The 576,716-nt window shown below is 39.4% G+C and overlaps 7 protein-coding genes across 8 annotated transcripts; 5 read left to right on the top strand and 2 right to left on the bottom strand.

Moving 5' to 3' along the window:
• The first annotated feature begins 5,576 nt into the window (after positions 1-5,576).
• p4ha2 (procollagen-proline, 2-oxoglutarate 4-dioxygenase (proline 4-hydroxylase), alpha polypeptide 2) lies at positions 5,577-38,021 on the top strand. Its single transcript, XM_063012263.1, has 15 exons — positions 5,577-5,632; positions 12,111-12,204; positions 17,348-17,444; positions 17,578-17,729; positions 22,524-22,661; positions 23,794-24,033; positions 26,246-26,445; positions 28,737-28,913; positions 29,899-29,969; positions 30,522-30,621; positions 31,702-31,755; positions 33,578-33,643; positions 34,448-34,516; positions 34,804-34,900; positions 37,513-38,021. Exons 2-15 carry the CDS (start codon positions 12,126-12,128, stop codon positions 37,581-37,583), a joined length of 1,611 nt encoding a protein of 536 aa, XP_062868333.1. The 5' UTR covers positions 5,577-5,632; positions 12,111-12,125; the 3' UTR covers positions 37,584-38,021.
• A 6,645-nt stretch (positions 38,022-44,666) lies between these two features.
• Positions 44,667-53,839, top strand: LOC134330852 (prolyl 4-hydroxylase subunit alpha-1). The gene is made up of 12 exons (XM_063012123.1): positions 44,667-44,697; positions 45,406-45,525; positions 45,625-45,864; positions 47,174-47,334; positions 47,612-47,788; positions 51,653-51,723; positions 52,236-52,335; positions 52,938-52,988; positions 53,097-53,156; positions 53,264-53,332; positions 53,425-53,521; positions 53,769-53,839. The coding sequence occupies exons 1-12, from the start codon at positions 44,667-44,669 to the stop codon at positions 53,837-53,839; spliced, it is 1,248 nt and encodes a 415-aa protein (XP_062868193.1).
• A 5,757-nt stretch (positions 53,840-59,596) lies between these two features.
• jakmip2 (janus kinase and microtubule interacting protein 2) lies at positions 59,597-98,857 on the top strand. Of its 2 annotated transcripts, XM_063011207.1 has the most exons (22): positions 59,597-59,652; positions 75,681-75,922; positions 77,487-77,984; positions 78,799-79,008; positions 79,991-80,089; positions 81,222-81,368; positions 82,246-82,386; positions 83,227-83,280; positions 84,611-84,733; positions 85,088-85,216; positions 86,533-86,616; positions 87,352-87,414; positions 87,576-87,674; positions 88,922-89,020; positions 89,107-89,160; positions 89,274-89,339; positions 89,995-90,063; positions 90,671-90,748; positions 91,447-91,650; positions 92,232-92,297; positions 95,195-95,271; positions 97,014-97,092. In XM_063011207.1, the coding sequence occupies exons 2-21, from the start codon at positions 75,794-75,796 to the stop codon at positions 95,243-95,245; spliced, it is 2,463 nt and encodes an 820-aa protein (XP_062867277.1). In that variant the 5' UTR covers positions 59,597-59,652; positions 75,681-75,793; the 3' UTR covers positions 95,246-95,271; positions 97,014-97,092. The 2 variants fall into 2 exon arrangements, with proteins under 2 accessions (XP_062867277.1, XP_062867276.1); XM_063011206.1 differs by lacking the exon at positions 95,195-95,271 and having other exon boundaries at positions 97,014-98,857.
• A 6,679-nt stretch (positions 98,858-105,536) lies between these two features.
• dpysl3 (dihydropyrimidinase like 3) lies at positions 105,537-149,911 on the top strand. Its single transcript, XM_063012284.1, has 14 exons — positions 105,537-105,691; positions 117,771-117,859; positions 118,720-118,904; positions 120,364-120,528; positions 121,887-121,948; positions 122,969-123,049; positions 124,757-124,825; positions 127,057-127,177; positions 128,083-128,239; positions 131,018-131,159; positions 131,953-132,123; positions 143,339-143,518; positions 145,864-146,020; positions 148,560-149,911. The coding sequence occupies exons 1-14, from the start codon at positions 105,653-105,655 to the stop codon at positions 148,643-148,645; spliced, it is 1,704 nt and encodes a 567-aa protein (XP_062868354.1). The 5' UTR covers positions 105,537-105,652; the 3' UTR covers positions 148,646-149,911.
• Positions 149,912-150,446: 535 nt separating this feature from the next.
• On the bottom strand, positions 150,447-163,676 carry wdr55 (WD repeat domain 55). Its single transcript, XM_063012286.1, has 8 exons — positions 163,608-163,676; positions 161,555-161,697; positions 161,132-161,232; positions 160,068-160,155; positions 159,211-159,390; positions 156,227-156,326; positions 153,878-154,047; positions 150,447-151,855 (listed from the first exon to the last, which is right to left on the bottom strand). Exons 1-8 carry the CDS (start codon positions 163,674-163,676, stop codon positions 151,510-151,512), a joined length of 1,197 nt encoding a protein of 398 aa, XP_062868356.1. The 3' UTR covers positions 150,447-151,509.
• A 9,320-nt stretch (positions 163,677-172,996) lies between these two features.
• On the bottom strand, positions 172,997-271,108 carry chm (CHM Rab escort protein). Its single transcript, XM_063012122.1, has 18 exons — positions 271,072-271,108; positions 270,773-270,875; positions 268,276-268,448; positions 266,714-266,818; positions 241,926-241,992; positions 237,488-237,560; positions 237,250-237,380; positions 235,568-235,871; positions 229,456-229,572; positions 228,061-228,181; positions 226,129-226,351; positions 214,054-214,131; positions 197,181-197,285; positions 193,832-193,895; positions 188,464-188,560; positions 186,792-186,902; positions 179,396-179,553; positions 172,997-175,557 (listed from the first exon to the last, which is right to left on the bottom strand). The coding sequence occupies exons 1-18, from the start codon at positions 271,106-271,108 to the stop codon at positions 175,288-175,290; spliced, it is 2,337 nt and encodes a 778-aa protein (XP_062868192.1). The 3' UTR covers positions 172,997-175,287.
• A 23,138-nt stretch (positions 271,109-294,246) lies between these two features.
• dacha (dachshund a) lies at positions 294,247-549,642 on the top strand. Its single transcript, XM_063011819.1, has 13 exons — positions 294,247-294,752; positions 412,629-412,744; positions 438,688-438,717; positions 456,671-456,802; positions 493,655-493,789; positions 495,559-495,731; positions 499,283-499,418; positions 501,330-501,404; positions 522,930-523,075; positions 525,828-525,975; positions 531,449-531,595; positions 537,356-537,421; positions 548,322-549,642. Exons 1-13 carry the CDS (start codon positions 294,247-294,249, stop codon positions 548,357-548,359), a joined length of 1,848 nt encoding a protein of 615 aa, XP_062867889.1. The 3' UTR covers positions 548,360-549,642.
• Positions 549,643-576,716: the final 27,074 nt, after the last annotated feature.

Raw genomic sequence — 576,716 nt, 5'->3', positions numbered from 1 at the left:
CTTTGGTGGTCCTGTGGAGGTCCTGACCATTGAAGAGCAGCATGAAAGGGGGCTAACAAAGCATGCAGAGAAACAGATGGACTACAGTCAGTAATTGTAGAACTACAAAGTGCTTCTATATGTTAAGTGGAGCTGATAAAATGGACAGTGAGTGTAGAAACAAGTATCGGTCCGATACATGTAATCCGATCCGATACTGTTGATTAATGTAAATAACACTTAATGTAAATTGCCACTCACGCTTGATGACATTATTAACATGTGCCACTGATCTACAACTCATCTGCAACAGCCATTCAGAAATTAAAACACACTGATCTACTTAAACATTTAGCATTTTAAAAAATCATCTACTACTGCCACATCTAAAAACACTGTTTAAACACAATAAAAATCCCTTTATAAATGATAAATCGCTCACCTGAGATAAAGAAAACTTGTCCTGACTTGGAGACAACGATTAATCCATTAGTGTTATGAACTACACAGTTTCCCGTTTTCCTCTTCAAAATCCAGCAGGGTTTTTTAATAAGCGTGCTATGGTTTTTAATCATCTAAAAATGTGACAGAACTTTAACGGAAAATCTCAACTCAATTCTAACTGGTCCATCGCGTTTGATTGACATCCACATCTTCCAACTGTAGACACTTTTGTTAAACAAGACAAAAATGCTGCTAAATGTTCTGTGTTAAAGTTAAAATAAAAGCAGCAGAAGTGTGATGTTGTAGGTTCTGTATTTATTCCTTTAGTATATTTGTTTCACACTCTGAGCATTGTTATTTAAATAGCTAGTTTAACCATGGTGCATTGAGACATGTATTATTACTGCTTAGTTGTTTGAGAGGAGAAATGACGGTATCGGATTGGTATCAGTATCGGCAGATACTCAATTTGCAGTATCTGTATCGGACATAAAAAAGTGGTATCGAGCCAGCCCTGGTGTCTGAAAAACCTGAGCTGAAACACATACTCTATATATGTTTATATATGTACAGAGAAAGGACCAGGACTGCTCTACCTGGGAACTGAACCCAGGACCTTCTTGCTGTGAGGAACAGTGCTACCCACCGAGCCACCCAAACTAGCAGTAGAAGTATCACAATGTCTGGTTTGCACCACTTCAGTCCTTGTGGTCTGTAATTTTTGTGTAACTCTGGTAAAGTTTGTAATTTTTATGACAATGCTTTGCTGACCTCTGGTGCAGAAGGTGTGTTGTTTTGAATGCAAGACTGTTTTTATTATTAAGATCTTATTGCACTGAATTTCTAGAGAGCTGTAGCCTGTGCAAACCCTCTGGCGTCATCTGGTATAAAACAAAGAAAAAAGCTTACATATTCAAATTTTTCAAGCTATGATTTTACTTCTATTACCACTTATTAATGAAATATATTTTATCTGTTTATGTAGATAAATGTACAGTTTTATTCGTATTTATAGTTCTTATTCAAAGTCACCTTCTACTGCCATGTAGAAAGTATGCAATAGATTTTTTTAAATACGCATCTGCTAAAAGCTCAACATCTGTATTTGAATTAGTTCTAACCAGCGTCCCAGCTGTTAGAGCCTAAAAATACGACACACAGCCTATTCTCCGGGTTGCCATTTTTGCTTAATAATTCTCTAAACTCCTACACGCCCGCGACAGCACAGTTAACGTGTCACCGTAGAGTTGATAAAGAGAGGATCTGGTAACACAGCATAGCTTTAGGTTTTGCGTGCCTTTATCTACTGTACGTATATGTACTTGCGAACGTGCAGACAGTCATGGCGTGATTTACCGTAAATACACAAATAAAGTCGCACTACGCCACACGCAGCAAAAATCTCACATGAGCTAAAGCTGCCCTACAACAGCTGCCCTAACATTTTAATCCTCTGTAAGCAGTTAAGGACAATGCTTTCACCATTACTTAAACACAGTAGTCCAAGTAATACATCAATTCATGTACAATGTAATTAAGAAGCATAAACTGTCCTTTATATTTCACAATAGATGTTATTTTCAGCTGTCTGTGGCTCCTGTAAAAATCAATAATTCATTAAAACTATTACTATTTAATGGGGACCGTCAATAACAGAGTAGCAAAAAACTAAACCAATGTGCCCCTGTATCGCTATATACCAGAAGACAGACCCATATACACTGATCAGCCATAACATTAAAACCACCTCCTTGTCTCTTTACTCACTGTCCATTTTATCCGCTCCACTTACCAAATAGAAGCACTTTGTAGTTCCACAAATACTGACTGTAGTCCATCTATTTGTCTACATACTTTTTAACCTGATTTTACTCTGTTCTTCAATAGTCAGGACCCCCACATGACCACCACAGAGCAGGTATTATTTAGGTGGTGGATCATTCTCAGCACTGCAGTGACACTGACATGGTGGTGTGTTAGTGTGTGTTGTGCTGGTATCAGACACAGCACTATTAGACACTCCTACCTAGTTGGTCCACCTTGTAGATGTAAAGTCAGAGACGATCTCTCATCTAATGCTGCTGTTTGAGTTGGTCATCTTCGAGACCTTCATCAGTGGTCACAGAACGTCAATAAGAGAGTAGCAAAAAACTAAACCAGTGAGCCCCTGTGTCACTATATACCAGAAGACAGACCCATATACACTGATCAGCCATAAATTTAAATCACCTCCTTGTTTGTACACTCACTGTCCGTTTTATCAGCTCCACTTACCATAAAGAAGCACTTTGTAGTTCTACAATTACTGACTGTAGTCCATCTGTTTCTCTGCATGCATTGTTAGCCCCCTTTCATGCTGTTATTCAATGGTCAGGACCCCCACAGGACCACCACAGAGTAGGTATTATTTAGGTGGTGGATCATTCTCAGCACTGCAGTGACAATGACATGGTGGTGGTGTGTTAGTGTCTGTTGTGCTGGTATGAGTGGATCAGACACAGCACTATTAGACGCTCCTACCTAGTTGGTCCACCTTGTAGATGTAAAGTCAGAGACGATCTCTCATCTATTGCTGCTGTTTGAGTTGGTCATCTTCGAGATCTTCATCAGTGGTCACAGGACGCTGCCCATGCTGCATATTTACACAATACCTTTATTACTGTAAATACTATAGCATTGACAATAGTTAAGTCAATATAAAAAAATCACTTTTGGCTTATAGATGCAGACAAGCTAACCCTATTTAAATGGGCTGACAAAAAGTCAGCAACATTTACCATTGTTGCTGTATGTTTATTTTTCTATGTGTTCCTGTGCTTGGCTGGCACAGTGGTAATTTATGCTAGCCCATTTCCACTAGGATCCACAGTTTAAGATAAGATAAGATTCCTTTATTGATCCCCATGGGGGAAATTTGAGTGTTACAGCAGCTCCGGTACAGTGTAAATAGAGTAAATAAAATAAAATAAATAAAATAAAAATTATTAAAAAAATATTAACAATAAAATGCAATTACTATTATACAACAGTATGACAATTACAACTATATAATAAAACACTATATATTCTATATGTAAATATATACATATGTGTGAAGAATGAAATGTATTAAATGAGTCCAGTGCTGGGGAAAAAAAGGGGGGGGATTGAGTTATTGTATGGGGGGTGGGCTGTTTCGCCAGTGTGAGGACAGCCTGTGTATTCTGCTATTGTTATGCAGTCTGATGGCAGTTGGCACAAAAGAACGTCTGAAGCGCTCCGTCTTGCTCTTTGGTGGAATGAGTCTGTGACTAAATGAACTGCCCATAGTTCCATAGTTCCTCACTGAGAGGGTGAGAGGGTTTATCCAGGATGGCCCTAATTTTGTCCTTTGTTCTCCTCCTCTCACATACTACCTCCTGACTGCCCATCTGTAGACCCACAACAGAACTGGCTCTCCTCACCAGCTTATTTACTTTATTGGCATCTCCAGCCTTGATGCCACCTCCCCAGCACACCACAGCAAAAAAGAGGGCACTGGCCACCACAGACTGATAATAAGCTTTCAGCAGTCTGTTACACACATTAAAAGACCTCAGCCTTTTCAGAAAAAAAGGCTGAGTCCTTTTCTATAGATAGCATCAGTGTTATGTGTCCAGTCCAGCTTGTTGTTTATATGTACCCAGCCCCGGTTCTGGACTGCTTTGCTTGGGGGGGCAGTAAAACCTAATGAGGGGGCATGTTGATAGTCATGTTTTTGAAGCCAGAAATATATTCAAGGCTTGATTTGTGCATGAATGATGACAGCCAAGCTATTGATACTGGCTTAAAGTGATGTATGAGGTAAAGAAATAAAAATGCATGTTTTCGAACTTAAACTTAAAACCCAATGATTAAAAAATACATGTTGATTATGTAAATGGAGAAAAAAGATTATCTAATTGTATTTCATTTTAATACGCCCCCTTAATTAAATTGCCATTACTAATAGAACAACTCTATTTCTTGAAAGGCTTTAATACAAATTTAAGTCAAAGCTGACAAATGTACCTACACACAGACTGAGAATATTCAAACGTGGAAATAGGAATGAGTGAGAATATTTATATTATTGGGAAATTAAAATATAAAGAAAACAAAAGAATACTAATTCTGTAAAAAAAAAGTGTTTACCAGTATACCTGCCTCTCGCTCACACTAACAGAACATATACTGCCGAACTGAACTGTTTGGGGCAGTCTGCCGATTTTTATATGACTCAAAGAGCCAATCAGGAATAAGCAAGGAAATATCTTCACACTGTAAAACAAAATGCATTTTTGTGATTGGTTCAGAGATAATTTTAAAAATAGCCGTTGCTTGCATTGTGCTTGGGGGGGCAAAGACACAATTTGGGGGGCAATGCCCCCCTCAGCCCCCCCCTAGCGCCGGCCCTGTATGTACCCCAAGGTACTTGTACTTGTAGGAGTCCACCCTCTCCACCTCCTTTCCCTGTATGAAAACCGGAAAGGGGGGCTTCTGTTCCTCTGGTAATCTACCAGTTTGAATCCCCAGTGGCCGGTGGGTCATCTACAAACATTAATGGCTATGGCAGTGGTTGCTTAGTGGTTACGGTATTCAGCTAGTAATCAGAAAGTCACTGGTTCAAGCCCCACCACTGCCAGGTTGTTACAGTTGAGCCCTTTAGCAAGGCCCTTTACCCTCAATTGCTTTTACCGTATACGGTCACAATTGGATAAAAGTGCTAAATGCTAAGCAAGGTGGCTCAGGCCCTGCGATGGATTGGCATCCTGTCTGGGGTATATTACCGCTTACGTTACTGTCCAGTGATACTGGTGACACTGGACCTACCCTGACCAGTCAGGGTAAAATAGTGGTACAAAATGAAATGCTGAAAAGTGTGTTCACAGTATTAGTCACGGAAAAATACACTTAATTAAATCTATTTTGAGTTTTTGTATATATTAAACTAAACGAATTAACAACAGTTTGACTTTAGCTGAAGTTAAACATATTAATAATACAGGTTAAAAAAAAAAAAAAAAAACCGCTCCGTTTTTCCAGCTTGCAGGAATGTGCTTGCGCGTTTTATAGGGACTGACGGCATTCCATCAGCGTGTTAAAAGAGGGGGTACCGGTACGTGGCAACCAAACATTCTGGGTACAATTCCGAACTGTAGCAGTAGTTGTGAGATTAACATTTGAAGACATTTTCGCATCCTTGACTAAGGTAATTATTACTTTTTACATTCTGAGTTCTGAGTTATTTTGAACGCGACCGAGAAGTATTTCTTGTACCTTGTAAGTATCCCACAAAATGTAAACAAATTACTTCATTATTTGGGAGTATCTTGTAAACTGTTTAACGATAACGGAAAAGTTTGTTTTACACCGCCGTCCATAAACTTTTGAAGTGAAATAATCTATGTTTCGGTATTGTAAGTGTTACGGACATGTTCTTTTGTATACATTTTAAATATATATCTTGTAAATCTCGCTGTTATTCCTTAGTTTTAAACACATATTCTTCTTTAAACACATTAAACTTGTTTTGCGTTTAATGGGTAAAACCATAACAGTGAAGACTGCTGCTACTGTGATTTGAAAGTTCTAGAAACGTCTGCATCCAGCTGACGTCACCGAGTGAGTCTCCACAATGCAGACCGTTCCATATGAATCATGTAGTGATTCCATTCGATTCCTCTGATAGCGAACACTAAACGATTCGTTTTTATGACTCATTTTTTAAAACCTAGTTTAAGGTGAGCTTTCAGCATTTTATTCATCTTTATATCACAAATAAGATTAAATGTAGTATAAGATAATATAAACAGGATGAAGCAGAAGATTTGAAGCAGTAAGCAAGTGTACTGTAACCTTAAGATTAGTTTGTTTGTTTTATTAGGATTTTAAACTACATGTTTTACACTCTTTGGTTACAATCATGGCAGAAACGGTAGTTACTCATTACGCAAGATTCATCAGTTCACACAAGGTTATATCGAACACAGTCCTGGGCAATTTAGTATCTCCAATTCACCTCACTTGCATGTCTTTGGACTGTGGGAGGAAACCGGAGGAAACCCACGCAGACACGGGGAGAACATGCAAACTCCACACAGAAAGGACCGACCCACCTGGGGATCGAACCCAGGACCTTCTTGCTGTGAGGCCACAGTGCTACCCACTTAAATCCCGAACTGTATCGTTACAGCAGCAGTGACATAGAACTCTACACATCACGAACATATATTAATATGTTTATTTTTATTAGGATTTTAACCTAATGCTTTTTTACACACTTTGGTTACATTCATGACAGGACAGATAATTACTGGTTACACAAGATTCATCAGTTGTAGTCTTTAATGTCAGACACAGTCATGGACAATTTAGTATCTCCAGTTCACCTCACTTGCATGTCTTTGAACTGTGGGAGGAAACCGGAGCTCCCAGAGGAAACGGGAAGAACATGCAAACTCCATACAGAAAGGACCCAGACTGCTCCACCTGGGAATTGAACCCAGGAGCTTCTTGCTGTGAGGTGACAGTGCTACCCACTGAGCCACTGCATATATATATATATATATATATATATATATATATACAGTATATATATATATATATATATATATATATATATATATATATATATATATATATATATATATACATTATATATACAGTGTATCACAAAAGTGAGTACACCCCTCACATTTCTGCAAATATTTCATTATATCTTTTCATGGGACAACACTATAGACATGAAACTTGGATATAACTTAGAGTAGTCAGTGTACAGCTTGTATAGCAGTGTAGATTTACTGTCTTCTGAAAATAACTCCACACACAGCCATTAATGTCTAAATAGCTGGCAACATAAGTGAGTACACCCCACAGTGAACATGTCCAAATTGTGCCCAAATGTGTCGTTGTCCCTCCCTGGTGTCATGTGTCAAGGTCCCAGGTGTAAATGGGGAGCAGGGCTGTTAAATTTGGTGTTTTGGGTACAATTCTCTCATACTGGCCACTGGATATTCAACATGGCACCTCATGGCAAAGAACTCTCTGAGGATGTGAGAAATAGAATTGTTGCTCTCCACAAAGATGGCCTGGGCTATAAGAAGATTGCTAACACCCTGAAACTGAGCTACAGCATGGTGGCCAAGGTCATACAGCGGTTTTCCAGGACAGGTTCCACTCGGAACAGGCTTCGCCAGGGTCGACCAAAGAAGTTGAGTCCACGTGTTCGGCGTCATATCCAGAGGTTGGCTTTAAAAAATAGACACATGAGTGCTGCCAGCATTGCTGCAGAGGTTGAAGACGTGGGAGGTCAGCCTGTCAGTGCTCAGACCATACGCCGCACACTGCATCAACTCGGTCTGCATGGTCGTCATCCCAGAAGGAAGCTGACGCACAAGAAAGCCCGCAAACAGTTTGCTGAAGACAAGCAGTCCAAGAACATGGATTACTGGAATGCCCTGTGGTCTGACGAGACCAAGATAAACTTGTTTGGCTCAGATGGTGTCCAGCATGTGTGGCGGCGCCCTGGTGAGAAGTACCAAGACAACTGTATCTTGCCTACAGTCAAGCATGGTGGTGGTAGCATCATGGTCTTGGGCTGCATGAGTGTTGCTGGCACTGGGGAGCTGCAGTTCATTGAGGGAAACATGAATTCCAACATGTACTGTGACATTCTGAAACAGAGCATGATCCCCTCCCTTCGATCCCCTCCCTTCATGGCAGTTTTCCAACAGGATAACGACCCCAAACACAACCTCCAAGATGACAACTGCCTTGCTGAGGAAGCTGAAGGTAAAGGTGATGGACTAAACCCAATTGAGCACCTGTGGCGCATCCTCAAGTGGAAGGTGGAGGAGCTCAAGGTGTCTAACTTCCACCAGCTCCGTGATGTCATCATGGAGGAGTGGAAGAGGATTCCAGTAGCAACCTGTGCAGCTCTGGTGAATTCCATGCCCAGGAGGGTTAAGGCAGTGCTGGATAATAATGGTGGTCACACAAAATATTGACACTTTGGGCACAATTTGGACATGTTCACTGTGGGGTGTACTCACTTATGTTGCCAGCCATTTAGACATTAATGGCTGTGTGTTAAGTTATTTTCAGAAGACAGTAAATCTACACTGCTATACAAGTTGTACACTGACTACTTTAAGATATATCCAAGTTTCATGTCTATAGTGTTGTCCCATGAAAAGATATAATAAAATATTTGCAGAAATGTGAGGGGTGTACTCACTTTTGTGATACACTGTATATATATATTAGAGATGGGACGATCGATCGGCTATGAATCGGTATCGGCCGATTTGTAATCAAAATATGCTATCGGCGATCGGCGATCGGCGATATTTCCTAAAAGTAGCCGATCCGATCGTGTGATATATAAAGACCACGTTAAGTTAACAGCTCAGTGGATTGATACAGACTTTGAGCTACGACGCGCCAACCATCACATCACCATTCATCAACAATCGTACAGAAACCACAGTGAAACCTCTTCATGACCTAAAATAACATCATTAACGTTGTGCATCATACATACGATGTAATTTTGCTGATTGTAATATTTACTTTAAAAAGATAATTCAACCCGGTCACATCTGAGTCGATTCTATCAGCACATTATATAAACTCCTGGTTCACTTTGGTAAATCGTAAGCGGTTCTTACTTGTGATGTAGATGAGAACAGAAAACGTTACAGAGCCAATCAGAGGCAAAAGTTTATTCATTACCAAATTCGTTAGTTCAGGATCATCTGCTGAACTTTTAGCTCCTTAGACGGAACGAGTCTGACGGTCGGTTACAGATCTGTGGTAATAGCAGTTTAATTAAGCTTTTTAATGAAGCTTTTTAATGTAAGAGAGTCACACAAAATGTTCTGTAGTAGCTGGTGTTTATTTAAAACCACGACATTTAATTAATAACAGTAAACACGGAGAGATAACTGAGAAGAGAAACTTACGCTTCGTGAAAAATGACTCGTGAATCAATGAATCACTTATAGCGATACTGTGAACAAAGCGTCTCTTCTAAAGGCACAAACACACACACACACGCGTGCGCTGCTCCGGTTTATCTTCACTGTGAGGCTCTTTTTAAGTTTATTTATTTTATTTATAAATACAAGCCTTCTTGAGGGCAGCACGGTGCCTAAGTGGGTAGCACTGTTGCCTCACAGCAAGAAGGTCCTGGGTTCGATCCCGAGGTGGGGTGGTCCGGATCCTTTCTGTGTGGAGTTTGCATGTTCTCCCCGTGTCTGCGTGGGTTTACTCCGGGTGCTCCAGTTTCCTCCCACAGTCCAAAGACATGCAAGTGAGGTAAATTGGAGATACAAAATTGTCCATGACTGTGTTCGATATAACCTTGTGTGAACTGATGAACCTTGTGTAATGAGTAACTACCGTTCCTGTCCGTAAAACATGATGTTAAAATCCTAATAAACAAACAAACCTTCTTGATTATTTTGTTGAGTGTCTTTGAAGCACTAGTTGTGATGCCACTGCCCTAACACACAATTGTGTAAAAAAAGCACTGGCAACAACAAACTGGTAGAAAACCCACATCAGGGATGTGCACACACCATATGACTGACGTTTCTTCAGAAAATAGTCGACTCTGGCTCTTCTTGTACAGACCATCTGTTATATTAAACCACTCTCAAGTCTGTTATTCAAGCGCACTTTAGGGTACTTGTAGGGAATATCACTTTGACATCCACACCATTAATGGTAACTGGTAGCAGAGGAGCTAGGCCATAAGTATATACACCTACTGAGAACTTTGTTAGGTACATCTATCTTGGTATAAAATTACTGACTGTAGTCTACCACCACTTGTACATCAATTATCAATCGAAAGTGACCCCCACTTGCCAGATGACGTTGGGGTGGTGGACCACTCTCAGCACGGCAAAAAGTATTAACAAAGTTCATCTGTTTGGAATAAAAGATATACATCTGTAGCTTATAAAATAAGTATTGAATGTTCTTCACTGATATGTGTAACTAATACTCAACTAGTTCTCAGTGAGTGTATACAGTCCATGCATTGTACATTTAACCAAATTGTTCATTGATGTAAAGGAAATACTGCATAATCTTATTTTAAAATGTTTTTTTTTGTCTGTTGACAGTGTAAGCTTACAAATGCAGACATGCTAAATGGTTTGTAACTGATGATACTTTGGCTTCAGGGTCACTGAAATCTGCTGCTAAAATAGAATAATGTTCCATTCATGGCTTCTTTTTAGCTTGACTGCTTTTTTAGTATATAAATAACCATGTTGGGGAAACTGGGTGTCTGGATTGTGGTGTATTTAGGTACCGTACTATAGGTGGGGTTGCTGACTACAGCCCATTGGTTGTGGTGTGCAATTTATCAACCATTAAAGGAGTATATCTGACCAATAATTACATGGGTTGTGGATCATTTCCAGCACAGCTTTGACAGTGATGTGATAATGACATGTTGTGTGTGTTATGCTGGTCCTAAATTAGGTCTATAATTTAATGATGTAATGTTAAAAGATTAAATACAGTAAATGTAAAGTGTTAGTAGAAGAAATAAATTTACAGTATATTCCCCATCTTTAGAAGTCCTTGTTGCTTACATTATACACCGATCAGCCATAACATTAAAACCACCTCCTTGTTTTTACATATACTGTTTATTTTATCAGCTCCACTTACCATATAGAAGCACTTTGTAGTTCTACAATTACTGACTGTAGTCCATCTGTTTCTCTGCATACCTTTTTAACCTGCTTTCACCCTGTTCTTAAATGGTCAGGACCTCTACAGGATCACCACAGAGCAGGTATTATTTAGGTGGTGGATCAGACACAGCAGCGCTGCTGGAGTTTTTAAATACCGTGTCAATTTACTGTCCACTCTATTAGACACTCCTACCTAGTTGGTTCACCTTCTAGATGTAAAGTCAGAGACGATCGCTCATCTATTGCTTCTGTTTGAGTTGGTCATCTTTGAGATCTTCATAAGTGGTCACAGGACACTGCCCACGGGGTGCTGTTGGCTGGATATTTTTGGTTGGTGGACTATTCTTGGTCCAGCAGTGACAGTGAGGTGTTTAAAAACTCCATCAGCGCTGCTGTGTCTTATCCACTCATACCAGCACAACACACACTAACACACCACCACCATGTCAGTGTCACTGCAGTGCTGAGAATGATCCAACACCAAAATAATACCTGCTCTGTGGGGGTCCTGACTATTGAGGAACAGGATGAAAGTAGGCTAAAATAGTATGTAGAGAAACAAATGGACTACAGTCAGTAATTGTAGAACTACAAAGTGCTTTTATATGGTAAGTGAAGCTGATAATTTGGACAGTGAGTGAAGAAACAAGGAGGTGGTTTTAATGTTATGGTTGATCGGTGTATATTGATGTGAAACTTTTCAGACCAGAAGCATGTGCCAGTTACAAAACGTTTGCCCTTGTCATGTACCTCAAACACTGCTATTGTCCCTCCACATGTGTCAAAGATTCTTTTAAGCAGTCTTTTAAAATGATCATGGATGTATCTCTGTTACTTGACATGAGCAGAGGTTGCCAATGTAGTGCTTGAATACCCAGTGGTGTGTTTTATCACTACTGGAATGCCTACATTTCTATAAATAAGATTTCTATAAGTATACTAATTTATAATATTTTTCTTGTTTTGCAGAATTGTGCATCAGAGATGCAGCTTTTGACTGTGACAGTTTTGGCCATATGTTGCCTCTGCTGCAACATACAGGCAGAAGTGTTTACATCAATCAGTACGTTCTCATGTTTTTATTGTGTTATGTAGTGTTGGGTTATATTTCATTATAGTCTAAGCTTTAAAAATCAGTACCTAACACTTTCATGAATTGACTTGCTGCTAAATCTTTTAACATTCAGTCCAACTTTACAGAGTTCAAATTTGTGTAACTCACATCATTGACCAATATTAGAATGTCTTTGCTGAGTTGACCTCTAAATGGGCTGTCCTTCATATTGCAACAGAGCAGATTCAAAATAGACAAGTCTTGTAGTCAGGAGGCTGAAATATATGGCATAAATATAAACTCTATGGACAAAAGTATTGGGAAACCTCTTCTAATAATTGAATTAATATGTTTCAGCCACAACAGTTGCTAACCTGTGTAAGAAATCAATTACATAAAGGATATTATATAGAGATGGACCGATCGGGGTTTTTGGCACCGATTCCGATCTCCGATCTCCTTTCAGGGACATCGGCCGATAGCCTATTCCGCTCGGGGGGGGATTAGCAGTAAATAAACTTAAAAAGAGCCTCACAGTAAAGATAAACCGGAGCAGCGCGCGCGTGTGTGTGTGTGTTTGTGCCTTTAGAAGATACGCTTTGTTCACAGTATCGCTATAAGTGATTCATTGATTCATGAGTTGATTAGTTTTTATGTGAAGAGTAAGTTTCTCTTCTCAGTTATCTCTCCGTGTTTACTGTTATTAATTAAATGTCATGGTTTTAAATAAACACCAGCTATTACAGAACATTTTGTGTGACTCTCTTACATTAAAAAGCTTCATTAAAAAGCTTAATTAAACTGCTATTACCACAGATCTATAACCGAGTCAGACTCGTTCCGTCTAAGGAGCTAAAAGTTTTCTAAAAGTTCAGCAGATGATCCTGAACTAACGAATTTGGTAATGAATAAACTTTTGCCTCGGATTGGCTCTGTAACGTCTTCTGTTCTCATCTACATCACAAGTAAGAACCGCTTACGATTTACCAAAGTGAACCAGGAGTTTATATAACGTGCTGATAGAATCGACTCAGATGTGACCGGGTTGAATGATCTTTTTAAAGTAAATATTACAATCAGCAAAATTACATCGTAACAGCTTTCACTGTGGTTTCTGTACGATTGTTGATGAATGGTGATGTGATGGTTGGTGCTTCGTAGCTCAAAGTCTGGATCCATCCACTGAGCTGTTAACTTAACGTGGTCTTTATATATCACACGATCGGATCGGCTACTTTTAGGAAATATCGCCGATCGCCGATAGCATATTTTGATTAAAAATCGGCCGATACCGATTCGTAGCCGATCGATCGTCCCATCTCACGAGAATACAGGCTGATGGTTTGCCTGCTGGGCATTTCTGCCTGACGCACCTCCACCGGTGCCTTTAGTGCAGGTGCCTCTGGACACCTCTCTGGGCATGACCGGGTCATCAGCTGGGGACCACCAGTCATGGATGTTTCGCTCCTTTAACCCCAGTACATCTCCTGGTGGCGGAGCGATGACAGTGATCTCTCACTGCCACCCCCTGCTGATGCCCTAGATGCTGTTTGGCCCCCAACTTATCTGCCTCCTCCTTAGCCACAGCCAAAAGCTGCCCTTCTCTGCCTCCTCAGCCAATTCTTTAACTGCTTTTCGACCCTCTGCTCCCGTGCATCCCATGTCGCGGAGCAGGCGAACAGTCGAAGACCCGACAAAGCCCCTACATCCCACCTCGACAGGGCACGTAATGGCCTTCCAGCCAGCCTCCCTGCATTCTTCAGCAAGGTCTGCATACTTGGAACGCTTCCGCTCGTTGGCAGCCTCCATACCCTCCTCCCACGGAACTGTGAGCTCTGCCAACAGGATGGTCTTTTGTGGCTCAGACCACATAATCAGGTCTGGCCGGAGTGATGTTTCTACAATCTCCCTGGGGAACTGGAGCTGCCTCCCCAGGTCGACCCTCATAGTCCACTCACCACCAGCTGTGAGGATTCTAGATGTTACCCGCTGGCGAGAGGGGTTGACGTTCTCTCCAGCCCTTGCAAACAGAATTGGATGTTTTCCTGGAGCAGAAGATCTGCTATTAGTCTTCTGTCTGCATGATTCTGCCACCTCTGCCAGCTTCCTCAACACCAGGTCATGTCGCCACCTGTAGCGGCCTTGGGACAATGCAGTCTTGCAGCCTGACAGGATATGCTGGAGGGATGCGTTGCTGGTACTGCAGAGGGGACAGGCCTCTTCTGTGCCGAACCACTGATGGAGGTTTCTGGGACAAGGAAGGGTGTCGTAGGTGGCCCTAATCAGGAAGCTGAGCCTGGCTTGGGGGATCTTCCACAGATCCGACCATGACAGAGACCTGTCTGTTATGCCTTCCCATGACAACCATTCCCCCTGCCGGCTCTGAGACACCGCTTTGATTTTAAGGCGCTCCTGCTCTGTTCTTGTCACTTCTGCCACCACCATAGCTCTCTGTTCTTCCCTGGATGCCTTTGACCAGAAGAGAGGGGTCTCGCTCCTTCCAAGTCCCGCTCGACCCTCCTGGACTCGGCCGACTATCTCGCGGTGTTTTAGCCTGCTGATAGCCTTATCAACCTCTTCCTGGGCTTTCCATTTCCTCCCTGTTCGTACCTGGGATCCAGCTGCTCTCACCAGTTGGTCCGTGGATTCCCTCAGCTCCAGCACCATCCGCGCCTCTAATATTACATGCTTTCAACTTTGCTGCAACAGATTATGGAGGGCACTTTCCTGTTCCAGCATGACTGTGCCCCTTTGCACAAAGCAAGGTCTATACAGACATGAAGAAATGCTCAGTTTAAAGAAACTCCAGCAGCCTGCACAGAGCTCTTACTTCAGCCTCACTGAACGGCTTTGGAATGAACTGAAACATAAATTGCGGCTTTCTTGACCAACACCAGTGCCCAGCCATACAAATGCTATTTTTATGAAAGGGCAGAAATTCTCACAAAAATACTTCTTGTCTTGTGAGAAGCCTTCTCAAAAGAGTGGCTGTTGTTATAGCTAAAAGATCACATATAGGTCACTTTATTTTAAGACCATTTGTTTTTTAATTCTCTCAAAAACTAAGCCTTTGATGAATCCTCTTTTTATATCCAATCATGATGCCTTCACCTGTTATTATTTAATCTGCTGAAATGCTTTAAACCTGTGTAATTTATATATTCTATCATCAGAATCAGCTTTATTCGCCAAGTATGTTTACACACACAAGGAATTTGTTTTCGGCTGTTGTTAGCTCACTACAATATACTAACAATACAATATACAGACAAAACTATATGTAGACAGTGTACAAATTTAACACGCTAGGCAGAATTTACGTAAACATGAAGCTAGGTTAACATGTTACCCTTATTTTGACCCACTTTCTTTGAGTGTGTTGCAGGCATCAGTGCAAAATGTGCTTATATTTGCAAAATGAATTTAATTTGGTCAGTGAAAACATTGTAATTCGATGTATTTTTGTCAATTAAATAAAGGTTCAAGAGAATTAACAAATCACAGATTCTTGTTTTTATTGCATTTTACAAAACTTGGTTGTGTAGATCTTAGCTCTTCGTCTAAAAAAAGCCTGAGCACCTGGATACAAAGCTTGTCTCTACAGTCACTGTTTGTGAGGTATTTGGTATGTTCTCCTCATATTTGCATGAGGTCTTATTTTTCCCAACTACTGTATATTTTTCCTGTAAGGGCATTCAATACTCCAAATTGCTTTTAGGTGTGACTGGACATGTAAATGGGCAAGTGTGTAATGTTCTGCAATATGCCTGGAGCTCTGTCCAGTTTCCATCCTGCACCTTGATCAGGACGAAGCAGTTCAAGTGGAATATTAATGAATAAGCGAATGAATGATTTATTCACTGGCCCACAGAAACACTCAGTGGTAAAAATTTAAACTTGAACAAACCATCCACTCATTCGCTGACTGATTAAATATGAATAAACTGCAGTAATGGCAATAGCCAATGTTGTATTAATGTTTGAGAACTTATGTATTGAATGGTTCAGCAACAGGGTGTTACTATAAGCTAGGGCTGAAACGATTCCTCGAGTAACTCGAGTAAATCGATTACTAAAAATCATCGATTCAAATATTTTGCATCGAGGAATCGTTTAATCCGCACAACCATATACAGCTCACGGTGTTTTACACGGACGACTTTCACTTTTGCGCAGCGTGTTTAACACTGTGTGCAGGTGACGTGAAGAATCTGAGGGCTGCGTCCCAAATATCTTAAACATAAACAGAATTTAACAGGACTCAATCCGGGTTCTTTTTGCGGACAGTTTAATGAACACTACGTATTTGGACACGTTCGCCGCTCCTGCGAACTGAACGTATCAGTTTAGGACGCAGCCGAGATTTGATAGCGCGGACTGCAAAATATAGAGAGAAAATAGCGAACAGGAGGAGACTGGACAGAGAAAACCACAGAAAGTTTGAGATCATTTTAAACTGATAAAACTAAAACTCAGTATAACATCCACACCATCAGAGCGTCGTGTTTACTTTACTCATGTTTACTGACTTTACTTCGTTTCAACCACCACAGGCTTTTATGAAGATTTAGGCAAACACACACATACATACACACACACACACCAGATCTACCTCATCTAGAGACACAATCCTGACAGATTTTTATCCCCCTACAAACACCACAAAACCTCCCAACAAAATATTAAAGCTTTATGTTCTGCGTGAGCTGTAGCTGAAACTTTGAGTTTTGAAAGTTGCACAAATTACAGGCTTATGTTCATGTATTTTTGTTTATTATTATTTATGACTTATTATTTATGACTTGATGACCTGATGTTTCAGGTTGCCTGTTTACATTTTAAAAGTAAATTGATTTATTTTTGATTTATTTATTTTTGCATTTAAAAAATGTTAAACTGTCCTGTATGCAAGGAATACAAATGTACAGTTTGGTTTAAGAAACATGTCTTATTTAATCTAATATGTATTTGTTTTTGCTCTTTGTTAAAGCAAAAGTATTTCTTATCCGATTACTCGATTAATCGCTGGAATAATCGATAGAATACTCGATTACAAAAATAATCGATAGTTGCAGCCCTACTATAAGCTGTACATTAATAAAGTTTTGACTTATGGCACAAATATTTCTTTTTTTCCTCATTCTTCCCTCAGGCCAGATGACAGATTTGATATTTACAGAGAGGGAATTAGTTCACTCTCTAAAGGAATACATCCAAGCCGAAGAGTCCAAACTTGCTGCTGTAAAAAGGTACAGCCTTCTCCATACCAAACCTTTGAAACTAATTTTTTTCGAATTTGTTAAGCCACAGTAATTACCAACCAGAATATACTTACTACTTATACACTGATATTTTCTTATGACATTTCTTGGACTCTTGTAGTTGGGCTAATAGACTGGACGTCTTAACGCGTGCATCTACCTCAGATCCAGAGGGTTTTTTGGGTCATCCGGTGAATGCTTACAAGTTGATGAAGAGGCTTAACACGGAATGGGCTGAGCTGGAAAGCCTGGTGCTACAGGACCCTTCAGATGGTAAACAAGTGCTTTTTAAACATTAGCCTGCTTTAAAGTAAATATTGATTATACTATTTAGTTTACATGTGAAGCTTTTTTCTGCTAGCTATAATGATTTAAAAAAAGGTTTTTATTTTTTTAAAGTTTTTATTTGACTAATTTGAGGTGTAAATACACTGATCAGCCATAACATTAAAACCACCTCCTTGTTTCTACGCTCACTATCCATTTTATCAGCTCCACTTACCATATAGAAGCACTTTGTAGTTCTACAATTACTGACTGTAGTCCATCTGTTACTGTGCATACCTTTAGTGCATAACTTTATCCTGCTTTCACCCTGTTCTTCAATGGTCAGGACCACCACAGAGCAGGTATTATTTAGGTGGTGGATGATTCTCAGCACTGCAGTGACACTGACATGGTGGTGGTGTGTTAGTGTGTGTTGTGCTATTATGAGTGGATCAGACACAACAGTGCTGCTGAAGTTTTTAAATGCCATGTTCACTTACTGTCCACTCTATTAGACACTCCTACCTAGTTGGTCCACCTTGTAGATGTAAAGTCAGAGACGATCGCTAATCTAATGCTGCTGTTTAAGTTGGTCATCTTCTAGACCTTCATCAGTGGTCACAGGACACTGCCTACGGGGCGCTGTTGGCTGGATATTTTTTGTTGGTGGACTATTCTCAGTCCAGCAGTGACAGTGAGGTGTTTTAAAACTCCGTTAGCGCTGCTGTGTCTTATCAGTGTCACTGCAGTGCTGAGAATGATCCACCACCCAAATAATACCTACTCTGTAGTGGTCCTTTGGTGGTTCTGACCATTGAAGAACAGGGTGAAAGGGGGCTAACAAAGCATGCAGAGAAACAGATGGACTACAGTCAGTAATTGTAGAACTACAAAGTGCTTCTATATGGTAAGTTGTGCTGATAAAATGGACAGTGAGTGTAGAAACAAGGAGGTTTCAATTTTGTGGCTGATCAGTGTATATTTTATTACAATGTATTTTTTATCTACAGTTCTCTGTAGTGGTATATAAAGTGCAGTTGTGCAGACATAACAAAAAAAATTTCCAAACAAATCTAAATCTAATCTTTAGTTCTGCTCTGGCAGCTACACACATAATCATGCACGTCATTTCCATTCACTTTAGCATGATTAGCTAATGTCAGACAGTTTTTGACACTCATGACCTCTTGCCATAAAAGTCAGAATTTATGCAATATAGAATAAACAAGGAAGGCTTTGTTCCATAACACAACATTTTCATTTAGAGGTAATTTAACACCATGTACATGTTACAGAGCTGAGATTAGCAGTCTCAGCAGTGATGGGCTAGAGTGTTTCACCCGAGCATGCCATATTTTTGGAGTATACTTAAAATAAGCTTTAAAATTAAATCTGAAACTGCTCTACAACTTGATTGCAATGCCATTGCATCTCTTTCACATGGAACTTTAAATCTGCCACATTATAAATCTTTTTACAGAGCTACGAAGCCACAACAAGCAATTCCATGATAAGTAAATGTGTGATTGCTATCTATATTGTAAACGCCATCTCCCTGTTTCACAGCTCACTAGTCGCCATGACGTATTCACATGTACTCACAATGCCATAGTTCTGAAGTGGAACACAATAGTACAGAATAGGAACCAGTATTTCCCCTCCCATGTCTGCACTTTGCTTCTGCTTGGTCATATAAACAATTTGTAACAATGGCAACACTTTGAAAAGGTCAGTGGCTAACTGAGTCGAAGTAAGATCACTTTCAATTAAAGCAAATTAGAGATAAAACAGAATACAAGCCAAGCAACTCTTAAGGCCTTGCTCAGGCAGCTTAGTGGTGGTGGGAATCGACTTTGCAATTAATAGTCTAGTATCTTAACCTCTAAGCCACCTGCTGTCCCACCCAATCATTATTTAGCGTGAGATAATAACCTCAAACTGATATTATACAATAAAAAAACAGTGTTACCTCGAAACTCAACGTTAATTGGTTCTGGGAGTGGCGTTAGGTTTAAAAGGCGTTGAGTTTTAAGGTATTTTTTCCCATAAGGATGTACGGGAAACCTGTTTGCATTCCGTGGCCCTGTGGAACTGCATATATTTTAGGCTACTGTAAAATAATGGGGTTGTTTTTGACACTTATACACTGAAAATAACACAAATATAATATAAAAACACTGAATTACAGTTGAAAACAGATAAAAATCAATAAAAAATACATTAATTACTTCTTTATTGTTTCCTTACGATTCTTAATCTTCCTATAATCTTAATCTGCCAATTTCAAGATCAAGATGCTTGATATTGGCATACCGTATTCCATTCAGTAAAGGCGCATTTGCATGAGAAGCGGCACATTAGCTTTTGTGTTGCTTTTTAACGCTAAGCGTTTTAGACTCTCTCGAAAAAAAGCTGATTCTTACAATTTCTCAGAACCCCAACCTTTAACACAAGTTTAAAAGTGAAACAGGTGGATAATTCAGCTAAACACAGATACATGTGGACACTGGATTTGACAGTTATTCCACATAAATGCAGATTCGTCTCATATTCACACTTTGATGACATCCTACTGCACCGCTCAAGCCAAGTGCTAAACAAAGCGGCTGGATATTGTTAATTGAACATGAAATTAATGAATTTTGAGTTTAGAGGACGTTGAGTTACAAGGTACCACTGTATGTCAAACTTCACTAGGTGTAAAGTGTGTGTCTGTTGACAGGAATTATCAATTTACAGCTGTTCTCAAAGAATGAACGTATAGTATATTGAACGGCTTGAGTAGCAGAAGCTTTCCCGTAAAGCTGACGCCGATCTAACATTTTGATTAAAAAAAAAAACTTCACTGAAAAATGAAAGAAAAAAGCTGCTGCTTAGCTGAGGCATCTGCACTCAGTTATGGAAATCAAACAACCCCCTTGCTCAACTTGGCTTGCCTTGTGCAGTGTGCTGGCCCCGACTTGAATTCCCCCGAGCATGTGTTTACATGCTGCAATATGGAGTGTTAGCAGAAGCTTTTAGTTGGGTTTATTCAGAGGTGAAAAAATCTGATTATCTGATTTAAAGACGATGTGATAGCAGTTGTCCATTTTAGAAGAATAAAACGATGAAAACACTGACCTAACCATGACGAAAACAGCTCTGAATGAGAATATGGATGACTCAGAAGCGTGAAGTGTGTCAGCAGCGAACTGTGACCGTTAAATCTCAGTCCTCTAACTCCCCCCTTCTCTCGTCTGAAAAAAGTCTAGTTTACTGCGTCCTCTTTTAAAGTACTGCAAAAGTTAAGAAATGAAAATGAAATGCAATCAGCACAAAGAGAGTTATTATATAAACAAAATAGCTTATTCTTAAAAAAATGGTATTGATGCATCCCTAATTTGTAACATTTAAAATGTATTTTTTTTTCAATAGTAAAGGATCCCTATTATTAAATTGCATGTAGGGGTTGAGAAACTGTTAAATACAAGCAATTGGATTGGATGACATATAGTTTACAACTTGGAGCGATAATAACTTGGTGGCTCGGTGGGTAGCACTGTCGCCTCACAGCAAGAAGGTCCTGGGTTCAATCCCCAGGTGGGGCGGTCCAGGTCCTTTCTGTGTCCTTTGCATGTTCTCCTCGTGTCTGCGTGGGTTTTCTTCTGGAGCTCCGGTTTCCTCCCACAAGTCCAAAAACATACGAGGTGAACTGGAGATACAAAATTGTCCATGACTGTGTTTGACATTAAAACTTGTGAAGTGATGAATCGTGTGTAACGAATAACTACCGTGTCTGTCATGAATGTAACCAGTGTGTGTAAAACATGATGTTAAAATCCTAATAAATAAATAAATGGAGCGATAACAAATGTAAGCCAATTTTTGCAGTTATTTTGCAGTATAGTCATTTGCAGCATTTTCTTTAAACAATATAAAAACATGCATGAGCTGCACAGTGACACATCTGATAGTGAGTGCTGCACAGCTCCAGCTTTCTTTGAACCTGGGTTTAAACCTTGCCCCAGTCACTGTTTACATGTCAGAATCAGAAGCACTTTATTTCTTCAGGTTTGTTACACATACAAATAATTTGTTTTGGTGATACACATAATAATACACATAATAGTACACAAAATACACATGTATGACATGTACCATATTAAACAGACCAGACAGCACATGGACTGATAACAAGTATTTAACTACGTGAACAAGTGTGGTTAAGAAGTGTTACTGCTCTTGGCAAAAAGCTGTTAGTGTGTCTGTTTGTGTTCGTTTTGCTTGCCCTGATTTTCCTGCCAGACGGAAGTGTTTTAAAAAGGGTATGTCCAGGATGAGCCATTTCTCAATGCGTCATCCTGACTTTCCTCTAAGTACTCTGGTTTTCTCCAACCTGCCTAAAACAGTAGTGGACTTCCTGACCTAAATTGTCCTTATGTGTAATAGATTAAATAAGTAAGTAAATAGTTTTATTTTGGTGACCTGCGATGGATTAGAATCCTCTTCAGAATGTATTGTCCTGCTCGCTCTATGCCCATTGTTTTCAGGTGACCTTGGACAGGACGACATTATGTCGTGGGGCCTCTCCCACGACATCTCTCTATCTTTATCTATTCATCTTATAAAACTGGGTCAGTGGTGCAGCCATCTGTTACACTAGGGCATCTACACAGACATCCTGCAATGGAATGGGTATTTCTGCCTTCTGTCTAGTGTTTCTCGGTGGAACCAGATTCTGCTGCGACCTCAAATAGGATGAAGCAGTTACTCATTTTGGTGTCTTCGCTTCTTCTAAATCTACCTCTTCTTGTTCCTCAGGTTTTATCTCAAACATCTCTGTGCATAGACAGTTCTTCCCTGACGAGGAGGATGAGAAGGGTGCAGCAAAAGCATTAATGCGACTGCAGGATACATACCACCTGGACTCAGAGAGCTTTTCCAAAGGGAAACTGCCAGGTCAGAGGCACTTTACATACGTACATATATAATCCACACTATATGGACAAAAGTATTGGAACACCATTGTCACTATTGATGACAGTATTGTTTCAGCCACAACTGCTAACAGGTGTAATAAATCAATCAAATAAAGGAAATTTATATGCTTCCAACTTTAGGGATAGCCCTTTCCTGTTCCAGCATGACTGTGCTCTTGTGCACATAGCAATGTTTATAAAGACTTGAAGAAAAGCTTGTTTAAAGAAACTCCTATGGCTGGAACAGACAGGGGCTTAAAACAGACTATCCACTGTTGTCCAGCCAATAATTCCACCCCTAATTCCATCTACAACTAATCAAGGCAATCAGAATCAGGCTTTATTGGCCAAGTATGCTCACACATACAAGGAATTTGTTTTTGGTTACACAGATGCTTGCAGTGCACAAAAAATACAATAAAGACAATCTTATTTACACAGCTCACCCTCTCCTTAACACACACATTCATACCTGTAAACGTAGAAAACATTGTAAACATCGGCATGTGCAATTCACAAAAGGTGCAGTGTTTTGTGCAATATAAAAACTATAGAAAAATATATAAATAAGAAATGGAAGTGAATGTGAAAATGCATGTGTATGCAATTATATAAATTAAATAGGTAGTTTTAGATGCGCAAGTGTCCCGAGCATTTACTCACCTGCTCGGAAGCATTTACTCCCGAGCAATACTCACCTGCATAATAATTGTAACCCTAATGGGAGAATTAAGCACTCAGGAGTGTACTGGTGAATATAGCAGGTGTATTACAAGACAGAAACAGCATCTGAAATGCATAGAGCCTTGTGGACTTGTTTGCATTCTGGCAGCTAGTAAAGTTAGAGACACTTCCCCCCAAAACCCACTCCTCTACAAAGGAAAACATATTTCTTTGCTAAATGGCTAGCATCTTTTGTTATTACGGTTATGGGATGTGTAAACACTAGAGACCAAATTCTACAGAAAATCACTGTCCTTAATTAAATTAAATGCCATGGACAAAAAACAGCAGTACAGAAACATTACAACAATTTGAATGAATGAAGCGTGGAAACAAAATAATACAACCACAGTAAAAACACTTTTGTAAAGACTAACTTTTGTCCACAGGGGTGCGTTTCAATGCTTTTCTGACGGTAGACGACTGCTTTGATATGGGGAGGACGGCATACAACGAGAACGATTACTACCACGCAGTGCTGTGGATGCAACAGGCCCTCAGACAGATGGATGCAGGCGAGGAAGCCAAAGCATCGAAGTCAGACATCTTGGACTACCTGAGTTACTCCGTCTATCAGATGGGAGACTTGCCTCGAGCTATCGAGCTGACCCGACGCCTTGTCTCCATTGGTAATCTTCCTTACTTTAAAACTTTATTCAAATGATTTATATTTTAAAGATTAATGCATGTTTAGTAACACAATTTTTAAGTGCTGTGTATTTCCAGTCTGGGCAACGGTAGTGATTCAGGTACTGGCCTAGTAATCTGAAGGTTGATGGTCCAAGCCTCACCACCACCAAACTGCTAATGTTGGACCTCTGAGCAAGGCTGTTAACACTCAATGGCTTGCATTGTAATTGTATTACAACTGTGAGTCACTTTGAAAAAGCATCTTCTGCATGCCAGAAATATAAAATGTGACTGTTTTAAGTGTTTAGTAAGTTTCAACTTTACTTAAAAGTACTGAAATTTACTACAAACATGATTGGCTATGTCTGAGAGGGGGATGGCTGAGGTGCGATGGATTAGCACCCTGTCCAGGATGTTCCTGCTTTGCGCCATTGTTTAGTGGTGAATCTATTATGGTCTATTGTGCGAGCCCACCACCACTTACCCTGCATTCACACCAGCAACGAGTTGTCACCTCTTGTTGCACAAATTGCTCATTGCCCTGCGTCCACACTGGCAGCGTCATTATGAACTGTGAATGTTTGGTTGCCATGGTTTAACTGAAACCAAGCAAAGAAAAAGCTAAGGCCATGGCAGGACAGCATACTTTACTTGCTAGTATCTACAGAGTGTATAGAAAAAACAATTTTACCACAAATCAGATACCCGCCCACCCAGTTTTTTTTTAACCAGAAATCAGATGTTTTCTTGCTAAAAATAAAAAGCCTGAAGGGAAATTGTTTATAAATTTTTTATAAATTTCATCACTGTCTGCACAGTCAATATGTAACGCTTTGTGGGCTAGACGGACAGGAGGGGCGGACACAAACGCAGAGATGTGTAAACAACAGATTTAATATAACAAAAGACAGGACATACCACGCTAAGAGGACTAACAAAGCTAACAAGGCTAAACAAAGACTAAACAGACTAACAGGACTAAACAGATTAACAGGACTAAACAGACTAACAGGCTAAACAGACCAACAGGATTAAACAGACTAACAGGACTAAACAGACTGGACAGGACTAAACAGACTAACAGGCTAAACAGACTAACAGGATTAAACAGACTAACAGGACTAAACAGATTAACAGGACTAAACAGACTAACAGGCTAAACAGACTAACAGGATTAAGGACTAAACAGACTAAACAGAACTAAACAGACTAAACAGGCTAACGGACAGGCTAATACACACAGGCTAACAAACAAGGACTAAGCTAACAGACAGGGGCTGAACAGTGACTAAACTAAACAGGCTAACAAAGCTACACAGGCTAAACAGACTAAACAGGTTAAACAGACTAAACAGACAGGACAGGACAAAACAGACAGAACAGGACTAAACAGACTAACTGGCTAAACAGACTAAACAGGTTAACGGACAGGCTAAACAAAGACTAAACAGGACTAAACAGACTAAACAGACCAAACAGACTAAACAGGCTAACGGACAGGCTAAACAGACCGGATGAAACGGCAAGGAGCAAGGAGCAAGGAGCAAGGAGCAAGGAGCAAGGAGCAAGGAGCAAGGAGCAAGGAGCAAGGAGCAAGGAGCAAACAGTCACCAGAGCAAACAGACAGAGTTACCCTCAATAATCTCCAACCAGCCTTTCCCTGAGCCTCTCCTAAATAGTAGCAGCTGGGGCTAATTAGCCCCAGCTAACCAATCAGGAGAGGGAGGCTGGCTGGAGACTGGGGAGAGAAGGGCGTGGCACACTGGAGCACAGGATCACCCTGAGGCTCCAAGCGTGACACAATATGACAAGAAACGTACACTTGTTCTGTGTGAAGTTTTCCATCTCTGATAAAAGCAATTACCTGAAAACAAAAATTGAGCATATTATTTCATGGTGATGGAGATAGAGCGCATGCGGCTCAGTGTTCAATTTCTATTGGTAATTGCCACATCGGTTTGCCCCCCCTTTACCCTGATTTTTAGCTGTGAGTCAAAAAAGAGACCTCTGTACCTTTGTCCATAACGTTGTTGATCAACTTTTTAAATTCACTATAGCAGCGTCACATCACAATGAACAATTCAGACTGATGGTTGTCCAGTTTCTTTAGAAATTGAAAGTATTGAGTGGTGATTCCTCCATCCAAAGCCTAGCCTATAGGGTTATAGACACCTCACTATCACTAATTCATTTTCTCTATTTTTGCAACAGATCCCAGTCACCACAGAGCAAGAGGAAATTTGCGCTACTTCGAACAAGTGTTCAGCCAACAGTTGAGCAACACAGATCAAACCAAACAAGATTCCTCTGAGGAGAAGCCTATTGAGCTGGGAACCTATAATCGCCCGAAAGATTATCTGCCAGAAAGAGAGGTTTATGAGGCCCTGTGTAGAGGAGAGGGTGTCAAAATGGTAAGCCAACTGCAGAAGACAGAATTTAATGAAGACAAAATGCAACAGAACCAGTTTGCAATATAAACTCAGTGTGGTTCTAGTTGCAGTAAAGCCGTGAATGACTAACTATGAGACAGACAGATAGATAGATAGATAGATAGATAGATAGATAGATAGATAGATAGATAGATAGATAGATAGATAGATAGATAGATAGATAGATAGATAGATAGGAGGCAACAAAATACAAAAAAAGAACATCAGTAAACTTACATATACAGTGTATCACAAAAGTGAGTACACCCCTCACATTTCTGCAAATATTTTTCATGGGACAACACTATAGAAATAAAACTTGGATATAACTTAGAGTAGTCAGTGTACAACTTGTATAGCAGTGTAGATTTACTGTCTTCTGAAAATAACTCAACACACAGCCATTAATGTCTAAATGGCTGGCAACATAAGTAAGTACACCCCACAGTGAACATGTCCAAATTGTGCCCAAAGTGTCAATATTTTGTGTGACCACCATTATTATCCAGCACTGCCTTAACCCTCCTGGGCATGGAATTCACCAGAGCTGCACAGGTTGCTACTGGAATCCTCTTCCACTCCTCCATGATGACATCACGGAGCTGGTGGATGTTAGACACCTTGAACTCCTCCACCTTCCACTTGAGGATGTGCCACAGGTGCTCAATTGGGTTTAGTCCATCACCTTTACCTTCAGCTTCCTCAGCAAGGCAGTTGTCATCTTGGAGGTTCTGTTTTCGAAGGGAGGGGATCATGCTCTGTTTCAGAATGTCACAGTACATGTTGGAATTCATGTTTCCCTCAATGAACTGCAGCTCCCCAGTGCCAGCAACACTCATGCAGCCCAAGACCATGATGCTACCACCACCATGCTTGACTGGAGTCAAGATACAGTTGTCTTGGTACTTCTCACCAGGGCGCCGCCACACATGCTGGACATAATCTGAGCCAAACAAGTTTATCTTGGTCTCGTCAGACCACAGGGCATTCCAGTAATCCATGTTCTTGGACTGCCTGTCTTCAGCAAACTGTTTGCGGGCTTTCTTGTGCGTCAGCTTCCTTCTGGGATGACGACCATGAAGACCGAGTTGATGCAGTGTGCGGCGTATGGTCTGAGCACTGACAGGCTGACCTCCCACGTCTTCAACCTCTGCAACAATGCTGGCAGCACTCATGTGTCTATTTTTTAAAGCCAACCTCTGGATATGACGCCGAACACGTGGACTCAACTTCTTTGGTCGACCCTGGCGAAGCCTGTTCCGAGTGGAACCTGTCCTGGAAAACCGCTGTATGACCTTGGCCACCATGCTGTAGCTCAGTTTCAGGGTGTTAGCAATCTTCTTATAGCCCAGGCCATCTTTGTGGAGAGCAACAATTCTATTTCTCACATCCTCAGAGAGTTCTTTGCCATGAGGTGCCATGTTGAATATCCAGTGGCCAGTATGAGAGAATTGTACCCAAAACACCAAATTTAACAGCCCTGCTCCCCATTTACACCTGGGACCTTGACACATGACACCAGGGAGGGACAACGACACATTTGGGCACAATTTGGACATGTTCACTGTGGGGTGTACTCACTTATGTTGCCAGCTATTTAGACATTAATGGCTGTGTGTTGAGTTATTTTCAGAAGACAGTAAATCTACACTGCTATACAAGCTGTACACTGACTACTCTTAGTTATATCCAAGTTTCATGTCTATAGTGTTGTCCCATGAAAAGATATAATGAAATATGAAATAATTATAAATGTGAGGGGTGTACTCACTTTTGTGATACACTGTATATGGTTAGTATAAAAATTATAATTATAGCTATTTACATATATGGTATAAGGTCTACATTCATAGTAATATAGACATAAAGACAGTATTAATAATTGCAATAAGCATAAGCACAGGAGTGGGAAAACAAGGCATGTATAATAATAATAATAATAATAGAAATAGTGATATTAATAATAATATGTAAAATCAGTAACTATATGTACATAGGTATTTATGGGTATATAATTATGCAGATATGTATGCGGTAGAACGTTTTATGTAAAGTGCAGGTGCAAATGATGATAAATGATAATAAATAATAGGTTCGGTGAGTAGTCCAGGGTGTTAGTGGTGTTAACGGTGTCAGGACGATGCTTACGTGTGTATATTGATGTTTTCCTGTTTTCCACATCTGAACATTTAAGGACATTGGTGTTATCCAATAGAAACTTTAAGGCTCTGTAAAAGATCTGATTGCAAGTAACTTTTCTTTTCCTGTCACAGACTCCAGAAAGACGCAGCAAGCTTTTCTGCCGCTATCGGGATGATAACAGGAACCCGCGCCTCCTGCTTAAACCCGTAAAGGAAGAGGACGAGTGGGACAGTCCGCTCATCGTTCGCTATTTAAACATGCTCTCTGATGAAGAGATTGAGAAGATCAAAGAGCTAGCCAAACCCAAAGTGAGTAATGTAACCATGTTTGTATAGAGGAAATAGAAATAGTAATTAAAGATTTATTAACCAGATAAGCTTAATATTTAAGAATACAAAATCCCATGTCTTCATTTTTTCATTACTTTTATCAGGCACTCAAATAAGGTCACCTAAATTATGCCAAGATTAGACTTTTAGAATGTTTTCTACATTTTTGATTGGCTTTCCGTGTTTAAGTGTCACAGTGGTATATTATGCTTGCCCACCTCCACTAAGATCCGGGTTTAAATAACAGGGCTGCTAATGGCTGGCCAGCTTGGCATCTACACAGACATGATTGGGTGGCCCTGCAATGGATTGGTGCCTGGACCAGGGTATTCCTGCCCTGCACCCAGTGGTTTAAAGTGGAACTTGACCAGTTTCATTGTTTACAGTGTAGTCTGAAGCAAAAAAATTGATTCTCACTGTTTTACAAAACCCTGAACTGTTGTATTTAGCATGAATATGGCATGGCATTGAGTGTAGACCAGGTTTGCATTTTAGATAGCAATCCAATGGTATTGCTCGTTTTGGCGTCATAGCTTTTTTAATGCTCTCTTTAATTGCATAAATTAATTAACCCACTTTTTAAATTTTCTTATTCAATTGACAATGTTGCTGAGCTTTCTTGTTTTAAACTTAAATACAATTCATACAAAACTGCATGTAAATAAACTGCTACTATCAGTGAATATTGTGTTGTTAAGCTGGCCACTCAGTGGTACCGCCATCAGAAAGTGGTTTTGTGAAAGAATTAAATGCTCCCATCAGGGGCCATATGTGCCCAGCCTTGCAGTGAACTAAGCACAAAACTCTTATCATGTAAATGTAATCTTAGACTGCATATGAGCGTTTTTGGGTTTCCTTTAATGCAGAATCCTGTGCATGGAGCACAAGAACCTAGTGAATCTAGTGTAAAGCTGTGTAAAGTGTAAATGTCCAACGTTTCAGTATGATGTTTTTTTCTATACAGCTTGCGAGGGCGACAGTGCGAGATCCAAAAACTGGCATACTTACGACGGCAAATTACAGAGTGTCAAAGAGGTGAGTGAAGAACAGCACGTTTTTTTTGAAAAGCAGCCTGCAAAATAAAGCTTCTAAAGCAGTCTGTACACCCAAACATCACACCAGGGAAGACTCATAGACCCAGTCATATAAACAAGGTGCAGAATCAGCCACATCAGAATAACCCACCAACACCTGATAAAAGGAGAAACCCCCCCTTTACACACACACACACACACATTTGAACTCTGCCAAACATCTGTTACATTAAAACACATCCTAAAAGAATGCCCCAAACACACCAAGGAAAGACAACAAGTACACATGCCTGAAAGAAAGAAAGAAAGAAACTCTTACACAAGACAACACAATTTCTAACCTACTTTGCAGCCATAAAAATGAAAATATAAAATGGACCAAAATATAAAGACGAGATAAAATAAACAGACAGAAACATAATACCTATTTTTATGGCATTAAAACCTAAATAAATAAAAAAAGACCAGCAGGCTGCGATTCAGTTATGTTTTCTGAACACAAACTAAGTATTTTTGCTAACTGTTGTGCCTCTGCCTATCTGTTGACCTTCAGTGCATGGTTGGAAGAGGATGATGAACCAGTCATTGCACGTGTCAATCAGAGAATAGAAGACATTACTGGCCTAACAGTGGAAACCGCCGAACTACTCCAGGTAGACAAAAGCTTTTAACACTATTTCTTTTATAATTTAAAACATGTTTTTCATCTCTTTGTTTGACCAAAGAAAGTGACATTTATGGGTTTTTAAACTTTAAACTTAAGTGATTTATTTGTTGGTGGAAACTTCTATAACTAGGTCGCGCCTCAGCATTGAAGTGCCAGGTGTAGTGCCGCAACAATTAAAATGAGCACCCAGGTGGCATAGCAGGATAATCCGCTAGCACACCAGTGCCGGGATTCTAAACTCCCCGGGGCGGCACGGTGGCTAAGTGTGTAGCACTGTCGCCTCACAGCAAGAAGGTCCTGGGTTCGATCCCCAGGTGGGGCGGTCCGGGTCCGTTCTGTGTGGAGTTTGCATGTTCTCCCCGTGTCTGCATGGGTTTCCTCCGGGTGCTCCGGTTTCCTCCCACACTAAATTGTCCTAGTCTGTGTTCGATATAACCTTGTGTAATGAGTAACTACCGTTCCTGTCATGAATGTAACCAAAGTGTAAAACATGTAGTTTAAAATCCTAATAAAACAAACAAACAAACTAAACTCCCCGAGCACTGCTACCAGTCTGCTGGGCGCCCCCTAACAGGCATAATTGGCAATGCCTGCAGCAGGCAAGATTGGCCATTAAGTCTGCCAGGTAGGAAAAGACCAGACCGAAAAGTGGGTGGGGTCTCATGCGCAAATTCACCAAGGGTATGGGCAAATAAGAAGGGTTGTGGACTGTTTAGGAATCTGGGAGGCACAGTGGCGCAGTGGGAAGTGCTGTCACCTTACACAAAGATTGGCCTGAATTGATTCCCTGACCAGAAAGCCAGTGTCCTTTCTGAGTGGAGTTTGCATGTTCTCCCTGTGTCTGTGTTGGTTTATTTGAAGTGCTACGGTTTTCTCCCACAAGTCCAAAGACATGTAGTCAGGCCAGATGGAGCTACTAGAAATTGCCCCAAGTGTGAGATTGTGTTCGTTCAGCTTTTTGCCCATTAAATCTGTCCAGGATCAGTTGGTGATAAAACATGAAAATGAAATGTAAACATTTTATATCTTCTGTTTATTTATATATATTTTACTTCTGTGTTGATAGGTTGCTAACTATGGTGTTGGAGGTCAATATGAGCCACATTACGATTTTTCAAGGGTAAGCACAATGTGCATTAATAATATATACCTTTTTTTAATACAAATGTTGGGGATTGATATTATAACAATACCTACTAATAATACCATAATTCCATAATATGCTTGTACACAGATGACTGTGAGGCTTTGTTTCTCTTATATTACTAGCAAACTTTCCAATTCTCCAGGCAGCAAATGATCCAAATAAGAAATTAGGTGTTAAACAAAACAACCAAATGAATAAAATAATATCTTGAAAGTAAATAAAAAAATTCAGTTGAACACAAATGAATCAGCTAAAACATAAAAAGACAGTAACAACGTAACAAATAAAAGACACAAAAACTTCCGCAACCCACAACAGACAAAGAGGATAGAGTAGAAATAAAAATGAAAAGAAACTGGTTGTCACAATATGATAAGCTGCTTCAGCTACTTGCAACAACCAAGTTCTCGGAAAAGAGTAACAAGACGATATCCAGAGCCAGCCGGGACATGGGGCTGTTTATGTGTCAGTACCCCACCCCATCAATTGGTACAGCCTGCGCCCAGCTTGGGTCCATACTTTGGGTCTGCTGTTGAAATGGGACGTCACGCCACCTCTGGCAATTCGCTTTCCCAGGGTGGTTCTCTTGTGAGATCTGAAAGCTCTGTGACCTCAGCAAGGTTCCCATAAAATGATAGAGGCAAACTGGAGCAAACCTGAGTATTACATTAACAGAAAACAGGTTTGCCTAAAGAGGAGCTTGCAAACACTGGGAAGAAAACCATGACTAAATAAGAAGCCTCCCATCTGGAGCGACTTAATGCTTAATGAGTAAGGCCTTACTTAAATTACAGCTGTGAAAGTCGCATCATGAACCGTGAAATAAGCCGTTTCCCGTGTAATACAGAATTTGCTGAGGAATTCAAGATTTAAGGTTTGTGTTTAGCGATTTAACATTTTTCATACACGTGTCTCACGTTCACTGGTTAATTTGCACTATGAACAATCCTACAGCAATTCAGTTAGCAATTGGTTAGTCAGAATGTCCAAGATATCTAAAGCAGCTAAAAACACTACAACACTACTTAGGTAACTGAGATTGGAAAATTCCCAACCAATTCTGTGGATGCAGAAATGTGGTGAAATGTGCCCCTTTTCTTGAAAAATCTGTGAAATCTTTTATTTGGGTCCTATTAATGAGAAATAGTAGTTGTCAGTTTGAGAAAGGGTAGTTATCAGTTTGGGAGAAGGCAACAATCATCTTTGCCTCCTTGCCCCTTCTGCTGGCCATAACTGGGATGGCAGATGAAGCAAGATTATGCAGCTGGGCCCAGTATGACCCTTTACACATAGATGAATGTACCACTCATTTAATGCACAGTAAATGAATTGTATCAATTACAGTGAAGGCCTTTTTCAGTTTTTATTTCAGTCATATTGTCACAGTGATTTTGCTATGGATATATAGTAAATGTACAAGCAAAATCTAGGTCCTAAGCTCTGTAAACAATCCACCTCATTTAACAGATGAATTTTAGAATTAGATGCTATGTGGCCATGTGGACTTTAGTTTTTGAGTCTGCTAGTCCAGGGAAAGCAGGGGATTTGGTTTGGGCATTTTGTGTCTTTGTTTGTTTGTGTTTTGTTAAGTCCCCCATGTTGCATGGTGAGAACATCTATTGGGGAAGCTTTCCAGCTGTTCAAAGTAAAAAACTTGAAATTATAAACATCTGTTGCAGCGCCCTTTTGACAGCAACCTCAAGGTTGATGGAAATAGACTTGCCACCTTTATGAACTATGTAAGTATGTGATGAAGCTCTGCTCTGTCTTTATTCTGGAAATTCTATCTTCATAGAAACATGAGACCGAGGCTTTCAAATCATTAGGCACAGGAAATCGTGTGGCTACTTTTTTAAATTATGTAAGTATATGTTCCTCTTGTGTATCCTGGTGTGTATGACACTTTACAATATTATTATCACTAAGCAATAGAACATGAGAGGGAGTTTGTTATTGCTTATAACATTACGGCTGTGATTTGGATGCAGGCATGAACCAAAGGCGTGATGGTTATTTGCGATAACATACAACCTTGAGTTTTCTACTGTGTTTATACAACTGTTATAAACCAAGGAAGCCCACAGTTTCATACTGGATATGCTTTAATGTTATCAGTACCTTCTGCCAAATGCTATGCCATCAAAACCTTCTGCCAAATGCTATGCAGCTGTAATAAATCCCTAATCTGCTTTAACACAGTAGGATACAAAAGGCATCTGGCTGTATGCAGGCATAAACACCAGGAACAACTAACTGAAAGTTCATTAAAGTACTTGCTGAGTCAGATGCACCGTTCAAAATAACTGCTGGTACAATAAGGCTCATCTTTTATGGTTCGGATATAGCTGAAGTGTTGCCAAATTAACCAGAACGCCAGTCTGTAAATCACTTACTGCTGTGCAAAAAACTGTTAGGTCGACTGCAGTGACGGTAGAACAACTAAACACACTGGAATAGACTAGAAACTATTTGGTAAAACTATGGGCTACAGTCATGCAGAAACAGGAGGGGCCTTTTTAAACTGTGTAGACACAGTGTTACTTATAACATTCTAGAACTGTATACACATGTATGAAGTGTGTTTCCATCATTTTGACTATGCAGTGTACATTTGTTCTTGTACAAAGTACAAAGTGTTTTAACATGTTTTGTTCTTTTATGCTAGATGAGTGATGTGGAGGCTGGCGGTGCCACTGTGTTTCCAGATTTCGGTGCTGCTATCTGGCCAAGAAAGGTATTCCTCCTCTCAGCTCCACTATTATAAACTCTCTCACATAACAGTCAAAAACTGCACAGATCCTGGACCCAGATTCCGTCCAAGCGTTAAATAGATTTTTTTTTTCATTTGTGTTTGTTTATAAAACAAACTCATCTTCAGTTTCACCCTGCTCAAGGGCGTCAGTCCCTGGTATCCTATCTGTGAGAATGTTACAATTGTCTGAATGCGTTGTTTAATCTCCGTTTTATTACATTCATATTAGCTTTGTGGATTAAGAATGATTTTCATCTCTGTTTTGTTAGGGCACTGCAGTATTCTGGTACAACCTCTTTAAAAGTGGAGAAGGAGATTACAGAACAAGACACGCAGCCTGTCCAGTTTTAGTCGGCAGTAAATGGGGTAAGTAGTGGATGCACATTAGTAACAGCAATTTATTTCATTTTCATAAAATAGTATCTTGGTGAGGGACACAGTGGGTCCAGTTTTCCCAGAATCATTGAATGCAATGCTAAAACGCACCCAGAACAGGTCACCAATACATAGCTGGGCTTTGGACATCCCCCTCAGATAAAGCCAATCTTGTCATCTAAGCGGAGATGGGCTAATGTAATAGGCCATTGTGCCACCTGAATGCCCAGAAATTCATGAATTATTAAAAAAACATGACTTTAAGATCACTCAGCATGTAAACAGAATCAGTGTTTACTCATTAGTCTTTAATATTAATTCGACTATTGTGAAAAATATTTGGTGTGGTTTGAGGTCCAACACCCTCATTAGATTTGCACATCTGCTTATGCTGTTATAAAAAAGCAATTTTACTTGGGACAGAATATTGCCCAGCAAAATAGGTGAGCTTCACTGAATGAGTCAAAAATATTTTACTCTTATTAAAAAATATTCAAAATGGCCAGCAAGTTTAAGCCACAGCATTTTATTTAATAAAACATAATGTGCACAATTATGGCTTAAACACAGAAAATGTGTGCTATCCTGATTATTATTTTTGGAATTATGCTGGATTTCTACACCGATCCTTTAAAAACGATAGGAAAGCAAGTATCGCATTTAATTATAATTATAATAATAAAGTAATTATAATGATATTCCTAATGCTATTTAAAGTACTTAAGGATCCTTACCACTAACATTTTATCACTTACATATATTTTTATAAACATTGTACTGGGTAAGTCAAAATTATGTTAACACTAATGGATCTATTCCGCGCGACATGTGTGTCTGGGCTTTAAATGGTACTGTTGCTCAGTGGTTTTTGTGTGTTGAACATGATGACGAACAGGTTGAGACTGTCCTGTAAATCATCTTACACATATGAAGTATGTTTTGTGAATATATGGTTTCCACCGCTCAAGTGTTAACATAATTTTGACTCACTCGGTATTACTATTCTGTAAACTATTCATATTGTAGTCAAACATGTATAAGTATTTGGTCCTAACAAAGGTCCTACTTCATTATAGCCATTTTATGTCTACTCCACTGTGACTTTTTCACATGGGTGATATAGATTTTTAATAAATCTTATATTTGCTTTTAAATAATTGTCATTTATTATATAAATCTATAATAAAGCTGCATTTTGTGTTTTTTTTGTTGTCTTTATCCTATAAAATTAAATGAAAGTTCTAAAGATTAAATGTGACAAATGAACAAACATAGAAAAAATCTGGGCAAGTGTACAGCACTGTACATTCTGCTGGTTTTTGAACCACAATAGATGGAATGCAGATCTCACTTTGATCAGTTTTCCAATTGAACTTCTGGCCACCATCCATGCTCCAATAAGAAACCCCTCCTCTGAATATTGTATACATTCCACAGAGGTGGATGGTAATTGTTTAATATTATGCAACAGTTAGTTCCGACCGTACAATCTGATTGGTTGAGAAGCCTTCTAACCGTGCTGTTATTCGTGACAACAGCACGGGCTTTTCACACCACAACGGTATTACTCCGCTGACGCGTTGCCAGTAACGACAAGCTGCATGCACACTGTTGTGCCTTTAAGACGTTAAAGGGTTAACACAGAATACGGAGTTATGCTTGATGCCGTATACGCATGCGTGGGTTCAGTTTAAGGATGCAATAAAACAAAGCTCTACGGAACAGTTTATCTCCTGTATTTCTTTTTAATAATACTTCACACACAAACGTGCATGCAGGCGACACAGCTCCCGATCACGTTTTAAATCCGTGATCTGATATACAATCTATCGCACTGTATAGGGAACATAACCAATTGTCTAATTCACTATCTAGTGCACTGTGTAGCGAACATAAATCCGTGATTTGATACACATTCTAGTGCACTATGTAGGGAACTTTAATGTGTTTGTACCGCGAACAGTTAGCATAATAGCCCAGTTAGCAGCTTCTAAGAATTCTGTTATCACCCGTATATCCTCTGGTGTGTGCAAGAGGTTTTTTTATTTCTTTTTTTCCCTTCGGAGGTTGTTACCTTTTTCTTCTTGTTGTTCTTACCTCCCTGAAATGAGTTTTTGCAACTTGGAATGTCTGCTTTGTAGTGTTAAACTTTATATTTGTTGTGGAACTACTTTTTGGCGGAAGGTATTGTCAATATTAAAGCATATTTAATATGAAATTCAGGGCTTCTTTGATTTATTTTATTTCTATATTTTGTAAAAACTGTTGTATAAAAGCGAGAGGTCGTGTTGTATAAAAGCGAGAGGTCGTGTGTTATCGCGAATTACATCACGGCTGTGATGGTCTTCGGCTCGTGCCTGCGACCGAATCACAGCCGTGATGTTATTCGCGATAACACACTCCCTCTCGTGTTCTATTGCTTAAGTATAGCACAGTAGACCTGTCTGCAAGAAAGTGCCATTATTATGGTTCTTTTAAGTTATTGTTTTTTTTTTCCAATAATGTGTCACCTATATATAATGTACATGCCAATATGTGTCTTATTTTGTTATTATTTTGAAAGATTTTCATATTTTAACACATTCTTCTGTTTTGGTCAACAGTGTCAAACAAGTGGCTCCATGAGAGAGGTCAGGAGTTCAGAAGACCGTGTGGCCTCACAGAAGTGGACTAAGACATCCGGGGTTTAATCACAAACCATCTCAGTGCCTAGACTGTGTCAGATCATCACCCTCACATCACTCCAGTCTCTTTTACCATGATCCTAAATCCACTTTGTCAGGATTGGGTGCCATGGTGAACATTCAAGTATTTAAAAACAGTGACCAATGCAAAGTTGAATACTCCATATGTATTGACTTTTATGGTCTTGTCTGCCTCTCAGCATTTATTTTTTATTTTTGTGCTTTTACAATTCATGTTATTTAGTTTTATAAGAAAAGAGTACCATAGCTTTGGATTTTTTTGACTGTTCGATGTTTAAAAATGTAAATGCGTCCTCAGGTTCTACATCATGATTGGATCACTTCTTCTGAGATAAAGATTTTATTTTAACATACATAAATTATACTGTTTATGGCATTGCTTGTTTACCTACACAAAAATATACTATGGTGCACAATAAACAGTTTTCCATGAAATCATATCTGTGTTTGTTTTTTAAGTTTGTAATTTTGATTAGTTAAAGCCCTAGGATGGATGTGTTTTACATAAAAATGTAAAAATAATTGAAATAAAATAGTTGATTATGTACAATTAGCAAATAGTCTGGCTGAAACACCTTACCACCGTATTCACCACGGCTGCTGGGAAGCAGAGATACCTTAATCCAGTTGCCTGGCCAGAACGATTTGGCCCTTATTAATGTCACTCAAGTTTTTATGCTGATTATCTCTTCTGTATTTAAACATGAACTACCATTGGCTCAACATTTAATACATCCCTGACCATTACATGTACAATTGTTGCACACTAGGCATTGCTATGTACATCTTTGGGGCGGCCCTAACGACTTTGCTTACTATATAGCGTATATGCTTTGATGTCTAGAGCAACAGTTTGGAAAAGGCTTTACCCTGTCGATCATGACTGAGCCCCTGTATACAAAGAGGTCTGTAAAGACAATGTTTAACAAGGTTGGTGTGGAGGAATTTCAGTGGACTGCACTGAGCACTGAATGTACTGAGCACCTTTAAGATAACATTGAGTGTGAGCCAGCACCATCAGTTCCTGGCCTCACAAATATTTGTTTAGTTGAATGGGCACAAATTCATGCAGACATGCATCATTTTCAAAAGCCTTTATTAGAGTCAATGTTGTCATACCAATAAGGGGAGGACTCCTTATAAATGCCCATAGTTATGAAAGTCAGGTGTCCACATACTTTTGGCCATATAATGTATCTTTGTAAGTTTGTCTTTAGCCCACATAGTGCTTAGTATTAAAATTTAATAGACATACAACCCCAAATAAAAAAACGTCTTACATTGACTTTTGTTTTATTGCAGATAGTATTAAGGACTGGAAGGTATTTGCATATTTCTCCTTCTACAGTGCATGATATCATGAAACAATTCAAGAAATCTGGAGGAATTTAAGTGCATAAAGGCAGCTTAGGGTACAAGCCTAAGCTGAACACCTGTGATCTGCAATCCTTCAGACGGCACTGCATCAAGAACCGCCACTCAACAATAGCTGATATAACCACATGGGCAAAGGATTACTCTGTCAAACACTACAATACAGAGTTACATGCACAAATGCCACTTAAAACCTTACTGTGCAAAAAGAAGCCTTATGTTAACCATGTTCAGAAGCGGCGTCGACTTCTCTGGGCTCGGAGGCATCTAGGATGGAACATCACACAGTGGAAATGTATTTTAGATATTTTTGAAAGAAATAGATGCTGTGTGCTTTAGACCAAAGATGAAAATAACCATCCAGACTGTTATCAGCAATTATTACAAAAGCCAGGGTCTGTCATGGTATGGGGCTGTGTCAGTGCCCTTGGCAAAGGTCATTTAAACTTCTGTGATGGCAGCATTAATGCAGAAAAGTACATTGAGATCTTAGAGCAACATATGCTGCCTTCAAGACCATTATCTTTTCCAGGGACGTCCATGCATTTTTTAACGAGAAAACGCAAAACCACATGCTGCACACATTACAGAGGCATGGCTGAGGAAGAAGAGGGTACGGGTACCGGACTGGCCTGCCTGCAGTCCTGACCTGTCCCCAATAGAGAATGTGTGGAGAATTTTGATATGAAAAATGGAACAATGACAACCCCATACTGTTGCACATCTTAAGACGTATTTACAGGAAGAATGAGACAAAATAAAAGCTGAAACACTAAATCACTTGGTATCCTCGGTGCCAAAACGTCTTTTAAGGAATGGCAACATTACAAAATAAATGAAATAAAGTTGAGCAGACAAAACATGACATATCTCAGTTTCCAACTGTCTGCAATGACAAAAGTCAAAGTAAATGTAATTTGCATTTTCCATACTGTCCCAACTTTTTTTGATTTAGGATTGTAGAATGCACTGTATGAAATTTCAAACTAATAAGAGGTTTTCTGTTCACTATTATGAAGCAAATTTACTGTTCATCAGGACTGTAGGTATAATACTGTTACACTCTTTATAAGTAACTTATAATGTAAATGAATGTAAAGCAGACACAGGCACTGATGATGCAAGCTACATAAAACAAGTTCTACTGTTAAGCAAGTCCAGAGTAATAAATAGGTGTTGGCTAAGAAAAGGCTCAGTCAGTAAATCCCTCACAAGCTAAACATGTTGTGAAACGACGTGACTACACAGACTGTTAGCTAACTGCATACAATTAATGTCAGAATCATAGCTTTACATTTAAAACCTAAGTTGTTTTGCAGCAGAACTTACCTTGTGTCTTAATTTGGGTTTGTTCTCTATTGTCTTGCATAGAGCAAAACTGTTTAAACTTTTTTGGCAGCACCTTCATACATCTGATACATTTCCAACCACTCTCGAACAAATACATTATCTAAAAATAACATGAACCCAACATTTGTATTTAATACTTACATTTGATTGCAGACAGTTTAAACCCAAGATGTTTCATGTTTTATCTGCTCAACTTTATTTCATTTGTTAATATACCTCCATTCCTGCATTTCAGGCCTGCAACACATTCCAAAAAAAGTTGGGATGGGAGAAATTTAGGGCTAGTAATGAGGTGAAAAAACTAAATAATTATGTGATTCCAAACAGGTGATATGAACAGGTGATTGTAATCATGGTTTGGTTCAAAAGCAGCATCCAGGAAAGGCTGAGTCTTTGATGAGCAAAGATGATCAGAGGATCTCCAGTTTGTCAACAAATGCGTGAAAACATTATTGAAAAGTTTAAAAACAATGTACCTCAAAGAAAGATTGGAAGGGATTTGCATATTTCTCCCTCTACAGTGCATAATAACATTAAACCATTCAAGGAATCTGGAGGAATTACAGTACGTAAAGCTCAAGGGCACAAGCTTAAGCTGAACGCCCGTGATCTTCGATCCCTCAGACGGCACTGCATCAAGAACCACCACTCAACAATAGCTGATATAACCACATGGGTGAGGGATTACTTTGGCAAACCTTTGTCAAGCACTACAATACATGTTACATGCACAAATGCCACTTAAAACTTTACTGTGCAAAAAAGAAGCCTTATGTTAACCATGTCTAGTAGTGGCATTGACTTCTCTGGACTCAGAGGCGTCTAGGATGGACCATCACACAGTGGAAACGTGTATTGTGGTCAGATGAATCAGCATTCCAGGTCAGCATCCAGGTCAACAAGTCCAAAAGCCAGGGTCTGTCATGGTATGGGGCTGTGTCAGTGCCCTTGGCAAAGGTCATTTACACTTCTGTGATGGCAGCATTAATGCAGAAAAGTACTCTGAGATCTTAGAGCAACATATACTGCCTTCAAGACGTTATCTTTTCCAGGGACGTTCATGCATTTTTCAGCAAGACAATGCAAAACCACATGCTGCACACATTACAAAGACATGGCTGTGGAATAAAAGGGTACGGGCACTGGACTGTTTTTTAAAACAAAAAATGTGACAATGACGACCCCGTACTGTTGCACATCTTAAGACGTATTTACAGGAAGAATGGGACAAAATAAAAGCTGAAACACTAAATTGCTTGGTATCCTCGGTGCCAAAACGTCTTTTAAGTGTGGTGAAAAGGAATGGCAACTTTCCAAAAAAAGTTGGGACAGTAAAGCATTTACCACTTTGTAATGTGTTGCAGGACTAATATGCAAGAAATGGATGTTTATTAATAAATGAAATGAAGTTGAGCAGACAAAACAAGAAATATCTCAGGTTCATCGAGTCTGCAATCAAATAAAAGTCAAAGTAAATGTAAGAAACTTGTTAGATGTTAGTTACACTTATGTCCATATACTTATGGTATTAGGCCTAGTATTTTTCCACCTTGACCAGCTTAAGAGCTGAGCATGCAGTTCTGCACGTAAACATCCTTGTTTTTCTGATTCAAGGCTAAACGTAGAACTGCTTTGACTACTTTTAGTTCTTGTTTATCAAAACTCTTCTTCTCTCTGAGACTGTCACACTTAGTTTAGCCATTTTTCTCTCTCTCACACACACAGACACACACACACACACACACACACACAGACACACACACACACACACACACTGCACACATGCAGACTCGACAAATGATGCTTCTCCTGGTTAAGTTTTTTACATGAGCTCAAGAGACAGAAACACATTGTGACTTCTGACAAAACCTAACAGTAATTAATGCCCATTATAGTGTTTTATTACTTATTTAACCAGCTGTATTGTTATGGCTGGGTTTTCCTTGTTTCTATCACTCTTGAGGGATTACTGAGTCAATCCTGTGCTCAGTAAACACCTATAATTACTCAGTTTTACCTAAAAGTATAACTCACCTGGAGGAGCTTCCACCATCACAGTTTCTCTGTGTGCTGTAGTGCAGCCACTGTATCTGTACTCCACTGAAAATGGACATAACGTGGGTTATTATACTGATATCAAATATTTGGACTTTGTGTGCTGGAACGAGTGAGTTCTACTCTTCCACAGGTATAGTATACAATTTTTATATATTTGTTTAAACGTGTGCTTTTTTACCAAGAACCTAATACATCCTAATACTAATACTGTAAATCTAATTAATACCTGAATGAAAGAAAAAAGTAAAGTATATTAGTAATCAGATACCTATTTAACTGCTATAAACAATTTGTTTAATACTTTGCAGTAGTTATTAGTGTAATATTAGTGTCATTTAACACGAAGATCTTAATGTGGTGGATTTATACATTTATTTATTTATTAGGATTTTAACGTCATGTTTAACACATTTTGGTTACATTAATGACAGAAATGGTAGTTACTCATTACACAAGATTCATCAGTTCACACATTTTAATGTCAAACACAGTCATGGACAATTTAGTATCTCCAATTCACCTCACTTGCATGTCTTTGGACTTTGGGAGGAAACCGGAGCTCCCGGAGGAAACCCACACAGACACAGGGAGAACATGCAAACTCCACACAGAAAGGACCCAGGACCTTCTTGCTACCCACTAAGCCACCGTGCCGCTTCCAGATTTATATAAAGATAACACAACCCAAACACACACAATCCTTCAATTATCAACATTTTATTAATTATTAAATACAGGCCAGTTTACAGGACAAATATTACTACATATAATACCTTACAGATCACATGACCCAGCTCATTGACCTAAAGAAATGTCTTTCTCAGTCTCTCGGATTCTACATTTCAGTGCTGGAAAATCAGACATACCTACTAAAAAGGTAACTTTCTTCTTATGTAGTAGCAAATAGTGCATCCTTACAGTCTTGTAATACACTATATGGACAAAAGTGCAATGTGCTTGTGGACATCCCATTTGAAAAACAGTTGGTAAATAGAGTGACCTCTATATGATCTTTTCAGCTATAATAACAGCCTCTATACTGAGAAGGCTTCTCACATTATAAGACTTCGAAGTACAGTATGTCTGTGGAAAAAAACATTTGTATGGCTGGGCACTGTTGAAGTTCCAGTTCATTCCGAAGCTGTTCAGTGGGAATAAGGTCTGGGCTTTGTGCAGAACACTGGTGTTTCAGTTAAGGGTGTGCTGTAACAGGAAAGGGGGCTTCCCCTTTCCTTTACGTAAATAATCTATTACACCTGATAGCAATTGTTGTGGCAGAAACACATAAATTCAGTAATTAGAAGGGGTGTCTTAACACTTTTGTTCAATAGTGCATGTCTAAAATGTGTGACTTTCTCTACATACAGCGGTACCTTAAAACTCAACGACAGTTGGTTCTGGGACTGGTGTTGAGTTTAAAAGGCGCTGAGTTTTAAGGTATTTTCCCAATAACTATGTATGGAAACCTGTTAATGCGTTCCATGGTCTTGTGGACTTGCATATATTTTAGGCTTAAGTAAAATAATGGGGTTGTTTTTGACACTTATACAGAAATAACACAAATCTAATATAAAAACACTAAAATAAAAAGCTGATTCTTACAATTTCTCAGCACCCAGAGCTATAACACAAGTTTAAAAGTGAAACTGAGGAAAATCCAGCTAAACACAGATACATGTAGATGCTTTCAGAATGAACCTTAATGGTTATTACACACAAATGCAGTTTCGTCTCATATGCACACTTTGATGACGTTTTACTGCACCGGTCAAGCTGAGCGCTGAAAAAAGTGACTGTTTATTGTTAATTTGAAAATAAATAAATAATAAAAATAAAAAAAACTGAACACGTTGAGCTTAAGGGAAGCGTTGAGTTTAAGGGTACACATTTCTCGACAATGGGCATTAAGTTTCAAAGATTTTGAGTTTAGGGGACGTTGAGTTACAAGATATCACTGTATTATGTGTTATGATTTATTGTGTATTATTGTGTTTTAGGGCACCTTAAAATAATTTACACTAAAATGTTTGCAGTTTAGTTTTTCTTTTTGTGGTGGTTTGTAACTAAGGACCCATTCCAATTTGTCTTCTAGGAATAATCTGTAGTGTTTATGGGTAAAACAAAACACTTTACATTTTATATCTAACAGGGCGCTTCAAGATCTTGATTTAATATCAGAAGTTTCATATAAAGACCCTGAAAAGTTCATCAGCAACCCTCTTAATGCATACAAACTCGTGAGACAACTGAAAAATGCAGGAACAGCTATCATGGAAGTTGCCATGTCTACAACCTCAAACGGTCAGATCTACGCATATTTATTATCATTTAAATATAACCTTGCTAGGTCCTACATGTTTGTTGCAGTTGTTAACATGTCTGAGCCTTGCAAGGATTGATGTCATGGTTCAGGTGTGTTGGTAGCAGGATTATGAGCTGATGTTTGAGGATTTAAGATGACAAGGATGAAAAACTAGGTCTAGACAGTACCTTTCATAATTAAAATGTAGTTTAAGACAGGAAGTAGGAAAAATAAAAAATAAAAAAATATTAGGAAATTATAAAAATAATACAACCCCAAATCAGAAAAGTTGGGACAGCATGTAAAATGCAAATAATAAAAAATAAATAGAGTTATTTACATTTACTTTGACTTTTATTTGATTGCAGACAGGATGAACCTGAGATATTTCATGTTTTATCTGCTCAACTTCATTTAATTTATTAATAAACATTCCAATCCTGCATTTCAGGCCTGCAACACATTTTCGAAAAAGTTGGGACAGTAAAGCATTTACCACTTTGTAATGTTGCTATTCTTTTTTTACCACACTTAAAAGACGTTTTGGCACTGAGGATACCAAGTGATTTAGTGTTTCAGCTTTTATCTTGGCCCATTCTTCCTGAAAACACGTCTTAAGATGTGCAACAGTACAAGGTTTTGCATTGTCTTGTAGAAAAACTTGGTAATACTTATTATGACTTTATTTTTATTTATTATTAAAACAGATTTGGAAAATCTGATGTCAAAAGCTCAGCTACTCCCTAATGGCAGTGAATTGGATGGCATTGCAATGGCCATTGTTAGATTACAGGGACTCTACAGACTAGAGCCAAAGGGCATGATTGGTGAGTTTCAACTTGACCTGTGACTTAACCCACAACAATCACTTTGATTAAATTCTTGGTATACATTCTTAATAAAAAGTATTTTTCTGTGATTTTAAGGATTTAACAGTCAGTTGACTCTGGATGCAGATGAGTGTTTTCATATCGCAGCCATCGCTCAACAGAATCGTCAATTCCACTGTGCCATTTTTTGGATTCAAGAGACAATAAGGATGCTTGATGAGGGAACAAATGCGGTTGTAACCAAACCTCAAGTTATGGCTCTTGCAAACTCTGTTTTACTCCAAGACATAAACTTGCTCCTTAGTCTTGATGTAATGCAGCAGGCACAACAGCATGGTAACTTCTTTTACAAATTATTTTGTTCATGTTTCTTTAATAATAAAGGTTTACTTTTAGTTTAAAGTTGTGATAAATGCTGTACTGTAAGAGTGTTGTATTAAATATACAGCTATCACTCTAAAAAGATTGGGACTGCAGTAAACTACTTGAAGAAGTGGAACTTTCCTGATTCTTGCTTGATAAATCACCTTAGCTTTATTACATTTGTGTGATGGGATGGCTGTTACAATCATGATGTTATTGTGATAATTTTACACCAAAGAGTGTAAAACATGACATTAAAATCCAAATAAAACAAAACAAACTACAGTACATGATTAAACCATTGGGAACTCAACCAACCACTACCCCCTAAGATGAAGCTTGGAGGTGGATCAGTGATGATATGGGGATGATTTTCTGCTGCAAGAACTGGCAGTCTTGATGGTGTGATTGGTATCATGGATTTACAGAAATCCCAAGGCATTTTGTGGGGGAATGTTATACCTTCTGTGGTGGTTGAACCCTGGTGATGATTATACATTCCAGCAAGACAATAATCCCAAGCTCACTACGAAGTCAAGCAATGCTTGGTTAAAGAATCAGTCCTGAAAATCCTAGAAAGATTCTGAAAATCCTGGATATTTAAATCCAATATAAATTCTTTGGTGGGATTTGAAGAAAGCAGATGCAGCACAAAGGTCATCAAACACAAGAAGAATGACCAACGATTCCACAAGTAGTCGTTTTATTAATGTTAAACTTGTGGATGTTACACTTTTGATGGGGATAGTTTGTACAATCATAATACGTATGGTTGTTACAATCATGATGGGGATAGATATGATTATTATTACAACATGGGTGGTTGTTATATTAATGATAGAAATGATTGATACTCCATGATAGGGTATGTTTTTGCATCTTTTCCCATCTTTTTTGACCTCCATTGCTTAGACACTATCAACTAGGTTAAGTTGAGAGCACCGCCTGGAATTCAAGATATCTCAAGAGAAATAACTTAATATAAGGACATAGTTATTACTCCAAGTATGAGAATATCTCACAGTCTTAATGAGAATGGTTGTAACATTTGTGATTAGGATGATTATTACACTCATGATAAGGGTGGTTGCTACACTCCTATCAGTAAAAGACTAGTCTTGATTTTACTTTTAAATAAATACCTTCTTCAGAATATCTGTACGTTATCTAACTACATTGTCAGTGGTTGCTTTTTTTGCTCATTTTATGTCTAATATAAGATGTTTGTCTGTCACATATTATGTTTAGAAATAAAATGTCATATTTGACTTACTCTCTACAGGTGACTTGAAGACTGTACCCCAGCTTGCAGATTCCTACAACCTGCTACAGAGTATAAAAGGCTGGGACGGATTGGAACAATCTTTTAATCCATTTAATTTTCCAGATTTTCCATGGAGAGGGCAATATGAGGCCCTGTGCAGAGGGGAGGGCATCAAAATGGTAAAGAGGTTAATCCAGATACATTATGTTCAAGTTTACACCATTTACATCATGTTTGAAGTTAATTTGACTTGAAGTGCTTAGTGGTGCCATAGGATTTTTAAGTTTTAAAGTTGTTATTCTTATCTTTTTCTTTAAAAAAAAAGTTCATGTGTTAATATATATTACAGAAGCACAGTGTTTTTTTAATTCAAAGCTTTCTAAAGAATTGAAGGTCACAGGCATTTGGTATTATTTTTTTGGCCTTGATGTTTGATGTATACATTTTGTTTTGCAGGACCCTCAGATACAAAGGAAACTGGTTTGTAGGTACACAACTGTTGGAGGGAACCCTCATATGATGTATGCTCCTGCTAAAGAAGAGGAGGAATGGGATCAGCCCCTAATTCTCAGATACCATGATCTCATGTCCGTAAGTGAGACAGAAATCATCAAAAGACTTGCAAGACCAAAGGTGAGTATAAAGTAATAACTTTGTAAATATATTTTAAAGTGCTTAGTGGTATCATTACTAGTTACATTATACAATAGCATGCTAACAATTGACACTAAGAGTAAAAATATAAGAAATCCAGATAAAAAGTTGTTTTTCTTATCCTCAGCAACCACTGATGTTTATTTTTAAGTTGCAAGAACATATATTAAGATATAATCTTACAATGTCAGTGGTTGTTGAGGACACTTTCTATATAAATATTAGAACAACAGCTATGAAACAAATAAAGTCCCTCACTTCTGAAAGTACTGTGCATCTGTGTTTCCTTCTAAATCCAAAACCCACTAAAATATGACTGAAAGGCATTACGCAGTTTCACAATTTTAGGAATTAAAGGTTTAACCCGAGTTCCTAAACGTATATAGCTGGTAAATACCTTGCAATTTACTGTAGCTTAAAGCTTCTAAAATCGTGAAACTGCAAACGTTGTGTTATTTTTTCGCATTGTGGAACATGATTATTATATTGTCTTTATAAGTTGTGTTAGTTATTATTAAAGTGTATTCCAGTTGTTTTCCTGTTGATCTATAACACAACTGGTATTATTTTTAATAATGTTTAATTATAACAAACAAAAAAAACAAGGCTTTTAAACAGTTTATTATAATTTTAAAAAGAAACTATTGAGAAATTAAAATCAATACATTACTCGGACAATTTGTTAATAGTCAACATCTATGAATCAAATTTCTTTATCAGCTGCTTTTTGTTTGGTCAGTACAGAGGAGACGTTCCACAAAGTAAAATAAATTTTAGAAAGCATTCAAAACAATTCAGAGAATTAACTGTAATACATTACAGACTTTGACGTATTTTGGATCCTTTATACAAAAGTAAATATACAGTGTATCACAAAAGTGAGTACACCCCTCACATTTCTGCAGATATTTAAGTATATCTTTTCATGGGACAACACTGACAAAATGACACTTTGACACAATGAAAAGTAGTCTGTGTGCAGCTTATATAAAAGTGTAAATTTATTCTTCCCTCAAAATAACTCAATATACAGCCATTAATGTCTAAACCACCGGCAACAAAAGTGAGTACACCCCTAAGAGACTACACCCCTCAATGTCCAAATTGAGCACTGCTTGTCATTTTCCCTCCAAAATGTCATGTGATTTGTTAGTTTTACTAGGTCTCAGGTGTGCATAGGGAGCAGGTGTGTAGTACAGCTCTCACACTCTCTCATACTGGTCACTGAAAGTTCCAACATGACACCTCATGGCAAAGAACTCTCTGAGGATCTTAAAAGACGAATTGTTGCGCTACATGAAGATGGCCAAGGCTACAAGAAGATTGCCAACACCCTGAAACTGAGCTGCAGCACAGTGGCCAAGATCATCCAGCGTTTTAAAAGAGCAGGGTCCACTCAGAACAGACCTCGCGTTGGTCGTCCAAAGAAGCTGAGTGCACGTGCTCAGCGTCACATCCAACTGGTGTCTCTGAAAGATAGGCGCAGGAGTGCTGTCAGCATTGCTGCAGAGATTGAAAAGGTGGGGGGTCAGCCTGTCAGTGCTCAGACCATACGCCGCACACTACATCAAATTGGTCTGCATGGCTGACACCCCAGAAGGAAGCCTCTTCTGAAGTCTCTACACAAGAAAGCCCGCAAACAGTTTGCTGAAGACATGTCAACAAAGGACATGGATTACTGGAACCATGTCCTATGGTCTGATGAGACCAAGATTAATTTGTTTGGTTCAGATGGTCTCAAGCATGTGTGGCGGCAATCAGGTGAGGAGTACAAAGATAAGTGTGTCATGCCTACAGTCAAGCATGGAGGTGGGAATGCCATGGTCTGGGGCTGCATGAGTGCAGCAGGTGTTGGGGAGTTACATTTCATTGAGGGACACATGAACTCCAATATGTACTGTGAAATACTGAAGCAGAGCATGATCCCCTCCCTCCGGAAACTAGGTCGCAGGGCAGTGTTCCAGCATGATAATGACCCCAAACACACCTCTAAGACGACCACTGCTTTATTGAAGAGGCTGAGGGTAAAGGTGATGGACTGGCCAAGCATGTCTCCAGACCTAAACCCAATAGAACATCTTTGGGGCATCCTCAAGCGGAAGGTGGAGGAGCACAAAGTCTCGAATATCCGCCAGCTCCGTGATGTCGTCATGGAGGAGTGGAAAAGCATTCCAGTGGCAACCTGTGAAGCTCTGGTAAACTCCATGCCCAGGAGAGTTAAGGCAGTTCTGGGAAATAATGGTGGCCACACAAAATATTGACACTTTAGGAACTTTCACTAAGGGGTGTACTCACTTTTGTTGCCGGTGGTTTAGACATTAATGGCTGTATATTGAGTTATTTTGAGGGAAGAATAAATTTACACTGTTATATAAGGTGCACACAGACTACTTTTCATTGTGTCAAAGTGTCATTTTGTCAGTGTTGTCCCATGAAAAGATATACTTAAATATCTGCAGAAATTTGAGGGGTGTACTCACTTTTGTGATACACTGTATACACCGATCAGCCATAACATTAGGTAGTCCATCTGTTTCTCTGCATGCTTTGTTAGCCCCCTTTCATGCTGCGCTTCAATGGTTAGGACTCTCAGTGTGTGTTGTGCTGGTATGAGTGGATAAGACACAGCAGCGCTGATGGAGTTTTTAAACACCTCACTGTCACTGCCGGACTGAGAATAGTCCACCAACAAAAAATATATCCAGCGCCCCGTGGGCAGCATCCTGTGACCACTGATGAAGGTCTAGATGAGGACCAACTCAAATAGCAGCAATAGATGAGCGATCATCTCTGACTTTACATCTACAAGGTGGACCAAACAAGTAGGAGTGTCTAATAGAGTGGACAGTGAGTGGACATGGTATTTAAAAACTCCAGCAGCGCTGTTGTGTCTGATCCACTCATACCAGCACAACACACACTAACACACCACCACCATGTCAGTGTCACTGCAGTGCTGAGAATGAGCCACCACCTAAATAATACCTGCTTTGTGGTGGTCCTGTGGGGGTCCTGACCATTGAAGAACAAGGTGAAAGTAGGCTAAAAAAAAGTACGTGAAGAAATAGATGGACTACAGTTAGTAATTGTAGAACTACAAAGTGCTTCTATATGGTAAGTGGAGCTGATAAAATGGACAGTGAGTGTAGAAACAAGGAGGTGATTTTAATGTTATGGCTGATCAGTATATATATAAGCTGTGCTAATGGCCCGTCAGGCATCTACACAGACATGATTGGCTATGTCTGAAGGGGGAGATGGCTGAACAGCCTAGCCATTAGAGCACTTTTCAGTGCCAGTCCCAAGCCCAGCTTAAATAAGGAGAATTGCATCAGGAAGGGCATCAGTAATAAAACTGTGCTAAATCAGAATCTCTCTATAGTTTGTGGATCTTTGGCCTTGGTTATAAGCAGCATGTTTGATGTAAAGCTGCAGATGCACATTATTCATGTAACAACATTTCCACTTTAAAATATGGTGATGGTAGCATCATGATATGTGGCTGCTGTTCAATAATAATGGGGGGACAATAATGCAAAGCTCAGACCATTCTTTCTTCCAGTAAACCTTACCAGAAATGACTCAGAGTCTTGAACTTGTTTGTTAAACATGTGTAAAAAAAAAAAAAAACTACAACTAAAACAACTAACTTGATACTCTGAACATGGCAGTACCTGAACAGGGGGCTTTTCCATTAAAATACTTTTCTTTTGTGTGTCTGCTATAAAATTTAAATTTCAACTGATATGACAACAATTTATATAAAATTGTACTCATTATGCAACAGTAAAGTGTCTTAACAAAACATGCAACATTACCCTATTTTGTGTTTTTTGTCCACAGCTTTCCAGAGCCAAAGTTAGTGACCCACTGACCGGTGAACAAATTCATACTAAAGTCAGAATATCAAAAAGGTATGGAGGGTGAAGTGTAAAACACACACAAGTTATGCTCATATATGCTTAGATATGCTTGCATATAAGGGACACTGTTTCACCCTCTGTACATAGACCTGTGTCATGTACTTTTATTTACAATTTAGGATAAATCTGTGAGCATTACTCACACAACACATTCCATAAGAAATATTCTACTGCTGCAGGCCCCAACAGGGTTGGGCAGAATACATTTAAAAATACAGTTCTGGGGGTGTAAGACGGGGAAACTTAAAGCCCCTGTTGGCCCTAAATATGAAGTATTACAGTATTACTAAATGTACTTATTATATAATGTAATTAATGTGGTTTAGATTTATGTGAATGGATTTAAAAAAATAAGGCTGTTCTTTAGGTAGACAATTCTAAGAAATGACATGTTAAAATTGAACTCTATTGGTTGCCGTTTTTAGTTAAGTCAGCAAAGTTACTCTGAATTATTTTACCGTCCATAAGATCTATTAGGTAAGAGAGTCTTTGTCTCTCCTCAGTACATGGTTTACTGATGATGAAAGTCATGTGGTTGCACGCGTTAATAAGAGAATTGCAGAAATTTCTGGTCTCAACATGGAAACTGCTGAAAAACTTCAGGTAATTAAAATTCATATACTTTACCCTCTGCTACCAGCCTTGAGTACTTTTTCTTATTATTTAGCATTGTGTGTTGAGCTTTTGGTGTGATATTTGTGGATGTTTACTGTTTAGGATAGTATTAACTATAATGAATTCCCTTCATTTGTATTGTGGATCAGTGAAAATCCAGATCTCTATAAAGCTTCTGTAGCCTTTGTATGATTCATACATCTATACCATTCTTCTAATATTCTCTAAAAATTAGTTTTGATCAGAGCATGGTTTCCCTCAACAGATATGTTGATATTTAAACACACACACATTTTTTTTTGTTTTTCATTGTATTTTGTTATAATTGTACAAATATGCTTTATAAAACAACTATTCCAAATCTCGATTTGGGTGAGCTTGTAAACCGTCACAACCGATTCATTAAAAAGAATCGTGTCAAGCGAACAATTCGTTTTTGAATCGTACTCACTGCTGAAATGTGATAGTGTTGTATAAGATCCGATGTAGTCTACAATTTAAAAAAGTTGTAATGCTTTTTTTAAATGAGAGTTTTAAGTAATTTAAATATGCTTTTTACACTAAATTAAATGCATCTTTCATTTTTTCAGATTGCTAATTACGGAATTGGAGGACAATATGAACCTCACTATGATGCAGCGGTGGGTCATTTTTATTGTTTGTATTAACAACACAATGTACAATGATTGTATAATTTGATAGCCTGAAGCCCACTTGTATTCCAACCTGCATGACATTTCTTTTTACAGCTGATAAATGACTCTTACTTTGAACGTAGCGGGAAAAGGATTGCAACAGTCTTGATCTATGTAAGGCCTTTTATCTGGATTCTCATTAAGCACACATTTAATTTATTATACATTTTTTTTCACACACTCTTGATATTAATATCAGCAGCCTGTCTGCTTTGTTTTAGATGAGTGATGTTGAAGTTGGTGGGTCTACTGTGTTTCCATATATTGGAGCTGCACTTCGACCTAAACTAGTAAACTTATTAGACATTTCTACATTTAAAGAAGATAACTAATAAAACATATTTTTTAAATCAAGATGTCATTAATTCATTTGCTTATACAGGGTTCAGCAGTGATTTGGTTCAATCTACTAAAGAATGGAGAGGAGGACACAAAAACCCTGCATGCTTCTTGCCCAGTGTTTGTGGGCAGTAAGTGGGGTAAGGTTCAATTTAGCAAAAGTTTTTCATGAAAAATATGGCCGGTTAATGAAAAGAAATGTATGCTATAACAGTCAGTACAATTACTACAAAACCAAATGTAATAAGAAACATGTAAATCAATTGCAATTAAATTTAACTAATGAAATGAGATTTCCATAATTGCTGAATATATGTTATATCTGTATAAAGCCACAAAATGCAAATGTATATAATTCATCAAAAATATTTTAAATCTTTAATCTAGTTGCCAATAAGTGGATCCGCATCCGAGGCCAGGAATTCAGGAGAAGGTGCTCTCTATCTGAATTTGAGTAAGAGTAATCTGAAGAAAGTCAACTGGTCTGAAACTTCCAAATTACTTCTGCCACATTGCATTCCATTGTTATGCAATGGGCAGTGATCAGTCGTTATGCAAATCAACTGCATATAAGGTTGGGGTATTCAACACCAGCTCAGACTGAAGAAGTCATTCGTATTGAGTGACGAAACGTATCTCTACAACAAACTTGTGTCCAGATGAACTGATTCAACTTTGTGGATTTGTGTACCTGGATTATTGAGCATGCATCAACAGATTCTGCCACACTGGTGTCTCAGTGGACTTGGACTCATCTCAAGACACCTAAAAGCAATATCTACCTACCTATTTGTCTATCTGTCTGTCTACTATACCAAATCAATCTACTATACCACTGATTTCTCTGATGACCCCGTCTTGAGTCTGCGTCGTGATGTGTATATATACTGTATATGTGTGTGTGTCTATCTATCTATCTATCTATCTATCTATCTATCTATCTATCTATCTATCTATCTATCTATCTATCTATCTATCTATCTATCTATCTATCTATCTAATCTATATACACTGATCAGTCATAATATTAAAACATTAAAACCACCTCCTTGTTTCTACACTCAGTGTCCATTTTATCAGCTCCACTTACCATATAGAAGCACTTTGTAGTTCTACAATCCACTACAGAGCAGGTATTATTTAGGTGGTGGATCATTCTCAGCACTGCAGTGACACTGACATGGTGGTGGTGTGTTAGTGTGTGTTGTGCTGGTATGAGTGGATAAAACACAGCAGCACTGCTGGCGTTTTTAAACACCTCACTGTCACTGCTGGACTGAGAATAGTCCACCAACCAAAAATATATCAATAATAATAATACCTGCTTTGTGGTCAGGGCCGGCGCTAGGGGGGGGCTGAGGGGGGCATTGCCCCCCAAATTGTGTCTTTGCCCCCCCAAGCACAATGCAAGCAACGGCTATTTTTAAAATTATCTCTGAACCAATCACAAAAATGCATTTTGTTTTACAGTGTGAAGATATTTCCTTGCTTATTCCTGATTGGCTCTTTGAGTCATATAAAAATCGGCAGACTGCCCCAAACAGTTCAGTTCGGCAGTATATGTTCTGTTAGTGTGAGCGAGAGGCAGGTATACTGGTAAACACTTTTTTTTTACAGAATTAGTATTCTTTTGTTTTCTTTATATTTTAATTTCCCAATAATATAAATATTCTCACTCATTCCTATTTCCACGTTTGAATATTCTCAGTCTGTGTGTAGGAACATTTGTCAGCTTTGACTTAAATTTGTATTAAAGCCTTTCAAGAAATAGAGTTGTTCTATTAGTAATGGCAATTTAATTAAGGGGGTGTATTAAAATGAAATACAATTAGATAATCTTTTTTCTCCATTTACATAATCAACATGTATTTTTTAATCATTGGGTTTTAAGTTTAAGTTCGAAAACATGCATTTTTATTTCTTTACCTCATACATCACTTTAAGCCAGTATCAATAGCTTGGCTGTCATCATTCATGCACAAATCAAGCCTTGAATATATTTCTGGATTCAAAAACATGACTATCAACATGCCCCCTCATTAGGTTTTACTGCCCCCCCAAGCAAAGCAGTCCAGAACCGGGGCTGTTTGTGGTGGTCCTGAAAATTGAAGAACAGGGTGAAAGCAGGTTAAAAAAGCATGCAGAGAAACAGATGGACTACATTCAGTAATTGTAGAACTACAAAGTGCTTCTATATAGTAAGTGGAGATGATAAAATGGACATTATAAAACGGATAGTTCCGGTCCTAAAATCTGATTGGCTGAGCCGCGTTCGAAGCCGTTGTAAAATCCCCGATAAACTCACACCTAGGACCACCTCACATCATTCCATATTAATACGCCACTGAATAGAAAAGTTAATGTTATTTTCGCCCTCATGTTGCCTAGCAACACTGTTAATCGAACTATTTTGCGTCGCGGAAGAACGCTTTATTGTAAGTTTATACACAATAAATACATTTATGAATTAAACATTGTTGTATTTATTATATTTTATGTTGACCGCCGTTTTATAAAAGCAATAAGCCACTCGAGACCGTACGTTACTGTTACGATTTTAGCACGGGGAAAGAAGTTTTAGGCACTCTGCTTCGCGTCGTGCCAAAAACGTCATCCCCGTGCTAAAATCACAGTAACGTACGGCCTCTCGTGGCTTATTGCTTTAGTGAGTGTAGAAACAAGGAGGTTTTAATATATATATATATATATATATATACACACACACTATATACAGTATATATACATATACAGTGTATCACAAAAGTGAGTACACCCCTCACATTTCTGCAAATATTTCATTATATCTTTTCATGGGACAACACTATAGACATGAAACTTGGATATAACTTAGAGTAGTCAGTGTACAGCTTGTATAGCAGTGTAGATTTACTGTCTTCTGAAAATAACTCAACACACAGCCATTAATGTCTAAATGGCTGGCAACATAAGTGAGTACACCCCACAGTGAACATGTCCAAATTGTGCCCAAATGTGTCGTTGTCCCTCCCTGGTGTCATGTGTCAAGGTCCCAGGTGTAAATGGGGAGCAGGGCTGTTAAATTTGGTGTTTTGGGTACAATTCTCTCATATTGGCCACTGGATATTCAACATGGCACCTCATGGCAAAGAACTCTCTGAGGATGTGAGAAATAGAATTGTTGCTCTCCACAAAGATGGCCTGGGCTATAAGAAGATTGCTAACACCCTGAAACTGAGCTACAGCATGGTGGCCAAGGTCATACAGCAGTTTTCCAGGACAGGTTCCACTCGGAACAGGCTTCGCCAGGGTCGACCAAAGAAGTCGAGTCCACGTGTTCGGCGTCATATCCAGAGGTTGGCTTTAAAAAATAGACACATGAGTGCTGCCAGCATTGCTGCAGAGGTTGAAGACGTGGGAGGTCAGCCTGTCAGTGCTCAGACCATACGCCGCACACTGCATCAACTCGGTCTGCATGGTCGTCATCCCAGAAGGAAGCTGACGCACAAGAAAGCCCGCAAACAGTTTGCTGAAGACAAGCAGTCCAAGAACATGGATTACTGGAATGCCCTGTGGTCTGACGAGACCAAGATAAACTTGTTTGGCTCAGATGGTGTCCAGCATGTGTGGCGGCGCCCTGGTGAGAAGTACCAAGACAACTGTATCTTGCCTACAGTCAAGCATGGTGGTGGTAGCATCATGGTCTTGGGCTGCATGAGTGTTGCTGGCACTGGGGAGCTGCAGTTCATTGAGGGAAACATGAATTCCAACATGTACTGTGACATTCTGAAACAGAGCATGATCCCCTCCCTTCGAAAACTGGGCCTCATGGCAGTTTTCCAACAGGATAACGACCCCAAACACAACCTCCAAGATGACAACTGCCTTGCTGAGGAAGCTGAAGGTAAAGGTGATGGACTAAACCCAATTGAGCACCTGTGGCGCATCCTCAAGTGGAAGGTGGAGGAGTTCAAGGTGTCTAACATCCACCAGCTCCGTGATGTCATCATGGAGGAGTGGAAGAGGATTCCAGTAGCAACCTGTGCAGCTCTGGTGAATTCCATGCCCAGGAGGGTTAAGGCAGTGCTGGATAATAATGGTGGTCACACAAAATATTGACACTTTGGGCACAATTTGGACATGTTCACTGTGGGGTGTACTCACTTATGTTGCCAGCCATTTAGACATTAATGGCTGTGTGTTGAGTTATTTTCAGAAGACAGTAAATCTACACTGCTATACAAGTTGTACACTGACTACTCTAAGTTATATCCAAGTTTTATTTCTATAGTGTTGTCCCATGAAAAGATATAATAAAATATTTGCAGAAATGTGAGGGGTGTACTCACTTCTGTGATACACTGTATATACACACACTATATATATATACAGTGTATCACAAAAGTGAGTACCCCCCTCACATTTCTGCAAATATTTTATTATATCTTTTCATGGGACAACACTATAGAAATAAAACTTGGAGGGAGGGGATCATGCTCTGTTTCAGAATGTCACAGTACATGTTGGAATTCATGTTTCCCTCAATGAACTGCAGCTCCCCAGTGCCAGCAACACTCATGCAGCCCAAGACCATGATGCTACCACCACCATGCTTGACTGTAGGCAAGATACAGTTGTCTTGGTACTTCTCACCAGGGCGCCGCCACACATGCTGGACATAATCTGAGCCAAACAAGTTTATCTTGGTCTCGTCAGACCAAGGCATTCCAGTAATCCATGTTCTTGGACTGCTTGTCTTCAGCAAACTGTTTGCGGGCTTTCTTGTGCGTCAGCTTCCTTCTGGGATGACGACCATGCAGACCGAGTTGATGCAGTGTGCGGCGTATGGTCTGAGCACTGACAGGCTGACCTCCCACGTCTTCAACCTCTGCAGCAATGCTGGCAGCACTCATGTGTCTATTTTTTAAAGCCAACCTCTGGATATGACGCCGAACACGTGGACTCAACTTCTTTGGTCGACCCTGGCGAAGCCTGTTCCGAGTGGAACCTGTCCTGGAAAACTGCTGTATGACCTTGGCCACCATGCTGTAGCTCAGTTTCAGGGTGTTAGCAATCTTCTTATAGCCCAGGCCATCTTTGTGGAGAGCAACAATTCTATTTCTCACATCCTCAGAGAGTTCTTTGCCATGAGGTGCCATGTTGAATATCCAGTGGCCAATATGAGAGAATTGTACCCAAAACACCAAATTTAACAGCCCTGCTCCCCATTTACACCTGGGACCTTGACACATGACACCAGGGAGGGACAACGACACATTTGGGCACAATTTGGACATGTTCACTGTGGGGTGTACTCACTTATGTTGCCAGCTATTTAGACATTAATGGCTGTGTGTTGAGTTATTTTCAGAAGACAGTAAATCTACACTGCTATACAAGCTGTACACTGACTACTCTAAGTTATATCCAAGTTTCATGTCTATAGTGTTGTCCCATGAAAAGATATAATGAAATATTTGCAGAAATGTGAGGGGTGTACTCACTTTTGTGATACACTGTATATACTTATATCTATATAGTTCTAGTTATATTTAAACTACTAGATGATGTTTGCATTTATCAATATGCAGTTGATCCAATGTAATTCAGAACATCAGAAAGAAATAAAGTGTTTTAAAGCTACTTATATTAACTTACATTAACCTTAAAAAAGATGCAGCCGGTAATAGTAGTAAAGGCAGGCAGACAAGATGAAAAATGTTACGGTCCACTTTAGGGGTGTCTAAAATTGTATTCTTCCAGGCATTAATATGGTAAAAATATTGTTGACCCCCTCCAAATATCACTGTATAATTTGCACTTTGTAAATGACTATAGATATATCTCGAGTTTGCCAGTGATGTGGGAAAATAAACTCACACTAACCCACTAGCCACGTACATTAATGTGTTTTCTGACAGATGCTAAAACCGTCCATATAAGAGGCGAGGATCTCCACGCGTTAAGATCCCAATGGCTTTCCATAACCACAAGAAGGGCTAGTACAGCCCAGTCACTAAGCGAATACGCTACGCTCACTCTAGTAGGCTGTGTCTCAAATTGCTTGATACTCACTATATATGTGCACTGTACAATTACTCCTAAGAAGCGAATGACCTGGGAAGCATAGTGCACTACATGTTCTGTATTTGGGATCAAGCCTCAGTGCTGTCATTCTCGCGCAGCGTCGTACGGCTGCTGATGCTGAACGCTAGCGCAGGGATAAAAAAATGTAAGACTACGGATACAGATATGAGGTTTGTGGGCCTGGGTTAATTGACGAGAACTGTTTTCGGTAAGTGTATATGGACGTTTGTAAGCCAGATTTTACAGAATTTCGTTGTTGTTGGAATTCATTGCATTTGGATGGTTTTGTCCTTAGTGAATGAGTAGAAAGAGGTAGGCGGTGCACTGAGGACGCTCAGCATCCGAGAGTGTAGCACTGATGGCCGCTAATCCGTTCTCACAAGGCCACATTACAGATTAAATGATAGAAACTCGTTTATTATCAGACTAAACGTACAAATTATACCGAGTTGTGCTTAAATATTATGCATTTATAGTCATAACGTGGTGCTACATTGTTTTAACATGCTTTAATGTGCAGCATTGTATGTTAGTGGGCCTATGCGGTTCCACATAGCCATTAATTCTGCGTCTTGATCGACGAAGCAAATACACTCACCCACAGAAAGCTGTTTTATTTAAAATATTGTATACACACAAATACATTTTAGTGTAATTCTGTCCTTAGTTTAAGTTTAGCAAAGTAGTCTTCAATATCGACGAATTTCCATTGCTATTTACTTGCAGTCTCATATTTATCATCAGCATAACAGTCAGTTATTTATCTATCAATAAGTAAATAAACAAATAATCAATAAAAGTGATATAAAACACAAACATAACCTAAATAACAATAAATGCAAAGGGTGAATGTTGAAAGTTGGACACTTTTTGAAATTATTTATCTTTCGATACTTTTTCTTATCATTCCATGTCATTAACTTTATTATTATATATTTATTGAAAGCTTATCATTATTGAAAGTACTTACAGTCAAGCCGGAAAGTCTGCACACCCCTTTTACCTTCTCCATGATTTATTACATTACAGACTCTAATTCTATAATAGACTTCATAATAGAGTTCATTTTATGTCACAAAATTCCACACAAAATAGTCCACAATGACAAAGTAAAAGCAGGTTTGTAGATATTTGTACTAATTTATTAAAAATCAAAATGTAAAATATCATATGTACACAAACTGAGGTCCCCTCTTCATATGACAGCCAAAAGTGAGCTAAGGTGCATTTTGTTTTCACTGATACTGCTTGAGATGTTTCTACAATTTAATTGACGTGCACCTGTGGTAAATTCAATTGATTGGACATGATTGACATAACGTGCCTATTAGGGGTGTAACGATACACTCTGCTCACGATTCGATTCACGATACTGAGCTCACGATTCGATTTTCTCACGATTTTTTTTTTTTTGAAGTGCAAAACAATGCACATTTTCTTGTACATTTTTTAAACAAAAAAAAAAACTTCAGTCCCTTGCAATTAAAGGTAATTACCAAGAACAGAGTACTTTACTGTAACCTAACAGGTTTACCAAATTTAAGTTACTTATTGCCATCTTAAATTCAAAATCAAAGTAATCAAACAAGCTCATTGAGCTGAGCTGAGTCTTTAAACAAATTTTCTTTGTTGCTTGAACTAATGTATTAACAAATTACATGTAAAATGAATTACTAATGTAAAAAAACATTGTATTAAATGTTTATTATTTAAATGGCTTTATTTATATACTCAACATGAAACAGAGTGCTACAACAATAAATTATAAAATACAAAAACAAAGACCCATCTTAATTAGACCAATAGGTCTGATTGTGTATATTACTTGTAAATTTGCATCTAGAGTGAAAGAACACATCAACAAAGCATCACTCAACAAAATATAAATGAAAATGTGCAAAAGAAAAAGAAGCATCCAGGTGACAGTATTTGTAAGTATTTAGTGAAGATTGGCATTCAGAAAAACCAAGGAGCTCATCTTTGATGGGTTGATCCTGTTTCCCCTTTCTGTTATGATCTGCCCTGTTTTGGAAAAGATTCTCTCTGAGGGGACAGATGTTGCTACAATACACAGTGACATGTATAAGATGTGGGTCTCAGTGGGTCTGAACTTCTCTGTTAAAGTGGTTCCTCGTGTCCTCGTGAAACTTTACTGTTTCCTGTCACTCATTTTCCTCACCTTTCCAGCGTGTAATGTCTGGCTACGTAAAGCGCAATGTAAAACTTCACCAAGTGCTCTCTCTCTTTCTCTCTCTCTCACTCCCTGCTGTTCATGTGCACGCTGTCCGTGTATGTAACCCCGCCCCTCCTGCTCAGTGTAAACACACAAACGTCACCACGCATCTTGACCAATCACGTGCGGCTTTAACGAAAAAAAAAAAACCCGGAAAAAAAAACGAATCGGCTCCGGATCCTGCCGTTCATTTTAAAGAGCCGACTCTTACAACCGGATTGTTCGCGACCGACCCATCACTAATAAATTACAGAACGCACGTGCACACGTACAATCGCGCAGATGTCCACGATGCACATCGCTACATTTTTGCATCGCGACGCATCGTGAAACGATGTATCGTTACACGCCTAGTGCCTATATAAGGTCCCACATTGCATATCAGAGCAAACTCCAAGCCATGGGGTCAAAGGAATTATCTGCAGACCTCAGAAACAGGATTGTGTCAAGGCACAGATCTGGAGAAGGGTACAGAAAATTTGTTGCAGCTTTACACGTCCCAAAGAGCACAGTGACCACCATCATTTGAAATTGAAAGAAGTTTGGAACCACCAAAAATCTTCCTAGACCTGGCCGCCCAGCCAAACTGAGCGATCGGGGAAGACGGGCCTTAGCCAGGGAGGTGAGGAGGAACCTGAGAGTCACTCTGACAGAGCTCCAGTGTATCCTTGTGGAGATGGGAGAACCTATCAGAGGATTAACACTCCAGGCAGCACTCCACAAATCCCACCTATATGGTAGAGTAGCCAGACAGAAGCCACTCCTTAGTAAAAGGCACATGACATCTTGCTTGGAGTCTGGAGGAAACCAGGCACCGCTTATCACCTGGCTAATGCCATCTCTATAGTGAAGCATGGTGGTGGCAGCATCATGATGTGGGGATGTTTTTCAGCAGCAGGACCGGTGCGACTAGTCCTGATAGAGGAAAAGATGAATGCAGCTAGGTATACTTGAAGAAAACCTGCTCCAGAGCGCTCTGGACCTCAGACTGGGGTGAAGGTTTACCTTCCAACATGACGACCTGAAGCACAGACAAGAGAACAAAGGAGTGGCTTCAGAGAAAGTCTGTGAATGTCCTTGAGTGGAGCAGCCAGAGCCCAGACCTGAATCCAATTGAACATCTGTGGAAGGAGCTGAAGATGGCTGTGTACCGACGCTCCCCATCCAACCTGACGGAGCTTGCAAGGATATGCCAAGAGGAATGGGCAAAAATGTCCAGAAACAAGTGTGCCAAGCTCGTAGCTTCTTTCCCAAGATGCCTTGAAGCTGTAATTGCTGCCGAAGGTGCATCAACCGAGTATTAGGCTAAGGGTGTGTACAGACATGTAACCCCTAAACAAACGATTTAGTCAGTAAAATGAAATTGCATATTTTCTAAACCCTGTTTTCACTTTGTAATTATTGGTGATTGTGTGTAGATGTTTCAGGCAAAAAAATAACTCTTATTATATTATAGAATAGAATAATAGAATATTATAATAGAATCTATTATAGAATGAGTCTGTCATAATGAAACGTGGAGAAGGTGAAAGGGGTGTGCAGACTTTCCGGCTTGACTATATACCCAAGACAAACATAAAAAGGATAATTCTTTGAACTTTTACATACAGAACCATTTATTCCATGGAAAACTGCAAGTAATGCACGTTCTTTATTCAGAAATAAAAAAGCTGAGCACTATAATGACAGGTAATTTGTTTACTTAAATGTTTTTTAATAAATATTTATTAACTATTTTTAAAATACACGTGTTGTATCAATTTATTTTTGTTGTTGTTGTAAACACATCAGACTTGCTTATATTAACTGAGGAGCTTCCATGTGTATGCAGTCCCCAGTATTTGTAAAACACCAATATTTTGAATATTACCTTTACAATCACTCAATCAAACTTTAAATAAAAGGAACCAAAATTTGCAGCCAAAGAAAGATATGTGCTTTTTTTTTCAACTAGGGGAAACATCTGGCTTGTTAAAACAACAGTGGCAAACCTGCATGGTAAATAATTGTTACACGTAAATACACATAAATTTAGCTGTCATGTGGCACAACGGTCTATTACAGTTAGAATCTCAGCAGTGTTATCGGCCAGCCGGGCATCTACACGTATATGATTGGCTATGTCTTGTGGTGGAGGGATGGCAGGGATGAGGGTTGTTGGGTGTGTGTGGCTGAAACCCTGCGATGGATTGGTACCCTGTCCAGTGTACTCTTGGCTTGCAGCCCATGTTTCCTAGTGAAACAAGAATCGCCACGACCCTGAACAGGAGAAAATCATGAAAAGAAATATAATATAAAATTATTATTCGAAAAATACATGATGTTTGGAATAAATTATATCGAATCTCAGCTCTGGACCAGGGTTCCTCTTAACTGGTGCAATTACGACCTCTGCTGGCTGATTGATGGTGCCTGTGCAGAGTTGGGGAATAATGCCGATCAGGGTGTGGCTCTCCGTGCGCAAGGCTGATCCGCATATAAACTCACCTTGTGTAGGTGAAAAGAGGCAGTCGGTACTGCTCACGTGTCGAAGGGGGCGTGTGTCAATTGTGAAGCTCCTCAGTCAGCAGTGGAGGGTTGTATCGGTGGAGGTGAAGTGTAACGCAACCAGGGTAATTTGATACCACTAGATTAGGGGAGAAAATTGGAGGGAAAAAAGAGGAAAAAAAATACATGATGTGGGCTGGATGATTGCACTGCTGGTGCTCAGTTTGATGCACTGTCAGTAAGAAGTTTTGCATGTTCTCTTTATGGTTTTCTATGTTTTCCTTTAACCTCCCAGCAAATTACATTAATAAAGGTCACCTGACTGCTCTATATTGCCCCAAGGATTGAGTGAGTGAGTGACTGGGCGACAGGGTTTATGTTGCCCTGTAATAAAAGGACATGCTTTCCAAGGTGGATTCCTGCCTAGCTCTGTGTTTCCACATGGCGTAAGCCCCAAGTGGATCCTGACCACTATCGAAACTAGCGAAAATGAATGAACAAATGCATCATGCTTCATTGGAGAGTCGGATCATTGAGGAAAAATCAATAGCGCACAACTTAGAGTGCAGCAGAGCTGAAGTGATTGTAGTAGGGTTGGGCGATATTGCCGATTTTCATACCGTCATACCGTCTTCAGGAAATACCGCGGTATACGGTATTACCGCGGGGGGGGTTGTGTCGCGGACAAACTGTACAGTGTACACACTTGAGTGTAATTACAATATTTCAATGTTTTATTATAAAAAGATTTAACAATCTGAACGTCAAACATTGCTTATCTTGTCTGATCTATAATAAATACGCATAAGTATAAATGCATGTGTATCAATTACACTTTAACACAAACATTAACACATAACATTTTGGCATTGTAATCTCTCTCTGCCCACACAAAACAGAATAATAGCAGCTACACACTTCAATATATTTCAAAAGTTAACTGCTTAGTTTATAGTTACAGATATTTCTTAAAAGTGTATGAACGTGTACGATTAGTTATGCCTGTAATCCAGAATTAAGTTCTATACCGTAACAAAAAATATGAATGTAAATGTTCATGTTGCGATGACGGTGATGTAAAGTAATGTTAAAATAATTCAAAGTCCAAACATTTGAGTGGTTAACGAGAACGCTACTTTACATGTCACACAAGCTCAGTGCAAAACTCGAGCACAGAAACGGTACAAATCCGATCTATTCCCTACACACTCGCTCCCTACGCCCTATAGTGCGCTTCACTTTCTTAAAGGGCCAGACAATATATTTTATAATTCACATTACACGACAGGTGAGACGTTCTTTTTTCTTAATATAGCGCTTTTATTTAGGAAAAAATAGTTCTTACATAGGCAGTAAAATCGATGGCAGACAAGAGTCAGAACAGCGGATTGGGCGTAACGTTATTATTACTGTTTGCTCCTTTTTCTCAACACTTGTGCTCGATTTACACTGAAGATATATTTAGTAAATAAGTACATGTCCGCGCATGCACGCGCTTGTGTTCATTTCCGGTTGAACTGATAAAAAATGTTGATTTTGAAAAATTAAAAGACGAGCCGTTTTTCAGTTTCTGCTTGTTAGCTCACAGCTAACGCTAGCCAGTGTGGCTCTTCACTCGTCTCTCTGTGTTATCACCCCACAGCCAATCAGCGAGCTCCAACCGCCTACCCCTCCCACCCCTCCCTTACTGTGGATGCGCGCATGTCCTAAAGTCTCCGTTTTCAAGGTAAACCTGAAGCAGAAATTCGGCGCTTCACATTTAAAAAATACTGTCACCAATTTTGAATACCGTCACCATTTTTGAATACCGCGGTATACGGTAATATCGTCATACCGCCCAACCCTAGATTGTAGTCTATGAAACATGCAATTGCACAGCTGTAAAGGCCTGGAGATACAGAATCTGTATGATGCCTGTTAATTTACTCATTTTAATTGTATTTAAATGTACTAATGTTGGTATGATAGTAACAAAAAGCCTCACTGATGTTGGAGTATGGTCCTATGGCTTTATCACTGTGCTCATATTTCAACCGCTATTAAGAGCTGTGCACTTGTGTACATGTTAGTGTAAAAAATGCTAAACAAATGCTAGCGTAATGCATTGGATTTTTTTGTTTGTTTCAATCAGGCTTAAATACAGTTCTACATATCATTTTCTTGCTGACATTCAGCATATAAAAATCTATGTTGTTATAAGCCCACCTTGCATCGAGATTGGTCCCATGGCTTGGTTTCAGAACAATGTCCTTCTGCCTTGCCAATTATGTCCTGGAGAGGGGGCATGGAGGCACAGATGACTGGTGTGTCAGTTACCTGCACCTTGTTGAGCATTAATTTGCTCCAGGTGGAAGTGTTTCTATTCATCATTGTTTCATCCTCACAGATTTGTCAGCTCCTCTGTTGGTAACCAGCCTTCTTTTAAAGCCATGTTTTTTGCTGGTGCATGATGCAGCATACTGGCACTTTCTGGCCAATAGTAAATGTCAAAAATGTATGGCATCAGCAGAGAGGAACAGTGGTTGCAAGGTGAATTCAACTGGCAAGAATAGACTCTTTAAAGTCTGTTTAATTAAATGTATAGCTATACACACAAACAAAATTAAATCAGCACTTCTTTATGTACTATCAATTAAACTTTATGCTGAGCTTCACAAATCTAAAATTTATTGCAGGGCCACTTTAAAAACCCTGTCACAAGTCACATAACTTGTGTAGATAAAAAAACCATTTAATATAGTGATATGTCCCCATATTTTAGGATGTTAATGTTACTATTTAACCATTTAGCTGATAACTGACAAAAAGTAAATGTTTGCTTATTGTTGTCAATTAAAAAAAAAGGTTAATTTTGTTTTTAACAGCAGACACTTGACTTGAACTGAAAGTGAAGATACAGATCTGTACACGAGTCTAATAGGCCAAGCAATTTCTTTTATCTTTGCATGTCACACTTTTAATATTGTACAAAGATAACCCAAGTAAACACAAAATGCTTTTTGTAAATACATTAGACCCTTGACCTACGAACCGTTTACCATACGAACATTTTGGGTTACGAACTATCTTCTTCAACTTAACGTACGAAAAATTTCGGATTATGAACCGAAATTCGCGAAACACGTGACGTCACGAACAAGTTGACTCCGACCGTCTCTCTCTCTCTCTCTCTCTCTCTCTCTCTCTCTCTCTCTCTCTCTCTCTCTCTCTCTCTCTCTCTCTCTCTCTCTCTCTCTCTCTCTCTCTCTCTCTCTCTCTCTCTATATATATATATATATATATATATATATATATACAGGGGTTGGACAAAATAACTGAAACACCTGTCATTTTAGTGTGGGAGGTTTCATGGCTAAATTGGACCAGTCTGGTGGCCAATCTTCATTAATTGCACATTGCACCAGTAAGAGCAGAGTGTGAAGGTTCAATTAGCAGGGTAAGAGCACAGTTTTGCTCAAAATATTGCAATGCACACAACATTATGGGTGACATACCAGAGTTCAAAAGAGGACAAATTGTTGGTGCACGTCTTGCTGGCGCATCTGTGACCAAGACAGCAAGTCTTTGTGATGTATCAAGAGCCACGGTATCCAGGGTAATGTCAGCATACCACCAAGAAGGACAAACCACATCCAACAGGATTAACTGTGGACGCAAGAGGAAGCTGTCTGAAAGGGATGTTCGGGTGCTAACCCGGATTGTATCCAAAAAACATAAAACCACGGCTGCCCAAATCACGGCAGAATTAAATGTGCACCTCAACTCTCCTGTTTCCACCAGAACTGTCCGTCGGGAGCTCCACAGGGTCAATATACACGGCCGGGCTGCTATAGCCAAACCTTTGGTCACTCGTGCCAATGCCAAACGTCGGTTTCAATGGTGCAAGGAGCGCAAATCTTGGGCTGTGGACAATGTGAAACATGTATTGTTCTCTGATGAGTCCACCTTTACTGTTTTCCCCACATCCGGGAGAGTTACGGTGTGGAGAAGCCCCAAAGAAGCGTACCACTCAGACTGTTGCATGCCCAGAGTGAAGCATGGGGGTGGATCAGTGATGGTTTGGGCTGCCATATCATGGCATTCCCTTGGCCCAATACTTGTGCTAGATGGGCGCATCACTGCCAAGGACTACCGAACCATTCTGGAGGACCATGTGCATCCAATGGCGGTGCCGTGTATCAGGATGACAATGCACCAATACACACAGCAAGACTGGTGAAAGATTGGTTTGATGAACATGAAAGTGAAGTTGAACATCTCCCATGGCCTGCACAGTCACCAGATCTAAATATTATTGAGCCACTTTGGGGTGTTTTGGAGAAGCGAGTCAGGAAACGTTTTCCTCCACCAGCATCACGTAGTGACCTGGCCACTATCCTGCAAGAAGAATGGCTTAAAATCCCTCTGACCACTGTGCAGGACTTGTATATGTCATTTCCAAGACGAATTGACGCTGTATTGGCCGCAAAAGGAGGCCCTACACCATACTAATAAATTATTGTGGTCTAAAACCAGGTGTTTCAGTTATTTTGTCCAACCCCTGTATATATACTGTATATATATACAGTGAGTGAACATTCGGACAGTGGACGGTGTTTTCTTTTTTTTTGTAAAATTCTATATTAAAATGGCCCCAAAGAATGTGCAGAAAAAGTCACTGTGTATCAGACAGAGGGGACAGTGAGTGAGAGAGAAAATGGAACTCGGCTGAGTGAAGTATTCTTTCTTTTGTTCAATTACACCTACAAAATACAACACTACTGAAATAAAGAAAGAATAATAGAGAAATATGAGAGTTATTGTTGTTTGTGGTAGATACATTTTATAAAAAAGAAGGAAATGTATTATGGTGTATGATAAAGCACACGTACTGTACTGAAATGTGATGTGTGTTTTTTATGTACAGTACTTCTGTGTATTGTTTATTATTGTTTATTACAGTAATGTCTATTCTATAATTTAAGATTTAAGGAAAAATATACTTGTATTTATAACAAAAAAGACCATTTAAGACATTAGAAAGGTTAGGTAATGGGTGGTTTGGGAGGTCTGGCAAGGATTAATTCTGTTTACATTATTTCTTATGGGAAACTAACGATAGTTAGTTATTTCTCACTAACGAACATTTTGACTTAAGAACAGCCCTTCAGAACCAGTTAAATTCAAGGGTCCACTATAACTATCATTTATTTAAAAAAATGCTGTTCAGCCCTACCTGGCCCTATGTGAAAATGTAATTGTGTTTAATTCATAAGCCACACCCATGATGGCATGATTAAGGCTGCTTTGCTTCTGCAGGACCCGGACGATTTGTCAAAATTGATGAAACCATAAATCCTGCTCTCCATCAAAAAATTCTGTAAGAGAAGGTCTTTATCTTTTATTAGGTGGAAGATCTGGATCATTTAAATGTGATCGGTTTGCAAAAATATAAGTAATCAGATCAGGACAAATGCTTTTCACAGCACTGTACCTAATGCCAGGTTCACACTACACGACTTTCCCAGTTGTCGGGTCGCTGTGGCTCGGTGTGGCTTTCACACTACACGACTGATCGGCGATAGGGGGTTTCACACTACACCATCTATCACCAACTGGAATCGCAGACGAGCTTCTCTGGTCTCCCAAACTACGTTTTGTCACAAAAACACACGTGAAATGTGACGAGGGGTTTAATGATACCACGTCCAAAAATGCACGTCAACAAGTAGCGGGCGATCAAAGTTTATGCGCTGATGTGTGGCGTAGGAAAGTAGGAAAAATAAATGTATCTGAGTGGATTGGGCTATGTGGCCAGCAGGGATTGTTTGTTCTATAGTGAGTTGGAGGTTAATAAATATTTTTTGCAATGCAACGTTGGTGTTATGTTTTGTAGAGAACGATCTTAAATCATGAACGACTGAACTGTTAAGCAGTAAAATCATAATCAGACATTGTGTAATGTCAGTATGGAGTCTGAGCTTGGAAACTGCAAACAGGGATCTGTGTGGGAAGTTATATATTTAGAGTGTCACAGTGTCTTGGTGGGTAGCACTGGCGCCTCACGGCAAGAAGATCCTGGGTTTGATTCCCAGGTGGAGTAGTTGGGTCCTTTTTGTGTGGAGTTTGCTTGTTCTCCCCGTGTCCACATGGGCCCTTAGATGTGTATGTGTGTGCAATGAGCTTAGTGAGTGAGTGAGTTATTTATTAAATTTTTCTGCAAAAACTATGTGGATCATTTACGTCTTGTTCAAGGTAAAGGTAAAACATGATGATGTCAGGAAGAGCTTTAAGGTAGCGCCTGTGTCTCAATCTTTTTGAGTTATTTTGTTTATTCATTTTCTACACAATTTTTCTTCCACTTCTGGAGATCCCGATTGCATCCCAGGGGGGTATATTTGCCTGATACACGCTCCACCGACCCCTTCTTATTCGCCCACACTTCAGTGGATTCCCACATGAGGTTAGTTTCGCGCATGGAGAGTCACGCACCGACCCCCGCATTCCTCTACCTCCGCACAGGCACCTTGAGCCACTAACCAAGCTCCTTACACAGCGTCGAAGACCCCGCCCCCCTTTTTAGTCCTGTCTTTTCCCACACAGCAGACTAGTGGCCAGTTTTGTCAGCTGCAGGCACTGCCAATTGTGTCTGCTAGGGGGCATCCAGTCGATCTGTAGCAGAGCTGAGATTCGAACTTGGGGAGTTTAGAATCCCAGTGCTGGTGTGTTAGCTGAATATTCTCAATTTTTTGATTGCTTTGCTCACTGGGTGACCTGAAGAAAAGCTTGGTTTAAAGAAACTCCGGTGTCCTGCACAGAGCTCTGACCTCAGCCCCACTGAACAGCTTTGGAATTAACTGGAACATCAGTTGAGCTTTCTTGACCAACATCAGTGCCCAGCCACACAAATGCTCTTTTCACTGAATGGGCACATATTCTCACAGATATATTTCAAAGTCTTATGAGAAGCCTTCTTAAAAGTTTAAATGGAATGTCCAACATGCTCATATGGTCAGGTGTAGGTGTGAGAGGCTACATTTACAAAACGTATGTGGATGTTTTGCATTATGCCCCAGTATAGAGGTAAAACCTTACTTATTATCCTATAATGGAGACACTAATGTTGTCAGGAAAAGCTTTAATACATCGACTGCACGTCTATTAGTTATGATTAGCATGTTTAGTGCTCAGGTGGCACAGTGATAAATTACTCTAGCTCACTACTGCTGGGATCCAGGATTCGAATCCCCAGCAGTGCTATTAGCCTGTCGGATGTCTACATATAGACATGAATGCCCATGTCTGAAAGTGGGTGGCCGAGGCCTTGCGACAAATTGGGGTTGTGTCTGGGGTGTGTTCCTGCATCATGTTCAGTGATTACGGGAAAGGACCCACTGTGACCCTGATTAGGATACAGTTGTGGTAAAACATGAAAATGAATTAATGTTTAGCGCTTGTAATAAAATGTTGTCTACCAATACTTTTTAAATCTACAACTGGTTCTGCTCAGTGTTTATACACTGATCAGCCATAACATTAAAAACACCTCCTTGTTTCTACACTCTCTGTTCATGTTAACAGCTTCATTTACCATATAGAAGCTCTTTGTAGCTCTACAATTACTGACTGTAGTCCATCTATTTCTCTACATATTTTTTTTTAGCCTGCTTTAACAATGTTTGTCAATGGTCAGGACCACCACAGAGCAGGTGTTATTTGGGTGGTGGATGATCTCAGCACTGCAGTGAAACTGACATGGTGGTGGTGTGTTAGTGTGTGTTGTGCTGGTATGAGTGGATCAGACACAGCAGCGCTGCTGGAGTTTTTAAATACCATGTCCACTCACTGTCCACTCTATTAGACACTCCTACTTGTTTGGTCCACCTTGTAGATGTAAAGTCAGAGACGATCACTCATCTATTGCTGCTGTTTGAGTTGGTCATCTTCTAGACCAGTCCAGCAGTGACAGTGAGGTGTTTGAAAATTCCATCAGCGCTGCTGTGTCTTATCCACTCATACCAGCACAACACACACTAACACACCACCACCATGTCAGTGTTACTGAAGTGCTGAGAATGATCCAACACCCTAATAATACCTGCTCTGTGGTGGAACAGAATGACGGTTGGCTAACAAAGCATGCAGAGAAACAGATGGACTGCAGTCAGTAATTGTAGAACTACAAAGTGCTTCTATATGGTAAGTAAAGCTGATCAAATTGACAGTGAGTGTAGAAACAAGGAGGTGGTTTTAATGTTATGGCTGATCGGTGTATGTTCACATTACTGTTCTACATACTGCCACGTTTACTATGTTTTATTGTTCTAATAAAACATGTGACTTGTTGATATAAAACTTAGTGCTGTGTTTAATATTTTGAATTAGGAAAATATGCGCCTCTAGTTTTCAGCATGTACAAAAGGAGCTGCTTATTGCAACCATGTGTTTCCAAGGCAACATGAAGACCTTCTGTTTACTGCTCCAGGCAATCCTGTCATACACACTGAATGGGCGTCATGTGTTCACACTAGAATAGTTGGTAATCTGGCATTTTCAGATCATAATTTTTTTCTAGTGTTTGTGTGACCTACATTCGCCCGTTTCATGTGTGACTCACTGTCATCAGAAACAGCATGGGTGGTTTAGTGTTAGAATTCACGCCTGCGATGCTGTAGGCCTGGGTTTGATTTTTGGCCAAAGCAGTTCATCGGTTAATTTTAGGGACAGTGGTAGCCTAGTGGGTAGAGCTTTGGGCTATCAATCAGATTATTGTGGGTTTGAATCCAGGGTCTGCCATGCAGCCACTGTTACCCCTTTTCCACTGACGCGGAATGGTTCCGGTTCGCGAACTTGATTTTGAACCGGTTCCGTGTGTTTCCACCGAAAAAGGAGGTTCCAGACAGGGAACTTGCATTCTAATCTGGCACCAAAGAATACTTGGTTTTTCAGAGTGAACCGTGATGTCATCTGTGGGCGTGTAGCGGTCTTTCACATGAGAAGCTGTAAAACCGTTGTGCTGTTATCTTGTATGGAGCTGGGCGCTGCACTTACATCTTTTAAAGTTCACCTGATAGAATTTTGATCCAGTTTGCCGCTGATGTTTTTAAAGCGCCTTAAAAGAGATGAACTGTGTGATATGACGCGGTAAAAGTGACCCAGAAAATATGAAAAACGCTTAACGTGAAAAATAAAGCGTAACGTGGCTTGTTGTACTAAAACAACGAGCAATGAATTTGGGCAGTACAGAGCACTTATAACCAGTAATAATAGAGAGAGGTTTAGTGTTCCTATGTTGTACTTTTAGTACATTCAACCATATTACGCTTTTTTAATGTTAAGTTTCTTAGAACCCCGAGCTGCATAACAACCACAGTAAATACAAACAATGCAAAAACAATTGAAGTAAATACAACTAAACACAGATACATGTGGAGCTTTTAGAGTGGGTTTGATGGTTATTTCACACAAATGGATGTTCTTAACGTGGAACTTTAGTGATGTTTCACTGCACCGCTCAAGCTGAGCGCTGAGCATAGCGGCTATTTGTGCTGAGGGTCTGGTGACAGCGAACAGGTACATATCCGGTTCAAGAACCAGAGTTTTTTGGATGAAAAAGCTCTACGTTGGGCCCTTGAGCAAGGCCCTTAACCCTGTCTGCTCCAGGGGTGCCATGCAATTATGTTGACAAATATAGGCATTCTAAATTTTAAATATTGACTCAAAAAATGATAGGCTTCTCTAGTAAAGATTAGTAAAAAAAAAAAAAAAAAAAAAAAACTGTTTATGGTTAGTAATGTCAAACCTATTCTTATAATATGTTAGCTTTAGAGATGCTTAGGAATTAGCCAATTTGCAAGTAACCAATAACGGTTAATGTTGTGGATTGTAAAGATTTCCAGCAGCTGTAAATTGAGAGCGGAGATTAATGATTTCTTTCAGCTGCCCCCATTAGGGGTCACTACAGTTGCTCATTTGTCTGCATTGATTTGCCACAGTTTTGACACCGCTTGCCCTTCCTGACACAACCTTCCAGTTCATCCAGGCCTGGGACCAACAAAATCGGTGCACTAATGTATGCCCCTTCCCATCAACTGACCAGGCTGACTTAACACAGTTTGCCTTATGTATTTGTAAGCCCAGTCCAGAATTTGAACCCCTGGAACTGTTATCAGCAGCGTGGCTCTTACTATTGCAGCACATGAAGAAAGCTGGATACTCTGTTTATTGTGGATTTGCGCGTATGTTTTGAATTATCCTGCTAACAGATTAAATCATGACCTAGTTTTGGCTTCCTGCATGGAGTCACTCATACCGTGTATTCTAAAAAGAAAACATCCTCCCCACTGTACATGAGGCAAAATTCACTCACATTTTCTTTTAGGCAGCATCATTATACCTCTGGTTGTTTTGAACTAATGAATTATTGCTGTGTGTGGATCAGTGAATCTGGGAATGTTTAGACATTCTGATGTTTCATATTAGTTGCCTGATTCATAAAAGTTAACACTTTTGTCTATTTTATGTCTATACTTTCTATGAACACACATACAAATGTACAGTATGAATGACTATTTAACAGCACTTAGCATGGTAGTCCAGCATTGTACCCAGTGTTTGTAGGTAGACTCTGTACTAGCCACAACCCTGATCAAATGAAACAAAGTATTTATAATCAAAGGCACCAGGGTAATGTAAATTATACTAGCCCATTACTGCTGGGATCTGGGAAGTCTACCTACAGGCATGATTGACTATGTCAGAGGGGTGATGGTTAAGGCTCTATGACGGATTGTCATCCAGTCCTGGGTGTGTAACTACATTGTGCCCAGTGATTCCCACCATCTTCCTGACCAGGATAAAGCTGTGGTAAAACATGAAAATGAAATAAACAATTAATAATCAATGGAGCGCTTGAGTGGTGCAATGGTCTATTAAGCTAGAGATCCAGGTTCGTATGGCTGAAGCCCTGCAATGGATTGGCGCCCTGTCTGCGTTGTTCGTGCCTTGTGTCCAGTGTTTTTCGAAGGAAGCAGATGTGCCTCTACCCAGACCAGGATGAAACGGTTGATGTAAAGTAATTGAAAGCATTATTTATCTAATTATGAATGATTACTGGAGAGTTGGGCTTCTAATAACACAGTGTAAATGAAAGCTTTTTGTCATCTGATATAAAGCGATTAACCACATTTTAATTATTGTTTAATTATAATTGAACTATGTTTAACCTATTTTTGTAAAGCTGGTTGTAGCAAAAAACGTATTCTCACAGTAAGCAGCATATGAAAACTTTAAATCTTTATTTCTCTGCTTACAAGCGTGTTTTGGAAATTATTAAAATGACACATTTGGAATAATGCTAAATATTAAATAATAATTTTACTACCATGTGTGACTTTTTATTATCATGAAGCATTTTTTATTCCTAAATGATATGTGAAGTAGCTACAACGGTGCTAGGAGAGCAAGATCATTTGTTTGGCTTCGTTTTTATGCCTGACTTTTAAATGATTATTTCTCTTCTTGTTTCTCTTTTACAGGTATCCTGTCTGCCAGAATAATGAGGAAGAGACGGCATTGGAAAGCTCAGTACAGTGTTTTGAAGCAATGGAGAATTGAAAGCGTTTGAGGACTTGTTGTAGCATTTGATCCAATGGCGAAAAAAAGCCGTCCCAAGGGTGAAAAGCCTGAAGCCCTTATCTCTGCCCTACAGGCTGCTAATGAAGATCTCAGGTCTAAACTTACTGACATTCAAATAGAATTGCACCAAGAAAAATGTAAGGTGGGTCTTTTTTATCTTCTGTTTATTCATTTTTTCCCTTTTTCATCCAAATCCAACTGTGTCAAATTGGAGCCTATGGGTGTGTTCGAAAACCTAGTGAGCTGCCTTGCTTTCTTACTGCCTACATAGGCAGCTGCATAAGTAGAGAGGAGTCTAATAAGTCATTAACTTATAAGGCAGGTTATTAGAACGTGCTACTTAGACAGCGATTCCATCAGTTAGCCTCATGCCATTCAAACCAATGGGATGAGGTGGCACAACACGCCAGCATGTCAACTAACATCTCCCTCTGTGTACAAAAAACGGTTAAATTTGCGGACAAACCCGAATTTGCAAATAAATGACACTTGTGCAAGTTTATACAAATAAAAAATCAATAATAATTTATTTACGTTTGAAAATAACTCGTTCGTTTCTCCGCACCGTCTGCCATGTTTTTTATTTTTCTGTGAGAAAATTTGTCCCGCACTAAATGCTGGGATTGCCTTCACCGCTAGGGCAGCATCGGATGCTCACTTGTTCTTGCGTCAAATTACCGTTCAAATTTTAAGATGGCTTACTAGTGAGCATATTAAGGCATCTAGGATTTCAAACAGCCTCCTTCTCGGGAGCTCGCGTAGGATGACGTAAAATGCTGTCTATGTAGAGAGCTCCCTAGGGTTTCGAACACACCCCATGTCTGTCCTGTCACTGTGGCTCGATCAGGGATGGCCGTGGTTGTCACGGAGAGTGCTGCCAATTGCTTCTTTTTATCTGCTGGGGGCAGGGTCTTACAGAGGGCAGTGTCTCATGCGATCTGGCCTGCAGATGTGGTAATGCAGCACCGATGAGGAACCTTGCTTCCACCATTAACCCTCCCCCCGCAGACACACAGCCAACTGTGTAGGTGCTCAGCTGGCTGATTACACAGCTGGGATTTGAACTTAAGAGCTTGGGATCCCAGCGATGGTGGGATAGCATGTTAGACCATGGCTCACACAACAATTCAAAAGGAATTGAATAGAAGAATTGAATAGAGATAGTAGGATGCAACGTAAGAGAACTATTGGGGTGCAGAATATGCTATTAGTTAATTTTTTACTCTAAAATAATTTTGAGGTATGTATACACAATCTGAATTACTCACCAACACCTTGATATCTATAAAATAGGCTTATGGTTGATTGAATTCCCTTATTGCTAACTAGTATGATACACCTCATTGGTTGTTTGATGCCAAATATATGTTGCAGGTTTTATGTGCTTATTTTTTATATTGGACTGGATCTGTTTTTGCTCCTGCTGTATGTGAGCTCTGGGCTTGTTACAATATTTCTAAGCACTTGCACGCGAGTGAGCACGTGGTGATCCAACTAGTGGCAGCGGATTTATAATCTATAATTAGAAATGACTACATTGGGAGATAAAAACCTGTCTAATTTTTTGTAATGCTGGATTATGTTTAACCCTTTTAAAACCAAAACGTAGCAAATGGAAAATAATTAGAATTTGGTTAATTCGACAGACCTGGTATAAACGCCCCAAAACAGCAAACAAACATGATCCTAACCCCTCTCTCCTACAGGTGAACAAGCTAGAGCGCGACAAGACGCAAGAAGCCAAGCGCATCCGTGAGCAGGAGCAGCACCGACATACGGCAGCGCTTACCGAGCAGCGGGCTCGCTGGCATGAGGAGAAGCTGAAGGAATTGGCGGCGCTGCGTGAGTCTCTGACACGGCAGCATGAACAGGAGCTGGCGCGCACAGCCAAGATTAAGGATGGAGAAATCCAACGGCTGCGGACGGCAATGGCCGCACTGCGCGATGGCACTGGTGAGAAGGTGCGCACCACACTGGCGCTTGAAGCACGCGAGGAGGCGCGGCGCTTCTTTGAACAGGAGCGTGCCAAGTTGCTAAGCGAGATTGCTGAGCTAAAGACAGTCAAGCGAAACACAGATGAGGCACTTAATGCTGCTATACAGGCCGATAAGACCAAGGCGGTCGACCTGCGCTCAGAGCACCATGCGCACCAGGAGCAGATCTCCAAGATCAAGTGGGACTGTGAGCGGGATATTCGGCGACTGGTAAGTAACTTTTCATTTGATAAATAGCAACAGTTATTAAGGTGGCTCAGTGGGTAGTCCTTTCTGTGTAGAGTTTGCATGTTCTCCGTGTATGTGTGGGTTTCCTCCGGGTGTTCTGGTTTCCTCCCACATTCAAACACATGCAAGTGAAGTGAATTGGAGATACAAAATTGTCCATGTTTGACATTAAAGACTTGAATTGATGTATCTTGTGTAATGAGTAATTACCTGTCCTGTCATGAATGTAACCAAAGTGTTTAAAACATGACGTTAACAATGCTAATAAAATAATTAAATATCAGTTATTAACAGTTTCAGACCAGGTGTAAAACATTACCAGTTTCAGAGTGTAAGGGTAAACTTTGACATTTCTGGTAAATTTAGAAGATTTCTACAAGTTTTGCACACCTGGATGTGGGCAGTTTATCCCATTCTTCATGTAGATCATATCAGTTTCTATCTGTCTTTCCACCGATCAGGGATGGGTTTTAAGTCTGGGCTCTTCTGGGGCTGCTCAAGGACCGAGACCTGCACTAAAGCCAATCTGGTGTTGTTTTGGCTCTATGATTTGGGTCAGCAAGTTGTTGACAAGAGAGCTATTTCCCCAGTTTAAGTTAGCTCAGTGCCTATTAGTTTTTTAGGATGTTTCTGTATTTGACTTATCATCATATCAGACTGAAGAATCGTTTTCATTGTAGCTTACACTAAAATACACAGAACTTTATTCTCAGTACATCACAGCATGGCAGCAGTAGGCTCTTTTAGCACTGAAACACTTACTTCAGTTACACATGTACTGTGTTTAACTTTCCAGGTGGATGAAATCAAAGCAAAAGATAGGACTGTTTTCTCACTGGAGAAAGAGCTGGAGACCGCGACAGGGTTCCTGCAGAAGTTGCAGCTTCAGAAGGATGCACTGGATGAGCAGATTTTTCTTGTTAAGGAGGCCGAATGTAACCTTGGCAGCCCGAAAAGAGAGATTCCTGGGCGGGCTGGTGACGGAGCAGAAAACTGTGGGAGCCCGGTAAGGAACTAACATCTGGAAACTCCTTATAAATATATATGAATTGTAAAAGCTGTTTGTGATACTATACCATGCTGGGAAAAAGTATTTACCCCCTTCCTAATGTCTTTCTATTTTTACATATTTTTCACTTATATCTTTTAGATTATCAGACTATTTTGTCTAATATTATAAAAGATCACCCAAGTAAACATAAAATGCTTTTTATGAGATTTTATTTATTTAAAAATACTGTTTAGCCCTACTTGGCTCTGTGTAACAAAGTAATTGCCCTTGATTATAATGGTAGACAGTGATATTCTAGTGGGTAGAGCTGTGGGTTAGGTTGTGGATTTGAATCCCAAAACTGCTCTGCAGCCGTTCTATGGCTGACCCTGTGCTCTGAGTCCAGTTCCAAGTAATCCGGGATCTGAGGAAAAAAACCTCATTGTACTGTACACATGTATATGTATATATGACAAATAAAGGCATTCCATCTGCCCTATATAATTTTCCATCTGCCATCTAAATAAACCAGTTAATCAAATACAGTTGACAATTATATCTCTTTATATGCTACTGCACATTCATTAAACTGTTAGTTGATGTTTTGATGTCAAGGTAACATAATTGCTGAATCAAATCATTGATGTTTGTTCACCTGGGGATCTGTAGTGACTCTCTTGAAAATGTGAGCCCAAAAAAGTGTGACAACCCTGTCGACAAAAATCTTTCACTTGAATCAGTTTCTTATGTCAATTCAACATATTAAAAATTTGATTGGCTTTGTAATTTTTTTTATCAACGAAGGTTTATGTCAGTTGACCTAAAGGGCTTCTGTAAATCTATATACATTACTTGTAAGTGCTGTATAGTGTTATGAATTTTATGTAAATGGTTAAGAAGAAAGTACAGATTTTAAATTATAATTACAATAATCATCATAAATCTAAAGTTTTACCTTTAACAGACTGAATAAATTAATGGTTTTGTGTTTCTATAGGATATGAGGAGGAACCAGAGACGCGTTGCTGAATTAAATTCCACTATCCGTAAACTAGAGGACCGGAACACACTGCTGGTGGATGAAAGAAATGAGCTGGTATGTGTGTGAAAATCTTTAATCTTTAATCTGTATTTCTGTCATATTTGTTGTTGGAGGTAGCAATGTAGCATGGAAAGGTTCTGGTCCACACCACACCCTCGCTACATATGTTCCTCAGGGATAAAATTTAACCTACTTCTGTTCTTGTACATTGAGTGATTTGGACATGGTGACCAGACCTCACTGCTTTTCTTGCCTCTGCTGTGCAGTTAACACGCAACTTCTTTATTTTCTTATTGTGCACTAAATTGCACCCAATGGTAAATTTAGCTAGGCCACTACCACTGGGATCTACATTTTGACTTTTATTTGCACTGTGGGTGATGCCCTGTGATGGATTAGCATCCCTTCCAGGGTGTGTTACTGTGTTGTGCACAGTGATTCCGGGGGAAGACAGACCAAATGCGACCCTGATACAGGATAAACCTGGAAAAAAAGTAATTGGGGTGGGTACAAAAATATATTAGATTTTTTCCAGCATCAAATGTGCATGCACAGGAATTTTTTTAATAACATTTTTTTAGTAATGACTAAATCCTATTGCAATTCCTCCAACCCATGCACCACATTCACGCTAGCCAGGGAAGGCTTCTGGCAGACTATTGTTCACATCTTTCCACCAATCTGTTATACTGTAGATTTCTGCAGAGAGCTATATTGCATCACATTAGGAGTGGATCAAAATCTTGAAAATAGTAACTTACGTATTTATTTATCAGTGCACTACTACATCAGCACCATATAGCAAGTACATTTTTTTGTTATTGTCATACCATTTATTTTACCAAAACAATAAATGACTGAACAGCAATTGCACTGTATTTGTTATTAGTAATGTAGTGTAGATTTATTCAAATAACTTAAAACTACCCAAAAGGAAAACAAATGTGCTTTAATCTATATTTTGGAAGTATTCAATTTTTTTTTTTTTTTAAACAAAGAGGGAATTACAGGAAAGAATACATCAGTTCTTCGTACCACTGTCTGTCTGATTCTGGCTTGTCAGTATTTTTCGCAGCATTGTAGCCTCAGATGTTTTGCATCTTACCCTGCATAAAAGCATCTGCTGAGTGACTTAATGTGCATGTTTTTAATATAAAAACTTAGTTCTTTTTTACTTTTTTCTCAGCTAAAGCGAGTGCGGGAGTCAGAGAAACAGTGTAAGCCGCTGCTGGAAAAGAACAGGTTGCTGAATAAAAAGAATGATGAGCTGACTCAGTCTCTCCAGCGTATGGAGGAGAAGCTGAAGAGCTTAAACAAGGAAAACTCGGAGATGGTGGGTTTTTATTTCCACGTAAAGCTAACTTCATACTGGGAGAGAAACTAAACCCTGGGGGAGTAAAAGTACAAAGAAATGACAATGTTTTGGCTGATAAACTTGATTGCATTTTGTAAATCTAAAGTTTATGAATTTGATGTCTGCTACACACTCCAAAAAGTTGGAGGAGGCAACATAGGAGTGAAAGTTTTATTGAATATTTACATGTATAGTTATATCGTTTTAAAACACTACACAATAAGCAGGTGAATTGCTTTCAGGTTTGATAATTATGAATGAGTTTAAAATGAGGTCTCAAAGTGAAAGTCTCAATTTTGCAAGCAAATTTGGGTTGTGGCTCAAGACTTTGTGCATTGTCATTCATTTCGAACAGAAATTTTATAATGCAAGATTTCAAATAATTCACCATCTTCACCATCTACTGTCCATACTATTGTGAAAAGATGTATGAGGATCCTAACAAATCTTAAGTCTGTGTAAGGCATCAAAAAACCACTGTTGAATATATGTGACCTTGTAAACTCTTAGACAGCATTGCATTAGGAGACATCATGCTGCTATAAGTATAGTCACTTGGCAATACTTCATCAAACCATTGTCATTTAACACAGTTCGTTGCTGCTTAAAAGAAATGCAACCTGAAACTCTGTTAAACAAAGACAAAGCCACCCATTACTTCTATGTACTGTAGAAATGCTGCTACGTTCTCTGACCTCAGGCTTATCTCAGATGGACCAAAAGACATTGGAATCAGGTGCTTTGAAGCTACACTGTTGTAACACATGCAGAATGTGGTTTGGCATGGTCTTCTTAAAATGAGCAGGAACAAGTGGCAATTAGGTCTGATGTTCTTTTATATATATTTTTTGTTTAGAAAGACAAAATATCATCCCATCCACCACTAAAGAAACTGAAGTCTTTGAATGACCTGGACCAGGCTCAGGATGACCAGGAAGTTGAGTTCCTCAAGCTGCAGGTTTTGGAGCAGCAGACTATGATTGATGATTTGACTAGGGTAAGTGAAATTATTTTTTATTTATTTATTAATTATTATTATTATTTCTAAAATGATTTATTGCTTAAGACAGGACTCTCAAACTCTTTTTAAAGGCTCTCTTGTAGGTTTGTGGTTAGCTGAGCCTGTCTGTTAACATGAAATGCTACAGTTGGACTAAAACTTCAAATTTATGGGCCTAAAACCCACCAAAAGTATACATCTGGGCATACATCAGTATTAAGTCTTTAATATACTATTTAAAAAAAAAAAAACCCATTGCTGCATTGTGATTAAAAATAAGGCTTAGTGTGCTCAGGTAGTGCATTGATCTAACACGCAAGCACCAGTGCGAAGTGGCTGGGTATCCACAGTTGTATGAGTTTGAGGGAGGAAAGGTTAGATAGGGAACTTGGCTGGGTGCCTGCACGAGTGCAAGGGGTCACAAAGAGTCTAGCATGGCTGTCTGTATGCGATACGGCTCCGTGTGGAAAACCAACACTGGCAGGTGATAAGAAGAGGCAGCAGATTGAATACATGTTAGATGGGTTGTATGGTGATCAGACTGGGGGTGAACAGATTGGGGGTTGGGCAAACCGCAACGGATTCACAGCTGAAATTGGAAAGAACTAGATTGGGAAATAAAGGGGGAAAATCCAGAAAAAAACAGGACGTCTAATGAAGTTTATCCAATTGTTTTCTAGAATGTTTGTTGTATTCTTATAAGATTTATCTTTATGGTGTTCCTAAGTTCTCAAGTTCATTCTTATTCATGTTTATTTTTCAGGATCTTTATGGTGTTATACTGCTTAATGCCTTGTTAGGTGTAACTTTAATGTCCACTACATTTTATTATTTCAGGATAGAGAAAAACTTCTTAGAAAGAAGCGGCATAAACGAAGCAGACCTATTAAGGTAGGAGGACATCATGTTCTTTTTGTTAATAACATATCTAAAAAAAGTCATCTTCGGCTAAAAGGAAAATGCCACATCTAGGCTGTTTAATGCTGTGAAAGTGCTTGGTAATGCCTGAATAATACTTTAATTATTTTGGAGAAAACTGTGGTAAAAAGTTGGTTGTGCATGAACTAATACACTGCAGACTTTATAAAATCTTCTAGTATCCCTGAAATCGCAACAAAATGTCATATTTTTTTTCTTTGAACATACACTATATTGCCAAAAGTATTCGTTCGACTACCTTCACATGCATATGAACTTGAGTGACATCCCATTTTGCCTTGACAGTTGACTGTGGAATATTTAGTAGCGAGGAAATTTCACGACTGGACTTGTTGCACAGGTGGCATCCTATCACGGTACTACGCTGGAATTCACTGAGCTCCTGAGAGCGACCCATTCTTTCACAAATGTTTGTAGAAGCAGTCTGCATGCCTAGGTGCTTGGGTTTATACACCTGTGGCCATGAAAGTGATTGGAACACCTGAATTTAATGATTTAGATGGGTGAGTGAATACGTTTGGCAATATAGTGTATGTAAGGTGGACAACAAAAGACTAAACTTCTTCAGTTTCTCTAACAAACATAATTTGTATGTGATATAAACAAATTCGTATTAGTGATTACAAATTACAATCATGTTCATCCGCCCTGTCACTATTGGCCGGGAGGGGGCATGGATACGCAGACTGTCTGTAGTACTGCACCTGGGAGAGCCCTTTAAATACCGTTCTTGTCAGGCTTTTGCTTGCTGGCTCATTGGTTGTGCATGTATGGTGTCACTGCTGCAGAATGACGACAGTATGCCTGGCTCATATACCGGCATATTTTAATATTTTCCAAGAATCTCGGCTGGTGTTGCGGTGCCTTTTGGCCGTCATGAGCAAGCTGCCTCCAGAGACGATGCTTGTCACTTTGTCATTGACGTAAAGCCAATTAAATGCTGAACTGAGTCTTAGAGATAGGCACAAGTATACAAGTACACGTAAATGTCATCAGTGATTGTTCATGAGCTTTATCATATACATTCTACACAATGTAGAAGTTTATGATATACAGAAAACTGGTAGAGGTGAAAAAAAAAGCTTCATTCACCTGGATTTTATTTCCTGTGCAATTGTTGCTCTTGATTAAAACTAGTATATAACATTTCTCAAACATAAAAATGTGTTTTTTATGACCTATTTCAAATATAAATGTTTTATTGTTATGTTGATGATAATAATATAGATGATTTTAATTAAGGTGCAGAAAATGTTTACTAAAGTTTGTGACTCCTATTCAGAGGCATGTTGTTGTGGACACTTTCTTTGGGTACGATGAGGAGTCGATGGACTCTGAGACATCCTCTGTAGCCTCTTTACGCATGGACAGAACTCCAGCAACACCAGATGAAGAAGTGGCTGAGGTGAGACTTTACACAGTGTGTAGGTTAGGATTCTTCCTTAGTGTATCTCAAAGAGAAAACAGAATGTAGATGTTTAAAGTTTCAGGTCATTTTAAAACTTCTAGTAGTAGTTAATTCAGATGAAGATGTTATTCCCATTATTTTATTTTATTTTAATATTTTACCACTACCTTATCCTGGTCAGAGTATGGGTGGGTCTGGTTTTCTTTGGGATCACTGGACCCAATGCAGTTACACACCCTGTATTATTTGATTATTATTTGGAAACGTTATTATTTTATTCATATTTTACATCTTTACTTCTCATCCAAATTTCCTTCCTCCATAAGTAAATAATTTGTTGTATTTTGGCAGGGTCTGGCTGCAGAGGAGTCGGAGTTGCGCTTTAGGCAACTGACACGTGAATACCAGGCCCTTCAAAGAGCATATGCTCTTTTGCAGGAGCAGAAAGGTGGAGTACTTGATGCAGAAATGGAGGCCAAGGTAGGCTCAATCATATCATCTTTATACGTGTTATTATGTCTGGCCAAATGGAGTATTGTTCAAAATATGCCCGCCTGAATAACTTAAAAAAAAAAAAACTGCTGATGTATTTAGTCCTTACATGCACATTACATGGAGGATAAATATGGAAGATCATACACTCTAGGTCTAATGGGACCAGCAGTGAACCGTTTCATGATGCCAACATGAAACCCACTCTCATAGCTGAAGCTCCTAGTGCCCCGTATGGGTCCTAATGGCTGGCAGGTTAACATGATATTGCCAGCAGGAGAACTCCTTTCACTAGGTACAATTGATATAGAAATTAGTCTGGACATCCAGTTAAGGTCAAATCTGTACATATACTTGTTAGGGACATGTATGTCTTTTTTTAAATATACAGTTACTTTGATTCATTTGGAGCTGTAGAAAGTTCTGTAATATAATTTTATGAATGCAGCCCACACCTTTAACTTAAGTGAATGAAAAGTCAAAGATCTTTACAAGATTTTCATAGATTCTGCAGTCACTGGAAGCCAAAGCAACTTTTAAGATCATCTGCACAGACAAGCTATAAAGTACTTCTGAACATACTTCTGAACAGATTGGTGTCTTCACCACGGTTGGCAAAACTTAGGAAACTGTTACTAAGAAGAAATGTGGCCAGATGGTTAGATGTAAACCTAACCACCATTTAAATACAGGTCTGTCATGAATTAGAAGCTGCTGGAACAGGTATCACTGTCAACAACGAAGCTTTAATCTGCCATTGGCTTAGTGGCTGTTTTGGAAGAAAGAAGCCCCTGCTTGGCACATTTGCAAAATGTTGTCATGCTTATATAACTGATTTATTTCACCTGTTAGCAATTATTGTGGCTGACAATACTTGTCCATATAGTATATCTAATCTGAGATTAAAGCATAGAGCTGAACTATAACTATAACGGGCAGTTGTAGCATAGTGGTTAAGCTACTGGACTAGTAATCGAAAGGTTGCTGGTTCAAGCCCCATCACTGCCAGGTTGCCACTGTTGGGCCTTTGAGCAAGGCCTTTAACCCTCAGTTGCTTAGACAATATACTGTCACAGTACTGTAAGTCGCTTTGGATAAAAGCGTCTGTTAAATGCAGAAAATGTAAATAACATAGCTAAAGCTGCGTGCATTTTAGCAACACATTCCCTAAGCGACCTTTCCCTGCATGAGTTTTACTGTACAGTAGGGTTGAATGGTTCAGCTGTCAGGTTTACAACTAAAAACAACCACTATTCAGTGATGTAACCCTAACATATTTACACATACAGGGTTGTTTGTTACAGGCTCAGGAGCAGCTCCATGCTGATGTACAGTGCTATAAGGCCAAAATTGAAGACCTAGAGAAAGAGCTCACATTGAAAGGACAAGTAAGTCATTTTTCACAGCTTACATTGTGGTAGAGGGATTTTATGGTGTGAAATGTTATCTGGATAAAGATTCATTCTTTTTATCCTACTTATCCTAATACAACTACTGTTTTATGACTGTTTTATGACATAACTTATCAGTTAAAAATCTTCAAACCATGAACAGAGTAACCATTCAAATTATGAACAACATGAGAGCAAAGATCTCTCCTGAATAATCCACAGCACCTTCCTTAAATGCTTTAAGCACTTACCCTGTAATGAGGTTCAGCTGTGTATCATCAGCTAATTGTCCAATAATCATAAGGGGTGTCGGCTTAACACTATAAACAAAACCACCTCAAACATGTGCTCCCAGAGACGGGCGTGGCACATACACATGAGCTCAGAGAGCACAAAGATGCTGGATTTGTGACAGTTGAGTTATTTAGATGATACGATTTATTAAGATAAAATTATTGACCCTGGTTCTGAGTATGTTTCACACCCAAGAATAGAATGAAAATAATAATTAAAATATGAGACTATGCTGTGTATTCTTGTACTGTCTTTTGAATATTAATATTGTTAATTATTGTTTATACAAATATACATGCTGTTTGTTTGGTAACAGTTCTTATCCAAATGCATTTTCCTTTTCATATGGTTTACATTGTACAGATTCATTCATCCAACTGTTTTTTCCCAGAATGCTTAATTTTTGGCTGTAATATGATAAGTTTTTATATATTGCAGGACTCCAAATGGGTTGAGGAGAAGCAGTTGTTCCTTAGGCGCAATCAGGAACTCTTGGAAAAGGTTTGTGCTTGTGCATGCTTTACCCACCACTCCCTAAATCCAAGCTACTATAGGGTTGGTTATGTTCTCTGATTAAAATACCAGTAAATGGTCTTTTGACCTGACCTCAAGTCTGAATGAAGCTTTAATGATTTCTACCATCTGATGTTGCACTTTTGCAGGTAGTAAAGACGGAAGGTGAGAATTCACGACTTCAGCAAGAACTCCAAGACTCTAAAGACCAGAATGAACTGCTTGAGTTTCGCATACTTGAACTTGAGGTACGTCTACTTCTACCTCATTTACAGTTATTCTGCATGTAATGCTTTCTAATTGTTGATGGTTACAGCATCTTCTGGTTTAGAGTTGTAGCAATCTTGTTTTTACAGGATACCATGAAATTTTCTATATCGAAAATTTAAGTGGCTTAGTGTTAGTAATGTGGGGCTGGACAATCATGTCTGTATGTAGACTTCCAATCGGTCGTTAGCCCCACCTGGTACTCAAATCCTGGGTCCCAGCAGTAAGGAGCTAGCATTATTCACGTTTGTGCCACCAGAGTGCATAATAATAATCATATTTTTAATAATTCAAAATAACAATATAAAGTCAAACAATATAAAATTACTAAATGTAATGTGGGCGGCACGGTGGCACAGTGGGTAGCAGGTTTGAAGGGCCTTGGTTTGATTTCCCGGTCAGGTGGCCAGGGTCCTTTCATTGTCGAGTTTGCATGTTCTTCCTGTGTCCATCTGAGTTTCCTTCGAGTGCTTCAGTTTCCTCCCACAAGTCCAAAGACATGAAGTCAGGCCAACTGGAGCTACTATAAATTGCCCTAAATGCAAGTGTGTGTGTTTCCTGCCTTTTGCCCAATAAATTAGACCCACCGCAACCCTGACCAGGATAAAGCATTGGTAAAACAGTCAATGAATGTAATGCAAAATGTACACAATATTAAACCATACATCTAGGGCATTATTTGTCATGCACAGAAAGTACATCAAACCAATTTAAAAAATGGCTTTTGTGTCTCACCTCTTATCTCCCAATCTAGTCATTTCCAATTGCTAATAGTGAATCTGCTTCCACTACCACAACCCAGAGTTTGAACAAATAGAGCTGGATCACCACATTCCCATCTGACACGTGTCCACTTCTGCAGCCCCTTCCTATCACCTGCCAGTGTTGGGTTCCCATACATAGCAGTATTGCATATAAAGAGCCACACTAAGCTCCATATGACCTTCCCTCCATCAAAATTGGCCAGGTTGTTGACTCTGCTGAGATTCAGACTTGCAAGTTCGAACCCTGTCTGTGAGGAGTTGCATATATTGTTTCTATGTTTGGAAAGTTGGAAGAAACTGGGGTACATTAAAAGAGTCCCTGCAAACATGCAAAGGTAGACTGGTTGCACTAAATCACCCTTAAATGTGGTTGAGCAAATGAATGTGTTGAGTATGTGTTGCTCTGCAATAAACTAGAGCCTTGTCCAGGATGTAATCCAGGGTATCTTATTTGTTATTTCCAGGAGCGAGAGAGGAGATCTCCACCCTATACTCTTTCCATTCACCCTTTTTCGGAGGGAGTCAGTGCCCTCCAAATCTACTGTATAAAGGAAGGAGTGAAGGTAAACACAAATATGGTGCCATAATACAAGTGATAAAGATTGCTGTTGGCATGGTGTATAATCTTATGTACTTTTTTTCTCCACAGGACGTGTGTATACCTGATCTCATCAAATTGTTAGATATTCTAGGAGATAATGGGGTGAATCAAATGTTATTTTATATTTACTTGCATTTATGTCTTTATGCTTATTCCATTAATGTAGTGTCTGTACATGACATGTCTAATACATTTTCTTTTGATTGTCAATACAGAATCTAAGGAATGAAGAACAAGTGGCCATTATTCAAGCGAGCACTGTCCTGTCTTTAGCTGAGAAGGTAAAGATTCAACCACAGTGCTAGTCTTTCTTTATTTTGTGTCAATTAAATATTCAAGGATGATTCCACAATTAAACTTTTTTTTGTTTAAAACATGACTGACAGTGGTTTTAAGTACTAGACTAAAAGTTTGCCATCATGTCAAAGCAGCAGCTCATAATGTGGAAGTTATCATAATAACTGGTTACCACATTAAAGCTGGAACGTTTTTACAGTAATAAGCACATGAAAATTAAGGCATTGATGAGGATGGTGGATCTAAAAAGAAGTTTAATTTTTCTTTGGTCTCTGATAAAAAGACTGGTCTTTTTATTAAACATTAGTTGTTATCTAGACAAAGTCTTGAAGTTCTGGCACAATTATCAGACTATTTGTTTGCAAACACACACTTGAATGTTTGGAATGTGAAACTCTAGAAAAAGGTCTAGAAAAGTTGGGGCATTTTGTAAAATCCATCTGAAAAAATGTGATTTAGTAATTCTCTTAAATCTTGAATCCATACTTCATACATGGTTGACATGACAATAAAGCCTACTTTACTTTTTACTTTGGACAACATATTTAATTTCTTAATTGTAAGATTTGTATAACATTGAGCTAGTTCACAAAGTAAGTGAGCGTGTGTGTGTTTCTCCTTATTTTTGTCACTCCCTAGTGGATTCAGCAGATTGAGGGCACAGAAGCAGCACTCCATCAGAAGATGATAGATTTGGAACTGGAAATGGTATTTATTAAATTTTATTTATTTGAGTTTTTTAATGAAAGTATGATTTAATTTGAACACACACCCAGGCATTCACTCAAACACAATTGGCTGGGTTTGAGTGAGAGAAAAACATGGTCTCTAGGGTAGTTGTAGCCTAGCGGATAAGGTACTGGACTGGTGATCGAAAGGTTGCTGGTTCAAGCCAGGTCACCACTGTTGGGCCCTTGAGCAAGGCCCTTAACCCTCGATTGCTTAGACAATAATACAGTCATACTACTGTAAGTCGCTTTGGATAAAAGCGTCTGCTAAATGCTGAAAATGTAAATCTAAATGTCTCTTCCCGCTGCCGCCACAATATGCCATCTCCAGAATTGGTCCTAGCACCTGTGCAAGAGTGGGGGATTTGAAAAAGATTAATAAAGATTTGAAATTGTGATGTTACAGAAATCCACTGAATATATGTATACACTATATGGGACAATCAGGTGTAATAAATCAATTATATAAAATAAATTATGACCTCAGCCTTACTAAACTATTTTGGAATAAACTGAAACAGCAATTGAGGCATTCAATACTTTTGGCCATATAGTGTATCTTATACTTATAACACTGTAATCTATAGGAAATGTTCTGCAAGCAAAAAGGCTATCTAGAGGAGGAACTCGACTACAGGAAGCAGGCCCTTGATCAAGCTTATATGGTAAGTTGTGGTATATGGTAATATTGCTGACATTTTAAACTCTCATTTCTTAACTGCTTCATCCTGGTAACAACTGCATTGGTTCCAGTGCCACTTAGAAACACATCCAGGATAGGGCACCTATCCATTTAGGGCAGCTTGCAGTACACACTACCTCAAACCTAAGGGAAATTTAGATAAGTCAGTCCTTTTTCTGCATTTTTAAGGCAGTAAGAGGAAACTGGAGTACCCGGAGAAAGCTCATAAAGAAAATGCAATACTTTACACAAGACAGTGACCCAAGTGCTTCATGATAAGGATAGTGGTAAAGCTTCAGCATATCATACTTGTTCATTTTCCTCCTCAACATGTGATTAGATGCATTTTGTGCTATGTACACAAATTAAAAAGTTATGTCAAGATAATTCTTAACCTAATTTACACATTTTACATGAAGGACTAGTTGCACACAATGCGGCTGCATCATTTATCATTTCTAATGATTTTTTTTTCTTACCTAGTTTGTTTTGGGTTAACAGAATAATAAAATACATTATTAAAGTAAAAAGGGGATTTAAATATTTGTATGTTAATATGTTTTTCCCCACCTATACATCAATACAACACAATACAAACAACTCAAGCCTGGATTTGAGATTTGATCTGGACTGACAGGCAGATAGTTAATGGCATTTACATTTGTGAATGTTTCCATACAGCAAATCCAGGAGCTGGAGGCGACCCTGTACAATGCACTACAGCAAGGTAAGGTGATCAATTACGGTGAGTCACTGGATGAGCTACAGAGGGATCAGCTGCGCACAGCTGTAGAGAAACTGAGGCGCCAGATGCTGAGGAAGAGCCGGGAGTACGACTGCCAGGTGCTGCAGGAGAGGATGGAGCTTTTGCATCAGGCCCACCAGGTAACCTGCACTCTTGCCACAGAACAAATGTATTATTCTATTTTACTATAATTGGGCAATGTTACCTACGTTTAATTTCCATCAATTCCACCCTCTAAGACATAGCCAATCATGTCTGTGTTGATGCCTGGCTGGCTGATAGCAACTCAGCTGGCTGATTTGAACCTGAAACTCAAGAGTGGTAAACTAGCTTAGAACACTTTTACACCCAGGCTATGTTACCTTAATACACTATTTTGCTGCTATGTTTAAACATACTGTACATAGAACACACAGTTGCTTCTACACCCTAGGAGGTGCACGTTGTAGTCATCAAGTTATTTGGCTGAGCTAGGTTTCAAAATCAGAATCACCTTATTTGTGAGTACTAATCACTTACAGGGTTTTTTTGGTAAATTGGAAGCTGGAAAATAAAAACATGGTATTGGACATATCATTGCTTAAAATTCCAGGTTTTACATTGTATTTCCACTACAGCTCATTACTGTTTGTCCATGAGGATTTGCACAATGTATTTACAAAGTGTGTGTAAAAATGACACAGTTATTGGTAAACAGTTCATTGTTTTTCTGTTATCACAGAGAATAAGAGACTTGGAGGTTAAGACCGATATTCAGAGGAGGCAGATTAAGGATCTGGAGGAGAAGGTGAGATGATTAATATGTTTGTAAATGCATTTCCAACAGTTCATATTTTTCCTAGCAATAGGAATATTAATAGTAAAAACTAAAAAACTAAAATGCCATCTGGTCCCTGTACACTATATGTCGAAAGATGTGGACACTTAACTATGAGCTTGTTGGACATTCAAGCCCCAATTCTGGAAATGTTGGGACATGTCGTAAAATGCAATTAAAGCAAAAGTAATTGTCATTTGTTAATTCTCTCGAACCTTTATTTAACTGACAGAAGTACAAAGAAAAGATTTCCAATGTTTTAACTCATCAACTTTATTGTATTTTGTAAATATAAACACATTTAAAATTTTAATTCTGCAACACATTTAAAAATAAGGCCTCCTGGCCGCTCAGGTGGCGCAGCGGCCACTAGAACAACGATTGGCCTGTTGTTCATATAGGGGTGGGATAGTAGTAAACCGGATAGGGTCTCCTCGTTACTTATGCAACTACGACCTCTGCTGGCTGATTGATGGCGCCTGCACTGGGGCGGGGAGGGAATTTGTTGATCAGGGTGTGCCTCTCCGTACACAGGGCTGATCCACATTAGCACTCTGCTAGTGCAGGTGAAAAAATGCATACGGCTGCTGCCCACATGTCGGAGGGGGCGTGGGTTAGCTTTGTTCTCCTCAATCAGAGTGGCGGTGGGAGGGGAAGCATGATGCAACTGGACGCACTAAAAGGTGGGAGAAAAGGGGAGAAAATGCATATACAAAATACAAACAAAAAGAGGCCTGTTTACCACTGTGGTACTTCAGAATTCCTATAAATGACACTAAATATTTTGGAACTGCTACAGTTTTGAAAGTGGATTGTTTGCTGTTTTTTGCTTGATATAAGATTTAAGTTGCTTAATTCATGTTCGCCGTTGTTAGAAACAATCCACAATAGGCATGTGACCATAATATAAATGGGTAAAAAAGAAGGATCCACTAAAGGCTTGCAAGCGTCTTTAGTAAAGTCAGTCATTGTTCATTGTATTGTACTAAACTTTTTTTTAAAGATTACAAACAACTTTCACAAACAGTCTTTCACCATCTACAATACATAATATTGTGAACAGATAGAGAAGAATCCATAATACTGTTCCCATATTTGCCGTTGTATGATTCTCCTCTTCATGATGTGATATACATTTTTAATAGCAGACAGATTTGCACTGCAGGCACACCAGTCAAGCACAGGCACTCTGTGTCTATAAAGCCAATCTTTTATATCATGTGCAGAATAAGGCCTGACATGGTCTTACTAAAATAATCATAAATTCCCCATATTTATGAACATATGTAGTTTTGGTGGCCTTTAAATCAATGATATCTTCACACATATGCAAGTCACCCATGTTGAGGGCTCTGACGCACCCGCATGTCAGATGTAGGCTTTTGCACATTTCACTCATAATAGTCTTGGTGGTCCTTTTCCTTTTTGGCAGAAAGGACTTAGCATCTGTTTTTTGATGAAAACAAACAGAAACTTGGACTCATCTGACCCCAGCTCACATTTCCAAGTTCCTTCAGTCCGTCTGAGATAAACTCAGGCCCAGAGGACTCTGCAGTGCTTTTGCATAGAACAGATGTCTGGCTTGACAGTGACAGTGATTTTTCAACTCACCCCTGAGCCCATGTGCTATATTTATTACAGCATCATGATGATATCATTCAAACAAAGTTGAATTTTCAAATTAACTCTGTAATTTGCCTGAACAGACCAAAAAGCAAAGTGTACAGAGCATCAAATTTACCTAAACACATGTTGAGGAAGGTAAATAAACAGCATTACCTCATCATGTAGTACCATCTGAGGTCTCAAAGACCTCAGATAACCCTACACAGAAGGAGATTTCCTGAACCCGTACACAATATTGTGTACGGTAGATAGTCACATACCCATATATTAGTACTCTTGCAGTACAGCCTATCTGGTTCCTGGAACCACAGCAACCACATCAGTGATGTATGATCAGCTCAACCTGTAAAAGGCACCCCATAGATGTAGGTTTTGAATTGTTCTATTGTCTTTCATCTAAGACAAAACAGCAGCAATGTCCCGGTTGCCAAACCTCTACACTCACCACGTACTCCAAGAATCAAACCATTCATCACATCAAGTTATATTTGTTGGGATGAAGCCTGAGGCAAGCAGAGCTGATGACAGCTAATACTTGTTGTAAAGTGCTCAAGGCATTGTTGCCCATGCACCAACAGATCATTCCAAGGAAAACCCATAAGTACTTGCTTCATCAGCCGCATACAGTTGCGTTACAAAGTCCAAAGTGCATCACTTTACACTACCGCAAACCCTCGCCAATGATGAACATTGTTTTCTCCCTGACTTCGGGAGTTAATGCTACTTGGCAATACCCACTGTGCAGGTCCAGCTAAACCAATTCTGCCAACACGTCATCGATCTGGGGCAGCGGGTAGGAAGCTGCTGTGTCTCCTGTGGAAGTTTTATCCCCCAAGTCTGGCACTTCTTCAGACCCAGAGTATCCCTCTCAGCAAGTCAGTTTACTGCATTCAAGCTGCCATCGCACTCCGCCACTGTCATGGTCATGGCAAAGTTCAGCTCCAGAATACAATCATGTCCTGCTGCACTTCAGACGCTGGCTCTGTCAGACAGGGTTGGGCAGGTGGGAAAATGCAGAATAGAATTAAAAGTGCAGTAATAGAATTAAAAATAAATAAAGATTCAGGAGAATTAACAATTCATAGATTCTTAATTTTATTGTGTTTTACTTTTTTTTAATAAATAGGGTTTGTATTTCTGTGCATTTCTGTTTATGAACCTGCTTTGTCTGGTCTGCTAATCTTGACTAACACTTGTTTCTCTCTCCTGTCTTTCTGTCTTTTGCTTTTGGTTCTTTGCAGTTTTTATTTCTGTTTCTATTTTTCTCTCTTGCCTTTATTCTTTGGCCATGATGTTAATTACATCACCTGCTGCACAGGTGAGTGTGAAATAAACAGCTTTACTACTGTGTTAGATCACTTCATGTTAGATCCAGTTTAGCATCAGCACACTCACATGACAAAGCCACATTGTTGTAGTGTGCAGAACGTGGCTTGACATTGTCTTAATAAAAAACTAAGAGGCGTCTGTTGTTCCAAAATGCATACATAGGCATTCACACACCCCATACCATGACAGATAAAATGATGAAAATTAGGATTTACAATTAAGAAATTCTTAATTTTACTGCACATCACGATGTCCATTATTTCCAAAAACAATGTTATATGACCGCATTTTTCCAATTTGTGTTTGTCCATGCCAAGCTTTTATTATACTTATTAAGCTTATATTATACAATTAGCATATTATACAATTAGCATATTTAATAAGGTAAAACAAATGAATATCTTCACTTTTTGTTTTTAATTGGATACCTGTACAATACAAATTACTGCATTCTGTTTTTACACACTCTGGAGTAACCGACTTTTTGTTCTGTGGAAAGTCAAATATGTCAGAGATGTACAAGTCAAATAAAGTACAACCCCAAATCAGAAAAAGTTGGGACAGTATGGAAAATGCAAATAAAATAAAAATGCAGTGTTACTTACATTTACTTTGACTTTTATTTGATTGCAGACAGTTTGAACTCAAGATATTTTATGTTTTGTCTGCTCAACTTCATTTCATTTGTTAATATACCTCCATTCCTGCATTTCAGACCTGCAACACATTCCAAAAAAAGTTGGGACGGGGGCAATTTAGGTGAAATGAGGTGAAAACTAAATAATGATGTGATTTCAAACAGGTGATGTCAACAGGTGATTGTAATCATGGTTTGGTACAAAAGCATCATTCAGGAAAGGCTGAGTCTTTGATATGCTGCCTTCAAGACGTCATCTTTTCCAGGGACGTCCATGCATTTTTTAACAAGACAATGCAAAACCACATGCTGCACACATTACAAAGGCATGGCTGCGGATGAAGAGGGTACGGGTACTGGACTCGAACGGAAAATGCGACAACGATGACCCCGTACTGTTGCACACAAAGGGACAAAATAAAACCTGAAACACTAAATTGCTTGGTATCCTTGGTGCCAAAACGTCTTTTAAGTGTGGTGAAAAAGAATGATAACATTACAAAGTTATGTGGAATGTGTTGCCTGAAATGCAGGAATGGAATGTTTATTAATAAATGAAATGAAGTTGAGCAGATAAAACATGAAATATCTCAGGTTCATCCTGTCTGCAATCAAATAAAAGTCAAAGTAAATGTAAAAAACTGTGTTTTTATTATTATTTTCATTTTCCATCCTGTCCCAACTTTTTCTGATTCGGGGTTGTAAAAAAAATAGAGATCATATACATACAATATTAATTTTATTCATCTCTTGATTGCCACTTTACATTTTAAGCATTTAGCAGACGCTTTTATCCAAAGCGACTTACAGTATACAGTCTAAGCAATTGAGGGTTAAGGGCCTTGCTCAAGGGCCCAACAGGGCAACCTGGCAGTGGTGAGGTTTGAACCAGCGATTTTCTGCTTACTAGTCCAGTACCCTAACCACTAGGCTACAACTGCCATAAAACTACTCTAAAACATTACTCATTTTTTAATGACTACAGTTTCATAGCTTTCAAATATTTAGAACATTTTTAGAACACAAACAAAATGGACATACATACTTTTAATTTACATATAATATCTGGATTGTCTTTTATTTGTCCTTTACAGGTACTGCAGCATCCTAGAAGTCCTGCAAGCAACTGCAGTTTTCTATTTGTGAAGACTAGAACTATACTAGTGGCATTTTTTGCGTGTATGTGGTGGCGTGAGTGAGCGTCGGAACTTTCACTACCAGATTTCTCTGTAAAAGGCTCGTCAGAAAAACTGCACTGAACTTATCCTCAGAATCAAGGAGGCTCTGAACTTACCTGTGGGTTACCTGTCAAAATCACAAGAGTTGGAAGAGTACACACACATTGTCAATAAATCACAGGTAAAGCGAACCAAAGTCTGGAGGATGATACTGTTTATCTCTGCCATGCAGGGGATTCGCCATGCCACCTGCCTATAGCATCTATCACAGTAGAAACTCCATCCTTCTTCAGACTGTCAGTCAGAACCTGTCAAAGATCACTCTGGCTTGTTCCTTCTTCCTTCTGACATGCAGAAAACATACTCAAATTTAAAAAAGGTTAAAATGATTGAAGGGGAATGGACACTCCCACTCTCCCACTCACATGAATGAAGTCAGAAAGCAGTCATGTGGCCAAGATTACTGCTTTGTCTTGAGCTCTAAAGCTTAGTGCACACTATACAACTTAAAAAAAAAAACTCAGAATAAAGACGTCAACAAATTAAAAAAAGAAAATTCCAGAAGTGAAGTACCAGGGTGTTTTGTAATAGTTTTGTGGACTACATAACTAATTTATTACATTTCTGGCCCAGCCCCCACCCCCCTTATAGCTTTAATGCATAACATTTCTATATTCAAACATTTTTATATACCATAGACAATTATGTAATCTTTAGCATTGGCTGATGCACTGGTTTTAATGATTGACCCAATATGCAGGATGCTTTTACAGCATTTAGCAGACGCTTAACCAAGGGATGCTTAACCAAGGGAACAATACTATGGCTAAAGAATTAAAAACTAAAAGGAAAAAAAAAAGATCAAAATGCAAGAAGCCATTCAGGTGGCGCAGCGGTAAAACACGCTAGCACACCAGAGCTGCGATTTCAATACATCGTATCGAATTTCAGCTCTGCCATCCGGCTGGGCTGGGCGGCTACATAAACAATGATTGGCTGTTCTTCAGAGGGTGGGACAAACCGGACCAGGGTTCCTCATAACTGGTGCAATTACGACATCTGCTGGCTGATTGATGGCGTCTACACAGAGTTGGGGAATAATTGTGATCAGTGTGTGGCTCTCCATGCACAAGGCTGATCCCCATATGAACTTGCATTGTGCAGGTGAAAAGAGGCAGTCGGTACTGCACGTGTCAGTTGCAAAGCTTCTCATTCAGCAGTGGAGGGTTGTATCGATAGAGGTGAAGCGTAACGCAATCAGGGTAATTGGATACGACTAGATTAGGGGAAAAAATTGGAGAAAAAGAAAAAAAAAAAGCACGGCCAAAGTAATAAAATTATCTAAATAAATACAAATGAAACATTGCAGCCCAAAGGAGAAAGAGAGTACAGGAAAGGGGTAGTGACAGAATGAGTGTCTGTGACAGCTGCTCAGTCCACCAGTGTGCGATGACCGCTGAGTTCTTAAATAAAAAGAGAGGATAAAGAGAGGGAAGTCAGTAAAAATTGAAAGGGGCTGGTTTCAGGCCGTCTCTGGAGTCGGCTCACCCATCCAGGGCTGTTTTACTGGGACGGTCGTGACACTGGCAGAGTTCTTTTAAAAGAAGATAAAGAATTTCCACATATGCGCCGGCAGAATGAAAAGTCTCATGGAAAGTGTAGAATAGTCAAACATGTTGCAACAGGGAAGCTAGCAACTGTCTGGCACAGAGGTGTGATTATAAAGACACTCCTTCCTCCTGAAGATAAGGTACGCTTGATGAGGTGCAGAGACTGTCAGTTAAAGAAACTGGCACTGTGAGTCATCTGCACCTCTATGTTCCCCTTTGGTCATCAGTGGCATGACACTGGGTGTGTTCGAAAACCTAGTGAGCTGCCTTGCTGTCTTACTGTCTACATAGGCAGCTGCCTCAGTAGAGAGGATTCTAATAAGTCAATGACTTATAAGTCAGGTTATTCGAACGCGCTACTTAGACAGCGATTCCATCGGGTTTTGCTTACTAAGCTAACACAGTTAACATCTTGTTAATGTTGCACCATGGGTCAGAGAGTAACGCAATTTCAATTCTCTGTATGTCCTGCACATATTGCAGTTTTGACAATAAAGCGACTTTGACTTTGATCTTGCCATTCAAACCAATGGGATGGGGTGGCACAGCGCGCTAGCATGTCAACTAACATCTCCCTTCGTGTTCTGAAAATGGTTAAATTCGCTGACAAGCCCGAATTTGCAAATAAAAACACTTGTGCAAGTTTATACAAGTTAAAAATCAATTATAATTTATTTACGTTTGGAAATTACTCCGTTCGTTTCTCCACACCGTTTTTTTAATTTTTCTGTGAGAGAAAAGCTGCCGCACTGAATGCTGGGATTGCCTTGATCGCTAAGGACGCTTCCGATGCTCACTCGTTTTTGAGTCAAAATAACATTGAAATTTTAAGATGTCTTACTAGTGAGCATATTAAGGCATCTAGGATTTCGAACAGCCTCCTTCTCGGGAGCGCGTGTAGGATGACGTAAAATGCTGTCTATGTAGAGAGTGCCCTAGCTTTTCGAACACACCCAGTGTGTCAGTGTAATCGGTGAAACTTTAACCACAAAGCTGCAAAAAGTCAGTCATTTTTTAAACAATGACACATTACAGCTATGTTAATGTCACGTACAATACATTTAAATAGAATTCGCAAGCCTCACTAATGTAGTGATGAGACACTGCTATATCCCAAATGTTATGCCTACAAATGATTTGGTACTAATCAATCAGGTGTTTTGCATATTACCAGATTTTTAGCTACTATGTTTCTTTATTCACCTCTTATTAGCTGTTAATCATTGCTTGGCTTGTGCCTAGTCATCACATCACAACTGATCAATAATTCTTACATGGTGGAATAATATACAGGGTGGGCCATTTATATGGATACACCTAAATAAAATGGGAATGGTTGGTGATATTAACTTCCTGTTTGTGGCACATTAGTATATGGGAGGGGGAAAACTTTTCAAGATGGGTGGTGACCATGGCGGCCATTTTGAAGTCGGCCATTTTGGATCCAACTTTAGTTTTTTCAATGTGAAGAGGGTCATGTGACATCAAACTTATTGAGAATTTCACAAGAAAAACAATGGTGTGCTTGGTTTTAACGTAACTTTATTCTTTCATGAGTTATTTACAAGTTTCTGACCACTTATAAAATGTGTTCAAAGTGCTGCCCATTGTGTTGGATTGTCAATGCAACCCTCTTCTCCCACTCTTCACACACTGATAGCAACACCGCAGAAGAAATGCTAGCACAGGCTTCCAGTATCCGTAGTTTCAGGTGCTGCACATCTCATATCTTCACAGCATAGACAATTGCCTTCAGATGACCCCAAAGATAAAAGTCTAAGGGGGTCAGATCGGGAGACCTTGAGGGCCATTCAACTGGCCCCCGACGACCAATCCACTTTCCAGGAAACTGTTCATCTAGGAATGCTCGGACCTGACACCCATAATGTGGTGGTGCACCATCTTGCTGGAAAAACTCAGGGAACGTGCCAGCTTCAGTGCATAAAGAGGGAAACACATCATCATGTAGCAATTTCAAATATCCAGTGGCCTTGAGGTTTCCATTGATGAAGAATGGCCCCACTATCTTTGTACCCCATATACCACACCATACCATCAATTTTTGTGTTCCAACAGTCTTGGAGGGATCTATCCAATGTGCGTTAGTGTCAGACCAATAGCAGTGTTTTTTTTTGTTAACTTCACCATTCACATAAAAGTTTGCCTCATCACTGAACAAAATGTTCTGTGTAAACTGAGGGTCCTGTTCCAATTTTTGTTTTGCCCATTCTGCAAATTCAGTGCGCCGATCTGGGTCATCCTCGTTGAGATGCTGCAGCAGCTGGAGTTTGTAAGGGTGCCATTTGTGAGTAGCTAATATTCGCCGAAGGGATGTTCGACTGATGCCACTCTCCAGTGACATGCGTTGTGGGCTCTTGCTGAATGAAGCTAGGACAGCCACTGATGTTCCTTCATTAGTGACAGTTTTCATGCGTCCACATTTTGGCAAATCCAACACTGAACCAGTTTCACGAAACTTGGCAAGCAGTTTGCTAACTGTAGCATGGGAGATGGGTGGTCTCGTAGGGTGTCCTGCATTGAAATCTGCTGCAATGTTCACCAGACATCAACACAATTTCTATCCGCTCCTCACTTGTTAACCTCTGCGGCATGTCAATGGCTGTAACAAAGAGAAGCTTGTAAATAACTCATGAAAGAATAAAGTTACGTTAAAACCAAGCACACCATTGTTTTTCTTGTGAAATTCTCAATAAGTTTGATGTGTCACATGACCCTCTTCCCATTGAAAAAACTAAAGTTGGATCCAAAATGGCCGACTTCAAAATGGCCGCCATGGTCACCACCCATCTTGAAAAGTTTTCCCCCTCCCATATACTAATGTGCCACAAACAGGAAGTTAATATCACCAACCATTCCCATTTTATTTAGGTGTATCCATATAAATGGCCCACCCTGTAGAAACCTCCTCAACTGCTTGGTGAGATCGAGCCACTGAACTGCTTTCACTACTTGAGCGGTCATGAAGGGCATGCACCAAGTTTAGTTGACAATCTAAAGGCTACCCAGATACCTTCCAAAAATTGCATAGTGTGCACTTGGCATTAGGACAAACGTCTAACGCTGCACTCTGTACAAAGAGATTAGCTGTAAATGTATTACTCCCTCCAGTTCTTCCATTTAAGACCTCCGTTCTTTTAATTGTCCATAAAACCTGTTACAGTATATACACCACTTTTCCTTATCGAAAATAAAAAATACCCCTCAGTTATTGCTATGTAAAATGTTTGTTGATATGTACATGTATAAAATTTCTTCTACCTATCGCCCCCCTCACTGTAAATTTTCCTTCTGTCATAGCTTGAGCAGTAGCATCTTTTAGCAGTTTTAATTTATATGCAATTCTAAATTTTACCATTTATTGTGGCCATATTTAAATACAAAAATGTACCACTTTTCCTAATTCGTTTTAGATCTGCAGATGTGGCAGATGTTTTCCTTCTGGAAAACCAGTGTAGTTTGGGGTAACAGTAATGGCAGGGGTTTCTTCTTTGTATGGAATGCATTTTTAGCCTTTTAACCCTTCATGTTAGCTGCAAACTGCTTGTAAATACATCTATGATTGTCAGACACTTACATGGGTTTCAATAAAACATAAATACCTCAGCACTGATGCTGCACTTCTCATTCTTTTTTTCTTTTTTTATGAATTTTCTCCCCTTTTCTCCTGCTTTTCAGCGTGTCCAATTTTTACCCAATTGCGTTATGCTTCCTCTCTACTGGTGCTGACCCCCGCCCCAATTGAGGAGAGCGAACTGACACACCAATTACTGACACGTGTGCAGTAGCTGACTGCATCTTTCCACCTGCACGAGGCGAGTTCATATGCGGATCAGCTTTGTGTATGGAGAGCCACACCCTGATCGCATTATCCCTGAACTCTGCACAGGCGCCATCAAGACCAGCAGAGGTCATTATTGCATCAGTTATGAGGTCCCTATCTGGCATTTCCCTCCCTGTATGAACAACGAGCCAATCGTTGTTCATATAGCCGCCCAGCCCAGCCAGATGGCAGAGCTGAGTTTCAAACTGACGTGTTCGAAATGTCAGCTCTGGTGTGCTAGCGTGAAAAATAAAATTTGACTTAAATTATTACAAAAGAAAAACGCAATTTGAGCCAACTTTTGTAAATGTAATGCACATGCATATACTGTAAAAAAGTTAAATATGATAATGGCTAAAAAGTATTTTCAGCCACTTTAGTGCAACACAATTTGTTGCCATTGTAGGCGTAGAGATTGCTCAGCTAAAGATTTCTGTAGGAGTAGAATGCACTCGTTACAAAGGCTTGAATATTTCCAGGGATTGAATATTTTCAAGAGCAGCTATAGCCCCATGAGCTTAAATATACTTTGGTAAACCCTTATTAGTAAACACAGTGCATCACTGCACCTATAAACACCATCTGCCTATTTGGCACAAGGTCATCTGAGATGGATCAACGCAAAGTGTAAACATGTGCTGTGGTCTGACAAGTTAATCTTTAAATTGGGTTTTAAAACTAATGAACATTGTGGTCTTTGGGCCAAAGAGGAAGAGGACCTGGTTGTTACCGACGCTTTAAACCGAAGTTACCAAAGTCAGCATCTGTAATGGTACAGTATGAGGGTGTTAGTGCCATCAGCAATGGTAATGTGCAACATTTATGTTAAAGGGTATATACATTTTGGAACAGCATACTGTATGCTGCCATCTACACAGGCACACCCCTGCTAGTTTCAGTAAGATGGTGTCAAGCCACATTTAACAAAACAATATAACAAAACAACGTAGTTGGGTTTGCTGTGTCGTCCGTTATATGGAATATTTTTATTACATTATTATTCATGATATGTCCAAAGTATGTGAACACCTGACAATAAGGTTGCTGGACATCCCATTCCAAAACAATGGGTGTTTACATTCAATTGTCTAGAACAAAAGATTTTTAACCAGTGGGACCTCGGTGAGCCATGGGGGGTCCATTGCGTTTGATTAAGTACAGTAAAAAATAATCACTCGTAAATGATAGAAAAATCGATAGGTTATGAGCAAACAGCAGATCTCTTGAGATGTCATAAATTAATTTTAACTATCAATATCCTACAGTGGCTATTGGACAAATTTGATTTGCCACCATAAAAAATGCAAAGGTCAAGACACGGGCACTATGATTGGTTCTGATTTAGTTGTTGATGCAGATCCCACAGAAGCAGACCCAGGTGAGGAAGCTCTTACCACCGGTTCACCAGAAGTAAACCCACTACATCAACCAAAATCAGAAAATAACAAGATTTATACCTTCATTGTGGATTCGACATTTCCATGAGCAAGAACACAATACCTTTTGTCATCCTCACTAGTAAACATTAGGTTAATCTAGTTTAAGTAGACAGTCTAAGAATATAAATCTGCTGAAACCCTGTTAGAACCAAAGTTTTTTTTTGCAAGAAATAAACAAGAGCGTTAGTAGGTAAGTACATGCCAGCTTAGTGTTTAGTAAAGAGGTGTTTTATATATATATACAATTTATACCCAATTGCATTATGCTTCCTCTTTACTGGTGCTAACCCACCCACGGATGGCCAAGCTGAGATTCGATACGATGTATTCGAAATCCCAGCTCTGGTGTGTTAGCGTCTTTTACTGCTGCGCCACCTGAGTGGCTTTTAAGAGGTGAGCTTTAATCGTACAAGGGAAGCTTGTTCCTCCACTTACAGAGTACTTACAAGTACAGAGAAGAACCTTCATGCTTGTCTTCCTCGAGTTCTGAGTGGAGGATCAAGTCGAGCGAGGTTGCGTGGTACAGAGCATCAATGTTTGTTTTTTTTATATTTTATTTATGCATTTTCTCCCCTTTTTCTCCTTTAGCGCATCCAATTGCCCAATTGTGTCATGCTGCTCAGCACTGTGTACGGTGAGACACACCCTGAGAGCACTCTTTTCTCATCTCTGTGCAGGCGCCATCAATCAGCCAGCAGTGGTCGTAATTGCATTACTTATGAGAGAGAGACCCCAACCAGCTTAATCCTGCCCATATCTGAACAACAGGCCAATCGTTGTTCATGTGGCTGCTCAGCCTAGCCGGCAGGCAGAGCTGAAATTCGATACAATGTATTCGAGATCCCAGCTCTGGTTCCAGCGTGTGTTTTTACCGCTGCGCCACCTGAACGGCCTAAGCATCAATGTTTTAAACTGAATGCGTGCAGCTACAGGGAGCCAGTGAAGAGAGCGCAGCAGTGGGGTGATGTGGCAGTGTTCAGGTTGGTTAAAAAACAGACGGGCAGCTGTATTTTGAATGAGTTGCAAGGGTTTAATAGTGAACATGGGAGCACCTGCCAGGAGGGAGTTGCAGTAGTCCAACCATGAGATTACAAGTGACTGGATAAGAATCTGAGTGGCTTCCATGGAGAGAAATGGGCACGATCTTGTCAGGTTGGCTACATGAGAAGAGAAGGTCAGCTGGTTATCCAGGACAACACCAAGGTTTCTAACATTATTAGATGGTCTGATCTGGGAGTCAACGAGAGAGATGACTAGGTCTTGGGTTGGAGATTGATCTCCAGGAATAAGTAAAAGCTCTGTCTTATTGTAACCCGGGTCAAAAGGGGTCCTAGAATGTTTTTTTTTTTAACACGGGGGGTCTAAGATTAAAATGGTTGAGACCCGCTGGTGTACAACCTCAACCACCCTTCACTGTTTCCCGTTGATGGTATAAATCGAAGAGGGTATTTTGCGGGACAGCGCGCCCTCTACTGGCGGTAGGCGCACATTGTATAGAGGGAGGAGTCCCGCAGTATTGCGCTCTCGCTTCTCAGCCTCTTCTATAGCATACACACGCTCCAGTGTACCGTTCCGTTCTGTCAACCAATATTCTCTCTATCATCACTAGCGACATTTCATAATCTTCAACATCCTCTGCTTGAGCATCCACACCGGCCTGGAATAATGTCTTATCAAGGCAAAAAAAATATTCCAAAGATCACAGTAAGTGAAGCCTTATTTATTGTCTGATAAAATTGATGTAGCTGATGTCCTTTTGTTCTATTGTGGTTTAGTGAGATCATTTAGAGACACGTATAGATGTGTTTACATGCATAAATAAAACAACAGTGATCTTTTTGTTGGAAAATGTGCTATTTTAGTCAGGTGGAAGATGGTTTGCATGCAGTGTAAATTAAACGCCCTGCTTGATGCTCTTAGGATCATCTTGTTTTAAGGACGTTTTAATAGCTACCAACATCATCCTTTATTTCATTTACAACAATGACAAACAAATATCCCACAGAGGATTATAAATGCATTTAAAATACTCAAAACTGACGTGTTTTGTTGGCTGGATGTAATTAGGGTTGTCTCTATTGTCTTATCTAGTGGAGCGTTAGTGTGGATGTGGGTTTCTGGACTGCAGCAAGACAGCAAACACGCCCATATACACCCATTATTACAATAGATGCATTTCTATATAACACTGCTGTGTGCATAACACATACAACACAAGTCAAAGCATCTACAGTTTTATAAGGACAATTGCTGTCTAATTGTCTAGGCACTGTTTGGCTTGTATATGCTTGCTGCAAACATCAGAGTTTACCATCAATAACAATAATGGTACCTAGTAAATATCTGCATATTAAAAATGCAAATTGGCTTTGTGTATTAAGCTGCTGCATGATTTCAGTCACTGTCACAGCAGTTTGATTTGTGCGTCTGTTGTAAGACTGAATTGGGTGTGGTCACATTTTCTCATCCCCCCTGGCCATCTGGCAAAAGGGCACCACTACTATCATCATTAATGCAATTTCAAGACCGTCTACCCAGGGCTGAACAATTTATATGCTGGTGATTTTGTCCAGAGGTTGCATAAATGTGTATTCATTATAAGTCGACTCACAGCATCAGTATATGAACAAGACATCCCAGCAAACCCATTACAGTCCTCTCCACAGTTATTGGGGAAAAAACGGGTTATCAGAAATTGACATTTGGCAAATTAGCCTAATCTCACACTCGGTGAGTAGCACTGTCGCCTCACAGCAAGAAGGTCCTAGGTGGGGCTGTTCGGGTCCTTTGTGTGTGGAGTTTGCATGTTCTCCCTGTGTCTGAGTGGGTTTTCTCCAGGAGCTCCCACAGTCCAAAGACATGCAAGTGAGGTGAATTGTCCATGACTGTGTTTGACATTAAACTTGTGAACTGATTAATCTTATGTAATGAGTAACTACTGTTTCTGTTATGAATGTAACCACAGTGTGTAAAACATGACGTTAAAATACTAATAAATAATGAATTAATTAATTTAGAGAAAAACAAATCACTGGGAAAAATATTTAACAAAAGCCACATATGCCACACTTATTGGCAGCCCTGCATTTAATACTTTGTACCCCCTTATCCAATAACACAAGGTTGGAGAGATTAGAACAAAGAATTCTATTTCTCTTCACAGAATCTCTCCAGACAATTCAGGGTCCTCTCTTGTGCACTCTCCTCTTTAGCTCACCCCACAGGGTTTAGATCCGAGGACTAAAATACCCACTTTTTTGTTCAGTAAACCATTTCTGTGTCGATCTGAACATATGTTTTGGATCACCGTCCTGTTGAAAGATCCAATGACCACCCATTTTAGTTTCTTAGCAGAGAAAAACAGATTCAGATTTTTTTAATGTCATCTTTGCCTTATGATGTTCCCAGGGTGATGTTTGAGTGTAGTCATTCCTTTTTATGCCTAATCTGCCCATTTGTTTGTCGCCAAAATGCTCAATTTTTATTTCATCTGACTGTAAAACATGGTTCCAGTCAAAGTCACAGTAGCGTTAAACAAACTCTAGGCGTTTATGTTTGTGGTTAGATGACTATAAAGGCTTTTTCCAGGCAAGTCTCCCGAATAATCTGTTGCCATATAAGTTTCATCTGATGGTAATTCTAGACTTGGGGACTTGCGTGCTATTTGTTCTGTAACTCTATAAGAGTGTTTTTTTTTACCATCTCTGCACTGTGCGTGGAAGCAAAACAAATTTGAGTTTTTCATCCAGACAAGTTCGTCACAGATCCAGTTGACTGAATGTTTTCAATTATTGCCCTATCTGCAGATATGAACATTCTCAGGCAAGTAACTATTTTTGGAGCCCTTTCCTGACTTATGAAGGTCAACAGATTTTCCCTTATTTGAACTGTGTGTTTTTCTTGTTTTTTCTATGCTGAATATGTATAAGAGAATTTGACCTCTCTGTTACCTCATATATAAACCCAGGTGAAACAATTGTGGATTACTCCTTGAACATTCCTAGATACTCTAACTGTATAATGTAAAATAGAAATGAAAACATTTACACTGTGTCTAATCATTTAGGGGTGCCAATAATTGTGGTACTTGTGGTTTTGTTAAAAATAATGATTTCATGATGAAGGCTTTTTCCTCAAAATAAATTTACTTCAAATAAAGGAAGGTCATTTGTTCAGTGTGAAATTATACTAATTTACCCAATGTGATTATCATTTAACTCTTTTTACTAATCTAATCTTTACTAATCTTGTGGAGGAAACTGTATGTGGTCATGACCATTTTTGTATTTAATAAGTGTAATTCACATTCAATTTAATAAGTGTTATTCAACAGATGTTGCAACTGCCCACTTACTTAGATGTCACCATCTCTAGTAATCTATAATGTACACAAAAGAGCCAAAACATTAGAACTACCTGTCCAATATGCTGTCAAAACAGCTGTGACCCACCAAGACTCCCCAATATAAAATCTAAACGCGTCTAGTACCAGGGCGTTACCAGGAGGTCTTTTAACTACATTGTAAGGTGAATACCACAGTTCATCCTGGTGCATCTCTTCTGCATGTAAGAGATGCACACATGCCCAGCTTTCCTCATGATCTTGGAGATAACAGGATTAATCTGACCAGGCATCCTTTCATTGAACCATGTCCTGTTCCAATGGCAAACAACAGTTAGCATGAGAACTTTGTGTGGCCTGACTATGCAGCCCCACACACATATGGGTTTGATTCACTGTGTGTTGTGACACATTAACCTCATCCCCATATTAAAATAATCTGCAATTTGAGCCACAGTAATTTTTCTGTTGGACAATACCAGACACCATAGCCTTGATGTCCTCTGGCATCAGCGAGTCTTATGCTGCTGACCAACCTGTCAGTACAACAGGCAGTTGTAGCCTAGTGGTTAAAGCACTGGACTAGTAAGCAAAAGGTTGATAGTTCAAGCCCCACGACTGCCAGGTTGCTGCTGTTGAGCCCTTGAACAAGGTCCTTAACCCTCAATTGTTTAGATAATATACTGTCATGAATGTAAGTCGCTTTGGATAAAGGCATCTGAACATGTAATGTACCTTGTCCATCCTCCTGTTGGTGGGTAATTACCACAGCTGCCTATGGGCACCCGAGATAGGTCATTCCAGTAATCTGGTCAAAACGATTAGACTCTTATCAAAGTCACTCAGGTTTTCATGCTGCACATATCTGCTGCATTCACAGAGTACATGGACTCAGAGTAACTACCATCAACCAAACATTTTATAAATCCCTGATCCCTTGTTATGGAATAGACACATGAGGTTATCATGATTGGGCATTTCCTGGGTGTTTAAAGGTTTTGTACTGCATTTAATGCACCAATCAAGACATTACTATCAGACTTGGGATGCATTTTCTGGGTTATACTGTTAGACTATACTGTATAGGCAAAAGTAAGTAGTGTTTGACTATTACCTTGTTGGAAATTCCATTCCAAGAGCATCAGTGTGAAGTCTGTAGGAGCCTCTGTTATCCTAGCAAGGCTTTTCACAAGATTTGAGAGTGTCTGTGGGAATTTGTGAATTACACAACCTGTTTGACCATGCCAAAATATCAATAGCACAGTATAATTTTGAATTCCTATTTATTTCTAATTTCACAGCCTTAATAGTTCCAGATGCATTGTAATCATTAATTTAAATTGATTAGTTACACTGTTTGACTGTTCATCCAGTAAGAATGGCAAATAGTGTATGTGAGTATGGTAAATATTTGGGTCACTAAGCAACAGTGGTTGCAGTTCTGGACTTCATGTAATGTTGGTTTTCCCCTTTTACACAGCACCTCCCCAAACAAGACTTATACAGTTACTAAAAGACATACATAATGTAATGCTTATGATTAGCATTCTTCTACATTTTTTCCAGTGTTCTTTATAGAATCTTTACATTTTTGCATCCGGGAACCAGACTTATCTGCACAGACTGTGTGTATTTTTTATCCTGGACATTTACATTTTGTCCTAATTTACACATTACAGCCAGATCTAAATCAGGGGCCAGAGAATCGTTTTTATATTTTTGTAGTTCTCGGAATATATGTTCAGAAAAAGAATGCTCTAGAATGCTGTAGAATTGTCTCCCAGGCTCTGTAAAAAGGAGGACAAAAACAGAGGTGGCAGGCAATACTTACACAGTCAGTACACTGAGATGTTCTGATTGCTTTCAACCTTATTTAAAGTTAAATTTGACCCTGCCTCAATACTCTTATTTATGGCCCTGCACCCATTGGTGGTGCATGTCTGTTTAGGCCTTTAAGTCTGGTCAGTGTTGCTACTCTTGGAATTTGGGGGATCGACTTGGGATTTGGGGATTTTTTTATTTGCACTTAAGCAATAAAAATCGACATTTTATTTTATGTTCTACAGTCATAAATAAGGAATGACAAAGCATACTACTACTACTAAATAATAACCTTTGGTTGTTGCTGGCCATTTCTACGGCTACTGTACATTTATTCTATACCTACTTCCATTTTCTTAGACGCGAGAACATGACAACACGTCTGTTGTCATCCGTGCAGGAATAAATCTGTGTCAATTGCCAGAAACAATTGATATTTTTACCAGACTTTCGGAAACTCTCTAAAACTGCAGCTCTTGTGGGGTGTTCCCGGTCTGCAGTGGTCAGTATCTATCAAAAGTGGTCCAAGGAAGGAACAGTGGTAAACCGGCGACAGGGTCATGGGCGGCCAAGGCTCATTGATGCACGTGGGAAAAGAAGGTTGGCCCGCCTGTAGCTCAAATTGCTGAAGAAGTTGGTTCAGGAATGGTTTGAGGAGCACAACGAGTTTGAGGTGTTGTCTAGACCTCTAAATTCCCCAGATCTCAATCCAATCGAGCATCTGTGGGATGTGCTGGACAAACAAGTCCGATCCATGGAGGCCCCACCTCACAACTTACAGGAGTTAAAGGATCTGCTGCTAACATCTTGGTGCCAGATACCACAGCACACCTTCAGGGGTCTAGTGGAGTCCATGCCTCGACGGGTCAGGGCTGTTTTGGCAGCAAAAGGGGGACCAACACAATATTAGGAAGTGGTCATAATGTTATGCCCAATTGGTGTATAAATCTAAACAATTTTGTCGTTTTTAGTTAGTCTGGTACTTTTAATTTACCTCACCTCCCAGAAGCATGTATAAGGTGGATTGGCTAAATGAAATTGAGTGAGTGAGTAAAAGGTGAGTGTGTGTTGCTCAGCATCAGACTGGTGTCTTATCCATGGTGTATTTCTATAAAGAAAAGGCTGATTTTGTTGGTTGTTTTTACTCTGTACTGACTAATTGCAAGCAATGTATGCAAATTGCATGGTGCAATTTAAGCTTTCTTTGTAATGGGTCCCCCTGCCGTGGCGATTGGCGACTGGGCACGATTACAGAATCATGTGCTCAGCTCTTGTTGGGGCATTTTTGCTTCATTGCTCACCTTGGCTTGTTCTTGGTTTCCTTTTGTTACTTTTTTTCTGAGAACTTGTTTGTCGCAGGCACTCTGAGCAGCATATCCTATTGTGACAACCAGTTTTATTTCAGCTCTGTCCCTTTTCTATCCAGTTTTCCTGCTGCGGGCTGCAGATGTATTTGTGTCTTTCTTTGTTACTTTGTTTTATGTTATTTTGGCCACTTCCTAATTTTCCATTACCACTTCTGTTTGTGGCTTATTAGCAACAGTTAAGCATCCTCCAAATTAGGGTTGCTTTTAATTCTTGCAGGTGCGGGGCTACACTTGGCTCAGGTGGTGAGGTGTGACCCACCCCGTTAACATTCTTTAAGACACTGTGTTTACATGGATGACCTGTGACAAATTACACACTTTAACAACCTTAAACTAACATTAACAACTTCTTTTTAATAATATCCTATAAAAAATGCACAGTACTTTAACAAAAGCTCATATTCAGTACATTTGAAATACATTGTCTTTTCTCAAGCATCGTTCTTGGCTTGTGGGAGAATTAGCTATTTTCAACCAGTGTGGTGATGGTATTTATTACATCATACATTGATTATATTAAGCAATTTTCATGCTAAAATGTTTTTCAGCATTTAAATGTCCAACAGTCAGATATAAAAAGAGACAATGAAAGAAATCTTTGTGGCTGATCTTTCCCTCCTGTGGCTTTCCTGTTTATCTGTAGTTCATCAATGTGGAAAACAGACCCTTTGCTCAGTGTCAGAACCAATGAGCTCATGATCCTTACAGTCTCTTGTGAAACAGTTGATTCCATTTTGAATAAACTGGAAAATTGTGGCACCAAAGTCAGGCAAGACATAATACAAGCCAAACTGTCGCATACATTTTCTTGATTTTATCAACCAACAGTCCTGCAGGGTCACATGTGATCTTGAAATGAGACTACACGTCAGGGAAAAACCTTTGGCAACTTTTGTTTTGAACCACATTAAAAAATGAAATCCCCAACTCTGTTTAACACAGGAGGGGTTTAACCCAGACTAAGCTAAACCACTGCTTAAACTTGAGCGACCAAATAATAAATCTATAAAATGAGCTTTAGGGATGATCATAGCACTTACAGTGGTACTTTAAAAACTCGGCATCAATTGGTTCTGGGAGTGGCATTGAGTTTAAAAGGCGTTGAGTTTTAAGGTATTTTTTCCTATAAGGATGTATGGGAAACCTGTTAATGCGTTCCGTGGTCCTGTGGAACTGCATATATTTTAGGCTAATGTAAAATAATAGCTTTGTTTTTGACACTTATACACTTAAAATAACACAAATATAATATAAAAACACTGAAATCCAATTGAAAAACACTTATCAATAATCAAAATCAATAAAAAAAGACAGTAAAACCTGCACTTTACCTTTTACTTCTTTATTGTTTTTCTTATGCTTTTTAATCATGGAGATGCTTGATCTTGGAATACCGTATTCCATTCAGTAAAGATGCATTCACATGAGAAATGGCACATCAGCTTTTGTGCTGCTTTTTAACGCTAAGTGTTTTAGACTCTTTCAAAAAAAGCTGATTCTCACAATTTCTCAGCACCCCGAGCTATAACACAAGTTTAAAAGTGAAACAGGAGGAAAATCCAGATAAACACAGATACATGTGGAGCTTTCATAGTGAATTTGACCGTTATTCCACACAAATGCAGATTCGTCTCACATGCACACTTTGATGACGTTTACTGCACCACTCAAGCCGAGCGCTGAACAAAGCGACTGGTTATTGTTAGTTTGAAATTAAATAAATAATTAATTTTTTTTAAAGAAACTGAACACGTTTAAGGGTACAAATTTCTCGACAAAGGGCGTTGAGTTTCAAAGATTTTGAATTTAGTTACAAGGTACCACTGTAATTCCATTTGTAATACACTGATCTTTTTAATCTATTTTAGGTGTAATACACAGAATTTAAATATTCAAACAAATCATCTTGTAAGTGAGAGTGGCACGATGGCTTGGTGGGTAGCACTGTCATCTCACAGCAAGAAGGTCCTGAGTTCGATTTCCAGGTGGAGCAGTCTGGGTCCTTTGTGTGTGGAGTTGCATGTTCTCCCCGTGTCTGCGTGGGTTTCCTACGGGAGCTCTGGATAGGGCAGTAGTAGCCTGTCGGTTAAGGTACTGGCTTGCTGGTTCAAGCCACACCACCGCCAGGTTGTCACTGTTGGGGCCTTGAGCATGGCCCTTAAACTCAATTGCTTAGACAGAACACTATCACAGTACTGTAAGTCGCAAGGTGATTTGAAGATACAAGATTGTCCATGACTGTGTTTGACATTAAACTTGAACTAATGAATCTTATGTAACCAGTAACCACCTGTCCTGTTATGAATGTAACCAAAGTGTGTAAAACATGATGGTAAAATCCTAATAAATAATTAATATAAAGCTATATCATAAGCATTTAACTGCCCTAATTTTCTGAACTATGAAATTAAGTCTTAAGTCCTAATTAAAGTATCTTAATGTATAGTTTGAATTAATTCCTAACAGATTGATTTCAGTTTAACCTCAATCTAAACAGGTCAGAGTTTATACATTCATTTAATGTCTGTTTTACCACTGCTTTATCTGTTAGGGACTGGATTTCAATAACACAGGAGCTAAAATGTGTCATATATGAGGAAAAAAGATTCCACCTTTACCTGTAGTATAAACCTACTTTTAGATGAAGAGATCAGATATAGCATCAGCCAGTTCTTCAGCTGTCCTGCTAGCACACAGTTAAACACATGCAGCCGAATCAGGCACCAAGGTTAAATACAAGCCATTAGCACAAAACGAGAAAAGTGCAAAGCCAAGCAATTCTGACTGTAGCACACCCAAGATCAATAAACCGATTAGCTAGAAACGCAGAATGTTGTGATGCAGAACAGACTGCAGTATGATAATGTTTTAAATAATTACATTTGATGACTCCTCTTATTATTAACTAGGTGAGATAATAGCTCGAGAGTTTTCAAGTGTTCACATTGCAGGCAGTGGTGGCCCAAATCCAATCTCTCGCCTCATATGTGACCCAGATTTGTCCTGCACATTAGAGAGAACAGAGAGAAAGAAGACTGAAGAGGCAGATTGGAATTCATGCAGACATTTGTCATAGTAGAATGGTCCTATTCTAATAGAAATAGCACTTAGGCTGTAAGTACTTAAATATACTGTAGTTTGTATCTAAATGCATCTGACTATTAAATAATTCTATCATTTTATTAAACTACGGAACGAATGAGCTTCAGCTGGACTGCTCTCTGCTTGCAAACCATTAAAGTAAAATCACTTAGTATAAAATCATTGTATAATTAAATTAAATGTTTTACATTTCTTTTAGGTTTTACTTACAGTAAGGTCTTCTTGTTGTTGATATTTAGTGAATATAAAAAATGTGAAAATACCAGTTTTTGTGACCTTTTTGTGAAAAGCAGACCAAGATTAATAATTTCAGATTTATTTGATCTTAAATATGATCTATTTTTTATTTATTTATATATTTTCTTTATGCATTTTCTCCCCTTTTCTCCCCTTTTTAGCACGTCCAATTGCCCGATTGCATGCTTCCTCTCCACCAATGCCAATCCCTGTTTTAATTGAGGAGAATGAAGCCAACCCACGCCCCCTCCGATGCCGTATGCATTTTATCACCTGTATTATCTCTGTGCAGGCACCATCAATCAGCCAGCAGAGGTCGTAATTGCACCAGTCATGGGAGAGAGACCCCATCTGGCTTCGTCCCGCCCATATCTGAACAACAGGCCAATTGTTGTTCATGTGGCTGATCAGCCTTAGCCGGTAGGCAGAGCTGAGATTCGATACGATGTATTCGAGATCCCAGCTCTGGTTCCAGCGTGTGTTTTTAACGCTACGCCACCTGAGCGGCCCTAAATGTGATCTATAATCTATGCAGTTCAGTTATAAAACAAAATGAAATCGTTTAGAGGGCAAAATAATAATAAAATGATGTAGTTGCATAAGTGTGCACACCCTCTTATATCTGGGGATGTATCTGTGTTTATCAGGTGTATACAACTGCCATCAATTAAAGACACGCTGATTTACTTACAACAAAGAGCTTACAGAGCATCAAAGGGATCTCATTGTTGAAAAATATCAGTCAGGAGAAGGTACAAAATATTTCAAGGCATTAATTACATATACCATGGAACACAGTAAAGATATCAACAAGTGAATAAAAAAAATGGCACAAAGTGACATTACTAAGAACTGGATGTCCATCCAAATTTGGTGATGAGTCAGGAAGAAAACCAGTAGGCTGCCAAGAGGCCTACAGCAACATTAAAGTAGCTGCAGGAATGGTGGAAACCTTTTCTTAACATCTGGCTACATTTCGCTGAAACGTACATCAGGACCGCCAAAAGCACATGGGTTATGGTCTGATGAGACAGTGGTTGAACTTGTTGTTTGTTTGTTTGTTTATTGGAATTTTAATGTCATGTTCTACACTTTGGTTACAATCATGATAGGAACGGTAGTTACTCATTACACAAGATTCTTCTGTTCACAAGGTTATATCAAACACAGTCCTGGACAATTTTGTATTTCCAAGTCACTTCACTTGCATGTCTTTGGACTGTGGGAGGAAACCATAATTAATAAAGGTATGTTTGGTGCAAAAACAACACAGCTAATCACCAAGAGAACACCATACCCACAGTGAAGCATGGTGGTGACAGCATTAGGGTTTGGGGCTGTTTTTCCTCTGTTGGAATTGGGGCTTTAGTCAAGGTGGAAGAAAATTATGAACAGTTCCAAATATCAGTCAACGTTGGTGCAAATCTTCAAACCACTGCTAAAAATGTAAGATGTAGAAGAAATTAATGACAAAATAATGGCTTCATCAAAAAAGATCATAATTTTGGAATGGCCCAGATTTGAATCCAATGGAAAATCTGTAGGGTGATCTGAAGAGGACTGTGCACAGGACATTCCTACACAATCTGACAGATTTAGAGCGATTTTGCAAGGAAGAATGTGTCATGTTGATAGACCCCTACCCCCAAAGGACTGAGTGCTGTCATAAAATCTAAACGTGCTTTTGAGATATTTAATATTTTACTTTACCTTTATGAAAAAAAAGTCTAAGAAGACTGGAAATTTGTGGAATAAACAAAATAACCTCTCTGTGTAAATAGGTAACAGGTAATGCTGTCATGGGTATAGAAAGCATTAACAATATGCTCACTTGTTTGGTCAAAAGATGGGACTACTTCTGACTTTTGTCCATTTTTTTCTACTGTCAAACCTTTTTTTGGAATTGGAATTTTTTTGGATATCCAACTCACCAAAAGTTGCTTTAACTAATGTTTTAATGTTAGAAAAATTAAGATACATTAGTGTTTGCAGAGACCCATATAACCAGATCAAGCTACACATCACAGTTACTGTCAACCCAATTTGGATGAGTGGATAAGACACAGCAGCGCTGATGGAGTTTTTAAACACCTCACTGTCACTGCTGGACTGAGAGTAGTCCACCAACCAAAAATAACCAGCCAACAGCACCCCATGGGCAGCGTCCTGTGACCACTGATGAAGATCCAGAACATGACCAACTCAAACAGCAGCAATATATGAGCGATCGTCTCTGACTTTAGATCTACAAGGTGGACCAACTAGTTAGGAGTGTCTAATAGATTGGACAGTGAGTGGACACGATATTAAAAAACTCCAGCAGCGCTGCTGTGTCTGATCCACTCATACCAGCACAACACACACTAACACACCACCACCATGTCAGTGTCACTGCAGTGCTGAGAATGATCCACCAACCCAAATAATACCTGCTCTGTGGTGGTCCTGTGGGGGTCCTGACCATTGAAGAACAGGGTAAAAGCAGGCTAAAAAAGTATGTAGAGAAACAGATGGTCTACAGTCAGTAATTGTAGAACTACAAAGTGCTTCTATATGGTATGTGGAGCTGATAAAATGGACAGTGAGTGTAGAAACAAGAAGGTGGTTTTAATGTTATGGTTGATCAGTATATATACCATGCATATTATTTGACTGAATGAACATATAATCAGAATCAAAGATACCAGAGAAGTAAAAAATGGTTTTAAGTTTACTGGTACTGGTTTCTTTTTAGTCAAAGAAAATATGTTTTTTTTCCTTTCTTCATCTGTTGACTGTAACATTTCAGGAAACACTATGGGAATGTTCCCAAATACTTGTCCAATAACAAACATGTGATAGCTTAACTCATCTTTTACTCTCTCTCTCTCTCTTTCTCTCTTTTTGTCTTCTTCTGTTTTTCTGTGTATTTCAGAGTGAAAGGCTTCTAATTAAAGGAGGCAGGATTGTGAATGATGACCACTCATTCTATGGCGATATCTACATGGAAGATGGTCTTATTAAGTAAGTTGGATTTCAGAAAGCAAATCACACCTACACCCAAACTTCGGCTTCTTGCTACAGCTCAGCAGTTTTTCCATTGTCTGTTGTTGTCCAAGAACAATCATTATAGTTGCTTTATTGTAATTGGAATGACATTCTGTTGGCCGTTGCTTCTTTTCTCTACTGAACTGGCCACAAAAATTGGAAGGTAATCAAAGCTTAGCAATTGTATATGACAAACAATGGTATAAATCTGTGGTTTTCAATATGTGGCCAGCAAAGCAGATAAAACAGTATTTGGATATTCTGGTTTTCTTTGCTCGCTGATATAATTCCAGTGTTGATTTACACTTACTATTTTCATCTGGTCCACATACTCTTAACAATAACCCTACTGTGGACCTCAGAAGACAACCATAGTTTGGAATTGATGAAACCATATCTTAGACATGATATAGACCAAAAGTTCTTTTTTCTATTTGGCCTAGATTTAAAATGACACACATAATGTGGCTGGTGTGCCATTTGGCAATTCACAGATTACATTCTGTGCAAATATGATTTGGTGTGTTTTTTATACAATGCATTGGCTATAATTTTGTACATTTCATTCAAATAACAAACCCAGATTGTCTTTGTGTATTGTTTCCACTCATTCTTCCAACCTAGTTGCATTTACTTTACACTTTGTATCTTTTCTCTGCTGCTGCAGCCCCCCACACTGACTGAGGAGAGCCATATACTTTTGTAATACTTATGTCAGATATTACTCATGCTGTTTATAACCTGAATATATTCACTTTAATCTGTTAATTGATTGTAATAGATTTGTAACAGTATTTGAAATGAAAACCTTTTAAAATAAAATTATCTCTGTGTAGGCAAATTGGAGACAACCTGATAGTTCCAGGAGGGGTGAAGACAGTTGAGGCGAATGGGAAGATGGTGATTCCTGGAGGCATTGACATTCACACCCACTTCCAGATGCCTTATCATGGCACCACCACTGTGGATGACTTTTCTCAGGGCACTCAGGCTGCTCTTGCCGGAGGAACCACCATGATTGGTAAGAATACTTTTTTTCTTTTATTTTTGCATATTTGTTACAAAATAGTAATCTTATATACTGGTAGGCAAAAGTCTCCAAGCATAGAACTGGCTCTTTGATACTTTGCCTTAATAGTAATTAATTTATAATTGTGTTTCATTGGAATTATTGGTGGCTGGCCAACCAAAGTCTCTCTAGGACAACTCGTACAGAAAAGCACAAACAAAGGAGACAGATAAACATCTGAGAAAGTGCAGGCCTCCTTTGCTTTAAATAAGACATGTTCATGATTTCACCATTAGAAAAAGACTGGGTAAGTATAATATCCATAGATTTGCAAGGAAAAACATAGCTACAACAGACTTTTTGCTTAAGTAAGTGTGGGTATGCTTTGCTGCTTCCATAATTTCTACCATAATTTCTGAAAAGCATGAAGTTTTTGTGAGGCTGGAGACTTAAATCCTACTTTCATGGAAGCCAGTTGTATTGTGAGAGTCATATAACCTGGAAACAAATATAATACCAAAAAGACTTAATATATCTTCATGGTACAAGAAAAGGGTTAGTCATTACACTACAAGATGTGTTATGTACATAACAGAATAGCAAACTACCCATATTTGCTGGACGTTTTTAAGGAACTTAATATAAAGTTTAGTAATTAAAGTGAACGAAACATTAGACGTCAAATTTTAAAGTCTAGTAGGCAGAGCGCAAAGGCATTTGCAAATAATTAGCTGTAGTTGTCACGTCTCGGGGTGGCACCGTGGCTCGATGGTTAGCACAGCAAGTGGGCCCTAAATTGGATACGCAGGTGGGGTAATTTGGGTCCTTTCGGTGTACAGTTTGCATATTCTCCCCATGTCTGTGTGGGTTTCCTCCTAAAGCTCCAGTTTCCTCCCACAATCCAAAGACATGCAGTCAGGTTAATTGGCAATACTAAAATGCCCTTGGTGTTTGTGTGTCCTGTGATGGACTGGCAACTTGCCCTGGAAATTGCACCCTCCATGACCCTGACCACGAAGCAGTGGTAAAACAGACAGCGAATGGGCTTGTTAGCAGTTCTCTCAAAGTCAATTCACAAAAAAGCCCAAAGATAAATATATATACCACTGAATAATTTGGGTGACCTTTCTTAAAAATAAATAAATACTTTAAGCATCTAATAATTTAGGAATTACATCATAAGCCCAGATTTTATACCTAAATTGTCTATAAAAATAAGTAGATGAGTGTGTAATGCTCAACGATGGTTTTGGCTCTGTCTGATGTGTGTTCATGTCTTGCACCTGGTGTTTCTGACCAGCAATTATTGAAGATATATTATTAAGCACCAGCAATGAATTTAAATTGTGGAGCCACAAACAAAATGTAATGTAAATTAATTACTGACTTTTGTCATTTTATGCAACATTACCATGTTGGGTCAATTCCTAATGTCTTATTTACTCTGAGTCTTTATTTTTGTCTTCTGCAGTGGACCACGTGATCTCAGATCCTGGCAGCAGTCTGCTGGAGGCCTACAAGAACTGGAGAGAGTGGGCAGATGAGAAAGCCTGCTGTGACTATTCACTTCATGTGGACATCAGTCACTGGAATGACACCGTGAAGCTGGAGGTGGAGACACTGGTAAAGGAGAAAGGTGAGAGATGGATTTTGGGACTATTGTGTCACTGGATTGCATGAAAACAAATAGTACAGCATTTTTACTTTTAACCACTTAGATGTAGATTTTTAAGGTTGCGACCACATATTAGATAAACATTGTTGTTTTACATAATTGGGAAACTGAACGTCCTCATAATACACATATTACATCTACATATTTTCTAGAAACAATGTATACTATGTATAAATACAACCAGAAATCAGAAAATAGGACAGTATGGAAAATGCAGGTAAATACATTTGATGTAATTGCAGACAATATGAACCCAAGACATTTAAAAAAATTGGGGTGGTAAAGCATTTACCAAATTGTAATGCTGCATTCTTTTTTAGAATACTTAAGACATTTTTGTACCGAGGATACCTAGTGATTAAGTGTTTCAGGTTTTATTTTGTCCCATTCTTCCTTTAAACATGTCTTAAGGTGTATAAGGTTGTCATCGCATTTAACCTCTCAAATTCTCCACACTTTCTCTATTGGTGACAAGTCAGGACTGCAGACAGGCCAATCCAGTACCCGTACCCTCTTCTTCTGTAGCCATGCCTTTGTAATGTGGTTTTGCATTGTCTTGTCAAAAAAAGCATGGACGTCGCCGGAAAAGATCTTAAAGGCAGCATATGTTGATCTCAATGTACTTTTCTGCATTAATGCGTCATTACAGAAGTGTAAATTACCTTTGCCATGGGCACTGTCACAACCCCATACCATGACACACCCTGGCTTTTGGACACAGTGTCCATTTCTTCCAAAAAAATATCTGAAATACTGTTTTCTTAACCTGATTACTAACCCTGAATTGCCACCACCCCCAACTTAGCATTAAGGCGTAAATGCATTAATGGATGTATATTAACAAATTAAATAAAGTTGACCAGACAAATGAAATATATTGAGTTCATACTGACTGCAATGCAATAAAAGTCAAAATAAATGTAAGAAACTTTGTGTTTTTTTGTACTGTCCCACTTTTTCTGATTTAAGGTTGTTTTTACAGCCTATTTATTATAGTTATGTGCAATTTGGAGGAGCAAGGGATGCTTGTTAGCTGCTGGTTTACAATATGTTTAGTATAAATACATGATGTTTAAGTTGGTAAAACATGAACAAATTAATGTAGAAAAATGCTGGTTAGAAGCTTATAGCTATAATTTGCCTACAAATGTGGGTGACTGCAGCTCTGAAACATATGGGTATTTAGGGTATGTTTTATCAAAAGTCCTTTATTTTCTTTAACTAAATATCTATGCATTGGTGCAGATATTTGTTTGTTTTTGACTCATGGCTTTGTGAATGCAGCCGTAATGTGTACTTAAAACTCTGTCCTCATGCAGGAGTGAACTCCTTCCAAGTTTATATGGCTTACAAAGATTTTTATCAGATGAGTAACAGTGAGGTGAGTCATCATAAATCCATTTATGAACAAAAACAATGTACTAAAAATAACGTGCACTAAATCTGATGTAAAATGTCTAGACGTCATTGGAAAATGCTTTAAGCCAGTATGGTGTGTATTGGCCTAAACTGTTTTAGCAGTTTAGGTTGTTAATAATGTGATGGCAGAAGTGCAAGATAGGTGCAGAATGGACAGTCACAACTACACACAAATATTCATGTGCAACAGAAGTGTTAATTAGGGGTGCTAATATTTGATAATCAGAATGCAGGTCACTGTATGATCAAAATTGTATAACCGACAATCCTAATCTTTTTGCTCAGATCCTTATTAAACACTTTTGGGATAAACTAGAATGTCAGTTGTGAGCCAGGTCTTCTCATCCAACATCAGATAGTTCCCCGTGTTCATTTAATTATACTTTTTAAGAAGAAGAAGTAGGCCACATATACTCGTGTACATTCGTGTACAAGGAAATTATTTTTCCGCATATCCCAGTTTGTTTGGAAGCTGGGGTCAGAGCGCAGGGTCAGCTATTGTATGGCACCTATGAAGCAGAAAGGACCTTGCTCAAGAGCCCAGCAGTGGCTGCATAGTAGAGCCTGGATTTGAACAGACAATATTCTGATTGATAGCCCAAAGCTCTACCTACTAGTCTACCGCTTTTGCAAACTATCAATGAAAAGATATTGGTTTCTGGCTTTATTTGATCTTTATAACATTTACTTTTTACATTTACATTTTCTGCATTTAGCAGACACCTTTATCCAAAGCGACTTACATTACAGTTACAGTGTAATGTCTGAGCAATTGAGGGTTGTGGTGGGGCTTGAACGAGCAACCTTCTGATTACTAGTCCTGTACCTTAACCACTAGGCTACCACTTTTGTTTGTTTTGTAAATTAGTATATATAAGTGTTTGGATCACCATTTTGAAACGTGTGTTTGTGTGTGGCCAGTAGGGTGTGGGTAAAAGAGTATCATTTCAAAAATGCTGAAGTTTCTTTCATTATTTTACAGCTTTATGAGATCTTTATCTTCATTGGTGAACTGGGAGGAATTGTGCAGGTCCATGCAGAAAATGGAGAAATTATTGCTAAGGTATGGGTAGACACATGCATATCCAGAATCACTAGCCTGCTCACAGTTGTGACACAAGGTTATACTCAACTGACCTTTATAGATCATACATAGATTTGAAACAGGTTCTGAAAATCCACTATCTGTATGGTAGGTGTAGCTTATAAATAAGGCCCTACTAATTTCATGGACCTGGTTTTTAAAAATCACAGATTTCACAGATTTTTGAAGAAAAGTGCCACATTTCTCAACAGTAAATAAATTACACTCATAAACTAAATGATAGAAGAAATGGACGCTACAATACACAGCACAGCCTACCTTAATAGTTGAATTTAAACCTAGAACATCCAGCGATGGTTCGAGGCCTCATGTTGTCTCAAAGACCAAAATTCTGGTCTGTGTTTTGTTGTCCACAGAATTGGTTGGGAGTTTTTCAAACTCAGTTACCCAAGTCGTGTATTTAGCTGCTTTAGACTTTGACATATTGGACATTTTGACTAACCGATTGCCGTACTACATTGCCGTAGGATTGCTATGACTGCCTCATAGTGCAAATTAACCAGTAAATGTGCACATGCGAATGAAAAACGAATGCCTAAAACAAATCTTCAATTTTGAATTGTAAAGCAAACTGCATATTACACGGGAAACGGCTCATTTCACGGTCCGTGACGTGATTTTTACGGCCATGAATTAGGTAGTGCCTTAATTATAAAATAATAAATAAATGTACATATGAGATCAGTGTACCTAATAAAGGGCTTGAGTGAACATCATGGCAGTCTAGCCCTATTAACCTTCAAAGCGTCTTTATCAGACATACAATATTCTTAGCCTCTTTTAATCAGCTTGACACCTCAAGACTTTTCTTAATTTGATGAAAACTGCATAAATATTTTTATATTCATATTGTTTTCCCACCTGTCTCTCTCTCCAGTTAATTTGGTTAATTAACTTGTTTACCCACACAACAGTGTGCCTATCATGTCTGTATGTAGACGCATGACCGCCCGACAACACCGCTGGGGATTCAAACTCTGGATTCAAGCACTAGTGGGTTAGCTTAGTCTCTGCACTACCCAACCGCCAAACCAAAACATATAATCCTAAAATAAAGATTCAACAACCCACCACAAAATATTCAGTGCAGCTTAATATGCTGTTAATACATTGTTACAAGCATTTATTAGTTTGTAAAATCCCTATTTAAATTAAATTAGGGCAGCTTTTTGAATGAGGGTTAAGAAGAATCAGTCTTTCCTGTGCAGTTGTCAGTGCCTATAAACATCCTACAGAGGATGACAGTTAAGTGCACGTAATCTCAAATCTAATTGTGTTTATACTGTTGCAATCCACAGACATCATCTGGCACTGGTTATCTTCACATGTAATGATCTATCCTTCCAAGAATGCAGACATTTTTAGTTCTGCTAGTTTCAGGGGTTTTTGCCTCAGTATTCTCCTCAGTCTGATGGTTGATTGACCAGACAGTTAAATTCATTGACTATATTTGTTATAGTTCATCGAGTTTGGTTTATTTGGTTGGATCTGACAACATGAAATATATGATAGTCAAACTTTCCCCATTACACAGTGTAGATCTCATTTTTCCACTCCATTAAAAGACAATAACAAAACAGAAAAGACATTCTGACTTATGTTATCTGCAAGCAGATCAGCACCGAGTCATACTATAAATATGTACTATTTATTTGGTGTCCACAGGAGCAGGCACGCATGTTGGGGATGGGTATTACAGGACCAGAGGGACATGTTCTCAGCCGTCCAGAGGAGGTGAGGTGTCATAGTACACGTCAATCGATAAATTATTTTGCATTTTATGTAAAGCTTTCTATCTATCTATCTATCTATCTATCTATCTATCTATCTATCTATCTATCTATCTATCTATCTATCTATCTATCTATCTATCTATCTATATCTGTCTATATCTGTCTATATCTGTCTATCTATCTATCTATCTATCTATCTATCTATCTATCTATCTATCTATATCTGTCTATATCTGTCTATCTATCTATCTATCTATCTATCTATCTATCTATCTATCTATCTATCTATCTATCTATCTATCTATATCTGTCTATATCTGTCTATATCTGTCTATCTATCTATATGTCTATATATATATACAGGGTGGGCCATTTATATGGATACACCTAAAAAAAATGGGAATGGTTGGTGATATTAACTTCCTGTTTGTGGCACATTAGTATATTGGAGGGGGGAAACTTTTCAAGATGGGTGGTGACCATGGCGGCCATTTTGAAGTCGGCCATTTTGGATCCAACTTTAGTTTTTTCAATGAGAAGAGGGTCATGTGACACATCAAACTTATTGAGAATTTCACAAGAAAAACAATGGTGTGCTTGGTTTTAACGTAACTTTATTCTTTCATGAGTTATTTACAAGTTTCTGACCACTTATAAAATGTGTTCAAAGTGCTGCCCATTGTGTTGGATTGTCAATGCAACCCTCTTCTCCCACTCTTCACACACTGATAGCAACACCGCAGAAGAAATGCTAGCACAGGCTTCCAGTATCCGTAGTTTCAGGTGCTGCACATCTCGTATCTTCACAGCATAGACAATTGCCTTCAGATGACCCCAAAGATAAAAGTCTAAGGGGGTCAGATCGGGAGACCTTGGGGGCCATTCAACTGGCCCACGACGACCAATCCACTTTCCAGGAAACTGTTCATCTAGGAATGCTCGGACCTGACACCCATAATGTGGTGGTGCACCATCTTGCTGGAAAAACTCAGGGAACGTGCCAGCTTCAGTGCATAAAGAGGGAAACACATCATCATGTAGCAATTTCAAATATACAGTGGCCTTGAGGTTTCCATTGATGAAGAATGGCCCCACTATCTTTGTACCCCATATACCACACCATACCATAAATTTTTGTGTTCCAACAGTCTTGGAGGGCTCTATCCAATGTGCATTAGTGTCAGACCAATAGCAGTGGTTTTGTTTGTTAACTTCACCATTCACATAAAAGTTTGCCTCATCACTGAACAAAATGTTCTGTGTAAACTGAGGGTCCTGTTCCAATTTTTGTTTTGCTCATTCTGCAAATTCAGTGCGCCGATCTGGGTCATCCTCGTTGAGATGCTGCAGCAGCTGGAGTTTGTAAGGGTGCCATTTGTGAGTAGCTAATATCCGCCGAAGGGATGTTCGACTGATGCCACTCTCCAGTGACATGCGTTGTGGGCTCTTGCTGAATGAAGCTAGGACAGCCACTGATGTTTCTTCATTAGTTACAGTTTTCATGCGTCCACATTTTGGCAAATCCAACACTGAACCAGTTTCACGAAACTTGGCAAGCAGTTTGCTAACTGTAGCATGGGAGATGGGTAGTCTCGTAGGGTGTCTTGCATTGAAATCTGCTGCAATGACCCGGGTACTGCGTTCACCAGACATCAACACAATTTCTATCCGCTCCTCACGTGTTAACCTCTGCGACATGTCAATGGCTGTAAACAAAGAGAAGCTTGTAAATAACTCATGAAAGAATAAAGTTACGTTAAAACCAAGCACACCATTGTTTTTCTTGTGAAATTCTCAATAAGTTTGATGTGTCACATGACCCTCTTCCCATTGAAAAAACTAAAGTTGGATCCAAAATGGCCGACTTCAAAATGGCCGCCATGGTCATCACCCATCTTGAAAAGTTTCCCCCCTCCCATATACTAATGTGCCACAAACAGGAAGTTAATATCACCAACCATTCCCATTTTATTTAGGTGTATCCATATAAATGGCCCACCCTGTATATATATATGTATATATATGTCTATATCTATGTCTATATCTATCTATATCTGTCTATCTATGTCTCTGTCTATCTCTCTCTAAACACACACATATACACACATACATATACAGTATTTATCCATATAAAATCCTTTAAATAGTACTTAAATAGTAATTAAATAGTACCAGGTTAAGGCCAATACTTTTTGTAATCTGCCTAATTAAAAAAACAATGTGTGTGTGTAGCTGGAAGCAGAGGCAGTGTTCCGAGCCATCACCATTGCCAGCCAGACCAACTGTCCTCTCTATGTGACCCGTGTCATGAGCAAAAGCGCAGCTGACATCATATCACAGGCCAGGAAAAAAGGTATAAAGATCATCCTTCATTCTTTCCCTCACAATCTAATAGTTTATAGTATTATCTTTTTTTAAAGACGGTTCATGTACGGAACCAGTGGAATCATTTACACCGCAAGGTTGCAAGTTTGTGCCCCGATTATGTCACAAGCAATAATTTGTGGCCAGGAGCCGAGAGCTAAAACAAACAGTGGACCAGTGGACAGATTAAAAAAAAAACAGAGGACTAGTGGTTTCTAGTAATCAGAAAGTTAGCCTGACCACCACCAAGCATGGCCCTTAACCCTTTTACTGTAATTAGCTACAATTGTAAGTCAGTTTGCATAAAAGTGTCTAAATGCTGTAAATGTCTTGTTTGTACAGTCACGTGTATGGATAAGGGTGTTAACACTTATTTTGGCTTGTTGACTTGCAGCATGTAAAAAGGTGATGGCTGACTTTACATGTTTTGGAAGAGGTGCAAACTAGCTCAATCCTTCTGGTGGTTAACGTTTGATAGTGGAAACTCAGTTAGTGGCTGGGAATTGGCAAATTCAAAACTGAAGTAAAAAATGTGTGGGGGAAAAAAAACCTCAGCTTGGTGGCTGAGGCTCTACAATGGATTGGCATCCTGTCCGGTGTGTGTTACTGCATTGCGCCCAGTGATTCTGGGGATGCCAGACCGAGTAAAATCCTGACAAGGATAAAGAGATGATAAAACATGAAAATAAAATGAAATAAAACCCCAACAGCAGTTGTTTTCTCCTGATTAAATTATTTACTCCTGCTTAGGGTGGTCAATGACTGCAAGTTAATTAAGGTCTAAAACATTTTGGCTAGTGTGCAGTTGAATAACGTTTTAACAGTATTAACTCTTCTCAAATGGGCTTCACTATGAGCTGAAAATGCTTCTGTACATTTATACTCCTTTCACAGGCAATGTGGTATTTGGTGAGCCAATCACAGCCAGCCTGGGTACAGATGGAACTCACTATTGGAGCAAAAACTGGGCCAAGGCCGCCTCTTACGTGACCTCTCCACCCCTCAGCCCAGACCCCACTACCCCAGACTATCTGAACACACTGTTAGCCAGGTAAGCAGACATACATTGTACAATACGTTCCATCTAATCTACTGTCTGATTGTTGAAAATGGACTTGGGAATACAATATTGTTATTGTTCCTTTACTTAATGAGCCGAAAAGCTCCAAAGTCTCCAAAAACGTCCCCACTGGAGCAAAGCTATGGAAGAAACTACCACTGCTGTGTTCTGTGCCAGTGCAGAAGTGCTTACACTGCCTGTTGTGGGTATTACAATAATCACTTATGTACTTGGAAAGCCCCTGTGTGTATGCCAGAGTTTTAAAAAAAAACTGCAAGCAATGGCTTTTAACATGCTTTCCTGTGTTTCAGGAAGGCCACTGTCATAGAAGTTAAACAGTGGCTAATTATAACTAATTCTTAACTTGAATTCTCGAGAACAGTTTTTGTTGTAAATCATGTTCACCAGACCTTTAATGACAGACTGTTTAAACAATGATCAGGCTGTAGTGTGGCCTGAATACAGGACTCATTTATCCACATAACATAAAAGGAAGGAAATCTATTCCTTAGTTTTCTCACCCCTGATTTAGCACTTGGATGAACTGTTGGCAGCTGTTAATGCCAGTAGTTTTCTGTAATGCTATTCCAGGTCAAAAAAGGTTCCCTTAAGCAGAATAGTGGTGAACAGCAAATTAGAATTATTGATTAGTTAATCTATTAACATTACACACAGGCAGTTGGGGTCACAGTAGCTGTTCTAATCAAATCCTCTCTCTAGTTCAATGTATAGGTTTAGGAATGATGGTTTGTCCACATATTTAATTCTTTATGATGGAATGACCTAAGCTCATGCCCTTAAGACGGTCTCGTATCATTTTTTTTTCCAGAATTGTAATTCTCTATATATTTAAATGCCTGACTTGCTGTTAGTACTTTAAATTTTGATTTATTACTATTTTAATAGTACTTGCAAGGACAAGGATTATTCATCTTTGTGAATTCATTCAAATCATTTCATCTCTAAACTTCATACATAGTAATTCAGTATATACAAAGTGAGTTTTTTTTACCAATAGATTATTTTACATAAAATAAAGTTTGGCCCAACTGTGCAATTTCAGTGCTTTTATTAGACTGTTTGTCACATTACATAAATGTGTTTAGAAATATCTTGTCCAGTTTGTTCACACACCGTTCAATATCACATGTACTAATGTGTCAGATTATGGGATAAGACTTATTATTTACAGAGCTATGAATACAACGTCATGGCCGCTCAGATGGCGCAGCGGTAAAAACACACGCTGAAACCAGAGCTGGGATCTCGAATACTGCACAGAGATGAGAAAAGAGTGCTCTCAGGGTGTGTCTCTCTGTACACAATGCTGAGCTGCACTGCACTCATCAAAGTGTAGGTGATAAGATGCATACGGCATGCTTCCCATGTGTCGGAGGGGGCGTGGGTTAGCTTAGTTCTCCTCAATCAGAGCAGGGATCGGCATTGGTGGAGAGGAAGCATGGTGCAATCGGGCAATTGGACGCGCTAAAAAGGGAGAAAAGGGGAGAAAATGCATAAAGAAAATATTTTAAAAAATAAATAAATGAATTCAACGTCATATTATATAATCAATCAGAAAAACCCACTGGCACAATGGAGTATGTTAGGCCTAAATAAAACACGATTTAAAAGGAGAAGAAAGGAAGTTTAAAGCTGGTTGCAGCTGAGTAAAAGAGAACAACATGAAATACCCAATTTAAAAAGAGAGCATAAGTTAAAAGGATTTTTCCCCACTATTATTGTATGTGGTAGTTAGTAGAGTAACGTGGCTCATCAGCTAAATGAATTCCTGATTCATGTTCCTCTGCTTTGCCATTTTGGCCGGCAAAGGGGGCACAGATGAGCTTCGTAAGCCTTGATTTGCTTCAGGTGGAAATTTTTCTATATATCACTGTTTCTTGCCTTTACATCTGCCATCTCTTATGTTTGCACACTTGCTTTTATCTGAAGCCGTGACACTGGGATGCTCGGTCTGGTCTGGTCTTTGAATGGTGTGCATTGCCAGCATTATTTAGCTTTCTGGGAACTCATCCCCAGTGTTGCTTTGTTTGGGGCCTCACAATGGCCAGAGATGCTGTGATGTCTCTTTTCTGAAGCGAACCCCACCCATGAATCCATGTTATGCGTGAGTGAGCCAGAGCAGCCTGTCATATTGTGACATCCAGTTCTCAGTTCTGCACTATCCTTGTTCTGTTCACTTTTCCATTGTGGGCTGCAGATGTATCTTTTTGTGTCTTTCATTTGTTACTTTGTTTCGATTAATCTGGCCACCCTTTTTATTTGTAATGTCCCCTTTTTTTGATAGCTTTTGTTCTAGCCACAGTATTGTACCTGGATTAAACATTTGCTGTTGGGTTCTGTTTCCTTCTTGCGAGTGTGTAGGCCCGCCGTACATTTCAGGAGCAAAGCATGTCCAGCCCCACTACAGCTGTAGCACTTTAGGAAGAGTCAGTCAAATTTATTTGTGTGTTCCATACATTAGTTGTGTGTCATCCTCTGCCATCCTTTGTTTGGTGGACTGTACATGAACTTCATAGCAAAGTGTATACTGTAAGATTTCGATCCAGTTGCCAGAACGTATTGTTTGATGCCTGTTTTGTTTGCCGTAGCACTAAATTCAAGACCACCTATGCTTACTTATGACCATTAACCATCATTTATACAGAGCGATCTGTCTGCGATTATCAAACAGTGTAATGTCTTTGTTTTTGTATGGTATGTACAGCATGTGTGCTAATACAGATTCTTTACTCTGTTGTATTGTACCAGTGGTGATCTGAATGTAACAGGCAGCGCACACTGTACATTCAGCGTGGCCCAGAAAGCTATTGGGAAAGATGACTTCACTCAGATCCCTGAAGGAGTAAATGGAGTGGAAGAGAGAATGTCACTTATTTGGGACAAAGCTGTGGTGAGGACACTTGCTTCCTAAGTGCTTTATATCAGTTTTACTACAGGATATCAGTGTTACTACTATAGATGAATGTAAACATTTTGTATTAACAATGCATTAAAACGTGAACTGATCACAAGAACTAATATGTTCTAATTTCCTTTTTTAATGCTATTTTTGTATTTATTACATCTTTACATTTTTTTTGTATGTTAAACACTATTAATACTTTAATTAAACAGTGATTCTCAACCCCGGGACCTCAGTGAGCCTAGAGGGGGAAAATCAGTAGGCTGTTGGCATATGGAAGATTTCTTGTGATGTCATATAGGTCTGTTTTAAACTGCCTGTAATCTACATTGGGTCTTTGAGAATGGACACATATTTGATTTGCCCACCACAAAAATGCAAAGGTCAGTTGTTGATTCAGGTCCAGCTGAAGACAACCCAGGTGAGGAAGCTCCTACCACCAGTTCAGCAGAAGTAAACCCAGTACAATTAACCAAAATAGCAAAATCAAATCAGAAAATACCTAAATTTTTACCTTCATCATGGGTTCATCAAATTTCCAATGAGCAGGAACACAATACCTTTTTATCATCCTCTCTGAAAGCATAAGAAAAATATCATAACCCGTGTCAAGGGCGTCCCAGAATTTTTTTTAACACAGGAGGGGTCTAAGAGAAAAAAGGTTAAGAGCCGCTGCTTTAAAATACATCTAATATACTGTTATTACAGTTTAATGTGTGGTTGTGTCAGTTATGTATACTGCAATTTTAAATATAATAATGTAAAACCTGTTTTTGCTTAGGTTACTGGCAAGATGGACGAGAACACATTTGTGGCCGTGACCAGCACCAATGCAGCCAAACTCCTGAATCTGTATCCACGCAAGGGTAGAATAGCTGTTGGTTCTGACAGCGACTTGGTCATCTGGGATCCAGATGTAGTCAGAACCATTACAGCAAAGGCCCACCACTCGGTAAGATTTCAGGATTAAAAAGGAAAACATTTTTTATTTCTTTTTAGAATATGTTTAGTACGTTATAAAACACATTAAGTTCATGTACACTATAATTACTTTTTAAATAGTTAGCATTAATAGGGACAAATACAGTATAGACATGCACTTTGAAAACAAATGGTTTAAATCGCTCCACCAAATTACATATTGAATTTTTCCATCCTCAACTATAGCTACCACTGAGCAATGCACCAGCCATCCACTTAGGCACTTCCAGATGGCCAGTTAACCATATAGTGTACTTTAGTGCAGCACTTCCCAACCTTTTTTGCACCACGGACCGGTTTCATATTAATTATAATTCCACGGACCGACAAGAGCGGAGGGACTTAAAATAGAATACAGTGGGGTCAAAAAGTATTTAGTCAGCCACTGATTGTGCAGGTTCTCCAACTTAGAAAGATGAGAGAGGTCTGTAATTTTCATCATAGGTACACTTCAACTATGAGAGACAAAATGAGAAAAAAAAATCCAGGAAATCACATTGTAGGATTTTTAAAGAATTTATTTGTAAATGATGGTGGAAAATAAGTATTTGGTCAATAACAAAAGTTCAACTCAATACTTTGTAACATAACTTTTGGCAATGACAGAGGTCAAACGTTTCCTGTAAGTCTTCACCAGGTTTGCACACACTGTAGCTGGTATTTTGGCCCATTCCTCCATGCAGATCTCCTCTAGAGCAGTGATGTTTTGGGGCTGTCGCTGGGCAACACGGACTCCACAAATTTTCTATGGGGTTGAGGTCTGGAGACTGGTTAGGCCACTCCAGGACCTTGAAATGCTTTTTACGGAGCCACTCCTTCGTTGCCCGAGCGGTGTGTTTGGGATCCTGGGATCCTGGATCCTGTCATGCTGGAAGACCCAGCCACGTTCCATCTTCAATGCTCTCACTGATGGAAGGAGGTTTTGGCTTAAAATCTCACGATACATGGCCCCGTTCATTCTTCCCTTAACACGGATCAGTCGTCCTGTCCCCTTTGCAGAAAAACAGCCCCAAAGCATGATGTTTCCACCCCCATGCTTGACAGTAAGTATGGTGTTCTTGGGTTCTTCTTCTTCCTCCAAACACGACGAGTTGAGTTTTTACCAAAAAGTTCCATTTTGGTTTCATCTGACCACATGATATTCTCCCAATCCTCTTCTGGATCATCCATATGCTCTCTGGCAAACTTCAGACGGGCCTGGACATGTACTGGCTTAAGCAGGGGGACACGCCTGGCACTGCAGGATTTGAGTCCCTCTCGGCGTAGTGTGTTACTGATGGTAGCCTTTGTTACTTTGGTCCCAGCTCTCTGCAGGTCATTCATCAGGTCCCTCCGTGTAGTTCTGGGATTTTTGCTCACCGTTCTCATGATCATTTTGACCTCACGGGATGAGATCTTGACCCCAAGGGAGATTATCAATGGTCTTCCATTGTCTTACAATTGCTCCCACAGTTGATTTATTCACACCAACCTGCTTGCCTATTGTAGATTCACTCTTCCCAGCCTGGTGCAGGTCTACAATTTTCTTCCTGGTGTCCTTCGACAGCTCTTTGGTCTTGGCCATGGTTGAGTTTGGAGTCTGACTGTTTGAGGCTGTGGACAGGTGTCTTTTATACAGATAACGAGGTCAAACAGGTGCCATTAATACAGGTAACGAGTGGAGGACAGAAGAGCTTCTTAAAGAAGTTACAGGTCTGTGAGAGCCAGAAATCTTGCTTGTATGTTATTGACCAAATACTTATTTTCCACCATAATTTACAAATAAACTCTTTAAAAATCCTACAATGTGATTTCCTGGATTTTTTTTTCTCATTTTGTCTCTCATAGTTGAAGTGTACCTATGATGAAAATTACAGACCTCTCTCATCTTTCTAAGTAGGAGAACCTGCACAATCAGTGGCTGACTAAATACTTTTTGACCCCACTGTAACTATACTACTCACAAATGAGCTTTTTTTGCTGCAACGAGAAGCTGCTTCCACCTGGGGGTGAAATGAGATAATAAACACCCGTGTGTTGGAAATAAAAGCAGTGTTTTCATGGCAATCTCTAATTATTAATTCTTTCAGTGCGGCCCGGTGGTTGGGGACCTCTGCTTTAGTGTATTAAACGGATATGTAAACAAGGTAGTAAATACAGTTTCATTAACCAGGTAATTTTTGTTAACATACAAACGCATGTCCAGGATAATTTGACATTTTATAAAATGCAAAAACACTTTTTACCAATAAAAGTACAGATACATTTTAATTAACTTTTGGCTGACCAACTTATATTTTGTAAACATCCACAAATTTAGAATTTGATGCCTGCAACACTCAAAAAGTTAGGATAGTGGCAAAATAAGAGTGTCAAGCATTCTTAAACATTCAAGACCTTTGAGTCCTCACCTGGCAGTGCTTAAAAAGGCATCATACTATTGTGAGAAAGATAGCAACAAGAGTTCAGAAGAACTTTGGAAAACCATTGTTAGTTGACACAGTCTACCTCTACATAAAGAAATGCAGCCTGAAACTGTTACAAAAACAAAAAGCCAGACATCAGTTGCTGTGCTGCCAAAGATGTTTGGGCCCAAGCTCATCTCAGATGGAAAAAAAACAGTGATAATGTGTGCTTTGGTTAGTTCAGTCCATGTTTTAGCTTGTTTTTTAGGAAAAACAGACAGCTTACGCTTAGTGTCTTCAAACAAAAGGACCATCCACATTTATCAGTGAAAGATGCAAAACTCAACAGGTGTAAGGGTACTATTGATTACGTCTTTTTTCGGAAAAGTGCATGGGTAGTTCAGCAGTACAAGACCAGGCCTTATTCTAAATGTCTAAAGCATATCATTTAAACATGGTGGTCCCTTTAGAGGTTTGTGATTAACTGAGCTAAGAAAGACACAGGATGTTTTGAGAGGTCTCATAAAAATGCTTGTAGCTGCAAGAGAACCGGAAATGTCCATATAATGATTTTTTGTTTCATCATTTTTTCCAATTCTTTCTCTGTGTCTTTGTCTGCATGTTTGACCCATTTTATTCTTTGAGTCTACTCTATCGTGACAGCTACCAATCCCGGTTAGTGGGGGCAAGCACATGCTTCTTTTGATGTGTGTAATGCCTCTAATTTATGCAAATCTGCATGCTTGCCGGAGAGAACCTCGTTCCACATTGTCTGTAGTTGATAAATAATACATGAATTGCACTCCTACAACTCAGAAAGCAGGGCAGTTACTGCATTTTCATTTGTAGCATTCAGCAGTTAAGAGTTAAGGGCCTTGCTCAGGGGCCCAAAAGTGGCAACTACCACTGCCCCTTTTCTGTTAAATTCCCAGTCATTCATGTCTATTACATTAACAGGTCCCAAACTTATGATCTTTAAATTGGTGTACTGTACTACTGGAAGGAAATTTCATTTACCTTGTGTGTTGGTGGAGATTTTTTTTTTGCTGTGGGGACTGCAGGTGGCTGCTGAAACACTGAGAAAAAAGCAAGAACAAAGCAAGCCTACCGACTAAATAAAGCCTATCACTGTGCGCCGGCTACTGGTCTTGGTACACTTCTCATGGGAAGTTTAAACAATCGGACCGGACATTTCGTTTTTCAGATTTTGTCAGTTTAATCCGAAATCTGTTAAACGGAGGTCCGTTAAATCAAGGTTCCACTGTATTTAAAATTTGACATCATGAGTATGTAGTGAAGTGTATATTATACTGATCCTAACCAGTCTGACTTATAAGTGGCCACTCCACTGATACTGCCTCATTAACACCTTTCTATAAGAGCTGTCTGCATGTCCTTTGTTTTTTGTCTTTTTGTTTTTTTACCCTCAAAACCCCCCATCATGGTTTACTTTACTAATCTGACATTTGAGGCCTACCTTTCAAAAGATCCTACTGAGTCTTCTTAATGGGCAATTAGAAGAGATTGCTGAGGTACTAGTGTACCTCAAGAAACGGTAGATTGTCCACGGTTTTTGAGATATGTATCAGAGCCTGGGCTTCATTCCAGAAACCCAACAGTGTTTCCACATGCACTTCAACTTATTTATTTACTCATTTTCATGTAATTTTCCATCAGCTTCTCTATCCTGGTCAAGGTCACAGGCAGGTTTAGTTCCACCATGGACTGGGTGTCAGTACATTGCAGGGCTTAGTATACCCTCTCAGATATAGCCAATCATGTTTGTGTAGATGCCCAGACAGCCAGTGGCTCCACTGGGATTGGAACCCTGCTTTTTATTGTACTTAAGTGATATTTTAGCCCAAATAAAGGATCACAGCATCCAGCGTAAACTTTTCTTAAATTCTTTCTATGACGTATCAATCAGGCTTGTTAATAACACACTGTGTATTTTCTCCATGACTAGTTGTTATATAACAGTTGCACTGAAATGGTACTTTGTGTCGTGTTTGTGTAGTTACACAGGAAGGCTTGGCTATGACATCTTTCTTGGCAAGGATATATTTATTTTGTCATACCCTGGTGTTCCAGACTGCAGAATTCAGTGTCGTGTGCAAAGAGTATCATGTGGCTGCATTCAAATTAGCATGCTCTGCAATGTCAAGAAGAGGAATTGGAAAAGGAAATTCAAAAGACATCAGAAATAATGAGGAAAAACACAGGAATGTGCAATTTGTCTGCTGTGGGGAGAATTAAAACTTAGGGAGTCTAAAATTTGTGATATTATAAGACAAAAAAGAAAAGAGTGAGGGAGGGAGAAAGAAATGAAGTAATGTTTGTCATTCCTAACTGTGTCATGTCAGCTGCTGGTACTTTCCTATCTAGACGACAATTATAAGATCCAGACAGCATAGTTTAAAGATATGGAAGGAAGGATAAGGAAGGAAGCTGGAAGGAGGTTTACACTTTATTGCTCTTTATTTCTCATTTAATGCTCCATTTTCTGAGCTGCTTAATTTTACAGGTTACCCCCTTTTTCTTTATGTAAGCAATATTCTAAAAGACCTGATTAAGACCTGCTGAGCAAAGCGCACACTCACATCAGTCACTGTCTAAATACGTTAGTTAGAAGAATCCTTTCTGAAAGCCGCATCCATTTAATTTGGAATGCTGCATTAAGTAATTCAGCTTGTTTTCAAGAAGAGCTCATTTGCATTATGTAGGAACAATCTATACAATGAAGAGGAACCTGGTCATCAGACATCTCATTTGATTCCAGGAGGTCTACATGTGCTTATTATATATTTCACATTTCTGTTTTCCACTGTCATCAGCTTCTCCTCTTATAGTTGAGACATCATAACATTGACATAGCAATATAAATGTATTGTTCTAAATGTGGAATATTAATTATTAGAACCAATACGTTAAATTGCTTTTAAATTAAGATTAAGATTAAGATTAAAATTAAGATTATCATTCAGTGGGGGAAAAGTACACATTCATTTAGGCATTTTACAAACCCTATTTTTAAAAAATTAGGACATTTGTAAAATGCAATGAAGACAAGTAGCGTGATTTGTGATTTGCTGATTCTCTTGAATATTTAACTGACAAAAGTAAAGATCTACAATGTTTTAACTGATTAACTTCAATGTATTCTGCAAAATGTCTCTTTTTGAATTTGATTCCTGCAGCACAATTAATAAATAAATAAAAAAAAATGTATTGAAACACAATATAAGCTGGCAAATTGGTAAAAAGTGAGGAATTCATGATTGGGTATAAAAGGAGCTGGGGCTCAACACTTTGTGCCAAACTTCATAAGAGAATTGTCAGTATGTTAAAAAAAAAGATTTCTTAAAGCAACATCACAAATCATGTAGAACCTTTTAAAACCCTGTACATTTTTCCATTCCATAAATGCTCTTTTGGTGTAACACCATAAATATGACCGATTACTGATGAAAATGAGGATTACTGAGTCACTGTAATCCTCCCCCTGTAATCCCCCCCCTTCCCAATCACCCCTTACCTGGGCAATGTGACTGTAGTTTTAGGTTTTCTTTATTTAGGATGAACTGAACGGAGACTCTTACATTTTTGCAGATCAGTGCTTCTCTATGATTAAACCTTGGACTAGTTTAAATGCATTTGACTTCATTTCAGTTTGTTTAGAGCAGGGGTGTCAAACTCGAGGCCCGCGGGCCAAAACCTGCCCGCCACGTCATGTGTGGACTGCCAGAGCTTAAAAGACGTTTGATTGTCGTGATGGTTCGAGTAGTTAAAGAGACGCTCTTTAAGGGGACACCTGTGCAACTAACTTTGACCCTCGCTAAGAAGCCATGTCACTTTTACGTTTTAGCAGCAAAATAACACAGGGTAACGCCAGTAGCGGAAAAAATAATAAATAGAAGTTAAGTCTCTTGCAATCCAATACATAAGCATCACCTGTAAGTAGACATTTATATTCTCAGTTGTTTGTAAATGTTTAGTGAGTATGTTACAGCGTTTCAGTTACGAATTTACCGTAATCCCGCCACTAGATGTTGAGAAACATTTACAAATAATCCCAAAGTGTACAAGAAGAGAAAATTGGCACAGAAGGAAGGTAATTTAATGAAAGATGGGAAAGTGAATACAAGTATGTGCTTCAAGAAGAAAAACCGGTACGTCTCTTGTGTTTTGAGGCCGTGTCTGTGATAAAGGAGTACAATATAAATGTAGATATACTTTATAAATATGAATTTGACATTTTGACACCAAACACAGAATGTAGCCTTCAAGAAAAACAACAAATTGTCCTAGACTTAAAAGGCAGACTGCAATATATGTTACAATCGGCCCTTTGAGAGTCACCATAATGCAGATGTGGCCCTCGGTGAAAAGGAGTTCGACACCCCTGGTTTAGAGGATAGTCTGGTGGACCATTAAACATTATGGCGTATTTATCTTTGTGAAGTGATTGAAAACAGCTTATTAACAAATTAAAAGAGTTAGCATTGTAATGCAGTGCACAAGATTGAATTACAGTTACAACAGGCTTTTAAATCCTACGTGAGGGAGTGTGGTTGGACCCAAACGCATGGACCGAGCTGACAGGTTCAGTTCTTATAACCCTAGCAGTAACTAAAACTGAGACTAGGGGAGATAAACACAGGCAGAGAATGAGAGGGTGTGAAAAGGTGCTCCGAAATTAAATTAGGTGGTAAGAGAGGGCGAGGAAGGTCAAACTAAAGAGTCGTCTAAGGCGACAAACTCAAACACCGCTTTACATTAAATTTAATAAAGAAAACAAAACCTAGGAAGGGATGGAAATCTTTTCTACTCTGTGTTTTAGCATTTATTTTTATTTTCTATTATTTAATTTAGTCCTTCTTTATTATTTACACTTTCCCTAATAATGAAATTACCTCGGGCAATGCCCTACCGTCGCCCCGCTATGCGGCTTGACGTTACCGGCTTTCCCTAGCGAGTCGGATTGGAACACCGCCGAGCTGAACGTCACAGCAAGCAGAGATCAGACCCTGACCGGATCGCTCTTTTACTACCTTTCTCTCTCTCGGATAGCGCTCTGCCGAGGAGAGAACGTCGCCCCCAAATAATAAAGCTTTCTTTTCCTGACAGTGGAAATTACCTCGGGCAATGCCCTACTGTCGCCCCGCTATGCGGCTTGACGTTACCGGCTTTCCCTAGCAAAATAAACACGCGCGATATAGCGCGAAAACAAGCTGAAGGTGAGACGGTGAACCTCACTCGTGTGCTTATTAAGTGCAGGCGGGGGGCGGGGTTCTCTGTTATCGATAATGATCCTCAGCTGTTCCCTATTGCGTCTGATTCGCGCTAGGCTGACTGGGATTTGGAGTTCCCACACCCGCAGTCAGCGCACGCCTGCCACACACAGTAGTGGTGTGCGATACTGCAAAATTTGGTATCGATCCGATACCAAGTAAATACAGGGCCAGTATCGCCAATACTGATACCGATACCGGTACTTTTGACTTATAAAGCAGCTTGTTTACTTTGATGTAGGAAAGAGCAGTGTGTTTGTTTGTTTATTAGGATTTTAACGTCATGTTTTACACTTTGGTTACATTCATGACAGGAACGGTAGTTACTCATTACACAAGGTTCATCAGTTCACACAAGGTTATATCGAACACAGTCATGGACAATTTAGCAGCTCCAATTCACCTCACCTGTATGTCTTTGGACTGTGGGAGGAAACCGGAGCACCCGGAGTAAACCCACGCAGACACGGGGAGAACATGCAAACTCCACACAGAAGGGACCCGGGCCACCCCACATGCTGATCGAACCCAGGACCTTCTTGCTGTGAGGCGACAGTGCTACCCACTTAGCCACCGTGCCGCTTGAAGAGCAGCGTGTCATGATGTACGAGGTGAATGTATCATCAGTATGCTTTGAGGACTAAAAGATTTTGTGTTAATTAGTTAATCATGTGCATGTGAAAACCCACTACAGTTTTTAGGAGAATAAAAAGTAATTTTATTAATGTAATAAACTTTAATGAAGTCTGGGGTTTTTGTTCAGAAACAATTATATAATAAGAAAACATAATTCCCCCTTTCATTGCACTCTCTGGCTTTTTGCAAAATAAAGTACACAAAAATATTAAATAATGTCAATTCTTTTTTTAGTGAAAGGTTTTTGTTCATTAACAATAATATAATAAAACTAAATTTATTCCTTTCACTGCACTTCTCTGGCTTAAAACAAAGTACAGTACAACATTATAACTGAAGAACAAATGTTTTTAATTCACTGACGAAAAATATCCACTTTTTCTCTCTGCCTTTCGCTTAATGCTGTATGTATTTTCTCTCAGAGTCGCTTATGCCAAGTTCACACTACACGACTTTCCAAGTCGTCGGGTCGCTGTACAGTTCACACTACACGACTGGATCTCTTGTAATCAGGAGTCTTTCAAGTCGGTGTGGCTTTCACACTACACAACTGATCGGCGATAGGGGGTTTCATACTACACCATCTATCACCAACTGGAATCTCAGGCGAGCTTCTCTGGTCTCCTAAACTACGTTTTGTCACGAAAACACACGCAAGAAGTGAAGAGGAGTTTAGTGATACCACGGCCAAAAAAGCGGGATAAAACGGGAGGAACGTACTTAATGTAAACTGAACTACTTAAACTGAAACTAAAGTATCGATACCATCATGCTAGTATCAATCCGATTCCGTTGGTATTGATACTATCGATATTTGGATCGATCCGCCCACCTCTATCAGTCACTTACTCACCTCGTCCACTGTGTGTGTGCCTTTCTGTTAGATAAGCTAAACATCTAGCTAGCTAGCTCATCATGTCTCAGTCTAAACTGTACGCCCAAAACTACAGAAAGGAGTAGGAATCCAAGCCTGAATTCAAAGGCTGGTTGAAGCCATTTATTGGATGATACACGGGCATACTGCCTGTATTGTAAGGCTGATTTCTACGCCAAACTTTGTGATAGAAACAGTTCCATCTATATAACAGTTCCATCCAAAGCAAGCTGCCATTGATAAGTAAAAAAAATTACTCTGCAAAAAAGGCTGAAGCCACCATGGCATTAGCTATTGCTGAACACTGTTCCATGCTGGCATCTGATCACATTGGGGAAGCATGTAAAGCTGCTTTCTCAGACTCCAGTGCTGCTACTCACTTCAAAATGCACAGGACAAAGTGCACAGAAATGATTAATGGTGTTCTAGCACCATACTTTCTAAAAAAAGTTGGTCGCAGATGTGGGTGACCAGAGTTACGAAGTTATTTTGAGAAGTGATTGACTATTTCAATGACAAAAATAAAAAACAAACCAAGAATAAAATAGAAGAAAGTTAATTTGTAGTTTTAAACATATTTAGGGTGTTTTTACTCACTTTTTGTCTCTCACATGACTTCATTTCTCTCTTCTACAGCACAATTGACTCATATGCAAATTAGGTGATGACATCATTTAATGAGTTTTAGGACAGCCAATAGCTACTTTCCTTACTGAGGAGTTGGCAACACTGGCCACGACGGCGCCTTCTGTCCACCGTTGGGCGTACAGCTGGGACCCTTAAAATTTTACTTTTTAAAATTGTAGTGATTATGTATTTTATAGCATTTGTTATGTGCAGTCTGAGACACTGAAATCTAAAGTAGTTTAGACAAATAATAGTTTATTCAAATAATAGGTTAGAGCTTGTGCAGGTTTTTTGGCATCTGTTTATCATTTAGGTCAGGTGTGAATTCCATAGATGAGATTACTGGAAAAAACAGCTATTCTGACCTGAAGGCCAAGTGTGTTGTTATGGTCATCACACATTGGCTGTTTGCTGGGATATTTGCTTCGTCTTTTATTAGATAATCGAGAAAACCGCAGCTGAATGCTAAAAAAGATTTCATGCTTGTTTAAATTACACAACATGATGTAGCCCAGGTACTAATATGCTTTTGCATTACTGCATTATGTACTGCCACAAGTGGGTTGATTATACTGGTGCACATAAGTAAAGAGGACAATATATAGTTTAGGATTGAGTGAAACAGTGGATTGACTATACCTCTGTCAATCACTTACACTGATCAGCCATAACATTAATACCACCTTCTTGTTGCTACACCCACTCTACATACCTTTTTTGGCCTGCTTTCACCCTGTTCTTCAATGGTCAGGACCACCACAAAGTAGGTATTATTTACGTAGGTGGTGGATCATTCTCAGTACTGCAGTGACACTGACATGGTGGTGTGTTAGTATGTGTTGTGCTGGTATGGTATGTTGTCCTGACCATTGAAGAACAGCATGAAAGGGGGCTAACAAAGCATGCAGAGAAACAGATAGACTACAGTCAGTAATTGTAGAACTACAAAGTGCTTTTATATGGTAAGTGAAGCCAATAAAATGAACAATGTGTGACTGTGATAAAATGCGGAGAATCTAAGACGTTAAACCAACGGGTAAATACTGACATTTTAGGTTTTTTTTACCTGACAAAGCTAAGCTAACATATTAGCTAGTAGAGCAGTTAGTATGTGTATTAAGAGAATATCTGTACTTGCATCTTATAATAATTCAAAATTAAATGTTAAATGGTATCATTTTTGTCTAATATTGGGGTCAGATTAGATAAAGTCAGACTATACTGTATATATTCATAATATTTCTAAAAGTATTTGTATGTAACCTTAATGTCTTATTAGCATTATCACTAGTGAGTCTGCTGCTGCTGGAACAGCGTATATACACTTACTATTTCTTGTAGTGGACTCTTACATGATGGTCTTTTTTCTTACAGGCTGCTGAGTATAATGTGTTTGAAGGCATGGATTTGCATGGTGCCCCCATGTTGGTGGTCTGCCAGGGCAAAATTGTTTTCGAGGATGGGAAGCTGCAGACCACTTCTGGCTCAGGCCGCTTCATCCCCTGCTCACCTTTCCCTGATTTTGCCTACAAGCGCATTAAAGCCAGGAAACAGGTATGATTGATGTTTTAATATCAGTGTATAAGTAATCATTAGTACATTTGAATTCCCTTCCATTTGTCTGGAAACAGCATATTCAGCAGCTTTTTCAGCAGAAGTTGGAAGTGGAAAAAATACACTTATGATCAAAGGTGCACTATACAGGCAAAAGTATTTGGACACCTGACAATGAGCTTGTTGGACGTCACATCTCAAAAACAAATGGTTTTAAACTAGAGTGACCTCTATGTGATCTTTTTAGCTATAACAACAGCCACTCTTCTGAGAAGGGTTCTCACAAGACTTTGAAGAATGTCTGTGAGTATTTGTGCCCATTCAGTAAAAAGAGCATTTGTGTGACTGGGCACCGATGTTAGCCAGGAAAGCCTGAATTTATGGTCCAGAGGTCAGGGCTTTGTGCAGACAAATAGAGTTTTTTAAAATGTTTTTATAGACCTTCTTTGTGCACAGGGGCACAAATGCTTAAACAGAAAAGGGCCTGCCGCTCAGGTGGCGCAGCGGTAAAAACACACGCTGGAACCAGAGCTACATCGTATCAAATCTCAGCTCTGCCTACCGGCTAAGGCTGAGCGGCCACATGAACAACGATTGGCCTGTTGTTCAGATTTGGGCAGGACTAAGCCGGATGGGGTCTCTCTCCCATGACCGGTGCAATTACGACCTCTGCTGGCTGATTGATGGCGCCTGCACAGAGATGAGAAGAGTGCTCTCAGGGTGTGTCCTGTCCGTACACAACACTGAGCTGCACTGCACTCATCAAAGTGTAGGTGATAAAATGCATACGGCATGCTGCCCACGTGTCGGAGGGGGCGTGGGTTAGCTTCGTTCTCCTCAATCAGAGCATGGATCGGCATTGGTGGAGAGGAAGCATGACGCAATCGGGCAATTGGACACGCTAAAAGGGAGAAAAAGGGGAGAAAATGCATAAACAAAAAAAACCCATATTTATTTTTCCAGAGACCTTAGCAATATCAGGACAATGTAGAACTGAAAAACACTTACAGGAGGACCCTGAAAAAAGCTAGGACAGAGGTGTCAGAGCCAACCATAAGATAGATGATCACTTAACAACCAAGGACCTCATGGCCAAACTTCACAATGCACGCCAAGAGGCGTCGAATAGAACACACAGAATGGAATTTTGATAGACCTGCAGAGTTCTGGGATAGTTCTATAGAGTGATGATTTGGTTTGTTTGGTGCAAGAAAGGCAAGGCTTATGACCAGAAGAATACTTTCCACACGGTTAAGCATGGAGGCGGAGAGTGATGATGTGGGGATGTTTTTCTGGCAATATTGATATTGGGGATGGAACTGGCCATATTGACAATAAGACATAGATTGACAGAAATACTGAGGCATTTTAAGGAGGAATGTTTTGCCTTCATGGTGAAACTAAATCTTGTTGATAACTTCCAGCATGACAATCCAAAGCACACTTCCAAATCAAGCAAAGCTCGGATAAGGAATATCCTGGTGGCCTTCTCAGTCTTAATACTCAAATTCCAGATAAATATTTTGGTGGGTTTTAAGAAAGCAGTTGCAGCCCAAAAGCCTCCAAACCTCAATGAGTTGGAAGTTTTTGGACAAGGTAATGGGACATGATTCCACAAGAGAGGTTTCAGGAGCTTGTGAGCACCTAACAAAATCAGGGCAAATAGATTTTCCATCAAATACTGAGGCTGGGAGTTGAATTGCATAGAATACAGTATACTGGATTTCTGATTTTCGTGAGCTTTAAGCCATACCGATCAACAATAAACCAAAAAAAGGATTGAAATATATCATGTTATATGTAATGAATATAAAATACGTATATGACAGTTTAACCATTTAAATTTAATTATGAACAAAAATGAACTTTTTCACGATATTCTAATTTTTAAGATGCACCTGCATGTGTGTGACACAAGCAGAGAGCAAATTTATGTCATGGAAACAATATCAAATATTATAAAATTTTTATATATGTATTAACACCTGTCTGCCTGGACTACCTGTCATAAAATCCTAAGGACCTGGCATAATCTCACAGTGTGGCATAATTGTTTAATATTGCAAAACTTATACATTCTTATTCCAGTGTACTACACAGTTGAAAACATCTACATTAGTGACAGTTGTAAATGTTCTAACATCTTAAATGTTCTAATATTCTAATGCTTTCAGGCAAATATCTAATGCTTAAGGCTTTATTGGCTTCTCAGCTCTTTTCTATTTGCCCAGCTTGTTAAATCAATTTCCCCTGCAAAATATTGAACAGGTTTTCACAAAATACGGTTCTTGGTGAACATAACATCAACAATCTATAATGCAGCAAATGCTTGTTCTCTGTTGCAGATGGCGGTGTTGAGGGCTGTGCCCCGGGGAATGTATGATGGACCCGTTTCTGATTTTAACCCCATGTCCAGGGGAGGCACTCCCTCAGCCTCAAACCGAAACTCTCCCACCAAGGCCCCCATCAGGAACCTCCACCAGTCTGGATTCACCCTATCAGGTCTTTCAATTTAATTCAGTTCAATTCAATTCATTTCAAAGGTAGCTTTATAAGCATGGCAAATATGAATATTCGTATTGCCAAAGCTTATTTTACTTTGCCTGCAGCTGTGTGATTCTGTGCCTTCTTTAATGTGGTTTGGTGCAGTTGTCTTTATGATATAGAAAGTGGTCTCTCAAAAAAGTATAGAACCAAGTTTGGCACTGCTTGTTACTTTTTTTGTATCAGGGATAAATAATAAAACTTATTTTATGGACAAATGGACAGATTGTCAGTTCTTTTGTTCTGGTATTATATGAGAATGTATTTGACTTGCAAAGCTTCTGGAGCCTTACTGAGCTAATCATGGGAACCAAGACTTTAATCCCCAACATCTGCAGTATGTTAATACCTAATGTGACCTGTCATCATGCACCGATATAAACTGTGTTTTATGGGAAAAGTTTATGTTAGTGCACTTATCGTGTGTAGTGATCTACACTGGAAAGTATTCCCCTCATCTTTTTGGTGAGGAGATTAGAGAGCTCACTTGCCTTTTCCAATCAGCAGTGGTTCATGCTTTCGCTATATTACATCACATTTCCACCACTGCAATCACAAGCTCAAGAAAGAATGTGTCAGCAGATTGACCTAATATATACATCCAAAAATTTGGTCTGTTTCCACAATAATATTTAAAAGTAGCTTAAACGTTTTCTCATACTTTTCCCCCCATTTTTTTACCCAATCCAGCTGTAGCAAATTGGAGTTTGTCTCTCTCGTTGCTGCTGCTTCCAATCAAGCAGAGCCAAGGCTGTCGTGTGACCCCATAGACATGAGCCTATGATCGCTTTCTTTTCACCTGCTAGGGAAGGGGTTTTACAGAGTGCAGTATCACATGCAGAGAGCCACGCACTGCCATCCATGATTATCTGCCCCCGGTGCAGGTGCCTTAACCAGTGTTCAGCCTCTGCTCCACCCCTACAGACCAGCCCCTGCACAGCCACTTGTGTGTATGTGTAGATCCCCGGCCAACTAATAGCAGACCTGAGATACAAACTCAAGAGATCGAGATTTCAGCACTGGTGCACCACCCGAGCACCCGCACTAAACGTTGTAAAGTCATTATAAAACACTAAAACTAGTTTATATAGAGTAATCAGTTTATTGTAATTTATTATATTGTTAAATACATATTTATTTATAATACAAGAATCTAAAAATACACAAACTATGTAATTAGAAATGTCATAAAGTAAAAAGGGGGGCAATTTCTCTTGTTACATGGAAAACATGTCTAAAGAATAATATTTTGCAGTACGATGGTTTAAGTAACCTAGGGCTTGCACAGCTAAATGGTCATAGATCTTAAATCTACACAAAAACATTTATGCTATATACTTACCTACCTAATCTATGCTATATATACCTACCTAATCTGTCAACTTCTCAAAAGAATGTATTTTCAGTGTCTTTTTTTTTTCTTACTCACAAGAGAAGAAGGTTTTTTATGAACCGCAGAAATCAGGGAGTATTGAGCATACTTTTAATATTTGAGTAAAAATAGGAGATTTATAACCTGGATTTGGGTAACTCTTGTGGATAACCTCAACTATTATGAGAAAAGTATTTTTACTTTTATTCAAGAATGAGCACCGAGTACTTGAAACAACATCGATTTATAGTCCCAAGTACCCAAGTGCTCTCCAAACAGATTACAATCAGCGTAATTTGATGTAGATAAACAAAACTTTTGTTTTGTTAAAGGACATTGTCATCTAATAATTAAATATTACATGTGATATCAAATTGGCACAAAGTTGTGGATCTCATTTTTTCTACTTAAATTGCTATTAAGTGATTTATTTATTTATTAGGATTTTAACGTTATGTTTTACAAACCTTGGTTACGACAGAAACAGTAGTTACTCATTACACAAGATTCATCAGTTTAAGTTTAATGTCAAACACAGTCATGGACAATTTTGTATCTCCAATTCACCTCACTTGCATGGGAGGAAACCGGAGCTCCCGGAGGAAACCCACACAGACATGGGGAGAACATGCAAACTCCACACTGAAAGAACCGAAACCGTCCCACCTGGGGATCGAAGCCAGGACCTTCTTGCTGTGAGGGGACAGTGCTACCCACCGAGCCACTGTGCCACCTGCCACAGTGATCCAAATCCACACACATGACAAATATGCAGATTGGAAATTAATTTAGTATTTTTCTTAAAAAATACAATGTTTTTCCATCATGTGCTTGTTGATTATTTTACTACTTTGCAGTTGTAGCCTAGCAGTTAAGGTACTGGGCTAGTAAGCAGAAGGTCACTGGTTCAAACCCCACCACTGCCAGGTGGCCACTGTTGGGCCGTTGAGCAAGGCCCTTAACCCTAAGTTGCTCAGACTGTATACTATAAGTCGCTTTGGATAAAAGCATCTGCTAAATGCCGAAAATGTAAATGTAATACTTAATAGATCACATGACAGACATGCTAATTGAAATGATATGCTATACAGCATATTAAAGAACTCACTCTTCTCTCCTATGCAGGTCCTGAAGAAGCCCCCATAAGGCCAGCTGGAAGGCGTGTGATGGTGCCTCCTGGTGGACGTTCCAACATCACGTCCCTCAGTTAAACGAGAGTTGGGAATCAAGGCAGAACTAATAATATTAACTACGAACCAGAATTGGGGGAGATTATTAGTTAAGATTAAAAATAGAAGATAAGCAAAACACTGAATCCTCATGCCTTACCTTTCAAAATAAACCTTATTCCAGCAGAGTGGTCCTTCTTCTGAGAAAAGTCTGAGCAGATATGCTAATTAGCTACATAGAAGAGGATATTTGTAGATTATGTTGTACTGCTAAAACAATTTCTAGGAGAAGAACTATTCTGTTAATTAAAACAATGAGGCATTTGTAGTATTCCCCCTCCATCATTTTAGACTTTAAGTGGTTTTCGACATTCAGTGGCTAGTCGGCAGTTTATTTATGTAATGTCATCAACTGGTGATGAACATGTTGTGATCATGGTAGTAAACGTAGCTTTGTGAAAGGTTGGTGTTTGTTATAAGTCAAAAAAGCAAGATGAAATAGTGGGTAAACAGCCTTAAAGCACTGCTTTTTAAATCACACAGAATAAAAACACATTCTAGCAGCTGCATAAACCTGGCCAAATATAAATAGACATCACCTTCCTGTGTGCCTATTTCAACTTGTACTTTTTTGCTTGTTTTTTTATTGAAATAAGAAAATATTAAAATTACAAATGCACGTCAACAACTGTATTTTTTTTTTTTTTTTTTTAGTAAATCCAGCAACAACAAAATAAACAGCAGTTTATTTTTGCCTATTGCTTTTTCGACAACCTAGTCAGGACAGCACAAATGTCGCTACAAGCTGGTAGCTAACTGTATGGTGGTACATTAAGACGACAGCTAACTTTGCTTGCTCTACATAACCAAATGATAACTCTTATCATCAAGTGAAGTGAAGTTTGGTCAGTCCAGAGAACAGATTTAGGGATCTGGACAGTGTGCAGCCTATATTGATAGTGCTTGAAAGACTGAACATTAAGGACAAAAACAGAAAAAGCCTTTTAGGTCAAGATAACACACACATTTAGTTAAAAAGAAATAAAAACCAGTCAGTTATCCACTTTTAACAGACAGGGCAAATAAATAAATGACTCATTTTGTACAACATACGTTTACGTTTTTGTGTGTATGAGTTTTTCAGAATAAAATAATAGTACAATGCATATGCTATTCTATATGTTAGCTCGTCTTTATTTTAAAATGCTGTTTATTTTTTACGGTTGAATCCAAAAAATGCAAAAAGAGGAAGGTAAAGACCAGTGATGTGCAAAATTTGTTCCTAAATAAACACGTGTTGAAACAGAATTTGTATGTGTGTATGTATTCTATTATTAATTCATTCATCCTCAGTAACAGCTGTATACTGATCAGGATTTCAGTAGGCCCAGACCCTAAGGACTCATTTATAAACTCCACACAGAGAGTAATTCAAAATGAGACCAGTTAGACAGTTAAAGAAAAAAAAATATATAATCTAGCTTACACCAGATTGATACATCAGAATGTGGCAGTTGTAGCTTAGTGATTAAGGAATTGGACTAGTAATCAGAAGGTTGCCAGTTCAAGGCCAGGTTGCCACTGTTGTGCAAGACCCTTGACCCCTTAATTCAATTGCTTAGATTGTATTCTGTCACAACTGTAAGTTGCTTTGAATAAAAGCATCTGCTAAATGCTGAAAAATAAAATGAACACTGTAAAACACTTCTTAATATTTTTCTTTGTACATTTCTTTGTAACTGCATTATAGCCAAGAGACCATTTATTGAACTATTATACAAAGTTGGATTAATATTCAAATAATCACACAACAAAAAAAATCTACACATTAAATGGTCAGAAGTATGAGAACTACATTTATAACATTTAGCAGGAACCTTTTATCCAAAGTGTATTTATTTATGGTCACTTACAGTTGTACTTAATACAATACAAGCAATTAAGGGTAGAGCCGTGTTTGGTGGCCTAACAGTGGCAAATTGACAGTGGTGTGGTTTGAACATCAGCAATATTTTGATCACCAGTGCAGTACTTTAAACACCAAGCTGACACTCCAAAACCACTGGCATGGGCATTATTACTCTGAAGTGTGTAAAAATCTGCGGCAACTGAGGTCAGGTACTGATGTTTGATGAATGCCTGGCTCAAATTCATCACAAAGGTGTTCAACTGGACTAATGTTAGGACAATGTTTGGTCCTCACAGTTCAGAAAGTCTATCTTTCCTTTAATAATAACTGGCTCTGTGCAGTTTAAAGCATACACCTGAACTTAATAATTATGAGGGGTGTCAACAAATTTTTGGGCCCTAAATTGTGATTTAATTTTATACCTCAACAAATGGTACAAGATCAGAATCAGCCAATCATGTTTTTTTATTTCAAAGCCAAGGCTTGCTATATATACACAGTTCAAGTTCAAATTCAAGATGCACAATTACGAAAAAATGACTGACTCTTCCAATTAACTAACGGCCTCATACTTTAGCACTTATTTTATGATATTTAGTAATAAACCAGCTAATCTGTCTTTTAAGAATTTGTTGAATTTGTCTGTTTGGCAAAAACATAATAAAAACCTCTGGGAACAGTGAGTAAATGCATTAACTGAATGGGCACTCAGGGTGTACAGCAGTAAATCACGCTAGCTCACACAGCTGCTAAGATTTAGAGTTTAAATCCCCAGCAGTGCTTCCTGTCTGACCAGGATAAAGCAGTGGTAAAACATCTGAACAGATGAAATGAATGATTAAATAATTTTCTTTCAGTAAATCAGTAATAGCTATAAAAATATCGATCAGTGCACCTCCTAACCTGATGCAGCAAACCAAAACTAATGCCAGCTTGTAAACTCAAACTGTAGAACTAAATCCAAGAGCCATTTGATTACAACAAATCTCACAGCAATTCAGTCACTTTCACTGTCACTGTCATCCTCATTTTCGTCACTGTCCTCATCCTCTTCAACTTTACTGTTCGCTCCGTCTGGATCAAGCAGTCCAGAGAAAAAGTCCCCTCCCCCGCCAAACGCTTTATTGCTAAGCGCCTTAAGGCGTCCATCTTTCTTCTTCCGTCTTCTGTAATCCTTCACCCTCATAGATGAAAGGTTGGAAATGTCCCAAAATTTGATCAGCTGATCGTGAGCACAGCTGGCGAGAAAGCGCTTGTCCCGTGAGCAAGAAATTTCCTCTATGGGTTCCCCGATGTGCTGACCTACACTGCCCACTACGCGATTGGGCAAGAGGCTGACAGCTCTGCAGAAAAGGTGAGAGAAATGAACTTTAATTAAAAATTAACTTTTAATAAAAAAGATGAAAGTATAAAGTGTATTTACTTTAACTTAGTACTTGAAATAGTAGCATATTACCTGATCAACAGGCTTTATTGGGTAAAACTGCAACGCAATGTAGTAATGTAGAAAAGTAAGATGAGCATAAACATGCTAAGCAAAACTAATTCAGCATCTCTCTCTAGGTATATGTAAGCTCGAAGTTCTTACTGACTACATAAGCGTAGTTTAACTGTATTATTAGAGGACAGTGGTAGTCTAGTGCAGGTTTTTTCAAAAAAAAATTTCAAGCGACCCACATTTTGTACAGGATTTCTACCGTGACCCAGGCAACACGTCAAATTTATCAAAACACAAAACGAAATATACTTAATCAGTGAAAATGGTGGCATGGTGATTTTGTTGGGCCCTCTTGGCTCCAAAGGTGCCATACAGTGACCCTGCACTCCAAACAAGCGGAGATATGCAGCTTGTATGCAGATACGCTATTCTTTAATGCCAAGTTCACACTACACGACTTTTCAAGTTGTCGGGTCGCTGTACAGTTCACACTACACAACTGGATCTCTTGTAATCGGGAGTCTTTCAAGTCAGTGTAGCTTTCACACTAAACGACTGATCGGCGATAGGGGGTTTCACACTACATTATCTATCACCAACTGGAATCGCAGGTGAGCTTCTCTGGTCTCCCAAACTACATTTTGTCTTGAAAACACACGCGAGAAGTGACAAGGGGTTTAGTGATACCTTTCCAAAATGCGCGTCAACAAGTAGCGAGCGATCAAAGTTTGTGCGCTGATGTGCAGCGTAAAATCAAGGAGAAAATATAAATGAATCTGAGTGGATTTGGCTACATGAACAGCAGGGATTGTTCTGTAGTGAGTTGGAGGTTAATAAATATTTTTGCAATGCAATGTTGGTGTTATGTTTTGTAGAGAATGAGAAGATCAGAAATACTGTAAAACTTGTGCGTGTGCTGATGTATTCTGATATAAACTATATTATGCCCGTCCCATCTTTTTACACTCCTACCCCGAGTTTCCCCTTACCCCGTATCTTGCGAACGCCGAGTTGCTTCCGAGCCGGCAAATCTAGTGCCGACCAGACGGCGAGCGAAAATCAGGGCAAAAATCATGTAGTGTGAACTAGGCATAAGCAGTGGGGCCTTCTTTGGCCTTCACCCATAAATCCCTGTTTTGTTAAGTGTGTGGCATATGGTACGGGTTAAAACCATCACTCCATATGTCTCCAACTCAGCCTGAAGTTCTTTGGTTGTTGGATGTGGTTTCTTTGCTACATTTCTTTTCTTTTTCCCTTCACAATAATGTAGGCCACAAACGTGTGTTAACCAGAATATACAGTATAAGCTGCCACACATCCTACAACCTTTCTCGTGATGACAGCCCAACTTTTTGTGCAATCCTTTCTCTTTTGCGTATGTATTAAGACAAGAGGCCCAATATATCCGAGGGATCTTCAAAAAGTTTCCGCACTTTTAAATAATTGGTCGTGCCTGAGAGAGAGAGAGTTTATAGTCCGGATTTAGCACCATCTAATTTCCACCTTTTTGGATGCTCAAAGAAGCTTAAAGGTAAATCAGTGGCTACATGCTCAACCAAAAAATTTTTTTGCTGATGGCATTAAAATGTTGGTACGACGCTGGGAAAAATGAATTGAAAGGTGACTGGGTAGAAAAGTGATGTCACATGATGCACCATAAGTGCTTCCATACAAACATATTATTTTAGTGCAGACTATGACTGCATGTGCCTGAAAACAGCTGTTTGCCTTTTTCTAGAGCAGTGCACCTCCAAACGGCATACCTTACTATATCTTAATTCATTATCTAGTACCCCATAAATCCACATGCACTTTTAGCCTGTCTTATAAAGGAATAATAAACAATGTGTAAAGAAATAAAAAATAAAATGGTCTGTGATGTGTGCACTTAAACAGACAGTTTCTATGATTATGCATGCCTTCTCACCTAATAACTCCATCTGTAGCGGCGGTACACAGTATGCTGTCTGTAACTGGTACAATGCAGTCCACAGACTCTGCCTGGAGGGCGAATCGGTCACTAGTTGCTCCAAATCCATTCCAATTAAAAATATAGATCGTCCCTTCACTGGAGCCACACACCACCTTTCTGCCTCTCTGAAATGTGTATTAATAAAAAGAAACATATAGATAAAGTTTTTAAAGGTCATTTTAATAAACTTTTAAATATTGCTTGGCTGATTCTGAGAGACTGTACGAGTACTTAAGAAAAATTAGATAATGACATTTTAGCTTAACAATGTTATTTTTTATTGTTAGTTTTTGTAACGCCATGTTTTCACATGTGTGATATTCACGACCGGAACTGGTATTTTAAGCTTGATGTTATTTTAAGCTCCACAAATTTGAGTTAATAACATTTGATATTTATAGAACTAGGAGATAATAATGATGTTCCTCCAGCTTAGCAGAAATGAGTTCAGCAGCATACTAGCTACCAGTCAGTCTGTTAGCCATATGCTAATGTTACTTAATCATACAGTACAGGTATATTACTGGTTATTATGGTATATTTGATATGTTTAAATATCTGCTGCAGTAAAAGACCAGATGGTCATACGCTTGCCTTAAAGTGAGCACTCTTGAAGGAAAAAAAATTCAGAAATCCTCCCCCAGTATTAGGAAACCTTCTAGTGTTAGGTCCTTACTGAGTACTAAACTTCTTTTAAATAGAGAAATTGTGCCAAGTCCCATAGCCAGTGATAATATAATGGTGGAAAGGCATGACTTACTAAAAGTTTACAAGAGTATAATGCTGCACTTAAAGGCAGAAAGTAAAACACCCCTTGGGGAGGCACAGTGGCTAAGAGGGTAGCACTGTCGCCTCACAGCAAGAAGGTCCTGGGTTCGATCCCCAGGTGGGGCGGTTCAGGCTCTTTCTGTGTGGAGTTTGCATGTTCTCCCCGTGTCTGTTTGGGTTTCCTCCGGGAGCTCCGCTTTCCTCACATAGTCCAAAAACATGCAAGTGAGGTGAATTGGAGATACAAAATTGCCCATGACTGTGTTCGATATAACCTTGTGAACTGATGAATCTTGTGTAATGAGTAACTACCGTTCCAAAGGGTGTAAAACATGACATTAAAATCCAAATAAACAAACGAACAAAACACCCCTTGAGGGTGACCCAAAAACATGACAGAAACACAAGGGCAGGGCTTGAGAGGCTTAAAAAATACATAATTGTCATTCAATGTGCAAAGCCGAAAGACATAATGAGTATAAACTAAAACATATATAGCTATATGCAAAGGAGGTAGATAACGGAACAAAAACAAAAGTGGTTGAATAAACGTTTTCCAATAATAATGGACCATGTGGAGGCCAATCGACACATTAAATACAATAGTATGTAGTACGGAACACACTTAATATTGCAGATATTTTCAAATCCTACAATTAAAAGTCTGAGTCAGGTATTGAAACTTCTTTCTTGTCTACCTCTGACAACTGCGAGCTAATGTAGTTTATTAGCGGTTAGCTGGCTAGCTAGTGATCCTGACTGATCCTGATTTTTATAATCAAAATAAGATACAGAAATCTGTCAAGAACTATTACTATTATATACTATTACTATATATAGTTATAACAGTTGTCCTCCCAATCTAGTTGTATCCAATTAGCTAGGGAGTTCATGATGTCAGCTCTGGTGTAAGCGTGTTTTAACCGCAGCACTACCTGAGTGCCCATATTATCATTGTTGGTATAAAATCACACTTAACCCTTAGGTTGTTTGGCATTCAATTCCAAAACTAGGGCCATTCATTTGGAACTAACCCCCTTTTGCAGCAATAATAGCCTTCATTCTTCTAGGAAGGTTTTTAAATACATTTTAGGAGTGTGCATGTGACAATGTGTGCCAGTCAAAACAGCATTTGTAAAGTCAGGCACTGATGTTGGACAAAAAGGCCTGGCTCACAACTGACATTCCAATTCATTCCACAGGTGCTCGATAGCACGGAGGCCAGGGCTTTTACATCCTATACATCTTATATAAATCCAAGCAGTTTTATTAAACACTTTATTTCAGGAGATATTCTACATGAGGTTGAGGCCAGGGCTTTTACATACATGTTAAAACAGGCAAGGGCCCTCCTGAAAGTTTTTCCACAAGGATAAAGCGTAACATTTATTTTGCAGAACTGTTTTTATAAAGCAGTTAGCAATAAGTCAGCAGAACAAATTTTTTTAACAAACATCAATTTAATACACATTGGAACATAATGCGAAAATAAAATAAAATCTGAACTGAAATATCGTTATTGTTGCATTATCTTACCTTCATAATAGACACAGAAGTAAGATCTCCATCCTGAAACTCGGAGAGCAGTTCAAATCTTCTTCTCTTTATGTTGAACACACCCATAGTTCCATCACCACTAAAAAAATCATTACACAAATTAGTCAACTCAAGTCAACTTTATTTATATAGCGCTTTTTACAATATACATTGTCTCTAAGCAACTTTACAAAATCCAGGACCAACAGATACAAAAAAACCCTATTTCAAATTAGCATGAAATACCTGGCAAAGTGAATATTTTGTATTTTTCATAGCATACAAACATGCAATTAATATTATGTATGTCATAAAAATACTGGAGATCAATAACAAGCATACATATCTCCCTGCAAAAATACAGTGTATCACAAAAGTGAGTACACCCCTCACATTTCTGCAAATATTTCATTATATCTTTTCATGGGACAACATTATAGACATGAAACTTGGATATAACTTAGAGTAGTCAGTGTACAGCTTGTATAGCAGTGTAGATTTACTGTCTTCTGAAAATAACTTAACACACAGCCATTAATGTCTAAATAGCTGGCAACATAAGTGAGTACACCCCACAGTGAACATGTCCAAATTGTGCCCAAATGTGTCGTTGTCCCTCCCTGGTGTCATGTGTCAAGGTCCCAGGTGTAAATGGGGAGCAGGGCTGTTAAATTTGGTGTTTTGGGTACAATTCTCTCATACTGGCCACTGGATATTCAACATGGCACCTCATGGCAAAGAACTCTCTGAGGATGTGAGAAATAGAATTGTTGCTCTCCACAAAGATGGCCTGGGCTATAAGAAGATTGCTAACACCCTGAAACTGAGCTACAGCATGGTGGCCAAGGTCATACAGCGGTTCTCCAGGACAGGTTCCACTCGGAACAGGCTTCGCTAGGGTCGACCAAAGAAGTTGAGTCCATGTGTTCGGCGTCATATCCAGAGGTTGGCTTTAAAAAATAGACACATGAGTGCTGCCAGCATTGCTGCAGAGGTTGAAGACGTGGGAGGTCAGCCTGTCAGTGCTCAGACCATACGCCGCACACTGCATCAACTCGGTCTGCATGGTCGTCATCCCAGAAGGAACCTGACGCACAAGAAAGCCAGCAAACAGTTTGCTGAAGACAAGCAGTCCAAGAACATGGATTACTGGAATGCCCTGTGGTCTGACGAGACCAAGATAAACTTGTTTGGCTCAGATGGTGTCCAGCATGTGTGGCGGCGCCCTGGTGAGAAGTACCAAGACAACTGTATCTTGCCTACAGTCAAGCATGGTGGTGGTAGCATCATGGTCTTGGGCTGCATGAGTGTTGCTGGCACTGGGGAGCTGCAGTTCATTGAGGGAAACATGAATTCCAACATGTACTGTGACATTCTGAAACAGAGCATGATCCCCTCCCTTCGAAAACATGGCAGTTTTCCAACAGGATAACGACCCCAAACACAACCTCCAAGATGACAACTGCCTTGCTGAGGAAGCTGAAGGTAAAGGTGATGGACTAAACTTAATTGAGCACCTGTGGCGCATCCTCAAGTGGAAGGTGGAGGAGTTCAAGGTGTCTAACATCCACCAGCTCCGTGATGTCATCATAGAGGAGTGGAAGAGGATTCCAGTAGCAACCTGTGCAGCTCTGGTGAATTCCATGCCCAGGAGGGTTAAGGCAGTGCTGGATAATAATGGTGGTCACACAAAATATTGACACTTTGGGCACAATTTGGACATGTTCACTGTGGGGTGTACTCACTTATGTTGCCAGCCATTTAGACATTAATGGCTGTGTGTTGAGTTATTTTCAGAAGACAGTAAATCTACACTGCTATACAAGTTGTACACTGACTACTCTAAGTTATAAGTTTTATTTCTATAGTGTTGTCCCATGAAAAGATATAATGAAATATTTGCAGAAATGTGAGGGGTGTACTCACTTTTGTGATACACTGTACGATTATAAGTAATAAGATTTTGGATGTGCAGTTTTTGTGGGCTTGTAGTTTTCTTTTCAATGCCGATTAGACAGAGGGTCAAAGCAACAGTCTGCATTAAATATGTGTGATGTGTCTATCAAACTATCATAGGCATGTGAAACTATCAGAGGTGGAAAGTAACAAATTATATTTACTCGCATTACTGTAATTGAGTAGTGTTTTTGTGGACTTGTACTTTTTAAAGTAGATTGTACAACCTGTAATTTTACTTTTACTTAAGTATGTTTTGAATTAAGAATTGTAATTCGCTACATTTTAAATAACATCCGCTACTGAGTAAAAAAAAAAAAACGCAAAAAAAAATCACGTCTGGGATGGTAATAAACTGGTGCTAAAATAAAGGAGCTGAAATCTAGGTACAGAGTAGGGCAGGGCGATTTTTAAAGTTTTACATGTTTTGAGTTTGATGTTTCGTTATTTGATTACATAGTCTAATGTCAAAGAATAGCAAAGTTTTGTCTCACACCTTGAAGGTTTTCTTTGGGTCATTTACACCTGTAACCTTGACTTGGCTAGTCTACAGAATCCACAATTAATGCCAACTTCAGTGGTTATACAGTTTGAAAAAGTTTTATGGAATGGTCTGTACTAAAATGACACATTACACATCCCTAAATGTTTTAAATGTTGTATCAACATGTTTTTTTTCTATTATATTTTAATTAAAAACAACTATTGTGAGATTTATATCAGATTTATATATACGTATTTGTATAGTGCTTTTTACAGTAGACATTCTCTTAAAGCAACTTTACAGCATCCAGGACTGACAGACCAAAAACCCTTGTTGAGCAAGGGTGACAGTAGCAAGAAAAAAAAACTTCCCTAAATTGACAGGAGGAAACCTTGAGAGGAACCAGATTCAGCTGCTGGTGGGTGCATAAACCTTACATCCAAAACATAAGACATGTTCTTTGCCACCACCCTGCAGTAGATCATTTTAGCCTTGAAACTGAATTTCATGGGTGTATACTGTATGTACTTAATCAGCTCAGTACCTTGATGTAAGTAAAATCCTCTTTGCCTGATCTATCACGATGTCACTGATGTAGTCCTCATGGTGTTTCAGAGACATGAATGAAGTTCCTTTCCTCATGTCCCACACTTTCAGCATGCCATCATCGTCACCAGTGGCAAGCAAATTCTCATCAATGACCAGCAATGAATTGATAGAAGTGCTAAAGAGAAGAATATAAATAGTTTATAAATTAAAAGGTCAAATTATCAAACAAAGTGCAAGCACAGGTGAATAATATTTATTTATTTATTAGGATTTTAACGTCATGTTTTACACACTTCTTTAATTCTTTACAGTCTTTAATGTCAAACACAGTGATGGACAATTTTGTATTTCCAATCCACCTCACTTGATGGTAATATCCACTTTTACCATAAAGGCCTATTTTTTAGGCAGATTAGCATTTTTAAAGTCAAGAACTTATGTTGGACAAGAAAATCTGTCTCACAATTGACATTCCAATTTCAAGGTGTTTAATCAGGGTAAGAACAGGGCTCAGCGCAGGCCTTGTGAAACCATGTCTTAAGGGGCTTTGCTGTTTTTGTTTGTTTTATGGAGTGCTGCAGAAATGGCTGTCCATCCAACAGGTGCATCCTACTTTTAGAGTGACTGCTGGGTTTTTTCTTAGCTCCCTGACCAAGGGATGTTATAAATGCAAAGTAGAGGGGGCAGCTCCATATCAATGCCCATGGTTTTGAAATTAAATGTTTAACAAGCTCCTGATGAGATGTCCATATAATTTTGACCATATGGTGCACGCTTTAATCACAAATCATGGTTCATTGTTTTAGGTGAGGAGGTCACATTTTACGACACAACATTAAAAATTAGTAATACCTGTGAGCTTTAGGAATGCGTGTAACAAGTTTCCCAGCCTCCACGTCCATGATGTGCACAGCCTTGTCTTTGGACACGCTGAATAATTCTGGAATAAAAACATAATTATGAATATATAATTTATAATCGTATAAACAATTATTATTTTGTAGTTTCTTCTAACAAAGTAGTAATTCGCACCTCATAAATAAACAATTTTCACCTACACGGCTGACCCAAAACTTTAGAAGCACCCATCTGATATGCTATCAAAACAGCTATGAACTGCTGAGACATGCCCCTTTTCCAATGCCTGTCACTCTTTGGTACAATATGTTTTTAAATCATGATTTCACATTTAGTGGTTGTTTTCATTGCAAAGTCACCCACTCTGTACCTAAATTCCTGTACTAAATTTGTTTACCCTTCTTGAGTAGTGACCAAACGTACCAAAGCTGGCTGGGTACAGCAAGAAACAGTGCAGTCCATTAATTGGTCAAACAGAATCGCCAGTGCAATGACACAATATAAGCAACATTTAAAGAAGTCCTTTAGTATCAGAAACCAGGACTTAGGTCCTTACAGGGCATCCTGATGCCATCTCTTCCACAGATAAACGATGCACACGTGCTCAGACGTCCACATGATCTTGAAAAAACAGGATTCGTCAGACCAATCTTCCATTGCTCTGATGTCCAGTTCCAGTCCCTGTGTGTGCATTATAGATGCTTTAGACTGTGAATAGGAGTTACTATGGAAAATTTCACTGGCTTGCAAACACGCAGCCCTGTACACAAAATAGTACGATGAACTCATCTGCAGTAGCCCTTCTGTTGTTCTGTACAAAATGCAATGAGTCTTGGCCACCCAACCTCCTGTGGTGGTTTGTGGCTTGTCTTTTCTCAAACCAATGTCAGTGGGTACTACCATGGCTGCCTGAGATGTTTTGGAGATGCCGTAAGGAGACAGTGCTATCCACCAAGCTGCCCGAGTCCACATAGTAAGATTGTATTTAACATATAATAAAATACTCTGTAAGCCTGGAAAACTAAACATGCAATAATTTAAGAATTAAAAATACTGACTATTTCCATCATGTGAGAAGGCCACCTTCCTGCAGGACTTTAGGTGATGTCCAGACGACCACAGTTCTTTGTTCTGCCCCTCAGTGCAGGAGTAGCTGTACCTGCAATGTAAAAACAAGCATTCAGGTACCAGTTAAGCAGCACAATGATTTGTGTCAGTTTTCCATAAGGAATTGGAAAACCTTGCTCAGGTGGTGTAGCGCTCTAACATGCTAACTTACCCAAACAAACAGCTTGTGCTCTTTAGTTTGAATCTTAGCTGTGCTACCAGCCTTGCCAGGCAAGCAAATAGCACAACTGACGGCTAGAAGGGATTTCTCATACATGGTAGGGCTCTCGGAACAGTACTTAATTAAAAATAAAGGAAAATACTTGTTTACTAATTAAAATCTTTATTTTATCTTTCCTATTTTGCATACGTACAAATATATGTCTCCATCCACATCACCAGCAGCAATAATGTCCTCTTTTGGATGAAAGGCCAGAGTATTAACAATGGCCTCTTGTTTGATGTCCTCTGGAGTCTCTCGGAGCTTTGGCGGCTGAGGTTCATCCTGTGTCTCCTCCTGAGGTGACACAGAAGACTGGTGAGCAATAATGCATGAACATGTTTCCTGTACTACCTAGCCAGTCACTCGCCACCGGTACTGCTGTATTAACTCTTATTTAAAGATTTATGGGTTTGGAATCCCGCAATCCCGATCAAAAGAAAAAAATGACATATGTGCCTTTCAAGACTGGCAAGCCCTCGGCAGTACATCCACTACGCAGGTTAGCTTCGGTCAGAGTGGAAAAGTTCTCTCTCCTTTACAGTTACCAAGAGGTGTGTATTCTAAAGGCAGCCCTTCCTTCCTATGAGCCTACTTTGATGTTGGAAAACAAAACACACAAACATTCTAGTTTCTTGTCCTCAGTCAATCCTTACATACTCACATTTTTTAGGGAGAGGCTGATCATTAGACAAACAGTACAAAATATTCTTTCCATACACCACCTTGTAGTGTGTAATAGTGTATTGCTGTTAAATGTGGTTTTCATTATTGTAACATAGCATCTCTGGCAGCATGGTGGCACAGCAGGTAGTGTGTATGTCCACCTCCAGTTACTGTCTGTCAGGGCTTGGAATGTTTGCCCCATAATAACATAAGTTTCCTCGGGGTTCTCTAGTTTTCATTCATATATCAAATGAAAGAACACTAGTGGGTGGATTGGCAACTCTAAGTCGCCTTTAGTTGTAAGTGGGCTGGTACCCTGCTAACTTGATTCCAGTGCTTCCAGGTACAGTGGCTGGGTGGGTAGCACTGACGCCTCAAAGCAAGAAGGTCCTGGGTTAGATTCCCAGATGGAGTGGTCAGATTTCTTTCTTTTGGAGTTTGTATGTTCTCCCCGTGTCTGCGTGGTTTTCCTTTACAGTCCAAAGACATGGTCAGGTTAAGTAAAGATACTAAATTCCCCGTGTGTGCATGTGTGGGGGAATCATTTTTGATAAGACCTTTGACTATATGGTAATTAATGGACTCAAGTCTCACCCCGGCCACCATCTGTTTGAGTTATTACCGTCAGGCAGACGGTATAGGGCTATCAGGACAAGGACAAACCAGCTCAGAAATAGATTTTATCCCACCACAGTACGAACCTTGAATGCCTCTATTTAAGGTGTTTTCATACACATGGGACTGTGCAATTTCAGGTTATATCGTTTTACAAATAGGACAATGTGCAATTTCCACCAACTGACAGAAGTGCTATTTGTGTGTTATTGTTATTGTTGTTATTATAAATGACAACAGGTTTGTGTTCTATTGTATTGCTGTCTTTGTAAATTCTGTACATTTTGGTAATTTTTGTAAATTCTAGTTCTGTAAATTTTAGTAATTTTTGTAAATTTTAGGTTTTTTTTAATTGATTGTTTATTGTTCATAACACTAGAGAGTATTGCACCTTAATTTCGTTATACCTGGTATAATGACAATAAAGATTTTCTGATTCTGAAAAATAAACCTGGCGCTCTTCGGTTACTTTGTGTGACTTGTTTGGTATGTTCTCCACATTTCTCTAAGTGACACTTCACACCAACCTTAACTTTCTAAACCAGTGGTTCTCGCCTAAAGTATTGTGTTGTTGCCCATGGGAAATTTGATGAATCCACAATGAAGGTCTATTATCTTGGTATGTTCTGATTTTTATTGATGTAGTGCATCAAGCAGAATCTAACACAATGCTAAACTCAAAAGCGAAACCATTGTAAAATTATACAGAAGCCACATTCGCACATATAAAGCACTGTATAGTGTGTATGCGCCATACTGGATGTAACACACACTGATAAACAGCAGCAGCATGGAACATGGGACCACATATTCAAGTCGTGAGTTTAATAACCGTTTACAAACAATTTAAAGTTAAGATTCAACTTCAGTGCTCTTACACACATATTACAACACTGCAAAACAATTTTTATAAATTAAAAACTTACATTCTCTTCTAAATCACCTAATGATTCATCATCAGGAGGAGTTTCATGTGGCTGCTCGGGCGTCGCCATCTTGTTTGTAGGCTTAAAAGTTTAACTTCCGGCATCAATCTACGGTGGCCTGGTGGACTAAACATTAACGTACTTTCGCTGTAAATAATAAAACTCGCTGGTCTCGTTATAGATGTGATATTAAAGTGTTCATGTGTATCAGTCTCGGTACCAGACTGCTTTACCAAATATACAAAATATTCAGCTAAAGTATTTTGTTATATATGTATTATTTTTATTTATATTTTATTTATTTGCATTTTCACTGTGTATTTGTATTTATTGGCTGTTTACATGTTTAGTGACATAAAAAGTGACAAGCCCATTTTCTAAACAATGTTTCTTGTATGTTTCTTAAAAAAAAATGTATACTGATTTGTCTGACAGCAGTACACATTTCTATTGGGTGATGGTCCCCAGGTGTTTTTGAGCCTAGAGAACTCGATACTGCTTCTGGACATGGTTAACATAAGGCTTCTTTTTTGCACAGTAGATTGTAAACAATGTTTTTTGTATGTTTTTAATGTCATACATTTTAATTAAAGTATTTGTAATTACAATAAAAGTAAAATTGCACTGTAGAATTCATCAGTGATTACTGAAATCCTACAAGAGGTTCAGTTGGAGATTGATCAGCAGTAGAAAGATCACAGTCAGAATACTGAGACACTCTGCGGCTGAAGTACTGCAGGTCTATTACACTTTCATCTAACCAAGGCCGTAATCACAATACATTTTTGTTTTCCCAATATACTAATTTAAAACATGTTTCACTTACTAGCTTTGTGTAGAGTTTGGACCTGTCAGTGTTCTCATCAGTTAATAATAAGAATAGCAGGAACCCCACCACCACCAACCCTTGTAGATTTGGTCCTACCAAGATTCAATTCATGGCTACATTCTTGCATCTAACAGTAAGAGCATGTGATTTCATTAATGTTCTTTCATTATGTGAAATATAAAGAAAAACTCATTTTGTACATTACACTTTTTTGTAACAATTCATTTTTGTCACTAGTATTAATATTAGTAATGAAAAACAAAAGCACTTAAATAGGGCCAAATCTTCTGGGCAGTGGTAGCTTAGTGGATTATATACTGGACTAGTGACCAACTGCCACTATTAGACCCTGAGCAAAGCCCTGACCCAAAATTGCTTACAATTGTAAGTCGCCTTTGACAAAAGAACCTGCTAAATACTGTAAATGACCTGGAAATGTTAACATTCCAGTAGAATGTACGTAGAGAAAAGAGTAGAGACAGTTTCTATTTAAACATTATACAAAATTTAATGTAATATTTTGTTAGAAGCATTGATTTTAAATCAAATATATAGTATATATAGGTTCCTGATAAGTCAGACTTTATTTATACAACCCTAAATCAGAGAAAGTTGGGACAGTATGGAAAATGCAAATTAAATAAAAATGCAGTGTTGGCCTACAACACATTCCAAAAAAAGTTGGGACAGGGGCAATTTAAGGCTAGTAATGAGGTGAAAAAACTAAATAATGATGTGATTCCAAACAGGTGATTGTAATCATGGTTTGGTACAAAAGCAGCAACCAGGAAAGGATGAATCTTTGATGAGCAAAGATGGTCAGAGGATCTCCAGTTTGTCAACAAATGCATGAGAAAATTATTGAAATGTTTAAAATAATGTACCTTGAAAAAATTTGGAAAGGACCATCCAGACTGTTATCAGCAACAAGTCCAAAAGCCAGGGTCTGTCATGGTATGGGGCTGTGTCAGTGCCCTTGGCAAAGGTCATTTACATTTCTGTGATGACAGCATTAATGCAGAAAAGCACACAGATCTTAGAGCAACATATGCTGCCTTCAAGACGTCGTCTTTTCCAGGGACGTTCATGCATTTTTCAACAAGACGATGCAAAACCACATGCTGCACACATTACAAAGGCATGGCTGTGGAAGAAGAGGGTACGGCTACTGGACTGGCCTGTCTGCAGTCATGACCTGTCCCCAATAGAGAATTTTGAAACGAAAAATGCAACAACGACGACCCCGTACTGTTGCACATCTTAAGATGTGTTTGCAGGAAGAATGGGACAAAATAAAAGCTGAAACACTAAATCACTTGGTCTCCTCGGTGCCAAAACGTCTTTTAAGTGTGGTGAAAAGGAATGGCAACATTACAAATTGGTAAATGCTTTACTGTCCCAACTTTTTTTTTGGAATGTGTTGCAGGCCTGAAATGCAGGAATGGATTTTTATTAATGAATGAAATGAAGTTGAGCAGATAAAACATGAAATATCTCAGGTTCATCCTGTCTGCAATCAAATAAAAGTCAAAGTAAATGTAGAGATCGAAGTAATATAAATATGAAACGTATGTTATATCTCATTCCTTATGAAAACATACTGAAACTTGTGTGTGTCAATTCACAGTTCGGACACTAGATGTCAGTAAATACCCAGACATGGTGAGACACGGTATAAACAGGTACAGTACGAGTACAGCTTCCTCTCACCGCCAAAACATGGAGAAGGTGGCTTGACTGTACAGCACTTCAGAGGTGTGGATTTGAACTTCAGTGGTGCTATCAGCTGGTCGGGCATCTATACAGACATGATTGTTTTTTTTTTAATTAGCTGTGAAGGACTCCGCTGTCATGAGCTTTTATCAGACAATACAAAACAGTCTTGTGATTAAATGTAAATTTATGTTATAGAATTTATTCATGAATTGTTGCTTTTCTCTTTTTTAATCCCTATTTGGTTGCCCCAAGTATTGAACAGGCCTAGTAACTTTTTAGCCTAAATGTTTTAGTAATATTTTACTGTGCTATTCTAAAGAAATAACCTATACACAAGAACATATCTGACCTCAAGTTCCAACTCCCAAACTTCAGCATAAAATAAAAAAATGGCAAGACGTTTCCCCATTTGTTTCCCTAAAGGCTTTTTATGCTGATTGCGCCCCACAGCGAGAGGAAGTGTGGCCCCCGCTAGGTGTCTTGCCTCTGGCACATTTTACCCTTTTACATCTGAATGTCAAGACTCTCCATGCATAAAATCGATTCCCAGTGATAGTACCGAGTGCTTGGGTCACCACAGAGAAGAAATCTACTCATACAAACAGTGAAATGAAACTGAAATGCTGGAAAAAAAGGATTTTGGACTGAATTATGCACCATATAAAGATTAAACCTGAAGAACTTCGTTGTGAAAATTACCAGACAACTTTCCCTACATTCCTTCTTTGCACAAGATTAGCCAGTTGGGTACGAGGGGCTGCATGGTGGCAGAGCTGGTAGAGTAACTGTGTAGCATCAGGGATCCTGGATATCTGGGTCTGATCTTCACCAAGGGTCAGCGTCATTGTCTGTATGGGTTTCCTATACCTCCCCAAAATGCACAAGGTGGACTGGCTGCTCCTTATTCCACTAGGTGAGAGTGTCTGATGCTCTTTAATAAACTGATTAGCCAGTTGGGTACGAGGGGCTGCATGGTGGCAGAGCTGGTAGAGTAACTGTGTAGCATCAGGGATCCTGCATATCTGGGTCTGATCTTCACCAAGGGTCAGTGTCATTGTCTGCATGGATTACCTCCTATACCTCCACAAAATGCACAAGGTGGATTGGCTGCTCCTTATTCCCCTAGGTGGAAGTGTCTGATGCTCTTTAATGAACTGGTATTTCTACCTTTGTGCCCAGCATTCTTAGATTGTGCCAGACCCACCATGACCCTGACCAGTAAAAAAATGATTATGAAACTGTGTGAATAAATGAATAAATAATAAATACAGTTATATGGCATTATTTAATCATATTTTCAACCATTCAGACAACAAGAAGTGCTGTAAAATACACTTAATAGCTCCTCCGCACAGCAATAAGGACTTGGGTTTGATTCCCAGGTGGAGCGGTCTGGGTCCTTTCTGTGTGGAGTTTGCATGTTCTCCCCGTGTCTATATGGGGTTTCCATGACTGTGTTTGACATTAAAGACTTGAACTGATGAATCTTGTATAACCAGTAACTACTTGTCCTGTCATGAATGTAACCAAAGTGTGTAAAACATGACGTTAAAATCCTAATAAATGAATAAATAAAATAGCCAAAAGTATATGGACGCCTGTTTATAAGCTTGTTGGATTTCAAAACAATCAGTTTCAAAACAATGAGCATTAATATATTGTCGTCCAATCTATGTGGCTATATTTCCTCCTCTACAGTGCATAATATCATCAAACGATTCAAGGAATCGGGAGGAATTTCAGTGCGTAAAGGTCAAGGGCGCAAGCTTAAGCTGAACACCTATGATCTTTGATCCTCAGACGGCACTGCATCAAGTACCGCCACTCAACAATAGCTGATATAACCACATGGGTAGGGGATTACTTTGGCAAACCTTTGTCAAGCTCTACAATACAGAGTTACATGCACAAATGCCACTTAAAACTTTACTGTGCAAAAAAAGAAACCGTATGCTAACCATGTCTAGAAGCGGCATCAACTTCTCTGGGTTCAGAGGCATCTATGATGGATCATCACACAGTGGAAACGTGTACTGTGGTCAGATGAATCAGCGTTCCAGGTCTTTTTTGGAAAAAATGGGCGCCGTGTGCTTCGGACCAAAGACAAAAAGCAAGTTGTTATCAGCAACAAGTCCAAAAGCCAGGGTCTGTCATGGTATGGGGTGGTGTCAGTGCCCTTGGCAAAGGTAATTTACACTTCTGTGATGGCAGCATTAATGCAGAAAAGTACAGTGAGATCTTAGAGCAACATATGCTGCCTTCAAGACGTCATCTTTTTCAGGGACGTTCAGGGATGCATTTTTTAACAACACAATGCAAAACCACATGCTGCACACATTACAAAGGCATGGCTGCGGAAGAAGGAAATATGTGTACTGGACTGGCCTGCCTGCGGTCCTGACCTGTCCCCAATAGAGAATGTGTGGAGAAAATGCAACAATGACGACCCCGTACTGTTGCACATCTTAAGACGTGTTTGCAGGAAGAATGGGACAAAATAAAAGCTGAAACACTAAATCACTTGGTATCCTCGGTGCCAAAATGTCTTTTAAGTGTGGTGAAAAGGAATGGCAACATTTCAAAGTGTTAAATGCTTTACCGTCCCAACTTATTTTGGAATGTGTTGCAGGTCTGAAATGGAGGAATGGATGTTCATTAATAAATGAAATGAAGTTGAGCAGATAAAACTTGAAATATCTCAGCTTCATCCTGTCTGCAATCAAATAAAAGTCAAAGTAAATGTAAGAAAATCTGTGTTTTTTTATTATTTGTATTTCCCATACTGTCCCAACTTTTTCTGATTTGGGGTTGTAATTATGAGAGGTGTTCCCATCTACTGTACCAGTTGTTAAGGATACTGGTATACTTGTGTAGCTTGTAATCCAGTGATGGATTCTGTATATGGAAAACCACACTCTTGCTGCTTATGCCAGCATCTTTACAAGATAGGAGTTGCTGTTGCATTAACAAGGCTACACTTCATCCAGCCCACCCTGCCACAGACACAGTTAATTGTAATTGTGCCTGTTGAGCCAACTGGACTAGTGTGACTGCTGCACCATCGGAGTGCCATTTTTTTGTATTACTGGTATGGGAATTATTTTGGCTTCAGAATATACAGTATATACTAAATAAATGTCAAACCACCATGGTGCAATTCACAAAAAAAGGAAAATATCCTACAATATAATTGAGACGTAAACCCACAAGTGAGTGAAAAACCCTGAAAGCAGTACCATACTAAATATCCTCTAACTGCTGATAACCCATCCTGAATTCAGAGGTGTGTTGTTTGCGACTTTTTTTTAAAGAGTACTGCGTGCATCTCAGTTTAGCCATTTTAAAGCACCCAGCACACATTCTCCAGGCTGAAATTAAACCTGGGCCATGTGTCGAGCAGTAATTCATTCCCCCCCAGTCGAACGTCTAAATACCCTCGGCAGAGCCATTATCAGATTCCCACGAAACAAAGATGCAGAGCGAGGGACGAGTGCATACTCACAGCTATAATGAGCCATCTGTTCAGCCGTGGCAGTGCAAACCAAATGTCATCAAACTGTGCTTCTCTCCCTTCTCTCTTCACCCCATGATCAGCGGTCAAGTAAACAGCTCATCTTCAAATCCTGAAATAGATCCGCTGTATCTTTGTTCATTTAGCCAATAAAAACATGTTATCACCTGATAAACACTCTGCAGGGAATGCTTTTCTTTTGATATTTATACAGTATGTGAACTGTAGTATTCACTTAGATCAGTTATACACTGTATGGCCAAAAGTATGTAGACACCCCTTCTAATTAATTACTTCGGGTGTCAGCCTCACCCATTGCTTACAGGTTTGTTTGCTTGTTTGATTCTTAATGCCATTATTATTTTTATTTTATTAATTAGGACTTTATCATCATGTTTTACACACTTTGGTTACATTCATGACAGGACAGGTAGTTATTGGTTACACAAGATTCATCAGTTCAGGTCTTGATGTCAAACACAGTCACAGTCAATTTTGTATCTCCAATTCATCTTACTTGCATGGCTTTGGACTGTGGGAGGAAACCGGAGCTCCCGGAGTAAACCCACACATACACGGGAAGAACATGCAAACTCCACACACCGGACCCGGACCGCTTCACCTGGGAATCAAACCCAGGACTATGGCTATTAATATGGCTAAATAATAGGTTTAGTGGGGGTTGATTTGTTTCTTTACTCGTGTAGCAGTGGGTTTTTTTTTTTGGCGGGGTCGGGGCGGCTAAGGTAAAAAATTGTATGTAGTGGTTTGTACTGTAGAATTTTGTTTTGGTGGTGTTCATCTTTTGGCACACATAGAGGATGTGTATGATCACAGAGTAGGCAAGTGGAGGTCTGGTCTCCCTTTAGCAGGTAGGTATGAGTGAGTTTGGTGTGCCCAATTTGCATCTTGTGTAAACAATGAGTGTTGAGTTCTATCTGTCTTTATGATAAGGTGGATCTTAAAGTTTATGGTAGTATAAGGTTCCCACTGGCGGCACGGTGGCTAAGTGGGTAGCACTGTCGCCTCACAGCAAAAAGGTCCTGGGTTCGATCCCCAGGCGGGGCGGTCCGGGTCCTTTCTGTGCGGAGTTTGCATGTTCTCCCCGTGTCTGCGTGGGTTTCCTCCCACAGTCCAAAAACATGCAGCCAGGCTAATTGGAGACACTGAATTGTCCTATAGGTACCTAGCCGCTAGAATGCATAAACCAGTGCATTGTAGTGCCAGTCCCAAGCCCGGATAAATAGGGAGGGATGTGTCAGTAAGGGCATCCGGCATAAAAACTGTGCCAAATCAATAATGCGGATCACGATCCGCCGGCGACCCCTAACGGGAGCAGCCGAAGAAATAGAGAAAGTTCTCATTCTTTTTGCCAAGCTTTTGTGGTGTATGCTTTTATGGCTGGTCTGAGATTGGATGGTGGGCAAGGATGGGCAAGTGTTGGATCGGGATGTTACTGCTTGCTTTGCTGCCAAGTCTGCAAGCTCGTTTCATTTAAGGCTGCAGTGTACTGGGTTGCTAACAGGTGCTTCAAATTAAAGGTGAAAATTAACAGATTCATGAATCCCTTGAATACATTTTGGATGAACTGGAATGTCAACTGTAAGCCAAGCCTTGTAACTTAATGTCAGTTTCTGACCACTAAATATGCTCAAATTCCCAAAGACACATTCCAAAATCAAGTACATCATGGAGGCACATCAGGTCTTGTAGGTGCCACACAGTTTAAGGATCTGGGCTTGGGGTGGTGTAATAGTAGTAGGTGGACTAGCTACTTAAAATTGCTCCTAGGTGTGTGTATGTACACCAATCAGCCATAACATTAAAACCACCTCCTTGTTTCTACACACACTGTCTATTTTATCAGCTCCACTTACCATATAGAAGCACTTTGTAGTTCTACAATTACTGACTGTAGTCCATCTGTTTCTCTGCATGCTTTGTTAGCCCCCTTTCATGCTGTTCTTCAATGGTCAGGACTCTCCCAGGACCAACACAGAGTTGATATTATTTGGGTGGTGGGTCATTCTCAGCACTGCAGTGACACTGACATGGTGGTGGTGTGTTAGTGTGTGTTGTGCTGGTATAAGTGGTTAAGACACAGCAATGCTGATGGAGTATTTAAACACCTCACTGTCACTGCTGGACTGCCAACAGCGCCCCGTGGGCAGCGTCCTGTGACCACTGATGAAGGTCTAGAAGATGACCAACTCAAACAGCAGCAATAGATGAGCAATCGTCTCCGACTTTACATCTACAAGGTGGACCAACTAGGTAGGAGTGTCTAATAGAGTGGACAGTGAGTGGACACGGTATTTAAAAACTCCAGCAGCACTGCAGTGTCTGATCCACTCATACCAGCACAACACACACTAACACACCACCACCATGTCAGTGTCACTGCAGTGCTGAGAATGATCCACCACCTAAATAATACCTGCTCTGTGGTGGTCCTAACCATTGAAGAACTGGGTGAAAGGGAGCTAACAAAGCATGCAGAGAAACAGATGGACTACAGTCAGTAATTGTAGAACTACGAAGTGCTTTTATATGGTAGGTGGAGATGATAAAATGGACAGTGAGTGTAGAGTGAGTGACAGTCAATGCTTTTCCAATCTCCAACCTACAAGCTTTGGTCTGAGTCCACTGTAGCATCATATTTCTGTTCTGACAGGAGTGGAACTGGATGTGAAAACCCATTGTTGGAGTGATAATTAAACTCAAAACAGTGTGAAGTTATTACCAACCACCGGTTACTACAGAACATTTAATACTGTTAACCATATCATAAAAACATGGATCTCCAACCTTCAATCCATTCTTTACAATATTAAAGGATAGACTAGTATAGAAAGAACACATCTGGAATCAGTAACAAAATCTTCTGTATTTGAGGACATCTTGGCTGTTTGTATTAGCAAAAATGAGAGCAAGAAACACCATATTAATAGTAATATCTATGCTAAAAGAAAAAAGGGAGAGGCAGAGCAAATCATAAGACAATACACAATGTCAATTTAGTAGAGTGGTACCTTGTAGCTCAACGTCCCCTAAACTCGAAATCTTTGAAACTGGACGCAGTTTGTGGAGAAATTTGTACCCTTAAACTTGACGTTTCCCTTAAATTCACTGTGTTTAGCCTTTAAAAAAAAAAAAGTATTTATTTAATTTCAAATTAACAATGAACAGCCGTTTTGTGGAAAAGCTGAAATGTGCAAACGCTATTTTGTCACTTCTCATGTAAATGTGTCTTTACTGAGCTCGCTAAGGAATACGGTATTCCAAGATCAAGCATCTTCAATATTAAGAAGCATAAGGAAACAATAAAGAAGTAAAGGTAAAATGCAGGTTTTATTGGATTTTTTAATTGTATTGCAGTGTTTTTATATTATATTTGTGTTATTTTCAGTGTTTAAGTGTCAAAAACAAACCCATTATTTTATACAAGCCTTAAATATATGGAGTTTCACAGGTCCATGGAACGCATTAACAGGTTTCCCATACATCCTTATGGGGAAAAAATACCATGAAACTCAACACCTTTAAAACTCTACGCCAGTCCCAGAACGAATTGACGTCGAATTTTAAGGTACCACCATATAAGGTTTTATAAATAAAAGCTATTTGGCCAAATAGACAAAATGCTTAGTAAGTGAGATCTAAATAAACATGACTATCCAGCATTAGCACATTCAATAAGTGATACGTGTCTTCCACTTAAGGCAAGTACATAACAGAAGACTGCTGTGCCAACAATGCTGCTCCTGCTAGATGTGACCGGTCCTGTCGTGTCTGAACTGAAAATACCCCAGACTTGAATGAATAATAATAATAACTTAACAAATGGACAATTTTGTATTTCTTGTTCACCTCACCTGCATGACGCAGGGAGAACATGCAAACTCCACACAGAAAGGACCCAGACTATTCTACCTGGGAATCGAACCCAGAACCTTTTTGCTGTGAGTCGACAGTGCTACCCACCGAACCGCCCGCATGTATATATAGTTTGTGAAATCCAATTCATTCAAATTATTCTCCAGGCCACCCAAGGAGGTTAGCGTCCTTGCTACTGTCACCCTCGGCTTGTTCAATGGGGGTTTTGGGTCTGTCAGTCCTGGATGCTGTAAAGTTGCTTTGAGACAATATCTATTGTAAAAAGAGCTATACAAAGAAATGTGACTTGACCTAACAAAGTTGTCCAGTGTGCAAACGATTCTGTTCTTTTTTTGGTCATTCACTTGTCATTTATTTTTTCATACGACACTTCAAATGACTACATTAAAAATACAGAACAATCTTATGTAATCCTGCATTCAAACCAGTAAACAAAAAAAAGTGACAGGTGACCATACAAAAGTGTGACACATAGGCAAGACGTCAGAGTATCAAGCGTCCTTCTGATTTTTCCGTGATGTGATTTTTCCACATGATTGTGCCTGACACATTTCTGACAAATTCTGTGCCACATTGTCCACTCTTCCCCCATATGATCTATATCAAAACATTGTGATTCTATTTGCCAGTGTCTGCTGTGCATAAATGACAAGAAGAGGGCTGTCTGGAAACTTCAGGAGTTAATTTTAAGCTGAAGTTCACACTGGAGAGCCACTGAGGGGTGCTTATTAATGCTATAACAGCAGCCCTAGTGTTAAAACTCGAATTACATCAGTGTTTGATTGCACTGTAATTGCCAAACAAACCTAGTGAATATCTGTGTGTTTACTAGCCAAGAAAAGTAAGGAATGACAGAAGGCTAGCTCCAGTGTGGACAAGCATTGGAACAGCTGAAGAACCGAATGCTAAGCGCTGACCGAACACAGTTTGAGACAAATTTCACTGAAACTGGGCTGCTGTGTGGAGCCAGCGTTTCTTTCATTTTTTCCCCTTTTTTCCGATTTTTGTCCCCCAATTTTCTAATCTAGTCGTATCCAATTACCCTGATTGCATTACGCTTCACCTCTACCGATACCACTGCTGACTGAGGAGCTTCGCAACTGACACACGCCCCCTCCGACACGTGTGCAGTACCGACTGCCTCTTTTCACCTGCACATCATATGCGGATCAGCCTTGTGCACAGAGAGCCACACCCTGATCAGCATTATTCCCCAACTCTGCAAAGACACCATCAATCAGTGGTCGTTATTGCACCAGTTATGAGGAACCCTGGTCCGGCTCATCCCACCCTGAACAACAGCCAATCGTTGTTCATGTGGCCCAGCCGGATGGCAGAGCTGAGATTGGATATGATGTATTCGAAATCCCAGCTCTGGTGTGCTAGTGTTTTACCGCTGTACCACCTGAGCGGCCAGCCACTGTTTCTTTTTGAGGTGAAATCCGGACTAGACTTCAGATATACAGATCTAAAAAGTTAAACATGCATACAAGTCACAACACTGGCTTGATAGATGCCACATCGTTGACTTATAACCCAGTAGTACGAAACGTCTCTCTTTTTTTGTGTTTTTTTAATACAGTGAATGATTGTATTTTTACATAATGAAAAGCAGAATCAGCTTTTTTTTTCTTACAACCACAGCCACACTGCAGGAATGTGGCTCTAGAAAGAAGGCTGTGTTCTGGTAGAAGAACAATTAAAGATGAACTATTAATTTAGTCCTGCTATTCCTCAGTGGACGGGCTCTGAGAATCAGATTTAGTATCAGTTTCCTGACTAACACTCTCTGTACTCTCTGCGTGCTCTGAGTCGGCTGTTGGTTGGTCCTTCTCCTGAGAATCACATTGCTCTGTGGTTGCCACCACATCTTCCTGACTGGTGCCATCAAAAGCAGCTCCTTCTCCCTGGTCACCGTCATATATGATGTCCTCAGGGTTTGGAGCAGGTGGACAGAACTCCTCGTCTGGCAGAAGCTGATTAAACACGGACTTGGCCTATAAAGAACATAAAAAAAATATTACACAACAATTACACAAGTCATTATTCACTAAAATCACACAATAAACATCTTTATGAAGTACTTTTAAGAATTATAATTATGTGACAGGTTGGTGTACCAACATTTATAAACACTAATCTTCCAGTTTACACTCTATAAGATGATTAACTAATACACCGATCAGCCATAACATTAAAACCACCTCCTTGTTTCTACACACACTGTCCATTTTATCAGCTCCACCATATAGAAGCACTAATTGTAGTTCTACAATTACTGACTGTAGTCCATCTGTTTCGCTACATACTTTTTAACCCTCTTTTTACTCTGTTCTTTAATGGTCAGGACCCCCACAGGACCACCACAAAGCAGGTATTATTTAGGCGGTGGATCATTGTCAGCACTACAGTGACACTGACATGGTGGTGGTGTGTTAGTGTGTGTTGTGCTGGTATGAGTGGATCAGACACATCAGCGCTGCTGGAGGTTTTAAATACCTCACTGTCACTGCTGGACTGAGAATAGTCCACCAACCAAAAATATCCAGCCAATAGCGCCCCATGGGCAGCGTCCTGTGACCACTGATAAAGGTCTAGAAGATGACCAACTCAAACAGCAGCAATAGATGAGCGATCTGACTTTATGTCTACAAGGTGTACCAACTAGGTGGGAGTGTCTAACAGAGTGGGCAGTAAGTGGACATGGCATTTTAAAACTCCAGTAGCGCTGCTGTGTCTGATCCACTCATACCAGCACAACACACACTAACACACCACCACCATGTCAGTGTCACTGCAGTGCTGAGAATTATCCACCACCCAAATAATACCTGCTCTGTGGTGGTCCTGTGGGGGTTCTTACCATTGAAGAACAGCATGAAAGGGGGCTAACTAAGCATGCAGAAAAATAGATGGACTACAGTCAGTAATTGTAGAACTACAAAGTGCTTTTATATGGTAAGTGGAGCTGATAAAATGGACAGTGAGTGTAAAAACAAGGAGGTGGTTTTAATGTTATGGCTGATCAGTGTATACACTAATATAAAATGACTACATCATAATTATATAATATATAACTAATACTTGATACTAGACATGAATCATGAATTTAGAGCTGTTTGTAAAATAATCATAATTTTAAATTTAGTTGTCTCTTTTTTCTTCGACAGTATCCAATGCACAAAAACATGCCCAATGCCCATTTCACAATAATTGCAAATACCATGAAATAAAAATAAAAATACAACACTTACAATACTAATATATAATACTTTCTTGAAGCACCTTTTGATTTTAAGTGCAGGGGTAGCTCGGCGGTTAAGCTACAGGACTAGTAATTGAAAGGTTGCTGGTTCAAGCCACACATCTGCCAGCTTGCCACTGTTGGGCCCCTAAACAAGGCCCTTAACCCTTTATCTTTTACAGTGTATACAATCTCAGTCATAAGTCGCTTTGGACAAAGGTGTCCGCTAAATGCTGAGAATGTAATTGACAATATTAAGTCATTTTGTGTAGGTGTCTATTAACATGGAACATTTTGACCTGCCAATCTTTGCCCACTCCTTTTTGCAAAAGTGCTCCAATTCTGTCAGATGGTGAGGGCATCTCCAGTGCACAGCACCCTTCAGATCACCCCACACATTTTTTATTAGATTCAGGTCTGGGCTCTGGCTGGGTCATTCCAAAACTTTGATCTTCTTTTGGTGAAGCCATTCTTTTGTTGATGTGGAGGTATGCTTTGGGTCATTGTCGTGCTAAAAGGTGAAATTCCTCTTCATCTTTATTTTTTAGTAGGGGCCTGAAGCTTTTTAATATAATTCCTCCCGTTCTGACTAAAGCCCCAGTTTTAGCTGAGGAAAAAAAGTCAGAAGTATAATGCTGCCACCACCATGCTTCATTGTGGGTATTTTTAGTGATGTGTTGTTTTTGTTGTTTTGTTCCATGGTAAATGTAATGCCTTGAATTTTTTGTACCCCTTTCCAGACTGATACATTTTAACAATGAGATCCTTTTGATGCTTTGTAAGCTCTTTGCAGCCAATGGCTTTTGCTGTAGCAACTTTATATGTGGTCACTTTAATTATTATCAGGTGTTAATTAATACTGTTTAACATAAATTTAAATGTATGTACAGTGTATCACAAAAGTGAGTACACCCCTCACATTTCTGCAAATATTTTATTATATCTTTTCATGGGACAACACTATAGAAATAAAACTTGGATATAAGTTAGAGTAGTCAGTGTACAACTTGTATAGCAATGTAGATTTACTGTCTTCTGAAAATAACTCAACACACAGCCATTAATGTCTAAATGGCTGGCAACATAAGTGAGTACACCCCACAGTGAACATGTCCAAATTGTGCCCAAAGTGTCAATATTTTGTGTGACCACCATTATTATCCAGCACTGCCTTAACCCTCTTGGGCATAGAATTCACCAGAGCTGCACAGGTTGCTACTGGAATCCTCTTCCACTCCTCCGTGATGACATCACGGAGCTGGTGGATGTTAGACACCTTGAACTCCTCCACCTTCCACTTGAGGATGCGCCACAGGTGCTCAATTGGGTTTAGTCCATCACCTTTACCTTCAGCTTCCTCAGCAAGGCAGTTGTCATCTTGGAGGTTGTGTTTGGGGTCGTTATCCTGTTGGAAAACTGCCATGAGGCCCAGTTTTCGAAGGGAGGAGATCATGCTCTGTTTCAGAATGTCACAGTACATGTTGGAATTCATGTTTCCCTCAATGAACTGCAGCTCCCCAGTGCCAGCAACACTCATGCAGCCCAAGACCATGATGCTACCACCACCATGCTTGACTGTAGGCAAGATACAGTTGTCTTGGTACTTCTCACCAGGGCGCCGCCACACATGCTGGACACCATCTGAGCCAAACAAGTTTATCTTGGTCTCGTCAGACCACAGGGCATTCCAGTAATCCATGTTCTTGGACTGCTTGTCTTCAGCAAACTGTTTGCCCAAAACACCAAATTTAACAGCCCTGCTCCCCATTTACACCTGGGACCTTGACACATGACACCAGGGAGGGACAACGACACATTTGGGCACAATTTGGACATGTTCACTGTGGGGTGTACTCACTTATGTTGCCAGCTATTTAGACATTAATGGCTGTGTGTTGAGTTATTTTCAGAAGACAGTAAATCTACACTGCTATACAAGTTGTACACTGACTACTCTAAGTTATATCCAAGTTTTATTTCTATAGTGTTGTCCCATGAAAAGATATAATTAAATATTTGCAGAAATGTGAGGGGTGTACTCACTTTTGTGATACACTGTATATACAAATGTAATACATTTTTATCTTCATATTTAATAAACCCAAAGTCATGTTTTCTTCCAAACGATTGAATCTAGATTAAAATGATGAATGTAACTAACAGAACCTGATCCAAGTCCACAAATATTACATAAATAATTATTGTTTTTGATCGGTAGTTGCACAGGACTGTGTCCTCACTCAGTCATGTTACAATCATGATAGGGTAACCCTTAAATAAGCCTAAAAATGACAGAAGATTCCGGAAAAATGTTAATACAACAAATAATTTATATTAAAATCTAGCTATAAATCGGATTCAACCAGTATTGAAACAGTTTTTGTGTAAATTGTATAATATCTAGCTGGACAAACTAAACACACAGATTACCTGAGAAAAAAAAACCAATGTAACAACTCATGATACTGATGATATTATTACAATATTATCAGTAAAATCAATAAAAAAAAAGCACTGAACTGTACAGATCAAGTAGCGTTTGGGGGCATATTATATAGCATGTCCTCTATAACACCCCCTTGTGGACCTACCAGGTTAATGGAGTAATCATTGCCCAGGCTGGCATCAGGGCCTGTACACACATGGACATTGCTGGGCAGACTGTAGCAGTTGCTGTCCAGGCCAGATGTGTCCCGCATGTTGAAGTACATCACCCACAATACCTCAGGTTTGTCTCTCTCCTCAGCTCCTGCACACAGCACCCACAAGCATTATTAGTATTGTTTTAAGAAATCATAAGACAAGGTGCCAGTTTCTAAAACAACAGTAACCACTAACCAATCATATCATAACCTCTTTAAATTACTGAGTTCAAGTGTTTTAGCCATACCTATTGCTAACAGGTGTGTAAAATCAATGGCATAAAATAGACTAATGAACTGCAACACAACTGGAGATGTTCAGAATCTGACTGGAAGACAAAATTCAATATTGACAGCATGCATAGTGAGAAGGATGGTTCAAGTGGCCAAATAATCTTTATAATCACGGCTGAAAAATCGCAGATATTATTTAAGTCTTGGGTTATAATGTCTCTCCAACTGCAACATTAAACCAGAAGTTGCTTGGAAGGATGCCACAAGGAAGCAGCCCTCAAACCCAGGGACCTTTAGTGGTACTGTGTTCTGTCTGTCTTATGGTGCCCATGATACCATGTACCCTTATGAGGTTCCCAGGGTCTTTGGGAGAAAAGCAGCCCCACAACATGATAGACCCTTTTTTATACATAACAAAGGGTATCAGGCTCTTTACAGTGTAGTCATTTTTGCTTTAGTGTCTGTTGCAAAAAAGCTAATTTTTTGTTTCACCTGACTGTAGAAAATTATTCCAGTCAAAGTCCCAGTAGCGTTAAACAAACTCCAGGTGCTTATGTCTGTGGTTAGATTATAGGAAAGGTTTTTTCCTGATCAGTCTTCCAAATAATCTGTTGCGTTAGGCAAGCCTTCCAATAATCTATTGGCACTGAGGTGGCACCTGATGATAGTTTTGGATACTATGTTTTTTTCTGTAACTCTCAAACACTTTTTTTGCCTCTCTTACCATCCTCTGCGCTGTGTGTGGGGGTGAGTCCTTGGCCAGAAAAGTTTGCAACATTTCCAGTGGATTGGAAAATTCAGCTTAAACTCAATTCTCAGTTCAAAGCTTCTCCAAATCTAAATACTATGGTATGGTCAAAAGTATGTGGACATCATTTATAATAAGCAAGTTCAGGTCAAGATTTGACAAGATTCCAATGACCCGCACATCTAGATTGGTAGCCAGGCTTTTCTGTACAATATAGGGTCTGTCCAAAAACCTAGGGTGCTCTCTACATAGACAGCATTTTACATCATCCTATGCACACTCCCAAAAAGTAGCCTGTCCGAATTCCTAGATGCCCTAAAATGCTGCCTACTAAGGTGCCTTATTTTGAAGCTATAAACTGACTGAGTAACGAGGGAGCATCCGACGCTTCCTTAGTGGTGAAGGGAATCCCAGCATTCAGTGTGGTACATCTTTTCTCACAAAAAATTACAAATATGGTGGACAAATGCGAAGAATGCAAAGTTGTTTTCAAATGTAAATACATTCTTATTGATTTTTAATTTGTATAAAAGTGTATGAATAATTTATTTGCAAACTTAGGCTTGTCAGTGACAGTTTAACCGTATTATTTAGGCGGTGGATCATTCTCAGCACTGCAGTGTTACTGACATGGTGGTGGTGTGTTAGTGTGTGTTGTGCTGGTATGAGTGGATCAGACACAGCAGTGCCGCTGGAGTTTTTAAATACCGTGTCCACTCACTGTCCACTCTATTAGACACTCCTACGTAGTTGGTCCACCTTGTAGATGTAAAGTCAGAGACGATCGATCATCTATTGCTGCTGTTTCAGTTGGTCACCATCTAGACCTTCATCAGTGGTCACAGGACGCTGCCTATGGGGCGCTGTTGGCTGGATATTTTTGGTTAGTGGACTATTCTCAGTCCAGCAGTGACAGTGAGGTGTTTAAAAACTCCAGCAGCGCTGCTGTGTCTTATCCAATTTAGTGTCTTATCCAATTTTAGGCCATTTAGTGTATGTTATAACTATCCAGCCTGCATCAACATGACTTTACTTTAAATGCACTGTAATGATGATAGGACAGGGTGGCTATTTAGTCAAACACAAGAGAACTGTGTGTGGGTAAGTGTGTGTGTCCTGTTTAAAGTGTAAAGCTGTCAGTCTGTATCGTTAGCCTTTAAGTACACGAGCGCCTTCCCCTAACCAAAGAAAAAAAAGCTAGAAAAAGTGCAGAGAGAAAAGGTGTCAGTCTGAAATGTCAGTTTGGTCATTACCCAAATGTCACACGGTTATGATGCGTGTTTCTTTTCCTGCCCAGAGTGGCCCGGTGATTTGCTTAATTTGGTAAAGGTGACGGGAAAGACGCGCGGCAGCATCAATGTTTAACACCACTTCAGAAAGATCAGCTGCCTCTCAAAAACGCTGCCCGCTCAAAACAATAACATCCAACAGAGCTCATGACTGGATAGGACAAAACTACTCTTCTGTAACCTTTTACTAAATGCGCCGCATCTACAAACACTTTCCCTCTGAAACACTTCCGAGTCCGAAGAATAAGCTGCTCAACTTCATGGGAAAATATTTATGACTGTGAAGTAGCAAAGCAAACACACTGTGTAAGGGTTATTATACACACACACACACACACACACACACACACACACACACACACACACTGATGTGAGAAATGTCAGATTAGCATACATCACAGTTTTTGATAGGCCAAACACATGCCCTTAGTTTCACTTCCCAAACAAGTCAGACTGGCACTGTAAACTGAAACAAGCAGACAAAATGAGTTCAAAGGTGAAGGGGTATCAAATGAAGATAGACACAGCATTTGAGGACCCCACCCACTTACTCTATCTTTTCCCACCCAGCAGACTCGGTAGCCTATTTTTGTCTGTTGCAGGCACTGCCAATCGTGCCTGCTAGATGGCGCCCAACCGACCGGTTGCAGAGCCGAGATTCAAACCGGGCTGTTCAGAATCTCAGTGCTGGTGCGCTGGTGTGCCAGTTCCTTAATTCTTGCCAGTTTGTGTTGTTAATTCCCGACTGCTGGATCTTTTGTTGTAAATAACTGATCCAAGTAGGAAAAAGCTGTCCAGCACTTCAACAAGACACCCATCAATGGTAACGTTAGTGTTTTTCCTGTCATCATGACTTGTCTTCATTGAAGCTTATAAACTATACACCGATCAGCCGTAACATTAAAACCACCTCCTTGTTTCTACACTCACTGTCCATTTTATCAGCTCCACTTACCAAATAGAAGCACTTTGTAGTTCTACAATTACTGACTGTAGTCCATCTGTTTCTCTACATACTTTTTTTTAACCTGCTACTCTGTTCTTCAATGGTCAGGACCACCACAGAGCAGGTATTATTTAGATGGTGGATCATTCTCAGTACTGCAGTGACACTGACATGGTGGTGGTGTGTTAGTGTGTGTTGTGCTAGTATGAGTGGATCAGACACAGCAGCACTGCTGGAGTTTTTAAATACCGTGTCCACTCACTGTTCATTCTATTAGACACTCCTACCTAGTTGGTCCACCTTGTAGATGTAAAGTCAGAGACGATCGCTCATCTATTGCTGCTGTTTGAGTTGCTCATCTTCTAGACCTTCATCAGGGGTCACAGGCCGATGCCCACAGGGCACTGTTGGATGGATATTTTTGGTTGGTGGACTATTCTCAGTCCAGCAGGGACAGTGAGGTGTTTAAAAACTCCATCAGCACTGCTGTGTCTTATCCACTCATACCAGCACAACACACACTAACACACCACCACCATGTCAGTGTCACTACAGTGCTAAGAATGACCCACCACCCAAATAATACCTGCTCTGTAGTGGTCCTGGGAGAGTCCTGAGCATTGAAGAACAGCATGAAAGGGGGATAACAAAGCATGTAGAGAAGCAGATGGACTACAGTCAGTAATTGTAGAACTACAAAGTGCTTCTGATTGGTAAGTGGAGCTGATAAAATGGACAGCGAGTACAGAAACAAGGAGGTGGTTTTAATGTTATGGTTGATCGGTGTATGTTCAGCGTACAGGTTGAACCATAATGGTGTGAAACTGTGATATATAGGAGGATAAAGAAGGTATTACTAAAGTACTGACATACACTATGTGGCCAAAAGTATTTGCACACCTTACCATGAGCTTGTTGGACATCCCATTTAAAAAACAAATCGTTTTAAAATAAAGTGACCTGTATTTGATCTTTTTTCACTGCAACAAGGTGCGAGATGGGGACCTTACATGGGGTGCGGGAGAGCCGCAAGGAAAATAAAGCCAGTGTAATGTGGGTGCAAGTATGAAAATGTTGTAAATCATACTGTATGTTAAGGCCTTTGCAGTCAACAGATCACACACGTACACACACAATGAATGAGGGTCTGTCGCTTCGGTGACTTTGTCTTTCTGACCTGTTCTGGCCCACTGCTTCTCTTATATAGTGATTCATCCTGAGGACCTCTGCCAGTATTTGTTCTGACAAGTAATTAAAATACTACCAGCTCACTCCTGTGATAAAAAATGTGTTGAAAGATGCACCCTACGATGCAATAGCCATTCACTGAGGCACATCATAACACAATTTTCAGACACTTTTAAGTCGCTTGAAGGGCAAATGCAAAGTAACAAAAAAAATTAACATGACACTAAGAGAGAAAAATAGATCTGTGTATCTGAAAAGGATACTATTTAATGTGTCTATATTTCTCTGTTTCTATTGGGTTGTTTAGTACGACCAAATCACAAAGGTTTAATAATACTATCAAATACCCTAACCTGCCTTAACACAGCTATAAAGGTGTATTGTTTATGTATAACACTATATAACACTAGTTTGAAATACAAAGTGCAAATAAGCACTAAAAATAAAATTACTTAAGAATTAAAAGACAGATGGGTAAAACACACGCTGAACACCAGAGCTGAGATCTCGAATACATCGTATCGAGTCTCAGCTCTGCCTGCCGGCTGGGCTGAGCAGCCACATGAACAATGATTGGCCTGTTGTTCTGATAGGAGTGAGACATTAAAAAGCCGGATAGGGACTCTCTCATAACTAATGCAATTACGACCTCTGCTGGCTGATTGATGATGCCTGCACAGAGAGGGGAAAAGAATGCTGTCAGGGTGTGTCTCTCCGTACACAGTGCTGATCCGCCTTGCACTCGTCAAAAGTGTAGGTGACAAGATGCATACGGCTGCTGCCTACGTGTTGGAGGGGGCGTGGGTTAGCTTCGTTCTCCTCAATCAGAGCATTGGTGGAGAGGAAGCATGACACAATCAGGCAATAGGATGTGCTAAAAGAGAGAAAAAGGGGAGAAAATGCATAAAAAAAGATTTAAAAGATAGAATTGTATTATTTATTATGGTATTGCGTCATTTGTAAATGGTAACCTGTACAGTGTCTGCAATCACACTCTTCTTTAGAATCTGATAAAACAGGCTGCAAGTCAGAGGTTTTCACCAAGTCACCAATTTCATCAATTTCTCAGCACAAGAAAGGTTTGTGAGTGTAGAGCCTTTGTAAAGGTCACTCGTTACTTGTCAGGATCGGTGCAGTTTTGGCGTGAACAAGACAAAAATCAGCATAGATAAAACTCCAACCAATCAAATTGTAAGATTGGAACTAATTGTGTAAAAAAAAAACAATACAATTGTTTGGTTTAAAAATATCTCATCTGTGTGCTCTTTTCAATGTAATGCTTGTCAAAATGATTCACAAATCATTGCTGTTATTTACATTTTTGCTGTCTCAGCTTTTTTAAAAATTGGGGTTATACAATACACTACGACTAAGATGCTACCTAATTCATGGCCATGAAAATCATGCAGTGAACCGTGAAACAAGCCTTTTCCTGTGTAATATGCAATTTGCTGTGAAATTCAAAATTTAAAGTTTGTGTTTAGCGATTTAGCGTTTTTCCTTCACGTAGCGTTCAAGTTCCTTACGTTTACTGATTAATTTGCACATATGAGGTGGTCCTAGCAATCCTACGGCAATTCAGTCAGCAATCGGTTAGTCAAAATGTCCAAGATGTCGAAATCTAAAGCAGCTAAAAACTTGGGTAACTGAGTTTGGAAAACTCTGAATAAATTCTGTGGACACAACACGGATGAGAATTTTTATTTTTGAGACCGTTGCTGGATGTTCTAGGTTTACATTCAACTATTACGGTTGGACATGCTGTGTATTGTAGCTTCTACTTATTCTATTATTTAATTTGTGTGTGTTATTTAATGTGGCACTTTTCTGTAAAAATCTGTGAGTTTTGAAAAATGGTCCTTGAAATTAAGCACATTTTCCAGTGAATTTAGTAAGACCCTAACTACGACTAGTGGTTCTTAATCACAAGTGGGTGTTGTTCTTTAATACAGGTGATACAGTTATTTAATTCAAGTGGAATTATAGAGTTTAATTTGGATATTAATACTAGGCATTTCAAATTAATGAAAGGGTAAACAAACTTACAATCAAATGATTATTAGTACTGGGGCTAAAAATAAATGTAAATTATTGAGGATATATTGGTATTATTTGTTGTTAAATATTTTGTAAAATGAAAGTCATGGAAAGGGAAAAATTATTTTTAAAAAGGCTAAAAAAGCAAAAGCATAATATCTACAAATACATTGTATAATGTAAAAATGATATCTCGTCCATATTTTTAATTCTTATTGATCCTTTCTTTACATGATATTAGTTTGTAATCTTAATCTACAGTAAAGGAGTGCAGGAGTTCACCTGCTGGGGGGAGTAGGATTATGATAAAGGACAGATCAGCTCAGATCAGCTCCTCTGATGACCTTGTCATTCTGCTGAGGAGAAGCAGCCATAAAAAACCAATGACCATTACCATCACCATCATTCAGAGACCTCTGTGGTCAGTCGGGATTTAGTGATCTCCACTCTGACCATCCACAGCATGTCTGAGAACTAAGCTAGTAAGTAAAATGTTTAAAACACCTGTGAACTTTAAACTAAGCTTTTTAAACAGGTAATTGTATTAAGGTGACTGATTGTGATCATACAGAATGTTTTGAGAGACTATGGATTGTCAGTTAAAGGTTTTAATATATTTATTTCATTTGGAAAATGACAATTCTGAGTGGTAAAGGAGGTTGGATGATTGTGAAGAGAGGAAGAATTATATTTCTGTACTAATTAAAGTAACTTTAATTTTCACTTTTTTGAGTTAATGACACTTAACAACAGAACAACAGAACTTGACTTGTTCTTCCCTTTCATACCCAATTTAGGGCTAAAACAAGAACCATAAATAACCAGATGTGCTAATAAAATACATAAAACAAACCAACACATTGCTCAGCTTCATCTTTAATAAATATAATGAAAATGCCAGACCTTGTACCAATTCTTCGCCAGGACTGCTGGGAATATGGAAGAGCCTGGAAACAACTGGTGCCAAGTCTTCATAGGCCGATCCTGATGAAGAGCAGGTCAAGTGGACCAAATCTGTTAAAACAAATGACAATAAAGCTGAATAGCATAGACAAATTAATGGCCTTTAGTTTTATTATAATAATAATAATAATAACAATAGAAAAAATAATACAATTAACAATAATAATAACAATAATACTACTACTAATAATAACAACAATAGAATAAATAATAATAGTAATAATAATACTAATAATAACAATAACAACAACAATAGAAGAAATAATAAAAATAACAATGGAAAAAAAGTAACAATAATAATAACAATGATAAAAAAATAATAATAATAACAATAGAAGAAATAATAACAATAACAATAGAAAAAAATAAAATTAACAATAATAATAGCAATAATAATAATACTAACAATCATAATGACAGCAAACAAATGACAATAAAGCTGAATAGCATAAACAAATGAATGGCCTTTACTTTTATAATAATAATAATAATAATAATAATAATAACAATAGAAGAAATAATAATAATAAAATTAACAATAATAATAATCATGATAATAATAAAAAATTGTATTATTAATAATAGCAAAAACAATCAGAACAATAAAACTAATAAAAATAACAACCACAACAAAACAACAACAGAAATAATAATAAATTACATTTGGTTTAAAACACTTAAAAAATTAAATTTTAATACAAATAAAAATCTGAATTATTTCCCAAATTTACGAACAACAGGAACAATTTGAATAGCATATTTGAGAATGTACACTGATATACTATAATACACAAAGAAAAATTATTGTCAAGAAAAATATGAATACTAATGTCATCTTCTAAAGAAAGCTGGTCTGTCCTGGTCATCATCCCAGTGATTGTAAGTGATGTGCAGAGACAGAACTGACTGCTATTGGTATCTCTTAGAACTCGTGAAATTGCTAGTGAACGCTGATTGCAATTCCTCATTTTCTCATAAAGACAAAGTTAGCCACTGGGCTTCAGTACCAAGACTAGCAATCCATTTCCACCCATTTCTGCTCTTCTCCACCACAGGAATTCATAGCAAAATAATATTAGTGTGACAAAAGGAATAACTTCCATCAATAACAATAGAGTTAATGACAGAGTCATTCAGAGGGTGAGCAAAGATGGACAGAGCAGGAGTTCATTGGAAGTAATATAGATCCAACTGGACATTACAGATGGTTGATAAAGCGTTAATACAAGTGGGGAAACAATTGAGGTGCAGGTGAAGGAGATGGGTGCACTGGATGGTTTGGGTTAAATTTGAGAGAACAGTCACTGCCAAATGAAACGACATTTTTCTGAATGACAATTTATTTCATATTGCACATGTCTACCCTGTGATCCCTACGGCAGATTTTGGACAGTAGTGTTTGACACAGCTCCCTATACCATGGATAAAACACCAAGTGTGCAAATTTATTTCTCTAGTATAATTCTATTTAGAGCAATGTAGGGCGACCTATCACTTGACTGAACGTGACTGAAATCCTTTTCAGTACCCAAAATTTTTGAAGCGAGTGTTAGCGAGACCCTTATTCTAACTGCTTTTTTTAAAACATGTTTATGAATAATGTGTGACTTACAGGTTCCAGGCATGCAGGTCATGGTCGATGAACTGAGCTCCACCATTCTGACTGCTGGTGAAGAAGGGTCAGCAGGAGGCACAGTCACCAATGAGATCTGCAGAAAAAGGGATAAGGATAGTAAACATGGAAATACAGTGGACCCTTGAGTTATGAACGGTTTACCATACGAACATTTCAGGTTACAAACGATCTTTTTCAACTTAACGTACGAACAAATTTCGGATTACAAAAAGAAATTCGCGAAACACGTGACGTCACGAAGAAGTTCACTCCAACCGTCTCTCTCTCTCTCTCTATATATATATAGTATATATATATATATATATATATATATATATATATATATATATATATATATATATATATATATACAGTGAGCAAACAATCGGACAGCGGACGGTGTTTTTCCAGTGTTTTCTTTATATTTTGTAAAATTGAATTAAAATGTCCACAAAGAATGTGCAGAGGATGTCCAGTGGTGAGAAAATGAACAAATCTATTACATTTGTTGTGTTGTATAATTACTTTTGCCAGTAGCTGTCACTGTGTATCAGACAGAGGGGACAGTGAGTGAGAGAGAGAAGAAGGAAATCGCTGAGTAAAGTATTCTTTAGAGAAATGTGAGTTATTGTTGTTTCTGGTAGATAAATTTTATATAAAAAGAAGGAAATGTATTATGGTGTATAGTAAAGCACACAAACTGTACTGAAATGTGTGTTTTTTATGTTCAGTACTACTGTGTATTGTTGTTTATTATTGTTTATTACAGGAATGTCTATTCTATAATTTAAGATTTAAGGGAAAATATACTTGTATTTATAACAAAAAACACCATTTAAGACATTAGAAAGGTTAGGTAAGGGGGGGATTGGGAGGTCTGGCAAGGATTAATTCTGTTTACATTATTTCTTATGGGAAAAATACAGTAGGTTTAACTAACGAACATTTTGACTTAAGAACAGCCGTTCGGAACCAATTTAATTCGTAAGTCAAGGGTCCACTGTATGTACAAACCCGCATTACATTCCAAACATGTGCACTGGAAATATGGTTTTGGAATAGGATATAAATTGTCCAGATATAGTGAGGAAACTAAATTTATTGCAATACTTTTATATGAAATAAAGCCAGAATGACAATTTAGTAAAAAGTAGAAAAATCTTTTAACAATTTCTATAAATATTAATTTTTTTTGGTATGTTGGGAGCTTTTGCTGTCCAGTGACATGAACTCCACAAATTTGTACAAAATCTGATGAACAACGTTAGCCTAGCATGATTTTCAAAGTGATTCCAAATTTTGTGATGTTACTGAATGCTTGGCTTTCTTCAAACGGTTGATTAGACTTGTTTATATGTTTATAGGTTATATGAGAAATGTTTATGTCTTTACTTCATGAGAAGTGGTTTAGAGACTACTACTTCTTTTAAAAGCAGCTTTGTTAATTGGAGTCGCTGACACTTCGTTAAGAACGTTCTTTACCTGAGAACTAGTTGATGTTCTGTTTCAGCTAACACAGCTGTATGACTTCTAATTGTGTGGTCACTATTGGACTTCCTGATCAGTTTGGACACAAATGATCCAGTTTTGGTCAAACATTTTAGGCTGTGTTTATACTTGTAGTTTGGTTCCCTTGGTCTGGACCAACCAAGAAAATGATCCAGTGTTAAATAAGTCCTGGTTTGCTTAGCATTCACACTTCCAAATTTACAATCAAACTAAAACCAAAATGTAAAGTATGACGCCTGTATGACATATTTTGCAAGTCAGTCGTGATGCAACACTGAAATCGTTTACTGTAGTACTTGCATAATGAATGCATTTTGTCCCTTCAAGGTTTCCACAATCGATGGAAAAGTGTGCTTTGCGGCACAGGATCACCTCTCTCTGTACACTCTGCACCTAAAAACAGTTAGTAAAGTACTGTACTGTGTTTGGTTCATTCATATGCCTTTGATTCATATTGTGTTCATACCTGAAATGAATTGCACCAGAATTTGTTTAGAAATGGACTGAGACCCCCTGCTCAGGCAGTCTCAGTCTGCTTACTTGGCGTACAGTAAGCGTTTACACTTACTGTAACAAACTGCACTAACAAAGCAATTGCATCAAGGTTTATGGCCACTTAGGATCCTTCAGTTTAGCCAAGATTTGATGTTTGTCTTAGCAAAACTACTTGACTTCTAACACATAGAAATTAATTCTAATCCCACATTTCCCACAATGCTTTTAAGTATAAAACTTTTGCTGAAAACCTGAAGTGATGACATTTCTAACAGGTGAACAATGGCTGAAATTTTATTAGCTTAAATAAGCTTTTTCAAAGTTTGTTTGTTTATTAGGATTTTAACATCATGTTTTACACTCTGGTTACATTCATGACAGGAACGGTAGTCACTCATTACACAAGGTTCATCAGTTCACTAGGTTATATCGAACGCAGTCTTGGACAATTTAGTGTCTCCAATTCACCTCACTTGCATGTCTTTGGACTGTGGCAGGAAACCGGAGCACCTGGAGGAAACCCACACAGACACCGGAAGAACATACAAATTCTGCACAGAAAGGACCCGGACCGCCCCACCTGGGGATCAAACCAAGGACCTTCTTGCTGTGAGGCGACAGTGCTACCCACTTAGCCACCGTGCCGCCCCAATTGTTATACTGAAAAAATAGCAAATTATAGTATTTTCTCTGGGTGGCACGGTGGCTAAGTGGGTAGCACTGTCGCCTCAGCAAGAAGGTGTGGCGGTCCGGGTCCTTTCTGTGCAGAGTTTGCACGTTCTCCCCGTGTCTCTGTGGGTTTTCTCCGAGAGCTCCGGTTTCCTCTCACAGTCCAAAAACATGCAGTCAGGTTAATTGGAGACACTGAACTGCCCTACAGGTAAATGGGTGTGTGTATGAGTGTGTATGTATGAGTGTGCCCTGCGATGGACTGGCGCCCTGTCCAGGGTGTTACTGTGTGCTGTGCGCCCACTGAAAAGCTGGGATAAGCTCCAGCACCAACGACCCTGATTGGATAAGCGGTTAAGAAAGTGAGTGAGTATTTTCACTGGTGGTCTCAGATTTTTGGCCTGCCCTACTGTACTTCGGACCATACAATGCATGTCATGGCAATTTTGGGTCTTCACCAATTTCAGCAGCTGATTAAAAAATGGAACACATTTCTTCTAGTTCAAAACACGGACAAATTAAGGTTTTTTTTTTATTTTCAAGCTCTGCTGGTTTAGAAATATACAGTCCACAACTTAGTGGACTCCTATAGTAGGTGTATACTGACCTATAATGTTATTTTAACTTTGTGCCGTAGCCTCTTAATTTATCTGTAGTGATTATGACTGACTATCATAAAAATATGTATGTAAACCCTTGCCCTTTATCGTGGATGTACAGGGGTTGGACAATGAAACTGAAACACCTGTCATTTTAGTGTGGGAAGTTTCATGGCTAAATTGGACCAGTCTGGTGGCCAATCTTCATTAATTGCACATTGCACCAGTAAGAGCAGAGTGTGAAGGTTCAATTAGCAAGGTAAGAGCACAGTTTTGCTCAAAATATTGCAATGCACACAACAGTATGGGTGACATACCAGAGTTCAAAAGAGGACAAATTGTTGGTGCACGTCTTGCTGGCGCATCTGTGACCAAGACAGCAAGTCTTTGTGATGTATCAAGAGCCACGGTATCCAGGGTAATGTCAGCATACCACCAAGAAGGACAAACCACATCCAACAGGATTAACTGTGGACGCAAGAGGAAGCTGTCTGAAAGGGATGTTCGGGTGCTAACCCGGATTGTATCCAAAAAACATCAAACCACGGCTGCCCAAATCACGGCAGAATTAAATGTGCACCTCAACTCTCCTGTTTCCACCAGAACTGTCCGTCGGGAGCTCCACAGGGTCAATATACACGGCCGGGCTGCTATAGCCAAACCTTTGGTCACTCGTGCCAATGCCAAACGTCGGTTTCAATGGTGCAAGGAGCGCAAATCTTGGGCTGTGGACAATGTGAAACATGTATTGTTCTCTGATGAGTCCACCTTTACTGTTTTCCCCACATCCGGGAGAGTTACGGTGTGGAGAAGCCCCAAAGAAGCGTACCACCCAGACTGTTGCATGCCCAGAGTGAAGCATGGGGGTGGATCAGTGATGGTTTGGGCTGCCATATCATGGCATTCCCTTGGCCCAATACTTGTGCTAGATGGGCGCGTCACTGCCAAGGACTACCGAACCATTCTGGAGGACCATGTGCATCCAATGGCGGTGCCGTGTATCAGGATGACAATGCACCAATACACACAGCAAGACTGGTGAAAGATTGGTTTGATGAACATGAAAGTGAAGTTGAACATCTCCCATGGCCTGCACAGTCACCAGATCTAAATATTATTGAGCCACTTTGGGGTGTTTTGGAGAAGCGAGTCAGGAAACGTTTTCCTCCACCAGCATCACGTAGTGACCTGGCCACTATCCTGCAAGAAGAATGGCTTAAAATCCCTCTGACCACTGTGCAGGACTTGTATATGTCATTTCCAAGACGAATTGACGCTGTATTGGCCGCAAAAGGAGGCCCTACACCATACTAATAAATTATTGTGGTCTAAAACCAGGTGTTTCAGTTATTTTGTCCAACCCCTGTAAGTGTGTAAGTGAAAGTGAATAGTTAGCAGGGAAATCAGACTGGCTCAAACTTTAATTTAAACTCATATTAAACATTGATTCTGGTGTGGACCTCATCTACATTAAGCAGCCATAGAAGTAGTACTCAGATTAGTCTAAACACACGCTGACATGTCACCTCTTATTTAGCCAGTGATTTACTGAATTAATTACACTTGAAAGGGCTACAGTGAGCCGAATTGTGTCTTTGGCTGAACATGTTTTCTTTACGTTCATAATTCACTTTGGAATGTAATGTACGGGAGCTGCATGACAAGGCCACACTAACGATCTCACAAATCGCCTCTGATCTTTTGTTGTTTCTTTGCCTGATGCCTCTTGGACGCATCCCAAGAATCAAGACAAATGTGATAGGTGGCATAAATACGATGTAATGCAAAACAAGCTGTGTGGAAAAATTGCAGGGTCTGCAAAAAATGCACGGCGCGAGGAAAAAAAAGTCAGAGGAGGCGAAAGGGGTCTGAATTTAAAAGTGCATTTGGATATGCATGCAGGGGCCTTTATTTCTGATGGGATTGCTTTTGTTTGTGATTAAGAATGGGGTGAGGCTGAGGGGCAGGGGAGACAAAGAGAAAGCCAGGAAGAAAAGACGGCCGGTTAGATAGATAAACAGACCGAGACAGGGCTATACACACACACACACACACACACACACACACACACACACACATATTTAAATAAGTACCTGCTGATCCGATTCAGAGGGTGAAATCGATCGATCTGTGATGAGCACCGCTCTGGATATCTGCCTATGAGATTATAAAGATAGAAATTGGGGGAGTAATGTCATTATGGATGAATGGACACACACACACACACACACACACACACACACTTCTACAATAATAAATGGTAAATAATGTCACTTTAACTGCAAAAAAGAAAAAAAATAGAATATATGTATATATATATATATACACACACACTGATCAGCCATAACATTAAAACCACCTCCTGGTTTCTACACTCACTGTCCATTTTATCAGCTCCACTTACCATATAGAAGCACTTTGTAGTTCTACAATTACAATCTGTACTACAACAATCTGTTTCTCTATATACTTTTTTAGACTGCTTTGACTCTTCAATGCTTTGCTTTTTTCTTCAATTGTCAGGACCCCCACAGGACCACCACAGAGCAGGTATTATTTAGGTGGTGGATGATTCTCAGCACTGCAGTGACAATGACATGGTGGTGGTGTGTTAGTGTGTGTTGTGCTGGTATTAGTGGATCAGACACAGCAGCGCTGCTGGAGTTTTTAAATACTGTGTCCACTTACCATCCACTCTATGTGTCTGATCCACTCATACCAGCACAACACACACTAACACACCACCACCATGTCAGTGTCACTGCAGCGCTGAGAATGATCCACCACCCAAATAATACCTGCTCTGTAGTGGTCCTGTGGGGGTCCTGACCATTGAAGAACAGCATGAAAGGGGGCTAACAAAGCATGCAGAGAAACAGATGGACTACCGTCAGTAATTGTAGAACTCCTATATAGTAAGTGGAGCTGATAAAATAAACAGTGAGGGTAGAAACAAGGAGGTGGTTTTAATGTTATGGCTGTTATGATGTTTGTTATTGCACTTTGTGATTAGTATTTTTATTTAAATCAGTTTAGCAACCAGTGCAGTTAAGTGCAGGTAAGATTGTATATAAAAACCATGCTGTATAATAATTGCCAAAAAGTGAATTTAGAACATAAAAACAGAGCTCACATTTGGCTAAATGTGTTTTATGCCCCTGTTCACACAAGTATTTTTTATTTTTTTTCCTTTTCATTTATTTTGGCCCAACAGTGGCTACATGCCAGAGCTAGAGTTACACCCTCAACCATTCAATTAATATGTTTTATTTAACACATCACAGCTAAAAAGTGGTGGAATGAACTTCCTGTCTGTCCGAACATCTCCGAACATCTGAGTCTCTTGCTGTCTTTAAAAAACGATTAAAAACCCACCCTTTTACTAAGCACTTAAGCTGATGAACTTATTTAGTAAAATATTTTTTCCATTTCCAAAAAAAAAAAAAAAAAAAAAAAAAAAAAAAAAAAAAAAAAAAAATCTAACTTTGGATTTAACAGGGTTTCATCAGATTTGTGTTCTTCGACTGTTGTTTACTTAAACTAGAAAAATGAAATGTTTACTATGGAAGCACTTCTGTAAGTCGCTCTCGATAAGAGCGTCTGCTAAATGCAGAAAATGTAAATGTAAATGTAAAAACGAATTAAAGTCGTCGTTATTTACTTTCAATGGTGTAATCATGTTGTAACACAACTTTAGGTCATCAGCAATCAGCAATATTAGGTAGGAGTTGAATAATTGTGACATGACGGTAATTACAAACTATCCTGCTAAAATAATACTACATTATTCAATTCCTTCTTTTTTTGCTGTACCATTCAACCGACAATAGTTTTTTTATGCATTTTGTCTTTTTTCTTCTGATTTTAGTGCGTCCAATTTTTACCCAATTGCGTTATGCTTCCTCTCTACTGGAACTGACCCCTGAACCGATTGAGTAGTGAGACTGTCACACGCCCCCTACGACAAGTGTGCAGTAGCCGACTGCTTCTTTTCACCCTCATGAGGCGAGTTCATATGCTTATCAGCTTTGTGCACGGAGAGCCACACCCTGATCAGCATTTTTCCCTGACAACCAGCCAGCAGAGGTTGTAATTCGCTCAGGTATGTGTCCCTATCCGGCTTTATCCTAGCCTATAAACAACAGCCAGTTGTTGTTCATATAGCTGCTCAGCCGGGTGGCAGAGCTGAGATTCGATACGATGCATTTGAAATCCCAGCTCTGGTGTGCTAGTGTGTTTTTACCGCTGCGCCACCTGAGCGGCTATAAAGGTTTTTTTAAGGCTAAATCTAGCAATGCATTAAATTTTAGATTTAATAAATAAATTCAGATTTTCTTTTAGGCATTTAAAAGTTTAACATCATCATGAACCAAAAAACCATCATTACACACCATCAAATTAATAATCTACGTTGCTGTGGAAATAGATTACATTCAGCAGATTTTATATGATATTCTATATTTGTATATAAGGGCTTTCAAAAGTTTCCGCACACTATTTATAAAAAAAATAATTTAAAAAATTACATCTATACATTGTATCTACCAGAAACAAAAACTCTCATATTTCTCTATTATTTCCTTCTTTATTTCAATAGCGTTGTATTTTATAGGTGTAACTATACGAAAGAATAACTTCCTTCTTCTCTCTTACTCAATGTTCCCTCTGTCTGATACACAGTGACAGCTACTGGCAGGAGTAATTATACAACAACAAAAACCTGCGCTTTCTCTGCACCTTCTCTGGGGACATTTTAATATTGAATTTTACAAAATATAAAGAAAACACCGGAAAAACACTGTACGTATATACAGGTATATATATATATATATATATATATACTGTATATATATGTGTATATATATATAGAGAGAGAGAGACGGTCGGAGTCAACTTGTTCATGACGTCGCGAATTTCGGTTAAGTGGAAAAAGATCGTTCGTAACCCAAAATGTTCAGATGGTAAACCATTCGTAACTCAAGAGTTCACTGTATACAAGTGTGGAAAGATCCCTTGTGTATATACATATTGTGTATATATACAGTATATATTACAAAAAAACAACACATCAATCAGACCCCTCACAGAAAATATTTACAGAAATCACTAAACTTCTTAAAATTTTACAACATACATGCCCCTTATAACTGCATGTAGCCTTTATAAGCATGCTATCCCACAATTACAATAAAACACTGTTTATCGTCTCTATAGCTCAATAAAACACAGTTGAGATTGGAGACCAGTCAGCATGAGAGCATTACATAAAATCTCCAGCACCACGCTTCCTCCTCCATAACTGACAGGTGGTGTCACACACTGAGGAACCTTTGATTTCATTTAGATTCATCTGACTCATCAGTGTACATGGAAACATTGATGCTTGGAAATACTTTGACCTTTTTCATTACTTTTGGGGATTTTTTTTCCTTCTCAACGTACCTGTATTCTTTTTGCGTTCTCTGCTCATCTCGGATGTAGCCGTCTTCCACCACAAAATGGTTGCAACTCATTCGCTGGCCATGTGTGTCAATCACAGCTTTACACCTAAAAAAAGCAAAAGGACACAACTAGTAACTAGTACAACAGTACACTTGTGAAGGACTCACAATTGTAATAGGAAATATTAAACCCCCCTTACTTTAAAAGGTATTATGGTGATGTGTATAAAATTGAATACAAATATACACTATAAACGGATCAGCCATAACATTAAAACCACCTCCTTGTTTCTACACTCACTGTCCATTTTATCAGCTCCACTTACCATATAGAAGCACTTTGTAGTTCTACAATTACTGATTGTAGTCCATCTGTTTCTCTGCATGCTTTTTTAGCCCCCTTGCATGCTGTTCTTCAATGGTCAGGACCCCCACAGGTCCACTACAGAGCAGGTATTATTTAAGTGGTGGATCATTTTCAGCACTGCAGTGACACTGACATGGTGGTGGTGTGTTAGTGTGTGTTGTGCTGGAATGAGTGGATAAGACACAGCAGTGCTCACCTCACTGTCACTACTGGACTGAGAATATTCCACCAAACAAAAATATCCAGCCAACAGCGCCCCATGGGCAGCGTCCTGTAACCACTGATAAAGGTCTAGAAGATGACCAACTCAAACAGCAGCAATAGATGAGCGATCGTCTCTGACTTTACATCTATGAGGTGAACCAACTAGGTAGGAGTGTCTAACAGAGTGGACAGTGAATGGACACTGTATTTTAAAACTCCAGCAGCGCTGCTATGTCTGATCCACACATACCAGCACAACACACACTAACACACCACCACCATGACCGTGTCACTGCAGTGCTGAGAATGATCCACCACCCAAATAATACCTACTCTGTGGGAACAGGCTAAAGGTATGCAGAGAAACAAATAACTTACAGTCAGTAATTGTAGAACTACAAAGTGCTTCTATATGGTAAGTGGAGCTGATAAATTGGACAGTGAGTGTAGAAACAAGGAGGTGGTTTTAATGTTATGGCTGATCAGTGTACATGGCCCTTACAAGTGCATGTCAACTTTTGACCAGGATGGTAGCCTTTATTAGAATGCTATTCTCTGAGTAAAAGAAGGGTCACCATGCAGCAGTGGTTTTAATGAAAATCTGTGATCTGAAATTTGCTAATTTAAGCGTGTTAGCACAGATCCAGGGTGAGAGTATGACCTTCCCGCTCTTCAGACAGAGAGAAAGAGGCGAAGAACGGTGAACGGCGGGGAATCTGCCGGCTTGTTATGTCAAGAGTTATAAATGTGCTTTATAGGGCTCATTATCCAAACTAATGGGCTAGGGGTGACATCCTTGAAATGGACTTTCACAAAACAATAAAGGGCTAGGTGAGCCACTCGCTTCCTGACAAAAAGTGAGCGCGGCCGTCATAACAATTCTCACTTCACACTGCCCTGAATGCAGCGGACCTGTTTATGTAAATGAAGATTTATTTATAGAGGTAAACTGAAAACAGAAGCTGAAGGCGTCCTATCAATTCTCAAGTGATCTGAGTCACAGTCAGCAACCCCGGCTTACATAAATGTGAGCCTTCCCCCAGCAGGACGTATACACAAACACATACACACAAACCCACCTACTGGGAATCAAAACAAAGAAACAGACTGGTTACCATAACCAAACCATGCGGCTGAGCACCTGTGCAGACTCATATTAAAGGTTACAGTTTCTATTCCCACCTGTTGTGCTGCTAAATCAGAAGCTGTAGTACCACGGTTATTCCATGGACAGTGTTGTCTTATGTACCTAATAATAATGTAACATCAATCCCTGATCTGTTTTTAACCCAAACCCCTAGCCACATACACCGATCAGCCATAACATTAAAACCACCTCCTTGTTTGTACACTCTGTCCATTTTATTAGCTTCACTTACCATATAGAAGCACTTTGTAGTTCTACAATTACTGACTGTAGTCCATCTGTTTCTCTGCATGCTTTTTTAGCCCCCTTTCATGCTGTTCTTCAATAGTCAGGACTCTCCCAGGACCACAACAGAGCAGGTATTATTTGGGTGGTAGGTCATTCTCAGTACTGCAGTGACACTGACATGGTGGTGGTGTGTTAGTGTGTGTTGTGCTGGTATGAGTGGATAAGACACAGCAGCACTGATGGAGTTTTTGAACACCTCACTGTCACTGCTGGACTGAGAATAGTCCACAAAGGACAGGTAGTTACTGGTTCATCAGTTCAAGACAATTTTGTATCTCCAATTTACCTCACTTGCATGTCTTTGGACTGTGGGAGGAAACCGGAGCTCCCGGAGGAATCCCACACAGACACGGTGAGAACATGTAAACTCCACACAAATTGGACCAGGACCGCTCCACTTGGGAATCAAACCCAGGACCTTCTTGCTATGAGGCGACATCAAATTAAATAAATGATTTTAATTAGTAATTAATAGTGTAGCTCAATTAGAATAAATGTTCACAGTTTGGAATGAAAAGTGGATGAAAAAGAGCTGTGTGTGAGATGCACTGGTAATCTGTAGCAAAGCTTAACTATATTCTTCAGTACGGTGTTGGTTGTGTTTTTTAACATTAATAAAATCATTTATGGACAAAGGCACATTTCCCATAACCTTAGTGCAGACTAAGGGGAAAAAGTGGCAATCATGTGACCCAAAACACAATATTTCTTTAGCACACTGTTGAATATCACTTAGGTTTACTGTCTCAGAATTACAACAACTCAAATGTAAATGAGGGCGGCACGGTGGCCAAGTGTGTAGCACTGTCGCCTCACAGCAAGAAGGTCCTGGGTTCGATCCCCAGGTGGGGCGGTCCGGGTCCTTTCTGTGTGGAGTTTGAATGTTCTCCCCGTGTCTGCGTGGGTTTACTCCGGGTGCTCCGGTTTCCTCCCACAGTCCAAAGACATGCAAGTGAGGTGAATTGAAGATGCTAAATTGTCCATGACTGTGTTCGATATAACCTTGTGAACTGATTAACCTTGTGTGAAGATAAACTACCGGTTCCTGTCATGAATGTAACCAAAGTGTAAAACATGACGTTAAAATCCTAATAAACAAACAAATGTAAATGACATTTTAATAGGGATGTAACAATGCACCACAAGACAGTTAAAATTGATTCACGTGTGTAACGATTCAAATCAGTTTACATGTATAATGAATCGATATTCACTTTAAACAGCAGAGGGCACTAGCGCTATTCACCTCGCCTAGTTGACGTCACTACAGGGTTGCCAGGTTCTGAATTTTCCAGCCAAATTTATTTATGTGAGGATACTTTCTTTATTTGTATTATTCATTTATTTATTTAATGTTGGATTTGTTTTAAAATTTCAATTCAGTTTTTTTTTTTTTTACACAAAATGGGAAATGTGCAGCATTGTTCTGCATAGTTTGTACCGACCTCAGAAATAAAAGGACAATCATTATTTAGATAAATAAAAGATAAGCACAAATACAGTATTTTATAATTTTTTATAAAATAAAAGGAAACTTTGTCATAATTTGTCTTCAATTTCATTTTGTTTAAAATTGGGAAAAATCACATTGTGAACCCAGTATCGTGAATTACATCGCATCGTGGGTAGAGTGTATCGTTACATCCCTACATTTTAATTCCCGTTGAGCTTTCTCTCTCTTTAAACGTGTTATAAAGGACGCAGCTTAGTGCGGGTTTAGGCACAAAAGCAGTACTCTTGCACAGTGGTTATGGTAATCAATCAAATTAAAAGAAATTAGGCTAGGTAGGCTATTCATAGCTGATGGCTTTGCTGCATTGATTTTGTTTGGCTTTTATCATTATTAAGTGTTTCCAATGTGTCACCAAATGATTGATGATTAAATCTGCCTTCTTGTTTGATGAACAATTACAAATCTCCTACTGTTCTGATAAAGAAAAGAAACCTCGGGCTTTTTAAACAGTTCTCAGACGCAGATCTGAGGAGGCATTTCACAGCTTTAAATATTGAGAGTACATTTTGTCCATAAATTTTTACACAACCCACATTTTGTCCATGTTCCCCCCCCCCCCCCCACACGCCCCCTCCGACACATGTGCAGTACCCGACTGCATCTTTTCACCTGCACGAGGCGAGTTCATATCAGTGTTAATTTCGTTGACGAATGATTTTCGTCATAGTTTTCATCAACGAACCTTTTTTTCATGACGAAAACGAGACGATGACTAAATAAAAACTACAAAAAAAGATAAAAACTATGACGAAATGAATCGACACTTTCGTCAACGAATAAAAACGAGACGAAAATGTTTGGCAGGGACGACATCCAATCAGAACTGATTTAGTTTTGTGGAAGGTAGGGACAAGTTAGAAAGAGATCCAATCAGAACTACTTTAGCGTATGTGGAGGGGCGGGACAAGACGATTAGCCATCCAATCAGTACTAATCTTTTGCAGTACCGCGTTAAGCGCACACTCGCACAAGTTTGATCTAAACCCGGGAAGAACAGACTAGCCTGTGAACTGTCTTTACTCATGGAACTAGGTTAACTCCACAATGTCAACAGGGAGAAAGAGGAGAGCCGATATATGGACAAATTTCTCATTTGACGTCGTGAAAAACAAGACGATGTGTAAACCATGTGGGGCGATCTCGGGTAAAAACACAACAAATTTGAAACATCTGGCACTGCTGGCAGTATAATGGCAACATAATGGCACTGCTGCTTTTACGGTACCCAGTTTTATAAAGAATGTAATATGCAATTTGTTATGAACAATGCATATATTTTTCAGGCAGAGCAGGCCTACTGGTCATTAATCTTTTGTTATTGTTATGCTCAATAAACAAGCTCAGGTAAATAAAGGTGTTTGAAATAAGTTAAATCTGGTTTTGTGTGTATTGCACATTCAAACATTAATAATATTCCATAACTGGTTAAAATTGTTTCATTTTGTGTAAGTGTATATAATGACTTAAATAATTTAAGGGAAGTGATAAAAAAGCATTTACATTTTACACCCTTTATATTTATTTTAGGGCGGCACTGTGGCTAAGTGGGTTGCGCTGTCGCCTCACAGCAAGAAGGTCCTGGGTTCGAACCCCAGGTGGGGCGGTCTGGGTCCTTTCTGTGTGGAGTTTGCATGTTCTCCCCGTGTCTGCATGAGTTTCCTCCGGGTGCTCCGGTTTCCTCCCACAGTCCAAAGACGTGCAAGTGAGGTGAATTGAAGATACTAAATTTGTCCATTACTGTGTTCGATATAAACTTGTGTAATGAATAACTATCGTTCCTGTCATGAATGTAACCAATGTAGTAGTAGTAGTCATGGTGATGGTGAACGCTGGCGCATTTGGCTGCCGCTGCCGTTGCTGTATTTTTGTCATGTTTTGCTGTGTTTTGTTGTATTTTTGTCATATTTTGCTGTGTTTTGTTGTATTTTTGTCATATTTTGCTGTGTTTTGTTGTATTTTTGTCATATTTTGCTGTGTTTTGTTGTATTTTTGTCATATTTTGCTGTGTTTTGTTGTATTTTTGTCATGTTTTTCTTTTGCTTTCGTCTTTTTGTGGTCGTCGCCGCTCCTGTTGCTCTGTTTCTTTTTTGTCGGATGGTCTCAGCGTCTGTTGGGTACTGGATGGCTGGCGTGTGCTGGATAATTTTGAAAGATGCGGACGCCGATTGCTGTGTGCAGCAATGGAATTGCTTGGACTCCGATTCCGGCTTCCCTCCCCCGGGCCACCTTCGGCTTTGTGCTTGCATCGGGATGTCGCGTTCCTCCCTCGTGGGATCTCGTGGGAGTTTCGGGTTTGATGGCACTGGTGATGTGCTGGCTGGCCTGGCTGGGTTGGCTATCATGAAACTCCGCTTTGGATTACTTAACATCCGTTTGCTATTCGGCAAGGGACCTCTGGTTTATGATATCCTGAAAGATCATGGATATGACTTCCTTTGCCTGACTGAGACGTCGCAACAACCTGCTGATTTCTCCCAGCTGAATCAGTGCACTTCACCTGAGATTGTTTACATCTGCGAAGCTCGTGTCACAGGATGAGGAGGCGGTACCGCGATTCTCTTTAGAGAGAAATGTAGGATTCCACAGCATCTGTTCCTGCTTACTCTTCGTTTAAATCAACTATTGATTTCCTCTCCACCTTCAAATCACAGCTAAAGACTTATCTTTTCAAGCAGGCATTTGTATAATGTTGAACGAATTATTTATTTATTTATTTATTTATTTATTTATTAATTTATCTATTTTATTTATTTATTATTTATTTATAATTATTATTGTAAAATTTATTTATCTTGTGTTTTATTATGTAGATGTGTGTGTATATTTTGTCATGCAATGTTTTTGTAAAGCACTTTGTGATTCTTATCTGTGAAAAGTGCTATATAAATAAATTTTACTTACTTACAATGTGTAAAAACATGACGTTAAAATCCTAATAAACAAACAAATATGTATTTTAGTCGACTGAATCGACTGCAGATTTAGTCGACTATATTCTTATGATAATTAGTCGACTAAAACTAGACTAAAACTAAAACAATTCAGATGACTAAATTATGACTAAAACTAAATTACATTTTAGTCAAAAGACTATGACTAAAACTAAATCAAAATTTGCTGTCAAAATTAACACTGGTTCATATGTGGATCAGATTTGTGTATGGAGAGCCACACCCTGTCCACATTATTCCTCGACTCTGTGCAGGCGCCATTAACCAGCCAGCAGAGGTCGTAATTACATCAGTTATGAGATCCCTATCCAGCTTCATTTTCATTTACATTTTTGGCATTTAGCAGACACTCTTATCCAGAGCGACTTACAGAAGAGCTTCCATAGTGAACATTACCTTACTCTAGTTTAAGTAGACAAAAGTCCAAGAATATAAATCTGCTGAAACTCTGTTAGAACCAAAGTTAGTGTTTTTTTTTTATTTTTTTGCAAGAAATGAATAACAGCTTAAGTGCTTAGTAAAGAGGTAGGTTTTTAATCGTTTTTTAAAGACAGTGAGCGACTCAATGTTCAGACAAACAAGGGAAGTTCGTTCCACCACTTGGGTGCAAGTACAGAGAAGAGCCTTGATGCTCGTCTTCCTCGAATTCTGTGTGGAGGATCAAGTCGAGCGAGACTGGTGACTTGGAGGTTGTGTGGTACAGAGCGGGGTTTGATTAAACCTCGAAGGTAGCTTTGGGCTGGTCCATTTTTGGCTTTGTAGGTGAGCATCAGTGTTTTAAACTAAATGTGTGCAGCTACAGGAAGCCACTGAAGAACGCAGCAGTGGGGTGATGTGGCAGTGTTTAGGGCTTCCCATCCCTGTGTGAACAACAAGCCAATCGTTGTTCATATAGCCGCCCAGCCCAGCCGGATGGCAGAACTGAGTTTCAAACCAAATGTCAGCTCTGGTGTGCCAGCTGAGCAGCCCCTTTGTGTGTGTGTATATACAGGGGTTGGACAATGAAACTGAAACACCTGGTTTTAGACCACAATAATTTATTAGTATGGTGTAGGGCCTCCTTTTGCGGCCAATACAGCGTCAATTCGTCTTGGAAATGACATATACAAGTCCTGCACAGTGGTCAGAGGGATTTTAAGCCATTCTTCTTGCAGGATAGTGGCCAGGTCACTACGTGATGCTGGTGGAGGAAAACGTTTCCTGACTCGCTTCTCCAAAACACCCCAAAGTGGCTCAATAATATTTAGATCTGGTGACTGTGCAGGCCATGGGAGATGTTCAACTTCACTTTCATGTTCATCAAACCAATCTTTCACCAGTCTTGCTGTGTGTATTGGTGCATTGTCATCCTGATACACGGCACCGCCTTCAGGATACAATGTTTGAACCATTGGATGCACATGGTCCTCCAGAATGGTTCGGTAGTCCTTGGCAGTGACGCGCCCATCTAGCACAAGTATTGGGCCAAGGGAATGCCATGATATGGCAGCCCAAACCATCACTGATCCACCCCCATGCTTTACTCTGGGCATGCAACAGTCTGGGTGGTACGCTTCTTTGGGGCTTCTCCACACCGTAACTCTCCCGGATGTGGGGAAAACAGTAAAGGTGGACTCATCAGAGAACAATACATGTTTCACATTGTCCACAGCCCAAGATTTGCGCTCCTTGCACCATTGAAACCGACGTTTGGCATTGGCACGAGTGACCAAAGGTTTGGCTATAGCAGCCCGGCCGTGTATATTGACCCTGTGGAGCTCCCGACGGACAGTTCTGGTGGAAACAGGAGAGTTGAGGTGCACATTTAATTCTGCCGTGATTTGGGCAGCCGTGGTTTGATGTTTTTTGGATACAATCCGGGTTAGCACCCGAACATCCCTTTCAGACAGCTTCCTCTTGCGTCCACAGTTAATCCTGTTGGATGTGGTTTGTCCTTCTTGGTGGTATGCTGACATTACCCTGGATACCGTGGCTCTTGATACATCACAAAGACTTGCTGTCTTGGTCACAGATGCGCCAGCAAGACGTGCACCAACAATTTGTCCTCTTTTGAACTCTGGTATGTCACCCATAATGTTGTGTGCATTGCAATAAATGACAGGTGTTTCAGTTTCATTGTCCAACGTATATATATACAGTGTATCACAAAAGTGAGTACACCCCTCACATTTCTGCAAATATTTCATTATATCTTTTCATGGGACAACACTATAGACATGAAACTTGGATATAATTTAGAGTAGTCAGTGTACAACTTGTATAGCAGTGTAGATTTACTGTCTTCTGAAAATAACTCAACACACAGCCATTAATGTCTAAATAGCTGGCAACATAAGTGAGTACACCCCACAGTGAACATGTCCAAATTGTGCCCAAATGTGTCGTTGTCCCTCCCTAGTGTCATGTGTCAAGGTCCCAGGTGTAAATGGGGAGCAGGGCTGTTAAATTTGGTGTTTTGGGTACAATTCTCTCATACTGGCCACTGGATATTCAACATGGCACCTCATGGCAAAGAACTCTCTGAGGATGTGAGAAATAGAATTGTTGCTCTCCACAAAGATGGCCTGGGCTATAAGAAGATTGCTAACACCCTGAAACTGAGCTACAGCATGGTGGCCAAGGTCATACAGCGGTTTTCCAGGACAGGTTCCACTCGGAACAGCCTTCGCCAGGGTCGACCAAAGAAGTTGAGTCCACGTGTTCGGCGTCTTATCCAGAGGTTGGCTTTAAAAAATAGACACATGAGTGCTGCCAGCATTGCTGCAGAGGTTGAAGACGTGGGAGGTCAGCCTGTCAGTGCTCAGACCATACGCCACACACTGCATCAACTCGGTCTGCATGGTCGTCATCCCAGAAGGAAGCTGACGCACAAGAAAGCCCGCAAACAGTTTGCTGAAGACAAGCAGTCCAAGAACATGGATTACTGGAATGCCCTGTGGTCTGACGAGACCAAGATAAACTTGTTTGGCTCAGATGGTGTCCAGCATGTGTGGCGGCGCCCTGGTGAGAAGTACCAAGACAACTGTATCTTGCCTACAGTCAAGCATGGTGGTGGTAGCATCATGGTCTTGGGCTGCATGAGTGTTGCTGGCACTGGGGAGCTGCAGTTCATTGAGGGAAACATGAATTCCAACATGTACTGTGACATTCTGAAACAGAGCATGATCCCCTCCCTTCGAAAACTGGGCCTCATGGCAGTTTTCCAACAGGATAACGACCCCAAACACAACCTACAAGATGACAACTGCCTTGCTGAGGAAGCTGAAGGTAAAGGTGATGGACTAAACCCAATTGAGCACCTGTGGCGCATCCTCAAGTGGAAGGTGGAGGAGTTCAAGGTGTCTAACATCCACCAGCTCCGTGATGTCATCATGGAGGAGTGGAAGAGGATTCCAGTAGCAACCTGTGCAGCTCTGGTGAATTCCATGCCCAGGAGGGTTAAGGCAGTGCTGGATAATAATGGTGGTCACACAAAATATTGACACTTTGGGCACAATTTGGACATGTTCACTGTGGGGTGTACTCACTTATGTTGCCAGCCATTTAGACATTAATGGCTGTGTGTTGAGTTATTTTCAGAAGACAGTAAATCTACACTGCTATACAAGTTGTACACTGACTACTCTAAGTTATATCCAAGTTTTATTTCTATAGTGTTGTCCCATGAAAAGATATAATGAAATATTTGCAGAAATGTGAGGGGTGTACTCACTTTTGTGATACACTGTATATATACTGTACAGTGTATCACAAAAGTGAGTACACCCCTCACATTTCTGCAAATATTTCATTATATCTTTTCATGGGACAACACTATAGACATGAAATTTGGATATAACTTAGAGTAGTCAGTGTACAGCTTGTATAGCAGTGTAGATTTACTGTCTTCTGAAAATAACTCAACACACAGCCATTAATGTCTAAATGGCTGGCAACATAAGTGAGTACACCCCACAGTGAACATGTCCAAATTGTGCCCAAATGTGTCGTTGTCCCTCCCTGGTGTCGAGTGTCAAGGTCCCAGGTGTAAATGGGGAGCAGGGCTGTTAAATTTGGTGTTTTGGGTACAATTCTCTCATACTGGCCACTGGATATTCAACATGGCACCTCATGGCAAAGAACTCTCTGAGGATGTGAGAAATAGAATTGTTGCTCTCCACAAAGATGGCCTGGGCTATAAGAAGATTGCTAACACCCTGAAACTGAGCTACAGCATGGTGGCCAAGGTCATGCAGCGGTTTTCCAGGACAGGTTCCACTTGGAACAGGCTTCGCCAGGGTCGACCAAAGAAGTTGAGTCCACGTGTTTGGCGTCATATCCAGAGGTTGGCTTTAAAAAATAGACACGAGTGCTGCCAGCATTGCTGCAGAGGTTGAAGACGTGGGAGGTCAGCCTGTCAGTGCTCAGACCATACGCCGCACACTGCATCAACTCGGTCTGCATGGTCGTCATCCCAGAAGGAAGCTGACGCACAAGAAAGCCCGCAAACAGTTTGCTGAAGACAAGCAGTCCAAGAACATGGATTACTGGAATGCCCTGTGGTCTGACGAGACCAAGATAAACTTGTTTGGCTCAGATGGTGTCCAGCATGTGTGGCGGCGCCCTGGTGAGAAGTACCAAGACAACTGTATCTTGCCTACAGTCAAGCATGGTGGTGGTAGCATCATGGTCTTGGGCTGCATGAGTGTTGCTGGCACTGGGGAGCTGCAGTTCATTGAGGGAAACATGAATTCCAACATGTACTGTGACATTCTGAAACAGAGCATGATCCCCTCCCTTCGAAAACTGGGCCTCATGGCAGTTTTCCAACAGGATAACGACCCCAAACACAACCTCCAAGATGACAACTGCCTTGCTGAGGAAGCTGAAGGTAAAGGTGATGGACTAAACCCAATTGAGCACCTGTGGCGCATCCTCAAGTGGAAGGTGGAGGAGTTCAAGGTGTCTAACATCCACCAGCTCCGTGATGTCATCATGGAGGAGTGGAAGAGGATTCCAGTAGCAACCTGTGCAGCTCTGGTGAATTCCATGCCCAGGAGGGTTGGATAATAATGGTGGTCACACAAAATATTGACACTTTGGGCACAATTTGGACATGTTCACTGTGGGGTGTACTCACTTATGTTGCCAGCCATTTAGACATTAATGGCTGTGTGTTGAGTTATTTTCAGAAGACAGTAAATCTACACTGCTATACAAGTTGTACACTGACTACTCTAAGTTATATCCATGTTTTATTTCTATAGTGTTGTCCCATGAAAAGATATAATAAAATATTTGCATAAATGTGAGGGGTGTACTCACTTTTGTGATACACTGTATATATACTGTATATATATATATATATATATATATATATATATATATGTATATATATAGATCCCTGATTGCAGTCGAGGCGGGTATATCTCACCTCCTTCAACCCACACGCAGCCCTTAGTGGAACCCTTTTTTATCTATGCACTCTGCACAGGTGCCTCGCTCTTACACAGTGTTTGAAGACCCCACCCACATAGTTCGGTCATTCCGCCCTAGCAGAACCATGTCTGCTGCAGGCACTGCCAATTATGTCTGCTAGATGGCGCCCAGTCAACCGGTGGTAACATCGAGTTTTGAACCGAGGAGTTCAGAATCTCGGAGCTGGTGTTGTAGCGGAATATCCCCTTGTGCCACCTGGGCGCGGTAATTATTTATATTAAACAATATACAGTGTATCACAAAAGTGAGTACACCCCTCACATTTCTGCAAATATTTCATTATATCTTTTCATGGGACAACACTATAGAAATAAAACTTGGATATAACTTAGAGTAGTCAGTGTACAACTTGTATAGCAGTGTAGATTTACTGTCTTCTGAAAATAACTCAACACACAGCCATTAATGTCTAAATGGCTGGCAACATAAGTGAGTACACCCCACAGTGAACATGTCCAAATTGTGCCCAAAGTGTCAATATTTTGTGTTACCACCATTATTATCCAGCACTGCCTTAACCCTCCTGGGCATGGAATTCACCAGAGCTGCACAGGTTGCTACTGGAATCCTCTTCCACTCCTCCATGATGACATCACGGAGCTGGTGGATGTTAGACACCTTGAACTCCTCCACCTTTCACTTGAGGATGCGCCACAGGGGCTCAATTGGGTTTAGTCCATCACCTTTACCTTCAGCTTCCTCAGCAAGGCAGTTGTCATCTTAGAGGTTGTGTTTGGGGTCGTTATCCTGTTGGAAAACTGCCATGAGGCCCAGTTTTCGAAGGGAGGGGATCATGCTCTGTTTCAGAATGTCACAGTACATGTTGGAATTCATGTTTCCCTCAATGAACTGCAGCTCCCCAGTGCCAGCAACACTCATGCAGCCCAAGACCATGATGCTACCACCACCATGTTTGACTGTAGGCAAGATACAGTTGTCTTGGTACTTCTCACCAGGGCGCCGCCACACATGCTGGACACCATCTGAGCCAAACGAGTTTATCTTGGTCTCGTCAGACCACAGGGCATTCCAGTAATCCATGTTCTTGGACTGCTTGTCTTCAGCAAACTGTTTGCTGGCTTTCTTGTGCGTCAGCTTCCTTCTGGGATGACGACCATGCAGACCGAGTTGATGCAGTGTGCGGCGTATGGTCTGAGCACTGACAGGCTGACCTCCCACGTCTTCAACCTCTGCAGCAATGCTGGCAGCACTCATGTGTCTATTTTTTAAAGCCAACCTCTGGATACGACGCCGAACACGTGGACTCAACTTCTTTGGTCGACCCTGGCGAAGCCTGTTCCGAGTGGAACCTGTCCTGGAAAACCACTGTATGACCTTGGCCACCATGCTGTAGCTCAGTTTCAGGGTGTTAGCAATCTTCTTATAGCCCAGGCCATCTTTGTGGAGAGCAACAATTCTATTTCTCACATCCTCAGAGAGTTCTTTGCCATGAGGTGCCATGTTGAATATCCAGTGGCCAGTATGAGAGAATTGTACCCAAAACACCAAATTTAAAAGCCCTGCTCCCCATTTACACCTGGGACCTTGACACATGACACCAGGGAGGGACAACGACACATTTGGGCACAATTTGGACATGTTCACTGTGGGGTGTACTCACTTATGTTGCCAGCTATTTAGACATTAATGGCTGTGTGTTGAGTTATTTTCAGAAGACAGTAAATCTACACTGCTATACAAGTTGTACACTGACTACTCTAAGTTATATCCAAGTTTCATGTCTATAGTGTTGTCCCATGAAAAGATATAATGAAATATTTGCAGAAATGTGAGGGGTGTACTCACTTTTGTGATACACTGTATGACTGCAGAATCTTAATAAAGCAGCGCAGACTAACATTACAATAACTACATAACTACAGGATGGACAGGTGCTGTGAGCAGGCCACCTAATTAACACCATCAGCATGACTGAACCACGGTGGTCGGATACATGATTGAGAAAAATGTCGACCACATTAACAAGCCGGGTTGTCGTCGGACCTGCCTCCGCACCAACACGACAGTTGGGATCCGAGGCCATAATCCTCTGCATTATTAATCTAGGTCTACCCTTTTCAGCTTTATGCCTGTAATAAGAGAAGACACGGGGCAGTAATTTATGATGCCGGGGAAATTAAAATCATTGTTCAGCCTGCCAGACACCTTGCCAACTCTTTTTTTCCTTTTTTTTTTTTTTTTTTACCTCTACCTCTTCACCTTCATGGAACTTATTTCCTGCCCATGATGTATGGCACAAGTTGGGTTAAGTTGACACTCAGACGCCTCTGGCGGAGGGCAGTGATTCTCCACACCGTGCCCTCTGAAAGTGCTTTATAGACATGATGACAAAATCTGATTGACGCTCTGGCTTGGACAGTGCTCAGCATAAACCCTCATAACACATATGGATGGTACAACATCCATAACTTTGGACTAAATTTTAGGAAAGCCAGAATTATTCTATGCCTCTTTTTTGTGCAATTAATAATAGGCATAGGGCGGAGACAGAGAGAGATTTGCCTGCGCCTTTCTAGATAATTAATCAAATTTTTTAGCAAGGAAATGAATCAAATAAAAGTGAAGCAAGAAAAGTTACAAGATCTTTCAGCTTTCTCATGAAGTGTAAAAAGTAACTAGACAGTTTTAAAGTTGGGGTTCTCAAACCCTTCACAAATGTGCTATTACATGGGAATGGTGCAGTTGTAGCCTAGTGGTTAAGGTACTGGATTAGAATTAGGTTGCCACTGTTTGGCCCTTGAGCAAGGCCCTTAACCCTCATTTGCTTAGACAATATACTGTCATAGTACTGTAAGTCGCTTCGGATGAAAGCGTCTGTTAAATGCAGAAAATGTAAATGTACAAGCAATTTACTTTACCAGCTTCATGCACCTTAGCATAAGCCACAGTTCCATTGCTTGAAACCCTACAGTGCAATTTGGTACGCACCCAAACCCAGAGTTATCCGTACTGCACCTGTGCTATTGGAAGGAGATACAGGGGCATATGTGCCAGGACCAGTCGGCTCAAGAACAGCTTCTTCCCCACCTCAATGCCCTTGCTGAACACAACACTATGCCGTTAACACCACAAAAACCCTGGAATACTCACTGGACCTATTATTTATTATTTATTACCATTTATTATAATAATAATAATTTACACAAAAACTTTCTACCTTTCTAAAACTATAGCTCTATGGGAATTTTTGACCATTCTTCCAGGAGCGCATTTGTGAGGTCCGACACTGATGTTGGACGAGAAGGACTGGCTCGCAGTCTCTGCTCTCATTCATCCCAAAGGTGTTCTATCGGGTTGAGGTCAGGACTCTGTGCAGGCCAGTCAAGTTCTTCCACATCAAACTGGCTCATCCATGTCTTTATGGACCTTGCTTTGTGCACTGGTGCGCAGTCATGTTGGAACAGGAAGGGGCCATCCCCAAACTGTTCCCACTAAGTTGGGATCATAAAATTGTCCAAAATCTCTTGGTATGCTGAAGCATTAAGAGTTTCATTCACTGGAACTAAGGGGCCGAGCCCAACTCCTGAAAAACAGCCCCACACAATAATCCCCCCTCCACCAAACTTTACACTTGGCACAATGCAGTCAGACAAGTACCGTTCTCCTGGCAACTGCCAAACCCAGACTCGTCCATCGGATTGCCAGACGGAGAAGCGTGACTCGTCACTCCAGAGAACACGTCTCCACTGCTCTAGAGTCCAGTGGCGGCGTGCTTTACACCACTGCATCCTGCACTTTGCATTGCGCTTGGTGATGTAAGGTTTGGATGCAGCTGCTCGGCCATGGAAACCCATTCCATGAAGCTCTCTATGCACTGTTCTTAAGCTAATCTGAAGGCCACATGAAGTTTGGAGGTCTGTAGTGAGAAAGTTGGCGACCTCTGCACACTACGCGCCTCAGCATCCGCTGACCCCACTCTGTCATTTTACGTGGCTACCACTAAGTTGCTGTCGTTCCCAATCGCTTCCACTTTCACGACTGGACTTGTTGCACAGGTGGCATCCTATCACGGTACCACGCTGCAATTCACTGAGCTCCTGAGAGTTTGTAGAAGTCGTCTGCATGCCTAGAACACCTGAATTCAATTATTTGGGTGGGTGAGTGAATACTTTTGGCAATATACTGTATGTGTACATATATTTATTTATGAGTACAAAGTATTTATTTATATAAATTAATTTTTTTGATTATTTATTTTATTTAGGTTGCTAATGCTACCACTTGCATCAAGCCCTCGCTAAACCGAATCCACAGAATTCCAGCTGCTCAGGGTTACCCAGAACCAAGATGAAAGACACTCTGAATATCAGAAATATGAATCAAAAAAGGAAAGAGCAAGAGCTCAGGGAGCAAGAACGGAATCCGCCTTTAAAACTCATTAAAGGCCTTTCTGGTGAGGTCTGACGCACATTATCAGCACAGATTAATCAATGGAGACTGGATATGAACTCTCATTTTTTAAGAAGCAGCGGAGGGCTTTTTTGTCTTCAGCTGAAAATCAATTAGTGAAGGTAAGGCCACGAGGAAAAAGCTGCATCACTCATTGGCGGCCCAAGTGGCAGGACCCGTGATTTGTCTTCTGAGCTCAGCTGCTTCAGGGGGCCTGTGCACTGCTGTCTACCAGAAAATGAATTCCATATCTATAATCCACCATTCCTCCCTGTTCTTCCTCTGCACCAGCATGAACTTTATCTGTGCTTTCTTTTTTTTTTTTTTTTAGGGAAGGATCTGTTTACACGAGTGGTGGTCAAAGACCGATCCATACAGGCAAAGCTAGGACACCAAACAAATCTGTCCCTTTTTTCCCTCTAACATTTTTTGCTTCCTGTTTTCTTGTTCTTTTATTATGGAGTTCTTGTCAGAGCACAGTCAGCGTAGGCAGGGGATCGATGGTGAAGTACTTACTTGCCTGACTCCTTGTCCACCACCAGGCACCGAACAGAATGGCGCAGGCAATAAATCCCTCCGAAGACGGCACACATCCTGGCAGAAAAGACACACACGCACATTTATTTGGATACAGACAACCTGAAATCAGCGTGCATGTATCAGGCAGACACCTATAATTACGACAGACAGCATGGCATTAAATTCTTTGTTACTTTAATCACACCTTGTCTACAGTCAAAGACGACAATCTAATTCATCTGACAGGGCAAAAATGTCACACAAGAACGCGATCAGCAGCTTTCAAATTTCATAGTAAAGGAGTTTAATAGTTTAATATAGAGAAGAATAAAAATCTCAGCACAAATCAAAGAGCAATATTACATAGGTCAAGCACTAAATTCAGCTTTCTAGTGTTACCAGTTGAGAACATTTAAAAAGAACTTTATGCAAACTGCTTCATTCTCACTAATAGGCTGTGCACAGGACACATTGGCTTACACAGTCCCTCACATTTAGGGGTCATTTCCAGTAGCCAGTCCACCTTTTACATAAGGGTAGCGGGCGGCACGATGGCTAAGTGGGTAGCACTGTCGCCTCATAGCAAGAAGGTCCTGGGTTCGATCCCCAGGTGGGCCGGTCCCAGTCCTTCCTGTGTGGAGTTTGCATGTTCTCCCCGTGTCTGCGTGGGTTTACTCCGGGAGCTCCGGTTTCCTCCCACAGTCGAAAGACATGCAAGTGAGGTATATTGGAGATACTAAATTGTCCATGACTGTGTTCGATATAACCTTGTGTGAACTGATAATGCTTGTCCAATGAGTGACTGCATGAATGTCATGAATGTAACCAAAGTGTAAAACATGACGTTAAAAATCCTAATAAACAAATAAACAAACCTAAGGGTAGCAACAGGCTGGCAGAGACAAGATCCACCCCAGGCCCCTAGAACCCGTGTTTTATTGATTGACAAATACATTTTCAAGTGTACCTGGGAGAGGAGGCTAGCATGTTTTACAGCTGCATGCTGAAAAAGAATAGCTGTAAAGCTGCCTTTTCTTTTATTTATAATGTGGTACCTTGTAACTTGACCTCCCCTAAACTCAAAATCTTTGAAACTCAACACTCTTTGTCTGGAAATTTCTACTCCTAAACTCGACATTTTCTTTAAACTAGACGTGTGTGCGACTGTCGCTTCGTTCAGCGCTTGGCTTGAGCAACACGGTAAAGCGTCAGCAAAGTGCGAATATGAGACGAATCTGCATTTGTGTGAAATAACCATCAAATCCACTCTGAAAGCTCCACATGTATCTGTGTTTAGCTGGATTTACCTCACTTGTGTTATAGCTCAGGGTTCTATGTATAATAGTTTAAAATGCTTATCGTTAAAAAATGTATTAACATAACATCATAGGAACACTAAACCTCTCTTAATTATTACTGCTCATAAGTTCTTTCTACTAATTAAATTCCTCACTCGTTGTTTTAGTACAATAAGTCACGTTAAGCTTTGTGTGCCACCACACTCAATAAGAAATGATGGCACAGCCAGCGCAAAAACATTTTGTCACCTCTCATGTAAATGCGCCTTTACTGAACTAGTTAAGGAATACAGTATTCCAAGATCAAGCATCTCCACAATTAAAATGCATAGGAAACAATAAAAAATAAAGCTTTTACTGACACCAACCTTAGCTAATCAAAGAACAAGCAACCTTACTGTTATAAAGACAAACATGGATTGAAATTAGAACCAAATACCTACAACACATGGCAGAATTATGTGGACACCCCTTTTAATTATTATTATTATTATTATTTTCGTTTAGCTTTTTGTCACACCCATTGCTAAAAGAAGTATAAAAGCGATCAATTCCTTATCAAATAAATTATATGCTTTAAATTTTCGTGAAGGCCCTTTCACATTCCAGTACAACTGTGCCCATATGTACAGTAGTAAAGTTTATTAAGGCGGTGTTCAAGTCCTGATTTGGACCTATTAGGGGTGCTTAGGCAGGACTTTAAATTAGTAGTTCATGCTTGAAAAATACTTCGATGCAGTTAAATAAAAATAAGGAACATGTTCCACAGCAACATGAAAGATTCATCTCCAGTTAATCTCCAGAAAGTGTTTGGCTGCAGTTGTTGCAATTCAGGCAATTACTTTTTTTTTTCCTCCCAATCTAGTCATATCCAATTACCCTATTGTATTACGATTCCTCTCTACTGATGCTGACCTCCACTCTGACTGAGGAGAGCCATGACTAACACACGGCCCCTCCAACACATGCAGTAGCCGACTGCATCTTTTCACCCGCACGAGGCGAGTTCATATGTGGATCAGCTTTGTGTACAGAGAGAGAAACCCTGTCCTCATTATCCCTCGTCTCTGTGCAGGTGCCATCAATCAGCCAGCAGAGGTCGTAATTGCATCAGTTATGAGGTCTCCTCCGGCACCCCATCTTGAACAACAAGTCAAAAGCTTGGTAGCAGCGTGTTAGCTAGTGTGTTTTACTGCTGCGCCACCTGAGCGTCGGCAATTACTTTTTTATAAAGAGCCGGTTAGTGTTGACAAACTTTTTTTTCTGTAGTACATGATCATTAAAACCATATTTTAAGTGAGCTCAGGTGGTGCAGTAGTAAAACACGCTAGCACACCAGAGCCGACTTCTTAAACTTGTGATTTAGAAATTTTAGCTCTTCTACTGGCAGGCTGGGCGCCTACACGGACAGTGATTGGCTTGTCCGTCAAGGTTGGGTGCTGTAGGGTTGGAACTGATGCAATTACGACCTCTACTGGCTGATCAATGGCACCCGTATCAGAGATGAGGGATAACAGAGATCAGTGCATGACTCTACATGCATGAGACTGATCCACATATAGACTCATCACATGCATGTGAAAAGATGCAGTCGGCTACTGCACGTGTCGGAGGGGGTGTGTGTTAGTCACGGCTCTCCTCAGTCAGGAGTGCAACATCAGTAGCAAGGAAGCGTAATGCAATCAAGTAATTGGACATGACTAAATTGGGAGGACAATTGGGAAACATGCCAAAAAACATATTTTGTATTTATTTAAGTTGTCTTTGTCTTATATTAGATTTGGTTTTAAGATCTGAAACCATTAAGTGTGATGGGGGCAGTAGATCAGGAAGGGGGCAAATGCTTTTCCACAGAACTGTACAAAGGTTGCACAGCACTGGCCCTGAAGAGAGATAAAACAGCAGCCAGTGCTTTCTATGCCATTTCCCTACTATAATGTCCACGTCCTCCACAATTTCTCCAAAAATGAAAAGGGGAACGCTACACCTGCCAGCAATTATCTGAACCCATCTCATGTTCTACACTGAAACCCATAGAAACAGAGGGTGGCGAGCTCTTTGATGTCATTAAACCTAAGTGACAGACGTTTAAGCTGATATTACTCTAATTAACTGCCCGCTGTCAGCCAGGATAACGCTGCCAGGACTGACTGCATGGAAGCTACCGGGTATTTTTTTTTTTTTAGCCCCTCCTAATGTCCGGCCGGCACTCGGCCCGCAACATCATTCGCTGTCACGAGGCTAAATTAACAGTTGTGAAAATCCAGCACCCTCGGACGAGCCGCTGTTCTTTATAGCCTCTAAATGGCATTTCAGTTTCTATCAAGGTGGGAATCGAGGGATGTAATTTTTTAATACGCTTGCAAAACAATGGGGGCCATTAATAGCTAGACGCGCTGACAGCGCACTCGCAGATGATTTATGAGTTTGTGTATAATTTGATTATGCTATTAATTCCACTGATTACAGCTGCAGCAAGTGTGGAGAAGGTCACATCCAAAATAAATCTGCGACAACTCCCCCTTCTCTTCGTCGTACCCCCGCCTTTGCAAAAAAAAAAAAAACCCTCACTAAACAACTGCCTCCAACTAGTTATTTCTGTAATTAAATGGTAATGTAACAAGCATAAATAACCTGCAGGCTCTTCAGCAACATCACACTCAAGCCCAAAATAAATTGAACAGTGCTCTGGAAGGATTGAGGATGCTTGTTTTTTATAATCCTCGGGAATGTGTTGGGAAGGAATTAAAAACAGATAATAGCATAGTATACCCATGGGGTACATGCCAGTACAAGTATTAATCATAAAACAGCTCCAGCTAAACCGAGATTAACAAAAGTTAAGCAATAATTATGGACCTTCACTTTGTGCCCAAAGGGAATCCATGCTTACACAGGAAAGCTTTACCAAAACCCCTCCCACAATTATGGAATTCTCTAGAACAGTGGTACTTAAACTTTTTAATACCACCTATGATCAAAACAAAACCTTCAGGTGCCACCAGTTCTCAGGAACTTACACCCACCAAGCATGTGAGTACATTTACACTGGACCCTCGATTTAACAGACCTCAATTTAACGGACAAAATCTGGAAAACCGAATGTCCAAACGTCCGGTACGATTCTTTAAAATTCCCACAAGAAGCATACCAAGATCAGTGGTTCAGTAATTGTCCACTAGCCAGCGCACGTCCCTCTGTTTACATTAGGGATAGGCTTTATTTTGTCAGGAGGCTCGCTTTGTTCTCACCTTTTTTGTTGTGTTTTGTGCTTACTTATGCACCAACACTGCTCCAGTGGCCACCAGCAGTACTTCAGACTCAGAATAATATGACATGATGGTGGTGTGTTAGTGTGTGTTGTGCTGGTATGAGTGGATAAGACACAGCAATGCTGATGGAGTTTTTAAACACCTCACTGTCCCTGCTGAACAGAGAATAGTCCACCAAACAAAAATATCCAGCCAACAGAGCCCCATGGGCAGCGTCCTGTGACCACTGATGAAGGTCTAGAAGATGACCAACTCAAACAGCAGCAATAGATGAGAGATCGCCTCTGACTTTACATCTACAAGGTGGACCAACTAGGTAGGAGTGTCTAATAGAGTGGACTGTGAGTGGACACAGTATTTAAAAACTCCAGCAGCGCTGCTGTGTCTGATCCACTCATACCAGCACAACACACACTAACGGTGTGTACCACCATGTCAGTACAAAGTGCTTCTATATGGTAAGTGAAGCTGATAAAATGAACAGTGAGTGTAGACACAAGGAGGTGGTTTTAATGTTAAGGCTGATCGGTGTATACATATCTATTTACGTTGTTCATTTTACTGTTAATCATATGCGCATGTTTAACACTTTTGTGTGTTTCAGACAATCGCATTTTACAGACCAGTGCCCCTTCCTTTTCAGTCAGTACAATCAAGGTTCCTCTGTATTTATTTATTAGGATTTGAACGTCATGTTTTACACACTTCAGTTACATTCATGACAGAACAGATAATTACTGATTCAGAACAGATAATTACCGCGTTTAAGTTTAATGTCAATCAGTCATAGACAATTTTGTGTGGGAGGAAACCAGAGCTACCACAGGAAACCCACACAGACACTGGGAGAACATGCAAACTTCGCATAAAAAGGACCTGGACCGCTTCACCTGGGATTCTTGCTGTGAGGCGACAGTGCTACCCACCGAGCCACTGTGCAGCCCTATATAAGTACAGTAAGCCATTTAGTGAAATGAAAGACCCTGTCTAAGATTGCACAACTTGTAGAACCTAAACTCCAGGACAGTTTAGGTCATCCTGAAACCTTGGGCTGCACCGTCCTGTAGTCATTTTTGACACTTGCCAGCACTAACAGTGCTGTCTGCGCTACAATTAATTACCAGATGTTGCATCGCCAGCTGCCCTCCTCATTCTCAAAAGGTGCATGCAATCCATCAGAGCTGGCAAAAGTCTTCATGGCAGCCTTTTGCTTTAGTCATGACATAATGTTAGGTTTTTGGGGAAAGGCCACTTAAAAAATCATGTAAACTGACCTGAACTGAAGCCAGTGAGACTTTTTTTTAGATGTATGTCAGGGTTCTTTTGTGATCTGAATAAGTCGTCTATGCATTATTGGTACTATATTGGTAGGGTGGCCACTTCTGAAAAGGTTTCAAGTTTTCTCTATTTGTGTATAACGGCTCTCACTATGGTTCTCTGGAGTCCCAGGGCCTTAGCGGTGGCTTTGTAACTCTTTCCAGACTTTTTGATTTTAATGACTTGGTTTTGTATCTGTATTTGAATCTCTTTAGAACAGTGGTCCCCAACCTTTTTTGTTTCATATAAGATATAATTTTATGGACCGGTTTCATGTAAGATATAATTTCACGGACCAGTTTCATGTAACATATCATTTCACAAACCAGTTTCATGTAAGATATCATTTCACAAACCAGTTTCATATAAGATATAATTTCATGGCTTGGCGAGAGGATTTAAAATAGAATAACTATAGAATAGCAAATCAGTGTAAATCCTTAGCTTTTTCACTGCAGCAAGACACTGCTCCCGCCTAGTGGTGGTAAGACAATAACACCTAAAGACTTTTGAAAATGTAATTGCTTTCTGTAGCAATCTCTAATTATTTATTCTTTCTGTGAGGTCCGGTAATTAATGACCCACTGACCAGTACCGGTCCGTGGCCCGGTGGTTGGGGACCAGACCAGACCTTTGAGTCTGCTTCACATTGTCAGACAGGTTCTATTTCATGTACAAGACTAAGCCCCATATGAAGTGAAAAAATACAGTCGGCTACTGCACATGTGTCGGAGGGGGCGTGTGTTAGTCACGGCTCTCCTCTGTCAGAAGTGGAGGTCAGCAGCAGTAGAGAGAAAGCAAAATGCAATCGGGTAATTGGGCATGACTAGATTGGGGGGAAATATGAGAAAAATACCAAAAAACATACTAAGTTGTCTTTGTCTTCTATTATATATACACAGATCAGCCATAACATTAAAACCACCTCCCTGTTTCTACACTCACCGTCCATTTTATCAGCTCCACTTACCAAATAGGAGCACTTTGTAGTTCTACAATTACTGACTGTAGTCCATCTATTTCTCTACATACTTTTTTAACCTGCTTTCACCCTGTTCTTCAATGTTCAGGACCCCCACAGGACCACTACGGACCAGGTATTATTTAGGTGACGTTGTGGTGGTGGAGTGTAGCAGACACAGCAGCGCTGCTGGAGTTTTAAAATACCATGTCCACTCACTGTCCACTCTTAGACCTACCACCTTGTAGATGTAAAGTCAGAGACGATCGCTCATCTATTGCTGCTGTTTGAGTTGGTCATCTTCTAGACCGTCATTTGTGGTCACAGGACGCTGCCCACGGGCCGCTGTTGGCTGGATATATTTTTGGTTGGTGGACTATTCTCAGTCCAGGAGTGACAGTGAGGTGTTTAAAAACTTCATCATCGCTGCTGTGTCTGATCCACTCATACCAGCACAACACACACTAACACACCACCACCATGTCAGTGTCACTGCAGTGCTGAGAATGACCCAACACCCAAATAATACCTGCTCTGTGGTGGTTCTGGGAGAGTCCTGACTATTGAAGAACAGCATGAAAGGGGGCTAACAAAGCATGCAGAGAAACAGATGGACTACAGTCAGTAAAAAGTGCTCCTATATGGTAAGTGGAGCTGATAAAATGGACAGTGAGTGTAGAAACAAGGCTGATCGGTATATATGTATATGTAGTACATTAGGTGGGGGGGCAAATACTTTTTCACCAAATACTTTTTGAAACCCATGGAAACAGAGGGTGGCCCTAAACCCAATTGTCAATTAAATTGGTATAACTGGATGATTTAGTAGCTAAAGGGGCATTTGCTGTCACATATGGCCAAGTAGGACTAAACAGCATATTTCCGTTCAATACATGAAATCATCATTTAAAAAAAGCATTTTGTGTTTACTTGTAGTATATTTGGCCAAAATTAAAATAGTTTAATGATCTGAAAAACATGTAAAACATGCAAAAATAAAAGAAGCACTGTAATTACACTATAAGAATTCAGTCAGTCAGGTAGCTCAGTGATCCAGCAATAACTAATGCAGAGGAGAAACAGCCAAGCTGTTACAAGCGCTTATTTTCACTGCGTCTCAACAATAAATTCTCTTGCCATCCAGAAGACACTAAACAAACAGAATTACCACTCAGCTGTCAGGTCTACTGCCTGCAAAACACTCATATAACAAGGCTGCTGTGCCCCACTGTGGGGGGGTTAATAGCTGGCCAATAATTAAAACTAAAAAAAAAATACACTGGACTACCTACAAAAATTAAACCCATTTTTCATTGGAAAAAATGGATGTTTATTAAAAAAAATAGATGTTTAATAAATCAAAATAAACAAGCGGCAAGCTGAGTAAATTTAAAAAAGACGATTATTACATTTAATTATCGCTTATCACTGTCTGTCATTTTGGAAAGAAGGAGGGCCAGAGGTTATTTAAAAATAAGAAAAAATGGTTGCTGCTGTCAAAGCTTGAAAGATAATGCACACAAGGACGGCAAAGCATTTCATCACTTTATTAGCGGTGGCTGCTCACTGATCTGCGAATAACCCAAGAGAGAGGGAGCATTATTGAGTTCATGCCGCCGTCCGTCTATCCATCACACGCTAGCAGGTATCAGCGTGATGGATGACCCCGCCCTTCTCTTGTGTGCCCTGCCAGTATAGTCAGACTGGACTGTTTCCTACCAAATCGGAGCTTCTTTTGATTGAATAAATAAATACATAAATATTATTTGGATATACCTGTTATTAAATACTATTTGGCTATACCTGTTATTATTGTGCAATAAATGAATAAAAGTAAATAAATAAGTTAACTGTCTTTAAGCCGACACCGTCTCTCATTTGTTGGTATTATATTACATTATTACATATTAATTTTTATTAATATTAGTAACTTAATTAATAAACCTAGCTTGTCAATGCATGACAATAAAGGCTTTTAAAACCAAAAGGTTCATTGTGGTACTCTTAAATATTGACAATAATCCTAAATTCCAGGTAAAAGCCAAATGTTTTTTCCACACTAAATAAAACATTTGTCTAAAAAGAGTGAATAAAATTGTGTTCTTTTATAAGTTCATTAAAAATATGATAATCTGCTCGGGAAAAACTATACAAACACTAATTTATTAATGTGTACTATGGAATGTACTATAGCTTATGTGCTTCTGTACACATATAAACAGGAATAATATGACTGCACCCTTGGATTGAGTCCCTGTATTACTGTACAAATCTCAGCAAGCAGATCGTAGATTTTCATGTAAGAAATGTCATTTGTGGGGCGCACAGGGGGCTCAGCGGGATAATCCACTAGCACACCCCAGAGTCCGAGTTCAAACCTTAACTCTACTACCGGTCGGCTGGACACCCTCTAGCGGGCATAATTGTCAATGTCTGCAGCAGAAAAAATTGGCCATTAAAAGTCTGCCGGGTGGGTTAAAGACCGGACTGAAAAGTGGGTGGGGTCTTCGACGTTGTGTAAGGAAGTGGAGGAGCACGGAGATCAGTGCGCGTGAAAACTGGCCTCATGCACAAATTCACCAAACGTGTGGGCAGATAAGAAGGGGTCGGTAGCAGGCAAAAATACCCTCCTCGGACATGACCGGAGTCTCCAGCAGCGGAAGACGAACTGACTACGCTAAATTGGGAGAAAATGGGAAAAATGAGTAAACAAAATAGAAAAAAAATAAAATGTCACTTGCAGCCAATTGTAAGCAACTTCAGGATATGTTTAAACAACTGTCAATCAATATGAATCCAATTCCAATAAAATTGGGACTGTAGGTGAAATGTAATAAACAAAAACATAAAACAGTAATAGGTAAAATACCTGGTTTAGGTATTTAATTAAAACAGCACAACAAGAGATTTCAATGTTTTACCTTATCAATCTTATTAGCAAGACATACCAAAAAAGTTATTTAATTAAAACAGAACAACTCATAGATGACCAACTCAAACAGCAGCAATAGATGAGCAATCGTCTCCGACTTTACATCTACAAGGTGGACCAACTAGATAGGAGTGGACAGTGAGTGGACACGGTATTTAAAAACTCCAGCAGCACTGCTGTGTCTGATCCACTCACACCAGCACAACACACACTAACACACCACCACCATGGCAGTGTCACTGCAGTGTTGAGAATGATCCACCACCTAAATAATACCTGCTCTGTGATGGGTCTGTGGGGGTCCTGACCATTGAAGAACAGGGTAAAAGGAGGTTTAAAAAGTATGTAGAGAAATAATATATGGACTACATATGGACTCCATCAGTAATTGTAGAACTACAAAGTGCTTCTACACTGCCTGGCCAAAAAAAAGGTCACACACTAATATTTGGTTGGACCGCCTTTAGCTTTGATTACGGCACACATTCGCTGTGGCATCGTTTCCACAAGCTTCTGCAATGTCACAACATTTATTTCTGTCCAGAGTTGCATTAATTTTTCCCCAAGGTCTTGTACTGATGATGGGAGATTTGGACCACTGCGCAAAAGTCAGCTCCAGCAGAGCCCGATGAATCCTGGCATTGTCATCTTGGAATATACTCGTGCCATCAGGGAAGAAAAAATCCATTGATGGAATAACCTGGTGGTTCAGTATATTCAGGTAGTCAGCTGACCTCATTCTTTGGGCACATAACGTTGCTGAACCTAGACCTGACCAACTGCAGCAACCCCAGATCATAGCACTGCCCCCACAGGCTTGTACGGTAGGCACTAGGCATGATGGGTGCATCACTTCAGCCGCCTCTCTTCTTACCCTGATGCGCCCATCATTCTGGAACAGGGTAAATCTGGACTCATCAGACCACATGACCTTCTTTCATTGCTCCAGAGTCCAATCTTTATGCTCCCTAGCAAATTAAAGCCGTTTTTGCCGGTTAACCTCACTGACAAGTGGTTTTCTTAAGGCTACACAGCTGTTTAGTCCCAATCCCTTGAGTTCCCTTCACATTGTGTGTGTGGAAATGCTCTTACTTTCACTATTAAACATATCCCTGAGTTCTACTGTAGTTTTTCTACCATTTGATTTCACCAAACGTTTAAGTGATCGCCGATCACGATCATTCAAGACTTTTTTCTGACCACATTCCTTCCTCGAAGATGATGTTTCCCCACTGTCCTTCCACTTTTTAATAATGCGTTGGACAGTTCTTAACCCGATTTTGATAATTTCAGCAATCTCCTTAGATGTTTTCTCTGCTTGATGCATGCCAATAATTTGACCCTTCTGAAACAGATTAACATCTTTTCCACGACCACAGGATGTGTCTTTCGACATGGGACAATAAGAAGCTACTCACTGCATCAGTTAGGGTTAAATAACTTGTTGCCAGCTGAAACAATCACCCATGCAGTAATTATCCAATGGGAGGCTCTTACCTATTTGCTTAGTTAAATCCAGGTGGTGACCTTTTTTTTGGCCAGGCAGTGTATATGGTAAGTGGAGCTGATAAAATGGACAGTGAGTGTAGAAACAAGGAGGTGGTTTTAATGTTATGGCTGATCAGTGTAAATCCAAGCAGTTTCACTAAACACTTTTTCAAGGGAAAATTATTACATGGATTCTTAACATTCCGGGGCCAATAAGGTTGACCATAAATGTATGATCGCTAACGTTGCACTGGCAAGGAAATTGCTGGATAAATATTGCACAAGTCTGTCAGTCTTTAGGGAGGTGTCTTCTAACAGTTGGTCCTCTGGAAAAGTTTGCATCACTGTTAGAGATGGATCGTCTCCGCTGCAACATCCTGAATCCCCGTTTGCAACTCAACTACCACAGCTTTACAACTGCACTCCCCACGGACCCAGAGTGCTAAAAGCAACCACTTACTGTACTGCAAACCACTGGCTTCACACTTCCCAACACTCTCTGTGGTGTGTGTGTATGTGCGCTATGTTTTATTGTTTTATTTATGAATATGACTTAACCGCTTTCTGCAGTGAATATTATTTGGCCAAAAGTATGTAGACTTTTTGACATTAGTTGTTTCGACCACATCCATTGCTAACAGATGTATAAATAAATGACATGCCTCAAACATAGTGGTAACAGTTTGGTTTAGGCATATTAATGCCCGTGGCTTTGGAATAGAACATCCAACAAGTTCATGGTCAGATGTCCATGTACTTTTGCCATACAGTAAACAAACAACCAAACCTCAATTTCTCTCTTACCTGCAAAAGCACTGTGGAATTTCCCCCAGACCGTAAAGTGGGAAGAGAAAGGGTGTGTTGCCGTAACGACCCAGGCAGCGCAGGAAGTGCTGCGTGGCCTTCAGTCCCTCCTCGGTTTGAGCATCCGGACTCACCATGGCAATGGAGTGCAAAATGAAATGGCACAGGTTTTCCGTCAGCTTCTTATTCTTTAGAAACTCTGAGAATGACTTTTGTAAGAAATCTGGAATCACACACATCATAATCAATTACAATTAACTTTTATAATAGCTTAGAATTAAATCTTATAAATAAAACCTTTATGTTCAGGTTTAGACAAGGTTGCCAAACGCACTGTTTATAATAAAACTGGGATATTATTGAACTGCTATTGGTTGAAAATCAGATGTTCAATGAACATTAAAAATGCATTTTAAAATGAACATATCTACTCAATACTCCTCAGTTGCTTGGATTGTATTTGGTCATGACTGTAAACATTTAAACTGATGCTTTTAAACATGTAAACAGAAGCTTGTTAAACACTGTATCCCAAATTCATGGTCATTAATAAGATTAGGTTTGTTGTTTTATTTTTTGGGTTGCCAGAAGCACTGTTTATTATGATACTGGGCTATTACTGAAGTGATATTGGTTGAAATTGAAAATCAGATTTTTTTTGCACATTTATACAGACAACCGGTAATTTTCCGATGATACTGAGGAAAACATGTGACTTTTCATATTTGTCCTTTGAATTGCATTTTAAAATGAACATATCTACTCAAACTGATGCTTTTAAACATGTAAACAGAAGCTTGTTAAACACTTTATCTCAAATTCATGGTCATTAATAAAAAGTAGGTTTGTTGTTTTAAGAGCTTTTACTTTTGGGGTTGCCAGATGTACTGTTTATAATGTAACTGGGATACTACTGAACTTGGTATAAAATGTACAAAAACATCTGATTTCCAACCGACAACCAAAATTCCCTTTTTCAGTAATAGTATTTTATATTTTAAATATTATTATTAATTATTATGTTTTTTATTGTATCTCAAAATGTATTTTAAAATGAACATAAAAATTACACATCTACTCAATATCCCATAGTTACTTGGACTGTATTTGGTCATGACTGTAAACATTTAAACTGATACTTGTTAAACATTTTATCTCAAATTCATGGTCATTAATAAGAAGTAGGTTTGTTGTTTTACTTTTTAGGTTGCCAGATGCACTGTTTATTATGATACTGGGATATTACTGAACTGCTACTGGTTGGAAATCAGATGTTCTTGTACATTTTATACAGACAACAGACAACCAAAAATACTAAGGAAAAGTGTGATTTTTCCATATGTGCATATTCAAAATGCATTATAAAATGAACATATCTACTCAATACCCCTCAGTTGCTTGGATTGTATTTGGCTGTAAACATTTAAACTGATGCTTTTAAATATATAAATAGAAGCTTGTTAAACACTTCATCTCAAATGATCATTAATATGAAGTAGGTTTGTTATTCTAACAGTTTTTACTTTTTTGGTTGCCAGATGCACTGTTTATACTGAAACTGGGATATTACAGAACTGCTATTGGTTTGAATTCAGATGTTTTTGTACATTTTATTCAGACAACCAAAAATGCCCTTTTAAATATTAATAAGTCAAAGTGTGACACGTCATATGTGCTGTGTATTTTAAAAATATTCTGAATATAACGTTTGTATGTATTGGAATGCAATGTGTTATTGAAGACAGTACAGTACAGTGTATTTAGCCATTTCATCCACCCCTGATTTTAAAACATTGCAACAAGGTTTTAGGATTATAAAAGACTTCAGAAATCTTTACTTATTTCAAACTCATTTTGGAAATACTGATCTACTGTATACAAGAACTAAAATGGTAAATTCTAAGAATTCTAAAAGTAAGAGAGAGGTCATACCAGTAAATTCCTCTGGGTGCTGCTCAAAGTCCAGGCAGAAGGTAAGAAACTTCATCAGCATACGTTTCTCCACCACAGTCAGCTGCTTACTGCCAAACACATCTGCACGTGAACATGGTACCTGAAGAGCAGACAAACTGGTGACACAGAGCAAAGTGGACAAGAAAAGTGCAAAACAGAGGGTGTGTAACACAGAGCTGTCTAAAAAAATGAAAACAAAATGAGTATTTAATACAGATGAAAAACTCGAGTCCAAGATAAAAAGAGAGGTGAGAACTTTAGCAAGGGTCACTCCACTAAATTGACATTGTTTCAATTTGATAAAAAAACTAAAATTACATTCACCAGTCAAGTTAGTAAGTAGAAAAATCGACAAGATCAACAAGAAATTAACCTACAATCATATTTGATCATATTAAGCTAAAGAAAAAACCTGAATACATGAAACTGAATACGTGAGGGTCAGAAACACTGGAACCCTGGACATTATCAACTAAAACTATGACTTTAATTCCACTAGTTAACTTATATAACAATTTAATAGCATTAAAATCTGAACAATTTAATGACAAAATGTCCATCAAAGCATTTTATATGGAGACTAAAGGTAGTTAATAAATAATAATAATAATAATAAAAGTGCTAATAATAATGTTCTGTGATAATAACAATGTGATAATAATCATCATCATAATCATAATAGAAAATAACAATAATGATAATAATTATTATAATAATAATAATTGTTATGAAATTAAAATAATGCTAATAATCATGTTCTGTGGTAATAATAATAATAATAATAATAATAATAATATAATAATAGTTATTATAATAAAATAAAATAATGCTAATAATGTGATAATAATAATAATTATTATTATTATTATTATCATAACAATAAAATGAAATAATGCTAATGTTATGTGATAATGATAATAATAATAATAATATAATAATAAGTTATTATAATAAAATAAAATAATACTAATGTTGTGATAATAATAATAATTATTATTATCATTATAACAATAAAATAAAGTAATGCTAGTAATGTTATGTGATAATAATAATAATAATAATTATTATTATTATTATTATTATAACAATCAAATTAAACTATGCCAAACTAATGTTATGGGATAATAATAACAATAATAAAGATTTGAGCACTACTGTAAGCAGTTTAGAGATTTTTAAATGTTAGCAATTTGTTTTACTTTGGATTGCTACTCTAAGTTGCTTTGAGGTGCTGGTATAGGTTTAGTGGTGTGTGTTGCTGTGGTAGCTGCTTTATGAGCCTCTGTATGCTTTCTAATTGCAAATGCATCTACAATCTAAGCCCCACCAATACAAGGCATATAGAGAATGCTCGTGTATAAATATGAAACATACCTGCTCCACTTTGCCATTCCGACAGGTAAGAATGCAACCGATGTTCTTAAACTCAGCATAGCGGCTGACATTGGATTGGATGAGCAGATCCACCAATAAGCCACGGGAATACAGCAGCTGTAAGGTGAGAGTTGTAACATTAAAAATCTTTAAGTATTTTACTTTACATTTAATTAGTTTGTATAAATGATCAGCCCTCAGGTTAAAACTTTCTAAACTTGTAGTGGTTTTGATTCTTCAAAATAAAACTGGCTGTTCCTTTTGGATACCACTACTAGTTGTGCATGGTAACTCATGGTTAACATTTCATTTCAGAAGTGCTGAAACATTAGGTTGTGAAAAAAAGTGTTTAACTTTCCATGTGAGTACCATTCAGAACATTATTAAAAGCAGAATTAGTACCAAGACCACCAACATTTAAATCAAACCATCTCTGTAAACTGGATGACCATGCCACAAAGTCAAGGAAACGACCAAGTGGGCAGTGGCAACTTTGGCAGCTTTTTTAGCTAGGCTGGTCTGTATGGCAGGGTGGCAAAAAACAAGCCTCTTAAGTCATTTGCACAATGTTAAAAAATTCTGATTCTGATGCCATGTGGCAAAAGGTTTTATAGCGGGGGTGCTACGGGGTTTGACTCCACAGTAAAGCCCATGATCAGACTTCCACATACTGTACTTATGGCATGTATAAAAAATTCACTGCACTGTATCCACAGGCGCTGGTGCAATGGCGTCTAAAAAGTCATCAGTAATATACTGTAGCACTTGTAATAAAAAGGTTTTTAATGTTTTTAATTAAACAATTATTTTATTTTGTAATTGTGCATTTTTAAGCCCTTCCCAGTAACGTACAGGCGAATATAGGCAATTCACACCAGTCAAATTCAGATTTGTAGTATGAAAGGAACAACCCCAAATCAGAAAAAGTTGGGACAGTGTGAAAAATAAAAATAAAATAAAAATGCAGTGTTCCTTACATTTACTTTGACTTTTATCTGATTGCAGACAGTTTGAACCCAAGACACGTCATATTTTGTCTGCTCAACTTCATTTCATTCAAGTCATCTTTTCCAGGGACGTCCATGCATTTTTCAACAAGACAATGCAAAACCACACGCTGCACACATTACAAAGGCATGGCTGTGGAAGAAAAGGGTACGGGTACTGGACTGGCCTGCCTGCAGTCATGACCTGTCCCCAATAGAGAATGTGTGGAGAATTTTGAAAGGAAAAACTTGACAACAACAATACCGTACTGTTGCACATCTTAAGACGTGCATGCAGGAAGAATGGATGCCTTGGTGCCGAAACATCTTTTAAGTGTGGTGAAAAGGAATGGTAACATTACAAAGTGGTAAATGCTTTACTGTCCCAACTTTTTTTGGAATGTGTTGCAGGTCTGAAATGCAGGAATGGATGTTTATTAATAAATTAAATGAAATTAAGGAGATAAAACATGAAATATCTCAGGTTCATCCTGTCTGCAATCAAATAAAAGTCAAAGTAAATGTAAGAAATAGGGATGTCTCGATCACGTTTTTTTGTTCCCAATCCCGATCTTTAATTTTGATCCCGATCCGATACCGATTCTCAAACCGATACTTGTATTTTCTAGATATTGTCTAGATAAGAACTAGCTAACACTGTTTACACAGTGCACACTTCAAGTAGGGCTGGGCGATATGGATCAAAAATTATATCTCGATATTTTTTAGCTGAATGGCGATATACGATATATATCTCGATATTTTTTCATCCCATAAGGTAATAACAAAAAGACACTTCTGAGACAAAGCTACATGTTCCAAATTTTTTACAGGCACTTTTATTAATATTCATGCTGGGAAGCTTCACACAAGAACTATTTTTCCTTAAGAAAAAAAATAACTATTGTAAGAAAAAGTTTGTTTTCTAACGTCTCACCTGTCGTGTAATGTGAATTACAAATATATTGTCTGGCCCTTTAAGAATGTTAAGTGTACTATAGGGCGCAGGGAGCGAGTGTGTAGGGAAGATAACAGAAATTGACCGTTTTCGGCTGTGCTTGTGTGAGCTTGCGTGTTTTGCACTGAGCTTGTGTGACATTAAATATAGCGTTCTCGTTAAACCCCCCCTCACATGTTTGGACTTTATACATTATTTTTACATCAGTCACCACAACATTAACATTTACATTAATATATTTTTTTACCATATAGAACTCAGTTCTGTAATACAGGCAGAACTAATCGTACATGTTACTGTGTAAATATTACAATATACAGTATAATGCATTTTAATCAGCGTTCTGCTTCATGCACTTTATCATTATTTAACAGCTTTATTTGTTGTTTAATTGCTGTTTGCTCCTTGTTTACTGCAGAGTTAGTTCATGCAATTTTATTAATTTTTGGATGTTTATTGGCCGAGAACAAGAAATACTATAATAGAAGATAAGTAAATAAATGAGTCTCGGACGTCGGGATATCATCCAGTATAAAATAACGTTCATGTCAGCCCGTGCATGCGCTTGTATGTTTATAGTGGTTTTTGAAACGAATAACGACTCGTTTTCTTGTTTTTCAACTTTGGGATTTGAAGAATACATTATTCTGTAGGGGTGTAACCATGGCTGGATTACTGACCGGGCCAGTGGGGCAGGCGCCCAGGGGCCCTTGAGGTCAGGGGGCCCCGGGGGGGCCCTGGCCCAAAACATTTTGCGATGCCTATCAACATTTATGATACAATATATTTTTATTTCCGAGGGCCCTCCATTTTAAGGATCCTCTGACTATTAGGGACTTTGACCCCAGGGCCACTTGGGGGCCCTAGGAATGCTTTTGGGGCCCCTAGCCATGCTTTTGGGGCCCGTAGCCATGCTTTTGGGCCCTAGCCATGCTTTTGGGCCCCTTATGAAAATGGATGAGGCGTTGTGGCACTGCTCTGACTTTGACTTCTGGCTATTAGGGGTCCTAGGAAAGAGGGGGGCATATTTTTAGAGGGCCCTGGTTATGAGAGCCCCTACCAGGGGGCCCTAGAGAAGAGCAGGGCATACCATTAGAGGGCCCTTGATCACGAGAACCACCTGAACTCACTGTCACTTCTGGCCATTGAATCAGATTTAGTCAGACAGCTTAATTTTGATGAATTAGTGGATGACTTTGCAAGAAAGAAGAGTAGAAAGAAACTTATATAAAATAGATTCTTGTGTTAGGGTTAGTTATTGACAGGTTGTTTAATGTATTAATTTATTTATGTTTTTGGAGGGGGGGGGGGGGGGGGGGGGCCCAGGGGCCCAGACTATCGTTAATCCGTCCTTGGGTGTAACGATACATCGTTTCACGATGCATCGCGATGCAAAAATCTAGCGATGTGCATCGTGGACATCTGCGCGATTGCACGTGCATTCTGTAATTTATTAGTGATGGGTCGGTCGCGAAATGAATGACAGGATCCGGAGCCGATTCGTGTTTTTTCCGGGTTTTTTTCCGTTAAAGCGTTTCCGTGTTTACACTGAGCAGGAGGGGCGGGGTTACACACACACACACACACACACACACACACACACACACACGGACAGCGTGCACACGAACAGGAGGGAGAGAGAGAGAGAGAGAACTCAGCGCTTTACAAGCAGACATTACACGCTGGAAAGATCATAACAGAAAGGAGAAACAGGATCAACCCATCAAAGATGAGCTCCTTGGTTTTTCTGCATGCCAATCTTCACTAAATACTTACAAATACTGTCACCTGGATGCTGCTTTTTGTTTTGCACATTTTCATTATTATTTTGTTGAGTGATGCTTTGTTGATGTTGTGTTGTTCCACTGTAGATGCAAATTTACAAGTAATATACACAATCAGACCTTTTGGTCTAATTAGATGGGTCTTTGTTTTTGTATTTTATAATTTATTGTTGTAGCACTCTGTTCCACGTTGAGTATATAAATAAAGCCATTTAAATAATAAACATTTAATACAATGGTTTTTTTTACATTAGTAATTTATTTTACATGTAATTTGTTAATACATTAGTTAAAGCTACAAAAAAATATATGTTTAAAGGCTCAGCTCAATGAGCTTGTTTGATTACTTTGATTTTCAATTTAAGATGGCGATAAGTAACTTAAATTTGGTAAACCTCTTAGGTTACAGTAAAGTACTCTGTTCTTGGTAATTACCTTTAATTGCAGGGGACTGAAGGTTTTTTTTGTTTAAAAAATGAACAAGAAAATGTGCATTGTTTTGCACTTTTTACACTTCAAAAAAAATCGTGAGAAAATCGAATCGTGAGCTCAGTATCGTGAATCGAATCGAATCGTGAGCAGAGTGTATCGTTACACCCCTATTGTTCTGCTGCTCATCTGACACTTTGAATCCGAACCATCTCCAAATAATTGAGCCATTATTTTTCTTTTTACTAACCAGCTCCTCCTCGATAGCTTCCGTCATGTCTTTATCCGTCTCCATGCTATCGCTGCCTGCAGGAATTACTGAAGCGGTGGGGAGGGGTGAGTTGTGTTCAGTGAGGGAGAGAGGCGGGGCAGGTGAACATGTGCAGAGACAAACTGGGAGAAGAGAAAGTCGAACTGTCGGATCTAACTGGAACGCAACATCTATATCGATATACGCGATATTGTCTTATCTTATATCGCGTATGAAAATATATCAGGGCAGGTGTAGCCTAGTGGTTAAGGTACTAGACTAGTAACCAAAAGGTTGCCGGTTCAAGCCCCACCACTGCCAGGTTGCCACTGTTGGGCCCTTGAGCAAGACCCTTAACCCTCAATTGCTCAGACTGTACACTGTCACAATAATGTAAGTCGCTTTGGATAAAAGCGTCCGCTAAATGCCGAAAATGTAAATGTAAATGTAATGTATATCGATATATTATAAAATCTCGATATATCGCCCAGCCCTAACTTCAAGTACATTACAGTTATTCAAATTAATCCAATGTATATGTTTAACAACTGAATAGCTCTGCAGTGCTGTAGGAAAAAAATTGCCTGCATCCAAGCTATTGCTTAATGTTCTTTTACAAAATAAAAGTAAACAAACCTAGTGCAGCATTGTAGTAAAAATGAAGTGAGATAATTACAGTTTCACTTTGAACTTTATATTCAAAGAACATAATTCTGTTTAATGCAGTGATACACTAAAAATGAACAAAAATCTCCACCCACAAGTGGTGTAGCAGCTTAACTTGAATATAAAAAAACAAATAAGTTACTTAACAGCATTACAGTAAAACCTGAATACCAAAATAAAATGGAAAGTCACTCTTTTGTTATGAAGGAAAGCCAGTTCTTAAAGTGCTTGTATTGTGACAATGGTTTGATGGACGGGTCTACGCAAAGTGAGTGTGTTTTGACCCTTTGGGGCTTCCATAGTGCATGGGATAGCGTGCTCGGCTCTAGTTGTCCGCTATTCGGAACAGAATAAGTTAATAAAGTGTTTTGCTCCCGACAATTTGTGAATATAGCGTGTATTTTATTTCTTTATTAAGCGAGTGCATCACTACGACGCTCGGTTACATAACTAAGCCAATCAGAGAGCTTGATACTGAGATGTCGTTCAGTCTTGTAACACGTAAACTGGTAAAAGCTGTATGTTATGGTCCTGAAGTTTTCATACTGGGATTAAAAGTTATTGTTTTGTAAACCGGAGTGATCCTCGACTCACACACCATATAAATAGTAAAATTCTACAGTAATGAACGCAGCTCTGCTCCCACCGCCTCGTGAAACGCTCACATTACAGACATTACACCGCTGTTGGAATTGTTTCTCTTTCCAATTTAAAGTATTTCCACACAGCGGACATGCTGACTTAAAACAAAAGATCGGGTTATGATCGGCATTAGTAAAGCCGATTTCCGATCAGTTAAAAATGCCTTGATCGGCCCCGATCCCGATCTGTGAGATCGGATCGGGACATCCCTAGTAAGAAACTCTTAATTATTATTATTTGCACTTTTCATTCTGTTCAGACTTTTTCTGATTTGGGGCTGTATTTTGCATTGATTTACATACCTCAAAATTTAAATACACAAAATAAAAATAGCTTAGCACTAACCGGACAAACTAAACTGAAACATGGACATTAAATTTAATAGACAGACACTCACCTTAGAAATGAGATCAATATTAAATCTGCGACCTTCTTTAACCAGCTTTGAATAGGTCATCTTCTTTCTCACTGGTGGGCTGCTAACTGTAGTCTCTTTTATTTCAGTTTCTTCAGACTGGCCAGGTTCTTTCTCTGATGTTTGCTCGTTCTCTACGTGCTGCGCCCCTGCATCACCTTCTGAGCCAGTATCAGGAGAAACCGACTCCTGGGCTTCAATATGGCTGCCATTTATCTCCTCGTCTGTTTTGGGCAAGGTGTTTATCGCAGGTGTCTTTGGTTCTTCTTCCTCCTCTGGCTCTTCACTGCAGGGGGACAGATCATTTAGTCTCACCAGTAAACTACAATGAGAGCAAGTTCTAAACTTTTTAGAAGTTTAATTATTATTTTTTATTAGTCATGCTTCGGATTCGAACAAATAATGTTTTCATATGTTTTCACATTTGTTTTAAATGTGATATAAAGTGCTCATTGTTCTGAATTAACAACTCATCCACATTTGTTGGCAAATTCAAAGTATATATACCAACCATATATCAACCATAACATTAAAACCACCTCCTTGTTTCTACACTCACTGTCCATTTTATCAGCTCCACTGAAGCACTTTGTATTTCTACAGTTACTGACTGTAGTCCATCTGTTTCTCTGCATGCTTTGTCAGCTTTCTTTCATGCTGTTCTTCAATGGTCAAGGAACAAATTGTGATGGCTAGACGACTGGGTCAGAGCATCTCCAAAACTGCAGCTCTTGTGGGGTGTTCCCAGTCTGCAGTGGTCAGTATTTATCAAAAGTGGTCCAAGAAAGGAACAGTGGTAAACCGGCGACCCGTGTGGTCAGATCCAACAGACGAGCTACTGTAGCTCAAATTGCTGAAGAAGTTAATGCTGGTTCTGATAGAAAGATGTCAGAATACACAGTGCATCACAGTTTTTTGCGTATGGGGCTGCATAGTCGCAGACCAGTCAGGGTACCCATGCTGACCCCTGTCCACTACTGAAAGTGCCAACAGTGGGCACATGAGCATCAGAACTGGACCACGGAGCAATGGAAGAAGGTGGCCTGGTCTGATTAATCACGTTTTCTTTTACATGATGTGGATGGCCGGGTACGTGTGCGTCGCTTACCTGGGGAACACATGGCACCAGGATGCACTATGGGAAGAAGGCAAGCCGGCAGAGGCAGTGTGGTGCTTTGGGCAATGTTCTGCTGGGAAACCTTGGGTCCTGCCATCCATGTGGATGTTACTTTGACATGTACCACCTACCTAAGCATTGTTGCAGATCATGTACACCCTTTCATGGAAACGGTATTCCCTGATGGCTGTGGCCTCTTTCAGCAGGATAATGCGCCCTGCCACAAAGTAAAAATGCTTCAGGAATGGTTTGAGCATCTGTGGGATGTGCTGTACAAACAAGACCGATCCATGGAGGCCCCACCTCACAACTTACAGGAGTTAAAGGGTCTGCTGCTAACATCTTGGTGCCAGATACCACAGCACACCTTCAGAGGTCTAGTGGAGTCCATGCCTCGAGGGGTCAGGGCTGTTTTGGCAGCAAAAGTATTTGGAACAATGCGTATAAACACTCCCCATAATCATCAAATTCTACACTTATTTACATACATAAATAAACTCCTGATGTCCTAACAGTAACAAAAAACAAACACAAGTTACAATATTACCTGGCGTAAGAGAACACCTCCAGGTTAGATATCGAGGAGTCAACAGAGCTGAGAAGCATCACTTCCTCTCCCTCCTTGATGTGATCACCCCAGTCCTGCCCTGACTCTGTGTCAGACACTTCCTGTTGAGTCTGGAATCAACAAAGCAAAAACAACTTTAGCAGTTTCATAAATCATACAACAGACGTAAATTATAAACTAGCAGTACATCATGTGTACAGAAGCATGATTCTAAAACCTTGTACTCCTCAATCCATGACAGCAGGCCGTTGAATGTGAAGCTGGCCCAGTTTCCAGCATAGTAGTTTCTCCTGTGATGTAAAAAAAACCTCTTAGAGTTCACAAGGAGTGTAGAAAAGCTGCTTAATGCTATACCAATAATGTTCAATAATGCTATGACTACTGCAACTCTGCTAACACAATTGTACCAGTGTCCCCCTACATGTCTCAAAAAGTCTAATCATTTAAAGCACAAAAATAATAAAGACCGTTACTACTTTCCACTAAACAGTTTGCTATTCTGTCAGTGGTTGGTCTTAACTTAGTCTCACACTACAACATAAGCTGTTAACTTTTCTGCTATCTTTCTAAAGGTAGCCTAGTAGGTAGAGCTTTGGGCTGCCAATTGATCAATTGAGAGTTTGAAACACAGCTCTGCCATGCAGCCACTGTTGGGTCCTTGAGCAAGGCCCTTAACCCTCTCGGGTCAGGCCACCCAGGTGGTGCAGAGGTAAACACACACGCTGGAACCAGAGCTGGGATCTCGAATACATCGTATCGAATCTCAGCTCTGCCTGCCGGCTAAGGCTGAGCGGCCACATGAACAACGATTGGCCTGTTCAGATATGGGCGGGACTAAGTCGGATGGGGGTCTCTCTCCCATGACTGGCGCAATTACGACCTCTGCTGGCTGACTGATGGCACCTGCACAGAGATGAGAAAAGAGTGCTCTCAGGGTGTGTCTCTCCGTACATAGTGCTGAGCTGCACTGCACTCGTCAAAGTGCAGGTGACAAGATGCATACAGCGTGCTGCCCACGTGTCGGAGGGGGCGTGGGTTAGCTTCGTTCTCCTCAATCAGAGCAGGGATCGGCATTGGTGGAGAAGAAAGCATGATGCAATCAGGCTATTGGACGTGCTAAAAGGGAGAAAAAGGGGAGAAAATGCAAAAACAACAACAACAAAAAAAAAAACCTGCGCTCTGACACCAGCTTCCAAACACACTGGGATATGCAGAAAAAGAATTTAATTGTACTGTACACCTGTAGGTGTGTATGTGGCAAATCATGGCATTCTATTCATTCTATTCTATCGATGATTTGATTTTTAATGGATATAATTGCCATTTTACTCATCAATCTACACCTAATTACCCAAAATAACAAGGTGAAAAAAGTATTCAGACCATGTTTTAAAAACTTTGCAAAAGCTTAGATATACAGTGGGGCCAAAAAGTATTTAGTCAGCCACTGATTGTGCAGGTTCTCCTACTTAGAAAGATGAGAGAGGTCTGTAATTTTCATCATAGGTACACTTCAACTATGAGAGACAAAATGAGAAAAAAAAAATCCAGAAAATCACATTGTAGGATTTTTAAAGAATTTATTTGTCAATTATGGTGGAAAATAAGTATTTGGTCACCCACAAACAAGCATAATTTCTGGCTCTCACAGACCTGTAACAACTTCAGTCCTCCACTCGTTACCTGTATTAATGGCACCTGTTTGACCTTGTTATCTGTATAAAAAGCATTTCAAGGTCCTGGAGTGGCCTAGCCAGTCTCCAGACCTCAACCCCATAGAAAATTTGTGGAGGGAGTTGAAAGTCCGTGTTGCCCAGCGACAGCCCCAAAACATCACTGCTCTAGAGGGGATCTGAATGGAGGAATGGGCCAAAATACCAGCTACAGTGTGTGCAAACCTGGTGAAGACTTACAGGAAACGTTACATAGCCAACAAAGGTTATGTTACAAAGTATTGAGTTGAACTTTTGTTATTGACCAAATACTTATTTTCCACCATAATTTACAAATAAATTCTTTAAAAATCCTACAATGTGATTTCCTGGATTATTTTTTCTCATTTTGTCTCTCATAGTTGAAGTGTACCTATGATGAAAATTACAGACCTCTCTCATCTTTCTAAGTAGGAGAACTTGCACAATCAGTAGCTGACTAAATACTTTTTGGCCCCACTGTATCTCTTTAATCTTTCAATCTTTGCACAGCTGGATTTGAGCAGTTTATCCCATTCGTCATAGCAGATTTTCCTAAGCTCTGTCAAATTGGATAGTAAACATAAAATGTGAACTTTTATCCTCAGGAATCTTCTGGGCTTTGGTTTGATCAATCAAGGACTTCCAGAGACTTGCCTCAAAAGCCCTGCAGTGTTGTTTTGCCATCACTTTATAGCAGATCGGAGATGGTCAGCTCTTATAGAGTGACAGTTGGGTTCATTCTTACCTTCCTGAACAAGAACATTCCTGCCAGGATGCCTAATGGAGTTCAAGACACATCTCAAGAATGATTCAAGCAAACAGGATGCACCTGACCACAATCTGGAGTGCCACAGCAAAGGGTTTAAATACGAGTTTCATTTTTTTTTATTTTTAATGAATTTCTGAAAAACTGATTAATCTGGATACTTCTAAATGAACTGTATGTGAACACTTAACGCCTGACTGGTTAAGAATCCCATTCTAAAACCATGGGCATTTATATGTAGTTGCCCCAACACAGCATGGCAGAAATGGGTTCAAATTTTAGCAGGTGCTATTGGCCAACTGGATGCCTACACAGACATGATTAAATAGGTCTGAGGAAGTTAGGGTGGATTTCTATGCAAAGATTCAAAGACTGTAGCAGTGTATCTTCATTTTAAAAACATGGTGCGAAGGCACTCAGGTGGCACAGCGGTAAAAAAACACGCTAGCACACTAGAGCTGACATTTCGAACATGTCAGTTTGAAACTCAGCTCTGCCATCCAGCAGGCTGGGCGCCTACATGAACAACGATTGGCTGTTCAAGGGCAGGATGCCGGAGTTACAACCTCTACTGGTTGATTGATGGCGCCTGCATAGAGATGAGGGATAATGAGTTGATCAGGGTGTGTTTCTCCATACACAGAAGCTGATCCGCATATGGACTCGTCACGTGCATGTGAAAAGATGCAGGAGGCTACTGCACACGTGTTGGAGGGGACGTGTGTCAGTCTCGGCTCTCCTCAATCAGGGTGGAAATCAACATCATTAGAGAAGAAGCTTAATGCAATATGGTGATTGGATATGACTAGATTGGAAGAAAAATTGGGGAGGAAATGCAAAAGAAGAAAAGAAAAAAACATGGTCCGAATACTTTTTGAATAAAAAAAACCTTGTTATTATGGGTAATAAGATGTAGATTGTTGGATAGAAATTACAATTAGGTATATCCATTAAAAACAGAAAGTCAAGGGTTTAAATCCTTTCTGAATCCATACTAGTCCAAGTGCTGGATTAAGTTTGACCTTTTTAAGATGTTTTTATTATATAGTATTGTTTACTGTATGATTTTGTTTAAAATAGCTACCCAGCTAATGTAAGTATAAGAGTTAAAACTAATTTCTCTAAACATGGAAATTTCAAAATTGTTTTTTTCTGATTAAGCTGATTTTATTCATACAGTGGTACCTTGAAACTCGAGGTCAATTGATTCTGGGAGTAGCGTTAAGTTTAAAAGTAGTTGAGTTTTAAGGTATTTTTTCCCATAAGGATGTATGGAAAACATGTTAATGCGTTCCATGGTCCCGTGGAACGGCATATATTTTAGGCTGTAAAGTACTGGGGTTGTTTTTGACACTTATAGACTGAAAATAACACAACTATAATATAAAAACACTGAAATACCATTAAAAAACAGTTCTTTATTGTACTTCTTGATTGTTTCCTTATGCTTCTTAATCGTGGAGATGCTTGATCTTGGAATACTGTATTCCATTCAGTAAAGGAGCATTCACATGAGAAGTGACATAATAGCTTTTGCACGGCTGTGCAATTCCCTATGGAGTGTGGCGGTGCACAAAGCTTAACGTGACTTATTGTACTAAAACAACGAGTGAGGAATTTCAATAGTGGAGAAAACTTATCAGCAGTAATAATTAAGAGAGGTTTAGTGTTTCTGTGTTGTTCTTTTAACACATTAAGTCACGTTAAGCTTTTTTTATGATAAGTGTCTTAGAAAAGCTGATTCTCACAATTTTTCAGAACCCCGAGCTAGAACACAAGTTTAAAAGTGAAACAGGAGGAAAATCCAGCTGAACTCAGATACGTGTGGAGCTTTCAGAGTGAATTTGACAGTTATTCAACTCATATTCGCACTTTGAGGACGTTTTACCGCACCGCTCAAGCCAAGTGCTGAACAAAGTGACAGTCGCACACATGTTGAGTTTAAGGGAAACGTCAAGTTTAAGGGTACAAATTACTCGATGAAGGGTGTCGAGTTTCAAAGATTTTGAGTTTAGGGGACATCAAGTTACAAGGTACCACTGTATTTGCCAGGGGTGCCAATAATTATTTAACTTTAACTTTAACTTCACTCTTAATACAGACATATACTGGTAAAACTCTAATAAAAAAATTATTTAAAATGACCTGAACTAATTATGAATAACTGATACTGTTACTGTAAAGTGTTTTCATACCTGTCCAAGTGCAGTACCTTCTGTCCCACTCGCGAACAGGCAGCGGCAATGACCGACTCAGTAAGGCCTGGAAACGAACAAAGACAGCATGTATTGTCACTGAGCATCATTAAATCCTCCAGCACACTCTCCTCGCTGACCTCTCTCTCTGAATGAAATGCTTCATTCAATTTGAGAATCACCTCGCCTTTTGCCCTCACGCTGACAGCAAGCCAATGCTTTTACAATTACACTTCCACAATCGTAAAAAGTATTACTGCACACTTGAGCTCTATTCGACATGACCGTAGGAGAAAATAGCCAGAGGACAAGGCTAGGGCAAAATATCGGAAGCCAGTGGTATTACGATGAAGTGAATAATATAAAAATGAATGATCGCATATATCTATTCAACAACTTAGAACTGAACTGGCAGCTTTCAATACCGGTCCTGTTTAAGCACAGATGGCTCAACTCACAAAGAATAGTAACTGAAGGTTACTACTGAATAGTAGTGCTGCTGTGTCTGATCCGGTGTGTCTGATCCACTCATACCAGCACAACACACACTAACACACCACCACCATGCCATTGTCACTGCAGTGACGAGAATGATCCACCACCCAAATAATACCTGCTCTGTAGTGGTCCTGTGGAGGTCCTGACCATTAAAGAACAGGGTGAAAGCAGGCTAAAAAAGTATGCAGATGGACTACAGTCAGTAATTGTAGAACTACAAAGTGCTTCTACATGGTAAGTGGAGCTGGTAAATTGGACAGTGAGAGTAGAAACAAGGTGGTTTTAATGTTATGGCTGATCAGTATATACTGTAACATTTTCCAATCCTAATCACCACAGTAAGCACAACAGTAGACGACGAATTGCCATGAATAACTTTTTCCAGCCGCAAACACAACAGATGCCCTGCAATAAGCCTCCAAATGACATTGGCGAGGAGATCTACGGTGTGCAGTCCTTTAGTGCCCACTATGACAAAGTTATTGTACCTTGGTACAATTCCAGTACTCACTCATTTTTACTGTCAATGCACAAAGAAATATAATTAACACCTGGTGTGTATTTACTTTAAAATCCTGATATTGCCCCAGTAGGGAGTTTTCTCTGGTTGATTTATGGGTTACTCCATCGTGAAAAGAGAAAACAGGGGGTATGCAGCTTGCTTACTCACATTTACCCAAAGCAAGTAAGAATGAAAATATGTATAGCCCAGACACAAAATTAGTTCATGGCACCCGAGCTACTGATTTTTCCAACACAAACAACACTAAACTACAGCTTTATCATTTAAAAAAGGATAACTTTTTTCTGAAGACAGTGGTACCTTGCAACTCGACGTCCCCTAAACTTAAAATCTTTGAAACACGACGCCATTCGTGGAGAAATTTGTACCCCTAAACTCATTTCCCTTACATTTGACACATTTAATTTTTAAATTAACAAGGAACAGCCACTTTGTTCAGCGCTCTGCTTGAGCGGTGCGGTGAAACGTCATCAAAGTGCACGTATGAGACTAATCTGCATTATCGCTGGGGTTCTGAGAAACTGTGAGAATCACGTTTTCTGAGTTTAAAGCTCGTAGCGTAAACAAAATAAAGCTTAACGTAGATTCATGTACTAAAAGAACAACATAGAAACACTAAACTTCTTTTAATTATTACTGATCATAAGTTCTCTCCACTAATAAAATTACTTGCTCGTTGTTTTAGTACAATAAGTCTATATAAAAATACTGAAATACAATTGAAAAACTGTTAAAAATCAATATAAATATACAATAAAACCTGCTTGATCTTGGAATACCGTATTCCTTAGCTATTTCAGTAAAGGTGCATTTACTGAACAGAATACGATATTCTAAGATCAAGCATCTCCACGATTAAGAAGCATAAGAAAACAATAAAGAAGTAAAGGTAAAGTGCAGGTTTTATTGTACTTTTTTTATTGATTTTTAACTGTTTTCAATTGTATTGTGTTTATATATTATATTTGTGTTATTTTCAGTGTATAAGTAAATGAAACTCAACGTCTTTCAAACTCGACGCCACTCCCAGAACCAACTGACGTCGAGTTTCAAGATACCACTGTATTAATATTATTTCTTGAGCTAGTTACCAAGATAAAAGCATTAAATGCAATGAATTGGTTAGGTCAGCGTTACAGTTATTTATTACAATTTACAATTGTACTATAATATTACAATAAAGTATTAGTGTTAAATACTGTCATCCAATATCAGCATATGCTTATGATGGAATTATTCTGAATAAAGAAAAGTTATAATTGTATTAAATCTATATCTAAAATTATAAAATAAAACAATTATATTGAACACCTGGAAAAAAATCTTGAAAAAGTCATAAAATGCTAATTATTTGTGTATGCAAACATTTTCTTTGTAAATTCTAAGAATTACATTTTTTTTTCATTATCATGGGACCTGTCATGACAATCCTGGCCTATTACAAATTAGAATAGAGATTCCATTATATATTTATTTATTAGGATAAACATCATGTTTTACACACTCTGATTACATTCATGACAGGACAGGTAGTTACAGGTAGAACATGCAAACTCCACACAGAAAGGCCCCAGACCGCTCCTGGGAATCAAACCCAGGACCTTCTTGCTGTGCTGTATATAGGTCATGTAGTTTAAAATTATGTATTATTTTTAGTTACTGGTTACATAAGATTCATTAGTTCAAGCAGAGTTATGGACAATTTAGTATCTTCAGCATCTTTAGACTGTGGGATGAAAACTGGAGCTCCCAGAGGAAACCCACACAGACACGGGAAGAACATGCAAACTCCACACAAAAAGGACCCGGACCGCTCCAGCTGGGAACTGAACCCAGGACCTTCTTGTCTACCCACCGAGCCACTGTGCCACCCGAGATGCCATTTAGATCAAATCTAGGATACAACATAGTAAACCACACAACACCTAGAACTATCAGCCATGTTTAGACAAACTTGTTTGTCGAGAACGCAACAGATGTAAGCTTCATTCTGCCCCCACTGTATTGTATCTGTAAGTGATGTATGATGTCATCAATTCACGACTTCAACAGCTGCTTCTATAGCAATAGAGAACATCAGTATTCCACTCTAACTTGCAAAATTACTAGGCTTTAAACTACTAAGTCAAACAAACTAAGAAAACATTTTGTGACAGTTTGGATTGTTAACTTTTAACTAGAGATGGACCGATCAAGCCGGGGTTTTTGGCACCGATTCCGATCTCCTTTCAGGGACATAGGCCGATAGCCGATTCCGATCGGGGGGGTGGGGGGGTTGGGTTAGCAGTAAATAAACTTAAAAAGAGCCTCACAGTAAAGATAAACTGGAGCAGCGCGCGTGTGTGTGTGTGTGTGTGTGTGTGTGTGTGTGTGTGTGTGTGCCTTTAGAAGAGACGCAGTTACAGAGTTACAGAGACGCAGAGTTCACAGTATCGCTATAAGTGATTCATTGATTCATGAGTTGATTCGTTTTTATGTGAAGCGTAAGTTTCTCTTCTCAGTTATCTCTCCGTGTTTACTGTTATTAATTAAATGTCGTGGTTTTAAATAAACACCAGCTACTACAGAACATTTTGTGTGACTCTCTTACATTAAAAAGCTTCATTAAAAAGCTTAATTAAACTGCTATTACCACAGATCTATAACCGAGTCAGACTCGTTCCGTCTAAGGAGCTAAAAGTTTTCTAAAAGTTCAGCAGATGATCCTGAACTAACGAATTTGCTAATGAATAAACTTTTGCCTCGGATTGGCTCTGTAACGTTTTCTGTTCTCATCTACATCACAAGTAAGAACCGCTTACGATTTACCAAAGTGAACCAGGAGTTTATATAACGTGCTGATAGAATCGACTCAGATGTGACCGGGTTGAATTATCTTTTTAAAGTAAATATTACAATCAGCAAAATTACATCGTAAGAGCTTTCACCATGGTTTCTGTACGATTGTTGATGAATGGTGATGTGATGGTTGGTGCTTCGTAGCTCAAAGTCTGGATCAATCCACTGAGCTGTTAACTTAACGTGGTCTTTATATATCACACGATCGGATCGGCTACTTTTAGGAAATATCGCCGATAGCATATTTTTATAAAAAATCGTCCGATACCGATTCGTAGCCGATCGATCGTCCCATCTCTACTTTTAACCTACTTTTGAGAAATAATGAGAAATAAGATATAAATAAGCATATTATATAAATGGATTTAATTCTGTAGCTATAATAATGTTTAATAATGTATTTAATGTATGTACATAGGACAAAAGTGGTCCAAGGAAGGAACAGTGGTAAACCGGAGACAGGGTCATGGGCGGCCAAGGCTCATGATGCACGTGGGGAGCGAAGGCTGGTCCGTGTGGTCTGATCCAACAGACGAGCTACTGTAGCTCAAATTGCTGAAGAAGTTAATGCTGGTTCTGATAGAAAGGTGTCAGAATACACAGTGCATCACAGTTTGTTGCGTATGGGGCTGCATAGCTGCAGACCAGTCAGGGTGCCCAATAGGCCCTTTCTGCAGGATAATGCGCCCTGCCACAAAGCAAAAATGGTTCAGGAATGGTTTGAGGTGTTGACTTGGCCTCCAAGCATCTGTGGGATGAGCTGGACAAACAAGACCGATCCATGGAGGCCCCACCTCACAACTTACAGCAGTTAAAGGATCTGCTGCTAACATCTTGGTGTCAGATACCACAGCACACCTTCAGGGGTCTAGTGGAGTCCATGCCTCGATGGGTCAGGGCTGTTTTGGCAGCAAAAGGGGGACCAACACAATATTAGGAAGGTGGTCAGGATGTTATGCCTGATCGGTGTATACTGTATCACGCAATTATTCATTGTTTTATAGACACCCATACAAAACTTCATGTTTAAACCTACTTTTCTAAGACTGTACTTAAGACCAATTCTTTTTTCTCAGAATAAACAAGCACTATACAAACAACTTCATAGTTTTTAATGACCCCAAATTACATTAGTCAAACCGTAATGTGTGAAATGGCTTTTGATCCTGTCAATGTCACTTGGGATCTTATTTAAAATGTAAATCTCCAAAATCTTGTAAAAAAAATCCTATTAATGCCAATGGTGTGTGAATTAGATGTCTAACAAGCTCAAGGTCAGGTGTCCACATCATTTTAGCTATATAATGTATAGGTCATGTTTTACCACCGCTTTATCCTATTCAGGGTCGTAGTGGGTTCTACTTACTGGACCGAAAGGTAGGAAACACCTCAGACAGGTCGCTAGTCCATCACAGTACGTACGTACGCACGCACGCACGCACGCACACACACACGCCTAGGGCAATCTTTTATTATCTCCTATTAACTGCATGTCTTTGGACTGTGGGAGGAAAACAGAGCTTTTAAAGGAGACCCATTCAGTTAAGAGAAGAACAGAAAGGCCTCAGACCGTACCTGGAAATCGAACCCAGGACCTTCTTGCTGTGCCGTATAGGTCATGTATTTTTAAATGATATATTATTTTAATGTATATAAAGATTGCTGTGCTTCTTTTGCTACACAAAACTTACTCTACTGGATTTTACATTCAGAGGTCTGTTATAAGCCCACGTTCCAATTTCACACTGTCGTTGTAAAAAGTTGTCGTAAAATGTACATAAGGTGCAGAACGGTGAGCAAGACAGAGCAGTCCTAAACTTAAAAACAACTCCATTAAACCGGTGGAGCATCCCCCTTCTCTTCCATCTTTCTTTTACCTCATCTGGGCTTGTGCTGCCCCGTCTCACGCGCACAATGGAAAAGTGATTTATTCTGACCAGGACTAGTGGCCTGCCGCATCTTCCTCAGCTTTGGCCATTTAACTGATGGATCCTCCACCAGCAGGTTATAGCCTGCCAGCCACCTACCATTTCACACAGGAGATGGGAAGAAAAACTGTGTTTCAGCTTGGTGGATTGTTTCTGACTCGTCCGCCCACTTTTAACATTGTGAAAATCACAGACGAGTCATTCGGGTGAACTTTTACTTCAGATTAAACTCTCACAGCTAAATTAAAACAAAACCGCTATAGATATCAACTGATATTTCATACAGTGCATCAGTATCTGGGTTGATACTGGCCTAAAGGTATAGATAGGTGTTGGATCGAACTTTTTAGCTAATTAATTTACATCCACATAAACACAGGACACAAATTAAAGTTACTACCAATTAAGGCGGTACGGAGGCTCCTCTATGTGTGGAGTTTGCATGTTCTCCCCATGTCTGTGTGGGTTTCCTCCGGGTGTTCCGGTTTCCTCCCACAGTCCAAAGACATGCAAGTGAGGTGTTTAACATTAAACTTGTAAACTGATGAATCTTGTGTATTGAGTAACTACCGTTTCTGTTATCAATGTACTTAGTATCAATAACTTAGTCAAGAAATGACATTATTATTAATATTTAAGTAAAATAAGTAAAATATTAATTAATTAATTTATTTTATTATATTATATTAAATTTTATTTAATGTAGACATACACTCAGGCAGGCAAATATTTGGACACCCATTCTCAAGTTTAAGGTTTTGATTATTTTTTTAGAAAAAAATAAATAATTAATTGAAATTTTTCAGGACATTTTAGCTTGCAAATTATATTTATTCAGTGAATTTAAGATATATATATTTTAAATTTAACATAACACTTGTCCATCTGCCTCGTGATTTATTTTACCCAATATGGCAACAGTCCTTCTGAGGAGTACTAGATCATGTAGATCAGCTGGAATGCTGGTGAGAAAGTGTTGGTTCAAGCTTTACCACTGACAAATTGGCAAGTGCCATTGTTGGAGCAAAGAGGTAAAGCCTCAGCTGCTTGCACGGTAATCACTTACAATTCGGGATGTCAAAGATTAACTGGTTAACCAATAGCTGACAAAGAAGTCATTGTTTTATGAATGCTGTCAATCAAAATGTCATGTTAGGGTACTGGATTAGTAATCAGAAGGTTGTAGGTTTAGAGCACACCCCTGCCAAGCTGCACTGCGTTTTGTTGCACTGCACACTGTATTTGGTCACAGTTATATATGGCAGTGCTAGCTAAGTGATTAAGGTACTGGACTAGTAACCAGAAGGTTGTTAGTTAAATCCCCAATACTGCCAAGTTGGCCCCCTGAGCAAAGCCCTTAACCCTTAACTGCTTAAATGGTATTTAGTCATAACTTTAAATCACTTTGGATAAAAGCTAAATGAGCTGATGCTTATTTCCAATTATTATTTCCAATTGAGTGCAAAGCTCTAGGCTGCACAGAGTAAGAACACCAATCTGTATCAGTCTTAGTCTCCTCCTGAGCTTATGCACCATTTAAATGCTGCATTCAGACATTCTGACCCAAACACAAAATTTCAAGCATTTAGAATATTTAAGTAATGATTGAAGGAACTATTACAGTGAAGCTGCTTTGCCTCACTTTGGAGTTACTTTGAAGTCTGACGGCAAGTGTTGCTCTTTTTCTTTTTCACTCTAAACAAAAACTTGATTTTTTTTTTTTTTTTTGCATCATGCTTGAGTATAAAGTAGGGATGCACCGATCCGATATTAAGATCGGATATCAGTGCCGATATTACCAAAATGAGATAGATCGGGTATCGGATAATTAGGCCGATCCATGGGGCCGATACGCTGCCTCAGTAGAGAGGATTCTAATAAGTCAATATTATTCGAACGCGCTACTTAGACAGTGCTTCCATCGGGTTTCGCGTTTAGCATCTTGCCATTAAAACCAATGGATTGAGGTAGCACAGCACGCTAACGTCAATATAACACCTCCCTTCAGGTACCGATAACGGTTACATTTCCTGACAAGACCGAACTTGCAAATAAAAACACTCGGTACAAGTTTATACAGGTTAAAAATCAGTAATATTTTATTTACGTTTGATAATAACTCCATTCGTTTGTCCGCACCGTCAGCCATGTTTATTTTTCTGTGAGAGAAAGAGAGAAGATTCCGAACAGCCTCCTTCTTGGGAGCGCGCACAGGATGACGTAAAATGTGTCTATGTAGAGAGAGAGCTAGCTTTTCGAACAGTGTTTGATTACTGATTGTATTGTACCAAGGTATTCGTTTATTCTCAGGTTCTTCTTCCGCTGCTAGATTTTGAATTACTGTTTACACTACATATTTAAAAAATAAGATTGATTACTGTTTGTGTAACTACTTCAGTTTCAGCTGATACATTTAATTTATTTTAAAATATTTTAAGAAGTTTGCCTTTTTTATTTTGAATTTGAATGCTGTGCCAAGGTCCTGCACAATTGTTTATTATTTTATTGACAAATAGCAGTTCAGTACATTTATATCTGTGTTAATTATATTTTGTTTTGCAAACTTAGTAATGTTTAAGTCAATCCTGATGCCTTAAGTCTTTCCCACATGATAAAGTATACGGTTTATTAATTCAACAATGGTATCGGATCGGTATCGGGTATCGACCGATGTGCAAAGTATATGTATCGGATCGGTATCGGAACTGAAAAAGTTGGATCGGTGCATCCCTAGTATAAAGGTAAAAATGTAAAATTCTGCTAATCATCAATACAGAATGTTTCCAGAAGGAGCTTTAATACACTGACTGCATCTTTATTAATCATGATTTGCATGTTTATTTAGCGCTTGTAATTAACTGTTGGCAAATGACTCAATTAGAATTTACCTGTTGCAATTAGAATTGATCAGGTTTTATAATTAAAAACACACACACATTGGTCTATAAGAGCCCACTGATTACACTGCATTTTCAGGACAAAAACTAAACCCTGAAGTCCAAGAAACTGTCTGTGGATCTTGGGAGATCAAACTGTAGCAAGACATTGATCAGGTGAAGGATATAAAACAATATCTACAGACTTTTCACTGGACCACAGTGGCCTAAATTAATTTGAAATAGAATAAACCCAGACTTTAAATTATTGAACGTCTGTAAAAAAAAACTGAAGATGGCAGTTGACAGATGTCTGCCATCTAATCTGACAAGGCTTGAGAGGACCTGCCATGAAGAATAGGATAAACTGCCCAAATTCAGGCGTGCAAAACTTCAAGAGACGTCCAAGCTCCAAGATTCATCAAAGATTCACAGCTGTAACTGCTTATTTAATAAAGAAAACTTTAATTTTTCAATTACAATACAGGATGTCAAAGATTAACTGGTTAACCAATAGCTGACAAAGAAGTCATTGTTTAATGAATGTTGTCTATCAAAATGTCATGTTAGGGTACTGGATTAGTAATCAAAAGGTTGTAGGTTCAGCCCCTGCCAAGATGCACTACACTTTGTTGCACACACTTTTTGCTCGATTTGTATTTGGCCACAGTTGTATATGGCAGTGCTGGCTAAGTGGTTAAGGTACTGGACAAATAATCAGAAGGACCACAGTGGCCTTAATTATTTTGCAATGGAATAAGCCCTGAATTAAACCCTTTAAACATCTATGGACCTGAAGATGGCAGTTGACGGATGTTTGCCATCCAATCTGACAGGGCTTGAGAGGACCTGCCATGAAGAATGGGTTAAACTTCCCAAATCCAGATGTGCAAAACTTGAAGAGATGTCCAAGCTCCAAGATTCGTCCAAGACTTATAGATTTAACTACTTATTTAATAAGGACTCTGAATATTTTGTAAATATAAGACTTCAGTTTTTGATTTAAGTAATTTTTAATTAAAGCAAATTCCAAAATACCAAAAAACACCAATTAATTTAAAAACAAACGGCAGTTATATCTATTTGTAAATACAATTTACAACAGAACGAGCACAAAAAGTCATGGGGCCTGATTTCGTTCTGAATCCTCTGTAAATGCAAATCAACTGTTAACGTCATACAATCCTAACACATATCAGCCGATTTTAGAAGTAAATATTAAAGTCAATTCATTTCTCTGATCATTAATTGATACTTTACTTTTAAACTGCTGCTTTACGTTAGCTTAGCTTAAGCCAGTAAAAAAAGAACATAAAATTATTGATATCCTTAGCTGTAAAGCCATAGCCATAGCCTAGTGGTTAGGGTACTGGACTAGTCATCAAAAGGTTGCTGGTTTAAGCCTCACCACTGCCAGGTTGCAGCTGTTGGGCCCTTGAGCAAGGCCCTTAACCCTCAATTGCTCAGATTGTATACTGTAACTGTACTGTAAGTCGCTTTGGATAAAGGCGTCTGCTAAATGCTGAAAATGTAAATGTAAATGTAAAGACAAGGGTAGCCTAGTGAGTAGAGCTTTGGGTATCAATCGGAAGACCGTCGGTTCAAATCCAGGCTCTGCTATGCAGCCAGTGTTGGGTCCTGAAGCAAGACCTTTAACCCTGTCTGCTCCAGGGGTGCCGTACAATGGCTGACCCTGCATTCTTACCCCAGCTTCCAAACAACCTGGGAAAAATGTTATTGTAGTGTACACCTGTATATATGACAAATAAAGGTGTTCTTCTTCATATTTTTAATTCTAAAAAGACCTTTTCTTTCTGTAGTTAAAAAGATTTTATTAATGCAATTTTAGGAAATTGTTAAAATCATGTGTGTATTTTTAACTACGTAACTGTTGCGTGCAACTGCTGCAAGGAAGTCTGCTTGGTTACATCTTGATTCTCTTGCTCGTCTTCTTGAATACATTATTCTAATCAATGGAAGGAAAATATTTGCTCTTTTCCATTTCTCAGCCCTTCCGAACAGAAAGCATCTTAATAATCTCCTCAGAGGAAAAGTAGCCTAATAGGATGGGCTGCTTCCGCCTGTCGAGCCAATAGTAAAGATGTTCTTAAAAATTGCAAATAACCTCCTGCCGCCCACCTTTTAATGACATTCTTCTGCTATTGATTTTTCCCCATCATGTTTGCTAAAGACAAACATTACCTGCCATAAAGCACTGGTGCCACACAGACATGCTCGCCGATAAATAATAGATCACGGCCGGCAAGACTTTGATGACCGAGCAAAGCTCCGAAATGCTTTCAGCGGGAATTGTATGAAATCATAAATCATTCTTCATTTTCAGACAAAAATCCGAAATGGATTCTATCTCTGCACCTTGAAAGTCATTTCGGGTGTTATTTATGGTCCGGACTAACAGACGGACAGGGATAAAGGGACAGAGGAGTGAGGAAAGCCAGTTCCTATACTCCTCCTCCTCGTCACCCGTTCCTTATATCCATCTCCCTCTTGCACACAGTCAGCACTTTTCCTCTCTTCTTTTTACTCAGATTTGTGGGTGGCCGAGCTGAGCTGCACAGCACAGCATCCATGACTGAAAATCATTGTTTCATTGTTCAGAGTTGGGGTTTAACAATACAAAAATATTACAATACAATAGTCAATGCTGTCTTTGCATCGTGACTTGACGCATGACTTGAGCCACAATATCAATTGATTCTCTGGACAGACATAAAAAATGAAAGCCGAGGGCACTCGACTGGTGGAACGGTCTAACAAGCTAGCACACCACTGTGGAGTGTTGAAACCTGCGAGTGCAAATCTCAGCACACTTCACACAAACGCCCACGTATGAGGGAGGTAAAGTCGGTCGAAGTCTCCTCCCTCTGTTGCTGTGATATGCAATCTAAAGGACTGGTCTGCACCTTCACAAGCTTGGGGACACATGAAGGGGATGCAGACTTGACACGTGTCAGGGGCGTCTGGTGATCTGGCTCCCCTTATGCCTAGTTCACACTACACGATTTTTGCCCTGAAACTTTGATCGCCCGCTACTTGTTGACGTGCATTTTTGGACGTGGTATCATTAAACCCCTCGTCACTTCTCGCATGTGTTTTCGTGACAAAACGTAGTTTGGGAGACCAGAGAAGCTCGTCTGCGACTCCAGTTGGTGATTGATCGTGTAGTGTGAAACCCTCTATCGCAGATCAGCCGTGTAGTGTGAACACCACACCCATCATGCCTAGTGCCTACCGTACAACCCTGTGGGGGCAGTGCTATGATCTGGGGTTGCTGCAGTTGGTCAGGTCTAGGTTCAGCAACGTTATGTGCCCAAAGAATGAGGTCAGCTGACTACCTGAATATACTGAACGACCAGGTTATTACATCAATGGATTTTTTCTTCCCTGATGGCACGGGTATATTCCAAGATGACAGTGCCAGGATTCATCGGGCGAATGCGTGCCGTTATCAAAGCTAAAGGCGGTCCAACGAAATATTAGTGTGTGAACTTTTTTTTGGTCAGGCAGTGTATATAAATCCCAAATTCACATAATTATTCAGACTCTTTAGTCAATACTTGGTAGAAGCCCCTTTGGCAGCAATTTTTCTTCTAACATCTTATGTTTCTACAAGCTTTGCACACCTGGATTTTGGCGGTTTATCCCATTTTTAATAGCAGATCTTCCCAAGCTCTGTCACACAGGACTCACCACTTCAGAACTGCAGTCTGGGCCTTGGCTGGGCCACTATAGGACATGTTTTGGCTATATGCTTCAAATCAGTGTTGTTTTAAAAACTTTCACCCAGATATGAGTTTGTGTGTGCTCCGGAGGAGGGTTTCTTCAAGGATGTCCTTGTATTTGGCTGCAATAATCCATCTCTTAATCCTTACCAGTCTCCCTTTCACCTTATGGATGGTATTAGCCAGATGATGTGCAATCATATTCCTCATGCTGTTTGGCAAACTCCAAGCAAGCTGTCATATGCCTTTTAATCAACAGAGGCTTCTGTCCTGCCACTCTGCTATAAAGACCTGATTGATGGAGGCGGTTCATCGTCCAACATGTTTTCCTATCTCTGCACATGACATTTAGATCTCTTTTAGAGTGACCGTTGGGTTCCTTCATGCCTCAATGACCAAGACCCTCGTTGCCAGGATGCACAATTTGCTTGGACAGTCAACTCTAGGAAGGTAAGCTTCTTCCACTTTAAAATTATTTAAAGCAACTGTGGTCCCGGAAATACTCAAAGATATTGTTTTACACCCTTTTCCCTCATTTAGGCTTTGCCACAGCATATCAGGAAGCTTGTTTGGTGTTTGTCCTGACAATGTAGTATAAATTGGGGGCCATTCAATCATTAAAGATTGCACCAGGGGGATCCCAATTCAGATCTAGACACATTTTAAAAACATTCAAGGCAAAAAAGCAAGCATCTGACTACACTTTGTAGGGCTACAGCAAGATTAAGTGAAGATTGATGGATAAAAATGGCAATCATATAAATTTAAAATCAAATCCACAACACAAAGAGTGTAACATGTCAAGGGATCTAAATAAACTTTACAGAGCAGAGGTTACATTCAGTAATTTTCTAATAACAGAAAGAGTTGGTCCCCCTTTTGCTGCCAAAACAGCCCTGACCCATCGAGGCATGGACTCAACTAGACCCCCGAAGGTGTGCTGTGGTATCTGGCACCAAGATGTTAGCAGCAGATCCTTTTAACTCCTCTAAGTTGTGAGGTGGGGCCTCCATGGATCGGACTTGTTTATCCATCCATTTAGCACATCCCTCAGATGCTCGATTGGATTGAGATCTGGGGAATCTGGAGGCCAAGTCAACACCTCAAACTCATTGTTGTGCTCCTCAAACCATTCCTGAACCATTTTTGCTCTGTGGCAGCTCTATCCTGCTGAAAGAGGCCACAGCCATCAGGGAATACCGTTTCCATGAAAGGGTGTACATGATCTGCAACAATGCTTAGGTAGGTGGTACGTGTCAAAGTAACATCCACATGGATGGCAGGACCCAAGGTTTTCCAGCAGAACATTGCCCAAAGCACCACACTGCCTCCGCCGACTTGCCTTCTTCCCATAGTGCACCTGGTGCCATGTGTTCCCCAGGTAAGCAGCACACACGCACCCGGCCATCCACTTTTGGCGGTGGACAGAGGTCAGCATGGACACCCTGACTGGTCTGCGACTATGCATCCCCATATGCAACAAACTGTGATGCACTGTGTATTCTGACACTTTTCTATCAGAACCAGCATTAACTTCTTCAGCAATTTGAGCTACAGTAGCTCGTCTGTTGGATTCCAGGTCAGAGGCTTCGCTCCCCACGTGCATCAATGAGCCTTGGCCGCCCATGACCCTGTCGCCGGTTTACCACGGTTCCTTCCTTGGACCACTTTTGATAGATACTGACCATTGCAGTACGGGAACACCCCACAAGAGCTGCAGTTCTGGAGATGCTCTGACCCAGTCACCTAGTCATCACAATTTGGCCCTTTACTACTTCTGTATATCTCTTCAGATTGACTTATCTGGTCGCTCCTGTACTTTAACTGTAATACACAGTCGACACACTTCCTTCAACAGCAGCAGCACGTAGCTCATGAAGGAAGTGACGTTCGTGAGCTGACTTGGTGGTTATATAAGGTGTGTGATAGGCTGTCTGTACACATATCCCTCGTTGCTGTCATGGGTAAAAGTCCGACATTGGTTGAAAGAGCATAACCAAGACTTCCAAGTACTACCCTGGCCCCCTAATTCCCCAGACTTGAACCAAATCGAGCATTTGTTGGACCACCTCTTTCGTCGTGTTCGCTCTATGGATCCTCCTCCACGCAGCCTCAAGTAGCTGTGGGATGCACTGCAGTCAGCATGGCTCCAGATACCTGCGACAACCTACCAGGACCTTACTGAGTCACTCCCAGCCCGTCTAGCTGCTGTCTGTGCTGCACATGGTGGTTACTCTGGTGGTCATAATAATGTGACTCGACAGGGTATATGTAAATATCCTGCACTTCTTGTTAGATGCTACTGCATTTCCCTGGCTCTGTACTTGTACTCTGCACAATGACAATATAGTTAAATCTAACGTAATGTAATCTAACGTAATCTAGTACTCATTTTTCTCTTAGTGCTTTGTCTTAAATTGTAAAGTATCAAGTGCAAAAAAGGCACAACATTTTTACTTTTCTCATTATTATACCATGCAGGGCCGTAAAGAATCAGTCACCTGAAAAAGAGCGGAGCAATCATCACCCTATGTATGCCTGCACTCCATAATCATATGATCATATGTCTAATAGAGGCTATTTAAGCTACCGGCACTAGAGGCGCATCCATGATGAATAGTTAGATTAAACTAAGCGCTGAGCACGGCCCAGAGAAATGCCCGGCTTGTTTTCACAGTTGTGGCTCCATTAGCAGTTTGTAAGAGTGCAGTTCTGTTACGAGAAACTATAATTATGCCTCTCAGTCACCGTCATGTCAGGCAAATGAAGTCCCAGCCTGCGAAAGCAGTCCACTTTAACACGGCTCAACTGGATAAAAGTTTCCATTACCATGTGCTGCATTATCGGAGAGTGAATAACTGGTTTAATGTATGGACACAGGACAGGACTGTACACAAGACAAAGGCGCAGAGCTTGAGGGGGTTCTTGGTCATAGAAACTTGTGGTGATCAGGGATGTTGGGTTGCTGTCGTTCTGCCTCTCTCGTCCGATCACTCAGGTTTGATGACGGTGGGGAGATGGGCGTTGATGTCCTGTGAAAACCTTCATGACCTCGTTACCTGCTCGCTCTCCCTTTTAGTTATGCTGTAATAATTAGGGCTGCCGGAGTCTAAAACTCTCTGTAAAAGCATTGTACACTTTTACCCCGAGGTGGTTCTGATGGAAACCTATCTAACCGCCCGAGGTTAAGGATTGAAGTCAAGCCGACCGTGCAAACGATGCTGCTCCTGCCGGATGTGACGAGCCTTGAGTATTTGCACCAAGAATGACAAGAACTCACTACAGACTTCATTACATTCTGAACTGAATAATAACTCTATTATTATTAATAACTATTATTATTTATATAACTTTTAGTTCATTTAATTCTGAGTTTGTATGATTTGTGTAATTCCTATTTATTTAAAGTATTCTCCAGGCCACCCAAGAAGGATGGGCCCTGCTGAGTCTGGTTCCTCTCAAGGTTTCTTCCTGTAATTTTCAGGGAGTTTTTCCTTGCCACTGTTGCCCTCGGCTTGCTCATCAGGGTTTTTTGTATCTGTTGGTGCTGGATTTTGTAAAGTTGCTTTGAGACAATGTCTATTGTAAAAAGCGCTATATAAATAAAGTTGACTTGACTTGACAAGCAGGTCAACCAGGGAGAAGCCTAAATCTGAAGCAGTGTCTAGTCCTGGTAAGTCTTTAGATTATAAGATGTCCAGTTGTATGTCTAGAGATGACAAGGGGTTCAATGATGCCATGTGTGCCGTGACTAGTGCCTATATACAGCTATCAGCCATAGCATTAAAACCACCTCCTTGTTTCTACACTCACTGTTCATTTTATCAGCTCCACTTACCATATAGAAGCACTTTGTAGTTCTACAATTACTGACTGTAGTCCATTGGTTTCTCTGCATGCTTTGTTAGCCCCCTTTCATGCTGTTCTTCAGTGGTCAGGACTCTCCCAGGACCACAACAGAGCAGGTATTATTTGGGTGGTGGGTCGTTCTCAGTACTGCAGTGACACTGACATGGTGGTGGTGTGTTAGTGTGTGTTGTGCTGGTATGACTGGATACGACACAGCAGCGCTGATGGAGTTTTTAAACACCTCACCGTCACTGCTGGACTGAGAATAGTCCAGCATCCAAAAATATCCAGCCAACAGCGCCCCGTGGGCAGCGTCCTGTGACCACTGATGAAAGGCTAGAAGATGACCAACTCAAACAGCAGCAATAGATGAGTGATCGTCTCTGATTTTACATCTACAAGGTAGGAGTGTCTAATAGAGTGGACAGTGAGTGGACACGGTATTTAAAAACTCCAGCAGCGCTGCTGTGTCTGATCCACTCATACCAGCACAACACACACTAACACACCACCACCATGTCAGTGTCACTGCGGTGCTGAGAATGATCCACCACCCAAATAATACCTACTCTGTGGTGGTCCTGACCATTGAAGAACAGGGTGAAAGCAGGCTAAAAAAGTATGTAGAGAAACAGATGGACTACAGTCAGTAATTGTAGAACTACAAAGTGCTTCTATATGGTAAGTGGAGCTGATAAAATGGACAGTGAGTGTAGAAACAAGGAGGTGGTTTTAATGTTATGGCTGATCAGTGTATATTAATATAAACTCTTTTATGCCCCTGCCCTACACATTTACAGCTCCTCTGCCGGGTTTCCCCTCACTCCGTATCTTGTGTTCTTATTGGCTGTAGCTCGACACCGCACTCACTGCCAGTCACAACCTGATCGAAACACCTTTCACACTACATGGTCCAGATATTTAGCATGCTAGATTTTTTTCTTGAGTCTAAGAGTGATCAGCGAGATGCTCAAATCAAGTCATTGAACAGTTCACACATAGCGACAGAGAGACGATTTTTAAGCCATGAGCGATTTGTCTCAGAGTTGGTGCATCTGTTGCCGATCTGTCGGCCAGCAAAGACCAAGGCAAAAATCTTAAGACACCACTTTAGAGACTCCTAGTAAAGTTAAGATTAGTTTTGGTCGTGTCTAGTGACACTGTACCTCAGCATTGTATTATTTCCTTAGCTAAAGTCTTTGTTACAGTAGTTATTCAAATGGTTGAAACTAGGGATGTAACGATGCACCAGAAGACAGTTAAAAATCAGTGCACATGTGCCACAATTCGAATCGGTGAATCGATATTCACTTTAAACAGGGCACTGGCACTATTTACCTCGTCTGGTTGATGGCACTTCACAAAGTTGCCAGGTAGGGGATTTTCCAGCCAAAATTTATTCATGTAAGGATACTTTCTTTATTTGTATTATTCATTTATTTATATAATGTGGGATTTGTTTTAAGATTTAATTTAAGTTTTTTTACACAATAAGCATTATTTGGCATAGTTTGTACCCACCTCAGAAATAGAAGGGCATTCATTATTTAGATAACTAAAAGATAAGCACAAATACAGTATTTAATTTTTATAAGAGAAATAATAAAAGGAAACTTTGTCATAATTTGTCTTTAATTTCATTTTGTTTAAAAAAAAAAAATCGGGAAAAAATCATTGTTATCGTTATATTACATCCCTAGTTGAAACCATAGGTAAAATACAAATAACAGATATTGAATGTTTACCTTATCAACTTTTTTAGTAAATATATAATAATTCCTAATACGACACCTGCAAGACATTCTCAGAAAAGTAAAGACAAGCCAAAGCAAGCCAGTGAGATTTGAGGAATAATCAAAAACACATGTTTCCAAGCTGTCCACATGTAAAAACATGAAGAGGTAACAGGTGATTCTGTCATGATTGGCTATAAAAGAAGCATTACCAAAAGCTTTGACACTTTGTGGAATAACTGCATAAGCAAACAGCCCAACAGTTAATGTTCAATTGCAAGAAAACAAAAAATTTCACCATCTACAGTGCATAGCATTATTAAACAATTCAGGAAAAAAGCCAAAAGCCAATGCTAAATGCTTGAGACCTCTGATTGCTCAGATGGCACAGCATTAAAAACCAAAATTCCAAGGTCACATGGGCTCAGAAATGCCGGCTATGAAAAAAAAAAACAGTATTTGTCAAACCAGACAACCTTCATCCATCGTGGCAGTTGTGTCTTGTCCCTTCTCGGACCACTGCTGGTGGGCCTGTGATCACCCCTTGCTGTTTTTAAGAGATACTGCAACCTGGTCATCTGGCCATAACAATTTGACCCTTATCAAAGTCACTTAGGTTTTTCTGCTGGTCATATCTGTTGCATTCAACACGTGTACTATGAGTAACTACTGTCTGAAAACCTAGTGAGCTGCCTTGCTTTCTACTGCCTACCTAGGCAGCTGTCTAAGTAGAGAGGATTCCAATAACTCATAAGGCAGATTATTTGGACTCACTATGTAGATAATGATTATGGTGATTGTCACCGCAGTTTTCGCTTACTAAGATAACACAGTTAGCCTCAGGCCATTCAAACCAATGGGCTGAGGCGGCACAACCCGCTAGCATACCAGCTACCATCTCCATTAGACAAGCCCTGAACACGTGTCCCTCCCAAGTATATGTATAAGTAACATTTTAACTTCAACTGTATCTACTGGCCAGTGTTTATAAACATTCTGATTAGGTCTGTAGCAAGCAAAATGTAATCCTTTATCTTCTATGGTCAGTGACTTATTTATTTCACAAACTACAAACAGCACACAGTTTTTTACCCTATCCCCTAAAAAAGACGCTTAGAACCTCTACAGCAGTGGTCCCCAACAACCGGGCCGTGGACCAGTACTGGTCCGTGGGTCATTAAAAAGACGCTTAGAACCTCTACAGCAGTGGTCCCCAACAACCGGGCCGTGGACCAGTACTGGTCCGTGGGTCATTAATTACCGGGCCGCACAGAAAGAATAAATAATTAGAGATCGCTACAAAAAGCAATTAAATTCAATTAAACTCTTCGGGTGTTATTGTCTTATCAACACTAGGTGGGATCAGCATCTCGTTGCAGCGAAAAAAGCTAAGGATTGCCACCGATTTGCCATTCTATAGTTATTCTGTATTAAATCCTCCCGCCCCCGCCGGTCCGTGAAATTATATCTTATATGAAACTGGTTTAGTTTAGTGTTTAGTTTTTAACGCCATGTCTGCCCTTTGGGCCATGTTCATGGCAGGAAAGGTTGTGATCTGTCTTTTATTTACTTATTTCATTTGACTTAGAGAAGTTATGTCTGTTGTCTATGTATGTTCATTGATATGAGTTGTTTCAGTTTTGTTAATGACAGGAATTTTAGGAGTGTTGTTGCTTTTGTCTTGGTAAAGAGTTCCTTTATGGTTTTTGCTGATAAGATCTGTTGTCTTTCATGGTTATAGATGACACATTCCAGCATTAAATGTTTTATTGTAATCTGTGTTTGGCATGTTGTGCAATATGGGATAGCTTCGCCTTTTATCAGGTACATGTGTGTTAATCTTGTGTGTCCAATACGGCATCTTGTGTACACTGTCTGGTCCCAACGGTTTTCGAGGTAGGTCTTCATTTTTTCCCCAATAGTGGGATTAGCTTCGTGCAATTTATTATTCTGGTGTGTGTTCCAGTCATTTTGCCATTTGTCCTTGATATATGAGTTTATTGTAGGTTTGAGGTCCACTGGTGGGATCTGGTACATTGGATCCGGTATGCATGTGGCCTTTTTTGCTGCTTGATCTGCTCTCTCGTTGCCCAGGAGCCCACAGTATATGAAACTGGTCCGTAGTGCAAAAAAGGTTGGGGACCGCTGCTCTACAGCACGTGTCAACTTTAAGCGAGAGCTTAAAAGACGTATGATTGTCTTAAAATACACTGTAAAATCGTACATAAACTGCATCTCCCACAATGCATGCCGATTTTGTGACCCGCAAAGTGACCGCATCCCACAACTAGATGGAAGTGTTTCCACATCAGCGTTTAACTGAGGCGGTGTTGAGAAATATTTAGAGAAAATTGAAGCAGAAGGAAGAGAATTTAATGAAAGATGGGAAAGTGAATACAAGTTTGTGCTTTAAGAAGAAAACCCGGTACGTCTCTTGTGTTATGAGGCCGTGTCTGTGGTAAAGGAGTACAATATGAATGTAGATATACGTTATAAATATATAGTATAAATTTGTCATTTTGACACCAAACACAGAATTTATCCTCCAAGAAAAACAACAAATCGTCCAAGACTTAAAAGGCAGACTGCAATCACAGCAGGATACATTACATGGCCCTCGGTGAAAATGAGTTTGACACCCCTGCTCTACAGCAACTCAAGAATGAGGGTTATGCACACACAGTTAAAACATGAGCTTGTAATTCTTTGTCTGGTCACTAGCATTCATATCTGTGAACGTTCTGTACCTGTATGTTGCTGTGAAACAAACTTGAGGGAAAACATTTTTCTGAGCAACCTTGACACAGAACTTTGAACAGAAATAATCTAGGGTGCGTGTATGCCCATGTCTAACCAGCGGCCTAGAGACCAGCTGGCTCTGGTGGCTTTGCATGAATGCAACCAAAAGTGGGCCAGATATGCTTCTTGGTGCACCATCAATCATGATGCAAGGGCGTCGCTTTAAGCAATAGAGGTAGGTCTCTTTTTCTCCATTTCCTCTCTTTCTACAGTAAAGAACAATGCGCCCTCGCACCAGGGAGCAGATTCGGCAGTCCTGATATTTCAGCCTGTGTTTAACTGCACTGCAAATCAGGACACTACAGAGATCGAGGACAGAAATGTCTGTGTGTTCTGTAGTGGACGCAACTGTAGTGGGATGATAACCACCTATATTGGCCTACAGTCTAAGGTAAGAAGCAGGGAAACGTTAACACAGTTTAAAATGAATTTAGTGGGTCTTTTAAGAGTAAAGCTTTTATAATTAGGTAGCATGTAGCAACAGGTGCATTAATATTCCTTTACATGTAATGAGATTTGTGCTGTAAATCTAATTTAACTAGTAAGACCCTGTAATTTGTTAAATGTCTCTCTAAACTTTTTAACAATATTTATACATTGATGTTACACTGTTAGACCCCTTACCGAAGTGTGCTAGTCTAGTAAGGATGTGTTGAACTAAAACCCAGCTTTATCTTGTTTACATGATTTCATGCCTGCAACACTTGGAATTGTAGGCCTAAGTTGCCAATGTTGAATCACTAGCTGAACAGAACTACTGGAATTGTCGCTGTTCAAAATGTAGATAAAATATGTAATAAATAATGTAATAAATTTTTTTCATCATGGGCAGTTAGGTACTGCACTAGTAATCAGAAGGTTGCCGGTTCAAGCCCCACCATCGCCAAGTTGCCACTGTTGGGCCCCAAGCAAGACCCAAGACTTTCTAATCCTCAATTTCTTGAATTGTATTCAGTAATAATTGTAAGTCACTTTGGATAAAAGCATCTGCTAAATGTCACAAATGTAAATGATTATGGTATATACTAACATATGGCTGAAGGGGAACCACCAGAGCTTTCTATGCACTCAGAGAGGGCCTAAATAAAAATTATAAAATATATGCAGCAATAATGAAATATACACCGATTAGCCATAACATTAAAACCACCTCCTTGTTTCTACACTCACTGTCCATTTTATCAGCTCCACTTACCATATAGAAGCACTTTGTAGTTCTACAATTACTGACTGCAGTCCATCTGTTTCTCTGCATGCTTTGTTAGCCCGCTTTCATGCTGTTCTTCAATTGTCAGGACTCTCCCAGGACCACTACAGAGCAGGTATTATTTGGGTGGTGGATGATTCTCAGCACTGCAGTGACACTGACATGGTGGTGGTGTGTTAATGTGTGTTGTGCTGGTATGAGTGGATCAGACACAGCAGCGCTGCTAAAGTTTGACCATTGAAGAACAGCATGAAAGGGGGCTAACAAAGCATGCAGAGAAACAGATGGACTACAGTCAGTAATTGTAGAACTACAAAGTGCTTCTATATGGTAAGTGGAGCTGATCAAATGGACGGTGAGTGTAGAAACAAGGAGGTGGTTTTAATGTTATGGTTGATCAGTGTATGTGATCACTTCTAAATTTATTTTGTCTACACTTATCTTACACAAATGTAAGCAAAAAAGTCTTCTTACGTGCCTATTACATTTGTGTTGGAATGTGAAGGGTTAGAATTAAGAAGCCCCATTTGTCATCTTTGCTGTCAATAGAAAGAACAGTGGGTCAGCTATAAATTCTACAAGTTTGTCAAATTACAAATAGTAATTTAATAAAAAAACAATTTCAAATGACAGAAAAACATCTTCCCACAAGATATAATATAGGTTACAATGCTGTTTTAGGGGCACTGCTAACATTTTTTTATATTTGACTTCAAGAATTAAGTCGTCATATTTCAGAAATAAAATACTTTAAGAATTAAGTCAGACAATATGGCCAAAGTGTGTGCAACATGAAGAGAGAAATTAACCTCCTTAAATTAAAGGACACTGAGGATAAAGTTATGCTTTCATTTTGGTCTCACAAATTAAAGAAGTACTCAATCTACTGGCACATCAGCATTAGTTTGTTTGTATAAAAACACTGAACCTGCTTTGCAAGAAACTGCATTTATGAAGTATTCCAACTTTTTTCTCAAAGTATTTTGACTATTGTTAAAATCATAATATAACCAGGCTGTTATTTTTTTCCAAACAGGGTTTGGGAGGGAGTCAGAGGGCCAAGGTTTAAGAGCCACAGTTTGCTTCTGACATATGCTATTTTTTTAAGTGGTTGAAAATGTTAAAATGAGTATCTGTGAACTTAAAATCTGTATTGTGTTGTGCCTTTTAATTACAAAGATCTGATCATCTAGCTGTTCCATGGTATAAACAATATAACAGAATCTGTAATGGTGGATTTTTTTCACCTCTAAACAATTTAAGCTTGTTATCAATTTCACTGCACATATTATATGTCCCACTAAAGATGGAAAAAGTCCTGAAAATACTCATCTTGGGTTTTTTACATCACAAAAACCTGACATTGTAACAGGGGTGAGTAGACCTTTTTACATCCACTGTATTTATACCCAAAAATTTCAAGGTTCAAATAAATAATAGTATTCAGCCTTATATCAAAATATATGTGTAAATTATTTAAAAACGCTGTGTAAAAAAAGCTGCAGCAAACACCTTACAGTGGAAAGTTTATGAAACAAATGGTCCCCCGAAATGCGTGTCACACAAATGTGTTCCGAATCTTCACAATGTGCTCTTAAACTAAAGATTAGGAAGGCCAAAGAAAAGGGCAGTGATGGCTCAGTGGTTAAAGTACTGGACTAGTAATCAAAAGGTTGCCGGTTCAAACCCCACCACCGCCAAGTTGCCACTGTTGGGTCCCTGAGCAAGGCCCTTAACCCTCTGCTAAAATGCCGAAAATGTACTGGACTAGTAATTAGTAGGTTGCCGGTTCAACCCTCACCTCCATGAAGTTGCCACTGTTGGGCCCCTGGGTAAAGCCCTCAAGCCTCAAATGCTTGATGCTTGTCATAACTGTAAGTCGCTTTGGATACAAGCGTCTGCTAAATGTAAAAGCCAGTGGTCACTTGGAAAGTGTTGCAGGATGACCAGATAGCAGCAGGAACAACAGTGACACAGAGAACAATAAGCAATTAATAGGGCAGTGATAACTCAGTGATTAAAGTACTGGACTAGTAATTAGTAGGTTGCCGGTTCAACCCTCACCAACATGAAGTTGCCACTGTTGGGCCCCTGGGTAAAATGCTTGACCTCTGTCATAACTGTAAGTCGCTTTGGATAAAAGTGTCTGATAAATGTCGCACTTAACTTGCCTGAACGTTAAAATGGGCATGGATGTTCACAGACACACTCCAAAATGACACACTCCAAAATCTTGTAAGGAGCATTCCCATAGTAGTGGAGTCTATACTGGCCACAAAAGATGGGCAAGGGAGGTCTCACACTCTTGCTTATAATGGGATGCTTAACAAGCTCATGGTCAAGTGTCCAGGTATTTTTTACCATATAGTGTAGCTAATATAATACAGAGTGACCATACACCAGGATGCCCAACCAGCCCAGTTCTCCCCTATTGGTGTGTCCAGTAAAGAAATGAGATTCAGCCTATAAAAGCTAGTATAGCACCGAAGTGAAGTCAGCATTTGAAGCTAGACAATGATAGAATATCAAACTGTGATGACACTCATCAGTCTGCCATGTTGGTGTCGTGATGTAAGAGAATAAAAACACTCATAATGATGCGTGGATCTCAGCTTCCATTTGCGTCCAGTCATTTAGCTTTATCTGTTAGCATTGGCATCAGCTAACCACCCAGTCGCCTCCAGACCTGCTGGCATTCTATGATTTCAGTCTGTGACTACAGATCAACTCTGGTTCTGTTATTTAATACAAATACAGAACCAGGCATGTTCATAAAACCCTAACAGCGTCCTACCTGTTCCGAGTATGATCACGTCAAATTCTGATGGGAGGTTGTCCGCAGCCATGTTGAAACTACAAATGTCACGTGACACAACAAATAGTGACGTAAAATCGCACCCTTAAAGCAAAATACTATTTACACTTTTCTCAGATATTCTTTAATTATATAAATAAATCGTAACATTTGCACGGAAAAAATTAAGTGTGACTTATAAAAAAAGTGTAATGAAAATTTAATTACCTAAAAAGTAATATTAATTAATAGTGGTTAGAATTTACAGTGATTATAAAATCACTGTATGTATATACACCGATCAGCCATAACATTAAAACCACCTCCTTGTTTCTACACACATTGTCCATTTTATCAGCTCCACTTACCATATAGAAGCACTTTGTAGTTCTACAATTACTGACTGTAGTCCATTGGTTTCTCTGCATGCTTTGTTCACCCCCTTTCATGCTGTTCTTCAATGCTCAGGACTCTCCCAGGACCACCACAGAGTAGGTATTATTTGGGTGGTGGGTCGTTCTCAGTACTGCAGTGACACTGACATGGTGGTGGTGTGTTAGTGTGTGTTGTGCTGGTATGAGTGGATCAGACACAGCAGCGCTGATGGAGTTTTTAAACACCTCACTGTCACTGCTGGACTGAGAATAGTCCCCCAACCAAAACTATCCAGCCAACAGCGCCCTGTGGGCAGCGTCCTGTGACCACTGATGAAGGTCAAGAAGATGACCAACTCAAACAGCAGCAATAGATGAGCGATCGTCTCTGACTTTACATCTACAAGGTGGACCAACTAGGTAGGAGTGTCTAATAGAGTGGACAGTGAGTGGACACTGTATTTAAAAACTCCATCAGCACTGCTGTGTCTGATCCACTCATACCAGCACAACACACACTAACACACCACCACCATGTCAGTGTCACTGCAGTGCTGAGAATGATCCACCGCCTAAATAATACCTACTCTGTGGTGGTCCCGTGGGGGTCCTGACCATCAAAGAACAGGGTGAAAGCAGGCTAAAAAAGTATGTAAACTAACAGATGGACTACAGTCAGTAATTGTAAAACTACAAAGTGCTTCTATATGGTAGGTGGAGCTGATAAAAAAAAGTAATATAGTGATATAATTTGATATAAATAATTATGTTTGAATTCAAAAAATATTAACGAGAATATACAATTAGGTGTGATAAAAATAATATAACATGAATTCATACTGATATAAATTCAAAAATACAGAAATTTAGAGTGATATATATTAAAAGAATAATTTGAGATAGGCATTAAGTGATAGATGTTCAGAGTAAAAACATTTAGATATAATTTATAAGTAAATAATAAAAAAGTTATTTATATTTATACATTATATTTATATATGTATCCAGTTATAACAATTCAAGTTTGTTACTATTTTAAGGTTATGTTGGTTATGGATTAAGAGCCCCCTATAGCCAGTGACTTCCTTACTTCTCGAGGGCTAACTTGATGGCAAGTATTTCCAGATTACCAGCATTATATTTTACTTTCTGAAGAGGAAACCTTAAAGAATAACTTCTCAAGGTTACCTTGTCTTTGGGCGAGTATGGCCTCTACTCCGGCCTCTGTTGAAGTGTCCACCTCAACTAGTGCGATGTTGTAGCTTGAGATAGGTGGAATCTTGATCAGAAGCAGACTAAAGACTAGACTAGAGAAGTCAGTGCAGAGCACCCTTGAGGAAGGAGGTAAGACAGCTACAGTGCTGAAGTTAAAAAAAACTCCAGTTTAAATGTGCAAATTCTGAGGGCTGAGACCAGTCTTTTACTGTCTGCACAACTATTTGTTTTCAAACCTAGTACACTTCCAAGAGGTAGATAAGTGGAAGACAGCTTTATCCATAACTGCTGGCCAATACTAGTACCGGGTCATGCCCTATAGTCTTGCCAGTGTGTGAGGGGTGAATGTGTTTTATGTTCATTTTATGTATTCACCTTACAACTTACAAAAAATAATAGTAATAAAAGTTTATATTAGTACAGATACACACAAACCTGTAATTATATCTTTACAGATATGTCACATTTTTACTTGCTGGTAAATGTTAACAATTTTAGTCAAAGAAAAAAAAATTGATAATTGATAAAACAGTTGATAAACCAGTTTGCAATAATAGAATTTAAATAAAAAGGCAATAATAATCTGCTTGTAGAAAAATGAATATAAAAGATTAACTGTGATTTTCCGAGTTTCTGAACTCCCGGGTTCGAGGCTCGGTGTTGCCACCGGTCGGCTGGGCGCCATCTGGCGGGCATAATTGGCAGTGCCTGCAGCAGATACTAATTGGCCACCGTATCTGCAGGGTGGGGACCGGACTATATGTGGGTGGGTGGGTCTGCATACGCTGTTTAAGGACCCTGATTAACAGAAGAGACGCTTGTGCAGGAAGCACAGACGAGAAGAGGAGGGCTGTACACGTGTAAAGAAGGTGTGGGCAGAGGCGTGCTCTCCTTGGATGCAAAATCTGGTGTCTGTCAGCAGCGGAAGACAAATTGGATGCGCTAAATCGGGAGGAACAATGGGGAGCAAAATGCATAAAAAAAGGATTAACTGTGATTTTAAAATAAATAAACTTAATACATACATATATAACACTTAAAAAAATAAATGTAACATTTTTGTTTTAATGTTAAAAGAGAGTCATTTATGTCCATTTTAGAGGTACACAATAATGTGTAATGTAATGTAGGGCAGTGGTAGCTCAGCAGTTAAAGTATATTAATTAATATAATCAGAAGATCACAATTATAAGTCGCTTGGATAAATGCCATCAACTATGAATATCTAACTGATTATCTCCCTCCACACTTAGCTGTTTTAGGGAAAATGTATCCAACTCATGCATACACCGATCAGCCATAACATTAAAACCACCTCCTTGATTCTACACACATTGTCCATTTTATCAGCTCCACTTACCATATAGAAGCACTTTGTAGTTCTACAATTACTGACTGTAGTCCATCTGTTTCTCTGCATACTTTTTTTAGCCTGCTTTCACCCTGTTCTTCAATGGTCAGGACCACCACAGGACCACCACAGGACCACCACAGAGCAGGTATTATTTGGGTGGTGGATCATTCTCAGCACTGCAGTGACAATGACATGGTGGTGGTGTGTTAGTGTGTGTTGTGCTGGTATGAGTGGATCAGACACAGAAACGCTGATGGAGTTTTTAAATACTGCGTCCACTCACTGTCCACTCTATTAGACACTCCTACCTAGTTGGTCCACTATGTAGATGTAAAGTCAGAGACAATCGCTCATCTATTACTGCTGTTTGAGTTGGTCATCTTCTAGACTTTCACCAGTGGTCACAGGACGCTGCCCACAGGGCGCTGTTGGCTGGATATATTTTTGATGGTGGAATATTCTCAGTCCAGCAGTGACAGTGAGGTGTTTAAAAACTCATACCAGCACAACACACACTAACACACCACCACCATGTCAGTGTCACTGCAGTGCTGAGAATGATCCACCACCCAAATAATACCTGCTCTGTAGTGGTCCTGGGAGAGTCCTGACCATTGAAGAACAGCATGAAAGGGGGCAAACAAAGCTTGCAGAGAAACAAAGTGCTTCTATATGGTAAGTGGAGCTAATAAAATGGACAGTGAGTGTAGAATCAAGGAGGTGGTTTTAATGTTATGGCTGATCAGTGTATGTAAAACGATACAGACAATTACAGATACTGTACCAGAAGACTTAAAATGTGTAACTAAAACAATTCATACACTACTCAAATGTGTTTTATCTTGTGAAACAGTCCAGATGCAGTGAAAAAAGTCCTTCAATTTAGAATATCTTTTAATTCTCGTGAGATCACTATCAGTGTCTTCCATATGGTTCTGCTACTTGCTTCACAGCTTCATCCAAATTTTTTTTAAACTGTCTCGCTTACATGAACATTATGAAGATTATTCTTTTTTATCTTTTCTGAACATTGTGGAGATTTGTTTGGTTTAGTTTCCTGCCAAACATGAAGGAAGCCTGAAAAGAAAAAGGCAGGAGAGTAACCTGTGGCCTTACATTGCAGTCTTTTTCATCAGTGCTTCTTTCTTGAGCTGAAATGCTGACGGTCGACATTTGATCTCTTTTCGTCTGCCTTTGTTAAAACCCGTGTCATCCAGTGCTTAAAACAACACAGACAAACAAGACAGATGGCTCGCAATGAGAGCATCCCTCTTGTTTCTTGCTCACCGTCTAATTCTCTCATATCTAACACACCAGGGATGATTTTAACAAGAGAGTCTGTCTTAGGGTTTGTGACGGAGGGGTGTTTTTATGTCACTGGCTCGTTCTCTGAGGAACGGGGCTTCTGTGCATACTGAAATGGTTTTGAAAGAAGTCTTCATCTTTCGCCATCGCTGTGTGTGTTCGGAAGCAGTTCTCTCTGGCTGGATTTAAAAGCAGCTTCAAGGCATCAAGCACTGAAATGTGTTGTGCTGGAATGAAGGTGGCTTGATTTTCATCTCTGCTTCTAAGAATGAACAGAGGTAGCACTCATTGATGGTTTCTGTTTGGAAAATATTTACATAATGCGCAAAAACCTTAATTTAATTTTAAAGTTTTGCGTAAGATAGTTTTCCGCTGGCACAGATGCTGGCATACTTTTTTTCTAGCTAGAAACTCAGCTGGTCCATCACTATAGATTCATACTGTAACGTAGCTCACCTGCTGAATTAATTTGGCAGTGAGTCTCTTCTATGTTGCATATTTAGCCGGCAGAGGGGGCACGGAGGCACAGAAGATAGATGTATCAGTTTCACCTGGGCCTCGCAAACAATAATTTGCTCCTGGTGGATATATTTTCCTTTATTTATCACAGTTTGTCCTTCTCAGTTTTGTCAGCTCCACTGTCTGACAAACCTGGTTTTCTGCTGGTGTCCGATGCCAGCATGCATTTTACATTTTTAGCATTTAGCAGACGCCTTTATCCGGGTGCTCCGGTTTCCTCCCACAGTCCAAAGACATGCAAGTGAGGTGAATTGGAGACACTAAATTGTCCATGACTGTGTTCGATATACCCTTGTGAATGGATGAACCTTGTATATAGACATGTACAATGCAATAAAATGCTTTTTTCCAGCTTGTTGGGAAGCTGGGGTCAGAGTGCAGGGTCAGCCATTGTACTACTTGCTCAAGGGCCCAACAGTGCATGCATAGCAGAGCCTGGATTTGAACCGACCATCTTCCAATCAATAGCCCAAATCACTGTGCCTTACCACTTCCACTACCACTGTCCCACTGTATAGTTCTACCTTGATTCATACTGTAACGTAGCTCACCTGCTGAATGAATCTGGCAGTGAGTCTCTTCTATATTGCTATTTTAGCCGGCAGAGGGGGCACGGAGGCGCAGATGATTGATGTGTCAGTTTCACCTGGGCCTCATGAACAATAATTTGCTCCAGGTGGATGTTCCTCTACTTATCACAGTGTCTCCCTCTCAGTTTTGTCAGCTCCACTGTCTGACAAACCTGCTTTTCTCTGAAACTGTGGTGCAGGGCTGCTTGGTCGAGTCCGGTTTTCTGCTGGTGTCCGATGCCAGGATGCATTTTACATTTTTAACATTTAGCAGACGCCTTTATCCAAAAAGGTTTACAGTACTGTGACAGTATACAGTCTGAGCAATTGAGGGATAAGGGCCTTGCTCAAGGGCCCAACAGCAACAACCTGGCAGTGGTGGGGCTTCAACCAGCAACCATCTGATTACTAGTCCAGTACCCTAACCCAGCAGTCCCCAACCTTTTTATGCACCACGGACCGGCTTCATATAAGATATAATTTCACGGACCGGAAGGTGGGGGGATTTAAAATAGAATAACTATAGAATGGAAAATCAGTGTGAATCCTGAGCTTTTTTTGCTGCAATGTGATGCTGATCCCACCTAATGGTGATTGGAGACAATAACACCCGAAGAGTATTGGACAAATAAAAGCGGTAAAACACGCTAGCACACCAAAGCTGGGTTTTCGAATACATCATATCGAAACTCAGCTCTGCCACCCTGTTGGCTGTTGTTCATAGGGTTAAGGGCAAGCCAGATCATGGGTCCTCATAACTGGTTCAATTCCGACACCTGCTGGCTGATTGATGGCACCTGCACAGGGCTGAGGAATAATGCTGATCAGGGTGTGGCTCTCCGTGCACAGTGCTGATCGGTATATATGAACTCGACTCGTGCAGGTGAAAAATGCAGTCTGTCCTGAGCATGTGTCGGAGGGGGCGTGTGTCAGTTGAAAAAATAAATAAATAAATGAATAAATGACCCACGGACCAGTACCGGCCCGCGGCCCAGTGGTTGGGGACCACTGCCCTAACCGCTAGGCTACAACTGCCTACTGTATGCATGCTGTATCTTTCTGGGAACTCAGAACCGCCCTAGGAGAGGGGATTGCCCTAGAGGTGTGACATCTGTTTTCTGGAGCAGATTTCACATGTAAATACAGTTGGTGGGGTCGAGGTGCCATTCATGCATTGCCAGAACTAGCAGGTTTGTTGTCTTTCCTTTTCTTGTCACAGACAGCTGGAGCAGCCTGTCATATTATGACAACCGGTTCTCAGTTCTGTGCTTTCCCTTTTTGACCCACTTTCTCCTTTGTGGGCTCCAGATGTTTTTGTGTCTTTGTTGTTTTAATTAATTTGTCCACCTCATTTACTTGTTATTGTTCCCCTTTATGTTAGTAGCTTTCTAGCGAAAGTATTGTTGTACCTTATATATATATCTTTTTTTCTCCAATTTTCCTCCCAATCTAGTTCTTTCCAATTACTCTGACACGTGTGCAGTAACTGACCACTTCTTTTCACCTGCACAGGACAGGTTCATATGAAGACTCACATGGTGCACAAAGAGTCACTCATAGATCTTCATTACCCCCATCTCATTGTCCAGGCACCATCAACCAGACAGCAGACATCATAGTTGCAGCAGCTGAGGAATCCCTACGGCCCTCCCTCCCTCAGACAAGCCAGTCATTGCCTGTGTAGGCACCCGGCTGGCTGTTAGCAGAGCTGAGATTCAAACACGCAAGCTCAAAATTACAGCACTGGAGGGCTAGCATGTTTTACCGTGTTTTACCGCTGCACCACCTGTATATGCCTGTACAGTTTTAGCCTTTATTTGTCATATATACATATACAGTATACATGTACACTGATCAGCCATAACATTAAAACCACCTCCTTGTTTCTACACTCACTGTCCATTTTATCAGCTCCACTTACCATATAGAAGCACTTTGTAGTTCTACAATTACTGACTGTAGTCCATCTGTTTCTCTGCATGCTTTGTTAGCCCGCTTTCATGCTGTTCTTCAATAGTCAGGACCCCCACAGGACCACCACAGAGCAGGTATTATTTAGGTGGTGGATGATTCTCAGTACTGCAGTGACACTGACATGGTGGTGGTGTGTTAGTGTGTGTTGTGCTGGTATGAGTGGATCAGACACAGTGGCGCTGCTGGAGTTTTTAAATACCAAGTCCACTCACTGTCCACACTTTTAGACAATCCTACCTAGTTGGTCCACCTTGTAGATGTAAAGTCAGAGACGATCACTCATCTATTGCTGCTGTTTGAGTTGGTCATCTTCTAGACCTTCATCAGTGGTCACAGGACGCTGCCCACAGGGCGCTGTTGGCTGGATATTTTTGGTTGGTGGACTATTTTCAGTCCAGCAGTGACAGTGAGCAAGGACGGATTAAGGATAGTCTGGGCCCCTGGGCAATTGTATTGTATCAATTCATCTGCCAGGCTCATGTTCAGATCTGAAGGATATGCTGCAGCGAGTGAGTTAGCCTTTAAAGTGAGCTCACTGTTGGACATATTGTCAGGCATGAAAAGAACATCAAATAGCTCAGTTAAGTGTGTGTATGCATTCAAACTGCTTGAAATTGCTTGTCTTAAATTTAAATAATTGCTAAATTGCTAAATTAATTTGTGTCTCTGCGCTTAAGAGAAATTGAACATAATCATTTTGAAACAATACAAATTCAGAAACATTAAGTAAGGGCCTGAATCGCATATTTGCAACAAAACGTCTGTTATGAAATATGGTAGCTTGCCTGGCAATTTGTAGGTCCCTAGAAAGTCAAGGAGCCATGGTAAACGACTTCTTTGGAAGTCAAGGGCCCCATAGCAGGGGCCCTCGTGATCAAGGGCCCTCTAATGGTATGCCCTGCTCTTCTCTAGGGCCCCCTGGTAGGGGCTCTCATAACCAGGGCCCTCTAAAAATATGCCCCCCTCTTTCCTAGGACCCCTAATAGCCAGAAGTCGAAGTCAGAGCAGTGCCACAACGCCTCATCCATTTTCATAAGGGGCCCAAAAGCATGGCTAGGGCCCCCAAAAGCATGGCTAGGGCCCAAAAGCATGGCTAGGGCCCCCAAGAGGCCCTGGGGTCAAAGTCCCTAATAGTCAGAGGATCCTTAAAATGGAGGGCCCTCGGAAATAAAAATATATTGTATCATAAATGTTGATAGGCATCGCAAAATGTTTTGGGCCAGGGCCCCCCCGGGGCCCCCTGACCTCAAGGGCCCCTGGGCGCTGGCCCCACTGGCCCGGTCAGTAATCCAGCCATGACAGTGAGGTGTTCAAAAACTCCATCAGCGCTGCTGTGTCTTATCCACTCATACCAGCACAACACACACTAACACACCACCACCATGTCAGTGTCACTGCAGTACTGAGAATGACCCACCACCCAAATAATACCTGCTCTGTAGTGGTCCTGTGGGGATCCTGACCAATTGAAGAACAGCATGAGAGGGGGCTAACAAAGCATGCAGAGAAACAGATGACTACAGATGACTACAGTCAGTAATTGTAGAACTACAAAGTGCTTCTATATGGTAAGTGGAGCTGATAAAATGGACAGTGTGTGTAGAAACAAGGAGGTGGTTTTAATGTTATGGCTGATCGGTGTACATGTGTATAGTACAATGAAATTCTTTCTCCCAGCTTGTTTGGAATCTGGGGTCAGAGTTCAGGGTCAGCCATTGTTCTACTTGCTCAAGGGCCAAACAGTGGATGCATAGCAGAGCCTGGATTTAAACTGACAATCTTCTAATCATTAGCCTAAAGCACTATGCTTTACCACTTCCACTACCACTGCCCCACTGTATAGTTCTACCTTGATTAAACATTTGCCCTTGGAATCTATTTCATGCTTGCAGTTTTCATTTCTGCTCTGTCCCTTTTCTGGCCACTTTCTCCATTGCAGGATGCAGATATTTAGTGTTTTTATTTATTACTTTCTTTGTTTCTGTTATTTTGGACACCACTTTTGTTTTCCTTTATGCCACAGTTTTGTTCTACCTTGGTTAATCAACCTGCAAATTGGGTTTATTTTCAATTCTTGCAAGTGCCGGGCTTCTATCTGGCACCTCAGCTGCAAGGCGTGACCCGCCCCGTTACGTGAACAAATGATTTATGATGAATTTAAAAATATTGCTTGCACTTAACTGAAACTTTAAGGTGGAATTCAAGGAGACTCCACAGCTCATTTCATTTCTCAATCAAGTCTCGATTCTGAAGATGACCATCTTTGGCAAAGAGGGGTGAGCGGCGACAGAGCAATGCAGAATGACACCATCTGTCAGGGGCCTCATAAACACTCCAAATGAAACATCCATGAGGACATTACAGTGTTATAAATCTCCCCATAAACGTAAATTAAATCTGAGATTAGTTATCAAAGCGTAACTGTGCTTAAACATGCCGACCACTCACAGAGCCAGGGTCAGTAAATTTATATCAACAGTCATAAACACATTTACTGAGCCCTCAGTCAACCCAGGTTGCACAGAATTGCTTGCATGGCTTGATGTTATTATCAATAACAGATGACGTTTTATTTCATAGACTTGTATGATTAGGACGTATTCAGACGAGTCAGGTCACCTTGAGAGACGGCTAGGCTGTTTGTAAAAGTGAAGCATAAAATACAGCCATCTTCCATGTAACACTAACCATTATCATAAGACTCTATTTTTATTAGACACTTAATATCAGGAATATGTGATAATCCTTAATAATCTTAAATTCTAAATATCTGGAATAAAAAAAAAACTGCTAAGAATTTATAGACTCTGAAATCTTACATTTATTTATGGTCTTTGAACATCTGATTTCGAACCCATGTGCATTCATATGGATTTGGTCCTTCTCTTTTTCACTGTAGCAGTCACCACTCATTCCAAAAGGCTTTTTTTCTATTTTTAATGCATTTTCTTCCTTTTTCTCCTGGTTTAGCGTAGTCAATTTGTCTTCCACATCACACACCCTGACTAACACACACCCCCTCTGACACGTGTGCAGTAGTTGACTGCATCTTTTCACCTGCTTGATGCGAGTTCATATGAGGCTCAGTTTCACACGTGGAGAGTCGCATTTGATGCAGGTGCCATTGATCAGCCAGCAGATCTCATAATTGTATCGGTTATGAGAAATCCCCTCCAGCACTGACCCTACGAACGAGACAGCCGGTGGCAAAGGCATGTAGGCATAGGCATGTAGGCACCCAGCCTGCCGGTAGCAGAGCTGAGATTTGAACTCATGAGTTCGAGATGTCAGCTCTAGTGTGCGAGCGTGTTTTGGTGTGCAAGCGTGTTTCCAGAACCATTCTTTTTAAACACAGAAATGGCTTTCAGTTTAAAACCTATGTACTTTATTTTATAACAGGAAATGTGTTATTAGTTACAAAGCACAATAAATTGCAGAAACATAACAGGGACATTTATAAGCACAACATTATGTTATTCTGTGGCTTTAAGATTTTACTAGCTCAAATGACTAAAAATAACTATTATTACCCTTCCAACAAATTTTACAATTTAAACTTTGGAAGCCAAGTATAGCATACTACTGCAATTCATCTGTCAGAAAGCCAGATAGTCCATTAGCAGTGCACTATACACATCTGCAATCAAGTTATACAGCTATGGACCATATCTAGGAAAAATTGACTGAGGCTACTTAAACAGGACAGAAATGTGATCAACTGACTGGTCGGAAATTCAATGACTGTCATTAAAAAGTCACTGAAGTTTGATGTATGACACATTCTGCTGTATGTGTATAGATTGCTTGGCTCGATGTATAGCACACAGCAAGACGGTCCTGGGTTCGATTCCCAGATGTAGCGGTCCAGGTCCTTTCTGTGTGGGGTTTGCAAGTTCTCCTCGTGTCTGTGTGGGTTTTCTCTGGGAGCTATGGTTTCCTTCCACAGTCCAAAGACATGCAGTCATGAAGATTGTCTGTGACTGTGTTTGACATTAAACTTGTGAACTGATGAATCTTGTGTAACCAGTAACTTGGAATATAACCAAAGTGTGTGAAACATGACGTTAAAATAAAATCCTAATAAAAATAATTAAATAAATAAATAAAATAACCTAACCTACAAAGTATGAGAAGTGTCCACATTCATTGACTTTGATTTCATTGCAGTCAACTTCCTTTTAATTTGTTAATATATCTCCATTCCTGCATTTCAGGCCTGCAACACATTCCAAAAAAAGTTGGGACGGGGGCAATTTAGGGCTAGTAATGCGGAAAACAATTAATAATTATATGATTTCAAAGAGATAATATCAACAGGTGATTGTATGGTTTGGTACAAAAACAGCATCAATGAAGTGTCTTTAAGGAGCAAAAATTGGCAGATAATCTCCATTTTGTCAAAATATGCATGAGAAAAATATAACAATGTTAAAACTTTGGTGGGATTTGCATATTTCTCCATCTAATGTGCATGTAATATTATAAAACGATTACAGGAATGTGGGGGAATTTTAAAGAGTAAAGGGCAGGAGCGCAAGCCTAAGCTAAACACTTGTCATCTCCAAAAACCGTCAATCATCAATAGCTGATATAACCACATGGGTGAGGGATTACATTGGCAAACCTTTGTCAAGCACTACAATACAGAGTTGGGCGGCACGGTGGCTCAGTGGATAGCACTGTCACCTCACAGCAAGAAGGTCCTGGGTGGTCTGAGTTCTTTCTGTCTGGAATTTGCATGTTCTCCCCATGTCTGCATGGTTTTCCCCCGGGAGCTCCAGTTTCTTCCCACAATCCAAAGACATGATGTCAGGTTAACTGGAGATACAAAATTGTCCATGACTGTGTTTGACATTAAAACTGATGAACCTTGTGTAATGAAGAACTACCGTTCCTGTCATGCATGTAACCACAGTGTGTAAAACATGATGTTAAAATCCTAATAAATAAATAAACAAAAGCCAGGGTCTGTCATGGTATGGGGCTGTGTCAGTGCCCTTGGCAAAGGTAATTTACACTTCTGTGATAGCATTAATGCAGAAAAGTACATTGAGATCTTATGCTGCCTTCAAGACGTCATCTTTTCCAGGAACGTGTATGAAGTTTTCAACACGACACTGCTGCACACATTACAAGTGTCTGTGGAGGAAGAGGAGGCAGGTACTGGATTGACCTGCCTGCAATTCTGACCTGTCCCTAATAGAGAATGTGTGGAGAATTTTAAAATGAAAAAAGGAACAACAACAATTGTGTGTGAAATTAATGTTATAAAAAATTAAAGTAAATGTAAGAAACTGCATTTTTTTTAAATGTACATTTTTCATATAGGGTTGAATTAGATGAAACTATTTTTATTTAGCATGTTCTTAGAATTGTAAATTTTTTGCATCCTTATTTGTATAATAATCTGTTAAAATAATTATTTGAAATAAAAAATTTTATAAATGTCTTATAATAATGGGTTAGTTTTTTAAGCTGATTCTGACTGATGAAAAGTGCTGCACCAACAGTCTCTGTCACTCTCTTTCAAGTCACCTCTGATTTGGCAGCCGTTGCAATAAGACAGTTATTAAATCATCTTCAGCAGCATTCTCAGAGAAATTAAATACACAGAACAACAAGCTTGTCCATTTCTTAAGTAGCATTAAAGGTTAAAATATTATTATTAATTAAAAGTCCAGCAGTATTTTTGGCATGTCTTACAGCTCAAATAAAATGCTTGACCGTCGATGCTTGGATCTTGTATTCAGAGTGTAAATTTGCAAGGAAAACATTGTCATAAATGTTATAACCGTCATAAATATTTATCAAGAGTGGCAGCATAATTAGAAAAAAATCAATGACAATCAGCAGCAATTTATTATTTGTATTGATCTGTGTACATATTAACACACATTAATGAAGAAACATTTCATTACATCATGGTGAGATGGTGACCCTTGCTTGGCCCCACTGTAATATTTTACAGTTCAATAACATCAAGCATTAGTTCAGCAGTAAGTTTTCCAAATTACCTTGTCAAAAAAGTAAAAAAATTCTATGTTTAAAAAAAAAGTTAACACATCATCTAGGGAACACAATTCAAATTCAAAAGTTTTTTTTCTACAGTAAATGTGGCTACTTTTATTGAATATTATTTATTTACTGAATTTAACATCAGCACGGTAGCGCAGTGTTTAGCGTTGTTGTCTCACAGCATCCTTTTTGTGTGGAATTTGCATGTTCTCCCTGTGTCCTCCAGAAGCTCAAGTCTGAAGACATGCAATCAGGCCAAATGGAGCTACTAAAAATTGCCCAAAGTGTAAGTGTATGTGTGAATGTGTCTGTGTGTGTCTGTCCTGTGATGGACTAGTGGCCTCTCTGGGGTGTTTCCTACCTTTCACCCAATGAATCAGACCCACCGTGACCCTGACCAGGATAAAGCAGTGATAAAATGAATGAATGAATGAATTTAACATACTAGGAAAAATTAAGCAAATATTAAACGGTCTGTAACTTTTTCATATACAGTGTATCACAAAAGTGAGTACACCCCTCACATTTCTGCAAATATTTTATTATATCTTTTCATGGGACAACACTATAGACATGAAACTTGGATATAACTTAGAGTAGTCAGTGTACAACTTGTATAGCAGTGTAGATTTACTGTCTTCTGAAAATAACTCAACACACAGCCATTAATGTCTAAATAGCTGGCAACATAAGTGAGTACACCCCACAGTGAACATGTCCAAATTGTGCCCAAAGTGTCAATATTTTGTGTGACCACCATTATTATCCAGCACTGCCTTAACCCTCCTGGGCATGGAATTCACCAGAGCTGCACAGGTTGCTACTGGAATCCTCTTCCACTCCTCCATGATGACATCACGGAGCTGGTGGATGTTAGACACCTTGAACTCCTCCACCTTCCACTTGAGGATGCGCCACAGGTGCTCAATTGGGTTTAGTCCATCACCTTTACCTTCAGCTTCCTCAGCAAGGCAGTTGTCATCTTGGAGGTTGTGTTTGGGGTCGTTATCCTGTTGGAAAACTGCCATGAGGCCCAGTTTTCGAAGGGAGGGGATCATGCTCTGTTTCAGAATGTCACAGTACATGTTGGAATTCATGTTTCCCTCAATGAACTGCAGCTCCCCAGTGCCAGCAACACTCATGCAGCCCAAGACCATGATGCTACCACCACCATGCTTGACTGTAGGCAAGATACAGTTGTCTTGGTACTTCTCACCAGGGTGCCGCCACACATGCTGGACACCATCTGAGCCAAACAAGTTTATCTTGGTCTCGTCAGACCACAGGGCATTCCAGTAATCCATGTTCTTGGACTGCTTGTCTTCAGCAAACTGTTTGCGGGCTTTCTTGTGCGTCAGCTTCCTTCTGGGATGACGACCATGCAGACTGAGTTGATGCAGTGTGCGGCGTATGGTCTGAGCACTGACAGGCTGACCTCCCACGTCTTCAACCTCTGCAGCAATGCTGGCAGCACTCATGTGTCTATTTTTTAAAGCCAACCTCTGGATATGACGCCGAACACGTGGACTCAACTTCTTTGGTCGACCCTGGCGAAGCCTGTTCCGAGTGGAACCTGTCCTGGAAAACCGCTGTATGACCTTGGCCACCATGCTGTAGCTCAGTTTCAGGGTGTTAGCAATCTTCTTATAGCCCAGGCCATCTTTGTGGAGAGCAACAATTCTATTTCTTACATCCTCAGAGAGTTCTTTGCCATGAGGTGCCATGTTGAATATCCAGTGGCCAGTATGAGAGAATTGTACCCAAAACACCAAATTTAACAGCCCTGCTCCCCATTTACACCTGGGACCTTGACACATGACACCAGGGAGGGACAACGACACATTTGGGCACAATTTGGACATGTTCACTGTGGGGTGTACTCACTTATGTTGCCAGCTATTTAGACATTAATGGCTGTGTGTTGAGTTATTTTCAGAAGACAGTAAATCTACGCTGCTATACAAGCTGTACACTGACTACTCTAAGTTATATCCAAGTTTCATGTCTATAGTGTTGTCCCATGAAAAGATATAATGAAATATTTGCAGAAATGTGAGGGGTGTACTCACTTTTGTGATACACTGTATGTTGCTAATGAACAGTAATTGAGTAATAATTACTGTGATATGATTTGTTATCTTGTTTTTACTTGTTTTTACTTTTCAAATCAACAAAACATGGAATCTGTCTATTTTACTGCATTAAACTGTATATATTTTATATTTTATATACTCAAGTTGGCGGAGAAAAAAAAAAAAGAAAAAAAATCTTTAATTTAAATGAACTAAAACACAGTTATAAAACAATTCTGTACAGGAAAGAGAGTTTATTTTAATGGACAGCATTTATCAAATTAATATGAGGTCAAAGGTTTACATACACCTGGACTTTGTGCCATATGTAACATTTGGGAATCCCTGGCCAAATTACATATTTTGAATGTGACTCTACACGTACAAAAGTGCACCACCACTTTTATGATAGCCTGTATATGTATATTTGTATACACCAATGAGGCATAACATTATGACCACCTTCCTAATATGCTTCCAACGCATAAACTTTGAGAATAAAATGTTCACTTGCTGCCTAATACTGTATATCCCACCCACTAACAGGTGCCGTGATGAAGAGATGATCAGTGTTCTTCACTTCACCTGTAAGTAGTCATAATGTTATGCCTGGTTGGTGTAGTTAGTTATAGTTAGTCTTATTTCCTATGTGTTGAGACTTTAGGGACACCCTGTATGTATACATGTATATATGTATATATAGTCTTCCCTGCTTTGTAGGCATCAATTACTTTCATTTTCAGATCATTATTCAGCTGCTTAGAAGAGCCCATGGTTGTTAGTTAAGTCAAGTCAAATTTACTTGTATAGCACTTTTTACAAAGGACATTGTCTCAAAGCAACTTTACAGCATCCGGGACAGGCAAACCAAAAACTCCTGTTAAGCAAGCCGAGGGCGACAGTGGCAAGGAAAAACTCCCTTAAAATTACAGGAAGAAACCTTGAGAGGAACCAGACTCAACAGGGACTCATCTTCCTTTGGTGGCCTGGAGAATAATTTGAATGAATTGGGATTACACAGATCATACATGCACAAAAATAATCTAAACTAAAAGTTTAAACTAGTGAAAAGAATAAACAGGCAATTAGAGTTCTTCATTATTCAGTCTAGTCTGTGATAACGTCAGTAGTGAGTTCTGGTCATTTATGAGGTTCGATGAATTTGTTAATAGACTTTGGTGAGTTAGGATTGTTACTTTAAGACTTTTAGCAAATATAGATCCCAGTATCCGCTATACAAATACATATGTGAAAATAAAACAAGTCTTCTGAGAATGTACTTTCAGCACCAGTAACTAGAAGGTTCTCATTCACTTACTTTCTTAACTGCTTATCCAATTAGGAGGAAACCCACACAGACACGGGGAAAACATGCAAACTCTGCACAGAAAGGACCCGGACCACCCCGCCTGGAGACAGCCACCGTGCCGCCCACTAGAAGGTCCTGAGTTTAAATTAATTAATGATATAAATATATAAATATATAGAAAGCTAGTGTATGCCCCTGGACAAAACCTTTAACCCCTACCTGCTCCTGGGATCCCTGAGGCCAAGTACCTAAGAAAGTCAGAATATGCACACAATCATTTAGTTGTTCTGTACAGCGTGCATCATATGAATAATGAGAATAATATTAAATTAAAATTTATTTATGCACACTCAATTGACACAACACACAGGACACGTTCTGCATGATGAGAAATGATGATGTATAACAAATACATGCATCAAAGACCCTGCATATTCATGAAGTAAGAGTGTAAATGCATAGGGTGGTGCTAGAGGGATGGGTGGAGAAGTCAGTGCATATGTTTTCCATGGTAATGCTAATCAAATAGAAGACGACCATCGGACCAGGTGCAATTGAAAACTCAGGTAAAAAATGTGTTTAATTTTCCAAATTGCCAACTAGCTTTTTTAATTTCAGCAGATCCTCAGCAGAAATTTGCATGACATTTAGGCACTCATTACAATATTAATCTTCCCTGAGAAGTTGCTGTAGCTCAAAGGTTAAGCGTGAATCTTGTATTAATTTAATGGCAACTTTTCTGACCCCGTGTAGAGATTCTCATTTGGGAGGTGCTCATTTGCTTGACTAAGTGCTCTACACATTTGCACTAGAGACGTAGCACCTTAGAATTATGTATGAACACCTAAGAAAGAAAGTACTGGTTAATAAGATATTATTAATACTTTAATATTTTATGTTAATCGTAATCAGAAACTATTTACCAAATGTGCTGACACATTCAACATACATTACAAAAAGTATGTGAACACCCCTTTTTTAAGCATACAAGCATTTAATCTACACAGACACTGAGAATAGGTTGTAGTGACCTTACTGACCTTTAACGTATTGCTTTACTTAAGTGCTTCTTCCCAAAAAAGTCGATTTATAAACGTTCTGTCCAGCTAGAGCTTCTATGGTCAGCTTTTAGAGCTGATAGCCTATGGTTGTGATGGTATTTAAATCAAGCTTACACAAATCTTGTCAATTGCATCAAAATCTGGTCAACTGCATCAAGTACTACTAAGTTACAAACTATCTCTGAAAATAAAGTCCGAAAAGGAACTGTTTATTTAAAGATTTATGATAGGGTTTATTTTCTAAGCAATCACACAACAGTGTAATATTATTAGTATTAAAGTAGGAATAGCTGTTTATAAACATTATGCATTTTTTTTAGCTGGGTTTTATTTAAAGACCACTGATATTAAAATTTGCAATTGTATTTTTGGTGCAGCAGGTGACACTGACCAAAATAAAGTGGTATGTTGGAGATGCAAGATAGAAATCAGGACATAATGAATTTTTTTTTTTCAATCACCATATTTTTCACTTCTTTTGTATTTAAAGAGATTTTGGTATTATTATTAATATTTTATAACAGTAATTATAATGATTTTTATTATACTAATATAATAACACAATAATACATATAACAATAATATATACTAATGTGTTACTATATTAGTATTATAATAATAAATTAAACATGTAGAATTTAAATCATTTTATTATTATAATTGATGTTGTTATACTAATATAATAACACATTAATAAATATAACAATAATATATACAATACATATAATAAGTGCCATGATAATAATAATAAATTAAACATGTAGATTTTAAATCATTTTATTATTAGTATTGATGTTGTTATTATACTAATATAATAACACATTAATAAATATAACAATAATATATACAATACATATAATAAATGTGATGATAATAATAATAATATATTAAAAATGTAGATTTTAAATCATTTTATTATTATTATTATTATAATTATTATAATTATTATTATTGCTGTTTTTGTTATACTAATATAATAACACAATATTAAATATAGCAATAATACATATATTAAATGTGATGATAATGATAGAGGTGTCTGAGGCCATACGATAGATTTCAGCCCGGGGTGAGTTACTGCGTCACCGGACCCACTACAACCCTGACCAGGATAAAAGAGTGTTAAAAATCAGTTAGGTTAATGCAGTTTTGAACTCCATGTGTTGTATTAGGTTTGTGATGCTACCATGCCTAATATTTTTTATCACCTACAATTATGGTACTCAGTGTTAGTCAGTATGTTACTCAGTATTTTAGTTAGTAAAGACATATAAATATATATGTAAATGTCATATAATAAAGTATTTATTTATTTATTTTAAGGAAACAATTAGTAATCAATTAATTAATTTGTACAGAAATAAAAAAAATTTATTAACTGTTAATTTCCACCTTAAACAATACAGATATTAATATAACGTATTCATAATCAGTGGAAAGATTTTTAATAATGAAAAGATTGCATTTAAAACTGAGATTTTATGAACTTTATAATGATGAATGAGCAGTTATTCATGTCCATGAGTTAAACAGGCAAATGTTTGCTTAGCCTTCTACAATTAATAATTTAGTTTGTAAAATGTCAATGTAACAAGTAGGTAAATATCATCTGTTAAAAGCTTGCATCTCCCTTTGTTTGAATCTCCCCTTCTAAATATAGACATCACATTGTTTTCTGGCATATTTGTTCTGAATTCGACAGATTAGTTATTTTTTTTAGTCTATAACTATGGGTATATTAAAATGGTTTTTAGTAATAATCCTAGTAGACCTGTGCAGAAGGTCTTAATAAACCTGACACCTAGTGCTACTAGGTGGAGGGAATATTAAAGGACCTGGCTTTAAACAGCTTTTAAATCATGATAAGGGAGCCCACAGAGACTGCAACTACACAGGAAGATGACAAACATTTGCTTGCAATGACTGAGCATTTGGTGGATTCACCTTTTATAAAATCATGGTTCCTTCACGTGCTTATTCTAAAGGTTTCAAAATAGTGTTAACATTGGCTAAGTAACTTGATTCCATTTTGTAAAGCTTGTGTTTGATGCCTATAATAAAAATGAGAAAAAAGGACCATCCACACAAGGAGCAAAAGCCAATGTTTGGGGTGCATCAGTGCCCACAGCATGTGACTTGCATTTATATAAAGGCTCTACTAATGCAGAGGAATTTATTGGGATTTTACAAATGTTTAACAAATGAGATAAATCTTGGCCATGTCTTTTCTCAGAAAGTCAATTGTTATTTTAGCTAGACAATACCTGGCCTTATTCTGCACTGCTTCCTAGACTTCCTGTGTGTGCTAGACTGACCTGAAATGTGTGACCCATCATAAAGAGAAGAAGCAGACAACTGAGACCATAAACTATAAAGCAGCTCTAAGTCTTGTATCAAGCAATTTGATTTTCATTATTGCTTTATTGTGTTCAAGGTTGCAGCAGGTCTGGTTCCACTGGGAAACACTGGGAACAAGGCATGATGACTACTCTGGACATGGTGCTAATCAATCTCAGGGCTTTGACCATCTCCCTCCTCAGACATAGCCAATCATATCTGTGTAGACGCCTGGCACAGCTGAGATTTGAACATGAATGGCTGCACTACTCAAGTACCTGAGCAAAAATTCCACTTAATAAACTGCAAACACAAACGATTAAAAAGTGTAATTAATAGGAAAGATGATGTAACACAGTGAAAAACATTCCAGTGTGTTGCAGGCATTGAATTCTACATTTGCTTACATAAGGCCAGTGATAGCTCAGTGGTTAAGGTACTGGACTAGTAAACAGAAGGTTGCCGGTTCAAGACCTGCCACCACCAAGTTGTCACTGTTGGGTCCCTGAGCAAGGCCCTTAACCCTCAGTTGCTCATTGCGTGTAAGTCGCTTTGGATAAAAGCGTCTGCTAAATGCTGTAAATGTAAATAAACAAAATACAATGAAGTTGGTCAGTAAAAATCTTTGTTTTTTTAACTTGTAACAGAATTAACCATTTTTATTATTAAATTGTTATTATTATTTATGCATTTTACTTCATGTCCCAGCCTTTTAAAGCACTTTTGTACATTTAACATAATTCCACAGTAAGATCACAATTTTACCAATGTGGTGGTGGTGGTGGTGGTGGTGGTGGTTGTAGTGTATTTGTGTGGGGATATGTCGTTGCCTCTGGGCCTGGATGACCGTGAATTTTGCTCTTTACCAGAAATTTCTAAAGGATAATGTTCAATCATCTGTCTGGGAGCTCAAGTACAATTTGATCTTGCAACAGGACAACAGTTCAAAGCACAAGACCAAGTCCATCTCTGTATGTCTTAAATGAAAGAAATCTAAGTCCAGGAAAAAGACTTAAACTTGATTGAGATACTGTGGCAGGATCTTAAACAGGCACTTCATACTTAAAATCCATAATGGTGGCTGAATTAAAGCAAATCTTTATGGATGAAGTAAATGTGTATCTGAAACCACATGGTGTGACACACACACATAAACACACACAAACATAAAATTTTATATTACATACATTTTTTAAACAAAGAATTATTTCACATGACCAGTATCACATAAATAATTGTGTTAATTGTGTTGGGTTAGCATATTTTATGAAATGATCATCATAAACTCTTTAAGTAATGTCTAAAAATCACATAGATTCTAACAAAAAACATTTGTATCACATTTGTGTACGTAGTTAAAGACAACACCTCTCATCTAACTTAACACAACCACTTAAACGGTTATAAAAACAAAAGTTAAACAAGTTTTTATCTAGGATGCACATTTTGATAAAACAGATATAGCAGAATGTAGTATGTAGTAATAAGAATAATAGGAATAATAATAATAAGAAAAATTAGTCAGTTAGCTGAATAAATACAAAACGGTGTTGTTTGTTAAACAGCCTTTATTTCATCCCTAGCTTATCAAGATATAAGTGGAACAGATAACCACAGTATGCGGCCAGTGATAGCTCAGTGGTTAAGGTCCTGGACTAGTAAACAGAAGGTTGCCGGTTCAAGCCCCGCCACCACCAAGTTGCCACTGTTGGGTCCCTGAGCAAGGCCCTTAACCCTCAATTGCTCATTGTGTAAGTCGCTTTGGATAAAAGCGTCTGCCAAATGCTGAAAATGTGAATGTATGCTGCAATATGATAAGCCAATAATTTAACACAAGTGAATTGGTATTTATTTAAAGATGAATGGTCCCTAATTTTGTTCAAAGTTCCAACACTGTATACGTTTCATTTCCTTTTCATCAACCGCTTCATCCTAGTCAGGGTCGTTTCACCTGATAACATTTGGCGCAAGGCAGGTAGACCCTAGACGGGGCATCAATCCACCTCATGGCATCACCCACCCTCACACACATAGCCAATCATGTCTGTATAGATGATAGCACTGCTGAGATTTAAACCTGGCTCTTAGCAGTGGTGGGCTAGCATAATAGACCCTTGTGTCATGATAGGACCCCTGTGTGTAATGTTGGCACCAATAACCTATTGTTACACAACATTTACCTTTTTACAATGTCACAAATGTAATAAATCCATGTTAGTGGCAACATAATAAGTATGATATGTAATACATGTAACAGCATAGTTACAAATCATATTCTGAATTGGCTTATAACTACAGGGGTTGGACAAAATAACTGAAACACCTGTCATTTTAGTGTGGTAGGATTCATGGCTAAATTGGACCAGTCTGGTGGCCAATCTTCATTAATTGCACATTGCACCAGTAAGAGCAGAGTGTGAAGGTTCAATTAGGAACCTAGGTTTGTTAAGAAGGACAAACCACATCCAACAGGATTAACTGTGGACGCAAGAGGAAGCTGTCTGAAAGGGATGTTCGGGTGCTAACCCGGATTGTATCCAAAAAACATAAAACCACGGCTGCCCAAATCACGGCAGAATTAAATGTGCACCTCAACTCTCCTGTTTCCACCAGAACTGTCCGTCGGGAGCTCCACAGGGTCAATATACACGGCCGGGCTGCTATAGCCAAACCTGTGGTCACTCGTGCCAATGCCAAACGTCGGTTTCAATGGTGCAAGGAGCGCAAATCTTGGGCTGTGGACAATGTGAAACATGTATTGTTCTCTGATGAGTCCACCTTTACTGTTTTCCCCACATCCGGGAGAGTTACGGTGTGGAGAAGCCCCAAAGAAGCGTACCACCCAGACTGTTGCATGCCCAGAGTGAAGCATGGGGGTGGATCAGTGATGGTTTGGGCTGCCATATCATGGCATTCCCTTGGCCCAATACTTGTGCTAGATGGGCGCGTCACTGCCAAGGACTACCGAACCATTCTGGAGGACCATGTGCATCCAATGGCGGTGCCGTGTATCAGGATGACAATGCACCAATACACACAGCAAGACTGGTGAAAGATTGGTTTGATGAACATGAAAGTGAAGTTGAACATCTCCCATGGCCTGCACAGTCACCAGATCTAAATATTATTGAGCCACTTTGGGGTGTTTTGGAGAAGCGAGTCAGGAAACATTTTCCTCCACCAGCATCACGTAGTGACCTGGCCACTATCCTGCAAGAAAAATGGCTTAAAATCCCTCTGACCACTGTGCAGGACTTGTATATGTCATTTCCAAGACGAACTGACGCTGTATTGGCCGCAAAAGGAGGCCCTACACCATACTAATAAATTATTGTGGTCTAAAATCAGGTGTTTCAGTTATTTTGTCCAACCCCTGTACATAATAATTATATTTTTGTACTTTTGTCAGTTATATTAAGATAATAAAAAATCAACAAATTATCCAAATTTTCTGGAAATGACATTTCTTTGGTCGTACAGTACAGTAGCTGGGTGTACTCTATAGCAGGTAGTATTTGGTTTGAGTTGTATAGTACAGTAGCTGAGTGTACTCTATAGCAGGTCGTATTTGGTTTGAGTTGTATAGTACAGAAGCTGTTAGTACTCTATAGCAGGTCGTATTTGGTTTGGGTTGTAAAGTACAGAAGCTGTTAGTACTCTATAGCAGGTTGTATTTGGTTTGAGTTGTATAGTACAGAAGCTGTTAGTACTCTATAGCAGGTCGTATTTGGTTTGGGTTGTAAAGTACAGAAGCTGTTAGTACTCTATAGCAGGTAGTATTTGGTTTGGGTTGTATAGTACAGAAGCTGTTAGTACTCTATAGCAGGTTGTATTTGGTTTGAGTTGTATAGTACAGCAGCTGTTAGTACTCTATAGCAGGTAGTATTTGGTTTGGATTGTATAGCACAGAAGCTGTTAGTACTCTATAGCAGGTCGTATTTGGTTTGGGTTGTATAGTACAGAAGCTGTTAGTACTCTATAGCAGGTAGTATTTGGTTTGAGTTGTATAGTACAGAAGCTGTTAGTACTCTATAGCAGGTTGTATTTGGTTTGAGTTGTATAGTACAGACGCTTTTAGTATTCAATAGCAGGTAGTAATTGGTTTGGGTTGTATAGTAGAGACGCTGTTAGTACTCAATAGCAGGTAGTATTTGGTTTGGGTTGTAAAGTACAGAAGCTGTTAGTACTCTGTAGCAGGTAGTAATTGGTTTGGGTTGTAAAGTACAGAAGCTGTTAGTACTCAATAGCAGGTAGTATTTGGTTTGGGTTGTAAAGTACAGAAGCTGTTAGTACTCTATAGCAGGTAGTATTTGGTTTGGGTTGTATAGTACAGACGCTGTTAGTACTTGATTGCAGGTAGTATTTGGTTTGGGTTGTATAGTACAGACGCTGTTAGTATTCAATAGCAGGTAGTATTTGGTTTGAGTTGTATAGTACAGAAGCTGTTAGTACTCTATAGCAGGTTGTATTTGGTTTGAGTTGTATAGTACAGACGCTTTTAGTATTCAATAGCAGGTAGTAATTGGTTTGGGTTGTATAGTAGAGACGCTGTTAGTACTCAATAGCAGGTAGTATTTGGTTTGGGTTGTAAAGTACAGAAGCTGTTAGTACTCTGTAGCAGGTAGTAATTGGTTTGGGTTGTAAAGTACAGAAGCTGTTAGTACTCAATAGCAGGTAGTATTTGGTTTGGGTTGTAAAGTACAGAAGCTGTTAGTACTCTGTAGCAGGTAGTATTTGGTTTGGGTTGTATAGTACAGACGCTGTTAGTACTTGATTGCAGGTAGTATTTGGTTTGGGTTGTATAGTACAGACACTGTTAGTATTTAATAGCAGGTAGTATTTGGTTTGGGTTGTAAAGTACAGAAGCTGTTAGTACTCTGTAGCAGGTAGTATTTGGTTTGGGTTGTATAGTACAGAAGCTGTTAGTACTTTATTGCAGGTAGTATTTGGTTTGGGTTGTATAGTACAGACGCTGTTAGTACTCAATAGCAGGTAGTATTTGGTTTGGGTTGTATAGTACAGAAGCTGTTAGTACTCTGTAGCAGGTAGTATTTGGTTTGGGTTGTATAGTACAGAAGCTGTTAGTACTTTATTGCAGGTAGTATTTGGTTTGGGTTGTATAGTACAGAAGCTGGTAGTACTTTATTGCAGGTAGTATTTGGTTTGGGTTGTATAGTACAGACGCTGTTAGTACTCAATAGCAGGTAGTATTTGGTTTGGGTTGTAAAGTACAGAAGCTGTTAGTACTCTATAGCAGGTAGTATTTGGTTTGGGTTGTATAGTACAGAAGCTGTTAGTACTTTATAGCAGGTAGTATTTGGTTTGGGTTGTATAGTACAGAAGCTGTTAGTACTTTATAGCAGGTAGTATTTGGTTTGGGTTGTATAGTACAGAAGCTGTTAGTACTCAATAGCAGGTAGTATTTGGTTTGAGTTGTATAGTACAGTAGCTGAGTGTACTCTATAGCAGGTAGTATTTGGTTTGGGTTGTATAGTACAGAAGCTGTTAGTACTTTATAGCAGGTAATATTTGGTTTGGGTTGTATAGTACAGAAGCTGTTAGTACTCTGTTGCAGGTAGTATTTGGTTTCGGTTGTAAAGTACAGAAGCTGTTAGTACTCTATAGCAGGTAATATTTGGTTTGGGTTGTATAGTACAGAAGCTGTTAGTACTTTATTGCAGGTAGTATTTGGTTTGGGTTGTATAGTACAGAAGCTGTTAGTACTCTGTTGCAGGTAGTATTTGGTTTGTATAGTACAGAAGTTGTTAGTACTCTATTGCAGGTAGTATTTAGTACTATTTTGCACTCTAGTAGTTAAGTTGGGTTGTACAGTACATTCGTTTTTGGTACTCCAGTATTCAAAATTGGGTTGTACAGTACATTAGCTGTTGGTACTCTAGTATTTGAGATGGGTTGTACAGTACATTAGCTGTCAGTACTATAGTATTTGAGTTGGGTTGTACAGTACATTAGCTGTTGGTACTTTAGTGTTTGAGTTGGATTGTACAGTACATTAGCTGTCAGTACTATAGTATTTGAGTTGGGTTGTACAGTACATTAGCTGTCGGTATTTTAGTATTTGAATTGGGTTGTACAGTACTTTAGCTGTCGGTATTTTAGTATTTGAATTGGGTTGTACAGTACTTTAGCTGTCTGTATTTTAGTATTTGAATTGGGTTGTACAGTACTTTAGCTGTCTGTATTTTAGTATTTGAATTGGGTTGTACAGTACTTTAGCTGTCGATATTTTAGTATTTGAATTGGGTTGTACAGTAATTTAGCTGTCTGTATTTTAGTATTTGAATTGGGTTGTACAGTACTTTAGCTGTCGACATTTTAGTATTTGAATTGGGTTGTACAATAAATTAGCTGTCAGTACTCCAGTATTTGAATTGGGTTGTACAATAAATTAGCTGTCAGTACTCCAGTATTTGAATTGGGTTGTACAATAAATTAGCTGTCAGTACTCCAGTATTTGAATTGGGTTGTACAGTACTTTAGCTGTCGATATTTTAGTATTTGAATTGGGTTGTACAATAAATTAGCCGTCAGTACTCCAGTATTTGAATTGGGTTGTACAATAAATTAGCTGTCAGTACTCCAGTATTTGAATTGGGTTGTACAGTACTTTAGCTGTCGATATTTTAGTATTTGAATTGGGTTATACAATAAATTAGCTGTCAGTACTCCAGTATTTGAATTGGGTTGTACAATAAATTAGCTGTCAGTACTTCAGTATTTGAATTGGGTTGTACAATAAATTAGCTGTCAGTACTCCAGTATTTAAATTGGGTTGTACAGTGCATTAGCAAGCTGTCTGTACTCTTGTATTTGAATTGGGTTTTACAGTGCATTAGCTGTTAGTACTCTGTTGCAGGTAGTATTTGGTTTGGGTTGCTGTTAGTACTCTATTGCAGGTAGTACAGTATTTGGTTTGGGTTGTAAAGTACAGAAGCTGTTAATACTCTATCACAGGTAGTAGCCTATTTGGTATTGGTTGTACAGTACATTAGCTGTCTGTACTCTACAGTATTTGAGTTGGATTGTACAGTACATTAGCTGTCGGTACTCTGTATTTTAGTTGGGTTATTTGTCAGTACTTTAGTATTTGGGATGGTATTTGTACAGTAAAGTAACTTGTCTCTTGTGAAACTTGCATTCTAACAACGAAAACGTGGTGAATTGAAAAGGTGGGGCGAAGTCGTGCGCTGCGAGGACACTGATTGGCTGACAGAGCTGTCACTCATTTGGTAGTGGGCTGGGCTTAACGCATCCGCTCAGTGTGTGCGCGCTTCATAGTAAAGCGTCCCGTTGGAGAGAAGCGTGCTAGTTGTGCACCAGTCGCATGAAAAGCACCGCGTGAGAACAGCGCTGAGAACTACTGCCAGAACAAGTAGCTGAAAGAGGAGAAAACTTCACAGCGACAACTATGGCCGTGTCGGCAACTCCGCCGGTGCTTTCTCCGAGCTCCACTCCGGGTATGGGATCTTTATTCCGACCCGACCCGCTTTACTCCAGTCCGGCTGAATCTCCGCGTCTCACCGGGAGCGTGATCAATGCTTTCCTGAGCGGCGGAGCAGGAGGAGGAGCGACCGGGACCAGCAACGGCTCCATCGGACCCACCAGCAGCAACAGCAGCAATAACGAGTGCAAGATGGTCGATGTGCTCGGGGTCAAAGTGGCCTCGTTTACCGTGGACGGTCAGGAGCTGATCTGTCTGCCACAGGTGTTCGACCTGTTTCTGAAGCACCTGGTGGGTGGCCTGCACACGGTCTACACTAAGCTTAAGCGCCTGGACATTTCGCCCGTGGTGTGCACCGTGGAGCAGGTGCGCGTGTTGCGCGGTCTCGGTGCCATCCAGCCCGGCGTCAACCGCTGCAAGCTCATCAGCCGCAAGGACTTCGAGGCGCTCTACAACGACTGCACAAACGCCAGGCGAGTACCACATCCGACACGAGAAAACTTCATCCAGCATCCAGTCATTCGGTGTAGACGCGCAAACCATTCACACAGTTCAGCATCACATGGCGCACAGTTCAGGCAGTTAGTGTCCAGTTTGTTGGTTTTTTTGTGAATTTTATTTATTGCATGCAGAAATACAGCACAAATCGCAACAAAACGTAAGTTTTGTTTACTTTTAAGAAACTTACAAATGTGTCCTCAAATGTTCAAGTTTGGCCAAGTCAAGAATTAATAAGACCAGACTGGCTTTGCATAATTATTTTCTGCCTTTTATTTTCTACAATTTTAGCAGCACAACAATACTAAGTTTTAAAGTATTTTTCTTTTTATTTACTGCATTTATTCTACTTTTTTTTTTTACATACAGCTTTAAGTCTCAGAGAACTGAAGTCTAGCAGATTGATGCGCAACTTCAACTTTGCGCTTCAGTTCTGTGATTATAACAGCAACACCTTAAAAAAAAAAGTTTAATCTATTAAAACAATTAAAAGCTTATCATCTTGCATTGTGGTTATGATATAAATACATTTCTAAGTAACAACAATCTTGTTTTAGAATTTGAAGCTTAAAGGTTCAGTACTTTTAACAATTAAAAACCACTGATTGTGTTTAGAGAACTTAACCAGTTGCTGACAGTTATTCAAGAAAGCCCGAACTCCAATTTGGCGCAAAATGTCTCGGATAAAAAGGCAATAGTGCTTGGGCAGATTATTTATTTTGGAGCACGCTTCCAAATACAATGATCCAAAAGGTTCCTCGGAGTGATTGTACAGAACTATTTTGTTTGTACGCAAAAAACAATTTACATAATGACTAAAGTTGGTAAATCATTCCTCAGTCCATTGTGGAACTCGGGACGTTTAAACACCCATTAAAGGGCTCTTGAACCAGGAATGTTTTTAAAGCATCTTAACTTTTTAGACAACACAGCTGATTTTTACAAATCTCTGTGGGTACTGTTTCATACCTGATAACCTACTATAGCATTTATGGAAGAAGTCAGGGTGCATTTAACAGGTGTATTGAACACCCGGTGCATAAACACCCGAAAGACACCAACAGTTGTAGATTGGGGTATTCCCTGATGTGCGAAAATCATTCATGAATAAATGAGCTAAAACTCCAAAGTCAGAAGTAGCGCTCTTGCAGTGATGTATTTACCTGACATTATTGGCAAAGTTAAGGCGTCAAAAGCGCACCTCAGTACCGACGCAAAAAGTGGAGATGCGCACACCTGACGCACCAACTGTGGATTTATATAGGATGCTTCTGATCAAATTGAATTTTAGATGTTGGTGCTTTGAACCAATGTAGCTCTGATTTGTAAAGTATGTTAGTAAGTAAGATAATCATTGTGCAATACACATGCGCACACTGCAGGTCTGTGATGCTGTACTGTTCTTAACGAAACTTTAACCTCGTTTGTTCGTGTTCATAAGTGAAATGCAAGTGACAGGTCGGAATGTCTCTCTCTCTCTCTCTCTCTCTCTCTCTCTCTCTCTCTCTCTCTCTCTCTCTCTCTCTCACACACACACACACACACACACACACACGCACTGATCTGGATCGGTGTCGGGATGTTTATTCTCAGCTTGTTATCGTGATCGTGACAGATGCATTAGTGTTCTAATGGTTCTCCAGAGTAAGACAGAGTATTTTACAATTCCCTTTTTCCTCTCACTTTCCCAACGTCTGAAACATGATCATTCTCAATAATACGTGTCCTATTATTTTTGAACTATATTGTGTATCTGAATTAATTTAATATACTTAAATTCCTCATGAACTGTCTTTGAAACTATATAATAAGTCTATAAGGTAAATTATAGGAGACCAAAATTTAGGAACAGACTCCCAGGTTTCAGCTTCAAATGTTTGTCTTCTAATTACCTCTTAAATGATCAATGAAATTATGCCTTGTGCATCCACATAGTTTCTTAATTTGTCAATAAAAATAGAAATATGTGAAGTATATGTGTAAAACTAAAATGATCCAGTTTCTTTGTGGTCTTATTTGTCTTATTTTGCCTTCAACTAAAACTAAAAATAGAATTTTATATATGTATTATTTAAATGTGTTAAAATTACATACACAGTAATATTATTTTGGTTGCATGCTTTTGGTAAAGGTTTGTTGCTGTGATGTATTTTATTTACATGGAATTAAATTTTACATAAATAAATTACATTGAATTCAACCCTTTGGTAGTGTACAATCTAAGGCACTGAAGCAGAGTGTTACAGGAGGTGTTTTTAATGGTCACCTTGTCTTATAGGCTAATATATAAATTAATGCCCTCAATCACAAATAGCAAAGACATTACAACATAATTATTATAACAGTATAATTACAATTATAAAAACAACAATAACATAAAAAATATTAATAATAATAGTAGTTATTATTATTATTATTTTATAGCTTACCTATTTTATTATTACATTTTATCTAGAAAACAAGGTTTTATTTGAGCATGCACACATTACATGTACAAATATGTTATAGCCACCCAAATCTGGTTTAAGATTTACACTTCTGCAGACAAATTTAAAAAATCTTCCCTTTCTTCCCAGACCCCAGCATAAATTCTGTATTCATATCATATCTTATCATATTTTATTCACTTACAAGTAAAAAAAAAAATCACAATTAACAAATGAAAAGTACATAGTAGAAAAATATTTAAAAAACAAAAAGCAATATCAATGTGTCTCACACAATTCATCTTTCTAAAGGCTAACAGACATTTAGTCCTTTAAACAGATTATAAGGTGCAGTTTTTGTTCATCTCTGCAACACATTCTTAAGAAATAAAACTCACACTTGTGCCACCTTTATTCTAATGTACGTCCATAAAACTGGAGCAGAAAATTAAATACAAGGCTTGAAGGTTATTGCGGTATTTGTACAGTAATGCCCGGATTTATCTTTTTTAAGATTTATTTTCCTAATTAATTAAATATTTTTGAAATGAGGATAAAACAAATGCCAATGTTTTGCATGATGGAATAGAAAATGCCAATTCTTTGCACTATTTTCTGGCCAATTGTAACATTGTGTAATAATATTTTATTTTTTATTGTTATTGGATTATTGACTTTTGCATTAAATGATCAAACATTGTAGATAGATAGATAGATAGATAGATAGATAGATAGATAGATAGATAGATAGATAGATAGATAGATAGATAGATAGATAGATAGATAGATAGATAGATAGATAGATAGACCACTTTATAGATGTATTTCATTTTTTTAGAGAGCTGTTATTTTATAATAAGTTTTGGCTGCTCTTAGGCTCTTCGATTACTGGATCTTAGAAGAATGTTGCTGTAATTGAGTCACCAACCGTTTTATTTGATATATTGCAATGTTTAGGTATTAATGTGATCACAGTCACATTTTAACCATCAAATTGCCACACTACACCACACACACACACACACACACACACACACACTGAGAGAGAAAGAGAGAGAGAGAGAGAGACAGAGAGAGAGAGAGAGAGAGAGAGAGAATCCAGATGGCCTGTTTTTGCTAGGCTTTGGTAATTAACCTTTTAAGCATCTCCCCCTCCTCTCTTTTCCTACCACAACCTTCACTATCTAGCCGTTTACTTTATTGCCCTGCGCTCAATCGATTTGTCCTGCACATCTAATATGCACGCAGGGGCATCAGACACCCATTTTAAGGGGACAGGTTTGGAAATGATTATATCCACAGCCAACAATATTGCCAAGTACAAAATAAGACATGAATAAATTGTGTTGTTAGTTGCTGCTTTTGAAAATGATTGTATTAATATAGGCAGATATAATGTATTTTTGTAGAACCAAATCAGTAGGCTATTTTTTCAGTTTAGGTGGCATGATCATTTGATAATTTTATAACATGGGCTAAACCTGTTAGTGAAAATATCAATATGTTTTAGTACAGTAGGCTTCTATTATTGTAAACTGTTTTTAAAATATTTATTTTGATTGTATGTTTAGATATAATATATGTTATATATAATTATATATAACATAAATAATAATTATATATAATATATATTATATGTTTTTCTTTGAACCATATCAATTTTCATGTGCGAGGTCGACACCCGAGTCTAGTGGTCGACTCTTAATTCCGAAATCAATGAATCGACTCTTTTGTGGACTCTATTATAGCACTCGGTACGTGCGACCGAACCGACCTTGGCAACCTAAACACTTTAGTTTTGGGACAACTCCTTCCATATAAATGATCTAAAAATAATTTATCTAAAATAATTTATTATGAGTATCAATTTATTTATCTTTATTCTGATCAGGGTAGCGGTGGGCTCTGGACAAAACGCACATAACCTGCATTATTTACTTACGTGCACATAAAAACAGTTTTAGCCATCTAGTTTTGGATGCTTTGGAAGATGAGAGAAAATTCGGAGTACTCAGAAAAACAAACCCACGGGGTGAACATGCAAAACTCTTTATAGACAGTGAAAAGACGAGGATTAAACCCAGGACCTCCGGAACCGTGCGGCTGTGTGGCACTATTATAGATCAATAAAGTTAAATTATATATGCCACCGAACCGTTCTAGGCAAACCGATTAGTTCAGATTTGGAACCCGTTCCTTGCCCAAAATCTGAGAAAAATGAGAAGACACACACGTGTTCTGTCAGTATAAAAGGGATAGATAGTTTTGGGACAACTCTTTCCATATAAATGATATAAAAATAATTTATCTAAAATAATTTATTATGAGTATCAATTTATTTATCTTTATCCTGATCAGGGTAGCGGTGGGCTCTGGACAAAACGCACATAAAATGCATTATTTACTTTACGTGCACATGAGAACAGTTGTCTTCCATCTAGTTTTGCATGCTAAGGAAGATGAAAGAAAACATGGTAAAGTTTTCAGTATAAAGTTTTAAGCATAAAACGGTTTCAAGTATACATTTGAAATAAGATGTTATAAATTGATGGTATATATTAGATAATAATAATAAAGTGACAAGTATTGCATCTTGAGATGGACCAGTATATGTATATATGATGTCCACGCACACCTCGTTTTTATAAGTTTTTTTTTACATTTAATTTATTGATTTATTTAAGCCATATCGTGCAATTATAAATATTTTTATTGAATTGCAGTGCACTTATCATACATGCCACATGTGCCGGGATGACAGATAGAAACGGGCAAACGTGCGCAGGCGCTCTCTCTCTCTCTCTCTCTCTCTCTCTCTCTCTATTTCCACGCATCGCCAGAAGATATCAAGATCGTAATCAAAAACATTTCGACGGCGTCTTTAAAACCCGCCACGGACAATTTAAACACGATTTAAAAAAGCGTCCAATTCAGCAGAGACAGACTGCGCTCGTAACGACCCGCTTTTACGAGTCCGCAGCTCTCAATTGATCTCCGGCGTTTTATTTATTTATTTTTTAAATTACATTCATTATTTATTTAAAATATTTTGCAAGCTAAACATACGGCGCATCTAGCTTACACTTGGGGAAGTGCGCTTAGAAGAGGGAATCGTATTATAGACGAACATCTGCGCTTTTTATTGCCTCTGCAGCCCAAGTTAGAGATGTTCAACTTAAATCCCCTAACACACTGACTTGTTCGAAAGTCTGAATTTTAATCTCGGGTCTCATTTTTTGTTCTTTAAACAACGTTGACTAATTTAGCAGTCCTTAAAATATATCTAATAGGGCTGTCGGTGTCGTCCCCGGGGTGCGATCTGGTCTTACACGTTTTGACATATTTAGTCTAGTAAAAAAGATTAAAATCCTGATAAGCGCGCATCAAAAAAGAAGTGACTACTTTAAATCACTGTTTACATTCGAGTTTTTAATAACTGTATTGGATCCAATAAAGTGGGTAGCCTGTAATAAAATATTGCTTTAATTATAGGCTATGCGAGCTAATGAATCGCCACGGCTTCACTCTGAGGACAGTAAATGCTAGTCATTCAGGCCATGGTAAAGTCGGTGTGTGTATAATAAACAAACTCATTATTCGTATTTTAATTTGCTCACTACTTTATTAACAGAGCCCTTGATTTCTGTGCAGCGCGGGCGCGTGTGGTAATTATTTTTATTTATACGGGATGTCACCAGCGGGGCTCCGTAGTTAATCGATCGGTGACCCGTGCATTTTTGCCACCATGCAGCGTGTGGTCGCGACACGCATGCGCTTTAGCCGCCTGTAGCATCGTTCTTATTTATTAATTAGAATTTTTAACGTCATGTTTTACCAGACATCCCAAGTTGCAAAAACTCATTTCAGGGAGGTACCCCCGGACCCGGAACTCGACCCTGACCCCCCCAAGCCCAGAACAAAACAAAAAAAAGCTAAAAACCCTCTCGCACACACCAAAGGATATTGGTGATAACAGAACTTTTAGGAGCTGCTAACTGAGCTACTAAGCTAACTGTTCGCATCACAAACAGATTAATGTTCCCTACATAGTGCACTAGATAGTGTGAAAGATAATAGATTTATGTTCCCTACATAGTGCACTAGATAGTGTGAAAGATAATAGATTTATGTTCCCTACATAGTGCACTAGATTGTATATTAGACAAGAATTTATGTTCCTTACTTAGTGCACTAGATAGTGTACTAGATAATAGACTTATGTTTCTTACATAATGCTTTAGGTAGCGTATTAGTTTACGGATTTAGGTTCCCTACGTAGTGCACTAAATTGTATATCGGATAACGGATTTATGTTCCCTACATAGTGCACTAGATAGTATTTTAGATATGAATTTATGTTCCCTACGTAGTGCACTAGATAGTGAATTAGACAATTGGTTTATGTTCCCTACACAGTGCACTAGATTGTATATCAGATCATGGATTTATGTTCCCTACATAGTGCACTAGATAGTATTTTAGATATAAATTTATGTTCCCTACGTAGTGCACTAGATAGTGAATTAGACAATTGGTTTATGTTCCCTACACAGTGCATTAGATTGTATGTGAAATCACGGATTTATGTTCCCTACATAGTGCACTAGATAGTGTATTAGATAACGCATTCATGTTCCTTACATAGTGCACTAGATAGTGTATTACATAATTAATTATGTTCCCTACATAGTGCACTAAATTGTATATCAGATAACGGATTTATTTTTCCTACATAGTGCACTAGACAGTATATTAGACAATTGATTTATGTTCCCTACACAGTGTGCTAGATTGTATATCAGATAACGGATTTAATACGCGATCTGGGAAAAAAGTCTGTGTCGCCTGCGTGCGCGTTTGTGTGCGTTCTTGGCCGCTCATTCTAGATCCCGGGAGATTTTATCTGACTTGCGGGCATCAGGGAGCCGTTATGTATATGCGGTAGACTCCCGGAACTTCCGGGAGACTTGGGATGGCTGATTTACACACCTTGGTTACATTCATGACAGAAACGGTAGTTACTCGTTCACAAGTTTAATGTCAAACACAGTCATCTCCAATTCACCTCACTTGCATGTCTTTGGACTGTGGGAGGAAACTGGAGCTCCCAGAGGAAACCCAGGCAGACATGGAGAGAACATGCAAACTCCACACAGAAAGGACCCGGACCGCCCCACCCGGGGATCGAACCAGGGACCTTCTTGCTGTGAGGCGACAGCGCTACTCATTGAGCCACCGTGCCGCTGTAGCACTGTCAGTAGCCAGTCCAGAGGTTTAAAAACGGTGTCCGGTTTTAGGGTGGACAGACGTTTTTCATCTGTGCGCAGTCTGCCTCAACATGTCACGGGCCATGGAAATTTTATTGTGGAACGTCCAGCCCTGAAATGCTAGTTAATTACTAAGATTTAATAATTGTTTAATAACACACTGACAACATGCCAAAAACGATAAACAGCGTTTGAGTAGTCGGCTCACCACCCTTTCAATTTAAAGAGTCTGAGATATGAACTTAATGTACTTTTTGTACCTAAGTATTACAAGTAGACTCTCAATATAGTGAGTAGAACAATCATTAATATGGCAATTTCTAGTTTGTTTGGTTGCCACACAATTACATCAATTTAAATCACTAATTCCTCCTTTTTGGGGTTATGGAAGCCACCACCCTATTTATGAGTGGGAATTTTGCTCAGCATCCAAAACACCCAGATGTCTTTCCTGATCTCTTCAGTCATTTACTGTCGACCTGCGCGCACTGAATGTCAGATATCAATTATACATCCACACTCTTTCTGGTTTGATCTGATCACATATTTCGGCCACCTGCCAGTTTTATGCAGTAAATTATTCAAGAAGTGACCCTGCTCAAACTGAAAGTGGCCAATAAAGTGAACTTAGGGTTCCAGTTGAGGGAATAGCAATGAAGTGTGTTTTTTTCTGCAAACGAGAGATGTTGCGGAACTTCTGCACGACTGTGTGTGTGTGAAAGAGAGAGAGAGAGAGAGAGAGAGAAAGAAAGAGAAGAGAGAGAAAGTGTGTTGGGGTGAATTAAGGGGCATTACCACCACCACCAACAACAATAATAAGAATAATAACATCTGTTGGTGCATCTCGTAGACCCATTGGACTTGGGTCCAAATGATGTGGGTTGGTTCCTTACCTGTGGCTTCTGTCTACGATGAATTTAGCATGATGGGCCGGACTATGTCTGTCTATACATGGGCAGAACTATACAAGCCACCCCCTATTAAAGTACAAATTGAAGAACACTGTATTTCACCGACTTTTCCACCCTTTATAACACCAGCATTATATTAAGCTCAAGCCTATGCTGCAGATAATGTCACCAATTAAATAATCATAAAGTAAATAAACCAGATATATAATAATAATAACAAAAACTGCTGAACACATTTAGCAGATGCTTTTATCCAAAACAACTTACACCTTTTACCGAATACAATTCAAGCAATTGAGGGTTAAGGGCCTTTACCACTACCGCTACCACTGCCCTCCATTACATTAGCCAGGTTTGAATCCCCAGTGGTTCTATTGGCTAGTCAGGTGTCTACATACAGACATGATTGGCTGTGTCTGAGGATGGGGATGGCAGAGGCCCTGTGATGGATTGGTGTCATGTCTGGAGTGTGTTGCTGCATTTTATCCAGTAATTACAAGGAAACTGGACCCACTGCAACCTTACCAAGGATAACTCAGTGGTAAAACATGAGAATGCAGTAATAATAACAGTAATAATAATAATAATAATAATAATAGCATTATTTAGTTAAAATAGTATAATACACTGTAAGTGGGAGCCCACAGAGATAGCACTACAGGTCACTGCAAGTCTTTGAAGTATGAGCATGTGTGACTCTGTTGTTAGAGATGGAACGAGATGAGTAGAGATTTTTCCATGCAAAGTAGCGTTAACAGCATCAACAGTTCCGGCGATGCCTTTAACGTCCGCTTTATTTATGATTGTAGTATATTATTTATAATGTTCCAGTATTATTTAATAGCCAAGGCAGCACTAACATATCCTTTATGCAAGTATCGGGATTGTAAGTAACATGCAGCACTCATCTTGCTTTTAGAAGCTTTCAGTCAAACAGTTGACCATCAAACGGATTTGTATTATAATAAGCCTAAAATCTCCCTTCTCTGCCCTCTTTCTGAAGTTAACATTCCAATATCAACGACCTTTCTCCGCCTGAGATTTATGGTGCTCCACTGTAAAAGCAAAGGTTGAAACACTTTGATATTTTTATGGCTGGCGGATACTCTCTCCTTCATTCTCACTCACTCATTAATGTTGGGGGGTGGGGTCGAGGTGCTTTAATCAACTGGTCCTGTGTTTAACTGGTCAATTACAGGTAGAGCAAAGCAAATGTGCATCTGATTAGGGACAAACATGAGCAAATCCCTTTTTGCATTCACATGTTTTGTGTATAACCTTGTTCTTTGAAAATCGACTCCAAATTTTCAGAAAACAGCATGGATGATAAATTCACAATGATCTCCTTACCAGCAGTAATGTTACTCTTGGCTTTTATTATGCACCAACAAACTCCCTACCTTTCTTTACTAGCTTTGTGTCCCCACAGCGGACAGAACAGAGGGACAGTTGGTCAATTCTACTGTCATTTGAAATAGATCTTTCATTGAATTACTATTGCTCTGGCCCTCCGAATATCTATAGCTGGCATAACATTCTTTCTAGCTACAATACTGTAGAGGGTGACAAAGGGGCTGCTTTAATTTAACCCTTGACAATCCAACACAAATTAAATAGGCAGGTATAAAGGATTTATTTGCTTAGATTTGTAGACGTTTAAATGTTGATTGCCAAACTCAATGTTGATCCAGTTGATAAAATAAATTATTATTTTTAGAATATTTTAGGCACTTCCTGAGGGCGTAGAGGGTCCTGATGGTAAAAACGTGTTCTCTGCTCAGATGAGTCCATGTTTCAGCTTGTTTTTTGGAAAAAGGACATTGCGTTCTGGGGTGGCACAGTGGCTAAGTGGGTAGCACTCAGAGCCGTAGATAGAGAGAGTTGCGACACTCCTTGATCTCGCTGCTACGCGGTCACGTGGTTCATGTATCCCTCAATAGTTCCAAACAAACCCGGCGCTGTCATGTTCTCATATGGGACAGGCAGCAGTAAATGAAATATTAAACGGCAAATAATAATAATTTTCTCTTTTTTTTTGTGTGAATAATTGTCTAATTACATAATGAATATTTTATTACCATTTTTTTTCTATGTATATACTTGTTCTTTTTTTCAAATATTTATATATACTAATGTAAGCTTTGACAATACAAATATGTAAATTTGTCATGTCAATAAAGCAAATTGAATTGAATTGAATTGAATTAATAAACATTTGTACAATTTCTGGGTATTTTCAACTGCGTTTACATTTACTGCATCTGCTTTAATGTCAATTTGGTATATAAAGTGGAAGATTGATGTTTATAATGACTTGGTAATAGGTCGTTCTTGTTAACACACAGGACATTATATTAGCATACATTACATAATGCCATATCATTAAGTAGTAGAGACAATATACAGTACAGAGATTAAAGTTTTTTTATGTTTTGTTTTTTACATAAACTAATCTCCCTTCACTTTCCTGAGGATTCATAATAATAATAATTTTGGTTAAACACTAAGCCATGTGGCTGGATTCATAAGGTTTGCCTGCACTGAATGAACAGATTGATAAACACACTACCGTACCTTTAACATTATAGTGCAGGTACATGAAAAAGCATTCATTCATGTCTTATTTCATGAGTGATTAATAATTGATTCCTACATGTAATACATTAATGAATTCATTATGAATATGCGCTAGTTCATTTCGTCTAATGTAAGTGGTGGACAAGGTACACAAACCATGTAGTTGAGTTAAAGTAGAGATATCCAAGGTAACATATTACTCCAGTAAAAGTAGTAGTAAAAGTAAAAATACTCTTTACCTCCACTAAAGTACTAAACTAAATTTACCTTCAAATGTACTTAAGTATGAAAGTAAAAGTATAATGATTTATTGTGGTTCTAATGTTTTATGATCATTTCTGTAACAAGACTCTTGATTAATCAGCTCATTTTAGGTAAAAAGACTCGTGTCATTAATTAAGCTTAACTGACTAAGCTAAATTCAGTTATACGTATTAATTAAAATAAACATGTAACATTTAGTGCTGAGCAAATGCTAAACAATAACAGTATTAAGTATATTAATGACATTAAATTCATTATTTTTTTAAAACAAAGCAACATACAGCTAAAAATGCTTGATAAGTAGTGGAAATGAATGGGGCTCTATGGGTTGTTTGGAACTATACAGAGCTCCACAACCCGGAAGCTGCGCAGAAAAAATGTCCCGCCCCCTTTCCAACGGTCGCCACTCTGTTCTCTGTACCGCTCTGGCAGCACTGTCGCCTCACAAAAGATCCTGGGTGGGACGGTCCGGGTCCTTTCTGTGTGGAGTTTGCATGTTCTCCCTGTGTCTGCGTGGGTTTCTTCCGGGAGCTCCAGTTTCCTCCCACAATCCAAAGACATGCAAGTGAGGTGAATTGGAGATACTAAATTGTCCATAACTGTGTTTGATATAACCTTGTGATTTGATGAATCTTGTGTAATGAGTGACTACCATTCCTGTCATGAATGTAACCAAAGAGTGTCAAAACATGATGTCAAAATCCTAATAAACAAACAAACATTGCGTTAGGTAACAATGTTATCAGCAAAAGCTTCAGAAGTCAGCAACTGTGGTGTTATGCATACATGTGAAGGTACCACTGGTGCGAAGGTAAAAATGTTAATATCTGTCTTTCTGTCTGTCTGTCTGTCTGTCTGTCTGTCTGTCTGTCTGTCTGTCTGTCTGTCTGTCCATCCATCCATCCATCTATCCATCTAGCAAATTCCTCCAATGTGACACAGCAAACCACCAAACCTTTTTATTGGCTGGCTGTGATCAGCAGAAAACAGAGGAATGCCATATCTTTCAACAAGTGCTGGGCTGTGGTTATTGTAGAGCTCAAATTTCCTATTCATGATGTCTCAACAACTGCCCTTAAACTTCAATTGTTAGTAGATTTGAAGTAAACGAGTTGCTTATAATTTTTCTTAGTGCAGGTATTTATTCATTTATTTGAAGTGATTTAGCCTTTGTGACTGTGTTGCTTTCTGTGCCACACTTGAGCGCTAAGCACTGCAGGATGACACCTTGGGGCACATATTCTGGAACTTCTCCTACAGAGTATGATGAAAAGTGAGGATGGAATCATGTAGCTCAGGTACGTGGCATCCATGCCACAAGCTTCTGCCTCTTAGTGCGGACAAACAGTTTCTCTTAATGGTGATGGTACTTTTTCTGTAGGCAAATGAGGTGCCTGTGTATTTCCATAAAGCACAATGAATTAATCAAATAATATAATAAGGAAATCAAGTAAAAATAGTTTTTGATTTGATTGAAGATGCAGTAATTGACAAAAGTTCTAGGAGGATCAGTCCATCATAACTACCCAGTTTTGCTCTTTGTTAAGGTGTAAATTTTTTGAAATGAGTTCTAATAATATTGCCATATAATGTAAATAAAAGTGCTAAATTGTTTGGCTGTTGCATATCTTGCTGATCTCCTAAAGCACTATAGCCCACCCAGTACAGGTGGTGAAAGATGGTTTTAGTATATAAATTACACTATAAGAGTTTATTTTAACGTGAACTATTTGTTAATATGGTTAAAATATAGTTCATAAAAGGAAATTGTTTTATTGAAAGTTAATCTTATCACAAACACTGCAGATAGGCCATACATTTTAGTTTAATGTTTTCAGAAAATAAAGCTTTATTTTATGTTGTTATTTCTAAAATATATGGCAGGTACGGGTCCATCAAGTCAAGACAGACAAGTAAAAGAGGTTAAATATGACAGATGGAGAAAACTCATCAAACAAAATGGAAATGACACCTCTTCCTCTCACTGCAGGAATGGAATTGGAGGGCTGCTGGAGTCACTGGTGTCATTTTGACTTTGGGCAAAATAAAGCTCAGCTTCCTGAGCTTAATGACACATCTGCACCCGGCCTGTATTTATTATAGTCGTGTGGAATAAAATTGATTGTCTCCTAAAATTAATTTTTGCTTTGCCTCTAGCAGTGCTTTAATGGAGGACACTGGGCTCCATGCAGGAGTGTACTGTTTAATCACATTAATATCACAGCCCCCAGGACAGTGAAGATAATTGTACAAACGAACACAGAAATATGCATCTCCAACTTTTATGATTGAATTATGCAAATGACTTATCTCAGGCTCTTCTGAGCACTAATCATCTAATTAGGGCTGATGTTTTAAATGGTTGTTTTTTTGTACGGGGATTCGGGGGAGAAGCAGGGAGCAGAAAATTGAAGATGACATTAAAATCAGTGTCATGTTCAAGCAGGCGGTGGAGAAGATGATTAGAAGAAGTTTAAGCGACTTGAGATATAAGCTCCCTTTAATCCACAATTGCTGTTTTTTTTTCCTTCTGAGAATGTAATTTCATTCGTTACGTTAATCGCTAAGTTTTGACGCTAAGCTTTCACAGACGTGAAGGGTGGAAATGTTTAGGAGGAAGACCTCGATCCAGTTAAGGAAAATATAGGGAAATGGATATATAAAGTTTTACTTTTACATGTACAGCACAGTGGCGTAACTAGGAGCTCATGGGCCCCAGTGCAAAAAAAAAATTTGGGCCCCCTCAACAAATCTCATTTACGTATATATATATTTACCTAGCCGCTGCGAGTGCTGCTCATCTGGCGGGGATGCTACGGGTCTTTTGCTGCGTGCGGTGGTGGAGGTGTGGGAATAAAGGCACACGACAAGGTAGAGTTCACTTTAACTGTTTAGTCAGGACTTTAATGAGTGTTACAACACTTTACACTGCCTCGCTCCAGCACCTATTGGGTTCAATGCTGGGGCCATATGGCGAGTCTCATATACAAAACTAACTAACTGCAGAACGTCCAAACACACATGTATAAACCGGGTGCTGCATTCTGATTGGCTGAGCTTAATGTCACTCACATATCGCCGCTACAATATTGTAATATAATAATAACGACCTGGCGAGTGCAACCAATGGGGGGACCAGTGCGGTGGGGGGTTGAGTTCATGTCGTGGAGGGCCCCCCCTGCCATGGGCCCCAGTGCACCTGCCCCCCCTGCCCCTGGCACAGCAGTGTTATGGGTTATTTTGGAGTGTAGCTTTACTGTTATCAGGGTCCGGTACAGAAGAATACCTACACTACTGACAGGGTGTCATGATTTGATATTTCCATTACCTTTAATCTGTGTCATGCATGTATTCAGTAAAGATCACATAAAAATTAAACCATTTTATTATTATGAAATAATTACAAAACATTTGCTGATTGACTTTTTAATCACCGTATACGTCTAAAAGCCACGACTATGTTGATCATATCTGGCTCTAGTATGATGCGTACTAGCAATGTAACAAACCTTTTTGGCATAAAATTACCTGTGATAAACTGTGATAAGCATCAGATCCATTACTGTGACTGTTCAGCTGAAACAAGCCTGTTATAAAAGGCGACAGTAAAAAGTAAGATACATACCAAACAAAAAATGAACCACTAAGAAACAGCAATTGCCAATCCATCTCAGGGCTTCAGCCATCTCGCTTTTAGACATAGCCAATCATGTCTTCATATAAACATCTCTAACACTGCTGGGGATTCAAACCCTGTATATTAGTGGTAGTGCCTGAGTGCCAACAACCTTAGTCTTTCAAAATGATAATAGCTCCTTCACCAACTTTAAAACAACAACTGCTACTAAACTATCTACTTCTAACTACTTTTATCTACTTTTAATTCTCCATGCCACCCAAAGAGAAAGGGCACCTGCTGAGTCTGGTTCCTCTTAAGATTCTTCCTGTAATTTTAGGGGATTTTTTCCTTGCCACTCTTGCCCTCGGCTTGCTTTACATGGGTTTTTGGTTTGTCGGTCCTGGATTCTGTAAAGTTGCTTTGAGACAGTGTCCATTGTAAAAAGCGCTATACAAATAAATTTGACTTGACTTGATTGATATATTTTTTACTTCATAAAAATCTATATTATAAATTTTATACAATTGATTTTGTACACCTGTTTGCAACATGCATGGTTAAAACACCTAAAGTCAATCATTAGAAGGTTGTCCACATAATTTTGGACATGCAGTGTAAGTCTGCGACTTTTACAGCTGCATTGTTTCAGACTGCAAGCATGTAAAGATCGCGGATATGGCAACAGGGTTTTATATGAGATATGAGCTCAGGATCACAACTGCATAGATGAATTTTTTATGACAGCCTCCTCTCCATAACTACCTGTGCGCTTTGCAGCTGTCGGATGTTTTTGGCAGCCTGTTTTAAAGCTATAAACCAACAAGTAAAGGCTACAGTAATAACACAAATGCTTTAACAAGCACCTTACTCAGCAATAGAGTGGATAGAGGACGAGCAACCTTAAAGATATGAGAAAATAACATACTGGAGTTACAGAGAGATCAAACTTTCCTCTGTCACCATCAAGTCCAGGCGTGAATGTTTATCAAAAGCTGCAGATGTACGTCGGATAACACTAATAATCACACATTTCGTGGTCATTTAATAAACCTGAACATTGACCCTCATCTTTTCAGATTAATCTTCATAACAAAACAAGGCTTCCCATGGATTAACTTTATATACATTTTAGAAAATACCTCAACAAAGAGCATTAAATTAAAGTAAAAAGCAAGGCTGCAATACTATACTTATTGTCTTTGAAGTATAAGGACATCCAAAGGAATTCTATGGTATCTGGTACATTACCAGCATCTTCTGTATGTTGTGATGCGAATCATCCTCTGATACACTGTCTGGCCTTCCACATAATCTTGGACAAACACTGGATTCGTCCAGACCAGACGACCTTCTTTCATTGCTTCGGTGCCTTCTTCCATCCACCCACATACTCAAAAGGGTTTGATGCACTGTGTTTTTGAGCCACAGTGATACTTTTGTAACAGTGGTAGCCTAGTGGTGAGAGCTTTGGCTAATCAATCTGGTTGTTGGTTTGAATTCTGGCTCTGCCTGCAGCCTCTAAAGCAAGGCCCTGAGCAAGGCCCTTAATCCTCTCAGCTCCAGGGGTGCCATACAATGGCTGACCCTGTGCTCTGCCCCAGCTTCTAAACAAGCTGAGATATGTGGAATAATAATTTCATTCTACTGTATACGTCTATATGTATATATGACAATGAAAGGCATTCTAATTAACTTTATTCTATTCTGTTGGTCCGTATCAGCTGCCATAGCCTTCATGTCTTCTGGTGTCAAGTCTTGGCTGCCCAACAACGTGTTGCCAGTTTGTGGCTTGCCTCTACTCGACCACTGCCTTGAGCACCCTTTGCTGTTTAGGAGGTACTTCACACCAGTTGTCTGGCCATGATGATTTGGCCCTTATTAAAATTATTTAGATCTTTATGCTGATCATATCTGCTCTTATTCAACTCTAATCAAAGTATACTCTGGCTAACTAGCATCAGCCCAACATTTAATATGACCCTGAGCATAACATTTACAGTTGTTATGAAATAGGCATTGCCCAACATATTTTTCTGAAGGTGGTCCTAATGTTTTGGTTCATTAGTGCATTATTGTACTTATTAATTAATTGCTCCTTGTGTCCAGTGTTGTTCAAGCAGAAGTTATGTATTGCCCTTAACATCATCATAACATCTGAAGCCTTTTAGAATAAGCTTATATACTGTATGTTTACATGGGTTTATGTAATGTACAAGGGAGAGAGCGTATAGTCTGGATTTAGTGCCATCTGATTCCCACCTTTCAGGACCGCTCAAAGAAGCTTTAAGGGGCCGCTCAGGTGGCGCAGCGGTAAAAACACACGCTAGCACACCAGAGTTGGTATGTCAGATACATCGTATCCAGTCTCAGCTCTGCCGGCTGGGCTAAGCAGCCACATGAACAACGATTGGCCTGTTGTTCATATAGGGGTGGGATATTGAGCAGGATAGAGACTCTCTCATGACTGATGCTACGACCTCTGCTGGTTGATTGACGGCGCCTGCACAGACGCGGTGAGAGGGTGCGGATCAGGGTGTGTCTCTCTGTACAGAGGGCTGGTCCGCAGCTGATCTGGTCTGGTGTAGATGACAAAATGCATACGGCTGCTGCCCACGTGTCGGAGGGTGTGTGGGTTAGCTTCGTTTTACTCAATCAGAGCCGGGGCCGGCATTAGTGGAGAGGAAGCATTATAGGTCAGGCAATTGGATGCGCTAAAAGTCAGGAGACAAAGGGGAGAAATTGCATAAAGAAAACATAAAAAAAAGAAGCTTTAAGGGGAATAAGATTTTCATGTAATGATGTGAAAGCAGCGAGCATCAGTGGCTATGCTCCTAACCAAAAACAGTTTTTGCTGATGGCATTAAAAAGTTGGTATGACAAATTGGGAAAAATGCATCGGAAGGTGACTATGTAGAAAAATGATAGAATTTGTTTTTGAAATTCTTAATAAAAAGAGTTTAAAAAAGTGCGGAGACTTTTAAAAAAACACTTGTATAATAAAGAAGGCTTATGAAGATGTCATGTAGTCCTACATATATTACCCTCCAATTAAGTGTTTCCAGAAAAATGGGCTTAGGCTTTTTAACAGTAAATGTATGTGTGTAGGTAATGAGGAACATATTTGTTTCTGAAATAGAAGCTAATACTAAGCCGGATTAGGTTCATTCGGAGAGCACTGGGATCAAAGGTTAATATAATTATTGTTTATTGCTATATTAGAAGTCACACACGAGCTGTGTGATTCTGTGAGCCGGTACTATTAATAACCATGTCAAATGTCAAAAGTGCTGGTGCAGACTTTCACACAGAGCGGTCAGAATGGATAAGAGGTGTAAAAAGGAAAGGATACAAGTGTAAAGCAATGAGTGAAATGAATCTCGACCCTGATCGTGTGTGTGTTTGTTTGTGTGTGTGTGTGTACACGCACCACAGCATGTCTGGCTTAAATCAAGTGAATCCCTGGGTATGTGATGACATCATGGTCAGTCCTGGTGTTCTTGCTGGATCTGTGAAGAATTCATCCTCTCTGTGCTTGCCCTGGGCAACCTGGGTCCAATTACACACACACACACACACACACACACACACACACACACACACACACACACACACACAGAGAGAGAGGATATGACAAATGACAACAGTTTCACTATTCATAGGCTTTTCTGTAAAACAAATCGGCAATTAATAGATCAACATGTTTACTAAATGCACTGCAGTAATTAGCTAATTAAATCATGTTCTTTTTCGCAGCTTTTTGTACGCTAGCACACCAGAGTTGGGGTTTCGAATACATCGTATCGAATCTCAGCTCTGCCTTTCCGACTGGGCTGGGCAGCTGCATGAACATCTGTTGTTCACAGGGGTAAAAAGTCGGACCATAGGTCCTCATAACTGGTGCAACTGTGGCCCCTGCTGGCTGACTGATGGTGCCTGCACAGGGCTGAGGAATAATGCTGATGGGGGTGTGGCCCTCCGTACACAGTGCCCGTCAATGTATGAACTCGACTCGTGCAGGTGAAAAATGCAGTCTGTACTGACTGTACCTGCCGGAGGGGGTGTATGTCAGTTGAGAGGCGTCCTCAGTCAGCGGTGAAGGGTCGAATCAGTATAGAGGACATAATCAGGGTAATTGGACACAGTAGTAAGGCCGCATCACAAATCACAAACTATGCATTTAATATTAACATAGTGATGACACTATTGCTAATGTAATTATTTAATATGTGTAACTTACAACTAACTACACTAGGACAGTGGTAGTCTAGTGGGTAGATCTTTGGACTATCAATTGAAAGGTTAAAAGTTCGAATCTCAGTGCTGCCATGCTGCCAGTGTTGGGTCCTTGACCAAGGCCCTCAACCCTCTTGGCTCCAGGGGTGCCGTACAATGGCTGACCCTGTGCTCTGACTTCAGCTTCCAAACAAGCTGGGATATGTGTAAAAAGCTATTTATTGTACTGTACACTAGTATATGTATATATGACAAATAAAGGCATTCTACAATTAAATGAAATTACAATACAATAACTCTCTTTTCTCCCCAATGATTACATCATTCAGCTGTAGAAACAGACTTATACCCCCTGTTTGGCAGGTATGTGGGTGCAGACTGACAAAGTGTCGTTCTCTTTAAACCACACCTCAAAACATTCCCTGAGTCTTAATAAACGGTACTTGCTACATTTAGAAAAACACTGTCTTAAGAAAACACTGTCTCTTATGACACTGTCTCTCTCTGCTAGCTCCCTTGTTAGTGTTCATTACTTCAGGTTTTCAGAAACTTAGATGGTAAATCCCGGGTGAGTCAAAATTATGTTTAACACTTGAATGGCGGAAACCATTTATTTACAAATCATACTTCATATGTGTAAGATGATTTACAGGACACTCTCAACCTGTTCGTCATCATGTTCAACACACAGAAACCAGCGAGCAACAGTACCATTTAAAGCCCGAACACACATTTCACAGGGAATAGATCCATTAGTGTTAACATAATTTTGACTCACTTGGTAGTAGTAGCATTTTGTTTTTTTAGAGAGTTTTTTACCCACTGCAGTACCTTTGTCTTGTTTCCCTGGTTGACAGTTAAGTTGTTACTTGCTGGTGGACTGTGTAGCTGGCGGAGATGCACCCAAGCACTATTTTAATTTTTCCTCTTTTGTGCCTCTTTCTGATTACATTGCACTAATCCAGTTACCTATTTTTTCCAGTATTCCCCCACCATCTTGCACTTTGCAGTGTATATATATATATATATATATATATACACTGCAATATATATATATATATACACTGCAATATATATATATAATTACATGAGTGGGGCACAGTGGGTAGCACTGCAGTAGCCTCACAGCAGGAAGGTCCTGTGTTCGATTTCCAGGTGGAGCAGTCTGGGTCCTTTCTGTGTGGAGTTTGCATGTTCTCCCCATGTCTGGAGATCCTCTGGCCATCATGATTACAATCACCTGTTTGGAATCACTTCATTACTTAGTTTTTTCACCTCATTACTAGCCCTAAATTGCCCCTGTCTTAACTTTTTTTGGAATGTGTTGCAGGCCTGAAATGCAGGAATGGAGATATAATAACAAATCAAATGAAGTTGAGCAGACAAAACATGAAATATTTTGGGTTCAACTGTCTGCAATCAAATAAAAGTCAAAGTAAACGTAAGGAACACTGTGTTTTTATTTTATTTGCATTTTTCATACTGTCCCAACTTTTTCTGATTTGGGGTTGTTTAACGGTTGGGTGCAGGGTTACACTGGTGCAATCTTGTCTCACCTCCCTTAAGTGATCAGATGATGGCCATTTTTGTACAGTCGTCACCATACGGAAAGCATAAACTAGCCACTATGCTGAATATGCTGTATGCTGTATACACGATCACCTCTAAAATAATAACAGTTCAAATTTAATAATGACCATATTATTATTATAGTAAAATAAAGTGTGTGTATGTGTAAGAGAAATGGACCCTCCTATCAGCTTTTATATTGTTAAATCTTAGACTGCCCTTTAAAATCTGAAATTTTTTCCCCTTACACACCCTCTTTCTCACCTCTCACACACCCAAAGCTCAGTCGGTCTATTCGTTTTTTATTCGTAGACATTTTATTTAAAATCTTGTTTAGGGGAGGATCTGGTCAGCTTAAAGGGGAGGGCAGCCTTGCTAACCTTTTTACCAGGACCATTAATCATCCGAGATTTTACCTACTACTATCTCTCGCTCTCTCTCTCTCTCTCTCTCTCTCTCTCTCTCTCTCTTGCTTTCTCATCTTCACTCTCTTTGAGTCCATTACAAGGAAGTGCATGAGCTTCCATTTGCCTACATTAAATAGACTGTCAGCAGACGTCGGTGGGAAATAAATTTGTCGGACAGCATTTTCCCCCCTAAAAGCCGAGACTTTAAAGCTTCAAACTGAGGTGGATTAATTCATCCCCGGTGACATAGCGGCTGCAGATGTGCCTGTGTTATTCTTCATGAATGGCGAGGGTGATGAGTTGATAAGGTTGACCTGCTTGCTGCCTGTTTTTAATTACTCCGCAGGAATGCATGTGTGTCTGGTCGTTGATTTGTGCCCGGCCTTGTGTGAGTGGAATCGTGCTCCCTGTCTAGTGTCAGTGGTTTTCATCTTTTTCTCTTTGAAAAATAGAACCAAACTGTTCAGCCGATCACGACAGAAGCTGTTAAATTAATAATTATTTTAGCTTTTAAATTTCAGGTTTAAATAGGTTTTTATGGAGCAACTCTTTTTTATATTACTATTTTTATTATATGCAATAACATTTAAGTTTATTATACTGTATTTTTATTTCTTTCCTTATATTTTCATTTCTACTTAAATTTTTTTATAAATTTTTTTATTTTTACTGTGTTCATTACGTTTTTCTTTTGTGCTTTAGTGACCGGTCAGTTATAAAAAGCATTTTACTGCTAGTTACACCAGACCACCCCCCACCCCCTCCCCCAAAATTTAGCATAGCCAATTAGTCTTCTGCTGCTGGGGATCCCGATCGGATCCGAGGAGGATGTATTCACCTGACACACGCTCCCTCTGACCTGTGCATAGTCCACGACCCCTTCTTATTCACCCATACTATAGTGAATTTACATGTGAGGCCACTCTGCGCACAAAGAGTAATGTGCTGATCTCCGTGTTTCTCTACTTCTGTACAGCCGCCTCAGGTTGCTAACCACAGTCCTTAGCAGAGCCGAGATTAAAGCCTGTGGAGAATCTCAGTACTGGTGTACTAGAAGAATAGACCTGACAGTTTCCATCAGATTCAGCTCTTAGCATTAGGGATTTCCACTCTTTGTTTGGCTTATTTTAATCATAAACTCATCCAGATGTAGATCACATGGTGCAAATTGACTCATCAGACCACAAGACTTTTTAATTGCTCAGGGGTCCATGTTTTTTTTCTGCTGGGGAATCCCTGATCGCTTTCGAGGTATGTTGCTGCTCATACCTCCTCCGACACACGCTTCCTCTGACGTGTGCGCAGACCATCGACCCCTTCTTATTTGTCCATACTTCAGTGAATTCAGTCTTGTGCATGAAGAGTCACACACGTGATTAATTTTCTATTCTAAGCTATATTTTTAAGTCAGTCATAATTTAACTATTTAAAAAAATCAAATGTGAAGTGCTGTCTAGTGCTGTCTCCTGTTCCTTTAGGATAATGCAGTCTGACCGTGTTTGACATATGCTGACATGACTTTTGAGGCCTTTTTTCCTTAAAATATTAATTTTGCAGCTTTTCTGACTGGTATTTCTGCAGTTTGGCCTTATTAAGACTGTTAGTTGCTTTTATCACATCAGACCAGGTCACCTTCTTCCATTGCTTCGTGGTCCAGTTTCAATTCTCACGTGCCCATTGTTGGCGCTTTCGGTGGTGGACAGGGGTCAGCATAGGCTCCCTGACTGGTCTGTGGCTATGCAGCGCCATATGCAACAAACTTCGATGCACTGTGTATTCTGACACCTTTCTATCAGAACCAGCATTAACTTCTTCAGCAGTTTGAGCTACAGCAGCTCGTCTGTTGGATCGGACCACGCGGGCCAGCCTTCACTCCCCACATGCATCAATGAGCCTTGGCCGCCCATGACCCTGTCGCCGGTTTACCACTGTTCCTTCCTTGGACCACTTTTGATAGTTACTGATTACAGCAGACTCTCTCAAATCCTTACACTTGCCCATTTTTCCTGCTTCTAACACATCAACTTTGAGGATAAAATGTTCACTTGCTGCCTAATATATCCCACCCACTAACAGGTGCCGTGATGAAGAGAGAATCAGTGTTATTCACTTCACCTGTCAGTGGTCATAATGTTATGTCTGATCGATGTATATAGTATATAGAGTATAGATGTATACTCCATAGATGTTTATAGTGTTGCACAGAAACAATTTGGTGTGATTTATATACAATAACAATAGGCATTAATTAATTAATTCATTCATTATTTAATTACTATTTTCAAGCATTTCTATGGCTACTAATAATAATGCATGTTTGTAATAATGGCTTAGCCACTTCAAAGTTTTCATTTCCAGTATTTTATTCAGCACCTTTAATTACGTGAACCTCTGTAATAGCATCTCCAAATAACAGCACAGAAGAAAGTGAGAAACCAGCATTGCTGTGAGAATCAATAACATGATGCAGTTTCTCTCTCTCTCTCTGTCTCTCTGTCATGGTATAACTCTCCTCCTGTAGTATGTCTGCTTTCCCAAGGTGCCTCACTGGAAGATTGGAGCGTGAGGGATGGCGGGCTCACTCGACCTCGCGGTTCCACCGAGGCTTGTGGGTAATGGATTGGTCAGAGGCCTTTTTTGATGTTTTATTGAAAGATCACCGCGGCCGTCCGGCTTTCGCCTGCCTGTAAATCAGGATCCTCTGTGGCGGAGCGGAGCATGGTTTATGTCAGGTAGCAGCAGGAGGGGTCGGCCATCTATCTATCTCGTTCTTTCTTTTTCGCACACACACACACACACACACACACACAAATAGTCCATACACATCCAAAAGCGACTGCCACTGGTCGTAATAGCCACTGGTCATAATAATTCATTTAATTTCCTGGACTTTTAGGTCTTTTGTGAAAGTGTGTCAGTTCTGTTGTGTGTGTGTGTGTGTGTGTGTGTGTATGTGTGTATGTGTGTGTGTGTGTGTGTGTTTGTGTAAAAGCCACCAATTCCTACATCAGCTGTATAAAGTCCTTTCAGGGCACATTAACATAAGAAGCAGCAAAACTGCTTTTGCGCCGGCTGTTCCATTGTTTCCTACGGAGTGTGGCGGTGCCATTTAGCTTGCCACTGTGCTTCCCTACTCATGGCGCATTGCGCTATTTAGCCACATTATGCTTGTGATTTTCACCTGATCCACCTGATTGAACTTTGACCCAGTTTGCCGCTGACCTTTTCAGGTGCCTTTAGCATTTAGCAAACGCTTTTATCCAACGCTTTTATCCAATCCCTATGTCATTCTGTTAGCACATTAAGCTTGTTTAATGATAAGCGTTTTAGACTCTCTCTGAAAATCTAATTTCAATTACATGTATTTCTCAGCACCCAGAGCTATAACACAAGTTTCAAAGTGAAACAGGAGGAAAATCCAGCTAAACACAGCTACATGTGGACGCTTACAGAGTGGATTTGAGAGTTATTCAACACAAATGCAGATTCGTCTCATATGCTCACTTTGATGATGTCTACTTAGCACCGTGCAAAGCAGCGTTTTGTGCAGAGCTTCGTGGTTTAACCGCTTTTCATGTGAATGCGCCCTTAGTCTGTTGCTGCCGAACTGCCAAAGCAGCACAAACCGTTTCCCTCCACCTCCCGCGCTCAGCGCAGCCGTTAATGAGTGAGTCGATGTAGTTGAACATTTAGTTAATAAATATGTCAGACTTTTACCGCTCTTTTCCCTCTCATCCTCCCTCCCTCCAGTACTTGTCTCCGTCTTGCATGTTTCCTCGGGCTCGCTGAGAAATTGCAATTAGTTTTAGATTTACGCTACAATGACAGACACTGGTATATAAATAGAGGTTAAACACACAATTTACATATTAATTTCATGATTCATTTAATCAATGATTTATGTGGATATAGATTGCTTTTAATCTGCCTGTGCGAGGCACAGTTCTTTCTCACGTACTTTCTCTCTTCTGCTGTTCACCAAGCATGACAGAACAGAGTGCCGTATAGAAGCTCTTGCTTTCTCTTTCCCTCTCTCTCTCTCCCTTCTCAGCTGTTCAGTGGTTTGAAGAGGAATGCGAGCCAAACGGCACTCCTAATTGGTTTAATTTTTCAGTGCGTGCGCCGATCCTGACACTCGTTTACCGTACGCCGCCGTATCTCCTCTCGCTCAGCGATCGCTCTCTCTTCCCTTCAGGTTCCTCTCCCGCTCTCGCGCACTCGCGCTCCCACCATTAATAATGGGGTAATAATCAGGCTGGTTAAAGGCATGGTAATGAGAGCAGTGGTAATGGTGATTGGTGGCGCTGGTCGGGTATTCATAACAGATTGCTCGTACAGAGGCGAGCACGGGTGTAATTGAACCATGATTGAGACGCATTTGCTTCTCTTCCAGTTCATTGCTGGAGGCTGCGATGGGACGAGTCTCAGGGGAAACACTGAGGTGTGAGTGGCAACAATTGAATAAAAGACAATTATTTATGACTATATCATTTATTTGATTTCTGAATTATGTGTAATATGATTGTCAGTAGAGTGGCAGGTAGCTTGGTGGGTAGCACTGTCGTCTCACAGCAAGAAGGTCCTTGGTACATTTCACAGGTGGAGTAATCTAGGACCTTTCTGTTTGAAGTTTGCATGTTCTCCCCTTGTCTGCGTGGGTTTCTGTGGGCCCCAGTTTTCTCCCACAGCCCAAAGACATGCAGTCAGGTTAATTGGACATACTAAAAAATTGCCCTTAGGTGTGTGAATGTGTGTGTGTGAATGTATGCCCTGCGATGGTCTGGTGCCCTGCCCAGGGTATTTCTATGTGCATTGTGCCCATTGAGAGCTGGGATATGCTTATCCTGATTAGGATAAACAGCTTAGAAAGTGAGTGAGTGATGATTGTCAGTATAAAAAAAAAGTTGTAAAAAAGTGTAGTGGATGTTTAAACAGACATAATGTTCCAGATAGTCCAAGAGCAATTAGCTATAAAAATAGTAAAGCAAATATTTATTATTTATCTAATTTAGGTAATATTTAAGTAATGGTGTACATCACATCAATATCATCAATAAGCTGAACTGTACCTGCCTGATGTGTGATCTTTGGTCCTGGTATTCATGTGGATGCTACATTGAAATGCAACCTAACCTACCTAACTTATCTACCTAACCACTCTTCCAGACCAAGTACACACAAGTGTCAAGTAATTACATGTACGTGCTGAAAAATGGCCGCTCAGGTGGCACAGCGGTGAAGTACTCTTGCCCACTACAGACAGTGGTAGCCTAGTGGGTAGTCTATCAATCGAAAGATTGTCGGTTTGAATCCAGGCTCTGCTATGCAGCCACTGTTGGGCCCTCGAGCAAGGCCTTTAAACCTGTCTGCTCCAGGGGCATCGTACAATGGCTGACCCTGTGCTCTGACCCCAGCTTCCAGACAAGCTGGAATATGTGAAAAAAGAATTTTGTTGTACTGTACAACTGTATATGTATATATGACAAAGTCATTCTTCTTCACTAAGCTTGCTAAGATCCTGGGATCTGGGGTTCAAATCTCAGCAGTGCTATCGGCTGGATGGGCGTCTGAACAGATGTCTGTATGATTGGTTACTGTCTGAAACAGCCTAGCCATTAAGAGGTATGCTCTCAGTGCTGGTCCCAAGCCTGGATAAAAATGAGGATTGCATCAAGAAGGGCATCCACCATCTGCTTTACTGACCAGATTTACTGCGGCGACCCCTAATGAAAAGAACTTTAACACCAATGTTAAATCTGGCAACTTTTTCTTATCCAAAAGCTGCCAATTGAAAAAGAGTTACAGATGCAGAGAACAGGTGTACAATTTACATTCATTAATTTATTCTGTGGTATTTTATCACTGCTTTATCCCATTTAGGGTTGCAATGGTTACATTTCACTGGGCAAATGTTGCCACTCCATCACAGTGCAAACACAAATACACACACTTATACCCAGGCCAATTTACTATCTCCAGTTAACCTGACTGCATGTTTTTGGACTGTGGGAGGAAACTGAAGCTCCCAAATGAAAGGAGGCACGGCAGGCACGGGGAGAACATACAAACTCCACACAGACAGGACCTGGGCCGCTCCACCTGGGAATCAAACCCAGGACCTTTTTGCTGTACATGTTACAGAATATATTAAATAATATCTATATCAACAAGGAATACACAACCTTTAATCTAGTAGCATTGTTCTGTTTTTCACTAATACTACTAGTAATAATATGTATGAATGAATACATTATCCACGGTGTCTTTGGTTGGTCTTAAATATATAGAAAGGACATCAACGGAGATAGGTAAAAATGGTAATTGAGTATTTTATCAGAGCTTTTTGTAAGACTCATAAAATGAAGATTAAAGCTTATGTTGGCACAGAAGGAACAAACTGGAATGATTTATTAGTGCTGACATCAATATGTCACCGCAGGGTCAGACTGGAATAAGAGGAGAGAGAAGAGACAGAGAGAAATAAAGAGAGAGAAATAGGGAGAGAGAGATAAATGGAAAGAGAGAGTGAGAAAGAGAGAGGTGAGGTGCAGAAAGGTGCAAGATAGCTGCTCATCCTGCGGAAGGTAAATAATGGGCTTTAATTATTTGCTGGCGGAGCTGTTGAAAGCCCGGACCGATATTGTCACCGGGACGCCACAGCTGCTATGACGTGTGGCTGTGAATGTTAAAGGTGATAATGGAAGGGTGTGTGTGTGTGTGTTTGTGTTATCAGCCCCTGATAAAGACACAGTAGAGAGACAGGAGGCAGGTAATTGGGCCGTGTTAACCTTACCACTCTGCCATCCATTTCAAAGTGCTTCTCAGGTCTGGACTTCCATCATCAATACACCCATCCATCAACCAATCGTAATCAATAAATTGATCAGTGATTGAAGGGCTAATGCTGTGTATTATCGTTTAAGTGTCTAAATTGACATTATTCTCTATCATCTTGTGAATATTAAGGACACACCCTTAACAACTACGTCCTATAAATCAGAAGCTTTTAAAACATGGGAAACACTGTCCACATTTAAGCAAGCTTAATATTGCCAGGAGCTGTTGTGCATGACAGGAAGTGAGGTGCCAATTTTGGAGCAGTGGTACCTTTTTTGCTTGTTCGGCAGCCTCTAAGCCTCTAAGCTCATATCTTGCATGACTGAGGGATGTGCATCTTGCATGACTACGTTCAGACAGGCAGCAATTTTTCACCTCTTGATGCCTGAATTGCTGATCGCTTGGCCCTGTGTTAACACCAGAAGCATCATCAGCTCTGGGCATTTGGTTGCCATGGTTTAACTGACATGCCACCAAAACAAAACTGATATAAATCAGATACTTACAATCAATATTGATACAATACAATATGACAGCCTTATACAATACAATACGACATGACAGTCTGATACGATACAATCTGATACGATACGATGCAATACTACACAATACAATACAATATAAATTTTTGATACCCAGCTGTGCCCCATGAATTAATTAAGAGGGCCCTCGTAGGAACGCCACTGATCAGATGTTGTTTTTCTTAGCACTGCAAGGAAATGGTGTAATAACAAGGTAGTGTGTGTTCTGATGTGAGCGTAGCCAGTGCAGCAGTGTTATTTGATTTTTTTGTTCTCTTCCCCCCCCCCCCCCCCCCTGATAAGGGAGCTTCACAAATGACACACTCTGACAACTGCAATCTTTTCACCTACACGAGGCGAGTTCATATGTGGATCAGCTTTGTGCACGGAGAGCCACACCCTGATCAGCATTATTCCCCAGCTCTGTGCAGGCGCCATCGATCAGCCAGCAGAGGTCCTAATTGCATCAGTTATGATGAACCCTGGTTCAGCTTGTCCCACCCTGTGAACAACAGCCAATCGTTGTTCATGTAGCTGCCCAACCCAGCTGGATGGCAGAGCTGAGATTCGATACAATGTATTCAAAATAACAGCTCTGGTGCAGTAGTGTATTTTACCTGCGCCACCTGAGCGACCGTTATTGGGATTTTTAATTTTTAATTTAATTTTTTTTTATTGGGAACACATACACTGTTAACACTGGTTGTAGGTTGTACAGTTAGAGACTAGAGCTCTTTTATTTTGAATAAATAATGTAGGTTAGTGTTCCTCTAGTCTTTCATCACTTTCTGATCACAAGACACTGTTGGCTTTATTTTTTTTATTGACATTGTGTTTAAAAATCTCAATAACACTGCTGCATCTAATATAACATAGCTGGTATTACCATGTCTGTCATTGCATACCCATAAAGTTCATGTGTATGGTAGGTATACACCGATCAGCCATAACATTAAAACCACCTCCTTGTTTCTACACTCAAGGTCTATTTTATCAGCTCCACTTACCATGTAGAATCACTTTATAGTTCTACAATTACTGACTGTAGTCCATCTGTTTCTGTACATAACTTTTTCGCCTGCTTTCACCATGTTTTTCAATGGTCAGGACCCCACAGGACCAGCACAGAGCAGGTATTATTTAGGTGGTGGATTATTCTCAGCACTGCAGTAACAATGACATGGTGGTGGTGTGTTAGTGTGTGTTGTGCTGATATGAGTGGATCAGACACAGCAGTGCTGCTGGAGTTTTTAAATACCACTCCTACCTAGTTGGTCCAACTTGTAGATGTAAAGTCAGAGTCGATCGCTCATCTATTGCTGCTGTTTGAGTTGGTCATCTTGTACACCTTCATCGGTTGTCACAGGACGCTGCCCACGGGGAGCTGTTGACTGGATATTTTTGGTTGGTGGACTATTCTCAGTCAAGCAGTGACGGTGAGGTGTTTAAAGACTCCATCATACCAACACAACACACACTAACACACCACCACCGTGTCAGTGTCACTGCAGTGCTGAGAATGATCCACCACCTAAATAATACCTGGTCTGTGGTGGTCCTAGGAGAGTCCTGTCCATCGAAGAACAGCAAGCAAGGGGGCTAACAAAGCATGCAGAGAAACAGATGGACTACAGTCAGTAATTGTAGAAATACAAAGTGCTTCTTTATGGTAAGTGGAGCTGATAAAATGGACAATGTGTGTAGAAACAAGGAGGTGGTTTTATAGTTATGGCTGATCATCGTTGTGGAATCGTTTGCCAGGGCCTTTTAAAATATGCGACAGTTTGCAAGGGTTTAGACAGGCTGTTAAGGAATGGTTGTATGAAAAGGGAACGTTTGCTAATTAAAAGTTTTAATAATGTTTATGAATTAAATTGAATATATTGTGTTATGTTATAATGATTATATTACGATGGCATGCTTGCTATGCTGCTGATTGTTGGACCTGATTATGTATAGGGACCACAATGGAAATAAGTCTATGGACTTTTTGTGTTATCCCTGACTGTTTCAGTTTTTTATAGGAGGTATTGTATCTATTTATAAAATATGAAATGGTTCAATAAAATCAAATCAAATCAAATCAAATCAGTGTATATTCAAAAGAATCAGTAAATGGACCAGCTAGGTGTACCTAATACAGTGGTCAGTGAGTGCATGTGACCTGAGTGCAAGTCTTTTACAAATCCTGCATTTGTTTTTATTCAAGCTTACTGCAAGGCTGGCACACGCTCATGCTGGCACAGGCACAGGACGGGTCTGAGGAGAGTCATTCATGCGCCTCTCACCTGCCATAAAGCTCATCTCTGGAACTGTAGCCACTGTCAGTCTTTTACAAGCCCTCTGCTGCCCATAACACACATGTAGCTCTATTCATAGGAGAACGTGTGAACGCTTTTTACAAAGCTTGCTGACGGACGCGTGTGTTGTGCGACAATAACGTATTCCGCAAACATTCTGGCTCTTTTATTTTTCCCCTCATAGTTTCCTGCAGCTGTGTACTCTGTGCAAGTGTGTGTGTGTGTAGCATCTAGTTAATATGCTGGACCTGTCCTGGGCATTCAGATGGGAAAAAAGAGCTGAGGTTTCAGAGTTCAGAGTTTAAAGGAATACTAATCTGTCTACTAAATCTGTAACATATACTCATATTAACACAGGAATATATATATAGAGTTGTTATATACAGTATAGTTATATACACCGTCAGGCATAACATTATGACCACCTCCTGGTTCTACACTCACCGTCCATTTTATCATCTTCACTTACCATATAGAAGCACATTGTAGTTCTACAACATCTGTTTCTCTGCATGCTTTGTTACCCCCTTTCATGCTGGTCTTCAGTGTTCAGGACCCCCACAGGACCACCACAGAGCAGGTATTATTTGGGTGGTGGATTATTCTAAGCACTGCAGTGACACGGACATGGTGGTGGTGTGTTAGTGTGTGTTGTGCTGGTATGAGTGGATAAGACACAGCAGCTCTGCTGGAGTTTTTATACAACTCACTGTCACTGCTGGACTGAGAATAGTCCACAAACCAAAAATATATCCAGCCAACAGTGCCCTGTGGGCAGCATCCTGTGACCACTGATGATGGTCTAGAAGATGACCAACTCAAACAGCAGCAATAGATGAGAGATCGTCTCTGACTTTACATCTACAAGATGAACCAACTAGGTAGGAGTGTCTAATAGAGTGGACAGTGAGTGGACACGGTACATATGCTTCAAATGCTATTTAAATAATTCTCAAACATGCAATTAACATAAATACAATTCTACACAGATGTACCAGCATTGATCAGGTCACAGCACACACAGCCCACATTGTTTTCTGATCATTACTTCTCACTCTAATAAAAAAGACTCGGTTTAAAACACACTTAAAATGGGTAGTTTCTCCACACGACCCGCAGACGTGTTCCCCTCACACACATTTGCCCTACTCTCAGTTCTGTGAAGGGTATCAGCACCATAAACGTGCGCGCACAGTCACAGCGATAGATCTCAGACTAAAAATTGTGCTGAATTAAACAGCATCTGCCGTTTAAATGGAAGCGAGTGGCGGAACAGACCCGGCAAGAAAGCGGGTCAGGGTTAGAATGTGCACAAGGTCACGTTTAAAACACACAAGGGTTCGGAAGGGCCCATAAATCAGGTGGCGCATACGGCTGCCCTCCGCGCTGCCTGATTTAACACCTGCACCCAGACCTTCCTTGTCAGGCCTGCCGTTCTTTATTACAGGAGCTCGGCTCGCTACGCCGCTCCGTCCCTCCCCCTCCTCACCGCCACAGATAGAGTTCACCTTTAAAAAAGGCAGCCGTAACTCTCTCCTTATATCCGATCTTATTCTCGGGCTGGCACGCTCTCTCACTTGCTCTCTCTATCTCTTTTTTCTTTTTTTTCTCTCTGTCATCTTCCTCAATTCGACCAGAGTTCAGGGAGTGGTCAGATTTTTTTTGGAAGGCAAGTGGCAAATTGTTTAAAGTAAGGAAACGTAGGGGGTTGTGATTGAGTAACGTCTTTGCTATGTGTGGAAGAGGAAATAGGATGTGGGTGCGTGGCGTGTGGATGTGTGTGTTGCACTTTGAGGCCTGCAGAAACGCTTTATGCTATTCCAAATGTGTTGCTATTGTTTAATAATGACATGTCAAGGGTCTTTATTTGCTTTTTTATTTTAAAGAGTAGTCAGTGATTTGCAGGCAGTTTTTTTTTGTTCAGTAAAGCAAAAAACTTACAAACAAACAAAAACCCAATCAGCACAATTTCAAATAGATTGGGGGACAGTGTGTGCCTTTCAGGTGTGGCATTGGAAACAAGGCAAGAAACAAGAGGATGATGAACAAGAGGACATAGCTGTATGCCAGATTTGTTTCTTACATTCTATAGTTAAGTATATAGTACTGTATAGTGAAATTCAAAATGAAAGGTTTGTGTTTAACAATTCAACGTTTTGCATTCGCGTAGCATTCAAGTGTCTCATGTCCACTGGTTAATTTGCACTATTAGGCGGTCCTAGTGTAATCGAGCGTCTTTAGAGTTTGCCAAGTTTATAAAGAAAGAAATAAACTGTTCATAGGCTAACTATCAGGAGCAGAATACTTTATTGACTTGTTCTTTTGGGGCGCAGCACACTACAGAGAGATGATCATGTGTGTAGAGAAGCACACTTTTGCTTTGATTATGGAATCCACAAATGGACAAAATGCACCCAAACGTGAACACATAGATCAAACATTGTCAGCACACTACAACACAGAAAAGTCTGTTACACTAGCAATCCTACGGCAATTCTGTTAGCAATCGGTTAGCCAAAATGTCCAAGATGTTGAAGTCTAAAACAGATAAAAACACTTCTTGGGTTAGTTTGGAAAGCTCCCAACCGCTTCTGTGGATGCTGAGGATGGTATGTCAAAACACAGGTCATTGCTAATTGTTCTAGGTTTATTAAGGTAGGCTGTGCTGTGTATTGTAGCTTCCATTAATTCTATCATTCAGTTTATGAGTGTAATTTAATGATTGTCGGGAAATGTGGCACTTTCCTTGAATTTAGTAGGGCCCTAGTTACACTGATCAGCCATAACATTAAAACCACCTCCTTGTTTCTACACTCTATTTTATCAGCTCCACTTACCACATAGAAGCACTTTGTAGTTCTACAATTACTGACTGTAGTCCATCTGTTTCTCTACATACTATTTTGGCCTGCTTTCACCCTGTTCTTCAATGGTCAGGAATGGTCGCCCACAGGACCTCCACAGGACCACTACAGAGCAGGTATAATTTAGGTGGTGGATCATTCTCAGCACTGCAGTGACACTGACATGGTGGTGGTGTGTTAGTGTGTGTTGTGCTGGTATGAGTATATCAGACACAGCAGCGCTGCTGGAGTTTTTAAATACGTGTCCACTCACTGTCCACTCTATTAGACACTCCTACCTAGTTGGTCCACCTTGTAGATGTGATGTCAAAAACGATCGCTCATCTATTGCTGCTGTTTAAGATGGTCATCTACTAGACCTTCATCAGTGGTCACAGGACGCTGCCCATGGGGCGCTGTCGGCTGGATATTTTTGGTTGGTGGACAATTTTCAGTCCAGCAGTGACAGTGAGGTGTTTAAAAACTGCATCAGTGCTGCTGTGTCTTATCCACTCATACCAGCACAACACACACTAACACACCACCACCATGTCAGTGTCACTGCAGCACTGAGAATGACCCACTACCCAAATAATACCTGCTCTGTGGTGGTCCTGACCATTGAAGAACAGGGTGAAAACAGGCTAACAAAGCATGCAGAGAAACAGATGGACTACAGCCAGTAATTGTAGAACTACAAAGTGCTGCTATATGGTAAGTGGAGCTGATAAAATGGACAGTGAGTGTAGAAACAAGGAGGTGGTTTTAATGTTATGGCTGATCAGTGTATATTCTATAGTAAATGTACATGCATGTATTCTGTAAGTAAACACCTTATAGTCCTGACTAATGGAGCGATTCTGACAAAGCTGCAGTATGTAACTTTGGTTTAAAAGCCCTGGAAGGCCTAAGTCATTAATTTATTGTCAGAACTCCTGGGTTGAATCGGGCACACTTTTTGGGACTTAACATCAGAAGTCATTATGGACTGTTGCTCCAGCCTTAGGCACTACTTGGCTGTAACATGAATGTGTATTGACCTCGGATAAATCGGCAACGCACAACTGACTTTGAGAATTATTTTCCTAGCAACTGGGAAGTCTCTATAGTCCATACTTAAATAAAAAAAATGAACCATTATTTAGTTTTTACTTAAAAAGAGTTTTGACTGCTCTGGGCAGGTTCAGTCTCTTCTATTCTAAGTGACAAATCAGGACGGGACTGATTAGGCGATGTATGTTAAATAATGAAGCTCACCGGAGGTCGAGCGGCCGCTCTTTAGTCATCCGTAATAGAATCTTTCCTCTCAATTCTCCAGGGCGGAGGGGCCTCAGGGGCCCTCCCGGGGACAGTGCTGTATATCAGAGCCTAAATTACAAAAATAGTCATTAATGATGGGAAATGGATGATGTGTAAGATTAAGTGTAGTCTCAGTGATGGAGCATTCCTCCTCAGGTTCATTTAGACTTTTAAACAGACTGAGTGTGGGTGTGAGTGCGCTTTATTCACAAGTCCGTATTCAAGGTATTAGTGCATTTGCCTTTTGTCCCTGCTCGCTGATTCATTTGCGTATCAAACTTTTGTGTCCGCTTCCTGACAAGATATTTACTCTCCGAGTTTGGCAGCTCCTCAGAAAACCCTAAAGCTAAACCCTTTAGCGCAGCTCGCAAACACGCTCATCACCATCCCAAACAAAAGCGCTTGTCAAATCGCGCCGGCATCTCGCACAAAGTGCTTTTTGTGTGCGTGTGTTCCTCATGCTCTGCCTTAATAGCAGCCTTCGGCAATAAATCGCAAACAATTTGGCCACCTTGTCATAATGCGAAGGCGCTTGTCAGCAGGTCCTCGAGCGCCGAGCAGGAGAGTTTAATTATAACGTGAGGCGCGCAGCCTGCGCCTCCCACTGATTGGCAGGTAGCCCGCTCGCTCCGCCCACTCGCCAGAGGAAAAGAATGCGGAAGTGTGTTGACGGCTAGCACCTCGACGGCCCGTGCATTGTTCTGGCGAGCTTGAAAAGAGCCACGCAAATATTCCTGTCAGACTTTTACCGCCTCTTCTGTCAAGCTACGCACATTTTTTTATTTTAAAAATGCACTTCATAGCATTGTTAGACTTCTTCCATCCAGAACTATTTCCACAATAGTTCTCAAAGTGATGAGTAGCTATTATTTGCCTACTAATACTGACACATAATTGGACAGTGTCCGCCATAATCCAGGCTGTTAGGCAACAGTTTTGTCAGCGTGAAGTACGTACTGCAAGATTTATTTCCTACAGGATATTGTGAGGTTGTCAAGTGATTTTTTTACTTTTTGTGTGTGTCACACAAAAACAGTTTGAATTGATTTAGCTTTCAAGTAAAGTGACTGTGTAAGGGCAAGGTTCACATTTTTACAGTTTACAGTTACAATAGTTTATTGATTGAATATTTTACCCCTCTAAAAGCTGCATTTAACAAATGATATGTTCAAAATTCAGTGGAATACCAAGAAGCACTCAAAAGAAGTCAGGTTTAAATTAAGTCAGGTTTAAATGTTAAAATAGATAGCATTTACTGTAGTACATGTGTTGAATGCAGCAGGTTTAATCAGCATAAAGACCTGAGTGACTTTAATAGGGGCCAAATCATTATGACCAGATGACTGTCTTCAAGTATGGTTTAAGAAGGGACAAGCTACAAACCGGTGACAGGTTGTTGGCTGGCCAGGGCGCCAGAGGATGGATGGATGGATGGATGGATGGATAAATAATCTGTAATAATACTTTATTAATCCCGAAAGAAATTAAGGCCATAAAGGACATGAAGGCTTTGGCATATTTTATGGACCAACAGACCAAAAGGGCTCCTGTGGCTCAAATGCAGATCATTTTAATGCTGGTGATGTGGTGAATCTGTCACAAACCCTTCTGTGTATGGAGCTTTGTAGATGTCAGCAAAGTAGTAGATACGGCCCGAATGGGATTATTTAAATACAGCTTATTTTTAACCAGGTACTTACTATCAAAATAAACTCAAAGAAATGGTTGAGCAGACCATTATAGGGTTTATTACTTTTAAATAATGTGAAATCTTGATGCTGTTGATATAGTGTCCCATAAAAAAAACAACTGATTTTAGTATAACCTAATACATGTCCTGAATTTATTAAGTTCTTTTGGAGGTAAACGTGTACATTGGGTCTGTCTGAAAACCTAGTAAGTTGCCTTGCTGCCTACTGCCTAAGTAGAGAGGATTCTATTAAGACAGATCATTCAGACGTGCTACTTAAACAGCGATTATGGCGATTACGTCACCACAGTTTTCATTTACTAAGCTAACACATTTAGCCTCAGGCCATTCAAACCACTGGGTTGAGACGGCACAACCCTCTAGCATGCCAGCTAACATTTTCCTCTGTGTATTAAAAACAGTTAAACTGTCACTGACAAGCCCGAGTCTGCAAATAAATGACACTTGTACACGTTTATACAAATTAAAAATCATTGACAATTAATTTTCATTTGAAAACAACTCCGCATTCATCCTCCAGATTTGTCACTTTTTGTGAGAAAAGTTGTGCCGCACTGAATGCTGGGATTGCCTTCACTGCTTAGGAAGCATTGGATGCTCCTTCGTTATTCAGTCAGATTATTGCTTAGAATTAAGGCATCTCAGTAGGCAGCATTTTGAGGTATCCAAGAATTTAGACAGCCTTCTTTTTGGGAGCATGTATGATGACGTAATCACGTCTGTGTAGAGAGCTCACTAGGTTTTCAGACAGACTCATTGTGTCTCTTATAAAAAGTTAAGAATAGCATTTTACAGAGGTGTAGTCAGAATGGTGGCTGATCAGGAAGCTTCAGTTAAAGTCTTGTCCAGCATTGTATTCAAACTTCTGAAAATGTAATCACAGACAGGTCACTGATAAGGAAACACATGCACACACACAAACACACACACACACACACACACACACACACACATGAACATAACACCCACTCTCCCGTTTTCTGTGTAACGCTTTCTTTAATTTCCTTTTTTTAGAAGACGAAGAACACCTTTATTTGTCATATATACATATACATGTGTTCAGTATAATGAATTCTTTTTCCGCATGTCACAGCTTGTTTGGAAGTTGGGGTCAGAGTGCAGGGTCAGCCTTGCTCAATGGCCCAACAGTGGCTGCATAGCAAAGCAGCCCATAACCCAAAGCTCCAGCCACTAGGCTACCCCTGTCACTAATCCTTAACACACTCTTTACTCCTCCATCTCCAACAGGTTCCTCTCCTCTCTATCCAGTCTTTCTCTCTGGCCAAAGACATTTCTGATCCCATCATATCTCATTTAGGCTTTTGTCCACAAGTCCTTAGTATTTTACATGTGAACCAACCTTGGCTGTCTACTTTACTGAGACCCCCAGCCAAAAAACAGATACCGTTAATGTAATTTCTTAAATTAAACCCTGATTTAGCTGCTATTTGACAGACTTGTCACACCGTTATCAGCGCACCTGCAGCAGAGAAATGACTTTCTTCTGACGTGGCACAGCATGTTATTAAATTGATTACACACATGATCGAACCGATTTGATGCTCAATCGTGTATGCTCTCTCTCTTCTCTTTTCACTTCTAGCTGTGCAGACACACACACACACACACACACACACACACAATCATTAGCCCTCTTGATACGAATGTAATGAAGTGGACCAAATAAACTCTGTCCTACCTGTAACTAAAACTTTGGTTTACAACAACACGTTCTCGGTTAAACTATGTCAAAAGCACCAGCGTTGTGCGGCAAGTATAGCTATGTATGGCAATAGGGTCCTGGAGACCTGGGTTTAATCATCAGCTCCAGTCACTGTCCCTGACAGTAGGTTGGTCAGCTACTTTGAAGTGTCTCTTAGGAGTAATCAGTGAATTTTGGTCCAGGGTGTTTTTCTTCCTCCAGTGTTTCCAGATAGGGTTTGGACCCACCACAATCCTGAATAGAATCAAGCAGTTATGGATATTTACATTTTCATGCCATGTTTTGTCTTTGTTGCTTGTTTGTGTTTATTGATGCACTACCACAGAACACAAGAATATTATGAGGAATCTTCAAAAAGTTTCAGCACTTTTATATTTCCATTGGAAATGGTAAGGGCGGGAGGAGTAGTAATTGGTGGTGTCTGAGAGACTGGGAGAGAGCTTATAGTCCAGATTTAGCACCATCTGATTTCCACCTGTTTGGACCTCTCAAAGAAGCTTTAAAGGGAAGAAGATTTACTATATAGAAAAATGCTGTTATTTGTTTTTGAAGTAAAAAAAAGTGCAGAAACTCTTTGGAGAACCCGTGTATCATGGGAAAATGAGCAATAATAAAGTACTGTATATTACTGGGTATTTTAAATACTACTTTGTTTTTATTTTACAAATAAAAGTCTCTTCAACTCTCAACTCCTTCTCACTGCAACCAGCTGTGTCATTTTGTATCTGAAGTAGCTGTTCTGTCATGCACCAAGATCATACAAATGTAAATCCTGATCAGTGTATAATCAAGTCAAAAATGATATTAATATTTTATATAAATACAGCTTGGTAACAAATAAAAAAATATAGAGAATAATACATGTATATACAGGGGGAGTCAAAATTATGTTTAACACTTGAATGACGGAAACCATTTATTTACAAATCATACTTCATATGTGTAAGATGATTTACAGGACAGCCAACACACATAAACCAACAAGCAAGCAACAGTACCATTTAAAGCCCGAACACACATTTGGCAGGGAATAGATCCATTAGTGTTAACATATTTTTGACTCACCCTGTAATAAGTGCAGTTATTTCTAGACAGATGTAATGCAGGATACAATTAACAATCATCATCCCACCATGATCTTGGTCATATATAAATTCATAAGCAATGCTAAGTCTGACAGAGCTTTGTTTCTAATATGGCAAAAGAAAATAACTCAAAGTGTTCATAATTAGAGTGTGTATGGTCGGAGCTTCGGTCTCAAAACCTGCTCAAATGGCTCAAATGTTTCACTTCATGTATTGCATACTAATATCAGTATTAGAGTTGTGTGTTCCTAGAATTTTTTTCTCTTCAGATTAATGTAAAATTTGTAATCATGGATTGGAAATTGAATAGGTTAGTTGAACGTAAATGTAAAAGTTTAAGAACTCATTTTATAACAGAACCTAGATAAAATCATTAAATCATCATCATTATTTTTAACTAATTATTTTTTTGAATTAGTATTTGTGTTTTTCAGGAGTTTTCAGGGTTAAAAGACGTTTAGGTAAAGCTAAAATCTATTGTGAAGTAACAGAGACCCAAAGTCCTTCTATTACATGTTGATTGGCATGTTGCTATTGTTAAATGTGATTGTTAACCTACAGAAAGAACACTAACCAGGACTATATGAATAACACATTTTATTACATTTTAAACTGGAATAAGGTATAACGACTTTAAATAAATGTGTTTACAGCTTATAAAACCTGATGTGTTTCTGTACTTCTGTATACTATATGCCATTAACTTATTTATATTTTTATTTTTGCTTTTTTCATGTGATGATCTTCACCCTGGTGTTTTCTTCACTTGATGTTACAGGTAAGTGAAAATACTTTTCCTAAACTCCTGCTCTGGGGGCCAAATGGTATAAATCATTTAAATTATTTAGCTATGTAATTAAACATTAACGTTTCTACATTATACAACATCTGCTTTTAGCTTTACATTTTCACAATGGATCAGACTTTATGAAATAAAAATGCAGTGTAGAAACTTGATGAAATACTTTCATGTGCTTTTTAAAAGTAGAATACTGTATTATTTTGCAAGATTATCATCTAAAATAATAACCATTATCTTGTATCTTTTACACATTATTAGTTGTGTGTACACAGATCAGTCATAACATTAAAACCACCTTCTTGTTTCTACACTCACTGTCCATTTTATCAGCTCCACTTACCATGTACAGCTTACCATGTATTAAAAAACTTCAGCAGCGCTGCTGTGTCTGATCCACTCATACCAGCACAACACACACTAACACACCACCATCATGTCAGTGTCACTGCAGTTCTGAGATTCATCCATCACCTATATAATACCTTTTCGGTGGTGGTCCTGACCATTGAAGAACAGGGTGAAAGCAGGCTAAAAGTATGTAGTGAAATAAATGGACTACAGTCAGTAATTGTAGAACTACAAAGAGCTTCTATATGGTGAGTGGAGCTGATTAAATGGACAGTGAGTGTAGAAACAAGAAGGTGGTTTTAATGTTATGGCTGATCAGTGTATGTTGTTTGGCTTCATCAAGAAGCGATTAGAACAGGTCATAATGACATATGCAGCTAAACGTCATTGAAACTTTGGGTTTAATAGAACTTTCTAATGGTAAAAGTCATTTATTAAACACTTACACACACACACACACACACACACACACACACACACACACACACAGCTTTACCCCCACAGTGTTCATTTTGTGTACTAAAAATGCTGCATTGCATTCAGGGCTGCAGGCTCTTTCCTCCCGATAAGGCACACCATGACATTTGGTCCTCCTTAATACACCTCTTTGTCACAATCGCCGCTGTAATTGTCTTCTGCAGAGTGCCGTGCTTTTAATTAAAGTGAGTGGTAGGCTATGACAGAAATGATTTATTTCACGCACTCCGCCATCGGGTCACACTCACACGTACACACACATACACAGACGCACAAGCACACACCTCAGACTGTGAGTCTACACACACAGGGCAAATTAATTACACCAAATCAAATTACACAGTAGCGCCAAATCACGCTGTCTGTCTGCGTGTGCCGTGGCAGCACCAACAAGAAGTTTATTACGAATAAAAAGGGGGAAAAGACTAGGATGAGACCAGGATAATGCAGACAAATGCAAAGAATAATAGTTTAATTATAATACAAATTATTAAAAAAATTTTAAATACTTTATATGATATTTAAAAATCCACTAAAATCCACTGTGAAGTAATAGAGACCCAAAATCTCTCTTTAACATAAATAATATTTATAAATAATGACAAGGAATAACATTATGACCACCTTCCTAATATTGTGTTGGTCCTCCTTTTGCTGCCAAAACAGCTTTGCTCACGTGCCCATTGTTGGTGCTTTCGGTGGTGGACAGGGGTCAGCATAGGCAACCTTGACTTGTCTGTGGCAGTGCAGCCCCATACGCACTGTGTATTCTGACACCTTTCTATCAGAACCAGCATTTACTTCTTCAGCAATTTGAGCTACAGTAGTTCGTCTGTTGGATCTGACCACACGGGCCAGCCTTCACTCCCCACGTGCATCACTGAGCCTTGGCCGCCCATGACCCTGTCGCCGGGTTACCACTGTTACTTCCTTGGACCACTTTTGATAGATACTGGCCACTGCAGACCGGGAACACCCCACAAGAGCTGCAGTTTTAGAGATGCTCTGACCCAGTCGTCTAGCCATCACAATTTGGCCCTTGTCAAACTCGCTCAAATCCTTACGCTTGTCCATTTTTCCTGCTTCTAACACATCAACTTTGAGGATAAAATGTTCACTTGCTGCCTAATATATCCCACCCACTAACAGGTGCCGTAATTAAGATATAATCAGTGTTATTTACTTCACCTGTCAGTGGTCATAATGTTATGCCTAGTCGGTGTATATATATATAACTTGTACAGATTTAATACATATGTGAATTACAAACACAACATATTTAAAAAGATGCAAGGGAAACTGATAACTGATATTTTGTAATGCATTTTGGGATCTGATCTGGGGCAGTGTTAGCTTAGCAGTTAAGGTCTAGAAATCAGAAGGTTGTTAGTTCTAGCTTTACCTCTGCTAGGTTGCCACTATCAGGCCCTTGAGCAAGGTCTGTAACTGTCAGTTGTTCTCTATATGGACAAAAGTATTGGGACACCCCTTCTAACTATTACATTTATGTGTTTCAGCCACAACAATTGCTAACAGGTGTAATAAAGTAATTATTTAAGGAAACTCTATGCTTCCAACAGTTTAGGGAAGGGGCTTCCCTGTGTCAGCATGACTGTGCCCCTGTGCTCAAAGCAAGCTCTATAAAGACATGAAGAAAAGCTTTGGGATGAACAGGAACATCAATTATGGCTTTTTAGCCATCATAAGAGCTCGTTCATACAAATGCTTATTTGACTGAATGTGCACAAATTCCCTCAGACATACTTCAAAGTCTTGTGAGAAGCTTTCTTAGAACACTGGCTGTTGTTATAGCTGATAAAATCACATAGATGGGACGTCCAACAAGCTCATGGTCAGGTGCCCAAATACATTTGGCTGCATAAAGTAGTGCACCTACACAATGCCTTCTTCCCCTTCATTAATAAAATATATTCCACATGTCAGGAATAAGCAACACCCACACAACATAGTTTTATTGTTTTTAAGTGACCTGAACTAACCTGGTTTCTTTCCTTTGGCCCATTTTGGATCCAATACAGGAAAAAAAAAAGAAAATAAAGGAGAGGAACCAGCATGTTGCATCGAGAACTGCGTGTTGCATATACACCTAGTTTTTGTCATCTCAGTTTTAGAAGAGAACAATTGCCTCTTAAATAGCCTCCCCCTTATTATCCTCTCCAACAATACAGTGAAAACATCCTGTTTTTCCATCCCAATGTTATAAAAGTTAATTAATTGTCCCATCCTGTCTGCTCGGGAGGGAAGGACCTGGAAAAAGCAATTAAAGCAGTAAGGGAAAAACAAACAAAACTCACTCGTTTCACATTCCAATGATTTACACAGAAAAGAAAATAATCTAACTGCAGTGATTCTACAGTATACGGGCTTTTATAGTGGAGTAAAACGTTGAATAAATTAATTCTTGATATTAAATATTATATCGTTTTAAGTTTCATTTGGTAACACTAAAAAAAGAACATTAACAATGATTTTAATGAACGATATATTCTTAGTTATTTTAGATAAAATACAAAAACACAAATAATAAAAATGTGGACAGTAGGCAGTCTGAAAAAATAAGAAACTATAATAAATATGAATAATTATTACAGATTAAATTCACATGAATGTGAATTAATATTAAACACCATTAACCATTTAAAGCATTACTTTGGTTCCGATTCATTGAACTGATTCATTGAATCAGGAATCGGTTCCCATACAAAATAATGCACATTAACACAAAGTGTTTCACTAACACAGTAACTAAAGTTTATGGGACAAAAATGTCTTCATATTAATGTAATATTTTACAATATGCATGTTATAATTGTAATGTTATAAAAATACACCTGTTCCAACAAACTACATTTTACATTAATTTACTTTGCTTGCGGGGCAACATACACCGATTAGGCATAACATTATGACCTTCCTAATATTGTGTTGGTCCCCCTTTTGCTGCCCCATACAAAACAAACCGTGATGCACTGTGTATTCTGACACCTTTCTATCAGAACCAGCATTAACTTCTTCAGCAATTTGAGCTACAGCAGCTCGTCTGTTGGATCGGACCACACAAGCCAGCCTTCGCTCCCCACGTGCATCAATGAGCCTTGGCCGCCCATGACCCTGTCGCCGGTTTACCATGCACTGTTCCTTCCTTGGACCACTTTTGATAGATATTGACCACTGCAGACTGGAAACACCCAACAAGAGCTGCAGTTTTGGAGATGCTCTGACCCAGTCGTCTAGCCATCACAATTTGGCCCTTGTCAAACTCGCTCAAATCCTTACACTTGACCATTTTTCCTGCTTCTAACACATCAACTTTGAGGATAAAATGTTCACTTGCTGCCTAATATATCCCACCCACTAACAGGTGCCGTGATGAAGAGATAATCAGTGTTCTTCACTTCACCTGTCAGTGGTCATAATGTTATGCCTAGTTGATGTATTTACACTACAATTACTATTTATATAAAAAGTGCCTTTAGATAATTTGTAGCACATGAAAGTCGTCATTACTGACGTCTCATACTGCCGAAAAATGAAAATCTAAACAGAGTGGCGTGTATTGTGAACCCAGCAGAGTAGGAGTTATTTTTTTATAAACTCCCTCCTCACTCATACCGAGTCTCTTTTGTTTCTTGATGCTGTGCACAAAATGAAAGATACACTCTTTTGGCCCACTCCTGTGATTTTAATTAAATAGGGGTCATGTGTACAGTCCACCTCCCACGTTTAGAGGAATTTAATCTGAAGTCTCACACATACTGACACACTGGCACTGGTGTGTATGTGTGAGTGTGAGTCCCTTGGTCTCAGGCATGTCACTCATGACTGTGACCCATCGTGGCCCAGGGCGGTGCCAGAGCCAAAATGAGCAGCCGAAGTGTGTGTGTGTGTGTGTGTGTGTGTTTGAAAGAGTGGAAGAGAGAGAAAGTGTGAGCGAGAGTGGAAGTGAGGCGGCTTGCACCTGTACTCCTTAATAAACGTAGTCAAGCAGACGGGACATCTTCCTTATTCCCCCTGTGTCAAGCATTCTTTCTTTTTTTACACACACACGCACACACACACACAAGCCATGTGTGTATGCTTCTATGCATTGTGTTTCAACCACTTGTCTGAGGGATTAAATTTACATTTGTGGCATTTTATCCAAAGCGACTTACACTTATGACTGAATACAATTCAAGCAATTGAGAATTAAGGGCCCAGCAATGGCAACTTGGTGATGGTGGGGCTTGAACTTGCAACCTTATGATTACCAACCATATGATTACCTTACCCACTAAGTCCGGGACCCTAAACACTAAGTTTGGTAATTTACCTCTAAGTCTGGTACCTTAATCACTAAGTCTGATACCTTAATCACGAAGTGTGGTACCCTAACCAATAAGTGCGGTATCTTTACCACTAAGTCTGGTACCCTAGCCAATAAGTCCAGTATATTAAGCTCTTAGTCTGGTACTTTAATCACTAAGTCTGATACCTTAACTACTATGTCTGGTACCTTGATCACTAAGTCCGGTATCTTAACCAATAAGTTCAGTACCTTAACCACTAAGTCCAGTTACTTAACCACTAAGTTTGGGACCTTAACCACTAAGTCTGGTACCTTAACCACTAAGTCCGGTACCTTAAGCACGAAGTCTGGTACCCTAACCACTAAGTCCGGTACCTTAACTACTAAGTTTAGTACCTTAACGATTAAGTCCAGTACATTAACCACTAAGTCCAGTACCTTAACCACTAAGTTTGCTACCCTAACCAGTAAGTCCGGTATCTTAATCACTAAGTCCAATACCTTAATCACTAAATCTGATACCTTAATCTGTAAATCACTAAAACGTCCAGTAAGTGGCAGTTCTGCTGAAATAAAGGCCTTGTTGATGAGCGAGAATGGTGAAGAATGGTCAGATTACTTCGAGCTGACAGGAAGGCTACAGTTTCTGAAATAAACACTCTATACAACAGTGATGACATTTACACTTTCTGCATTTATCAGATGCTTTAATCCAAAGTGATCTACAGTACTGTGACAGTATATTGTCTAAGCAATTAAGGGATAAGAGCCTTGCTCAAGGGCCCAACAGTGGCAACCTGACCAACCAGCGATCCTTTGATTAATAGTTCAGTACCTTAAACGCTAGGCTACAATTGTTGATAAGCAGAAAACCAGCTTAGAATGCACAACGTCAAATATTTAGGTAGATGGGCTACAACAGTGAGAACCCACATCAAGAATCACTTAGCTGGTACAGTAGGCACAGGTTTACTCGAACTGGACACTTGATAACATCAAAAACATTGCCTGATACAATGTTTTTATTCATGCATTGGCTGTTTTACCACTGGTTTATCCTATTTAGGGTCACAGTGGGTCCCAGTTCACTGGGCAAAAGCTAGGGAACACCACAGACAGGTCACAGGGCAAACACACACAAACCTAGTAGGTCCAGTTAACCTGACTGTATGTCTTTGGACTGTGGGAGGAAACCAGAGTACTCATATGAAACCCACATAGACATGGAAGGAACATGCAAACTGCACACAGAAAGACTGCTCCATCCAGGAATCAAACCCAGGACACCGAGCCACTGCTTTATGAGCATACACTATATGGCCAAACAAATATGTAAGCATCTATAAGGCATCATAAGATCATAAGCATCTATATGGCATTGACACTTCAGCTCAATGTTGTTAATCAGAATTGAATTTAACTTTTACTTTTCAGTTTGTTTTTGTTGGGTTACTCCCTTTATACACGTACTTGATTTTGAAACGCATGTACTGACCAATAAACACAGCAGGTCATAACGGATTTTTCCTGCTCGCGTTGTTAGACGTGCAGGATTAATTAAAACCAAAGAGTGCGAGATGAACACTACTTTGGAGGTAATTATTTCAGCTTTGTGCTGACTCCATCACCACCGAGACTTAAGTCATGTTGAAACGCTCGCTACCTCAAATATCCTTCATTTACGCTTTAGTTTATGTTGATCAATGCTTAGCGGTAACTGCTGAGGCTAACAGCGAAGCAGCCGTTTGAGGAGAGAGGGAGAGGGAGTATTATTGAAAACTCCTAAACAAATACAGCGTAATTGTCTTGGGCCAGCAGGGTAATTGGCTTGTTCAAAGTCAGGCGATAAAGGGAGAGGGGGGTAAAAAACAAAACACAGCGAAGGAGCCAAAGACAGAGAAGTCAGGGGAAAATGTTAATATTGCACTATTGGTTAAAAATTATGATGAGATCAGCAGGTGCGGAGCAGAGGCATGCACAGAGTGGACAGCAGAAGGTAAATAAGCATATCATTAATGGAGGGTTGTTAGCACAAATTCTTTCACTGGCTAATATATAAAGGGACTGAATAACAAGGGCGGGGAAGGAAAAGGGCGTTTTTGAGCCGAAGTGTCACTATTGAAGCGGAGGAGAGGGATAAAGCGCTAAATAATTTCCAGCTGAATAAGGACTTCTTCTCGCCTTGGAGGTCAGCGGCTCCCCGGTGGCAGGAGGAAAAGCGTAGGAGCCGCGCCATGAAATAATTACTTAACACCGAGTAAACAAAGCGAGATGTGAGACCTCACACACATAGGATAAAGCCAGCGCAGACGTTTAGACAAGCGTTCCTGAGCGTCTGCTTATGCTCTCGCTTTCTCGGATACGCGCCGCTCAGTCGCTCACGCGGCTCGCTCGGTCCCCTACACAGCCAAGATAATTCAAGTAGAAACAGAGGGAATCCGGAGAAGGAGGCTGTATTAGGTTTGACCTCCTCTGGGTAAGCTGAGAAAAAAAGGGAGATTTGATTAAATGGATGCCCAGGGTCACGACCTATCCAAACACACCCCAGCTCTCAGCATTAATCAAATAACGCCTCAAAAAATGTTGACCTGGCTGCCACTCCCGGCCTCGCCAAAACACATTCACACACAACCCGTTGGGACTGTAAGATGTGAGAGTGAGGGATTAGTCCTTACTGCTGATAGTCAAGTCATTTTTAAGTCATTTTCAGTTTTTTGATGATGATAAATATTAATATTATTATATTATTATCTTATCTAATATATCACTTTATACCTACATTAAAAAGGTCTCCCTTATTTTTCAAGTGTTGCGTGTTTTAACAAGCACTGAATAATCTAATAACATCAAAAAATCTAATTTTTGACATTTTGATTTAATTTTTTTTTATGGTAATATAGGAAACTTGAGAAGCTAGGGCTGTAGATAACATATTCAGTAAGACTGAAGTCATATCAGTACATTTTAATTAACTTTTTTTTTGTTTTTTTTGTTTATTTATATATACAGTGTATCACAAAAGTGAGTACACCCCTCACATTTCTGCAGATATTTAAGTATATCTTTTCATGGGACAACACTGACAAAATGACACTTTGACACAATGAAAAGTAGTCTGTGTGCAGCTTATATAACAGTGTAAATTTATTCTTCCCTCAAAATAACTCAATATACAGCCATTAATGTCTAAACCACCGGCAACAAAAGTGAGTACACCCCTAAGAGACTACACCCCTAAATGTCCAAATTGAGCACTGCTTGTCATTTTCCCTCCAAAATGTCATGTGACTCGTTAGTGTTACTAGGTCTCAGGTGTGCATAGGGAGCAGGTGTGTTCAATTTAGTAGTACAGCTCTCACACTCTCTCATACTGGTCACTGAAAGTTCCAACATGGCACCTCATGGCAAAGAACTCTCTGAGGATCTTAAAAGACGAATTGTTGCGCTACATGAAGATGGCCAAGGCTACAAGAAGATTGCCAACACCCTGAAACTGAGCTGCAGCACAGTGGCCAAGATCATCCAGCGTTTTAAAAGAGCAGGGTCCACTCAGAACAGACCTCGCGTTGGTCGTCCAAAGAAGCTGAGTGCACGTGCTCAGCGTCACATCCAACTGCTGTCTTTGAAAGATAGGCGCAGGAGTGCTGTCAGCATTGCTGCAGAGATTGAAAAGGTGGGGGGTCAGCCTGTCAGTGCTCAGACCATACGCCGCACACTACATCAAATTGGTCTGCATGGCTGTCACCCCAGAAGGAAGCCTCTTCTGAAGTCTCTACACAAGAAAGCCCGCAAACAGTTTGCTGAAGACATGTCAACAAAGGACATGGATTACTGGAACCATGTCCTATGGTCTGATGAGACCAAGATTAATTTGTTTGGTTCAGATGGTCTCAAGCATGTGTGGCGGCAATCAGGTGAGGAGTACAAAGATAAGTGTGTCATGCCTACAGTCAAGCATGGTGGTGGGAATGCCATGGTCTGGGGCTGCATGAGTGCAGCAGGTGTTGGGGAGTTACATTTCATTGAGGGACACATGAACTCCAATATGTACTGTGAAATACTGAAGCAGAGCATGATCCCCTCCCTCCGGAAACTGGGTCGCAGGGCAGTGTTCCAGCATGATAATGACCCCAAACACACCTCTAAGACGACCACTGCTTTATTGAAGAGGCTGAGGGTAAAGGTGATGGACTGGCCAAGCATGTCTCCAGACCTAAACCCAATAGAACATCTTTGGGGCATCCTCAAGCGGAAGGTGGAGGAGCGCAAAGTCTCGAATATCCGCCAGCTCCGGGATGTCGTCATGGAGGAGTGGAAAAGCATTCCAGTGGCAACCTGTGAAGCTCTGGTAAACTCCATGCCCAGGAGAGTTAAGGCAGTTCTGGGAAATAATGGTGGCCACACAAAATATTGACACTTCAGGAACTTTCACTAAGGGGTGTACTCACTTTTGTTGCCGGTGGTTTAGACAATAATGGCTGTATATTGAGTTATTTTGAGGGAAGAATAAATTTACACTGTTATATAAGCTGCACACAGACTACTTTTCATTGTGTCAAAGTGTCATTTTGTCAGTGTCGTCCCATGAAAAGATATACTTAAATATCTGCAGAAATGTGAGGGGTGTACTCACTTTTGTGATACACTGTATATCAACTTGGTGGCAGCAGTTTGGGAAATGCCCCGAATCTATTTATAAAATGAGTTATGGTTTGGCAAGATTGGTATGAAAGAAATCCAGAGGCCTGCACAAAGTCCTGATATCAACTCAGCAGAGCTACTCCTTCATGTCTGACATGACTTCACAGATGCCCTTTTGACTGGGCACAGACAGGTCAGCCGTAGTGAAAATGTCTGTTTTAGCCACAAATGGGGGGACCAGCTTCATACTATTGCCCATAATGCTAAAATGAGGTGTACAGCAGGCATCACATTTCTTTTGCCCATAGTGTAATTTTGTTGAATGATTTATATGACTTACATAAATGCTAATAAAAGCATTTTATCTGACAGGGCATCCGACAGGTTAATGCATGGTTAGAAATGAAATCTGATGCTGGATGTAGTAATTATTAAAAAATAAGATGAGCAGACAGTGGACAAAAGGTCTGAGTGAAGCAGATCACAAATGCAATCCTTTTTTTTAAACACTGCCGGGTAGCTTTTAACAAAGGCGGCCCCCTGGGTCAAAGCAGAAATTAGAGCAACCCTAGAGCAGAAAAGTGTCAGAGCCTGAGAGCTTCATCGTCTGATGTTTCCAGTTAAGTGTACATGTGCTGAGAACTTGGATTCATCTGTAATTTTTACAAACCTAAACATTTTGAGGGTTGAAGTAAAGGTGAAGGAGCATATAAATATTATTATACTCTACAATAACAGCTGTCAGAAAAACCTGCCCTTAGTGTCTTACACATGGTGTTAATAAGCTAAATCCTAAATATCCCTCGACCCCCTTATATATTGTACACTACGTAGGCTAAATCCTAAATATCCCTCTATCTCTTATATATTGTACACTACGTAGGCTAAATCCTAAATATCCCTCTACCTCTTATATAATGTACACTACGTAGGCTAAATCCTAAATATCCCTCTATCTCTTATATATTGTACACTATGTAGGCTAAATCCTAAATATCCCTCTATCTCTTATATATTGTACACTACGTAGGCTAAATTCTAAATATCCCTCTACCTCCTATATATTGTACACTACGTAGGCTAAATCCTAAATATCCCTCTACCTCTTATATATTGTACACTACGTAGGCTAAATCCTAAATATCCCTCTACCTCCTATATATTGTACACTACGTAGGCTAAATTCTAAATATCCCTCTTCCTCCTATATATTGTACACTACGTAGGCTAAATTCTAAATATCCCTCTACCTCCTATATATTGTACACTACGTAGGCTAAATCCTAAATATCCCTCTACCCTCTTATATATTGTACACTATGTAGGCTAAATCCTAAATATCCCTCTACCTCCTATATATTGTACACTACGTAGGCTAAATCCTAAATATCCCTCTACCCTCTTATATATTGTACACTACGTAGGCTAAATCCTAAATATCCCTCTACCTCTTATATATTGTACACTACGTAGGCTAAATTCTAAATATCCCTCTTCCTCCTATATATTGTACACTACGTAGGCTAAATTCTAAATATCCCTCTACCTCCTATATATTGTACACTACGTAGGCTAAATCCTAAATATCCCTCTACCCTCTTATATATTGTACACTATGTAGGCTAAATCCTAAATATCCCTCTACCTCCTATATATTGTACACTACGTAGGCTAAATCCTAAATATCCCTCTACCCTCTTATATATTGTACACTACATAGGGTAAATCCTAAATATCCCTCTACCTTCTATATATTGTACACTACGTAGGCTAAATCCTAAATATCCCTCTACCCTCTTATATATTGTACACTACATAGGGTAAATCCTAAATATCCCTCTACCTCCTATATATTGTACACTACGTAGGCTGAATCCTAAATATCCCTCTACCTCCTATATATTGTACACTACGTAGGCAAAATTCTAAATATTCCTCTACCTCCTATATATTGTACACTACGTAGGCTGAATCCTAAATATCCCTCTACCTCCTATATATTGTACACTACGTAGGCTAAATCATAAATATCCCTCTACCTCCTATATATTGTACACTACGTAGGCTAAATCTTAAATATCCCTCTACCTCCTATATATTGTACACTACGTAGGCTAAATCCTAAATATCCCTCTACCTCTTATATATTGTACACTACGTAGGCTAAATTCTAAATATCCCTCTTCCTCCTATATATTGTACACTACGTAGGCTAAATTCTAAATATCCCTCTACCTCCTATATATTGTACACTACGTAGGCTAAATCCTAAATATCCCTCTACCCTCTTATATATTGTACACTATGTAGGCTAAATCCTAAATATCCCTCTACCTCCTATATATTGTACACTACGTAGGCTAAATCCTAAATATCCCTCTACCCTCTTATATATTGTACACTACGTAGGCTAAATCCTAAATATCCCTCTACCTCTTATATATTGTACACTACGTAGGCTAAATTCTAAATATCCCTCTTCCTCCTATATATTGTACACTACGTAGGCTAAATTCTAAATATCCCTCTACCTCCTATATATTGTACACTACGTAGGCTAAATCCTAAATATCCCTCTACCCTCTTATATATTGTACACTATGTAGGCTAAATCCTAAATATCCCTCTACCTCCTATATATTGTACACTACGTAGGCTAAATCCTAAATATCCCTCTACCCTCTTATATATTGTACACTACATAGGGTAAATCCTAAATATCCCTCTACCTTCTATATATTGTACACTACGTAGGCTAAATCCTAAATATCCCTCTACCCTCTTATATATTGTACACTACATAGGGTAAATCCTAAATATCCCTCTACCTCCTATATATTGTACACTACGTAGGCTGAATCCTAGATATCCCTCTACCTCCTATATATTGTACACTACGTAGGCAAAATTCTAAATATTCCTCTACCTCCTATATATTGTACACTACGTAGGCTGAATCCTAAATATCCCTCTACCTCCTATATATTGTACACTACGTAGGCTAAATCATAAATATCCCTCTACCTCCTATATATTGTACACTACGTAGGCTAAATCTTAAATATCCCTCTACCTCCTATATATTGTACACTACGTAGGCTAAATTCTAAATATCCCTCTACCTCCTATATATTGTACACTACGTAGGCTAAATTCTAAATATCCCTCTACCTCCTATATATTGTACACTACGTAGGCTAAATCCTAAATATCCCTCTACCTCCTATATATTGTACACTACGTAGGCTAAATCCTAAATATCCCTCTACCTCCTATATATTGTACACTACGTAGGCTAAATTCTAAATATCCCTCTACCTCCAATATATTGTACACTACGTAGGCTAAATCATAAATATCCCTCTACCTCCTATATATTGTACACTACGTAGGCTAAATCCTAAATATCCCTCGGCCCCCTTATATATTGTACACTACGTAGGCTAAATCCTAAATATCCCTCTACCCTCTTATATATTGTACACTATGTAGGCTAAATCCTAAATATCCCTCTACCTCCTATATATTGTACACTACGTAGGCTAAATCCTAAATATCCCTCTACCCTCTTATATATTGTACACTACATAGGGTAAATCCTAAATATCCCTCTACCTTCTATATATTGTACACTACGTAGGCTAAATCCTAAATATCCCTCTACCCTCTTATATATTGTACACTACATAGGGTAAATCCTAAATATCCCTCTTCCCCCTTATATATCATACACTACGTAGGGTAAATCCTAAATATCACTCTACCTCCTATATATTGTACACTACGTAGGCTAAATCCTAAATATCCCTCTTCCCCCTTATATATCATACACTACGTAGGCTAAATCCTAAATATCCCTCTACCTCCTATATATCATACACTACGTAGGCTAAATCCTCAATATCACTCTACCTCCTATATATCATACACTACGTAGGCTAAATCCTAAATATCCCTCTACCTCCTATATATTGTACACTACGTAGGCTAAATCCTAAATATCCCTCTACCTCCTATATATTGTACACTATGTAGGCTGAATCCTAAATATCCCTCTACCTCCTATATATTGTACACTACGTAGGCTAAATTCTAAATATCCCTCTACCTCCAATATATTGTACACTACGTAGGCTAAATCATAAATATCCCTCTACCTCCTATATATTGTACACTACGTAGGCTAAATCCTAAATATCCCTCTACCTCCTATATATAGTACACTACGTAGGCTAAATCCTAAATATCCCTCGGCCCCCTTATATATTGTACACTACGTAGGCTAAATCATAAATATCCCTCTACCTCCTATATATTGTACACTACGTAGGCTAAATCCTAAATATCCCTCTACCCTCTTATATATTGTACACTATGTAGGCTAAATCCTAAATATCCCTCTACCTCCTATATAATGTACACTACGTAGGCTAAATCCTAAATATCCCTCTACACTACGTAGGCTATATCATAAATACCACTTTACCTCCTATATATTGTACACTACGTAGGCTAAATCCTAAATATCCCTCTACCCTCTTATATATTGTACACTACATAGGGTAAATCCTAAATATCCCTCTTCCGCCTTATATATCATACACTACGTAGGCTAAATCCTAAATATCACTCTACCTCCTATATATTGTACACTACGTAGGCTAATTCCTAAATATCCCTCTTCCCCCTTATATATCATACACTACGTAGGCTAAATCCTAAATATCCCTCTACCTCCTATATATCATACACTACGTAGGCTAAATCCTAAATATCCCTCTACCTCCTAGTATATATCGTACACTACGAAGGCTATATCCTAAATATCACTCTACCTCCTATATATCGTACACTATGTAGGCTAAATCCTAAATATCCCTCTACCTCCTATATATCATACACTACGTAGGCTAAATCCTAAATATCCTTCTACCTCCTATATATTGTACACTACGTAGGCTAAATCCTAAATTTCCCTCTACCTCCTATATATTGTACACTACGTAGGCTAAATCCTAAATATCCCTCTACCTCCTATATATTGTACACTATGTAGGCTGAATCCTAAATATCCCTCTACCTCCTATGTATCGTACACTACGTAGGCTAAATCCTAAATATCCCTCTACCTCCCATATATCGTACACTACGTAGGCTATATCATAAATATCACTGTACCTCCTATATATCGTACACTACGTAGGCTAAATCCTAAATATCCCTCTACCTCCTATATATCGTACACTACGTAGGCTAAATCCTAAATATCCCTCTACCTCCTATATATCGTACACTACGTAGACTAAATCCTAAATATCCCTCTACCCTCTTATATATTGTACACTACATAGGGTAAATCCTAAATACCCCTACTCCCCCTTATATTTCATACACTATGTAGGCTAAATCCTAAATATCCCTCTACCTCCTATATATTGTACTGTACACTACGTAGGCTACATCCTAAATATCCCTCTACCTCCTATATATCATACACTACGTAGGCTAAATCCTAAATATCCCTCTACCTCCTATGTATTGTGCACTACGTAGGCTAAATCTTAAATATCCCTCTACGTCCTATATATTGTACACTACGTAGGGTAAATCCTAAATATCCCTCTACCTCCTATATATCATACACTACGTAGGCTAAATCCTAAATATCCTACTACCTCCTATATATCATACACTACATAGGCTAAATCTTAAATATCCCTCTACCCTCTTATATATTGTACACTACGTAGGCTAAATTCTAAATATCCCTCTTCCTCCTATATATTGTACACTACGTAGGCTAAATCATAAATATCCCTCTTCCTCCTATATATTGTACACTACGTAGGCTAAATCATAAATATCCCTCTACCTCCTACATATTGTACACTACGTAGGCTAAATTCTAAATATCCCTCTACCTCCTATATATTGTACACTACGTAGGCTAAATCCTAAATATCCCTTTACCTCCTATATATTGTACACTACGTAGGCTAAATCCTAAATATCCCTCTACCCTCTTATATATTGTACACTATGTAGGCTCAATCCTAAATATCCCTCTACCTCCTATATATTGTACACTACGTAGGCTAAATCCTAAATATCCCTCTACCTCCTATATATCGTACACTACGTAGGCTATATCATAAATATCACTGTACTTCCTATATATTGTACACTACGTAGGCTAAATCCTAAATATTCCTCTACCCTCTTATATATTGTACACTACATAGGGTAAATCCTAAATATCCCTCTACCTTCTATATATTGTACACTACGTAGGCTAAATCATAAATATCCCTCTACCCTCTTATATATTGTACACTACATAGGGTAAATCCTAAATATCCCTCTTCCCCCCTATATATCATACACTACGTAGGCTAAATCCTAAATATCACTCTACCTCCTATATATCATACACTACGTAGGCTAAATCCTAAATATCCCTCTACCTCCTATATATCGTACACTACGAAGGCTATATCCTAAATATCACTCTACCTCCTATATATCGTACACTATGTAGGCTATATCCTAAATATCAGTCTACCTCCTATATATCGTACACTAAATCCTAAATATCCCTCTACCTCCTATATATCATACACTACGTAGGCTAAATCCTAAATATCCCTCTACCTCCTATATATTGTACACTACGTAGGCTAAATCCTAAATATCCCTCTACCTCCTATATATTGTACACTACGTAGGCTAAATCCTAAATATCCCTCTACCCTCTTATATATTGTACACTACATAGGGTAAATCCTACATATCCTTCTACCTTCTATATATTGTATACTACGTAGGCTAAATCCTAAATATCCCTCTACCCTCTTATATATTGTACACTACATAGGGTAAATCCTAAATACCCCTTCTCCCCCTTATATATCATACACTACGTAGGCTAAATCCTAAATATCCCTCTACCTCCTATATATTGTACTGTACACTACGTAGGCTACATCCTAAATATCTCTCTACCTCCTATATATCATACACTACGTAGGCTAAATCCTAAATATCCCTCTACCTCCTATGTATTGTACACTACGTAGGCTAAATCTTAAATATCCCTCTATGTCCTATATATTGTACACTACGTAGGCTAAATCCTAAATATCCTACTACCTCCTATATATCGTACACTATGTAGGCTAAATCCTAAATATCCCTCTACCCTCTTATATATTGTACACTACATAGGGTAAATCCCAAATATCCCTCTTCCCCCTTATATATCATACACTACGTAGGCTAAATCCTAAATATCCCTCTACCTCCTATATATCGTACACTACGTAGGCTAAATCCTAAATATCCCTTTACCTTTTATATATTGTACACTACGTAGGCTAAATCCTAAATATCCCTCTACCTCCTATATATTGTACACTACGTAGGCTAAATCCTAAATATCCCTCTTCCTCCTATACATTGTACACTACGTAGGCTAAATCATAAATGTCCCTCGGCCCCCTTATATATTGTACACTACGTAGGCTAAATCCTAAATTTCCCTCGGCCCCCTTATATATTGTACACTACGTAGGCTAAATCATAAATATCCCTCTACCTCCTATATATTGTACACTACGTAGGCTAAATTCTAAATATCCCTCTACCTCCTATATATTAGACACTACGTAGGCTAAATCATAAATATCCCTCTACCTCCTATATATTGTACACTACGTAGGCTAAATTCTAAATATCCCTCTACCTCCTATATATTGTACACTACGTAGGCTAAATTCTAAATATCCCTCTACCTCCTATATATTGTACACTACGTAGGCTAAATTCTAAATATCCCTCTACCTCCTATATATTAGACACTACGTAGGCTAAATCATAAATATCCCTCTACCTCCTATATATTGTACACTACGTAGGCTAAATTCTAAATATCCCTCTACCCTCTTATATATTGTACACTATGTAGGCTCAATCCTAAATATCCCTCTACCTCCTATATATTGTACACTACGTAGGCTAAATCCTAAATATCCCTCTACCTCCTATATATCGTACACTACGTAGGCTATATCATAAATATCACTGTACTTCCTATATATTTTACACTACGTAGGCTAAATCCTAAATATCCCTCTACCCTCTTATATATTGTACACTACATAGGGTAAATCCTAAATATCCCTCTACCTTCTATATATTGTACACTACGTAGGCTAAATCATAAATATCCCTCTACCCTCTTATATATTGTACACTACATAGGGTAAATCCTAAATATCCCTCTTCCCCCTTATATATCATACACTACGTAGGCTAAATCCTAAATATCACTCTACCTCCTATATATTGTACACTACGTAGGCTAAATCCTAAATATCACTCTACCTCCTATATATTGTACACTACGTAGGCTAAATCCTAAATATCCCTCTTCCCCCTTATATATCATACACTACGTAGGCTAAATCCCAAATATCCTTCTACCTCCTATATATCATACACTACGTAGGCTAAATCCTAAATATCCCTCTACCTCCTATATATCGTACACTACGAAGGCTATATCCTAAATATCACTCTACCTCCTATATATCGTACACTACGTAGGCTATATCCTAAATATCAGTCTACCTCCTATATATCGTACACTACGTAGGCTAAATCCTAAATATCCCTCTACCTCCTATATATCGTACACTACGTAGGCTAAATCCTAAATATCCCTCTACCTCCTATATATTGTACACTACGTAGGCCAAATCCTAAATATCCCTCTACCTCCTATATATCGTACATTACATAGGCTAAATCCTAAATATCCCTCTACCTCCTATATATTGTACACTATGTAGGCTAAATCCGAAATATCCCTCTACCTTCTATATATTGTACATTACGTAGGCTAAATCCTAAATATCCCTCTACCTCCTATATATTGTACACTATGTAGGCTAAATCCTAAATATCCCTCTACCTCCTATATATCGTACACTACGTAGGCTAAATCGTAAATATCCCTGTACCTCTTATATATTGTACACTACGTAGGCTATATCATAAATATCACTGTACCTCCTATATATCGTACACTACGTAGGCTAAATCCTAAATATCCCTCTACCTTCTATATATTGTATACTACGTAGGGTATTGATGTGTACTGATGTCCAGTAGGGATTGATTCGAAATTCAGCCCTGCTTGTTGTGTTTGTTCTGTTTTTATTTAGGCATTAAAGAAGGGGGTGCTGATTGGAGCAGCTAATGTGAATTACGATAGAAAAAAAAAACCTTTCAGAATTGAAGGCCTGAGAGAGAATAGGAGTCAACCGGAAGAATAATGGCTGGCATGACAGTCACGCCTGGGGAAATTTGTCTTTCTGTGGTCGGCACTCACTAAACGGTTAAAGATTCACGAGTTGTGTGGGGGGTGAAGAAAAAAGCTCCCTGGGCAATAGGAGCGCAAAAGCAATGGCTGGAACAACAAGGTTATTCTTCAGGACGTTATTATGACATCTGTGTGCTAGTTAAACAGCTTGCGAATATGCTGATAAAAAACTGGCAGCTAATTTACGGCAGTCATAAAGCCAACTTCACCTTCAGTTATTATCTGAAAATATTTATTACAGACAGTTAAAAAGAGTCTGAAATTAAATGCTTTATGGCCGTTTATTTGCATTTGTAAAAGTAAGGCTGAGGCCCTGACGCTTATTACGAGTCTGCTGTTTGTTAAAACCAAACTGAAATAATAGAGATAAGGACATGGTGCGGGAGGAGGGAAATTTCTGCGCTCTTATGTAAACATGACTGCTGCTGAATCAATTCCCTAATCTGTCCCTTCACTCAGATCGGGGCCCCATACAGGAAACTCAATGCATTTACCTATCGTTTTTCTCCACTTGCTCTTCGTCTTTCTTTAAAGGAAAAAGATATATAGCCTTAATGCAGCTTTAAAAGCATTAGCTAAGGTCAGCTGTGTTTTTCTCCACCCTTTACACCATGTTATGACATTCTAGTACAACATGTTGCACTGTAGATACACCAAAAAAAAAGCGTGTTTGAGGTGTCTGATTTGGTGACGTTTCTTTACAGTAACTGTTGGTGCAGCTTTGGCAAAAAAATCTAAATCATGCCAAAAGTGTAAGTGGTGGATAAATTTATATTATTTCAAATGGAATGTAGTAAAGCAGGTAGTGTGGATACTGCACAGCTCCAGTTATCTAGGATTTTCATGATGTATCTACATGGCTGATGAAATATTTAATGCAAATAAATGGAATTTTTGTAAATTTTATGTTCACCCAACCTTTGCCAAATTACCCTCATGTAGCGATCTCATTGCTGGCTTCCTGTAGCTGCCCACATTCTATATAAAACAATAATGCATGTCTACAAAGCAAAAAATTAACCAGCCCCAGACTACCTGAAAACTCTTATAATCAAACCCAAACCTATATTAAAACTATTATCCTTAAACCCCAACCCCAAACCTCAACCTACCCTAAAACTCTTATGGACAATTTAGTATCTCCAGTTCACCTCACTTGCATGTCTTTGGACTGTGGGAGGAAACCGGAGCACCTGGAGGAAACCCACACAGACACAGGGAGAACATGCAAACACCACACAGTAAGGACCCAGATTGTGGGAGGAAACCGGAGCTCCCGGAGGAAACCCACACAGATACAGGGAGAACATGCAACATGCAAACTCCACACAGAAAAGACCCAGACCGCCCTACCTGGGGATTAAACCCAGGACCTTCTTGCTGTGAGGTGACAGTGAACCCAGGATTTTAACGTCATGTTTTATAACCTTTGGTTACATTCATGACAGGACAGGTAGTTACTCATTACACAAGGTTCTTCAGTTCACAAGTTTTTAATGTCAAACACATTTATGGACAATTTTGCATCTTCAGTTAACCTTATTGCATGTCTTAGGACTGCAACCAGAAACCAGGAAACCAGAGCTCCCGGAGGAAACCCACCCCCAACGTACCTTAAAAGTCTTATCCTCAAACCCCATCCTGTACCTCATATGTACTCTTTAAGCCACAAGTATGGCTCATCTGGATCTATTCCTCAGCGCTTAAGAAATACACACATTAAGTCTCTTCACTAGCAACCAGGTGGAGGAATAAAGTTCGAACTAAAGAGCCTCTAAGCATCACAACTAATGACCCACCTACTCACTATTTAAATAGAAAAAAAACTTTTAAAAACTTGGTCTACTAACTATATTTTGTTCTCAGAGCTTTTTTATTGGTTGTCTATTGTACTACGTAGAAGAAACTTTACTTGAGAAAACACAAAGTACTTCTATAAATCGCTTTTTAAATTTAATTTATTTCATTCAAAAGCAGCAGATGTTTCTGAAAAGATTCCAGCTTCTTGCATATATAAAAATAAGCTGACATGAGAATCAGTGATCATATATTTAAATGATAAAAAGAGAATGTTTTAAGAAATGATTTGCACAAATATTACACACAGCACAGACCGGCTGTAAATTAGTATTGTGGGTGTGGTGGGATGAGGATATGCTAATCAGAGCTCTATTTTTTTATTCCTCAGGGGTTATTCCAGTGCTGCTTGTTTGCTTATCGCCCCATCAGATAACTGGGCGAGATAATGGCCCTCACTATATATCACTGGCTTCATTTCACCAGTAATCCTCTTTCCCACTAGAGTTGATTCCTCTTTTGTCCAAGTAATGAGCTGTAAATTTTAATTATTCACTTTATTCCTCCCCTTATGTGGGAAATGTAGCTCTGAAATGTAGCGTTCAGATACAGAAGTTTGAATATTGTTAGTCATTGTTAGTCACTGTCACCAATGATCACTCAGTTAAAATAATGGTTTAAAGTTCAGTCATTGTCTAGGAATGTATTGGATGGGAATCAAAGCACAGAAGCATGTACTGAAGTAAAAAAAGGACCAGTGCTTGATGTGTCAGTTCATAAACAATGTTTCTGTTTGTGTGGGCCTTGTTTAGTTGACTGTAGGTAGGCTTGTACCTCAGCTGTACATTCAACTCTTTAAAGTCTAGGGTTGCTGTATGCTACATATCGTTTTACATTTAAATTATTGGTCAATTATTGTCTGGGCTGGGCTAGATGTCATCTATAATAATAGATGTGAGGGAACATTTTGTGATGTATGCTGCTGAAAATGAGGCTTTGCAGGGTCAGACTTTCTAAATGCTGTCCCTGATAAATGCTGAAGGATTTTAATCAAGTTTAATTAAACAAAATGATTCAAACGAATGTTTTAAAATGAAAAGTCATTAAAATGAAAAATGACTCTTCTAATATGAACAAAAATATTATCCAAAATATTCCTACATTTTCTTTCACGGGTGATATTACATTATAAATTTTAACCTAAACCATAACGTTTATTTCCACCCAAATGAGTCCTTTGTCTCCAATTTTGAAGGCAATTATAGGTCAGGTTTTTCCAGAAGAGTATTCTCTGTTGGAGATTATGTCCAACCCAGTTTGAAGACTCCCTCAGTTATATATGCTGTCCAAAGTCCAACAAGTGTTGTATTATCACTGGCTTCCTAACAGAGATGGGGATTCGAGTCTGTGACTCGAGTCCGAGTCGCACGTAAGTCACACAAACAGCGACTTCATACTCGACTCGGACTAATTTTAAATGACTCGGACTTGACTCATGACTTGCAAAAAAATGACTTGCAAAGTCCCTAGCGTCAGCACGTGTTAACATTAGTTATGTGTGACAATTACAGTGTATCACAAAAGTGAGTACACCCCTCACATTTCTGCAGATATTTAAGTATATCTTTTCATGGGACAACATTGACAAAATGACACTTTGACACAATGAAAAGTAGTCTGTGTGCAGCTTATATAACAGTGTAAATTTATTCTTCCCTCAAAATAACTCAATATACAGCCATTAATGTCTAAACCACCGGCAACAAAAGTGAGTACACCCCTAAGAGACTACACCCCTAAATGTCCAAATTGAGCACTGCTTGTCATTTTCCCTCCAAAATGTCATGTGATTTGTTAGTGTTACTAGGTCTCAGGTGTGCATAGGGAGCAGGTGTGTTCAAATTAGTAGTACAGCTCTCACACTCTCTCATACTGGTCACTGAAAGTTCCAACATGGCACCTCATGGCAAAGAACTCTCTGAGGATCTTAAAAGACGAATTGTTGCGCTACATGAAGATGGCCAAGGCTACAAGAAGATTGCCAACACCCTGAAACTGAGCTGCAGCACAGTGGCCAAGATCATCCAGCGTTTTAAAAGAGCAGGGTCCACTCAGAACAGACCTCGCGTTGGTCGTCCAAAGAAGCTGAGTGCACGTGCTCAGCGTCACAGCCAACTGCTGTCTTTGAAAGATAGGCGCAGGAGTGCTGTCAGCATTGCTGCAGAGATTGAAAAGGTGGGGGGTCAGCCTGTCAGTGCTCAGACCATACGCCGCACACTACATCAAATTGGTCTGCATGGCTGTCACCCCAGAAGGAAGCCTCTTCTGAAGTCTCTACACAAGAAAGCCCGCAAACAGTTTGCTGAAGACATGTCAACAAAGGACATGGATTACTGGAACCATGTCCTATGGTCTGATGAGACCAAGATTAATTTGTTTGGTTCAGATGGTCTCAAGCATGTGTGGCAGCAATCAGGTGAGGAGTACAAAGATAAGTGTGTCATGCCTACAGTCAAGCATGGTGGTGGGAATGCCATGGTCTGGGGCTGCATGAGTGCAGCAGGTGTTGGGGAGTTACATTTCATTGAGGGACACATGAACTCCAATATGTACTGTGAAATACTGAAGCAGAGCATGATCCCCTCCCTCCAGAAACTGGGTCGCAGGGCAGTGTTCCAGCATGATAATGACCCCAAACACACCTCTAAGACGACCACTGCTTTATTGAAGAGGCTGAGGGTAAAGGTGATGGACTGGCCAAGCATGTCTCCAGACCTAAACCCAATAGAACATCTTTGGGCCATCCTCAAGCGGAAGGTGGAGGAGCGCAAAGTCTCGAATATCCGCCAGCTCCGTGATGTCGTCATGGAGGAGTGGAAAAGCATTCCAGTGGCAACCTGTGAAGCTCTGGTACACTCCATGCCCAGGAGAGTTAAGGCAGTTCTGGGAAATAATGGTGGCCACACAAAATATTGACACTTCAGGAACTTTCACTAAGGGGTGTACTCACTTTTGTTGCCGGTGGTTTAGACATTAATGGCTGTATATTGAGTTATTTTGAGGGAGGAATAAATTTACACTGTTATATAAGCTGCACACAGACTACTTTTCATTGTGTCAAAGTGTCATTTTGTCAGTGTTGTCCCATGAAAAGATATACTTAAATATCTGCAGAAATGTGAGGGGTGTACTCACTTTTGTGATACACTGTATATGCACACAATGGGTAAATGTTACAGCCATTAGTGATGAAGCGTCACTCCCTACTCCCTACACAGTTTGAAGTTCACTTCATTTAAACATTTTCATTACCTTTGGATTGGAATCTCACTTGAAATGGTGGAGTACCCTATGTAGTGCACTTCACAGGAACAACTGGGGTGAATGGAATGGAATTGGTGTTAATGGTTGAAAGACCGCTTTCTGAATCAATCAGACCTTCTGATTTAAATTTTTAGTAAGAAATGCGGTTATTTGCATGTATTTAGTTTGCAGCATCACACAGATGATGTGTCAAGGAAACGCTTGATTGGCTTTATTTACTTTACAACAGAGAAAAGTTTGGAGGTTTTTAATTATTAGCACATTTACAAAATAATTGTATTGGATTATATTCCTAATGGGACAACACACGGTTATAAATTTAATAGCATCTGGAAGAACACAAGCTAAGATAAGCAGTGGTTATGATTTTCTTTGCTGTGTTTTGGATTTTGGCTGCTGTGCCATGATTTATTTTGTCTTGCAATAAAAACAAAACGTATCAGTCTAAGCTTTTAACTGGTACCTTCTTGTTATGGAAACTACATTCATTTGCACAATGACTAGGAAAGTCAAGGCACTAAGTAAAACGGCAGATAAGGTTGCCAGTTGGTCAGGAGTCCATCCTGAACACATTGTATGCAAGGCAGGAATACACCTTGGACATTCACTTAAATCTAGGGGGTATTCCAAGTTTCCAATCCACAAAGAAGCAAGTTTCATGTTGTCAGAGAGTAAAATTAAATGTATTAATCAGACTTCATAAGTTCATGTAAATGCAGGTGTATTAAAGCCCTACCTGGGTGGCAGGGTGGCAAGGTGGCTCGGTGGGTAGCACTGTCGCCTCACAGAAAGAAGTTCTTGGGTTTAAGTCCCAGTTGGAGTAATGTTGGTCCTTTCGAGCGTGATGTTTGAATGTTCTCCCTGTGTCTGTGTGGGTTTCCTTATGGAGCTTTGGTTTTCTCCCACAGTCCAAAGATATGCAAGTAAGGTGAATTGGAGATATTAAATTTAAACGTATTAATCATGTGTAACAAGTACCTGTCCTGTCATGAATGTAACCAAAGTGTGTAAAACATGATGTTAAAATCCTACTAAAATGAAATAAAAATATTAAAGCCTTACACATGATATTAAGTCCACTGTAGAGACTAAATTCATTCATAAATTTTTATAAATTCATGTTCTGTAACAGTACTGTCATGATCATTTGTGTGGTCAGTCTGGGTCCATCTGGAAACACTGTCTACAATGTGGAACTACATCCTGGATGAAGCACAAATACACACATACACTTACTTGCTTACATTTAGGGGTAATTAAGAACAGCCAGTCCAATTTCTGTAAGAGTTCTGACAAGATTCAAACCCTTGTCCAGAGACTTTGGTGCTGGCAGCACTCACACTACCTGTTGTGCATCTGTTTTGTCCGACTGATTTTATACTTACTTTATAATATGCAGTCGTCTGCTTATCTCTATTTCTTACCTTGACTGTGTGTGTGTGCGTATGTGTGAGTGTGTGTGTGTGTGTGTGCACGTGTTTATATGTTTGTCTATTTGCCATTGTGACTCAGATCCTGTTCCCAGGCCTATAAAGTGATCTAGCAGAGAAGTGATGCAGGCAGGAATCACAGGGATGTGCAGTTTGCACGGTGGCCTATGGTCAAAGGACTCTCTCTTTCCCCCCCTTCTGTTCCTTTTTTTTGTTTTTTAGTCCGCACCTCCTCCCCAGCTGTGGGGGCTAAATGGATACCTGTTATTCATTCTCAGTTGTTGCACGTCACCAGAGTTTGACTCGATGCGGAGAGCTTCTCCCCTTTCACGACACTCCCTACCCTTCTTTCTGTCCCGCTCTCAGTCTCACTCTTTCTCTCTCATGCACATTTCCATTCCACAGTTACACGGGATCTGAAGCCAGACAATGAAAACAATGGGACGAGAATCTCACTCTCGGTCTCTGTGTCTTTGGCTTCTTTTTTTCCCATCACAACCCCCCATTCTGATTTCATGCTCTGGCTGTTGGAACCCCTTTCAGTGGAACTCATTCATCCCGGCCTGGCTGGCTGGAGTTTCAGCAAAACACACACAAAAAAATGCACAATAGTTTCTTGTGTTTGTTTGTTTACTCAAATAGCTCTTTGACCGTTTGCTAAACAGCATAACGCACACTGATTTGAGGGTGGCATGATGCTTCAAGGACTTGGGTTCAATTCTTACCTTTAGTTACAGAGTCAGTCGGTGGTTAAACGCTCCTTCGTTAATGTTTTCGTTTTTGTGTTCATGTTGCTTTTGCTTTCTGTTCGTTTCTTTTATCCCAGATGGAATCTAGAGATTAATCTCTGAAATAGCTCTCAGATGGTTCTGGTTCTATCTAGAAGAAAGAAAATACTTTGTCATAAACAGAACAAACCATTTTTGTTTCACTCTTGTTTAACTGTTACATGCTCCTATTAGGCTGAATTCTAAACAAAAATTATGTCAACCATGTTACCATATACACTGATCAGCCATAACATTAAAACCACCTCCTTGTTTCTACACTCACTGTCCATTTTATCAGCTCCACTTACCATATAGAAGCACTTTGTAGTTCTACAATTACTGACTGTAGTCCATCTGTTTCTCTGCATGCTTTGTTCGCCCCCTTTCATGCTGCTACTCAATTGTCAGGACTCTCCCAGGACCACCACCAGACCAGGTATTATTTAGGTGGTGGATCATTCTCAGCACTGCAGTGACACTGACATGGTGGTGGTGTGTTAGTGTGTGTTGGGCTGGTATGAGTGGATAAGACACAGCAATGCTGATGCAGTTTTTAAATACTGTGTCCACTCACTGTCCACTCACCTAGTTGATCCACCTTGTAGATGTATAGTCAGTACGATCGCTCATCTAGTGCTGCTGTTTGAGTTGGCCATCTTTTAGACCTTCATCAGTGGTCACAGGACGCTGCCCACGGGGTGCTGTTGGCTGGATATTTTTCCACTCATACCAGCACAACACACACTAGCACACCACCACCATGTCAGTGTCACTGCAGTGCTGAGAATGATCCACCACCCAAATAATACCTGCTCTGTAGTGGTCCTGTGTGTGACCATTGAAGAACAGGGTGAAAGCAGGCTAAAAAAGTATGTAGAGAAACAGATGGACTACAGTCAGTAATTGTAGAGCTACAAAGTACTTCTATATGGTAAGTGGAGCTGATAAAATGGACAGTGAGTGTAGAAACAAGGAGGTGGTTTTAATGTTATGGCTGATCTGTGTATATTAAGACACCTGACATCCCATTACAAAACCATGTGCATTAATATGGAGTTGGCCCTATTTTACACTGATACCAGCCTAAATACAGGGGTACCTTAAAACTCAACATCAGTTATGTCTGGGAGTCTCGCTGAGTTTAAAAGCCGTTGAGTTTCAAGGTATTTTTTAAGGATGTATGGGAAACCCGTTAATGTGTTCCATGGTCCTGTGGAACTGCATATATTTTAGGCTAATGTAAAATAACGGGGTTGTTTTTGACACTTATACACTGACAATAACAAAAAAAATAAAAATAATAAAATAAAATATAAAATAATAATTTTTATATTATAAAAATAAAAAAACGCCGAAATGCAATTGAACACAGTTAGAAATTAATAGAAATACAATAAAACCTGCACTAAATGCAGATTCATCTCGTGTTTTCACTTTGGTGACGTTTTACCGCACCGCTCAAGCCAAGCGCTGAATAAAGTGGCAGTCGCACACACATCGAGTTTAAGGGTACAAACTTCTCGACAAAAGCAACAATTTTTATTGTGTGTTCATTGTTTATTCCATACTAACTGCTAATGAATTGTATTTATCACTCTAGCATAAACCGAATCCCAAATTTATTTCTAATATGTACTAATGTGCACTACATAGGGCACAACAGTTATTCCTTCTCCACACTGTAGTATACTATCTGTCTAAGTCCTTTAGAATTTGTCTTGGAAGCTGTTAGCAATAGCACTAACAAGTTTCACAACACTCATTTATGCAGGAAACCTGAAGAGAAAGAAGTAATTAAATAAGTAAAACAAAGTTTTAATATGTAATACATTTAGGTGAATAAGAACATACAAATTGTACCGATAATTGTATGAATTGTAATTAATAATTGTATGTCTTGTATATACACTACTCAAAAAATGAAGGGAACAATTAATCATCACAGTATAACATCAAGTCCATTAAACTTCAGGGATATCAATCTGTCAGTTAGCATAAGTGATTGCGAATCAGTTTCACCAGCTGTGGTGCAAATTGAAGTGACAACAGGCAACAGCAAGGCAACCCCCCAAAAAGGGAATGGTTGTGCTTTTGTCATCATTCTGATCGTGTCATTTTCTGCTCTCTAATAATGCTCCACAACACACGCAATGGGTTAATGTTACAGCCAGCTTCCGGCGTAGTGATGAAGCGTCGCTCCTTACTTAAAATGGTGGAATACCCTACATAGTGCACCTCACAGTAACAGATAATGTAAATGTAATTGGCGCTAATAATTGTAAGAACCGCTTTCTGAACCAATTAGACCTTCTGATTTAAATTTTTAGTAAGAAATGCTGTTATTTGCATGTATTTAGTTTGTAGCGTCACACAGATGATTGTCAATGAAACGCTTGATTGGCTTTCTAACGAGTTTGTGTTTTACTTCACAACCAGGAAAAGTTTGGAGATTTTTGTGTAAAGCACATTTACACAATAACGGATTCTATTCCTAATGGGACACACGGTTCTAAATTTAATAGTATCTGGAACAACATGAGCTAAGGTAAGCAGTATTATGGATTTTTGCTGCGTTTGGGATTTTGGCCGCTGTGCTGTAATTTGCAATGAAAACAAAACGTCAGTTTAAGCTTTTAACTGGTACCTAGGAAAGTAAAGGCACTAAGTAAAACGGCTAAATACAGTCGCTAATCTGTTGTTGTTGTTTTTCTGAACTTACATATTATTTGTTTATTTTTATGCTACATTTCCAATATATGTTTTGTGTATATTATATTGACTCGTGACTTGACTCGGACTCTAGCCTAAAGACTCGTGACTCGACTCGTATTTTGTGACTTGTGAACATATCTGCTTTAAACCGACCAATTATTCTCTGTGCTCTGTTCTTCTTTACCAAAGTAGTCAAACCACAGCACATTCTTGTTGGAAAACTGTTGCTTGTTGCATGTTATTAATTCCCCTACCCATGTTAGCAACACCTGAACTAAATAATTCTATGTGTCCACATACTTCTAGCTATATATTGTACATGTATTATACTGTATATTATTTTAACCATAATAAATATGCACAATGCATTGTGCTTAATGATTAGTAATTGTTTATCTCTCAAGAGAGATAATAGTTAATGCTTACATGAAATCTAACACTCTACACAAACACTAATACAAGCTTCCCAAAAAGCCCATCAGACAACTACAGTTCATTCAAAACAGAATTAAAAATTAAATACCTTAAAGAGACGTGACCACTTAGAGGCTTATACTGGCTACAAGATACAACTCAAAATAAAAGAGTGTTTTTACATTACTAGAGTCTGTTAAATTAATAAATGCTTTAGAGGAGTAAACACGGTGTATGCATGACATGCTGGTATTGTAACATTTGTCTTAAATCATAGGTCATTAGGATCTTGTCATCTAGTTGTGCCAAGAATGGAAACAAAGCATGGGTGATGCAGCATTAAGCTACTATGCTGCCCTCAGATGGAACCAACTCCTAAATGAAATTTGATCTGGCCATCTTCAAATGCAGGGTGAAACATTTCTGTTTCTCTGTATGTTTTAAATTCCACAGACTTTACTCTTTTATGACTTGCTGTTTTTCTTTTACCTTAGTATATAAAAAATAATTTTAATTCTAAAGAAATATTTTTACATTTCTAATTGGAAAGCACTAGTTTAGTCAATTTGTCTTCCACTACTGGGGATCCCCGACTATTTGCAGTTGAGGAGGGTATAATGCTGCTCACGCCTCCTACGACCCACGCGCAGCCCTTAACGGAACCCTTTTCCACCCATGCACTCTGCACAGGCGCCTCTTCCCACCAATAAGGGTCCTTACACAGTGTTTGAAGACCCCGCCCACATATTCCGGTCATCCCTCCCTGCAGGCACTGCCAATAGACCACTGAAGTCGTGTCGTCATTTTGTAGTCTACGACATGTTGTTATGCCCATATTTGGTAACCCGGGTCTAATAGAAATTTTGAATGGGAAAAATGAATGGAGATTTCGAAAATTGCCTCTCTCACATCCTGTAGTCATAAAAATTTTTCCAAAGCTGTTACGTTTTGTTTTATGAAGATTCTTCTGTCAATTATCACTGGATCCTCTGAATTACAGTGTAACAGTGCAGTGATATTCACAAGTTTTAGTTTATATTTTTAGTAGCTAGCTACATTAAAGTAGAAAGCAAGGATGGTTGGGTGTTACGCCTTTGGTTGCAGCCACCAAACTGGAGGTATTGCGGGCTGCTCATTGTAGTTCAGTGACGTCTAATTAATGCGCAGTATCATTAGCTTTCGTGTAGCATTATTGGTATTATGACCCTTTAACAACCTCGTAATTCAGAGGATCCAGTGATGTACAGGAGAAAAATATACATAGGACAAAACGTATAGGGTTCTGAACATGTTTATTTTGCACAGCATGCGTTAGAGCCGATTTTTTGAAAACCCCATTCATTTTTGCCATAGGAAATCGGGCTTAGACCCGGGTCTCCAAATATGGGATAACGAGGACTACAGAATGACGCACGACTTCAGTGGTAGATGGCACCCAGCCGACCGGTGGCAATGCCGAGTTTCGAACCGAGGAGTTCAGAATCTCAGCGCTGGTGTGCTAGCGGAATATCCCGCTGCGCCACCTGGGCTCCCGGAAAGCACTTTTAATTACTTTGTTTATGCCTTAAAACATGTGTAGTTAGTTTATCATTTAAACTACCACTTGGTTTAACTGAGTGAGTTATTTTACACATTGTGCCCCACATCTCTACTATTCTTTATCAGAATTGAGTGTTTTTTGAAAATTAATAAATAATAGTAATTTTTCTTTCTGCTTTACTTGAACCAATCTGGCTTTTTATTGCAGTACAGTTGGTGATACCAGTTAGTACCAGTTTTATTAGTGGAAGCTCAGGGCCATAAATTAGACTAGAAGCTCTTCCACTAACCAGTGATGAGAAGGATTGGGAAAAATGTTATGCCTGTTATAAAAACAGTGGCAGTGTTGATATAAAGCCTGTTTGTGTAAGATTCAAATAAAGGAATTTGCCTTTCCCATGAAGTCTAGATATGGAACGAGCAGAGAAAATAGCTACAGGTTTAATTACTTAACATTGTTTTTATTGAAAAGACTTGATGCTATGACAATATATACAGACATTACGTTATACTGACATTTATAACCCTTAATAAGAATTCATAATTACTTTGTGCAGCTGTAAACTGTTTTACTGTATAGAAACAAATAATAATTACTGCATTCGCAAATGTCTGTCCAGTTTTTAATGACAGAAACTAAACAAGCATTCCATTGTTTCCACAGTTAAAACTCACACTCGATTGGAAGTGCATTTGAGCATTTTTACAACGTACGTCTGAGTGTTTACAGATCTCTGGGCAACGTGAATGTGATTGCTTGCTTCCACAAAACGTAGTGCTGATGGCCACTTCAATAATTCACTAAGCCTCTCTGTGTTTGGTCATCGTTTTTATGGCGGCCTGTCTGCTGCCCTGTTTTCCACCACTCTATGATGTTAGCATGAATAATGTATGCCATATTATTTTACACAAGCCTCGGGTTACGAAAGGGGGCCTAAATGGGGGTGGGACACAAAAGCAGACCCAGGAGTACACAACATGCTGGGTGTATGTCATCAGTATGAGATGGACAGGTGAATGTGTTTTGAAAGTAAATAAAAAGCTCTCTGAATGATCGACCACTTCTTGTTTCTAGCTGTGATGATTAAATTATTATGTTCTGGATTTACCTTTTATTTGATGTGACACTGTAGATTATCTAACCAGACATGGTCACCTTAACCTAAACAAACCTGAAGCTTTAGGGTTTGTTTAACGATTTATTAAAATCTTCAATTTATTATTTAATGAAATGTGTCAAAACAGCTTTTGTGCTGACTGTACCATTGTTCACTACGGGGTAAAGCGGTGCTGCTTACCTGGACGCTGCGCTATGTCATGTCAGGGGCATAACTACCGGGGGGCAGGTGCACTGGGGCCCATGGCTGGGGGGGGGGGCCTCCACGACATGAACTCAACCCCCCACCACACTGCCCCCCATTGGCTGCATTCGCCAGGTTGTTATTATTATATTACAATATTGTAGCGGCGATATGTGAGTGACATTTAGCTCAGCCAATCAGAATGCAGCACCCAGTTTAAACATGTGCGTTTGGACATTCTTCAGTTAGTTAGTTTTGTATATGAGACTCGCCGTATGGCCCCAGCATTGAAATGGCCCCAAATTTTTTTTGGCACTGGGGCCCATGAGCTCCTAGTTACGCCACTGGGTCATATGTTACACAACAGACATTGTTGCATCTTGGTTTTTCACAGTTTGCCGCAGTGCTTAAGGTTCAAGCTTAATCTTACTCTTGGATCTTTTAAGCGCCACCAATTAAACACATTGTTTATATGATGTAGTCTGAAGCAAAGCACAGATATCGTGGAGAAAAACTCCAAACTGTTGTCTTCTACTCAAAGTTAGAACCATGACATTGTGAGAAGAAAACAGCATGGCGACTAGTGAGCTGTGAAATAGGGAGACGGGGTTTTTAATATAGATAGCAATCTTACGTTTAATAATCGTGGAATCGTTTGTTGTGTCTTCGTAGCCCTTTAATACGATTAAATACGCCCTTTAATTAAAGCAATAAAGTTTTGTTAACCCATATTCAGTTTTTATCTTCTCACATCTCAAAATGACAATCACTGCTAGAGCTTTCTTGTTTTAAACTAAAATAAATTTTTTATCAGCTCCACTTACCATATAGAGGCACTGTGTAGTTCTACATTTACTGACTGTAGTCCATCTGTTTTTCTACATACCATTTTAGCCTGCTTTCACCCTGTTTTTCTTATTCTTCTTCAGGACCACCACAGAGTAGGTATTTTTTGGGTGGTGGATCATTCTCAGCACTGCAGTGACACTGACATGGTGGTGGTGTGTTAGTGTGTGTTGTGCTGGTATGAGTGGATCAGACACAGCAGCGCTAATGAAGTTTTTAAACACCTCACTGTCACTGCTGGACTGAAAATAGTCCACCAACCAAAAATAGATCGTCAGGAGGTGGTTTTAATGTTATGGCTGATCAATATTTACACACACACACACACACACACACACACACACACACACACACACACACACACACACACACACACACACACACATATATATATATATATATATATATATATATATATATATATATATATATATATATATACTGGTGCTGGTCATAAAATTAGAATATCATGAAAAAGTTGATTTATTTCAGTAATTCCATTCAAAAAGTGAAACTTGTATATTATATTCATTCATTACACACAGACTGATATATTTCAAATGTTTATTTCTTTTAATGTTGATAATTAAACCAGGTACTGGTAGCTTTGGCACTGTGTGCAGGTGCCAAGTCCTGTTGGAAAATGAAATCTGCATCTCCATAAAGTTGGTCAGCAGCAGGAAGCATGAAGTGCTCTAAAACTTCCTGGTAGACGGCTGCGTTGACCTTGGACCTCAGAAAACACAGTGGACCAACACCAGCAGATGACATGGCACTCCAAACCATCACTGACTGTGGAAACTTTACACTGGACCTCAAGCAACGTGGATTCTGTGCCTCTCCTCTCTTCCTCCAGACTCTGGGACCTTGATTTCCAAATTTACTTTCATCAGAGAACATAACTTTGGACCACTCAGCAGCCTTTTTGTCTTTAGCCCAGGCGAGACGCTTCTGACGCTGTCTCTTGTTCAAGAGTGGCTTGACACAAGAAATGCGACAGCTGGAACCCATGTCTTGCATACGTCTGTGCGTGGTGGTTCTTGAAGCACTGAAGCAATGGTCGTCTTTTGGACAACTGTCAAGTCAGCAGTCTTCCCCATGATTGTGTAGCCTACAGAACTAGACTGAGAGACCATTTAAATGCCTTTACAGGTGTTTTGAGTTAATTAACTGAATAGAGTGTGGCACCAGGTGTCTTCAATATTATACCTTGTCACAATATTCAAATTTTCTGAGATACTGAATTTGGGGTTTTCATTAGTTGTCAGTTATAATCATCAACATTAAAAGAAATAAACATTTGAAATATATCAGTCTGTGTGTAATGAATGAATATAATATACCAGTTTCACTTTTTGAATGGAATTACTGAAATAAATCAACTTTTTCATGATATTCAAATTGTATTACCAGCACCAGTATATACAGGGGTTGGACAATGAAATTGAAACACCTGTCATTTTAGTGTGGGAGGTTTCATGGCTAAATTGGACCAGTCTGGTGGCCAATCTTCATTAATTGCACATTGCACCAGTAAGAGCAGAGTGTGAAGGTTCAATTAGCAGGGTAAGAGCACAGTTTTGCTCAAAATATTGCAATGCACACAACATTATGGGTGACATACCAGAGATCAAAAGAGGACAAATTGTTGGTGCATGTCTTGCTGTCGCATCTGTGACCAAGACAGCAAGTCTTTGTGATGTATCAAGAGCCACGGTATCCAGGGTAATGTCAGCATACCACCAAGAAGGACAAACCACATCCAACAGGATTAACTGTGGACGCAAGAGGAAGCTGTCTGAAAGGGATGTTCGGGTGCTAACCCGGATTGTATCCAAAAAACATAAAACCACGGCTGCCCAAATCACGGCAGAATTAAATGTGCACCTCAACTCTCCTGTTTCCACCAGAACTGTCCGTCGGAAGCTCCACAGGGTCAATATACACGGCCGGGCTGCTATAGCCAAACCTTTGGTCACTCGTGCCAATGCCAAACGTCGGTTTCAATGGTGCAAGGAGCGCAAATCTTGGGCTGTGGACAATGTGAAACATGTATTGTTCTCTGATGAGTCCACCTTTACTGTTTTCCCCACATCCGGGAGAGTTACGGTGTGGAGAAGCCCCAAAGAAGCGTACCACCCAGACTGTTGCATGCCCAGAGTGAAGCATGGGGGTGGATCAGTGATGGTTTGGGCTGCCATATCATGGCATTCCCTTGGCCCAATACTTGTGCTAGATGGGCGCGTCACTGCCAAGGACTACCGAACCATTCTGGAGGACCATGTGCATCCAATGGTTCAAACATTGTATCCTGAAGGCGGTGCCGTGTATCAGGATGACAATGCACCAATACACACAGCAAGACTGGTGAAAGATTGGTTTGATGAACATGAAAGTGAAGTTGAACATCTCCCATGGCCTGCACAGTCACCAGATCTAAATATTATTGAGCCACTTTGGGGTGTTTTGGAGAAGCGAGTCAGGAAACGTTTTCCTCCACCAGCATCACGTAGTGACCTGGCCACTATCCTGCAAGAAGATTGGCTTAAAATCCCTCTGACCACTGTGCAGGACTTGTATATGTCATTTCCAAGACGAATTGACGCTGTATTGGCCGCAAAAGGAGGCCCTACACCATACTAATAAATTATTGTGGTCTAAAACCAGGTGTTTCAGTTTAGGGCTGTCAAACGATTAAAATTTTTAATCGCGATTAATCTCAGAATTTCATATAGTTCATCGCGATTAATCGAATTTTTTTTAAAAAGAAGAAAACAAGGATTTTTAAGTGAAATGTTACAATTAAAATGGTGAACACATTTTATGCTAAATGTACTTATGTTAAAAACTGCTGGGACAAGAAAAACTGTAAGGGAATTTTATTCACTCACATACTAGGCAGTAATACTATCCAGCAGAGACCCTTGACTTCGTATATATGTCAGATTGTAGGTTAAAATTTCTCCATCAGCAAACATTGTAGATCAGCGGTGCTTTAGGTGGGATAAGGCATAGTTATTGTAACAGACTTTTCTGTGGTTGTATCGTGACAATGGTTTGATGGACGTTTCTACACGAAGTGAGTGTGTTTTGACCCTTTGGGGCTTCCATAGTTCATGGAATAGCATGCTTGGCTAACGACTCTAGCTGTCCGCTATTCGGTACCATAACAAAAAAAGTAATAAAAGTGTTTTGCTCCCGACAATTTGTGAATATAGCGTGTATTTATTTCTTTATTAAGCGAGTGCATCACTACGACGCTTGGTTACATTATGATAACAAACCGCAAATGAAAAACGGTGGCAAGCCTCAACATGAACTACCGATGACTCGCAGGGCCGAATAGAATTTGCGTTAACGGCACTATTTTTTTTTTTCGCGTTAAATTGAGATCGCGTTAATGCGTTATTATCGCGTTAACTTCGACAGCCCTAATATATATATATATAACTGCATGTTTATAAACTGTCAATCAAACTGTCAGTCAATATTATGTGTCAAGCTTGGTGTTGGGACACTGCTTTGGTAAATTGTGATATGCACCCAGTCTTGCGGTGAACGAAGCACATAACGCTTATCATGTGAAAGCAGCTTGATTTTTTCTTCCACTCCTCCATTTCTTAATCTGAAAAACTAATATTCGTGAACCTTACTGGATACAGGTACAGCAATGCTAGCCCACTCTAACCTACTTTTAACTGCCATTTAGCTCAAGCTTAGGTGATATTAGAAGGAATAGGCAGCCAGTAGGGTCTCCAAACAGTGATAGACCTACTACCCTTGCAAGAGAGTTCAAAAGTTTAAGAGAGGCTTTATTGTCATTTCAGCTATATACAAGTACATACTGAAACAAAACAACGTTCCTTCAGGACCAGGGTGCAACACAGAACAAAAGTTCAAGGCAATACAATATACACAGTGCAAATAACAAACAGTGCAATAAATATAAAATAAATTTTTAATCTAAAAGTAATTGAGGGAAACAAGACTAGAAACAAGTGTAGTGTTGGCCATTACATGGTACTGAGTAAATGGATGCAATGGACATAAAATTGTAGTTTATGCAGAAGTGTATGGATCCTTGGTCACCTTGGGAACTTACCTGAGGGGTTACGCATCTTACACTGTAGTTCCATTTGATCATGTTAGCACAGAGGTACACTGCTTTCCTATTATCTTGCTCGACAAAGGCTATTCTAGTCTGCATTTTCCGATTACACTGGTCTCAGACTGGCCCCCTGCCAGGCATTGAGAAAATATGTGAAACCTTTCACCAAATTATCAAAGACAAGTCAGAGGTAATCCTAAGAATCATTTAAATGCCACAAATAAAATTCCCAGATTTGGTCAGCAGGGGTTAATATTTAGCTCTGCAGTTCTGATGTTTGTGAACTTGATGATTCTGGATCAGTCCATGGTGCAATAATGGTCTCAATAACAATTCAGTTTGTGCAGGAGCTTTAACACATGGAGATATTTTGGCATCTTACAGCGAAGTCAATAAATCATGACACTTCTTACTTTTCCTAACGCCATTTCCAGGACTGCTTTAAAAACAACATTGAGTTGCACCATCAAAGTGACATCAAATGAACCAGGTTTAAACCTTAAATTAGTAGACATAGAAGTTATTTGTAACAGTAGCTACAAAACTAGTGAATCCTAAATGAGTTCACATTGACTAAACTGTATGTAGTGTAGAGATGTTGAGAATATAAAGATATTTGCTTCACCATTGGAATTACTATTGTATAAACAATATAAAAATACATGCACTGTTTCCAAAGCATAACATTATGACTACCTTCCTATGCAGCCCCATACGCAACAAACTGTGATGCACTGTGTATTCTGACATCTTTCTTTCAGAACCAGCATTAACTTCTTCAGCAATTTGAGCTACAGTAGCTTGTTTGTTGGACTGGACCACACGGGCCAGCCTTCACTCCCCACATGCATCAGTGAGACTTGGCCGCCCATGACCCTGTTGCCGGTTTACCACTGTTACTTCCTTGGACCACTTTTGATAGATACTGACCACTGCAGACCCCACAAGAGCTGCAGTTTTGAACATGCTCTGACCCAGTCGTCTAGCCATCACAATTTGGCCCTTGTCAAACTGGCTCAAATTCTTACTCTTGCCCATTTTTCCTGCTTCTAACACATCAACTTTGAGGATAAAATGTTCACTTGCTGCCTAATATATCCCACCCACTAACAGGTGCCGTGATGAAGAGATAATCAGTGTTATTCACTTCACCTGTCAGTGGTCATAATGTTATGTCTGGTCGGTGTATATTTGGACTATTAGGTTTGGCAATATTGTCCTCTCCCTATGTTTATAAATTATTTCTAATATATAGATACTATATAAGCAAAAGTACACCTGACCATGATGTTGTTGAAGATCCCATTCCAAAACTGTGGTATTAATATGGAATATGTGGTTCAGGTCAGGGGCCTGTGCAAGCCAGAGGCGCAAACATTGCAGAATGAGAAACAGTTTTTTTCTTTTTCAATTTTGCTTTTACAAAGTTGAATGCGTATTTAAATTAATTAATTAATTAATTGAATTAATAAATTAAATTAACAAATTATATTATAAATTATAATTAAAAATTAATTAATGTTTGAAAACCCGATCTCTTAGAAACATTAGGAAGGTTGTCCACATACTTTTGGACATTTTTACTTTTTTTCCTGCCAGTGTTGTCCTGACCCCTCCACGACCCCTTTCATTACTGACATTCCATCAAAGTATTTGTTTAAAAAGGAATCAATTACATTCAAATCTCTTCAAAAGCCGTCTCTGCAAAAAAAACACAGGCTGTCCAGTGTTTACATTGTGCACTCCCCGCTTCCCAATCCTCGTCTTTAAAGTCTTAATTTCATTTTCTTTGTCACTTTTACTGTAGTTTCCTTCTGTCTCTTTTGTTAATGTGACAGAAAAACACACGTAAGTTACGTACATTCCCAGTTTAATTACTTTGTTTGAAAGGACAGTGGTGGTGGAGTTGAAGCCAGTCTGTATTTTCTTTTCATAGCGCTGGTGTTTTTCCTTCTTCACAGTGGGAATGACCTCTCGCTCACACCCGCTATGTAATCCTCAGCGACTTCACAGACAAAAATCATTCTGTAATAAGAAAAGAATCCTGACGTACAAAGATGTAAATGCTTTGACCCTCTGCTCAAACAGCAGTAAAATGTAAAACTGCCTTGTTGAAGCTTTCTCACTGGGGATAATGGAGGATACAAGAAGATCTGGTCTTGTTTTTCTCTTCCACTTGTCCCACTTCTCTTGCTGTGTTTTCTCCACACTGATGAACTTGTCTGGGGATTCTGGGAGTCGAGCCCCTGGTGTATACTTTACTACAGGTCGGCAGCAGTTCACAAAGCCTGGTCCACAACAAGAAGGAAAAGAACCCAAACTGTTAACCTTTGGGCCTCCTGAGTTACACATCCTGTATGTACAAACAATACTTCTAATGGGAATCCAGTGTGTCAGGTCACCGGGTTAGGATCATCCAAACCCAGCAGAACCGGTCCGATACTCGGTCACGGTCAAGTAATGACACCTCGGAATAATGTTCCTACCTTCATACTCATACACACTGCTGTGGCTGTCACAGCAATTTAGAACACAAGTGTGTATGTTAATTGATTTTCTAGTTATGGAAGCTGTGAAACACTATTTATAATGACATTTTCTCAGTTCAAAAATATAAAGGACATGATGAGACTTGAAAGGCAGGATAAATTAAAAGCTTTTTCCTGCTGCTTTATAGTAATGTCAAAAGTATCAGGACTCACTTCTTTTTCTGTTTTTTCTTTTTTCTTCCCGCTGTTTCTAAAATTTCCTAATTAATCACTTTAATTCTTATAGCTACTAAACAGGAAGTTACCTTATGTAAGGTCTGTACTGATGTTCTGAAACTTAACATTAGTTTATCTGTGGGATAATAGCATCTAAAAGATTTTACCAAAGATTTTAAACTGACATCAATTGAGTAAAAAAAAAATTCCAAAAAAGACCTGTTGGAATGCTGATTCATCTGACCACAATACACGTTTCCACTGTGTGATGGTCCAGAGAAGTCCAGAGAAGTCAACGCCGCTTCTGGACATGGTTAACATGAGGCTTCTTTTTTGCACAGTAAAGTTTTAAGTATCATTTGTGCATGTAACTCTGTATTGTAGTGCTTGACAAAGGTTTGCCAAAGTAATCCCTCACCCATGTGGTTATATCAGCTATTGGTGAGTGACGGTTCTTGATGTAGTGCTGTCTGAGGGATCGAGGATCATGAGTGTTCAGTTTAAACTTGCACCCTTGGCCTTTACACACTGAAATTCCTCTTGATTCCTTGAATGGTTTATGGATATTATGCACTGTAGAGGGAGAAATATGCAAATCCCTTCCAATCTTTCTTTGAGGTACATTGTTTTAAAACATTTCAATAATTTTCTCACACATTTGTTGACAAACTCATCTTTGCTCATCAAAGACTCAGCCTTTCCTGGATGCTGCTTTTGTACCAAACCATGATTACAGTCACCTGTTAACATCCCCTTTTTGAAATCACATCATTATTTAGTTTTTTCACCTCATTACTAACCCCAAATTGCCCCTGTCCCAACTTTTTTTGGAATGTGTTGCAGACCTGAAATGCTGGAATGGAGGTATATTAATGAATACATTGAAGTTGAGCAGACAAAACATTAAATATCTTAGGTTCAAACTATCTGCAATTAAAACAAGTCAAAGTAAATGTAAGGAACACTGCATTTTTATTTTATTTGCATTTTCCATACTGTCCCAACTTTTTCTGACTTGGGGTTGTAATTCTAGACGTAAAAGTGGGTGCATCAAAGATGAAAATTTCTAGATTATGAAATGTGCAAAACTGGAAACTAGTGTATAGAATTGCTCTAATTAGTGTAGACCTAAAAAATATTGCATGTATTTAGGTTCTAAACCTGGTTATGAATGTAGCAAAGTTTTGGAAATGAGTAGCAATTTTCTTTTTCTGCTTTTTTTAATTCCTAATTTTAATGTTTAACATAATTTGAACTATCACTATTCTTATTGTTACTAAACAAGAAGTTACTGTATTTAAGTTATAGAACTGGAAATTACTGTACTGATGTTCTGAAATTTAACATTAGTTTATGGACAATTTGGAATAAGGGCATCCAGGCTGATTGATGGAGTCAGGGAATAATGCATTGATCAGGGTGTGGCTCTCTGTACACAAGGCTGATCCACAGATTAACTCGCCTCGTGCAGGTAAAAAGATCGGTTACTGCACACGTGTCGGAGGGGCCGTGTGTCAGTTCGCTCTCCTCAATCGGGACGGGGATCAGTACCAGTAGAAAGGAAGCATAACGCAACTGGGTAAAAATTGGATGTGATAAAGATCAGGAGAAAAAAAGGGGGAAATGCATAAAAAATTTATATAAACAGAAATAAATTAGTATTACCACTCTGTACTGGAGTTCTAGTAGTGGAAATAATTGCATCGTAGTCAATTTCAGATGTGAAAATGGGTTCATCAAAGTCCTAGATTAGGAATTCATTGGCAGAACTGGAAACCAGTGTAGAATTGCTCTAATTAGTGTGGATCTGAAAAATACTGTATGTTTGTTTAAGTTCTAAACCTGGTTATAAATGTATCAAATTAATTTCTTATTACTATATATTGGTATACTACAAGGCTCAAGTTTGCGGGTGCCATAATGGTAATATTGATCTCATTCTCTCTCTCTCTCTCTCTCTCTCTCTCTCTCTCTCTCTCTCTCTCTCTCTCTCTCTCTCTATGTCTCTTTTTTCATTTTCTCATATCTGACCCACACTCACCATCTGCTTGTGTAAATAATAAGATTTCGTAATCCTCTATAAACAAGAGACGTCAAGAAGTTCGAGGGATTCTTTACATAACAGATATTTCATTGGCGGTGGTCCTGTAGGTCAAACCCCCGACTCCAACACTATTGGTCAATTTTGTAAGTTGCTATAGTAGCTAATAAGTACAGCAGCTATTCAGGATGTCATCAGCTTAAGGCAGGGACGAGTCACGAACCTTTTATTAGTCTAGTACAGTGATAGAGACATTTTTTCTTTTCTTTTTGTATTAAGGCCATGAATATAGAACACTGAGCTTGTTCTGTGCTGTTTATTAGTGGAAATGTTAGATTGGAAATGTTGGTTTTAGGTAAACTGGATCATTCCTATTGAGAGAAGGTGTTAAAAGTGTAGTAGAATTACTTTTGGTGTATGGTTAAGTGTGTGTTGGTTGCAAATAGTGTGCAGAGGAAGGAATCCAGACAAGGTCTGTTTGTCATTGTGTTGGTGTTCCACAAATCTGCAGTTAGGTGTTAGGTGAGAACAAAATAAGTGAAAGATAGAAAGTCACTTTTCCAACTGGCTAATAGCCACACAGCTGTCCTCCAGCATCCCTGAGGAGCCGTCTGTATCGGGGCATTTAGCATGGACACACACACACACACACACACATTAGTCGATTCATGCAAAACATGTTAAGCATTTGTCCCTCTCTGCATATTCTCCCTCACCTTGACCTTCTGGCCATTTCTCATTATTGCTAACGCCGGCAGTAATGCTATTTACTCACTTGATTTCCATTTCAAATTCATTAAACACCCCCTACAAGCACTCTCTAAGGTCACAATTCGATCTGAACCACTTTTATGTATTTAGACTCAATAAAATAGTTTGTATGTTTTAATTTAGCCTTATTTATACTCCAGTGGCATTTATGATAAATAGAAATATATTACATACATACAAGTACATAATTTTTTTAATGTCATTTTGTAATTTCTGCTTTATTTCAGCTGAATTGTAAAAAATTTTCTATTTGTAATTATTTTGTGTAGCATGTGTGAAAGTTTAAAAAGAATTAATTGATTATTATTATTTATTTATTTATTTATTTTTTAATTTCTTTAGTGGGGGGGGGGGGGCTTGGTTTTCACAGCAAATTTTGGTCATTATCAGGTGTTCCATTTCATACAGATAAAGTGACATGATAACTATCTGATGATAATTATCTATGTGGAGTTTAGAATGTTCTCTCCATGCCTGTACAGTTTTTAATCTTTTGTTCAAAGCCCACAGTTACATCTCATTCCTTATAAAAAGGCTGTAAGATAAAACATTATTATTATTATTATTATCAATACTATTATTATTATTATTATCATCACTATTATTATCAATACTATTATTATTATTATTATTATCATTATTATTATTATTATTAATACTATTATTATTTATTATTTTAATTATTATTATCAATACAATTATTACTATTATCATCATCAATACTATTATTATTTTGTATTATTATTATTATTATCATTATTATTATTATTGCTACTATTATTATTATCAATACTATTATTATTGTTATCACTATTATTTTTAATACTATTATTATTCTTATTATTATCATTATTATTATTATTATCAATACTATTATTATTTTTTATTATTATTATTATCAATACAATTATTACTATTATTATGATCAATACTATTATTATTTATTATTATTACTATTATTATTATTACTTTTATTATCATCAATACTGTTATTATTCTTATTATTATCATTCTTCTTTTTATTATTATTATTATTATCAATACTATTATTATTATTTTCATTATTTTTATTACTATTATTATTATTAGGGTGGCATGGTGGTGCATAGTGTGATGACTTAAATGATTAAGCATCTTGGTAAATGAATGAAAAAACTTGGGACAGTAGGACAGTAGAAAATGTAAATAAAAATCAACAGCAAGATTTTATATGCTGGTTGTTGGTAGCCATTTTGGGCTTTTTAACCCACTGATTAAAACTTAATGTAGACAGGAAGAAGCTTTGAGCATCCAACCCCTTTTAGTCTATGTAATGTAATGATAAGGTAACAGAGATTGTGTTTTACAGCATTATCATGTCTAAAAAACTTTATGAGGTCTATCACTGACATTTAAACACATACCTAAATCATGGGATGAAGGTGTTAGCACTGCATTACAGGTCGATTATAGGTTCTGTCACAGACCTCGTCCTCCTTTTAGTTTGTTGCAGTTACATACATACAATGATGTTAAAAGTCATAATTTCTTCCCTCCATCCCTCTTTCTAGTTTGTGTACAATAGTACTCCTAAAACATATTACATGTCCTTTAGTTAATTTTTGACCTTTGAGCCGTCCTAAACAATTGTTCCTTCCATGCTGGGACATAAGAAGCTGTTTCGTTTCACCTATAAATAAACTGTTAAAATAAATCTGCCATTATAGCAGCTTTAATAACTGTTTATTCCTGGTGAGGGTTGTGTTTGGTCTAAGGGCTATTTCAGAGGCACTGGGTATAAGGCAGGAACACACACTGGACAAAGTGCCAAATTACTGTAGGTCATCAAACTCAATTCATTCACATTCACTCACACCTACTTACTCACATCTCAGATCGAACCCGAGCCCTACTTTCTTTCTTATAAAGTTAGACTCCAGCTTCTCTTTTTATTGAATATACAGACTCTGATTGTCTCACTTTTTAGAATTATTTTATAATATAATCACAAAACAGAATTAAAGTTATTTAAAAATAAACCCAACACCTGACCTTGTCAACATGGCTTTACAGCATTAGTTGGTCCGTAATGATGATGATATCCGACTGCAGTTGTAAAAAATAAAAAGCAGCCGTGAGCTTTTAGGACGTACTAGCGGTTACCTCCATGTGGAACTGCTTTGCTACTCTGCTTCCAATTTCTGGCCTCTTACCCTGTGATCGGCAGCTCTGAACGAAACAGAATGTGTTTTTACAGGAATTAATGAACTCACGGGTTAGAGGAAGTGAAAAAGTGAGACGGCAGCGTCGTTATTTATGTTTGGAAAGGGCATGTGATTGTGTTTTAGGAGATAAAAGTTCTTGGTTCATGTACAGAGGCACGGCCTTGTTCTGCTTTCTCTGATAATTTGGGTTTCGGAGAAGATCTTACGCTTTCTAATCAGCAGAGATTTTGAGGACTCTGAAACCTCCTCAGGGCCTCGTGATACTTAAGAGTGTGTGTGATCGCTGTTACTGATTGATACACTTTTTAAACTGTGCTTCTTTACTAAGTGATGCTCTGAGTAGATTGAGCTAATGATAAGTCATTTCACTAATTGGTATTAAATTAGACTCTGCTATCCTTGCCCCACTCGTGCTTACTTATGTACTTTTGTATTCGTGTAGTTTTTTACTCCTGCACCCCACTTGCTTTATTCACTTTCCTCATTTTCCTTATTACTTCATGTCTATCTTCATTTCTTTCTTTCCAATTAGCTAGTTTACATATTATTTTCTTTCTTTGGCCCTTTTTTATTCCTTCCTCCCTGCTTCCTTCCATTCTTCCTTCCTTCCTCCCTGTCTCCTTCTGTTCTTCCTTCCTTCCTCCCTGTCTCCTTCTGTTCTTCCTTCCTTCCTCCCTGTCTCCTTCTGTTCTTCCTTCCTTCCTCCCTGTCTCCTTCTGTTCTTCCTTGCTTCCTCCCTGTCTCCTTCTGTTCTTCCTTCCTTCCTCCCTGTCTCCTTCTGTTCTTCCTTCCTTCCTCCCTTCCTCCTTCCATTCTTCCTTCCTTCCTCCCTGCCTCCTTCCATTCTTCCTTCCTACCTCCCTGTCTCCTTCTGTTCTTCTGGAAGGAAGGAAGAATGGAAGGAAGCAGGGAGGAAGGAATAAAAAAGGGCCAAAGAAAGAAAATAATATGTAAACTAGCTAATTGGAAAGAAAGAAATGAAGATAGACATGAAGTAATAAGGAAAATGAGGAAAGTGAATAAAGCAAGTGGGGTGCAGGAGTAAAAAACTACACGAATACAAAAGTACATAAGTAAGCACGAGTGGGGCAAGGATAGCAGAGTCTAATTTAATACCAATTAGTGAAATGACTTATCATTAGCTCAATCTACTCAGAGCATCACTTAGTAAAGAAGCACAGTTTAAAAAGTGTATCAATCAGTAACAGCGATCACACACACTCTTAAGTATCACGAGGCCCTGAGGAGGTTTCAGAGTCCTCAAAATCTCTGCTGATTAGAAAGCGTAAGATCTTCTCCGAAACCCAAATTAACAGAGAAAGCAGAACAAGGCCGTGCCTCTGTACATGAACCAAGAACTTTTATCTCCTAAAACACAATCACATCCCTGCTTCCTTCAATTCTTCCTTCCTTTCTCCCTGTCTCCTTCTGTTCTTCCTTCCTTCCTCCCTGTCTCCTTCTGTTCTTCCTTCCTTCCTTCCTCCCTGTCTCCTTCCGTTCTTTCTTCCATTCTTCCTTCCTTTCTCCGTGCTTCCTTCCATTCTTCCTTCCTTTCTCCCTGTCTCCTTCTGTTCTTCCTTCCTTTCTCCCTGCTTCCTTCCGTTCTTCCTTCCTTTCTCTCTGCTTCCTTCCATTCTTCCTTCCTTCCTTCCTCCCTGCCTCCTTCCGTTCTTCCTTCCTTTGTCCCTGCTTTCTTCCGTTCTTGCTTCCTTCCTCCCTGCCTCCTTCCATTCTTCCTTCCTTCCTTCCTCCCTGCCTCCTTCCGTTTTTCCTTTCTTCCTCCCTGCCTCCTTCTATTCTTCCTTCCTTTGTCCCTGCTTTCTTCCGTTCTTGCTTCCTTCCTCCCTGCCTCCTTCCATTCTTCCTTCCTTCCTTCCTCCCTGCCTCCTTCCGTTTTTCCTTCCTTCCTCCCTGTCTCTTTCCATTCTTCCTTCCTTCCTCCCTGCTTCCTTCTGTTCTTCTTTCCTTCCTCCCTGTCTCCTTCCGTTCTTCCTTCCATTCTTCCTTCCTTTCTCCGTGCTTCCTTCCATTCTTCCTTCCTTCCTTCCTCCCTGCCGCCTTCCGTTCTTCCTTCCTCCCTTCCTTCCTTCCTTCCTTTCATCCATCCATCTATCCATCCATCCTTCCTTCCTTCCTTCCTTCTATCCATCCATTCATCTATCCATCCTTCCTTCCTTCCATCCATCCATCCATTCATCCATCCATCCTTCCTTCCTTCCATCCATCCATTCATCCATCCATCCACTCATACATCCATCCATTCATCTATCCATCCATCCTTCCTTCCTTTTTTCCTTCTTTCCTTCCTTCCTTCCATCCATCCATCCATCCTTCTTTCCTTCCTTCCTTCTATCCATCCATTCATCTATCCATCCTTCCCTCCTTCCATCCATCCATTCATCCATCCATCCATTCATCTATGCATCCATCCTTCCTTCCTTCTTTCCTTCCTTCCATCCATCCATCCATCCATCCAGCCGTCCTTCCTTCCTTCCATCCATCCTTCATTCCTTCTGTATATTCCGTATTTTCATCTTTCTTTTTACCTTACTTTTACTTTCTTATAACCGTTTCGCAGAAGGCTGCAGGTTTGCTAGAAGAACTGCCCCTGGCCGGGGTGTTTTTTCCTCTGTTTGTTGAGGAGTACAGGGGGAGAGAGGGATGCCCTTGCTGGGACAGCAGCTGCGTAGGCAGAAATCGATCAGTGCAGTGCCACATTTGCATCACAGTGCTCTGTTAACTACAGATCTAGCCATCGATTGGCTGCGTCAGAATAAACACCACATGGCCTAGAATAGGGGATTGCAGGTAATTTAAAGAAGCAACATTACAGCTATTTTACTACTGCATTACATTTTAAACAATGAATTTTTTAGTAAGTGACCTTTTCTTTTATACTGACAAAATTAAAGATGTTTAAAAACACTGTATTCTTTCCTTTAGAAAGTATTGTATTATAACAATATAACAAATGTAATTTATGTATCACTGGGGCCAGTGATAGCTCAGTGGTTAAGGTATTAGATTAGTAAACAGAAGGTTGCCGGTTCAAGCCCCGCCACCACCAAGTTGCCACTGTTGGGTCCCTGAGCAAGGCCCTTAACCCTCAATTGCTCATTGTGTAAGTCGCTTTGGATAAAAGCGTCTGCTAAATGCTGAAAATGTAAATGTAAATGTAAATGTATTTTCTATATTAATTAATCTTAAGTCATGGACAGTGGTGATCAAACACAAGGTCATTTACACTTAATATTTTAATAATCCATCAAGAAAGTGGTGGCTTGGTGGGTAGCACTGTCGCCTCACAGCAAGAAGGTCCTGGGTTCAGTTACCAGGTAGAGCGATTTGGGTCCTTTCTGTGTGGAGTTTGCATGTTCTCCCTGTGTCTATGTGGGTTTCCTCCCACAGTCCAAAGACAAGCAGTCAGGTTAATTAAAATTGCCCTAGCTGTGTGTGTGTGTGTTTTCCCTGTGATGAACTGGCATCCTGTGCAGGGTGTCTTCTACTTTTTGCCCTGTGAATCATACCCACCGTGACCCTGACCGGGATAAAGCGGTGTTAAGACAGACAATGAATAAATGAATAAATTAATGAATGAAGAAAGTGGTTTACATGAATATTACATTACCAGGCCTCTCACTGTACATGTGTACTATTTGTATGTATGTCTCTGTGGAAGCTGTTCAAGTTTTGTGGCAGTGAGAGCTCAGCGGTTAAGGCATTAGACTGGTAATTGGAGGTTGCTAGTTCAAGCCCCACATTTGCTAAGCTGCCACCGTTTGCCACCCTTAATTGTTTAAATTGTATTTATTACGCCGCTCAGGTGGCGCAGTGGTAAAATACTCTAGCACACCAGAGCTGTGATTTTGAATACATCGTATCGAATCTCAGCTCTGCCATCCGGCTGGGCTGGGCGGCTTTATGAACAACAATTGGCTGTTGTTCAGGGTGGGATGAGCCAGACCAGGGTTCCTCATAACTGGTGCAATTATGACCTCTGCTGGCTGATTAATGAATAATGCTGATCAGAGTATGGCTCTTTGTGCATAGAGCTGATCAGCGTATGAACTCACCTCGTGCAGGGGAAAGATGCAGTTGGTACTGCACACGTGTCGGAGAGGGGCCTGTGTCAGTTGCAAAGCTCCTCAGTCAGCGGTGGAGGGTTGTATTGGTAGAGGTGAAGTGGAACGCAATCGGGGTAATTGGATACGACTAGATTAGTGGAGAAAATTGGGGGAAAAATTGGAGATAAAAATAATTTATTACAATTGCAAGTTGCTTTGGATAAAAGTGTCTGCTAAATGCCTTAAATTTAAATATAAGATAAGATCTGTAGAGTAAATTCATATTAGAATTTTCAATAGATTGATTCTATCGGATACCTTTACAATGACAGCAGTTTTTTTTTTGTATCTTGATGTACTCTTCTGTTTTTTGTAAAGCGTTCATGGGTATAGTAAAAGGCACTATATAAGTTGAACTTATTATTATTATTATTATTCTGTAGTTTCTCTGGATAAGAGCGTCTGCTAAATGCCAAAAATGTAAATGTAGATGTGAATTATTATTAATTCATGGTGAAGTGTCAAGAGAGCATAATTGGCCCCTTGGTTTTGGTGGGAGGGATAGCACATGTACCTCCTCTGTTTTTTCTGCTCTTTAAACAGAAGTATGGTTCGGAGGAAGCACATGCTAGCCAGATTGGTAGCTGTTGGAAATTGGTAGCACATTGGGAACCCAGCGACTAGGTAGCAACTGGCAGTAATTTCACTGTGAGACGCACCAGTGCTATTAATTCCTGGATATATTTTGAAACGATCTTATTATTGTATTAGGTTAATAATAATCTTAATAACATCTTAATACGCTGACATGAACATCTATAAGGTTGAATAACACAATATATTTCACTCCGATTTAATCCAGTCGGCTCAGACACACTTTACATGTGCTTGCAAGCCTGTTTGCAAGTGCATGGTGGGAAAACACAGCCCGGCTCAAAATCGGTTCCTCATGTTAATGATAAAGATTTATTTATATTTCTAAACACTGACATTAACATCTGTTGGAATATTAATGGCCAAAGTCCCTCTGTGCTCGTGGCCTGACTCATTTATTTATGACAAATGGTTTGATTGAATAGGCCATGATGGTTCTATTTTTCATCTTGTTTCGTGACTGGGAGTGTGTGACTGGGAATGTGGACTATTCATAGACTGCTAATCTCATAAATAATACTAAAGATAAAGATAAAAATGTACTTTTTTGATATTAATCAATGAATAAGTAGAATAAGTAGACATTTTTACAGCATTTTGCTACTAAATAAGGTAAAGAAAACAACCAAGCATATGTGGTGTGGATGGTTGTAGGATAGTTGGGTGTGTGTTTGTTGTCTCTGATTGTGTGTCTCTAGCTCTAGACCCCCTGGCTAACATCAGGCCATGGCTAACAATACAGCACTAATTAAAGAGAAGAGAGTGCATGGCTACCGGCATAAAAATAGACCTGCTCTCACTATGAGGGCCATCCTCACTGAGGATGTGTGTGTGCGTGTGTGTATGTGGGATATCTGACAGTGTGTATCTGTAGGAGATAGTGCCAGAGAGACAGAAATGTAGGGAGAGTGCCATGTTTGTTATGTGGGCATTAAGAAGACATAATCTGATAATATGAGCTGTGTTCAACACACACACACACTTGTTGTCTTGCGATCTTACAACTTAAAGGGCTTTGAACTCACATTGTGTGTTACTTCTACTTGGCAAGTGTGTTACCCCCCCCCCCCCCCCCCCCCCAGACCCCCCTTTCCCTATACACTGCATTCCATGCTCCATGCAACACAGCTTGTTTCCTGATATTGCACATTGTTTGCCAACTTCAAAGAGATCCGTTTTAAACATGTGTCCATTTAAGACCGAACAGGAATACATAGCGTCTGGTCCACATTACGCCGCTCCTCTTAACTGTTAGCATGTGGCCGCACTAATAAGAACATACATGTATTTACAGTGCAGAGCCGACACATGGCCGGCGGGGACGCGCTCAGACTCACAAACCACTTTTAATTGGCTGGAGAAAAATGCTTAGTTTGTCATGGAGACATAACACACAAGCACACTAGATAAACATTTAGGCTTCATTGAATAAAGGTTTGCATGTGTGAAGACTGAAAACACCTAAAAAAATAATCTAATCTGGTTTAATAATGGTACCGTAGATTGCGCCATTGTTGTGTTGTTGTTTTTTTCGCAGAGAAAGTGGATAGAAAAGGGATAGTTCAGAAATCTGAACCTCTTTCCCAGGACGGGTTCCTCATGAGGCTTAAGACAAGCCGTGACACCAGTTCAGAAATGAACAGATAGCTGACATTTTACCTCAGTGAAAACTGGACTGGATTGAGCGATTTGGCATCACAGCTTTAGAGAAATGCAGGTATGCCAACTAAGGAGCTGGCAAACATTTTTATCCAGGCCACCCATGGAGGATGGGTTCCTTCTGAGTCTGGTTCCTCTCAAGGATTCTTCCTGTATCCACAAAGTTGAGTCAGTTCATCTGGACACAAGTTTGGTTCCCCAACCTTATATGCAGCAGATTTGCATAATGATGGAACCGCCCCATTGCATAACAATGGAACCAGTGATATGCAAATCACAATGACCATTAATTACAATGGCCACATGTGCCTTTAGCTGCAATCATGGCGTTGTAAGATGGTGAGAGATGTACTCTCAGGCCTCCCTCCTCAGTTCAGGGATAATAATAATAAGTTACACTTATATAGCGCCTTTCACAAAACCCAAGGTTGTTCCCTCTTAACATAGAGTTTGTTGTTTTGTTTATTAGGATTTTAACGTCATGTTTTACACTTTTGTTACATTCATGACAGGAACGGTAGTTACTCATTACACATGGTTCATCAGATCACAAGGTTATATCAAACACAGTCATGGACAATTTAGTGTCTCCAATTCACCTCACTTGCATGTCTTTGGACTGTGGGAGGAAACTGGAGCTCCCGGAGGAAACCCACGCGGACACCAGGAGAACATCTTTACATAGAGCTATGCCCCAATCATATGTGATGCATATAAGGTTGGGGTATTCACCACCATCTCGGACTAAAGAAGTCACTTGGATGAGTGATGAAACGTATCTCCACACCAAACTTGTGTCCAGATGAACTGATTCAACTGTATCTGGATTATTGAGCATGTATCAAGAGGTTTCTTCCTGTAATTTAAGACGAGTAATGGTGGCGAGTTTTTCCCTGCCACTCTCGCCCTTGGCTTGCTCAACAGTGGTTTTTGGTCTGTCAATCCTGGATGCTCTAATGTTGCTTTGACACAATGTCTATTGTAAAAAGTGCTATACAAATAAATTTGACTTGACTTGAGCAGTTGTGATATATAGGAAGCCTTTCACATGAAACGTATAAACTCCTACAAGGCTTTAATGACTGTCAGTTAAAAGAGACTGACAGATCACATGCAACTGAGCTCTTTAACCCCATCTGCCAGCCAAACTAGGCAGCACAGAAGGGATAAAAGGCACAGGTGGTTGTCAACAAATCAACATGGTTTTGTATCTCCGTGTTCCAGCTTCTAATCAAACTACACCCTGCAGTGGGACACGACCAAGCTCAGGAATGGGGCCACCATGTTACAGTACAAACATACTGTATACAATAGATATACAGAAAGCATGTACATACTGTAGTAATTAGGCGAATACAACAGGCACTTCTGTGTTTACTGCTTCTCTGCATGGGTTGCACAATTATTTGTAGTTACACGCAACATGCACCACATCTGTAGACAGCACATTCCTTGAAAATAACTGTGCTAGAATGTTTTTCTATACAGAAATGACAAAAAAAAACTAGTAAATCTTTAAATAAATAATATGAAACAATGTGTGGTTAACACAGAATACTAAACTGATTACTTTAACTGATAAGTGAAATGAAAATAAACCATCCGTGGTTACTGTGGCATTAGTCATGATAGCACAGTGAAGAAAGGTTTGCAGTTCTGGTGTGTTTAACCTTGGTCACTGACTGACAGGCAGGCCAAACGCAGGGTCAGCGCTTAGCTTAGTGTCTCTCCTGACAGGGAGCAGACTCTGAATGTGTATGTATGTGTGTGTGAGGGACAGAGCCTGAAGGCTTAGCTACAGCTTCCTTAGTCTCACAGGTACTTCTACAGCCATTTGTCAGTGAGTACAATTCAAATGAAGTCATTTATCAAGAATTATTGTCTACTGCTTTGTCTTTTATTTAGATTTATTTAGCCTATGTCATAAACATGATTTCATCTTACATCTCCACATTCACAAGAGCTAACAACCGTTTGCTAAAACAAGTCATCAAAACAATTTGAAATGGTTTCAAATGTTGCAGCCCAGTATTGATTTCCAACATTTTCTCACTGCATTCAATTAAAGACGATATAGTAGGTGTTAAAACAAAGCAATCCTAATAACACTAATGGCACACAGGGAGAAAAAGCCATGAGCTGTTTCTGGACTGGCTCATTTACAGGATGGTGGTGGAGGAATTCATCTTCTTTGATGACTGTGTGGACAATTAACATCTTAGCTCTTTCATGAAGTTAAAATCTAAAGATTATCAAACCCAATTAAAGTTTATGTAACGAGTTTAGGGCTAGGACATGACAAGAGGGGCAGACACACGCAGATACTGTATGTCTAATAACGTTTAAGAATAACAAAAAAGACAGGGGTTCACACAATACAAGACATACACACGCCCTATTCTAAATGCAAGGCTAAATGCTAATGCTAATCTAAACATACATGAACAATGAACCTAATCAAACCTAAACCCTAAGCTAACAATGCTAAAGCTAAACATGAACAAGACTAAACACTAAACAAGACTTCTTAACAGGAGCATGGACAAAGACATGAACTAGGACTAGAGCTAGACTGGACAAACCAGACAAACTGAGCATCAAAACCAAAAGCATGACCAAAAGCAAACCAAAATGAGCAGGAAAATTAAAATAGCATATGCAAGAAATCACCCAAATCAAAAACAGTCTCCGCTGACTGGTCCACAGCTGCACCCTTATATGCCATGAGCAATCTACCTGGGATGGTACCAGGGACAGCTGTGGACAATCAGCAGAAGACGATGAGGGGCGTCGGCCTGACACTTGAAAACAGACATTACAAGCATGTCAAGAGAGTCAAGAAAGGCTTTATTGTCATTTCAGCTATATACAAGTACATATTGAAACGAATCAACGTTCCTCCAGGACCAGGGTGCAACATAGAACAAAAGTGGCAGACAGTACAGTGTGCTCCTGAAAAGAGGGGCGTGGCACTTAGGTGCACTCCAGCAGCACATACAGGCTGGATACGTGACAAAAATGGACAAAATATGTATTTATATAAAAATAGAAATGTTTTAAAATGTAAAAAGTATAGAAAATTACAAAATTTATAATAAAAAAAAATTGAAACAAAGTGAACTGTGTGCAAAAGTGACAGTGTTGTGCAATACATTCTTACATTTAGTTTTTTGAATTTTAGTTGTTATTGCAACAAAAGTTGATGTATGTATATATTTGATTTGCATATATTTAAAAATCTGCCAACAAACTAATAAATTAACTTAATTTTTGTAAGGCAAAAAAAAGGAAAAAAACTCAAATAAAAAAAACTGTTGTCACAATCATTAAAAACCCAAAATTGTATGTACACTTTTGACTTCTATAGTATTTAGCAGTACTGTTTACCAGTTACAATATGTTATATTTATTAGAGATGTAAGGATGCAATAAATTTTGGCACAATAATATGTCTTTGCTACATTTCGAATACCTAATTATAGTTAAGTGTGTTTTTCCTTTCCAAGTCTCAATCTGTATCAATGCAATATGAATAGCACTGTGCTAAGATATAGGCTCAAGCCACATAGCTAGAGTAAACATACTATGCAGGCTATACATACAGAATCTGTCCCAAATACTCTGCATTAGCACTGGGGTAACAAGGTTGGTGTATCACATAATAGGGGGTGCTTAAAAATTCAGAGAGACACAGAAGCACTGCATTATTTCATAAAATACATGTATCCAGTGTTCATGCCTCTGTTTACATCTGAAGCTTATTTTATGCTTCAAATCCATGATGCCATCTTACAGTGTGCGGCATGTAACATAGATTAAATTTTTTGCAAAATGCAATAAAAACAAGAACTTGTAAGTTGTTAATTCTCTTGAACCTTTATTAAACGGACAAAAGTACAAATAAAACAGTTCCAAAGTGTTCCCTGACCAACTAAACTGAAATTTGTGTTTTTAAACACAATTTTAGGATTTAATGATTTAATGCCTGCAACAAACTCAAGAAACTCAAGTTGGGGCAGAGGCATGTTCATCTCTGTTAATTACTGCTTAACAGTCTATGGTTCACGTCTGATAAACATGGACTTCCCAGTAAAAGACATTGCCTTGATGACAGCATCTATCTTTGCGTTAGAGAAACATAAACACATGCAAGTCACCCATGCTGTGGGCAATTATGCACCCCCATACCATAACAGATGTTGGCTTTTACATCTTTTGATGATAACAGTCTGGATGGTCCTTTTTGTCTTGATGTCCATTTTCCCTAAAAACAAGCTGAAATGTGGTCTCATCTGACCACATTTTAAGTTTCCATTCAAAGAACTAAAATTGGTTTGTTTTTGTGTAATAGAGTTTCAGGTTGCATTATTGATGACGTGCTGGCTGTATTAAGTGATAAAGGCTTTCAGAAGTGCTCCCAAGTCTGTATAGCTCTATTTATCAGTCACGGTTTTTCATGCAGTGCCATCTGAGGGTTTAACAGTAGTTAACGTCCCTGCCTTACATAGACTGAGGTTTCTTGAATGATTTCTGATGTCCTGACTCATTTCACAATAGTATTTTTGTTCTTTTTGAGTTGATTGACATTTCGTTCACAGAGTTTGGCATGAAGTTTTGAGCCATCATTGCAAAGCATTCACTTGCTTATTGTAGAATGATTCAATTCAAGATGTAATACAATTTTCTATAATTTGTTTACTTTTACTTTGCCCCTTCCTAACTTTTTTAGTGCTTCAGGCATCAATTTCAAATATTTACAATAATACAATAATGTGCAATATCGTACCAAGGAGAAATCTAGTTCATAATGAAAGGGCAATAAAACCGACTGCTCCAACCTTATTTTCAATATCTTCATCTTAACGTTTCTAGTGTTTCGATCAGGGTCATAGTGGGTCAGCACCATTCAGAAACACAGGGTGCAGATTCACCCTGGACAGGGCACCAGTCAATATTGGAACACCACACACATACAGTTTTACTTACTCAGTTACATCTAAGGTCAATTTGAGTAGTCATCAAATTCAGCTAAAGAAAACCAATGCATATATGGGTCGAACGGGAAAAACACACAACAGACAGTGAACAGTGGCAAAGTCTGAACCCAGATCCCCAGAACCATTGAGCTTTAAGGCACAGATACTTCCTCCTTAGACTCAAACTTTGACATTCTAATTCTTCCATAGTATAGAATGTAGTTAAATGGCATCGTGAGCAACACAAGGACCTCTAAACTGCAGTTACCTCTAAACTGCAGGCTGACATGCAGATGTGTTTTGCTTGTTCAGTGTAAGCCGATGTTACACCCCAGTCACTGTGGAGACTCTGCAGAGGACTGTAATTGCCCCAATTTTCCCCTTAGCATAAATTCTGTTTGAACACATGCTGAGAAACAAATATGAGTTTACATGTCTGATTGTCTGCATTTGTATGTCCAAGTGTGTACGTCTGTTTTGAAGTTAGTGGCTGTTTGTTCCCAGCTGTACTTTTAGATGTGCTCTCCAAACACGCCAGGTCGTCGCTGAGCATCACTAATGAACGTTTATGGCCTCTTGGGATGCATGGGCAAGCGTAGGAAATTGATGAGATGGACATTACCATGGTGACCTGCAAGAGCATGGAGATTAGTTACTTATCATATTTAAGCTAGACTAAAGGCTAAAGCTGATGTATGGACGAACAGCGTGGTGGAAAACCACCAGGCATATAATTATGGACACCTTTGAGACAATCACGTCATCTCGTCTTCTCAGAGCTAATACCTTGGTTTGGATTCTTTTCCTTGTAAACCCAGCTGGATATCTGGCGAGAGGTGAATTTCCTATTTTTAAAACATTACATATATTTAATGTAATATATACTGACCGAGCCTTTAATTAGGTACACGTATCTGGTGTGAACTTTCATTCATTATTTTGTATAAGCTACATGTGCTTTACAGATTAACTTACTTAATATAACTTTGCCACCCCATGTACCTCATTTATTAACTGAAAGGGACCCATATGACCCCCACAGACCAGAATTTGGGTGGTAAACCATTCTAAACATTGCAATGACACTGAAATGGTAAAAACATGGAAGTATGTGTTGTTCTAACATGTGTGTAACAGGTGCAACATTGTCAGTGCTTGGAGAAGAATAGTGGCTCAACCAAAAATATAGAATCATCAACATCCTGTGATCTGAAAGAACATAAACACACAATGTAAATAAAAAAACAAAAACTTGGGTAGCTCTGTCGCCTCACAGCAAGAAGGTCCTGGGTTCAATCCCCAGGTGAGGCGGTCTGGGTCCTTTCTGTGTGGAGTTTGCATGTTCTCCCCATGTCTGCGTGGGTTTCCTCCGGGAGCCACGGTTTCCTCCCACAGTCCAAAAACATGCAGTCACGTTATTGCCCTATAGGTAAATAAGTGTGTGTGTGTGTGTGTGTGTGTGTATGTGTGTCTGCCCTGCAATGGACTGGCGCCCCGTCCAGGGTTTTACTGTGTGACTTGTGCCCATTGAAAAGCTGGAATAGGCTCTAGCAAGCGACCCTGATTGGATAAGCGGTGAAGAAAATGAGTGAGTGAGTGAGTAAACGTAATTGTAATGTAATGTGATTGTAGTTTAAAAGAAAAAAGAGCTGGGTCAAATATGCATATGCACGCAACAGTTTAGATTATGTATTTGGTGGTTTTGGGTGTTTTATAATGCAAATAAATATAAATGAGAATAGCTAGTGAATAGGTATTTTTCACTACGCCTATTAAAAAGTACATAAACCGTCCCTTGCCAAAAAAAAAAAGATATTATAATATTATTTTAATAATTATTATTACTATATGCTGAAAGGAAATCAATCTAAATGGTCTTTTGTTAAACAAGAACCACACAATATTGTCCTGTGATGAATTAGAAGCTGCTGAAACATGGGTGACATTGTCCACAGTCAAGCAAGTTTAACATTGGCATGGATTTAGATGGATTATAAAAGTCATTTTACTGACGTTCAAGATTTATGAGCTAATTGGCTTATCACACACAATTCTGTAATAATATACAGGTCCAAGATGAAGAGATGAAGAAAGTTTGGTTAAAATGTAATATTAATTTATTGAGGCAAATGAAACTAAGCACACTGTTTCTAGCTGGAAAGTATTTAATATCTGTATTCACACATTGTCGTAAATTGCTCACATCCAGGCTCTGTTTCTATAAACGCTCACCAGCTTTCTCTTGTGCAAGCATTTCTTTTTAACCATAATGCTGAGCTTTTGATCAAACAAAATGCATTTAATCAACTTAGACTGGCTGATTCTGGCTGAAACAAAAGAGGTGTCAGGGTGACTCTTTGGTCCTTGCCAAAAACATTATGATTCCAAACGTGAGTGCAGGGATTACATTTGGCATTTATCAATGTGCCTGAGCTCCTTCAAGCATTAGCGGGACACCCTGTGTGATTGTGTGCAGCCACCGCTTATGAAATAACTCAATGAGTTAATAGTGTGAGCCTGACTTTTGGCTCTCTGAGACTTTGACCTCTGGCTATTGACCTAATTCCTCTTAACAAACCCTAATCCCAGCCTTTAGCCTGCCTTACACCCTGTACCTTATACAGCTGTTAATATGCCCTTGTGTAATTCTATGCTAATCAGTTCAATTCATTAGGTAACTCAATCTCTTGTTGGAAAAGGCGGCTGAAGATGGTGTATATTTTGGTTAAAAGGGGGCAGGTGAAACGCAAATAAAAATGATTTTTTATTATTTTTATTTTTAAAAGGTCCAAAAGAATGTTCATTAAATGAAAACAGGAAAGCAGTATTAGATAACCCTTAAGACTGGGTTTAAAAGCTAGCTGACAATATTTTTTATGCACGATTGCAAGGAATTAGGAAATTTCACCATCTACAGTCCATAAAATTGATTACAGATGCAAGGCCAATTGCAAAAATCAACATTAAATGTCTATGATCATTAAAGCCTTAGCTTCTGTAATAAATATAACCACATCATTTAAGCAATACTTAATAATAACCTGCAAGTTAGGAGTTTGTTGCTGCATCATCAAACTGTGGTAAACATGCTCGTGTCCAATTTTTTGGAACCTGTTGCAATGAGCAAAGAGTTAAACTATCCATTGTAGTCATAGTGCCAAAACTGTTAATGCACCACACCTGATACTGGGGCTATTTAAGGCAAGGCAGGGCAAGGCAAAGCTTATTTATATAGCACCTTAAAACACAACCGTGGTTGACCAAAGTGCTGTACAAGCTCAGTATAGGATACAAAAAAATCTAACAATACCATGAAAAACATAATAAATTATATTCCTAAAACAAATACATATTAAAACTATTAATTACAGTTGCTACACCCCATCAACCAGTGTTAAACTCCAAAGTAAAAATATGTGTCTTTAGCCTTTTTTTTATTAGGATTTTAACATCATGTTTTACACACTTTGGTTACATTCATGACAGAAACAGTAGTTACTGATTACACAAGATTCATCACTTCACAAGGTTATATCAAACACAGTCATGGACAATTTTGTATTTCCAATTCACCTCACTTGCATGTCTTTGGACTGTAGGAGGAATCCGGAGTTTTCGGAGGAAACCCACGCAGACTTGGAAAGAACATGCTCCACACAGAAAGGACACAGACCGCCCCACCTGGGGATCAAACTCAGGACCTTCTTGATGTGATTGTGTCAGTTGATTGGTGGACCGAATAGCTGGTTGACTGACCTTAGTCATGGCTCAGTTTAGCGCTCTCTCCCTTTAGCTGTAGTTAGACAGGTGAGAGAATCTAGATGGAGGAAGGGTCGACTCATTGACTCTTTTCCCTGCTTTAGTGTTCACTGTTTGGCCAACATAGCAGAGTGTTTGTGTGCTCTATGGCCACATATCAAATTCTGCTTCTGTTAGTGCTCTTTGTAGTTTTTCCCCTACAGTCCTTTTTTGCTGATATTCTTTTAATAGTCTCCCCTTCTTGAATGGTTCTGTCCAGTTTTATCCTTAAAGTTTATCCACGTGTCAGTAGATTGGTGGACCGAGTAGCTGGTTAGCTGACTTAGTGCTCTCTCCTATTAGCTGTAGTAAGACAGGTCAGAGAATCTCAGTGGAGAAAGGGTCGACTCATTGACTCCGTTTCCTGCTTTAGTGGTTGGCCGAACAAAGTAGAGTTGCTGTTTGGCGAACATAGTAGAGCATTTGTGTAACGCTTTACGGCCACGTATCGAATCCTGCTCCTTGCAGTGCACTTTCTAGTTTTTTTCCCTGCAGTCCCTTTGTGTATATTCCTCTCTTGACTAAGTTTTGCTGAGATAGATTTAAATCCTTTTAATAGTCCAAATTTCTTGGATGGTTCTGTCCAGTTTTGTCCTTTAAGGAAAGAAGCATTGGCTCTTAAGTCGCATGTCAGTTGATTGGTGAACTGAGTAGCTGGTTGGCTGACTGTGGTTGTGGTTCAAATTAGCTGTAGTTAGACAGGCGAGAGAAGAGTGGACCTATTGACCCTTTTTCCCTGCTTTAGTGAACAGTGAGTCAAGCCGCTGTTTGGCCAACATAATAGAGCATATGCGTGTAATGCTTTATGGCCACGTATCGAATTCTGCTCCTGGCAGTGTTCTTTCTAGTATTTCTCCTACAGTCCTACAAGTATATATTTCTCTTACACTTTTTTAAAATATATTTAAATATTTTAATAGTTCCCTTTCTTGAATGGTTCGGTCCAGTTTTATCTTTTAAGGACAGAACCATTGCAACTTTGGCTGTGTGTCAGATGATTGGTGGACCGAGTAGCTGGTTGGCTGACTTAGTGCTCTCTCCCTTTAGCTATAGTTAGACAGGTGATTGAATCTCAGTGGAGGAAGGGTCGACACATTGACTCTTGTCCCTGCTTAAGGGAACAGTGGCCAACATAGTAGAGCATTTGTGTACAACACTCTAGAGCCCCAAATGGAATCCTAGAAAGGCAATGTTACAATTTCCTCTGGGAAAGGATTTAGTATCAGGTCTACTGTTAGGTGAACTGAGGTTGGAGGCCTGATAGGATTTGTTTCCTGCAAGTGAACTCTAACGTGTGATTAGTTATACAAGAAGTCACAGCTTTCTGTCTCCATGCTTTGAAATCTACACATTTAGATTTAGTGATGTCATATGTGATATCATCAAACACCCCCTTCTGCTCTTTTATTAATATCCATTCCACAGGGCTTTAAGAGGGTGCTATTCATCTCCTTATTTTATGTTTTCTGAAAATAGCCCACCCACTCATGAGACACTTTCTCATGGGAACCTCAGACGATTGAATTTGGACTTATCATGCAGTAGACGCCGGGTCAGAATAAAAAGCCTAAAACAAAACAAAAGGGAAAAACACATTTTTTTGTACTTCCTGGGAGGATAAATAAAAAAAGATTGTTTGGAAGTGATTCTGTTTGTAGGTACAAGAGCCAGTGGTTCTCCGTGTTTACATGTTCCCATGACATTTTCCCTCTTTGCACTGTTTGGATACAGATTAGGGTGCCGGCTGTTAAATAAAGAGTCCAGAGTCCCTCGTCTTTCTCTCCTTCCCTTGCTCTCTTTCTCACTCAGAACGCTGAGTGACAGTAATCCACATTGAGACACTGAGCAGCAGGTTTGTTCGGCATTTCACAGATCGCTGTTCCACCCGCCCAGAATCGGCAGGCTGGTTGATAATCTTGGAGGATTTAATCCGCATGCCAGCCTCCCACCATTGTCTGGAGGCCAACTCCCAATCCTCCGTGTCAAATGGAATCCCTCCATCATTCCCTTCTCCGCTGGCTCTCAAAAAGCCTTTGAGCGGAGGGGACGAGCCGGGTGAAGAAAGCCCACTGGCGTCAGCTTTGGTGTAGTAAGTGGCACCATTATGGAAAGCAAGTGTCATTTAATTGAGTGTAATGCAAAGCTTGGGATTTGAGTGAGTGAGGAGAAAAAGTATGTCAGGATGAGTGTTTGTATGTGATTAAGGTGCCAGAGGTTCAACAAGGTTAATATCTGTTGGATTGTCTGCGGACCACCGATGTGAAGTTGCTTTGTCAGCAATTGGCCTGTAATCCAGGCTTAGTGAACACTGCTTTTGTAATGTTGGTTGGTCCAAACTGTGTGTGGTGACTGGATTCAAGGTCAGTTTCATTATTAAGAACAAGCAATTGGTCAACATGTGAACCAGTTAGCTCTGAATTTCAAAATGTATAGAATATTTTAGTTATCATTTTTTGTGAGAATACTAGAGGTGCATTTATTGAGGGTGGCACCTTGGTGTAGCACATCTTTCTAACTTTTTGAAACATGTTGCAACCATCATAAAACAAAATAACCCGCTGTAGTCCTAAACGGACTACAAACCACAGGAGCTGAAGCACTTTTAAGCGCTAATTCACCGCACCAGATTCTAGGACTGTTTAAGCAAGCCAGGAGATCAGTGCGGTGCTGAGTCATTATCTTCATATACTCGGTGAGGTAATTGGCCAGTCTGCATTCTCCCTTACTTTTTACTTTCTACCTGAAGCCATTTTCCTTTATTTTGAATATCTAGCTGTTTTGTGTCAGTTTCTTCTGTCCTCCGTTAACTCCGTTAACATAGTAAAAATATTCCAGATCACAATATGGCCATCACAAGTAGATCACAAGTATGTGATCATTTCAAAACCATAGGCATTAATATAGATTTGCCCTCTCACGTCTCTGGTTAGGCATTTTTGGAATTTGTGCCTGTTTAGTCAAAAAAGCCCCTGTGAGGTCAGGCACTGATGTTGTTCAAAAAGGCCTGGGCCTGGGTCATAATCAACATTCCAGATCATTACAATGGTGTTCAATAGAGCTGAGGTCAGTTTTGTGTGCAGGCTGCTGGTGTTCCTCCATACCAAAGTTATTAAACCATGTCTTTAAAGACACTTTGTTTTTAAAGGGGACCGTCATGCGGGTACAGGAAAGGGCCTCCCTCAAATTCTTGTCATCAAGTTAGAAGCTTAGAATTACTAATATTCTATACTGAACAAAAAACATTAATTTCAAGACAAAACTATATACAGTGGTACCTTGAAACTCAACGTCCCCCAAGCTATAACACAAGTTTAATAGTGAAACAGTGAGGAAAATCCAGATAAACACAGATACATGTGGAGCTTTCACAGTGAATTTTATGGTTATTTCACACAAATGCAGATTCGTCTCATATGTGCACTTTGATGACGTTTTACTGCACCGCTCAAGCCAAGTGCTGAACAAAGTAACTGTTCATTGTTAATTTGAAATTAAATAAATACATTTTTAAAAAACAAATTGAACATGTTTAAGGGAAATTTCAGGGTACAAATTTCTTCACGAAGGGTGTTGAGTTTTAAAGAATTTGAGTTTAGGGGACGTTGAGTTACAAGGTACCACTGTAATAGTAAATGTACACTGTGTGATAGTCTTATAAAATGAAAGTCCAGTCCTTTTTAAGAGACTTCTACAACTGTTTAGTTCCTCTAAGGATTCTGTAACTGTAGTGAAAGTGTTTTGTGTTTTATCTGATTCATAAGTGCAAGATGTTTCTTATATGTGATCTTGAAACAGACAGACAGAGGCCATCACTATGTGCAGAGAACTATATGGGTCTGCTTTCTCTCACACAACAGTGTGTGAACACTCTCAGATAACCCGCCTTCAAGGCCATTCTCATATTCTCATAGTGGGGCTGAATAACTGATGACTGTTCCAAAAATTCATTTTTCTTTAAATTAAATAATGCAAAATCCAAGTAAAATAGTAAACATTGATGATAAACACAAAATCATTTTGTTAAACAAATAGTTTGGCTGGGCAGCATGGTAGTGCAAGTGGTTGGATGGACAGGGTTCAAATTATAGAAGTAAGTGCTGTCAAGTTGACTCCTGGTGACCATATGGATAGTGTTTCTCCAGAACATTCTTCTGATTGGTTCTTCAGGCTTCTTAATGGCTTGTTCATAGCTGAATATATTACCTGAACTGCTCAGACTCCAGTATTACAGAAATGTATCTAAAAAGTAATATTGTGATAATATTATGAAGAACTCAAAGATTAAAAAACAATTTAATCAGCATGAAGGTTTTGTCTCAAACATTCGGAGTCCTGCTGCCAGCCATTGTTAAAGAGAGAACAGATACTCCAGAGGTACAGCGCTGTTTATCAGCGGTACATTTCTATTTATAAAGTTCCCTCATTGAGCTGTGTCTCAACATGCTGTCAGGTGATGACAGTCGCTCTCTCTCTTTCTCTGTCTCTCTATCTTTCTGCTTGTGCTAAATTACAGGCTCATCAAGTGCTCAATGCAAAGTCAATACAGACCTGCAGAGTGAGGGGGACAGAAAGGAATGGAAAGAGAAGGTGGGCAGTGCAGGGGATGAAAGGGTGAAGCGATCTGGAAACATAGTATTGAGGGAGGCTTTTGAAATGAGATGAAAATGTGTGTGTGTGTGTGTGTGTGCAGACCAATGATAAGGGTCAAGCACAGTTTAGGAGGGAGGGCTTCTCTAGGGAGAAACAGCGGCCCTGTCAAACACTCAGGATCTGAACTTTCTATTGACCTTCTGCCTTGCCACATACACACACACACTCTCTCTCTCTCTCTCTCTCTCTCTCTCTCACACACACATACACACACACACACACACACACACCAACATACACATTCCCGGTTGCATTTCAAAGAATTATAATTATATTGTCTGTGTGTACTGTATACAGCATTGTCACAGTCTTCTAAAGCCTAAAGAATAGTATAAACTCTAGCTCTCAGTTCCAGTAGTTGGGTTGGTGATGGAATAATAATGATTGATGAGGAGATTTATTTATTTGATGAGGAGATTTATTTATTTTATTAGGATTTTAATGTCATGTTTCACACACTTTGGTTACATTCATGACAGGACAAGTAGTTCAAGTTCTTAATGTCAAACACAGTCTCTGACAATTTTGTATTTCCAATTCACCTCACTTGCACGTTCTTGGACTGTGGGAGAAAACCAGAGCTCTAGGAGGAAATCCGTGCAGACAAGGGGACTACATGCAACCTCCACATAGAAAGGACTCAGACCGCTCTACCTGGGGATCAAACCCAGGACCTTCTTGCTGTCAGGCGACAGCGCTACCCACCGAGTCACCATGCCACCCCCAAGACATGAATGAATGAATGAGGAGATAAGGAAATTAAATCATTCAGCTACCTACTGCTGGTCATAGCTACTTCTGACATGATTAAAAGTTATTTATTATACATATTTTAATCCTTGGACCGATTAATATTTACTTCATTATATGCATTAAATAAACATGAACATGTAGGGCAGTGATAGCTCAGTGGTTATGGTACTGGACTAGTAATCAGAAGATTGCTGGTTTAAGTTCCACCACTGCGAAGTTGCCATTGTTGGGCCCCTAAGCAAGGCCCTTAACCCTTAACTGCTTAAAATCGTGTTCAGTCATAATTGTAAGCCGCTTTGGATAAAAAGCGTCTGCCGAATGCTAAAAAAAAAAAAAAAATGAACATGAACATGCCAGAAGAGAAAAAAATACATTGCTAGCACATATTTACATGACGCTTTTTGCAGTTGACTTTTGTTTTTTCCACTAAGCAAAAATACATTTAAAAAGGACAGGTCAATGTTATTGGAGTAGGACTTAAATGCTCTTATTCATTTGAAAGACCCCACCCACATAGTCCGGTCATCCTGCCCTGCAGACTCTGCCAATTATTCCCGCTAAATGGCGCCCAGCCGACCAGTGCCAACGCCGAGTTTTGAACCGATGAGTTCAGAATCTCGGCGCTGGTGCGCTAGCGGAATATCCTGCTGCGCCACAAGGGCACCATTTGATAGAGCTTTTGATTCTTTTGATTGAAGATTTGCTGGCATTGGATGATTGATAGAAGAGATCTAAGGAGTAATGCCACCCCTCATACACAGAGATCAGGGCCAATCCGCTCCTAGTTTATCGTCACAGTGGTAGAATTTGTGTGCATGAGGGGGGTTACTTAACTGTTCCATAGATTTTGCTGTGGAAGTGTTGCTTGTTACTTTGTCTACAAAACTAAAGAACTTATCGACTCGCTACTTGCTGTGGAGAAATGCTGGATTTACAAAACTTTGCCACTGTAGATTTCTTACAGAGAGCTGTCCATATCTTTCAAATTTGCAAATACTTTTGACTTAAATGTATCGAAACATTGAATAAAAATATATTAAAGTTCAACAACTGTCCTTATATTTACATTAGAAGCATATTGTGAGTAAAGCTCTCTACACAGAAATTAATACAAATTAAAAGCTTTTAATTTTTCTTGCTAGCTGGCATGTGTGTGTTTGAAACGAGGATGGTCTCTGTGGACTTGTCCATGCTCCATTTTGATAGATATTTCTTCCTTCATACAAAGCGCACAGTGCGGAACTCTCCCATGTGCAATGAAAAGATGCACTTGCAATGCCGTGATTGATGGAAAAAGATAATGTCTGGCAAACAAACGTCCCCTCCCCCACTTCACTCAATCTGCCGTAAATACTATCTCACCAGTTCTCTAGTACGGGGGGGGGGACTTTTGACGTTTATTCAATACCATCAGTGGTTCCGCAGTGGCACCATGCAGTGGAATTATGAGCATCGGCTACTTAAGATAAAAGCTACGTGGTGTCAGTCGAAGGAACCACTTAAACATATCCAAGATTCCTCTTTAAAAGATATGAGAGTGCATGCTTGCTCTTTCTCTCTCTTTTTTCTCCTGCGCTCGTTGAACCCTCAAAAAGTGTGTGCACTTTCACTACACTTTTTAATAAAATCCAAAGCGGAGGAATTCTCTCAGTTAATAATGCTGAACAAAAGGGCTGTTGTGGTGCTGGTGTGGACTTCTGGTCAGCGTCTATAGAGACACGTTGTCACATAGATGAAGCTCTGTCACCACAAACTCTTAACTCTTCTATGACAGGTCCCAGAAATTGCTGCAGTTAAAATAAAAAAAGAAAACTTTTAATGTACTTGTAAGTGAAACGGTGTGTTATGGATCTTGGGATTTTAGTGAAACACCTCCTTGTTTCTACACTCACTGTCCATTTTATCAGCTCCACTTACCATATAGAAGCACTTTGTTCTTCAATGGTCAGGACTCTCCCAGGACCACTACAGAGCAGGTATTATTTGGGTGGTGGATCATTCTCAGCACTGCAGTGACACTGACATGGTGGTGGTGTGTTAGTGTGTGTTGTGCTGGTATTAGTGGATAAGACACAGCAGTGCTGCTGGAGTTTTTAAACACCTCACTGTCACTGCTGGATTGAGAATAGTCCAACAATCAAAAATATCCAGCCAACAGTGCCCTGTGGGCAGCATCTTGTGACCACTGATAAATGTCTAGAAGATGACCAACTCAAACAGCAGCAATAGATGAGTGATCGTCTTTGACTTTACATCTACAAGGTGGACCAACTAGGTAGGAGTGTCTAATAGAGTGGACAGTGAGTGGACATGGTATTTAAAAACTCCAAAAGGAGCTAGAAACTCATTTCACTTTTTCTGAATTATTGTTATCGATTATGATTCACTGAGCTTTACATTGAACCACATACTTGGCACCTAAAAGCTTAAATAAATATTTGGCCTGTATTTAAAGTTCATTCTGTGTCCATGTGGATTTCCTCCGGGTGCACCGTTTCCAAAAGACATGAAGTCAGGCCAATTGGAGCTACTAATAATTGCCCTAAATGTGTGTGTGTGTGTTTGCCTTTGATGGACTGCTGACCTGCCCAGGGTGGTTCCTGTCTTTCGCCCAATGAATCAGACCCACCGTGACCCTGACAAGGATAAAGCAGGGGTAAAACAGACAATGACTGAATGATTGAATGAATAGAAGCATCTATTTGCATCACTTAGCATACGCTTTAATCTAAAGCAACTTTTAATTGTACTGATACAATGAAAGAAATAGAGGGTTAACATTGGCATTAGCTAGTATCACCAAGTTGCTAATGTTAACCTGCTATTTCTTTGAGTTAACTGTGACCATAAAACTAGCATTGCCCAGCCAATAGTTTAAAACTAAATACTGCTAGACATACACTATTCTTTCTTTTTTTAAGGGCGTATGTGCAATATTTTGCTACGTTTATACTGAATCACATGTTTACCGAGCTTAGTGAGTGTATAAATAGTCTCACTTCTATCTGCAGTTAAACCTTATGCACATCATCAGAAGTCATTGCTTGTAAAACATAGCTATTCTGTTAATAAAAAGTTGTGTTAAATTGTAAAGAATTATTTTTACTGTATTGTTGGCTGCATTTGACTTGTTTTGGGATTCTTTAATCTGAACACACCTTCCTGCCTTTCACTAAACGTATTATTCATAAGCATGTCAGAAGTGGCTGAGCCCAGCGGTAGGTGGCTGGAGACTCTCGCCGTGATTTTTTCCTCATCTCCCGGGTTACATCGAGCCCTACGGCCAAGCCGTCGGTTGCGGCTAACAATGGTCTTCATCAGTCAATCACCAATCAAGATAATGGAACACAGTGTGAGACGGTGTGAGAAAAAAAAAGGGCCACAGAACACGCCGCCTGGGCCAAAGCTCCTCATCCAAATTAAAAGTGTGGAGGGATACAGCTTTAATCCGCACCATATTGGATTGCTTTATAAAACGCTCGATGCACTTACGCGCTCGATGACAGATGAACAAATATATACGGCAGAAAGAGGCAGGTGTGACCTTGCTTGTGTTGTCACATGTTAGTTTACTCCTGTTTACTGTAGTTCACATCAAAGTGTGGTACATCCAAACCAGCTGATGACTGAAACTAATAAAAGTAAGAGGGTTTGTAGAATCGTAGAGGAAAGGTAATAGGTACCTTAAGGAATTAAGGCCTGACCTTAAAGTTAACTTTAACCATAACTCAGTAATGGCTGTGTCCCAAATGGCTAGTGCTTTCCTACATCGTGCCCTTTTTTTGACAGCAGTGAGTAAAGGGCTGCTATTTCAACAATGGCCAATTGTGGTGGCCAATAGGGACATGCCCGATTTCAGGAAGGCATCTTCAGACAGCATATCTTAGATAATTTGAGTGAGTGAGTGAGTGTGGGGTGGGGTTGGGGGGCTGTGAAAGTGTACTAAGGGTTTAGGACTGGTCAGCATGAGGGAAGATTGTCTCTTTAAATGTCTGATGCTTTTTTTTCTTTATTTGAAATAGCCTTCAGCTTGATCACTGGGTCTTTTCTGTATAATGTACTGCCCCGCCCCTATCTTTTCGTTAAAAAACATTCCATAAATTATAAAAGTTCTTTATTTTTGTTTGGGACTTTTGAAAAAAAATCAGAAAAAATTTAAGGAATCAGGTAGATGTTGCAAGTAATTAATTCCTTTATGTCATTTGATAATTTATGGAACAAATTACGCAAAGTATGCAATTTAGAATTTTGTTTGAAAGAAAAAAGACCCATTAAATAATAAATTTTATTAATTAGTGACATAAAAAAACCCTGAATAAATAGCTGGTGTAGTTTTGGTGTATTTATTTAATAATGCTAATTAATAAAAAGTTGTTCTGACTAATAACCTAATCAATATCATAAAACATTTCAATCCTTCTGTAAGTGGTCTTTTCCTAGATGACGAAAGCACTATGTGCAGTTCATGAAAGGTCTCTAAATGGTTTGATAAGTATAAAAGATATTTAAGGGCTTTATATTCACCTGATCTTAACCCAAAGAAACTTTTATGGCGGATTTTCAACCAGTGTATTAGACAGCACCATAACTGTGGCGCTCGGGTGGTGCAGCGGTCTAATGCGTCTAGTGCACCACTGCAGAGTGTACAAACTCATGTCCACATAAACACAACTGGCCATGTTTAAGAAAGGGAAAGTTGGACTGGGGATTGGTCCAGGTGACTTTGTTTGTGTTTGTGTGTGTGTGTGTGTGGGGGGGGGGGGTCTGTTTGGGATCCCAACGCAGGCAGGTGATAAGAAGCGGATGCAGATTTGACACGTGTCGGAGGGGACGTGTGCTGATCCGGCTCTTCTGGATCAGATCAGGTGTTGTGCAATTGAAAATTTGACTAATTAGAGGATAAAATGGGAAAAAAAATTGCTCAAATATTTTCTTTGAAAGAAAAGTGTCCTGTTGCTCTAGTACAGATGCAAAAATGCCTACATTTTTTAATGCATTAAATTGTGTCCACATGAAGAACATATTGTAAAATAATGTAACATAAATTATGTAATTATTCAGTTATTTTAAAACTAAGACACCTGAACACAAAGGTACACTGATCAGTCATAACATTAAAACCACCTCCTTGTTTCTACACACATTGTCCATTTAATCAGCTCCACTTACCATATAGAAGCACTTTGTAGTTCTACAATTACTCACTGTAGTCTATCTGTTTCTCTGTGCTGAGAATGATCCACCACATAAATAATACCTGCTCTGTGGTGGTCCTGTGGGGGTCCTGACCATTGAAGAACAGGGTGAAAGCCGGTAAAAACAGTATGTAGAGAAATAGATGGACTGCAGTCAGTTATTGTAGAACTACAAAGTGCTTCTATATGGTAAGTGGAGCTGATGGACAGTAAGTGTAGAAACAAGGAGGTGGTTTTAATGTTATGGCTGATCAGTGTACTGCTAGATGTATAATTTTTAGATAAATTCTGGCTTAAACACAATTAAAAAGTACCATAAAAGCACTTGAACATTGTAATGATGCTTAAAATTCATTGTGATGTTCAGAAAGGAAATTGCTTTTTCACCAGGTACTGATTTGCGGAGCTCACACATTTTACGCTTACAAATGTATCTGCAAAAAAGATGCTAAATGATTTTTTTTAACTTCCGTACTGAATGAATAAACCAGTGTTATGTAAGTTTAAAAAAATAACTGTTGAGGATGCTTAGTGAGGTGTGTCAATCTTGGTTTTTGTCGTTTTTGGTAAATAATCACCCCACTTTCCTGTACTAATACCAGTCTTTCATTACTCCGTGTGTGTGTGTGTGTGTGTGTGTGTGTGTGTGTGTGTGTGTGTACGAGTGAGGGCTTTCAGCTGTGTTGGTTGAATACATGGACATATGGAGACTGACTTCTCCTGGGCATCATTGGGTACCAGGACACCCCTCCCAACCCTCCTCTTTTTTTTTGCCTCTCTCTCTCTCGGCTGGCATGCTGGCAGCTTCTCTCCCTGGGATACTCAAGCCTTTCAAACATGAGTAATTGATGAATTGTATGCAATATGCAAATGTGAATGCATAAATCTCCTGACTGACAGCTTAATTTATGTGAGCCTTTAAGAATGCAGGATTAGATTTTAATTAAATATCTTCAAAGGCACCCTGACTTGTACATTTTTTCCTCCCTCCTCAGCTGCCACCTTTGTTATTGTTTAAACCACTTCCCATTAAACTTTTTTATTTATGAAAAAATAAAACAGGTTTAACCTCGTGCACTATTTTCCTCTTATGGTCCGACATGCTTTCTTTGACTTTTAACACCGTTCTGGTCCACATTGCTCAGACCTATGGTTGGAAATATTAATTCCCATTTTGTAAAATCAATTATAGCAAATAAATCCTCCCTGGTGGGCAAGCCACGCCTTGTTTGGGGGGGGGGGGGGACTGGGTGTGGAATAATTTGGAGTGAGTCTTGGCTCTGTACTTGCATTGTTTTTACTGAGACGAGCAGGTGTCGGCAGGGCATGAATATTGAACGAGGCCGTTTAAGAGATGACAAGGGCACATTTGCGATGTTGCGAGGGAATAGAAAAGTGCTTAGTAACCCACTTTTCGCTGGTCCCCAGCAGAGATTCGCGGGGGATTTGCAGCGAAGTGATTGGCTGTGACGAGCGCACTGACAGGGTTTTTTCTTCGCTGGCGAATGGAACGTGCAGCAACGTGTGAATGACTTTTCCCAGCCATCTGTTCATTTAGCCCAGTGGGACCATGTGCATGTGTGTGTGTGCAAGTGTGTGTGTATGAGAGAGCAAGTCTGTGTACTCACACAGTTCTTCAGTCTGTCTTGACTGTGGGGAAGACTGCACCACTCACCACATTATGTCTGAGTTGGGCGGAGGAAGAAAAAGGAGTTAAAAAAGACTTCCAAATTAAGTGATATTAAATCTAACATTGGACAATCAATTACCCTGGCATGTGACGTCATCAGTCCATGATCATCTTGCTTACTTACCTACTCTCACTCACTTTCTAAGCTGCTTATCCTAATCAGGGTCGCACAGGGAGGGATCTGGAGCCTATTCACAGAAACACCCTGGACAGGGCACCAGTTCATTGCAGGGCACACACACACACACACACACACACACATCTAAGGGCAATTTTAGTATCTCGTTTTAACCTGACTGTATGTCTTTGGACTTATGGAAGGAAACCGGAGCTCCTGTAGGAAACCCACACGACACAAGGAGAACATGCAAACTCCACCCAGAAAGAACTCGGACCGCTCCACCTAGGAATTAAACCCAGGACCTTCTTGCTGTGAGGTGGTAGTGCTACCCACCCAGCCATTGTGCTGCCCCCATCTTTTTGAATAAATTTCCAGATTACCCTGATTTATAGCATCAGTTAACACTGCACCTGTCCACAGGGGTCCAAGTCAATTAAAAAATATTATTATTATTATTATTATTAATTCGTTCATTCATTGTCTGTTTTACCACCACTTTATCCTATTCAGGGTCGTGGTGGGTCCGATTCACTGGGCAAAAGGTTGGAAAAACCCTGGACAGGTTGCCAGTTCACACACACTCACACCAGTATCTCCAGTTGACCTGACTACATGTCTTTGGACTTATGGGAGGAAACCGGAGCTCCTGGAGAAAACCCACACAGACACAAGGAGAACAGGCAAACTCCACACAGAGAGAACCCAGTCCGCTCCACCTGGGAATCAGACCCAGGACCTTCTTGCTGTGAGGCGACAGTGCTACCCACCAAGCCACCGTGCTGCCCCATGATCATCTTTTAGAATTAATTCCCTGATGACCCAGATATATACCATCAGTTAGTACTGCACCTGTCCACAGGGGTCCATTGTCTGTTTTACCACCACTTTATCCTAGTCAGGGTCATGGTGGGTCCGAAATACCCTGGAAAGGTCGCCAGTTCACAAACACACCAGTATCATATATTTGCATATATGGAAGGAAACCGGAGCTCCCGGAAGAAAAACCCACACTGACACGGGAAGAACATGTAAACTCCACATAGTGAGGATTCGGAACGCTCCAACTGGGACTCAAAGTCAGGACCTTCTTGCTGTGAGGTGACAGTGCTACCCACTGAGCCAACATGCAGCCTATTATTATTATTATTATTATTGTGAGGAAGACTATTCACATGTATTTATAGTCACTGTTGAAATAAAATAGTCCCAGTTTAACTTAAAAAAAGGCTTTCCATGTATCAATGTTCTCTGCTGCATCTCATCTAATGTAATCAACCCCTAACAAAGTCGTCACTGCTGAAGGTTCCACTGCACAAGACCAAACATCCAACACACAACAGAGTTTTTATCCAGTTTGTTCTTGGAAGTGAGAGCACAGAGAGGGGGTTATATAAGGGAAGCACCTGCTCACAAGTAAGGAAAAGGTCTACTCGACCACTAACAATACCCAACTGAAGCAGAGCTAAATAGGAAAATAGGTTTAAGTGTCCCAGAGGAGCTGAGAGCCTGATTCGTGTACAATCACCACAAGGAAAAAAAAGAAAAAAAAAACTGTTCTAATACCTTGGGCTTTTGAAGGTTTATATTGCTCTACAGGAACAAATAAGGGGCAAGTGAGTCAGAAACTCCAAGTGAAGTGTTGAAAAAAAAAACAACTATTGTTTGGCACTTGTTACTTCATTCTTTAAGAAAGCATGCTCCAGAGGAAGCTGCCTTTTTCCTCCTTGTTTTATACAGCAGCGGAAATGTCCGGTTAGGTTGCTGGTATGGTTGATGGTGTCTTGTGTTTTTGACTAGATTTTCTTTTGTTTTTAGTGAATTCTGTGTACCTTTAAGTTGATTTATGAAATTCATTTTTATTTATTTTTTTTCTCCCTTAAAAGATATAGAGGTACATTAGGGAAAAGTTAATTGTTGCTTTAATACAGTAATACAGTTGTTTATTTTCTTATTTCTTTTAGTTATGTATTTTTATTTTTTTTATTTTGTAATATTTAGTAAATAGTTTTTTTCAGTTTAAGTAATTAGTTTTAGTTTGTCTTGGTTAAGCTTGATGTGTTAGAAGCAGGAAAAATGGGCAAGCGTGTGAATTTGAGCCAGTTTGACAAGGGCCAAATTGTGATGACTTGGTCAGAGCGACTGGGTCAGAGCATCTCCAAAACTGCAGCTCTTGTGGGGTGTTTGCAGTGGTCAGTATCTATCTATCTATAAAAAGTAGTCCATGGAAGGAACAGTGGTAAACCGGCGACAGGGTCATGGGCGACCAAGGCTTATTGATGCATGTGGGGAGCGAATGCTGGCCCGTGTGGTCCGATCCAACAGACGAGCCACTGTAGCTCAAATTGCTGAAGAAGTTAATGCTGGTTCTGATAGAAAGGTGTCAGTATACACAGAGCACCACAATTTGTTGGGTATGGGGCTGCATAGCTGCAGACCAGTCAGTTAGGAAGATGGTCATAATGTTATGCTTCATCAGTGTACTAAGACAAGCAAAGTAAGAATTTCATTGTACAGTGTAACTGCTGTTAATAAAACTCCTGAATCTCTTACATATAGTTTTTCCTTGTCACTGTCGCCCTTGGCTTGCTCAATAGGGGTTTTTGGTCTGTTGGTCCTGGATTCTGTAAAGTTGCTTTGAGACAATGTTCATTGTAAAAAGCGCTATATAAATAAATTTGACTTGACTTAAAGTGCATTCCGGGAATTAAATTTAAAATGTGTTTATATTTACAAAAAAAATCAAGTTGGTTAGCCAAAACATTAATTTTGTATTTTGTAACAAATCACAGATTCTTGTTTTTGTTTATTTATCTTGCAAAATGCCCCAGCGTTTCATGGAAATGAGGTTTGTACATTGCTGTCCAATCTGCAGAAATGTTCTTGCTAAAGGTCTGGACTGCATCGTGATGTTCAGTAACACTGCAGTTAACACCATTGACTTCTCTTTATTTATAGCTTGTAGAACCACAGCGCTCGTTCATGTTGATTATCGCTTTATTCTGCCCTCCATGCACCACTGTTCATAGCTTTTAATTAGATTAGTAACGTGACTGCAGAGAGTGTCGTCTGTTTGGTTTTCTTGGTCTGGACAGATAATTCAACTGTTGCAGACACCTATGTGTGTGTGTGTGTTCACTTAGAGTTTAGTATTGATTCATCTGGTTTTCCACTCAATAGTGAATATGGACTTGGTTTATTACTGCTCAGAATTGTGGCTTCTTTAAATACACAATTATACACAGTGATTCTGTCTTGTATCTAGTTGTTCTGGTATTATAACAGGTCAGATTTAAGAATGTATTTATTAATTTGAATGGACAGTGTGTGTATTGTCCTTGTGAGCAACCTAAACCTGTTCTAATGTTTCAGGTAGTTAGATAGTACATTTTTCACAATGTAAAACAACATTATTACACTGTACGTTGGCACAGTGTATTGGTGGGTAAAACTGCTGCCTCACTGGGTTCAGTTTTCAGGTGGAGCGGCGGTCCGGGTCCTTTCTGTGTGGAGTTTGCATGTTCTCCCTGTGTCTGCCTGGGTTTCCTCCAGGAGCTCTGGTTTCCTTCAACAGTTAAAAGACCTGAGATTGTTTGGCTACCTATTCAGTGTGTGTGTTTCCTGCATTTCGCTCAGTGACTCGTACCCTGACTTAAATAAAGAGGTGCTAAAGCAGACAATGAATGAATGAATGAAAGTACACTGTAGATTCGATAAGATAAGGTTTAATTCTAATATGATTCTAATCACTTTATCATGGATTCAGAATAAATTTGACATACAACATGTATGGGTGGCACAGAGGCTCAGTTTGGTAAGTTGAGTTTGCATGTTCTCTCCGTGTCCATGTGGATTTCCTCCGGGAGCTCCGGTTTCCTCCCACAGTCCAAAGACATGCAAGTGAGGTGAACTGGAGATAATCAATTGTCCATGACTGTGTTCGATATAACCTTGTGAACTGATGAATCTTGTATAATGAGTAACTACCGTTCCTGTCATGAATGTAACCAAAGTGGAAAACAAGATGTTAAAATTCTAATAAATAAACAAACAAACTGCTCAAAAACATGCTGACCAGAATAAAGGAGTGAACAGACAATGAAAGAATGAATGAAACAGACAATGCTCTGTATGTATGTATATTGTAAAGAACCTTCAGAAACCTTCCTGTCCTCTTGTGTTATACACCTTCGGAAGGAAATCCACTCATTCCATCTGAAGAGTATCGTACACTGTACTTGTAGTGGCCTGAACCACTCAAAATTCTTATCAGATATCTTTTCATTCCCTCTCTTATTCTCTTTCTCACTCAGCCTGAGGCGTATGTTTTAAGGTCATCATTAACATCTTAGCACAGTTGTCCGTTCTGTAGGACGTCTCTGTACAAATCTCTTACCTCTCGCTGTTCAGCTGCTTTTGAATGTGTGTTTGTGTTCACACCTGAGTGTCTCCCCCTGTATGAAGTGGAGTACATACTGCTGTACCTTTAGAAATATTACCCAGAAGCACTTAATGTACTTCATTATACCAGATCATTCTGAAGAGCATAATTTAAATAATACCATGCTATACCGAGTGTCCAACATTTAAGCAGCAATTCACACACGCAAACACAATTTGTCTATATTGAAAGAATACATAACCATAAAAGCATTAGTAGCAGACAATTGCCTATTATACATACCACATCAACAATAAGCTAAATGTTCTCTTCTTTCTCTTTGCATTATTGTTATGTATCATTGACACGTTCCCCTGTTTTTTCCTCTGCATTTCCCCAGTTCTCGCCCAGGTCGTCCTCCGAAGCGTTCCCTGGGGATGTCCATGCAGGACGGTTCCAGGCTTCTCCCACACAGTGTCCATGGCCTTCTGTCCCCGGGTCTGCTCTCACCTACAGGTAAGATCTAATCTCAGCCTTCACTTTCCCTGCTCTCGCAGTTTTCTCACATAGCATACGCAAAAAGCTCTCTCTTTTACAGCTATTGCTTTAGTCTGTTCCCGCACATCTCTGCTCTTGCACTGCTATCACTTTCCTCTCGCCTACTCTTGCTCTGCTTTTCTTGCACTTCTGCTACCTTCTTTCTGCATTGTTTTCCAATCCCCAGTTTTACCAATTTCATTTAGGATTTACCCCTTTTTAGTTCTAGTTCATGTCTTTCTTTTGTCCTGTCCTGTTACCTTCCTGACACAACCTGTTTGTTTTTTATCTGGGCTTGGGACCAGTACTGACAAGTGCACCTCCCAATGGCTAGACTGTTTTGCCACCCACTTCATTCCTTAGACACAACCAATGTCTACAACCAATAGCACAGATAAGATTTGAAGATAGATAGATAGATAGATAGATAGATAGATAGATAGATAGATAGATAGACAGACAGACAGACAGACAGACAGACAGACAGACAGACAGACAGACAGAGCCAGCCAGATAGATAGATAGATAGATAGATAGATAGATAGATAGATAGATAGATAGATAGATAGATAGATAGATAGATAGATAGATAGGCAGACAGATAGAGACAGACAGAGATAGATAGATAGATAGATAGATAGATAGATAGATAGATAGATAGATAGATAGATAGATAGATAGATAGATAGACAGACAGACAGACAGACAGACAGATAGATAGATCGATAGACCTATGTCTATCGATCTATCTATCTGTCTGTCTGTCTGTCTGTCTGTCTGTTTATGTATCTATCTATCTATCTATCTATCTATCTATCTATCTATCTATCTATCTATCTATCTATCTATCTATCTATCTATCTATCTCTGTCTGTCTCTATCTGTCTGTCTCTATCTATCTGTCTGTCTGTCTGTCTGTCTGTCTGTCTGTCTGGCTCTATCTGTCTGTCTGTCTGTCTGTCTGTCTGTCTGTCTATCTATCTATCTATCTTCAAATCTTATCTGTGCTATTGGTTGTAGACATTGGTTGTGTCTAAGGAATGAAGTGGGTGGCAAAACAGTCTAGCCATTGGGAGGTGCACTTGTCAGTGCACTTGTCAGACAGACAGATAGATAGGCAGACAGATAGACATAGAAAGGCAGGCAGGCAGGCAGACAGACGGACGGATGGACGGACGGACGGACGGACAGACAGACAGACACATAGATAGATGGATGGATGGATGGATGCATGGATGGATGGATGGATGGATGGATGGATAGATAGATAGATAGATAGATAGATAGATAGATAGATAGATAGATGGATAGATGGATAGTTGGATGGATGGATGGATGGATGGATGGATGGATGGATGGATGGATGGATGGATGGATGGATGGATAGATAGATAGATAGATAGATAGATAGATAGATAGATAGATAGACCGAACAATTGTTAAACAAACCGATCGATCGATAGAAAAAGTTTGTGAATTCCTGGGCTAGCGAGTTATATTGCTGTGCCATTTGATTGCCGCATTGGTCAGTAATTATAAAGCCAAATACATTTGTGTCATATCATTTGCTATATGGTGACTATTGTTTAAGTATTTAATCCAGTGTTTGGCTGGATGTTATGGTTTACAGGCTTGTCACATTGTTACCACTGTTCTTTTACCTTGTTCCTGCACTGCTCACACTAAACTCTCTGGCTTTGCTGTAACTGCGCTCATGCAGGTTCTTTTGTTCCAGTCACTTCCTGTCTTGTTGTTTTCCATTGCTTGCTCTTACATCCTCTCACTCTTCGTTGACCCTTTTAACCGGCCCTTAATTTTGTCTCACACTTTCCCACTTTGCTCTTACTATCCTCTTGTCAGCGTCTCTCGTCTGACTCTCGCCTCACACTATCTTCACTCTTGCCCTGTTTTTGCCCCGATTTCAATGTGCCCTATAATCCTTATGCTTCGACTTTTATTTCATTCATGTAGGATTAATGCAGCTGCACACCTGCTCTCATTTACTACAAAAAAAGCAGTTCATGATCAGTTACAGTAACTCAGTAGTGTCATTTTTGTAGGTTGAAGAGCATGCAAAAGTGGTTTTCTGTTTTCTTTCTTTTATCTCTGCTGTCCTTTTTTCTTTTTCTTTCCTCTCTCCTCCCCCCGTGCCTCCCACATTCACTTCTGCAAATCAGCTAGTATTGATTTTTTTCCTTCTGTCCTTCACTGGCCACTACTGCATCTCAAACAGAGGTTAAACTATTGGATTTCTGCTGGCTCTTTTTTTTATCTGCTCAAGTACGCATACGCTGTTTTCTACCTCTTTCTATTTCTCATTTTCTTTATTCTCCATCCCTCGCTTTGTCTTTTATGATCCTTGTTCTGAACAGCTGTATCAGTTTACATTTACTTGTTTGTATTTTCATGCTTTCCTGTACACACACACATATACACACACAAACTCTTCCCTTGTTTCACCGTTCAAACCTCCACTTTGATAAGCCTACCAGTCACCTCTTCCTCATTCCATTCCTTTTTTCCTTCTTACCTCCCTCCTGGCTTTCTAAATTGCTGACAGTAGCAGCAATTTGGCTCAACAATGGCCGGCGCAGCCATCGATCGGCACAGCATGAGTAGCCGGAGCAGTCAGTTAGCCTGGCCCCGCTGATTGATTTCAGATGACTCCTGTTATTATTTCTGCTGGCCAGGGACCGGGCGTTGGTACTATTTAAAATGTGCGTCCACATTTCTCTCTATCCCCCCTGGCCTCATCAGAGGGACGCAGGGACACTGACAATCATGGCTTAAAAACAAAGTCACTACAGATCTGTAGTAAGCAATATACAGAGGTCTTTAATCTAGTGCAATTTATAGTGAACGTTTCAATTTATCTGTTGCTGTTTTCTTTATATGCTTCCAACAGTAGGTATTTTTTAATTGATTGTATTAATAGCAGTTGGAATTACAAAGGCTATACATAGTCATTAATTATGTGCAGTAATGTATTATTGTTAACATTTATATAATTATATACGTATTTCTTTTGATGTTTTCTTTTAATAAAATTACTAAACATGTAGGTACATAACATATGATAAGAAGTCACATCATTTTCACTTTCATCTGTCTATTAAAAATTAAATGTAATTTTAAAATTAAGTGCAAGATGGCAGAATACAGAACACCCAGTAACCTTTGAGCCCAGAGATTAAAGCCAAATAATGCAATAATGAAATTTAATCTGAATGCAGTATGGCTCTATATGATTGCAAAGATTCAAGCAAGACAATGTATTTTTGACTAAATATAAAATAATATTAGTAATTACAGACCACGTTAATAAACTGTAATGCTGTGACTGTGTAGAGAATAAGTACTTGCTTTTAAACTTAATAACTACTTGCACAAAACTGCCCTAAACCAGATAAACAGCTGGATTTCCGAGCATAAACTATGTTTCAGGTCTTACATCAGCATCTTTATTGCGTACAGATTTGGAATTTCATATTTTTAAATATAGCCCTGCTGCATAATCAAATTACACCTCGGCTTCAGCTTATGGACAGATGGCTTTACGCTCCACTATAATAATAAGACCTTTGTTGTGCAAAATATGTTGCATAACCATAAAACACTAAGGTTTGAGGATCAGCCAGGTTCTTTTTTCTTAAATATTTCTGTTGATTAGTAGTGGTTCCTTACTTGCTAATTACCTGTGTATCTTTTGCATTAAACACTGAACTCAGATGAAACTATAGGCAATCACGGTTATTCAGATTTTTGTGACTTTATTGTTATGTTGTTCCTAAGCCCTCTAAGAGAATTTAGCAAGCCAGCCACTACTGGCTAGATTCACCACTGACCAAATGTTCTCTAAAAAAGCTGGGTTTCACTTTTTGAGCATAAGAAATGGCTTTATAACACTTTTTTTTAGACTGATATACAGTATTTTAACATTTCATAATTTTTTCTTAGCTCCTCTGTAAGTGGTATTAGTGTTAATGTAGAACATTTACTGTGACTGACTTGGCAAGGATTAAGATGACTGAGATATACTAAGTGAAGTAAATCATTGCATAACCATAAATCGGATTTGCATAACCATTGCATAAATCGGTTGACTTTATACTATGCTAATATAGAGGGACACATGCAATATTAAGGCTACCTAATAACTAACAACTTTTCAAGCTGGGATTTCGAATACATCGTATCAAATCTCAGCTCTGCCATCCGGCTGTTGTTCAGGGTGGGATGAGCCGGACCAGGGTTTCTCATAACTGGTGCAATTACGACCTCTGCTTGCTGATTGATGACACCTGCACAGAGTTGGGAAATAATTCTAATCAGGGTGTGGCTCTCTGTGCACAAGGCTGATCCGCATATGAACTCGCCTCATGCAGGTGAAAATATGCAGTCGGTACTGCACACGTGTCAGTCCACCAACCAAAAATATCCAGCCAACATCGACCTAGAAGATGACCAACTTAAACAGCAGCAATAGATGAGCGATCGTCTCTGACTTTACATCTACAGGGTGGACCAACTAGGTAGGAGTGTCTAATAGAATGGACAGTGAGTGGACACGGTATTTAAAAACTCCAGCAGCGCTGCAGTGTCTGATCCACTCATACCAGCACAACACACACTAACACACCACCACCATGTCAGTGTCACTGCAGTGCTGAGAATGACCCACCACCTAAATAATACCTGCTCTGTAGTGGTCCTGTAGGGGTCCTGACCATTGAAGAACAGGGTGAAAGCAGGTTAAAAGTCAGTCAGTAATTGTAGAACTACAAAGTGCTTCTATATGGTAAGTGGAGCTGATAAAATGGACAGTGAGTATAGAAACAAGGAGGTGGTTTTAATGTTATGGCTGATCAGTGTATAATATAGTACAAATGAAGCATACATCTTTAGGTTGGTGTTTTGAGTATATTTAAGTATAATTTCCATAGAATTCCAGAGCATCACAAATAAAAAAAGAAATCTGGAGAAAAAGAAAATCAGTGGAAGGAAAAACAAACAGGGGCATGGAAAGTGAAAGAGGAGCAAAAGGAGCATGTTGTGAGGTTTGTCTAGCGTTTAGTTTGCTGAATTGCTGTTGACAGAAACATCATAAGCTCATGGTACTCTTGGGAGCAAACAGCGGGTGAGAGATACGCAGTGTGTTTTATTCTTCTCTTGTACCTCTGTGTTACTTCTGCTCATCCTACATACAGCATACACACTCACGTCTGGCTCGAAGCCATCGCTCTTTCATCACTCCAGGCTCTGTATCGGGGAGTTTGTATAGTAGTGTTTAGAAAGTAGCCTAAAGAGGGTAACCTTTAGCAGCTGGGTGGTGCAGGATGAAGGGGAATTTAGCACAGCTGTTTGACTTTCACTCACTTTACTTGCTACAACTGCTTATAACAGAGTCCACAGTGATGTAAAATGTCAAGACTAAGGACACCTGCACCCTGTAATATTCTCTTTATTCTCTTTTCTTTTTCTAACATGAGTCTGTGTTTGCTTTCTGCCACTTAAACACACCCGTTGTAGGAATTAGGGGTGGCAGACTGAGATATGGCAAAAATATCCTTTGGAATACTTGATGGCCCTGATGGACCAAAATAGAAAATGTAGACTAATGATTTTGGATGTGCAACAGTTGTTTTATTGTGGAATTGTTGTTTTAGTAATCAAATATACAATATTTATTATCAACCAGTCATTTGCAATCAAATTCCTACTGCATAATCAAATTACACCTTAACTTCAGCTTATGGACGGATCACTTCATACACTACTATTATAATGAGATCTGTTGTCCAAAAAATAAGATTTTAAGAACTTGTCTGTTCTTAATATATCATTAAAAAAGGTTTGGGGATTAGCCAGGTTAATTAGTAGTCGTTCCCAGACCACTCCTGGGAATCAAACTCAGGACATTCTTGCTGTAAGATGACAGTGCTACCCACTGAGCTACCATGCCACCCCTTGTGCATAAAATGCTAAAAGAAAATCATACAAATTCTAACACAAAAAGAAGGAACAGAAAATCATTGGTAATTAAATTACCAGATCACCAAATGTAGATCTCAAATAAGATCAGAAATAAAACCCTGATAATATTAAACACAATACAGTAAAAAAATACATTTTAATCCTATAATGTATTTGTTTTATTGTGAAATTGTTGGTTGAGTACTTAAATGTACAATATTAATTAGCAACCAGTCAATTAATAATCAAATTGCTATCAAATTCCTACTGCATAACCAAATTACACCCCAACTTCAGCTTATGGACAGATGACTTTACACTCTACTGTTAAAATGAGATCTGTTGAGGTAATGAGACTTGTCTGTTCTTAAAACAATAACTAAAAAGGTTTGGGGATCAGCCAGGTTAATTAGTAGTCATTCCCAGACCACTCCTGGGAATCAAACCCAGGACAGTGCTACCCACTGAGCCACCATGCTGCCCCTTGTGCTTAAAATGCTAAAAGAAATCATACAAATTGCAACACAAAATGAAGGAACAGAAAATCATTGGTAATTAAATTACCAAATCACCAAATGCAGATCTCGATGAGTTGGCTCAGCTAGCATGGACCAGAGCAGAACAAAAATCCTGATAAATAATAATAAACACATTTTAATCCTATAATGTATTTGTATTAATGTGGGATTGTGGTTTAAATAATGAAATATTTAGTACAATATTCATTAGCAACCAGCCAATTAATAATCAAATAACAACTTAGCTTCAACTTATGGACAGATGGCGTTACATCTTACTATAATTGTGTTGTCCTATGTTGTCCAAAAAGTTCCAGATTTAACTCGTCTGTCCATAAAACATCATCCAAAAATGCTTGGGGATCGGCCAGGTTATTTTTATTAATTAAGCCTGAATGGTTGTTGTTGTTGTTGTTGTTTATTAGCAAGGTTTTTTAACCTGCTAACCACCTGTGTATTATTATTACCCGTGACATAAAAAGTGGCATGCTTAGTGTGCTTGTATGAAGTCAAATAAAAAAATTGCTGTATGTGTGTAAATGAAAAAGTCTCACATGAAACACCAAGCTTACCAGTAGCTTCCAAATAAGACACCCATCTGTTGATAATACATTTATTTGCACAATAAATATACTAAATAAAATAGATAAAGACAAATCATATGGAATATGGAATGGAATATGGAATATATTAATATTTTAAAATGCATTTAGATGTGCCAGTTCAGTTTTATGTCAAGCTTTGTTTTTGTCTGTATGGAGCTGTATTCTGATTGTGGCCGTGTAAGTTATTCAAGGTATTCTACATACACTACTTACAAGTTCATGTCTTATTAAAACTCTACCATCTCTATCAATCGCACTCAGTTCTGTTCACTAGTGGAGGGCGGATCGTTCCAAATATCGATATTATCGATACCAACGTTGGTATTGGTATTGGGTCGATACTAGTGTGATGGGATCGATACTTTAGTTTTACTTTTTCTCCGCTACATTCAGCACGTTTCTACCGTTTCATCAGAAAGTAAAGACCATGTCTGTACAGACTCGCTCCTCTCACATCTTACACACACAACTTGCTCCTCCCATCCTGCTCTGCTGTGTTTCGTTGTGGTACCGTCATGCTGTTATAATCTTAACAGACATCGGTACATTGGTAGGCATTGGAAGATTGTAAGTTTTTTAATAATTTGCTTTGCAGATACAGAAATAGGGGCGATTCTATGGAAATAACAGTGTAAACTATACGTACGTTAAGTACGGACGCACCTTACGCACATGAATCGGAGCATGCATAGTGAGGCTCTTATTCCGTTTTTTGGTGAATGAGAGCTCTTTTCTTTTTACTTTGTGCTTATAAATGTAAACAGAATAGTATCGATTTTTTTCTTGTATTTTAAATTAACAAGGACACATACAGGGGTTGGACAAAATAACTGAAACACCTGTCATTTTAGTGTGGGAGGTTTCATGGCTAAATTGGACCAGTCTGGTGGCCAATCTTCATTAATTGCACATTGCACCAGTAAGAGCAGAGTGTGAAGGTTCAATTAGCAGGGTAAGAGCACAGTTTTGCTCAAAATATTGCAATGCACACAACATTATGGGTGACATACCAGAGTTCAAAAGAGGACAAATTGTTGGTGCACGTCTTGCTGGCGCATCTGTGACCAAGACAGCAAGTCTTTGTGATGTATCAAGAGCCACGGTATCCAGGGTAATGTCAGCATACCACCAAGAAGGACAAACCACATCCAACAGGATTAACTGTGGACGCAAGAGGAAGCTGTCTGAAAGGGATGTTCGGGTGCTAACCCGGATTGTATCCAAAAAACATAAAACCACGGCTGCCCAAATCACGGCAGAATTAAATGTGCACCTCAACTCTCCTGTTTCCACCAGAACTGTCCGTCGGGAGCTCCACAGGGTCAATATACACGGCCGGGCTACTATAGCCAAACCTTTGGTCACTCGTGCCAATGCCAAACGTCGGTTTCAATGGTGCAAGGAGCGCAAATCTTGGGCTGTGGACAATGTGAAACATGTATTGTTCTCTGATGAGTCCACCTTTACTGTTTTCCCCACATCCGGGAGAGTTACGGTGTGGAGAAGCCCCAAAGAAGCGTACCACCCAGACTGTTGCATGCCCAGAGTGAAGCATGGGGGTGGATCAGTGATGGTTTGGGCTGCCATATCATGGCATTCCCTTGGCCCGATACTTGTGCTAGATGGGCGCGTCACTGCCAAGGACTACCGAACCATTCTGGAGGACCATGTGCATCCAATGGCGGTGCCGTGTATCAGGATGACAATGCACCAATACACACAGCAAGACTGGTGAAAGATTGGTTTGATGAACATGAAAGTGAAGTTGAACATCTCCCATGGCCTGCACAGTCACCAGATCTAAATATTATTGAACCACTTTGGGGTGTTTTGGAGAAGCGAGTCAGGAAACGTTTTCCTCCACCAGCATCACGTAGTGACCTGGCCACTATCCTGCAAGAAGAATGGCTTAAAATCCCTCTGACCACTATGCAGGACTTGTATATGTCATTTCCAAGACGAATTGATGCTGTATTGGCCGCAAAAGGAGGCCCTACACCATACTAATAAATTATTGTGGTCTAAAACCAGGTGTTTCAGTTATTTTGTCCAACCCCTGTATATTCGGGCACTAAAATTTTACAAATGTATTCACCCAGCAAACAAAACCATGCGTTAGCCGCTTGGTGGTGATATGCCGTGATGGTAAAGTTGTGAGAAACAAGAAATTGGACCATTTTAAACAACAGAATTTATTTACAACCCTACTGAGAGCAGCTACTTACAAAAATTTATGTATTACAATATTACACTTAAATGTCATAAAAATTCATTCAGATTTAGCAATTTGAAGATGCATCTAGCTTAATTATTAAAAAGTATCGATATCGATATCGGCGATACTGGCCCTGTATTTACTTGGTATCGGATTGATACCAAATTTTGCAGTATCGCACATCACTACTGTTCACCAACACACGCAAACGTATGTAAATTTAAAGTAATAGCAGTTCCATCAAAAATAAAAGCAATCCTGTTGTATTGCATGTGTGATGTACATTCATTTACAGCCAAAGGGCCTACATCTAAAGTGATCTAGAGTGAGAAACAGTAAAGTTATACAAACACTGACACCTCACTGAGAAAAGTATATGACTAAAAAAGCTGAAATTGTATCATTGTTGTAGTATCATAATGCTCTTCCCTAATACCGATTCAATTTACTCATGTTTACCTGAACCCATAAACACTGTTCCCCCTTTTCTCTCTGTGTGGATCTCTTTCTCACTTTTTATGGGTGAAAACAATTTCAGGCCTGAATGGTGACTTTGATGAATGATGGGTGCCATTGGGGACTGGTCCCTCCATCTGCTTATCCCCCCACACTCACCCCCCCTCCCCCACTCCTCATCTTCCATCGTTCTGCTCGGTAATACACTTATACGTACACACACTTTTACACAAAGCTTCAGTCATATTGTCTTCAGGTGTCTCTGGACTTCTGCTCAGACCTCCGTTTGGTTTGATTTTTTTTTTCCACTGCTCCCCCCCCCTCTCTGAAGGGGTTAACAAATTCTGTATGACTGTGTGTATGTGTGTAAAGAAAGCGCAGGGATAAATAAAACATGGAGATCTGTTTAGTGACATATGGGCCGGCCCAGCATCTTTCCTGCATTCTGATGAAGTTAAGCCTTTCACACACGGAAGGAGAGGTGAGATGCGAGAGGTTTGCGATGCCAGGAATATAGAAATCACACGAGCCAGTCAGCATGATGTATTTACATTCACTGAAATTTATGTTTCCTGTAAATAGAATGGAAGCTGTAGCCGTTCATTTTACAGCCAATACACTGAAACCCAACTTGTTACAATCCTGTCATACAGCAACATTCTGGATTTATGGCCTTGTTTTGTTTCTAAAGTAGCTCTTGGATGAACCACGACCCTGAACCACGACCAGAATAAAGAAGTTATTACTGAATAATAATAAATAAATATATTATACATAGATTATTTTGATAGGACAGAACAGTTACACAGATGGTGGTCACACAATATCTCTTGTCCTGAGGAGCTGGGTTAAATCCTCGTCTCTGGTGACAGATAAAGATGTTAAGAGTTTGGTATGTTCTCCTAAATCATTGTGGGTTTTATACAGGTATTTGTACAGGTATACAACAACATACAGATGGTGCCATGGCTCCTAGATGTTAATTAGTGACGGCACTGCATCAACAACCGCCACTCAACAATAGCTGATATAACCACATGGGTGAGGGATTACTTTGGCAAACCTTTGTCAAGCACTACAATACAGAGTTACATGCACAAATGCCACTTAAAACTTTACTGTGCAAAAAAGAAGCCATATGTTAACCATGTCCAGAAGCGGCATCGACTTCTCTGGGCTCGGAGGCATCTAGGATGAACCATCACACAGTAGAAACGTGTATTGTGGTCAGATGAATCAGCATTTCAGGTCTTTTTTGGACCAGACCAAAGATGAAAAAGACCATCCAGACTGTTATCAGCAACAAGTCCAAATTCCAGGGTCTGTCAAAGGTCATTTACACTTCTGTGATGGCAGCATTAATGCAGAAAAGTACATTAAGATCTTAGAGCAACATATGCCGCCTTCAAGACGTCATCTTTTCCAGGGACGTTCATGCATTTTTCAACAAGACAATGCAAAACCACATGCTGCACACATTACAAAGGCATGGCTGCGGAAGAAGAGGGTACGGGTACTGGACTGGCCTGCCTGCACTCCTGACCTGTCCCCAATAGAGAATGTGTGGAGAATTTTCAAACGAAAAATGCGACAACGACGACCCCGTACTGTTGCACATCTAAAGACGTGTTTGCAGGAAGAATGGGACAAAATAAAAGCTGAAACACTTGGTATCCTCGGTGCCAGAACGTCTTTTAAGTGTGGTGAAAAGGAATGGCAACATTACAAAGTGGTAAATGCTTTACTGTCCCAACTTTTTTTTGGAATGTGTTACAGGCCTGAGTTTTTACATAATGTTTATTTTGTTCCACTCCTCTTTCTCTGTTGTATTATGGTACGATTTAAATTAATATCAAGGCTTTCTGTAAAACACACACACACACACACATACACACACATCCCTAGGTGCATAGGTGGGTGGCCCTCAATCCCTATTTAATGAAGGCTATGTTTCATAAAGGGGAGGGGGAGCAGTTTTATTTTTATTATTTTTTATTTGGATCACAGAGCGGCCAGCGCATCTTCAAACGCTCTCACAGGAGTCGTCTGAATAGATCCATTATTGCAGGGAGAGCCTGTAAAAAAACAAAGACATAATTACAAAAGCGTATACTTATTCAGACATGATGAGAGTGGGAAAGCAAGAGAGAGAGAGAGAGAGAGAGAGAGAGAGAGAGTATGGCTAAGTGCTTATTTCCATTGCTCTTGTCTGGAAGACAAGCCTGACTGCGTCCTTTTGAGTTCCCATTACTTCTACTTCGGTTCCTCCATTGATCTGCTAAGCAGAGTCGAGTGGACAGGAAAAAACTGAACTGTTTTTTTTTCTTTTTCTTTTGCTTCAAACATTTTGTCCTCTTTAAATAATAATCATGTTCTCACCTGAGAGGGAGCTATACGGGGCTAAACAGTGAAGCTTGGGTGATGTGCAGTATTTGGGCTGCATTATGCTTACACTGTACTTGGGCATTAATATGAAGTCAGGGGGCACTGTGGCCCAGTGGGTAGCACTGTCACCCCACAGCAAGAAGTTCCTGGGTACTAGGTGGAGCGATCTGGGTCCTATCTGTGTAGAGTTTGCATTTTCTCCCTGTGTGGGTTGCCTACGAGTGTTCTGGTTTCCTCCTACAGTCCAAAGACATGCAGTCAGGATAATTGGAGATACAAAATTGTGTGTGTGTGTGTGTGTGTGTGTTTGCCCTGTGATGGACTGGGGACCTGTTGAGGGTGTTTCCTACCTTGCGCCCAGTGAATTGTGACCCTGACCAGGATAAAGCGGTGATAAAACAGACAATGAATGAATGAATGAATAATATCTAGTCTCTAACCGATGTGACTCTACCACCCTTCAATCCTCAGGAACAGCTTTTCTTAAGATTTTGAAATGTTTCTGTGGGAATTTGTGCACATTTAGTCAAATGTGCATGTGTAAGGTCAGGCACGAATGCAAATCAAACCCACCATTGAAGTTCAGGACTTTGTGGTACCCAACACTTACAAGTAAAAAGAAGTGGCCACAGACTGCAAACTCCACACAGAAAGGACCCAGACCGCCCCACCTGGAAATCGAACCCAGGACCTTTGTGCTGTGAGGAGACCGTGCTACCCACCGAGCCACCGTGCCGCCCAGATTGAGAGCGTGTTAATGGTCAATTCTTTGTGTTTTGACCAGTTTGACCATACAATGTCTAATATAGACAGCAAGTATATTTTCAAAAGTATGTAATTCATTTCATAATCAGTAACTGCTTCATCTTGGTTAGGGTCACAGTGGATCCTGTATCATGTAGGCGGGATAACACCTTGGACAGGACGCCAGTTGATCACAGGGCAACATTCACTCACCTTTCACTTACTTATTCACTTGTTCATCTAGGGGCCATTTATACAAGGCATGTTATTGGAAGGTGAGGGGAAACCTGGATACCCAAAGGAATCCCGAATGGAAGTGTGGGGGAACATGTAACACCTCACACATACAGAAAGCAGAGGCTAAATTACAGACCGAAACAAATACATAATAGAATGCCTTTATTTGTCATATATACATATACACATGTACAATACAATTAATTAGTCTTTTTCCGCATATCCCAGCTTGTTTAGAAGCTGGGGTCAGAGATCAGGGTAAGCCATTATACAGCTCCCCTGGAGCAGACAGGGTTAAGGGCCTTGCTCAAGGGCCTAACAGTGGCTGCTTAGCGGATTCGAATCAACAATCTTCCAAACTAATAGCCCAAATCTCTACCCACTAGGCTACCCCTTCCCCCAATGTCCCAAATGGCATGATTTAAAAAGAAGCAAATTATTTTTCTGCTATGACTAAACCATGTGCACACCAGCAACTTAATTCCATTATTCCACAAAGTCAGCTTTATTGAATGTCATCTTTGAAGAATGAATAATTATTAAGACGTCCACCTACTTCCTCAACTGTATGATATTCATCAGTCTGTTTGTCAGCCATTGGCCTCCTTATCATATCTGTGCTTGGCAGTGCTTGCGCTATAATTAGCCACTTAATTAGTAAAAGGGGCTTGATTGACAGTTTGGAGTCAGTAACTCACGCTCCTGACGATTGTGTCGTGTGTATGCAGGTTCATGTAACACTGCGTTTCTGCTTTCCTGTTGATTTTGTGTATTACAGCCCAGGGCAAGCGCATTTGGACTCCCCTCACTCTTCACATTAAAAAACCTGTTAGGGTTACTGCTAGTCAGTTTGTGTATGCTAGTAATGGAATTAGTTCTGCTGGATTATGAACATGTTAGCGTGTCGTATAGAAGCACACCTTGATCTGCTACCTCAGGCTCAGATGTACTGTAAGAACTGTAACCTCATTATTTCAATCAGCGCAGCCAGTCTGAGGTAATAATCCTCGCCACCAGCGCAGCGACGTTTGAAACGAAAGAACAAATTACTACTAAATGGAATAATTAGTGGGGTGTGAAGAGATGTGACATTGAGAATAAGCTGCAGTTTAAAGCCGTTTAACACAACCCAGTGTGTAGATGAAATCCTAATGCAGTTTGCTAAAACACACTCAAAACGCTTTCTAAACGTATGCTAGGGAAATTTGTCTAAATGCAATTAATTAATTCATAGTTTGTTTTACCACCGCTTTATCCTACTTAGGGATGCAGTGGGTCCAATTCACTGGGTGAAAGGCAGGAAACACAGTGGACAGGTCATCAGTCCATTACAGGTGACACATGCGCTCATACCTAGGGCGATTTTAGCATCTCCATCCATCCATCCATCCATCCATCCATTTATCCATTTATCCATCCATCCATCCATCCATCCTGAAAATATGAGTGATGAATAGAAAAGTTCTAATTTAATCTAAAATAACTACATGGGATTCAAACTGGGGTCACTAGAATTGTGTGGCACCACCACTTCCTACTGTGTCATCATCTGTTATTATTATTTATTATTTTATACTGCAGAAAACAAACACACACACACACACACACACACACACACACAGTATAGACTGGCGTGCTGGGACACCCCTAGTAATTATTGAATGCATGTGTTTCAGTCAGAGCAATTGCTAATCGATTATATACAGGAAATTATGGGCAAATAATTAGGGAAGGCCCTTTACTGTTCCATGATTATGCCCCTGTGCATAGCAAAGCAAGCTCTATACAGACGAGACAAAAAGCTTGGTTTAAAGAAACTCCAGTGTTCTGCACAGAGCCTTGAACTCAGACCCAGTGAATAGCTTTGGAATTAACTGGAACATCAATTGAGGCTGTCTTAATCAACACCAGTTCCCAGCCATACAAATGCTTTTTTAATGAATGGGCACAAATTCCCACAGACATACTTCTATGAGAAGCCTTCACAGAACACTGGCTGTCATGTCATTTCGTATCATTTGTTTTTAAAATGGGATGTCCAACAAGCTCATGATCAGGTGTCCAAATATTTTTGGCCACATAGTGTATATGCATCTATAAGTGTACGCAATCTTATATGTTACCATCATATGGATGAAGGACTAGCTAGCCATGTGTATTTTACATTTAAACATGCTAACATATTCATACTTTTATTCTGGAATTTCAATGATTACATTAATAAAACTGTTAAAGGGTCAAATCAGTCAGTACATTTAAATCTATAAATGTAAATTTTTTATTACTAATGCCAAATAATTGATTACAGAGGAAATTAACGTTTTCTAATGATCGTGGCTCGACAACTGTAGCCAACACATTTCTGTCTCATTTATTTATCTTGACACCTGAAGAACAAGAAGCTTGCACTCAAAACGTGGCCAAAAATAGTTTGTGCTCTGTGTGAAGGACACACACACACACACACATCCTGCAGCTAGTGCTACTCATTGAATTCAGTGCAGTATGTAAATGGCTATTTTTGTGCTTACTCTGCTGGTTAGCCTCGTATCGGCCCTGTTGACATTTCCACCCCTTTTAAAAAAGAACAAGGAAAAAAAGCAAGTGTCAATAGCGCATCAATAAAGTCGAGCTAATTTTTACACACTGTCCTCGAGTGTGCCCTCATCTGCACTTTTTTTCCTCCTCCGCTTGACATCAAAGTTCAGGATCTGTTCTGTTGATCTGGTATTAAAATGAATATTAAAGGGTGACCTTGTCCAAATTAATAAGTCAGTGGTGAAATGTGCTTTCAACATTCAGAAAGGTTAAACAAAGGTTAGCCTTTAAGCGCAGTAGCGGCGTGCAAAAAGAGAGAAGGGAGGAGAGAGAGAGAGGGAGAGAGACTTTACCTTGGGTTTACCCATGCTTTTTACTATCTTCTTAATCCTGATCAGGGTTACGGTCTTTCCAGTGCCATCTAGAAACAATGGACACCCTGGATCAGGTGCCAATATATTGCAGGGCAGCCTACATTTACACAATAGCTCTACCACGTTGTCACTGTTGGGCCCTTGAGCAAGGCCTTTAACCCTCTCGGCTCCAGGGTTGCCGTACAATGACTGACCCTGCGCTCTGACTCCAGCTTCCAAGCAAACTGGGATATGTGAATAAAGAATTTCATTGTACAGTACTCTACACAAGTATATGTATATATGACAAATAAAGCCATTCTCTTCTATTTTAACCACCAACTTACACATTCATTGGAAGAGGGTGTTTACTTTTTTTTTTTACTATTGCTAAGGTGACGAGGCAGCTTTCCCCATCCAGTTTAATTAATTATTTTTTAATTATTATTAATTATTTATAAGAAAAGTTTTGTGTAGCAGAGTTAATATATCAAAATCAGCAGCAGTTTGATGACATAACGGAGGCCTTGTGTCTCTCTAACACTTTAGTGTAATCTATTGTTGTGCTGACATTTGGGGTCAGTGCTTTATTATTTGTCGGTCCACACCATGATACACCCACCCCCAATACAAATACACACATGGTTGCTTTACAGAATCATAGTGAAACCTAAACAGGCCCAAACATAGAATGTGTACTTTACTACCTGTTACAAGCTAGTAAAAGATGGGGCCATGGGATTAAGACCAAATTCAGCATTGGCATAGATTGCAAGGTCAGTGTGATATGAGGCCCTTAATAGTATATGAATTACAAAATAAGGCTAAAAACACAGTCTTTTTTAACACCTGTCTTCAGTAAACAGCTTAAATAAACAGGCCACATTTATACATAAAACTTACCATTTGATTAATTTCTCTCTGATGTGTAATGCACTGGTTAAATTTTTACATTCTTTCTTATAAATTACAGCACCTTGTTTAGCTGCAAAGCACCGATTTTCAGTTTACCTTACCAACACTGTCTGAGTCAAGTCAAATTTGTTTGTATAGCACCTTTTACACTACAGTAGACATTGTCTCAAAGCAATTTTACAGCACCCAGGACCAACAGATCAAAAACTCCTGTTGACAAGGTGGCAAGGAAAAACTTCCTTAAAATTACAGGAAGAAACCTTTAGAGGAACCAAAATCAGCAGGGACCCCCAACCTTCTTGGATTAATTTAAACTAAAAATTATAACTAGCGAAAAGAATAAACCAGCAATCAGAGTTCTTCATTATTCAGTGTGTTCAGTTATTATAGTGAGACATGCCAGGTTCCCGTCACATCACAATTTGCATTCTATGTGCCACATAGTGTATAACTATACCATTTACTGTGCACTAACTAGACATACTATTTATTTCAGTATTAGATAACCCACATGGTCCAGTTTCTGTAAATATTATGACCTTACTTAAGATTTGGATGTTTCCGTCCTGTATTCTGTGACATATACATATAAAAACTGCAGGAATGAATGAGGTTCACATTTATTCTTTGGACAAGTCAGGGAAATTCTTAAAATGTATCCGGTATCTGTATTACTAGTGTATAGTACACATATAATCATGATAGGGGTTATTTGTCTGGGAATTAAGCTCATTTAAATAGCATTTAATATTCTATTCAATTTACCAGTGTTTGGACAATTAGCAGTTACTGATTCTGTACCTAATTTATTTTTCTGGTTACTTCAGCTCACTCCCTCCTCCCAAAACATGCCTGTAGGTTTGAAGGGTTGGACTGTAATTCCCACATTGTGCCCGGTCCCTCAGGGTAGGCTCCAGTCTAACATGAGCGTGATTTATGTGGGTAAAAATGTGCTGACATTCTGTTCAAACAGACACCACAAAGTCTGCTTGTACCTAGTACCACTTCATGTTCATTACAGATCATGCTCAGTGAATCCTGATCCATGTTACTGTGCTGCACATACTAAACCAGCTACTTCATCATGCCCCCCTTTAAAAAAAAAGGAAAACAAAAGAATGTATTCTAACATTAAGTAATAAAAAAATAAAATGTTAGAGTAAATGTTAAGGTAAAAAGTTTTGTGTAGCAGAGTTAATATATCAAAATCAGCAGCAGTTTGATGACATAACGGAGGCCTTGTGTCTCTCTAACACTTTAGTGTAATCTATTGTTGTGCTGACATTTGGGGTCAGTGCTTTATTATTTGTCGCTCCACACCATGATACACCCACCCCCAATACAAATACACACATGGTTGCTTTACAGAATCATAGTGAAACCTAAACAGGCCCAAACATAGAATGTGTACTTTACTACCTGTTACAAGCTAGTAAAAGATGGGGCCATGGGATTAAGACCAAATTCAGCATTGGCATAGATTGCAAGGTCAGTGTGATATGAGGCCCTTAATAGTATATGAATTACAAAATAAGGCTAAAAACACAGTCTTTTTTAACACCTGTCTTCAGTAAACAGCTTAAATAAACAGGCCACATTTATACATAAAACTTACCATTTGATTAATTTCTACATTAAAAATGTGCTGACATTCTGTTCAAACAGACACCACAAAGTCTGCTTGTACCTAGTACCACTTCATGTTCATTACAGATCATGCACAGTGAATCCTGATCCATGTTACTGTGCTGCACATACTAAACCAGCTACTTCATCATGCCCCCCTTTAAAAAAAAGGGGGAAAAAAAGAATGTATTCTAACATTAAGTAATAAAAAAATAAAATGTTAGAGTAAATGTTAAGGTAAAATGATTCCCTGCGGCTGCTCAGTTGGCGCAGCGGTAAAAACACATGCTGGAACCTGAGCTGGGATCTCGAATACATCGTATCGAAATCCAGCTCTGCCTGCCGGCTAGGCTGAGCAGCCACATGAACAACGATTAGCCTGTTGTTCAGATATAGGTGAGATTAAGCCGGACAGGGACTCTCTCTTATAACTGATGCAGTTACGACCTCTGCTGGCTAATTGATGGTGCCTGCACAGAGATGAGAAAAGAGTGCTCTCAGGGTGTGTCTCTCCATACACAGTGCTGAGCTGCACTGCACTCGTCAAAGTGTAGGTGATAAGATGCATACGGCTGCTGCCCACGTGTCAGAGGGGGGTGGGTTAGCTCCATTCTTCTCAATCAGAGCAGGGATCGGCATTGGTGGAGAGGAAGCATGACGCAATCGGGTAATTGGATTCGCTAAAAAGGTAGAAAAAGGGAGAAAATGTATAAATAATATGTATACATATTTATATATACGTATATATAAAGATTCCCTGCTTTGATAACTGAACTGACCCTTGGCAAACCAAATTTGGGGCTTGGTGATGTACCTGTACCTGTGCTAATCACACAGATGTTGTAGATGGTGATTTGTTAATATTCCTTAAAATGATCAGGTGTTTTGCTTGGTTTGCACATAAAACAACAGTTCTCCTCTTCTTCTATAAGTGCTTTCTGTCTACTGTCCCTTACCTTCCTCTTTCTTCATCCGTTAGATGTCTTCTCCGTTAATCAACACGGCATGTTCCGCTTCACCCACAGGCTAACCAGACCCAATGCCTACTCACCCCCCCTTCACACTCTCTCTCCGGCCACTGGAGTGGATCAGTCAAATTATCGAGTGGCAAAACTAATTCGGCGCCCAGGGGCTGGCGGAGCTGCCACTTCCCATCAACTCCTCCGCCAGTCAGTGCCCGACTGTTTTCATTCGGGTCCTCTTGTTTCATTTATTATGGCTATTGGAGCTAATCCTAGCAGTGAAGCCCTGGCCGGCCTGCCTGTCACTATTGTTTCTCCTAGACGATCCGGCCAAAGCCTTCAGCTTCAGTGCTGGGCCAGTCCTGCCTTCATATTCTACCGTTCCTCCTGCTTCACCTCCCTGCTGCTCGCGGTGGAGGTGGAATTTTGGAGAGTGACCGAGCTCATCAATCACATTAGACTCATTTGGGCAGCCTTGGCCCCTCGTCTCTGTCCCTCTAACTCAATTTCTTTCTGTCTCTTTCTCACTCGGTTGCACTTGCTTTGCTTCATTTTTTCTCTGTTTGCTTTCATTTATGTCCTGACCGTTTGAAAATTTCAGTGACTACAGTAGAGAGAGAAGAGTTCACTGTTACTTACAAATGTAATAGACATGTACATCATTTATGTTCACATTTATTTTTGGTAGGCTTACAAAGTATACCTACAGTAGCGCAAAATATTAATCATCTGGTGTTAAATGTTTCATGTAACTTAACATTGTGTCTTGACTATAATGGGTGACCACTTTGTGCCAATAAAAGTAGAGCTAGTTTGACTGCCCCTTTAGAAATACATGGAACAGTGGTATTTTGCTCAATGTCAGAAAAGTAAAACCCAACAAAGTGAAATATTTTACCAGGATGACAAATCCTCACGTAAACTCAGACAGCGCAATAAAAAAAATCACTCCTATATACATGGTGCCAAATGTCTTTGTAGGACAGTGAGACATTTCTTAGGTAGGAAATAGGAACTGTTTAAAAACACCTACAACATGATCTGTAGGTTCGTAAATTGCAAGCAGCTCATCTTTTGTTACGTACACCACTTACCAGTGATAATATGAATTAACGTATTTTATTTCACAGGTCAGGCCTTTGTGGTGGTCCGTTCATATGTAAAAATTATTCCTCATGCTTCCTAATCCACTTTTTCACAATTAAAGCCTGATGTGTTTTAGCATTTTTGTCCAGGAATATAACAAAAAAAGAAAATCTGTTGATGGGATAACCTGGTCATTCATTACTATTGGGTAGTCAGCTGATACTGACAGGTCTGCAGGTTTTCTTTGTTCATGTGACCAGCAGCAAACTTTAGCTGAGTTTTAAGGTCAGCTCGCTTAATTATAGACAGTGACATTTATGTTCCAGCCAAGTTCTAATTCATGACAGACCTTGACTTTTTGGTAACTTTACTTTTTAACCTCCTTTTACTCTGTTCTTCAATGGTCAGGACACCCACAGAGTGGTTCTCAGCACTGCAGTGACACTGACATGGTGGTGGTGTGTTAGTGTGTGTTGTGCTGCTATGAGTGGATTAGACACAGCAGTGCTGATGGAGTTTTTAAACACCTCACTGTCACTGCTGGACTGAGAATAGTCCACCAACCAAAAATGTCCAGCCAACAGCGCCCCGTAGGCATCGTCCTGTGACCACTAATGAAGGTTTAGAAGATGACCAACTCAAACAGCAGCAATAGATGAGCGATCGTCTCTGACTTTACATCTACAAGGTGGACCAACTAGGTAGGAGTGTCTAATAGAGTGGACAGTGAGTGGACATGGTATTTAAAAACTCCAGCAGCGCTGCTGTGTTTGAGCCAATCATACCAACACAACACACACCAACTCACCACCACCATGTCAGTGTCACTGCAGTGCTGAGAATGACCCACCACCTAAATAATACCTGCTCTGTGGTGGTTCTGGGAGAGTCCTGACCATTGAAGAACAGGGTGAAAGAGGGCTAACAAAGCATGCAGAGAAACAGATGGGCTTCTATGTGGTAAGTGGAGCTGAGGAGGTGGTTTTAATGTTATGGCTGATGTACGTATATATACAGGAGTTGGACAAAATAACTGAAACACCTGTCATTTTAGTGTGGGAGGTTTCATGGCTAAATTGGACCAGTCTGGTGGCCAATCTTCATTAATTGCACATTGCACCAGTAAGAGCAGAGTGTGAAGGTTCAATTAGCAGGGTAAGAGCACAGTTTTGCTCAAAATATTGCAATGCACACAACATTATGGGTGACATACCAGAGTTCAAAAGAGGACAAATTGTTGGTGCACGTCTTGCTGGCGCATCTGTGACCAAGACAGCAAGTCTTTGTGATGTATCAAGAGCCACGGTATCCAGGGTAATGTCAGCATACCACCAAGAAGGACAAACCACATCCAACAGGATTAACTGTGGACGCAAGAGGAAGCTGTCTGAAAGGGATGTTCGGGTGCTAACCCGGATTGTATCCAAAAAACATAAAACCACGGCTGCCCAAATCACGGCAGAATTAAATGTGCACCTCAACTCTCCTGTTTCCACCAGAACTGTCCGCCGGGAGCTCCACAGGGTCAATATACACGGCCGGGCTGCTATAGCCAAACCTTTGGTCACTCGTGCCAATGCCAAACGTCGGTTTCAATGGTGCAAGGAGCGCAAATCTTGGGCTGTGGACAATGTGAAACATGTATTGTTCTCTGATGAGTCCACCTTTACTGTTTTCCCCACATCCGGGAGAGTTACGGTGTGGAGAAGCCCCAAAGAAGCGTACCACCCAGACTGTTGCATGCCCAGAGTGAAGCATGGGGGTGGATCAGTGATGGTTTGGGCTGCCATATCATGGCATTCCCTTGGCCCAATACTTGTGCTAGATGGGCGCGTCACTGCCAAGGACTACCGAACCATTCTGGAGGACCATGTGCATCCAATGGCGGTGCCGTGTATCAGGATGACAATGCACCAATACACACAGCAAGACTGGTGAAAGATTGGTTTGATGAACATGAAAGTGAAGTTGAACATCTCCCATGGCCTGCACAGTCACCAGATCTAAATATTATTGAGCCACTTTGGGGCGTTTTGGAGAAGCGAGTCAGGAAACGTTTTCCTCCACCAGCATCACGTAGTGACCTGGCCACTATCCTGCAAGAAGAATGGCTTAAAATCCCTCTGACCACTGTGCAGGACTTGTATGTCATTTCCAAGACGAATTGACGCTGTATTGGCCGCAAAAGGAGGCCCTACACCATACTAATAAATTATTGTGGTCTAAAACCAGGTGTTTCAGTTATTTTGTCCAGCCCCTGTACTGTACATGGGACTAAGATAATGGCTCTTACAAGTTCAAGTTTTTATTTACACTTGTGATTTAAGGTTTCCGTGCTGAAAAAAAAGGTATTTAAGGACATATTAATATCCATTTACAAATAAAATAGAAATTAAATATTTGTTTTGCTTTGAATTTTTGTGAGTGGTTGTAGAATTTCATGGGTTTAAAATTGCTTGAATTTGAATTCCTTTTATTTCATGTTGGCCACATTACACATTACAACAACATATTACACAAAATTGAAATTAATTTAACATCTTACCAAATATTTTGTAAAGCATAATTTAAAGCATATATATGGAGCCAAATGTTTTTATATCTCAGCTGCACAATTGCAACTGTCGCCCTTTGCAAACACTACAACCAAAAAGCTTTTTTCATAATGTAGTGTTAATGTTTATGTATTTTAAGTTGTAAACAAATTTTACCTTACTCTTTTTAGCACAACTGCTAAACAGTTTGTGTGTCTCTGCCTGTGTGTGTGGGTGAGAGAGAGAAAGAGAGAGAGAGATTCTACACAAGTGGCTGAAATTGAGACTGGCTGTGTTCAATAAGCTACATCGAATAACCAGTAAATTAAGTGAACTGGTTGATTGAGCAGTCAATGGAGCTGTTAGTTTTTTTCACAAGGGTAATATGTGTTTTGGAGAACTTTGTTCTTTAAATAAGTTAAATAAGTTAAAGTGAGGTGCTCGGCTGGGGCTCTAAAAAAGCAACTGGAAAGGTTTTCTGTCATATATGTCAAGTCAAGTCAAATTTATTTATATAGCGCTTTTTACAATAAACATTGTGTCAAAGCAACTTTACAAAATCCAGGACCAACAGATACAAAAAACCCCTGCGTACATTGAAACATCTAAAACATCTATTGATCAGATTGTATTGATATTATAGCTTTTTTGACAATGTGTAACAGGAAAATTACACCTAAAATTATAAAAACGAATGAATCAACGGAACAATAAACACTTTATATCTATGTACAGTATTAGCTAAGTACCAGTACCCCTCTCCTGCTTTGAAGTGGATCTTGGTGGCATTTCTTTAACAGAGTGAATGATCTTTTGTAGTGAAAGGTTTGCTGAGATGAGGGCAATCCTGAGGGCCTCTAATGACACAGAGCTCTCGAGGTAAGAGAACTGTGTGCTGGAGTTTAGTGGGCTCTTGTCTTGCTGTCTCACTGGAAAATAAGCACTTAGGGTTTTGAGTAAGAGTTGTGTGGTCCGTTTATAATAAATATCCCTCATTCTTGCTTTGAAGTATCAGGGAGGCCAGTGCAATAAACAATATAAACAAGGCTGGTTCATTATTGCACGCCCCAGGTCATTCACCGTACCTGAAGATTGTGTGTGTGTGTGAGTTTGTCCCTGGTGTGATGTGTTGTGATTTATCAACATGTAGTATTGAGTGTTTTTTATTCTAATTTTGCTTCTAATTTAGTCGTATCCACTTCCTCAGTTTTTTCAATACTCCAGACCCCCACCCTGACTGAGTATAGCTGCAGACTGTCTATGGACCAATTTCATCTCGGAAACAGCCAATATTGTTTATGTGGGTGCCTGGCTGGTCACTGGCACAGCTGAGATCCTAACTCAAGAGTTTGAAATCCTAGCTGTGGTGGGCACCCTATTTCACAATAATCTCCCCATTTTCCTCCCGATATAGCGCACTCAATTTTGTCTTCAGCCGCTGAGAGATAACAGATTGCTGCAGGCACTGCCAATAATGCCCGCTAGATGGCGCTCAGCCGACCGGTGGCAACACCAAGTTTCGAACCGGGGAGTTCAGAAACTCGGTGCTGGTGTGCAAGCAGAATATCCCACTGCGCCACCTGATTCTGAACTCCTCAATTCAAAACTCGGCATTGCCACTGGTTGGCTGGGCGCATCTGGCGGGCATAATTGGCAGTGCCTACAGCAGATACATGGTCACCGTGTCTGCAGGGTGGGGAACGGACTGTGTGGGTGGGTTGGTCTTCATACGTTGTGTAAGGACCCTGATTGGCGTAAGAGACGCCTGTGCAGAAAGCAGCGGCTAGAAGAGTAGTGCTGTGCACGTGTCGAAAGAGGTGTGTACAGCAACATGCTCTCCTCATATGCAATCGGGTATCCCTCAGCAATGGAAGTCAAATTGAGTGCCCTAAATCGGGAGGAAAATGTGGAGAAAATGCATTAAAAAAAAAAAAGAATGCTAAAAGAAAAAAAAGAATGAAATTGAAAATTGAGTATTAAAGTGACAAAATAATAAGACTTTTTTTTTTACTTTGTTCACCTTTCTGTCCGCTCTTCCGCTTCTTTTCTTTTCCATCTTCTCCCAGTTCTCTCACATCGCCATACTCTTAATTTTCTTTTATATCTTTTTTTTTTTTTTTTGCTCCATCACCCCTTGCTTCTCAGTTTATGAGCTACCACATTATATATTTGAAATAATGATGATATATTTAAGGATTGACAATATTTAGGTCAACCATCACAGATGAATACACACCTGCCAGCATCTGTCGTTGTCTGATTGATTAACAGGAGCTTTTTAAAAAAGATCCTAATGAATCCACACGAGCAAGCACTCATTATCACGATTTGTGGCTTTTTGCGCTCACTTTTGTTTGTGTCGCACCCTGGAGTGAAAATTTCGTCTCGAGCTGCGATACATACAGCTCCGATAATTAAAGAATGTGATGTGAGGCAGCTTGAGAAGAATTAAGAAACAGAAGGGGGTGGCAAGTGAGAAATGTGGCATGTTTAGAGAGAATGAGATGTGGAAGAAGTTTGGAGAATGAAAGAGATGATATGAGCACTTAGAATATATGGGGAATGAGAAAGTGTGCAAATGGAGTTTGAGAAAGCGGGAGAGTGAGAGGAAAAGTGCTTTCCAGTCTTCTGCCCAGTAAGCAGTGTTTCGTTACTCTTTGAACACTTGGCCCATTTATTTTTGCTAAGTCGTGAGATTAAGAATCAGTCAGCGAGGACTCTGGTGGCTCTCTCTATGAAACATTAACAAGGTTGTGGGGTTAAAGGGATGCCCAGGAATCACTGCTGATCACAGCTCTGCTGTGTGTGTGTGTGTGTGTGTGTGTGTACAACTACATACACCGTATAGCATTAAGTCAAAGCCATTCAAGAAAGAAAGTTACATATTTTATGTAGAACAGTGGTAGCTCAGGCACTGAGGTACAGAATAAGCCAAGTTGCCACTGTTAGGCCTTTTTGTCAAATGTATAATGGGCTCTATTCCAGTTTGCGAACTTAATTTGAAGCCGGTTCAGCATGTTTTCACCAAAAAACTGTGGATTCATTAGTGGGTGTGTCAAATTGTTAAGGATAAACAAAGCAACAATGGCTGTAAAGTTTACAATATAAAATGTATAAATAAAGTTTATACATATACAAATATGTATGTATATACAAATACTGACAAACCTTATACCAATTATGTGGCTGCTAGTTTTCCGCTGTGGATCCCTGATTGCGTTCGAGGAGGGTATGTTGCTTCTCACGCCTCCTCCGACCCGTGCGCAGTCCTAGCGGAGCCCTAGCAAACACGGTGGCTAATTAGTGGCTGCTGCAGGCCTTGTCAATTATGCCCGCTACATGGCAGCACCGAGGAGTTCAGAATATCAGTGCTGGTGTGCTAGCGGAATATCCTGCTGCGCCACCTGGGTGCCCGATTCTTGTTTTTTTTTGCATAAAACTACACGATCCGCCATCATGTTAAACTATTTACAACCCCAAATCAGAAAAATTTGCAAATAAGATAAAAAATGCAGTGTTCCTTACGTTGACTTTTATTTGATTGTAGACAGTTTGAACCCAAGCTATTTCATGTTTTGTCTGCTCAACTTCATTTCATTTGCTAATATACCTCCATTATTGCATTTTAGGCCTGCAACACATTTAAAAAAAGTTGGGACAGGGGCAATTTAGGCCTAGTAATGAGGTAAAAAAAAACTAAATAATGATGTGATTCCAAACAGGTGATGTCAACAGGTGATTGTAATCATGGTTTGCTACAAAAGCAGCATCCAGGAAAAGCTGAGTCTTTGTTGAGCAAAGATGGCCAGAGGATCTCCAGTTTGTCAATAAAAACTTCTGTTGTGCAACGCCCACCATTAATGACGCGTCCTTGGCTCCCAAAAACTGGTGGAAACACTGTTCGGTTCTTTAAAAAGCACCAAAGTTCTAAGAAGCTTGAAACATTGTAAAAACATTTTCATTTGCAGATGTTAGGTCAAAATGGGCAATGTTAGACATCTGAACAACCCTCAATTGCCAATTCTGTTACAATTGTAAGTCGCTAACAACAGCGTCTGCTAAATGCCTGAATGCTAATGAGCATCTCACATACAGACAGGTGACAAATGAAAAGATGACGTCTTAGTAAGCCGTTGACCCACCACATGTCTAAAAGTCACCTCAGTGTCTAAATGTGAGCTGCAAAGGTGAAACATCCTTCTTCCTAAACTTTTCCCTCATTTTTTTTTGTTTATATTTGTGGTGAATAGTGTTGTCTAGCCGTTGGTCCAAAATGTCCCACAGGTGTTCAGTCAGGTGCTCAGTGAGGTGTTCAGTTCAGTCTCACTGAAGGCCATAGAATATGATTTACATACTTTTCACAGTCATCCATCCCTTCAGTCGCTCCTCAGACCCTGTGGAAGGAGCATTTTATCCAAAATAAAAGAGCACTACTCCTTAAAATAGAAATGTTTTATTAGTTTAATTGTTTAAAAATAAAGGGGTCAGTCAGGCTTTGTATAGTTTAACAGATGTAAAGGCAACAAGTGAACCCAAGCAGTGAGACCTACAGCTCAACATAACATCATATATATATATATATATACAGTGTATCACAAAAGTGAGTACACCCCTCACATTTCTGCAAATATTTCATTATATCTTTTCATGGGACAACACTATAGACATGAAACTTGGATATAACTTAGAGTAGTCAGTGTACAGCTTGTATAGCAGTGTAGATTTACTGTCTTCTGAAAATAACTCAACACACAGCCATTAATGTCTAAATAGCTGGCAACATAAGTGAGTACACCCCACAGTGAACATGTCCAAATTGTGCCCAAATGTGTTGTTGTCCCTCCCTGGTGTCATGTGTCAAGGTCCCAGGTGTAAATGGGGAGCAGGGCTGTTAAATTTGGTGTTTTGGGTACAATTCTCTCATACTGGCCACTGGATATTCAACATGGCACCTCATGGCAAAGAACTCTCTGAGGATGTGAGAAATAGAATTGTTGCTCTCCACAAAGATGGCCTGGGCTATAAGAAGATTGCTAACACCCTGAAACTGAGCTACAGCATGGTGGCCAAGGTCATACAGCGGTTTTTCAGGACAGGTTCCACTCGGAACAGGCTTCGCCAGGGTCGACCAAAGAAGTTGAGTCCACGTGTTCGGCGTCATATCCAGAGGTTGGCTTTAAAAAATAGACACATGAGTGCTGCCAGCATTGCTGCAGAGGTTGAAGACGTGGGAGGTCAGCCTGTCAGTGCTCAGACCATACGCCGCACACTGCATCAACTTGGTCTGCATGGTCGTCATCCCAGAAGGAAGCTGACGCACAAGAAAGCCCGCAAACAGTTTGCTGAAGACAAGCAGTCCAAGAACATGGATTACTGGAATGCCCTGTGGTCTGACGAGACCAAGATAAACTTGTTTGGCTCAGATGGTGTCCAGCATGTGTGGCGGCGCCCTGGTGAGAAGTACCAAGACAACTGTATCTTGCCTACAGTCAAGCATGGTGGTGGTAGCATCATGGTCTTGGGCTGCATTAGTGTTGCTGGCACTGGGGAGCTGCAGTTCATTGAGGGAAACATGAATTCCAACATGTACTGTGACATTCTGAAACAGAGCATGATCCCCTCCCTTCGAAAACTGGGCCTCATGGCAGTTTTCCAACAGGATAACGACCCCAAACACAACCTCCAAGATGACAACTGCCTTGCTGAGGAAGCTGAAGGTAAAGGTGATGGACTAAACCCAATTGAGCACCTGTGGCGCATCCTCAAGTGGAAGGTGGAGGAGTTCAAGGTGTCTAACATCCACCAGCTCCGTGATGTCATCGTGGAGGAGTGGAAGAGGATTCCAGTAGCAACCTGTGCAGCTCTGGTGAATTCCATGCCCAGGAGGGTTAAGGCAGTGCTGGATAATAATGGTGGTCACACAAAATATTGACACTTTGGGCACAATTTGGACATGTTCACTGTGGGGTGTACTCACTTATGTTGCCAGCTATTTAGACATTAATGGCTGTGTGTTGAGTTATTTTCAGAAGACAGTAAATCTACACTGCTATACAAGCTGTACACTGACTACTCTAAGTTATATCCAAGTTTTATTTCTATAGTGTTGTCCCATGAAAAGATATAATAAAATATTTGCAGAAATGTGAGGGGTGTACTCACTTTTGTGATACACTGTATATATATATATATATATATATACACTGATCAGCCATAACATTAAAACCACCTTCTTGTTTCTACACTCACTGTCCATTTTATCAGCTCCACTTACCATATAGAAGCACTTTGTAGTTCTACAATTACTGACTGTAGTCCGTCTGTTTTCTCCCCCACAGAATCACCACAGAGTAGGTATTATTTAGGTGGTGGATCACACTGCAGTGACACTGACATGGTGGTGGTGTGTTAGTGTGTGTTGTGCTGGTATGAGTGGATTAGACACAGCAGCGCTGCTAGAGTTTTTAAATACCGTGTCCACTCACTGTCCACTCTATTAGACTCTCCTACCTAGTTAATCCACACTGTAGATGTAAAGTCAGAGACGATCACTCATCTATTGCTGCTGTTTGAGTTGGTCATCTTCTAGACATTCATCAGTGGTCACAGGACGCTGCCCACGGGGCGATGTTGGCTAGATATTTTTGGTAGGTGGACTATTCTCAGTCCAGCAGTGACAGTGAGGTGTTTAAAAACTCCACCAGCACAACACACACTAACACACCACCACCATGTCAGTGTCACTGCAGTGCTGAGAATGACCCACCACCCAAATAATACTTACTCTGTGGTGGTCCTGGGAGAGTCCTGACCATTAAAGAACAGCATGAAAGGGGGCTAACAAAGCATGCAGAGAAACAGATGGACTACAGTCAGTAATTGTAGAACTACAAAGTGCTTCTGTATGGTAAGTGGAGCTGATAAAATGGACAGTGAGTGTAGAAACAAGGAAGTGGTTTTAATGTTATGGCTGATCGGTGTATATATGTATACATGTACTGTATACTATTATTTATTTTTTCCCTCTTTGTTGGTGATGTTAAAAAGTACATATCAGGAGTGAATCCTACAGAACACATTTGACACATTGGGGAGCTCTCACAATAAGTAATTAATCGAATGTTTCTGCCACCCACAACTCGTCACCCCTTTAAGACGACTGGTGATGACATGTACAGATCAAAACTCCCACAGACCAAGCACAGCTTAGAGTTCCCATCCCACTGCTTTTCACTTGCAGTGCCCATTCCTCACTCTCCTTTAAAGATAGTGAAGTTTGTGAAATGGGGGAAAATATCCACCCGTGTATATCAGTCAATATTTTACTTTTACATTTATATCAAATGGGTACACCTTAACATCATATTTACATTTGCAATATTTAGAAGACACTTTTACCCAGTGCTACTTAAAGTGTGAGTGAATACAATATTTTGAGAAATTGAGGGTTAAGAGTCCTTAGGGGTCCAACAGTGGCCTCCACTGCCCTGCCACTGTCCACATTTGAACCTCCGTTTTGCAGTTTTAAGGCACACAATTCTCTAAAAAATGTGTATCCTGAAGCACACATTTTTTCTTCACTGGAAGTTGAGGCTTGGCATTATGTACTGTAAACAGGCATGGAGCATAAATAGCAAATCTACAAAGCTTACAAATAAACCCTTGTAATTACATTGGTTTAGGAGGCAGTTTGGAATTCAGTGATTGCTGCACTTTAGGTTTGCTGCAATTTAATTCTGGCTGTTTTTTACACTTCACAGTAGATAAATTTAACAATTGAGAAGGGTATGTGTACCGGGGGCAGTCAAGTGGCACAGCGGTCTATTACACTAGCCCATCACTGCTGTTTTAGGATTTCAGCTGGGATTGGGAGATGGCCGATGCCCTGCGAAGGATCGGCTCTCTGTCCACAGTACTCCTGCCTTGTGACCAGTGTACAAACTGGAAGGGTAGCACCCTATGGCTGCCAAATTCTAAGAAATTAGCAGGTGCTTTTATTCAAAGTTACGTACAATTATTACTTAATATAGTTTAGGCAATTGAGGGTTAACAGCCTGGCTCAGGGGCCCAACAGTGGCAACTTGCTGGTGGTACTCGAACCAGCAATCTTCCGATTACTAGTCTAATACTTTAACCACTGAGCTATTGCTATTTTTACTTGCCTTTCTCTCTGCCTTACACTTTCAAAACAAACAGCTGCAGCTACAGGAAGTTAATTAAGAGCTAATTCCTGCAGAAAAGCGCAATGTAATTTTACCTTAATGCGATATAAAAATGCAAGTTGCTGCCGCTGCATCGGCTGATTATTGCTTTGGTCCTGTGGTCACTTGGACTGCAGTTTTCTATATTGTAAAAGAGCTCTTTTTTACCCAGTGCATACATAATTATGCAATATGAGAACAGAATGGGCGATTAAATGGTGAAAACTCTTATTTTAGGGACCTGGAAATTAAAATGTATTAACGTATCATTCATGCAAAGTTGGTTGTTGTTTCGTGCAGTGTTGACAGGCAGTACAAGTATGTATGCACCCTGCATTTTGGCTTTTTTCTGACATTACTGTACTTGCTTTACCTCTCTTCTGAACGGCATATACAGTGCACACATTATTTTGAGGAACTACTGTATGTCTATATGTCTTTTCACAGCATCTGTAAGAATGCAGTGTGAGCGTGAGTGTGTCTCAGATCCATGCATTCCAATTCAGCCAGGACTTACACCCAAGCAGCATACCAGTATAAAGACATGGTTAGAGTGTTAACAATTTGTTTGCTTAGGCGCTCAGGTGGCGCAGTGGTAAAACACGCTATCACACCTGGGACCTGGCATGTTTGCACCAAGAATGTCAAAAACTCACTACATACTTTATTACAGACTGGACTGAATAATAACTCTATTATTACTTATTTATTTATTGCTAAATCTTATGCATTTAAAGTGTCCTCCAGACTACCCAAGAAGGATGGGCCCTGCTGAGTCTGGTTCCTCTCAAGGTTTCTTCCTGTAATTTTAAGGGAGTTTTTCCTTGCCACTGTCACCCTCGCTTGCTCAACAGGGGTTTTTGTATCTGTCGGTCCTGGATTTTGTAAAGTTGCTTTGAGACAATGTCTATTGTAAAAAGCGCTATATAAATAAATTTGACTTGACTTGACATTTCGAACTCGCCGGTTTGAAACTCAGCTCTGCCATCCGGCAGGCTGGGCGCCTGTATGAACAACGATTGGCTATTGTTCATATAGGGTGGGAGCTGGATAGGGACTCCTCATAACTGAGGCAATTACAACCTCTGCTGGCTGAGTGATGGGATCAGGGTGTGGCTCTCAGTACACAAAGCTGATCCGCATATGAACTCGCCTCGTGCAGGTGAAAAGCTGCAGTTGGCTACTGCACAAGTGTCGGAGGGGGCGCGTGTTAGTCTCTCTCTTCTCAATCAGGGCGGGGATCAGCATCAGTAGAGAGAAAGCATAATGCAAAATGCATAAATAAAAAAAGAGTATTGCTTAAAGAACAAAGGTACTTAGTGGACTCGGCTCTCTACGTTGTGGAACGACACTCTTTGCATAGCAGCCTTTTACACCCAGCTTAATACCAAGTCAGGGAAATGTTCAGAGGAATAAAAAAAAACTTGTAGGAAGAAGGACAGTTATTTTACATATGATTCTTAATTTTACAAAATATTGGTCCAATTTTTTACCATTTTTTAAGCTTTTGATTAAATTTTAGTATACATCATTAACTGTAATAACCCTGCCATAACCATTAAAATTTTTTATTTTTTATTCACTTTAGTCTTGTCTTTAACTTTCCTCCCCTTAAAACCGTGTTTGGGGCAGCCATGCGCCTGTTCCCATGCTTGTACGTGTGTGTGTGTGTGTGTGTGTGTGTACGTGAGAGCTCATCTCGTCTCTAATAAAGGCATAACTCCACATCAGCGTCTGGCTTTATTAAAAGTAATTACACACCCCGCTTCTCCTGCTCGAGCTCACACACACACTCTTAAAGCCACTGTGGACTGACCGAGCGTCAGCTCACCATCTCATTCCTGTCTCAACCATCAAAGATGAGACCTGGCATTGAAAGAATGGTGCCCGAGTATTATGAATGCTGAAATCATTATAACTGTTATCATTATAGCAGTAGTAGTGGTTTGTCTTTACATAGACAGTGACCCAAGATGAGGATCAAACCCAGGCTCTTAGGACTTATATTGCTTTGCGACATCATCTCCATGACTGTGCCACCTGACGCAATGTAATGATAACTCTTTTGGTCATTTTATTGAGTTCATTTGGTGTTTACTGGGTGTTTATTGGATGTTTTCTGCTGCCATTGCACCACAGACACTGTAATAACACTATGTACCAATGAATTCAAGGTACGATCACCCTATGCCCCCGTCTTCCATGCCAGTTTATCACCCAAACAGTGAAAAAATATATTTCCCGTCCATTCCAGCTTTTGTTTAACTTCTTTTTGCATGCACTATTTCTTGCTGTTCTTCTATTCACATCATCCAGGGCTGAAAAGCTTGTGGGTCCGATTTCACCCGCCGGCTACCCGCCTTTGTTGCGTGTTCATCTCATCCCGTTTTTATTTGCGGATTCCAAAGCGGATTTCACTTTCTGTCTCTATCTGGCACAAATCTGATACTTCTTCTTGTTCTTTTGACAAAGTAAAAAAAGAGTCCTTCCTCTCCACCCCCCGTCCCAGACGAAAGAGAGAAATGCAGAATTCAACAATGTGTGCAGTGGGCGAGGGATGAGAGTGCTCGGGTGACCCTTTTTGTGATCTTTACAGGCTTGTTCTCACAGGCGATCTTTTTCAATCATTCTCCATCTGTGTTTCTTTTTTTTCCCTCTCTTCCTTTTGTGTGCGTTCTCGTATACGAATGCCAGAGCCACTGTGTTTGTGCGATTGTTCAGTGGGGCTTTTCTTCCAGCTGACTGGAGAGACACAGTGCATCACTGATAGAGGGACGCTGCCTATAAATATTTGCAGTGGGGGGAAGTCCAGTGACTCGGACTGCATTAGGACGATGGTTAAACAGACTGACTGCAGAAAGTGTACATCTGGAGGAATGTGATCACATCATGATTCATGCTGGTAATAAAAGTTAGGCCAGTTTAGAGTTGTTGCGCAGTATGACTGGGTTTTTAATAACGAAATTGTTCATGTAATTATTTATGCTGCACATTTACCTCTGAAACTAAGTCACTAAAGTACATGAATAAGGGTTTCTTCAACATTTGAGCACTTTTTTTGCAATTAATATTGGATCCAGTGAATTTTATAGTATTTTACCATGAAAGTTACATTTATACAACACACACACACTCAAACTCAAATGTAGCTTTGGCATGACAAAATATGGACAGCCGTATTGCCAAAGCTTGTGTGTGAGAGAGAGACAGGGTCACCCACTGTCCCTCACCTGGTGGCAGGTGTGTGTGTGTGTGGCTCTCTCTGTGCTCCCCCAGTAGGTGGGGCAGTTTGTCAGGGTCTGGGAGGAAGTTAAAGTCGAGGATAATGTTATTAAATTTGGGGAAGAATTGGGAGCGGATGTGGTGGTATTTGGTGTATTGAGTGAGGAAGTGCAGCTCCGTCTCTACTGTACTGAGAGTGCAGTGCTGGCACAGCCTCTCCTCCAGGGGCAGCCAGGACCGGGTGTGTCGCCCCATCTCCACGGCCAGGTCGTGTGTGCTCAGTCTGTACCTCATCAAGGTGTTTCTTAATTTAGGGTCGGATACTGTGCACAGATATAATCTGCTGCCCTGTAGTGTCTGTTTAGGGCCAAATAGCACTGCATTTTACTCTGAACTTTAGTTTGAGTTTCCCAGTAAAACACACACAACACACACACACACACACACACACACACACAACCTGTCTTTGATAATTTAATGAAGCAACCACTATCTGAAAACCATCTTTAAATTAATGCAATCAATAAACATCACCATACAAGCAAACAAAACAATAGTTAAACAATTAAATTAAACATAAATTAAAAGTAATCACACACACAATGCCACCATGGACTGACCGAGCATCAACTCACCATCTCATTCCTGTCACCAGCCATCAAAGCTGAGACATTATTGACCTGAGACCCGGCATTAACAGAATAGTGCCTGAAAAAATGCTACAATTACAATAACATTATTATTTTAGCAATAGTAGTAGTCTGTCTTTACACAGTGACCCAAGATGAGGGTTAAACCCAGGTTCCTAGGTCTTGAGGTTTCATTGAGTCTCGAGTCATTAAGGTTTGAGTCACTGAGTCTTAAATCATTGAGTCTTGAGTAATTAATTCTTGTGATTCATTGAGTCTCGTGGTTTTTATTGAGTCTACTAGTACTGGACTAGTAATTAGATGGTTGCTGGTTCATGCCCCGCCACCACCAAGTTGCCACTGTTGGCCTTAATTGCTCAGACTGTATCAGTCATAAGTGTAAGTCACTTTGGACAGTGGTAGCCTAGTGTTGGGCTATAAACTGAAAATTCCCAGCTCTGTCATGCAGCCACTGTTGGGCAAGGCCCCTTACTCTCTCTGCTCCAGGGACGCCGTACGATGGCTGACACTGCACTCTGACCCCAGCTTTCAAACAAGCTGGGATACGCAAAGAAAGAATTTCATTGTACTGTACACCTGTACTGTATATGTATATATGACAAATATAGGCATTCTTCTATAAAAGTGTCTGCTAAATGCCACAAACGTAATGTAAATGAGTCTTGAAACTGAGTCTTCTTATTTCTCTGATTATTTACCGAAACACATACAACTTTGTCAAAAAAGGGCTTAAAAGCTGCCAAACAAGAAAAACACAGCTCCAAAATCAACACCATGGAATTACTGAAATGTGTTGCTCATTTCATGAAGAAAAAAGCAGGAACTCTTTTTTTTGTCTAAGCTCATGACTTATGGTGGACTGACATTGTTAACCACATTCCAGCAATAAATTAGACTACTTGGTGGTTTTTATCATTTGAATTGATCTGCTTGAAGGTTCTGATCATACTGATGCAACTGCTTCAAAGAGTATTTAAGATGAATGAATAAATAAATAAATGAATAGATATGCCACCCACTATGTGTCTGTGTAAAGACAACACATCTATTGAAATGTCTTCTCCACCTGAGCTGTTGGTATTAGTGGCTATTTTCAATATGGCATCAACTAAATATATTAAGTAACTTTGGTCCTTGGGTGGCACCACTGCTAGCCCACCACTGCAGAGAGTCTGATCTCCCAAGTTAAGGTCTCAATAACAGACTAGACTGCATGTGTCTGTGGGACAAAAGATATCATTGCCACTGTAACAATGACTCCTGCTGTCCGGTCAAAGTGCCAACATGAGTAGTAGAAGAATGTACTACTACATTTTGACGTGTACAGCTGTTTAAGAAAGTCTTTCGCTAGCTGGTAAAAAGAAGTGGCTGGCAAATTCACACATTAAAGGAGATGGGTTCTAGTGGCAGAAGAACTGTAATAGGAAACAATATACAAAATTGGAAGAACTTTAAACCAATTGGTAATGATGCAGGTCAAGATTTATTTATTTATTGGTACAAGCTTCCTGTGAAACTGAACCATTCAAACCTGTGCAGTACCATTTTAAGTACATAGCTTTGTTTTAATAGCAGAACACTGCATATATGTTGGGCTAGCCTATACAAAGTAAATCAAATACTTATTAATTACATTAAAAAAACACACCATATTGCAGTGTAACACACACAAGCTTACCTTCCTCTTCCTCCTCAACCACACAGACATACAAGTTTCTTAAAAAGGTTTTGATGAGAGTAACTGATTTAACTATTTTGCCTCTCTCCTGAAACTCAGCAGAAACCGACATCTGAAACCAACATTCTCAGGTGGTACATACCTCCACTTTTGACCCCAAGAAGCAGCAATTTCATTAATGCTGCAAAGACACAAAAAAGCCCTGAACTCATCAAGCTGCCAAAAACAGTGACCCTTTGAAAGCTGAAATTAATCTGCTGATGTAACGTTCACCGACTTGGAGATCAAAAGAAGCTTTTTAGACCCCGATTTTACCTCTAAAATCAACCTCTCATACCACTCTTTAATTAAATGAGACATTGTTGTCTCGGTTTTGAGGAAAAAAGAGGTCGATTCAACCACACAAAAGGAATTTGAACTGGCTCTGACCACTCTGACACTATACACTATACACTATACACACTATACACACAGTGGCCGAGCTATAAAAGCCTTTGTCCAGTCTTTATCTTCAGTGTATCTCCACTGAGTTAACCACTATCAAGTTTAGCTCAGATGGACCTGAAAACAGAATGGATGGGTCCACCTGACCTCTTTGCATGGCCTAGCACACTCGATTTATCCCATCCGTACAGTGTCGAAGGCCTTTAGTGTTCAAAGGCAGAAGTATGATGATGGAGTTGTAGACCTGAAAAGGCAAACAATAAGCAATCTGTTTGTTCATGCCTTGCAAAGATGGCTCTTGCCTTTTAAGCCTTGGCTCCTGTTTCTCTGGGTCATGACTTTTCTTAGACATCAATTACTGTTGCTTATGCCGTTTGATCTCCAGGCTTTCTCCTTCACACAGTGTCAGATAACGTTCTTGTTGTGCTTTTATCTCCTTCTCTTGCTTAACCCTGCCGTTTCATATACAACGTGTCCCATCGGTCAGTTGCTTGTTTGCAAGTTTTTAGTATGGAAGGATGACTTGTTGATCAGTTGATAAAAAGCATATCAAGGTATCACAGAGATAGTTTATATCCATTCATCTTTAGTAACCTGGTAAGAGTTGCAGTATCCTAGAAGCACTTTGATACACTTTACACAGAGTTCTAATCCATTGCAGAGCATCACACATCAATTTATCTATTGAAGGAAAGAAGTGTGGATTAGTAGTGCATCAGTAGTGGATTTTGGCACTTTGTTTATGTGTAGGGTTTGAACCCACTTATGTAATTAATCTAATTAAATATTACATTTACATTTTCGGCATTTAGCAGACGCTTTTATACATGACTTACAGTATACAGTCTAAGCAATTGAGGGTTAAGGGCCTTGCTCAAAGGCCCAACAGTGGCAACCTGGCAGTGGTGGCGTTTGAACCAGCGACCTTTTGCTTACTAGGCCAGTACCTTAATCGCTAGGCTACAACTGCCCTTCAAATAAAATTATTAAAAAAATAAAAAATAGTAATTGTAGAACAATGAATGAAATAATCCATGGGCTGGCTACTTTGGTAGGTACCCAGAGAAAACCCACACAGACATGGGTAGACCATACAAAATGCCATACCTGATTCACTGGAACTGTATGGCACCAACAGTACCTGCTGTGCTTCATGGCAAGTTTATTTACAACCATAGATGGTTGCAGAGGATAGATTGGCTACTCTAAATTGCTCATATGTGCTTGCATACAGCATTTCTGGGCTGCTTTGGACCCATCAGAACTCTACAGCACTCTAGACTAGGCTAAAGCGGTTAGTAAAAATGATGAACAAAAGAATGAATAAAGGAAGAATTATTAAGAAAGTAAATGACTGAATAAAAACACACTCAGTTCTGGCTTCAGTTACAAGTTCATATGATTTTAACTAGGGCTGGGCGATTTTCACGATTAATTCGGTTAATTCGCATGAACGTTTTCACCCGATGTTAGAAATGTGACAATCACGATTGTTTATGTACTTTATATTTTAATTAAAATACCAACATGTCACACAGCAGAAACTGACCAGACGCTCGCGGATTATAAATCAGGGTAAGTTTAATATTAAAAGGGCAAAAACAGTGTACAAAATCAGGTAGAGTCCAAAACCAGAGGATAAACTAAAACAGTAAACGGAAGACAACAAGGATTATACACAGTAACGGTTAAGTTCAGAAATAAGGAGCGCAAACACGATCGGCAAAACGAGACACAAACAGAGTTCAAATAAGAGTCACTGAATCAAACACCGCCGAACTGAAACAAAACTCCGGAGCCGATGAGCGCGATCAGGATTGGCTGACCGGGACATGTGATAGTCACATGAGAGTCCGTGGGAGCATGGGAATTGTAGTCCATATTGTTAGAAGCAGAACTTGCCCCCTCCATCCACCCCCCAGAGTCACAAGAGGACAAAATCAAAGCTGAGCAGAGTGACTACTTGATGCCCCCCCAGTATAGATACTGATACAGACTCACTCAGTGGTGGAAACAGCACAGTACAGGCTCGTGTTCCTTTTACGAAACATGTAAATAACTTTTTGTAGTTCTTTTCCTAATGTAAGGAGGTTCTGCTGCACATTATTTAAAGTGAGTTGTTTGTGAGCTATTCTTGTAAAGCAGGGGTTTCAAACATCCGGCCCGCCACGTCATTTTATGTGGCCCGCGAGAGCTGAAACGACTGTATGATTGTTGTGATGGTTCAAGTAGGTACAGAGACGCGCTTATAATTTAATGGGAGTCCTGCGCCTTTAAACGGCAACCGGTGACATCGTAGTCATGGCAACTAACTTTGACCTTCGCTGAGAAGCCATGTGACTTTTACGGCAAACGAATGCGGGTAGTAATGTAAACAATAATAATAAATATAAATAATTATTTTGCAATATAATACCAAAGCATTGTCTGTAAGTAGTGGCGTTTATATTCTCAGTTGTTTGTAAATGTTGAGTGAGTATATCACAGCGTTTTAGTTACAAATTTACCTTAATTAAATACTGTTGTTACGTTACTATAGCAATTAGTATCTTTACACAAAATGATAACTCGTCAGCGCTATTTTACGTTTGGTTAAATCTCATATTGTACCAGATGTAACACTTGACTACAGCTGTGTGCTTTTACTGTATTAAGTTCTTTATTGTTTTTATTGTTTGTATTTTTACTTCATTCTGGTGCACACAGTGTATCACACAGCTGGCAAGCAAATAAAACCGACTGTATTCTGACGGGAGCTGTCTGTCTGTCTGTCTGTCTGTCTAGCTGAGCAAGGGGGATAAACTATTAGTGAGGGCAGAACAGTTGTCTTAAAATACACTGTAAAATCCTACATTAACTGCATCTCTCAAAATGCATGCTGATTTTGTGACCTGCAAAGTGACACATCCCGCTAGTAGATGATGTTAAGAAATATTTACACATAATCCCAAAATGTACAAGAAGATAATTAAGAAAATTAAGCAGAAGGAGGAAATTTAATGAAAATGAAAACAAGTTTGTGCTTCAGGAAGAGACGCACCGTCTCTTGTGTTATGAGGCCGTGTCTGTGGTAAAGGAGGACAATATGAATGCAGAATTTAGCCTCCAAGAAAAACAACAGACTGCAATCACAGCAGAATACGTTACAATCGGCCCTTTGTGGGCCACAATAATGCTGATATGGCCCTCGGTGAAAATGAGTTTGACACCCCTGTTGTAAAGGATATAGATAATTCAGATTTCTATTTTGTTTTAATTATTGTGAATTTTTGTGATATCGTTATTGTTATAAATTTTGAGTCCCTTAAAAGGATAATTATAGGCGGTGCTGTTACTATTTTTGCACTTCTGCAGTCTTTTAAATTATTTAACTTATTAACTTATTTCAATTGCATTATACAAGAACAAAAAAATCGAAATCGTAATTGAGAATTGGTTATAATTTTAAAATAATCGAGATTTTTTTTTTTTTGCAAAATCGTTCAGCCCTAATTTGAAGGCTAGGAATAAATAATGCCAGCTAGTTAAGGAGTTGTGTGTTTGGAGTGTGTTTGCCAATAAATACTTTATTTTAGATGGAATTGAATGTTTAAAAAAATTGTTAACTTGGTGATAAATATCAAAACCTTTATCATTGGTTCTCAACCTTGGAGTTTGGATCACACGTGGGGATCCTGAGATGGGGTGTATTCATGAAACCATTATTGTGCAGTTCCAGGCAGAATCTAAAATTTAACTTAAATATTTAAAAGTAATAATTAACATACCATTATTCTTTCATGGTCGGTTAGCTAGCATTCTGTTCTGTTGAGAGGCGTCCTCAGTCAGCGATGAAGGGTCGAATCAGTATAGAGGACATAATCAGGGTAATTGGACACGACTAGATTAGGGGAGAGAATTGGGGGGAAAAGTGGGAAAAAATTATAAAAAAAAAAAAAGAACCCATGAAATAACTATTAAAATAAAACTTTCATATTATAAACATTAAATATCGAATATAATTTAGATGAATATGTATTTTTATTATGTGATATATGGTTATAAATAAGCAACAGTGCTGATAATTGACCTTGACTGTTGAAATACCTTCTGCACTCCTGTAGTGCTGATGGTAATTTTAGTTAAGAGCTTTGCTTTACGAGCTTCCTCAGCAGGAAAGAACAAAAAAAGAACAAAAGTGTGCCATGTTCTTTGCCAACTGAGCTAGACTCCAAACAGTCTTTTTTTGTACTTTGACACATGTTCCGCAGGCAATAGTGCTAATGAATTAGATCAAGGTGACATCCGTTCTGAACCTGGGGACAAAAAAAGCTGAAGGACACAAACCTTCACATTCTTATTTTTCCAACCAAAATAGGTTGTAAAGACGTCGGTGTAGTGCGGAAGAAAGGCCGGGCAACATCACTTAATGAATCACTTAATGCGGCCCCTCCGTCGTTTAATTGAATTAATTAGGGGCCTAATTGGGCTGAGCGATGATGGCTTCCGGGGTTGTGAAGTCCTTGATGAGCTGAAGGTAGGGCTCAGGAAGACTGCGCAGGAGTCGGGAAGTCCTCTGGGAAACGGATACGCTCAGAGACAGAACTACGAGGACGAGGAAGGCAGTCGGACTAGTCGCACCAGATCAGCCTCCAGAGGAAAAGGTTTTGTTGGGGCTCAGTTAGGCTCTGATTCGGCCTCTCTGGAGATACTGTATCCCTCGCTGCTGAAGATAATCACATTTCAGCAAAAACACTGAAGCCTGAACCGTGAAAAATACAAATGATTCTCCAGTTGCAGTCAATATGTAGTAGAAATCAATTATGTTTGGCTTCGTGAAGTGGATCCAAATGACTTAGTTGCTGTAAAAAAAAGAATCATAATTGTAAATATTCCCAGTAATCAACCTTTATTATGTTAAATGACTACTTTTAATAAAATTTACTGATGTTTACACATACACTTTAGGGCCAAAAGTGTCTAGACACCTGACCGTGAGCTTCTTGGATCTTATTGTTCCTGTTGAATCCTATTCCAAACCACAGGCATTAATATGGATTTGCCCCTCATAATGCATCAGTTACAATCCACTAGGTTTGAATTACATACATTTTTTTTATATAATTGATTTTATACACCTGTTACAGGCATGGATTCTGTTCCTAATTATTTAGTTGCTAACACATGTATAAAATCAGTTTTATTAATTAAAACATTGTGGATACTTCAGTGGACTGCACAGTGTTCTTATTTCTCCCTTGTTTAATGTCTTAGGTATAAATTTAATGGCATTTGCGAGCCAGGCCTTCTTATCCAACATCAGTGCCTGACCTTACAAATGATCTTTTGAGTGAATGGGCTATAATTCTCACAGACACACTCAGATCTTGTGGAATACCTTGTGTCAGTTGGTGGAGTAGCCGCTCCACTTATTTTACAGTATAGCCACCCCTGGTTTGAGACTTCCTCTTTTTGTTAAGTATTTTTCAGAGAACATGGGTTATAACACACTGGTGGAACAGAAAGCTAGTATTGTGGTAGCTCTGTTTTTACTGTTTGTTAGGGTAACCATATTTTGGTTTTCAAAAAAGAGGACACTTGGCAGGATGGCAGGTTCGGGTGGCATGTAATTGGTGGCACCATGGCAATGTGTATAAATTAGGGGTTTAAATATTTGACAAATGCATCAAAAACCATGCAGCTATGCTACTGAACTTTAATAAATAAACAGTTACTTTTAACAAAACAACTATCAAATGCAGTTTTGTGTTTTGCTGAACTGGAACCTTTATTTGACACTCAGCTTTGCAGGTAAAGCATTCTGCAAGTCAAGTCAAGTCAAAATTTATTTATATAGCGCTTTCTACAATGGACATTGTCTCAAAGCAACTTTACAGAATCCAGGACCAACAGACCAAAAACCCCTATTGAGCAATCCGAAAGCGACAGTGGCAAGGAAAAACTCTCTTAAAATTACAGGAAGAAACTTTGAGTAGAACCAGACTCAGCAGGGACCCATCCTTCTTGGGTGGCCTGGAGGATAATTTGAATAAATATAATTTACACAAATCATACAAACACAAAATTTAATTGAACTGAAAGTTATAACTAGCAAAAAAAACTTCTGCTTCCCAAGCAGATCAAGACAAAAACACTGATTTTTTTCTGTAATTTGTCTGTGAATTTTCAATTGCGCTTGGGCATTTTTAAGAAAAGTGCGAAAAAGGCGAGACCTAAAGAGAAAGGTGAAATCAGAGCAAAAACACACAAAGAATAGCGCACACAGACTACAAAAGCCGAACGACAGGATGCATTTTTTAGGTCCAAAAAAGAGGACATGCCTGGAAAAAAGAGGAATCTTTATCTAAGTTTTCCGCCTGAGTTTTCTCACATATGCTGGTTACAAAGTAGGCTTGTGACCCTGTGGGATGAACATCCTTCCTTCCTGTATATCTGTCTTCTCTTCAGTATTAATTTGAAACTTCTACCCCAGTGTTTTACCTAAATCTGTTAAAATGAATAAATGATTGACCTGTACTGTTGGAGAGTCAGTATGTTTATATGCGTTTTGGCATGACTTGCAGGTCTAACAGCAGCAGCCATGGCAGAGGCGATGAAACTTCAGAAGATGAAGCTGATGGCAATGAACAGCATCCATGGAGTGAACAGCCAGAACGGCACAGAGTCTGAGAATGAAGAGCTGAACTCTAATGCAGGTCAGACTTCATATACACACCTGCTTGTAACAATCTATTTATAAGTCTGATATGCCCATTATTCTAATTCTTAGATAATTAGCAAATATATGCCTTGGAAAAACATGGTTTTACAGACATAATAATAAGTTTGAATGGTAAACCATATTATCTATTTAATTAGAGGTTATTTGTTTTCCCATACCTAACCCTGATCAGATATTTATCTAAAGTGTGAAGGTAATTTAGACCTCCATCCCTAACTGTTTTATTTGAAACCTTATACATATACAAATATATTTCAAGGTACAGTGGTACCTTGAAACTCAACTTCAATTGGTTCTGGGAGTAAGTTTAAAAGGTGTATTTTTTTCCATAAGGATGTATAGGAAACCTGTTAATGTGTTCCATGGTCCTGTGAAACTGCATATAATTAAAGTTAATGTAAAATAATGGGGTTGTTTTTGACACGAATAGACTGAAAATAACACAAATGTAATATTTAAAAACATGAAATACAATTAGTTATGTTTTACTGCAACACTCAAGTGCTGAACAAAGCAGTCGCACACACGTCGAGTTTAAGGGTACAAATCTCTCGACGAAGATTTTGAGTTTGAGGGCTGTTGGGCTACAAGGTACTACTGTATTTTAAATGATTGCTCTTTTTTATTCAATTTTTAAATTGTTTGCAGGCGGCATTCATATTCAAGTGCCCAAAATAACCAGGAGTACTACTTATAAAACGTTCCTAGTAAACCCTAGTCAGGTTTAACTGAGATGATTGAACCACATGTTTGAATTAATGATTTATTCCTGACTCACTGCGAATATAGATAGTAAATCAACCATGCTGGATGGTTTTTTTGTTGCATGGTAGTTAATTTGCCATCCTACATTTTACAACAAGTATCATAAGACAGACCTAAAATACTGTACCTCACAGTAAAATGTATTCTGTATATCTAGGCTAAAGAACATACACAGAGATGCAACTGCAATTCAGGCACCCATGAAAGTCCATCTTTGGAATGTTGTTAGTTGGCTTGTGTTGCTTTAAAACCTCAAATATTAATGTGTTTTGATCATTTTTTAAAGCTCATACATGTGATTAATTAACAATCTGCTGATAACCGATTGACAAAATTAAAATGAACTGTGATTTTGACATTTTAAACTCCTATTTATGTATTAGCAGTAGGGCAGTGATAGCATAGCAATTAAAGTACTGAATGAGTAATCCAAAGGATGCTGGTTTAAGCATTAATCCTTGATTACTTGTATTGTATATGATCACAATAGAAAGTCGCTTAGGAGAAAGTGTGTACCAAATACCGTAAGTGCGGTATTTTGGTTATTTTGCCTTTTGTCTGTATTTGGTTTCCAGTCCCTGACTCGCAGACACAGATGTAATGTATGCGATCACTTATTTGGAGTCCAGACCGATCAATCAAACCAACTGAATCAGTATCATCCTACAATCCATCACAATTCATTTAAGATCAATTCTTCTTCTTTACCAGTCAATCACATTACATCAGGCCAATTACGGGTCACAATGAGAACAGATCTCTGATGTATGGAGACGCATTACAGGTTTAGAGTGAATTAAAGTGTGTGAACAAGAACAGACACACACACATACGCACACGCACAAACACGCACAGCACCAAAGGTGGTGGGTTTAATGCACACCTACCTTTTGCTGTAGACATGCTTTATTGGGACTAATGGCATCCTTAATGTTCACCACCTGACTCTGCATTTAGATTGTGATGTTACCAATGACACACACACACACACACACACACACACACACACACACACACACACACACATTATACTTTATCACTGTAAACAACAGCAAGCACAGACACAAATGCTATTCTTTTTTTTTAAAGCGAAATAATTTGCTTTTTATATCTTCATCTAAGTCTCTCTCTATTGCTCTCTCTCTCTCTCTCTCTCTCTCTCTCTCTCTCACACACACACACTTACACATACACAGTACGTGACACTGAATATGCAGGAGACATAAATACATGAGTTTGCATTTGATATGTCAAGCCAGTTAACATACCTGCAAACAACAGCAACCAAACTCAGTCTTAAATCTCCTTTTTATAAGTGTTGCTCAGTAATTTCACAACTGGTAGTAAAACTGTTTTAACTGCAATTTTTTTTAGCAAACAAACAACCCAATAATGCAGTATTAATAGGTCAGCCCAGGGCCGGAGTGGGCCCCTTTTTCAGCCCGGGAGTTTCATGCCCAAACCCGGCCCACTTTTTCCATGCAGGAGGAATTTAAATAAATGAAACAGCAGCTAGCTCTTACAATGCCTTTTTATTGGGTATAAGTTCAGGTATATGTTGGTAAGTTAACAGAAAACACTTCACTTAAACATGTTTAATTCAAATTTAAATCAGATAAAAATTTAAAAGGTAAAAAAATTTGATAAAGATAAAAACTTATTTACATTTGTACAGGAGCAATAAGTTGAAATAAAAATAATTTGAAATTAAAACTGCATTTGTCTTCCCAACAGAGAGGGGCGCTATTGTTAGGTTTACACTAAACTCTTAAGTAGCTTCACTACACGCATATTTAGTAGGCTACATACAGCATCAAAAGCCTCCTAAGCAGTGCACTGGTTTCTATAACTTTAATAATAACGGTGTCATTGTCTATAGACATGAGACAGGGCTTATCTGCTGCTCTGAGGCTAAAAAAAACATTTCATTAAGGGTTAGCCTATTTTGCTGAATAACATAACATGCTTGAAGTTTTTTGTTTTTTTTAACAATTTAGCCTATATTATGATGGTGTAAAATTGATAGTGATTTAGGTTATTTGTCTCCATTTGTTAAAATAAATTAGGCTATCGTGCTGACATCTTTCTGAACAATTTAACATATATCATGTATATTTTCTACGTTATATTTTACAGTACAAATAACTATCTTAGTTAAAACAAAAACATTCCATTAATGAGTTAGGCTATTTAATATATTACACTTCAAATTATGTTTATTATTTTCAGCTTGAAACTGGAACTGGATATTTGTGATTAATGGTGTGTATTGGGTTCTACAAAATAAACTATGATAAGTTGACATTGCAAATGTTGCGCAATACCGGCTGCATGGGGTCTGTCCTCTGAAAAACAGGTCTGTTAATTTGGCACATTTGGCAGCATCTTCTTCCAACGCCTTTCTTTTTTTTAAACATGGCCTTTTCGGCTCCACCTGGCCTCTTCCTGCCCTCCATCACCACCAACTGACGGTTTGTGCTATTCTGTTGCTATATTTACTTTTACCGGCGCTCCAGAAAAGACGCCTCGTGGTCCAAACCAACTTAAACATTTGGGAGGGGAGAATTCCCTCAGATGGTAGAACCCATCTAATCTACTGCGATGTAGGGGCTGCGATGTCAGATAAATGGAGAATTAATGCAAGAAGAAGATTAGATAAGTGTCAAAATTATTTTTCCTATCCAACCGGCCCAAACTCGAGATTGACATGAGCCGGCCCATCGGGAATCCTCCCGAATCTCCCGATTAGCCACTCCGGGCTTGGGTCAGCCCCCTTGGATTTGTTCCTACCAAAACGATGAGTAGTCAGTCCCAAAAATAGACAATTACTTTATTTTAAGCACTAAAAGTCAACCTGAAACAAAATAAGACTCATGCAACAATGAAATGTAAAATGACTTAAATGTAAACATTTAATGATATCTGTTGAGCTTAAAACAAATTAGTTAGATGACACCAGTTTTCATGAGTTGTTACACTCATAAGTAATAATAATAAGAAGAAGAAAATGGAAGAAGAAAAATAGCAGTAATAACAGTATACATACACAGATTAGCCATATCATTAAAACCACCTCCTTGTTTCTAAACTCACTGTCCATTTCATCAGCTCCACTTGCTATATAGAAGCACTTTGTAGTTCCACAATCACTGACTGTAGTCCATCTGTTTTTCTACATCAGGGGTGTCAAACTCATTTTCACCGAGGGCCATATCAGCATTATTGTGGCCCTCAAAGGGCTGATTGTAACGTATTCTGTTGTGATTGCAGTCTGTTGTTTTTCTTGGAGGCTAAATTCTGCATTCATATTGTCCTCCTTTACCACAGACACGGCCTCATAACACAAGAGACGCACCGTTTTCTCTTCCTGAAGCACAAACTTGTTTTCATTTTCATTAAATTTCCTCCTTCTGCTTAATTTTCTTAATTATCTTCTTGTACATTTTGGGGTTATGTGTAAATATTTCTTAACATCATCTACTAGCGGGATGTGTCACTTTGCAGGTCACAAAATCAGCATGCATTTTGAGAGATGCAGTTAATGTAGGATTTTACAGTGTGTTTTAAGACAACTGTTCTGCCCTCACTAATAGTTTATCCCCCTTGCTCAGCTAGACAGACAGACAGACAGACAGACAGCTCTCTTCAGAATACAGTCGGTTTTATTTGCTTGCCAGCTGTGTGATACACTGTGTGCACCAGAATGAAGTAAAAATACAAACAATAAAAACAATAAAGAACTTAATACAGTAAAAGCACACAGCTGTAGTCAAGTGTTACATCTGGTACAATATGAGATTTAACCAAACGTAAAATAGCGCTGACGAGTTATCATTTTGTGTAAAGATACTAATTGCTATAGTAACGTAACAACAGTATTTAATTACGGTAAATTTGTAACTAAAACGCTGTGATATACTCACTCAACATTTACAAACAACTGAGAATATAAACGCCACTACTTACAGACGATGCTTTGGTATTATATTGCAAGATAATTATTTATATTTATTATTATTGTTTACATTACTACCCGCATTCTTTTGCCGTAAAAGTCACATGGCTTCTCAGCAAAGGTCAAAGTTAGTTGCCATGACTACGATGTCACCGGTTGCCGTTTAACGGCGCAGGACTCCCATTAAATTATAAGCGCGTCTCTGTACCTACTTGAACCATCACAACAATCGTACAGTCGTTTCAGCTCTCGTGAGTTTGACATCCCTGCTCTACATGCTTTGTTGTAACCCTTTCATGCTGTTCTTCAATGATCAGGACCCCCACAGGACCACCACAGAGTAGTTATTATTTAGGTGTTGGATCATTCTCAGCACTGCAGGGACACTGACATGGTGGTGGTGTGTTAGTGTGTGTTGTGCTAATATGAGTGGATAAGACATATATAAGATATATGTAATACAAAAAAAAAATATATATATATATATATATATAAAATATATATATTCTAAATAAATGGCTAGTATTACGTGTTCGCTTTAATTGTTTGTCTTTCTATATACATAGACAAACACATTCTTATAGAATATTAGATAATATTGCAGCTGGCACAGCAGGTTTTACCATCATTTGAAATGTGTCTCTTAGTGAACTGAATTATTTTGCTCACTGAAAATGTATAGCTGGACCATCAGTCACCAGCCAGCAACAGCAAAAGTGGGATTCTTTAATTTAACCTTTTACATCAAAGTGCAAACTGAATAGGCAGGTATGAAGAATTTATTTGCTTACATTTGTCCACTATAAATATACATAAAATAAGTATAGAACTGATCGCTAGTATATGCCCTCTCTGAGGTCTTTGAGAGCCTTGACTGTTTCTCTCTGTTTTCTTATATGCACCCACTGTTTGTCAGTCATCATAATCAATACAATGATTTGAACAGACATGAATAGACAATGAAGTGAACAGAAGTGTAAAAACACTCTTTGACTAGACACACCTACAATTTTGAGTAAAACAGAAAGACTGGAAGAGAAGGAAGATGCATGTCATGGTTGCATCAGTGTAACTTGAGAATAAGGATGAAATCAAATGTTATTCCCGGTTTTGGTTGTCAGCATTGCGTGTGTCTGGCAGCAGTGAAGTGTAAAACACAGGAAGCATGGCAGTATAACAGTGTTATGTATTGCATTATTGTGTGTGTGTGTGTGTGTGTGTGTGTGTGTCCTCATCTTCTTACAATCTCAAAGAAGCTTTTAGTCTTACTTACTTAAATGAAGCTGTAATCCACTGAGACCCTGATGTACCAAAGCTTTCCATGTGTTAAACCTGTGCTATCCTGATGACAAAAAAACACTGCAAGCAGATTTACTAACAGGCTAATTTGCTTAAATAAGGGTGGCACAGTGGCTTGGTGGGTAGCACCAATGCCTTACAGCAAGAAGGTCCTAAATTGGATTGTCAGGTGGATCGGTTCAGGTCCTTTCTTTGTAGAGTTTGCATGTTTCCCCAGTGTCTGTGTGGGTTTCCTCCCACAGTTTAAAGACATGCAGTCAGATTAAATGGAGATATTAAATTGCACTAGGTGTGTGTGTCTTTGCCCTGTGATGGGCTGGTGATCTGCTTATCCATTTTTAACACCCGTTTTTTTTTTATGTGTGTTGCATCAGTTAAATAGGTTTAGTGAGTTGACAAATCACAGATTCTTGTTTTTATTGCACTTTAAAAAATGTCCCAATGAATATTTGATGCAATACTGTTGATTAGAAACACATTAAAAGAGCACAGTGTCAGTTTATGGTTGCCTGCACTCTGACAGGTTGTCAGCAATTACAGCATTACAGTAATTATTTATGTCATTTATAAGACACAAAAAACACAATTTGATTATGCATGTGTTTTTATACACTATCATCTGTGTAATTAGTTTTATTCAATAACAACATGTAGATTAAAACGAATCATTCATTTATACTTCATTTTCATTAGCTGTGTCATCCTAGAAAGAGTAGTGCTTGGCCCCACTCTATCACTAAGGGCAATACGACCTGCGTGTGGCGCTATTTTTTGCCATGCTTCTAAAAATTCAGAGAAGACTGGTCTAATGTGGTAACTCACATTACTAATGTGGTAAAACACTACAAACACCCAAGTTTAAGTCTCTGATCGGGCACTCAATAAACACAACTGGTGATATTGATCATATCTAAGAAAGGGAAGGCTGAATGGGAACTCATCTGATATGTCGCTGAAGTAAAATATGTTCCTCCATACGTGTTAGGACCGTCTGTGAGAATCTCCCACTGGCTGGGGTCTAGAAGCGCCCAACAGCTTAACACATATCGGAGGAGGCGTGTGCTTGCCTGTGGCCATCATCAACCAGCAGGGGGTCATGCTAGTGTGGGGGAATGTTGAGGGGATAAAATTGAAAATAGTAGCCAATCCATCTAAGCCAATTGCATTTTTTTGAGAGGTGGGAGGAAACCTGATTACTCAAGAAGAGGCCAGAGAAGAACAAACTCCTCATAGACTGTTAGCAGAGGCACTGTTTGAACCCAAGACCTCAGGACACATGTGGCTTTGCAGCAGCCTGTCCATTATATATACTACCATGTCTCCCAAATACATTTCAGTAGTGTGTAATAAAAGCACAATTTAAAAAAATGGTAAAAATAGTAAATAAAATTAAACTAGTAAAAAAAAAAAAAATTTCTTTTTTAACCCAATTGCATTATGCTTCCTCTCTACTGATGCTGATCCCCGCCCCGAATAAGGAGAGCGAACAGACACGCCCCCTCCGACACGTGTGCAGTAGCCGACTGCATCTTTTCACCTGCACAAGGCGAGTTCATATGCGGATTAGCCTTGTGTACGGAGAGCCACACCCTGATCAGCATTATTCCTCTATTCTGTGCAGACGCCATCAATCAGCCAGCAGAGGTCATAATTGCATCAGTTATGAGAAGTCCCTATCCAGCTCCCTCCCTGTGTGAACAACAGCCAATCGTTGTTCCAGACGGATGGCAGAGCTGATATTCAATCGATGTATTCAAAATCCCAGCTCTGGTGTGCTAGTGTATTTTATCGCTGCGCCACCTGAGCGGCTTCATCACAGTTATTTCTGATGACTACTTGTACTTTTTTTATTGAAAAAAAGTGCACTCCTGCCATCCCTGCCTTTTATGTATTACTCTGACCCTTGTCCTAGTCAGGATGTAGTGTGAGTGCCACACAGCATCAGATTTGCAGTTGTAGCGTAGTTGTTAAGGTACTGGACTAATAATCAAAAGATCGCTGGTTCAAACCCCACAGCTGCCAGGTTGCTGCTGTTGGGCCCTTGAGCAAGGCCCTTAACCCTTAATTTCTCAGATTGTATACTGTCACAGTATACAAGATGCTTTGGATAAAGGCGTCTGCTAAATGCCAAAAATGTAAATATAAATGTTTCTGGGACGTAGCTTTCTGGGATCCTTTGTTCTAACTTTGCTTCTGGTCTTGACATTGTTCTCCTGTCCACCTCCCAAATTATACTGAACAGGTTAGTCTAAAATGCCTGTTAGTATAAAGAAATATGTGAATAAGTGAGTCTCTCCTATGAGTGGTACTCTGTCCAAGTCATTTTCTTTTATTGGATTGTGTCTTATCAGAACCTTCTATAACCTTCTTCATGATAAAGTGGTCAAAGATGAATGAATGATGGACAACTACAAATCTCCTACTGCAGGGTTTTTCCTGGGTTGCAAACCAAAAAATGGGTCGCAGAGAAACAGGCACATAAACACAAAATGAACTTGTACACAAATGCCCCTTTTGGAGGCTTTACGTTACATCTCGTAAACCACAGTAGGACCAGATTGCCACTATTTTTATTAATTAAGTATATTTCGTTTTGTGTTATGTTTTGATGCATTGCTTGTGTTGCCTGCGTCGCAGTAAAAATCACGGACAAAATGTGAGTTGCTTGAAAAAAATATTGAAAAACCCTGCCTTACTGTTTCATGGATGCCAGGGTTCTGAAATCTCTCTAATGCACTTCTGACAAACCATAAATGCTCTGTTTTTGGGTCAAGGGGTGGTGTGTGAGTGTGTACATATTACAGAGGGGGATCTAGCAGGAATCTGATCCAGCATCCTTGCATCCCTCAAGTTAAACAAACAGCCTCTAAAGCTCTGTGTGGATAACTTTAACCTCTGGCCTTAAAGCTCTTGCTCCGCGAAGGCGCCTTTTCTCCACAACGGCTGCAAAGCCCCGATGTCTCGTTTTCTTACACTTTCTTATCTACACTTTTTGAATTCTATTTTCCTTTACGTTCTGACCTGCTGTGTAGGCCTATGTAGGTCTGTTTTTACCCTTGCTTACTCTCTCCATGATAAGCTATGTTTTTTTGTTAAAAAGATCAAAGGGATCTGGATAATCTGCGCCCCACTACCACCTCGATTGTGGAGCACACCACAAAAAACAATATCTGCACCAAGCAGTGGGCAAAGATAGGCTTGATTTTAATCTCCCCCTCGTGTTCTGTCTTCTCAAACAATGACTCCAGGGAGGATATCAGAAAGCCCTGGCTACTGTTGTGGAAAACAAGTTAGCTTTTTTTGATTATCATTCTTCTTGATTGATGCTTCTGCTTTGGCTGATTGATTGTCACAACTCAAATTGCCTAGGAACTTTAATTGCTGTGTCAGACACTCATTTCCTAAGTTTTGAGTATATCTATTAAAAATGTTAGCTTAAACTAACTTTGGCAGCTATTACAGCCAGCAGCCTTTCAAATAAGTTTGTTTTTGTAATACTTAATAAAGCAGTAATAACTCATTCGTCTTTAAAATTTAGTGCACAGCAAAATGTGTGGTGGGGTTAAATTCAAGGTCCTGAGCACTTACTGTTATCCTGTCTGTATTTTTTTATTGTGTCTTTCTAAAAGACACATTTTCTTCCAAGTTTAAGCTTTCTGGAACATGGAAGCATGATTTTATCCCATTGGTCCTAAGATTGCCAGTTCTTGATGCTAAAAAAGCATTATCATAACACGCCACCACCACCAAATTTTACAGTATTTTTTTTTTTTTTTTGCATTTTTCTCCCTTTTTCTCCCAATTTTTAGTGTGTCCAATTTTAACACGATGTCACTATTTGAGAGCCTTCCATGTGATGTTTTGCAGTTCTTCGTGAGATGTTTTTGTTAGTCTTGCAACTTTTCCTGAGTATAGTCAGTTCTTGAACATCAACTTTAGTCCCAGTCACTTCTACAACTGTGGATGTGCTAGTTGGCATCACAGTATCCATTGTTTAGAATGGTGACCTGACCAATGCAATGTGGCTGTAGTTTTGAAATTCCTCCATTTCTTTTATTTATTTCTTTTACTTATTTATGCATTTTTTTTTATTTCCATTAACTGAATTACAACATTAAAACCACCTCCTTGTTTCTACACTCACTGTCCATTTTATCAGCTCCACTTGCCATATAGGAGCACTTTTTAGTTTTAGTGCTGGTAGTAGTGGATCAGACACAGCAGCGCTGCTGGAGTTTTTAAATACTGTGTCCACTCACTGTCCACTCTATTAGACAGTCCTACCTAGTTGGTCCACCTTGTAGATGTAAAGTCAGAGACGATCGCTCATCTATTGCTGCTGTTTGAGTTGGTCATCTTCTAGACCTTCATCAGTGGTCACAGGACGCTGCCCATGGGTGGACTATTCTCAGTCCAGCAGTGACAGTGAGGTGTTTAAAAACTCCATCAGCGCTGCTGTGTCTTATCCACTCATACCAGCACAACACACACTAACACACCACCACCATGTCAGTGTCACTGCAGTGCTAAGAATGATCCACCACCCAAATAATACCTACTCTTTGGTGGTCCTGACCATTGAAGACCAGGGTGAAAGCAGGCTAAAAAGTATGCAGAGAAGCAGATGGACTACAGTCAGTAATTGTAGAACTACAAAGCGCTTCTATATGGTAAGTGGAGCTGATAAAATGGACAGTGAGTGTAGAAACAAGGAGGTGGTTTTAATATTATGGTTGATTGGTGTATGTTATGATGTATGTTAAGTGTCTTTTAGTTGGTATAATATGCTTCTTTTTGTTATTATTTTAGTAAATTTTAATTTAAAATCACATGGCATTATTGAGCTGTTGGGGAAAAAAACCTGTAGCTTTCATTATTATAAACAATATGCAAATGTGCCATGCATCCGAGAGAACATGATGTTTATCCTAGTGGCTGAAAAGGCTGCAGAGGTACTCAGTGGATTTGTGTAAAATAGGTTTCTTTTAATATAAATACATCCTTGAAAAAAGACAAAAACAGACAGGAAAGATAGGGCACGAAAAAAAGTGGAAAAGACGGAACATGTGTTTCTTGTCCCGAGTACCAGCAGAAGAATAGACGAGCAAAAAGGAGTGCTCATTGGTCTAATGGAGAACTGTCAGGGAGAATCACTGTCACAAATGACATCAGAGAGGAGCTGATATATTTTTCGCCGGAGCAACTGACAAGTTAAAAGAGAAATGCCATGCATTATTTAAACGGGCTCTAGAACCTGTCAGCCACATGATTTGCCGAGTTAGCAAAAACCAGGTGTGGGTGGAGAGAGGAAAAGAGAGAGGAGGCGGAACGATGGGAGAGAGAGGTTGTGAGTGTGTGTGAGAGAGAGAGAGGATGGGGCTTACTGTAGGTGATTGGTGAGGGATGTATGTGTGCATCCCTGTTGCAAAATCCCTAACTACTAAAGTGGTCAGCATTTTTTTCTTTTCCTTTTTTACGATGGCCTCCACCACTCATTTGCTCTTTTTTTCTTCAGTTCTTTGCTCATCACAGAGCATCGTCCCTCTGTAAACTGAGCAGCCCCAGTGCTTTTACTATACACCCTATTTTAGCTTTTTAAATAAAATTGTATTCATACTTTTGCGGTCAAATTCCTTCCTTTCCATCATTCATTTCATTTCTTGTTTTTAAACTCTTATTATCTGTTACTTTTAATTTACGTCACAGACACTTTATCTCTCATTACTGTTTTTTTTTTCTCTCTTTTAAATGCCACATACAACACAGACTATTCAGTCATGGCTAAATTCAAGCCAATATAAACCTATAAAACAAGAATTCTCAGACTTTTTGACCCCACTCCTTATCCCATGACTTCTTGTCTTCTAGCACAGAGCATATTCCACAAAAGTCTGATAGTTTACTTATTTAAATATTAAAAATGATGATCTTTATTAAATCAGCACTTTTGTTTAAGCATTATAAACACTCCACTACACATTTTTCATTCCTGTACATTCATGGTAACAATTCAGATTTAATTGTCAGTTTAGTTGTATTTTCTCACATTTAACTTTGGTCTCCTGCATTGTGGTTACTTAAATTATTGCAAACTGTATGAAGGGAAACCCATTTTTTTGGATTTATCATACCCAAACTCAAGCAAATCTGGTAGACAGACCTACAAATTTGCTGTTTTTTTCACTGCACTGTACCCTACAGTACCATATCTGTATCCAGAACTATTCTGATTTTCACACATGCAAGGATAAAGGTGGGGCTGTGATGACATTTTTCTAGAGACACTACAAGATAATCCTGTAAAGAATAGTTATTTTGTCAATAGTAGCAGTGTGCCCTGCTGTGGTTCTGCGTTTATTTAGTTTTTTTTTTCTGAGGCCTGTTTAGGGTTTTATTATTATTATTATTATTATTATTATTATTATTATTATTATTAATGGCACAGCATTGCCGACCTCTGATACCCTTCAAGGTCTCATTGCTCTTCTTCTTTTAATAACACACTTTGGGGCTGCACCTCATCACATTATCAGGAGCAATTCTTAACATTTTCCATTTTTCTGGTCCATAACACAAAACTTCTTTAGGCCCCACAATAAATTGGCGTCCAGTCCAGGGTGTGTTTCTGCGTTCCGCCCAGTGATTTCAGGAAAAAAAACAGGCCCACCATGACCCTCACCAGGAAGGTGCGTGGTAAACAATTATGTGATTGGCTGCCAAGGAAAGTCAACCTCAGCTTTAAAGTTACCAATACAGAAGGCTTTGCAGGTATAATAAAGATTAGGTATGAGATCCTACATTGAAGTTATACAAAGAACAGGAAAAACATTTCATGATTCATGATTACAAAGTGTCATATTTCGCCATTACCAAGGTAGAGCAAAACTCGAGTGACTGTGTTCCGCATTTTGTCATGTGACTTGATTTTAGTGTGTTTGCTACTTAATTTGCTGTTGCTGAATGAATTTACGTTAAAAGTTGTGTCCTTCTGCGTTGCCATTTTGGCTGGACAAGCAGATGACTGATGTGTCAGTTCTCTTGATTGACAATTACCTGAACCTTGTGAGCGTTAATTCACTCCATGTGAAAGTTCTTCTATATTTCACAGGCTGCATCCGAAATCGCATACTTCCATACTGAACAGTATGCGAAAGCAATACGCGAGAGCGGGAGTGTGTCTGATTATGTAGTATTAATTAAACAGTATGCGGATTACCTACTGCATGGACGGCAATTTTTGAGTATGCAAACACAGCACACAGTGATCCGATAATCTATCCCATAATTCAACTGAAGCTGCAAAGGTGTTCAAACCGGAAGAAGAAAGATGGTGAAAAGTTGGAGTAAAAGAAAAAATTTTAATGTTATGATTAAGTAAAACCTTAAATAACGTATGAGTAGCTTTGTGGAGACTGACAGAATTCATTTTAAATTTGTTATAAGTGTGGCGATGTGACATCATGCATCATGTGACACTAGTAAGATGGCGGGTGTAGTATGTGCGAGGTTGCGTGCACACTTGCGTACTAAAAGAGCCTACTGCTTTACCAGTCGGGCAGCATGCACTGCCTTCAATTTAGTACATACTGTTTAAGTATGCGATTTCGGCACAGACGGTTTCTCCCACTCAGATTCCTGCAATGTCAGTGTGCTGTATCTTTCTCACCCTGATATTACACCATTTTGGGTCCTACAGCAAAACCGCCCTGGGAGAGCAGATTGCCTCAGAGGTGGTGTAACGTCCCTGTTTCTGGGACTAGCAGGTTCTGAAGGTTCATGATTTTTCCTTGAAAACGGAGTTGTTGCAGACGACCAGGACAGCCTGTCATATTGTGACAACCAGTTCTCAGTTCTGCACCATTCTTGTTTTAGTCACTTTGTTTGCTGCAGGCTGTGGATGTTTTTTGACCTTTATTTGTCACTTTTGTCCGTTTTATTTTCCTTTTTTTCCACATTATGTATTTGCGAATGTTCCCCTTTTTTAGCCACTTTAATTCTCTACCTGGGGCGGCACAGTGGCTCAGTGTGTAGCATTGTCACCTCACAGCAAGAAGGTCCTGGGTTTGATCCCCAGGTGGGGCGGTCCGGGTCCTTTCTGTGTTTCCTCTGGGAGCTCTGGTTTCCTCCCACAGTCCAAAGACACGCAAGTGGGGTGAATTGGAGATATGAAATTGTCCATGACTGTGTTTGACATTAAACTTGTGAGCTGATGAATCTTCAGTAACCAGTAATGACCTGTCCTGTCATGAATGTAACCAAAGTGTTTAAAACATGACGTTAAAATCCTAATAAATAAAAACATTTTCTTCAGTGTTTCATCTTGCAATTCAATAATAGCAAGGCACAACCAGTCCTTTTACAAAATGTATCAAGATGAACCCGGGATGAAGTTATTATAACCTCCTCCTCTCTTATTCAAGTGTACTTAATTTGCAAGGCGGATTTTATTTCCATTCAGTGTGGCCAATGCTCTAAAGGGTTAAAAGTATTTTAGTACAAACACACACATGTATACATTGATGCTCTGCTTGGTATAATATTGATCATTCCACCTAGTGTGAAGATGAAATATGTTGGATAAACATATGGTCGATGATCAAGATTACCACATGAAAGACTAGGCAGAAGAAAATCAGCATGACCCTCCACTTACTGGCCAGTGTATCCCTCTCACTGCTTTAGACTTAAGCTTCGGCTTATACTCTAATACAGAAAATTCAGAGAGTGGGAACAGTCAATTCAGGAGGATCTGATGTCTGGAATGGTCTTATTTTGTCTAATTGGAATTATTTTTATAACAGCGTGCTCTGCAATTGGTACTTTGACATTTAGTTACAGACATCATGGTCATCCATATTGACCTTGAGAGTGCTTGTCAATATCAAGTCATCACATCAATGAGTCAGTATAGACATATGCTTTATTAAATATATAAGAGTCTTCAATAGAGTCTAAAGACTGCAACAATCTGATTAAATGTTAAAAAATACAAATAACCATTTAAATACAGATTTAAGCATTTGCTAAAACAAAGTGTCAAGCATAGAGCTGCATGACTCTAAAGTTTCTGTATTTAGTCTCGAACCTTTGGTCCAGTTAATGGGAATCCATCCCACGTAATGACCCATGGTTCCTGTTGGTAATGAGATGTGGGAATTGCTTGTCTGTTTGACCAGATGATACTGTATTAACGGACTGGGCCAAGCAGGATGGACGGGGGGTGTCCACCCGGAGCCCCCGTGTCCTGCCTCATTTGTCATCCGCTTGACAATGGAGCTGCCGCAAGGGTCCGAGGGGGGATTGATTTCAAATGAGGCTCAAAACGTCGTGTAATGAAAGTCCATAAAGACGCAGTGCACTCTGGCTCCTAACACGGCCAAATGAGCTACGGACAGCCGGGTACACAGCAACCACCTGACAACCTTACTGAATCCAGACTACCTTTCACTGCTAAGCAACAAAGTTTCACTTCTTTCAGGTATTAAGTAAATTTGTGTATTTACCTATTTGGTGTGCACATGTTTTTGTTCTCCAGGACATGATTGTATAAAAGTATGGTACTCAGACAGAAAATAAAGAGTCGCTCGGGTTCCCATCTTCAGTGCCACTCATTGACATGTAAATGCACGGCGATATCAAAGAGACATCTTCTCGGGCTCTCTGTGAAGCGAGCACTACTTATGATCAAAGCGAGGCATCGTAAACCGTTCAAAGAGAACACAGTCCTCTGATGGCCATTAATGTGCTTCTCTGATAAGGGTAAGTGAAAGACTGTACCTTCTTAGACAGCACAAAAGGCCCAAGAGAAAGACAATATAGGACTCATTTAGAGAGGCTGAGATGTTGAATATTAAACTGGAGGTGGATGTCTAAATGTGATGGAGGTAATTGAGAGGCAGTGGTTAGAGGCAGTGGTAATGTATTATCCCAAAAGGCAGGGTAGATAATTACGCAGGGCAATAAGATTTTAGTCATTAAATTCTGTTTTGCTCTGTAACAAAAAACATCATGACAGTTTGTGGTAGCTGTAGTAATACTGCACTGTGATACAATGTAATGCTAACTATGTTTCCCAGACTCCTTTTGTGCTGCTTTATTATTAGTTCACATAAAGACAGGACCCATGGAAAGTTTACTTTTCAGTTTTTTTTATCATTTATTTATCATTATATGTACAAACTATGACCCACGGGCCATTTGAGGCCTGTTACCATTTTTGAAATGGCTCACGAGGTATTGTTAAAATAAAATTAAAGTTGATCCTCTATTTAGCAGGTTTAAAAACTGCTTGAACTGTTTGAACTCTAAATGTCACTATAGCATAAAACAGATCCAAAACTCTCATCTTCTTTCCCCCAACTTAAAATATTAATGTTACACCTACGTGCCCCAGATTTTGGATAATCAAGGCGGCTCCTGAGGAACGAAAACTAGACAGAAAATGCAGAGGATTTCAGGCATGCTGGGAAAATGAATATTTTTTCATTGAGTTCAGAGGGAAGTGTGTATGTTTAATTTAAAGAAGTGTAATAATCTTCCCATTAGGATTATAAACTGGTAAGTGAAATGGGCAAAATGTTAGTTTACACAACACTGCCAAAGAGAGATGATTAATCACTCAAACAAGTGGCCCTTGTTTAAATATTTTTTACTCCATCTGGCCCCCAACAAGAATAGTTTGGACACCCCTGATTTATAGGAACATTGAAGGAAAATAAGGCATGTCTGAGGGGGAATGGCCGAAGCCCTGTGATGGATTGGCGCCATTCATATTCCAGACAGACATTGTTGTTGATTATATTATTATTATATGATTATACACCGATCAGCCATAACATTAAAACCACCTCCTTGTTTCTACACTCACTGTCCATTTTTTCAGCTCCACTTACCATATAGAAGCACTTTGTAGTTCTACAATTACTGACTGTAGTCCATCTGTTTCTCTGCATGCTTTGTTATCCCCCTTTCATGCTGTTCTTCAATGGTCAGGACTCTCCCAGGACCACCACAGAGCAGGTATTATTTGGGTGGTGGGTCATTCTCAGCACTGCAATGACACTGACATGGTGGTGATGTGTTAGTGTGTGTTGTGCTGGTATGAGTCAATAAAACACAGCAGTGCTGCTGGAGTTTTTAAACACCTCACTGTCACTGCTGGACTGAGAAGAGTCCACCAACCAACAACATCCAGCCAACAGCGCCCCGTGGGCAGGCAGGCAGGCAGGCAGGCAGACAGACAGACAGACAGACAGATAGATAGATAGATAGATAGATACTTTATTGATCCCACAGAAAATTAAAGGGCAGCGTCCTGTGACCACTGATGAAGATCTAGCAGATGACCAGCTTAAACAGCAGCAATAGATGAGCGATCGTCTCTGACTTTACTTCTACAAGGTGGACCAGCTAGGTAGGGGTGTCTAATAGAGTGGACAGTGAGTGGACACAGTATTTAAAAACTCCAGCAGCGCTGCTGTGTCTGATCCTCTCATACAAGCACAACACACACTAACTCACCACCACCATGTCATTGTCACTGCAGTGCTGAGAATGATCCACCACCTAAATAATACCTGCTCTGTGGTGGTCCTGTAGTCTTAGTAACGCCGTTTGTGCGCAGGTTATATTAGCATTACAATGTGTTTAATACACCGCTGTTTGAGTAGTGCAGTGGGCAGAGCGCATCTCACATATTTTTCCACCCTAGGTTCGACTCTGGCTTAGGCCAAAAACATGCAGGGCCGGTGCTATGGAGGCGCTGGGGTGGACATTGGGCTGGTGTATACTATTATATTTTTTTTGACTGAGCCTTGTTTTTGAGTGCATTGCAGACATAAAACAACATTCTTTTTTTCTTCATCACTGGAACATAATTCGGGTCTAGTTTGTAAAGGAACATTGTGCATCAGATACCAATGAAAGCACTGAAAATATGCCAGTTGGTGTTTGTTTTAAATGCATAACCAAACCTACAGTATAACGAAACTAGATACACTGAGGATCATGTGCACATGTTTACACCACTTTAAACCAAAATTATTCCAACAGCATTTAAAATTACAAGTATTTATGCACTTATGATTGCCAAATTTGAAGATGGTATCCCTTGATATTTCTGTGAACTGTTGCATATTGATGTTTTTTGTTATTTTTAATTTTTAAAAAGTTGTGTCATGATACAATACTTTACTAAAGTTAGCCAAGACAGACCTGGCAAGGTGGCTCGGTGGGTAGCACTGTCAAGCACAACAAGAAGTTCCTGGGTTTGATTCCCAGGTGGAGCGGTCCAGGTCCTTTCTGTGTGGAGTTTGCATGTTCTCCCAGTTCCTTCCATAGTCCAAAGACATGCAAATTGTCAGGTAAATTGGAAAAAACTAAATTTGTGTGTGTTAAGGTATGAATGTGTTTGCGTGTGTCCGCCCTGCAATGGACTGGCGCCCTGTCCAGGCTGTTTCTGTGTGCCTTGTGCCCATTGAGAGTTGTGATAGGCTCCAGCATTCCCCAAAACCCTGATTAGGATAAGTGGCTTAGAAAGTGAGTAAGTATGACTTGAAATTTAAAAACAATTAAAAGTAACTTGCCTTGACTTGTGTATGTGTGTTCCTTTACAGAATGATAAGCATACCCTAATTTAAGAATGATTTAATTTTGGCCTAAAGGATAATAAAAGTATACTGGGTCACAACTACTGCTGCTGTTAAAGACTGACAGTATCATCTTTGCATTCATTTAATAGCTGTGCAAGTATGGCCTGCTGTTATATAGAGAAATCTATTCTGAGTTGATCTACCGATTAAAATGCTGATTTAATAAGTGGTCCAGTATATGCTGCATTGGAACACATTGGAAATGCCAGTTCATGATGGGCCAGGTTTTTCTCTATTACAGCTATGCAGTGGGCAGCATTTACCTGCACCCTTCATTATTTTCTCTTAGTGCTGTATCCATCTCAGAAGATGCTCTTGGGCTGCCTTTATAGCATCAGTGTACATTGTCCTTACCCTCGAGCACCAGTTCCATGACCCAGACTTTAAAAATAAAGGTTTATAACACTGCTTGTTTTCGGTACACCAGAGTTAACAGTTTAAAAGACGATGTGTGTTTTATTTACCCAGCTCTCACTTTCCCCATGTGGTTTAACACTAAAGACAAGTGTGGAAAATCTGCATCTCACACCCTGAACATCTGTGTGGATTAGTGGGGGATTTATCTACAAACACCTCAAATAAACACTTTTCTTTAGACCCCAGCTGCTATGTGAAGTGGGAAAAACTAATTTAATCATCAACACCAGGCTTTCGCTGTTCTTTTGTTTTTATCATGATGGTCTAATGCTCTGAATCTTGTATTGCTACGGCTCTGTCAGGGCGATGTCCTTGGTCCTTGAAAGGTTGTCAGCCTTTTCCGGACAAACTGGCTCTTTTAACCACATAAAACAGCTTGTAGAGGCTTCACGTCTTGTTTCATACCCAGAAAATAATACACAGTCCCACAGTAATCTGTTTAGATCAGCGCAGAACTGCAGTGCAGTCTCCACCGCACCAACCTTCATCCGACTCCTCGCAGCAATTAACACTTCATTAAGAGAGCTCTTTAATCATTTTCACTTTCAATTCAAACACTTTTGTGCCAGGCCTCTGGTGGATTGTTTTCTCATTGTTCTGGGTGAGAATTAATGACTGATGATTTGAATGTTTTTGCTTTCTCCTCCCCGATGCGTCTTCATTATTATTTGGTTATTGCATGTAAATAGATTTTTCACACCCAAAACCCCAGGCTGTTTTCTACACCTACAGATTTTTTTTCATGCGTACATGAATACACCCATAGCACACAGTGTCACATTGCAGCATAATAATAAAGATGCTGGTTAATGTAATTAGAGCTGTGCTGTGGTGTAGTTCAAATTTCCAATTCAAAATTATTTTTTGTACAATTAAAAATAAGACAGTGTGTAAATACTAACAAAAAGCACTGAGCAGTAAATTCATTGTCATTAATTTAAACAAAAAAAGCCCAAAACAAGATACTTAATGTTTTATCTTTTAAACTTTTGTATGTGTCTACGTTCATTCTAAAAATAATGCTGATACGAGGGATCTTTGAAAAGTTTCCGCACTTTTATATTGGAAACGGTGAGTGCGGAGGAGTAGTAACTGGACTCTGATGTCTGAGAGACTGAGAGAGCTTATAGTCCATTTTTTTTAATTCGGGATATTCCGCTAACACACCAGCACCGAGATTCTGAACTCCTCGGTTCCGCAAAGGGCTGTTCGCGGATTGGCGGAGGCGTGAGCAGCAATATACCCACCTCGACTGCAATCAGGGATCCCCCAGCAGCAGAAGACAAATTGACTACACTAAATTGGGAGAAAAACTGGAGAAAATGCATAAATAAAATAGAAAAAAAGAAGCTTTAAGGGGAAGAACATTTTCATGTGATGATGATGATGTGAAAGCAGTGGTGCATCAGTGGCTACACGCTCAACCAAAAACATTTTTTTGCTGATGGCATTAAAATGTTGGTACGACGCTGGAAAAATGCATCGGAAGGAGTTAAAAAAGTGCAGAAACTTTTTGAAGAACCCTCATATTAAACCCTCGCATTAAAAAAGTGCACTTTTATACCATCAATTTCCCATTTCCAAAACAATTCTAATTAGGTGATGCAGTTGTGCATTGGTTTAAAGGACTATCATCATACATGATAAAGACATAAGATCAATAATAAGGTGGTCATAAAATGCACCATCTTTTCCACCTTTTTTTCCCCTTGTGTCCCAATTTTAGTCATTTCCAATTCCCAGTTGTGCATTGGAATCCTCTGCTGATTGCACTATCCTGTTCTGACTGCATAGCTGCAGACTTCTTATTTACTGGTCAGCAATGAGGCCTCACCCAGGGCATTATTATGCCGAGTGACAGTGATCTCCATGTGAATCTCCCCACCACTCAGGTGCCTCAGCCAGTTGCAGAGATATGAGGGTTCTTCAAAAAGTTTCCTCAGTTTTTAAACTCTATTTATTAAGAATTTCAAAAAACAAAATTGGATCACTTTTCTACAGTCACCTTCCTTTCCCAGCGTCATACCAACTATTTAATGCCCATCAGTAAAAAGTGTTTTTGGTTGAGCGCGTAGCCACTGATGCACCGCTGCTTTCACATCATCATCACATGAAAATCTTCTTCCCCCTAAAGCTTCTTTGAGCGTCCAAAAAGGTGGAAATCAGATGCCGCTACATCTGGACTAAGCTCTCTCTCAGTCTCACAGAAATGACCAATTACTACTCCTCCCACCCTCACCGTTCCCAACAAAAATATAAAAGATCCCTTATACAGTGTATCACAAAAGTGAGTACACCCCTCACATTTCTGCAGATATTTAAGTATATCTTTTCATGGGACAACACTGACAAAATGACACTTTGACACAATGAAAAGTAGTCTGTGTGCAGCTTATATAACAGTGTAAATTTATTCTTCCCTCAAAATAACTCAATATACAGCCATTAATGTCTAAACCACCGGCAACAAAAGTGAGTACACCCCTAAGAGACTACACCCCTAAATGTCCAAATTGAGCACTGCTTGTCATTTTCCCTCCAAAATGTCATGTGACTCGTTAGTGTTACTAGGTCTCAGGTGTGCATAGGGAGCAGGTGTGTTCAATTTAGTAGTACAGCTCTCACACTCTCTCATACTGGTCACTGAAAGTTCCAACATGGCACCTCATGGCAAAGAACTCTCTGAGGATCTTGCGCTACATGAAGATGGCCAAGGCTACAAGAAGATTGCCAACACCCTGAAACTGAGCTGCAGCACAGTGGCCAAGATCATCCAGCGTTTTAAAAGAGCAGGGTCCACTCAGAACAGACCTCGCGTTGGTCGTCCAAAGAAGCTGAGTGCACGTGCTCAGCGTCACATCCAACTGCTGTCTTTGAAAGATAGGCGCAGGAGTGCTGTCAGCATTGCTGCAGAGATTGAAAAGGTGGGGGGTCAGCCTGTCAGTGCTCAGACCATACGCCGCACACTACATCAAATTGGTCTGCATGGCTGTCACCCCAGAGGGAAGCCTCTTCTGAAGTCTCTACACAAGAAAGCCCGCAAACAGTTTGCTGAAGACATGTCAACAAAGGACATGGATTACTGGAACCATGTCCTATGGTCTGATGAGACCAAGATTAACTTGTTTGGTTCAGATGGTCTCAAGCATGTGTGGCGGCAATCAGGTGAGGAGTACAAAGATAAGTGTGTCATGCCTACAGTCAAGCATGGTGGTGGGAATGCCATGGTCTGGGGCTGCATGAGTGCAGCAGGTGTTGGGGAGTTACATTTCATTGAGGGACACATGAACTCCAATATGTACTGTGAAATACTGAAGCAGAGCATGATCCCCTCCCTCCGGAAACTGGGTCGCAGGGCAGTGTTCCAGCATGATAATGACCCCAAACACACCTCTAAGACGACCACTGCTTTATTGAAGAGGCTGAGGGTAAAGGTGATGGACTGGCCAAGCATGTCTCCAGACCTAAACCCAACAGAACATCTTTGGGGCATCCTCAAGCGGAAGGTGGAGGAGCGCAAAGTCTCGAATATCCGCCAGCTCCGTGATGTCGTCATGGAGGAGTGGAAAAGCATTCCAGTGGCAACCTGTGAAGCTCTGGTAAACTCCATGCCCAGGAGAGTTAAGGCAGTTCTGGGAAATAATGGTGGCCACACAAAATATTGACACTTCAGGAACTTTTACTAAGGGGTGTACTCACTTTTGTTGCCGGTGGTTTAGACATTAATGGCTGTATATTGAGTTATTTTGAGGGAAGAATAAATTTACACTGTTATATAAGCTGCACACAGACTACTTTTCATTGTGTCAAAGTGTCATTTTGTCAGTGTTGTCCCATGAAAAGATATACTTAAATATCTGCAGAAATGTGAGGGGTGTACTCACTTTTGTGATACACTGTATATATCTCACGTGCAGAGAGAAGACCTTTCCACCCTCAAACACGGCCAATTGTGTGTGTTAGACTCCCGGCTAGGTCAGTGGCACTGCATAGATTCTGATCTCAGCACCAGTGTGTGTGCGCATTAGTGTCCGATTTTATGTATTTTACCCTCTACAGTGCATAATGTCATCAGAAGATTTAGGAAATCAAGGAAAACCAAATTATTAAGTTCATGAGGTAAAACATGAAATATCAGGTTTGTAGTGGGAAAGCCTTGAAAAAACATTACTGCAGTTGTATGTTCACTGTATTTGGCCATATGCGAGTACACATGTGGTGTAGAGAAACCTCTGCAGGTACTGCCTCACAATGGAGGCTAAAACTGATGTTTAACCGCAAAGGGAGGAAGTGTGTGTGTGTGTGTGTGTGGTGGGTGCTGAGCAGGCTGGATAGTAGATGAAGGTTAGCCAGAGGGGTGCCTGGCACAGTTCAGAGGGATACAGGGGGCATCCCACAGAGCTCTCAAAATACACACAGACGCTGTAATTAACCAAATAACCTTCAAAATGGGACCACTGTAAATAATAAAACAAAGCCAGTCATTCTATTCTGGTAAACTCTGACACACCTTGAGCCTTCTGGGCCTTCATAGGTTTGATTGTTCGATCACTTTTTATAGTTGGGTTGAGTTTGCGAAGTTTTTCATGTAAATTCTTCTCAACCACTTTTTTTCCTTTATAATAGAAATGATCAGAGGTAAGGAACGAATACATAACAATAAGCATTTATACAACTAGCTTTTATTCACAAGATAGGATTACACAAACACATTTCATCTTAGCTCATAAAGGGACTGATGTAGTTTGGTCATGGTGATGGAAGTGAAGGTTTAGTGTTGGAACAGTAGGCAACATACAAATAAAAAGAGAAAGCAGTTCTTGGTAAATTCTTTTACACTGAGGGGAACTCAGTAGTCAATTTGTCTTCTGCTGCTGGGGACCCCTGATTGCATTCATGGAGGGTATATTACTGCTTATGCCTCCTCCGACACGTGCGCAGTCTTTAGTGGACCCCTTCTTTTCGCCCATGCATTCTGCACTGCCGCCTCTATTTGCTAATTAGGGTCCTTGCACAGCATCCCGCCCTAGCAGACATGGGGGCCAATTAGTGTCTGCTGCAGACACTGCCAATTATGTTTATTAGAAGGTGCCCACGACTGGTGGCAACGCCATGTTTCGAACCGATGAGTTCAGAATCTCGGTGCTGGTGTGCTAGCGGAATATTCCGCTGTGCCACCTGGTCACCTACCACGGCTTTAACATGATATATATATATATATATATATATATATATATATATATATAAATACTTAGCATTGTAATTCTAAATCAAAAAATTTTGAGAATATAGTCGAACTTTTTTCAACAATAACGTCAAAAAACTTCAAGAATATTGTCGTAATATTTTGAGAATAAAGTCAAAATACTTTTGACAATGAAGTTGAATTATTAAGGCCAAAGGGGGTGCAACAGAAGGATAACAATTCTAACAGCAGCACCACAAACACTAAAACAGCTTTGCAAGAAAATGTGTTTCTAGAAATGTGTTTCTAGAAACTTTATTCTTGAAATCTAATACTAAAACTTTTTAACACTGGTCTAAAAATGCTGTGGTAGGACTACAACTAGGACTAAACCAGTCTGTGCTTTTTCAGCAGGGGGTTTGAGGGGTTTGCTACCACTTTTACAGCTGTTTAACTGAAAAGAGCACAAAGAGAAGATATTTTCATCTTATCAACTTAATTGATGTCTGTAAATATATGCCAATTTGCTACGCTATTCAATTCTAATTTGATGCTTGCAGCACATTTTAAAAAACATGGGACACGACTGCAATGTTTGTAAAATGATCAAAAACACCTGATGCTGTCATGGTTTGTCAGCCACGAACAAAGATAGATGGTTTGCCACTTTTTAAGAAACATTGTAGTTTGGGAACAGAATTTTTTAATGCACGTTTGCAAAGAACTTGAGGGATCTCTACATTGAAATTTAACCAAAATAAAACAGTTCAAGAGTATTGAATGCCCATGACCTTTTCTCTTTTTCAAAAAAGCACTGCATTAACCACTGACATGCTTCTGTATTTAATATAAATACATTAGTTTAGGAATGCTTGGGAAATCCTTGTAGTGAATGTTTATCACTGCATCTGCAAATGTATACAAATCTTCTTTCGGGTTAGGCTCATCTGAAATGGACAGACGCAAAGTGAAAGCGTGGGTTGTGGTCTATGAGCTGTCCACAGCAGAGTACAGGGAACCCTAGAGGATCAGGACTGGTTCTGTATTGAGAAGTGCTTTCATATTTCTTAGGTTTTTTTAGGAATAAATATCTCTTATGTTGGCAAAGGAATATCACAAGGAGGTAAAGTAACTGTAACGAGGAGGGTAGCGCCTTACTATTAAAGTGCAAGTTAAAACCCCAGAACTAAAATAATTTAAAATTAAATCCAAGTGCAAGATGCTTTACCATTGTAGAACAATACTGTAGCTAAAAAGGGGGCCATTGCAAATAAAGAAACAAAGAAAGACACAAAAACATCCACAGCCCGCAATGGAGAAGGTGGATAGAATATGAATAGCACAGAACTTTTATTTAAACATTATTATCATGTATTTGTTTTAATTAAATTATTGAGTTAATATGCTTCACATTAACTGTGCTATTTAATAAAGTAAAATGCCTTTCTTTGATATATAAATATATATTTACACCGATCAGGCATAACATTATAACATTATGACCACCTTCCTAATATTGTGTTTTTTCCGCTTTTGCTGCCAAAACAGCACTGACACGTTGAGGCATGGACTCCACTAGACCCCTGAAGGTGTGCTTTGGTATCTGGCACCAAGATGTTTGCAGCAGATCCTTTAACCCCTGTAAGTTGTGAGGTGGGGCCTCCATGGATCAGATTGTTTGTCTAGCACATCAATTGGATTGAGATCTGGGGAATTTGGAGGCCAAGTCAACACCTCAGACTCATTGTTGTGCTCTTCCATTAGTGGTACATGTCAAAGTAACATCCACATGTATGGCAGGACCCAAGGTTTCCCAGCAGAACATTGCCCAAAGCACCACACTGCCTCCGCCGGCTTGCCTTCTTCCCATAGTGCATCCTGGTGCCATGTGTTCCCCAGGTAAGTGACGCACACGCACCTGGCCATCCACGTAATGTCATCAGACCAGGCCACTTTCTTCCATTGCTCCGTGGTCCAGTTCCGATGCTCACGTGCCCATTGTTGGTGCTTTTGGCGGTGGAAAGGGGTCAGCATGGGCACCCTGACTGGTCTGCAGCTATGCAGCCCCAAACGCAACAAACTGTGATGCACTGTGTATTCTGACACCTTTCTATCAGAACCAGCATTAACTTCTTTAGCAATTTGAGCTACAGTAGCTTGTCTGTTGGATCGGACCACACGGGCCAGCCTTCGCTCCCCACGTGCATCAATGAGCCCTGGCCGCACATGACCCTGTCACCAGTTTACCACTGTTTCTTCCTTGGACCATTTTTGATAGATAATGCAGACCACTGGACAAGAGCTGCAGTTTTGGAGATGCTCTGACCCAGTCGTCTAGCCATCACAATTTGGTCCTTGTCAAACTCACTCAAATCCTTACACTTGCCCATTTTTCCTGCTTCTAACACATCAACTTTGAGGACAAAATGTTCACTTGCTGCCTAATATATCCCACCCACTAACAGGTTGCTCCAAAGTTCAAATGCAGCACACAATAAGGTCAAAGTATGTGGACACCCATTGTAAAGATTACATTTATGTATTTTGGCCCTTTCTGTTCACAAATGCCCATTTGACTTAATGGGCATGCGTTACACTCTATATACACAATATACATCAAGATCTTGTGGATTGTACTTTTCTGTTTAACAGTCAAGACATTTTGCTGCAGAGCTACGCTTGTGCTGGTGTTACCTACACAATTTTTTCATTAGCCTGGATTTGCATGTACCTTGTTGAAGAACAGGAGAGCATTCGGGGAAAAGAAGGGGGGAAGGATTGGCCAAAAGCACAGCTGTACAGCCTGCCGTACTGATTGCCTCTCCATCCCTTGCCCTCATTTATCTTCATTTCTTCCCAATTACACCAAATTAGCAATAGTCTCAGTTGCATTACCAACTTAATCCTCCCCTCTTTTTTTTCCTTTTTCGTGGAGCAGCATTATGCGGCGGCAGATGATTCCTTGGCGGGAGTCAGGGTAAACAGCCATGAAAATGCCACCCCGGCAGATGGCGAGGCCCACAAGAAATATGACAAACAGAGTGCCAGCGTGCCGTCCTCCGCCTGCACCCGCTACAAGCTGTTAATGCGCTCCCGGACAGTGTGTGTATGTGTATGTGTGTGTGTGTGTGTGTGTATGCTAGGATTTGTCTGTGTAACAATATTAATGAATGTGTGCGTGTGTTGCACAGTATGTTTAGCTTTAAATAGATGTGGTGGAACCAAAGCAAGGCCATGTTCCTGCTACTTATCCCAACTGATGCTGGTACACTAGATATAAAAGTGCAAAATTGTTGATTAAACAGTTTTTTCGTAATGACATTCATAAACAATGAAGCTGTAGGAAGCATGTTGAGTAAAACTGATGGAAGACTTCAATAATCCCTGGTATAAGATCTAGCCTTGCATCAAACAGTAGAGTAATAGTTTAATAAGTATTTCCAGAATTCATCCACGGTCATCCAAGGTCTTACATTTACATTTGAACTTACATTTGCAGCATGTAGCAGACGCCTTTGTCCAAAACGACTTACAGTACTGTGACAGTATATTGTCTAAGCAATTGAGGGCTAAGGGCCTTGCTCAATAACAGTGGCAACCTGGCAGGTGTGGGGCTTGAACCAGTGACCTTTTGATTACTAGTACAGTACCTAAACCACTAGGTTACAACTGCCCCATTTAAAATATGTGAAGGTAAAAGTTTATTCTAAATATGGTTTGCAGCAGAGTAAACACAAATGCAAGCTCACATCACTTTCAGGGGCAGTGGTAGCCTAGTGGGTAGAGCTTTGAGCTATCGACTGAAAGAGTTTGAATCCCAGCTCTGCCATGCAGCCACTTTTGTGCCCTTGAGCAAGGTCCATAACCCTCTCTGCTCCAGGGGCACTGTACGATAGCTTCCAAACAAGCTGGGATATGCGAAGAAAGAATTTTGTTGTACTGTATATGTATATATGACAAATAAGGCATTTTTTCCCTAGCCGGAGATGAGTCTGGTGGCATAAACACACATCCTCGCAATGTTTACAACCTCTGTGAATGTGAATATATTGGGCTAGCTCTATATCAACATTTACTGCTCCAAAAGAAAGCCCAAAGACCCTCCCTTATGAAATCAAACCACACATAAAACTTTCAGATCTTTAGGGCCACAAAAGTAACAAACGAGCACAGAAAAAACTCCACTCTGTCTGATCAAAGCTTTGATCTCTTTGATCAAAGCTAAAACTAGGTTTGAATTGATTATTTACATTCATTTCTCGAATAGACAGAACCCCTCATAGATGACCTCTAAGAAAACACCAGCGTCAGCAGTGGATTGTTCATGTATTCCTCTCTCACATGTGCTCTTGGATCTTCAGGCAGGGGGAGAATGAGGCTGTGGGCTGGAGGTGAGGGCTGGTGTGATAGGCAGATGGCATTGTTGCTTCAAAGGAGCGAAGGGAGGGAGATCAGCTAATGTCCTCACTTTCCCTGTATCAACACATGCTTACCCATTACTCGGTCTGGTTTTAATCTGTTTGGGCTTTAACATGTTCTCTCTGTGGCTTTCCTTCACTACTGCAGTTACCTATCACCTCTCAAATCATGATGACAGGTGCACTGGCTGCTGTAATGTAATGGTTTTTTTGTAAACACTTTTGTCTATGCACATTTTAAATTGACTATACCATGCTATACTATACTATACTATACATACTATACTATACATACTATATACTATACATACTATACTATACTATACTATACTATACTGTTGATGGTATAACTGAAATGCAAATAAATACATAAGATAATTAATTAATTATTTAATAAAAATGTATTCTTCATGTCTTCATGTGCTGTCAAGGTGCTGCTGTCTTTCAGCCCAGCTTGGTACACACTATATTTACACGATTTACTCCATTATTTCAACTTATTTACAGTATGCTGCATTATCTGAATGTTGTTGTATTTTTACATATATACATAATATGACAAAAATTATTTGGACAACCCTTTTAATTATTGCTTTCTGATTTTTTTATTTACACCCTCTACTTAAAGCTGTATACAAATTTTGTAAAATAAATGATATGATTATGAAGCTATATGTAAGTAAAATAATAATAATAATAATAATAATAGAAAAACGATGAATTGTAAATTTACTTAACATATTAAATAACAAACAATAGAAAAAGCTTTACCTTTCTACATACAGTATATACCCATTCAGAGATTGTCTGCAGCATGCTTTTGGGGCAGAAGCAATTTAAAGCTAGAAAACTTAAAAAGGTGTGCAAATATTATTGGGTATAAAATGAACATCCAAAACATGCCTAATCTTTTATAAACAAAGAACAAGATGCATCAATAAATTATCCAACAGCTTGAGAACAGTGTTTCTCAACAAGCGTTTGCAAGAACTTTAGGTATTTAACCATCTACAGTGCACAAAATAATAAAAAGATTTATGGAGTTCAAAATGTCCCGTGCTGAACTTTGATCTCTTAGAGCGCATCTGGGCATTGTACGGCCCCCCGGGCCATATCTGGTCATTTGGCTGTCCCCAACCAGCCTGTATTATGTCAGTGGTAATTAGAAATCAGATGTAAATAAATGTACACCATACATGCAATACAACGGCAATGTGTTTAATTTTGAAGGGACTGTTATTTTTTCAATTTACATAAGTATCCAGCTTTGTGAGTGCCAGAATTGTGAGTGTGACTGATAGAGACAGTAGACTTTTCAACAACTGAAGTCAGATGTAAAGCCATTTAAGGATCACAATTTAAATCACCATATGTTACTAAACACACAGAGAAATATAAGCACTTGAATGATGTAGAACGGTCACATCTGAAGCTTTGCTAGCTAAACTGCAAAAGCAACAAGGACTTTTTATTAAGTTTTACACGTTCAGGACTGGAACAGATCCAGAAAGAATGATTGTAACATCTACTGTTAACAGTAACAGCTTATCAGAACTGTACAATTTACTGCTTTTTATAAAGAAATACAATTAATATTGGGCATAATTAAGTTCAGCCTACTGGTCCGGCCCTCCATGACAGTCCCAGTTTCTCATGTGGCCACTTGAAAAATGTAATTGCCCACCCCTGTCTTAGATTAAACAGTATTTAAAACAAGCATGCTTCTGTGGAATCCACAAAACTCCTTTTTCTTCACTTTGCTCAAGCTTATCTGCAATGGACTGATGCACAGTTGAAACTAGTACAGTATTTGATCTGAGGAGTCAATAATTATTTAGGTGGTGCAGCAGTAAAACACGCTAGCACACCAGAGCTGACATTTCGAACTCGTCGTTTTGAATCTCAGCTCTGCCATCCGGCTGGGCTGAGTGCCTACATGAACAACAATTAGCTGCTGTTCGTACAGGGTGGGAACTGGACGAGGATTCATTACAACTGATGCAAGTACTACCTCTGCTGGCTGATTGAGGCGTTGATCGGGGTGTGGTTCTCTGTACACAAAGCTGATCCTCATATGAACTCACCTCGTGCAGGTGAAAAGATGCAGTGGGCTACTGCACACGTGTTGGTGGGGGGAGTGTGTTAGTCTCGCTCTCCTCAACCAGGGTGGAGATCAACATAAGTAGAGAGGAAGCATAATGCGATTATATATAGACCAAAAAAATATATATAGACCTGCTCTTCAGTACAAAGAGGAATAGAACCATCCAGACTTGTAACAGCATAATACAAAAGCTAGAGTCAGTCGCAGAAAGTGGGGTGTATCAGTGACCGTAGAATGCATAACTTCTTAGTGACCAAATGGACATCTGTATGAGCACCATTAGCAAGATTACGGCCATGTGGGACGGTCGGTAAGTGCTGGAGTGTTCATGTATGTGTGCCGTAATTACACGGGGCTTTTTAAAAAGGATGCCATTAACCAACTTTGTCAGCGTGTGGCTAAGGAGGAGTGTGGTGATGGACACTTTGGTAAAGCATGACTGACAGCTGGGTAGGGGGCAGATTCACACTCGCACTTGCCCACACACACACACACACCCTGGCTGGCACCACTTTTAGGCTAATTACTCTAGCAGCCAACACTAGAGGAGCTCTTGGACCCAACCCAAATGGGCCATCAGCACCGGAGCTGTGGATAGTTGAACTCGGCACTCAGTCTGATATACTGCTGCTCACACATACATGCAGATAAACGTTTCCGATTCCTCCTGAGGTCAAACTAGATCGGCAATAAAGCGAACGAGAGGCGATTTAGATGTGCGGCAGTTAGGCTTGTCTTTTGGCAGCTTACTGTTCTTATATGGATTGGAGGGAAACACACACACACACTTGCGCACACACAACCTAATAGCTTTGCTGACTCCCACCTTTGCTGCATCCTGGATTGTACAAGTTCAGCATTTATCATTACTTTGCATTTATGTTAATTACAAATATGCTTGACAAGAGCAAGAAAAGGTCAAGTGGAAGTTGCAATGCAAACACTTTTGTACTTGCAAACACACACACATGGACACACATCCACACACTCACCCCTTCGCACTCTAAATAGCCCACAATTAGGTTTCTTAAAAGTCTCTCACTTTTTACGTAGCTCGCTGATATGTTTAACTGGAAATATCGCCTTACAATAGTGTGTCATACTCAAGAATAGAGTTGGTTTGGACTGCACAAAATGTTGAATAAAATAGCACTATCTGGTTTTTGAAGACTACAAACAACATGTAGAGTTTAGATAATGTTTTTTTTCAGAAATTACTTTACTAGTGTTTTATAAATGTTAGGTACACCTACCTTATATGTCTACATGAACCCCTTTTTATCAAGTACACCTACCACTTTGTAGTAAAATAGCTAAATGCAGTCATTCCGTGTCTACTTTTTGCTATTAAAATGTGGCCATAACTGATCAGAGATTATTTAGGTGGACTGTTTTAACACAGCCCTGACACAGACATGGTATGTGTGTAATAGACACAGTAGTGTAATTGGGGATTTTACCAACCTAGTATTTGTGCATGTGTATACTTACAATCTGATTTGATTACTTAGTACTAATGCAACATACAACATACTGCAGTATCTTAAGGAAGAGTAAAGCTATTATCACATTTTGGATAGTCTGACATTTGGTTTATGGTGAAGTAATTGGCTTTCACGTTGCTAATCAGATTGCTTTTATTGTTCCACAGCTGTACACAAAAAGTATAAAAAGTATAAAAGGTAAATATATAAAAGGTGGCTAAGTGGGTAGCACTGTCTCCTTACAGCAAGAAGGTCCTGGGTTTGATCCCCAGGTGGGGCAGTCCGGGTCCTTTCTGTGGAGCTTGCATGTTCTCCCTGTGTCTGTGTGGGTTTCCTCCGGGAGCTCCGGTTTCCTCACACAGTCCAAAGACATGCAAGAGAGGTGAATTGGAGATACTGAGTTGTCCATGACTGTGTTCGATATAACCTTGTGAACTGATTAACCTTGTGTAATGAGTAACTACCCTTCCTGTCATGAATGTAACCATGTAATGTAACATGAATGTAATTTTTTTTATATAAATAAGATGCTATATAAGGTAAGTAAGTGCATGTTAGTTCTCAGTTTAAGTGCTTAGAAATGATGGAAAGTAAGAGACTCGGATGTTCAGACAGACAGGGGAGGTTCATTCCACCACTTGGGCGCTAGTATAGAGTCTTGATGCGTGTCTTGCTTGAGTTATGGGTGGAAGGTCAAGATGAGTGAGACTATGAGTGGACCTTTTTGACTTTGTAGGCGAGCGTCAGTGTTTTAAACTGAATGCGGGCAGCTATAGGAAGCCAGTGAAGAGAACGCAGCAGTGGGGTGATGTGGCAGTGTTTAGGTGGGTTGAAAACCAGGTGGGCAGCTGCATTTTGAATAAGTTGCGGACTTGGAATAGTAGTGGACATGGGAGCACCTGCCAGGAGGGAGTTGCAGTAGTCCAGTCATGAGATTATTGGACAAGTGACTGGGCAAGAATCTGAGTGAATACTGTAATACTAAACTGTTTGTAATTGATGACACTTATTAGTGCTGGTATACACTGATCAGCCATAACATTAAAACCACCTCCTTGTTTCTACACTCACTGTCCATTTGATCAGCTCCACTTACCATATAGGAGCACTTTGTAGTTCTACAATTACTGACTGTAGTCCATCTGTTTCTGTGGACTACAGTCAGTAATTGTAGAACTACAAAGTGCTTCTATGTGGTAAGTGGAGCTAATAAAATAGACAGTGAGTGTAGAAACAAGGAGGTGGTTTTAATGTTATGGCTGATCGGTGTATATAGTGGACTTGGCACTCAGGTTTGCCTTAGAATGAATGTATGACTGTGGTGCAAAGATACAATTTTAAATACAAATTTGCAACCATTTTTAACTATAGCTCTGTTCAGGCCACTGTCTTTGCTCCAGACCAGACTCATTAAACCATGTATTTATCACCCTTACATTTTGCACAGGGGCACGTCCATGGTAGAACAAGCTTTCCCCAAACTATTGCCACTATTACTGGAAGCATGGAATAAATTATGATTTACTTTGTACACCTGTTAGCAGTGGATGTGTTACTACTAATTACTACAAAGTTTTTAAAGAAGCCATATATGATTATTCTAGAAATACCTATTTATTTAAATGACGCATTTTTGATCCCATCGTTAATTTCTTTCTTCAGTTTTTTCTTCAGTATTTGTTCTGCTCACAAAACAAACACAATTACAGTTACTTAAATGTCAATAGCACACAACATTTCTATAAAATACATATAAAACGCATCATATCTTCTATACCTTTTACTTCTAAAGCATTCATTTAACCTTAGAACTTCTCTCAAATAATAACACACAAGCACATTCTGTATCACACAAACTGGAAAACCCACACCCGCACCTACACACACGGCCTCAGGTGTGAGCTCAGCCATTACCTCGCCTGCCTGTTTTCTCTCGCTCGTTCCAAGCGCTCCCAAATGAATGACTCCCGGCATTCTACAGAGGAAGAATTTAATTCACATTATTATTAAAAGAATTACTCACCGCAATCTGTTGCAAAAACACCATCTGCCGGATCACTCGTAGGACCTCCGTTGCTTATTAAGCAGAATTAGACAATGATTTCCTCTTCTCGGATTCGCCCAGTCTCTCTTCCCCTCCTCCTCTTCCTCCAGTTATTCACCCTCGGCTCTTAACTAATTCAACTTAAGTCTTTTTATAGTGCCTAACAACTGGTTTCTCAGCTGTATTACATCCCATTGGTTTATTCATGAGTATTAGTGGTGCAGGTTGGAAGCTGAACAGTCCCAGTACAAGGCAAAGATCTATTCATGCTGAGCTAGGATCAGCTTTCTGGACAGACATTTCTGAATTCAATTATTGCAAGTAAAATGTTCAGGCTGATTTAATGTTCAGGCTGATCTGTTATGAACATGTGGTGGAGTTTTAAATATAAATATGTGCTTTGATTTTTTTTAATTAATGGTATGAAATGAAAGGGTTTCCATTTGTATGGTGAATGGGTTCAGTACAACTGTACATTTTTAACAAAATTTGATTGGTAGATCATTTTTATTATTCATATTTTGGGCCAGCTGAGTTTAGGTGTTTATGACTGTGTAAGGAACTGGTGCCTGGTCAAGGATGTTGTGTGCCCAGTAAAACATATGACATGGTTACTAAAGCTGAATGGGTGGCACGGTAGCTCAGTAGGTAGCACTGTCTCCTCACAGCAAAAAGGTCCTGGGTTCGATTCCCATGTTCTTCCTGTGTCTGTATGGGTTTCCTCCATGAGCTCCGGTTTTCTCCTGCAGTCTAAAGACGTGCAAGTGAGGTAAACTGGAGATACAAAATTGTCCATGAAAATAACGATAAAATCCGTTAAAATCCTAATAAAATAAATAAATAAAATTACTAAAGCTGAATAGGTAAAATAATGATAGATTAATCAAATTAATAAAACAGTTGATGTGCCCAGTTGCCGCAGTGAGCATACCAGCGCTGGGTTTTTGAACCCTGAGTTTAAATCTCAGCTATGCTATCAGTCGGCTGGGCGCCCCTTAGCAGACACAATTGGCATTGCCTGTAGCAGACAAAATTGGCCACTAAAACATCTTCGTCTTTGACCTTGTGTAAAGACCCTGTTTAATAGCCCGAGGCGCCTGTACAGGTGGTAAAGGCATGCGATTTGTGTGTGACTCTCCGTGCTCGAGACTGGCATCACGAGCATATCCACCGAAGTGTGGCAGGCAAATGTACTCTTTTTGGACATGACTGAGGTCCCCAGCAGCAGAAAACTAATTGGCTTTGCTAAAATTGGGAGAGAAAAAAAAAAGAACAGTTGAGAGTCAGTAACAGTGAAAGTACTTTATTCAAATTCTATTTTCATCATTTTTAAATTTGTGTTGATATGCATGTTTGTTTGTCGCATTAGTGATGCTTGAGCATGATTGACCACCATTTCATGACATTCCTGTGTTCCTTATTAATTAGACATATCACGCCAAACTCTGTTTTCTCTGTACTCATGTAGTTTGTATGGCCAAAAGTATGTGAACCATTCCTAGAAAGTTTAGGGGTTCCAGCCACAAACCATGCTAAGAGGTTTATAAAGTTTCTTATATAAAATACATATTTTCTCAACTTAAAAGCAAAAGTTTAAAAAAGCATGACTGTGCTACTGTCCAAAAAGCAAGGTCTTTAAAGATGTTGTGTTGTGCAAAACCTGCACAGATCTTTTTGATGAACTGAATGTTTCTGGGCGGCACAGTGGCTCAGTGGGTAGCACTATCGCCTCGCAGCAAGAAGGTCCTGATTTCATTCTCAAGTGGACTGGTCCTGGTCCTTCATATGTGGAGTTTGCATGTTCTCCCAGTGTCTGCATGGGTTTCCTTTGGGTGCTCTGGTTATCTCCCACAGTCCAAAGACATGTCCAAAAGCCATGGTGTTTTCAAACTTTTGCCAGTGAAACTTGCCCGTGGTTTTGAAATAGATTCTCCAATAATCTCACAGCCAGGTGTCTACACACTACACCATAAAATATGTATTAAAAATGTATTAAAGGGTGCAGTTAGAGCAGCAGAAGTTTAAAGGTTACGTCTTGAGTGCCCAGAGATTCCAGAGTGTCTGAATGATCCCAGAAAGTCTGAATAAATACGCTTGGAATCAGCGGGAATTAAAACGGGAGAGAGCTTGCTGTAATTAAAAATCACAAAACTATTAATAATGCAACTTGCTAAGTCTAAAAGCTTAGGAAAACATTTTATTGCATCAGTATTTGGCATGTTAGGCATGTTAGTGCATAAAGTCCTCAACGGGCAGTAATGGCTGGAGATTGGTAGCTATTAATACAGTAATATAAATTCAATTGTCTCTCTGTGTTTAGTGTCTTAATGTCAACATAAGTGCACTAAAATGTTTGCTGCAAACACACATAAGAGTAGATACAAAAGTAATTATTTGATATGGTATAATTAAATCTTTAATGGCTTGTAGGCTTCCAGCTCTGAGCAGTTATCTGTTCAGTAAAACCAGTGTTTCTCACCCTTTTCTTTTTTCTACCCCGTACAGGTGGCAGCGAGTCTTCCTGGGATAAGGAGAAGCTGCAGTCGCCCCCATCATCCGGAGCACTGCATGGCCTGGCCCATGCCAGCCTGTCTGGCTCACACCTCAACTCACTACAGCAGAGCCACCTTCTGGCCAACCGTAAGTCTCTCATCCGTTCACTTCCTCCTTCATTCATTCATGAGCTCGTTAGTTAACATGTTCAGCTGCTTCTCCTGAATCGACAGAACGTGGGCCATTTGCATTGCTACGTCCTTCTTGTGAATTATCTCATCGAGCTCGGTGTGTGTGTGTGTGTGTATGTATGTGTATGCATGCACTTACACTAATGAGTCACACATTTTCTTTGATGCCAGGCATGTGGAAACACATACATGAACATATGCACAACTATTCGAACCTTTGTTGTCTGCATCAGAGGTGGTAGATGTACACAAACTCAAAAAAGTACAAATATTAAAGGGCATATTTAAAGTTATTACTCAAATTAAAGTTTATATTTACATGCTTTTAATGGACATAGAGAAACATTTTAATCACCAGAAAACACTGGGTGCAAAGCAGGAATACCTTGGACAGGGTGCCAGTCTAATGCAGGGCTTTGAACACATTTACATTTACATTTTCAGCATTTAGCAGACGCTTTTATCCAAAGCGACTTACACAATGAGCGGAACACGATGAGCAATTGAGGGTTAAGGGCCTTGCTCAGGGACCCAACAGTGGCAACTTGGTGGTGGCGGGGCTTGAACCGGCAACCTTCTGTTTACTAGTCCAGTACCTTAACCACTGAGCTATAACACCCCCCCTATCCCACCCAAGACCAACCATGATAGCCAGTCATGTCTGTGTAGACACCCTTTCTGATTTAAACAAGATTGGGTAACCAGGGCTTTGTTCTTCAGATTGTTCTTAATTGAGCACATGATTCTAAAGCTCATATTCTAAAGTCATATTGTGGTTTGGATAACATTGTGGTATCAGCGAGATGTAAGGAAACTCTTTACACTCTTTTACTGTAGTACCGTAGTGTAAGTACTGCATAGCTTTTATTTAGGAATTGCTCTTGTGTGAATTGCAAGGTGAGGAAAAAGAGACCAGATCTGATATACACCGATCAGCCATAACATTAAAACCACCTCCTTGTTTCTACACTCACTGTCCATTTGATCAGCTCCACTTACCATATAGAAGCACTTTGTAGTTCTACAATTACTGACTGTAGTCCTTCTGTTTCTCTGCATGCTTTGTTAGCCCCTTTCATGCTGTTCATTAATGGTCAGGACCCCCACAGGACCACTACAGAGCAGGTATTATTTGGGTGGTGGATCATTCTCAGCACTGCAGTGACACTGACATGGTGGTGGTGTGTTAGTGTGTGTTGTGCTGGTATGAGTGGATCAGACACAGCAGCGCTGATGGAGTTTTTAAATACCGTGTCCACTCACTGTCCACTCTATTAGACACTCCTACCTATTTGGTCCACCTTGTTGATGTAAAGTCAGAGACGATCACTCATCTATTGCTGCTGTTTGAGTTGGTCATTTTTAAGATCTTCATCAGTGGTCACAGGACGCTGCCCATGGGGCGCTGTTGGCTGGATATTTTATAGGTTGGTGGACTATTCTCAGTCCAGCAGGGACAGTGAGGTTTTTAAAAACTCCATCAGCACTGCCGTGTCTGATCCACTCATACCAGCACAACACACACTAACACACCACCACCTGTGGTGGTCAGTGTCACTTCAGTGCTGAGAATGATCCACCACCCAAATAATACCTACTCTGTAGTGGTCCTGTGGGGGTCCTGACCATTCGTTTTCTCTGACCAGGATAAACTACTTTACAGCTACAACTACAACATGTTTCCCTCTCTTTTTCTCTTTCTCTGCTCCTGTCTCTTCATCTCAGGCCTGGATCTGCCATTCATGATGATGCCCCACCCCCTGCTGCCTGTCAGTCTGCCGCCTGCCTCTGTCGCTATGGCAATGAACCAAATGAACCACCTGAACACTATTGCCAACATGGCAGTGGCCGCACAGATGCACAGCCCTCTGTCTCGAGTGGGGGCATCCGTCATCAAGGTAACACCCACATACCCACAAACAATATATAGGATTAAATGCACACATATTCACACCCACAGGATGCCTACTGACCAGGTAATATTTGGGTGGTGGGCCATTCTGAGCACTGCAATGTTGCCAAAGGAGCAGTGTTGGGTTTTTAAACACATCAGTGTCAATGCTAGGTGGAGAATAGAATAAAAACCTAGAGCATGCCTAACACATTGTACATGAATTTCTTTATTTGTCATATATACATACAGTGTATCACAAAAGTGAGTACACCCCTCACATTTCTGCAGATATTTAAGTATATCTTTTCATGGGACAACACTGACAAAATGACACTTTGACACAATGAAAAGTAGTCTGTGTGCAGCTTATATAACAGTGTAAATTTATTCTTCCCTCAAAAAAACTCAATATACAGCCATTAATGTCTAAACCACCGGCAACAAAAGTGAGTACACCCCTAAGAGACTACACCCCTAAATGTCCAAATTGAGCACTGCTTGTCATTTTCCCTCCAAAATGTCATGTGACTCGCTAGTGTTACTAGGTCTCGGGTGTGCATAGGGAGCAGGTGTGTTCAATTTAGTAGTACAGCTCTCACACTCTCTCATACTGGTCACTGAAAGTTCCAACATGGCACCTCATGGCAAAGAACTCTCTGAGGATCTTAAAAGACGAATTGTTGCGCTACATGAAGATGGCCAAGGCTACAAGAAGATTGCCAACACCCTGAAACTGAGCTGCAGCACAGTGGCCAAGATCATCCAGCGTTTTAAAAGAGCAGGGTCCACTCAGAACAGACCTCGCGTTGGTTGTCCAAAGAAGCTGAGTGCACGTGCTCAGCGTCACATCCAACTGCTGTCTTTGAAAGATAGGCGCAGGAATGCTGTCAGCATTGCTGCAGAGATTGAAAAGGTGGGGGGTCAGCCTGTCAGTGCTCAGACCATACGCCGCACACTACATCAAATTGGTCTGCATGGCTGTCACCCCAGAAGGAAGCCTCTTCTGAAGTCTCTACACAAGAAAGCCCGCAAACAGTTTGCTGAAGATATGTCAACAAAGGACATGGATTACTGGAACCATGTCCTATGGTCTGATGAGACCAAGATTAATTTGTTTGGTTCAGATGGTCTCAAGCATGTGTGGCGGCAATCAGGTGAGGAGTACAAAGATAAGTGTGTCATGCCTACAGTCAAGCATGGTGGTGGGAATGCCATGGTCTGGGGCTGCATGAGTGCAGCAGGTGTTGGGGAGTTACATTTCATTGAGGGACACATGAACTCCAATATGTACTGTGAAATACTGAAGCAGAGCATGATCCCCTCCCTCCGGAAACTGGGTCGCAGGGCAGTGTTCCAGCATGATAATGACCCCAAACACACCTCTAAGACGACCACTGCTTTATTGAAGAGGCTGAGGGTAAAGGTGATGGACTGGCCAAGCATGTCTCCAGACCTAAACCCAATAGAACATCTTTGGGGCATCCTCAAGCGGAAGGTGGAGGAGCGCAAAGTCTCGAATATCCGCCAGCTCCGTGATGTCGTCATGGAGGAGTGGAAAAGCATTCCAGTGGCAACCTGTGAAGCTCTGGTAAACTCCATGCCCAGGAGAGTTAAGGCAGCTCTGGGAAATAATGGTGGCCACACAAAATATTGACACTTCAGGAACTTTCACTAAGGGGTGTACTCACTTTTGTTGCCGGTGGTTTAGACATTAATGGCTGTATATTGAGTTATTTTGAGGGAAGAATGAATTTACACTGTTATATAAGCTGCACACAGACTACTTTTCATTGTGTCAAAGTGTCATTTTGTCAGTGTTGTCCCATGAAAAGATATACTTAAATATCTGCAGAAATGTGAGGGGTGTACTCACTTTTGTGATACACTGTATACACATGTACAGTACATTGAAATTATTTTTCCTCATATCCCAGCTTGTTTGGAAGCTGGGGTCAAAGCGCAGGGTCAGCCATTGTGTGGCACCTCTGGATCAGACAGAGTTAAGGGCCTTGCTGAAGGGCCCTGGATTTGAACTGACAATCTTCCGACTGATAGCCCATAGCTCTGTCCACTAGACTACTACTGTCCCATTGTGAATGAGAAATACTATCTAACTGGTTCTGCATTTTTAATAAAAAGGCCAGTAAGTGTAAAAATATTTAAAAGCCCAGATATGTAGCTGCATCTGATGCTCTAATACCAGTACAACATAACATGCAGGCTAATCACTATGTTCAGTCCACAAAGAGCAAATAATAATGGGCACTAGTGGCTAACAAATAGTTTAAAAATCATTAAATAATATAGTATACAGGCAGCACAGTGGAACAGCAGATAGTAAAGCACAAGGGCTCGGGGACATGGGTTCAATCCTAATCTCTGGTCAACTTAAACCCTTGCAGTAGGTAGTTGGGCTGTTCAAAATTGCCCCAGGGTGTGAGTGGGTTAGTGAATGAGTATGTGTCCTGCAATCCCGCTATTCAGGATACATTTCTACCTTTCTTCCTTGGTTTCTAGGAAGGCTTAGTCCCCACAATGAAGAAAAATGAATAAAAAAGATTAGATTCCTTTATAGATCCCTATGGGGGAAATCCGAGTGTTACAGCAGCTCCAGTACAGTGTAAGTACAGTAAATAGAGTAAATAAAATTGAGTAGAATAAAATAAAAATAAATATTAACTATGAAATGCAATTACTATTATACAGCAGTATGACAGCTACAACTATATAATAAAACACTATATATTTTATATGTAAATATATACATATGTATGTAGAATGAAATGCATAGCCCAGTGCTAGAAAAAGGGTGGGGGGGAAAGATCTTTGAGTTATTGTATGGGGGCTGGCTTGTCAGTGTGAGGACAGCCTGTGTATTCTGCTATTGGATTGTATATTCCAATATGAATATACAGTATATGGATTATATATTTTGTCAGATATTCCAATTCTGCAGACAGCTTAACTCATCTTTTTCAATACATTCAATACAGAATAATCTGTACATATATTCATTCAATACAGAATAATCTGAAAGCCCTAAAAATGTTATCTGATTCATGTGATTATATGCCCTAAAATAATCTGATAATGAGAAATGTGTTTATTTATTTTCCGCTAGTGAGAAGTAGCAGCAGTTGTTTTAAATCATCTTGTTAATAATTCGCTTTTTAATTAACTGAGTAACAGAACAGTGCTGATAAACACTACGTTTGTTAGGTTAACCTAGTATAAAGTATCAGTATTATTAGTGTTGTGCAAGCTATTAATTATCTGTTTATTCAAAGCACCAGCTGCTTATACTTGCACTTCTGAGTTGCTCTACCAGTCATATGTACTGTCATATATTCCTTATAATGCTTTTCTCCACATATTACATCAGTTTTAAAAGTCAATACAGGAAGGACCCACCTATTACTAGGCGCAAGACAGACAGGAGTAATGTATTAGCGAAGAACATACACACTGTTGTTAAGTCGCCGGAAAAAGAAGTTCCAACATACCTTAATAGTGCTGTATAGTGTTATATGCTGTTTGTGTGTATGTGTGTGCTAGGAGTGTGTGCAGGACAGTCCATCTCCAACTCCGTCTCTGGAGGAAACTCCTCGTCCAGGCTCACAGCCCTCCTCCCACGCCAGCAGCAGTGTGTCAAGCTCCCCAAATCCACACACACAGAGCCCTGAGCACCTTGGTCAGTATAACATACACACACACACTCACACTGACCTTGCACACATGTACTTCTTTATACTGTGAAATTGTGGTGAATTGCTTGGACAGGACTTTGTGTTAAAGCAAATTAAGGTCCAAATCCTGGGTATATTGAGAGAGCTTTCCAGCTTTAAGATTTTCAGATCTAGTACCATAGCCACCCAGATTATTATTGGTCTTTTGTAAAAAGGAGCCAGTATGTTACAAGAAAAATGGCAGGTAATTTAAAAAAAAATAGCACCGAGTCGATTAAGAAGTGGTACAATAAATGGAATTGGAATTGGTATTTAGAGCAATCCATAAAGGATTGTACAGTTCTCACTTTCACATTGCAGGGGTTAGGGACACGTCATCCGTGTAAAACTGCTGTAGCTGTTTCTTTATATCATTAAATGATACATTACATACATTTTATGCATTTATATTTTATTTTATTCACCTGCCACAGTATCATGTATCAGTATCATGTGCGGAGATTCACGCACTGCCATCAGTGAACAGTCACCATTAGGCCGCTCAGGTGGCGCAGCGGTAAAAAGGCTGCTGCTCATGTTTCGGAGGGGATATGGGTTAGCTTCGATCTCCTCGGACAGGGCAGGGTTCAGCATAGACAGAGAGGAAGCACGATGCAAATTGAACAATTGGATGCGCTAAAGGGGGAGAAAAACGGGAAAAATATATTTTTTTAAAAACAGTCACCATCCATGCAGGTGCCTTGACCGGTCAACAGAGGCCATGATTGACCCAGCAATGAGCAACCCTCTTTCAACCGTTTCCTTCCCTCTACAGACATTCAAGTAATCTTGTGTCTGTGCAGGCTCCCAGTCGGCTGATAGCTGAGTTGAGAATCTCGACATTTCTAGCCTTCGTCTATTGTCTGCTGGCTTTTACAATCGTTATGCTTATATTAATTTATTTAATGTGCAGGCCAGTAAAGTTTGCCCACACCAAGCCTTTTTAGATATTGCTTTGTGCACTGTGGCCTTGGTTAACTCCAGAAAAAAGCAACCCCATAGCATTATCCCTTGTCCACATTATCTGTTCTCCATATATTAAATCAAAAAGCAGTGCCAATAATGGAATATAAATAGAGGCCTGTTTAATGTAATATAATTAGTTAGTCATTAACAATAATTAACTGTTCATTCGTTACTAATGAAATAAACTACAATATCAAAATGGATAAAATAACATTAATAAGCCAAATATTATGTCTTCAGTTTTTTCACTTGATTAAAAAAAACATTGTGATTGGCAGTTTTACAGGCAGGAAGGCCTTGTTGATGAAAGAGGTCCAAAAGGAACTGGTTCAAGCTGACAGGAAGGCCATGTTTATTCAAACATACTAAGCATAAAAGCAAAATTCACTAACAAAAGCAAACCATCACATTGGGGTGCACACCTATCAACCAAAACATGATGTTTACACTAAATCCTGACCCTACCACCTGCATGTTACAGCAGAAATTAAGATTTATATGACCAGGCAATGTTTGTTCAAACTGTTTATTTGCTGGGAACCTGTGCCCACTGTAACCTAAGATTCCTTTTCTGTTCAGTTACTGTAGAATTTCAGCTCATATCAGTTTGACCAGACTCCTCTGACCTTGCTTATTAAGACATTCTTGCCTATAGAACTGCCACACAGTGGGTTTTACATTTTCCACAGCATTCTGTGTAAAATCTAGAGACTGCTGTGTGTAAACATTCCAAGTGATCATATTTAAACCAGCCAGTTTCCTAACAAATTAAACATTACATTACTCAATAAAATGCTTCTGTCCTAGTAAGATAATCCAAAAAGCTGTCTTTAAATGTTTAAGGCAGCTTATAGTACACTTTCAAACACTGGCATCAGTGCAGATGTTTACTGTACTCTGAATGTCTGTAGTGCTGAATCAACCTGACGGGGAACTAGCAGAACCAGATACTGGCATCAACATGAAGAAAATAATGAAAGAGAAAGGTATGAACATTTGTGTTTGTTATTATTATTATTGTGTGTGTGCGCACTGTGCTCTCAATTGTGCATTTAAATAGGACTGCCATCAAACAGCATCCGCAGCTTGTTAGTTACTGTACCCACTCATGCTCTGACCATATATCAGCAGGCAACAAGCCATAGCATTTAATAAATGACTTCATTACGGGCTTAATTGAACATGTATGAAGCTCTTATTTATGATCCATGATGTATGTAGTGTGTGTGTGTGTGTGTGTGTGTGTGTGCGCGCGCGACGGGCAGGATGACAGAGAGTGAAATGACATGAAACGAAAATGAGCAACTGATCATAAATCTAAAAAATTCTGTTCAGAAGCAGGACAGAGCGACAGAGAGTCCTGCTAATCAATAGTTAAATTTAACTTTCTGTGTTGAAGTGTGTGTGTGTGCGTGTGCGTGCGTGTAACAGATGGCAGAACTGGGTGGAGATGAAGCAAAGATGCCCCCAGGCACTCTTAAAGAGATTCAGTGTACACCTGGCCTGTGACCATATTTTATTAATGTGTCTGGAAATGAATCTGCCCAAAACACACACACACACACACACACACACAGTATGTTAGTGGATGGTATAGAGTACAATTTTACTGCAGAGAGGTTGGAAAATAAAAGCAAACCAAGGTTATTAAGCGTATAAAAGCACACACACACACATAAATATGCACACATAAATACACCCTGAATAGGGCCCCAATTCATCACATGCCATTATTTACCTGGGCCAAATCCACCTACAGTAGCCAAACCACCTTTATGGTTTTGGAAGGTGGGAGAAACTGGAGAGGAAAGCCCACATAGACAAGGAGAAAGAACATGCAAAACTCCTCACAGACAATACATAGAGGCAAAACCAGGTCCCAAGAAGTTATGATTCAGTGTTGCCATAATAATAATAATACTAATAATATTAATAATAATATTACTCTGCACTCTGGTGGTGCAGCGGTCTATAGCACTAGCCCACCACTACTGAGAGCCGGGTTCTAATCTCAGCAGTGCTATTGGCCAGCCAGCCATCTACACAGACATGATTGACTACTTCTGGGGGTGGCCAAACCCAAGCAATGGATTGTCCCCCTGTCCAGAGTGTTCCTATCTTGTGCCCAGTGTTTATCAGTAGAACTGGACCTGCCACGACCCTGACCAGTATACAAAAATGAAATGAATTATTATTATTATATGCTTCATTTTATACCATTATTTGTGTCTCCAACATACTAGCTTTCATTTTAATGTCAGTCCACCACACATACAAACCCACACAGCAGCAGGTGCACAGGTCACTTTGCACAACTGAGAGGATTTGCTCAGTGAAATTTGCTACAATGCTTTACTTGCTCCACCTCTGATCTTCTCATTTGTTTCCTGCTGATGAAATTTTAACCTCTTGGTGCAGCAATTTAAAAGTGCTAAATTTACATGATTCTGTCTAGTCATTTTTAAGCACTGGTATCTGTACATATTGTACATTATTGATCGCTAAAAGACATAAATAACCATAGTCCAAACCATAACCAAATCATCCATAGCATGGGTAAATGTATTGACATATTTATATTAACATTTTTGGCATTTAGTGACACTCTTATCCAGAGTGTGCTTCCACAGTAAACATCTCCCTACTCTAGTGTAAGTAGACAACAGTCCAAGGATACAAATATGCTCCAACCCTTTTAGAACAAAGGAATAGGTAAAAGAAGGTTAGTACGTACATGTTAGTTCTCAGTTTAAGTGCTTTGTAAAGAGGTGGGTCTTTAATCGTCTTGGTGAGAAGATGGTGAGAGACTCAGCTGTTCGACCAGACAGTGGAAGCTCGTTCCACCACTTGGGTGCTAGTACAGAGGGGAGCCTTGATGATTGTTTTCCCTGAGTTCTGAGTGGAGGATTAAGACGAGCTAGTGAATTCAGTGTTCAGGAACACAGGTATAGGACATAAACGAAAGCACATATAAAAGAGGTGTTGTACTGCTTCTACATCAGGTACAAAGAGGGACCAGTGTTTTTAAATCTATTTTTGCTGTTCCTTTTTCCAATATAATCATATCCAATTAATCAGCTGTAACTTCCTCCGCTGCTGCAAACCCCCAACCTGACCGTGGAGGGTCGCAGACTATCACATGGCCCCTCTGACACATGCAAAGTGCTTGACTGCTCCTTTTCATTGGCCAGAGACAGAGTTTAACAGAAAGCAGTATTGTGTACCAAGAGTCACACATGACTATCTGTCAATCTCTCATGCAGAGGCTGCAATTGCTGCAGCAATCAGGAACCTGTTCTAAGCATCTCCCTATCAGACACAGCCAATCATGTCTGGGTAGACGCCTAATCGGTCAATAGCACAGCTGAGATTCGAACTTGAGAGCTTGAGATTTCCACAGTGGTGAGCTATGAAATTACGGATTTCTACCCAATGTACATTAAAATAGCAATTTGAATATTTATTTTGTACATCACACAATTAGTTAATCCATTTTCTGCATAGGCACCAACACCTGTTCCACGTGGGAGTGTCCGAGGCATTTGGGACACCTCGTGTTCTCATTTTGTATTTGTAAATTCTTTTGCTTCTTTACAATAAGGCCAGTAAATTTAATCCATGAATTTCCACTACCTAACTGTGTGTGTGTGTTTGACGATAAACATAGTGACTTGGTGGTACATGGTGATAAATAGCCGAGCCTGAGGCCAGGAGCACCTTGTTTCAGAGGGACACTAGCATGTGAACCCCCCTCTCTACCTCTCCATAAATCACCATTTCTTACTCTGTTTCTCCTTCTCTCTTTTTCTCTCTCTATCTCTCTTGTTCTCTTTACAGCTACAGTACACAGCACAGCCTACCTTAATAGTTAAATGTAAACCTAGAACATCCAGCAATGGTATAAGGCTCCATCACAAATATGAAAATTCTCATCCGTGTTTTGACACACTCCCCTCTGAGTCCACAGAAGTGGTTGGGAGTTTTGCAAACTCAGTTACCCGAGTGTCGTGTTTTTATCTGCTTTACACTTTGACATCTTGGACATTTTGACTAACCGATTGCTAACTGAATTGCCATAGGATTGCTAGGACTGCCTTAAAGTGTAAATTAACCAGTAAACATAAGGCACTTGAACGCTACGAGAATAAACAATGTTAAATCGCTAAACACAAATCTTACATTTTGAACATATTACACAGGAAAAGGATCTGTAACACGATTTCTATGGTAAAAAGGTAGCGCCTTAGCTATAGGAGGCTTGTACACTTCCTAGTGTCAGACAGTAAAATTTGTGGGTCAACCCCAAAGCATAGTCCACCAACCAAAAATATCCAGGCAGCAGTGCCCTGTGGGCAGCGTCCTGTGACCACTGATAAAGGTCTAGAAGATGACCAACTGAAACAGCAGCAACAACAACACCACCATGTCACTGCTGTGCTGAGAATGATCCACCACCTACGTATATAATACCTACTCTGTGGGGGTCCTGACCATTGAAGAACAGGGTGAAAGCAGGCTAAAAAAGTATTTAGAGTAACAGATGGACCACAGTCAGTAATTGTAGAACAACAAAGTGCTTCTATATGGTAAGTGGAGCTGATAAAATAGACAGTGATTGTAGAAACAAGGAGGTGGTTTTAATGTTATGGCTAATCGGTGTATGTGTGCATGTGAGAGTTGAGTGTTTGTGTATGTGTGAGCATGTGTGTGTTTTATTTAAAGCAAGTGTTAATACAATTAATGCTCATAGTAAATTCTCTGATCTTTATAGCACCCATGACTAAAATAGGAAAGATTTTTTGGTGTTAACTACTAACTATTTTTGGTGTTAATTATGATGAACTATCAGTTAACATATCTGACCAGCCAGGATGAAGAGGGTATGTAAATTTGCCTTGCCTCTTCTTTTGCCAGCAAGCATTTGTTTTATTCTGATTCTGAACCTATTGATTCTGTAGCACAGCTTTGCTTATCTCGAAAGATAAATCAATTATATATTTTTTTAAATAGTTGTCTTGAAGAGAGGGCCTGTAAATGTTCAGAATTTATGTTTCAAACATCTTGCTTCAGCTAACCTTTACCAGAATTGCAGACTGTATCTTTAAGAAGCTTCCTAACTCATCTTATTAAAAAATAAACTATATATTTTGCAAGCTGTAAACATGGAAAAAATGCCAGTAATTTTTCTAAGCATTAGTGAATATTAAAAAAGAAAAAAACTCGGTCTGCTCCAGTCTAAGTGTTTGCTTTTCATCTACAGTGGAAGTTTTCTTGGAAAGCATGTAAGTCATAAACATTAAAAGAGATCTGAGGCTCACTTTTTCAGCCCTCTCCTTTCATCATACCACGACACTGGGCCTTTTAGGCACGGACTAGTTAAGGGACATCTGTGGTGCATAAATTGTACAGGAAATGCCACTCATTTGGTATTGGATATTGCATAGATTGATGTAAACAGTAGCACTAAAATACAATTTTTACTACAGTGAGCTTCAAATCTAAAGTAAAAACTCAAAATGTTTGCCTTTGCCTATTATGACACAATAAAGACCCAGTACATTGTGATTTATTTTGCTGTGTCGTATCTTCTCATTGAAACAAATGTTCACATCATATTTTCCAGTGGGGAAAAAGTCAAGTGCTTTTGGTTCAGTTTGTTTGCTAATGTATGTGGCTTAATTTGATGGGGTGCGCAGTGGTCACAGGAGTACTTAGAGAGGAGACTGTAATGTGTTATTCTGCGCACTCTGTATTTGGCCTGTCCGGTTTTCCACAGGGTAAGATAATAACACAGCATCTGGTTACAATCAATGTTTCCCTCCTGCCGTTATGAAATTAGCCACACGGAAATGATTTCAAATGGCCTGTAATGATTTCTGATAGAAATTTGCGCCATTGTTTCACCCTTTAAGATAAGCGAGGCAGTAAATCGGTATCAGTCAAAACAAATGCAAATTTAGAAACTCCACCCCCACCAATCATACCCCCTGTATTTAAACTGCAACGGCTTGGCTCATTGTCAGAACTGATAGCCTCTTAAGCTTATTTTGGCTGGAATTGTCGTTATGGATGCTGAAAAAAAAGGCAGCTTCCTCTTCTGCCCTTTTGAGCAACATTTTTCCCTTGTGATACTGCTTGTTTATTTAAGAGTGCTTTCCTCAGACTGTGTGCACGGATAATTGTTTGAAGACCCTTTTTGATCATTAGGTTGATTGCTGTTTTTAGCGTATTTGGGATGGTTTAATTAAATCGTGGCCACAGCTGGGACCGTCTGCAAGGTTTTGAAGGGTTTTCCCCTCCCGAAAAGTGGAAAGGGTTTCAGAGGAGGAAAATCAATGCAGCAGAAGGAAAAAGTTAAAGCAAACTGTTACAGTTGGCAATTTGGGGCAAGGTTAGCGCAGCTAAAAGTCACCCCACGTAGAGACATTTTTGGATGAGAACGGGGTTGATAAATGAGCGCTTGCTTTCCTATCTTCCCCCTCTTTTCTGTTCATGTGTGTGTGTGTAAGTGTGTGAAATGAAGACAGGTGCTTGTTCCGCTTTGCTTGTGTGGTAACAGTCTGTTGGAGCTTTCTCAGATTTTAGCTTAGATACTGCTCAAGTCTGCACATCAAACTGTAGCTACTTTTACATTTAGAAAGTATCCAGACCCCCTTTTTTGCACAGTTTTTGCATTATGTTGGGGATTTAAATAGAATTGCCATTTGTCACCTATCAATCTACACTGATCAATCACCCATAATGACAAAGTGAAAACATATATTTAAAGTTTTTGTAAAATTACAATTAAAAAATGTGAATTTTTTATTCACAAAAGTATGCATACCTTTTATTCAGTGGTTGGGTGAATCCCGTTTGGCAGCAACTTCAGCTGCAAGTCTTCTTGGATTGGGTGGTTTATCCCATTCTTCATTGCAGACCCTTTCTAGCTCCATCAGACTGAATGGCAAGTGTCTGTGATCTCACATCCTCTAGTCTCTCCACAGATGTTTGATAATGTATACGTCTGGGCTTTGACTGGGCCACTCAAAAACATTCATATTCATTGCCCTGATTTATGCCTTGCCACAGAAAGTTTTTTTGGACATTATGGTCTGTTTGTTTGCTCTGATAATGCAGTATGAATTGTGGGCCCATACAGACTCAGGTATCTGCCTTTCCAGACTATGTCCAGTCTATTCACATTGCAACATGTGGACTCCAGCTTAATTCTATATATAAAGAAGAGGAATAAAACTGTTAAGATTAACCATAGTCTATTATGACTGTATTATTGATAGTTTTAATGGCTGCTGTTGGTAACACTCATTAGTTAGTTCAACTTACTAGCGGGGACTCATTGCGTCAAAGCTTGGATATAATTTATTTTCAATTACATCTGGTCATGTAGAGAGACAGGAGGACTGTTACTATCATAAAGTGTCTGGAGTCACTGACATTTTCTTTTGACAAACATACAAAGAAATTACTTTTAATGTTTTCACTGAATTATTTGAAACAATGCACAATAGGCAGGTGAATTATTAACTTGCAAGGACAGTGTCTGCTTATAAAAGTCTCAGTTGTTGCAAGCTAAGATAGGTCAGTTATTCTTAAACCAAGAATGCAAATAATTTAGATATTTTGCCATCAACAAGACATAATATTGTAATAAGATTAAGGAAATCTGGAATCCCCATTACCTAAGCAAAGTTCCAAAGCAGGTGTATTTGATCATTCCAGAAATGTACGTATTTCACAGTCCTGTCCCAATGTTTTAGGAATGTGTTGCAGACATCAAAATAGCAATTTACAAAAATATTTAAAAAGTTGATCAAATTTAACATTAAATATCTCTTCTTTGTGATGTGTCAGTTAAATGCTTATAGAATATTCATACTCTCAGTAACTGCTTTTAGTCTTATTTTACATACTGTCCCAACTTCTTTAAAATGAGTTTTTAGTTCTTTAAAAAAAAGTTTTGGTCAGACTAAGTATACTTAATAACAAAGACCTTAATGTAGCAATCATAAACCTTCTGCATAAAACTAAACACCAAGTTCAAAATGACCAAAGTTGTGTTGGCGCTAGCAGAATAGCATTAGTTGTAATGCTGTGTAATGCTAAATCAGAGCATGCACTCATTAAAATAATCATTGTGTTAATAACATATTTGGTTATTTGTTTTAATTATTTTAGACTATTATAGGCTGTCTGATCATGCTGGCAACCTGGGCTGGGCTCAAAAATTCAGAAGGCACATGGTGTTAAGTGAACCTAGCAATTGGGAGGACACATATCAGCGCACCCTCAGTGTCAGCCCCAAGCCCGGATAAATAGGAGGGTTCATTTTAATAAAAAAGGGCATCCTGTGTAAAAACTGTGCCAAATCTAATATGTGACCCCTAATGAGAGCAGCTAAAGAGAATCATTCATTTATTTAGTGTGGTATTTGGGACACAACAGCTGTCCTCTGCTCTGATGCTGCTTGACATAAGTATCATTGAATATAAAACTGTTTTATGCCCAGTATATACCAATTCTCTGTTGTTCCTTATTGGCTGGAATTGCAACCTTTTACCAAATGCCAACCAGTGCACCACCTGATTGATCTTTACTAAACTAATCAGAATTTTAAACATTCTAAAAAATATTGGTGGCTCACTAACTAATCAGTGACAGGAGGAATCAGGTGTCCTTGATTTAAGTGGTCAACTGCTACGTGTGTATAACTGACAATAAATGGCTAACTGCATTCTATAGGGACAGTTACTACAGCAGATATGCTTGACCTCTTAGACCAGAGATGTTCGATCATATCTGTAAGTGCTGGTGTGGTGTGTAAACAGGATAGGACAACTGCTACAACTACATACAGACGTAGACTAATTAATTGAAAAAGTGGATCCAGGTATTGCTTTATGGTTGAAAAAAAAACCCTCATCCACACTGGCCCCTTGTGGATAAGTTTAGACACCCCTCTCTGGCAGCAAAGCTTGATTTTTTCCATAGAGTAAGCAACTTTCTAATGCTAATAACTAAACCTGTTGTGTTTTCTGCTATATTACTACATTTAGTCCCATGTATTAGCTAAAAGTTCCTAATCCAAAAGGCTAGGGAGTGTTGACCTAGTATTCCTCTCATTTAATATTCTGTTTACCACTACTCAAAAATTTAATTGGCAGAGAGGAACACTCATTAGGCATCATTTTCATCTCAGCATATTAATTAGTTGCTATGGTTGGAGTGGCAAGTAGGTAACGTCTCAGTTTGTTTACTTGGTTTATTTATGGGCATATTTGTCTGTTTAATTTACACCTTCTTACATGTCTGCTTTCATTTACCAAGCTCCCTGGTGTGTTGTGTTTGTTCTTTGCTTTTCAGTCGCTTATCCTCACGAAGACATGGAGCTTTGTGCAAGTTTGTTCATTTTGTAGTTCACAATTTGCCAGACTATTTAATATCCCTGTCATTTATAAAATACTTTCAAGGGGTTTCTTTGTTAGTTGGAATTATAATAAAAGAAAAATATTAAAATCTCACATAATTCTGTATTGAACTCCATTTGATCTCTAAAAGTAATTCTTAAATTTTATTTGATTTAAATAATGCAATTTACAATATACAAGAATTATTGTAGACCCACAATAAGCAAGCTGCATGCAACAGTAGCCCAAATGACCTTAAGTTAGTACAGTTATGTTAGCTAATGTGCTAACAATTAAAGAGAAGAAGTCATAAAGCTTCATTTAATAATAATTAATCATAAAGCTTAATTAAACATTATATGTAATGAAACATTAGGATCACCCTACTAAGGTGCTGTCAGATGCTAAACAGCTCTGACACACCACCACATTGTAGGTGCTTTTGACAAAGGACTGGAATTAGCATGGGCACTTTAATTGGCCTTCAACTGGGTTTAAACCACACCTCAGTTTAAATCACTCTAGTTTTGGATAATTCTGGTGAGCATTTTTAGTTCATTTAGTTCAGTTAGTTATTTTATTTTTATTTTGTGTGCCACTTGAGCTACAGTATTGTTCTGTATTGGTAAAGACTCCTTTAATTACACCTGGCAGCTCTGCCACGAGGTGCCCACCACTCAGTGACTGTCCAGGGTGTATTCTTGCTTGGTGTCAGGTCTCCAGTTAGGCCAACCCTTATTAAGATAAAGTGGTTATTGAAGATAAATTCACTAATAGGTAGAAAACAAATGAATATCAATATCTATTATTATTATAATTAGTATTATTAGTAATAATAAAAATAAAAATAATCATAGTAATAATAATAACAACAACAATAATATTATTCTTATTCTTTTTATTCTTATTGTTATTATTATTATTAATTGTATTATTAATTATAATAATAATTATTATAAGTATTTGTCATTATTGCCATAATAATAATAATAATAATAATAATAAAACTGTTATAATAACAACTATTATTATTATTATTATTATTATTATTATTATTATTGTTATTATTAATTGTAATTATGGTAAGGTATTGTCATCATTGCAATAATAATAATAATAATAACACTTAAAATAACAACTATTAATGTTATTATTATTATTGTGGCATATTTGTTGGCTGTTGTTTTTTAATCTGTTGAATAGGACTGGTGCACAGCATGCCACTTTAAACTAAATGCACTGTATGCAACTTGCCACATATTTGGTAATTAATTTAGAATTTATTCTGATAACAAATCTATAATTGTAGTGTTATTTGGTGGACAATCAACCATATACACGACACGTAGGGCCTGAAGATCACTTAAGTGGCACATTTTACCAGGTCCGGCTTTCGTACACACACAGCATGCACTTCATTTACATTCCAGTGATTCTGTCTCCCAGGCCTCTGTGTAATATAGCCTGCAGCCAGTCCGTGTGCAGGGCTGTTAAAATACAATAAACGCTAACCTCCCCCTTGCTCACGTCCTTTTCCCAACCACTTTCCTGTTGCACTTTTATTGCTGTGCTTTCATCTCATTTTTTGAAGGGGGGAGCAGAGACTTAAATAATGAAGATTGGGCCATACTGGTGATATTCGGTTGACTTCATTTAGTGCTTCCAGACTTCCAGTGTGTTTCCTTGTTGTAAGTGGAAAATGCACAGTGTTGTTTTTGATGGAGCTGGTACTTCACTTATCTGGCAACTACAGACCCCCTTGTTCCTATAGTGTTGAGCTTCAGGGAGGGTTTAAAGAGGAAGATTAAGACGTTGTTAAATTGTACATGAGTTTATTATCTTGCATTTCTCATGTTTAGGCAAAGCTAGATCACTGCTTTTGATCTAAAGGGTTAAACCAAGCTCAGGTTCTGGGATGCTCTTGCAGGCTTCATTCTGGAAAAGGGAATTTCTTGTTTGTCCATCAAAAAGCTCCTTTCCATCCTTACAGTTTTGGTGAGGAGACTGTGTTGGTAGCATTTTATCTAAATGTAAATATCCCCCAGACTTTTTGAGTCCCCTTGTGTACTGTCAAATCTTCCACACTGTTGGGAATAAATATTGAGTTGGCAAAGAGAAAGTTTCTGATTCTCATTCTCTAGGGCTCTGTCAGGCTCTGTTAGCTGGATGCCATACTGTCTCTCTAACACGTGTGCTCACATTCCTTCTTTCTTCCCCAAACTTGATTTTACGTGGTCAGTGCATGTTGGTGATTCATTTTAAGAACACAGTATCTTTCTTTTTGGGCTGAAATTCAGTCAAAATAGAGACTTGCTGAGTACAGTGGTACCTTAAAACTCAACGTCAACTGGTTCTGATGGGATTCAAGGTATTTTTTCCCATTAGGATGTATGGAAAACCTGTTAATGCGTTCCATGGTCCTGTGGAACTGCATATATTTTAGGCTTCTGTAAAATAATGGGGTTGTTTTTGACACTTATAAATAAAAAATAACACAAGTATAATATAAAAAAAATATTGGAGAAAACTTATAACCAGTAATAATTAATAGAGGTTTAGCATTTCTATGTCGTTCTTTTAATATATTGAACCACGTTCTCATCACCCCGAGCTATAACACAAGATCCAAATTAAAACAGGAGGAATATCCAGCTAAACACAGCTACATGTGGACGCTTTCAGAGTAAATCTGACGGTTATTCCACACAAATGCAGATTTGTCTCATGTTCTCACTTTGATGATGTTTTACCGCACCGCTCAAGCCAAGTGCAGAACACAGTGGCAGTCGCACACACGTCAAGTTAAAGAGACCCATTGAGTTTAAGGGTACAAATTTCTTGACGAAGGGAGTCGAGTTTTAAATATTCTACATTTAGGGGATGTTGAGTTACAAGGTACCACTGTATATTCATACAAAAATGAATTAGGATGTAAGATTATTATAGACAATTTTAAAATATTTGACTATTGTATTAAACCTATGCTAACTAGCCATTCCAGGATAGCCTATTTGATGCATGCTACACAAGTATGTGAACAGCCCAAATATTATTAAATAAAGGGTTCATTTTAATATAATATTAATAAAGGGTTTTAACCATGCCAACTGCTAATTTGTGTGTAAAAATAATTATATAAAATAGATTTGATGCTTCTTTGGGACAAAATGTGGGAATGCCCTTTCCTGTTACTTTAAAGCAAGGTCCATTAAGAAATTGTTTGATGCATTTGGTGTAGAGAAACTTAACTGAGCTACACTGAGCCCTGAACTTAAACCTGTTCAATGGCATTTCACAACAGTCTGTAAAGTAGAGGCTGGCATTTAATGTATCTTTATATAATATTGCAATTATTGATTCAATATTATTGACCCTACCACTACAAAATACATCACAAACAATTTTCCTCTCATTTCTAATCGATTCTAGGAAAGTGCAGTTACAATTTTAGCATATAGTGTACTGAAAATAGTTAAAATACTAACATCATTTGTTTTTTTATTTATTTATTTGTTTATGGTTTGGATTTGAGTCACTGTAATGTTCTGGTTTTATTTTGCTATTATAAATTGCTATTATACTGCAAAAAAGCTGTTTTTATATAACTAAGTATCTATTAAATCTAACATACCTTAGACTTAATACTAACTTATGGTATAAACATAGACAACCTGGTAGTTTTACCACAGAATGACTTGATTTCTGATGAATCCCTCCTAATGTATGAAGTGTCCCTATCCAATAATATACAGCAATTACATCGTTTTAAATCTAAGCGCGCTGTTACGCCTGCAACTGCAGTAGCGTTCATAAACAGCCTACCAGAATTACCAACTATATTACCATCAGAGCCTAAAGATCTAGATCAGGCAACTCAACACTTAGAGTCCGTATTCCGCACAACCTTAGACAGTGTAGCCCCAGTTAAAACTAAGTTGATTAGGGAGAAAAAGCTTGCTCCATGGTACAATGACCACAAGTGCGCTAAAACAAGCAGCATGAAAATTAGAATGCAAGTGGCGGCACACTACACTGGAAGTGTATAAGATCGCATGAGAAGAGCCTCTAACTGAGTATAAACATGCACTTATAAAAGCTAAAGCTTCGTATTATTCTTCCTTAATAGAGAATAATAAGAATAATCCTAAATTCCTTTTTGAGACAGTGTCCAAACTAACTAACAATGTCAATGAAACTGAATCCAGTATATCAATTGACTGTACCAGCGATGATGCAGTAACACACCCCAGACAGGACACCAATCCATTGCAGGGCTTTGGCTCCCACCACCCTTAGACATAGCAAGTCATATCTGTATGTAGATGCCCATCATGTTTATTACTGAAGAATAATAATTATTCCAGTGCAGTTTTCCATCTTCCCTTTGGAAACTGGTAGGATTTACCAAATTGTACTTTTGATTGATGGACAGACCTAAATAATTGTCCTACATTTTTACAGTTTGATATAATTAACACATGCCAATTATGGACCTTACATCAAGAGCTCAAATAATTAGCCACTGTCTATGTTTTAACATTTTTTGGCAATTAGGATGATGACTGGAGTGCCTTGATCTAGATATGTAAATCACCATGTAAACAAACCTGCATGTGTGTTTGTGGTTGTGCACCTGACAAAAACACTGCACTGAAGCCCTGGGCTTAATTATTCCCTAATTGGAACCCTTTGAATATTCAGGAGTTGTTCTTTACTAACACATGTACAAAATAATAATAATAAAAAAACAGCAAACAGGCTATGTAAGGGCAAGCAAAGCATGCTGGAGTTCAGAGTATCTAATGTTCAAAGTCACTGGCACCCTCCAGCATCTGTTCATCCATATGGAATCCATGGAAGATCCACCTTCTCTGAGGAAGCTGACATCATGTCAAGATGACTCCTTTAGGAAAGAGTCTTCAAAGAGAGAAAGAAAAAAACATGTTTAATAAAAATACAACTTTGCTTCCAAAAAAAACATGAATAAAAAGTAATAAATTATTTTCTTTATTTTTATGAACTCCTTTATCCTGGTCAGAGTCGTGACAGGACAAGTTTTACCAGGAAATGCTGGACGCAGGACAGGAACACCCTAGAATGGGCTTAAATTCATTGCAGGGCTTCAGCCATACCCCACTCAGATGTAGCCAGTGATATCAATCTAGATGCCCCTGCTGGGATTCTTAGTGGTGGTGGGCTAGTGAAATAGACTGCTGTCCTACATGAACACCCCAAAGTAATAAACCTGTAAACTTTTACAATTATTATTAATTTACAGTTGATTCTAATAGAAAAAAGTATATATATACAGTGTATCACGAAAGTGAGTACACCCCTCACATTTCTGCAAATATTTCATTATATCTTTTCATGGGACAACACTATAGACATGAAACTTGGATATAACTTAGAGTAGTCAGTGTACAGCTTGTATAGCAGTGTAGATTTACTGTCTTCTGAAAATAACTCAACACACAGCCATTAATGTCTAAATAGCTGGCAACATAAGTGAGTACACCCCACAGTGAACATGTCCAAATTGTGCCCAAATGTGTCGTTGTCCCTCCCTGGTGCCATGTGTCAAGGTCCCAGGTGTAAATGGGGAGCAGGGCTGTTAAATTTGGTGTTTTGGGTACAATTCTCTCATACGGGCCACTGGATATTCAACATGGCACCTCATGGCAAAGAACTCTCTGAGGATGTGAGAAATATAATTGTTGCTCTCCACAAAGATGGCCTGGGCTATAAGAAGATTGCTAACACCCTGAAACTGAGCTACAGCATGGTGGCCAAGGTCATACAGCGGTTTTCCAGGACAGGTTCCACTCGGAACAGGCTTCGCCAGGGTCGACCAAAGAAGTTGAGTCCACGTGTTCGGCGTCATATCCAGAGGTTGGCTTTAAAAAATAGACACATGAGTGCTGCCAGCATTGCTGCAGAGGTTGAAGACGTGGGAGGTCAGCCTGTCAGTGCTCAGACCATACGCCGCACACTGCATCAACTCGGTCTGCATGGTCGTCATCCCAGAGGGAAGCTGACGCACAAGAAAGCCCACAAACAGTTTGCTGAAGACAAGCAGTCCAAGAACATGGATTACTGGAATGCCCTGTGGTCTGACGAGACCAAGATAAACTTGTTTGGCTCAGATGGTGTCCAGCATGTGTGGCGGCGCCCTGGTGAGAAGTACCAAGACAACTGTATCTTGCCTACAGTCAAGCATGGTGGTGGTAGCATCATGGTCTTGGGCTGCATGAGTGTTGCTGGCACTGGGGAGCTGCAGTTCATTGAGGGAAACATGAATTCCAACATGTACTGTGACATTCTGAAACAGAGCATGATCCCCTCCCTTCGAAAACTGGGCCTCATGGCAGTTTTCCAACAGGATAACGACCCCAAACACAACCTCCAAGATGACAACTGCCTTGCTGAGGAAGCTGAAGGTAAAGGTGATGGACTAAACCCAATTGAGCACCTGTGGCGCATCCTCAAGTGGAAGGTGGAGGAGTTCAAGGTGTCTAACATCCACCAGCTCCGTGATGTCATCACGGAGGAGTGGAAGAGGATTCCAGTAGCAACCTGTGCAGCTCTGGTGAATTCCATGCCCAGGAGGGTTAAGGCAGTGCTGGATAATAATGGTGGTTACACAAAATGTTGACACTTTGGGCACAATTTGGACATGTTCACTGTGGGGTGTACTCACTTATGTTGCCAGCCATTTAGACATTAATGGCTGTGTGTTGAGTTATTTTCAGAAGACAGTAAATCTACACTGCTATACAAGCTGTACACTGACTACTCTTAGTTATATCCAAGTTTCATGTCTATAGTGTTGTCCCATGAAAAGATATAATGAAATATTTGCAGAAATGTGAGGGGTGTACTCACTTTCGTGATACACTGTATATATATGTATATATATATATATATATATATATATACAGTGTATCACAAAAGTGAGTACACCCCTCACATTTCTGCAAATATTTCATTATATCTTTTCATGGGACAACACTATAGACATGAAACTTGGATATAACTTAGAGTAGTCAGTGTACAGCTTGTATAGCAGTGTAGATTTACTGTCTTCTGAAAATAACTCAACACACAGCCATTAATGTCTAAATGGCTGGCAACATAAGTGAGTACACCCCACAGTGAACATGTCCAAATTGTGCCCAAAGTGTCAATATTTTGTGTGACCACCATTATTATCCAGCACTGCCTTAACCCTCCTGGGCATGGAGTTCACCAGAGCTGCACAGGTTGCTACTGGAATCCTCTTCCACTCCTCCATGATGACATCACGGAGCTGGTGGATGTTAGACACCTTGAACTCCTCCACCTTCCACTTGAGGATGCGCCACAGGTGCTCAATTGGGTTTAGTCCATCACCTTTACCTTCAGCTTCCTCAGCAAGGCAGTTGTCATCTTGGAGGTTGTGTTTGGGGTCGTTATCCTGTTGGAAAACTGCCATGAGGCCCAGTTTTCGAAGGGAGGGGATCATGCTCTGTTTCAGAATGTCACAGTACATGTTGGAATTCATGTTTCCCTCAATGAACTGCAGCTCCCCAGTGCCAGCAACACTCATGCAGCCCAAGACCATGATGCTACCACCACCATGCTTGACTGTAGGCAAGATACAGTTGTCTTGGTACTTCTCACCAGGGCGCCGCCACACATGCTGGACACCATCTGAGCCAAACAAGTTTATCTTGGTCTCGTCAGACCACAGGGCATTCCAGTAATCCATGTTCTTGGACTGCTTGTCTTCAGCAAACTGTTTGCGGGCTTTCTTGTGCGTCAGCTTCCTTCTGGGATGACGACCATGCAGACCGAGTTGATGCAGTGTGCGGCGTATGGTCTGAGCACTGACAGGCTGACCTCCCACGTCTTCAACCTCTGCAGCAATGCTGGCAGCACTCATGTGTCTATTTTTTAAAGCCAACCTCTGGATATGACGCCGAACACGTGGACTCAACTTCTTTGGTTGACCCTGGCGAAGCCTGTTCCGAGTGGAACCTGTCCTGGAAAACCGCTGTATGACCTTGGCCACCGTGCTGTAGCTCAGTTTCAGGGTGTTAGCAATCTTCTTATAGCCCAGGCCATCTTTGTGGAGAGCAACAATTCTATTTCTCACATCCTCAGAGAGTTCTTTGCCATGAGGTGCCATGTTGAATATCCAGTGGCCAGTATGAGAGAATTGTACCCAAAACACCAAATTTAAAAGCCCTGCTCCCCATTTACACCTGGGACCTTGACACATGACACCAGGGAGGGACAACGACACATTTGGGCACAATTTGGACATGTTCACTGTGGGGTGTACTCACTTATGTTGCCAGCTATTTAGACATTAATGGCTGTGTGTTGAGTTATTTTCAGAAGACAGTAAATCTACACTGCTATACAAGCTGTACACTGACTACTCTAAGTTATATCCAAGTTTCATGTCTATAGTGTTGTCCCATGAAAAGATATAATGAAATATTTGCAGAAATGTGAGGGGTGTACTCACTTTTGTGATACACTGTATATATATATATATATATATATATATATATATATATATATAAACTGACGAGGCATAATGACCACTGGCAGGTGAAGTGAAAAACACTGATTATCTCATCATCACGGCACCTGTTAGTGGGTGGGATATATCAGGCAGCAAGTGAACATGTTATTCTCAAAGTTGATGTGTTAGAAGCAGGAAAAAATGGGCAAGCGTAAGGATTTGAGCGAGTTTGACAAGGGCCAAATTGTGATGGCTAGACGACTGGGTCAGAGCATCTCCAAAACTGTTCCCGGTCTGCAGTGGTCAGTATCTATCAAAAGTGGTTCAAGGAAGGAACAGTGGTAAGAAGGGTGTCAGGATACACAGTGCATCACAGTTTGTTGCGTATGGGGTTATATAGCCGCCAAAAGCACCAACAATGGGCATGTGATCATCGGAACTGGACCACGGAGCAATGGAAGAAGGTGGCCTGGTCTGATGAATCACGTTTTCTTTTACATCACGTGGATGGCCGGGTGCGTGTGCGTCACTTACCTGGGGAACACATGGCAGGATGCACTATGGGAAGAAGGCAAGCTGGCGTAATGCTTTGGGCAATGTTCTGCTGGGAAACCTTGGGTCCTGCCATCCATGTGCATTGTTGCAGATCATGTACACTCTTTAATAGAAACGATATTCCCTAATGGGTGTGGCCTCTTTCAGCAGGATAATGCGCCCTGCCACAAAGCAAAAATGGTTCAGGAATGGTTTGAGGAGCACAACAATGAGTTTGAGGTGTTGACTTAGCCCCCAAATTCCCCAGATTTCAGTCCAATCGAGCATCTGTGGGATGTGCACCCCACCTCACAACTACAGGAGTTAAAGGGTCTGCTGCTAACAGGGGTCTAGTGAAATCCATGCCTTAACGAGTCAGGGCTGTTTTGGCAGCAAAAGGGGGACCAACGCAATATTAGGAAGGTGGTCATAATGTTATGTCTGAGAGATGTATATAGCCATCATATTCATATATAAATTACAAAAGACGTGTTCATACAATGGCAGGGTAAATCATATTGTACACTTTTCGTACTTCTGTGTTCTTCAATATACGTACAGTATAGTTTCTTTTTTTCGGGTCTTTGGCTATTCATGATTTTTATATTTTTTTTCTGTTGAGAGGTTTGATGGCAGCTATAAAGGTACAAAGTATTTGTTCAGACTAAATGGAGAAGTTTTTTTTTCAACAAGGTTAGACAAATAAAAGGCTTTGAAAAATAAATAATTGATACAGTACATTTGGGGGCTGAAAGAAAAAGCACTTTGCCTTATATTGTTGTTTTATTTATTTATCTGTTTGCAAGCTTTGTACTCCTGATTTGGGTTTTGTATGCATGTGCATTTTATTTTGGTTGTGCTATAAAAGAATGTGCATTTCATGTATATTTATAGCATGTGAATGGGATTGTATTTATTTAAATTTTTTCAAGCCCTCAGGACTGGTACAGTACTACATACTGCAACACTGTGCCGCCTAAACCCAGACCAGAACATTATCACTATGTGTACAGAAGCTGAAACATCTGTATAGAAAATCTTGTGTCTTTTTCTCCTACATTGTACAAACATTTAGTCCTCAGAATAAAGGTGAAACAGAGCACACCCATTTTCACTTAACACTCAGTGTATCATTGCTCGTTCACATTACGACGAGGGCAGACAGAACGGGGGCACTTTGTAAATGTCAGGAGCTGAGGGCTCTTCTTGCTCTTTGCTGGATGGAATAAAATGAATTGAAGTGTGCACTATCAGCAGCTGCAGCAAGATAAATCTGTCATTTAAATGGGACTAGCAATTAGGTGCACAGAAGGCCAGCAGGAGGCCAGGGCTTTTAAAAGTACACAGCCATTAACCTCATTTCAACTGGATAACCCAGATCTGGGATTTGTAGTTTCCAGCACAGTAAGAGCTAATGTGAGTCAAGTATCGAATGGTAAATAGAACTACAGATTTAAAGTGATGTTGACCTTTCACCCTGACATTTGCTAGTCCTGTAGGGCTGTAAAATGAGCACAAATCAGCAGATCCAGACACATACCGACAAACCTATGTGTAACCTCGGCTTGTGCTCTTTAAACACATTTGTGGTCGTCACTATTCACCTCACACCTTCATCTCTCCAGTGTGCCCTGTTCCTTCCACCCCTTTTTTCACCCTCTCCCTTTCTTTATTTCCCTCCCTGCGTTTCACACTCTCTCAGCGTGACCTTGATCTGCCTCTCACTGCATTCAGGCCGTAGCAAAAACTTAATCACGCACTGTCAAAGCGTTAAGAGAGCAGGAGGCTGAAGAATTCTTTCCTCTGCTTCACGTCTTCTTCTTCACGTCTCTCCCTACCTTAATGTCCTTTCGCAGTGGCAAAAGAAGAGGAAAATTTATGGCTGCTGGGACAGGTGGGGAGATGAACAATGGGCTGAACGAGGAGCAGGGTTATCTGGCGGGGAAATCAATGTGACCCGTGATACACTGTCATCACAATTCCCTCCCCTCCTGTCCTATTTGTCTTATCCAAGAAGGCGGACAAGCCTCAGCTAGATTAGCCCAAGTGAATCATGGCTCCTCCGTCTCCATCACTAGCTTTCCTTCATTCCTTTTTCGTTTTAAGTCGTTACTTTTGCTCTTTTTATCCACTGCTGTGTTAATCTGGACCTGTGGGGAAGGGGTTGTGTCTGTGGCTGAGACTTGTGGGTGGGGATAAAAGAGAAAGAGGCTGTAAAATACAGTACAGGGTTTTTGTGGAGGTGAAAGATTAACTGTAGCCTCTAGGTTTGGACACATGGGCTCTCGGCACCTTTAAAATTACACACAGCGCCGCTCGCTGGGTTTATCTGTTCTCCTAATGGCTGATTTTTTTTACACACAGAAGTGAGTCTGTTTGGTGTGATGAATGTTATGAGGAAAATCTCACTTTGATCTCAGCTGATTTATCCACTTACTTAGTAGTAAATCAGTTTAAAACTAATTCTGTGTGTGTTCATCACTGTAATTGGGTGTTAGAAATATAAGAACGTATTTAATGTAATTAAGAAATCTATCAAGATAAACTACAAAGCGATTCTAAAATGAGAATTAAATGCTATTAAGTGCAACAAAAATGTACATGCAATAAAAAAACAGCAAAAAACAGATGCAGACGCAAATGTGATTTGGAGAATTTAATCCCCTATATAACTGTGTGTATTTGTACAACAGCAGCAGTGTTCATATACACCGATCAGGCATAACATTATGACCATCTCCTTGTTTCTACACTCACTGTCCATTTTATCAGCACCACTTACCATATAGAAACACTTTGTAGTTCTACAATTACTGACTGTTGTCCATCTGTTTCTCTGCATGCTTTGTTAGCCCCCTTTCATGCTGTTCTTCAATAGTCAGGACTCTCCCAGGACCACCACAGAGCAGGTATTATTTGGGTGGTGGGTCATTCTTAGCACTGCAGTGACACTGACATGGTGGTGGTGTGTTAGTGTGTGTTGTGCTGGTATGAGTGGATAAGACACAGCAGTGCTGATGGAGTTTTTAAACATCTCACTGTCACTGCTGGACTGAGAATAGTCCACCAACCAAAAATATCCAGCCAATGGCGCCCTGTGGGCAGCGTCTTGTGACCACTGATGAAGGTCTAGAAGATGACCAACTCAAACAGCAGCAATAGATGAGCGATCGTCTCTGACTTTACATCTACATCTACAAGGTGGACCAACTAGGTAGGAGTGTCTAATAGAGTGGACAGTGAGTGGACACAGTATTTAAAAACCCCAGCAGCGCTGCTGTGTCTGATCCTCTCATACCAGCACAACACACACTAACAAACCACCACCATGTTGTTGTCACTGCAGTGCTGAGAATCATCCACCACCTAAATAATACCTGCTCTGTGGTGGTCCTGTGGGGGTGCTGACCATTGAAGAACAGGGTGAAAGCAGGCTAAAAGTATATGTAGAGAAACAGATGGCCTACAGTCAGTAATTGTAGAACTACAAAGTGCTTCTCTATGGTAAGTGGAGCTGATAAAATGGACAGTAAGTGTAGAAACCAGGAGGTGGTTTTAATGTTATGGCTGATCGGTGTATTTGCCTGTTTACCATTTTGCATCTTTCTAGAAGGCAGGTCCTTTACCACAATGTCTATACCCAAGTGCTCAATTTTTCATCTGTTACAAATAATAGTAACGGTTTATCAATGTTCCTAGTAAAATGCATGTGCCAGAGATAGGAGGTTGTGAGAGTCTCCTCTCTTCCATAGAGGCTATGTAGAAGATTTTAAAAGGGGTCATTGGGAAACTGGGATTTGTGAGGTCAGGCAAAGATGTTGGAGAAGTAGGCCTGGCTTGTTATCAGCATTCCATTTCACCTTGAAATTGTTCAGTGTGGTTAAGGTTGGGTCCCTGTTGCCACAACGTTGAAAATATCATTTATTTTTTTTATTTTATACACCTGTTACCAATGAATGTGGCAGAATAATTACAAGCAGTGTCCGCATACTTTTGCCCATACAGTACTTTTATTTAGATTAACCCATTTGTGTGTGTTTTTGTGATTCTTTAAGATAAAGCTCAGATAACCTTGCCCATGCTGAAGTCTGGTTTTGAGAAGCTTCCTCTCGGTGGACAGACTCTTCCTCCAGGCTTCTCTGCTCCGTTCCTCTTTAGTGATGGACTGTCCTCAGTTGAGACGTTGCTCACCAACATTCAGGTACAGTCACTGTTTGTGTGTATGTAAGTGTGTGTGTGGTGAAGTTTAACTAATACATTTTGTATGACAATACTACTAGTATTATAGAGTTATATAAACTTGTCATATGTGGTATAAGATTTACACTTCATTGTCAGAACAACAACTGAGCCATAAAGTCCATCAAACTGCTTGTGGATCTCCGGAATCACACTGTGGCACGACATAGATCATAAATCAGAAAGGGCAAGGATATAAAACAATATCTAAGGCTATGAATTTTCCGAGGACCACAGTAGCATTAATCATTTTGAGATGGACCTTCCTTGAACCTTCCAATGGTCACTTTAATAGAGCTGAAAAAGTACTGTGGAGAGATGAACAGATAACAATCTCTGCAGCTTAGTGCACTTGCCACTGTTGAGTATGACAGACAGACTGTTCTGAATTAATGAACATTTAAAAGACTCTGGTAAAACCCTAACAAATATCAGTGGAGAATCCTGAAGTTTTCAGTTTACATACACTTGCCATCCAGTCTCATGGATCTTAAATGGATCTGTCATGAAAAATTGAATAAACTGCCTAAATCCATGTGTGCAAAGCTTGTAGAGACAATAATATAGAGTTGGCACCCTCATCTTGACTATAAAAGCCTCTACTTTTCTACTTTTGAAGTGTCTCAGTCAACAGTATTTTAAGGTCTGGCAATTATGTTGGGTGAGTCCAATGTATCCCAGTAGGTGGGGTTGAGGTCAGGTCTTTGTGCAGACCTATGTAGTTTCTCCACACCAAACTCATTAAACCATTTTTAAATAGAAATTGCTTTGTGCATGGGAGCACAGTGACGTGGAATCATAAATTGGCGTTTCCTTAACTGTTGCCACAGATCTAAGAGCATATGATCTATATTTTATAATTGATATTAAAGACCTTAACAGTGGCTGTGGCTAAAACACCAATAACTAGAGCATATATATGATATTGATATAAATAGTCTACATTAATTATTTTAAGGCATTCTTAGAATTCTACAGTCTCAATGTATTTTAATCTAAACACAAACACGAGGGTGTGAATAACAACATTTCTTCAGCATGGCTTTAAGCAAAGTGTAATGATACAGTGGTGTTCAAAAAAATAGCAGTGATTTTAAAAAAGCGAATAAAGCACAAAATCATTATAATAACTTTTATTTCCATAAATGCAAATGCACTGAAAATACTACACTTTCAATTCTAAATCAAAACATTAACAAAATTTAGTTTGTGTCAATCCTTTACAGAAAATTAAGAAAAATGAATATTAGGCTGTTTAAAATAATAGCAGTGCCAGCATTTTTCTTTAAAAACTCAAAAAATGTATCTATAACATGAAAAAATGTTTGAGGTTTCACTTTACTTTAAATTACTGAACTCATATTTAGTGGCAGAACAATTGTTTCCGAGATCTGTGTTGCATGGAGTCAACAAACTTCTGGCACCTCTGAACAGGTATTCCAGTCCAGGATGATTAGACTACATTCCACAGTTCTTCTGCAATTTTGGGTTTTGCCTAAAAAAACACGTTTCAGATTTCAGCCCACAAGTTCTCTCTGGGACTGAAGTCAGGGGATTGGGCTGGCCACTCTATTACCTCAATCTTGTTTGTCTGTAACCAAGATGTTTTGGGTCATTGTCATGTTGAAACACCCATTTTAAGGACATTTCTTCTTCAACATAGGGCAACATGATCTCCTCAAGTATTCTGATATATTTAAACTGATCCATGATCCCTCGTATGCGATAAATAGGCGTAACACCATGGTATGAGAAACATCCCATATCATCATTTTGTACCACCATGCTTTACTGTCTTCACAGTGTACTGTGGCTTGAATTCAGTGCTCGGGGGTCGTCTGACATACTGTCTACGGCCACTAGACCCAAATAGAACAATTTTGCTTTAATCAGTCCACAAAATGTTGAGCCATTTCTCTTTGGACCAGTCAATGTGTTCCTTGGCAAATGTTAACCCATTCAGGAAACGTCTTTTTCTTAACAACGGGATTTGCAGGGAGTTCTTGCTGGTAAATTGGCTTCATTTAATCATCTTCTGTACTCACTGGTAACTTCAGATGTTCCTTGATCTTTCTGGAGGTGATCATTGACTGAGTATTTGCTATTTTGGCTAATCTTCGATCCAACTGAACAGTAGTTCCACGCTTCCTTCCGTATCTTTCAGGTTTTGGTTGTCACTTCAAGGCATTTGAGATCATTTTAGCTGAGCAGCCTATAATTCACTGCACTTCTCTGTATGTTTTTTCTCTCTACAATCAACTTTTTAATCAAAGTACGCTGTTCATCAGAACAATGTCTGGAACAACTCATTTTCCCCAGTATTTCAAAAGGAAATGCGCTATGACCAACCTGTGCAACATTTGCCACCCTCCTACCTTAAATAAGGGCCAAAACTGGCACTCGTTCTTCTGCAGAATGAATGACTTCACCAATTGAACTCCTCACTGCTATTATTTTGAACAACCCCCTTTCAATCAATGCTTCGATTACTCAGAATGAGTGGGATGCATGTCCTAATTGTTGGGTTTGTTTTGTTTTCATTACTCTAATACACTTTCAAGTAAATTTTTTGCTATGTAGAAATATCACTTCTACTAAAAACAGTGATTTATCAGGTTAATGGTGTTGGACTGCTATTATTTTGAACACTACTGTATGTGGGACTTCCTGTGTATTAACGTAATGTGTTTTTGCGTGTGCATTGGGTACTGCAGGGCCTGCTAAAGGTGGCGGTGGACAATGCACGTGTGCAGGAGAAACAAGTCCAGCAGGAGAGGAAAGAGCTCAAGATGGAGCTGTACAGAGAGCGAGAAATGAGAGACAGTCTGGAGAGACAGCTCACCTCTGAACTTCACAGCCGAGGTACATGCAGGAAACATTGTGTGTGCGTGCGTGCGTGCGTGTGTGTGTGTGTGTGCATTTTATTGTATGTGTGTACATAATATTAGGTACAAGCATATTTAAATTACAGTTTTGGTGTAGCAATGTAATACCTTTATGCACAGAGATACGTGACACACATTTATGATAAGAGGTCAGATTTCGCAGAGTCTTATCTTTTCTGTTAACAATTTAGCAGCTGTTGTTCACTTATTATAAAAATGGCCATATCAAATACTGAGAAAATTCTGAAATTTGTGTATATGTTTTAAAAATTAAACTGTAATACAATCAAGAAAGATGGCAAAAGATTTTTACTAGTGGACCCAGTGTTATTGGTTCCTACTGTGTGTAAAACTAGTAGCTGCTGTGTGTACCTTGTAGTTAGCTACGTGGGAACCCATTATGTAACAAGGATCAGCTGCTGAAGTTCGGCAGTGAGCCACATTGGAGTCATGTCCTTCTGTGTTGCCATTTTTGGCCAGCAGAGTGGGCACAGAGGCACAGCCTCTGTTGCTCCAGGTGGGCATGTCTATATAATCACAGTCTCTCTCTTTCAGACTTGCCAGCTCCTCAGTTGGCAACCTGCTTTTCTCTGACCCGTGTTCTGCCGGTGTGGGGTGCCTGCCTACTTTATCTATTTTTAGTGTCACTGCAGTTTGATGAGCAAGCTGCCCCAGCAGCAGTGGGACAACCCCTTTTCCAGACCAGTCCCCATATAGTGGAACCATTCAGGGCATAGGCAGCACCAGTCTTGTGTTTAGGATTCCCTAACTTTTTTTCAGAGGACAGGTTGTTAAACAGACATGTTGAGATGTTACATCCTTGTTGGACTCCCTTTCTTACCATGAACCATCCTGAGGTGTGATTGGCTGTCCTGATAGCAGCATGTTGTTGGCAGTACAGATTTCTCAGTAGCTGAACCTGTGTTTAGGATTCCCAACCATTTTTTTGTCACAGATAGCCAGAGCAAACTGTGACAACTAGTTCTTAGTTCTGCACTATCCCTCTTCTATCCACTTTCTCTGCTGCAGGCTGCAGATTTTTTGTGTTTCATTTGTATCTGTTATTTTAGCTACCCTAATTATTTATGTTTATCCCTATTTTTTTGCTTGTTGCTTTTAGCCACAGTATTTTTTTTACCTTGGTCAAGCATCTTGCACTTTTTAAAATTATTTTTGCAGGTGCTTGACCTCACGCTTCAGCAGCAAGACACAACCCTCCCCATTACATGTTATTATTTGTCTTCAAATAAAATTTAAATAATTATTTAAGTCAGAATAACCTTCTGGTCTATGCTTAGAGTACATGAATGAAAATGTACCATTTATATTTATATAAATATATGAGTGATGAATAGAAAATCATTATAATTGCCTCCACCACATAAATAACTAAACCATGATGGTATTCTGCCAAAAGAATATCTCCAGCAGTTAGATTTACTGCTGAGTCAACTGCCACCACTCGCGCCAAGAAATTAAGCCAATTAGCCGGCTGGATAACAACTCCGACAATATGTACAAACACTTCAATAATTTATTAGCCATGGCTGTTAGTGCCATGCGTGGTATTTATATGCAGCTCTTAATGGTGCAGGAAATGAAGGATTTGGCAAATCAAATGCATGTAATTAGAGGTGTGAGGAAGATTTGATGGCTACAGAGATAATGCAATAAGTGTGTGTGTGTGTGTGTGTCTGTGTGTGCATGTTTGTGTGTGTGTGTTTGCTAGTAGGGGGGCAGACTAAGTGTATTGCACAAAGCTGTTAATTGCTGTGAAAGATTATACATACAAAAAGACTTCTGCTTACACACGTTCAAAAGCAATTGGCACGTGCCTTATGAAGCCAGTACTGGTGTTGGCTGGAGCATTGTTCTTGTTAACATGCATCTGAAATGCAAAAGTGGTATTGCACTTTAGAACAGCTACACCGATCAGCCATAACATTAAAACCACCTCCTTGTTTCTACACTCACTGTCCATTTTATCAGCTCTACTTACCATAAAGAAGCACTTTGTAGTTCTACAATTACTGACTAGTCCATCTGTTTCTCTGCATTCTTTGTTAGCCCCCTTTCATGCTGTTCTTCAATAGTCAGGACCCCCACAGGACCACCACAGAGCAGGTATTATTTAGGTGGTGGATCATTCTCAGCACTGCAGTGACACTGACATGGTGGTGGTGTGTTAGTGTGTGTTGTGCTGGTATGAGTGGATAAGGCACAGCAGCGCTGCTGGAGTTTTAAAACACCTCACTGTCACTGCTGGACTGAGAATAGTCCACCAACCAAAAATATCCAGCCAACAGCGCCCCGTGGGCAGCGTCTTGTGACCACTAATGAAGGTTTAAAACCTTAACAGCAGCAATAGATGAGCGATCGTCTCTGACTTTACATCTACAAGGTGGACCAACTAGGTAGGAGTGTCCAATAGAGTGGACAGTGAGTGAACATGGTATTTAAAAACTCCAGCAGCGCTGCTGTGTCTGATTCACTCATACCAGCACAGCACACACTAACACACCACCACCACCATGTCAGTGTCACTGCAGTGCTGAGAATGATCCACCACCTAAATACTTGCTCTGAGGTGGTCCTGTGGGGGTCCTGACCATTGAAGAACAGGGTGAAAGCAGGTTTTAAAAAGCATGTAGAGAAATAAATGGACTACAGTCAGTAATTGTAGAACTACAAAGTGCTTCTCTATGGTAAGTGGAGCTGATAAAACAAGGAGGTGGTTTTAATGTTATGGTTGATCAGTGTTGAATTCAATACAATACGGGGCACTCGTGTGGCACAGTGGTAAATCACACCAGCCCACTACTATAGTGATCCGGGGTTTTAATCTCAATGGTGCTACTGGCCCGCCGGCCGTCTACACAGACATGATTGGTTACGTCGGGGGCGGTGAGTGGTGGCTTAACAATAAAACAACACTACATGGGTAAAAGTATGCAGACAAAAGTATGATGTTATTAGAAGTAGGTTATGCTGTTTTATCATACCCACTGCTGAGTGGTGCATAAAATTCAATACACAGCCATACAATTTTAGAGACAAAAAATGGTAACGGATTAGGTCTTACTGAATGGTTCGACAATGGTTTCATATTTTAATGTGGCACTGTCATGGGAAAGTCAGTGTTTGTCAACTGTTTGCCCCTTTAGAGCTGTTCTGTTTAACTGTGAGTTGTATTAATTTCTAAGATAAACAATTAGGAGCAACATCTGTTCCAAAAAACATCAACAAAAAACTGTTTAACATGAGCATCATGAATTGTGTATGCTTGCCATGTATAACTGCACACTATTGCATTTCCAAAGGGTGTAAAATATATGTAAACTATACCACCACTGGGCTCTAAAATATTAACAGATCAAACCAGTTTTACCACTTCAAACAACACCAGGAAGCACATATGGATATGCAGTAGCTTCCAAATAAACTACACATCTCAGGGGTGTCAAGAAAATCCAGTTCCTGCATTTGTTGCAGTTTTTCTGTATAGTTGTCTTAGCGGCTTTCAGGATGACATCCTTCATCTGCTGCCACAGTCTATCTAGCTCTTCAAATCTGTTGGCAGCCTCTACTTGGTATTGCTACTTGAGTTTTTCAAGGACTATCAGCAGTGGCTTACTGATTTGCCTTTTTTTAAACTGAGCTTCATCGTCAAAATCACAAGATTGTGATCAGTCACATGCTGCACTTTATTAACTGTTTCCACTGCTGACTGATCATGGTGTAGTCAGAGTTCTGGTCTCATGATCTGGACTCTTCTAAATACTAGGTGTAGGTGGAACTGTGTGTTGACATTGACCAACTTCTGTTCAGCACTGAAATTCACCAGTTTCTGTCGTACCATATTTCCCAAGGACTTCACTTCTGCATCTTTTTTTAACTAGTGAGTCACTGGGAGTTACTGCAAGTACATTTTCAATCTCCTTGTAGAATTGTTTAATCTGTCCAACTTGTGTGTCAGCAGTTGGTGAGTAACACTGGATAATAGCCATATCTCCTGGCTTTGTCACAAATGTGGCTGATAACTCTGTGATATGACTCTGCTACTCACAGGGTTGTAGGATTTCTGAATACAACGTTGCTGTGAATCCAAACATACACTCCATGATATTCCCCCCTCTTTTCCTGAGAACAGCACTATGTGTTCAGCAAACAATCCACAAATGCTTATATTTAGTCTCTCCAATTCCATACCAAGTATTGATAATGTGTCACATGGGGCGTGTTCAATTCAGAAGAAGAAATTCCACCTTGGGTATTTGATTAATTTTTTGTCCTGTTTTAGTCCTGTTGTAATAACTATTCCTATTCCTTTTGATTTGGCTTTATTTGTTTTTTTTATTCTGATCAGCCATTGCACTTTTTAGAATCAGCTGACCAAGGTGGATCATTGTACTCTTTTTATTCCCCACCTGTTGAAAGACTAGAATGCTTTTTCTGTAATGATAATTTATTCATTTTCATCACTAGGTTTGGCAGCTTTAATAAAAACTATTAACTTTACAACTGTACAGTTCTGCATAGTGTGGTGGAGGAGAAATGATGGTTAGAGATAGTTTTTGTTGGGGGTATTTGGCGACATACATTGATATTATTGTTCCAAAGTCATGAAGAATGAGGCACCAAAGATGGGCCACCTTAAATTAGTGTCCATAGTTTTGGAATAATCTGTTTACCCAGCATGCATGGGGGAAGTGGTGTATTCCAATATATTCACACAGCAAATCAAAACAATAAAGTATAACAACTTTAATCTAAACCCTTGGCAGTGTTGCTGTAATTTGCAGTGTTAAAATGTACCAGGATGCTCTTCTCAACACAACCCACCTATATTTTATACAGGCTTGGGACCAGCACTGAGAGTGTACATACAAGTGCACTTCCCAATGGCTAGGCTGTTTTGGTGACCTTAACTCTGATTTTAGCCAATTATGTTCATGCAGATGCCTGATCAGCTGATAGCAATGCTGACATTCGAATCCAAATCCTCAGATCTCAGCTGTAGTGGACTAACACATTTTTACCTCTGCGCCACCTGAGCCTAATGGTTCAGAATTCTGAAGTGTGACTAATGTGACTAATTATTTAAAATGCAGTTTTGTACAGCACTTTACTACGATAGTGATTAATCAAAAGACAATGTGTGCATAGTATTCTTAATGCATTTAATTTAAATGAATTATGTTAATTTCTGTAATTTCATTACTATCTATTTAGACTAGTTGTGATGTTAGCAAAGCCAAAAGGTGAGAACAGCTTTACCCCGCACGCTTCCTCTGAAAGTAGATTTAAATCCACTGTGCTGCACCATGTTGTCGCTAGTGTTAATTGAGCGCTTTTATAATTCCAGGTGTGAATGTCACAGCGAGGCACATCTGTGTGTTCATGCCAGTTCACACGTTATTCCATTTTCGCTCTCTCTTTTGTCTTCACAGCTACCATCCAGAAGCGTCTTAAGAAGGAGAAAAAGGCAAAAAGGAAACTGCAGGAGGCTCTGGAGTTTGAGTCGAAGAGGAGAGAGCAGGTGGAGCAGGCACTCAAACAGGCCACCTCTCCCGAGAGCCTCTGCATGAGTCTCAATGGTATGCTTCCTTTTACTGAACTCTCTCAGCCTGTTTCTATACCACTGCTGTAACTGGTTAGTAGGCTGGCACCGATCCGATACTCTATATCGGTATCGGTCCGATATTTGCTCAAATCACTGGATCGGATATCGGAAGGAAAAAAAACGTGTAATCCGAATCGATACTGTTGCTTAATGTAAATAACACTTAATGTACATAACATTTAATGTGAATATGGCCATTGTTAGTGTGTAAAGCAATTAACACACAAAGATACATTCCAACAAAGTGTTGTTTATTGCCAGCTCACTCGGCAACTGCCGTAACAAGGTGCATCCTGATGACATCATTAACATGTGCCACTGATCTACACCTGCAACTGATCTACATCTGCAACAGCTATTCAGAAATTAAAACACACTGATCTACTTAAACTTTTAGCATTTTGAAAAATCATCTACTACTGCCACATCTAAAAACACTGTTTAAACACAATAAAAATCGTTTTATAAAAGATAAATCACTCACCTGAGATAAAGAAAACCATTTAGATAGCAAGTTTAACCGTGGTGCCTTGAGGCATGTATTATTACTGCCTAGTTGTGTGAGAGGAGAAATGACTTATTTAGGCTTATGGTATCGGATTGGTATCGGTATTGGTATCAGATACTCAATTTGCAGTATCGATATCGGACATAAAAAAGTTGTATCGAGCCACCCCTTTTGTCTGGTTTCTCGGGTGGCTGGAAGCATAGATCGACCCATTCTGAGCCCGGACAAGCTACAAATCCCAGCAGCTGCAGCGCTGATCAGTGCTAACACTTAGCACCTGAGTTTGAGGGTATTTATGGATACCCAGAACACCCGCATGGTGCTGAGTCATTGCTCAGTTGGCAAGGTGGTTGGCTGGTGTGCGTGTCTCCCTTGTTTTTTTCTCTCAAGAGATCAGTTTTAGTTTTGGTTGGAGCACTATTATCCTCCCAGCTTTGACAGAAAGATGTTTAAAAATCACAACAATGCTGCTGCACTGCACACTTCACAACACACGCTTCCATGTTATTACTAGGGCTCTACTAAATTCATGAGTAAAATGCGCTTTAAAGGAAAGTGACACATTTCTTGGCAGTCATTAAATAACACTCATAAATTGAATGATAGAATAAATGGAAGCTACAATACACAGCACGGCCTACCTTACCTCTCAAAGACAAAAAATTCTCATCCAAACTGGTTGTGAGTTATCCAAACTCAGTTACCTGTGTATTTAGCTGCTTTAGACCTCGACATCTTGGAAATTTTGACTAACCGATTGCTAACTGAATTGCTAGGATTGCTAGTGTAATATACTTTTCTGTGGTGTAGTGTGCTGACAATGTTTGATCTATGTGTTTATGTATTGAGTGCATTTTGTCCCTTTGGGGATTCCATAATTAAAGTAAAAGTGAGCTTCTTTACACATGTGAGCCTCAAAAGAACAAGTCAGTAAAGTATTTTGCTCCTGATAGTTTGTCTATGTACAGTTTATTTCTTTCTTTATAAACTCAGCAAACTCTGAAGATGCTCGATTACGCTAGGTCCGCCTCATAGTGCATATTAACCAGTAAACGTGAGGCACTTGAACGCTACACGAATGAAAAATGTTAAATCGCTAAACACACACACCCTAAATTTTGAATTTCACAGCAAATTGCATATTAGGCTCATTTCATGGCCCGTCACTGCAATCTTCACGGCCGTGAATTAGGTAGGGCCTTAGTTATTACCGTTATCATGTCACTGCAGTGCTAAGAATGGTTTACCACCCAAACATCATCTGGTCAGTAAAGGTCCCTTTCAACTAATAAATTGGGTACAGGAGGGTGACAAAGTGTGTATATGACAACATATGGGCTACAGTCAGTTATTGCATACCTGTATTTTATCTGTATAGTAGTTGTAGCTTATAAAATAATTAATAATGTAAGCTAGAGCATGTCATATGGAATTTTGGACGCTACTGCATAGTTCTCACTTTCATTTCTCAATGTGATATGTTTCCATCTCCTTTCTATCTGAATTAGCTCTGCTCGACTCTCATTTCTTTCCCAATTCATTGTTCCACACTCTCAGCCTATTTTTCCTGCTTTATTTCCACTGCTCTCCCCTCTCATCTGTCTCATATTTCTTTATCAATGCTGAGATTGGTGTTTCCATATTAGCCACGACTATTAGTGGTGCATTAGCGTCATAATGCGCAAGGAGGAAATAGAGGCCGATGCTTATCATAAATGCTCGAAACAGGCACACTTAGTGAGAGGTAAACTGTTTTCCTAATCGCCTGCTGTTTTGATTGCACTTGTTTAATTGTGAAGATCTTACCAGGAGCAGAATGTGAACAGAGGGAAAGATTTGAAAGTTGTGAGTGGATGTGAACATCTGCAAGTGTTTTTAGAGTGCATGGGTAATTATTGGCAAAGGCTGATTAAATGCAAATTCATTAAGAAAAATATGTCTTTTGTCTTTCATCTGTGAGAGCTTTAGGGATTGGGGGCTGGGAGTGACAGCCTCTGTATCTGGTAGCATCTGCTGTTTTATCATCTGTACTCAGACAAAGGGATTTCTTCTTTATGTCTCTGCATTTTATATGATCTCCCTGTGTTCTGTGAATAATTATTTTCTATAAAGAATAAACAGCTAAAGTTTTGGCCCGTGTCTTGTTTTAACACATATATTTGGCCTATACACACTATATGACAACAAGCATGTGGAAACATGACCAAGGTCTTGTTGGATAAATCAATCCAAAACTTTGGGTGTTAATATAGACCCCCAACTCCCCACCATCTCTTCCCTCATTCTCTTAGCAGCTATTATAGCCTTTACAGTTCTAGGAAGGTTTCCTACTAGATTTTGGAGTGTGTGTAAATCTGTGCTCATTCAGTAAAAATTGCATTTGTAAGATCAGCACTAATGTCAAGTCAAGTCAAGTCAACTTTATTTATATAGCGCTTTTTACAATATACATTGTCTCAAAGCAACTTTACAAAATCCAGGACCAACAGATACAAAAACCCCTGTTGAGCAAGCCGAGGGCGACTGTGGCAAGGAAAAACTCCCTGAAAATTACAGGAAGAAACCTTGAGAGGAACCAGACTCAGCAGGGCCCATCCTTCTTGGGTGGTCTGGAGGATACTTTAAATTTGTCCGAATACCGAATAGAGGCAGGAAGATTATTCCAGAGTTGTGGAGCTTTGTAAGAAAACGCTCTTCCACCAGCTTTGGTCTTTTTAATTTTAGGAACTATAAGTAACCCTGCATCTTGTGAACGAAGTGGACGCGCTGGGTTGTAGTAATTAATAAGCTCACTCAGATACTGTGGAGCCAGACCATGTAGCGCTTTATAGGTTAGTAAAAGTATTTTGTAATCAATGCGAAATTTAACTGGCAGCCAGTGTAGAGATGATAGAACAGGACTGATATGATCAAATTTTTTAGTTCTAGTTAGCACTCGAGCTGCTGCATTTTGAACTAACTGGAGTTTGTTTAAGGATCTACCAGAGCATCCAGTTAGAAGAGCATTACAATAATCTAACCGAGAAGTTATAAACGCATGGATCAGTTTTTCGGCGTCATTAACAGATAGTATATTTCTTATTTTAGAGATATTACGCAAATAATAGAAAGCAACTCTAGTTGGCTTGCAATCTACAATCTAATGTTTTTGTGTAGGCCAATGGAGTGTCTTATCAAAACCCCTTTTATGGACTTCATTTTGTGCACAGAAGAAAACCTTCCACAAACTGTTGCCAAAAAATTGGGAACATCAGATTTATTTTATGTTTTTGATTTAATACATTTGTAAGCAATAAGAGTCAATAATTAGTTGGCATCCACATTTTTTTGGTCATAAAGTGCATTTAAAGACAATATGTTTACATGTTCATATTTACATTTACATGTTCAGCGTTTAACGGACGCTTTTATCCAAAGTGATTTACAGTTGTGACAGTATACAGTCTAAGCAATTGAGGGTTAAGGCCCTTGCTCAAGGGCCCAACAGTGGCAACCTGTGGTGGGGCTGGAACCGGCAACCTTCTGATTACTGGACCAGTACCTTAACCACTAGGCTACAACTGCCCTTGATTAACATTTTTTCATAGTAAAATTCTACATACAGTTAATGTGTAATATATTGTAAATAAGAGATTACATTTGATCAGGGGAAAGAGAACATTAAATTGGTTAGGTTAAACCTCTTATAGTTAGCATGGTTACTTTTTTGCTACAGTTTGTGTAAAAATATCTGTAAACTCAATGTCAACGTTCTGATAATACTACTGAAAATAAGTATGGTGATTTACTAACAGGGTCTACAGATTATTGCATGTTTCTAAGAAGTAACTTCTTTTCTGTTTTGCTAATTGTCCTATGCAGTTTGAGGCCTCAAAAATTAAATACAGATACAGTGGTAACTCGATGGCAATTGGTTCTGGGAGTGGCGTTGAGTTTAAAAGGGGTTTCAAAATATTTTTTCCCATAAGGATGTATGGGAAACCTGTTAATGCATTCCATGGTCCCGTGGAACTGCATATATTTTACGCTAATGTAAAATAATGGGGTTGTTTTTGACACCTGCACACTGAAAATAACACAAATATAATATAAAAACTCTGAAATCCAATTGAAAACAGTTAAACAAATTAATAAAAAATACAATAAAACCTGCTCTTTACCTTTACTTTTTTATTCCTTATGCTTCTCAATCATGGAGATGCTTCGATCTTGGAATACCATATTCCTTAGCGAGCTCAGTAATTCACATGAGAAGTGACAAAACCACTTTTGCACTGGCTGTGCTGTTGTTTCATATGGAGTGTGCCAATGCACAAAACCTAACGTGACTTATTGTACTAAAACGACGAACGAGGAATTTCATTAGTGGAGAGAACTTATGAGCAGTAATAATTAAGAGAGGTTTAGTGTTTCTGTGTCGTTCTTTTTAATATTAAGTCACGTTGAGCTTTTTTTTTCTTTTTCTTTTTCGGAAAAGCTGATTTTTACCATTTCTCAGAATCCTGAGCTATAACACAAGTTTGAAAGAGAAACAGGTAAAGTCCAGCTAAACACAGATACATGTGGACGCTTTCAGAGTGAATTTGACAGTAATTCCACACAAATGCAGATTCAATTTTTCATATTTGCACTTTGATGACGTTTTACTGCACCACTCAAGCCAAGCGCTGAACAAAGCGGGTGTTCATTGTTAATTTGAAATGAATAAATAAATTTAAAAACAAAGCTGAACACAGTGAGTTTAAGGTTAACGTCGAGTTTAAAGGTACAGATTTCTCCACAAAGTGCGTCGAGTTTCAAAGATTTTGAGTTTAGAGGACTTTGAGTTACAAGGTACCACTGTATAATACATTAAATCTTTTAGCATAATCAGTGCTTTATTGATTGCCTAAAGATGATAATTTTTATTAACTGACATATCATGTCTAAAATAACAGGCATTAATGTGAGGTACAGTTTTTATACACTATTATCATTTTTAAAACATCTGAGAGATATCTCAATTTTAAAACATCTCTGAGATCTAAATCTGTCATGATTTTAAAGAACATCTCACACAAGCAGTTTCCACTTATTTAAAAGCATTGTACGTATGGTTTTATGTGTGCTTTTTTATTACATTTTCATGCAAAAGAGCCTTTTATATTAACCTCCAGCCAAAAAGTTGTTGTGATTAATTGTACTATAAGCAACTTTTAACAGAATTCTTACATTGATTTGTTTTAGAAGCAGTGATACCAGAAGTGGAGACTGAACATAATGGCAATCAGCAGGAAAACTCAGCTATACCAGGTAAGAATGTGTAGTGGGCTGTGTGAACTTAACTACAAGGCTTATTGTTTTACGAAATAATGTAGTTCATACCAAAACGATGTCAGATATTATTTAAAGCCAGAAACAGTTTAAAGAACATTGGAAAGAATTTACTGTAGGACAGTTAAAATATTCAAGGTTCATGGTTCATGTAAGTGGAAAAAGTGCAACAATAACACTTAATAATGTGTTTGGTAAAGCATTGTTCCCGATTTTGGTACATTAACAGCCCAGCTGACCTCAAAATGGGGGCAGGAAGAGACTGATGCAACTATGAACAAAGATTTATTAGCAGCATTGATGATTTACCTACAAATACTGTTTATCTGGCTTGTGTTTTAACAGAAACATAAACTAAAGTAACATTTGGATCTATTTGAAAACAGAACAGAAAAAAAACTAAATTATTACTGATTCTCGATTACGATTTTTTTTTTTTTTTTTTTTTTTTTTTACATTTTAATTTAAAAGACTGCAGAAGTGCAAAAATAGTAACAGCACTACCGATAATTATCCTTTCAAGGAACTCAAACTTTATAACAATAACTGTATAACAATAATTAACAATAATTAAAACAAAATATAAATCTTAATTAGCTATATCCTTTATAAGAATAACTCATAAACAACTCACTTTAAATAATGTGCAGCAGAACCTGCTTACATTAAGAAAAGTGCAAAACCATATAAGTTATTTACAGGTTTCTTAAAAGGAACACAAGCCTGTTTACTGTTTCCACCACTGAAGTGAGTCTGTATCAGTATCTACACCGGGGAGGCATCAAGTAATCACTCAGCTCAGCTTTGATTTTGTCCTCTTGTGACTGGGGGGTGGATGGAGGTCTTAAGATCTGCTTCTAACAATATAGACTACAATTCCCATGCTCCCACGGACTCTCACGTGATTATCACATGTCCCCGGTCAGCCAATCCTGATCGCGCTCATCGGCTCCGGAGTTTTGATTCATTTCAGCTGTGTTAGATTCAGTCAATCTTAATTAAACTCTTCTGATCGTGTTTGCGCTCCTTATTACTGAATCTAACCGTTACCGTGTATGACACTTGTTGTCTTCCGTTTACTGTATTAGTTTTCGCTGATTTTGTACACTGTTTTGGCATCTTTTATATTAAACTTTCCTAGATATAATCTGTTGATGCATGCTCAATAATCCAGGTACACAAATCCACAAAGTTGAATCAGTTCATCTGGACACAAGTTTGTTGTAGAGATATGTTTCGTCACTCAATCTGAATGACTTCCTCAGTCTGAGCTGGTGTTGAATACCCCAATTTTATATGCAGTTGATTTGCATAACGACCGATCACTGCCCATTGCATAACAATGGAACCGGTGATCAGGTCCATCAGACCAGAAATTAGTTCACCTTAAGGACCGGGTTCCTCGACACAAACAAAGTAACATAGTGTATGCTGTTAGGTGCCGGGAGGATTGTCGGGAACTGTACATCGGGGAAACTAAACAGCCACTGGCGAAACGGATGGCCCAACATAGAAGATCAACCTCTTCTGACCAGGACTCCGCGGTTTACACCCACCTGCAAGCCAGCGGCCACTCATTTAATGATGAAGATGTGCAGATCCTTGACAAGGAGGAACGCTGGTTTGAACGTGGAGTCAAAGAGGCCATTTACGTGAAGAGGGAACGACCATCCCTGAACCGGGGAGGGGGCCTGACAGTACATCTCTCACCATCATACAACGCCGTAATAGGAGCTATACCCCAATCATGTGTGAAAGACACACATGGCCATTGTAACTAATGGTCATTGTGAATTACATATGGATGGACCTGATCACCGGTTCCATTGTTATGCAATGGGCAGTGATCGGTTGTTATGCAAATCAACTGCATATAAGGTTGGGGTATCCACCACCAGCTCAGACTGAAGAAGTCATTCGGATTGAGTGACGAAACGTATCTCTACAACAAACTTGTGTCCAGATGAACTGATTCAACTTTGTGGATTTCCTTGATATATGTTCCGCGAGCGTCTGCCCAGTTTCTGCCTCGTGACATGTTAGTATTTTAATTAAAATATAAAGTACATAAACAATCGCGATTGTCACATTTCGAACATCGGGTGAAAACGGTCACTCAAATTAACCGAATTAATCGTGAAAATCACCTAGCCCTAAGAGCAGGACATTGTGGCTTAAAATGCATGTTTAATGACTAATGCTTAAAGAAATACTGTTCTTTAAGTGACTTAAAATGTCCATCAATTAATCTGACTAATTACTTATTTATTTACTTATTTTAATGGGTGATCCTTATTTTTTAATCCAGAATAACAATGCCCCAATTCACAGAGCTAAATGGTTGGATGAGTATGAAACTTATGTAAATCATGGTATTGCCTATAGTGTTGACAGCTCTCTTCACCATTGTCATAAAAACCAAAGTACCCCAGTACACTTCCAGACTTAAAGTGTTTACATCAAGTCATATTAATGCTGTTATGGTGGCTTGTTGTGACCCAAAACCTTGCTATGACACTATGTTGGTTTGTCTTAAACGCGGGTGTGGTGTACATGGAAATCGGGAGTTAAAATATTATATCTGTAAATCTTTTTAGTTCTGCAGATGTAAGACCACGCTGAGAGCTTATTAGTGCAATACATAAATCACATATGTTACATGTGACTCTTGGACCAAACACCCTTTATTTCATTAGGAAGGTTTATACATTTTAAGTACTCTAAATATAGGTGCCCTCATGTCATTAGACCAAACTGTAAGGGCTGTGAGGTAAAAGGGAAGGGAATTGAGGAAGAAGGCCAGTCACGTGCATCACATCTGGTTCAAAGCTACCTCAGCCTCCATGGTCTCAAGGAGGCCACAATAGGGTTAGGTACCTTTCATCTCCTTTTCTACAATTACACTAAACAGACTCCTTATTTTTTCCCAAAACCCCACCTTATGTCTTTTCAGAGCCTTTGAAGATGTCTCAGAGAGACTACAAACTCGTGCTGTTCCATCTGTGTTTTATGCTTCTATCTTCTTCAATTTCTAATTGTGTTTTATGGTACACTGCCTGACGATTCACATTTTCATATTTACCCTAAATCCATCTGTGCACCCCTGTGATCCTAGTGAACCTCCCAAATCTAGCTAAGTTGACTGTGATGAATGGGACCTATTATCCACAAGTCAGAAAGCAAATTAAAGACCCTCTGTTCTAGATCTTATGGAAATGTGAGGCTGCAGGTCACTGAATAAATACATGTGTTTACAGAAGACACAGTGGAAACAGGCCACAAACTGCTAGACTGAAAAAACAGGGGGTGAATTTAGAGACGTGTAGCTGATTTCACAGCCTGCAAATTGAGAGACATGTTTCTCATGCTTTTGATGGCAGAACAACAACAGCAGGGCATTCGGAACTCTTGAATCTTCATGGAGTAGTTTTTGTTCAGCTTTGTCTACCTTGGGAGGTACCAGAGTTCATTTGCAGTTGAAAGGGCATTTAAAGGGAGTTCATTTGCAGTTGCAGTTTTTTTAGAGATGAAGTTTACTTTAAATCAACAACCCTTGTTTAGTTCATGTTCAGCCATTTTTAGTAAAATACTGGCAGGCTTTGTATAGTCTCTCACAGTTAGCTTGTAAAAACATACAGCTTTTATACAATAATGATACATGATAATAATCTAGGGCAGATGGAATGCCTTTATTAGTCATATATACGAGATCTTCAAAAAGTTTCCGCACTTTTATACTTTTGTTGGAAACGGTGAGGGCAGGAGAAGTAGTAATTGGTCGTGTCTGAGAGACTGAGAGAGAGCTTATAGTACGGATTTAGCACCATCTGATTTCCACCTTTTTGAAGCGCTCAAAGAAGCTTTAAGGGGAAGAAGATTTTCATGTGATGATGTGAAAGCAGCGGTGCATCAGCAGCTACACGCTCAATCAAAAACATTTTTTGCTGATGGCATTAAAGTTGGTACGACGCTGGGGAAAATGCATTAGAAGGTGACTATGTAGAAAAGTGATGTCATTTGTGTTTGAAATTCTTAATAAATAGAGTTAAAAGGGCAGCACGGTGGCTAAGTGGGTAGCACTGTCGCCTCACAGCGAGAAGGTCCTGGGTTCGATCCCCGGGTGGGGCGGTCCGGGTCCTTTCTGTGCAGAGTTTGCATGTTCTCCCCGTGTTTGCGTGGGTTTCCTCCGGGTGCTCCGGTTTCCTCCCACAGTCCAAAGACATGCCGCTAGGCTAATTGGAGACACTGAATTGTCCCATAGCTGGGATTGGAGTGCATGGTCAGCCATTGTATGCTTGAGGCCAAGAAAGTTAAGGGCCTTGCTCAAAGACCACGGATTTAAACCCCCAACCTTATGATTAATAGCCCAAAACACTTTCTGAGAGGCTATCACTGTCAACCCAAACCTTACTAGATTCTGCGATTTCAGTTGCAAAGTTCTATGTAGGGTCATAGAGGTGCTGAGATGTAGCTGTTACTAAAGCCTAGTGTTACCTTTCATGACTTAAAAAAATCATGCAACCACAGACCACATGACTGAATCTTTGATCTTTAAATATCACATAACAGACAGCCACTTACCTGTAAAGATCACACACTAAGAATTTTTATCAGCTGTTACAGTAAATAAGGAGTATCTAATTATAACTGCCAATACACAGTGCACAGTCAAATAGTACATAATACAATAATAATAATAATACAAAAATATATAAATAATAACTTAGCTGGCTATGTTTCCATGAAGGTATGCACCATGAAGAGAAAAGTGAAATCATAGGAGCCTACCACCACAAAGAACCGTCTAAGACCTTGCTGTGCCACTGCTATTATAACCGCATTTATGTAATACAGTCGTTATACTTTAGGATTTTGGTTTCTTGAGATCTCTGTCATGCTCCTATTAGCTGTTGCTCATTGCAGGTCCTAAAACTAGTTTTTGAAGAGTTTTTGAAGAGCTTCAAACAATCTGAAAAACATGGGAAACTGAGAGAAATCACACTGCTGATCAAAATGTTGATGGCTACCTGAATTTAGTCATTAATCAAGAGGAAACTGGGAATAAAACAGATTTAACTGAGAGCAATCAAACTCGTGACCTTTAGAATATACAAAGCGGATTCCAAAAAAGTTGGGACACTAAACAAATTGTGAATAAAAACTGAATGCAATGATGAGGAGATGGCAAATGTCAATATTTTATTCGTAATAGAACATAGATGACAGATCAAAAGTTTAATCTGAGTAAATGTAACATTTTAAAGGAAAAATATGTTGATTCAAAATTTCACAGTGTCAACAAATCCCAAAACAGTTGGGACAAGTAGCAATAAGTGGCTGGAAAAAGGAAATTGAGCATATAACGAACAGCTGGAAGACCAATTAACACTAATTAGGTCAATTGACAACATGATTGGGTATAAAAAGAGCTTCTCAGAGTGTCAGTGTCTCTCAGAAGCCAAGATGGTAAGAGGATCACCAATTCCACCATTGTTGCGCAAAAAGATAGTGCAGCAATACCAGAATGGTGTTACCCAGCGTAAAATAGCAAAGACTTTTAAGTTATCATCATCAACCGTGCATAACATCATCAAAAGATTCAGAGAATCTGGAACAATCGCTGTGCGTAAGGGTCAAGGCCGTAAAACTCTACTGGATGCTCGTGATCTCCGGGCCCTTAAACGTCACTGCACCTCAAACAGGAATGCCACTGTCAAGGAAATAACAGAATGGGCTCAGGAATACTTCCAGAAAGCATTGTCAGTGAACACAATCCACCGTGCCATCCGCCGTTGCCAGCTGAAACTCTACAGTGCAAAGAGGAAGCCATTTCTAAGCAAGCTCCACAAGCTCAGATGTTTGCACTGGGCCAGGGGTTATTTAAAATGGAGTGTGGCAAAATGGAAGACTGTTCTGTGGTCAGATGAGTCACGATTTGAAGTTCTTTATGGAACACTGGGACGCCATGTCATCCGGACCAGAGGGGACAAGGATAACCCAAGTTGTTATCAACGCTCCGTTCAGAAGCCTGCATCACTGATGGTATGGGGTTGCATGAGTGCTTGTGGCATGGGCAGCTTGCATGTCTGGAAAGGCACCATTAATGCAGAGAACTATGTTCAGGTTCTAGAACAACATATGCTCCCATCTAGACGTCATCTCTTTCAGGGAAGACCCTGCATTTTTCAACAAGATAATGCCAGACCACATTCTGCAGCAATCACAACATCATGGCTACGTAGGAGAAGGATCCGGGTACTGAAATGGCCAGCCTGCAGTCCAGATCTTTCACTTATAGAGAACATTTGGCGCATCATAAAGAGGAAGGTGCGACAAAGAAGGCCCAAGACGATTGAACAGTTAGAGGCCTGTATTAGACATGAATGGGAGAGCATTCCTATTTCTAAACTTGAGAAACTGGTCTCCTCTGTCCCCAGACGTCTGTTGAGTGTTGTAAGAAGAAGGGGGGATGCCACACAGTGGTAAAAATGGCCTTGTCCCAACTTTTTTGGGATTTGTTGATGCCATGAAATTTTGAAACAACATATTTTTCCCTTAAAATGATACATTCTCTCAGTTTAAACTTTTGATCTGTGATTTGTGTTCTATTCTGAATAAAATATTAGATGTTGGCACCTCAACATCATTGCATTCAGTTTTTATTCACAATTTGTTTAGTGTCCCAACTTTTTTGGAATTCGGTTTGTAGTTACAGAACCAAGAATGATATAAAACTTATTGACAATGGATAACATCAAGGCCAGTACAGGCCGATAATTGTTCAAGACTAAGCTTTTCTTCATTCTTCATTCTCGACAGCAATTACCATGCACCATGCTGGCAACAGGGAAATGAGGATAAATAATATCAGATCTGGCAACCCTTTTTATCAGCAGGTAAATAAAAGCTTATTGTGGGCTGTTTGTAATATCTAAAACATTGGCAAATGGCCTGTTTTCTTTTAATTATTCTTTAAATAAAAGCAAAGACCTTCACAGGCAGGTCAGAATTTGGTGCCAGTCTGTTTTTAAGTCACTCAAATGCATTGTTTAGTGTAAGCATACCAAACAGGTCTATGGATAAGGACACCCACCTATCTCGCCACATTTATCCATTATGTCTTGCAAAAAAATCTAATTAGGTTGAGTGTACCGTACAGCCCTTCCCCCTCCTAACTCGCTTGCATCCCTGCGCCCCACCTCACTACATTTATCCATTAAACCCGGCAAATATCTAATTAGCTCACGCTTCACTCCCAAGTCGGACTTCACAGTTTTGCAAGCTTAGCACTGACAACTGATTTCATTAGATTTGATTGTCCTTCCAGAGAGCCCACACAGTGAGCTAAAAGCCTTTTACGCTTTCTCAGGTTCCAAGCCGACGTTGGCCTGTTACACCAACCTGTGCATTTTCTGATTAATCAAGACAAGTGGCGAACAGCAAACTGCTGAACACAAAAGAAGGTGACCACTTTACAAGTTGATTATAAGAAGCAGTACACCATGCCAGAGATACTGTAGTTAGACAGTGGTAGAAGGGAAGAGTAAGGAAGGAAAGTAATTATGGTGGTGGACCAGGAATGTTGAGCGAGCATAGATGCCACCATCAGTAGTCTTCCCTACACAGGAAAGTGCTGTTGCTTACCTCCAACTTTAGTAATAATGCAAACCAAGCTGAATCTACAAATTACCCACTCCAGATGCACTGAATGAGCATGCTCAAATTAAACTGCTGGGTACCATTCATATCTATAAGTATGCAACTTACTAATAGGTAGAGGAGGAAATATGCATTGGGTTAAAGCAGCTGAGTCATAAGAAAGGTGGTGGAAAATAAAGAAGCGGGTAAATAATAATATAACATTATGGGTTGTGGAGTGTGATACTAATAAGAACCAGTCTTATTATGTCCAAGCTGCCATTCAAAGTTCTTGACAAATGGAGAGCATTGGTTTGTGATGTACAAGAAAACCCAAGCAACAATTGAAACAACTTGTATTTGGTGAAATTCAACATTTATTCATTGTCTGTTTAATCATGCATTTATCCTGTTCAGGGTCACGGTGGGTGGAATTAACTAGGCAAAATGTATTAAGTATCCTGGACAGGTCACCACTCCATCACAGGGCAAACACACATGTTTGTATCTCCAATTAACTCGACTACATTTGTGACTTACAATTGAGACTGTATACATTGCAAGCAATTAAGGGTTAACAACCCACCCAAAAATCGGATAAAGTGGTAGTAAAACAGACAATGAATAAATGAACGAATAAGTAGCTTTTCATATATGACATTACATACACTGATCAGCCATAACATTAAAACTACCTCCTTGTTTCTACACTCACTGTCCATTTGATCAGCTCCACTTACCATATAGAAGCACTTTGTAGTTCTACAATTACTGACTGTAGTCCATCTGTTTCTCTGCATGCTTTGTTAGCCCCCTTTCATGCTGTTCTTCAATGGTCAGGACTCTCCCAGGACCACCACAGAGCAGGTATTATTTGGTTGGTGGATCATTCTCAGCACTGCAGTGACACTGACATGGTGGTGGTGTGTTAGTGTGTGTTGTGCTGGTATGAGTGGATAAGACACAGCAATGCTGATGGAGTTTTTAAACACTGTCATTGATGGACTGAGAATAGTCCACCAACCAAAAATATCCAGCCAACAGCGCCCCATAGGCAGCGTCCTGTGACCACTGATGAAGGTCTAGAAGATGACCAACTCAAACAGCAGCAACAGATGAGCGATCGTCTCTGACTTTACATCTATAAGGTGGACCAACTAGGTAGGAGTGTCTAATAGAGTGGACAGTGAGTGGACATGGTATTTAAAAACTCCAGCAGCACTGCTGTGTCTGATCGGATAGCACAACTCTTTATGCACTGTTTTATACATCTGTTTACTAGCCAGGCATAAACTCAAATCACAGATTTCTCATATAATCAGCTTTGATTATATCCCAACTACAAGGTCTGTGTCTGCATCCTGGTCAGTGTCATAGTAGAGGCTGCATTGTTGGATTCTCCATCCATAAGGGGCAGCACTTTTATGGAAGATTTAAGGCTTCAATATACATTTGATAGCTGGCAGATATATAAAAAAGTTTGATTTTGATTTAGACCCCTGAAGCAATTCATACTGAAAGCTGTACATCAATTCTATGCAGAAAAGCCGCCAAGTTCTCTGGGTCTGAGCTCATCTCAGATAGATTAAAAAACAGTGGAAACGTGTGCTGTGGTTAGATGGGTCTACAGTTCATCTTGTCAACAGATGTTGAGATCATCCAGACTGAAATCAGCGAAGGTGTAAAAGCCGACATCGGTCATGGTATGGTGGTACATCAGTGCTCATGGCGTGGGTGACCTGCATATGTGTGAAGGTACCATTGACATGACGGCGTATATTCTAATGTCAGAGAGACATTAGCTGCCATCAAGGTGGTATCATTTCACGTAAAGTCCATTATTTCCGCAGGACAGTGCCAGGTCTTTTTCTTTGCTCACTCTTACTTGCAAAAGTGCTCCAAATCTGTCTGATTATGAGGACATGTCCTGTGCTTAGTTTTCTTCAGGTCATCCCACAGATTTTTATTTTGGATTTAGGTCTTGACTCTGGCTGGGTCATTCCAAAATGTTATGTTTTTTGGGTGAAGCCATTCTTTTGTTGATGTGGAGGTATGCGTTGGTATGCTTCGTTATTGTGCTAAAAGGTAAAATTCCTTTTTCATCTTCAGCTTTTTTAGCAAATGCCTGAAAGGTTTTTGCTGAAATTGACTGATATTTGGAACTGTAATTCACATTGAGTAAAGCCCCAGTTCCCAGCTACCCAACCTCACATATTTGTTTACACATAAATACTATTTACTGTTTCTGCCTCGCTCTCTACACTTCACATTAATTGCAGCTTTGTTTATGTCTTTATTTCACATTAGCTCATCTGGTCTTACTAGAATTGATGTTTTAAACATGTAAAAGCACTCCACTCCTAATTAATTGTTTCCTCTTCATCGGCAGTCACAGACGTGCCAGTTTGGGCTTCTTCCCAACCAGCTGTCTTCTACTGATCTGGTGCTTAAAGTCAACAGCTACTGCTAAATGAGTCAAGCTCAAAACTAATTTTGCAGAGAATGTAGAGAAGCTAATTTTTAATCAAATTAAAGGGAAATTAAAGAATTAAAGGAAATTACATTTCCAATAAAAGTTCCATTAGAGTCCACAGTAACATACATTCACTGTGCTTTTATTCAACCATTACTTGTTTCCTGTGTTAACATGGCTTGATATAGTATATCTGAAAATCATTTAGCTGTGTTAGTCTACATGGGCTGCAACCAGTGTTGCTGGGTAGAAAGCTGTGCTGCTTGTCATTGTACTTTGAACTTGGAGGCACCAACAAGCTTCCTGGGGGCCTCAACAAAGATGTTAAATGAATACAGAGAAATAGTTTACCTTTGGATTACAATTTGGCTAACAAGTATCGGACACCTAGCAATAAGATTTTGGGGCATCTTACTCCTAACCCACAGACAAGGGTGTCTGACATTTTTGATTGTGTATGCGAGACTTTGTGCCCATTTAGTCAACAGCATTTGAGAAATCAGGCAATGATGTTGAACAAGAAGGCTTGGCTGGCAATGGATTCTGGGGTCAGGGCTCTGTGCAGTTTCTCCACACCAAACTGTGTGCTCCCACTGTGACTCTCTCCATGCAGACTATTCTTACTTATCAGTCAGGATCGATTAATTATTAGGTGTTCCAGGTTATGAAGTGTTACCTGAGGTATATAATAAATAAAGCTTTGTTTGATCTTAATAGAAGTCAACTAATACATCCTTCTGTTTTCTTCTCTTGTCTGATGTTTCCTAGAGAACAGACCCTACACCAAACCTCCCATCATGTACTGAGATGGATGTGCAGCTCTTCCATACACTCCTCCCCACCAGTAGATGGCTGCGTCACTCCACAAATGAACTTTTTGACACTACCGTTGGGGTTTTCATGGGCAAGTTTTAATGCTAATGCCTAACGATCACCTACACCCATGTACAGAACTCACAATATTGTTTGTGTGAGCTGAGAAGAAGCAAAGTGCGATTGTGCTCCTCATAAGGAGTGTGTCTGCCATGCCGCTCATTGGCAGCGGCCTACCGCACCACAGCAACTTGTATAAAAATCTTTCCCTCTGGGTTTTCAACTACTTCTACATCCCTTAATGGGTCTAAAACAAGGTGTTTTGTTTTTATTTCTGGAAGAACATTCACTTGCTGTCAATCTTCCACGTCCTTGTGAAGCACACTGCAGTGTCCTCCCTTGTGCTTACTGTTCTATTCTGGACAAATCTCCCTTTATTATTGATCTTATTGCTTTCAGTTGATTTTTCCCTGCAGCTTGAGTCTGGACAGCACAAATATCTTTACAAGTCTGTGACAGGCAAACATTCACAAGGTTCTTAAAAAATAGCATGATGCAAATGACCACGAATGACATAAAGACTCCAATCAAGACCAGCGAGTTACACTTATGCTTAATGTTTTCCAGATACAGAACATCTTATTTTTAAATTTGTTGTACTGTGTAGGAAATGTAGAAACGTCATCTTTTTCTCCTCGGAGTGTTTATTATCCTACTGTTTATTTCATTGTTTGCTTTTGATTGTATTTTAATCGACATTACAAGCGAATATTCAAGAAGTGATGTGGAAACAAACTCTCTGTATGTCTGACTTCGCCCCTCTGACAACGGTCTCTGTATTTCTCCCTTAAGAGATAAAAAGAAAAGAAAAAAAAAAAAACTGAAGTTGTTGCTATGAATACAGTATTACTGTACTCCCCGTTTTCTTTCATTTTTTTACCTTTGTTTATAAAGACTTGTAAAAATGCTTTAGCATTTGCTATTCTCTTGTTGTTATGAAGTGGATACATTTTTAGTGATGAAAGAAAAGAAAACACACAGAATAAAGTATCCTTATGCACATCTGACACAAGCATGCTTGTAGATATGACACTGATGATAAATGACACTGTTTCAAGATAACACAGCTGCCTCCTTTTATCTTTTTTTAAGTTCCTGAAGAAACTTGGCATTAAAACCAGGATCTGGCAGCTATCAGTGATGTTTCAATCTGATGACACAACCACACATCACAGCCTTACCAATAACCCAACAAATAAAAACATCCATATGAACATCATTGTCATAAATTTGGGTTTATTTTTTGGTTGGTTATTTTTGTTATTGTTTTTGAGTAATAAACTCAAATCTGAAACATCCTTGTTTTAGCTGTTCATCATATTTTAATTACACATGAACAACAATACTGTGTTCTGATTAATTACTGTTGAATCCCAGTTTTAGTGATACACTATACACCGATCAGGCATAACATTATGCGCACTGACAGGTGAGGTGAATAACACTGCTTATCTGTTCATCACAGCACCTGTTAGTGGGTGGGATATATTAGGCAGCAAGTGAACATTTTATCCTCAAAGTTGATGTGTTAGAAGCAGGAAATATGGGCAAGCGTAAAGATTTGAGTGAGTTTGACAAGTACCAAATTGTGATGGCTAGACTACTGTGTCAGAGCATCTCCAAAACTGCAGCTCTTGTGGGGTGTTCCCAGTCTGCAGTGGTCAGTATCTATCAAAAGTGGTCCAAGGAAGGAACAGTGGTAAACCGGGTCATGGGCGGCCAGGGCTCACTGATGCACGTGGGGAGCAAAGGCTGGCCCGTGTGGTCCGATCCAACCGACGAGCAAGGTGTCAGACTTCATGCCTCGATGGATCAGGGCTGTTTTGGCAGCAAAAGGGGGACTAACACATTAGTAGGAAGGTGGTCATAATGTTATGCCTGATCGGTGTATGGCCCAAAGTATGTACACACCTGACCATCAGCTTGTTGGACATCACATTCGAAAACCATTAGTTTCTCGAATTCGTTTACATTTTCTATGAAGAATTTGTTAAAGTACGCCTGTTGAGTATCGTCTACAGTAACAGGTCTAAAACTTTGAAATACATTTCTTAAAACTCTTAAAACATTTATTTCACTTCATCATTATAGGTGATTAAGTTCAAAATGACAGTTCTATCGATTTAAAATTAAAGCCACAACACTACATCTTCAAGAGGTTTGAATAATTATAATAAGTGTTGCTGAACACCTGAACTCTGTGATCACATCATTTTTGCTATAATTACAGTTTACAAATATTTGTAAAAGTGGAATTTAATTTAATTTAAAAACTATTTACATCCCCCTGTTTTTGCAAGGCTACTTGTATGATTTGACACAATCCCTGCCCTGCCCACTCAACTTGTTGGTAACCAGCACATGTAAGAGGAGATATAAACAGCAATGTCATTGCCTCTTTGCAATGTCAAAAGTACATTAACCCATTAAACAATGTCTTTCTAAGGTGTATTATTATTGTTAATATGGAACAGGTTGTCTTTCCACAATAATAAAAAAAGTATTTGAAGAAAATCATACATAATTGTTTTAACAAAAACACATGTTTAAATTATTGGTACCCCTGCATATAGTCTTGATAGAATTCTTAATACGATTGGTGAATCTGGATCAAATAATTTCAAAGCAATACAAAATTTTCCTAGGTTTGGGTGCTTGGGTACACACGACTTGACACTTTCTCAACTTATACCACAGGTATTTAATATGGTTTGGGTCAGCAAATTTTAATTTTGTGATCATCAATCCATTTTTGTGTTTATTTAGATGTATAATTTTAATCGTTGTCATGTTAAAAACAATCGAAAGACTCCTGCTACTAAATGGAGTCATTATTAACAGTGCAGATCCTCTAACATGCCTAACAGTAGGAATGAGGCTTTTTTATATAACAATTTTATGCTGTATTGCCAACATGTTGCCAAAAAGCTGTTTTGTGCTTCAGTAGAATAAATACATCTTTATGATAGTGGTTAACATATATTTTTTTAATACATTTTCTCCCTTTTTCTCCCGATTTTTAGCGTGTCCAATTTTTACCCAATTGTGTTATGCTTCCTCTCTACTGGTGCTCTTTTCACCTTTCTTTTCACCTGCACGAGGCGAGTTCATATGCAGATCAGCTTTTTGCACGAAGAGCCACACCCTGATCACATTATTCCTCGACTCTGTGCAGGCGCCATCAATCAGCCAGCAGAGGTCGTAATTGCATCAGTTATGAGTTCCTTATCCGGCATTTCCCTCCCAGTATGAACAACAGCCAAACGTTGTTCATATAGCTGCTCAGCCGGATGGCAGAGCTGAGTTTCGAACTGGCGAGTTCAAAATTTCAGCTCTGGTGTGCTAGCATGTTTTACCGCTGTGCCACCTGAGCGGCAACATATCATATTTTATCATATCAAAGTATTGCATATTTGTTGGCATAAAGGTTGTGTATAATTGTAGATTTGGTGACCACAAAATGCTACCGTCTTTTGCACATATTTGTGTTCTTCACTGTGCGGTGGGCCAAAATAGATTGAGAGCCAAAGCTTTTATCAATTGAATTAAATTGAATACAGTGTTTTTCATTACAAATCTCAAACCCCAGAAGATCAAAGAATGTTCTTCATAGTCACCTGACCTAAACACTGTCTGTGATTGACAAGAGTACTTAAAGTCAGAGTGTAAAGTGTTCAGTAACTTCACCAGTTGCTCTTTGGAATATTGTGACATCATGCTGGGATAACATGGATTATGGGGTTGTTTACATGTTTTAAGAATTTAACTTTTTACTCAAACTTTTATGCTGATCATATAATTTTTAATAAAAGCACTGCATTTAATTAGATAAAAATGATAAATAGATGCACCATTTTCATTGATGATCTCAGACTTTTGGCCCCCACTGTACATCTGCTCTTCATTTTCTAGGTAGTAATTGATTATGTATTAATACTTCTAGTGTAAATTAACATTTTCTATCAAATTCCTCTCTTTTTGTCATTTTATGACAATCAAACTAAACTAATAAGGCCAAATGAAAAGTTTAGAAACATAAACCGAATTGTGGAAGGAAAATCACATTGGACACATCCACAATAACATTGTGCACTGGTTTAAGTTACTGTTTCATTAATACATCATCATATGTGCCTGGTTTTCAGACATTATTTCTGGTGTAGACAGGTGTAGACAGCTTTAAGGCAGGTTCAATTCTAGTGTTTTAAACTTCTTATTTTTGAACAGTGGATACTATTTGTATATTTAAAAGCTATATTCAATCCATATGGTCTCAAAACCTTTGTTGTATCACATTTTAAGATGGACAGAGAAATAGAATTACAGTAAAAATTGTAAATTATTTTTTTGTAAACTGGAAATTGTGACATAGTCAGCCTCTGCTGTTTTTTAGTGCACTATATTTTTATTTCTAGTCTTATGCTTCTCACCTGCAGGCGCTGGAGGAACTGACCTAATTAATTGTGTCCATTTCAAGACCCCTTAGTAATCCAGCTGAGACACCCCAAGGCGACATTTTCCAGAATACCTGCTGAGCTTCACCTGTTGGTCATGCCTGCATGGATTTATGGAATACTGGCCAAAGCTAAGTTTGCATTTGGAGGCTGAAGTAGTCCTGCTTGTTTAACAGCAAACACACTCACACACACACACACTGTTTGATGATCTGCTTTTGCACTTCAATTAGAGTCGGCTCGTTTGATCTACTCTTTATTAGCTCTTCTCACTTGCCAGATTTATGTAAAGCACTTCATTTATGATTAGTGATTTATTTGAGGATTAAGGAGGGGATCAAAAGACAATTGCTGTGGCAGATTATTTTATTATTTAAATAAATGTAAAAATGCACCACTTGTATGACTTAAATAGATCTTAAAACTAAAGACGTGTGTCTGTTCTGTGTGTCCCATCTCTCTCATGTTTTGTTTCGGAGATCTTTTAAACACAGCAGCTGATCCATTTTAATTAAGAATATTTTTCTTAGGATGACGTATGAGCTGTGGCCTGATTCTGTGCTATTTAGTTATTATTATTATTATTATCATTATTATTATTAGTGTTATTATTATCATTATGCTGTGTATGTAGGTAATTGTTGGACAGTGTGGTCACTTAAACAATGAGGGGAACTCAGGAAAGCCAGTTTAATTACAGAAGCATCTTGTTACAGCTGGCTTTAAAACAGTGGGAAAATGAAAATGTTAAGCAAACCAGAAATGTAAAAAAAAATAATATTAGCATTTCAGCTGGTCTGGTTTCCAATCCCTGATTCTCTAAACCACTTTTTTACACACCTAGAGCCAAATACAAGAGATACTGAGGGGATTCATATCAAACGTTAATCTTTCCCCTTTTCTTGACGGTTTACCATCCAATACTATACCAGCCCCAAATCTTCACTGCTGCAAAGAGCAATGATAAGCAAACACATTTTTTTTAGTTTAAGCTAATTTTCTGACCAGTGATTTGTTGTTAGGTCCATTAACAAGACTTTAGAATTTTATAGACAAATTAAAATATTTCACACATTTAATAATGCAACATGAAACTGGTGAGGGCTAGTAAAGGGCTGTGTCTCAATCCATACACAATTTCATATACAATGTAATTAAAATAGCAGCTTTGCCACTGGTCAAAATCTAGATTGGCATTAGGGCTGGCTTGATACCACTTTTTTATGTCTGATACGATACTGCAAATTGAGTATCTGCCGATACCGATACCAATCCGATACCGTCATTTCTCCTCTCAAACAACTAAGCAGTAATAATACATGCCTCAATGCATCATGGTTAAACTAGCTATCTAAATAACAATGCTCAGACTGTAAACAAATATTCTAAAGGAATAAATACAGAACCTACAACATCACACTTCTGCAAAACTGCTGTTTTTATTTTAACTTTTACACACAGAACATTTAGCAGCATTATTGGTTTCACTTACGTTTGAGCTGTTGTTCACATGACAGAACTCGCTTTACGGTGTGTCGTCCAAAGTGTTTACAATTGGAAGATGTGGATGTCATTCAAACGCAATGGACCAATTAGAAATGACGCAGATTTGAGATTTTCCGTTAAAATGCTGTCACGTTTTTAGATTATTAAACCCTGCTGGATTTTGAAGAGGACATTTGTGGCTAAATGGGAAACTGTGTAGTTTGTTTTATTTCATGACACAAATGGATTAATCGTTGAGGATGTGAGAGATCTCCAAGCCGGGACAAGACAGGTTTTCTTTATCTCAGGTGAGCGATTTATCATTTATAAAGTGATTTTTATTGTGTTTAAACAGTGTTTTTAGATGTGGCAGTAGTAGATGATTTTTTTAAATGCTAAAAGTTTAAGTAGATCAGTGTGTTCTAATTTCTGAATGGCTGTTGTGGATGAGTTGTAGTAGATCAGTGGCACATGTTAATGATGTTATCAAGATGCACCTTGTTACGGCAGTTGCCGAGTGAGCTGGCAGTAAACGGCACTCTGTTGGAACGTATCTTCGTGTCTTATTTGCTTTACACACAAACAATGGCCTTACATTAAGTCTTATTTACATTAAGCAACAGTACCGGATCGGATTACACATTTTTTTCCTTCCGATATCCAATCCAGTGATTTGGGCCAATATCTGACCGATACTGATGCAGAGTATCAGATTGGTGCCAGCCCTAGTTGGCCATGTTTTCACTTTGGTTAGTTTATGACAGGACAGGTAGTTAAAAGTTACACATGCTTCAAGTTCAGTGTTGAGCATTGTCTCGAGCAAGTTTGTATATTCATTTCACCTAACTAACATGTCTTTGTCCTGTTGGAAACCCAAACTCCACACAGAAGGGACCAGGAGGGGCCTGGGAATCAAAAGGCAGGATCCTGTTTTTTTATTATTATTTGCATTTTCCATGCTGTCCCAACTTTTTCTGATTTGGGGTTGTAAAACATTGTGTAAGAAAATGATTAACAGTCTCAGTTGTTCACAGCACAATAATGTAGTGATTTGGGCTCATGTTCACAGCTGGGCCAATAAGGGGAACTGCTCACTAATGCTATAAAAGCAGCCCTGAAAATAAATAACATTATGAGGTCATAAACTGATCATGGGGGTCCAGTCACAGTTTGGTAAGTTTGGTAACTCATAACTTACTTCTTAATTAAACAAAATTAACTATTAACAAAGTGTTGTGCACAAAAGTTTTATTATTATTATAATTATCAGGGAGACCATAAAAGCAAAAAATTCATCTTTACTAAACACTTTATTTTGGTCAGGAACATGATGGTTCCAGCACCACCTGTAAACATGGGCACAAGGCACATGCTCAAACATTCACTCACTCACACCTCGGGGAAATTTAAAGTAGCCAGTTAAACATCTGCATGTTTAACACTGTGCTGTGTACTATTATGTAGAGTTACATTGCTTGCTTGTGTAGCTTTGATATATCCCTTAATATGGAGGGACAGGAAGTTGTAGTTTGTAACCTGTTTGTGTTTTGCCTTTTTAATGACAACCTGACTGTCTGCTCCCACACCTCTGGTACTTTTTTACATCCTGTCTGTCCCAGGCAACCACTAGCTAAGAAAAGTGTGCACTTAAAGGAAAAATAAAACCCAAACCCATGCTATAAATCTGAGTGTTACACTATAAGACCATTAAGCAGGTAAATAACAGCAGTGATTAGGACACTTAAAGAGCTCACTAAAGTGGCAGTCCACTGAGACATCATTTGGCATCACCTGCAGGCTGTATTAAAAGAAACTGCAATAAATGTCATTGGTAAACATAATGGTAACTAATAGCTCTGGTTGTGAGTTTAGTAAGACAAAATAGCGTCTAAGAATTTCCTCTTGGTTTGTTTTCAAGCTGTTCCACCCCACTCTTTAGGGTGTTGCAGTATAGCCTTTGTATCATATGATTTAAAAATGTTAACATGTCCAGCACTACATTCAACACATTTCACTTAAACATTTTCAGATTTAAGATAAGTGTTAGAAAAGTGGTTTTTGTTAACATTTGGCCAACTGCTTCACTGATTGGCTGTGCAATTTAGCTAGGTTTCATTACCCTAACCCCAACAAAATAACCTATTGATAATTACTCACTCATTCACTTTCTTAACCGCTTATCCAATTAGGGTTGCGGGGGGTGGGGAGGTAGGTTGCTGGAGCCTATCCCAGCTTTTCAATGGGCGCAAGGCAACCAATAACACCATGGACGGTGCACTAGTCTACTCAGGGCAGACACATACACACACACACACACACACAGACATACACACACCCATTCACTTTCAATTCAGTGTCTCCAGTTAACCTGATGCATGTTTTTGGACTGTGGGAGAAAACTGGAGCTCCCGGAGAAACCCACGCAGACACAGGGAGAACATGCAAACTCCGCACAGAAAGGACCTGGACCACCCCACCTGGGGATCAAACCCAGGACCTTTTAATTAAATAAAAATAATAATAAAAACCTAATTCATTAACAACACGTGGTGCTGTGTGTCGTTATGAAGATAGGGTTGCCAGGTTTGGCCACATGCATCTTATATGCATATTATAGCTGTCATCATGAAATGTGGAACATTCCAAAAAAACCTGGGAACGGAGAGTTTTTAACCTTCCTAATTGGTTATTGTTTATAAGCAATGATAGGTTGAGGTTTGCCACTTTGCAAAAACTGTGAGAGCAAATAGTCCAACAATTTCAAAACAACATCTTTCATTGCATTTTAAGGAACTTTGAAACAGCAAGGGATGCTCACAGGCAGCCATGGTGAATACCAACAGACTGGTTCAAATTAGGGACAAGTTAGGTTGTTGGGTAGCCAAGACTCATTAATGCTATAAAGGAGGTGAAGGCCTTGGTGTCTGGTTTGAAGAGCTACTTTGGCTTAAACTGCAGATGCTTTTAATACTGATGATGAGGTGAATGTATCACAAAACAGGGTACTGAACACTTCCTTTATGTGGTTATGTTGTCAGAGGCCAGTCCACTACTTAAAAGCACATACAGTGGGCATGCAGATATTAGAACTTGACACTGAACATCGAAGCAATGGAAGAAGGTTGACTGATCAGACGAATCCTGTTTTCTGCAAAATCATGTGGACATGTGTGCTACATTTACCTGAATAATTTATGTACTGTAACCTGGATGCACTGTAGGACAATTCCAGATACCAGATACCACAGGACTCTCTCACATGAGAGCTGTTTTGACAGAATATGAGGTAGTTGGTCCTAATGTTTTGGCTCATCTGTTAATATGTTGTATTTATGTACGACTGTTTAAAATGAGAAAAAACACTTTCACAACTATAACAGTCAGTGTCCTCAGTTTCAAATAAGTACAGGAACATTGTTAAAAAGAAAGGACCAGTAACACAGTGATAAACATGTCCACCTTTTTATGTGTTGCAGCTATTACATTTGTGTTTATATACAAAAAAAAACAGTTTAGTTAACACGTTAAAATATTAAACAGTTTGCCTTTGTTATGTTTTCTATTAACTCCAGGTAAAAGGGACTCAGAATCATTGCTTACTGTTTTATATACATTTTTCTTACTTTTCCACTTATTTAGCAATTTAGTTTAATTTTTATTTTAATACATTTTATTAAATATATAACTGTAGTGGGGTAAAAATCTTTCAATAAGTAGATTTTAAAAGCTTACTATTGCTAACTGCATAATCCTTAGTTGATTAGCCAAAAGTATTTGGATGCTATTACTTCTTCTAAGTATTTTTAATTTTTAAATTCCAGGTTGCAGTTACAACTACTGCTAATAAGTGTAATACATCCATTATGTTATAAGGAATATTATATGTTTCCAAATTTGCAGCAACAGTTTAACAAAGGCCCTTATTTATTTATACCCCTGTGTCCTGTGTGTTTTTTAAATGAAGCTTCCGTGCTGTTAAGGGGGAAACCATATGGAAATTCAGGTGGAGGTGAGAATAGCAAAGGGTGTTCAACTCTCCCTGCCACCCCTCAACACACACCACACACACACACAAAGAGAGAGAGAGAGAGAGAGAGAGAGAGAGAGAGAGAGAGAGAGAGAGAGAGAGAGAGAGAGAGAGAGAGAATCATACAATCACATGCTCTTTTTTTTATTCGAATGAGTGCAGATTATTGTTTTTGGTTATAGAGTGCCATGTAGTGATGCATAGTTGCATGTCATTGCTCTTAAAAGCATAAATCACCACCTCTAATATTTTCTTAAACACACATAAGTACACATATGGAAGAAGTTGGTCCTTGAAGTGTGTCTACAACTTCAGTTGGAATCCACCTGATGGGAACTGTCTGTGGATCTCCATAATCTAATTGAGGCAATGCATAGATCATGTTAAGGATATAATACATTATTTAGGGCATTGAGTATACCCACACTGGCCTTAATCATCTTAAAAGTAAAATTAGCTCCCGGAGAAACCCACGCACAGGGGAGAACATGCAAACTCCGCACAGAAAAGACCCGGACCACCCCATCTTGGGATCGAACCCAGGACCTTTAAATTAAAAAAAAAAAAAAAAAAAAACTAATTTATTATCAACACATGGTAGTGTGTTGTTATAAAGATAGGGTTGCCAGATTTGGCCACATGCATCTTATATGCATATTATAGCTGTCATCACGAAATGTGGAACATTCCAAAAAAACCTGGGACAGGAGAGTTTTTAACCTTCCTAATTGGTTATTGTTTATAAGCAAGGATAGGTTGAGGTTTGCCACTTTGCAAAAACTGTGAGAGCAAATAGTCCAACAATTTTAAAACAACATCTTTCATTGCATTTTAAGGAACTTTGAAACAGCAAGGGATGCTCACAGGCAGCCATGGTGAATACCAACAGACAGTGGTTCAAATTAGGGACAAGTCAGGTTGTTGGGCAGCCAAGACTCATTAATGCTATAAAGGAGGTGAAGGCCTTGGTGTCTGGTATGAATCCAACAGAAGAGCTACTTTGCTACTAATCATTTTAAAATTAAAAGAAGGTTGGTACCTCGGAACTCTAAAGACGCTGAATATTTTTTTATGAATAAAAGATCTTAAGTTTTGATTTGTTAAATGTAACAAGATGGTAAAACTTGTCTTGTAAGATTTAAATCCAGACCTATAAAATCTGATAAATGATACATTTGCATTGAATTAAATTAACCTTTATTTTTCAGAATGTCCAGAACCCAATAAACCCTTTAAATATGTTTACATTTTTGCAGATAATAAAAAGAGTTTTGAACTGTAGACCAGTTTTACTCTGAGTTTTTTTAATGTTCAGTGGTTTGAAGTAAAAGTTTACAGTATCTTGACACATTTTCACTTGAGGAGCTGAAGAAGCAGCCTGTCAAAACCTGATAAATGAAATCATTACTGGAAAAAGCTTTCGACCATTCCCCATATCTAAACACATTTGTTTATTTCTGCTCCACTTTACCATAAATAGAAATGTCTCTGAGAAGCATGGCAAAAATATATATAAAATAATAATACAACCACAAATCAGAAAAAGTTGGGACAGTATGGAAAATGTTAATAATAAAAAACACAGTTTCTTACATTTGCTTTGACTTTTATTTGATTGCAGACAGGATGAACCTGAGATATTTCATGTTTTGTCTGCTCAACTTCATTTCATTTATTAATAAACATCCATTCCTGCATTTCAGGCCTGCAACACATTCCAAAAAAGTTGGGACAGTAAAGCATTTACCACTTTGTAATGTTGTCGTTCCTTTTCACCACACTTAAAAGGTGTTTTGGCACTGAGGATACCAGCTTTTATTTTGTACCATTCTTCCTGCAAACACGTCTTAAGATGTGCAACAGTACAGGGTCGTCGACGTCACATTTTTTGTTTCAATATTCTCCACACATTCTCTATTGGGGACAGGTCAGGACTGCAGGCAGGCAGGCATTTGTGCATGTAACTCTGTATTGTAGTGCTTGACAAAGGTTTGCCAAGGTAATCCCTTGCCCATGTGGTTATATCAGCTATTGTTGAGTGGCGGCTCTTGATGCAGTGCCGTCTGAAGGATTGAAGATTACAGACGTTCAGTTTAAGCTTGTGCCCTTGGCCTTTACGCACTGAAATTCTTCCCGATTCCTTGAATCGTTTGAAGATATTATGCACTGTAGAGGGAGAAATATGCAAATCCCTTCCAATCTTTCTTTGAGGTACATTGTTTTTAAACATTTCAATCATTTTCTCACACATTTGTTGACAAAATCATTTGGCCATCTTTGCTCATCAAAGACTCAGCCTTTCCTGGATGCTGCTTTTGTACCAAACCATGATTACAATCACCTGTTGACATCACCTGTTTGGAATCAGAAGAAGAAGATATACTTTATTTGTCATATATACACATACAGTTGTACAGTACAATGAAATTCTTTCTTCGCGTATCCCAGCTTGTTTGAAAGCTTGGGTCAGAGCGCAGGGTCAGCCAACTTACGGCGCCCCTGGAGCAGACAGGGTTAAGGGTCTTGCTCAAGGACCCAACAGTGGCTGCATAGCAAAGCCTGGATTTGAACTGCCAATCTTCCGGTTGATAGCCCAAAGCTCTACCCACTAGGCTACCACTGTCAAATCACATCATTATTTAGTTTTTTCACCTCATTACTAGCCCTAAATTGCCTCCGTCCCAACTTTTTTTGGAACATGTTGCAGGCCTGAAATGCAGGAATGAATGTTTACTAATAAATGAAATGAAGTTAAGCCGATAAAACATGAAATATCTTGGGTTCAAACTGTCTGCAATCAAATAAAAGTCAAAGTAACTTTAAGGAACACTGCATTTTTATTTTATTTGCATTTTCCATACTGTCCCAACTTTTTCTGATTTGGGGTTGTAAAACAATATGTACACCTGCTCACTAATTCCTTAACCAAGCTTTGGTTGACTTGGAAGTCTGTTGTGTGCCTGCTGGAATTCTAATTAAATTATTACCAAGATTCATTTTTCACCACAGGACAAGATGTTCAAGACATAACATTCCTCCTCAAAATGCCTCTGCATTTCTGTGAATCCATGTTGTCAGTCACACTGTCAAAACTGCCAGTTCACACAGCAGAAAACAACCTCAATTTATCATTGTCCCATCACCATGCCTGACCGTGGTGTTAGCATTCTTCTGTTCATAAGCCTTGACTTTCTTGCGCCAAACAGTTCCAGTTTTGCTTCATCATTCAATAGAACTGCGTTCCACAACTTTTCAGACCTATTCACGTTAATTCTGGCATATTCTAGTTGACACTTTTTTTGATTTTTAGTCAAGAGTGGCATGCATCATGGAGTCTGGCCATGAAATCCTTAATCCTTGGTTGGTAAGCTTCATATGGTTGCACCTGACATATTTGTCATTAGGTTATCCTCTTCTTTTACAGTAAGTTTTTCTTTGTTGTCTTAATAAGTTGCTCTGAATGACATGTTGGGCTTTTTCCCACAGCCAAGCAAGGTTGGAATTTCTGGACAATAATCCTAATGGTATTGGTTTTAGGAATAATCAAGGTTTTGAATTGTTTTATTATTATTATTATTTCCACTGCCCTTCTGGTGCAATGAAATAACCTCTGCTCTCAGCTTTTGTGAGAGCTATTTATTTTTCACCATGGTTGCAACACATCTTAAATACTTGAATCAATCTCCAATCCCAATTAGATTGATGCAATCAGTATTTTTTAAAGAAAAAAAAAACTACCTTTTTCACCAAGACACATAACTGTAGAGAGAGAGACATAACTGCAGTGCTATAACCTGAAACATTGTTAGAAGAATCCAAAACAAGTCCCATTTAACTTTTTTCACAATTGGTCCAGTGATCCTGACAGTTGATGGATTGTTTTAGTTTTCCATCCAAGTGGTGCAGAACTTGTACAGAGTGCGTGGTTTTCACAAAAAACACAGACCAACAAATTAAGAAAAAGCAAAGTTGACAGTTTTACAAACAAGTCCATAAGTAATGGCGTACATGGTTAACTGTGTATGTGTGTGTGTGTGTGTGTCTGTAAGTGTGTAGGTTTGTGTGGGGGTATGTATGTTGCAGTGTGTGTTGATATTTGTGTGGGAGTAGGGAAAGGAAGAAAACCTAGCAGCAACACAATCCAAGATGACACCACTGTTGGACTATTGTCTATAATTTCAAGATTGATTGATTGATTTAGGCTGGTTACTTTTTTTTTCCCAAGCCCACCAGTTAGCTCATGTTGTAGTTTGAGTCCTGCCTTGGACAACTGCATTATTAAACATGCATTATAATGGTCTCTTAACTGGACTTCCCAAAAAGACCATTAAACAGTTATAGCTCATTTAGAACACTGCTGCTGGAGTTTTAACCAAGACCAAGAGAACTTCACTCCAGTTCTAAAATCTCTACACTGGCTTCCGGTTAGTTACAGAATAGAGTTTAAAGTGCTGCTACTAGTCTATAAATCACTGAACGGTTTCGACCCACAAAATATCTCAGATATGTTTAGAGAATATAAACCCAGTAGATCCCTTAGGTCCATGGACTCAGGTCAGCTAGTCGAACCCAGAGTCCAAACTAAACATGGTGAAGCAGCATTTAGCTGTTACGCTGCATATAACTGGAACAGACTGCCAGGAGATATTAGATGTGCCTCAAATGTAGAAATGCTCACTTTTTGAACTGATTAACAGTTCATAATAAGTTCATGTGCTTATTGTGTAATGCTTAAATGGTGTAACTTAAATATTTAACAAATATTTATTCATATTTCCCCCCTGTTCTAACTTTATTTTGGGACAGGGGTTTGGTGCAGGCATCAAAAAAGATTGTTTATATTTAAAAATTCAATCAGCCAAAACATTGAAAGTCAATCAACACATTACAAATTGTTTAATGGTTTTTAATGTCCCAACTTTTCTGAAAATAGGCACTCAACTCTGCCCTTAATGTGTGTATGATTCTGCACAATAAACATAATGTTTGGAGGAGTTAATGTTGTGTCCAGAAATCTGAGTGGTTGTGTGTGCGTGTGTGTATGTGTTTGTGTGTGTGTTTGTGCATGATGACTTGTCTGGCTAATACCAATAGTGCTGAGAAGGGTGCATAAACAGCAGGGAGGGAGGGACTGGCACCTTAATTAAAGGGTGGCATATGCTAAGCCTGTCAGAAAGACTTTGAGCATGGCACTAACGGGTTCTCTGCTGCCTTCTGTCCCCATGGAGGACACAGATACTCAAGCCCAGACCAGAGTTTCACAATATTGCATAAAGCACAGTATAAATAATAGCAATTTTAACTTTACTATTATATGAGCCACTTTATTAGTTTCAGACTTAGATACAGTCACATGAGCATGTTGGTATTTTGTCATTTTAATATAAAAAAAACCATTACATTTAAATGAATACATTAAAATACATTAAAACTATTTTGTGGTTAACATAACGCTTCCTTTTTGCACAGTAAAGGTTTAAGTGGCATTTGTGCATGTAACTCTGTATTGTAGTGCTTGACAAAGGTTTGCCAAAGTAATCTCTTGCCCATGTGGTTATATCAGCTATTGTTAAGTGGCGGTTCTTGATGCAGTGCCGTCTGAGGGATCGAAGATCACTGGCGTTCAGCTAAAGCTTGTGCCCTTGGCCCTTACGCACTGAAATTCCTCCTTTTTTTTGGAATGTGTTGCATACCTGAAATGCAGGAATGGAGGTATATTAACAAATGAAATGAAGTTGAGCAGACAAAACATGAAATAGGCTATCTCAGGTTTAAACTGTCTGCAATCAAATAAAATCAAAGTCAATGTAAGAAACACTGCATTTTTATTTTATTTGCATTTTCCATACTGTCCCAACTTTTTCTGATTTGGGGTTGTAAGTTTTTTTTATCTGAAGTGTCAAGGTACGGAGCCCCTTAGGGGTCACTAAGGAAAAAAAATATGTAAAGAGCAAAATCCGTACCCTCGGTTTAGTAATCCGTACCCTCGGTTTAGTAATCCGTACCCACGGATTTGTACACTGTACCCTCAGTTTAGCAAAACTGTACCCACGGATTTGTAAATCGTACTCTTAGTTTTAAAGTCCGACCGCGGTCACGCTATCTGCGCTAAAAGTTTTACTGTGCGCCTAAACCCCATTTTACGGTAATACAGTTGCGAAGCATTGAAGAGGATAAAGCATCTCTTTACAGCTTAATATACAAAACCGAGCTCTGATGCACAAAAATGTGCCAGAAAGAAAAGTTACAACCTATATGTAGATCTAAAAAGTTGGAAATTCAGACCTTCTCTGTTATTTTTATTTTTCATTCTTAAAAATCACTTTCCTACCTTCTTGTTATACATCCTTTTGTTTATATTTTGACAACATAAGCACATATGCAAATGGATAATTTTACAATTCAATTAAAACAAGTCGAATTGTTATAGACCAATTTTAAAGGTCTAATTAAATAAGCAAATCAAATTATTATCAAATCACCCCATCAGACACTTGAAGAATACTTCTACTTCTACTTCTACTTCTACTTACTGACTTTATGAGGCTCAGACATTCATACTGTACATTTCACTTTACGAAGGTTTGCCATCCCATTAGTCCCAATTTCTACAGTACAACTGTCTTAAAATAACAAGAACTAGAGTAATTTATGAATGGATAAGTGGCATTTGATAACAATTTGATTAATTTTATTTGACTTCAAAATAGACAATTTACATAGGTTTGCAATCCTATTATTCTAAATTCCTAAGGTAAAATAGGCTCAAAATCACAAGATGAGTACTAGTGTTCTTTATGATTGTGGGGGCGGCATTTGATAACAATTTGATTTGACTTTTTAATAAGTTTGCTATCCCATCACCCCAGATTACTACAGTGAAAATGTCTGAAATGTATTTTTATTAATAAAAGAGTTAATGCTCTTAAAGAAAATAGTGGAGTGATTTGATCATTTGATTTGCTTATTTTATTAGACCTTTCAAATTGGTCTATAACAACCCCACTTGTTTTAATGGAATTTTAAAATTATTTATTTGCATAATTTTGCATAATTTGCATAATTTTACCATGTTATGTGCTTTTGTTTCCAAAATATATATTATATTATATATAATATATAGTATAGTAAGCTGTAAAGAGATGCTTTATCCTCTTCAATGCTTCGCAACTGTATTACCGTAAAACGGGGTTTAGGCGCACAGTAAAACTGATAGCGTGACCGCGGTCGGACTTTAAAACTAAGAGTACGATTTACAAATCCGTGGGTACAGTTTTGCTAAACTGAGGGTACAGTGTACAAATCCATGGGTACGGATTACTAAACCGAGGGTACGGATTTTGCTCTTCACATATTTTTTTTCCTTAGTTACCCAATTTAAAACCTTGCTAAAACAGCTTCAAAAAACTGTTGCCACAAAAGTCAGACGTAACATGCCTTAAAAACTGTTGTAATATACACCGATCAGCCATAACATTAAAACCACCTCCTTGTTTCCACACTCAATGTCCATTTTATCAGCTCCACTTACCATAGAAGCACTTTGTAGTTTTACAATTACTGACTGTAGTCCATCTGTTTCTCTGCATGCTTTGTTAGCCTCCTTTCACCCTGTTCTTCAATGGTCAGGACCCCCACAGGACCACTACAGAGCAGGTATTATTTGGGTGGTGGGTCATTCTCAGCACTGCAGTGACACTGACATGGTGGTGGTGTGTTAATGTGTGTTGTGCTGGTATGAGTGGATCAGACACAGCAGCACTGCTGGAGTTTTTAAACACCTCACTGTCACTGCTGGACTGAGAATAGTCCACCATCCAAAAATATATCCAGCCAACAGCGCCCCATGGGCAGCGTCCTGTGACCACTGATGAAAATCTCAAAGATGACCAACTCAAACAGCAGCAATAGATGAGTGATCGTCTCTGACTTTACATCTACAAGGTTGACCAGCTAGGTAGGATTGTCTAATAAAGTGGACAGTGAGTGAACACAGTATTTAAAAACTCCAGCAGCGCTGATGTGTCTTATCCACTCATACCAGCACAACACACACTAACACACCAGCACCATGTCAGTGTCACTGCAGTGCTGAGAATGATCCACCACCAAAATAATACCTGCTCTGTGGTGGTCCTGTGGGGGTCCTGACCATTGATGAACAGGGTGAAAGCAGTGGACAGTGAGTGTAGAAACAAGGAGGTGGTTTTAATGTTATGGCTGATCAGTGTACGTTGGTCATACAGTTACTGAATATCATTAATGCAGTGTAATCAATATACACATATTAAGTTCAGTCATTACTGTGCATAACTTGTTACACAGTACAAAGATAAGCCAAAGTATGCAGCTGTATAGCTCTTAAAAAGACCAAACTGCAATGATCCCTCTAATGATAAAATCCACCAGGTCAAATAGACATTTTCTTTAATGAGACTGATTAGAAGCAGTAGAGGTTTGGGAATTGTAGCCCTTCTCATAGCAGACACCATAGCCATAAATCAGGAATCTGAAGGATTTGGATAGAAAATGGATATATTTTTCATAGATTTTGGGGAGAATAAAGAATGTTGATGCACACACTTAAATTAGTATGGTTTAGTTCAATGGTAAGTTAAGGTTGTAGCAGCAAAGTATAAGCAAGTACAAGTATTGTATTTAGTGAAAAGTTCAAAAGATTAGAACTGGAATAATAATGTGAAAGGAGATTAAAAGTCTTAACATTTTTTGTGTTTGGAATTGGAGCTGCTGCTTGATTACAATTGGACAGGAAACCACTGATTAAAAGCCACATCTTGATTTAGAAAAGTATGACAACAATAAAATTAGAATAAGTAAATCTTTGGCAAATGGGCAGGAGATGAAAATATGAGACAACACAGACATTTCCCTTTCAAATGGCAGTTATCTGAAACAGTTACATTTATTTCAGCTCTCCAAAGCAAATCTTAATCTTTTGACCAAATGCCATGTAATTTTCTCCCAAGCCTTCTGTAATAGATGATCTAACAGATCTGGTTATTTTGTTTTTTCGAGTTGTCATCAGACATAATTATGGAAAGGCCATAACAGTGCAATTGGTTTCTCACGAGATGGATAAACATCAACTCTGGAGCTGCTTGGAAGGTCATTCCAAAAGCACTTTCTCTAACAGGGCAAAAACAGTGATCTTATAAAACAGCCATTTTAGGAGTAATGCCATACACAAATATAATAAGATACACTGATCAGCCATAACATTAAAACCACCTCCTTCTTTCTACACTCACTGTCCATTTTATCAGCTCCACTTACCATATAGAAGCACTTTGAAGTTAAAAAATTTCTGACTGTAGTCCATCTGTTTCTCTGCATGCTTTGTTAGCCCCTTTCATGCTGTTCCCAATGGTCAGGACTCTCACAGGACCACCACAGAGCATGTATTGTTTAGGTGGTGGATCATTCTCAGCACTGCAGTGACACTGACATGGTGCTGTTGTGTTACTGTGTGTTATGCTGGTATGAGTGGATCATACCAGCAGCACTGCTGGAGTTTTTAAATACTGTGGTCCACTCACTGTCCACTCTATTAGACACTCCTACCTAGTTGGTCCACCTTGTAGATGTAAAGTAAGAGATTATCGCTCATCTATTGCTGCTGTTTGAGTTGGTCATCTTCTAGACCTTCATCAGTGGTCACAGGACGCTGCCCACGGGGTATCCACTGTTGGCTGGACGTTTTTGGTTGGTGGACTATTCTTAGTTCAGCAGTAACAGTGAGGTGTTTAAAATTTCCATCAGCGCTGCTGTGTCTTATCTACTCATACCAGCACAACACACACTAACACACCACCAACATGTCAGTGTCACTGCAGTACTGAGAATGATCCAACACCCAAATAATACCTGCTCTGTAGTGGTCCTGATCATTGAAGAACAGCATGAAAGGGGACTAACAAAGCATGCAGTGAATCAGATGGACTACAGTCAGCAATTGTAGAACTACAAAGTGCTTCTATATGGAAACTGAAGCCAATAAAATTGACTGTGTGTGTAGAAACAAAGAGGCAGTTTTAATGTTATGGCTGATCGGTGTATATTAATAATAATATATAAAATAATATTTAATAATAAATTTAATATATAATTATATTGGGATATCATGGTGCTATTAACAGGAATATTCCAAAAACAAACAGCAGGCACTGAAATAAGGAACTTTGTGCCATTGTGTAAAAACTGATCCAAGGATGATGCAGCTTTTAGGCAAAATATTTAAAATCATATTACTTTGAGAACACTGTTTCTTAAATGTTGGACTATTCGCTAATGCTGCTTTTTACTTGAACCCATCCTTAAACATAAACAATAGAACCTTCTGTTTACTATGCCTCCCTTTTATAAGCAATTATGATAGCATCACCTGTTACCTATTCATATGCTGAAGGTTTTAAAACAGGCAACATTTTATTGCACCTGTCCCAACTCTTTTTAAAGGTGTTAAAGGTATCAACAAAGATATATGAATTATTATTATTATTCGCATTTTTCCCAATTTTCCTTCCAATCTAGTCGTATCCAATTTCCCCTTTTGCATTACGCTTCCTCTCTACTGATGCTGATCCCCACCCCTGATTGAGGTGAGCAAGACCTCTCACGGAATCACTTCCGGCACCCCCCTAGAACAACAGCAAATCATTGTTCGTGTCACAGGCGCCCAGCATGCCGGATGGCAGAGCTGAGTTTCGAACCGACAAGTTCAAAATGCCAGCTCTGGTGTGCTAGCGTGTTTTACCGCTGCGCCACCTGAGCACCCTGAACTAGCATTTTTTTTTTTTAATACTAAAACTGATATGGTAAAAAATGGTGCTTTTTCCAATGTGTGTGACCTGAGAGGGATGGAATAGTATGATAGTATTATAGCAAAAAAGTGATAAACCAACCCCATGTTAATTGCCATGACTTGGGTTTGATGTGCAGGTGTACTATCCTTTGGTGTTAAACTGCATGCACAAGTCCAAAGCAATCAAGAGGGTGTAACTAAAATATAACTTACAGCAATAAAGTGATAAATAAAGTGGGCCAGTGATAGCTCAGTGGTTAAGGTACTGGGCTTGTAAACAGAAGGTTGCCAGTTCAAGCACCGCCACCACCAAGTTGCCACTGTTGGGTCCCTGAGCAAGGCCCTTAACCCTCAATTGCTCATTGTGTAAGTTGCTTTGGATAAAAGCATCTGCTAAATGCTGTAAATGTAAATGTAAATAAAGCAACAACAGTAGGTACAAGCCACAGACAGATGCTAAATGGATAGAAGGTATTTCAATCTAAACACAGGCTTAATGACATGTTCCAATCCCATTTTCTCAAATTAAGGGAGAATCAGAGAAGAATTAAAGACAAAGTGTTTTACCCAGATTCTTAACAAGTTCATAAAAGATACTCTTACACTTTTGTTTTTTTATTCCCCTTTTTCTATTTTTCTTTTTGTACTCAGACTAATTAGAATTTGGTGATGATTAATAACCGAGAACAGAGCAGTAAAAACGACTGGGTGCTTTTGAGACAGTTAATGCTGCCTGGTCTTTGAAGTGCTTTTGTACTGTACATTCTTTTTTAACAAGACTTTGTAGGAAAGTGTGTGGAGCCATGTGGGGGATTCTTTCTTTGAAGTCTGGGAAAGAATGAGACTAAGTCAGTACAGTGGTGGTGCAAAATATGTTTATGCTTACTAATTGCCTGGCCACTATGGTAAGTCAAACCTGTTTAAAAACGCAAAAATAAAGGTCTGGTGGACAGAAGTGCTTAAAGTGCCTTTAGGTATTCAAATGTGTTCAGCCCCCTTTTCATTTTTATATTTATTTCATTGTCTTGAACTAAACACTAATAGTAGTAGAATAAAAATGTACTTAATAATTTAACCTAAAGGTGATGTTAGACAATAACCTAGCCTTTAAAACCTATGAATCCACTCTGGTGTACTACATGATAAATGTGGATTATACTCATTCATACTAGCATCAACGGCTTTATCCTGACTTTATCATCATTTTCACCAGGAAACACATGCCAAGAATACCCTGACAGGGCACCAATCCAGGGCTTCTAGTAATTAAAATGCAATTTTTGCAGTTACTCTTACTACAAAATTTTTATTGGGTCATGTTCAGGTTTGGACACCAAGTCAGTTTTTAAATGCTTTTTTTAAATGCTAAAAGTTATATTATTCTACATGAATTATTTACAGGGGCAGTAGTAGCTTAGCAGTTTGGTTACTGGACTTGTAATCAGAAGGACACTGGTTCAAGCTTTCCCACTCTTAGGCTCTTGGGCAAGGTCCTTTACCCTCAACTGCTTGGATTGTATTTGGTCACAACTGTATACTTTAGACAAAAGTGTCTGCTAAATGCCATCTATGCCACAAATATTTGCTCTTCCTTGTGAAACTTTTATTTCTGAGATATTCATGGGCAATTTTTAATGCACATCATCTTTAATGCACATCATGTTTAGGATCTACCTACCAACTTTTATGCTAGGTAATGAGACTGAGAGCCATTTCAAAAGCTTCAGTTAGCATTTCTTGGTTCATAGGGCTTATGAGGTATGTTTTAAAACATTGTCTTGCTGTAAAGCAAGCCTCATATCAGCTTCAGTTTCAAGATTGACTACACATTTGTTTTAGACATTATGCCAGTGTTTACCTGTACAATTCTCCCTGTTTTATTGGGTCAGTGAGCTTTCTACATAGACAGCATTTTATGTCGTCTTATGCATGCTCCTGAGAAGAAGACTGTCTAAATTCTTAGATACCTTAAAAGGCCGCCTACTGATTTGCCTCAAATCTAACTGATAATCTGACTGAATAACAAGAGAACATCCCATGCTTACTTAGCGATGAAGGCAATTAATTTTGCTTTATTGGGCGAAAGGTAGAAAACACTTAAGATAGGTTGCCAGTCCATAACAGGGAACACACACATATACACGCATTTACAGTATTTTTCTAGTAACTCCAATTGGCCTGACTGCATGTCTTTGGACTTATTGAATAAAGTTTAATATTTTTGCAATTGCTCACTTACAAATATTATGTTTTAGGTTAATACATTCTGTTTCTATAAAAAAAAAGTACTCTCACTTTCATCCTTAGATGTCTTATTAAAATCAAAAATGTAGAGCAGGAGGGTTAAACTGCTTTATCTAATGACCCAGTAAATACACTTTACTTTGCTTTTAACCCTAAATTCTGGCCCACTTTACATTGCCACAATTTTACAACAGCCTGTAGTCCCCTTTCAAATAGAACAACTAGAAATAAAAAGTACTGATGTAAACCCTGTTTGCTTACACACAGCCCTGAGAGTTTGGAAAATGAGGCTGACAACAACAAATGAGTGCAGGCTGTAATTTTACTCTGCAAACCCTTTAACATCTGTAAAGGTCATCCATTAATAATGGGGCAGTGCGGGAGCTGTGGGCCACATGCTTGCCATGACTCCAACAGTGCATTTGTTCACAACTCAATGCCCTGCTCCTTTGTCATTGACACTAATTAACCGGTTTGCCAGCATGCATCGCACAAAAATCATAAAACAAGAAAATCTTATCATGTGATAATAAAACATTTTAGATATAAAGTGCTGGTTGTTTACTAACTGAGTAAAACTTCAGACAGTGAAAGTAGCATTTGGATAGAGCGCATGTACATCTTTTATAGTTTGACCAAGTATCCTCCTTGATAAATTTAAAACCTTTACCACTTATCAGGTATTTTAGAGGAACTTCAGGAACGCTAGTGTATGTGTGTTGTGATAGCAAGACCAAAATCTTAAAGCACCAGTTTAGGATTGTGGTCCTGCATCCTCTTCTGGCCCAGTAAAATAGCAAACTTAGTGTTGAACAATATCGTTTTGAGGTTTTTTTTGGTGTTTGTTAACACTAATAGTGCTATCTGTGACATCAATGTTATGTGGTCACTCATTCTACCCTTTTTAACATGTGTCAGCTACCTGACATAGAATGTATGATGTATGGTTGTAGTGAAGTATGGTGTCTGTGTAGCCTACAATGTACAGTATTATAGAAAACAACAAACCTTACTGTAAACACACTCTAAAACATTTAACATACTATATCTACATTAAAATATAAAAGACTTTCCAGATTATTTAAGACAATAACAGATTTTTTTATTTTTTTTATTTTAGTTTATGCAACACATTTTAAGGTCATCCAGTGAATCATCTAGGAAGCTTTGTACCACCTTTGCTACCTCTACCATACTTTGAAAACCTCGGCTTATTTGATAAATATGTGTGAACAATTACAAACCAAATTACAAAGAAGATCAGAAAAGCAGGAAAGATGTAAAATAAAAATAGAACACAACTTGCAGATTCTTTTGCAATATTGTTTCTACACTCACTGTCCATTTTATTAGCTCCACTTACCATATAGAATCACTTTGTAGTTCTACAATTACTGACTGTAGTCCATCTGTTTCTCTGCATGCTTTGTTAGCCCCCTTTCATGCTGGTCAGGACTCTCCCAGGACCACTACAGAGCAGGTATTATTTGGGTGGTGGGTCATTCTCAGTACTGCAGTGACACTGACATGGTGGTGGTGTGTTAGTGTGTGTTGTGCTGGTATGAGTGGATAAGACACAGCAGCGCTGATGGATATTTTAAACACCTTACTGTCACTGCTGGACTGAGAATAGTCCACCAACCAAAAATATCCAGCCAACAGCGCCTCGTGGGCAGCGTCCTGTGACCACTGATGAAGGTCCAGAGGATGACCAACTTAAACAGCAGCAATAGATGAGTGATCGTCCCTGTCTTTACATCTACCAGGTGGACCAACTAGGTAAGAGTGTCTAATAGAGTGGACAGTGAGTGGACACAGTATTTTATTATTGTATTAGCTTTCCATTCAACAACATTCTGTAATCATTTTGGAACTAAACAATCTAACTTTTGTAGTTGTGTCAGTCATTCTTTTCTTCTGTTCTTGCTTGATACTTTACACTGTAGTCTAGCACTTTCACTCTCTTACTAGATAGATAGATAGATAGATAGATAGATAGATAGATAGATAGATAGATAGATAGATAGATAGATAGATAGATAGATAGATAGATAGATAGATAGATAGATAGATAGATAGATAGATAGATAGATAGATAGATTATTGATCCCTTACAGGAAATGTCTTTGGTACAGCAGCTCTCATCATACAAACAACTTGTCACATACATACAACATCCATCCAACACAGTAAAAAAAACAAGCTATATAATCTAACAATACAAAAAAAAAGAGAAATAAAATTTTAAAAAACCTACAGTATTTACAGTACATGTAAACATAAAAAGTAGATGCATGCATAGCATACAATAATTGTAGGTCTTTTCTGCTGGCAACTGTTATCAACCTACTTGAAATTCTTGGACTGCTTCCTCATTTGGATGTTCATGAAGCGCAAACCCCCTTGGTTGTAAACAACTATGGCTTTCCTTAATAGTACTTTTATACCAAATAATGAAGTATTGCCTGTGGAAAAGTTCAAGAGCAGTTGTTTCTGATCATTCAACAAACTTTTATTATTTATTTATTAGCATATTTCTTACGGTACCATTTATTGAGGATGGAAATGGAGTTTAAACAAGGAGGTCTACCAAAAATTGCCCGGTAAAGATATCCAGAGTTAACAAGAGTTATTGTTTTGCATTTTACTTAGTGTTCCAATTTTTTAAAACTTAAGGTTGTAATATGCATGGAGGTCTAAAAAAGAATGGGTAAAATATTTCTTTGGTAAAGATGTTAGCATTTGAAATAAAATACAAAAAATTTACATTATATTTCAGCATACACAGAACACATACAGTGTATCACAAAAGTGAGTACACCCCTCACATTTCTGCAAATATTTTATTATATCTTTTCATGGGACAACACTATAGAAATAAAACTTGGATATAACTTAGAGTAGTCAGTGTACAACTTGTATAGCAGTGTAGATTTACTGTCTTCTGAAAATAACTCAACACACAGCCATTAATGTCTAAATAGCTGGCAACATAAGTGAGTACACCCCACAGTGAACATGTCCAAATTGTGCCCAAAGTGTCAATATTTTGTGTGACCACCATTATTATCCAGCACTGCCTTAACCCTCCTGGGCATGGAATTCACCAGAGCTGCACAGGTTGCTACTGGAATCCTCTTCCACTCCTCCATGATGACATCACGGAGCTGGTGGATGTTAGACACCTTGAACTCCTCCACCTTCCACTTGAGGATGCGCCACAGGTGCTCAATTGGGTTTAGTCCATCACCTTTACCTTCAGCTTCCTCAGCAAGGCAGTTGTCATCTTGGAGGTTGTGTTTGGGGTCGTTATCCTGTTGGAAAACTGCCATGAGGCCCAGTTTTCGAAGGGAGGGGATCATGCTCTGTTTCAGAATGTCACAGTACATGTTGGAAATTATGTTTCCCTCAATGAACTGCAGCTCCCCAGTGCCAGCAACACTCATGCAGCCCAAGACCATGATGCTACCACCACCATGCTTGACTGTAGGCAAGATACAGTTGTCTTGGTACTTCTCACCAGGGCGCCGCCACACATGCTGGACACCATCTGAGCCAAACAAGTTTATCTTGGTCTCGTCAGACCACAGGGCATTCCAGTAATCCATGTTCTTGGACTGCTTGTCTTCAGCAAACTGTTTGCGGGCTTCTTGTGCGTCAGCTTCCTTCTGGGATGACGACCATGCAGACCGAGTTGATGCAGTGTGCGGCGTATGGTCTGAGCACTGACAGGCTGACCTCCCACGTCTTCAACCTCTGCAGCAATGCTGGCAGCACTCATGTGTCTATTTTTTAAAGCCAACCTCTGGATATGACGCCGAACACGTGGACTCAACTTCTTTGGTCGACCCTGGCGAAGCCTGTTCCGAGTGGAACCTGTCCTGGAAAACCGCTGTATGACCTTGGCCACCATGCTGTAGCTCAGTTTCAGGGTGTTAGCAATCTTCTTATAGCCCAGGCCATTTTTGTGGAGAGCAACAATTCTATTTCTCACATCCTCAGAGAGTTCTTTGCCATGAGGTGCCATGTTGAATATCCAGTGGCCAGTATGAGAGAATTGTACCCAAAACACCAAATTTAACAGCCCTGCTCCCCATTTACACCTGGGACCTTGACACATGACACCAGGGAGGGACAACGACACATTTGGGCACAATTTGGACATGTTCACTGTGGGGTGTACTCACTTATGTTGCCAGCTATTTAGACATTAATGGCTGTGTGTTGAGTTATTTTCAGAAGACAGTAAATCTACACTGCTATACAAGCTGTACACTGACTACTCTAAGTTATATCCAAGTTTCATGTCTATAGTGTTGTCCCATGAAAAGATATAATGAAATATTTGCAGAAATGTGAGGGGTGTACTCACTTTTGTGATACACTGTATCTTGTCAAATTTAACCAACACTACCACATAAAAAAGCTTTATGATCATCCATCTATTCACTCTCCAAATCAACTGTAATGTCCTCAACACTGCAACCAAGTCCATTTCTGCAGACTGCTACAGTCATACAGAAGAACTCAGCCATGGGATCTGTTAAAAAATTCACCAGCCAATGTGACAAAAAGTGAGTGTTCAGCAAAGAGTCAGAGACAGGATAAAAGCAATATGAACCTATGTCAGCAGAGAATTTTGAGAAGGTAGACTGCAGAATTTAATGGCAGGGATGATTTGGCTTAAATAAGTTATTTACACAGTGACAGAAAAGGCTTAGTGACCGTAACATAACGATGGAGCTGCTGTAAAAGTGTGTGTGTGTGTGTGTGTTCTGCTGCCTTTGAATCAGAAATAGGCTTTAGTTTTAGATGAATGTGTGTCTATATTCAGAACTAGCCAACTGTGTGTCTGTGGAGGTGCTTGGCTGGTTAATAGCACTGCTGAGATTTGAACTCTGGAGCTTGAGGTCTTAGTGGGGGTGGACTAACATATCTCACAGTAAGAGAACTAATCAGCATTCAGATGCTGACCACAGATACACTATATTGCCAAAAGTATTCACTCGTCTGCCTGCACACGCATATGAACTTGAGTGACATCCCATTCTTAATCCACAGGGTTTAATATGATGTCAGCCCATGCTTTGCAGCTATAACAGCTTCAACTCATCTGGGAAGGCTTTCCACAAGGTTTAGGAGTGTGTTTAAGGCCTGGCTTGCAGTCTCTGCTTTAATTCATCCCAGAGGTGTTCTATCGGGTTAAGGTGCAGTCAAGTTCTTCCACACCAAACTCGCTCATCCATGTCTTTATGGAC

Source organism: Trichomycterus rosablanca, chromosome 16 (assembly GCF_030014385.1).
Source record: "Trichomycterus rosablanca isolate fTriRos1 chromosome 16, fTriRos1.hap1, whole genome shotgun sequence".
Lineage (NCBI taxonomy): Eukaryota > Metazoa > Chordata > Actinopteri > Siluriformes > Trichomycteridae > Trichomycterus > Trichomycterus rosablanca.
Note: the sequence above shows the minus strand (reverse complement) of the source record. Positions and strands in the feature narration are given on the sequence as shown.

Excerpts from the sequence above, each read along its gene's own strand:
- p4ha2 (XM_063012263.1), top strand. The coding sequence starts at position 12,126 with ATGCAGCTTTTGACTGTGACAGTTTTGGCCATATGTTGCCTCTGCTGC. Across the intron at positions 26,446-28,736 it reads GAGGAGAGGGTGTCAAAATG|ACTCCAGAAAGACGCAGCAA; the intron begins GTAAGCCAACTG and ends TTCCTGTCACAG. Across the intron at positions 28,914-29,898 it reads AAGAGCTAGCCAAACCCAAA|CTTGCGAGGGCGACAGTGCG; the intron begins GTGAGTAATGTA and ends TTTTCTATACAG.
- LOC134330852 (XM_063012123.1), top strand. The coding sequence starts at position 44,667 with ATGGAAGTTGCCATGTCTACAACCTCAAACG. Across the intron at positions 52,989-53,096 it reads AACCTCACTATGATGCAGCG|CTGATAAATGACTCTTACTT; the intron begins GTGGGTCATTTT and ends TTCTTTTTACAG. Across the intron at positions 53,522-53,768 it reads GTTTGTGGGCAGTAAGTGGG|TTGCCAATAAGTGGATCCGC; the intron begins GTAAGGTTCAAT and ends TCTTTAATCTAG.
- jakmip2 (XM_063011206.1), top strand. The coding sequence starts at position 75,794 with ATGGCGAAAAAAAGCCGTCCCAAGGGTGAAAAGCCTGAAGCCCTTATC. Across the intron at positions 75,923-77,486 it reads TGCACCAAGAAAAATGTAAG|GTGAACAAGCTAGAGCGCGA; the intron begins GTGGGTCTTTTT and ends TCTCTCCTACAG. Across the intron at positions 81,369-82,245 it reads ACAAGGAAAACTCGGAGATG|AAAGACAAAATATCATCCCA; the intron begins GTGGGTTTTTAT and ends TTTTTTGTTTAG.
- dpysl3 (XM_063012284.1), top strand. The coding sequence starts at position 105,653 with ATGTCTTATCAAGGCAAAAAAAATATTCCAAAGATCACA. Across the intron at positions 105,692-117,770 it reads AAAATATTCCAAAGATCACA|AGTGAAAGGCTTCTAATTAA; the intron begins GTAAGTGAAGCC and ends TGTGTATTTCAG. Across the intron at positions 124,826-127,056 it reads TTCTCAGCCGTCCAGAGGAG|CTGGAAGCAGAGGCAGTGTT; the intron begins GTGAGGTGTCAT and ends GTGTGTGTGTAG.
- wdr55 (XM_063012286.1), bottom strand. The coding sequence starts at position 163,676 with ATGGCGACGCCCGAGCAGCCACATGAAACTCCTCCTGATGATGAATCA. Across the intron at positions 159,391-160,067 it reads CGCATTCCTAAAGCTCACAG|CACTTCTATCAATTCATTGC; the intron begins GTATTACTAATT and ends TCTTCTCTTTAG. Across the intron at positions 151,856-153,877 it reads GCTACAGATGGAGTTATTAG|AGCTGTCAGCCTCTTGCCCA; the intron begins GTGAGAAGGCAT and ends CCTTTTCTGCAG.
- chm (XM_063012122.1), bottom strand. The coding sequence starts at position 271,108 with ATGGCGAAAGATGAAGACTTCTTTCAAAACCATTTCA. Across the intron at positions 268,449-270,772 it reads CTGATGAAAAAGACTGCAAT|CACTGTAGCTGTCTTACCTC; the intron begins GTAAGGCCACAG and ends TTTTAACTTCAG. Across the intron at positions 228,182-229,455 it reads GGAATGGCAAAGTGGAGCAG|GTACCATGTTCACGTGCAGA; the intron begins GTATGTTTCATA and ends TCTGCTCTTCAG.
- dacha (XM_063011819.1), top strand. The coding sequence starts at position 294,247 with ATGGCCGTGTCGGCAACTCCGCCGGTGCTTTCTCCGAGCTCCACTCCG. Across the intron at positions 495,732-499,282 it reads TGGGGGCATCCGTCATCAAG|GAGTGTGTGCAGGACAGTCC; the intron begins GTAACACCCACA and ends TGTGTGTGCTAG. Across the intron at positions 531,596-537,355 it reads CCTCTGCATGAGTCTCAATG|AAGCAGTGATACCAGAAGTG; the intron begins GTATGCTTCCTT and ends GATTTGTTTTAG.